Here is a 505,001-nt window from a genome sequence, read left to right as displayed (position 1 = left end):
TAATACCAAATGTCAGCAAGATATGGAAAAATTGGAAACCCCACACATAGCTGGTGGAAAGGTAAAATGGCACAACATTTTTGGAAAACAATTTGGCGGCTTCTTCAATTTAACATAAACTTGCCATGCGTGTGTGCACACTCAGTCACTTCGGTCATGTCCAACTCTTTGTGACCCTATGAACTGTAGCCTGCCAGGTTCCTGTGTTCATTCATTTTCCAGGCAAGAATACTGGATGGGTAGCCGTTCCCTCCTCCAGGGGATCTTCCCAACCCAGGGATCAAACCTGCATCTCTTACATCTTCTGCATTGGCAGGCAGGTTTTTTTTTTTTTTTTTTTTTTTTTAACCACTGGCACCACCTGGGAAGCACTATTCGTAATGGCCATAAATCAATCCAAATGTCTGCCAGCTGATGATTGAATAAACAGAAAGTGGTATATTCATAAAATGGAAAACAAGTTAGCATTAAAAAGTCTCAAAGTTTTTTTGATAAGTGAAAAAAACAGATGGCAACCATGAAATTATGTAATTCTATGCATATTCAATGTCCAGAGAAAGCTGATATAAAAAGTGGTTAGTGGTTGTCTGCAACTGGGGGTGAGGTTCAGGAGATGTTCTAAGATAGGATTGTGGTGATGGTTACACATCTCTGAATATACTAGAAACTATTTGCTCAGCGTTCAAATGTTCTTTCGATGAATTTGTGGGTGAGAAAGTGGTCTCCCTGTCCTATTCCTCCGCCATCTTAGCTCCCTCAGCTATACTAGAAACTGTTGAATCGAGATCAAACTAGTCAATCCTAAAGTAAATCAATCCCGAATATTCATAGGAAGGACTGTTGCTGAAGCTCCAATACTCTGGTCACCCGATGCGAAGCCAACTCATTGGAAAAGACCCTGATGCTGGGAAAGGTTGAGGGCAGGAGAAGTAGGCGACAGAGGATGAGATGGTTGGATGGCATCACTGACTGAAGGGGCATGAGTTTGAGCAAACTTCAGGAGTTGGTGAAGGACAGGGAAGCCTGGCGTTCTGCAGTCCATGGGGTCACAAAGAGTCAGATACAACCTAGTGAATGAACAACAGCAATACTGAATCAAGTACAAATCTGTGATAATGAACATAATTACTAATCAATTGACTCTTCCAGTCATTTCAGCAAATGTGTTCTTATCTGTGTTGTCCCTGATGAACATTTGGAAGTCCACGATGTGGATGGGGTGGCAGGTCTCAGCACCAGAGGACAGTATGCCAAAATAGAACAGGAGGCAACCCAAGGCTAATTTGAAAGCAGAACATGGTCTGGTCCTAGCTTATCTGCTCATTAGCCATGAGTCCTTGGACAGGACCCTACTCCTCACTGAACGAGTTCTTTATGAAATAGAGTTGGGCTGACGGACTATGTTTGAATTATCTTAAATCCTCCTGCTGTCACAGTGCTTTCCCAAGCCAAGTTGGAAAATTCTCTTTGGCTCCAGAGAGACCTCCGTCACAGAAAGAACTACCTGTGCACACCTTTCCCACAGGGAATGTGACTCACCAATTAGTATACTATTTTGATAAAAACACACAAGTCAGAAAGCTTCAAAGGTTGGGTTCCAGTCCCCTGATTGTTGCTACTTACCCTCCGGGTGATTCTGTTCCCCCAAGCCCCAAGCCATCTCTCCCCTGCTTAATGGCATCCACGAATTTCCCTGGAGACACTCCCCATGCTATGCATCACCTCAGGCCCCCTTTTCCTCTCAAATTTATTCCACAGATTGCAACATCTGAGGAGGCCGCCAAGGGTTCCATGCAAAGTGCAGAGGATGCCCCAGAGTCTGGACACCTAGAAGGACCAGCATCACCACCAGCCATCATGTGAACCCGGACAGTGACTTAAACTGACTGTGCGTTTCTCCATCTGTAAAATGAGAGTAATTGTGCCGCAGCCCATAGAACCAATGTGAGAATTAGGTAAGACAATCCATGCAAATACTTTAAATTGCACTTCATGTGTACTGAGTACAAAATATATGTTGTTATTAATGATAATAATTGAGACAAGTTGGCAGAAAGTTTTGCCTATCTTCCCTCTTACGTCGTCCAGTAGGAAGTCATTCCAGAAGGACTTGGGACTCACATAACCTCCAGGTCTGTGATTTTTTTTTTCCTGCAACTGGTTTACATAAGCCACTCCAAATATTGGAGATTTCCAAGAAAAGTATTTCTGCCGCCTTAATTCACATGCATGGCTTAGAACCAGCTTCCTACATGTTCTGTTGAGAATCCAGATCTGGCAGTCAGTTGCAGGCCCACCCCTCATCTCCCACACTGGGACCGATAGAAGCCTGAGGAACTGAGTCCCCCACCCATCCTGGCGACTAGAGCTGGAGAGAGACCCTCTGTTCAAATTCCCAGTGTGTTTCTTCTGTCATTGATGGCACTGAAAATGAAAGGCGGATTAAGTATGGTATGTTGTTTGGTTTCCCAGCTCCTTCCAGTTAAGAAAGACTTGTATTTGCATTTCAGCCCTTCCTCAGCTCACAAGCTCAGAACTTGTAACTGAGATCTGGAGGCCAGGCCTCCCAATAGGCTGCCTCATGCAGACAGGCCTGAGTCCTCAGCTGGGATGATCAGAGATGTCTCTGTCTGAGCATCCTGACGCTGCTGCTGCTGAGCTGAGCTGAGTTAGGATAGCTCCAGGGCCTCAGACCTGCAGGTGGTACATCATTCTATATGGCTGTCACATCTGCCTCTTCCATATTCTTGATTTCTTTCATTCAAGTGAAGAGGAAACCCTCATTCACCCTTTGCAGTCGACACACAGTCTGCTTAGAGCTGAGCAATAAGGGGATTTGTGAGTGCTCATGGCCTGCTGTTCTTCCACATCTGTTTCCTGCCCCTTAGCTTCTGGCTGGCCTCCTGACTTGTCTGACTCCCCAGCTTAAATGGACAAGCAAAGTCCTTATTCTTCATCCCTGGGGATGAGGAACCTTGCTTTCTTGTTGTTTACATTTTTTAAATTACACAAGTGATTATATGTTCCAATTAAACATCCAAAAAAATAAGGAAGCATGACAGATAAAACTTGAAAATCCTACTTCCACCCAATTCCACTCCCCAGGGGTAACTTTATTCAAAATTTGTTGGAGAGCCTCCAGAAACCATTTCTATTTGCAAGTATATCTATATTCAAGTGGATTTTTAAAAGCACAGACCAGCTGCATAGTTCTTGTTCTGACTTAAGGTAGGAATTTTTCTGTAACAGCACCTCATTCCATTTACTTTGGGCAGAGTATTCTGTATTTTGGATGTATCACAATTTATTTGACTAGTTTTCTTTTTGTAGACATTTAAATTTCTTATTTTTTTCCTATGGCAAACAATGTTGAAATGAACATCCTCAGACATGTAAAAATGTGCCTCTGGAATTTCCATGATGTGGACTTCTAGAACTGGAATCTTGAGCCCAGGTGTTTGCAAAATCTTTCTTTGTATAAAAACCAGCAAATAGTTTTATCAGGTATCTATATGACAAGTTTTCTTTTTTCTTGCTTATTCTTGTGTTATTTTCTCTTTACAGCTGTTTCAAATTTTTATGCTGTCAAATTTGCCAGTCTCTTCCATATGGCCTAGAAATTTTGCCTTGCTAAAAAGAGGTGTCCTCAATCCAGAATTATAAGAAAGTTGTCCTTTCTCCTTCAAATACTTCTTCCTACGGATCAATAGCTGCTTTGTGAGCTTGTTTGTCTTATCTTGGCCAACATCAGAACACTGCAACTATTATTGATTTCTGATATGTGTTCCTGTCTGGTAGAACAAGTCTCCTATCTTTCTCTAGTTCAAAATATGCTTTGACATTCTTGCACTTTTTCTCTTCCAAAAGACTGTAAGATTCAGGTTACCATATTTTAAAATCAGAGTGGTTGTGTCTGCGTCTACTGCCTTCAAACATGTTGATAGAGACCTTTATTGTTTGGGGTACAAACTGCCTGGTGACATCAAATGCTCCACACAGCTATGTTAATGGAAACCACTTCTGAACATGCTAGGTTAGAAGGTCTGCAGGAAAAAACTATATTTACTCATCTTTGTCCCCCCCACCCCCTGCATCAGTGCAGCCAGATCCTCATTGACACAATAAACATTGAGTGAATACATTCTAGGACAAGAGCAGTAAGCTCTTGGTATAGACTCATGATATTGGCTCTTCCTCACAGGCACATATGTGCATGCATGCTAAATCGCTTCAGTCATGTCCAGCTCTGCGACCCTATGGACCAGAGCCCACCAGGCTCCTCTGTCATGGGATTCTCCAGGCAAGAATACTGGAATGGACTGCCATGCCCTCCTCCAGGGGATCTTCCCAACCCAGGGATAGAACCTGAGTATCTTATGTCTCCTGCATTGGCAGGCATGTTCTTTACTACTAGCATCACTTGGAAAGTCATAGCCATGTACAACCCTGACCAAACAGCTTTACTCTATGATAGTTGGCTTTCTCATCAGTAGTATGGCCACAGTCTTACAAGTTCTGCCTACCTCACAGGATGATTCTAGAACTAAATGAGTACCATGCAGTGCCAGAGCACTAGGAAAATGAGGTAAATAAAACATCCTAACAAAATGAAAAGGAGAGCAGGGTGGAAAGATGGGTAAAAGCTAGACAGGAAATTAAAATATTCTTCTTTAACTGTCTGCTATACTTCCCTCAACCACCCACAAAAAAACTTGAAAAGAAGTGAGAGGTACTTCTCAGGATCCTCAGAAGCTTTAGGGAGCAGCCTGAGATCTGGCAGAGTAAAACGCCTCCTCAAATGAGGGCTGAATCTCTGCTTCAGACATCTGACAAGGAATTCCCTGGTGGCACAATGAATTAAGAATCCTCCTGCCAATGCAGGGGACATGGGTTCTATCCCTGGTCAAGGAAGATTCCACCTGCTACAGAGCAGATAAGCCCGTGTGCCGCAATGGCTGAGCCCACATGCCTAGAGCCTGCACTCTGCCCCAAGAGACCCACCACATTGAGAAGCCTGAGCACCGGAACTAGAGTAGCTCCCTCTCGCTGCAACTGGAAAAAGCCTATGCAAAGCGACAAAGGCCCAGAGCAGCTGAAAATAAATAAATATTATAAATAAATAAAACATGTGACAAAATCACATTAGAGTGTACAGAACCCAGACCCAAAAACATCCCCTCCTTCTTTCCTTGTCCTTACCAGGGAAAAGACCCTGGAAAGGCCAGGAGGCTCTTTCTTGGCCTTCTGGTTGTCAGACCAAGGATAACAGTGATCGTTAACTGAAGGCCTACAATGTACCAGATTCTGTTCCAACCTCTTTTTCATGCTCAAGGAAACCTTGTGGGTTGGGGATTATTGACTTCATGTTTTATGGTTGAGAAAGTTGAGATACAGAGATGTGGACTGACTTGCTCATCATCACACAGCCAGAAAGAGGTAGAATCTAGATAGAATCCAGGTATTTGGGCTCTAACATCTATGCGCCCATATACCAAATCACACATCTTTTCATGCAAGATCACATTTTCATTGTGCTCTCTCTCTTGGTGATATGTGTCTGAGGATCCTAAGGATCTTAGATGCCCATCTCACTGATACATATTTATCACCACAGAAGGTGTCTGGAGTGATGTTCAGCTGATATTAATTCAAATTCAAAAGGAAAATGCTTTGGAAACTATAAAGTACTTTAGAAATAAAAGATTTATTTAGTTTAAAAATCACTGTGCTATACACCTGAAACTAACACAAAATTGTAAATCAACTAAACTTCAATTTTAAAAATTAATTTTTGAAAAAGACTTCTGTATCCAAATTCCAGGAATCTGTGCGTGCTTCAAATTATTTAGGAGAAAAAGGGTTGGCGGGGGAGGTACCTAAGTCCAGTGATAAGTGTCTTCAGAAGAGAGACACAGGGGAGATGAGACAGAAGACATGAAGACAGAAGCAGAGATCAGAGTGATGCAGCTACAGGCCAAGGAATACTAGGGATGACCAACAGCTGCCGGAAGTTTGTGATCTTCCCCCAGGGCGTCTGGAGGGAATGCAGACCTGCCAACATCTTGCTTTTGGACTCTGGCCTCCACAACGCTAGGGAATAAATTACCATTGTTTTATTGCCCCACCCCAAAGATTTATTGGTTTATATTTCTATATCAAAGCTTCTATAGTCAAAGCTATGGTTTTTCCAGTAGTCATGTATGGATGTGACGGTTGGACTGTAAAGAAAGCTGAGTGCCAAAGAACTGATGCTTTTGAACTGTGGTGTTGGAGAAAACTCTTGAGAGTCCTTTAGACTGCAAGGAGATCAAACCAGTCAATCCTAAAGGAAACCAGTCCTGAATATTCATTGGAAGGACTGATGCTGAAGCTGAAACTCCAATATTTTGGCCGCCTGATGTGAAGAACTGACTCCTTGGAAAAGACCCTGATGCTGGGAAAGATTGAAGGGGACAACAGAGAATGAGATGGTTGGATGGCATCACTGACTTGATGGACATGAGTTTGAGCAAGCTCCAGGAGTTGGTGATGGACAGGGAAGCCTGGCATGCTGCAGTCCATGGGGTCGCAAAGAGTTGGACACGACTGAGTGACTGAACTGAACTGATTTCTATATACTGTAACTTTTGCATGTCGTACCTGTTTCATTTGCAATCTAATTTTTTCTGCTCAATGTATTTTTGTGTTCTTGTAATATGCCAAAAATATCTTTAAAACATGATATATTTAATTGCTATATAAGATTTATTAGACCTGTTTATTTGTCAAACACTTATCCTTACCTAGTTAAATCCTTCTATTGTATAAACAGTATGTTGCCATCATTTTTGAAATTATTTAAAATTTTTTGTTCTTAGGCAGCATTTTTAGTGTAATTATTACTGACTAGGTTACTCTAAGTGAGACATTTCCTTTAACTTTTTGAAAGTTATGGGTGAGGCTATTTGACATTAGTTCTTTTTCTTTTAAAACTTAAAAATCAATTTATATTGAAGGATTTCTACCCCAGCTGTTCCCACCTTCAGCGACACTCTCAAGAGGCAGTCCACTTAAACCTTTTCCGCTTTATTTCTTCTAGAGAACCAAGCATTTGTCTAAATAATGTTATGCCCCATTTCCTCATTTATTAGCCTTCATTAAGATCTCCTATTTTGAAAATATTCTCTACATATTTTTTCCTCATGTCTCTATTTGAATTACTACCTTCAACTTGTTTATTCTGGGAGTTCTTAGTTTATGCCAAGTAATAAACCCTTAAACTTTCATGCAGTTGCATTACTGTCATCTATATCTTAGCTGCCTGCATTTTGATGTAATGAAAGCTATTGATTTCTTTTTCCCTTACAGTTTGTGCTTTTGAAGTTTAGTTAAGGACTTTTCAACACTCTTAGTTCTTCACTGATTTCAGATCTTTATCTTTCATATTTAGGTCTTTAATCCATCTGAAGTCAGGATTAGATAGGAACCCAGTTTCGTTTTTATTCTTCTTCATATGGTGAGATTGTCTTCCCAAATCATTCACTAAGCAATCTATTGTTGTCCCCTTATATTAAGTCTCAAACAAGTCTCAAAAAAGTGTCCGTCTTTACGTTATTATGCCCTTTGGTGTTTTCATCTGTTCTCATGCCAATTTCACTGTCTTTATTAAATTATAGTCTTTTAGCCTATCAATATTTGACAGGACACATTCACCCTTTGTTTTCTCTGAAATTGAATTCACCATTCATAGGTTTTTATTCCTTCATATATGTTTTTAAATAGATTTAGTTGAGTTCCTCAAAATATCCAAGTGGAATTGTCTGATATTGCATTTCATTCATAGATTAATTTAGGAAGAATCAATATCTTACAGTATTGAATTGTTCTATCTAAGAGAATTGGATGTCTTTGTATTTATTCAGATCTTCAATCTCCTTTGAGTTTTTAAGTTTTCCCATTGATGGATTTTTGGTGTCTTGGATAATTTCTAGATATTTTTTACTTTTAGTTATCGTAATTTGTATTTTACTTTTATTATCTTTCTAGTCAGTTATTGCTGGTGTAGAGAAAGCATTGATTTTTGTAAGTTTATCTGGAAAACTTGCTGAATCACTTGTTGATTCTTTTGTTTTTTCTAGGTAGATTATACTTTTTATTTCTTTTTCTTTCATTATAGCATTGTCCAGGATCTCTAAAACAAGATTAAATGGTGGCAGTGGTAGTGGGCATATTTACCTTGTAATTGATTGTAAAATGAGTTGGAAAGTGTTCCCTCCTCTTCTCTTTACCAAAAGAGATTTTATAAAAATTGGTATTAATTCCTTAAATGTTTGGAGAAATTCTCTATTTGAAAATATCTGAAACCCAGGGATTTCTTTTCCAGGAAACTGTATTACAAATTCTATTTCTTTAATGATTATAAGACTATTTATATATCTATTTTATCTTGCTTAGTTTTACTAGTATGTGGTTTTCAAGGAATTGGTCTTCTAAGCTGTCAAATTTATGAGGATTGAGTTGTTTGTAGTATTTACTTGTTATCATTTTAATGCCTGCAGGATCCACTGTGATACCCTTCTTTCATGTTGACATTGGTGATTTGTATAATCTCTTTTTATATCTTTGTCAAGAAGTTTGCCAGTTTTATTGATTTTTTTGACAAATGAGTTTTTGTTTCATTAATTTTCTCTCTTGCTTTTATTTTCACTGACTTCTGCTTTTTGCTTGTTTTGCTCCTTCTGCTTTCTTCTTTTCTTTTCCAGTCTCTTGAGCTAGAAATTCATATTATTGATATATTGTCTTTTTTCTAATGTAAAGATTTAGTGCTATAAATCTCCCCTCTCAGCCCTTCTTTAGATAAACTGTACAAACTTTGATATGTTGTATTTTTATTTCACTTATACAATTTTTAATTTTTATTTTAAAATTTCTTTTGAAACTTCCTGTTTGACCCATGGATTATTTAAAGTGTATTAATTTCCAAGTATTTGGAAATTTCTCTGTTGTCTTTCAATTGTTGACTTTTTATTTTATTTTCCTGTGGACAGAAAACATACTCTGTATAATTTCAGTTCTTTTAAATTCATTATGGTTTGTTGTATGACCTAGGAAGGACATGGTTGTCATGATGAATGTTCCATGAGCACTTGAATAGAATGAGTATTCTGCTATTGTTGGGTGCAGTGTTCTATAAGTGTCAGTTAGATCCACTAGGCTGATGGTCTTCTGTGTTGATTTTATTCATTCATTTATTTATTTATAAATTTATTTGTTCCTGTTGATTTTATCTCTCATAGTTCTATCAAATACTATAATTGCCAGATATAGAATTCATTGTTAGTTTTTTCCTTTTATTTCCTGCAAAGTGTTCTGCTACTAAGTTCTGGCTTGATGGTTTCAGATGAGAAATCGAGAGGCATTAATTTGGTCTTCCTGCAGAGTTAATACACCATTCCTCTCTGATTGTTTTTAAGATTTTTTAAATTAATTGATTTTTTGGTCTTTATTTTTTCATTAGATATTTAGTTCCATATCTGTTTCACAGACCCCTGCTGCACTGGTCATTTTTTTCAGTATCTTTTTTGTTTTATTAATACTCTATGAATTCAGTTGACCTCCCTTCAGGTTCTCAGATTCTAGCCACTGTCATCTCTACTCTTCTATTGAGCTTACCCTTTGAGGGTTGTTTTTTTTTTCTTTCATATTGGCTATTATATTTTTCAGTTCTGTAATTTTCATATGGCTGTCTTTTGTTGTTTCTATTTTTTACTGAGATTTTCTATTTTTTTCATTTGTTTTGAGAGAATTCATATTTATTTATTGGAAGCATTCTTATTACAACATTTAAAATCCTTGTCAAATAGTTCATTAATGGCATTTTTTTCTCATTTCAATATTGGAGTTTTTTTTTCGTCATTAGAAGTGTTGGTTTCCTGGTTCTCGGTATGATGAGTAAAATTTTATTGTATCCTAGACATTTTGGTTATTATATTAGGAGACTTTTAAGTGCTCTTTAAATCTGTTTTATTAGACATTCACCCTTTTTAAGTTTACCATCTAGGTTCTAGTCTATCTTTGTAGGCTATAGTTCCAGTGACCACTTAGTTTTCAGAGCCCTTGACCTTCTATTCTGGTCTGCTTCATTCTTTTGGCATTTATGTGGCTCTTGCTCAGTCCCTGCAGGTGCTGCCTAAAGGAGTGAAAGTTGCTTTCCTGGGTCACATAGAGGTGACTGGCCACCTTCAGCCAAGGGAGGTAGAGAGACTGAAGCCATTGGGCCTGGATCTTCTCATGCCATTGGGTGAAGGGCAGAGCCATGCTAGGCTGTGCTGATGCTGCCTGCAGTGGATCAGCCTACTCAGCAGTACCCAGAGGAAGGGGTGGAGAAGGGGTTGGTCAGTCCAGTGTGGCTTTGAGGGCAATTGGAGACCTCTGATGTGCCCCCTTGTGAAGTAGGAGTTAGCACTCCCCACCCCATTTTGGCTTTGTTGGGTTTCTCCTTTCTGATTCTTTGGCCAGTGCCTTTGTTTGTTTGCATGTCTATGTACATTAGTGTCTCCAGATTTCAGGTCTCTCTGGCCCCATATGAGGCATATGAGAGAGAAAGGAACTCACCACATCATCAGTCCCGAGGTCTCTAACTAGTCAACCTCTCCTTTCCAGCTTTCAGAATCCTTTATTCTTGACTATTGGATTATTTCCAGCCTCTTTATTTGTTTGACAGTGAGGAGGATGAGGGATAAGTGAACCTACACTTTCTTGTTCTGGAACTGAAAATGCTATTAAAGATTTTGCAAACGGAAAGCAGAATGAACCACTTAAATTGCATAGCTACAAGAGCTACTGCTGGGCCTTGGTATAGAGTGGGCATTCTGTAATCATTATTGGTTGAATGAATGAATAAATGGAGTTTTCATACTTTAATTTCAGTGTCCTGGAGGCATATATAAGCTAGAGCCCCATTTCCCTGAATTCTTGGACAAGTACTTCTCAGGGCTTTTAGGCTTCATCTTTCTGAGAAAAGACCACAATGAACTGGTAGCCTGAGGTGGGAGACTGCTATTTTCTAAAAGCTGATGACACTACTATATATATATATATATATATATATTCACCTCAAGGAGCAATTATTCTTTTCTGTTTTCCAAAAGGAAGAAAACTTACTCTTCAGTATTCAGACAACTTAACATAGTAAGTACGGACTCAAAAACACCCTCTTAGCTTGAATCTTTCTTCAAGAAAAAGGTCAAGTATTTAAGATATAGAAATGTTAAAATTAAAAAAAAATTTGCTGTTAATAACACTGGATTAACATGACAGAATGTCTGCATTTTTTAAAGACATTAATGTTGAGATTTAAATGAGATTCCCTTCAGTTCATAGTCCCTTTTCTCTGTGAATATTATGATGCCTCTCAGATGTGGCTTTTTAAATAAAAGCATCTTACTGAAGCAGTAAATAGCTCTACAGTGAGGGGATCATCTGTGAGGGATGTGCTTCACAATGGATCACACCCACAGGTTTTGTTTTTGTAAATTTGAATTTTACTCCCCAACAGATACCCCACTTTTTGTATTCAAGAAATGAAACACATAAGGAATTCATTAAGAAATCAGGCTTTGGTGGGACAGCTTTGATTTGACACTTTTGAAATATGATCCAGGTCACAGCGGTGAATGGTGCAAACCTCTTTTTTGGCAATGGCATCTGGACTTGATTATTTTAAATTAGGTTGTGTGGTACTGGCATCCACCCGCCTGCGAAACTGCTACTGCAGACAGTCCTTGTTTCCCAAGATGATATGAGAAATTAGATGAGTTCTGAATACTTAAATAAAATTTATGTTAATTATCAACTTTTTTGTTTCAGTATCCCATTTTTATAAGCTTCTAGAATGTCACCTTTTATCGTAGTGATGGTTTTCATGCCAAAGATAAATTACATCTGGAGCATTTTATTAATATTTAACTTCTTCCTTCAGAGGCATAAGTGACACTAAATAGGCTCTTCAGTAAACATTTATTAAATGAATGGAAAATTACCCCCAAAATAACCTACCGTTAAGAACACACGAGTGTGTTCCGGGGGGGTCCGTGGACTATCTGCACACTGCGTCCTACAGCTTCACTCCGTTTCCATCTTCAGTGGTCAGAAGTTCAAAAAGAGGGTGTAAATTTGGGTTTAAACCCAGTTTTCAGCAGCTCACGTGTACAGTTTTCTGATTTCGAGAATGTTTATATTTGAAATTTTATTTTCTCTCAATCAGAGTCTGGTTAAAGAGAGGAAAAAATACACTTTAACATCTAAAGAGTTTACTGACTGTCTGTATTTCCTCTTTTATGTTGTTTCAGAAATAGTCACACAGCCATTTCTTAAGTAATTTCATAGAAACCAAATCCCAAATGCATTTATGTTTCAAAGATGAGTGGGTTATTTTGATGAGCTTTCAAATTTGAAAGGCCTCTTTAACAAATATTTTGGGAAGAGATCAAGCACCGAGAAGATCTGAAATACCAGTCTTCATTTGTATGCACATATGTCAGGGTGACACAATTGTATCCCACTTATTCTGCTCCCTAAGACTTAGATTAAAAGCATCCAAGGTTGTAGACTATTAACATCTGTAGTATTATGTCTCAAAGCTCTCCAAGAAATTGCAACTCATTTGCACCTCCATAAAATCTACTAACAGATAAGAAATGAGGGAAACTGACTTGCCTCTCTTCCTACCGCCAGGATGTCACCGAAACTTGTTCTTGACTTCTGTTCACTCTATTTGCTAGACTTTTCTATCACACAGCAATCCAAACTGGGCTAAAAACAGCCCTGGAAGATCAAATCCTGGAAAACAATAATTTCCAAAATGGCCCTCAAATCCCCCTGGCCTTCTAATCCAATATGACTTTCTTTTGTCCCACTGAACTGTTAGCATACTTTGTGTCCCACTTTCTACTTTTAAATTTGGGATTTTTTTTTTCTCCTTCAATGATGGTGTTTATTATATTTTTTTTTCTTTCGTGTATCAAAAATAACTCATAAATGAGTCTTGGGAACACTATTAATATTCATGGAATATTGTTTCTGAATCAAAGCAGACTTCCATATTAAGAACAGTGGGCACTGGGGACTTCCAGTGATTAAGACTCCACGCTTCCATCGCAGGGGACCCATTTTCAATTCCTGGTCTGGGAATAAGATCCCACAAACAGGGCAGCTAAAAGATTTAAAAAAACAAGAACAAAAATGGACCCTGGAAATAGAAGGTGGAATTTCAATAACACACTCTCGATTTCTTAGCTCTGTGACCTCAAGCAACGTTTGGAACCTCAGTTTTCCCTTCTGTGAATTGAGGTGAGACAGGCAACTTCCTGGTGATATGTGGCTCTTCCACAGGCAGAGGTGATAGGATACCCAGCAGACTAAGCACAGAGCCATGATCCCAGCAATAGCCATTTGGAATGGATGCCCACAACCGACAGCCAATCAGAATGGATGTCCATGACTAGCATCAAGCCAGTTGTGCAGGGCATCTAACTTGGTGCCCATTGAATAGCTACTGACTCAGTGTGGCTGAGTTTGGGCTCCCCCAAACACAGACCCTGACATAAGGATTAAAGTGACAGCAGTGAATCTGGGCGGTGATCCCCAGGAGCACCTACAGGGTAGCAGGTGGCATCAGGGGCTCAGTCCTGCTGGGACCCTCCCAGTTGACTGTTTGGTGAGCCAGAAGGCTGCTTCGTGGCCCCACTCCTGCCCCCCTGAATGAGGGCTGCTCCACACATTCTTGCCCACGCTGCACAAGCTCCTGAGGCCACCGGCACTTGCTGTAGGGGTCACAGAGGGGCGGATATGAGCCCTGAAGGAAAGTAGCATCAACAGTGTTGCTACTACAAGTTTTGCAAAAGAGAACTCAGCATTTACCAAGTCCCCAAGGAGACAGTGGTCACTTTCTACAGAGAGTTAAACCTAGGACTATGAAGGACCCGGAAGCTCCCTGCCAGGCTGTTCTCTTCATAGTCCAGTCACAGACAGCAGATTCTCTCCCTGGTCAGGCATTGGAGGGCTGCTGCTCCTGAGGTAAAGGGCTCGCTACAACTGAGACAGACCCTGAGGGAACTGACGGCTGGGGGCAACAAGCCCTTCCTCAGAGGAGTAACTGGTTGGCCTGACCAGTACATTCTAGAATTCTGGCAGGCAGGCTGTCACTGCCCAAGGCCACTCCCTCTGAGGGTACTTCGTTGGAGAAAAAAACCTCCATGTGCTGACAAGTAGAGTGAAACAACTGGCTTCCTGCCAGGAACACTCCTGTTGGGGATACCAGCCACAGCCTCCTTCACACACAAACAGCCAGCTTCTCAGCACCTGACTCTTCAATATGAATAGATGGAGGAAAATTGCCTTTGTGGGAGGGTCCAAAACACATGAACCAGCCAAACATAATCAGGTAAAGTATTATTTACACTCACATTTCTATGGTTGGGTATCATCAGAAATAGTAGAGAAAACTCTGCGTCTGTGAATTGAGAATAATTATCAGAGATCAAAAAAGTAGCCTAATTTTTTTTGCAAGTTCAGTAGGTGGAGTGGAAGATAAAGTTAAGGAAATATCAGGGTAAGAAAGATGGAGAAATGGAAAATAGAAGAAAATTAGAAAGTCATTCCAGGATGAACAGTATCTAATTAAGTGAAGATATAGAAATAAAGATGGAGAAGGAAATGGTAACCCACTCCAGTTTTCTTGCCTGCAAAATTTCATGGACAGAAGAGGCTGGTGGGCTACATCCAGTCTGTGGGGTCACAAAGAGTCGGACGTGACTGAGCATGCACACACAGCAGAGCATAGGAAGAAACAGCTGAAAAAATTTTAAAGGTCAATGGATTCCCATTCACCCAGGTTTCTTTTATTGAATACTTCTGCTTCAACCAAATGTTCTAGCCAAAGCTGAATTAAAGAACACGAGGTTTAGAGTTATCTATTTCCACCCAGAACACCAGGGAGAATTGATAATCCTAAACTTCCATAGAGGGAAAATACAGATCTTCTATCGTGACAGTCATTGTGGATGTCCTCGGAACAGAGGCCTAGAGTGTGGTTCCTCCCAGGGGAAGAGTCATGGCCAGGCGTGATCATCCAGGGTGCCTTGGTCAGTTACTGAACAGGGTGTGGTGTGTCACAGCCCTGACCAAGAAAAGGCAGGGAGACATCTACAGGGACTAGTTTAAACTTCCTGCTAATTTCCTTGTGACTCAGGCTGTGATGTTTGGAGCTGGTACATCCGTCTTATCCCAAAGAAGACCATTGCTAACACACTGATGGAGGAGCAGAGCTGGAATGAGCCTGGAGCCTTGAAGCACATGGGAAGTTGTCAATCCAACCTTGGGATTGCTTCCTTTTCCACTTCTCTTTAAGGGAGCAATCAATGTATTTGTGCTATTTTTAGACAGATGCTATGTTCCGGGAAGAATCTGGAGAAAACACCCTAACATATGTCACTTTGGCATAAGGATTATTTGGCACTGAAGGCAGTTGAGAAGCGGGAGCTATATGAAAAGCTCTCAAGCCTCCCTCTATCTACCTAAAAACAGGGCAGAAGTTTCTGTTCGTGAAGCTGTACCCCTCTCCCATACCAGGAGGGAAGAATCACCTTTATTACTAGAGATGGAGGTGATAAGTCTGCATAAACAAGTCTTACTAAATAACCCTTATCTTTCACTGTTTCTCCCATGTATTTACTACCTCTGGAAGCCTAACTTAAACACCTTTCCTTTATTTTGTTGCATCTCCAAAATTTATCACTCTCTGTTAAAATGACTCATATGCCTCCAGGTCTAAGCACCCCTTGGGGTCCTTACTTTTATTCTATAAAGTCCTTTGTGTACACATAAAAATTTAAATTAACATCAAAGAAAATGTGTGTGCTTTTTCCTCCTGTTAATCAGTCTTTTGCCAGTTTAATTTGAAAATGCAGCTACAGAAACTAAGAAGGTAGATAAAGTTTTTCCTCTTCTACCATTCCTTGCTACCTAACACAGCTTAATTAATATACATACAAAGAATCAGAAATAATAGTAGCATGGAACTTTACAGCAGTCATATGAGAAGTTAAAAGCTAGTGAGAAATTAGTAGCGACAAGTCACATTTCCCTCTGTCCTCATCAGCACTTCAAATGGTTTATCCAATGGTTTCTCAGTGTCGTTATTTTTAAAGATTTATTTATTTGTTTATTTTACTGTGGTGGGTCTTTGTGGCTGCACACAGGCTTTCTCTAGTTGTGGTCTGTGGGCTTCTCCTTTTGCAGACCACAGGCTCTAGCATGAGCTCAGTTGCCCCATGGCATGTGGAATCTTCCTGGACCTGAGATCCCTTGCATTGCAAAGTGAATTCTTAACTACTGGACCACTAGGGAAACCCTCCCACTGTCATTGTAATTGAATTTGCTGATAGTCAGTGAGGCTGGGCATTTATCACAGATGTGTTGGTCATGTTGTAGATTTCTTCTTCTACTGTCCACTGTCCACTCATTTGATACACTTTGAATTCCTTGCTCTTTCCTTACTGATGTACAAGCTTTCTTTTTCCTTCAAGTTCTAACCCCTTATTCTCTGTATTGAAAATAACTTCTCACAGTCTGTGATTTAGGGAGATTAGGGCTAAATGACATAACATTCTGGCTGTGTCATTTTTTTTTTTAAAGACTTTATATTTTAGAGCAGTTTTAGGCCTGTAACAATTGAGAAGAAGGTACGGAAATTTCTCATAAATCCTCTACCCCCTTATACTCATAGCTTCCCCCATTATCAGAATGGTACATTTGTTACCAAGGAGGAGCCAACATTAATCCATTATCATCACCCCAAATCCACAGTTTACCTTAGAGTGCACTTCACTGTACATTTTATGGGTTTGGGCAAATGTATTAAAGTATATGTTTATCCTGATAGTGTTATACAGAATAGTTTCACTGCCCTAAAAACTTCCTGAGCTCTGCCTGTTCATCCCTTGCTCCTCTGCCTCCAATGACAACCACCAGTGTTTTATTATCTCCATTATTTTACCTTTTAAAGAATATGGTATAATCAGAATCATCCTGTATGTGGGCATTTCTAGACTGAATTATTTGTTCCTTTTACCCCAGTGACTCAATTGTAAAAAATCTACCTGCCAATGCAGGAGATGTGGGACATGTGGGTTTGATCCCTGGGTCGGGAAGGACCTCTGGAGAAGGGAATGGCAAGCCACTCCAGTATTTTTCCCTGGAGAATCCCATGGACAGAGGAGCCTGGTGGGCTACAGTCCGTAGGATCGCAAAGAGTCAGACACAACTGAAGCGACTTAGCACACAGCACATAGCTGATTTACAGTATCATGTTATTTTAAGGCGTACAGCACAATGATTCAGTTATATGTGTGTGTGTATTTCTTTTCAGATTCTTTTCCCTGATAGATTGGCTGTGTCATCTTTGAGACTGAACCAATCACTGTGATCTTAGGCAAATTATTCAACTTCAGCCTCCTCTCTTCTAACAAGGCAATATAATCCAACTCAGGATTATTTAGAGAATTAAGTGAAACAAAGTATGTCAACAGGGTAGTAGATTAATATACAGAGGTAACTTTTCTGATTTTTAGAGCAGGAAAGAACCTTAGAAATCATTGAGTCCATTGACCATCAAATCAATGCTATTTAGATGACACTTACCAGGTACCAGGGACAGTTTTGAGTTTTACACATACTAGCCTATCTGATCCTCCCAACAATGCTATTTGATGATACTATTATTACCCCAATTTTACAAATGAGAGAACTGAGAAACAAAGAGGCTAGGACACTTGCCCAAGACATCTTGGAGTGGGCAAGCAAGATGAAGTAACAAATTCTGCTCTTCTACCTACTGGGAGGAGTGTTCACAACAATTCAGTTTTTTTTAAAAAATGTTGTTTAGACAAGAGATCCTTTGAAAAGGACTGATAACCACTCCTTAGCTATGGCAGGGACATCTCAAGTTTCTAAAGAACTGCTGGTTGAGGCCTGCACCAACATATGAGGAGCCACGGACCCAGACATGAGGTGTCAGCTAGAGTCCTCCTCCCAAGCCCACAGTGCCCTGGGGAGTGTTCCCTGATTATCTCCCATAAATTAGCAAGAAATGCCTTTGAATGCAGTAAGGAGGGACCACCCATCCTCATTATACACAACTGGGTTCTTCTGGGAAGAGAATCTGTAGCTTCCATCAGATTCTCAAAAGGGCTCATCATCCCAAACAAGGTTAATTTACTCATTAAACTACCGGTCTAAATCTTAAGCTCCCCCCCAAAACTAACAGATGGAGCTTTCTTCTTTTTACTTTTACAATGAAAAGAGCTCGAATTTCTCTGAGCTGCAGGGGCTCTGTGAGCAAGCTTTACTCAAGTGGGTAAAGAAGAATCAATAGATGCTGTAAGGAAAAAAAAAAAAGATCTTGTAAGAAGAGGGGAAAAATCCTTTTCCACACCCTCTTGTGTTCTGTTCCTGGGACAATGCAAATTAAACTGACACCACCACCACCCCCCCCTCACACAGACACACAAATAAAAACATATTAGGAGGAGATAAAGGTTTATTTTTTATCCACATGAGGGAGCCTCACAGAAATAAAATGAAAACCCCAAAGAAGTGGTTAGGCCTGAGAGCTTCTATACCATTTTTAATGAAGAGTGAAAGAGTATGAAAACAGGACAAAGGGAAAGAAATTTATGTTTCTAGGGGCAGTGAATTGCAAGAAGATAAATCTATGAGGGAAACAAATGGAAGATAAGGGTAGTTTTAGTAAGATTTGTTTGTGCGGATCCATCTCGGTGTTGACTCTGTCTCAGGCAATAAAAATATTCTCCACTTCGTATGGAGAGGGCACTTTATCACTGGAAATTGATGACCTGCTTTTAGGTGGGAAGCAGGAGGTCAGAGCCCTTCTTTAACCTGCTGCTTCTCAAATGTTTTCGGTTCAAAATAATCAATATGTCAAACATCAGAATCTTTCCCGTGAGAGGTATCTCCATCACCACTACCATCCCCACCTTCTCTGTCCCACCAGCCTTCTCCCAGGACAGGGTCACTCAGTTTCATTAAAGAAGCAAACAACCTTGAAATTTTAACCAGAGGGATATTCTATGCAAACAATTGCTCTGGGGACTTGGATCAGCTCAGGGACTAGAAGTTGTGAGGCCGTGGGATTTGGGTCCCTGGGGGGAACCTTCCCAGGCCAGGGCCTCCCTTGCCCCTTCAGGGTTTCCGGAACCATCAGGGACACTGCTCACAGCCGCTTAGTTCGTTCCATCTCACCTGGAATTCAGCCTGGGCAGCTGTGGTTTTCTTGAATAACAATGCTTTCGAGGTTTATTTCTGTAGAAAGAGTTTTCTGAATTAACAGTCTAGGTTAAAACGCCATTCAAGATAGTAATAGAACTTGGTGAGCAAATACTGTTTTAAAGCAGTGCTAATATGCCTATACGATTACAGTTAGGTAAGGAAACGCGCTTGTTGAATTTAATCCAATACTTGGCCCACAGCATTCCATGGTCTGGAGGGAGTTTGTTCAAGCAATCCTGTTTCTCAAAGCCAAAACATAAGTAAATTAAAATTCTTTACTGTATTGGGGAAATTTGAACAGATCACATTTTCCTGGTGGTACTACTTTCAAATGGAGAATGATGAATCCAATTGTGTGTATGTTATAAGCTAACAAAATAATCTCCCTAACACCATTCTGATGTATAAATAAACAAGTGTGTGTGCCCAAGGGAAAACAACTGAGCATTTTAATACAAGGAGCGGAATAGGAAAGGTGTCCTGTCTTTTCAACAAAGTGAGATTTCTACTTCATTTCAAGCAGGACTTAAGGGTTACATTATAAAATCTTTTAATGACATTTTATTATAATAGAAAAAAATATGTGTTCATTGTATAAAAACTTTAAATGTTCAGGAAAGCGACAAGGACAAAAATCACCCTTAATTCTTCTCCACAAAGGTAACAATGAAAAGAATAACTTGATTAGTGATAGAGTTAGTTTAGGGGAGAGGGGAGTAACATTTAAAGGAGACATGTTTGAAGATGGTCCATGTAACACTTAAAAGCAAAATTATATGTATATATAGGCTCAGATGGTAAAGAATCTGCCTGCAGTGCAGGAGACCTGGCTTTGATCCTTGGGTCGAGAAGATCCCCCTAGAGAAGGGACTAGCTAGCCACTCCAGTATTTTTGCCTGGAGAATTCCATGGACAAAGGAGCCTGGCAGGCTATAGTCCATAGGGTCCCAAAGAGTTAAACATGACTGAGTGACTTTCTATGGTTCTCCCTGATATATAAATGAGGAATTTTTTTCTGAATGAAATTCAGAAAAATTTTTTTCTGCTTGCATATTTCTGAGTGGTCCTATTTATAATGCTACTGTTCCTCCTGAGAGATCAGAGCAATAACCATAATCAACAATTAGCACTTAATGAACCCGTATACTTTGTCAAGGACTTATTTGATTCCCTCAAAAACCTGGCAAAACCTCACATGAATAACAAGCTTTTTATAACTAAAAATTTAATCATTAAATCCAGATTAATTGGCAAGATATTATATTAAGATATTAGAAAAAGTCCAGTGCCTTTGGCATGGAGCACCAGTTGGAATAATAACTAATGTAAAAAAAAAGACTGCCTCTGACTTTAGGACCATTTTGCATCAATTACACACATGCCAGGAGGGAGTCAGGGCACCAGAATTTGAACCCAAGGGATGACATGAAGCAGTCAAGTACATAATGGAATCTTACTCTTTGAACAAGTAAGTATCTGAAAGTTCATATTGATACAAAATAAAATCTTGAGTAAGTAAATAAGTGGGGAAGTAGTAATAACTCTTTCTTTCAGGTGAATTCCAATTAACAATGGTATAAAGAATGAGGGAAATAGAAAATTAGCAATGTTCTTAAGCTCTCAAGCTTGAGATTGGGAGGGGGCATAATAATTGTCATAGGCAAGATCCACTGATGGGTGTGAAAATTACTGGGGTAAAGTTTAAGGAGCAACAAAATATTTGTATTACCTCAAATATCCCCCCCTCTAACAATGACACTGCACAGTGCGGACCCCAACAACCTTCCCAAGGGACTGAGGGTAATCTCATCAACAATTAGTCCCACATGATGAACCCAGAGAGGGGACATTGCAGTGAGAAAGGCACAACACCATTTGGATGGTATGCCTGCTGAAAACGTGTAACCTCAGTCTAATCATGAAAAAACATCAGACAAACCCAAATCAAGAGACACCTTATAGAAGGAATTGACCAGGGCTCTTCAAAAGAGTGTCAAGTTCATGAAGGACAAAGATGACTGAGGAGTTGTACCAAAACAGGAGACTAAGGAGTCTTGACAACTAGATGCCAGGTGGGATCCTGGGATAGAGATGGGACATAGTGGGAAAACATGAGACTTGAGTAAGGTCTTCCTACAGTTTGTCTAGCAGCCTCCTATCAACACTCATTTCCTGGATTTGATCACCATGCTTTGGAAGGTGTTAACATAGCAGGGCTTGGATGAGGGTATGCAGGAACTCTCAGCCCTATTGTGCAACTTTTCTGCAAAACTAAAAATATGTCAAAATATAAAGATAAGAAACCTGGCAGCAGAGAAAATGATTTGCTCCCCCTTTGCACCAGATCATAAGTCCCATGGGCTCTTGCTCTCCAAGCCTGGAAGGATTTCTTGATCAGTGACCTGACTGCTTCTCTCATGGGCAACAGTAACAGTCCCAGGAGAATTGAGGCCAAGATTTATTTAGTCTTTGCAAAATGGGAAGGTGCCAGTTATTAATAATAAGAGAAACTGGCTCTTTCTTACCAAGATTGGTGTGTGAGTTGAGAAGAAAGTTGAATTAAAGGAATCTTCAAAGATATGCCTACAAACTGACTAAAATATGTTCATAGTTTAAAATGGAAGACATGCTCAATGTTCTCAAGCTCATGTTGAGATTGGGAGGGAGCAAAAAATAACACCTCTCTTTTCTTCTGAATTCTGAACAAATTGACACATAAGACAATCAGTGACCAAAATATCAGTTTCACGAGTGTTAGGCTGTAGAAAAGGGTTTTTCCTCTACTTTCTAAGGACTTTTTCTTAGTATCTGTTCCTCCGCCGCCCCCAGACCCACCCAGTCATGGGCAGAGCCGAGCCACTACAGTCCCTGAGAAGGCAAGGCCCAATGACCAGATTTTTGTGGAGCCCAATGACCAGATCTGGAGAGCCTGTTATCTCCCAAATCGTGGATGATCCAGATGCCCTCAGCTCCGCCTGCAAATACCCGTCAGAGAAGTCTCCCTCTTCCCTTGCACTGACTGAAGTGAAGGGGAAGGGATCCCTTTTTTCTGGGCTAAGCTCAGAATGCTATGGGTGAGTGTAGGAGGTAAAATGATTTCCCTATGGCTTATTCCTGAAAGTAAAGCTAATGTACATGAATTAATGTTGCCAGGGCTGGGGAGAGGGGTGAATGCAAACTTAGTGTTTAATGGGGACAGTTTCAATTTTGCAAGGTGAAAAGAGTTCTGTGGAGGGATGGTGGTAACATAGCCATGTGAATGTACTTAATGCCATAGAACCATATGCTTAAAAAATAGTTAAGATGGTAAATTTCGTTAAGTGTATTTCACCACAATTTTAAAAAATTTTTAATTAAAAATAAAAGAAAAAAGGTACATGGATTAATAACAATGACACAAATCGATTATGATTTTACCATATCAGTTTAAGAGCCAAGCCATTACTATGTCTAGATTTATGTCTGCTCTGGAGAGAAGCAGAAAATGGTCTTAGAAAATTTCTTTTAGCTATTCTTTCCCCAAGGACTATAGCATAAGAATGTCCAGAAAGTATTTCTCTGGAGTTTCATACTAGCTTCAGGAGTGAGTAAATAAAAGGATGCTGTGAGTTCCCCAGTAATGAGCAGGGAAGAAGCTAACATGGGTTCGTAGCAAAGATAAAGTCGGTGGAGACAAGAGATTGTGGGGAAATCATTCAGGATAGTGTTTTGCTCTGCATCAAAGGCGCAGATGATGGGCCCTGATCGAGGTCGCGTGGGGAGGTGGAGAGGGCACCACGTCCCCTTCCCAAGATCCCATCTTGACTCCTCTGGATACAAAGTGGCTCCAAGCTGGCTCCAGATGGAGACTGAACCCGTGACCCCTCCGCATAAAGACATCATGACACCCACTACGCCATCTGGGGCTCATAAAACCACATTCTCTATCTTTTCTTGGCTCTTGGGCTCGTCAAAAGCTGAAGGGCAATACTTGGGACCGCTCTGGTTTATTCGTGGGCCTTAATTCAGAACACATTTCCACAAAGAGCAGCAGAACAAAGCACAATAGCCCTGAAGTTCAATTTACATTCTCAGTGAGTGAAACAGAATGGAAATAGAAAACACTTGTGTGAGAGTCATTTATAACTCAACTACGGCTCCAAAAGCGCCTTTCCTATAATGTCATGGAATAAAAGACATTTGCAAACCACCAGCAAGGAAAGCTTAAGGGACCAAAAAAGGAGAGGTGAAGGCTTTCTATTTAAAAATAATAAATAAATGAAATTAGAACACTGATGATGGCATGCCGTCTCTCTCTCTCTCTCTCTCTCTCTCTCTCTCTCTCTCTCTGGATTTGGCAGATACAAAGTTATTTCAGTGTTTCCTGATTTAAAGTGCTTTCCTCCTGGTCATGGTTGGTTTTGGTGCTGCTAGTCATCAGAAAGCCAGTGCTGTCCCAGGAAATCCTTCAGGTTTTACTTCGCAGTTTGGCGAGACTCCTCCAAGACCGCAGGGCTTGTCTGCCATCACAATGCTGTGATTTCCAGGTACAAATTTGCCATAGTAAGTTATGTCTGACTTGCTCTACCCCCCAAATTTACCAAGTGCTGGCAGATGGCTGCCATTCCAATCACCACTGCAGCTACGCCGTTAAGAACCAGCACGTGAAGCTGGTTCTTACAGGACGGGAATCGTTTCTAGGATTGAGGTGCTAAATAAAGGGACTCCCTGAGTTGAATTTCAAGCTTGAGCTTCCACAGCTCATCAGCAGCAGGACCAGAAGGAGACTCTTGACTCCAAGTCTTGCACATTTTCTGCAAAGTTGAAAGAGGAAAATTCTTAGAACACACCCAAGTCCTCACAAGAGTGGTCACATAATGCTGTTCACAGCTCTTGGGCGCCAAGTTGTCCTCATCACCAGGCCTTCACTGGAGCCAAATTTTCTCTCAAACTCTTCTGAGTCTCCGGGCTAGTTTATCACTGTCTGTTTAGTCTTTATTTTACAGGACCTTTCCCCCATTATATTGTAATAATCCATTTACAGGCCTGTTTCCACAGTTGCACTGTAAACTTCCTAAGGATATGGGACATCCCTCATTCATCCCCATCTCCACGGATTTCAGCCCAGTGTTTGGTGTGTAGCCAGGGCCTTGTGAAACATTTACAGAAAGAATTCATGCTCTATCCATACTAAATGCAATAACTTCTCAAATTAGTTTTTTTTTTCCAAGTTTTTGTTTTCCTTTGTGTATGGATACTTGCTAAAGAAATCCACTTAGAAGATACATTTAGACATGGTAGGAAACAGTTGGAGCTCAAACCTGCTTCTTAGGTCCTCCTCCAGAATCCAGTTCATAACTTCAATTCCTTTGCTTCCTGCTAAGAGAGTTTAGAATGGCTTAATACTTGAATAAACAGCAAGGTCCTACTGAATAGCACAGGAGACTACATCCAATACCCTTCGACAAACCGTGATGGAAAAGAACATGAAAAAGAATGAACATATATGTATAACCAAGTCACTTTCCCATTCAGTAGTAATTAACACAACATTGCAATTCAACTATTGATGTGTTGTTTGGCCACTAAATCGTATCTGACTCTTTTCACCCCATGGACTGTAGCCTGCCAGGCTTCTCTGTCCATGGAATTTCCCAGGCAAGAATACTGGAGTGGGTTGCCATTTCCTCCTCCAATTGACCTTCCCAACCCAGGGATTGAACCAACATCCCCTGCATTGGCAGGCAGATTCTTTACCACTGAGCCAAATCAACAATATTTCAGTTGGGGGTGGGGTGGGGAAGTGGCTTGATGCTGGTTTCCCAGTCTCCCTTGCAGCTCATGGGAGCAGTTGTGGCCAAAGACAAGTCAGTGAAGGTCCCATGGGAAGCTTCCCTTTCCTCTTGCATCGAAGGCCACTGCCACCACCTGCAGACAGGGCATGAAATGTGAATGTGAAATCCATCACTAATCATGGAGTTGCAGGGAGACAGAGTGATCGAGGGTCTCAGAGAACATCATAAAGCAGCTGAACCTGCACAGCGATGGCTATCTCCAGACTTGTTCTATAAGAAGAAGTCCTTCTCTTTTGAAGCCATTTTGAGCACAAAGGTGGCCTAATGTCTTTGAACCTTTTTCATGTAACAAGAAATAATGGGGCAATTGCTCTGAGCAGAGCACTGTGCTAATTTGAGGGGAAACACACAGTTTTCACTGAGACAAGTCATCAAGGAAGATGCTTTTTTGGAATTTTGAAGCAAAGCCTGTTTGAGGGTATTGTCATCTTCCCAAGTCTTAGAATATTTTGCTTTCTCTGCTATGACTTCCCAACACAAGGCTATGCATGTGTATTTTCTGAACCACTTTAAAATAAGTTACGGTTTTCATGACATTTTACCCTTCAATGCTTCATAATTAATAATTTCCAAATGTAAACATCCACCTCAAATGTCTCCCATAGTTGTTTTTCAGAACCATGATCCAAGTGTTGTGTTCTGTTTTTATCTAAACTAGCCTTCCTAACCCTGTATATTTGCATAATATTGGTTTGTCGGAGAGACCAAACCACTTGTCATGAGAAACCTCTCACTCTAAGGGTTTTGCCAGATTGTTTTCTGCTGGCATCATTTTATTGGTCCTCTGTCCCTATATTTCCTATAACTAGAGTTATGTCTAAAGGTTTGACGAGATTTGAGGTTAATGTTTTTAGCAAGAACACTGTAGGAGATCCACGTGGGTATTTCTCATGGTGTCTTCCCGTCACACAAATCCCCGTGCTACCTTTTAATCTCAAGCAAGCTTCCCAGCCATTGGATTTGTTCCTCCCCTCCTTGCCCGTATCACACTGCCCCTATACCGGATCTGAAGCATCTCATGGTGCCCTCCACACCGCTGTGTGTGTTATGCTCTATTCAGCGCTCGTCTTTCTCCTGTAGGCTTGGTCCACAGCAGTGAGCACAGTAGCATGGCCCTTGTATGTGGACAGGACCTGGAACTTGCTTCTGACCAGTGAAATACAGCACAGGTGAAGGCAGGTCGCTGGCCCGATTAGCTTACATACAATAGTAACTTCCACCTAGCCAGGAGATTCTCTCTTGCTGACTGATGATTCAGACCGCCATGTTGGGGCAGGTAATGGGGTAAAGGACCAAGCACAGTCTCCACCAACAGCCGGGAGGAATGAGCCCCTCAGTCCAACAGCCCTCAACGACCTGAAGCCTGTCAAGAGTCATGACAGCCTGGAATTGATTCCTTCCCTGTTTGAGCCTCAGATGAGACCTTGGCCCTGGCTAACACTTTGGTCTCATGAGAGACCCTGAGTCAGATCACTTGACTATGCTCCACATAGATTCCCCACCCACAGGAGCTATGAGATAATAAATGTGTATTGTTTTTAATTGATATATTAAATAGCAATAGATAATGACTACAACCCACATACTGTAATTGCATACTTCAAGCCTAATCAGTCTTCAAGGACCAGCTTAAATACTTTAGTATACTTTAGCACCCTGATGCCCTGAGTCTCTGTTGATCCTTCATTGTCAGAACCACACAATTCATGATCTCAGGCTACACTAGAACCATTAATACTATCTCTCCAACCAAACCATTTGTCCTTTGCAGGCAGGAGCCACATGTAAATGCTTTATCTCCTGCATTCTGGAGCATCACGCTGCATAAATAGGAGGTACTCACTGAATACCTCTTATTAACAACAGTAGCAACTATTATAGACAGCAATCTGTAACAGTGTATACTCCCTATAATCCTGGCTTACCAAATGTTGAGAGCTCTATCAGGAGCTATAATCAAACATGTCTATAATAACAAAAAATGTTTGGCCCTGAAAAAGAAAACACTGTTATTTGGGATTTCCTTTTAGTTTTTACTTCTTGATGAAATGATACAAATGGAGTGAATTAGTGACAACGATGTTTTCCAGATGTTCTCTAGATATGACAATAAAAATATAAACAAGACTCTTTTCTTATTTTTTCCCAAGGAAACCCTATTAATAAGCTCAGTTGACCCTCCCCCACATTCACATTCCCCCCATAGCTTGGTGTGCCAAGCGCAGGAAGGACTTAGAGAATCTACGTGTTGGTTAAGTTACTTTATGGTTCCCACTTCAAGATGGAGTCCTGAGCACAGTATTTCTTCCCTTAAAAATCCCACTAAATGAGATAAAACTTACTTTTAAATGACAAATTCATCAACTTGCTGAAAAACAGCAAAAAGGTTTATCGGGGAATTGAACATTGTGCCTAATTACAAACAATTAGCTGGCAGCAGAGATGTTTATCTGAAAATTAAAGGCCCTCACTCATTTCCCAAGGATCTAAACAATGTAGAGAAAATGACAGAGTGGATAATTTTCTCTCCCTTACCTCATGGGAGAGAATGAGGTAATTTTGGACTGACAGGAAACTGGAAGGAAATATAAAGATAACTCACCCCAAGGGTAAGAGGTATATAAACTTACACCATGCCCTGAGTAAGAGCCATCAACAGTTATATGGCTCCTTGCCATGCCTACCTTCTCCCCAGAACACCTTCAGGAAAGGACACTGATGGGAAGTCATCAAGGAAACACACAAGAAGGCTCACTCAGTTGCCTTCTATCATTAAAACACGTGCAGCATGCATGAAAGAGATGGACCAAGATGAGCAAACACAACAGACTTGGAAGGAAACAGACAACACAGACAGCAGTATGAGCTTTCAGTTCAGTTCAGTTCAGTCATTCAGTCATGTCCGACTCCTTGCGACTCCGTGAACCGCAGCACACCAGGCCTCCCTGTTCATCACCAACTCCTGGAGTTCACCCAAACTCATGTCCATTGAATGAGTGATGCCATCCAACCATCTCATCCTTTGTCGTCCCCTTCTCCTCCTCCCTTAATATTTCCCAACATCAAGGTCTTTTCAAATGAGTCAGCTCTTCACATCAGGTGACCAAAATATTGGAGTTTCAGCTTCAGCATCAGTCCTTCCAGCAAATATCCAGGACTGATTTCCTTTAGGATGGGCTGGTTGGATCTCCTTGCAGTCCAAGGGACTCTCAAGAGTCTTTGCCAACACCACAGTTCAAAAGCATCAATTCTTTGGCGCTCAGCTTTCTTTATAGTCCAACTCTCACATCCATACACAACCACTGGAAAAACCATAGCCTTGACTAAACGGACCTTTGTTGGCAAAGTAATGTCTCTGCTTTTTAATATACTGTCTAGGTTGGTCATAACTTTACTTCCAAGAAGTAAGCATCTTTTAATTTCATGGTTGCAATCGCCATCTGCAGTGATTTTGGAGCCCCAAAAATAAAGTCAGCCACTGTTTCCACTGTTTCCCCATCTATTTGGCATGAAGTGATGGGACCAGATGCCATGATCTTAGTTTTCTGAATGTTGAGTTTTAAGCCAACTTTTTCACTCTCCTCTTTCACTTTCATCAAGGGGCTCTTTAGTTCTTCTTCACTTTCTGCCATAAGAGTGGTGTCATCTGCATATCTGAGGTTATTGTAATTTTTCCCAGCAATCTTGATTCCAGCTTGTGCTTCATCCAGCCCAGCATTTCTCATGATGTACTCTGCATATAAGTTAAATAAGCACGGTGACAATATACAGCCTTGGCGTACTCTTTTTTCTATTTGGAGCCAGTCTGTTGTTCCATGTCCAGTTCCAACTTGCTTCCTGACCTGCATACAGGTTTCTCAAGAAGCAGTTCAGGTGGTCTGCTATTCCCATCTCTTTCAGAATTTTCCACAGTTTATTGTGATCCACACAGTCAAAGGCTTTGGCATAATCAATAAAACAGAAATAGATGTTTTTCTGGAACTCTCTTGCTTTTTTGATGATCCAGTGGATGTTGGCAATTTGATCTCTGGTTCCTCTGCCTTTTCTAAAACCAGCTTGAACATCTGGAAGCTCATGGTTCACATGTTGCTGAAGCCTGGCTTGGAAAATTTTGAGCATTACTTTACTAGCGTGTGAGATGAGTGCAATTGTGCAGTAGTTTGAGAATGGACTTGACAGTGTAATATCAACATTTCTATTCATGGCCTCCACTTCTGCAATACAGCCAGGAACCACATCCCAGAATCTCCTTTCTTGGGTGGTTCTGCAGTAGTGTCTGCTCATGAAAGACATGTGTAAGAGATTAGGAAGATGTAAGAGGAGAGACCATTACTTAGAGGTGGCAATTATAACTGAACATGTGAACAGAGGTTGAACTCAGAACATTCCCCCAGATTACTGTGCAGAACCACCCACCTCACTATGGCAGAGTGAAAGTTGATGGGAGCTTCCAAAGATATATGAGAATTGCAGCAGCATCCTGGGAATCTTCTGAGAATCACCCATCTTGGGGGACCCAGGGTAAAATTTTAATGACGTCTTCACTTAGCTTTCCCCCCACCTTTTAATAGTTGTATGAGCCCCTAAATTTTTATATTAAAAGCCTTATTATCTGGAAAATGCACATTATTTTTTTTATATACCTAAGAAAATCATCTGGCCAATATGAATTGCAGTCATGGTCCTTAGATAGATTCAAGTGCATACTGCAGCAATAAAACAAGAATAGGCTGCTAGGAAAGACGAGCAAAAGTTTCTAGAAGTTTTAAAATTTATGTGTTTTGTATATATATAATTATGCATATGTATGATTTTTATTACTAAAATTTTTATCTGAAGTTTTAAATTATTGACTTAAAGTAGGTAAGGAAGGAATTATTTGTGGTCTGTAAGGTAAAATCAAGGAAATTAGAAGTGAGAGAAAACTTAAGACATCAAAATATGTATATAAGCCAAACAAATTGATTAGATTCTTTGAAGAAGAGATTGAGGTCAATAGGCAGATAAGGAACAATAAAAAAAAACAAATAATGTACGAACATTTCTTAGAGATGAACAAGTCTTGAGATTTAAAGAATCCAACAAGTACCAGAAAAATTTGTATGACACACACCTAGGTATAATTTGAAGAAACTCCTAACATCAAGAATAAAGAGGAAATCCTAAAACTTTCAAAGAGATAAACAGTTCATTTCATGAACAATGAGAATTAGAGTAAGGTCTTTATCTCGTGCTTTACCTGACCCTTGGAGATGAAGAGACAGTGCTTTCCTTCTCAGGTGAAATTATTTGGATCTTAGATTCCAGGACACAGCCAAAATATCAGTGAAATTTGAAGGGAGACAAAGACAACACTGGACTTGAAAAGGTAAGCTTTTGATTGCAGGTAGCAGGAACCCTGAGGTAGGGCTGAGGTCACATGGGATTGCTTCAAGGCTTAATGATGGCCCTAGAAAGCCTGTTACTGTCTGTCCATCGCTCTGTTCTACCATTTCAAGCATCCATTTCATTCTACAACTCACTTCCATTAGGATATCAAGTTTCCTAAGTTATATACATCAGGAGAGAAAGAGTGGAAACTGTACTTCCTTCTCTGCAATCTAATGGGACTGATTCAGGCTGTGCGTGCTCAACACAATATAACATACGCTGATTCAGTTCAGTCATTCAGTCACATCCGACTCTTTGCGACACCATGGACTGCCGCACACCAGGCTTCCCTGTCCATCACCAGTTCCTGGAGCTTGCTCAAACTCATGTCCATTGAGTCAATGATGTGCTGATTATCTTAAATTAATCCACAAAATAGGAGCGGGGATCACTTGCCCTGAGTCATACTGTTTAAGCAGGAGAGGAGTGTGAATACCTCAAAAGAGTTTTCTTCGAAAGAAAAAAGGAAAAAAAGGGTACTGGATTGCCAAATAACAATGTCTGATACACACTGTTATATCTCTTCCAAAGAAATAATTTGAGGATATACTCCAATATAAAGGAAAAAAACTTTCAGGAAAAAAGATGACGCCTAAATCAAAGAAGAATGGTAAGCAAAGAAACATACATGTATATAAACAGTTGTAAATGATATGGCCATAAAGTGGACTTCAGTTTTTGAATAAGGATTCCTTAAAAAGTAGGAGCAAATATTGTTTTGTTTTTGTTTTTTAAATAAGTGAATCATAGCCTGGAATTGTAATTCCCAATTATTTCAGTGAAATACAGGAGAAAGAAGTAAAAAGAGGAGTGAAGATAGTTAAAAGTCAGCAAAAACATTAAGTGAGTTAGTATTGAAAAGAAGGCGAGCAAACACGTATGTTTATACTCCAAATTATAAAGTATATATATTTGCCCAAGTGGTAGTGGTATAATTATGAATATAGAGAAATAGCAAATTCTTCCTCACTAATCATTAGGGGAAAGCGTAATAAAACAATAAGGAGAAAAAAATGTCTTCATTCATCATTTTGGCAATTATTTTGATAATCTTGAGTTTTAGTAGGGATAAAGAGAAATATACTCTTGTAGAAGTGTAAATGTACAAGCTGTCTGGAAGGAGATTTACTAGTATCTCTCAAGCGTTCAAATACATGTACACACTTAACTAGCAATTCCCCTTCTAACAAACTTTAAGAAATATTTGCACTAGTTCACACAAATAAATGTTGACAGTGATCCATGTAGAATTACTTAAAATAACATAAATAAATAAAGGACCTATAATCCTTCAAATAAAGGAATGACTGAATTGTTGAATATCCATGCCACAGAATCTCCTACAACAGTCTGAAGCAGAGTTTGGTTAAGATTTTTTCGTAAAGGGGCAGATAGTAAATGTTGTAGGTTGTGGGTGCCTCATGGTCTCATATTCAATTGCTCAGTTCTGCTACTGGAATGCAGAAGCAGTCATAGGCAATAATAAAATGAATGAACAAGGCAGTGCTTCAGTAAGACCTCATTTATAAAAAGAGGCAGCAGGTCAGATTTGACTATAGATTGTTTGCCATGCATTTAAAAGATTTCGTTTAATATAATGTACTGATATGAAAATGTTTCCATCATGCATTCATTTAGAGAATTGAGTTGGAAAACAATGTATTATGTGATGCAAATTTGAAAATTATATGTGCATTTACATATACTGTCAGTTCTCATTATTATAATAATGTTCTATGAAGTCACCTCCAACAGTGAATTAACAAATACTGAGCCATTTGCTCCTAATGGAAATATAGAGTTAGGTTCCTGTGAAACTCTAGTCGCCTTTTCACCAACTGGTTAATATATAAGGGCTTCCCAGGTGATGCAGTGATAGAGTCTGGCTGCCAATATAGGAGACATGAATTCAGTCCTTGGGTTGGGAAGATCCCTGGAGGAGGAAATGGCAACCCACTCCAGTATTCTTGCCTGGAAAACTCCATGGACCGAGGAGCCTAGAAGGCTACAGTCCATGGGGCTACAAAGAGTTGGACACGACTGAAGGAGCCCACACAAGCACACGCTTAATACATAACCTTGTTTTATGTGGGTTTCCATTTAAAGACACTGTACTTAATACTTATTGTTGATTCATGAACATTGAACTCACAGCCAGCAGCACTGTAACTCATGGGTGAAAGAAGCTTATTATGACACATCACAGCCTTACTGTGCTTAGGACACCAGACAGCTCTTCATTGTTGTGCACAAAAATGAGAAAAATGTGGTGCTCAGTAGACCACAAAAAGGACACCTGTTTTCAGCGGGAGCTGAAATAAGGAGGCAGAATGTCAAAACTACTTCAGGATTTTTAAAAAGTAATTGAGGATATGGCTTGCTGGTCAAAATATTTAAAATGTAGCCTAGAAATTAATTTAAAAAATTTTAACAAGTACCCAAATGTCTGTCAACAGATGAATGGGTAAATGAAATGTGATATATGCATTGAATGGAAATTTATTCAGCAATAAAAAGAAATGGAGAAATGACATATTTTCCAGTGCATAGAGATGTTGAAAATATTTTGCTGAACAAAATAAACTGGTCTTAAAGATCACATATTGTATTCCATTTACTTAAAATTTTAGAATAGACCAATCCTTGGAGATAGAAAGTAGATTAATAACTGCCTAAGGCTGTTATTAGAGAGATAGGTGGAGAATGTGAGTATAAAGGGGTTTGGGGAAATTTGGGGAGGTTTGGGGAAAATTGGGCTGGGAAATCTTTTAGTGGAGACAAATACTTTAAAATTAGATTGTGATGATGATATATTCACAGCTTTGAATATATTAAAAAACACTGACTTGTACACTTTAAATGGGTGAATTGTATGGTGTGTAAATTATAACCTAATAAAGGTATTTTTAAAAAAAAAATCAGTGACTTATTTCCCCTCAACTCACAACAGGGTCTCCTGTATTGCAGACAGATGCTTTACCATCTGAAGCCCCTGGGGAAAACAGGGAAGCCCCTGGGATAAACATATAAGGCAGGCTGAAGATGGCTATAAATTCTTTGATACCTTTCCCATAGAAGTGGGTGTCTTTTCCCTCCCTTCGGATCTGGATTGATCTGTGCTTGTCCCATGGAATATGACAGATATGAAGCTATGCCAGTTCTAGGCATAGCCTTTAAGACCAATATCTAGACCCAGAGGGATCGGGTGGAGAGGGAGGTGGGAGGGGGGACCGGGATGAGGAATACATGTAAATCCATGGCTAACTCATTTCAATGTATGACAAAAACCACTGCAATGTTGTAAAGTAATTAGCCTCCAACTAATAAAAATAAATGGAAAAAAAAAAAGACCAATACCTATTATCTTGTCCTCTTGGTGCCCTGGCTTGCCATGTAAGAAGTCTAACTAGCCTAAGGTCATTACAAGAAGCCCAACTGTGAGAAGACTCATTGGAGAGTAAAATCCTATGTGAAAAGAGAGAAAGGCCAAGAAAGACCAGTGACCACTGAAACACATTGAGTAAAGAAGCCATCTGGAAGCTCAGCCCCAGGGACCCTAGTTGACCCTGTGTAGCTCAGAGAGTGACTGTCCAGTTGAGCTCTCCCCAAAACTGTGAATTACCATATTGTGAGCAAAATCAAAGCTTTGTTTTAAAAACAACAGTTGTTTTTAAATTGTTGCTTAAAAACAAATGGTTCTTTTAAGCCACTAAGTTTTGGTGTAGTTTGTTATTTTGCAATAAGAAACTGGAAGAAAGTAACAGACCTTCATGAAAAGATGGCATGGAAGACCAAGAAGCTCTATGGGACTAAAAGCCGGTGATATTCTGTAATGAAACTTGCATTCCTGGGGCTAAATTCCATTTGGTCATGATATATAATCCTTTTGATATCTGTAGGATTTGATCTGCTAAAATATTACTTAGAATGTTTTACATTGAGTTCTTGAGAGATATTCATCTATAGTTTTGTGTTTTTATAATGTATATTGTTTTGGTAATCAGGATGATGCTGGCCTCAAAAATTGAGCTGAGAATTATTTCCTCCATTTTGATTTTATAGAAGACTGTGTATTGAATTGCTGTTATTTCTTCCTTAAATAATTTGCAAAATTCACCAATAAAATCATCTAGGTCTGGCATTTTCAATAGGAGGAAATTTTTAACTACAATTTCAATGTCTTTAATAGATATAGGGTTATTTAGTTTCTTTCAGAACAAGCTTTGGTAATTTATGTCTTTTGAGGAATTAACCTGTTATATCTAAGTTGTTGAAATTATTGGCATTAAGTTGTTAAAATATCCCTTTATTATCCTCTTAATGTCTATATAATCTCTAGTGCTGTCACACTGTGTCACTTTAGCTAGAGATTCATCAGTGTTATTGACCTCAAGGACTTGGTTTTATCAATTTTCTGTTGTCTGTTTCATTTAATTCCTCTCTGATCCTCATTGATTCCCTCCTTCTGCTTATTTTTGGCTTAATTTGCTCTCTAATCTCTAGTTTCTTGTGGTAGCAGTTGAGGTTAATGATTTAAGTAATTTTTTCTTTTCTCATGTATGCACTTATGCTATTGATTTCCTTCTAGTATTGCTAAAGCTACACCCCCACAAATTTTGCTATGTGGTGTTTTCATTTGCATTCAATTAAAAATATCTTATTTCTCTTTTTATTTCTTCTCCATCCTTTGGGTCATTTAGAAATATGTTGTTTAGTTTCCAAATATTTGGGGGATTTTCCAGAGACTTTTTTGGTATTGATTTATAATTAATCCTTTGTGGTCAGATAACACACTTTGTATGGCTTGAATCTTTTTAAAGTTATTGAGACCTGTTTTATGGTACAGCATCTATAGAGTGTTCTATAGATTTCATAGTGCAGTTCAAATCTTCAGTGTCCTTACTAATTTTCTATCAGTTATTGAAAGAGTGATGTTGAAAACTCTGACTATAATTACCAATTTGTTTTTTCTCCTTTTATCTTTGTATCAATTATTTTAGAACTTTGTTACTAGGTTCATAAAGGTTTACACTATAGAATTGTGAGCATTTTCATGTCCTCATGATAAACTAACCCTTTTGTTTATTATGAAATAATCTTCTTTATCCTTGGTAATATTCTTTACTCTGAAATTTACTTTGTGAAGTATTAATATAGCCATTCTAGTTTCCTTTTGACTAGTGTTATCATGGTATACCTTTCTCAGTTCTTTTGTTTTTTACTTAATTGTGTCTTTTTATTAAAGTGCACTTCTTATAAGTAGCATATAGTTAGGTCTTGTTTTTTTAATTCAATCCGATTAGCTCTGACTTTTAACTATGGGGTTTAGTTATTTATACTTAATGTGATTATCAAATTGATTACATTTAAGTCAATCATCTTGCTCTTTGTTTTTCATTTGTCCCATCTGCTCTTTATTTCCTTTTCTCTGTTTTCTGGCTTCCTTAGGATTAATTGAATTTTTATGATTCTGTTTTATCTCTTTTATTGGCTTTTGAGCTATAAATCTTTGTTTTGTTATTTTAGTGGTTGTTTTAGAGTTCATAGTGTACATCTTTAATTCATCACAACCTCCCTACAAGTGATGTCACAGCACTTTACCTCTGTAAGAGAACCTTAAAATACTATACTTCCATTTTCTCTTTCTTCTTTATTATTCTGTCTATTCTTTATTCTCTTATTGTCATAAACTTGACTTCTAGATATTTTATAAACCACATAAACTATGTTCTGTCACACAGTCTTAGAACCTAGATTGCCTGATCCAAAGTCCATTCTTTCCATCTATATGCTAAGCCCCTAGACAAAACAAACAAGAAACTAAACAAAAATCCTCTTTCTCAAATTTGGGCCTTGACAAGCCTCAGCTAGGAAAGTTTATGTTGGTTAAATGTGAAGTGGACCCTGGTTAAAATGCAATACAATCAGGAAATTCAACTATTAGTATAAATTATTCATGGTTTCGACAATGCATATTCATTTAGGCCTCGAAAAGTTCTAAAACAGCTATTGGGATAAAGTTTGATAGATTTACAGTGTAATGTTGCTACAAACTGTTTTTTCATGTGGAAAGTAAAATGTATAATGTAACAAACAGCTCTGAGTTCTATAATGAATAATAATTGCTTATTCATATGGTACTTAGAGTTACTAGGCAGCACTCTCAGTGCTATAAGTATATTATTTAAACTTATTTCACTATGAAGTAGTCCTTTTACATCAGGGCAATGAGAATTGCTATATATGGCAGTTCAGAAAATGTTTAACTTGAAAGTGTAATCAATTTTGAGAATGGTATGCGTCCTGTAATATTACTTTGCTACATTGGTTAGATCATGATTTACCAAAAAGGATTTAGTTTCCATCCCATGTGAATACTAAATTTCTTTCTCTCTTTAAAAAGAAAAACACTTTGTGTTTTATTATTTCAACAAGTTCTCAATCTTATTGTTCCAACTAGTACTGATAAATTTTAGTTCTTACTGTTCATATCATTTTTATGATATGGCATCAGACTCTCAAATAAATACTGACAGGAGCAAGGCTGGAATTTGTGGCATAATACATTGTTTGTATAATCTACACCTCCTAAGAGATGAATAAATCATACATTCTTGTGTAACAGGACAGAAGGAGTTCCCATGTGCTCCAAGGAACTCTGAGCACATCTGTGAAATGTCAGAGCCCTGGGTCAGGAGTAAAACATCACTCAGGGTGGCAGTCTCGTGGCTGCAGGCACAGATGCCAAAGGATGGTGGTGGCATATCACCTCCAAAAGCAAGATGGGACCGGGGAGCAGACCAATAAAGTCATCCCACCATCAAGGTTGCTGTGCTCTCTGCAGGGATGTGAAGGCTCTTCCCCCTCCTCCTCATGGGGATGCAGTAAGCTACACCCATGCGCCCAGACAATATCTTATGGAAGAGAAGAGATGAAATCAGAAAAAAAAAAAAAACATTTTAAACTCAGCTCATGTGGTGAGTTGAATACACACTGAATGAGTAAAATGTGTAGTGTATAGATAATCATACATGCAAAAGATTAAAAATAGAGAGCAGCCAAGGGAGATTGGAATGGTCAGCTTCGGGGACAGAGTCGTCAGGGAGGGCACCAGTGAGGAGGTGACATTTGAGTAGAACTTGGAGGAGGTGAAGCAGCGTGGCATCCAGCCTGTCTGAGAGGTGCGTTTCTGGCAGCATCAGGGGCAGTGGGCTGCGAAAAGAGACCAAGGAAGCTAGTGAGGAAGGAATGAGCGACTAAGGGACAAGGAGGCTCACGAAAGCAGAGCCATGTGAGATGGAAATGGAATAGCTTGGAGGAAAGTTAAAGTTTCTAGTCTTATCCAGAAGAACAGGATATTCACTAACTTCAAACTTAAATTTAAGTGTATGTATATTTGTTAGGGATAATCAGTAAAATAGAAATATAGTAGATAACTTTCTAAACAAGTAAAGATGGTAAAAAATATATTTTTATTAGACAGGAGTCAAAAAGGAAAAACTAGAAATAAAGAGAAAGCCTAATAAATTGGAAGCCCAAAATAAGATGTTAAAAATAAGTTTTGTTACATATGATATATATGGTTTATATGTATGTATATGTATATTTATATCTATCTCTGAAGAGTTGGAGAAAATTGGATTAGATATTAAAAATAGAACAATATGCTATGTAAAGGTACATATCAAATACGAAAGGGGGCACCAAAAGGACACTTCAAAAAAAACCATGTAGATTGAAAATAAATGGGCACAAAATCATTAGAAGACAAATATTGTATTAGAAACACAAAGCTGGCATAGCAGTATTAACACCCATGGCTGATTCATGTCAATGTGGCAAAAACCACCACGTTGTTGTAATTAGCCTCCAATTAAAAATAAAATACCCTGTAAGACCCAATTTAAGGTATGGGACATAAAAAAGGACAAGAGATGCCGTTTTACACTGTGATCAATTAGGGTTTCATGTGTGGTTATAACAAAACCCAACAATAGTTACTTCAACAAAGAGTTTATTTTAACAATATCAGTAATTCATTGCCAGGCAAGCCAAACCTGTCCCAGGGCTCATGCTCTCAGCAGTCTCCTGGCTTATTTCTCTATGTTCTGTCATTCTCATGCCTTCCTAGTGACACTAAAATGACTCCTAACCTCCATGTTCCAGAGAGAAGAGGGAAAAAGGAAATGCGAAGAAAGAGTGGTACTTATATCAGAAGTTATATCCATCAGTTCAGTTGAGTTGCTCAGTCATATTCGACTACTTGCAACCACATGGACTGCAGCACGCCAGGCTTCGCTGCCCATCACCAACTCCCAGAGCTTACTTACTCAAAGTCATGTCCATTGAGTCGGTGATGCCATCCAACCACCTCATCCTCTGTCATCCCCTTCTCCTCCCGCCTTCAATCTTTCCCAGCATCAGAGTCTTTTCAAATGAGTCAGTTCTTCACATCAGGTGGCCGAAGTATTGGAATTTCAGCTTCAGCACCAGTCCTTCCAATGAATATTCAGGACTGATTTCCTTTAGGATTGACTGGTTGGATATCCTTGTAGTCCAAGGGACTCTCAAGAGTCTTCTCCAGCACCACAGTTCAAAAGCATCAATTCTTTGGTACTCAGCTTTCTTTATAGTCCAACTCTCACATCTATACATGACTACTGGAAAAACCATAGCTTTGACTAGACGGACATGTTGGCAAAGTAATGTCTCTGCTTTTTAATATGCTGTCTACGTTGGTCATAACTTTTCTTCCAAGGAGCAAGCATCTTTTAATTTCATGGCTGCTCACTGTTTCTATTAGCCGGCACATGGATGCAACCTAGATGCCCATCAGCAGATGAATGGATAAGAAAACTGTGGTACATATACACAATGGAATATTACTCAGCCATTGAAAAGAATACATTTGAATCAGTTCTAATGAGGTGGATGAAACTGGAGCCCATTATACAGAGTGAAGTAAGCCAGAAAGATAAAGACCAATACAGTATACTAACACATATATATGCAATTTAGAAAGATGGTAACGATAACCCTATATGCAAGACAGAAAAAGAGACACAGATGTATAGAACAGACTTTTGGACTCTGCGGGTGAAGGCGACTGTAGGATGATCTGAGAGAATAGCACTGAAACATGTATATTATCAATTGTGAAACAGATCGCCAGTCCAGATTTGATGCATGAGACAAGTGCTCAGGGCTGGTGCACTGGGATTACCCAGAGCGATGGGATGGGGAGGGAGGTGGGAGGGGGGTTCAGGATACGGAACACATGTAAATCCATGGCTGATTCATATCAATGTATGGCAAAAACCACTACAATATTGTAAAGTAATTAACCTCCAACTAATATAAATAAATGAAAAAAATAAATTAAAAAAAAAGGAAAAAAAAAATTCTTTGCTGCAGTCACCATCTGTAGTGATTTTGGAGACCCCAAAAATAAAGTCTGTCACTGTTTTCACTGTTTCCCCATCTATTTGCCATGAAGTGATGGGAGCAAATGCCATGATCTTAGGTTTCTGAATGTTGAGCTTGAAGCCAACTTTTTCACTCTCCTCTTTCACTTTCATTAAGAAGTTCTTTAGTTCTTCACTTTCTGCCATGAGGGTGGTGTCATCTGCATATCTGAGGTTATTGATATTTCTCCCGGCATTCTTGATTCCAGCTTATGCTTCATACAGTCCAGCATTTCTCATGATGTACCCTGTATATAAGTTAAATAATCAGAGTGACAATATACAGCCCTGACATACTCCTTTCCCAATTTGGAACCAGTCTGTCATTCCATGTCCAGTTTTAACTGTCGCTTCTTGAGCTGCATACAGATTTCTCAAGAGGCAGATCAGGTGGTCTGGTTTTACCATCTCTTGAATAATTTTCCACAGTTTGTTGTGATCCACAAAGTCAAAGGCTTTGGCATAGTCAATAAAGAATAACTGTGTTTTTTTCTGGAACTCTCTCACTTTTTTGATGATCCAATAGATATTGGCAGTTTGATCTCTGGTTCCTCTGCCTTTTCTAAATCCAGCTTGAACATTTGGAAGTTCATGGTTCACGTACTGTTGATGCCTGGCTTGTAGAATTTTGATCATTACTTTACTATGAGTGAGATGAGTACAATTATGCAGTAGTTTGAGCGTTCTTTGGCATTGCCCTTTTTTGGGACTGGAGTGAAAACTGACCGTTTCCAGTCCTGTGGCCACTGCTGAGTTTTCCAAATTTTCTGGCATGTTGAGTCAGCACTTTCACAGCATCATCTTTTAGGATTTGAAATAGCTCAACTCGAATTCCATCACCTCTACTAGCTTTGTTGGTAGTGATGCTTCCTAAGGCCCACTTGATGTCAAATTCCAGGATCTCTGGTTATAGGTGAGTGAGCACACCATTGTGATTATCTGGATCATGAAGATCTTTTCTGTACAGTTCTTCTGTGTATTCTTGCTGCCTCTTCTAAATATCTTCTGCTTCTGCTGGATCCATACCATTTCTGTCCTTTATTGTGCCCATCTTTGCCTGAATGTTCCCTTGGTATCTCTAATTTTCTTGAAGAGATCTCTAGTCTTTCCAGTTCTATTGTTTTCCTCTATTTCTTTACATTGATCCCTGAGGAAGGCTTTTTTATTGCTCCTTGCTCTTCTTTGGAACTCTGCATTCAAATCGGTATGTCTTTCCTTTTCTCCTTTGCCTTTCACTTATCTTCTTTTCACAGCTATTTGTAAGGCCTGGTCAGACAACCATTTTGCCTTTTTGCATTCCTTTTTCTTGGAAATGGTCTTGATTATACCCATGGGTTATACCCATGGTATTCCTAAATAGAAGGTGAACCAGTAGTTGCAAATTATTGGCTGAGTATATTGCTACTCCAACCAAACTGTAGTGTTACTGCTAAGGAATAAGGGGAGAATGCGTATGAGGTAGGCCACAACCAGCAATTATTATACACATTGACAAAACAAACTAGACAAAGTTATCATAAATTTATATATACCTAGGGCTTCTTTGTTGGCTCAGCTGGTATAGAATCCATCTGCAATGTAGGAGACTTGGGTTCAGTTCCTGGGTTGGGAAGATACCCTGCAGGAGGAAATAGCTACCCACTCTAGTATTCTGGCCTGGAGAATTCCATGGACTGTCCATGGGGTTACAGAGAGTTGGACATGAGCTAGTGACTTTCACTTTTTCACATACGTACCCAACATCATCACTGAGAAATACGAAAGGCAAAACATGACATGATCATGGAGACAAATTTACAAAATCACAATCACAGTGTAAACAAGCTTCTTTTGGACACAAATAAATCAAGTAGACAAAAATAAGTAAGAATAAGCACTATCGTCAAAAAGTCAACAAATAGGGAGTTCCTTTTGTTGCCTAGTGGTTAGGATTCTGGGCTTTCACTGCCATCGCCCAGGTTCTATCCCTGGTGTGGGAACTGAGAGTCTGCAAGCTGCATGAAGTCTACAAATAACAAATGCTGACAGGGATGTGGAGAAAAGGGAATCCTTGTATACTCTTGATGAGAATGCATATTTTTTTGCTGCCACTATGGAAAACAGTATGGAGATTCCTCAAAGAAACAAAAATAGAACTACCATATGATCTAGCGATTGTACTTCTGAGTACATATCTGAAAAAACTGAAAAGACTAATTTGAAAAGATGCATGCATCCCAATGTTTATACATTATTTACAATACCCAAGATATGGAAGCAACCCAAGTGTCCATTAGTAGATAATGAATGAAGAAGATGTGATATATACATTTTATATATATATATACACACACACACACACACACACACACACACAATGGACAATTACTCAGCCATAAAATGAATGACATTCTGCCATTTGTAACAACATGGATAGTCCTTGAGGGCATATGCTTAGTGAAATAATTCAGACAGAAAAAGACAAATATGTATATTATCATTTATATGTGAAACCTAAAAAATAAGAACATGAAGGTACATAACAAAACGGAAACAAATTCACTGATATGGAAAACAAACTAGAGGATATACTAGTCAGAAAAAGGAAGAGGGAAGGGGCAAGATTGGATAGGGAATAAAAAGATACAATCTACTGAGACTTTCCTGGTGGTCCAAGTGTTAAGATTCTGCTTCCACTGCATGGGGTGTGGATTCTATCCCTGATTGGGGAACTAAGATCCAGCAAGTCAGTGTGGCCAAAAAACCCCCACAAAAGATACAGTCTATTGTGAATAAAATATACAAGCAACAAGGAAACATTGTACTTGTGGTACTTGTTCCCTGGGAAAGAGAATACAGCCATTAATTTGTAATAACTTGAAATGGAGTAAAAATTATAAAAAATATTAATCACTATGCTGTACATCTGAAGCTAATATAACATTGTAAATTGACTTTCTTCTGTGCTTAGTAGCTCAGTTGTGTCCTATTCTTTGCAACCCTGTGGACTGTAGACCTCCAGGCCCCTCTGTCCATGGGGATTCTCCAGGTAAGAACACTGGAGTGGGTTGCCATGCCCTCCTCCAGGGGATCTTCCCAACCCAGGAGTTGAACCCAGGTCTCTCCCACATCGCAGGTGGATCCTTTACCGTCTGAACCTCCAGGGAAGCCCAATTATATGTCAATTTAAATATTAGCAAAAAAATACTAAAGAAGATTTAAATCAGCACTGTTCAAAGTTTGATCTGTGTGACGATGTGCTACAAGTTAGGAGCTTATGCCAGAATGTAAATCAACTATGCCACTAAGCCCATAGTTCAGTTCAGCTAAAAACTTTTTTTTTTTAATGGTAAGAAATTCTTGATGAAGTAAGTTTTTTACATTGAATCATTTTCTAGCATAATTTCCTTCTATTTTCATAGATCTGATGAAGTGTTCACAGACCAGATCTTTTCTGAGTAACATTGATTTAACTCCTTTTTTATCCTCACATAAAGATTTGAATTTTGACCAGCTACTTTGAGTAATACTGGTTTAAATAGTATCTTAACAAGGTTGAACCCAGCAACAGATGACAATTATTTTTTCCTAAGAGTTACTATGTGCCAACAACTCAACACTGACAAAAACTCAAGGACATGTTAATAGAAGTCAGATTTGAACCCAAGCAAATCTATTGGATATTGTTGTTAACTGCTCTGCTTCTGTGCCAGCACAGTAGGTCAGTTCTGAGGCCAGTGGCCTAAGTCACAGTGCTAGTTCCATTCTCTACATAAATGGTGCACCAGGGTGTGCACAAAGCCTATGCTGGTGCAGTTCTCATCACATGGAGAATTGTTGAGAAGTTATAAATTTGAAACTGGCACTTCAATTTTACCCCTTGATAGTTTCATTGATCAAAGTCAGGTCCTTTTATGAGGTTTATTTTCAGAAATTCCTGGCCCTAGGGTGAAGGAACAAAGATGTTCATTTCTTATGCTTGACGGGGGCAAGGCAAAGGCTTGGGTGAGGTCTCATTCACTGTTGTTCTTCTTTGGGGCACACTGAGGAATGTAGAAAAGACAGATCCTTGTTCCAGAAATCTTATCTGTGCTCAATGTTGTACTTTCAGTCTTCTGTGAATTTTGGGTAGACATCATTGTGAGGAAAAAAAGGAAACACTTGGAATCATAGATATTATTTACCCCGACATTTACCCCAATTTCATTTCTTCTTCCCTATAGATATACACTGTTAGTTGCTTAAACTGTATCCTTCAAATGCTTATAATATGCAATTATATAGTACAGATTGGATATGAGATTATTATTTTATTATTATTTTACAAAAAATCCTATGTTGTTGAATTGTTCCATGATTTTCTTTTCTCACTTAACATATCATGAAAGTCTATCTGTCAGTATATGTAGCTCTACCTCATGGTGTTATACTGCATTTCAATATTGTGATAAATATATACATGTATATGTTCATTTAGACATTTCCCCATTGATATTCAGGTAATTTCTAATTTTTGCCTATGACAAATAATACTGTATAGTAGTGCCTAGTCTCCAAAGATGGCTCCCAATAAAGTCCATCTCCAGATTTTTATGTCCTTAAAAAAGTCCCCTCCCACACTGATCTGACATTGTGACTCACCATGGCCAGTAGAATGCAAGGAAGTTGGTGCTGCAACAGCTTTAGGACCAAGGCTTAGAAGGACTGGCAGCTTTCACTTCTGTGGTCTTGGAAGCTGGCCGCCATGTAAGGAGTCTGATAGTCTTCTGGAGAGACACAGACCATCTCACGGAGGCCTTGGAGAAGGACGTGCCCCACACTTCCCTTGGAGACAGAGGCCAACTAGAAGAGCACAAAGGTGCCAGACATATAAATGAAAAAGTCATCTTGGATGTTGAATTCAGTTGAACCTTCAGAGTTCTACAATCCAGTGGAAAATCACCCAGCTGAGCTCAGTCATCCCATAGAACCTGAGGGATGATCGTGAATTGCTGTTTTAAGTATTAAGTGTTGGGTTTACTATGTGGCAATAGATAAGCGAAACTGCAACAAACAGCACAACTTCCCTCCTTAACTCTGTCAGTTCAGTTCAGTCGCTCAGTCGTATCTGACTCTGTGACCCCACGGACCACAGCACACCAGGCTCCCCTGTCTATCACCAACTCCCAGAGCCTACTCAAACTCATGTCCATTGAGTTGGTGATGTCATCCAACCATCTCATTCCCTGTCGTCCCCTTCTCCCACCTTCCATCTTTCCCAGCATCAGGGTCTTTTCCAATGAGTCAGTTCTTTGCATCAGGTGGCCAAAGAATTGGAGTTTCAGCATCAGCATCAGTCCTTCCAATAAATATTCTGGACTGATTTTCTTTAGGATTGACTGGTTAGTAACTCTGTGTACAAAGAACCAAATGGCTAGGTCATTAGGCATGCACATCAAATTTAAATAAATCCTACTGAGTTACCCTCCAGAATGGCTGCGTACCACTTTAAATCCCCACCCACGATAAAGTACGGAAACACAAGAACTAACAGAAGCAGAAGAGATTCAGATGAGGTGGCAAGAATACGCTGAAGAACTATACAGAAAAGGTCTTAATACTCCCGTAACCACAAAGGTGTCGTCACTCACCAAGAGCCAAACATCCTGGAGTGTGAAGTCAAGTGGGCCTTTGGAATCATTAGTATGAACAAAGCTAGTAGAGGTGATATAATTCCAGCTGAGATATTTAGAATCCTAAAAGATGATGCTGTTAAAGTGCTGCACTCAATATGTCAGCAAATTTGGAAAGCTCAGCAGTGGACACAAGACTGGAAAAGGTCAGTTTTCATTCCAATCCCAAAGAAGGGCAATTCCAAAGAATGTTCAGACTACCATATGTTTGTGCTCATTTCACATGCTAGTAAGGTTATGCTCAAAATCCCTTAAGCTAGGCTTTAGTAGTATGTTGACTGAGAACTTTCAGATGTATAAACTGGGTTTAGAAAAGGCAGAAGAACCAGAGATTAAATTGCCAACATTCATTGGAGCATAAAGAAAACAAAGGAATTCCAGAAAAACATCTATTTATGCTTCATTAACTATGCTAAAGTCTTTGACTATGTGGATCATAACAAATTGTGGAAAGTTCTTAAAGAGATGGGAGTAATAGTCTACCTCACCTACCACCAGAGAAACCTGTGTGTGGGTCAGGAAGCAACAGTTAGAACCTTACATGGAAAAACAGACTGGTTCAAAATTGGGAAAGGAATACAACTAGGCTATATATTGTCACCCTGCTTTCTACAAAGAGTATATCATGCGAAATGTGGGCTAGATGACTCACAAGCTAGAATCAAGCTTGCCAGGAGAAATATCAACAACCTCAGTTATGCAGCTGACACCACTCTAATGGCAGAAAGCAAAGCAAAACTAAAGAGTCTCTTGATGAGGGTTAAAGAGGAGAGTGTTAAAGAGGAGGGTTAAAGAAGCTGGCTTGAAACTACATTAAAAAAACTAAGATCATGGCATCTGATCCCACCACTTCATGGCATATAGAAGGGGAAAAAGTAGAAACAGTGATATATTTTATTTTCTTGGGCTCCAGAATCACTGTGGATGATGACTGTTGCCATGAAATTAAAAGATGCTTGCTCCTTGGAAGGAAAGTTGTGACAAACCTAGACAGCACATTACAAAGCAGAGAGCTTTGTTGACAAATATCTGTATAGTCAAAGATACTGTTTTTCCCGTAGTCATGCATGGATGTGAGAGTTACACTATAAAGAAGGCTGAACATCAAAGAATTGGTGCTTTCAAATTGTGGTGCTGAAGACTCTTGAGAGTCCCTTGGATACCTAGGAGATCAAACCAGTCAATCCTAAAGGAAATCAACCCTGAATATTCACTGGAAGGACTGCTGAAGCTGAAGCTCCTATACTCTGGCCACCTGATGCGAAGAGTCAACACATTGAAAAAGGCACTGATGCTGGGAAAGATTGAAGGCAAAAGGAGAGGGGATGGCAGAGGATGATGGTTAGATAGCATCATTGACTCATTGGGCATGAGTCTGAGCAAACTCCAGGAGATGGTGAAGGACAGGGAAATCTGGCGTGCTGCAGTCCATGGGGTTGCAAAGAGTCAAACATGACTTCATGACTGAACAACAACAACAGCCTTAATGATCAGGAATATCATTTTCCCCTAAAGTGATTGCCAGATCAAAAATGGGATTTTACTTCATTTTGAGTTTCTCTGATTACTGGTTAAGTTATATATTTGTTTTTCTTTGTGTAGTGGCCATTTATATTGACTTTTCTGTTAACTGTCTGCTTTAGGAGAGACCAGCAGGACTGTCTGCTGGGTTTCCCCAGTCCTTTCCCAATTACCCTCTTAGGGTGATTCCATGCCTCAGCTTCCCAGGGTTTCCAGGTACTACTGGTGTTGATACAAACTCCAGCTGACAGACAAGGTATTTATCTATCTGCCTTGTCAAGGCCACTCTCCTGTCCTCAAGAGCTTCACGGTCATATATTCAGGTGGGTATCACTAATGCCCTTCCAAAGTCTCCATCAAAAAGGAGAATGGCTGTATACCATTCTGGGGTGATGAGAGACTAGACACTGCGTACAGCATCCTGCTACTGGCCTTCTGAACTGTGAGGGAATTAAGACCTCAGCCTCTGTTCAGGCCACAATACACCGTCAGCTCCTGTTTGAGGACTGCCTGATCCTGGAGACAGTCTTTCAGCAGTGACGTGCCAGAGTGGCTCCATTCTGTCGGACACGGGGCACCGTGTGGGAGGGGTAGCAGGGCACCCATCGAATCTGGTATCAGCATACCAGGCTTTGTTAAGTAGGAAGGCATGACTCCCTCCAAGGGGCTGCATGCTGTCGCTCTGCTCTCCTAGAGCTGGGAGATCAAGTCTTTCCTGGAAGCTCTGGATCTCACTCTGATGACAGCCCTTGGAGTGGATCCAGTTCTGGGATGACCAGGTCAGCCCCTCCCTGAGAAAACAGGATGAAGCGATCACATCCAGCTTCATCGCCTGGATGAAGCAATCACTGGACCAGCAGTCACTCTCTCCTGAAGGGGAAGGCCCTGTGGTCTTCCTCTAACACAAGGGAGTGTGTGTGTGTGTGTACATTTTGTCTAGTTTTGATACCATTTTTTTGGTTCGCTTTTTTATTTTTGATCACAATGCGTGGCACACGGGATCCTAGTTGTACAATCAGGGTCTGAACTTGTGTCCCCTGCAATGAAAGTATGGCATCTCAACAACTAAACATTCAGGGAAGTCCCTAGTTTAAATGCTTTTATATTGGGCAATCTTATGTTATTTTTAATAATTTTGTGATTAATAGTAATTTGAAAGGGCTACCTGTGGGTTGCATCCATTTATTACACTGTATTAGCATTCTGGGGCTGCTGTAACAAAGCACCAGGACAGGATGGTTTAAACAAGAATTTATTATCTCATACTTCTGGAGGCTAGAGTCTAAGATCAAGGTCTAGTGATTGATCACAATCACAATAAGACTAGTGATTGTTGACCCATAAGGGACAGAGATTCTATTAACACGTTTGCTTTCACTACTGAGAAATAAGTTATTTTTAGAAGGATTTTGGAAGATATTTTAGGCATGGAATGTTGTTGAACAAGAATCATAGCAATAATAGTACTATCATCCAATAATCCTATGGTTGTGACTGTGATGATATAAATACATCTTGATCTTATTGACTTTTCAGAAAAGAATGAACTGTTATCTTTAATTGCCCTGTTAGGAAAATATTCTAACCACATGTATAAAGGGTATAATCTTTATAGTGGTGTCATCTTTATCCCTGGTTCCTAGCACAGAGCTCCCAGACCCTTTAAATTAGAGAGACAGAAGAGTCTTCTGTTATTCATAACGACTACTTCAGCCCTACCGGAGTTTATGTTAATGAGGTGGCTCTTGGAGGGATCCTAGAGAAGTTTGGAATAAGGGCTAGTCACCAGTAAGACCAATTAAGTCATGATTAGAGAGTCACCCACTCCCAGTCCCTACCTGCATCCCAACCTGACCTCTGCAGAGGGAAGCGGGACTGGAGGTGGAATTCAATCACCAATGGCTGATGGTTTCGTCAATCATGCCTTTGTAATGAAAGTTTCATGTAAGACTTCTAGATGAAAAGGACCTGAAAGCTTCCAAGTTAGCGAGTACATGGAGGTGCTGGGAGGGCGGTGCATGCAGAGAGGACACAGGAGCACCACGCCCCACCACACCATGCCTTGCCCTACGCATCCCTTCCATTTGACTGTTCTCGGGTTATATCCTTTATAATAAACTGGAAATATTCACTAAAGTGCTTTCTTGAGTTCTGGGAGCCATTCTAGCAAATTATCAAACCTGAGGTGGGGGTTGTGGGACCCCTCCAGCTTTGCAGCCAAGTCGGGCTGAAGAGTGGGTAATTTGAACACCCAGTATCTGAGACTGGCATCTGATGTGGTGGTGTCTTGTGGGTCCAGGCCCCTAACCTATGCGGTTTGATGCTAACTGACCATAGCTAGTTTTAGAATAGAGTTAAATCATGGGATTCCCAGTTGTTGTTTGGAACATTGAAGAATTGATGTTGGAGAGACACCATGCATTTGTTCTTGGAGGAGGAAAACACTTCTCAACAGGCAATTAAGGAGATTAAGATGTGAGCTTCAACCAGTAACAGGCCTCCTTGAGATGACCACCTGCCAGGTGGGAGTCACCTTTGTAGGAAATGATGAACTAAAAAGGAAGAGATTGTTTCTTATTAGTCTCCTGCTGCCCCCGTTTCTTGACATAAAGATTGGAAATTGAAGATAAAGTTTCTTTTTTGAAATGATGTGTTCAAGCTTTAGAACTTTTTTTTACATTTATTTTCCACTTTAATTTTTTTTCTTTTTTCTTTATAAAAAAATTTGCGCTGATTCTTCCTTGCGGCATGCAGACTTTCTCTAGTTGTGGTACGAGGGGGCTTCTATATGTGATGTGTGGGCTTCTCACTGAGGTGCAGAGGCTTCCTTGCCCCGAGGCATGTGGGATCTTAGTTCTCCAGTCAGAGGCTGAACTTGAGTTCCCTGCATTGAAAGGTGAATTCTTTACCACTGGATACCACCAGGAAAGAAGCTCCTAGAACTTCTAAAGCTTATAGTTACTGGTGGAAACTGGAATCTTTGTTTCATCATTCCTGAATCTGAATTTTTGGAAACAAGAAAGCCTACCTAAACTCTATGTAGACACAAATGGTTTGAGATAAAATATTCTTTTCAAAACCACTGCAGTTGAGGATGGGTGTGTAATTTCAGGATAGGCCCATAAAGACTTATTCAGTTATGTAAGCATGAAATGAAGAAACTGCTAGCATTTATTTTATTTTATAAAAATTTGCTGCACATTAGAGAGAAAGGCAGTAGGCTGGTAAATGAAAAAAAAAATTGCATTTTTCCCAAATGAGAGGTCAGCACCAGCATTTTTCTGCCTTGCTTCTTCCTTCCTTCCTTCCCTCCTTCCCATGTATGTTGTTACCACATCTCAGGCACTGATGGGGATATATCAGCCTGTTTCTTATGGAACTTTAGAACAGTAGGGAAAATTGACCTAATCATGTCAGCTTGCATCATAGGGGTGAGATTACAACTGTGATATGTGCCTCCAGGTGGGGTTCTAGGTACTCCATCTACATGGAACCTTGACCCATCCTGAGATGATGGTGATAGAGGGGCATCCCTGAGGAAGTGACAGCTGATGGGAGGAGTAAATGCTCCCAAAGTGAAGGAAATCAGGGAGAGCATGTTCCAAGCAGAAAGACCAGCTCGTGAAAAGTCCGCACGTGGAAGGGAGTCTGCTACTTTTTGTGCTTTTGAGGAAATGAGAAACCAGAAGGGCTGGAAAATGAGAGCAAGGATGGCATGGTGCAGAATGTGACTGGGCATTTGTGTAGGGCCAGATCCTTTATGGGACATAAAAGTTTCAGTCTGACTTAAGAGCACTAGCAAGATATTCAGCAGAAACTTGGCTAGACTTGAGCTTGAAAGATCTTTCCATATAAATGTGTGGAAAGCATATTGAAGTTGGGTGATGGAAGAAATGGGGAGACTGGTGTGGAGGCTCTTATCTAGGCAAAGGTGATTCTGTCTTGAAGTACAGTGGTGGCAATGGGGATGGACGACAATGGGCTGGAGGCATTCAGGAGGTAAAACCAACAGCACACGGCAATGAGATGGATGTAGGAAGGTGTCAAGGATGGGGCTTAGGTTTCCGTCTCGTAGAGCAACATGATACCATTGGGTGGAGAAGGGAATTTAGGGAAAAAACTAGGTTTGAGGGAGGGTTCAGGGTTGGGGGGTGTGCAGATCATGAGTTCAAGTTTGGGTAACTCGAGTTTGAGCTGCCATTAAGAGACCCAAGTGGAGACGCCAAGGAGATGGTTGAAAATGTAGGTCTGGAGGTCAGGGGCCTAGCTCAGGATGGATGTGTCCATTTAGGAGTTGCCAGGTGAATAGGTGTTAGCTGAAGCCATGAACTTGGAAGAGATTTCTCCTTTGGGAGTGTGGATTGAGAAGAAAGTATAGCCTAGGACCATGTCCAGCATACCTGCCCAATTGAGAGTTCAGGGAACAAAGGAGAATAGGAGGAAAGCCTAAAGAAGTAGCAGTGAAACCAGGAGAGCTTGGTGTCATAAAACCAAGGGTAAATGAGTACCCCATGATAAAGTGCTGCAGAGAGGCTGAGTGAGAGGGGGAAAAAAGCCGTCCATTGAGTTTCACTGTCTGGGAATCCCAGCTGACTATGGTTGAGCTGTTTGTGTGGACTCAGTGTGGAGTGAGGAAATGGAGCTGTCTTGTTTGACAAGTTCTGTCATTTATCTTGCTTTGGACTTGATTTTTGCATCACTTGCTGCGGCCAGAAGAGGGTCCAATTCAGTTGAGGATCTCCCAACTGAAAAAAAATGAATAAGTGACAATCTCACTGCACTAGTTTTGCACGTGCTCCCCACAAAAGCCCAGTGGGCAGAAGGCTGTGAACTGTAGTTATCGACTTTCCACATTAGGGCAGTAAAGTTTGGTATGCTCAAACACTCCAGATTCTTACTGATTTTTTTTTGGTTGGATCTAGTATGTACTGAGACTCAGAAAACACTACCAATAAAAGATAAAAAAAAAAAAAACCCTGATAAATTGAGTTTAATCAAAATGAGAAACTGCTGTTTATGAAAAAAAAAACACTGAAAAAAACATTAAAAGACACACCAGAGACTGGGAGAAAATATTATCTGCGTCCAAGTCTTTTATCTGCCTGAAATGGGCTTATATCCAGAACATATAAAAAGCTCTTAAAACTCAAAAATAAGAAATTAAAAGATGAGCAAAAGATTTAAAAAGACATTTCACAAAAGAAGGTATGCTGCGGCTACTGCTAAGTTGCTTCGGTCGTGTCCGACTCTGTGTGACCTCACAGACGGTAGCCCACCAGGCTCCCCCATCCCTGGGATTCTCCAAGTGAGAACACTGGAGTGGGTTGCCATTTCCTTCTCCAATGCATAAAAAGTGAAAGTGAAGTCTCTCAGTCGTGTCTGACTCTTAGCGACCCCATGGACTGTAGCCCACCAGGCTCCTCTGTCCATGGGACTCTCCAGGCAAGAGTACTTGAGTAGGTTACCATTTCCTTCTCTGAAAAGAAGGTATACGAATGGCCAATAGGCTGTTCTTCAGACACTCCAGACCCCCTGGTTTTGACACCTTCACATAGGCCCATCTCTGCACCAGGAATATTTTCCCTGGATAGCGGCATGGCTCCCTGTTGATGGTCTTCAAGAGGCGCCTGGCTTCCTCCTGTTACTCTTGCTGGCTCTTGCCATAATCATTTCCTCTCCCTCTTGCCTACTGCATGTCCTGGGGACAGCATGGTTGTGTTCAATGTACGTGATGTGATAATCATTTTCCTGGTATACACACCTCCCATCCAGCTTTCTCCTACAACAAAGAGGTCTGGTGTGAGAAACCAACAAGATACTGCATGTGACTTCCAAGGCTGAGTTATAAAAGACACTATAGCTTCCACTTGGCTCTCACTCTGGGAGAAGTCAGGTGCCATGTTGTGAGGATGCCCAAGGAGCCCCGTGGAGAGGTTCCTGCGGAGAGGGAGCAGAGGCCTCTTGCCCACACCCTGAGCTAACCTGCAGGGTTAGCATGTGAGTAAGTCACCTTGTGAAGACCTTCCTGCCCCAGTGAAGCCTTCAGATGACAACTAACTTCAGCCTCATTGCAGACCCTGAGCTGGGCCTAGTTAAGCCTCTCCTGAGTTCTTGACCCACAGAAACTATGTGAAATAATGAATGTTTACTGTTTTAAGCTGTTAGGTTTGGAGGTGACTTGTTATGCAACAACTGAGAACTAATACAGGTTTGAGAGAATAAGTAGGTCCAACCTGGCTTGGTATCTAAGCCACATTCTTCTGACTACTTAGAAAATGCATATTTTGACCCTTCCCATGTATAGGTGTTGGAGTAGGAAATGGCAACCCCCTCCAGTATTCTTGCCTGGAGAATCCCATGGACAGAGGAGCATCGTGGGCTATGGTCCATGAGGTTGCAGAGAGTCGGACATGACTGAAGTGACTTAGCATAGCACAGCACATGTATAGGTGTAAAGTTATTGCATTTGTCCCTTAGTTCTGAACCTGTAGAAAGGGGAGAAAGGAGGGTGAGGGAGATGTGGGGTACAGCAGACCACAGTTAGAGGTAGGAATACTGTATATCCTGCCAGGCTCCTCTGTCCATGAGATTTTCCAAGCAAGAATACTGGAGTGGGTTGCCATGCCCTCCTCCAGGGGATCTTCCTAACCCAGGGATCAAATGCACATTTCACTAAGCACGTCTCCTGCATTGGCAGGCGCGTTCTTTACCACTAGCACCATCAGGGAAGCCCCAGGAATAATTTGGGGAAAGAGAAAACCTGAAAAGATAATGTTTAAAAAGCTTTAAGAAATCATGTGTGACCCCACCCAGGAAACTGTCAGCAAAAATGCATGCTGCTGTTTACATTCTCGGGTCAGGCTTGTGGGGAATCCAGTCGTGTGAAAATTGTACAAGACAACAGGTGAAGCATGATTAGGTCATTTCCCCAAAGTTCACACCAAGAAGTTTAAGTGTATCGTAAGTGGCAGAGCTGCGCAGAGAACGGGTCTGGAAGGACAACCTCAAGCATTCGCAGTGGAAAGCAAAAGGAGTGCATGTCTACAGAAAGGACAATGCTTTGCCGATTAACTGGGTTTGAGGGCGAGTCTCATCGGCGATTTCTCTGCCCTCGGCTCCCCCCTCCCCTTCCCCCTCAACGCCCGCAGCCCGTCTGTCTTTTTGGCCAAAACCATAATGGAGGAGTCTGGAACTCGTGCTTCAAGACCAACTTTTACAGGCTTATTTACTCTTAAAACATCCTTGAGGGTCCCCAGGGGAAGAAACAGGAGGAAAAACCCAAAGATAAACACCAGGCAGGGCTCACAGAACACCGTGGAGAGTAGTCCCAGGTTCAGACCGCACCAGCGGCGCGCGGAGCAGCTGCGGGAGCCGCTGCAGTCGGATAATGCTTTTACCATCTCCCATTCTGCCCTTGGTCCCCGGCCGTCCCTGACCAGTCTCAGTCACAGCCCTCTTCTGCTTTAGGAATCTGTTCACCCAAACCGATTCAGCAGAGACAGAGGCCGAAATAATTTGAACAGGGGTAACAGGCAGGGCGGCTCAGCCACGTTGTCAGGAGACCACAGCAAGGACTTCTATTTCCTGCTATGTGTGAGGCTGTGGAGGGGCCGTTCCAGGCGGGGACAAGCTCAGGGGTCTCTGGGTCTGGCACCCCCAGCCAAGACTCTCTCGAATTCACCCAACTAGCCGGAAATGGTGTTTGAGCAAAAACGCCAACCAAACCGCTCCCTGATCAGTTAAACGATAAATCTCACAAGGCAGGCAACCGAGTCCCTGAATGTTCCGAGTCCTTTTCTCCAAGAGAGCAAAAACAAAGAAAATTCCTAACTTACAAACAGGAGGGTCAGGCCTTCCAGTTCCAGACCTTTGCATGTGTTAAGCAAAACCAAGAATAAGCAAGAAAATATGCTATTTGAATTGCGTTCAAAACGTCTTTTACAAGTGAAGCAAATTACTTCTGCATGTTTCTGGGGCTCTGCAAAGAACAAATAGTGTTCTGCGTTTAATAGGTAAAATTACACAATTTGCTTTTAACAGTAAACCCGAGGCCACGGTGGCTTCAGATAGCATCGCGCTCCCGAGGGTTCCCTCCATGTAGCTCCACTCCCAGCAGTTTCCGAGCATTTTGGAGGCACGCAGTTGTTCTCATTGCTCGCAGCGTAGCGAGGAGAGGCCGGGAGGGCGCCGGCGGGGACGCTGCCCTTTTCCTTGAAAGTTTTGCTTCTCTTCCTCCCGCGCCACCGGTTTCTGGGATTGGGTGTCTCTCTGATGTGCCCCGGTGGAGGCTGGCGGGGCACCGAGTCGTCCTGAGTTACAGATTTACCGTTAGGCTCCCGGGGGTCCCGCCCCTAAAGGTGGGTGCCAACTGCGCCAGGAATCTCTGTGGCTAGGGCAGTCCCTGCGAGGTCTGGCTGGACGTCCCCAAGGCTCCACCTTTGCGTCCAAGCGTTCCGAGGAGCAGGCAGGAGGGCGGGCGCGGGAGGCGCGTCCGGGGACGGAGCGGCTGCCCCCCGGTCCTGGCCCCGCGCTGCCCGCGCGCCCCGCCCTCTACAGGCGTGTCGGTCCAGCAGGGGGCGCCAGCGCTGGCCTCTCGCTCTGCCCATCGGGGCGGGCGAGCCTGGGACCCTGCCTCCCTGCTTGCCCGCGGTCCGCCCCCCGCGCGCGTCCGGCCGGCCCTAGCCGAGCAGCGCATCCGGGCCGAGAGAGGAAGAGGACCGCGAGTTCCTCGAAAGGGACCTACTCGCCAAGCGCCCAGGAGAAAGGGCAGCGGACGCGCGGCCGACAGGGGTGGTGGCGCCGGATCCCCGCGCCCAGGCCCCTACGGCCCGCGGCATGGCCCGGGGCTCGGCGCTGCGGTGGCTGTGCGTCCCGGCAGTCTGGGCGGTCGCCGCGCTCTTGCTCTGCGTGTCCAGGGCCTCAGGTAGGACTCACCAGCCCGCGTCCGCCCGGGCGCACCTCCTCCAAGCGCGGGCAGAGGGCTTGCCACTCGCGCGCCCGTCCCTTCCCTCGCGATGCTGCTGCTCCCGCCGCCGCGCCGGCGCCGGTGCTCCTGGGCGAGGGACGCCTGGCGGGGGCCCCCCTCCCGTGCCCACCTCAGCCCGGCTCCGCATCTGCGCCCCGCCGCCCGGGGCTGCTTTCAATAAGGCGCGCTCCTGGGACGCCTAAGTGTTTCCAGAGGCTAGGGCGGGCGGCGCCGGCGCCCGCGAGGAGCCCCTAGCCGGGGGTTTCCGAGGGTCGTGAGTGTGAATGCGGTCGGCGCCCGGGTCCTCAGACGTGTCCGAGGTTCTCAGGACCATAACTCGGCCCTGATCCCCGAGGTTCTTTCCAGAGCTCCAGGTCCGCGGCGCCCGGGTCTGCGCCGACCTCTCCCCAGCGCCCGCGGCGCGGTGGGACAAGGCTCAGGGAAGGGGGCTCCCGATCCCCGCCCCTTGGTTGGAAGGGAATTTGACTTCCCTTTTGTTGGCCCCTCACCCTCTCCGGCCCCGCCGAGAGGTGGCCAAAGCCGCGTTTCCTGTGCCTGGGGTCCGGGGTCCCCGGGCCGCCTTCCCGCTACTGGCGACCTAGCCTTTTTCGGGCTGGCTGGAGGGGTGGGCCGGGCTCCCGGGTGGCATTCCCCTCGAGGGTCGCACGCTGTTGGGCTGCGTGGACCCCGGGGCGAGCAAGAGGTGCCATCACGTTCGGTGGAAGCTAGGGGAATTGGCCTAGGGTGCCACGCTGTCCGATACTCGCAGCACCCGCCTGCTCGCCCCCCGCTTCCTGCAGCACCCGCCTGCCCGCCCCCCGCCCCCCAGCCAGCCAGTTTCCCGCACCCTGCTGAAGCGAGGGAGGGCGGTGGAACCTCTAGGTTTGAAAGCTAAGGGGGTTCATCTCGTGACCTAGAAATGTGTGAGCCGTCCCTTACACCTAGATGGGTCTTGGTGTTCCCCACTCCATGTATTGTGCCCCCTCCCCCCAGCATTTCTGCACGTAGGTGAGAATTAGACTAAAGGCAAAAGAAGGGGGCTTGGTGGTTTTCGTCTTCTGCTGCCAACTGCGCGCTCCAGGGATCCATCCAACGATTCAGGAATGCTGGGCAGCCTTTCCTGGGGGGCGTTTGGGTTTAATACAAGAGCCAATTACGTCACACATCCTTGGTTACTTGATTTGGGAAAGGGGTTTGAGTTTCTGTCGCTGTCCCTTAAAGCATAAGCCGCTCAAGGTGCACGGTGCAAAGGTAAGTAAACCAGACCTAAATTAGTCTGTGCGTTTTTAAACAGCATCCCTCTGGATTTCTGCACCCCTTATCCCGCTAGAATCCCTCTCCCATTTCGAGTCAAGGGGTGCATTTGCTGCGCTGCGGGAGGGGAAAGAAGGGGCTGAACCCTGGGGACTCGACGTGCCATTGAACAGCGTTTGCGTGGTGGCCATGTGGGGGTTAATTGCTCTGCAAAACCCTACCGCGCAAACCTGTGGGCCAGCGGTTTTAGTTGCATTTGCCAGGGGGGTAGTTGGAAGTGGGTGATGTGAGAAAAGGTGATGGGTCTGTTCCTTAAATCAAGATTGCAGCAAGACTGGAAAGTTGCTTGCGTTTTGGGCAGAGAAGTTTAAACATTGCTGTAGTTTCCAGTAGAGTTAAAGAAATCTCCGAGGAACAAAGCAATCCAGTATCACTTTCCTTAATTTCTGAACCCTGTGTGGAGGTAATTTTCTTTCTCCAGTAAAATAATAGTAATTTCTATAGGGGAGGGAGAAGGGAAGCTGTTTATAATTCTCTTTCTTCTGGAATGTTAGGTGAGGTGGAAATGCAAAGAATAAGATCATATTCAAACTATGAATACAATTTTATGATTACAGGAGATTCAAGTATTTGGCATCTTTTCTGCTGTAAAGAGGAATCCCTGTAATCTGAGTGTATTTTATACACAAAACATACGTTACTATGTAAAAACAAGGAGACGTTATTCTAAAAGGATTTATAAGTTCTATGTTTTTATAGAAGGCTCTGTTCCTTAGGGAGACAAATGCTTAATTTTGGACTGTGTCCCCTGCCGGGGTTTGACAGGCTGGGAGTTTTGGGGTCTCCTCACCCCTGATTTTGACAGTGTAATGTTTACTTCTGGCCCAGATCCCTGGAGTGATGGCGGTAATAAATAATGATAGTGATCCATTTGAAAGTAAGTAAATGAAAACATCTTGAAAAAGAAGACTTTGTGGAAAAAGAAAAGTTTTTATATACTCTTTAGTAAGGCAACATGTTTTTCTTATTATGGCTGTGTACCAAGAAAAGAAGAAGCATACATTTGAAAATTTTCAGTATCTAATAGCAAAAGCAAGTTTAACCCTCAGGTCTACTTGATAAAAATGTCATCTGGACAATGACCACCACTATGTGGCATTCAGTGTGAGCTGCTGTCGTGAACTGTTTATAAAAGTGGTGATAGGTGACCGAGGGGCTCTGGTCAATGAGGCTGAGCTCTTGATTAGTAAACAAATCACAGTTAGAAAACTTACAAGAAATCTGCTTAGCATTTTGCCTTCAGAAAAGCAACATGGGTTAAAAAGGTACATTGACCAGGAGTTCTGGGTGACTGCAATCTGCAGATTTGCAAGGCAATGTGAAATACCATTTCTATTTTTATTGTTAAACCGTTTTCCTCTTGTTTGGTCAAAATACCACTGTAATTGTTGTGTGTGTCACTCTCTCTGTTGTGGTGTGATTTGTCACGAATTGCTTGTCCTCTGTGTTTTGTCTTTCTACCCTCGGTTTAACCTTTGAGACATTGAAACCTGGAAGAATTTGGGTTTCACGCTCTAGCCTTTGGAATCTTTTCCTGAGATCAGTGCAATAGAAATGCAGGGGCAGGGGAACAGCCTGTCTGACAGGTAGGGAAGATTAATCCCCTAAAGAGGGATTTCTAAAGCAAAGTTGCATCTGGAGAAGTGGCACTCCTTTAAAATGCATTCCACGGGAGGCCAGGATGTGGAAAGTTATCATTATCATTGAAATGGGAACTGGGTGTGAAAGGCTTGGCCCCCCCCTAATCTGCAGAGCCCTGGCCACTCTGATTCGGTATAGGAGATTTGTGCACGCTAACTCTTTTCTCTGGGAGAGGTGTAATTATATACTTCCAAATTGTAGTCATGGAAAAGAAAGTGGGTTACTAACTGTTATCTGCACCCAAGGTTTATAACCATCTTCTAAAACATTCATTGATGTCAGGGGCCTTTTGGTGTTTATCTGGTCCATTCCCTGGGAACCTGGAGGGGGACCGGTAGCATCCTGTGGTTACCACCTGGAGAAGGGCTGGGCTGTGAAGCTTTGGGTTTACTCTGCTGTCCCCCATGGGGATCCGCTGTGATATGTTCCTGGTAAAGAAAGTTCCCATTGAGATACTTCTTTCTTTGGGGACCCTGTGGTGACTGCCAGGTGGACCCTATGAATACCATGCCTGGAAGGTGTCAAAGCAAAGGAACCAGAGGGCTTTGCTTTGCAGAGAAGTGTTGCTGATTAAGTCCGGATTTTACATGTCCAATAGCAATTTCATGAAAGGACAGCTGGACTGAAAGAACTGGTTTTGAAAACCAGTCCCTGCTTCTCAGGGACTCTATGAGTTCTTTGGTTTTGTATTGTAGAACTGTATCACTGTAAAAGAATTGCTACGATTTTGGTGGGTAGTGCAGGCTTCTTGAGTTTTGAAATAAAAATCTAAGCAACAAGACCAGTTCTGGCCCACTAATTATGGCTGCAACTGGCTGGGGTTTGTACCAGCCTTCTTCTAGTATGTATTTATTTGGTTTTGCGGAGGAGCTTGCCAAGTTGGAAATAAGGGCGGGACAGCTCTGCTTGCATGTGCTGTTGTCATAAAATATGTCTGGGGTGTAATCTGTTTAAAATCGTATTAACAGAGTGGCCAAGGAATTGTTGAACAGTGTTGGGAAAACTTTTCAAAAGTAAAGAATTGTGTTGGTGTTATTTGTACCATTTTGGGAATTTTTGTGGTTTTTTTTTTTTTTTTCTTCCCCCAAGTTCTACTGAAAGAACCAAAAAATCAAAAGCCAAAGGGAAGGAAATAATTAGAGAAAAATCTAGCCTGATTAGACTAAGTGACTTGTCCTCTAGAAAGTCTTAAGTTCCAGTGAGATGTGGTGTGTGTGTCTTTAATTGTCATTGGAATGAGCTTCAGTAAGCGCTCAGTCACTTTTGAGATGTTATCTTCGGAGAATGTGGCAGCTTCTTCAAATCCTCCTGGAGTGGGGGAAGGTTTCCCCCAAGTCTCCAAGGCTTCCAGCCTCGTGGTTTCCACACCGCGGTGCCCTCCTGGAGGGCTAGTTAACCCAGTGTGCACTTAAATGACAGAAATCCTCATTGTAGGCTTCTGCTGTGGAGTGTAGGTACATGTAACTATTCAGGTTAAAATTAATTAAACTGAACTGAAATGAAAGGTTCAGTCCCTCCACTGCACTAGCTGCATTTCAGGGGCCTCATGTTTGTGGTGCTAGTGGTAAAGAACCCACCTGCCAATGCAGGAGACACAAGAGATGTGGGTTTGATCCTTGGATTGGGAAGATCCCTGGGAGGAGGGCATGGCTACCCACTCCAGTATCCTTGCCTGGAGAGTCTCATGAACAGAGGGGCCCGGAGGGCTACAGTCCTTAGGGTTGCAGAGTCGAACACGACTGAAGTGATTTAGCACGCAGATGTGGCAGGGGGCTGGGATGGTCCAGGAACGCAGAGGACATTTCCAGCGTTGCAGGAAGCCCCGTCCACCGCCACTCCTCTTTGCCCGGCGTCTCTGTGTTAGACGCTGTTGCTTCAGGAATGTCTCGTGGAGTCCAGAGTCAGGGAGGGGCTTACCTTCTATTTGTTGACTGTGGGAGATTTGATGGCAAAAATCAACTGGATTGACTGACTCTAATCTGTAGAATTAGATTAGAGAGGATTCCCCAAGAGGGGCTTAGCAAAGGTGTGATGACCAAGGCAACAAAACCTTAGCGTATACACTTCCATACCAGATAGTGCTGATCTGGGGAAAATGTTAGTTCTAAAGAATTCGTATGTTAAGGGCTAAGCAAGATTATATGAACATGTGTGTGTGCATGTGTGTGGGAGGGCCACATCATGGCTTCAGTGCCATTAAAAAAGCACATGAAATGGTCATAGTGATGACTGTTGATTCAAATTAGACTGAGTCTGACATCATGCGGGAATCTTCAAGTGTTGAAACAAATATCACATCAAGGTTTAAAGCGCAGATTCAAAGAATTCCAGCACAAGAAAGGACGAAGAAACTTGCCTGGTTACTGGTTGGATTCCCCCACACAATGCCAGGCACATTTGGGGCGTGCAAAAGCAGTTTCCCACTTGGGGAAGGAAATCACAGTAGGGGTGAGACAGGGAGCTGGGGAGATGACATGAGAACATGTTCGTGGACCAATTCTCAGTCCAGTCTGAACTAGCCTTAATACGCTTTAGCTAGGATTTGCCAAAGATTTCCTGCAGCCAACAGCTCTGTGATAATGCCTGACAGCGGCCAACCTTCCCAAGATCTTCTCATTTACCTCGGAGCCACCACGTGGGATGTGGTGGAATGTGTTTGCGGAATGTGTTTGCAGATGGGAAAGGGCTGAGAGAGAAGGGCAGGCCTGGAAAGAGGCAGAACCAAGAGCAGCCTGAGCACCGTCCTCAGAGAAGGGGAAATGGTGTGGAGTCAAGAGGGTGAGGATCTTAGCTCTCAGGCAAATGCAGGGTGTGATGCGATAAGCAGGGCAAGATATGGTGAGCTGCAGCCGTGTTTTCAGAGGCTAAGTTGGCAGCAGCCAGGGGTAGTGGTAGGGGAGCTAAGAGGGTACTAGTTGCACCCCAGAAAGGAGGTGCATGAAAAATCAAGGGGCTTGGCCTTGGATTTGTTGGGGGAATTTCCAGGAAATTCCCTGGTGGAGGAAAGTCCTGGTGGAGGAGCATCCTGGGAGGAAACTGAGGCAGAAGGAAATGTCCAGTTATTCCTTAGGGGTCTGGAGGAGGGACGCACACAACATTTTGGTTTCTGGCAGACAATGGGCGTTGGGAAAGAGAATGAGTAGGGTTTGGGGGATGGTGAGGAACTGAGGGGGGATGTATGAGTTCCATCTAGAAAGTGAGCCACCCACAAATGGATGATAAGAGGGGTGTAGAAAGGGAGGGCCAAAGCTGAGAAGGCTTTCAGGCACAACCTCTGGGTCTCATTCGGTTAAGTGTCCACCTTGGTGTCCTGTTGCAGGATGTTGCCTTATGTTTTCAACTCTTAGCGAACATTTGGAAATAACATTTAGGAATTGGGAGTTTTTCTCCAGACAGTGAAATAACCGCCAGGTCACTATAGTCTTTGCATAATACTGAATACATTTCTAGAGCAGATTAATGGCTACCAGAGGAGATGGTGACAAGGGGGGAGGGGGAGCTCTGTCTTAAGTGAACATGAGACAAGGAGGGACAGGTTGTGCATCTGGTTATTTTGCAAAAGGAAACACAGGAGAAACTAGGAAGTGACATCAGTTACCTCAGATCTTTTTAAAATAAAGGCCAACTAATAAAAATAAATGGAAAAAAAATTAAAAAAAAATAAATTAAATAAAGGCCAGTGTTAGTCGTTCAGTCTTGTCCGACTCTGCAACCCCACGGTCTATGGTCCACCAGGCTTCTCTGTCCATGGGATTTCCCAGACAAGGATACATTCCCTTCTCCAGGGAATCTTCCCCACCCAGAGATTGAACCTGGGTCTCCTGCATTGCCAGCGGATTCTTTACTATCTAAGCCACCAGTGAAGCCAAAAATAAAGGTAAAATATGCATAAAATAGACCCATGCATAAAATATGCATACAACCCCCCAGTGTTAAGTATCTCCACCTTGTGCCACTGTCATCACTGTCCGTCTCCAGAATTGTCTTTATCCCCCAGATGGAGACTTGTCCCCGTTAACCCCCAATGGCCCATTCCTCCTGCCAGTGATGACGGTCACCATTCTACTTAGGAATCTGACTACCATAGATATCTCAAATAAATGGAAGTGTATGGTATTTGTCCTCTTGTGAATGGCTTCTTTCACTTAACATAGTCTTTTCAAGTGTTCATCTCTCTCATGATATATATTAATATTTCTTTTTAAGACTGAGTAATACTTCATTATACACATATGTACCTATACCCCATGCATATACCACATTTTGCTTTACCATTTTTTCTGTCTGTTGGCAGACATTTGGGTTATTTCCACCTTTTGGCCATTGTGAATAGTGCTGTTATGAACATAGTTGTGCAGATACCTATTCGAGTCCCTGCATTCAGTCCTTTTGGATATTTACCCAGAAGTGGAATTGCTGGATCGTATGGTCATTCTAAGTTTACTTTATTGAGTAACCACCATACTGTCAACATTAGTTAGTTTCTGCTTTATTGATAACAGCCTTCATGATGAGTGTGAAGTGGCTTTGATCTCATTGTGGTTTGATTTGCATTTTTCTAATGATTAGTGATGTTGAGTGTCTTTTCATGTCATTTGTATATATTTCATGGCCATTAGTATATCTTTTTTGGAAATATGTCCCAGGTGACCCTGATGGTAATGAACTTGCTTGCCAGTGCAGGAGATGTAAGAGACATGGTTTTGATTCCCTGCGTCGGGAAGGTTCCCTGGAGGAGGGCATGGCAACCTGCTTCAGTATTCTTGCCTGGAGAATCCCAAGAACAGAGAAGCCTGGTGGGCTACAGTCCATAGAGTTGCAGAGTTGGACACAACTGAAGTGACTTAGCACATACTGTTCAAATCCTTTGCCCGTTTTTAAATCAGATTGTTTGGGTTGTCTTGGTTGAGTTGTAGGAGTTCTATATAGTCTAGATATTGACTCTTTATCAGATATATGATCACACTTATTTTCTTCCATTCTGTGGGTTGCTTTTCCACACTTGATAATATCCTTTGATGCACAAAAATTTTTAATTAAAAAGTCAATTTATCTTTTTTTTTTTTAAACCTGTGCTTTTGGTGTCACATCCAAGAAATCATTGCCAAGTCCAATGTCCTGAAGCTTCTCCACTATTGTTTTTTTCTAAAAGTTTTATAGTTTTAGCTTTTGTTTAGGTCCTTGATCCATTTTCAGTTAATTTTTGTAGATTGAGTAAGGTAGGGATTTGACTTCATTATTTCTAATGTGGAAATATAGTTTTCCCAGCACCCTTTGTTGAAAAGACTTTTCTTTATTCATTGAATTAGTCTTGGTATCCTTGTCATTTGCTCCACATGTAGAGTGGGGCAGTTCTGGATTCTCTATTTTATTCCATTGGTCTATGTCTGTCCTTTTGTCAGTGTTTTGATTATTGCATCTTTGTAGTATGTTTTGAGATCAGGAAGTATGGGTGCTCCAACTTTTTCTAGATTGTCTTGGCTATTTGGGATCCCTTGAAATTACATATGAATTTTAGGGTGAATTTGCTCTTTTGACAAAAGTGTCTGAGATTTTGATAAAGATTGCACTGAATCTGTGCATTGTTTTGGATGGTATGGACACCTTAACAAAGCTTATAATTCACAAACACAGATTTTCTTTCCATTTATTTAGATGTTCTTTAATTTCTCTCAACAATGTTTTGTAGTTTTCAGTATACAAGTCTTTCACCCACTTGATTAAATTTATTGCTGGTATTAATATTCTATTCTTTTTGATGCTATTGGGAATGGATTACTTTCTCAATTTCCTTTTTTGGATTAATTTCTGTTACTACGTAGACATGCAGCTGATTTTGCCTGTTGACTTTGTATTCTGCGAGTTTGTTTAATCTGTTTATTAGCTCGTATAGAATTTTTGTGTATCTATATGTAAGCTCATGTCATCTGTGAACAGAGATAATTTTACTTCTTTCCAATTCTGGATGCCTTTTATTCCTGTTTAAAATTTTTGCCTAATTGCTCTGTCTAGAACTTCCAATATTATGTTTAATAGAAGTGGTGAAAACGGACATCCTTGTCTTGTTCCTGATCTTAGTGGAAAAGTTTTCAGTTTTTCACCATAGAGCATGATGTTAGCTGTGAGCTTGTTATATATGGCCTTTACTATGTTAAGATAATTTCCTTCTGTTCTTAGTTCATTTTCATATATTTTTGTATAGTTCTGACCTTTGGAATAAGTTAATGTTTTGCATGTTCAAAAAATAAATCACTGAAAATGGCAGGAAACGAAAACTGAATGCAAACAAGTAAATAAGTCTAAATATATTGTACATGAACAATGTAACTACACTGACAGGAAAAAAGAAACGTAGTTCAAGTGAATGTGGACACAGTACTTTGACTATACATCCTCAGTCTAGGTGAAAAACAAAGCAACTCTAAACACAAGAATACAGCTTGCACTTTTAGTGGGCTTATTTTTCATAGCAGTATGGATGGATATATATATACACACACACATATTTATATACATTTACATTAGAAATTCATAATTCACAAAATAGCTTTTTTTCCTGTATATAACAATTATTTCTAGCATCTCATTAGCAATAAGCACTCTCAGTGCCCAGATCTAGGTTTCTAAATACTATTACACAATACAGGAACTAGAATACCTTGGGGAAATGACTGACCATGGGGCCAGGAAAGGGAAAAATAGAAGATTAACCAAGAGCATATTCTTATGATATAAAGTAAGTGGTCAGAAGTAATGAGAACATATCAGAGGTACAGGTGCCAATTTGGAGGTGTTCCAGTGGTCACATTTGGGGCAATAAAGCATCACATAAAGACAAGCAGGGATACCCAGGTGGCGCTGGTCATAAAGAACCCTCCTGCTGATGCAGGAAATGTAAGAGACTCTGGTTCAATCTCTGGGTGGGGAAGATCCAGGGCATGGCAACCCACTCCAGTATTCTTGCCTGGAGAATCCTCATGGACAGAGGAGCCTGGTGGGCTACAGTTCATAGGGTTGCAAAGAATGGACACATCCGAAGCGACTTAGCACACACATGGATTATACATGGAACAAAATAGGAATCTATTACTCAACATTAATAATAAGTAAATAAGTACAGTTGCCTCTCTGTGGGTTCCATATCCTCAGATTCAACCAACCATGGGTTAAAAACATTAAAAAAATTCCACAAAGTTTCAAAAAGCAGAGCTTGAATTTGCTGCACACCAGAAACTATTTACATAGCATTTGCATTGTATTTATGATTATTTATATAGTATTTGCTTTGTATTAGGTATTATAGGAGGCTTCCCTGGTGACTCAGGGTTAAAGAATCTGCCTGCCAATGTAGGAGACTCAGGTTTGATCCCTGGATCGGGAAGATTCCCCTGGAGAAGGAAATGACAACCTACTCCAGTATTCTTGCCTGGGAAATTCCATGGACAGAGCCTGATGGGCTATAGTCCATGGAGTTACAAAAGAGTGGGACATGACTTAGCAACTAAACAACAACAACAACAACAACAGGTGTTATAAGTCATCTAGAGATGATTTAAAGTGTGCAGGAGGATGTGTGTGGGTTATATGTGAACAGTACTGTCATTTTACATAAGAGACTTGAGCAGCCTTGGACTTTGATATCCTCAGGGGGTAGGGGGAGAAGGGAATACCAAGGGACAACTATAGTTAAATTCATGTATTATTTTCCTATGGCTGCTGTAACAAAGTACCACAAACTGGGTGACTTAAAACAATAAAAAATGATTTCCCAACAATTTTGGAGGCTGGAAGTCCAAAGTCAAGGTGTCAGCAGTCCATGATCCCTCCAAAGGCCCCAAGGGAGAATCCTTTTTGCCCCTTTTGTTTCCTGGGGGCTCTGGCATTTCCTTGGCTTGTGGCAGCATCCTTTCAATCTCTGCTCCAGCTTTACATGCCCTTCCTCCTTAGATGTCTCTCTGTGCCTCTTCCTCTTCCTATAAGGACAGAAGTCATTGGACTTAGGCCCACTTTAAATCAGGGTGATTTCGTCTTGAGATCCTTAACTCATTACTTCTGCAAAAACTGTTTTCAAGTAAGGTCACATTTGAGGTTATGAGTGGGTATGAATTTGGGGGAACACTGTTTAACATACTACATTATATAAATAAATAGAAGAGAAAGTGAAGAAAGGGCATTTCCATACAGTAAAATGCCAACTAATAAAAGCGAGATGACTTGAAAAAAATTATGTTTTGCAAACAATAATTATGAAGATTGATTTGGGCAAGAGTCTCTAATGCAATTAAGTGCAATTAAATGAGGTTGTGTTTGCTGGGGAGCAGGGAATGTTCATGGCTCAAAGTATTTCTCCACAGAGCCCTTATTTGCAAAGGGACAATTAGTGACCACAGACTGGACAAAGCCGCCATCACCTACCTGGGTGACCAAGACTCACTACTGTGGGCAGGTAGCCGTTGTCCTTTCAAGAAAGACATAGATTAGCCTGCATTCAAGCTGTGATGCAGAACCTGAGTCAGATGGTACCAAATTCAGCAAGCCCAAATGGAAGGGTGTTTTATTAAAAACTGGCCTGTAGTAGAAAGTGTTAATGTTGTGACAGACAAAAACAGCCCAGAAATGAGTCCAATTTAAAGGAGACTACAGGACGAGAAAAGTAAATGCAGTATGTTTCTGAAGAGGACTGGTTTAGAGTGAAAACTGACCTGCACATCATTGGAAACTGATGAAACTGAACTATGGAGGTCAATTCTTTGAAAGTGTGGTCTGAGTTCAGTTTCCTGAATTTGTTAATTGTATTCAGGTTCTGTGAGAGAATATTTTTGGTCTTAGGAAGTGTGTACTGAGTGTTAATGGGTAAAGAGCATAATGTCTGCAACCAATTCTTAGTTCAGAATAAAAAGCAGTGTGAATATGGAGAGAAAATGAAGCATGTGGGATGAAACATGAAAAATTAGTGAATCTGGGTAACAAGTATGGGGGAGTTTCATGCATGAATCTTCCAACTTTTGAGTAAATTTGAAATTATCTCAAAATAAGGCATGAAAATTATGTTAATTGATACAAATATGTGACTGTGGCCAGTGGAATCTATAATGGGGTTGAACAGATTAGCTTAGAGAGACTCAAGTGGTTATAATTTTACGGGAAATGGTATCGCACCTCACCTAGCGATGGGGTGGGGCAAGCTCCACGTGCCTTTCACCTACACTGTGTTTATTAAAGAACAAAAATCATCAAGTCTTAGTCCAGTTTCTGGATCCCCAGATCTTCTAACATCTTTTACCTTAGCCTTTTATTATAGAAAACTTCAAGTATACATAAAATTAGACTAGTACAGGGAACCCCTATATATTTTTCACCCAGCTTCAACAGTTAACACGTTCAGTTAATTTCATTTCATTTCTTCCGGCCCACTTAATGGGTCCTGGACAGCTTTAATTTTTCTCTTGTAAATACTTCAGCATGAATGGTAAGACCTGTTTTCCACATAATCTCTGTACTGTTATCACAAGCAAGTGATACTTGATACCCAGGCCCTGCCCAGCTTTCCCAACTTCCTGGAAAATGGCCTTTCACACTTAGTTTGTTTGCAGCGGGACCCAGGTGAGGTGTGCTCGTAAATCCTGGTTTTCACCATCAGAACGGCCTTCAGCCAGAGGGAGTCCCATTGGGTCTGAGGTTCTGAATTCCAGCGGGTATAGGCGCTGCTTCTCTGCATTCCCAAGGCTGCCCTGAGTGTGGTAGGGACGTGCACAGAGCTGGGTCCTGATGCAAAGGCCTGGATACCCCGCCGTGGAGCAGGAAAGGGCATGGTGTGTGCGTGGGGCACAGGGAAGGCCCCACGGAGCTGTGTCCAGTGCAGCCCTTCATTCGTCCGCTTTTGGTGGGGTGCTGCTGTGACCGTCTCCAGGAGAAATGCCCCTGCTGAGCCTTGCACAGAGTGGGCCAGCCCACACCCTTCTCAGAGCCCTGGACTCATTAACACAAAGATTGTTAAGGTGTAGAAAGGGAGCGAGGAAGGCATTTTAGCTTTTTGCTGTGTATTGTACCCTCCTCCCCTTTGCAACAACAACATATTGCAAGACTCCGTTTTGCGCTTCCTGGTGGATGGTTTGACGCCCCACTTGAAAATTCAGACTGTTTGCTGGAGAGACTGTGTTTTACCAAATATATGACAGATGAGCAGATCTGTAACCAGAATCCATAAAGAACTTGTAAAAAATTAAATGTTCCAATTAAAAGGGACGCAATGCACAGCAAGCAATTTGCAAAAAAAAAAACAAAACAAAAGACCCAAAACTTAAGAAGAGTTTGGTGTTAGTAGGGTTCAAGAAAACGCAAGTTATGAGGCAGTTATCCCAAGGTACTTCTGACTGAGCTTTGCCTGAGGTCAGAAACAGGTTGTAAGGAGCATGTCAGTAGCGATACGAAGAGGGTGGCATGGTGGTGTGTAAGCTCCTGCTTTGAGGGTCGTGTGACATTTACAATACACATATGCTGTAGTCTGCTCTACAGAAGTATGTGCATGCCTGGGAAACTTGCTGTTCACTGCCGCACCATTTCTAACAGTGACAAGTTGGAAATATCAACATGTCTTTTAATGGAAGCTGAATAATTGAATTGGTACCATGTCTCGACTATGGATTACTGTACAGTGCCTAAGTTGAAGATGAAACTCTGTAGATGCCCAGGGAGGGAGATTTCAAAGTGAAATTCTGGGTAGGGAGAAAATCAAGTTGCAGAAGGATATGTGCCACATGGGATTGATCTAAAAAAACCCCATGCCCCTTTCCTCTCTCTGTGGATAAAGCTGTCTCTAGAATAAGGCCTCTAATCTACAAGTCAGATTGACAACCGTGGTTACCCTGGGGGAGATGGGAAGGCATTATAGGAATCTTCAGGATCTTTGATTCTACCATACCTCCTATGCTAGGGATTATTTTACTGGATCCTGTCTATAAGCCCCAGGGGACAACATTTATGTCTATACATTTAGATAAATTAGCAGGAACTGTTACCCAGTTACTTCCTCTCTCCCATCATCTTGCTCTTTGCTTTGTAACAAATTCTTGTCCAACTCTGGCCAGAGGGGAAGGTGAAGGGAAAATGTGGGAAGTCAATTTGTCCAGGAGATGTGGAAGTTTGTAAGTGATTCATAAGCTCTTCAGGGGTGCATCTTGATCTTTGGGTTGTTCTTTGGGTGGTAAGTGCTTCTGGGGAAGCCTAGCTAGTAAAGAATCTTCCTGCATAGCAGGAGACCCTGGTTCGATTCCTGGGTCAGGACGATCCCCTGGAGAAGGGACAGACTACCCACTACAGTGTTCTTGGGCTTGCCTGGTGGCTCAGTCAGTAAAGAATCCGCCTGCAATGCGGGAGACCTGGGTTCGATCCCTGGGTTGGTAAGATCCCCTGGAGGAGCACATGGCAACCCCCTCCAGTATTGCCTGGAGAATCCCCATGGACAGAGGAGCCTGGTGGGCTACAGTCCATGGGGTTGCAGAGAATCAGACACGACTGAGTGACTAGGCACAGCACAGCATATGGATGGGTAAAGAGATGGAAGTTTGGGAATGTAGAAAACTAGGTCAGCTAGTTCTCTGGGTTGGATTCTCTGGGCTTTACAAATATTCAATCTAAATTCCATTCTGGTGACTTCCATGGTGGGCCAGTGTGAGTTCCCCTGAAGTACAGGGGGCACAGGTTTGATCCCTGGTCGGGGAACTAAGATCCCACATGCCTCAGAGCAACTGAGTTGGTGTGCCCCAACAAAAGATCCCGCGTGCCACAGCACAGATCCCGTGTGCCACAAGTAAGACCCAAGGCAGCCAAATAAATAAATACTAAGGAAAAACAAATTAGATTCTGAACATATTTAATGTTTTTAGAGCATCATGCAGAATGCCCTCAGGGTTGCTTCATGCCGGCCCCGTGGTGTCTCAGCAGACAGCTTTGGGTCGGCTTGTTTTGGTGCAGATGGGAGCAGCCATCTCTGTTTAAGCCTAGAACCCCAAGTTTGTTCTGAGCACGGTTGTAATACTTTTCCTTTGTGAAATTGGCCACAAAGAATCAGAATTATCTTATATTCTGAAACGGAAGCAAAATACAGGAAATCTAAAAGAACTTTGAGGTGGAAATATGATTGGAGCTGTCTTTCAAAATGTACCATTTCAAGGTTTTATGGCTACAGTTCATGGGGTTGCAAAGAGTTGGACGCAGTTGAGTGACTGAGCATGCGTGCATGCAAGATGACGTTCATTCCTTTTGTCATAAAGAGAATATTACACTGTTACAGGTTGAATAGTGTTTTCTTCCGAAGATATAGTATTGGAGTCCTAATCCCCAGTACTTTAGAACGTGATCTTATTTGGAGAGAGGGGTTTACAGATGTACCCAAGTTAAACTGAGGTCATCAAGGGTGGGCTCTCATCCAGTATGACTGGTGTCCTTATAGAAAGGGGAAATTTGGATACAGAGGGAAGACCACGTGTGGACACAACGAGAGGTGGTTGTCTGCAAGCCGAGGAGAGAGCCCCCGGGAGAAGCAACTCTGCCCACACCTTTATCTCAGACTTCCAGCCTCCAGAACAGTGAGAGGATGGAGGTCTGTAGTTGAAACGACCCAGTCTGTGGTGCTTTGTCAAGGCAGCTGGAGCTGACTCATACAGACACATCTGCACTTACATGCAGGCTAATCGAGTATTGCTTTCTATTGATTTTCTTTTCAGAAGACCTGCATAGGAATTCAACTGATACAAATGTTCCATTGCTAATGGACACTTCTGTGACTGAGCCCATCACAACCTGGGGTGGCAGCGAACTGGATTGGTCCCATGATTGGTTAGTGTTGCAGTTAGGAGTCAGAGTCACCAGGCCCAGCGTGGGCATGGTCAGGCTCTCTCTGTGTGTCTATGTCCTAACTCAGGCGAGTCCTTTGGCATCAGAGGGCAAGTCCACTCCCTGGAAAACTTGCTGTTTGGGACTGCTTCCCTGGTCGATGCTTTGGCCAGCCCCGTGTGGCCTCCCGAGCACCTCTGTGGGACCAGCCCTGTGTCCAGGCCTGGATGTCTTTGGTCAGTTACCCATCTGTCCCCTTTCCCTTCCTCCAGCTGTTTGCCTGGCTCTTAAGAGAGGCTTTGATGGGAGTTTCCTGGAGCTCAGAGGAGAGAGAGGTGGTGTGTTGAGGCCCCAAGATGTCAGGCAACCATCCCAACCTTTGTTTCCCTTGGGGGAGCCTGTGTAACGACAAAAACAAAATCCAACAAAAGCACACATCCTTGGGTGCTGGGATAGTACGGCTGTCAGCCTGTGATCTAGCTGGGCCTGGAAGCCTTTGAAGCAGGAGGCTGTTGGCATCCTTGAAGTCTGGCCCTGCAGGGAGGCCCTGGAAGTGCCAAATGGAGAGGAAAGAGCAAGCCGGTGGAGAGGGGGTGGTGAGGGAGAGAGCTCTTGGAAGTGCGTTCCTCCGTCCTTTGGGTCAGCAGCTCCTTTCTTCCCCCTGTCCTGTTCCAAAATGCAGGGGTAGCTCTGGAGGAGACAGGAAGGTCCTGTGGACAGAAAAAGGCATTGACTTTGGGCTGGTCCTGAGTTTGCCAAGCAGGACTCCCAGAGGGCTTCCCTGTAGCTTTTTGGAGACTCTGGGCAGGGATGCGGGGAGATGAGGCCAGCTCCTTCCCAGAGGGGTACCTGATGTAGGCGCCGTAGGCGCCGTTGGATGCGGGAGAGGGAGGTAAGCATGGAGCCCTGCAGGGGGTGAGTTTTAAGGACCAGCATGTGTAGGGGTGTCAGCCTCCACCAAGTGGCTGCTGGGGCTTCTGACTGGAAGGCAGCTTTATAAGAAGGAGCCCAGAGGATGCTTTCTTAAATGGCAACAAGAGGTGTAATTCTGATACAACCTTCTGACTGTTTCAGTAATGGTCAAGCACATATGTTTCATTGTTGAAATTCAGCTGCTTTTCTGCTATATACATCCCAGTTTTTCTTCACTATTTGCTAAGTTCGATGCATCTTTCTCATTTTATTTTGGAAGAAGGAAAATCCTTTGTTTTGCAAGGCAGTGCCCAGGCACAATTACCTCTAATTAGTGAAGTGTTTCCAGAGTTCAGATAAGGTTCACTTTTTTTTTTTGCTACTCTAAACTTTGAGCCCATTTATTTTCTTATTTAAAAAGAAATAATAATTAAGGAAAAAACCCAAGATAATCACGTTCCTTCTAGTTGACTAACCACAGATTTCTATAGCGTCTAAAACCCAAACTGATTCAAAACAAAATAAAAGGAAAGAAGGAAAGCCAAGTATGGGTATAAGTTGATCTGCCCAGGATTAAGTTTTTAAAAATGTTCTTTATAATTACTTTCTTCCCCAGTAGTGGGACGGGTCCTGCCCTGAGTTTTGGGTGTGTGTGTGAGGCATTGGATGTCCTCATGATACTGAGGGAACTTTGGCTTGAGCCCAATTATCTACTTATGATTGCAAGTATTTTTTTTTTTTAAATCACTATGTGAAAACTACCTCAAAACAATGCTTTCTGTCTTTTTTGTAGGCAGATATTTATTAGAGGGCCCTCCTAGCATTGGGGTGTTATTTAGAGGAACTTCATTTAATTTCCTCTGGATTGTTTTCATTTTACTTTATAATTTTTTAAATCTTTTTTTCTTTTCTTTTTTTGGCCACGTTGCACAAATTGGGGTATCTTAGTTCCTTGACCAGGAATTGAACCCAGGTCGCCTTCAGTGGAAGCACAAAGTCTAAACCACTGATCAGCCAGGGAATTTCCTGTTTTCATTTTAAATCAGGGTTATGCATTTATTCCTCGATTGAGTAATGATCAAGAAAAACAACAACAAAAAGCCCCCAGTGACAAATGGTGATGACTTAAAAAATAAAACTGAGAAGGGTGTAAAATGAAACGCCCTTCTCACTTCTCAACCACCCCCCACCTCCCCTGCAGAACTGTTAGTCACTCAGTCTTGTCTGACTCTTTGCAACTCCATGGACCGTAGACCACCAGGCTCCTCTGTCCATGGAATTCTCCAGGCAAGAATACTAGAGTGGGTAACCATTCCCTTCTCCAGGGCATCTTCCCAACCTGGGAATGAAATTCAGGTCTCCTGCTTGGCAGACAGATTCTTTACCTTCTGAGTCGCCGGGGAAGACCTGCAAAGGTCCCAGATGAACTTGGCCCACAGTCTTTGTACTTCATTCCAGACATTTCCTGGGTTCCCGTGCTTGTCTGTGCATCTCTTTTATTTTCAAAAATTGTGGTAAAATGCACATAACATAAAATTAACCTAAAGTATACAATTCAGTGGCATTTTGTACATTCTCTGTGTTGTGCAACCATCACCTCTTGGTTTTAAAGAACATTTCCATCACTCCCAAAGGAAACCTCCTTCATTAGCGGTGACTTCTCACTCCCATCCCCAGGCTCTTGCCACTTACAGTCTCTCTGGATTTGCCTATACTGGAAATGACATATAAATAGAATCATACATTATGTGGCCTTTGTATTTGGCTTCTTTAACTGAGCGTAATGTTTCCAAGGCTCATCCGTGTTGTAGCATCCTTGAGTTGTTTTTATATACAATGAGATTATACCTCACGTACTGATCCGAGGTTTGCTATAACAGTAGTTCTTGCAAATCTTTCCATCTTAGTGCATGCCGCTCACTTCATTTTCAAAAAACGTTTGCTAATACCTGCCATTTGGATACACATCATTTATTTCACTGGACTCCTATGGACGGATACTTCTGATTTTTAACTATTACAGGAAAGAGTGCTACAGGTACATCTGTACATACGTTTTTATTTCCTCTACATAATGTATCTGTAGAGTCAGTTCCCAGAAGTGAATCTCTTTGTCCAAGGTAATGATACAGATTTTTTTTTTATAGATTCTACAAGGTTGCACTTCCCAAAGGTGGCAATGATTTACGTGGCAGCTAAGGTGTGTGAGCTTCTCTGGTTTTTCCAAGCCCTGACCGACACTGGGAATTGTCAGGCATTTTAGTACTAGTTAGTCTGCAACCGAGAAATGGCATGTTAATTCTTCATATTGACATTTAAAAAATTGTCCATGGGACTGAATGTTTTCATAAGTCTTTTATTTTTTTCTGGGAAATAAATGTTTGCTTTCTCTACTAATTTTCAACTGCTACTGCTGCTGCTAAGTCACTTCAGTTGTGTCCGACTCTGTGCGACCCCATCCCTGGGATTCTCCAGGCAAGAACACTGGAGTGGGTTGCCATTTCCTTCTCCAATGCATAAAGGTGAAAAGTGAAAGTGAAGTCGCTTAGTCCTGTCTGACTCTTAGCGACCCCATGGACTGCAGCCTACCAGGCTCCTCCGTCCATGGGATTTTCCAGGCAAGAGGACTGGAGCGGGGTGCCATTGCCTTCTCCAGATTGTCAACTAGTTGTTCTCAATTGTTTCACTGACTTCTAAAACTATTTAGGTCTATTCCAGAGTGTATGAAAATATTTCCTTCTCAGGTTATCCTTTTACGTTGCTTGTGATTGTTTCCATGCAGAAAGTTTTATGGAGTCAGGCTAAGCTAGCTTTTATTTTATGTATTTTGAGTTTTGAGTCAGACATTGGAATCTCTTTTCCATTCCAAGATTATTTTAAAAAATTAACCTTTTTTGCGGAAGTTTTATGATGTTTTTCATGGTTAAGTCTTTCATTCACATGGAATTTTGATCCAACTTTAGTTGTTCTCCTCAGAGAAGTGAGTTGCCCTGAACTCTTTTATTGAATAATGTGTTCCTTTTCAGTTGTTGGAAAACAACCTTTTTTTTTTTTTGGTATTAAAAATTCCATGTTTGTTTGGTCTTATTTCCAGATCATTCATTGTCTTCCTGTTTTTAATTAATTATCATAGCTTTGTAAATTTTGATGTTTGGTAGGGTTTGGTATGGTTTAATGTCCCTTTGCACATTTCCCCCAGAATTTTCCTGGCTAGTCACATTAATTTTCTACACGAACCTTAGAACAATTTTATTATAAGTAAGGCAACTTTTTAAGGTTATAAATTTTCCTATGGGTGCAACTTTGGCCACTGCTCTTAGATTTTGTTGCAAGTTGTTATTTTCCAGATAGTTTTAATCTCAATTTTTATTTTCTCTGTAATTCAAGAGTAAAGAAGAACATTTAATACCTCCAGGGAGTTATTTTCTCGTTTCATTGCATGTTGTTCATAGAGAGTGTGGTCTGCTGTATTTTGGTGTTGGGGAATTTGATGTTCTAAATGGCTTAAAAATATGGTTATTATATGTTATGTGGAGTGGGAAGTTAGATATAATCTCGGTTTAGAGCAACCTCATTGATTAAGTGATTTATTTTTACTTTTTGTTTTCTTTATTTGCCTAAGGCAGAGAGGTAGATTCGGTATCCTATGCTATTATTTCTGTCTATACCTCTGATTTTATTTCAGTCTTTTGGACACTATGGTATTTGCTACATATATTAATGAAAGTCCCTCCCTGAGGATTGTACCCTTAATAATTAAGTGTCTTCCTTGTTTTTTGCTTCTTACTAGATCATATATGTTAATATTATGTGATTTCTTTTTTTTTGTTCTTAATTGTCTAGTAAGTCTTTGTTTCTATAGATTTTTCTGCTTCTTAGCTGTTTGGTTTAGATAGCTATTTTAACTATAATGAATAGCTTTATTTGGGTTTTGATCCTGATTGTCCTTTTCTTCTAGATAACAAATTTTCCTCTGTTATGTTTATTGAAGTACGGCCTTAAATCTGTTGTCTTTTTGGGTTATGCTTTCTATTTTCAGTGCTTCCTTTTTCTCCCCCTTTTGTTTGATTTGTTTTCTTTGGCTCTTATGTGGAGTGCATGTGTGCATGCTAAGGTGTTTCAGTTGTGTCTGACTCTTTGAGACCCTGTGGGCTGTAGCCCACCAGGCTCCTCTGTCCACGGGATTCTGCAGGCCAGAATACTGGAGTGGGTTGCCATGCCCTTCTCCAGGGGATCTTTCTGACTCAGGGAACCTGTGTCTCCTGCACTGTAGGCAGATTCTTTACCACTGAGCCACCTGGGAAGCCTTTATGTAACAACGTATCTAGTTACAAGTTACTAGAAGGTAAAAAAGCAGGTCAAAGATGTACTAGGAAAATATTATGAGTTCTTGAAATTGAGTAACTTTATCAGCTTGTACCCCAAAAATGTACCCAATAATCTGTTGCCATTTTTCTTGGGGCTAATTAACTCTTCCTTTATTTCAGTTCATTTTCATCTATCATACTTTTGAGTGTGTGTGGTTTTTTGTTGTTGTTGTTTGTTTGCTGTATCCTCTGGGACACCACTCGTGGTATATTGTGTCTCAGCTTCTGTAGCCTGCAAGTCCATCTTTTGTCTCCTCAACTCCCTCTGCGTGATTTTCAACCTTGCCTGTGAGATGGACTCAGTGATGGAGCGCTTCATTCATCTATAGTGGGATCTATGTCATGTACAAGTGTCTCCAGGGACTCTAATGAGAATCTCTGCTTTTCTGGGGAGCCTTAACATATGGCATCTGGGTTTCTTTCTCCCTGCTTAAGGTTCCAGTTAAACTGGATGGAGTGTGGCTAGGGTATCCCGATTGTTTGTAAGGCTTCCAGTTAAACCTTATGCTCTGATGGGATTGCTCAGGAAGGCTGTCTACTTGCAGTGCAGACCATCTGTATGTCAGAATCATTCTTCAGTGCTTGTTTTGGGTCAAGGGCAGCTCTGTGCACTTTAGAATTGTCCCACGAGTAGTGATAACCTTCACTAGGACAATCACTAGGACAGGTACTATTATTAGTCCATTTTACAGATGGGAAAATTGAGGCAGAGAGAGGCAGCATGACTTGTCCAGAGACATGCCTGTGGGGTGGCAGGGCCAGGATCCTGCTTTCTGGAGATGTGCTCTTCATGACTGGACTATGCTTGAGGGAAACCCACTAGCCTCTTTTTGTTTGCCCACCGCAGGTCAGTGGGCAGCCAGGGATGGGCCTGGGTGTGTCAGTGATTGTACCTATGGGATCTTATGGAAAGAAGAATTTACCACCTCCCTTTTTGATGGCTCAGCTGGTAAAGAGTCTGACTGCAATGCAGGAAACCTGGGTTTGATCCCTGGGTTGGAAAGATCCCCCCAGAGTAGGGAATGGCAACCCACTCCAGTATTCTTGCCTGGGAAATCCCATGGACAGAGGAGCCTGGTGGTCTACAGTCCATGGGTTCGCAAAGAGTCAGACATGACTGAGTGACACACGCAGTAAGTGTTGATGTAATAAGTGTAGTCTGAAAAGGATTACTTTGCTCTGTTAGGCTAAGTCTGGCCTGTAAGATGGGGGGAAAATAGAGCCATTTCACCAACTTCAGTGGCATGTTACTCTTTTTAAGAAAAACTGATTATTTTTCACATTTTAAAGTTGTGGTAAAATACCCATAACATAAAGTTTACCACCTTGACACCATTTTCAAGCTCACAGGCCAGTGGCATTAAGTACGTTCACATTGTTGTGTGAACATCATCCTCGTCCATCTCCAGAACTTTTTCACCTTGCACAGCTGAAACTCTGTCCCCAGTTAAACACTGACTGCCCTCTCCCCTGGCCCTGGGCACCCACCATTCTACTTTCTTTCTCTAGGAATTTGACTTCTGGGTATCTCATCTAGGTCGAGTCATACAGTACTTGTCCTTTGGTACCAGGTTTGTCGACTCTCTGCAACCCAATGGACTGTAGCCTGCCAGGCTCATCTGTCCATGGGATTCTCCAGGCAAGAATACTGGAGTGGGTCCCAGGGATCGAACCTGGGTCTCCTGCATTGCAGGCAGACTCTGGATTTCTACATCTCACAGCAGGGATGACCAGTGGTCATGATGAAGACTTTAAGTTTGAAAATTCACCCCCTACTGATATGTTTTAAATTCTTCTTGGAAAGATAGATATAGGATATCTTAGATATAGCAAGTTAGTTGCAGGAGAAATTAGGCAGGGTGCCTAGAAGCCAAGTTACTTGTTTCTCACAAAGAGGAAACGGGTTCTTCAAGGTCCTATTGCTGGCTTTTCTGCCCAGGCCTCCATCACTGTTGAACCCAGAGTGGTATCCACTTTGGAGTCTTCTTCCCACTTTCCATGGAATGAGTAGCTTCAGCGAGCCAGGTTTCATCTCTGACCGGCACTCCTAATATAGGATTGCGATTGTTCCAAGTTTGAGTTCCTGTGTATTGGCTGCATGTGTCTGTAGATTTGCTGTGGAAAAGAGTCATAGGTTTGAGCAGAAGTGGGTGTTTATGCCAGGCACCTTAAGCAAGCAAGTGTGTGTGTACCCAGACCAGAAGCCAAGAGCATCTCTGAAGACCTGGCTCAGTGAGCCCACCTGGGTGAGGATGCAGCACACTGGGGGTGGGGGGCTCTGGTCTCATCAGTGGAAGGCTGTATCTTGGGGAAATGTGTTCCTGAGGGCTGTGTCTGTTAAAGTCTGCAAGGTGAGGAGATGCAAGGTGCTGCGAGGGTGTCCTTTTTGAGGAAAAGGCAGGGATTGTCTCAGCATGGTCCCTGGGCCAGCAGCACATGGGAGCATGTTAGGAATGTGAGTTCTTGGACTCGCCCTAGAACCTCCCTGATCAGAAACTCTGGGTGGGGGCTTCACACTCTGTGTGTTAAGAAGCCCTCCTGGAGATTCTGAGGTATGCAGAAGTTTGAGAAACAACAGTTGTGATTCTCGTAGTGCACCTGGGACAGAAAGAGCCTGGCAGAGGCCTCTCGCCTTGAGGGTGTCACACATCACTAAGGGATTAAAACCGAAGTCACTTTCCTTCTGCCCTTTCTTCCTTCTTCTCCACCACAGGGACCACCGGGCAGTCTCTAGCCTGATGGCAGGAGTCCTGGTGTTGGGGATGGGATGAAGAAGAAAGGAAGGGATGCTCAATGGTCAGCTACTGCAGAGGACCAAAGCCCCAGCTGTGTGGAATGCTGGGCCATTTGTCCACAGTGCAGATGGGTGGCGGGACAGTGGTCTGAGAAGAACTGGGAAGGATTAGTGGTCAGTTGGTGTGGCCAAGATGAGTTGCAGAGGAAAATTAAGGGCATCAGCAGCCCATGGGTCAAAATGTGGTGTGCGATGGAAATGTGTGAAAGCAGAACCTCCTGGAAAATTTGGAGAAAGACACTCATGTACTCTGAGACATCTTCAGTTCTCTCAGCAGGCATCCTATAAGGCAGTTCATCTGATACTTTCGCCACCTATGGAATCCTGGTGGCCCTCCATTTCTGGGCCCTGACTCACAAATTGCAAAGATATGCCCATTGAATAGGCTTACAGGTCCAGAAACTGTGCTCTTTTGTATGTACGTTATTGTTGTTTTTAAAACATGTTTATTTCTTTATTTGGCTGCACTGAATCTTAGTTGTGGCATGCAGGATCTTCGTTCGTCATGTGGGACCTTTCATTGCAGCTCATGACTCTCTAGTTGCATCTCGTGTGCTCTGGAGAGTGGGGGCTGGGTAGTTGCAATGCCCAGGCTTAGTTGCTCCTCTGCATATGGGATCTTAGTTCCCAGATGAGGGATTGAATTGATATCCCCTGCATTGCAAGGTGGATTATTAACCACTGGGTCACCAGGGAAGTCCCTGTATGTTATTGTTACTAAGTCACAAATTTATACATGCTTTGATAAAACTAGGTCAGGATTAAAGTATTAAAGTCACTGCTGTCAGCCTAAAATTAATTATAAGACATTGGCTACTTAGGAAAAATATAATGTTTGTCATCTTCCAATGGGCTGTCTTCAATGCTTTTAATATAAATTTTAGAAAGAAAGTGTTCAGATCTTTTCCCCAGGCTGTAGTCTCCATAACCGTTTCTCTTCTCAAGGCCTAAATTCACTAGCTGCAAATTTTGTTTTCTTGGACATTTCTGAAATATACTTTCAGAATGCCTGGGGGGTGCATTGTTCTCTAGCTGCCCTGGGTAGCCGCTAATTGCATGTGTATACTTGGTTTAAATTCATTAAAATTAAGATTACAGATGGAGCTCGTCAGCCAAGCGTAAGTGCTCGACAGCTACAGGTGGCTGGTGGCTACCGCTGTAGGCGTGAAAATACAGAGCATTGTTATCACCAGGAAAACTTCTGCTGGGCAGTGCTGTTTTGTACTATGTTCTCTTGTTGCCATCATTTCAGCCAGTCGTTTTTGAGCACCTGCTGTATGCCTGGGAGATGCTAATTTGTCCATTTATTCAACAACATACATCAGGTATCTCTGTGTAACTATATCTCCTTTAATGTTATTATTAATTTTTTTTTTCAATTGGAAGAAGCCTCTGATGTGAAGGAGTGACTTTATGTGAAAGTGGAGATGTCTTAGGCAAGGGTGCTTGGTGGGGCTAAGGGAGGCTGTGTCCCACAGAGCCCTGGAGGGGCGCAAATGTGGGGGACCGTGCTTGGAGGGGCTGAAGGCTGTGCACCCGGGAAGGAGGGCTGGGACCATGCTGCTTTGCTCAGCCACAGGGCTGATTTGCCCAGCTTTCTGGGAGAGGAAATGCTGCCACAGATGAGTCAACAGGCTTTGGAAAAAATTCCATCTAATGGTTCTTAAAGCTTTACTTAAGTGTGGTGGTGGTGGCTTAGTCGCTAAGTCATGTCTAACTCCTGTGATCCCATGGACCCATGGAGCCCGCCAGGCTCCTTTGTCCATGGGATTCTCCAGGCAAGAATACTGGAGTGGGTTGCCATTTCCTTCTCCAGGGGATCTTCCTGACCCAGGACTTGAACCCGGGTCTCCTGTATTGCAGGCAGATGATTTACCAGCTAAGCTATGAGGGAAGCCCTTATTTAAGTGTACTTAACATGAAACGTTTAGTGTGGACATCATACAGTTACTATTGAAACTGTTACTCACAGAATTGCAAAGAAGATTGGAGAAGTTAGTGTGGATTCCCACAGACACATTTCCTTCACACAGACAGTTTTCGTCTCTCTTGGGTATACCTAGGAGTGGGACTGTGGTGTAGGTCCAAGAGCCATCTGATGCTGGCTAATGTCTGCAGCATCTGGCCAATGTCAGTCTTAGCTTGTTCTATATTTTAGTAACTGAGGAAGTACTTTATAGAAAACCTCAAACTTACATTTCCCTGAGAATTCGTTTTAATTTTAACTTACACATTTCAGTTTAAGCCATTATACTTTAACAAATGCAAAGCCTATTTATTCTATTTTTCAAAACATTTTTTTCTTCCAGTTTTATTGAGCTATGATGGACATGCAACACTGTATAAATTTAAGGTATAATAGGGTAATGATTTGATAATCATTTCATACATTTAGCAGATATCCATCATCCTATATAGATACAAAATTAAAGACATACAAAAGAATATTTTTTCTTGTGATGAGCATGCTTAAGATTTATTCTCTTTTTTATATAAGATACAGCACTGTTAATTGTATTTATCATCTCGTAAGTTACATCCCTACTACTTATTTATCTTATAACTGGACATTTAGACCTTTTGACCACCTACATCCACTTCCCTCTCCCTCCACCCCCGCCACTGGTAACCACAAATCTGAGCTGGTTTACTGTGGATTTGTTTTTGAAATATAATTGACCTACAACGTGGTTAGTAATTCGATATTTCTGTACATTTCCAAATGATCAAAGACTACTTGTGATATGTCACCATACAGAGATATTACATAGTTTTTGACTCTATTCTGTACTTTTCATACCCATGACACATTTATTTTGCAACTAGATTCAAACTTTGGTTTTGATACAGACCAGTGAGGCGCATCCCTTGGCTCTTATCAGACTGTGGCCACAGTCGTTGAATGATGTTCACTTCACATCTCTCCTCAGTGCTTTTACTGGGTTCCATTTCCCGTTTTGTCCTTGGCTCTGTCCCGTTTGAATGTACCATCTACTTGATCTATTAATGATGTGCTAGTTGTTTGTCTGTTTCCCAGCCCGAGGGCAGAGATCCTCCTTCCCTCTGTGGCTGTCTCCCCCAGGCTCCTGGAAGGGCACCTGAAATGCAGCAGTGTTCACTGCTGAGTGAGTGCGATGCCAGCCTCCTCCACTGGCCTCTGCCCCCTTCTCCCGTTGCGGCATTCTCCTGTGGGAGGATAAAGCACAGCGCTTATTCTTAAAACAAACAAAGGCCTAAAGTTAAAGAAAAATATGGACATCATAGTTCGAGAATTTTTTAATCAGATGGTATGCTCTATATCAATATTTGGGTCCTAACAATAACACCATATAATCTCATGTGTAATTCACTAAGGGTTAGATTCTTTTCAGTGTTTTATGAGTTAGTGAAAAAGAGAAATGTCTCTTAAAACTTTCATCTAACATACAAGTGTCCTCTTTAATATTAGGAGTTGAATTGAGTTTATGGGAGCTGTAGGGGGAGCCTTTGGTCACTTTTGGATATTCGGGGTAGGTGGTCTCGGTGGGGCAGATGTAGGGTGGGTGCTAGGCCTGCTCAGAGCAGTCCCAGCCAGCTTGCCAAAAATGTTTCAGGAAATCCTTGTTCTGTAATGTTGGAACCGACAGTCCATTCTTCTCTCCCTCAAGTCCACCCAGTGATGCACAACAGACCAAGGGGTACAGAGAAGCCTTTCCAGTTGAGGTCAGAAGAAGCAGAATCCAAGACCCGGGGGGTCTGGATCCACCTCTTCTGCCTCCCCACCTCCACCTGGTGGGCTTAGAGACCTGAGCACACTGGAAGAAGTGGCTGGAATAGGAATTTGTATTGCCAACTGTCAAAGGGAATAAGTTCATCTGGAGACTTAGCTAAATTAGTATTGTAGGAACTCAGGTTCATGTTTGGTAAGAAGAAAAAAAATTAAACAAGGCTGTTAAACATGTGAAATGATCCTCTGAGATTTTTGAATAATGTTAATACTGGAAGTGAGATGGAGGAATAACATTTGGAAGGTTATAAATCTTGGGTTAGTTGTTCAGATGGTCCTGTTCTCAGAGACAGAGAGGGATCTGTGGGTTTATTGAACTATTATTTTTACAAGTTGGCCTTTGCTTTAATATGAATTTATACTGGATGAATTTGGTATTTAAAGAAAGAATGGACTCAAGGAAAATAGGCTCATGTACAAATCCAGAGCACATCATGTTGTACAATTGGGCTGAGGAATTCTGGTTGTCTGAGAAATCAGCGATTTAGAAGTAAGGGATCTTGTGTAAAAACACTAATTGTGTCAGTAGCTATAAGGAACATTTATTGAATGCCCATTTAAGAGCAAAGTGCTGTCCTGGCCACATGAAGAAGTTCATTCATGATTTGTCCTTAGAGATTTTCCTGTGTGTTTGGGAAGCTGGCCTACATACATTTTAAAATAATGTGAAATTGAAAACAGTGGTTATGTTGAGAGGAAGGGCCTATAAAATCAGGTCAACAGGGGATGTAGACTCCAGAGAGTGACTGCTGTTGATTATAGGGAAGCTCTGGAGATGGGATCCAGGGAAGATCTGAGGATGGGATCCAAGGGAGATCTGGGGATGGTGATCAAGGGAAGATCTTGGGATGGGATCCAGGGGAGATGTGGGGATGGGGATCCAGGGAAGATCTAGAGTTGGGTATCCTGGAAAGATCTCAGGATGGGGATTCAGGGAGGATCTCGGGATGGATCCAGGAAAGATCTTGGGATGGGATTCAGGGGAGATCTGGGGATAGGGATCCAGGAAAGATCTGAGGATGGGATCCAGGAGAGATCTGGGGATGGGGATCCAGGGAAGATCTCAGGATGGGATCAAGGGAAGACCTGGGAATCAACTGAGCTCAGTGTACAGGCCTGACAAGGACCAGAAGAGGCTGACCACTAATTCTTCCCAGTTTGTTCTTTCAACTTTGTTCATCTGTAATGAAAACAGCTTCTGCTATATTCAAGTAAACCTGTTAGATTTGACCACAAATTATGTGCTCAGGACATTTTCTGGCATTTCCTGCCCCTTTTATTTTAACGACAGAATTATTGAGACAGAGTACACATACCATAAAATTCCCTTTCTGCATGGGAAGTAACTGTTTTTTTGGAGTCACAAAATCATCCAGCCATCACAACTATTGGACTGAGGAGCAGCCCATCACGTGTGCCTTTTTCGACAAGATAGGCGGTTGTACCACATAAGATTGACTGTCCCTGATCATTTTCATCCTGCAAACATGGCAGTGTTCTATGTTCCAGCTTTCAAATAATGTTTTAAAGGAGCCTCTCCTGAAAGCTAGCAGAAGATTTTTTTCCTGCATCTTATCTTAAACCATCTGAAAAGTGTTTGGAGGTCAGGAACCCCATGTATGGAGAAGAGTTAAAGGAGATTTATGGACAGCCCACTCTTGGCCCTTGAAATCTGTCACATGTGAGAACTTGACCATTTCTCTGTGTGCTTTGACCTCTGAGGGAAACAGTAGGAAGTGAACAATGAGGTAACTTGGAGGAAGTATTGAGGAACAGATTTCAGTTTGATACAGCAACTGTGATTTCTGGATGTAAAGCTGCCTGACCAACAAGGTCTGCGCTGTGTCCAGTTATCACTGGGTGAATTTGAGCTGAGATGAGGGACCCCTGGGCTGGGGCACAATTGGGACGTTCCTTCCACGGGCCTCTCTGGCTGCTTCTCACCTGACCAGATGCTCTCTTGAGCATCCCACATGGGGAGTGCCCTCAACATCCTCCGCCTGCCGGGGCTGCCTCGTCTGTCTGAGAAGTCCCCCGCGTTTGCCTGGTCAGCACTGCTCCCAGAAGATGCCAGTTTCAGTGTATCTGTATCCTTGTTTGGGGTCTCTCAGGCCAAGGATAGTGTGACCTCTCTCTGGGCCCTGGCTCCCCTTCTGAATCAGAAGCTCCCTGAGGACAGGACTGTGACCCGGCTTGCTCAGTGCTGTACCCCAAGCCCCCTCTGTGGTGGGCTCCGGCCCCCTAGCTTCTCAGTCAGAGTCAGAAGAAATGATGGGACTTGCTTTGTAAGCAGTTGTGTGTGTACACAGATATTTGTGTGTGTGTGTGTGTGTAATTTTGTGAATACCCAAAGGAAGATAATTCTATTAGGTTAGAATGAATGATATGGAGTTGCTGCCTTGGTGGATTGAAAATGGCTGAACATTGAGTGAAAGCAGCCAATCTGAAAAGGCTACACACTCATCCCAACCATATGATGTTCTGGAAAAGGCAAAAATATGGCAACAGTAAAAACATCAGTGGTTGTTAGGGGTTAGGGAGGAATGGAGGGATGAATTTTTAGGGCTGTGAAATTACTTTGTATGATACTATAATCTCCTTGCAGAGTCTGCAAGGAGACTTGCAGTGGCTGCAAGGAGTTCAAACCAGTCCATCCCAAAGGAAATCAGTCCTGAATATTCATTGGAAGGACTGATGCTGAAGCTGAAACTCCAGTGCTTTGGCCGCCTGATGCAAAGAACTGATTCACTGGAAAAGACTGATGCCAAGAAAGATTGAAGGCAGGTGGAGAAGGGGAAGACAGAGGGTGAGATGATTGGATGGCATCACCAACTCAATGGATATGAGTTTGAGTAAGCTCCGGGAGTTGGTGATGGACAGGCAGGCCTGGCGTGCTGCGGTTCATGGGGTTGCAGAGTCGGACATGATTGAGCGACTGAACTGAACTGACTGAACTGATACTATAATAGCAGGTACATGACAGCCTCCTCTGTCCATGGGATCTCCCAGGCAAGAATACTGGAGTGGGTTGCCATTGCCTTTTCCAGGGGATCTTCCTGGGACCCAGGGATCAAACCTACTTTTCATGCATTGGCAGGCGGGTTCTTTACCACTAGCGCCACCTGGGAATTAGGCATTGGTTAAAACCCCTATAACTTTCTATTAATAATACAAAGAATGAACCCTAATGTAACTATGGACTTTAGTTAATTATATTGTATCAGGATGGTCTCATTAATTGTAACAAACGTAGCACAGCAATGCAAGATGTTAATAATACAGGACACAGTTGAGGGTGTCCAGTGGGAGGGGAACTACCTGCAAATGTGGTAGTTGCTGCTTCTTTTTTCTGCAAACTTAAACTGCTCTAAAAAATAAGGTGCCATCCGTTACAAAAGGTTAAATAAGAGCAGTTTTGTATGATTCATCTTTTCCTTTGTTAGATTCTTTTTAATAATACTAATGACTTTATATGAGTCACATATCATAAAAATTTTAAGCACACAATTCAGTGGTTTTTAGTAAATTCACAGAATTGTGTATTCATCACCATAGCCAATTTTAGAACATTTTCATTACCCTAAAAAGAAACCCTGCATCTCAGGTCCTGGCAACCAATCATCTGCTTTCTGTCTCTATGGATTTACCTGCTTTGGATATTTTATATAAATGGAATAGTAGAATAGGTGGCCTTTTCTGACATCTTCTTTCATTTGCCATTATGTTTTCAAGGCTTGCCCATATCATACATCGTATCAGTACTTGGTTCCTCTGCTAAATTATAATAAAGTTTTTATTTAAGAGCAATTTTAAATTTATAGAAAAAAATGCAAATATATTCCAGAGAGTTTTCAAATACTGCACACTCCATTTCCCTAATTATTAATATCTTGTGTGAGGACAGTGCATTTCTCAAAATTAGTGAATCAGACTGAAGATCATGCTGTATTCATATTTCTTAGTTTGTACTTAATGACCTTTTTCTGTTCCAGGATATCCCACATTCCTTTTAGTTATCAGATCTCCTTAGGCTCCTCTTGGCCGTGACAGTTTCTCAGATTTGTTTTGGATGACCATGACAATTTTGAGGAGTAGTGGTCAGGTAGTGTCCCTTAATTAGGGTGTGTCCAGTGTTTTTCTTATAATTAGTCTGGGCTTGTGGGTTTGGGGAGGGAGACCACAGAGGTTAAGTGCACACATCCTATTAAGGGACATGGTATCATCATGACTCATCACTGATGCTGTGCCACCTGGGTCGCCACTCATTCCTTGTTACTGCCGGCTGTATTCCATTGTTTGGAAATACCATGTTTTATTAACTTATCAGCTCAGGGACATTTGATGTATTTCCACTTTTTGGCTATCGGGAATCATGCCACTATGAACATTTATGTACCCATTTTTGTGTGAACACACATTTTCCATTCATTTGGGTGTCTCCTTGAAGGTGGAATTACAGGGTCATATAGTTATTCTGTGTTAAACGTTTTGAGGAACTTCCAGAATTTATGTAGTGTCCACAGCATTTTACATCCCCCCTCTCAGCAATGTCTGAGGGTTCAATTTCCCCACATCCTCATCAGCACTTATTGTTTCCTATCTTTTGGATAGATTCTCTTGTTGTTTGAGAGACCCAGTCTAACTCTTTGAAACTACCTCTGGGCACTTTCTGAGTGTCACATGAGTCCTTTGTGCTGCAGAGGTTAGCTGGCCCATCTGTCTTGCAGTTCAGTGGGGTCTGCCTGCTGTGGAGGAAGATGGGCTTGGGGGTGGGGCGAGCAGGCAGGTGTTGGGTACCCAGGCCCTCTGGGCATTTTCTAGTGTTTCTAGCTCATCTGCCTCTTTCAGCACAGAAGGCTCTTTTAATCAGAGGTTCAGGAGATTGTCACAGTGCTGCCTCTAACAGCAAGGGCACAGAACTTGGCCACCTGGCAATAAGGAACAGTGTCCCGAGCCTAGGTATTAATTATACTTCCCTCAACACATCTTTCTCTTTGGGGGGTGGTGTTTATAATCAATTTAGTAAGTTTTGTTTTATTTAAAGAAATAAAATTGATGGAAGATACTGGGGTACATTGCCCATAGTCAGGAAAATTTTGTCTTTGCTAAACTTTGTTTTAAATACATGCTTGTAAATACGTACTGGGCCAGGAGTAAAATGTATTTATTAATGTGAATCAATCAAAACAGTTTGAGGTCAGCAAACTATGGCTCAGAAACCAAATTTGTCATTCCACCTCTATCTTTGTCCATACAAGCTTCTATAAAAGAAAACCATTAAGTCAGGCTGCTCATAAACAACACATATTTAGTTCTCACGATTCTGGAGGACAGCTCATCTTTCTTGATAGCTTCTCCCCAGATGTCTCTCCCCCATCCCCAAGTATCTGGGCTTTGGAGTCTTTTTCCTGAGTTAATTTTTAGATCATAGTGGCTCAAGAGTTTACAAACCTACACAGACCAGCGGAGGTGGGGGATAAGACAGCATGAAAGGCAGCACACAGATTCCATTTGCAGAGGGAGTTCGAAATCCAGGACAGACCCAGAACGCTCTGCTGAAGTGTTGCTCTTAACTGTTCAAGAAAGTGGGAGGAATGCAGTGGGGTCAGGAGGACATTAATGACTGTCGACGGATGGTTGGTGATGAAACAGATAAGCAACAGTTGAATAAACACTGGAATTAATTTTGGAGCCACTGGGAAGGAGTAAAAAACTAAAGAATTATGGAAGACACAGAGTCTTGTGGTTTTATCTGTTTGCTGAGACTCAGAGGCGGCAGATATTTTCCATCTGAAAATGGGAAAACCTGGAACCGAGTGAAGCTTGTTCTTTTTAAAGAACTTGAGAGGGTCTTTCTACCATGCTGGTGGCCACCTGCGGTTTTCTTCCTCTTTTGTTTCCTCAGAGAAAGCAGTAGTTCTCTGTCGTTTTTGTAATGAGGTTTTGCATTCTAGAGGGTGTTGCTAAGTTTCTCTTCTTAAAAATTTCTGTTAAAGATTTTATGAAATACCTGTTACCGGGGCTTGGGAAAGTCCCCCAGGCACAGTGGTTGTCGTCTATATGGCTCTTTGCTTGAGATTGAAGTATTACGGTGGTGGTGGTTTAGTCGCTCAGTCGTGTCTGCCTCTTGTGGCCCCATGGACTGTAGCCCGCCAGGCTCCTCTGTCCATGGGGTTTCCTAGGCAAAAATACTGGGATGGGTTGTCATTTCCTTCTGCAGGGGATCTTCCTGACCCAGGGATAGAACCCATGTCCAATGCATCGCAGGCAGTCTCTTGTGTTGCAGGAGGATTCTTTACTGACTGAGCCATCTGAACCTTAAGGAAAATCTTGACTGTGCATTTTAATGCAAACAGATGAGATAGGTTGGATGATGGTTACAAGTCTGATTTTAAAGGTGGGTTTTTGGTTTTGAAGTCTAGAGGATGTTGGCAGTTGGGTGAAGGAGGGCTTGCGAGGTGAGGGGTAGGAGTGGCTGGAGGCCAGGGTTCCTCAGGGTTACTCTGCAGGAGGGGGGTGCCCAGCTGAGGCTTTGGGGAAGGAGCAGGGAAGCGGTGAGATGGGCTAGTTGCTGACTGAGCATTCCCAGGCTGGGCATTACACACATTACACATAGGAAATACTTGGCTGGATGACAGGATTCACTGACAGAAAAGTCATGGAAGCTTCCCCTGAACAAAAATAATGGGACTTAAAAATCATGTGAGATTAATTCATGACTTCAAGTTTCTAATTTCATTCCAGAGTTATGGACATCTGGCAAGACCATGGAAGAGTTCCAGGTGCCGAGATGATTACTGGCTGAGGAAACAACTTTCCATGATTTTATCAAATCAGCAGTGGCTCCTGGGAAGAGGCTCCCAGCCCTCCTTCTCATTGCTCTCCTGAGTGGAGCCCGTTGTAGCCAAGACATGACTTCAGGCCCCCTGGGCACAGTCCATTGTGAGACTGCGCTCTTAGAGCCTCTGTTAACAGATGCTGTGATATGACTGAGGAAGAGATGTGAAGAGTTGCCAGACACTAAGTCCTAGGTTAGCAGCCTGCCCTTTGCATCCCCTGCCTCACTTCCCCAAAGAGAGAGAGAAATGTATTGGCCTTCTCCCCAAGGGTGCCAGAGAGAGGGAACAGATTCCAGCTAGAAGGAACCACTTTTGGCAGGCCACGTGTACAGGACATCAGTTGGGAGCCACATGGGGTGGTCACAGTCTTGTATCAACTGCATGACCCTGTGTGAGGAGGAGGCCGGGAAACCTTGGATTCGCCCTTCTCTGTCACGAAGGGCTGACACAGGCTGGCTGCTGAGCTGGCACTGAGGTGTCAGAGCCTGGAAATGCCAGGTGTGGAAAGCCACTGCCACTGTGTCCAGGATGCTGGCCCCTGTGTTTGAATGGCCAGTTGTTTATCCTAGAAGCAGTCCCGAGGTCAGATGCTACTGTAGGGGGATGGGGGTGTTCTGACGTGGATGGTGGAGCCACCTGTGGATATAAAATATGGTGGCTGATTGGCTCTTCAGTGGGGGTGTTGAATAGACTTGTGATGTTTTAATCCAGAAACCAGCGATTGAAATAGGAGGATTAAGTCCTATGGGAGGGCTTCCCCTGCCTTTACTGAGGCATGCCTTATCCTCCTTCTTGCAGCCAGTGTTCAGATGTCCTGCAGCTGAGTGGGGGTCTGGCTTCAACCACAGCCTTTGACCCACCTAACCACTAGTCATGCTTGGCCAGGACCTGTCATGGCAAAGCACATTCTTCTGTGCTTGGTTGGGGACAGAACCAGTGATTGGTTGGGGACCGTGTCCATCTCCTGGTTCTGGCCAATGAGATGTGAGGGAAGGTGGGGCTTCTTACAGGAATAAGGAGAGACTATTAGAGAAGGCCTTTGGCCACTCTCCCTCCTTTACTACTGGTAGCTGATGTGATCCCTAGAGCTGTCATCTGTTACTGTGACGTGACCAACGGGGATAGAAATCTCATTGCTAAACTTGATGGGATGAACAGATAGAACCTTAGGCTTCGATGATGTCACTGGACCCCTCCCTTAGGCAGACTTCTTCCTAAAGACCCTTATGGTTAAGGTTTCTTTTTTGTCATACTCAGAGCCCCAAACATCTTAACTGCTGGACATGAATAGAGTTGTACTGTATGCATATCTCTCAGGAATTTAGACTCATTCTAGTGACTGATTTGCTGAACAAAATTGAACTTTATTGGAGCCTTAACCTCTCTGTAGATACTTTGTGATATTGTTGTATTTTGTTTGGTAGGAAAAATAAAATTTATCAAGCTACAAGCAGACCTAATGAGTTAAAATGAAGCTAGTTTGTGCCTGAGTTCTTAGCTTTTGAACTTGAAGTTGACTTAATTTTACAGAGCTCTATGTCTGCCGCTTCCCTCTTTCCTAGGCCAGGCTGTGGTGAACACATAGGTGGGTACCTGGGTGGTGGCAGCTGTAGCATTAAGTGCAGTCACATTGCTGTGCCAGCATCACCATCGTCCATCTCAAGAGCTCTCTTCAGTTTGTAAACTGAAATTCTTTGAATTAAACACTATTTTCCCATTCCCCTCACCCCGCCTAGCCCCTGGCACCCATTATTCTACCTTCTGTCTGTTTATGTTACCTAATATATGAAAGCTTTACAAAAATCAGATTTCTTAAATTCTCAAGGCTTGTGAAAGCATTGACTGGTCAGGACAGAGTAAGGTTTGGAAACAGCTTAGAAAAGAAATCCATGGCAGTTAGCTTCCTGGGAAGCAGAGTTCATGCCCTTGAAGGAGTTCTTTATAGAGCAGGAAGTTGGCATTGTGTTTGCCTGATATAGTCATTCTGAGTTGAATCTCTGCCCTTCACTGTTATTCAGAACCGTCCTTGGGCGTTTTAATTCTTGCCTGCCCATTGCCAACTGGAGGTAACTAGTTTCCTCTAAATTGATGTCATTTTTCTAATTAATGGTGGATCCTGGGGCAACTATTGGTAATTGTCTTCCCCTTGGTCAGCTTTGGCCATTAAGTCTCTAGGAAGCAGCTGAAAAGTTCTAGTGAATTCTCTCAGCTCATGCAACAGAGAATTCCATGCCCTTTTCATTGACTTCCAAGGCTGGGATCTTTTTGTAGAGAGAAAAGGGACTAATCCTTTCAGTATGATTCATTCCAAAGGATAAAAGTCTGATCAGCTTGTATCAAGTGTGGATCCTTATTAACAATGTATTTGAAGGCTTTCTATCATATGTTGTATCTGATGGATTTTTGTGGTCAATTTAACTTTTAATAAATATTATCAGTTTTCCCTTTAAAAGATGTACCATTTTATATTCTTTGCTGCCTATTTGCTTAATTATTTCTATCTCAGGAAAATATTAACTAAAGATCTAATTATTAATGATAATGCAGTATTAGAAATAGAATATTAATATATGTAAACATTGGTTAAAGAATAGAGTTATAAATCAAAACAAAAAAATAAAAAAGATCCTAAATTTTAACCTATTGAATGTTTGATGGATTTAATAATCATTTTCTGAAAAATTTATTCTTTATATTCTTTCAAATTTATTGATTTTTGTTTTGACTTCAAAAAAATTCATCTTGGCAGAAGAATGTACATGTACACATGTGTGTGCATGCCCCTACACACAAACATTTTAATTTTGAAATAGGTTTAGATGTATAAAAAAGTTTTCCTTTAACCTTTCACCCAGCTTTCCCCAATATTAATATCATATGTTGAGGTGCACATTTATCAAAACTAGGAAATTAAGAAATTTCTGTGTTGGTCTAGTGGTTAAGAATTGCCTTCCAATGCAGGGTGTGAGGGTTTGATTCCTGGTTGGGGAACTAATATCCTATGTGCCGCTGATAACTAAGCCCATGAGCCGCAGCTAGAGAAAGCCCTTGTGCCTCAACAAAGACCCAGTGCACCCCCCTAAATGTCCCAAGTAGGAAATTAATGACGTAAGACTGTAATTGAGCCATAGGCCTTAATTAAATCTTGCCAGTTTTTTCATTACTGTCTGCTTTTCGTCTGGGATCCAACCCAGGATTCCCCATTTCATTTGATTCACACATTTCCTTCTTTTAACATCTGTGACAGTTCCTTAGTACTGCCTGTTCTTGTTGACCTTAACACCTTTGAAGAGCCCTGGTCAGGACTTTTGTACAATGTCTGTCAATTTGGGTTTGTTTGTTTTCTTATGCTTAGATTCAGGTGGTATATTTTTGGCAGGAAGAGAACAGAAGTGATGAGGTATTATGTATCCAAAGGTGCATTATGTCCACATATCCCTCTGCTGGAGAGGTTAGTGGGGTCACTTGCTTAAGGTCATATCTGCCAGATCTCTCCACTGGACAGTTTCTAATTTTTTTCCTTTTTGATTAGTACCTTAGTCTCTCTCTCTCTTGCAGGGAGATACTTTGTGAGTACAATAAAATCCTGTTTCTTGTCGTGGTTTGTCCAGTGATCTTACCAACCAAAATAATTCCGTGATTTTTGATCAAGTGGCTTTGTACTTCCTTCATCCTGTCTACATTTAGCAATTGGAATATGTACTTTCAAAGAGAGCCTGTGTATAGAACACTGAGTTTTATCTATTTTTAAAAGGAGCAGGTGACAGAGTTGGTTGGAGTCATAGTGAGGAGACCAGCGAGGGCTTTTTCCCTCCTTTGTCCCAGATATTTATTTGAAGAAACATCTATAGTGAATGCATGGTGCTGGTTGGTGGTTTAGTTGCTCAGTCATGTCCGATTCTTTGCGACCCTATGGACTGTAGCCTGCCAAGCTCCTCTGTCCATGGGATTTTCCCAGGCAAGAATACTGAAGTGGGTTGCCATTTCCTTCTCTAGGGAAACCTCCTGAACCAGGGATCAAAACCAGGTCTCTTGTATTGCAGGCAGTCTCCTGCTTTGCAGGCAGATTCTTTTCTCACTGAGCCACCAGGGAAGCTCCATAGTAAATGCATAAGTGTTCTTAAATATTAGCAAAAATGAAGGATAAAAAAAAATATGATCATCTCAATGGATACAGAAAAAGCATTTGAAAAAATTCAATATTCGGTTATGATAAGAACTTTTAACAAAGTGAGTATAAAGGGAACATATATCAACATTATGAAGGCCATGTATGACAAGCCCACAGTTAGCATATGTGCTTGACAGTGAAAAACTGAAAGCTTTTCCTTTAAGATCAGGAACAAGAAAAGGAAGCCCACTCTCTCCACTTTTATTCAGCATAGTATTGGAAGATATAGAGCAGTTAAGCAAGAAGAAGAAAATAAAAGGCATCCACATTGGAAAGGGAGAAGTAAAACTGTCACTGTTTGCAGATGACATGATATTATATGTAGAAAACCCTGAAGATTCTACCAAAAACTGTTAGAACTAATAAATTCGGTAAAGTTGCAGGATACAAAATCAGCATATAAAAATTGGTTACCTTTCTATATGCTACTAACAAACTCTCAGAAAGAGAAATTAAGGAAACAATTCCATTTGCAGTTGGATCAAAAGAATAAAATTCCTAGAAAAAACTTTAACCACGGAGGTGAAAGATCTATATATTGAAAATGTTAATGAAGAAGAAGACACAGATAGATAGTCCATGTTCATGGATTGGAAGAAGTAATATTGTTAAAATGTCCATACTATCAAAAGTGACCTCCAGATTCAAGTCAATTACTGTCAAAATTTAAGTGGCATTTTTCACAGAAATAGAACAAAACAGTTATAAAAAAACAGTATGGAATCATAAAAGACCTTGAATAGTCAATGAAATTTTGAGAAGGAAGAATAAAGCATGAATACATGCCTTCATTTCAAACCATATTACAAAGCTATAGAGATTAAAAACAGTGTGGATTTGGCATAAAAACACAGACATAGATCAATGGAACACAATAGAGAGCCAGAAATAAACCCATGCATATATCATCAATTGACAGCGAGGGAGCCAAGAATATACAATGGGGAAAAGACAGTCTTATTAGTAAATGGTATTGGGAAAATTGTACAGCCTCAGTCAAAAGAATAAATTTGGGCCTCTAACTTGCACCATACTCCCAAATTAACAGAAAATGGAATCAATACTTGAATGTAAAATCTGAAACCATAGAACTCCTAGACAAAGACAAAAGTGGTAAACTCTTTGACACAAACCTTGGCAATGATGTTTTTGAATCTGATACCAAGAGCAGAAGCAACAAAACCAAAATAAACAGTAAGACTACATGAGACTGTCAGCAAAATGAAAAGGAAACCCACTGAATAGAAAAAATATTTCCAAATCATATATCTGATAAGGGGCTAATGTCCCAAATATGTAAAGAACCCATACAACTCAACAACAAAAAACCAAACAGTTCTATAAAAAAATGAACAGAAGATCTGAGTAGGCATTTGTCCAAAGAAGATATAAGATGGCCAACAGGCACATGAGAAGATGCTCTACATCATTAATCATGAGGAGAATGCAAATCACAATGGGTTATATCACCTCAGACATTTCAGAATAGCTGTTATCAAAGAACAAATAACAAGTATTGGCGAGGATATGAAGAAAAGGGAACCATGTGCATTGCTGGTGGGAATGTAAATTGCTACAGTCACTATGGAAAACAGTATGGAGATTCCTCAAAAAAATTAAACTAGAACTACCATATGATTCATAATTCCACATCTGGGTATTTTTCCAAAGATGAACACACTGATTTGAAAAGATATATGCACCCCCATTATCCTTGCAGCATTATTTATGATAGCCAAGATATGGAGGCAACCTAAATATCTCCTGATGGGTGAATGGATAAAGACAAATATTTATACACACACACATACATGTATATGTACATATGTGTTGTGTTAGTCCCTCAGTTGTGTCCAACACTATGACCCCATGGACAGCCCGCCAGGCTCCTCTGTCCATGGAATTCTCTAGGCAAGAATACTGGAGTGAGTAGCCATTCCCTCCTCCAGGGGACCTTCCCAACCCAGGGATTGAACCTCAGTCTCCTGCATCTCCTGCACTGGCAAGAGGATTCTTTACCACTGGGCCACCTAGGGTTTGTAGTTTCAGCGGGAATACCACTTAAGTTTCTTTTCCACTAAATTTACAGGTCAAAAATAATAAGAATCATAAAGCTTAAAAAAGGCAGATGATTTGAAGTAAAAACACAGTATTTCTTTTCTTTTGAAAGAATTAAAGTTTTTCAAGGGATCAAAATCCACAGATGGAAGAGGCGGGGAAAACCAGATCTGAGATGCAGTTAATCATGTGTGTCTGAGAGACAGAAGCAGGTGGGGGTGCCTGTCGAGGGTTTGGTCTTCATCCTTGGTTTCCCAGTCAGTGGGGATAAACCTCTTCATTCCCCAAAGAAGAGGCGCTTTCCTGGTTTCTGAACCGGGAACCAGTGTGCACAGCCTCTTGCATATTGTTGTCGTCTGCTTATCTGAATCACAGCTCTGGGAGCCTTGGTCAAGGAAGCAGCAGCTGTGTGCAGGGGCTGGACCCCACCCCTGGGGCCGAGGGTGCACAGCTCGGCTCAACCCTGGTGGGTGAAGTGCACCCAGGCCCAGAGATTTGAAGACAGATCGCTGGATGGGAAAAGCAATTAAACGCCATTTAAATTTTCTCATCTGAACGAAATTCTATAGGTTGTTTTTGGCAAAGTGGTGTGTTGCGTTAGGCTCCATGGACTCTGGTGCTCTGTAAATTAAAGAGGTTTGGGGTCATTGTGGTTTCTTCTTAAATTCCTCTTGTTGGCTTGATGCCGCTAGCAGCCAGATCCACCGTGATGTGCTAATTTGGAGGGATGGAAGGGAAATTTTCCCTCCTGGTCAGCAGACTCCAACTGCCCAAGGTGTCAGCTTTATGGGTTCCCATAATGAAATTGTAAGGGGTTTGATTTCTAGGAATTTGAGTCATTTTTCTTAATTGGCACCTTCCACTTGAACACTCAGTGCTGTTTCTTTTGGCTCTATTGAGTGTTTTAAAATCTCGGTGGGGCTCATTTTGGATAATCTCTTAATGACATTAATTTTATTTGCTATTCATATCAATTAATAATCAATTTTGAAGAGACAGTGGAGGGATGTTGAATTTATTTTAATCATCTTTCATTGGGACTAATATTTATTATGATGTCCTCTGACTTCCTATGTAAACATCCCTTCCATAGCTTAAGTACCAGTGCCCACCTACCTCACGGGGTCCTTGTCTTGGGGATTAAATGATTAATAGTTATAAAGTCCTTGGGACCATACTTGGCTTGTAGAGTGTGAGACTGATATTTGCTAAGGTAACTTCTATAGAGCCTGTTTGTGTTCCTTGTTAAAAAGTCCTTAAAACTTACATTTTCCCTAGCTAAATATTCTATTGGAAAAATCTCCCATAGTTGGGAGATGTTTTGGTGGGTGTTTTCCATAGATCAGTTGCTACCACGGATCTTGCGCTGGATGTGCTGATGGTGCCTCAGAGGCTACAGCTCCAAAAGCAAACTTGTCATCAGCCTCCTTTGGGGTCTGCCAGCCTGTCCTTTGAGGCACAGAATGTCCCCTCCACTCCTCTTGTGATCAAGACAGAAGTCAGGGAATTGCTCCTGACTCCTTCCTCTCCTTACATCAATCTTCTCTCTCCCCAGCAGATAATACAGCCCTGTGTCAGTTTCAGCTATAGACTAATTTTAGATTCCCCTCTTTCTGTCTTACCCAGTCTGTCCCCTGCCTGCCACCTCTGCTGTGGGTCCCACTAAAATCTGTGTAGGATCCTCAGATTTATCTCATTATGTTCTTGCTGTAAGCTGTAGGATATCCTTCAAGCTCTGCCTGGGATGCAGGGGTGCCTCACATGGCTGTAAAGATGTGGGCAGAGATGCTGCCCCCTCCACAGGCACTTTGAGATGCCTTTCAACAGAACCTCAATGACACTCAAGCTGCTGCAGAATTCAGGAGTGGCTTCTAGAAGCCGTGAGGGTAACCAGGCTCCTTTATCATGCCCTCTCTTCCAGGCTGCACTCCTGGCAGTTGGTCTCATCTCCTTCTACCTTCAGTGCCTCAGAAGTAGTGCACAGGAGCTTTTCAAAGGGTGGCTGGCTTTGTTTCGGGATGGATGACTTCTCTGGGCTTGCTTCTTCTTTCGTCAGCTTGGTGATCTCTTCATTCTGAACCCCCTCTTCACTTTGTCTTCACTGCATGCTTTTGGAGGCAGCCCTCTGAGACTGGCATTGATCAAAAGAGGCAAGTTTCTGGGAAAACAACAAATTTAGGGGTAGAAATCAGAAACTTCTCAAGGGGACAAAACTAAGGCCACCCATGAATCCTGGTACTAATTTAGAAGCATCTTTCTGACACCCAGAATCTGTGTTTTTCATGTACATTACCTGGCACGTGTCTATGGTAATGAACAACTTGATTCCCAGTTTATTAACCTGGAAGGGGGAGGAGACCTTGGACCTACTTCCCCAGAGTTTCCCAAATGCCTATATGCATGGAAGACACTTAATAACTCTTCTTGGGTTTTAAAAAGATTTTTAAGTTGTGGTAAATTATATGTAACATAAAATTGACGATTTTCACCATTTAGTTCAAGCAGGTAAACAGTTCAGGGGTATGGAGTACACTCATGGACTTTTGCAGCTGTCACCACCATCCACCCACAGAACTTTTTTCATCTTCCCAAATTGAAACACTGCACCCGCTAAACAATCCCCAGTCCCCCTCTTCCCAGCCCCCTGGCAGCCACCATTCTACTTTGAATTTGTCTACTCTCTATACTTCATTTTATAATATTGAAGTCTAGTTGATTTGGGCTTCTCTGGTGGCTCAGTGGTAGAGAATCTGCCTGCAATCTCCTGCAATGCAGGAGTCATGGGTTTGATCCCTTGATCAGGAAGATCCTCTGGAGAAGGGCATGGCAACCCACTCCAATATTCTTGCCTGGAGAATCCCGTGGACTGAGGAGCTTGGCGGGCTACCGTCCATGAGGGGCAACGAGTCCAACATGACTGAAAGATTGAGTACACACACACGCAGTTGATTTGCAGTGTTGTGTTTATATTTCATATGAATGAAATCAGGTAGTATTTGTCCATTAAAGATGGGTTTATTTCACTCAGCATAGTATCTTCAAAAATCATCCGTGATGTAGCATGTGTCAGACTTTCTTTCCTTCTTAAGGCTTGGGGTTCCACTATATGTATAAACCTCATTTCGTTTATTCATTCATCTGTCCATGGACACTTGGGTTGCTTCCAGCTTTTGACTGTTGTAAGTAATGTGCCTGTGGACAAGGGTATGCAAATGATTCTCTGAGCCTCTGTTTTCAGTTCTTTTACTCTAAATTATTTTCAATACCCAGAAGTGGAATTGCTGCATCGTTGGCTAATCCTATTTTTAATTTTTCATTATGGAGTTATTGCATTGTGGCATTTGCAGTCTCCAAGGAAGTTATTTTCCATTACAGTTCATTGCGTCACAAACACCAGTTGTTTCCCGAAAACCAGACTCTCTTTCCCTTCACTCTGAGCCTATGCTGCACCCCTACTGGAGGCAGCATATGTGGGGCGTGGAGGGCTCCTGGATACATCCTAAGCCTGGGGACGGGGTGGCCCCTTGATCCTGTACTGAAGAGGCTGGTAGGAGGTAGGAGGCTCACAATTCATTTCACTCCATACTCAGGTCCATTTAGAACATGAGAAGATGACTTCTATTTAAGGAATGGAAGCTGACCCTTTAGACATTAAAGTGAATGGAAACATGTGGTGTGCTTGGCCGAGGAGGCTTTTGGTATAGCTGTTCGGAGTGTGGTTTTCTCAAAGATTTTTTTAATTGATTTATTTTTGATCTCTTCTGTTTTCACATCCCCTTTCCCAGTCCTGTATTTTTTGTTTTTTCCATCTGCAGAATCTCAGCTCACTTAGGGATTAACAAGTTGATGCCCTGAAAGAACTTGGGCTGGGTGGCCGCCTCAATCTTTGTGCCCAAGGAGTGCAGGAGAAGTCCGTTTTTCCCTTCCTTTCCTTGTGGGTTTTGGAGAAACTCTTTGCATCTGTCTGTGTTTGGGATGGGCCTTCCCATGTGTTTTATCTCCCATGACAGCGGCACCAGGAGCCTGGGGGCTGTGATACCCCTCAGTTGGGAGAAAAAAATGCATTCTGGCTCCTGAGAATGTAGGCTTGATCCCCTTGAAAGGGAGTTTGTGAATAAATGGCTTCCTGTCTGGGGTTTTAAGATCATTATGCAGATTTCTCACTTAATGAGGTTTTATTTGCTGCTGTGATTCAGCCCCTGCAGTTTTATCTTCCTTGATTTTAAAAATGGATGAGATCCAATGGGGAGTTGTTGTGAGTGGGACAAAGTTTTGGTTCTGCAAGACGCAAAACTTCTGGAGATGGATGATTGTAATGGCTGAACACTTATGTTAAGGCACTTAATGCCATTGAACTACTCACTGAGAAGTGGTTAAGATGGTACATTTTATGCTATGTGTTTTCCACAATTTAAAAAAATCTCTTTAAAAAAAAGTCTGGAGGCTTGTATGCCCTGGGCTGGATGGAAAATGTGTACAACTGAAGCCTGGACAGTTTGTTAACATTCCTCTATGCTTCTCAGACTATCAGGGAAAGAACTGGTCAGGGTTTTTTCCCCAACCATGGCAAATCAGTGCTTTTCTAAAGTATAGCAAAAAGAATTAATAGAAAAATAAAGACAGAACAATTAGATGAAGTCCATTTAATAATGTGAAAATCATATGGCCTTACCTGAAAGAACAAAATCTAAGAGATTTTCTTAAACTCCATGAAGGAAGGGCCCACGTACAGTGGGAGTGATTGTTAGGAGCTCCGCTCCACTGATTTTCGGGAGGTCAGACACCAAGGGGCAACTCTGGCTGCAGTGAGAGGGTCCCTTGGCCAGAGCTGGGACTGTACATGTGATCTTGACTTGGTGAGTTCCTTGGCATCTTGCCACCATGTGCTGGTGGGAAGGCTGCTCAGAGTTTGGTGGGTGTGCAGATGTTGAGCCATCCTTGAGGGGTTCTTTTCCTCCAGATGCCCAGACTCTTAAAGGTTGCAGTGCACAGACCTTGTTCTGTTGGTCAAGGAAGAATTTTCCTTATATACTGCTAAGTTGCTGTGGCTGACATTCCGCTACCTGAAATATCAGTCTGTGCTGCTCTTCTAAGAGCCACCTTCAGTCTGGGGACATACAGCTCCCCTGAGCTCAGCCCCTGCATGTCAGGCTGGAGGGGCCCACAGGGGGGCTGCCATCTGTGTGCATAACACCGATCATTCGGTCCCTGGGCCCTGCGCTCGCCTCCTGCAGCCAGGGCTGAGGTCACTGCTGGGACAGCAGGAGCTTCAGGGACAGTCGACGCCTCTCAGGGGGTGGTGTGGTTTAAAAACCCTCCCCTGAGTTTAGCTTCATTATGCCTGCTCAGCAGTTATTACTGGTTTTTTTTTTTTTAAAGAATTCTCTTCAAATGAGCAGTGTTTTTGCCTCTTCATTAATAATAGTTTCTCAAAACCAGCAATTCAGTGCTTTACATAAATCTAGCCTATAATTTTCTACATTTTCTTTAATATGCAATCTTCTACTGGGATCTAGAGTTTCCCAGGAATGGTTGTACTCTCAGAATTTTTTTTTTGGGGGGGGGGGTTGTTCTTTTTTTTTTTAACAACAAAAAAAAGAATATACTGATTGGCTCCCTTTCTTAGTTCTGGGACTGTCTTCCCCCATTTCTTCATATTCACTTTTGTTTCCATGTTCTCTTTGAAAAATGTGCTGTTTTGCCCCCTCCCCTTCTCTCCTGTCCATCTACCATGTGGAACAAGGACTTGTAGTCTTTTAATAAAGAAAAATATTGGACAAGCGTGTGTCCATGGACACACGTGCATGTGTGTATCTGCATATGTGGACGTGCGTTCTGTGGTCGTGAGCTCAGTGCAGTCCCAGGCAGCAGGTGGTACTGAAGGCATTGAACAGTGAGCAGTTCAATTTTTCCCTTTTCTCCAGGGGCTCCTAGCACCATTTGTTATTGTTCAGTTGCTCAGGCCTGTCTGACTTTTTGAGACCCCATGGACTGCTGCATGCCAGGCTTTCCTGTTCTTCACCATCTCCTGGAGGTTGCTCAGACTCATGTCTACATGATGGATGATGCCATCCAACCATCTCATCCTCTGTCACCCCCTTCTCCTCCTGCCCTCAGCCTTTCCCAGCATCAAGGTCTTTTCCAATGAGCTGGCTTTTTGGCAACAAGGGAAGCCATCACATCACAATGGGAAGCCTGTGCACTGCAACTAGAGAATAACCCCTGCTCTCCACAGCTAGAGAAGAGCAGGCATGGCAACAAAGACCCAGCATAGCCCAAAATAAATAAATAAAATTATTTTTAAAAAAACAAAGAAAATAGATAAACAATAAGGTTCTATTGTACAGCAGAGGGAACTATATTCAGTGTCTTATAATGAACTATAATGGAAAAGAATGTGAAATAGAATACCTGTATCTATATCTGAATCATTTTGTTGTACACCAGAAACTAGGAACACCATTGCAAATCAACTATAATTCAATAAAAAGAAATTCGATAAAATAAACTTTTATTGTGCCAGACTCTATCTTAAGACCTGGGGTATAGCAGTGGACAAAATTAGCCAAGTCCTGGCCCTTGTGATGTGTTCACTCTAGCGCCAGGCCCTTCAAGGATCAGCCAACACTACCTGCCCACCCCTTGCCCTGCCCAGCTGCCTCACTGATGGCCCCACCTTGGTCCCACCAGGCAGTGCTCGCAGACACTGGGCCCGTGTTCAGAAGAGAACAGATGGTGACCTTCCTCTTGGGACACTCGTCAAGTCCCATGGTCGACCGAAGAAGGGACCCAAGATGGAGGGAAGTCAGGTCTGGTGGCCACCACACAACTCACCAGCCCAGTTGATTCCGCACTTAACCCTCTTGACACTCTCATATTTGCCCCAACCCTCATTTCCCTCCCATCATCCCCTCTTTGGGATTTTGTTCCAGGAAACAAAGGGATACTGTCGCAGTATCCCTTTAAATGCATAAAACAAGTGTGGGCTTTTATTGCCATATAATTCCTAGTCACCCTCAGTCTCAGGTATTTTTATGAGCTCCTGGTGAGCCTGCTCTGGAAGAGTCTGTTGTGAGTCCCCTTTGTCTGCAGGGCTCCTTGCAATTTTGCTGAGCCCAGGGGGACCGGGCTGACCAGGGGACTGAGCGACAGTGCCAGGTGGGTGCGTGCTGCCTTCTTGGACATCGAGAGTGTAGGGGGGAAACCCACTTCCAGGGAAGGAGCCAATTTGCTGGCTGCAGGGAGAAAGCTGTCATCCTTATGGAGGACACTTAGGTTGATGTTGTTTGTTCTGACCCATGCCAGGGATGGATGAAGCACAAGCTGGAATCAAGATTGCCAGGATAAATATCAATAACCTCAGATGAGCAGATGACACCACCCTTACGGCACAAAGTGAAGAAGAAATAAAGAGCTTTTAATGAAAGTGAAAGAGGAGAATGAAAATTTGGCTTAAATCTCAATATTCAGAAAACTAAGATCATGGCATCTGGTCCCATCACTTCATGGCAAATAGATGGGGAAACAATGAAAATAGTGACAGACTTTACTGTTTGGGGCTCCAAAATCACTGCAGATGGTGACTGCAGCCATGAAATTGAAAGACACTTGCTCCTTGGGAGAAAAGTTATGACAAACCTAGACAGCATATTAAAAAGCAGAGATGTTACTTTGCCGACAAATGTCCATCTAGTCAAAGCTATGGTTTTTCCAGTGGTCATGTATGGATGTAAGAGTTGTACTATAAAGAAAGCTGAGTGCTGAAGAATTAATGCTTTTGAACCGTGGTATTGGAGAAGACTTTTGAGAGTCCCTTGGACTGCAAGGCAATCCAACCAGGCCATTCTAAAGGAAATCAGTCCTGAATATTCATTGGAAGGACTGATGCTGAAGCTGAAACTCCAATACTTTGGCCACCTGATGCAAAGAACTGACTCATTGGAAAAGACCCTGATGCTGGGAAAGATTGAAGGTGGGAGGAGAAGGGGACAACAGGGTGAGATGTTTGGATGACATCACCCACTCAATGGACGTGAGTTTGAGTAAGCTCCGGGAGTCGGTGATGGACAGGGAGGCCTGGTGTGCTGAAGTCCATGGGGTCGCAGAGTCGGACACGACTGAGCGACTGAACTGAACTGACTGATGCCAGGGAGGAATTTGGAGGTGTGGAACTGGGCTTCATTTCTGACTTGATATGTTTGGATTGACCCCGTGGGGTACATTTATATGGGGGACTTGTGTTGCAGAAGTAAGAGGGTGCATGGTGGTGGGGTTTCCTTGGCTTTTGGGGCTGGGGTAGGATCCACAGCCTGGCATCCATGCAGGCTGTTCCCAGCTAGCAGGGGTCAGGCCTGCTCGTGGGTCCTTCCAGGCAGGAGCACAGAAAGGTCCAATTGCTCTTTGAAGTGGCAGCTTTTCTATTCCTCAAATTCACATTTTAAGGGAGAATTTTTTCTTTTTCATTTTTGAGCATATGGCTTTTAAAAAAAAAGTTACAGTAAAATGACACACCACATAGTTAACCATTTAAATCATGTTAAGTGTCCAGTGTGGTGGCATTAAGTACATTCACATTTTGTATGGTCATTACCACCATCCGTCTCCAGAACACTTGTCATCTTGCAGAACTGAAAAACTGTACCCATTGAACACCGGCTCCCTATTCCTGTTGCCCAGTCCCTGGCCCCCACCATCCTACTTTCTGTCTCTATGAATTTGACTGTTTCAGAATCCTCCAGTGAATGGACTCAAACAGTCTGTGTCTCTTTGTGACTGGCTTATTTCATTCAAGCGTAATGTCTTCTGGGTTCATTTATGTTGAACCCAACATTTCATTCCTGATAATGCAGTTTTACAATGGTTATTTTGTTTTGCCACTGGAGATAAATGTTCATATATTAATTCTGCTCTGAAGAACCAGAAACTGATATTAAAAGGAATTCCAACATGTTCTTTTGTTGTTACCCTTGGGCTGGTGTGTCAGTGAGGGCCAGCCCCACCCCTGGGATCTGGTGGTGGGGAGGCCTGAGCCTCATGGCCTGACCCACAAGCAGTTAGGAAGCCCTCCCACATGTGGCATCCATCAGGAAATGCTTTTTGAGATCTGCTTTTAGTGGGGGGCTGCTGTAGGCTGAGGGAGAGGCTAGAGGCTTGGTGAGGCCTGGCTTTGTGGCTGGGGTCAATCCGGTGAGCCCCCTGGATGGTTGATCCTGGAAAGAAGGAAAGCAGGAAAGCAAAGGGCTCTGAGAGGGAGCAGGAGGTTTACTTCCCTTAGGGATAAGTAAGGATAGAACACTGAACATTCTGCTTTGGCTTAGAAGTGCTTTCTCCCACGTAGGAAAGAATTAGATAAAGAAAACACTAGGAAAACTTTTGGAAAGATTCCTTCTTCACCATTCTCTGTATTTTTGTATATCACAGTCTCTTAGTCATAGAGTACATAGTATATATAGTATAGAGTACACAGAATGCCAATCAACCATTTTGGGATTGTTTTTTTCATGGCCATTGGAGGTAGCCTCACCAGTTTGGAGGAGATCCTGTTCTGTTCAGGCCTTGGTATTATCATTTGTTGTGGAGGAGAAAGTGCCGATGGCCCTGCAGCTGGCATCTTGAGCTGGGTGAAGCTCTTGTGATTTAGTTTATCTCCCTGAGCCTTAGGTTCTGTGTCTGCAAAATGGGCATGACAACCCCATTATGTGGGTTAAAGTGTTGGGACTTGTTGAAGGAATTGAGGGAGGTACTCTGCAGAAGGTCTCTCTTCAAGTGCTTTTAGCACTCTTGGCCTGATGTTCTAGACGCAGCTAGTGGCTCCTGGCACAGGTACAGATGGCCTCTTTCACACAGGAGCTGTGGAAGAATAAATCAAGCTTCTCCTATGCCTTAGGTTTAGAAATGTCAGAGCACTTTTATTTTTAACTTTCTGCAGAAGTAGATAATATACCCAGCCAACATTTGAAATCACGCAGAGATTTTCTGCCTGTTGGAGAACCTAGAATGTAGTTCTAAGTTGGAGGGAAATTAAGCCAATGAGGTCATTGTAGGTTTGGTTACATTTGAAGCAACTCGTAAACATTCTCTCCTTAGTTGCATTAGTTTTTTGACTTTCAGGAGGTATCTGAAACACTCCCACAAACAGTTAGCATGCAGGTTTACATTTCCGATGGGTATAGTTGGATATAGTTTAATTTATACTGGATATACTATATAATTTATCTATTTATATATACCATGTAATTTATACCATGTAATTTATACCATCCCTATTTATAGTATAGTCTGCATTTCAGATGGGTTTAGCTGGGCCTCAAGAAAAACAATTAGATGTGACAGTTCTTGTTTGTTTAATTGAATAAGAGAAAAATTAGAGAAATCACAGGCGATTCCTTGAGAGCCTTTGTGCCCCTATGATTAGCCCATGTGTGATCAGTAAAGCAAAAGAGCTTCTGCATGGTGCAGGTTCCTAACTTATACAGGGAAGACCCATAGCTTTTCTTTTTCATCTGCCTGGAAAAGGGATGTACAATCCAGTAGTTGATTAAATGGTGTGTTTTTTAATTTCAAGAGTCTTGCGTCTTAGTTGTTGGAGAAGGAAATGGCAACCCACTCCAGTGTTCTTGCCTGGAGAATCCCAGGGACAGGGGAGCCTAGTGAGCTGCCGTCTATGCAGTCGCACAGAGTCGAACATGACTATGGCGAATTAGCAGCAGAGGCAGTAGCAGTTTCTTAGTTGCTCTTTAATTAATAACGGATTCCTTTCTTTAAAAATATATGTGCATTCTTGATTTGAAAGTTTTTTTTTTTTTGGCTTCCAAGAATGTTCCTCTGTTTTTATAGGATCGAGGTGCAAAGTGGGTGTAGTTGTAGTGACTCTTTGGGGACCATGGTTTTTTGATAGAGGTATGGGGTGATGAGAGAGATCTCCCCATCCCTGCCACTCCCCAGCCTCCAGCCCCTCAAGCTCTTAGGGCAAAATGGACCCCAGATCTCAAAGCAGCTGTGCCTTCTGCCCCAGCCTGCGTGGAGCTGGGAGTCCCCAGGGAAGTGGGGTGCAGCCGGGCTACACGAGCACTCCTCAGGGGTCTGTGGCCAGGCCCGATGGCAGTGCTCAGCCTTTCCACCTTACCATCTTCTAAGGGACACAGATGTCTCAGGGACCCGTTGGCTGCTGCGGGCCTCCTTACACACTTCCTTCTTATTCTGTGTGGTACGGGGCACTCCAGACCCTGTACCCTTGTCACACACGTGTCCTCATCTCAACTCTGTGTCTCTGGCTTTTCTGGAGCCCTGGCCAATAAAGTGCTGGGGCCAATTCCTTCCTCTCCAACTGCCACTCAGACTGACTAATCTCCCTGGTGGGAGAACCACCGGCTTAGGGGCTGGATGCTTCTGGTCTCTAGGTACTTAGAGATTAATGTTTCACTAAGTTATCAAGGCTGCATTCACAGGTCGCCATAGATTTGGGACTTCTCTAAGCTTAATTCTCTTGCTGTTGGCTTCCTGGTGCGTGTGTGTGTGTGTGTGTGTGTGTGTGTATAGTTTCCTTGAGTGTGTGTATTTGTAGTTTCCTGGAGTGTGTGTGTATGTGTGTATGGTTTCCTGGAGAATGTGTGTGTGCATGTTTGGGTAATTTTCCTGGAGTTTGTGTGTGTGTCCATGGGGGTGTGTATAATTTTCTGGTATGTAAGTATGTTGGGGTCAAGGTGTCAGTGGTTAAAGGCAGAGTTTGAGGGGGCCCTTTGGGGAGCCTGGTCTCAGATGAATACCTCAACCCCCCTGCCCTTCTATTGCTGAATGGGGGAGGGTCTTCCCAGCTGCCCCACCCCCTCAGCCCTGCTGACTTCTTTCTTCTAAGCAGGCCCATTTCCCAGGCATAACCTATTTGCTGTTTACACTCATGTGCACCTTACCAGGGGCTGGGAGGGCGAGTCATACCTGGGCACGTGGAGGAGGAAGCGGCCCAGCCTCTGGTCACACGTGCAGTGAGCACCTCGTCCCGAGACTCTGCTCTTCCCCCTGCACCCAGATGTTTACAGACCCCCAGGTCCATCTCCCCTGCGGTGCCTGCAGCCCCCTCGAGAGGCTGTGAGCACACACGCCCACTTATCTCCCTCATTAATTCTCGTGGATCCTTCCCCGCCATCGCTGCACCCAGGCCTTTCTGGTGGGATTTATCGTCCGGGTCCTCTCTCACAGCAGTGTGCTCCCATGGGCTGATTTTGGGGGGATGCGAGTATCCTGCCCACAACTCCCCGAGGGAGCCGTAAGGGACTTGGCCTCACGATGCGGGTACCTCCTGGTGGCTGTATGGCCTGGACACTTGGAGAGTGAGGGGCGGCTCTGCCTTCTCAGTTGCTCTCCTTGTTCAGAAAGCTGCTCCTGCTGTTGCTTCTTGAGCAGCACAGAGAGGCAAGACGACAGAGAAGAGCCTTGGGGCACATGGCCTGCAGGGATCCCAGGTCTCCCCCAGCCTTTCCAGAGGCCTCAGGTGGAGGCAGGACAGTATGGGTCCCACGGGGGGCCAGCAGGTGCCACTCCCTGTGTGTCTTGGCACCTGGACTCTGCCAGTCGCCTGTGGAGGCTGATGCTGTTTCCTGAAAGGGGAGATAAATTCAGCTTTGTAAACAGGACTGTGTCCTTGGAAACTGCTGCAAGAATTCATGAGTTAAGGGCACCTGAGTAAATGGCCCTCTTGCTGGTAGGTCCCTGGCCCAAGCCCCGTGGTGAAAGGGGGCTCTGTTACACAGGTGAGTGGGTTTGCCACATCCAGCCAGGGGTCTCCATTGTCACATGTAATTTACACTTTAGGAAAGTTGAAGTGAACTGAAGCGTGGGCTCTTTGGGACTTTTCGGGCTTTGGATCCTAGCTCTTCCTTCATGTTTTGTATAATGTTTAATCATTCAGGTTTAATATCCTGGGTCTCACTGTCCATCTGTGAAAGGAAAACCACGTTTTCCCTGACAGGGGAGTGACTGGGTGGAGTCCCAGCACACTGCCAGCTCCTTGGTGTTGACTGCTGTCGTCACTGGGGTCTTTGAGTGGGCCACGGTCACTTGTCTTCTGAGGGCAGTTTGTAAATGGACTATTTATAGAGGAGAAACTGATGTATCTGGTGGGATACATCACCAGATGTGCATGGACAGCCATTTGGGACATCCTTTCCAGAAGTAGTGAGCATGATGGTGAGGCCCAAGGGACCTGAGGGTCTGGGGGCCCAGCTGTGGTTGGGTGTCCATGTAGCCTGTCTCTCATGTTCCCTCCATCTTCAAGCATCTCCAGCCTTGTCCTTTGTGGCTTCCAGGCATCAGGGCTGCTCCCTCTGTAACCACAAGTACATGTGTGGATACGGTGATGCAGACCAGGATGCGTGGTGTCTTCAGGGTGGGGACGCTCGGTGAGTCAGCTGGGTCCACCTCTAGGCTTCCTCCTGACCCCGGAGTGGAAGTCCTAGGCCTTGCGTGTTCTCGTCTAGAAAGAGTCATAAGGTTCTGAGTGAGCTGGTCCTCCCAGAGTTGTTCCCAGGCAGGACCCAACAACTGTCCAGCCCGGATGCCCGCATCTCTGGGCTCTGGGGAAGCCTGTTGTCTACCCACAGTGGGCCCCTCAAGCTCACCCCACATCCGGGACTCTGCACCTTTGACAAGGTAGTTCCCTCTACCTGGAATTCGTCCAAAATCCTGCTCATGGGTCTGAGTACTGCTCCACATGGCTTCCTGCATTTATCTCTTGAAAATTTCCTGAAGTGATGGAATTTTGCACTTCTTTTTAGTTGGGGGGGGGGGGGCGTCCAGCCATGGGACTATTTATACCGTTTATTAGCTCTAAGACCTCTGCAGTGCCTCAGAGTAGGGCATGCCAGGAGATCTCGATTACCTTCTTCCTCTTTAAATGAGCTGTGTTACCCCAAGAGAGGGTCTGAAGAGAGCGGTGGAGGGTGGTGGAGCCCAGCGGTGTTTGCTGGGGCCTGGCCAAGCGGAAAGCAGGCCTGTCAGGAGTGATTAAAGAGCCCAGTGTTAGAAAAGAACAAGCCTTTATGTTAGTGGTAAAATGATTAGGAAGTAGTAAGAAAAATGCAGGTTTGGACAGAACATTGTTTTGTTTAATCAGTTCTAAGTCCAACAGGAAAAAGAAAAAGGACCCTTAGAAGTCATTTACGAAGAGATTACAACATGCACGTGAACGTTTTTCCACCTAGCTTACAGGTTTAAACTTTGGAGGGAAGGGGCCAGACACGTCTCTGTTCCTGGTTGTGTTCCTCTTTCTTCAGCCAGATGAGGCAGTTTCTATAATGGGAACTAGAGGCTGAGTGAGAAACAGATGGGTGTGAGCAGAATATGTCATCCGGTGCTTGCAGTTTTGTCTGCTGCACATAATCCACTTGGGTCAGATTGTCCCAGAAGCTGAAGGGAGAAACCTGGAGTTAGATCACCTTGCAAGGAGAAATGAGAACTGAAGGAGAGTGGGTCCTGTTGGTTGGAAAGCACTGTTGTTTCTGAAGAGAAACCTGATGGAGACAGAATTGTGGAGGAACAGGGGATCCAAGGTTCAGTAAGAGACAAAGTCGAGGGCTACGAATATGCCCAGTGGAGCAGCACTGTCAGAGCCTAACAGAGTAGCCTGATGCTGCTTTTTCGTATAGACTATAGGATATGGACTGCTTGAAGGTCCTTTCTGGAGGGAGGAAGGCAGAGAGCTTTAGGGAAACCGTTTTTTTGGGGGGGGCACCTCTTTAATAATGGGTCCTAATTTCACTTGGGCCCTTTGACTTTTACTGTTGTTTGCAACACTATGACATTTGTGAAAAATGGAGGCTTGCTTGAATATTCCTAAATGACTTGTGCTGTGTGTACTTAGTCGTTCAGTTGTGTCTGACTTTTTGCAACCCCATGGACTGTAGCCCACCAGGTTTCTCTATCCATGAGGATTCTCCAGGCAAGAATACTAGAGTGGGTTGCCATGCCCTCCCCCAGGAGATCTTCCCAACTCAGGGATCAAACCCAGGTCTCCTGCATTACAGACAAATTCTTTCCCATCTGAGCCACCAGGGAAGCCCAAGAATACTGGAGTGGGAAGCCTGTTCCTTCTCCAGGGGACCTTCCTGACCTGGGAATCAAACCAGGGTCTCCTGCATGGCAGGCGGATTCTTTACCAGTTGAGTTACCAGGGAAGCCCAAAAGACTTGAAAAGAGTTAATGCTTGACTGATATGGTAGCAGTCTCAGCGCTTCCCTGATAAGAAGTACTGGCACAGTGCTGTTGTCGGTGGACAGGGCTTCTCTGAGTCACCATGTGCTCCAGTGATTGAGTACAGAAAGAGTGGTTTTGTTTGTTTATTTTGTTTAAGCGGTTTTATATTTTAGAGCAGTTTTAGGTTCACAGCAGAACTGAAGGGAAGATATAGAGATTTCTCATTCCTCCTGCCCCCACTTATACATAGCCTCTTGCCTTATCAGAGTGGTATATTTGCTACATTTGATGAACCCACATTGACACATCACAAAGTCCATCGTTTATATTAGGGTTTGCTCTTGGTGTCACATATTCTATGATTTAGGAAGATGAATAATGATATGTAACCATCATTATAGTATCATACAGAGTAGTTCTGCCCTAAAAACCCTCTGTACTCTCTCTGTTCATCCCTCCTCCATCCCTAACACCTGGCAACTACTGATCTTTTAACTGTCTCCATAGTTTGGTTCTTCCAGAATTGTCATAGTGTTGGAATCATACAGTATGTAGCCTTTTCAAATTGGCTATTTTCACTTAGTAATATGCATTTAAATTTCCTCCATGTCTTTTCTTGGCTTGATAGCTCGTTTCTTTTTAGTGCTGAGTGATGTTCCATTTTCTGGATATACCACAGTTTATTTATCCATTTACCTACTAGAGGACATTTTGGTTGCTTCTGAGTTTTGGCAATTATAAAGGTGCTATAAACTGTGCAGGTTTTTGTGTGGACCTAAGTTTTCAGTTCATTTGGTAAGATATCAAGGAACATGACTGCAGGATCAAATGGTAAGAGTATGTTTAATAAAAAACCGTCAGACAGTCTTCCAAAGTGGTGTACCATGTTGCATTCCCACCAGCAATGGATGACTGTTCTGACTGTACCACATCATTGCAGCATTTTGTGCTGTCAGTGTTTTGTAGTCAAATGCTGCACGCTTGAGCTATGCCCTCTGCCACAGTGTTCTGAACAGGAAGAATTTTCAGTGAAGGTTGAGTATCCTTAAAGGGAATGGAAAGGACAGACTTTGCTTTCACCCCTAGGAATAACAATGTAAATACCCAGGACATCCAGTGTTTCTAACCAGGGTCTTGGGCATATTTTGGGCACCTGCAAGTTCTCTATGAGAATTTTCAAGTTTTGTGCTTTTCTGTTCAGTGGCAATCTCATCTAAAATCTGTGTTAGCCCGTTAGTAAATGTACATGTTGTGATGTGAGTGAAGATCAGATTAGCCTGAGGCACACTGTGCAAATGGAATGAAGATAGGAAATGAGGGACAGAACACTGGAGTGTGTAAGGAAGAACTTGTGTGATAGAGGGGGGAATGGTGCAAAGGCCCTGAGACTGGAACAAGCTTGGTGTATTTCAGGGGTAAGTAGTGTGGCTGGAGGTGGGTGTCAGAGGAGTAGGGCTGGGGTTCATAGGGCCTTGAAGGCCATAGTGGGAATTTGCATTTTGTCCTGTGTGCACTGGGAAGCTTTGAGCAGAGGAAAGTTGTTATCTGGTTTTATGTTAAAAAAAAAAACACCCTCCCCAAGGTCAGAGTGAGAAAGAGCAGGAGATGGAGCTCAGTTCTGCCTTTCTGCAGGTGGTGGGCAGGATGCTTAGGCACCCCCAAGCTTCCTGCTCCAGCTCCCAGCCTGTGACTGTGATGGAGCTCTCTTTCATCATTAGGTTATCTGTCTGGCCTGGCCACGTCACATGAGACCCGCTAAGTCTAGAGGACAGAGAGGAAATCATGACTCGAATGGTGAGGAGAATTTGGTGTGTGTGTCTGGCTTTGAAGATGGAGGGGACCACGTGGTGAGGAATGTGGATAGCTTCTAGAAGCTGAGAGCGACCCCTAGCCCACAGCCAGCAAGGGAATGGATGCCTCTGTTCTACAGATGCAAGGCATGAAGCCAGAGGACAACTCAAGTAGCCCAAAGACACTAGAAGGGAACACAGGTCTTGTTAGCAAGACCTTGTTAGCAAGACCTTGTTTTCAGCTTTGTAAGATCCTGAGCTGAGAACCTGCCACACCATGTTTGGCCCTCTCATCTACCAAATTTTAAGCTCATCAGAGAGTGGTGTTTTAAGCCTCTAAATTTATGGAAAATTTGTTGTACAAGCAGGAGAAATATCCTGAATCCAGATGCCTTCTTAGCATTTGAAAACAAAGATGCAAAAATCCTATGTAGAATTTAGCAAAGAAGTCCTGGCATTATGTTAAATGAGCCATAATAAAAATAGTTTTTCCTAGGAATTCTAGGATGATTTGTCATTTAAAAAATCCACATTTTCAGAGAGGCTAAGTTGATCTAAGTGAAAGTCACTCAGTTGTGTTCAACTCTTTGCGACTTCATGGACTATACAGTCCATGGAATTCTCCAGCCCAGAATACTGGGGTGGGTAGCCTTTCCCTTCTCCAGGGGATCTTTCCAACCCAGGGATCGAATCCAGGTCTCCCACATTGCAGGCAATTCTTTACCAGCTGAGCCACAAGGGAAGCCCAAGAATACTGGAGTGCATAGCCTGTCCCTTCTCCAGCGGATCTTCCCAACCCAGGAATCAGACTGGGGTCTCCTGCATTGCAGGTGGATTCTTTACCAACTGAGCTATCAGGGGAGCCCTTTACAGAGTAGAGGGGGAAAGTAATCTCAATCAATGCTACAAATGCTTGTGCTAAATTTCAGAACTCTTTGCTGATGAAACAATTAACAAAATAGGGTTAGATAACTCAATAAAAGGAATCTTTTAGAAACCATACAGTGAGTATTATATTTCAAGTACAACATTTGAAAGTCAGGGACAAGAAATGGATGCTGCATTGCTGTTCAGGAAATCCCAACCAACATGATGATTGAGAGAAAAATGGGAGAAAGCTGTCATTTGTAGGTTATATACATGTTCATCTGGAAAATTCAGGAGAATCTACTGACAAGTGTTAATACCAAGGAGACAGTCTAAGAAAGGGACTTCCCCTGGTGGTCTAGGGGTTAAGACTCCTTGCTTCCAATTCAAGAGGTCGAAGTTTGATGCCTGGTTGAGGAACTAAGATTGTTCATGCCACTACAGTTCAGTTCAGTCGCTCAGTTGTGTCTGACTCTTTGTGACCCCATGGATTGCAGCACGCCAGGCCTCCCTGTCCATCACAACCCACTGGAGTCTACTCAAATTCATGCCCATCAAGTTGGTGATGCCATCCAGCCATCATCTCATCCTCTGTCATCCCCTTCTCCTCCTGCCCCCAATCCCTCCCAGCATCAGGGTCTCTTCCAGTGAGTCAAGTCTTTTCATGGGGTGGCCTAAGTATTGCAGTTTCAGTTTCAGCATCAGTCGTTCCAATGAACACCCAGGACTTATCTCCTTCAGGATGGACTGGTTGGATCTCCTTGCAGTCCAGGGGACTCTCAAGAGTCTTTTCCAACACCATAGCTCAAAAGCATCAATTTTTCGGTGCTCAGCTTTCTTCACAGTCCAACTCTTACATCCATACATGACCACTGGAAAAACCATAGCCTTGACTAGACGGACCTTTGTTGGCAAAGTAATGTCTCTGCTTTTTAATATGCTGTCTAGGTTGGTCATAACTTTCCTTCCAAGGAGTAAGCATCTTTTAATTTCATGGCTGCAGTCACCATCTGCAGTGATTTTGGAGCACAACAAAATAAAGTCTGACAGTGGTTCCACTGTCTCCCCATCTATTTCCCATGAGGTGATGGGACCAGATGCCATGATCTTAGTTTTCTGAATGTTATGCTTTAAGCCAACTTTTTCACTCTCCTCTTTCACTTTCATCAAGAAGCTTTTTAGTTCCTCTTCACTTTCTGCCATCTGCAGAAAGTGGAGGTGTCATCTGCATATCTGAGGTTATTGATATTTCTCCCGGCAATCTTGTTCCAGCTTGTGCCTCTTCCAGACCAGCGTTTCTCATGATGTAATCTGCATATAAGTTACATAAGCAGGGTGACAATTGGTATGGCCAAAAAAGAAGTACATTAAAAAATTAAAGCATTAAAGTATTTTGGGACTTCCCCAGTGGTCCAGTGGCTAGGACTCTGCACTTCCAATGCAGGGAGCCTGGGTTCAATCCTTGGTCAAGGAAGTAGGTCCCATATGCTGCAGCTAAGAGTTCACAAACTGCAACTAAAGATCCTGCATGCCACAGCAAAGATTGAAATTTTCACAAGCTGCAATTAAGACCTGTGGCAGCCGAATAGATAAATAAATATTAAAAAAATAATAACTCTGTTATGAAAACCAGAAAAAAAAAAACTAAGGAAAGCAAAATGACTGAATGAGTTAATATAGAAAACTCATCCACTTCCTGATGCCTCATGAATGACCCTATTAGAACAAAACCAAAAACTGTAAAACACCTAAAAATACATCTAGTAAAAAATGTGCAACATCCATGAAAGGAAAACCATAAATGTTCTTAACAGATCCCCAAAGAAGATCCAAATGAAAGGAGAAACTGTTATCATCTAGGAAATCTCAGTTCTGTTCAAATGTCAGTCCCCCACCCTGGCCCCCCCACCCCACCCCACCCCCTTCCCCACTCCCCAATTCCCCCCAGACCCAGCCCCCCACCACCCAGCCCTGCTCAAATACTGTCTCAATTCAGTGCATTGTTAACCAACATCCTCCAAAGGCTTTTTCATCAAACTCAACAAGCTGATTCTAAAATTCACATGGAAGTGCAAAACTTAAAAGCAATTATGACTATTGAAATTTAACAATAGAAGTGGGGAGGTTATCTTACTAGATATCAAAACCTAGTCCAAGGCTCTAATAATTGGATTTGTGTGATACTGACAAAGGAATAGGCAAATGCTATGAGCTGAATTATGTTCCCTCTGACGTTCGTATGCTGAAGTTCTAACCGCCAGGACCTGAGTGTGACTGTATTTGGAGTTGGGTCTTCAAAGAGGTGATGCAGTTAAAATGAGGTCATTAAGGTTGAGCCCTACACCAGGTTGACTGATGTCCTTATAAGGAGAGGAGATCAGGACACGGGCAGAGAGAAGCCCATGTGAACACATGGGGAGAAGACTGTCTGTAAGCCAAGGAGAGAGGCCTCAGGAGAAATCAACCCTGCTCACACCTTCAGCTCGGACTTCTGGCCTCCAGAACTGGGAAAAAATGAGTTCCTGTTGTTGAAGCCCACCAGACTCGGGGACTTCGTTACAACAGTCCTGGAATACTAATACAATAACCTAGTAAGAAAACTGAAGAACCAAAAAACTGAGCCGTGTCTGTGTAAACTAATTTTAATATAAAGATGCTAGGCTGCTGGGTATTCATTTGGGGAGAATAGCTCTACCCCCACCATTCACATAAATGAATTTAAGGTGGAGTATTGACCCAAAAGATTAAAGAAGGGCATGTAAGTGGTTAACTCTGTAACCTTGTCCTGAAACATCTTCTCCGTGGGGGAAAAAAAAAGCTGCGTGGGAGAAGATTCCTACATTCTTTATGTGTAGCATTATCATTCCATAGTGTTGATATCTTTAAGTGAGTGATTTCTTCTTTTCTTTTCCTGAGAAAATCTTCCACTTTGAAGTCTGTTGTATAGGGTGCTTGTTCTGGGGGAAGGAAGCCAGGCTAAGGAGGAGGGGACTGGTGAGACCTCGTTTGCGAGGGGTGAGGTGCTCTGAGAACTGCTGGAATCCCGGTACGTTCTGCCAGGTCCCATTCACGGCACAGCCAGCGTCAGCGTTTCTTCATAAGCCCTCACTGTAAAGCATGTGTGTCAGGCATAGAATCGTGGTGTTTACCCCAAAACATACAAGAAAAATGGCTCTTTGGATAGAGGGGATCCTACTTCTGTTGGAAGAGCCGTGGCAATCATATTTATGGACTCAACGTGTGTGAGCATCCATCTCTGACCAACATTCGCTTGTGGTCAGTTGTCTTTTTCGGTTTGTGAAGCTCAACGGTGTTCTGTGGGTTGTAGTTACAAAATCGGTGCAGAAGATCTGCATCGAGGGTGAGCAGTCAGGGCTTCCGGGGAACCCCTGATGGAACCCTGGGAGGCTGGAGCACTTGGGTTTGCTCTCTGGATGGAGGTGTGGAGAAGCCGCTGCTGGTTCTAACAGCTTGTCATGAGAGAAGTCTGAAAGGGTGGGGGGCACGCTCCCCTAGGAGTGATGTGGCTCTGTTGTCCCAAAGGACAGACTTCCTGCTTGCACCCGAGCATGGCTCCCAGGGGGAGAGGGTCTCTGCTCACAGATGTGTCCTTGCCCATCCTGTCCTCATCCCCAGAAGTGGCCTTTGAATTGTTCTCTGGCCCCTGACTTTTCTCTTCTGGCGTTTCTTCCAGGATACTGAAGAAAAGAGTTTATGTCCATTCTCTAAGAAAAGAACAATCTGAGAAAAGACCGACAGACTCACCCTGGGCTTTTACTGCTCAGGCAGCTGAAGTCACTGCCCCCCTGGGGTGTAGCCTGACCGGCCGCGTAGGAAGCAGAGCCAGCCAGTCCTGTCTGCTCTGCCTGGGGCTGGCTGGCCTGGAGCCTTGGCCGAGGTAACAGTGACTCCCACCCCAGCATCCATCCAGTATTCTCAGGGGCTCAGGCCAGAATGATTCTGGAACGTGTCCGGTACACGGGGGTTTCCTGTGTGGGTCAGCCATAAAACACCCATTTCTCACTCTGACGGCCCCTTAAAGAGGCGAGGTGCATGAAAGTAGAGTTTAAATTTGAGTGCTAAGTTTTCAGACTTCAAGAAATTTCTGAGTCAGCCTTTCTGAAGACAGTCTTTGGGCCCGGTTTCAGGGAATCAGCATGTTTCGTGCTGTTTTCAGGTCTGACGTTGGCCATGATGTTTTTAGTAAGCCTGTCTTCTGGTCAGAGAGGCGGGATGTCTGTCCAAAATTCTCGGAGCAGCAGATCCAGTGCTCAGGTCTCCTGACCTGGCCATAGCAAGCACATTGGCTGCATATTAGAATTTTCTTCAGCTCTCTATGGGGTGACTTGCATGATGTAGCCTTGAGATAGTGACCTTCATGGTGTGTCCACTTGTGGGCTTGATGTGCTGGGTGGTTCAGTAGTTGTCTGGCCTCCTAAGACTTGGTCTTGGGCCCACCGTTGCCAGCCTCAACTCTGCAGGCAGGGGCTGCGTATTCAGCCTCAGGTGTTAACAGGCTTAGGAAGGGCCCTGGGTCTGTTGAGTCACTCCACCAGTCTCGCTGGAGAGGGTTCAAGGTTTAGTATTGGCTAGGTGTGGAGGAGTGAAAAGCCAATCTCTCTTTTATTACACGATCTCTTTTCCAAATAGAGTTATCCTGTGATGAGTTGTTTTTCCAAGGGGTTGTTCAGACTCAGTGAAGAGCAAAGAAAAATGGACAGTTAGTGTAAAATGTTAAAAAGTGGCAAAAGAAACCCAGCAAGCTTCTTGTTGATGGCCTGTGGGCAGGAAATAGCGGGGAGAGTCTCTTCCCTATCACTGCTGGGAGCCAGAAAGTCCTTGGTCTCGAGGAGGCCCTTTTCTGTCTCTGGTCTGCAGCAACTCCTCTCCTGGTGGCCACTGGTTTCTCCTTGCTAATTTAGCCTTTATTTTCATGGCCAGACACTCATGTTGTCTTGTTACTTCTGAGCAGTGGCCTCGGGCTTAACCCGCATCAGAGAGCAGTCTAGGACGTCTAGGTAGGAAGGGAGAAACATTTACTTCTGTTCCACTCCATCCCAACACCGCCACCCTTGTGACCCCATAGACAGAGACGTTAAACAAAGAGGGAGACTCAGGAGTGTCTGTGGTTAGCTGGCTACAGAGCTAACGTGAACTGGTGTTTCATCATGTCTTGTCTCCTGAAGGGATGTCAGCATGACAGAGGAGGGAGGCGGGTGGTGGGAGGAGAAGGAGGTAGATTACTGCTCAGGTATTTCCCTGGATATAATGCGCTTCCTCTCCATGGGTCAGTGTGGTTTGTGGTCCATTGTTTGTACCTTTAAATCTTTATAAATATCCACATTGCCCTGTAGCTAAATAAATGGAACTAAAAAATATAAATAGGCAACTCACCTATAAGGAAGCCTTTGAAAGACTCATGAATCTGGAAATGCAAGTTAAAACTGCAGAGGGACCACTTTGCCTCTGTCAGGGACCCCAAAGTTTTAAAGTCTGACAGTTCCAAGTGTAGACAAAAATACGGCAGAGGGAGATTATTGACTTAGTCAATTTCAGATAAGAGGATATTTTTTATTTAAAATAGTATGAAGCATATTCTAATGTTAAGATCTCTATTGACTTATTGTTACCCTTGACCTAATCTGGTGTAGGTAAAATATTTATGTCTGTATTCTTTTCTTTTACTGATTTCTTGTGTAAGATGAGTGTTCTTGATTTTAAGCTTCTAAATAAACAGAATTGGTAACTTAATAACAATCTGTAAATACAAAGTATTTTCTGTTCAGATCAAAACCTCCCATTTTCTGTATTATGTTGTTATTGAATTGTGTGAATAATTATATGGATAAATTAAAAATTATAATTGGGTTATTTTACCCACTTCTTTAAATGGATATGCATATTTGATTAGTGTATCTTTTTCTCAATCTCCCTTCAGTTTTATTTGTCCTGATTTTAGCCTTCTGCTTTTTAATTTTTATTATTTGTATTAAAAAATTTATTGAAGTTGATTTACACATAGTTGCATTAGTTCCAGGTATACACCAAAGTGATTCAGTTATATATACATATATATACACTCTTTCTTTCATATAAATATACCTTTTTAATATTCTTTTCCACTATAGGTTATTACAAGCTATTGAATATAGTTCTCTATGCTATACAGTAGGTCCTTGTTGTCTATTTTATATCCAGAGTTGAGACTGATATACGTGCATTATCGGGTAGCTAAGCCCCAGCTGGAGAAGTTGGATCCTGCCGCAATGAGGAAAGTACCAGAGAAACCATCACACAGGGTGGAAGGGAAGCACAGTGGGGGTAGTCACAGAAACTGCAGACACCCCAGATGTCCACGGGAAACAACCCAGATGGTGACGAACTGTGATCTCACTTACTGAATGGAGCCACAGGTTCTAACACGGATGGCCTTCCCAACATAGCTTGAGCAGGAAAAGCTAGCTGTAGGGGGACGCACGTGACCTGATTCTGTTTACGTAAAGGTTAAATCTGTACAGAGCAATCTCATATGTTGCCTTGGGATAAAGATGTATGTGGCAGAAGCTTGAAGCTATTTATGGGAATATTAAATTAATATAAATTCAGGGTAGTGGGGGCCTTTGCAGTGGGACCGAGAAAGGAACAGGGCTGTATTTTTGGCTATTGTATTATTCATTCACTTTTTCGGGATACATCTGAAAGATAAATTATTTCCAAACCTGAAAAACAAATGAACTTGAAGTCTTTGAACAGTTGAAGGTTAGAAATGGAACCCTGGAAGGCTTTCTTCTTCCCATAATGTGCGCTGTTGCCTGGGATAGAAGATTGTCCCCTGCAGCAAAGCCCTCACCTGGCACGTCCTGCCTGGCCTTGTCCTGCTTTTGTGGGTCCCTTCTGGGGAGCCAGTTACGTTAAAAACTGTTTTGCTCCGGATGCTTGAAGAGTTTGCATTTTCTTAAGATGCTGGGATCCTGGACAAAAGAAAGGCGGGCTGTCTCTCCTGCTGTCAGGGGAGCCCCTCTTGGGCCTGTATTTATATATTCATAGGACCCTCTCCTGAGGGGCTTTTAAATGGTGAGTAATGGGTTCATGACCCTTGGTGCGAAGAAAGATAACCCCAGCAGGTAATATTATCTTTTCCTTTCATCTGCTAATCTCCTTGCTGCCGGCCAAACACCCCAGAGCGCTGGGTCTGTGTGCTTGCCAGCCAGAACCCTGCAATTACACCCTTTGACACCCCCACCCCCACCCCCACCCCCTGCCCAAGCTGGAAAACCTGATTTTCTTAAGGAGAAAAGAAAAGAAACCTCATCCGGGGAACGGAATTTGGTTTGTGTTTCCAGAGAAGCGTAGGGTGGTCAGGGATCACTTCCTGACCCGCAGACCCAGAGCGGGCGGCGGCAGGCCTTTGTCTCAGTGTAGGAGGGCAGCTGCTCCCAATCCTGGCATCCTCTGCTCAGATGCCACAGTGTAGACAGTCTGAGGTGTAGACTGAATCATCGTTCCAGCCCAGGTGTGCTTGGGCTTGTGTTGCACCCTCAAAATGGGGAGGGGGAAGGATTGATAAGAGTAATCAGGATTTTCATTACGAGAAAACTTCTGACCCCTACAGAAGTAGCGGGAGTAGCATCAGCCCCCTCCCGCTGTGGGCCCCACCCTCACCACTGGCTCCAACAATAATCATCTATTCACACCTCTGTTCTCTCCCCTCTACCCTTCCATTCGTCATCTCATTTGTACATAAACATCTTATTATGTATCCCCAAAAGATGAGGTCTCTTTGACAAAGGAAACACATTCTGCCATTATCACAGTTAAAACAGTGAGCAATTATTTCATAATATAAAATATGCAGTTGGTGTCCACCTTTCACTGTTTCATGATTTTCTTATTTTTCATTCTTCAACCAGGATTGAAATAAGGTCTTACACATTACAAATGGTTGATTGACTTAAGCGCATTAATTTAAATTAAATCTCACCACTGGAGATGATTACAAGCTTGTGGTGAGGGCGTTGTTGGAGGTTTCATGTTGGACTTAGATTATGGTCCCGTTTAGGATCCAAGCTTCACTGAGACATCTAGGCCTGTGCTTCCAGTCCATTCTATGTCATACTCACCTGGTGCAGCGATCTAGGCATGGGTGTCACACTTTATTTCTGGCACCGCAAGGGTGGGACGAAGGGATTGTGAAGCACTTTCAGGAGGACAAGTGGTCACCCTGACATGACTGCTATTGCTGGGCCTGATGACACAGGGGGGTCTATGGAGGCTGGTTCATTCCTGTGGAGGAGGTCTGGGAATGGACCTCCAGAACCATAGACAAACCACCACCCCCCGAAAAGAAAAAAAAACAAACTTTTACAGAGGCTCTCTTTTTTTGCTTTGTTTTTAACCTCTCCAAGGCCCTCCGCTGCCTCCCCCCAGCCCCTTCATGTTCCGGCCAGCTGCAGGCCATGCCGCCATTTGGAAGCCAGGCCGTCTCCCTGGGTCTGGCAACAAATGGGAGAGAGCTGGGGTGCAGAGACTCCTGCCTTTCACTGACCAGTTTGGAGGGAAGTTGGGATGGAGAGGGCTTCCTGTTCAATCACCCCGAGTTCGGGGAACTGCCAGCTCCACTGACTGCCGAGCTCGAAGGCTTGTTAGCATTCTCGGGAGAAGGCTTAGTTAGCTCTGCTGGGTAACAGAAAATGCTGAGTTAAGGCAATAAAGTGCTTTCTACATCATCTCCCCGACCAATTAATCATCTCCTCAGCACAGGAAGTCGATGACTTAATTTAGAAAATATGATTTAGAAAAGTTGGTCCAAAGACTCTTTGGATTTAGTGCATGTTAATATCTCTCCAGATTATATCCTGACATTCATTTAATTAAAAAAAAAAAGACTCAAAAGTTTTGCCAAACTGGAAGTGGAATCACGCTCTATGGATGGAACAGTCTTGGACGTGCTTGGCAGCCTGAGGGATGCTCCAGTAGGGGAGCGAGTTTGTTAGATAATTATCAGATCAATGAGAAGATTGAGATAGAGCCCTGCAGCATTAATATTCTGACAGTGTTAAAAACTGTCAGGAAAACAGTCATGGTGAACAGAGAATGTAGAATGTAGAAATTGTGTGTACCTAGAAGGCCTGTATTTTTTTTTTTCCCTTGAAGATGATCAAGAATAAATGGAGAGTGAGTAATCCTCTTTGTAGATCAATTAGGTAAATTGCATCTGAGTTCTCCACCGTGATTCCTGGAGGGGTGACTGTCTGTCATACACACATCACTGCAAGGTAGAATCCGGAATGCTAGTGCAAAGGGCCTTGACTGGTGTGTGTTACTGCCTGTGTTTATTTGGTTTTAGTTGGGCAGAAATTGACATGTGGACAGGTGAGGTGAACTTTATTTGATGGTGTTGAATGAGGAATGATGGAACTGAATTGAACAGGACTGACAGACAGAGCAATGAAAGGAAGGATGGAAGAAGAAAGGGATTAGAACTCAAGTACCTTGACTGTCCAGACGGAGATTTGGCCGGTGACTCCTCTAGCTTCCTTTGGGTTGAGTGGCTCGGTGGTTTTATGTACAAGTCTTCCTCAGTGATCAGTGCAAAGAAATAGAGGAAAACAATAGAATGGGAAAGACTAGAGATCTCTTCAAGAAAATTGGAGATACCAAGGGAATATTTCATGCAAAGATGGGCACAGTTAAGGACAGAAACGGTATGAAGCTAACAGAAGCAGAAGATATTAAGAAGAGGTGGCAAGAATACACAGAAGAACTATACAAAAAAGATCTTCATGACCCAGATAACCACAATGGTGTTATCACTCACCTAGAGCCAGACATCCTGGAATGTGAAGTCAAGTGGGCCTTAGGAATCATCACTACGAACAAAGCTAGTGGAAGTGACTGAATTCCAGTTGAGCTAATTCAAATCTTAAAAGATGACGCTGTGAAAGTGCTGCATGTCAATATGCCAGCAAATTTGGAAAAGTCAGCATGGCCACAGGACTGGAAAAGGTCAGTTTTCATTCCAATTCCAAAGAAAGGCAGTGCCAAAGAATGTTCAAACTGCCACACAATTGCACTCATCTCACACGCTAGTAAAGTAATGTTCAAAATTCTCCAAGCCAGGCTTCAACAGTACGTGGACCATAAACTTCCAGATGTTCAAGCTGAATTTAGAAAAGGCAGAGGAACCAGAGATCAAATTGTCAACATCTGTTGGATCATTGAAAAAGCACGAGAGTTCCAGAAAAATATCTACTTATGCATTATTGACTACACCAAAGCCTTTGACTGTATGGATCACAACAAACTATGGAAAACTCTGAAAGAGATGGGAATACCAGACCACCTTACCTACCTCCTGAGAAATTTGTATGCAGGTCAGGAAGCAACAGTTAGAACTGGACATGGAACAACAGACTGGTTCCAAATAGGGAAAAGAGTATGTCAAGGCTGTACATTGTCACCCTGCTTATTAATTTATATGCAGAGTACATCATGAGAAGTGCTGGGCTGGAGGAAGCCCAAGATGGAATCAAGATTGCCAGGAGAAATATCAATAACTTAGATACGCAGATGACACCACCCTTTTGGCAGAAAGTGAAGAAGAAATAGAGAGCCTCTTGATGAAGGTGAAAGAAGAAAGTGGAAAAGTTGGCTTAAAGCTCAACATTCAGGAAACTAAGATCATGGCATCTGGTTCTATCACTTCACGGCAAGTAGATGGGGGAATAATGGAAACAGTGACAGACTTTATTGTTTTGGGCTCCAAAATCACTGCAGATGGTGACTGCTGCCATGAAATTGAAAGACACTTGCTCCTTGGAAGAAAAGTTATGACCAACCTAGACAGCATATTAAAAAGCAGAGACATCACTTTGTCAGCAAAGGTCCGTCTAGTCAAGGCAATGGTTTTTCCAGTATTCATGTATGGATGTGAGAGTTGGACTATAAAGAAAGCTGAGCACCAAAGAATTGATGCTTTTGAACTGTGGTGTTGGAGAAGACTCTTGAGAGTCCCTTGAATTTAAAGGAGGTCCAACCAGTCAATCCTAAAGAAAATCATTCCTGGATATTCTTTGGAAGGACTGATGCAGATGCTGAAGCTCCAATATTTTGGCCACCTGATTTGAAGGACTGACTCATTAGAAAAGACCCTGATGATGGAAAAGATTGAAGGCAGGAGGAGAAGGGGACGACAGAGGATGAGATGGCTGGATGGCATCACTGACTCGATGGACATGAGTTTGAGTAAGCTCTGGGAGTTGGCGATGGACAGGGAAGCCTGGCATGTTGCAGTTCATGGGGTTGCAAAGAGTCAGATATGACTGTGTGACTGAACTGACTGAACAGGAGCTTGTGGATTATTGGATCATGACCTACTGTAAATGTGTCTGCAAACACACTTTACCTATATTTGTTGCTGTGTTAGCTTGCTATGGGCACTATTACAAAGAACCACTGATAGGGTGGCTTAGATGCTGGAAATTCATTTCCTCACAGATCTGGAGGCTGGAAGTTTAAGATCAAGGTGTCGGCAGGGTGATTTTTCTGAGGCTTCTCTCCTTGGCTTGTAGACAGCCACCTTCTATTACAGGTGTTGTTGCTGTTTGATCACTAAGTTGTGCCTGATTCTTTGTGTCTCTGTGAACTGTAACTCACCAGGCTCCCCTGTCCTTCACTCTCTCCCGGAGTTTGCTCAAACTCATGTCATTGATACTATCTAAACGTCTCATCCTCTGCCTCCCCCTTCTGCTTTTGACTTCAGTCTTTTTCAGCATCAGGGTCTTTTCCAATGAGTTTGCTCTTTGCATCAGGTGGCCAAAGTATTGGAGCTTCAGCTTCTGTATTAGTCCTCCCAATGAATATTCAGGGTTGATTTTCCTTTAGGATTGATTGACTTGATCTCCTTGAAGTCCAAGGGACTCTCAAGAGTTTTCTCTAGCACCACAATTCAAAAGCATCAGTTTTTCTGTGCTCAGCCTTCTTTATTTTATAGGTCTGTCTGTGTCCAAAATTTCCTTTTTATAAGAACACCAGCTGGATTGGATTAGGACCCACCATAATGACATTATTTTATTTTAATCATGTCTTTACAGGCTCTTTCTCCAAATACAGTCACATTCAGAAATACTGGGAGTTAAGGGTTCAGCATATAGATTTTGTGAACAGCAGTTAGCCCAAAGCAGTTGCTAACTGGGCTTTTTTGCTTTGACGTTCTTCCTAGCCAGCATTTGCTGTGATGGCATACTCAGTTTGTCCTCCTTAACTTTGCTAAGAATCTTTTCATACAATGCCAGCACAAGCCGAGGCAAAGGTTCTATGTTTAAGAGGAGGCATGGGCAGGGCAGGGGTTGGAACTAAACCCTCCATAGTCTTTGTGAAAGTTAGCCAGTTCTCTCTTGATACTTGCTGAGATCTTCACTTAGTCTTTAGGGCCAGGCTTCTGTCAGAACCAAGAGTTTTCCTAGGATTTGTTTCTTGGTAGGCATGTTCTGGCCATCATATATGCTTGACTGCACATCAGAAGAGATTAAGGATTGGTAGATATTTAAAGAATGCAGGAGTTGTTGCCTTGCAGAGTAGGGAGATGGGTGGCTGGGGAACAAGAGTAGAAGACCTTACTTTCCATTTCTTTAAAACTTTTGAACTTTGTTCCATTCTTGTGTGTGTATGTGTACATATATCTCTTATTTAGAAAATAAATAGATAAATAAAGTTATCCTTGAAAATAGAGAGGAAAGAGTGTCAGTGTATTTTTCCATGGCTTTGTCCTTTGTTCTTTGTTTATTAATTTATTTTAATAATTTAACTTTAGTTTGTTATTTTGACTGCACTGGGTCTTCGTTGCTGTGTAGACTTTTCTTCAGTTGTGGCCAGAGGGAAATACTCTCTGATTGTAGTGCATGGGCTTCTTACTGCAGGGGCTTCTCTTATTGTGGAGTTTGGGCCCTAGGGCCACGGGCTTCCGTGGTTGCAGTAACTGTGGTACATGGGCTTCATTGCCCTATAGCATATGGGATCTTCCTGGACCAGGGATCAAACCCCTGTCCCCTGCATTGCGAGGTGGACTCTTAATCACTGGACCACCAGAGAAGCCCCATCCTTAAATTAAGAAGGATGTTGCCACTATCTTTGCTGCCCCGGTGGTACGGAATGCTGGGCTTCCCTATCTTGTTTCCTGGAATAGAGCCCAAGTCCCATTTGCTGGTGATGTGAGTGAATATATGCTATGTATTGAGAGTTTCTTTTCATGGAAATCAAGACTACAATGAACTATCATCTCACACTGGTCAGAATGGTCATCATCAAAATATCTACAAACAATAAAAGCTGGAGAGGGTGTGGAGAAAAGGGGACCCTCTCGCACTGCTGGTGGGAATGTAAATTGATATAATCACTATGGAGAACAGTATGGAGATTTCCTGAAAAACTAGGAATAAATCTACCATATTACCCAGCAGTCCCACGACTGGGCATATACCCTGAGGAAACCAGAATTGAAAAAGACATATGTACCCCACTGATCACTGTGGCACTATTTACAATAGCTAGGACATGGAAGCAACCTAGACATCCATTGACAGATGAATGGATAAAGAAGCTCTGGTATGTATATACAATGGAACATTACTCAGCCATAAAATGGAATGCATTTGAGTCAGTTCTAATGAGTTGGATGAACTTAGGCCTATTATACAGAATGAAGTAAATCAGAAAGAGATAAAGAAATATTGTGTATTAACACATATATATGAAATCTAGAAAGATTGTGCCAATGAACCTATATGTAGGTAAGCAGTGGAGACACAGACATAGAGAACAGACTTGTGGACATGGTGGGGGTAGGGGGGACGGAGAGTGTAGGACAAATGGAGAAAGTAACATGGAAACATATGCACTATCATATGTAAAGTAGATAGCCAGTGGGAATTTGCTGTATGGTTCAGGGAGCTCAAACCAGTGCTCTGAGACAGCCTAGAAGGATCTGATAGGGAGGCAGGTGGGAGGGAGGTTCAAGAGGGAGAAGACATATGTATAACTATGGCTGATTCATGTTGATGTATGGCAGAAATCAATACAATAGTGTAAACCAATTCTCCTTCAATTGAAAATAAATAAAATTAAAAGAAGAGCTCCTGTTTGGTCAATTTGCAAGACCTTTGGGGATGCCTTTCTTTTGGATTTGTCTTTTTAAAAAAACTGGAATTTTTTGTACTGAGTTCTTTGCAGAAGGATTCTAGGAATATGGTGGGCTTTTAATTTTGGCCTCTAGAGAATGAAGGCCCTTCTCACATTCATGCTTCTAAGAAGATGATGGGCCATAGTTTACTTGAAGCCTCTGAGTGATGTTGCAAAGAGGCTAAGCCACTGAGTAGTGTTGCAAAGAGTCTAATTTTTCACATTCATCCATAAAAAAGTGTTGAGTCCAAGAGAGTTCTGACAATGAATAAACACAGACCCTGTCCTTAGGAAACTTATGTTTTATATGAGTAGCTGAACAAGGGAATAATTGTTCATCTTGATAGATACTGTGAGATGAATAGGTCTGTATGAAATACCAATTGATAAACCTCTGCTGGTGAAGCCAGGAAAGCTTTGTGGAGAAGATGTGACCTCTGGAGCTGACATTGAGGGACAAGTCATCTTCACAGGTGGAGGATAAGAAGAGCTGTGGAGGTGTGAACCCAGAACCTTGGACCCGGGGAGGGGAGGAAGCTATCATGGTCTGTTGAGGCAATATCTATTCATTCTTACTGCCTCCTACCTGGCCCTGTGCTCCATTGGTATCTGTAGACTAAGCGAATTGAATGAATGGGCACAGTTACAGTGCTACTCTGATATTTTTCAAGTAAGAAAGGAATTTCTCAGATACCATAAATATTCCATTTGTTGGAGGAAGCCAGAGTTGGTACTGGGCCCTGTGAAGTTCTAAACACTCTAGAAATCTTGTTAAAGCTAGAGGCTTAAACAAATTAAGGGGTCCCTATGCTTAAAGTCTTTCTTTGTTAGCCTCCTTTTGATGAGAAAATAATTGATTATCTTTGGGGATAATAATACCTTGAGTTATTTATAGTCCTTCTCCCTGGGGAGCATTGAAATAGTTTGAAAATGCAATCTAATTATAAATCTCAAAACCTCCTACAGTGGTAGGAGGCAAGTATTATTACCCTTTTGGTCCCTTTTTCCTCTTGTTTTTAGCTTAAATCTGACCCTGGGAGATGAAGAGACTTGCCTAAATATAATGTAGTCTGTCAATGGACATAATAAAAATAATTGTTATATAAAAACTCCAGCAGTGAAATGATTTGATAACATCATTTGCTATTGTTCTTCAGAGTTATTAGCTACTGAACAAGAATTGAGTGAATATAGTAGTAATCTGGCAACCCTTAATTTGTTTCCTGGAAATCCAGGTTTTTTTGCACATCGGAATGATAATTTTGCCCTTATAGTATGGCTCTTCTTTTCTAACACTGTAGTCTCTGATCTTCTTGGTCCTTTCTGGTCTCAAAACCCATCAATTCCCTGGGAAGCTTGTTCTGTTTAGTCCTGCCTGCCATCAGTCTAGGCTGGATACCTGACTTAGGGGTGGGCATGCTCCCTACACCAGGCATCCATGGGACTTCCTGATATTCTCCTTTCAGGAAGGGTGGATGAAACCTTGAGTGTGGTGAGTGAGGTTGGAAGGAGAGTGAAGGGAATCATGGGACGTAAGATAGGTACTTTCTAAGAAATGTTGTGTAAATAAGTGGTAAGTTTTCTGAATCTTTCTAAATCACACACACACACACACACACACACAGACACACACGATAGTTTGGCTGGGTATCATTCTCAGTTGGATGTTACGTTCCCTGGAACATCACCCCACAGTTGCCTGGCACCCTGTGCTTCCTTCTGAGAGGTCCACTGCCACTTGCAGCTTCATTTCTTCTCTGGTGACTCATTCTTGCTTGCAGAGATTTGACGATATTCTGTTTATCCTTAGCATTCTAAAATTTCATGATGGTATATTAGGTGTACATGTTTTTTGGTTTGTTGTTCTGAGTGCTGGCTTGGCTCCTTTAATAAAATACTTGAGTCTTTCAGCTTGGGAATGTTCTTTGTATCTATTTTTAACCCCCTCCATTTTTTCCCCCTATTTTATCTTTCTAAAACTCTCCTCTTACTTGTTTTCCTCCTTGTGGAATTCCAGCTTTATCACTCTGCCCTTCTACTGAATTTTGTTTTTAATGTGGGCATCATGTTTTAATTTCCAATAGCTCCTCCTTCACTATTTCTATTTCATTACATTCTGGTAATTTTTAAAGAATTTGATGCCGTCTCTTGTTTCTCCAAAAGTTTAATTTTCTTTCTTTTGACTTCTCTGGAATAATTTGCTTGTGTTCTTATCTTGGTACCTCTCTTTATATTGGGGACTTCAGATGTGTGGTAGTTCTTGGCTGATTCTTGATTGAAACAATAGCATATGACCGTGAGACCAATTTACCTGTGTGGACAAGTGGATTCACTTTAGTTTCAGTGTTGGGAAATGGGTACATTACAAGATATATAAGTCTGTTCCTAGGTAGTCTCAGTTCAGTTCAATTCAGTTGTTCAGTTGTTCAGTTGTCTGACTCTTTGCAACCCCATGGACTGCAGCACTCCAGGCTTCCCTGTCCATCATGAACTCCTGGAGTTTACCCAAACTCATGTCCATTGAGTCGGTGGTGCCATCCAACCATCTCATCCTCTGTCATCCCCTTGTCCTCCCACCTTCAATCTTTTCCAGCATCAGGGTCTTTTCAAATGAGTCAGCTCTTCGCATCAGATGGCCAAAGTATTGGAGTTTCAGCTTCAACATCTGTCCTTCCAATGAACATTCAGGACTAATCTCCTTTAGGATGGCATTGTTGGATCTCCTTGCAGTCCAAGGGACTCTCAAGAGTCTTCTCCAGTACCACAGTTCAAAGGCATCAATTCTTCAGTGCTCAGCTTTCTTTATAGTCCAACTCTCACATCCATACATGACTACTGGAGAAACCATAGCCTTGACTACATGGACCTTTGTTGGCAAAGTAATGTCTCTGCTTTTTAATATGCTGTTTAAGTTGGTCATAACTTTGCTTCCAAGGAGTAAGCAAATTTTTTAATTTTTTTAATTTCATGGCTGCAGTCACCATCTGCAGTGATTTTAGAGCCCGCCAAAATAAAGTCTGCCACTGTTTCCATTATTTCCCCATCTATTTGCCATGAAGTGATAGGACCAGATGCCATGATCTTAGTTTCCTTAATGTTGAGCTTTAAGCCAACTTTTCACTCTCTTCTTTCACTTTCATCAAGAGTATCTTTAGTTCTTCTTCACTTTCTGCCATAAGGGTGGTGTCATCTGCATATCTAAGTTATTGCTATTTCTCCTGGCAATCTTGATTCCAGCTTGTGCTTCATCCAGCCCAGCATTTCTCATGATGTACTCTGCATATAAATTAAATAAGCAGGGGGACAATATACAACCTTGACGTACTCCTTTTCCTATTTGGAACCAGTTCCATGTCCAGTTCTAACTGTTGCTTTCTGACCTGCATACAGATTTCTCAAGAGACAGGTCAGGTATTCCCATCTCTTTCAGAATTTTCCACAGTTTATTGTGATCTACACAGTCAAAGGCTTTGGCATAGTCAATAAAGCAGAAATAGATGTTTTTCTGGAACTCTCTTGCTTTTTCTTTCTTTTTTTTTCATTATTTTTTTTTTCTCTTGCTTTTTCAATGATCCAGTGGATGTTGGCAATTTGATCTCTGGTTCCTCTGCCTTTTCTAAATCCAGCTTGAACATTTGTGAGTTCTCGGTTCACATACTATGAAGCCTGGCTTGGAGAATTTTGAGTATTACTTTACTAGCGTGTGAATGAATGCAATTATGTGGTAGTTTGAGCATTCTTTGGCATTGCCTTTCTTTGGGATTGGAATGAAAACTGACTTTTCCAGTCCTGTGGCCACTACTGAGTTTTCCAAATTTGCTGGCATATTGAGTGCAGCACTTTCACAGCATCATCTTTTAGGATTTGAAATAGTTCAACTGGAATTCCATCACCTCCACTAGCTTTGTTCATTATTATGCTTCTTAAGGCCCCCTTGACTTCACATTCCAGGATGTCCGGCTCTAGTTCACTTTAATGTTGTATGCCTGACATCTTTTTCTTTGGTCTCTGCAGGCATTAGGATAAATATAAGAAATGGATGTCTGAGCTCCAGGCTTGCTCTGGCCTCAGATGGGAAAGGGTTGTGGGCCCAGTGGGGATGAGAGTTGATGGCTTGGATTTCTACTTACCCATCTATAGATTTACAGCCTCACCGTTTTTCACCTTTGCCTTGCTCTCAGATGAGCTCAGTCAGTATTTCTGAGTTCTGAATCTTTCTGTAACTTTCCAGCTACTTGGACACCCTTTATACTGTTTCATTTTTCAGTTGCATCCCTTTAGATCCCATAGGTTTTGGGTCTTTCTGCTTATTGTACCATGAGTCTGTTGACTTTCTTCTATAAACTTACAGAGCTCCCATTTCCTGTGATCCTTCTCTTGCTCTCTTTTTGGTATGGGTTTATACCATATTTTATTTAATATTATTACTTTGTGGTGCTTTTGGAAAGGGAAACAGAGAAAAGCATGAGATCAATCCAGCACTTCTTCACTTCTGGATATATAATTTAAGGAGTACTGCAATAGGCTTCTCCTATTTTCTTCTGGCTCTTAAAAATAAGAAAATTAACCTGTTATTTTCTTAGGGACACTTGGAGATTCCTTGAAAAGACTTTACATTTCTACACCTTTCTCAAGTGGTTTGAGTGATCTATTGGGATTTCTACATAAACTTCTTATTGCCAGATGTATGTTACTTATGATTGAATCAAAATCTTATTCACTTAAAAAGTCAGTATCAACAAAACCATGAATCCCTTGGAGAATATCTTTAAGCATTTCACTGATAGCATTGCACACTGTAACTATAGAGAGATCTGCTTACTCTCTGCTGCTAGGACTTGTAATTAGATGGGCTAACCAAAAATGTCTTTTAAAGTTAGTGAAGCATAAGAAAATATATTATGCTTTAATAAATGCAATATATTAAGCATTTATTAAACTTAAATCATACAAATATCCAGGAATTCACCAAACTTTTAATGAAAGCCAAGGTCTTTTGGTGAGGGTCATCAAAGTGACCCTCAATTGTCCTCTCAATTGTCCATTCCAGCATCCTGCTGTGAAGCAGATCAGGTTTCCAGGTAGGAGTCCCCAGTTGTCTTCCTTGAGTAAACTACATCCAAAATTTTGATTTCTTTAGAAATAAAGTCAGATGTTTATAATATCTTCTTAGTCATTTATAATTTTATCTTTCACACCTCATTCTAAACTAGGTTTTATTCATTGTATTGAGTCCTTTCGAAGCCAATGTAGCTTTCCTAGAAAGAACTCTTTTTACTTTCATATTTCCTCATGAATATTATATATTTAAATAATGCTGAATTATGTACTTTAATGACCATAATAAGTGCCGCTGGCATAAGCAGGTTTGAAAACAGATGTGACTGGGTTCTGGTGAGTGGGTGTGTCACAGTGTCCGTGTGTTTCCCAGGGGCCGCGTAGAGCCTCCTGTAACTCCAGAGGAGCTGGCTTGGAAGAAGTTGGTTAAGAGCATTTTGCTGGAATGGTCCTGCTGTGAAGCAGATCAAATTTCCACTATTGGAGTGGAAATGAAGAGTCTTCTGTCTTTCTCTGAGTATAAGCCCAAATGTAATGGCTCCTGGAGAGTCTTTCTGGGAGTGGGGCTTTGGCAGCCCCCTTCCAGGTGTCTGCTACCCTTGCTTCATGTCCTGACTTGATTTTTAGGGATAGACACTGAATTATGGCTGTAAGTCTTTGTCGAAACAAAAGAAGCCCAACTGCCCCAGCCCATCCAACAGACCACCAGACAGCAAAGCTAATGTACTCTCCTAGACACTCTCCTTTTAAATCTGTCTCCAAGGAGAAGTGAAAGTTAATTTGTCAAAGGTAATTTACAACCCGAATTTTCAGGGGAGAAAAAGTTTCCCTGAAGGCATCTCTTTATGGAAGAATTTGGATGTAGAATGAGACGTTGGACTCTGGGATTCAGCTGCTCAACTCTGGATAAATTACAGTGCTGTCAATGCAACAATATTTATTGCTGGGCTGGGTACAGTATGTTACTGTGGAGGTGGTGTGTGCATCTGCCCTGGTTAAAATGCACTTCAGATGTCCCTGGGACTGTAACAAAGAGGCCTTATTGCACCCTGTGTTCCCTTGGTGGCATTTTGGTGTTCTTGCCAAACACTTACACTGGTTGACAAGGGGGTTGGGGCCAGATGCACACAAGCAGTAATAAATGAGTCGATGTGCAGTTTTCCTTGATGCAGAATGATGGGATCCAGGAGAGGGTAAAAACCAACCTTTATGCTGTTTCATCCAGAGGAAGGAACCAAACCCATAGGGCCAGGAGTCACGGGGACAAGCCTTATCTCATCACTAACAAGAGTTGGAGGGAAATAGGATGATGATGCTAACATGAAAATGGTTAAGTCTCTGTCAACTTTAAGTATTCTCAGGGCTTCCCTGGTGGCTCAGTGGTAATGAATCCACCTGCCAATGCAGGAGACACGTGTTCGATCCCTGATCCGGGAAGATCCCACATGCTGAGGAGCAACTAAGCCCATGTGCCGCAACTACCGAGCCTGTGCCCTAGAGCCTGGGAGCCTCAACTTACTGAAGCCTCCATGCCCCAGAGGCCGAGCTCCTCAACAAGGGAAGCCACCACAATGAGAAACCCGCACAGCACAGCTGGAGAGTAACCCATGCTCACCGCAGCTAGAGAAAAAGCCTGTGCTTTGCAACTAGAGAAAAAGCCTGTGCAGCAACGAAGATCTGAAAATAGGTAAATAAGTAAAATTATGTTCAAAAAAGGAATTTACAAAGTGCAGTACTCAGGTTCTCCTACAAAGCACAAAACGTGAGATAAGGGGACGCTGGGTCTGTCAACCTCCCTGGGCGTAGTTCCTTAGTTTTAGGCAAAGTAAATCCTGGTGCTTTAATTTTTCTCACTGTGAACAGGACCACAGTGTCCAGGTCCTTCTCTGTCCCCCAGCACGTGTTGTTACTTTGGCTGTGAGCCATGCCTTCCTAATTTATACTGAGGGACTGCTAAAGGAGTTCTTATTCTGTGTATTTTTATATTTCTAGCCCAGCCTCCCGGGTTACATATTAAAATGCAGGCCCTGTGTTTTGATAGTTGACAGTGCTGCCTATTGAGCACCATGGAGTATGAGGGGGTCTACAGAATACATCGCGCAGCAGCCAAAGAGGAAGAGCTCGGAAATACTGAAATGAAAGGAGTTAACTTACTAGCAACCTTACAGAAGTCTCTCTTGACAAAAATAGAGTTGATTCTGCTCATGTGTAAATGCTGCCTGATCTTACCTCAAGGCTGAGCAGGAACAGGAAGAAGAGTTGTTGGGCCTGTTGGAAATCTAACATCTGTTGAGAAAGAAAAGTAGATTTCCTTGAGTGATGCAATTATTCATAATTAAAATAACCAGACGGATCAAAGGGTGAATAGTGCCAACGTGAGACTATAGCTTCAACTGTGTTTACATGCTGAACCTAGGTCAGAAAACTTTCCACCCTCCATAAACTTAGACCCCATTCTTAAAGATATGGGAATACCAGACCATCTGACCTGCCTCCTGAGAAATCTGTATGTAGGTCAAGAAGCAACACTTAGAACTGGACATGGAACAATGTGTCTGGTTCCAAATTGGGAAAGGAGTATGTCAAGGCTGTATATTGTCACCCTGCTTATTTAACTTATATGCAGAGTACATAATGAGAAACACTGGGCTGGATGATGCACAAGCTGGAGTCAAGATTGCTGGGAGAAATATCAATAACCTTAGATATGTGTATAGTACCACCCTTATGGCAGAAAGCGAAGAGGAACTGTGGAGCCTCTTAACGAAAGTGAAAGAGAAGAGTGAAAAAGCTGGCTTAAAAGTCAACATTCAGAAAATGAAGATCATGGCATCTGGTTCCATTACTTCATGGCAAATAGATGGGTAAATAATGGAAACAGTGACAGACTTTATTTTCTTGGGCTCCAAAAATCACTGCAGATCGTGACTGCAGCCATGAAATTAAAATGACGTTTGCTCCTTGGAAAAAAAGCTATGACCAACCTAGACAGCCTATTAAAAAGCAGAGATATTACTTTGCTGACAAAGGTCCATCTAGTCAAAGCTATGGTTTTTCCAGTAGTCATGTATGGATATGAGAGTTGAACTACAAAGAAACTTGAGTGCCGAAGAATTGATGCTTTTGAACTGTGGTATTGGAGAAGACTCTTGAAAGTCGATTTGACCCATACAATACAGAGGAAGTGACCATGTGCCAGTGTGAATGAAGCCCAAATCTGGCCAGATTCCACTTTCTGCCTTTAGAACACTCATTCTTGGACACCAGCTGCACATGATGAGGCTAAGCCACAAGGAGAGGCCACATATGGGATGTCAGGCCAAGAGACCCCACTGAGCTTTGGCCTCAACCATCTTCCATGTCAGTGCACCATCTCAGATGATCAGCCCAATCGAGCCTTCTGATGAGACTTCAGTTCAGTTCAGTTCAGTTGCTCAGTCATGTCCAACACTTTGTGACCCCATGGACTGTACCACGCCAGGCTTCCTTGTCCATCACCAACTCCTGGACTTATTCAAACTCATATCTATTGAGTTGGTGATGCCATCCAACCATCTCATCCTCTGTCGTCCCCTCCTCCTTCTGCCTTCACTCTTTCCCAGCATCAGGGTCTTTTCCAAAGAGTCAGTTCTTTGCATCAGGTGGCCGAAGTATTGGAGCTTCAGCTTCAGCATCAGTCCCTCCAATGAATATTCAGGACTGATTTCCTTTAGGATTGACTGGTTTGATCTCCTTGAAGTCAATGCCAGGGCCCACCCAGATTTTGGAGGATGGGGAACCAGTGGAGAAGTGTCAGGGTCACCTTGCAGAAGAGCATATAAAATGGGAGATATTTTTCCAGTTTTCTTTGGAAAAATATAACCTCTCATAAGATTTTAAAATCAACATTGTATATACAGTTCTTTTAAAATAGCCATATACACATTTGTATTATTACAGTAGATGACCACATTTTTTCCAGTCTGCAGGCTGATTCTTTCATTCATTCAGCAAACATTTATCTAGTGCATACTGTGCAGTGTATCACGGCCAGTAAATGACAAGATGAAAGAATGATAGAAAGAGAGAGTAAAAGACACAGATAATGGTTTAGCTAGAGAAAGACAAACAGTGATATATCAATCAGACAGCTGCTCTACACATGGAGAGAACCCAATGCATAAACAGAGAAAATGAGGCTCTCCAGAGGGGAGAGCTGCATACTAGAGCTGTAGGAAGGACAGTATAGGATAGACCATCTCAGGTTGTACTTTCTCTCCTCTGGACTCTCACCGTATGAGCCACGCTGAAACAACCAGGGATTTATGTGATCTGGAGAGTCCTTAAATCTGGATGTTAGTGCCTGTCTCTGGAAGGTGCCACTTTAAAGAGTAATTTGATTGAGCTGTAAGAACAATACTATTTTTAATGCAGGTATTAGCAATCTTTATGATTATATTTTTACTTAATATGAACTCTGCTAATAGAATTCTGAAAACTAAAGGATGATCATGCCTGGAGTTTTCATACTCCTGTGAGTGTCATTAGAATAAATATTTTCCCTAGGTATATAAAAATATTATACATACTTAGCCAGACTCTCCTTAAAAATCAGTTCCAAATATGTGGCTTAGGGCCATTTACAGGCTGCATGAAATAATGCAGACCAGATTGGTTGAAATGTGAGGGCTTTTTTTTTTTTTTGACTTAAATACTAAATGCTGTCTCCAGTTTCAGCATTTATTATTTTATTCAACATTAAAAAATCACTTTTGATGCTGCGTTGCTTTCAGCATCACAAGGAAAGATATATTTGTGTAATCACCACCAAAATCAGGATACAGAACAGTTCACTGACTCCCCAAATTTCCTTGAGGTACCCCATTATAGTTGCCCTTCCACCACCCAAAAGCATTGGCAACGGTTGATCTCTTTGTTCTCTGTCTTATATTTTGTCTTTTCTGGAATGTCATGTAGTAGAATTATAAAATATTTAACCCTCAGAGTTATAATGCCTTTGTGATTCACCATGTTGTTCCAAGTATCAGTAATTTATTGCTTTTTATTGCTGAGCAGTAGTCCATTGTATGGGTGAAGCACAATTTGCTTGTCCATTCACCTGTCAAAGGGCATTTGCATTATTTTTAGTTTTGATGGCTGTAAATAGAGTTACTTTACTATTCATACACTGATTTATGTAAGAACATAAGTTTTTGTTTCTCTTATGGTAAATTTTAAGAGTGGGATTGCTGTGTCATATGATGTGTGTATTCAGTTTTATAAAGCCTGCTAAGATTGCTGGGAGAAATATCAATAACCTCAGATATGCAGACACCACCCTTTTGGCAGAAAGTGAAGAAGAAATAAAGAGCCTCTTGATGAAAGTGAAAGAGGAGAGTGAAAAAGTTGCCTTCAAGCTCAACATTCAGGAAACTAAGATCATGGCATCCAGTCCCATCACTTCATGGCAAATAGATGGGGAAACAGCGGAAACAATGGCTGACTTTATTTTTTGGGGCTCCAAAATCATTTCAGATGGTGACTGCAGCCATGAAATTAAAAGACACTTACTCCTTGGAAGGAAAGTTATGACCAACCTAGAAAGCATATTAAAAAGCAGAGACATTACTTTGCCAACAAAGGTCCGTCTAGTCAAGGCTCTGGTTTTTCCAGTGGTCATGTATGGATGTGAGAGTTGGATTATAAAGAAAACTGAGCGCTGAAGAATTGATGCTTTTGAACTGTGGTGTTGGAGAAGACTCTTGAGAATCCTTTGGACTGCAAGGAGATCCAACCAGTCCATCCTAAAGGAAATCAGTCTTGGGTGTTCATTGGTAGGACTGATGTTGAAGCTGAAACTCCAACACTTTGGCCACCTGATGTGTAGAGCTGACTCATTTGAAAAGACCCTGATTCTGGGAAATATTGAGGGCAGGAGGGGAAGGGGATAACAGAGGATGAGATGATTGGATGGCACCACTGACTCAATGGACATGGGTTTGGGTGGACTCCGGGAGTTGGTGATGGACAGGAAGGCCTGGCGTGCTGCAATTCATGGGATTGCAAAGAGTCAGACATGACTGAGTGACTGAACTGAACCGAACTGAAACTGTTTTCCAGAGCAGCTGTACCACTTTTTGTTTTCACCATCAATGTAGGAAGGTTTTGGTTTACCACTTTTGTTCTTCTTCTTTAATTATTGATTATCTGAGGTTTTCTTCTAATATTAATTCCCTTCTGTGTAAAGTATTAATAAGTTAGTTACTCTGTCATGTCAAACTCTTTGAGACCCCATGGACTGTGGCCCAGAAGGCTCCTCTGTCCATGGGATTCTCCAGGCAAGAATACTGGAGTGGGTTGCCATTTCCTTCTCTAAGGGATCTTCCTGACCCAGGGACTGAACCAGGATCTCCAGCACTGCACGCAGATTCTTTACCGTGTGAACCATCAGAGATGCCCAATATGAAGTACTTCTTTTTGCAGTTCTTTTATTGTCAGTCTGCTGACAATGGATTCTATTAGCTTTCCTGTATTTAAAAATATCGCCTTCATTCCTTAAAGATGTTTTTGTTGAGTGGGTATAGAATTCTGGGTTGATAGTTTGTTTCTCTAAACATTTTAATATCTATTCAATATCCTTCTGACCTCTATTACTTTTAATGAGAAATCTGCAGTCATTAAGGTAGTTTTTCCTTTAAAATAATTTTTTGTTTTTCTGTGATTGCTTTTAAGATTTTTTTTTTCTCTTTGTCCATGTCTTTAGGGTTCTTTTTTTTTTTTTTTTTTTAGCAATTTGATTGTTATATATTTGGGTGTAGATGTCTTTGAGTTTATTTTCTGGGGATTTACTGAGTTCACTGGGTTTATATTTTTGCCACATTTAGTTTTTTCTAGTCATTAGTTTTTCAGTTTTTTCCCTCTCCTTCTGGGACTCTGATGATACCAATATTAGACTTTTTGTCTCACGATTCTATGAGGATTTGTTCATTTATTTCTCAATCTTTTTCTTTTTTGTCCAGATTCTATAAATTTTATTGAAACCTCTCTATCATTTCCATATTTGTGTCAGTCTTATCTCACAAGGTTTTATTCCATTGATTGTATGATTTTTACTCTAAAATTTCCAGTTTTTTTTTTTTTTTATATCTTCAATTTCTTTGCTGAGACATTCTTTCTTTTGGTTTACAAAGTGCTGGGAGAATTTTTGTAGTAGTTGTATTAAAGATTCTGTCAGGTAATTCCAATATCTATGTCATCTTGTTTTAGTGTCTGTTGATTGTATTTTCCTGGTACTCTATATGTTGAGTACTTTTGGATTGCATCGTGGAGATTTAGCATATTATATTTTGTCTACAAGTTTGACTGTTGTTTAACTCCCATGGGGAATGCTAATATTGTTTTAGCAGGCAGTCGATCCATTTGGTTCGGTCTACAGGCTCCCAACAGCCTTCTGTATTTGTGGTTCTAGTGTCAGATCTGCTTTCAAAGCCTGCGTAGTGCTATTTGTAGAGACAATGAGATCTGTCTCTTGTGTGTGCCAAGCTGTGGCCAGTCTGGGACCTGAGTGGTGTTCTATTTTTTGATTCTATTCTCAACATCTGTTTAGGGTCAAATCCACACATGTACAGCTCATGGGTGGTCTCAGGAGTTTATAAACAATTTTAAGGGATCACTTTTCTGAATTTTCCCTTACCATGGCCTCCCTTATACTTTCTGGTTTCTTGGAACTCTCATTTTCAATCCCCTTGCACAAAGCCTTGGTCTTTAGTTACATGTTCGGTTACATACCCACCTTGACTGTGCCTATATCCAGGACTAAGCAGTTGGAAGACAGAAAGAGAAAAGGCAATGAATTCGACCACTGCCTGGGACCCCAACTCCTCTAACTGTGGAAGTAGGTCCTTCTCCTTCTGAATTTTAGGCTACTTTAGTCACCTGTTGCTACCTCCAGTACTACCTCCATAGCACCCCATGGGGCTGGGGATGCAAGAGTGAAAAAAGTAAGAAAATGATAAAAACAACTGGGAGCACTCTCTGTGCTCTTCTAGTAAGGAAAGATATACAGATGCCCAACTTATGATGGCTCGACTTATATGGTTTTTGACTTATGATGTTTCAAAAATGATACTCATTCACTAGTAATCACCATACTTCGAATTTTCAATTTTGATTTTTTCCTGGGCCAGCAATATGCAATATAATATTCTCTTGTGATGCTGGGCAGTAGCAATGAGCCACAGCTCCTGATCAATCATGCAATCAGGAGGGTAAATAGCTGATACATTTACGACCATTCAGCACCTGTATGACCATTCTGCTTTTCACTTTCAGTACAGTAGTCAATAAATTACATGAGATATTCCAAACTTTATTATAAAAATAGGCTTTGTGTTAGATGATTTTGCCCAGCTTTAGGCTAATGTAAGTGTTCTGAGCATGTTTAAAGTAGGCTAGGCTAAGCTAGGAAGCTCAGTTCATTAGGTGTGTTAAATGCATTCAATTTCTATAGTATTTTCAACTTAGGGTGGATTTGGGGTAGGTTTATAGGGATACAGGGTTTCCCTGATGGTTCAGCCAGTAAAGAATCCACCTGCAATGCAGGAGACACAGAAGATGTGGGTTTGATCCATGGGTCAGGAAGATCCCCTGAAGGAAGAGATGGCAACCCACTCCAGTATTCTTGCCTAGAGAATTCCATGGACAGAGGAGCCTGCCAGGCTACTGTCTATATGGTTGCCAAAAGTCAGGCATTACTGAGCGACTAACCCTCACTTTACACTGTAGGGATATAAACCCATCATAAGTTGAGGAAGATCTGTATTTATCTTTATACTCCTCAAGAAGAGCTAGAAGAGTTCTCTGGTACTTGATTCTGTGTTGATAACCATATGTGAATCTCGGGCTGGGTTAATTTCAGGTCTGCAGAGTGCAGAAGTGCCAAGTAGCTGCTTCCTTCATTTATTTAGTGGGAAAGACAGGCACAGTGTTCTTACAACATCTTGTCCAGAACCACCGCTCTTAAGGTATTTTGATCATGATAAACAACTTACAGTTTTTATTTTTTATTTTCCCTTAAAACACACTAGCACCAACTTCATTTTGAAGAGGATTTACAGACTTCAGGTCATTTTGAGATTTTATCCAGCTTTTTCTGTTCCAAGCAAAAACATCTACAGGCAGTATCTGTGAGATTCTCTCCATTCTATCTCATAGAACTTTTGGGGATGATGGGAATATTCCATACTTGTGTATGGTAGCCATTTATGTCATGGGGCTCTCAAGCACTTGGAATGTGACTGGTGAGACTAACTGAATTTTAAATCTTCTTTAATTTCGGTTAATTTGAATTTCAGTAGTCCCCTACAGCTACTGAAGGAGCTGCATAGTGGCTCCTTTGCTGTACAGTTGTCACTTTAAAGCATGCAGCTGGCAAGCCTGGGTTTGGGTCCAGGGAAGGGATATCTCTGTTTCTTGCTTTGCCAGTTCACATGAAAGCTTCTTTGCAGTGATTCCACTGTTGTAACACAACACCTAACTGGAGTGTTTTGATTTAGGTAATTTGGGAAGTGCCCGTTTTTCAACATAGGTTGCTGAATTTGGGTAGTGTCTGTGTTGGAGACATATCCTGTGGAACCGTTTAAAGAAAACATCTTCTGTATTACATTTTAGGGTGTGGGACTCTGTTGAACAGCTCTGACAACTCTAATTCAGCTGTTTCCCTTCCTTTAGAAGTCACCTGAGGCCAGTGGACCTGGCCTTGGGACAAGCCAACAGTTTTCACTCTATCCCTACCCATGCTTCCAACTGAAAGCCAAAGTGGAACTTAGTCACTGACCTCATAATTGTGCATTTAAAATAGACTCATGGTTTAGGCCTGTATTTTGAAATATTATCATGCCTTTGTCTAAATTTTTTTAAGGAATGACAAAGGACTTATCTGCAAAAAGCTCTCTCTTTCTAGCTTAGTGCTTTTACTTAATAAATTGCTTTTTGGTTGCTTTGTGTGCTTTTAAAAATGAATACTCTTAACCCTCCCTAATTTTATGCTTGCAATGTAAGGGTTTTGGTATTCTGATTTGGAAAGAGATAAAGAGGAAGAAAGTTAATGTGATTAAAGTCACATTTTTCAGTTAAAAAAAAAAAGGTCTCACAATTGATTCATTTGATTCCACAAGTCTCTCATCTGGGGAATGGTCTCCTAAGCTGAGGTGTCACTTACAGAGAGGTGTCACTGTCAGTTGCAGGAAGAGCCTGCTGGTTGGAAGTGTGCAAACTGCCTATTTACTTCGAGTGATGGGCTTAAGAACAGTGAGTGCCTTCATGTGGTTTTTCCCTTTGTTGTCCTATGAAAGAGCTGGTGGAGATCTTTTAAGCTTTTTATTGCCATCTAGAATTACTGTATTTGAAAACTATACTGAAAAAAAGCTTTTGCCTTAGCTCTTACTTTGGGAATGTTGCAGATCACAGAGAACTGAGTCAAAGACTTCACTGTTGGGGAGAGTATTTTGCAAAGCACACAGATTCCTGGATCAGGGAAATATTGTGGCCATTTGACTTTCCCTTGGCAGCAATGCTGTGGCTAAGGCAATGTAAATGAACTTATCTTTAGAAACCACTGTCCTCCCCTTTAGAGCAGACAGAAGGAAGATAAAATGGGCTGTGTGTATCATCAGCAGAAATAAGATGAACAGTACATTTGTGTTTACCAAGTTCTAGTTTATCTGTTTCTTTTCCTTTGTTCAGTTATGGTGAAAAGGATTTATCTTTTAAGTAAGTTGTATAAAATGAGTACATCCCGAGTACATCCCAGTCTCAATGACTCATTTGGCATGTCCTCATGGACATAGGAATCAGATGCTTGCGACTTCTGCTTGAAAGGGCAGCTATGTGAGAGTGACTGAGCTGTCAAGGGGGTCAACTTACTGCAGACCTTCTTGATTCATGTGACTTTCGCAAGTCCTGGAGGGGCGCCTTCCGCATGCTTTGATCTCTGGTGGTGTTTCCCTGCAAGCTTTGGCACAAGACTCACAGTGTCTCGAAGTCATATTTAAGATTGTCCGACAGGAGTATCCCTGACCCTTTTGCAATTGGCAGTGCTTCCTTATTCCCACACGCCCTCTACTCCGCACACCCATAGTCCTGGATTTTAGCTCCCAGGGGAGGGGAGGCAGAGGGGACCCAGGGTGGTTCTTTGACAGAATGAAATGTAGATTTTTCTGCATTGCTTGATTCTGGCCAAATCACCAAGGTATGTGTCAGAAACAAGAGGACCCCTTTCCCAGAACAGTCAACTGATAATATGACACAAGTGTCAAGATTTTCAGGTTGAGTTTTTTTATTTTAAAATTAATGAATTAGTTACTTTGGCTTCTTTGGGTCTTCATTGCTGGGCGGGCTTTCTCTAGTTGCGGAGAGTGTGGGCTACTCTCTAGGTGTGGTGCACGCACTTCTTATTGTGGTGATTTCTCTTGTTGCTTCTCAACCTTTCTGTGCTACATTTTCCTTACTTCTAAGTCAGAGATGCTGGCACTAGCCTTAGAGGGTCATTGCGAAGATGAATTGGTCCATGTCAGTGTTTAGGACAAGTGTGGTGTGGGGAGGCTGTGTGGAAACGCTAAGTGCTCTTACTGTTACTGCCTATGAGCATAAAGAATGTTTTCAAGTGAAGTCATAAAATCACTCTGTTTGTTTTGAATGTAAATGAACTTTATTTTTAGAGCAGTTTTGGGTTCACAGGTACTTTTTGTGACGGTTCAGAGATTTCCCACATACCTCCTGGCCACCCCCACAGTCTCTCTCTTCCACCATCAATATCCCCACTAGGGTGGCACCTTATAGTTGATGAACCTACATTGACATGTCATCACTCAAAATCCATAGTTTACATTAGGATTCACTGTTGGTGGTGTGCATATGGATTTGAATAAATGTATCAATATATGTATTATGGTATCATAGTGGTATCATATCATTATGTTATCATACAGAGTAGTTTCACTGCCCTAAAAATCCTCTCTGCCTTGCTTATTCACCCCCAACCTCACAACCCCTGTTAATCACTGATGTTTTACTATCTCTATAATTTTACCTTTTCCAGATGTCATATAGTTGCAGTCATACAGTATGTAGCCTTTGCAGATTTGCTTCTTTCCCTTAGTAATGAATGTTTTAGTTTTCTTCTTGTGTTTTCATGGCTGGATAGTTCATTTCTTTTTATGCTGGTTAATATCAATCGTATGAATGGTTTATTGTTTTTTAAACCAATACTTTGCCTCTGTGTAAATAAGACCTGCCCTACAGAGTGGTGGCTCTCAACCTTTAGCCTTGGGTGCGTGTTCTTTCACTTGTGTTTGAGTCTTTGTGACCCTGTGGACTGTAGCTTGTTACACACGGATTATCCCCTCCCACCCTCAGTGTACTGGATTCTCTAGGTCTGGGGTTGGGGCTGAGAGTCTGCCTTTCTAAGGATTTCCTGGGGCTGCCGCTGGTGGCAGGCACTTTGGGAGGCAGTGCTCTGTGGAGTGTGTCTGTGCGGTTGCCCCACTCTTGTATGCCATGGACTGTAGCCCTCCAGGCTCCTCTGTCCGTGGGATTCTCCAGGCAAGAATACTGGAGTGGGTTGCAATTTCCTCCTCCAGAGGATCTTCCCAACCAAAGGGATTGAACCTGTGTCTCCTGGGTCTCCTGCATTGGCAGGTGGATTCTTTACCACTGAACCATCTGGGAAGCCCTGTGTGTGTGCACAGATACATGATTCTGTATGAATAAGCAAGTTTGTATGTGTGCACACAGGTGTACATGTAGGTGTGTATGCATGTGTGTGCACATGTATGTATATGTGTGTGCATCTGTAAGCCTATGTGTGTGCATGAGCATATGTGTGTGCACATGAATGTCTGTGTGTCCTTTTCCAGTGCCCAGCCGAGGCGCTGATGGTCACCACCCTCGCTGGGTCAGCCCTGAGGGCGGGTATAGGAGCCCAGGTTGGGGACTGCGGGAACACCAGTCATCCCCTTAGGAACAGGCTAGAAGGACATAGTTTTTGTTCCGAGGTGCCGCCTTCAAGTGGGCCAGGGTTGTCTTTGTTTTTCTCTTCCCACACAGGATTAGGGCCGGATTCTGAGTGGGCACCAGACTGGTTTGTGTTACAGGGTTTGGCGGCCGCACACTGGCTTCTTCTGAAATCCAGAGGATCCATGGCATAGCATCCACCCTCATTCTGCACATTCACCCCTTTATTTTCTCATGTTCATTTCAACAGGATTTATGCTTGATTAAGTTACTCTCTTTTATCATAATTAAAGAAAAATGTGGTGGGAGAGCCCTCCAAACTCCACTCAATGAAAACCAGATTGTTGAACCTGCAGGGAAACAAGGGCGGCCCTGTGTACCCGGTGCCCAGTGGAGAACCAGCCTTCAGGGGGACCGATTGGCCTTGAAGGGGACATGCCCACCCGGCACTGCCCGGATGACCCAAGGCCAAGGGCAGAGTGGCCTGTTGACCTGCCAGCTCCCGCCCTGCCCCGAGGCGCTGCACCCTTGGCGCTAACTCAGGCGCAGTGAGCTGCCCGGGTGCCCAGCTCGGCTCATAAAGACCCTTTCCTGTGGGCCCGCCAGCCACAGTCTGCAGATGTCTGTGAGGAACGTGCTTCTAGCTGACTCACAGAGGTGACATCGCAAGGATTGCAGTTCCACCTGGGGGGTCACACAGCCTTACATCTTGCCAGGACCAGGGTGGCAAGGGTCCCCCAAGGACTCAATTAAGTGAGGTTGACGCTCGCAGGTGGGATGGTCTTGCAGCAGAAGGGAAGACGAACTTGCTGATGCTGATGGGATGGCTTCTGTGATCCACGTGGACGCTTGGAGCGTTTAGAGCCCCAGAGTCCCAGATCTGAAGAGCCAGACAGGGAGAGGCGGAGGTGGTACTTGAGAAGGGGAGACAGTCACCAGTGAAATCGGGAGCAGAGGTGAGGGCTGTGGTCCAGTCCCCATTCTGCCACAGCCGCACACAGGGTGCACTGGCCCCTCTGACCAAGGGACCCTTTTGGGGAGGTGGGGTGAGCATGGGTTCTGGAGCCTGACAGCCAGGCCCCCATCCTGGTGCTGATGCTTGCCAGCAGGCTGAGCCTGGTGAGTGACTTCAGCATAGCATGGCTGGATTTGATCCTCTCTCCACTGTGGATACAGAAGATGATATCCCATGTGAAGGTGTTGTGGTGATTGGCAGGCACCTGTCAAGGGTTGGGAATGATCGTGATGGCTAGGGGATGTCTCTCTGGGCTGTGTGGCCTCAGACCAAGCGTTGTTATCAGTCAGCTCTGGTTGCCTCAACGGGGACCACAGACTGGGCGACTTCAGCAACAGGCATCTGTTGTCTCAGTTCTGGAGGCTGGAGATCAAATTATTGGCAGGGCCGGTTCCTTCTGAGGCTTCTCTCCTTGGCTTGAAGACCCTTCTCCCTGCATCCTCACCTGGTTGTCCCTCTGTGAGTGTCTGTGTAAACAAACACTGCCTCCTGGACTGGGGAGGAGGGCTGCATCAGCCTCCAGGGAAGGGGATGCAGGAAGCGGGGAAGGATGTTGGGTTCGTCACTTAGCTGATGCTCATTGCGCTCTGCATGTGCTGGCCCTGGGCACCCAGCACCCCTGCCCTGATGCAGCTGGCAGTTCTAAGGTCCTGTCCACCTCTTAGCCTGAGTCCTGTCCACTTCTCAGACTTGCCCATTTGCTATCTGGTTGCCAGAAACTCATGGGGGTACAGTTTCTGCGCTGCCTATTCCAGTGCTGTGGGAGACGAAATTTCTCCCCTTCCTTTCTCAAAGAGGGAATGCATGCCCGCCTGAGAGTTTGGGCTTCAGAATCTGCATGACATTCCTCCTTGTCCAACAGCTCAACTCCACATACAGGGACATTCTCCGTGTCCTGGCCCAGAAGCCTCAGAGGGAAAAAAGGCCCAGGGTTTTTACTGAGCCTTCTGGGAACATTTCTTTCTTGTCACATGTGAAATGGAGTTGACTTTAAGGTAAAGTTTTAGTAATCTAAGAGCTTCCTGGGGAGAAGGAAATGGCAACCCTTTCCAGTACTCTTGCCTGGAAACTCCATGGGGTCGCAAAGAGTTGGACATGACTGAGCAACTTCACTTCACTCATTTCATACTTTATCACTGGGGAAGGAACTGGCAACCCACTCCAGTATTCTTGCTTGAAGAATCCTATGGACAGAGGAGCCTGGCGGGCTGTGGTCCGTGGGGTCGCAGAATGTCGGACACAACTGAAGTGACTGAGCACGCACGCAAGAGCTTCCTGGACCCAGAGGACATCTGACAGCACTTCAGAACTGAGTTGTTTAGCTGCTACGTCATGTCCAACTCTTTGTGACCCCATGGACTGCAGCATGCCAGGCTTCCCTGTCCTTCATCATCTCTTGGAGTTTGCTCAAACTTGTGTCCATTGAGTTGGTGATGCCGTCCAACCATCTCATCCTCTGTTTCTCCTTTCTTCTCCTGCCCTCAATCTTTCCCAGCACTGGGGTCTTTTCAGTGAGTGGGCTCTTTACACGAGGTAGCCAGAGTATTGGAGCTTCAGTATCAGTCCTTGCAGTGAATATTCAGGGTTGATTTCCTTTAGGATTGACTGATTTGATCTCCTTGCTGTCCAAGGGACTCTCAAGAGTCTTCTCCAGCACCACACTTGGAAAGCACCAATTCTTCAGTAGGGTGAGTGTTAGTGAGGGCCCAGCTCATCCTGCCTGGTCCTACCTGGAAAGATAAGGCCTCCTCTGAGAGTAGAGAGAGTAGGTGATAACTTACTTAACTTATGGTTAGAATATTTTTAAGAGCAATTGAGTTAAATTTTATGTTCTTAAATGTGGAACATTAACTTGAGGATAATTCTGATTTCCTGAAAATATTGTTCTTTAGCATTTTAGAAATATCAGTTGTGGTTATAACCTATTGATAGGAGTTTTCATTTGCCTCTTCTAAAATATTTGAGGCATCGCTACTAAATACAGTTTTTAAAACAAAGCCTTTGCTAGTTCTCTGTTGGCTTATCCAAGCCAAATGACTGGTGACAATGTTGCTTTCATGACACTCTGCAATTCAAACTTCACTTCTAACTGGAGTTAAAGTTGTTGTTGTTTAGTCACTAAGTCATGTCCTACTCTTTTGCAACTCTATGAACTGTAGCCCGCCAGGGTCCTCTGTCCATGGGATTCTCCAGGGAAGATTCTGGAGTAAGGTTGCCATTTCCTTCTCCAGAGGATCTTCCTGACCCAGGGATTGAACCCAAGTCTCATGCATTGGCAGGTGGATTCTTTGCCACTGAGCCTCCAGGGAAGCCTTGGAGTCAAAGTTAGAAGGAGCTTATTCTAAAAGTGAGACCCTCGGCTTACTAGGCATCTACCACTGTGCTATGTTCTTGGAGACCACAGAGGATCAAATGACTTTAGATTATGAATCTTGCAATCCTCTCTCGTTACTTGGGTTCCTTTAAAGAGAGTGCTTGATCTTAATTTATTGATTTAAATCATTGGAAGTTATATGGAGTCAGATCACCTTCACTGAGAAATTAGAGTAAAAAAATCATTGCTTTATTACTCTGCAGTCAAGATTTTGCAAATGAGTAATGTCTTCTTACAGAATGTCAGTAGCCATAGAGCATATATGTGGCAAGGAAGGTGCAAGGCCAGTAACTATGTAGTGGACCAGTATAGCCAGTTGGTATCTGCTCCAGCCCCCTGACATGTCATGCAGTCTGCTGACTCTAAGCCTCTGAGACTCTGCTTCAAGCCTCTCCTGGCCAAGGTCATCCTTGACCCATGGATAAGATACATTGGAAGTGGGGGGAGCTAGCCTAACCCCTTTCCCTCTATCAGTCCTTCATGAGCAATGACCAGGACCTAGTAAAGAAATAAATCAGCTTCCTTGGCCATTGGGTGGATCAGCTCCATGATGTGTGATTGCATGACCTTCCAGGGGTGTCTCCTGCTCGTCATTTCACCTGGTTGGGGTTCCACCCCACCCCTGCTTTCCTACTCCATTACCAGGATGTGACATAACCAATAGAGATTTGGTCTCTACACCTGGTTCCTGACACAGACCTCCTAAAACCTGGGTCATTTCTTGAGTGATGGATTCGAGCAGCATCTTTTGTGCCACTATGCGGTCTTTGACCCCAGTTCCTGATGCAGAGCTCCTAAGTCCCTTGGGATTTCCTGGGTGATCCGGGTATCTTTTGTTCCAATGTGGTGACTTGTCATGAACACCTTAGCTTCAGGATGAGGGCTGGTCACCAGGAAGACCAGGCCGTGATTACAAACTTGAAACTTGCAGGCTTACCCTCACTCTGGGGAGAGGACAAGCTGGAGATTGAGTAAGAGATTTATCCTACTGGTATGGTGAAGCCTCCATAAAATTCTGTGAACTGCAGGGTTTGGAGAGCATCCAGATTGATGAACAAATCCATGTTCTTTGAGGGTTGCACTCCCCAGCTCCCCAGGGACATAAGCTCCTATGCTTGGGACCCTTTTGGGTTTCACCTAGGTGCTTCCCTTCACCTGACTGTTCATCTATATCCTTTATAATAGCTTGGTAAATATAAATAAACATTTCCCTGAGTTTCCTGTGGTTCTAGCATATTGTTAAGTCTGAGAAGAGGGTTGTGGAACCTCTGACTTTGTAGCCAAGTTGGAGAGAAGTGGGGGTACCCTGGTGACCTAATACTTGAGACTGGTGTCTGAAATAAGGATGTCTTGTGGATCCTGACCCTAACTCTGTATAACTGATGTGAGAATTGCACTAAATATGAGACAACCATTTGGTGTCTGGAAAGCTGGAGAATTGGCTGGTAGGGGAAAGAGACCCACATATTGCCTGCCAGAAGTATTGTGGATAAACAGTTTACCCTTACAGGGCCACCTGGGGTAACTTCCCAAATATGCTGTTTGCTCTCAAATTCTTGTCTCTGAGTTGACTTCTTCTGAGGAGCTCCTTCTGAGGAACTCAACCTGTGAGAGAATTGGCAGATTTTGGCTCAGGGATACGTTGTCCATCCGCATCTCAAGAATCCCTGTTTTACTCACGTTTACCCTTTCTATTATCTTCTCTGTCTCTGTTGTTTTACACTGTCAATGTGGGTGCCATGGCGCTATCAGACCTAAACACATATTAATATGTGGAATTTGACAGAACTTGGTTGTTCATGTTTTACTCACTATATCAGCCCATGTGAATTTAATTCACATAGCAGGATGTTGAGTGGAATGCATCCTGTCATCTTGAATTAGCAGCCAAGACCCCATTCATCAGGTGGGTGAGGGCCTAGGGGTGGTCACCTCTCTGCAGAGCTCCTGAAGGGGCCCAGCCACCTCCAACACTTCGCCCCTCTGAGTCTCTTGCTCCTGATGAGTAGAGGGTAGTGGAGGGAAGGAAGGTGGACGGCAGTATCCTTGGTTTTGTCACAATGTCACTTGTCTGCAAATTTCATCCATGGATGGCTCATCTGATACTGGGATGTCTGGGGTCTGGGCTTCCTCATCTCCAGGGGCCTTGTCCTTCACCTGCACCAGGTGCTGCCACTCTTAAAGCTCTTTATTTGGGGAAAACCTCCTTCTCTGCTACCTTACAGGAGCTTCTGGTCCATCCTACCTGTTCATGGCATGGTCACCGTTTACCTGTTCACCGAGTGACCACTATCCTATCTATTTATGGTGTGGTCACCTTTCAGTACTCTTTTTTATCCCAGGTCTTCACATGTGTACCCTCTGGTCATTAAGTTCTGGGGTCATCTAGGGAGAGCCAGCCTTGGAGAAATCCGGCTGGCATGCTCCCTGAGTCTGGGCCTGGGCAGCGGTGCACAGCTGGAGGGCATCCCACAAGGTAGAATGGTTAGACCTGTTTACTGATGATCGCTGTGCCTAGCGGGGCTCTCATTGCTTGGCAGGCTCACTCCTTCCTTGGGGCTCATCCTCCTGTGCTCCCCATAGGTTATTTTTATCCATTCACTCAGCCAGCTTTTCTCAATTGCCCTCAAGGAGCTTGTACTCAAGAGGGAGTGAGAAAGGCAGAAAGCCGGTGGACAAACAATAGGTGGTGTGAAATGAATGTGCTGCAGATCAAACAGGCTCTTGTGATGGGTGACTGAGACCAGTTTCTCTTGCATGGTAGAAATCTTCCTTTCCTTTCACCTCTTCAGACATTCCTGCCTTTTAAATCACAGACATTAAAGAAGGCTTCAGATGGGAAATCCCTCGAATTCTTGATCTTCATCCTCTCAGCATCCTGTCCTCACTCTTCCTATCAGGAGCGCTTTCTTTTTTCTTTTTTGAAGGACAGTTCTACTTTGTGGCCCCGATTCCTTCACATCTTCTCATAGACTCTCCAGTGGTCTTGCTTTGATTTCGTTTATTTATAATCCTGCCCTTTCATCTGAATTCCTCTCACCACCTTTTAGATGAGATCACATTTCCTGCATTTGGGAATAAATTCTGCCTGCTACACCTCTTCAAGGAAATGATCCCATATTGTATCTTGAATGTACTCCCCCTCCACTATGTGGGATGGAATTTGTTACTTTACTTCCCATTGCACATGGGATGGTTATATGATAGTCATATCCACTATTGTGAGAGGCGAAGCAAGTGTCAAGAACACTAGAAGGTTTTAAAGAGCCTAACTTCTTCGAGACAAAGTTAAATGAACCTAGCAATAAATGGTATATATTTTTTAAAGTGATAAAGCTGAAAATAATTGTAGTTGGTTCAGTTTTCTATGTATAGAAAATGCAAAGGAATTTGGTTGAACATCTTAGAACTAATAAGGGGATATGGCAAGTTGGCTGGATTTAGGATCAACTTAGAAACATCAGTATCATTTTATTTACTTGTGGAAAACTAGGAGAACATGGGATGGGAAATGATCCTGTTCACAATAGCAACAAAACCAATAAAAAATGTGCAGCAGCTCTGTGACTTCACTGCAGTATATAAAAGATTAAAATAACTGGAGAGGGAAACTCAGTTGTTTGGGAAAGCAATATCATAAAAATAATCAGTTCTCTTTAAATCGACATATTAATTTTTACAGTTCCATTTAGTAACCTATTAAGTTATGTTACAGGATTTGGCTTGCTGTTTCTAAAATCTATGTAGAGTTGAAAATTAGCAAGAAGATCCACGGTAGTTTTACAAAAGAAAATCTAATGGGATCCTTTCTCTATCTGATATCAAAATGTGTTACAGTGATTAAATAGTGTGACAAATAGGTCACAGGAATAGACTAATCAATTAATAGACCCATGAAATATTTGGGAACTGATTAAATGATAAATATGCCTTTTCAAATGAGTGGGGGCAGTAATGAAGTTTTCAATAAATAGTGTTGAAATAATTGAAAGTAGCCTTTGGGAAAAAGTCATATTAGAGATTTGCTTTATACCAGTCACCAGAAAAAAAATACAAGTATTTATTTGTGACCTTGACTTAGGGAATTTATTCTTGAATAAGTCAATGAAAACAATAATAGAAATGATTGAGAAATCTTAATAGAAAGTCTGTTGGGCAAAGGATATTTAAAAAGGAATTTGTAGAAAGGAATATAAAAAGTATCTGGTAAAATTAGAAAAAGTCCTCACCTCAGTAGTTGTATCAGTTTCTCATTGCTGCTGTAACAAATAATTCTGGAGGTCAGATATTAAAATGAATTGGTGTGTGCGATGTTCCTGCTGGAGGCTCCAGGGGAGACTTTGTTTGCTTGCCTTTTCTTCTTCTAGAAGCTGCCCACATTTCTTGGCTTGTGGTCCCTGCCTCCATCTTCAAAGTCAGCAGCAGAGCATCTTCCAGTCTCTCTCCCCTTTTGCTTCATCATCACATTATTTTTTTTTTTTACCCTCCTGCCTCAATCTTATCAGGACCCTGGTGATGACATTGAACTCTCCCTGATAATTCAGGATTGTCTTCCCATCTCAAGGTTCTTAACATAATCACTCTTACCATATAAGGTAACATATTCATAGGTTCTGAGGAGTAAGTGTGGACATCTTTGGTGGACCATTATTCCTAGTACTAGGAAACATACATACAATAAGTTAGGATTTTCAGCCCTCATTTTGATAAGGTTTAAGAAATTTGTTAAGGGCTGGTGAGGGTGTGGGGAAATGGGCTTTTTGATAAACTGTATCGATTGGTCCCTCCATTTTGAAGGACAGCAGTTCAGTCATGTCTGACTCTTTGCCACCCCATGGACTGCAGCATGCCAAGCTTCCCTGTCCAACACTATCTCCCAGAGCTTGCTCTAACTCATGTCCATTGAGTCAGTGATGCCATCCAACCATCTCATCCTCTGTTGTCCCCTTCTTCTCCCACCTTCAGTCTTTCCCAGCATCAGGGTCTTTTCCAATGAGTTGGCTCTTCACATCAGGTGGCCAAAGTGTTGAAGCTTCAGCTTCATCATCAGTCCTTCCAATGAATATTCAGGACTGATTTCCTTTAGGATTGACTGGTTGGATCTCCTTGCTGTCCAAGGGATTCTCAAGAGTCTTCTCCAACACCACAGTTCAAAAGCATCAGTTTTTTGGTGCTTGGTTTTCTTTATGGTCTAACTCTCATATCTCACATTTTGAAGGACAGTTAGCCCTATTTCTTAAAATTAACACAGTGTATCCCCAGGGGCCAGGGCTTGCCATGCAGACTCACTGAGTGTGGGGCACAGAGGAGCCTGTACAAGATATTCATGACAGTAGGGTTGTTGTTGTTTAGTCACTAAGTCATGTCTGACTCTTTGCGACCCCTTGGACTATAGCCCTCCAGGCTCTTCTGTCCATAGCATTCCCCAGGCAAGAATACTGCAGTGAGCTGCCATTTCCTTCCCTAAGGGATCTTTCTGACCCAGGGATCGAATCTGCATCTCTTGCATTGCCAGACAGATTCTTTACCACCGCACCACCAGGGAAGCCCAGCAGTGATGTTGGGGAGAGAGAAAAAGAAGCATTAACTATTGTTGTTTTGGACTTGGTAGAGAAGCAAGAAAAAAACTCACAAACATGGTATATTCATCCTAAGGAATATTATGTGTTCATTATACAGGAATGAAATGGAAAATGGGAGGTGACTCTGACCTCAAAGATCATGACTCAGTGAATAAAAGTCATTTGCAAAGTAGCCTGTGTACAGTGATGGGCTTCCCACGTGGCTCAGTGGTAAAGAATCGGCCTGCTGATGCAGGAGACACGGGTTTGACTCCTGGATCAGGAAGATCCCCTGGAGAAGGAAATGGCAACCCATTCCGGTATTCTTGCCTGGGAAATCCCATGGACAGAGGAGCCTGGCGGGCTACAGTCCATGGGGTTGCAAAGAGTCGGACACTACTTAGCAACTAAACAACAAGAATGTGTACAGTGTTGCTTTTAGGGGAAAAACAGCACTCAGTAAACATTTATATAGGTAGAGAAAAATTTGGAAGCATAAAGGACAAAGTACAAGCTGATTGTTGTTGGGGAGTTGGAGTGAGTGGACTTCAGCTTTATTTACAAGTGTGACTTGGGGTGGGCAGTGTTTTCACATACTACTTGCATGGTGCAAAAGAAATTGTGGAAAGCAATGGCAACTTCTTTGAAGCAAAAGGTCAAATATTTTACAGTGATCACCCGGAAGTGTGAACACTTGAAGACAGTGAACTTGGTTCTTGGGCTACAGGTTCTGTATGAAGTTGGCCATGTGGCTGGGGTGGGGTCTCAGGCTGGAGCTGGAGCTCATTGTCGTGGCCTTCCTTGCAAGTGTTAGCCTTAACCCCAGGGTTGAAGGGCCGAGCCAGGAAGCGCTTGGTCTCCCCCAGAGATCGTGTTTTCTCACCATCTGGACCAGCTGGCTTGTCTGTTAATATATTCCTTTTTTTTTTTTCCCCTACAAGCTGTATTTTTATTTTTTACTAATTATTACTGGCGTACAGTTGCTTTACAGTGTTGTATTAGTCCAAAGTGGATCAGCTGTATGTATACATACATCCCCTCTTTTTCAGATTTCCTTCCCATTTAGAGCAGTAGAGTTCTCTATGTTATACATTAGGGTCACATTAATTATCTGTTTTAAACATAGTGGTGTATATATGTCAACTCCAATTACCATGTTCATCTCACTCCCATTTTCCTCTCTGGTATTCATGTGTTCATTCTCCACATCTGTGTCTCTATTTCTGCTTTGCAAATAAGTTTATCTGTATCATTTTTCTAGATTTCACATATATGCGATATTATATGATGCTTATTTTTCTATTTCTGACTCACTTCACTCTGAATGACAGGAGAAAACCATAATTCCAAAAGACACATGTAACCCAGTGTTCATTGCAGCACTATTTACAATAGCCAGGACATGGAAAGAAACTAAAGGTCCCTCAACAGAAAAACGGATAGAGATGTGGTACTTATATACAATGGAATGTTACTCAGCCATAAAAAGAATCAAATTGTACAGTTTGCGGAGATGTGGATGGACCTAGGAACTGTCATATGAGTGAAATAGTTCTCATGTCGAAGTTTTATCTGCACCTTCTGGACCCCTGCAACTGACCTCTTATTCCCTTTCCCTGCCCTGTGATTCTCAGTGTTGATATCAAGAGAAGCCTGGGAGTGCTACATGACTGTGGTTGAGATGTGAAATGGAATTCATGGGCACAGTTTCTCTAATGCTCCTTAGATCACATAAAATTCCACGATCCACAGTCAGGTTTACCTACGTGATCTCCTCACACAATGAGCAACTTCACTGTCATCACGTATATCACTTTGAATGTGGACACATGGGTGGGCTTGTGGACAGTGGTGGCTGTGGACTTGAATTCTCAATCCTCAAGGGTAGAATGTTAAAAATACTGGTATCCCTGGAAAGGAATACTTCTTAGAGTTGTAACTGCTTTAAAAGTCTTGGAACACAAAAGTATTACATAATGCATTTCTTTCCTTCATGTATTATTTGAAGATTATTAGAAAAACATTTCTAACTGTAGGCCAGCGTGAGTCCAGCATGATACTATGGACTGCATACTTATGTCCTGCTGTTGCTGAGAAAATAAGAACTCTTTAAGGAGACTGGTGAGGAGAGTGGATGGTACTGAGCAGCAGAATATCCTAGTCCACATCCCTTGGAGCCTGGGGGTCGGCAGACACACAGATGCCCACCCCTTTCTGAAAAGCAGGCAGAGTTTAGATACAACCTCCCTCCCCTGGTTTAATTACCTGAGACACCTCCCTCTTAACCTTGACCTTCGACAGGATTCTCAGGAAAGAGCCCTCCTCTCAGGTCCTTGAATGGCATTTCCCCTTGATTGCGAGCACCCAACCATGCATCCGTTATTGGAAAAAGAAATCAAGAAATAGAATCAAACCAACACATTTCCTTGTTTTATTTTCCATAAAACACATCTGCCCCTTCTCTGTGAGAAGACTGGAGTATCATTGGTTTTGTGCCCCAGGTGATAAACCTCAAGTTTCTGCTTGCTCTGAAAGATTCCACAGTATAAATAACTTTTTCTTTAAAAGCCTCATCTGTTTTACATTTTGGGGCCGTTTCGACACTGCCGGGTGGGGGATGCTGGCCTCGGAGTTCTGCCGAAGCCAGTGCCTGTATACTTCCCATGTTGCAGAGTGAGTCTGTGTGCTTCTTTCAAGATCAAAGACAGACTCGCGTCCAGCTGAGCGGAACTTGAGCTCTGGGGAGTGTAGTTTTGGTGGCAGCAAAGACATGAAGGATGTCTTCCTGCTCAACAAGAGCCCCTCGGATGGAAGGAGCAGGGTCTGCTCTGGGTGGGGGGGTTTCTCACCTGATTGTCCTCCCCCACCCTCCACGCACCCCACCAGGAGATGTGAAATGCAGGTCTCGAGGAGAGATGTGATTTAGCCGAACTGGGTCTTGTCTGTTTGGACTTACGTTTAAGGACTGGAATTGTCGCTTTGCGTGCTGCCTCTCACATTGTCTCCTCCAGCATCCGTGGAGCCTGCCTACAAGGGGGTGCTGTGGATGGAATGTCGCCTCCAAATCCACATGTTGAAGCCCCACGCCCAGTGTGATGGTATTTGGAGATGGGGCCTTTGGGAGGTGATTAGGTTTAGTTGAGGCCATGTGAATGTGGTCCCAGCAATGGGATTAGTGCCCTTTTAAGAAGAGGAAGAGATAACAGAGCCCCCTCTCTCTCCCCATCATGAGAAGACAGCTGTTTGGAAGCCAGAAAGAGTGTGCTCTCACCAGAACTGCATCTGCCAGCACTGGGTCTTAGACTCCACGCCTCCAAAGCTGTGAGAGGTAAAATGTTTGTTGTGCAAGCTGCCTGTCTGTGGTGTTCTGTTACAGCAGCTTGAGCTGGCTGAGAAGGGGGAGATAGGTCTGGGAGCCCTTTCCAGGGGCACATCTGGGCCTCTGTGTGGTGTGGAACACAACCTTCTGTTTTGGGGTGTATTGTACAGAGGAGTAGGGGCACAGGTACTTAGCAAATACTAAGTACTTAGCTGACTTGTTTCCCAGGTGGCTCAGTGGTAAAGAATCTGCCTGTTAATGCAAGAGATGCTGGAGATGCAGGTTCAGTCTCTGGGTTGAGAAGATTCCTTGGAGAAGGAAATGGCAACCCATTCCAGTGTTCTTGCTGGGAGAATCTCATGGACAGAAGAACTTGGTGGGTTACAGTCCATGGGGTTGCACAGAGTCGTACATGATGTACAGTATATACGTACGTATACGTATATGTGCATATGTATACATATATACACAAGTACTTAGCAATAGGTTGGGCCCTGAGAGGACCTCCTGGAGCTGAGAGAGACAGAAGCCCTGCCCAGGGCCCAGGAGGGCGGCACAGTGGCTCCCCCCAAGGGTCAGCTACAGTGCCCCCACCACTGGAGCGCTTGGCATGGAGCCTGTCTGAGTGGGACCATGGTCCCTTCCGGGGCCCAGCCCACCCTGCTGTTTGCTCGCTGACAACTTGAGTCTCATCTCATTCCTCTGTTGTGGGGACTGGGTTCATGGGACTCACTGGGCTGCAGTAGCCCCAGGATACTTTTGAGAAGGAGGGGGTTAGCACTGGGAAGACCCAGAGGGAACGGGTGGAGAGGGAGGTGGGAGGGGGGACCGGGATGGGGAATACATGTAAATCCATGGCTAATTCATTTCAATGTATGACAAGAACCACTGCAATGATGTAAAGTAATTAGCCTCCAACTAATAAAAATAAATGGAAAAAAAAATAAATAAAGGATATTGAATAGGAAAAAAAAAAGAGAAGGAGGGGGGGTCATGCCCACTTCGAGCCCAGACCCTTTACATGAGTGCTGCCTCTCTCCTTGGACTCACCCCCTCCCCTGTCTGTTCCCCACCCCCACCCAGGCTGTTCTGGGTCTTGGTGGCTTTGCATGTGCTGTCTCATCAGCTGTGCAACCCTTTCCTCCCCCTGGGAAATCCGCTTGCCTCTGCCCCAAGGCATCTGTGTCTGTGGGCTGTGGTTGGCCACATTTGTTGGGTACTTTTTCTTTAGCAGATCCTTGTGCGCTTTGACCTATAGTTTCTGACACATTAGCTCTGTCCCCAAGCTAGTTCATATATGGATCATGGTGTTTCCAGGGGAATGTGTCTCATCTTCCTTAAAAGGCAGGGGAGCAAAAAAATGCAGACGCTCCCCGCCCAGCAGCCTTCCCACTGTGTTCTCAGCAGCTCTGGCTTCAAAGCAGGTTCAGCCACAGAGGGGACAGCAAGGCTCAAAACTGAAGCCCCACACCCATATGCATAGAGTAGCTCCAGCACATTGTTCTTTTTAAAAACAATTTATTGAAATATATTTGATATACAGTATTAAGGGGCTTTCCAGGTGTTCAATCCTTGGGTTGGGAAGATCCCCTGGAGGAGGAAATGGCAATATCTCCAGTATTCTTGCCTGGAGAATCCCATGGACAGGGGAGCCTGGCAGGCTACAGTTCATAGCGTCACAAAGAGTCAGACACAACTGAACTAACTTAGCAATTACAGTGTTAGGTTAGTTTTAGGTGTACAGCAGAGTGATTCAGTTACACATGTGTATGTATGGTTTTTAGATTCTTTTCCTTATAGATTATTACAATATAGTTCCCTGTGCTGTTCAGTAGGTCCTTGTTATTTATCTGTTTTATATATAGTAGTACGACAATTTTAATCCCATCCTTCTAATTTACTCTCTCATTACTCTCTCCTTTGGTAACCATAAGTTTGCCAAAGTTACTGTCTGTGAGTCTCTTTCATTTTGTAAATAAGTTTGTTTGTATCTTTTTTAGATTCTACATATAAATGACACCATATTTGTCTTTTAGTCTGACTTATTTTAATTAGTATCGTAATCTATATCTATCCATATTGCTGCAAATGGGATTATTTCACTCTTTTTTTGTGGCTGAGTAATATTCTATCGCACACATGTACCACATCTTCTTTATCCATTTATCTGTAGATGGGCATGTAGGTCATTTCCATGTTTTGGCTCTTGTGAATAGCACTGCTGTGAACATTGGGGTGAAGGCGTCTTTTCGAATTAGAGTTTTCTCTGGATATATGCTCAGGAGTGGGATTGCTGGGTCACATGGCAGCTCTATTTTCCATTTACTGTTCTCCTTGGTGACTGCACCAGCTTACGGTCCCACTAATAATGTAGGCAGGCTCCAGATCTGTCTTAGGTTGAATAGTGAGGGTTGACCTGAGATTTCCTGTAAAGAGAGGGTTTTACTGCTGAGAAAAAGCCTGTCTCAGCCAGCCCGGGTGCTGTAATAAAGTATCACAGACTGGGCAGCTTAAAGGATTGACATTTACTCCTCATAGCTCTGGAAGCTGGAAGCCCAAGATCAAGGTGCAAGCACAGTATTCCGGTGAGGGCCCTCTTCCTGGCTTGCAAACGTCCCCCATCTCACTGTGTCCTCACATGACAGAGAGATAAACTCTTGGGTGTCTTCCTCTTCTTATAAGGGATCCTGTGGGATGAGGGCCTCCCCACGACCTCATTCAACCTTAATCACCTCCTCACAGGCCTCACCTCCAGATATAGGCACATTGGAGGCTAGGGCTTCAACATACACAGGGGTTACACAGCCCATTCATAGCAAAGTCAAAACCCACTATACAGCACTCTTAGTTTTAAGATGAAGAGTCTGAGGCTCAACTTGATCCAGCTATTCCAGGGGACCCAGGCCTACCACCTCCACCTCCTGGCACCCCTACCACCCAGGAAGACTGCTGCTATAATCGCCCAGCCTGGAGCAGTTCTTAGAGGCTGACCATGCCAACTCATTGTGGTCACTTCTTTTGCCACCTGCTTCTTAAGGCTGCTTGTGGTGCTGCTTACATCAGTGTTTGTACTTGTTGGCCAAGATGTGCTCCTGAAATGTGAGTTTTCTTCTGTATGAACTGCAACCCAGTATAGTTGACTGAGAGTCCTTCTTTGTGACATTGTTTTGTGTTTGATTTTAGGATAAAATATTCATATGTGAACTAATTTTTAAAATTATGAATGAGAGTAAAACCTTCAGAAGAATTGTAAGAATGAAATGAAGCATTTTTATTCCCTCTTAACTCTCCCAAGAGCCAGCTACAGATACAATGCCCTATCACATTACTTGGAGGCATCTAAAATAGAAGAAATTGTGTGTTGTAAAAAATCTGATGTATGAAATTCTTATACTTTATGCTTTGAATTAAAAGCATTTGCTTTGGTCCAATGGTTGAGAATCCACCTTCCAGTGCAAGGATCACTGGGTTTGATCTCTGGTCAGGGAACTAAGATCCCACATGCTGTAGGGCTACTGAGCCACGCCGCAACTACTGAACCCCAGCACCTCAACTAGAGAGAAGCCTGTGTACTGCAACAAAGAGCCTGCGTGCTGCAACTGAGACTGATGCAGCCCCAAATAAATATTTTAGAAAAGCATTTGCTTTATTCTGTTAACATGTAAGAATCCTTCTCTGGGGTGAACAGCACGGTTGCATGTGCATTTGAACCTGGCCCATCAGGATGGTGAGCTGCACTGGAAGTGAAGTACGTGCATCAGGAATTCCCATATGTTTGTCAAGTGGGTGAGTTTTGAGTAAGAATTAAATGGTGAAGAAAAGAAAGATGGTTATCCAGGAGGATGTTTCCACCAACATCCTCTGACTTGAACACTGTTTCGAGCAGAGTCGGCCCAAGAGTCTTTGATTTTGGGGAAGGCCTGGCCTTGCAGCCCTGTTGGGTTGCTGCCCAGAAGAGGTTCCCAGGTGAGTCAGGGCCTGGCTCCCCCAAAGTAGCTCTGACTCTGGGCTTCCAGGCTAGACACCAAAGATGAGGGGTGCTGGGAGGACAGGGTCCAGGGCCCACTCCAACCCACACTGTGTCCTTGTGTTTCCAGATAGAGGGTCACAAAGGAGAAAACGGTTGGGCCTTGAGCACCTTGGAAGTGGAAAGGGCAGCTACCTGGCCTTGAGAGGGCAGAGAATCAGGACTTGTCCTTTACATCGGACCATGGGAACTTCCCCTAGTTCTGATTGGATTCGTAATTTCAAAGTGTGTCATGAATGCATCTTGCTTTGTGTAGCAATATTTTGCAAACCGTGAAAGGGATGCTTTAAGTCAGGACACATGTGTGGAAAATGCAGAAATTATTCCTTCCCCCTTCTTCCTCCAACCCTGACCCTCCAGGGCTAAGGCTGAGGTTATGGAAAAGAATTCCTCAATGTGGCCTCTGGGGCCCCAGGGCTTTCCCCTGGGTTCTGGTATTCCTTTCAATCTTCCCAACCCAGCAGGTTCTGGTGGCAACGAGGTGTAGTCCAGACACGAGAGAAGCTGTAATGCTGCAGACAGCCCAAGGATCTTGAGTAAAAACCACAGTGTATGTGATAGCGATTGGCAGAGAGGGAAGTGGTGGCAGCGCCCTGGGCAAGAAACAAGTGCTCGTCTGTGGAAGGAGCGCAGTCCAGAGCGCAACACGCCTTCACGGAGGAGGCCTGCGACCCTCCAACAGTGTTCCTTTGTGCTCTGGGCTCCCGGGACTAACGGCCTGAAGCTGGTAGCTAGAAGTCTAGCCACCAGGCAGCGGTTTAAATCAAAATAATCACTTTAAGAAACGGTAGGGAGCTTAGCTGGAGAACCATTTCCTCTGCCCCGAAATGCTAAAAACACATTCTGATTTATGCTGTTAGCTCTGGGCAGCTAGCTAAAACATCCAGAGTAATGCTAACCCCTCCCCTCTTCTTCCCCCACTCTGGGATGAAAAACATTTCAGGAGGAGAGTTTGCGGAAGGCCTTTAGTGCCAGCGAGTGGCTGTTGAAAGGACTTGGGTCTGCAGGGAGGTGGCGATGGGGCGAGATGTGTGGCCAGCCGGCTGGGAAGTGCACGCTGAGGCTGACTTCGTTTTCTTCTGAACTGAGAGTTTTAGGAAGCTGTGCTCTGCCTCTTTAACTTGACAGGGTCCCTTGAATTTGATGTTGGAGGTTCTCCTTCCTTAAGAGGTGCAGGGGCAGCACTAGCCTCGCACGGGGTGTGCCAGTTCAGGCTTCGTGGTGAGGGTGGCTCTGCACCCCGTGTGCCCACCCCCATGTGCAGTTCTGAGGGTGCCATCATGGTGTCATGTGGCTTCTCTCCACAGGTGGTGAGCTTTTCTGAATTTCTTCCATCAAGCAGATGTGGATTTGGGGCTGGAAGCCGATTTTCTCCTCATGGCGGCAGGTGGGCGAATGCCACATGGAGGGGGTGCAGGGGCTGGTTGGCACCCGAGGCCCTATGCTCAGACCTGCTGGGCTCCTGTCTCGTCCTTCTCATCTTTGGTCCAGTGCGAGTTTTCGACCCTCTTCCCCTCAGGTGGGGTCTAGTCCCTTGGCTTTTGGCATTTGTCTGTGTTCTGGGTGAGTCCGATCTGGTACTTTCTTTCGAACAGCTCTGTTGATGGGCAGGGATGCCCCCCCACCACCCTGGACAAGTTGACTCTGCCAGGTATCTGGGGGAGGCTGAAGTTTCCAGGAAGAGGGGCAGGAGGGTGGCAATGGGTGTTCCAGGCTCCCAGCTGTTCTGTGCATTTATTACGTAAAACCTTGAACCCAGCCTTGGGGCATGGTCTGTGGACACAGTATGGCTAAGTGGGAGCAAGCTTATGGGAATGGGGCAGAGCCCATAGGGGAAGTCCATTTCCTCCTAAGAAAGTAGGAAATTGCCGTGGTAACACCCCCTCTACCCCAGTCTAGATCAGCATTTCTTACAGGGGCTGTGGCTGTCAGGGTGTCTTATTTGGGACATTAAGGACAATCAATAAGGCTAGGATAAATAGGATGTCTCGGTGGGGCCATGTGGGTCTTTGACTTGTTCCTGCACCCCAGCCTCTCCCTGGGGAGTGTGGAGCGCCCCCCTCGGATGGGAGCCCCATGTGTCCACGGGCCTGTGGTCACAGTCCACCAGCCCCCTAGCTCCTTCCCAGGCTGCAGCCACCCTCTGTGTGTTGCCCAATTCCCTGGGTAACTGATGCTGCTCCCTTCAGTTCTGACATGCTTGTGCTCACCTAAACACACTCACCATGGTCCTTTTCATAGATTGTTCTCCTTTAAATTAATACTCTCTCAGCAAATGCCCCGTCATCAGAAAAGCCCATCCAGAAAGCCTTTTCCGAAGGGAGGGTGGGCTTCACTGGTGGGCAGGTGGGTACCTTGGTCCAAGGGACAGGAAGGAACTGGCCGTGAGAGGATGCTGCCCTGTGGATCAGGGGACAGGAGCCAGGAGCCTGAGATAACTCTCAGTGTCCACACCTTTCTCCCCCACCAGCCCTGTGTGGGTGGCTCAGGGACCTACAGACTGAATAGACAAATGGCTGGGCAGCCCAGGGCCCTGGGTCCTGGGGTTGGGGTGGCAGTGAGAGCCAGACACTTCTGCCCTCCCTCGAGGCACCGGCACTCCTGTCTCCTCACCTGATGCCCTGCTGGAGCCTGGATCCGCTTCCCCACCCAGCTCTGTACTGGGTCATATGATGGGGGGAAAAAAAATGTTGAAATGTCCAGAAGTGACTGTCTGGGCACCATGGGCTGTTTCTCCTCGTTGTCTTGGGTTTGAGGAAGCTGTGTGCAATTAGAACTGGCTGAGCTGTCCTCTGGTGGGAAATGGGGGCTGTGTGACGTGGCTAGCACAGCACGGTCTTGGGCGGGTTTTTCCTGCAGGGCGCGCTCGTGTGCAGGGCTGGGAGGAGCCTCAGTGTCCACAGCTGACCGGTGGGGTGACAGTGGGGTCATGAGGATTAAATGGGATGACATGGGGCCGGCGTCTGGCACACAGGCCATATGCACTGGTCATTCCTGAGACATGTAGCAGCAAAAATAATAATACAGCAAATACCCAAGAGGGCTGAGGACCAGGAGTATGTTTGAGAAATTGGAGGAGGAAGAAGACTAAGAAATCCTTTCCCACACTGACTTTCCATCTTGGGGAAAAAAAATCTAGTTTTGGACAGTTTTTCCTCTTTGTGCTTTTCCTTGCCTTTTCTTTCGTTAGTTCCTACTGTCTCTCTTCTTAGCCAGCTCAGCACTGGCTAAGCAGAGTTCAAATGCACTGAAAGTGTGGATTTGTGGCCTATTGCACAGCGTAGGGCGAGGGGCCTGGCCCAGGCCTTGGAGAAGCTGTCCTTGTCTTCTCTTTGGGAAGCACAGATAGAGATGCCCTCAGATGACTCCAGCCAGGTCCTGGACAGAAGGTGGAGGAAAGTGCACGAGTTTCTTGGCATTGTGCTTAGTCGCGTGTGCTTAGTCAGTCGTGTCTGACTGTTTGCAACCCCTTGGACTATAACCTGCCAGCTCCTCTGTCCATGGGATTTTCCATGTGAGAATACTGGAATGGGTTGCCATTTCCTTCTCCAGAGGATCTTCCCGACCCAGGGATCAAACCTGCATCTCCTGCGTCTCCTGCGTTGGCAGGTGGGTTCTTTATCACTAGTGCCACCCGGGAAGCCCTCTTGCAGTTGAGATGCCCTTAATTTAAGAGGAGGAAGATCAAGAAGAGGTAGCCGAGTGGGGTGGCATCAGGGCCTCTCCTGGGCCTGGGAAGTGCTGCCGAGGGACTGGAACACTGAGGGTCTTGAATACCAGCTAGGAACTAAGTCAGCTCCAAGAGTAGTGGGGACAGCTTTGGAAGCTGAACAGTGGAGAAGCCACGGTCCATCCGAAGAGCTCAGGAGGTGACCTGGGGGCAGAAGGGAGGCTATGTAGGAGCCCCGACCCAATGCTCTTGTGTGGAAATAAATCGTGATGTTTGCAGACGTCCCTACAGGCCCACATTCACTTTCTTTTGTAGATCACCTACTGGCTGGAATTAAAATCATATCACTTTAAATAAACCAGTGGACACAGCCTTTTTAAAGTAATGTTCACAAAGAGCTTCTGGCCTCATCCAGTCCTGATGGGGGCTGTCTTCAGGACCGTTACCACGTTCCAAAGTTTGGCCCGCACTGTTTATTTATTAATGTTTGTTCAGTGGAAGAACTTCTTTCAGAAGCATTCATGCCACAGAGAGAAACTTGTAGCTTAGAAGATTGCTTTATGTCACTAAAGCCTTTTGTGAGCAGTAGAAAGAAATGTGCTTGTGAAGAAACAGGAGTATGGTTCATGTTGCATAAAAGGTAGTGGGGAATGGGAAATTTTATTAAACCCATGTTTGGCATCTACCAAAACATTGTAGAAAAAGTGAGAAAAATGGCTGTAGGCCCCTGACTCCACATGAATACATCACCTTCCCCAGACACAGATGCATACAGACAGAAAGACAGAGATACACAGAGAGAGACACACAGATAGACACATATACACATATAGGAACACAGACAGATATACATAGACATAGTCACAGACACACACACACACGCATTACACATATTGACACTGTCACAATAATGTAGGCAGACACATATTAAACACTCATAGACACACATATCGACACATACATACCCAGATACATAGGCAGACACACTCAGACACATGCACACTTGTAGGCACAGACACAAATGCACACAGGCTATTGGAGGAGGTGTTGTGGTAAAGACAAAGTAAACCCAAAATGTCCTGCTATTGTAAATAGTGTTGCAATGAACATTGGGGTACATGCATTTTTTGAATTATGGTTTTCTTTGGGTATACGCCCAGTAGTGGAATTGCTGGGTCATATGGTAGTTTTATTCCTAGTTTTTAAAGGAATCTCCATACTATTCTCTATAGTGGCTATATAACACAGAAAACTCAGCCCCATGCTCTGTGATGAACTCGATGGGAGGGACGGGGGTGGGGTGGGAGGGAGGCTCAAAAGGGAGGGGATATATATATATATGCATATGGACAGGGAAGCCTGGCATGCTACAGTCCATGGGGTCTTAAAAGACTCGGACATGACTGAGCGACTGAACTGAGCTGATATGTACCCATATGGCTGATTACATTGTTATACAGCGGAAACCAACACAGCATTGTAAAACAATTACCCTCTAATTGAAAATAATAAAAAAGTCCAACACCCCCTCTGCTCCCCATGAGGCTCTTTGTCTTATCAAATCACTCAGGTTCCCCCCAGTCTCTTGGCCTCAGTCTGTGCCCTGCACCGCAGAGGGCCTTGGGCCTGTGCGGTCTGAGCTCCGAGTATCTTTATTTTAAGGTCCTTCTGACTCTTTGCCCAGGATCAGTTATGAGATTTTCCTCTCAACCAAAGTGAAACGTGTCCACTTTTCCTTCAGAGCTCACAAAGAAACCTTCTCTCTGGTTTCTGCTGAAGCAGACTTCCACTGTATGTTGAAAAACGATTTTCTTGTTCCTTGTGCTCTTTTTATTGAAAACTCTGGAGTGGAGTATTTGCTTTTATGAATGCTGGGTTTCACGAAAATTCATAACATCTGTAATGGTTAAGTGCGTAAACACACAATGCCTGTTTTGCTCTTTTAAAAGGCCTTGGTAAGATCTATCACATTTTCTGACAGCTTGGGTCCTCTGTCCTCAGAGGATTCCGCCCCCAACTCCCCCGCCTTCCAGAGAGGATGGAGCCATGCTGTGGGCGTCCCACTGTGCACCCACTTGGGGAACAGGCCCTGGGCTGCAGATAATTTTTTAATTTGAGGTCTTACGTCAGAGTGAAACCCCCCCGGGGTTTTGATCTATCAGTATTTTTGTGTCTTGTTTTATAAAAAGGTGATTTATGATGAAGGGAGACAACGTCGAGTGTTGCAGAACAGGTGATTCTGGTGTGTTCTGGGTGCCATGAATTTGGGAGGGGTTGTAGTCCACCCCATGGCCGGGAGGCACACTCGGGAAGAGGGGGACCACTCCCGGGGTTAGAGGAAAGCCCTGGCAGTCCACTTGTGCACATCTCGGGCCTCCCAACTGGTGGGGGCCCCTAATGCACTCGCCCTCACCCCTCCTCTCTGGGCCTGCAGCCTAATCCAGTCTGAGACTTGTGGTTTGGGTGGCTTGCTCTGTCCCAAACTGGCCTCGGACTGCCTGGTTGAGTTTGTCTTTATGAGCTCTCAGGCATAGCTGAGCTTTTCAAAGGGATACTCTTTTCCTGAATTATGAGTTGCACTGGACATATCTTTCAGAGTCCAAAGGGAGAATTATGCACACCAGGTGTGCCCAGGTTAAGGAATATGCTAAAGATGTTAACTGCCTAATAAACTATAAATCTCAACATAAACTCATGAACAAGACAGGAAAAGCTCCAGGTCAGCATGCATACCTGAAACCTGTCTTGTGAGGGCACTGAGTATATGGATCATTTCTATTTTTCCTAAATGTGTATTTAATGTGGCAGTTTGACAATGAAAACTACTATTTGAGATTTAAAATTTTTTTTTACATGTTCCAGTTAGAATGTGTGAGCAAGTGGGACTTTACATCTCTTATTCTTCTGCTTTGTAGTTCAAAATCAGAGTATGGGGAAAAGGGATTAAACCTACAACAGTGCTTAAAAATTATTTTTTTCTACTTGCCAAATGTGTATAAATCAATATAAGAACCCTTAAGAAAACTTCTTGTGCACAATTGGAATCTTTCCTCTCTTTTTAAAACAGTTTAAACATCTTGAAAATGAGACAGCTGGGAAATGAACAATTTACGAGGAGACTTTGAGAATAACTGCTGACCCTTTAATTGATCAGCCCCCTTCCCAAACCCCTCAAGATCTCTCACCTTTGGACAGTGTTCATAAAATATGCAAAGGTGGAGGGGTTTATTGCAATATAGCCAGTTTTTTTTTTCCTTTTTTTTCTTTTTAATTTATTTTTTATTGAAGGATACTTGATTTACAGAATTTTGTTGTTTTCTGTCAAACCTCAACATGAATCAGCCATAGTATACATATATCCCCTCCCTTTTAAACCTCCCTCCCATCTCCCTCCCCATCCCACCCTCTAGGTTGATACAGAGCCCATGTTTGAGTTTCCTGAGCCACACAGCAAACTCCCATTGGCTCTCTATTTTACACATGGTGATGTAAGTTTCCATGTTACTCTTTTCCATACCTCTCACCCTCTCCGCCCCTCTCCCCATGTCCATAGGTCTATTCTCTATGTCTGTTTCTCCATTGCTGCCCCATGAATAAATTCTTCAGTACCATTTTTCTAGATTCTGTATATGTGCATTAGAATATGATATTTATCTTTCTCTTTATGACTCACTTCACTCTGTATAATAGGTTCTAAGTTCATCCACCTCATCAGAACTGACTCAAATGCATTCCTTTTTATGGCTGAGTAATATTCCATTGTGTATATGTACCACAACTGCTTTATCTGTTCATCTGTCGATGGACATCTAGGTTGCTTCCACATTCTAGCTATTGTAAATAGTGCTGCAATAAACACTGGGGTACATGTATCTTTTCCAATTTTGGTTTCCTCAGGGTATATGCCTAGGAGTGGGATTGCTGGGTTATATGGTGGTTTTATTACTACTTTTTAAAGGAATCTCCATACCATCTTCCATAGTGGCTTTATCAATTTACATTCTCATCAACAGTGCAAGAACATACCCTTTTCTCCACATCCTCGCCAGCATTTATTGTTTGTAGACTTTTTGATGATGGCCATTCTGACTGATGTGAGGTGATATCTCATTGTGGTTTTGATTTGCATTTCTCTAATAATGAGCGATGTTGAGCATCTTTTCATGTGATTGTTAGCCATCTGTATGTCTTCTTTGGGAAAATGTCTGTTTAGGTCTTTTTTCCACTTTTTGACAGGGGTTGTTTTTTTTTTTCCTGGCATTGAGTTGTATAAGCTGCTTGTATATTTTGGAAATTAATCCTTTGTCAGTTGTTTCATTTGCTATTATTTTCTCCCATTCTGAGGGTTGTATTTTCACCTTGCTTATAGTTTCCTTTGCTGTGCAAAAGCTTTTAGGTTTAATCAGGTCCCACTTGTTTACTTGTTTTTATTTCCATTGCTCTAGGAGGTGGGTCATAGAGGATCCTGCTTTGATTTATATCATCGAGTGTTCAGCCTATGTTTTCCTCTTAGAGTTTTATAGTTTCTGTCTTACATTTAGGTCTTTAATCCATTTTGAGTTTAGCTTTGTGTATGGTGTTAGGAAATGTTCTAATTTCATTCTTTTACATGTAGCTGTCCAGTTTTCCTGGCAATATTTTTTGAAGAGGCTGTCTTTGCCCCATTGTATATTCTTGCCTCCTTTGTCAAAAATAAGGTATCCATAGGTGCATGGGTTTATTTCTGGCCTTTCTATCTTGCTCCATTGGTCTATATTTCTGTTTTTGTTCCAGTACCATACTGTCTTGATGACTGTCACTTTGTAGTATAATCTGAAGTCAGGAAGGTTGATTCCTCCAGCTTCATTCTTCTTTCTCAAGACTGCTTTGGCTATTTGGGGTCTTTTGTGTTTCTGTATGAATTGTGAAATTTTTTGTTCTAGTTCTGTGAAAAATGCCATTGGTAATTTGATAGGGATTGCACTGAATCTATAGATTGCATTTGGTAGTATAGTCATTTTCACAATATTGATTCTTCCTATTCAGGAAAATGGAATATCTCTCTGTTTATGTCATCTTTGATTTCTTTCATTAGCATCTTAAAATTTTCTGTGTTCAGAAAATTTGTCTCCTTAGTTAGGTTTATTCCTAGATATTCAATTACTTTTGTTGCAGTGGGGAATGGGATTGATTCCTTAATTTCTCTTTCTGATTTTTCATTGTTAGTATATAGAAATGCAAGTGATTGCTGTGTATTGATTTTGTATCCTACAACTTTGCTAAATTCACTGATTAGCTATAGTAATTTTTTGATAGTATCTTTAGGGTTTTCTATGTGCAGTATCATGTCATCTGCAAACAGTGAGAGCTTTACTTCTTCTTTTCTGATCTGGATTTCTTTTAATTCTTTTTCTTCTCTGATTGCTGTAGCTAGGACTTCCAGAACTATGTTGAATAATAGTGGTGATGTGGACACCCTTGTCTTGTTCCTGATCTTAGAGGGAATGCTTTCAGTTTTTCACCATTGAGAATAATGTTTGCTGTAGGCTTATCATATATGGCCTTTACTATGTTGAGGTAGGTTCCTTCTATACCCATTTTTTGAAGAGTTTTAATCATAAATGGGTGCTGAATTTTGTCAGAGCCTTTTCCTGCAGATGCTTTTCCTGCATCTGTTGAGATTATCATACAGTTTTTATCTTTCAATTTGTTAATATGGTGTATCACATTGATTGATTTGCATATATTGAAGAATCCTTGTATTCTTGGAGTAAACCCAACTTGATCATGGTGTATGAGCTTTTTGATGTATTGCTGAATATTGTTTACTAAAATTTCATTGAAGATTTTTGCATCTATGTTCATCAGTGATATTGGCTGTAGTTTTCTTTTTTTGTGTTGTCTTTGTCTGGTTTTGGTATCAGGATGATGGTGGCCTTGTAGAATGAGTTTGGAAGTGTTCCTTTCTCTGCAATTTTTTGAGAGAGGTTTAGAAGGATAGGCATTAGCTCTTCTCTAAATGTTTGATAGAATTCTCCTGTGAAGCCATCTGGCCCTGGGCTTTTGTTTTTTTGGGAGCTTTTTGATCACAGCTTTAATTTCAGTGCTTGGAATTGGGTTGTTCATAATTTCTATTTCTTCCTGGTTCAGTCTTGGGAGATTGAACTTTTCTAAGAATCTGCCATTTCTTCCAGGTTATCCATTTTATTGCCATATAGTTGTTCATAATAGTCTCTTATAATCCTTTGTATTTCTGCATTGTCTGTTGTAACTCTCCTTTTTCACTTCTAATTTTGTTGATTTGATTCTTCTCTCTTTTTTTCTTGATGAGCCTGGCTAAGGGTTTGTCAATTTTGTTTAGCTTCTCAAAGAACCAGCTTTTAGTTTTATTAATGTTCACTATTGTTTCTTTCAGTTCTTTTTCATTTATTTCTGCTCAGATCTTTATGATTTCTTTCCTTCTAATTTTGGGGTTTTTTTTGTTGTTGTTCTTCTTCTTTTTACAGTTGTTTTAGGTGTAAATTTAGGTTGTCTATTCGATGTTTTTCTTTTTTCTTGAGGTAGAATGGTATTGCTATAAACTTCCCTCTTAGAACTCTTTTGTTGCATCCCATAGGTTTAGAGTTGTCATGTTTTCATGGTCATTTGTTTCTAGAAAGTTTTTTATTTCCCTTTTGATTTTTTCAGTAACCTGTTGGTTATTTAGAAATGTGTTGTTTAATCTCCATGTGTTTGTGTTTCTTACAGTTTTTTTCCTGTAATTGATATCTAGTCTCATAGTGTTGTAGTCAGAGAAGATGCTTGATATGATTTCAATTTTCTTAAATTTACTGAGGTTTTATTTGTGACCCAAGATGTGGTCTATCCTGGAGAAGGTTCCATGTGCACTTGAGATGAAGATGTATTCTTCTGCATTTCGATGGAATGTCCTAAGATATCAATGAGCTCCATCTCATCCAATGAATCATTTAAGACTTGTGTTTCCTTATTAATTTTCTGTTTTGATGATCCGTCCATTGGTATGAGTGGGATGTTAAAGTCTCCTATTATTATTCTGTTACTGTCAGTTTCTTCTTTTATGTCTATTAGTGTTTGTCTTATGTATTGAGGTGCTCCTATGTTGGGTGCATAGATATTTACAATTGTCATGTCTTCCTCCTGGATTGATCCCTTGATCATTATGTAGTGTCCTTCCCTATCTCTTGTAATCTTCTTTAAGGTTTATTTTGTCTGATATAAGGATTGCTATTCCAGCTTTCTTTTGCTTCCCATTTGCATGGAATGTATTTTTTCATCCTCTCACTTTCAGTCTATATATGTCTTTAGGTCTGAAGTGGGTTTCTTGTAGACAGCATATATATGGGTCTTGTTTTTATATCCATTCAGCCAGTTTGTGTCTTTTGGTTGGAACATTTAATCCATTTCCATTTAAAGTAATTATTGATATATATATATATATATTCTTATTGACATTTTGTTAATTATTTGGGGTTGCTTTTGTAGATATGTTTTCTTCTGTTATTTCCTGACTATATAAGTCCCTTTAACATTTGTTTTAGAGCTGGTTTGGTGGTGCTGAATTCTCCTAACTTTTGCTTGTCAGAAAAGCTTTTTATTTCTCCATCAATATTGAATGAGATCCTTGCCAGGTACAGTAATCTTGGTTGTAGATTTTTTCTTTCAGTACGTTAAATATATCCTGCCATTCCCTTCTGGCCTGCAGAGTTTCTGCTGAAAGATCAGCTGTTAAGCATATGGGGATTTCCCTTGTATGTTACTTGTTGCTTCTCCCTTGCTGCTTTTAATGTTCTTTCTTTGTGTTTAGTCTTTGTTAGTTTCATTAGTTTCATATGTCTTGGTGTGTTTCTCCTTGGGTTTATTCTGTATGGGACTCTTTGTGCCTCTTGAACTTGATTGACTATTTCCTTTTCCATGTCGGGGAAATTTTCAACTATAATCTCCTCAAAAATTTTCTCATAGCCTTTCTTTTTCTCTTTTTCTTCTGGAACCCCTATAATTCGAATGTTGGTGCATTTGATATCATCCCAGAGATCTCTGAGACTATCCTCAGTTCTTTTCATTCTTTTTACTTTATTCTTTTCTTCAAAAGTTATTTCCACCATTTTATCTTCCAGCCACTGATTCATTCTTCTGCTTCAGATATTCTGCTAATGATTCCTTCTAGAGTGTTTTTAATTTCTGTAATTGTGTTGTTTGGCTCTGTATATTTATTCCTTAATTCTTCTAGGTCTTTGTTAATTGATTCTTGCATTTTCTCCATTTTGTTTTCAAGGCTTTTGGTCATCTTTACTATCATTATTCTGAATTCTTTTTCAAGTAGTTTGTCTATTTCCTCTTCATTTATTTAGACTTCTGTGTTTCCAGTTTGTTCCTTCATTAGTGTAGTATTTCTCTGCCTTTTCATTATTTTTTTTTTTAAACTTATTGTGTTTGAGGTCTCCTTTACCCAGGCTTCAGGGTTGAATTCTCTCTTCCTTTTGGTTTCTGCCCTCCTGAGTTCTGTGGCTCAGATGATAAAGCATCTGCCTACAATGTGGGAGACCCAGGTTTGATCCCTGGGTTGGGAAGATCCTCTGGAGAAGGAAATGGCAACCCACTCCAGTACTTTTGCCTGGAAAATCCCATGGACGGAGGAGCGTTGTAGGTTACAGTCCATGGGGTGGCAAAGAGTTGTACACAACTGAGCGACTTCACTTCACTTCAAGGTTGGTACAGTGGTTTGTGTAAGCCTCAAATAGGGTGAGATTTGTGCTGAGTTTTTGTTTGTTTGTTTTTCCTCTGATGGGCAAGTCTGAGTGAGGTGGTAATCATGTCTGCTTAAGATTTGGTTTGTATTTTTGTTTTGTTTGTTGGTTTAGATGAGGCATTCTGCACAGGGTGCTACTGGTGGTCGGGTGATGCCAGGTCTTATATTCAAGTGGTTTCCTTTGTGTGAGTTCTCACTGTTTGATACTCCCTTGGGTTAGTTCTCTGGTAGTCTAGGGTCTTGGAGTCACTGCTCCCACTCCAAAGGCTCAAGGCTTGATCTCTGGTCAGGAATGAAGATTCCACAAGTGGTTTGTTATGGCATTAAGTGAGATTAAAGCAAATATCCAAAAACAAGAAACCAAAGATGAACGGAACATACACATATACATATACACCCATGAGCAAAGTCAAACAGTCCAACAAAAATAAAGTACAATAGATTGACCCAGTGAACAAAGGAAATAAAAAATTATATTTGCCAGTTAAGAACAAAACTAACTAAAGCACAAAGTGGAAAACAAAAGTAAAGCAAGGTGCCAACTGGGGAATAAAGCAATGAAAACAAAGCTAACAAATATGTTGAGAGAAAAGGAAAGAAAGAAAAGAAAGAATAGATATGAAAAGTTAAATAGAGGTAGATGAAGAATATTTATATACATTAAAGATTAGTGCAAGGGGAAAAGAACAGTAGGAAAAGCAAACAAAGGAATAAACATAGAAAAAAATATTAGGTTTAAAAAAATTAAAGAGAAAAAAAGAGGAAAACTCTACAGAACTGTAAAAGCCCAGTGTAGAGGCAGGGGTTTATAACAACAATAAAAAATGTGACTGAGAAAAAGAAGAGAAAAATTAAAAGCTTAATTAGATTTCATAGTGCCAATAAAAACAACTACAACAGAGGGGGGGGGGAAAGGAAAAAAAAAGCAAAAGAATCTACAGAACAAGTCAAAACATAAGAATAATAAATGTTTTTCTTGAGTCACTGCTGTCAGAGTCCTTTCCCTCGCTGGGAGTCACAGTCCACCTCACCTCTCTAGGATGCCCTCCAGCACTGTGCTGGTCTCTGGACCTGCTGTGGGGGCAGCTCAGATTCTAATCTGGTCCTACTCCTCTGTCTTCTCCTCCAGTGTCCACAGTTATTAGGACTAGTGCATTTTCTTTTGTGGAAGCTCTCAGTGACCTTGTATATATTCCATAGACACAGAGTCTGCCTAGTTGATCATGTGGATTTAATCTGCAGCTTGTACAGCTGGTGGGAAGGTTTTGGGTCTTCTTCCTAGCCACACTGCCCCTGGGTTTCAACTGTAGTTTTATTTCCACCTCTGCATGTGGGTCGTCCACTGGGGTTTGCTCCTGAGGCTGCCCTGGAGGACCTGGGTTTGCCCCTGGGAGGGCCAGGTGTGGAGGCGGTGCAGCTGCTTGGGTTGCAGTGGTTTTGGCAGCACCAGGTACTCAGGGGAGTTGGCGGCTAGGGCAGCGGGAAATACAGTGCTCTAGAAGGGTATGGCAACCAGTATTGGCCAATACACCCCAGTATTCTTGCCCAGAGAATCCCTCTCCTTGACAGAGAAGCCTGGCAGGCCACAGTCTTCAGTTTAGTTCAGTTCAGTTCAGTCGCTCAGTTGTGTCCAACTCTTTGTGACCCCATGGACTGCAGCACACCGGGCCTCCCTGTCTATCACCAACTCCCAGAGTTTATTCAAACTAATGTCCATTGAGTCGGTGATGCCATCCAATCATCTCATCCTCTGTCGTCCCCTTCTCCTCCTGCGTTCAATCTTTCCCAGCATCAGGGTCTTTTCCAATGAGTTGAATCTTCGCTTCAGGTAGCTAAAGTATTGATTGAACCCTTAAACTGATGCCACAATCCAGTGAAATTGCAGATGTCTTAAAGAAGCCTTTGAAATCAGAGTATTTTACCAAAGTGGGACCAGGCTGTTTGTTCCACACAAATAAACAAGGCACATCTTTGCTTTCGTTAACAAGCAGCTCTCTCTGAACCAGCCGAAAGCTGGGTTGGCAACAAACCGTTGGAGAAGTGGAAGGCGTTGGCAGAGCAAGACTTGTCAGCTGCTTCCAGCAGCAGGGCCGAGTGAAGACTGAAGGGGCCATGTTTTTGGAGGGCCTCTGGCATCTTAAATTCTGTCGCCGTGTTCAGACCTGTGCGGGCCTCTAGCCCACCCATTTGCCTGACGCTTGTGCTCAGACATAATGCAGAGCGCATTTTTGGGCTGGACTGAAAAAGCAATCATTTCCTGGCAGAGGGCTTGGTCCAGTTATAAAGTGGCCTCCCTTGAGCAGAGCCCGCGCTATCGGGTTTTATTAGGGCTGTGTTTATCTTGAGCCCCGTGGGAGTCAGAGCCGTTACTCCAACGGAACTTTTAGGTAAACCTTCGGGCTGCATCTGATGGACCACACCTTCCTTCCTTTCAGGACTCACGAAAGTTTTTCTCGGTCTTAAAATCATAGGGGTTTTCACTTGGGACCCATAGTTTTTGAGAAGGTTTTAAAAATTCAATTTCACTTCAGGTTTTCATTTTGGAATTTTAAGTGTTTGGATAGATGGGTCCATTACCCAGGGTTGTGGGGTTTTTTTGGGCTGGGACATAAATCTCGCTGACATTTACATTGCTCAGCTTTAAAGAGCAGCCCTATTGACGTGTGCTGGGGGACATTTTCTCCCCATTACTCCACATGTGTGTCTTGGCCGAGAGGGCTTCCACCTCCGCTAGAGTTAGATAGAACAAAAATTCAGACAGAGCACACACCAAGGTTAGGTCAGGATTCATATTTGCTTGGTGTCTGAATTAAAAAATATAGCACAAAACACAATGGTCCTTCAAATAGGGTGGCTTTAGGAGCTTGCAGCTGTTGTGGGAGCTGTGAGTGGTAGGTCCTAACTGAGGAGGTTGGGGATAACAGTCGTGGCGGGGCCAGAGTTGCTGGTGAAGCGGGATTTACGGGTGCCGCATAGGTGTCCCAGGGGAGGCATGCCTGCTTGGGCTCCTATACCCACTGCTCCCAGTCCTGTCCCCTGAGCTAGGGCAGTGCCTTTCTCTCTGAGTAACAAGATTTACTGGTCTTTGTCATGGAGATTAATTTGCAACCTGAGATGGATTTTTTTTTTTTTTTTTACTTTCCATTCATCAGCTGCAATGGAACTTGGATGAAATTTACAGCCCTGCAGTCCAGGAGGACGAGCCAGCCCCTTTCCTCAGCCTCCTGGGCAGTTCCTGAACTCAGCAAGCAGTGCCTGAGGCTGGGGGTGAGACCACGGGGGAAAACTGTGTTCACAGCTGCCTTGGATTTTCCAAAAGCTGGGCTGGGAAAAAGCAGTTCTAATCAGGGCATTTGAGCCTACCCAGCAGGGCTCAAGGAGCTCACTCTCAGCTCGTGGGGAGGAGGGAACTTGAGCCTTCTCTCCCTCTATGGGGCCCAGCAGAGTGGCCCTGGGGGAGATTGGCAGGACAGGAGTCCCCGAGGGTGGTGGTCAGGTCACATGGGGTCCCCAGGCTGGAGTGGGACTTGGGCTTATCTCCCGGTGAAGGGCAGCCACCAAGAGCTATCACAGAGCAGATGAGTGGGTGTTGGTGGGGGGACCGGGGGAGGAGGCGTGGTAGCTGGGCCAGGGGGCTGTGATATGGGCTTGGTTTTCTTCCACATGGTTCCTGGTACATGGAAATACTCACAGATTTCACCTGAGCTTGCTGCCTGCTATGAGATGCCTGTGTTTAATTACAGATGTGCATGTAAATATGGCCCTGTGTTTCCACTTGTGGGCTATTGTGGGGTCTGGGGAAGACCCCCACCTGCGCCTATGCCCCTGCCTGTGCTTTTCAAGTCTGGAAGTGCTGGGGTCTCCTAATGGGAGAGCTGTGAACAGCCGGGCCCCAAGGGCTGGCACTGCACATCTCCTTATTCCTTGGGGGACACCCTGCCCTGCCTGGAGGCTGGTCAGCTGATCATTTGGGCCCACCCAGCTCTTCTAGGGTGACCCACATACCTTTCCCACTGATGGACTGGCCAGACTATAGCCAGCATGTGGACCTGGCCATAGCAGGGGCAGGTGGTGATGAGAGGGGATCACACCATCTTTTCTCTGCCATCTTAATGCTTCATTTAACATCTCTTTGATGCTTTTTCTTGAAAAAAATTATCAGTGCTTTCTTTGTAGCTAACTCAATGTTTAACTTTTAAAGTAGAAAGCGGTACCAATGTAGTCTAAAAAAAGATGCCCCCTCCCGGAATGACATGGACTGGCAGCCCGCTGAGTCCTGGGCACTGTGTGAGCCTCTCGTGAGCTCTCTCCATTCCTCACCTGAATTCTGCAAGGTCAGCCTTGCAGTGACTGGTCAAGACCACCAAGTGGTTAGCTCAAAAGTCCAAATAGGATGGAAGCCCTGAGGGAGCCCTGTGTTCGGGGAAAGTCTTGAGTCAGGGACGTGATGGGTTTGAACTTGGCCTCACACAGAGCATCCTCTTATATGGATGGAAGATGGGACTGTCCTCTCTGGTGGTGCAAGCCTGGTCTACTTCGTCTGTTTTTCTTAAAGGGAGCCATCCCACAGGGACAGTGGCCTCTAAGAAATAATAGCATAAAATCCTTTTGAGTGTGTGTGCTTAGTCAGTCATGTCTAACTCTTTGTGACCCCATGGACTACAGTCCACCAGGCTCCTCTGTTCATGGGATTCTCTAGGCAAGAATACTGGAGCGGATAGCCATTCCTTTCCCCAGGGGAATCTTCCTGACCCAGGGCTTGAACCTGGGTCTCCTGCATTGCCAGTGGATTCTTTACTTTCTGAGCCACCAGGGAAGCCCCAGCATAAATTCCTTGATACCAGTGAAATTCTACTGGCTTCTCTCAGGAAATCATTTGATTCACCTGTCCTCCGGTCAGACTTCCTGCTTGCACTCTTTTTCTTAGAAATGAATTTATGTTACAAAAGTAATAATATGAAATTCTTAAAAATTCATATAGAAAGCATGTAATAAAACATGTATCATGTTAATTCTTACCTTTCCATTTCTCAGAGACCAAATGTAGTTACTGGTAACGGTTCACTGGCTATTTTTCCAACCTTTTCTTCTCTATATACAAACTGTGTATGTTTAAAAAAATGTTCATATTAATTTTGGTGGGGGATGTCTCTTTCTTTTCTTAATATTGAAACATAGATATCATTTACTTCAGAGATTGGTTGTATAATTCCTTCTTATTCTTTTTAGTGGCTGCAAAATAAACTAGAAGCTCCATTTCCTTTGTAGATAAACTGGCAGTTGCCCACGGCAGAGCAACACTGAAGGCTGCTGAGTTCCTCTTCCCTAAGTCTTCACATATTTGCTTCCACAGTGGGACTGTGTATTGTTAGCCAAGTGTCTTCTGAAGTCTGCTATGGGAGCTGTGTTTGTTATCATACACATACATAACTTAATTACATTACCCATAACTCCTATGGGATGCAGAATGCAAAGAAATGAAAACTCCAAATTGAATGCTCTAAAAATACAGAATGAGAAAAACTTGTTAAAACCTTGCTGTTGACTTAAATGTAAGTCATAGTGAAAATTGATTAGGGTTTTGTATTGTTTCATAGGTGTATGCAAGCACATCACTTTAAGAAAACCAAACCAGGAAATAGATGATATATTTATGAAGAAATTAATGTAAACAAAAATCAGTAGAAACAGAAAGCGCCTGGGCTCTGCGTCAGTAGGTTTATTAGTGGTGGTTCATCTCTGTGTTTTAGGTTCAATTAAAATATTTGTTGTAGGAATACATCACTTTTATGATTTCCCACTCTATCACTTGGCTTCTGTTAATCAATCATCTTCAAATCCTGACCGTGTTGGTAAGAAAGTGTTACCTGATCTCTATTCCAGAATGTGGGTATGCTTTCATTTAATCACTCTCAGCTATAATTATTTAAGTTTTTCTTTCACATGATTCCTGGTACATGAAAATACTCAACAGATTACGCCTGAGCTTGCTGCCTGCTAGGAGATGCCTGTGTTTGATTACAGATGTGGCCCTGTGTTTACAAGGATGGCCCAGAGTGGTAATTCATTTGTCTTCCTCTGAATGCACTTCAGGAAAGTGACTGCACATGCAGTATAGTTTGTTTAGAGGTGGGACAGTGTGACGATGGTTAGTTACTGTATATTAAAGCTATATACCTTGAGGTCATTTGAAAATGGAATTCTCCCTCTTTCTCAGCTCGTGTTTACTTTCTGATGTCTGTAATCATTTAGACAGTATAAATAAGGAGATTATGAGATACCCAAAAGGCTTTTAAGAAAATTAATCACACATTTCTCATTTAACAGAACTGTAGGAAACTAGAGATAGAAGGAGAACTTTTTACAATGTTAATTAATATCTACGCCAAACTAAAAACAAACATTAGTGGTGTAACCTAGATATTCCCATTAATATCAAGGCCGGTTAAAAAAGCCTTAGGTGACGTTGCTCTGTAAGTCTTGCCAATGTACTAAGACATAAAACAGAAACCAGGAGAGATTTAATGGATTGTACCAGATATAGTTATTGTTTTTACAAGACTGTGTATCTTAAAAGCCCTAGTAAATAGACTAAAATAGACTAAAAACTTTTTAGTATTAGTGAATATATAATTGGAAAAAATGTATTGGGAAATCAGAAGCTGTATGGGGGTGAAATTCTACTGAGAAAAGCAAAACCAGATAAACCATTTTGGTTTACCATCATACCATCAGAAAGTGTGTAGGTTCCACTGAAATTATCTAAAAGCTTTACGAAAGGATATGAAATCATGTTAGAATAGTGGAATTTTAGAAAGGATAATAATTTATTCATGCTTTAGAAGACTACATTTTCAAAAGATGTCAGTTCATCTCAGAGTAGCAAACATTTAATCTCAGCCCACATCCCAGTGGGACTTTGTTGAAAGAACATTGGACAAAATGACCCCAGGGATTATCTGGGAGAATAAAGAAATGTTAAATGGCCAAGAAAATTTTGCATAAAAAGTGATAAAAGAAAATCTTTATTATGTTTAAAAATATGTTGTAAAGCTGCAAATACTAAAACAATATGGTGCTGCCCCCAAATGATAACTTCTAGTAGAAGGGGTGGGCAAAGGACACTGTAAACTCACAAGAGAAAAAATAACAATGAAGATACAGAAATTTAACATCTTCAGAATCCTTCAAGAATCCAGAAGTAGATAATAAGTTTAATTAGGGGCTACTACTTTTTGGCTATCAAATTGCAAAATGTCTTAGAACATTATAGTTTCATGCACTGCTGGTAACTATGTAAATTAGACCAGTCTTTGACCCAGTACTTTCACTTCTAGGAATCCTTCCTGAGGACAAGGGAAGAGAAATAAAGATTTACCGATGGGGATGTTTAGAATAGCTTTGTTTGGTCCAGTTAACAATGAAAAACAGTCTGAGCATTTACTAGCTGGAGAAGAGTTATGTAAAGTTGGTGAGTTATGTGGCAAAGTATTGTGTAGATTTTTTAAAAAATCACATTTCAAAGCATAAGGATATAGCAAAATCTTCATGATACAGTGTTATCTATAAAGATATGGAAAAAAATTTACAATGGAATATTCATGTATTCAGCTGAGACATATCGAATGTTTGATATTCACCAGGCGGTGCCCTAAACACCTAGAATCTGTCTGAATTATGTAGAAGGATCCCCTTCCTTATAGGGTATAGAGACCAAGGAGGGATATAATAATATACTGTTAATGATATAATAACAGAAAACTCAGTTTAGGAATGAACTCTAACCTTGTAACAAAGTATTTGTATCAGTATGTAGAGCACATTTCTAGTTTGGGAAGCCGGAAAGAAAGGTGCCCAGATTTTAGCACTGGGTTTGTCTGGGTCAAAGGATCACAGATGATTTTTGTGTTCTCTTCTTATGCTTTTTCAGTTTTAAAGGTAAAAGCTGACTTAGATGTTAGTAATCAGAACAAAGTTAAAAAAAGAACCCCTGCCTCTGGACGCCCTTTCTCAAAGTGCTACACACACACTAATTTGCAGACACAGTAATTGTTGCTTATTTGTATTTATAAAAGATCTTTCACTGAACCCATGAACTGCCCAACAAGTACGGTTGCAAGGTTGTGGAATTTAACCATGATATATTCTGGGGTTTTCTCTGGATTGTTTGTTTATTTGTTTAGGAGCACTTCGGTTATAACACAAAGATGTGGGTATGTCAGGGTTAAAAATATCGTGAAATTAGAAACGGGACCGGTAGAGTATGGGGGACACAGATCGGTATAAAAACAAAATATTAAGGTCAGTGTGGGAGGACTGCTTGCTGCCATTCTGTGTTCTGTCCTCCTGCATCTCGCCTTGGGAGGCGTCTTCCCCTTTTGTGGTTGGCCTGAGGCCTGCACGTTCCCAGGGAGCGTCTGTCGCCTAGCTCACACTGGCTAATCAGGAATTTGAACCCAGGGAGCAAAATCGTAAGAAAATCTACACCAGTAACGTCGGCATTCCCTCCTGAAAAGCGGTTATTTCCCAGCAGCTAGGGGCCAGAATCTTCCCTGATTTCCCGCCCAGTTAGACTTTCACAGACGGCCCAGGGAGAGACCCCGAGAGTCTCTGTCCCTCACTCCTGTTGATCACGGCTGTCTGAATGAGCCACAATGCCTGTAAAACTGGTGTGTTTGCTAAAGGAGGGATCTTCTCTTTCTTTTTTCTGCTAAAAATCAGAGTGTTTGGCCAAGTCAGCAGTTTGTGGCCATGGAGAAAATCTGAGGATTCTCTCTGTGGCTTTGCTAAATTGATGCTTCTCCTTTCACAGTCCAAAAGTTCTGTATAGAAAAATATGCCATGTGATGGGTGGCCCCATTTCTTGGGAGGTGGGTCCCAAAACATGGGGGTTGGGCTGTTTCCTCAGAGCCCCCCTTCTCCCCTCCCAGGACTCTGGCCGGATATCCTTGTTGAAATCTCTGTAAATAATCTGGGCCGTGGCAGCTCTCCAGGTCTTCTAAGGGATGGTTTTTCGGATACTTTGCTTTCCGTTTCACGTTTTCACCCCAGAGTCCTAAGAGGTAAGTTGATGGTGAGCGGGTTGCAGCGCAAGTTGAAAGGTCTGACCCCTCCACACCAGATACCCAGGGTGGTGGTGGGACTCCAGCCCGTCCCCAGCTGCTGTCTCTTACCTCACGGCATCTGCTCTTGTTTGGGGGCGAGTGGCCAAACACTGGCTTTTACTTTATTGCCAGTCCCCCGTCTTCCAGGATTACTGAAGGCGTTCTTTCACATCCGGGGAGGCAGGCTTGTTTGAAGGGCTTCTGTGTATTACAGACTTGTTGCCAGTGGTGGAAACAGATGTGTGTGTTTTTCTTATTGTCCCCATGTCTGAAAGACACATGTTATTTGTCACTGGCTTCCATAAGGCCACAAAGAAACATTCAGCAGCTCAGCCATGTGGCCTGTCTGACTTTGGGCACAGTACTGAGCCCGCAGCTCCCTCTTCACTTCGTTTCCTAGAGGCCGGAGGACTGGGCTGCCTTGCGGGCAGTGGTCTTCACTGGGTTAAGGGGGCCTTGTTTTGGCAGAGAAGAAATTGTGGCTGGCAAGAGGCCTTGGGGCCCTCCCCTCCTGCTGGGGCGGGCTGCTGCCTAATTGCAAACACATGGGCTGATTCCAGAGAGCAGGGACACATTTCAGGTCCTGCCTGGTGAGAACCTTGTGTATTTCACCCCGATGCCCTGTTTCTCATCAAGGAAACTGGGGCGCCACATACCAGAGACAGCGGACAGCTGCCTCGGGTGGAGTAGGCCCTCCCAAATGTGCCTGATTTGAACATTTTTGGTGTAAGTTGGTGAACACTGGGCTTTGGTCCCATGTCAGTTATCCTCTATTTCCTCCCATATTTTTGGCAAATGATTTTCAAGACTTTCCCTGTTTCCTTTGTCTTGGTGTGAGCATATTTGCTGTTATAAATAGACCTCTTAAATGCACTGTAGCCTGCAGAGAGTTGCCCTCACACATGTTCCTGTGCTTCAGCCAAGTTTGGTTTCCCTTAGGGACTGATGAGGACCCATCTCCCACTGCACGTGAGTTCCCAGGGGCCTGGCTTAGGGTGGGGAGGATCCTTGTCACCACAGAGCAAGGTGTTATGGGGACCTCACAGGCTTGGATCAGACCCACTGGCTTTCAGTGCCCACTTCCTTGTGACTCTGCCATCTGGTCCCCTTCCTGAGGTCTGATCTTGAAGTGCAAAATGCCAGCATCAGTATCTCCTGCAGGGGTTCAAGATGATTGCAGGGAGGGTGTGAAGGAGAGTCTGCTTTGAGCTACTGGCTCATTATGAGAGACCTGCTTTCTAAGACCTTGGACTTGAGAACCTGAGGGCAGTGGAGAAGGAGCAACCACAAGCTGTGAAGGTCTTGGAAGAGCTGCCATGAATCCAGGGTGTAAGGAATTTCAAGGAATTTAGGAGACCCAGAAGCCTGCGCATTGGGAACTTTGAGGGTGCTGTGTATCTGGGCTTTCCCTGAGAACCTGACCGAAGTGAACAGAATCCTGTTGACTCACCACCACCCCGTCGCTGTGGGCCTCTTTCTTTTCTCTCACCTTTGATGCTGAAAGTTTTCAAGGGTGTATCAAGTTGAAAAACAATACAGCAGGCACACATAAATGTTCCACCCAGATTCAACAGCCTGTGATGTTATACCAGATTTCTTGCTCTTTCTCTCTAAATTGACCCCTATGCAGGCATTTTGTAATATTGCTTGCAGGGGTGTGTCTGCCCCTCTCCACGGGCCTTTTTCAACTCTTTTTGCCTCTCAGACTTCTTTCAACCTCTGTGTCTGTTCTTCTGAGCTCCAGGTACCCCTTGGTTTCCCTGGTGGAAGCAAGTCTCAGCCTGAGCCATCCTGAGTCCCAGCCCTCAACCCACTGTCCCTCAATGTGCTCCGCTGGGCCAACCGTCCTAGGAGCACCCAGGGAGCAGGTGCAGCTGCTGGGGGCCTGATTGAGAACGTGCCCGTGGACAGCTCCAGGCCAGGCTTTAGGTGGCCGTGCCCGGGTCTCCGCTTGCCCTGGGCTGCATGGACAAGTGGTCGCCGTCTCCAGCGTGGAGGCAATGGGTTGGCTGCATGGCTTCCGAGGTCTGAGTCTCAGTCCTGTCACTTTACTGCCGGGTCACTCCAGGACACAGAAGGATCTCACAGGTAGCCAGGGCTGCTTGTGCTGTCCTGCTCTTGAGGATATCTCAGGGGGGCCTGCTCCAGCCTCATCTGCTTTGATCATTCCCAGGGACTGAACTGCACGCATCTGAGCAAAAGAACTTTGTTTTTTGATTTCTTGGGCCTTCTGTTTTGCGGACAGGGCCACAGGAGCCTGTATCACGTGGCCAGGGGTGGAGTGAGAAAGGGCTCCTTGGGTGATGGTGGGTATCCAGTGGCCCCCCCCACCCCCCACCCCAAGTTGTCTCGGGGTCAAGTGCATGTGTGTGCGCATGGTGCTCAGCACAGGGCTGGCAGGGGAGATGCTGAGTAACGATGCCAGCCATGCCAGTGTGGAGGCGGCCGGAGCTACTGGGGTTCTTGCCGGAGATTAAGATGTGAAGGTCTCCCCAGCAGAGGTGTTTGGGTCCCAGAGTGAATAGCTGAGACAAGCTTGTGCTTACAGGCTGAAGGTCTTGAATCCAGGCAAGTTGGCCTGAATCAAGTGAGTGGACCGTGGAGGGTGGGAGCTGTGACGAGAGGGGCTGCATAGGGGATGGCAGCTGGATTACGGGGGTTGCTGAGTGAGTAGGCTGCTGGGAGACGAGGCAGCAGGGGAGGAGAGGCTGCTGGGACAGAGCGGAAAGCAGAGCAGCGGTCCGTGGTGGAGCGGGAACGTTTCTTATCTGACAGGGATGTGGGTGATGATAAGCAGTGTGAAGGCCCGTCATGTGCTGTGAGGTCGTCTTGGGGTGCTGTCACCAAGCCCTGTAGACTGGGTGGCTTGAACACCAGACGCTTGTGGTCTCACAGCTCTGGGGGCCAGATGTCCCAGGTTAAGGTGTCCACAGGGTTTGTGTCTTCCGAGGTCCCTCTCCTTGGCTTGCAGGCGGCTCTTGTACTGCTGTACCTTCACATCACCTTCCCTGCGTGTGTGTCTGTGTCCAAGACTCCCTTGTCTATAAGGACTCTCGCTCAGATGTTAGGGCCCACTCTCATGACCTCATCTTAACTTGATGACCTCTGTCAAGGCCCTCTCTCCAAAGCAGGTCATACTCTGAGATGATGACTTCAGCATATGAGTTTGGGGAACACAGCTCATTCTACACATACATAGATTGTGACACATATGAGTTTGGGGAATACAGTTCATTCTACACATACGTAGATTGTGACGACGTGATAACATCGTGCCTACCTGGGTGTGAGGGGTGAGGGGAAAGGAGCTTGGTGACAGACACTCCCCCCAGGACTGGATTGCAGCTGCTCCTGTGACTGTCCCTCTTGGGACCCTGTTGAAGCCCCTGTGCCCATTCTCTGCTCTGAGTTGGGGACAGGACCACATGTCCTTTTCTGGACCACCCAGGACCCTTCCCTGTAGTGAGGTCTGGCCATTCCTCTTCACCTGTAGCTTGTTAGTTCATTTCCAGGGAAAACATCCAAATTTGGTTTTCCAACAGTTTTCACCTACTATGGCCACAAACAAGTGGGCAAGCAGACACTCTGCTTTTCTTAGATTAGTAGGGGGATGACCATGTAGCTGCTTGAGTACCTTCTGTGGTTGGAATTTCTGAACTATTATTTTTTATTTTCTTATTGATAGGTTTTCTTGCATTTAGTAAGTAACAAAATCTAATTAAAATTTAGAGGTCATCCCCCTTGTCAACAACAGTTGTTTCTTTTCCACTTCTCTGTAGGTGGATCTGCTGCATGTTGCTTTTACAGGTATCTTTGCTTGGAAACGCCAAACTTTCCTGGTGGCTCAGTGGTTAGGAATCTACCTGAAATGCAGGAGGTTGCAGCTCCCTAGGTCAGCAATATCTCCTGGAAAAGAAAATGGCAATCCACTCTGCTATTTTTGCCTGGGAAATTCCATGGACAGAGGAGCCTGGTGGGCTACAGTCCATGGGGTTGCAAGAGTCGTACATGACTTAGCAACTAGACCACCATGACCACTTGGAAACACACTCCTTCCCCTCTCGCTCCTGCCACCCCCATGTCTCCCTCCTGGCTTTTCTTTCTGTGTCCATCTTCTACAGGGCAAGGCCGAGGGCCCACACTGCTCCCGTCCTGGGGACCGTCACCCTCAGCATCTTTTGGAAGTTAAGAGTTCCCAAATGCTCAGCTCTAGTTCGGACCTGGTCACCAGAAGGTTTTCATTTCCCTGTGAGAGTCTCCTTCAGGTTCTCTTGGTGTCTCCAGACCACTTCTTTAAAATTGCTTTTGCTACTTAGGAGGGATTATAGGGCACTCATCGGTGTTAGGAGCTTGAGCCTATGGACCATAGAGGCTTGGCCTTTTGAAGAGGAGTACAGACCCTCAGCATCGTGGGTTCTATCTGGAAGGAAGAAGCTGGGTGGAAGGGGATGTAAGTTTGGGAGTGAGTTGCCAGGAGAGCCAGGGTCCAATTGGAAGCCTGGAGCATTTGTGTAAAAACCCCCAGAGGGGAAAATAGTAAACATCCCAGCCCTGGTACCCCTAGATCCCACAGATGGCCCAGATGTGAACATGTGGAGGCAGCCTGGCTGAAACACTGTCTGCCCTATCCAGGTAAAAAGAACCTTGGCAGACAAAACCTGAGTGGAGGGAATCATGGTAATAGTTTATATAGCCCAGTGTGATCCCATTTATGTGGAACTCTTTTGAGTCTGTTCCATCTTTTCAACCCTGGCTGCATGTATTGGAATTTCCTGGGTTCTCAGCCCCAGAGGTTCTGATTTCACTGCTCTCTGTGGGGCCCTGGTGTTGATCTTGCTCAAATTTCCCAGCTGATTGCAACATGCAGGCAGCCCTCTTCTGATCTCCTCCACTCCCCTGCCTTTTACATGAAGAAACTGGAACTTAAGTGGCCAAGAGGCCAGTCCAGAGCCAATCTCTCCTCGGTGCCTGGAGTAGCTGTGCTGGAATTGAGGTTCCCAGCCTCCCAGAGGTGGGGCGATGGTGGTGTGCCTCTCCCAATGGAACCCAGATGAGGCACGCAGATCTAAGGATGAATGTGTCTTTGCGATCTCTTCTTTTTATATACAAATTCATATGAGTTTTGTATTCTCCTCTATTTTGTTTCTATGTTTGTTTTGATATTTAACATATCCCCCCAAATTTTGAGTTAAAAAGACAATCCACTCTCTGGGAAGATGGACTTGTTTGCCACGTGGCTCCTGATTCATCTTGTTCCAGTCACACATGCAAGCACACACAGATACACAGATGCACACACACACACACACACGCTCACACACAGACATACATATGTATATACACATACATAGACACATAGAAACTCAACAAAGACATACACACACACAGACATAGACATACACAAACATACACAGATATTAACAGAGAAGCATGTATACACATACATAGACACTCACAGATACAAAGAGATACATACACAGACATATACACTCAGGCACACACTCACACACAGACTTCACCACTCACTGCCTGGGGTGTCTCTGGGAGGAGACTGAGAAGCATGGCCATTCTCTGTACTGATAACTCTGCAAGATGTCCTGTGGGTAAAGGAATCAGACGCTTCATGATAAGATGGAAGAAGATGGGCAGTGACTGTTATTGTTGTTGAGTTGCCAAGTTCTGTAACTGTTTTGTTCCTGTGCTTTTTAAATTCTTGCTCCAGTAAAGGCATAAACTGTGCTTCACGGGGGAACTAAGCCCTGGGCCAGTGCATCCTCACCTCTCCAGCACCCCGGCCCTCTGTGCGTGTTCCCCACTCGCTGCACTCCTCAGGGGGCAGTAGAAGCTGGTCATCTCAGCCTCCAGGCTCACCTAGCTGACTGCTCAGTGGTGGGCATTTCACCAGAGCTGGACCCCCAGGCTCCTCCTCTCTGGAGCTGAAACAGGGAAGGAGGGGTGGCTTCTTCAGTGTCTGCTTGGGCTGAGCTGTGGGGACAGTGAGGAATATGTTTTCTTCATGGAGCAGAAAAAGACGGGTACCATCCTTCAAGAACAGATTTGAATAAACACACAGAGCAGAGCAGAAAGAGAGGCAGATGGGAGACTCTGCACACCCGAGCGGCCCTGTTTCCAGAACAGGATGTTCTGCTGCTCAAAGTAGGGGAATGACCAAGGGTCCACAGGTCAGAGCTGGCTGGGGTTGACCTACATTGAGTTCATGCCGCCATTGGAACTGAGAGAGACCAGAGTTCATTCTTCTGCAGTTCTGGGTGTTTCCGGTCACCACTTTGGTTGGTATTTTTTGTTTCTAAGCTGTCTTGGTACATTCGACCTGCTGTAACAAAATACCACAGGCTGAGTGACTTGTAAACAACTGTCATTTATTTCTCACATTTCTGGGGGCTGGAAGTCCAAGACTAGGGTACTGGCAGGGTCAGGTTCTGATGAGGGCTGTCTTCTGGGTTATAGACTGCTAACTTCTTGCTGTGTCCTCAAGTGGTGGAAGGGGCCAGGGTGGGGTCTCTTTCCTAAAGGCACTAATGCTTGGCAGGGGGGCTCCACCCTTATGAAAGCACCTCCCAAAGGCCCCACCTTCTAATACCTCCACATGGGGATTAGGTTTCAGCACATGAATTTTGATAGGACACTTACATCCAGACCACAGTGCAAGACCACTGGGGGAGTTGCTAAGTGCCCCTAAGTTCTGCCTCATTCTTTTTTGTTTTCTGCCATATAAAAGGGTTAAGCTTATCTATAACCAGCATAGGCAGTTGTTCCCTATTCTTTCACAGGGAGTCACAGGGGCTTTCTTTGTAATAAATTCTTCCTCCTTCTACTCCAGAGGGCTCTGTTAGGAAGGATTCAGACTTTCAGTGCAGCCAGTGGGTGTCCAGGCAAGTGGAGTGACCCAGTGGGGCAGGGCTGGTAACGCCACATGAGGGATGAGTGGCTGTTGTGGAAGAAGGGGGTTTGTGGGGTTTGTGGCCTTTTATTCCCGTTGAAGACATTTCAAGAGATGCTAGTGCACAGGGAGTACTGTTAAGAAAAATGGAGTGTTTCTGCCTGATGTGAATGAAAGACATTTAGCTGTGCATATCAAAGAATAGAAATCTGTCATCTTAAAAGTCACTAATTTATAGTTATGTGACACAGATTTGAGTAATTAGAGGATTTGATCACCAAGCATGTGAAACCTATACAAATGTTGGTCGACGTTCTTGGAAAGAAGTCAAGCTTTGAGACTGTTTGAGCGAGTCATGACTCTTTAAAGGTTGCCACAAGCTGAATTGATTTAGTTTGGCAGAAACTACAAAAACAAACATGGAGTTTAGAAAAGCAAAGGCTCATGTGATCACAGCTCTGGCCCCCGAGAAAAGGAAATGCTTCATAAATTGCACTGTGGACCCGCACGCCCAGGCTCCCTCTCCCCCACCTGATAATTTTAAGATCGTCTGGAACAGCTATAAACAAAAGCTGGAGACACTGAAAGAGTCTTGGCGGCCCTCCCCCCTTCCCCTCGCCCCTCCTCCGGTTTTCTCTCCCCCCTCCATTAACAACCCGCTGGGCTTGTGGTTTCTTTCTGCTTTTACTCCCTAAGCAAATCTTCATCATGGTAGTTAAACGTGGCCTTGACTTTCCTTTTGTTCCCATGGATACCAGACGGAGCGTCAGCTTGGCAAGATGATCATGGGGCAGCCTGATCCAGAGGGGCCATGGCGCTGTCTCCCTGGGCGCCAGCACTTGGACCCTGGGGACCAGAGCAAAGGAGGCCCCTTCTTGGGCTGGCGCCTGCCTGGTGTGCGGAAAGGTACAGGGCTGCCAGGGCTGGAACCCTTTTCTCTGGCTCCTTCTGGTACCACCTCTTTTCAGGTGTGTCCACACACCCCAAGGCCATAGTCTTGTTTGTCCTGATGTGGCTTTGCACATTTATGTTGATCATGTGATCTCGTCAGTTAACCATTGGACTGGCATGGCCATGTGGGGCTGGGCTACCACCATGATCTCTGGAAATCACAGAAGACCTCCTGGGGTGTTGGAGGCAGTTCACAGTCCTAACTGAACATGGGGAGGTGGAGAAAGGAACCCACCCTCGTCTGCCCCCAGAGCTGGGTCTTAGCATCTCTCCCATCCACCTCAGATGTCAAGTTGGCCACGACTGAGGCCAAGGTCCTTGCCAGTGCCAAGCTTCTAGGATGTGCTGTCTGTCATGTTTGAAGTGCGGGTTGAGTCAGCACTCCCTACTGCTTGAGAAAGGGAATTGCCCAGAAGGCCATGGGCTCCCTCCTGAGAAGCCTTCATCTCTCCTTCAGAAATGCATGGCAGCCTCAAAGTTGTCCAGAAACACCAGTGATCAGTTAAAATACACTTTGTCACATTTTCAGGACAGTTAAGGTAACGTCCACTTAATACAGTACAATTTGCTAGTGAATGGTGATCAGTATTTCTCAAATCCCATTGATAAGTATCTTTTCCTTTTGAAGCTGGGCTTAAAACCAGTGACAGATGGTAAATGACTGTCTTTGCCCTCCTCCCCGGTGCCCTTGCTTCCTTTATGAATATGTAATTTTGTTTGTTTGTTTTTGGTTGGACTGGGTTTTCATTGCTGTGCGGCCTTTCTCTAGTTGCAGGAGCTGGGCCCTCCTCTCCATTGTGGTGCCCAGGCTTCTCATTGCAGTGGCTTCTGTTGATGAGACCCCAGCCTCTAGGGCAGATGGACTCAGTAGTTTCAGTTCCTAGGCTCTAGAACACACAGACTTAGGTGCTTGGAGGCCCATGAGATCCTCCCAGGTCAGGGACTGAACCTGTGTCTCCTGCTTTGGCAGGTGGATTCTTTACCACTGAGCCACCAGGGAAGTCCCTACTCTTGCTTTTTGATCTCATGTTTAAATCCTCTGTGGATTGTCGTGTCATTTTCCTTGGAAGATACAGAACCCACCAATGCTGGAGGGGAGTAGAGACAATTAACAGCTAAAAAATAAGCAAAGGAGTTGCAGGTAGAGGTAATGGCAATGAAGACAATAATGTGAGGGAATGAGGTAGAGTGATGGGGTGTGGGGAGCAGGGAGGGGCCCAGGGGAGGTGGGCATGGAAGGCCTGTCTGAGATGGGGCTTCTGCATGGAAGCCAGGCCAATGAAACACGTGTCCGTATCTTAGGGCAGTAAGAGCTTGAGTGGACTAGACCATCAGGGAGGTCAGTGGCTACTCTGGAAGGAGGAGCCACAGCCCTGCAGTGTGAGGACTGTCTTTTGCAGGGGATGGTGAGAATATGGGGCTTTAGCTGGAGTGGGATGGGCACCTGCATGGAGGGTTTGAAGCAATGATGTAACATTGTGATAGAGTTTATCTTTTGACGGGGTCCTTCTGGCTGCATGCCAACAGATGGGCATGCTATTGTGGTTGAATGGGAAAGGAGGGAACCTGGGTGGACACCAGGTTGGAGGGTCAGAACAAGGATGGTGGGGGCTGGTGTAGAGGTGGGGGCAGAGGAGAAGGAGAGAAAGAACTGACTTCTGACATGTTCTAGGGATAAAACTGACCCCTGACCTACTGACTATCAGGGGTTAGGGGAGGATGGAGCAAGATGGCAACTTGGCATTTGCCTTGAGCTGCTGGATCCAAGGTGTGGCTGTTGACTGTTTATTGAGGAGGGTTTTCTAAGAGAGAGAAGCCACTCATTTGTGTCCGACTCTTTGTGACCCCAGGGCCTATACATTCCGTGGAATTCTCCAGGCCAGAATACTTAAGTGGGTAGCCTTTCCCTTCTCCAGGGGATCTTCCCAACCAAGGGGTTGAACCCAGGTCTCCCGCATTGCAGGTGGATTCTTTACCATTTGAGCCACCAGGGAAACCCAAGAATACTGGAGTGGGTAGCATATCCCATCTCCAGCAGATCTTCCCGACCCAGGAATTGAACTGGGGTCTCCTGCAGTGCAGGTGGATTCTTTACCAACTGAGCTATCAGAGGAGTCCAGGGAAGCCATAGACACTGGGAATTCTCCAAGGTTGTCCATTACCCACTGCCAGTGAGCCTGAGCACACTCAGATTAATGGTCACGGCAAGTGGATTTAAGGGCAGCCTCTCCCCCACTGCTGACTGTTGCTTTTGCCTAGTTGTGTTATTGGGTTTTTGAAACCTACCTATCTTCAGACATCTGGGTATTGCCTAGGGAGTTGATGATTTCCTCCTAATCAATGAAACAGGGCCTCCAGACCTACTCTGCATTGCAAAGTGGTCTTTTAAAATTTCGCTGGCATCATATCAAATAGTTTTGGCTTGCAGGGAATTTACAGGAAGACCATCAGTTTCTCGAAGGTTGACAGTTGAGGTGCTGTCACGTTTTCTGTCAAGAATACCCCTCAATAGCCAGCAGGCAATTTCTTAGCTAAGAACAGTATTTACACTGTTTATTTGAGGATTAGTGAAAATCCTGTAATTCTCTATGACCCTGTCAAAGCAAGAGGAGCTTGATTTAATGCCTCAGTCTTGAACAAAATACACTCATTTTACCTGTAAATATTTAATGTTCTCTTTTAAGCACCTTTTTAGACCCATGTATTCTAATTGCCTTAAAGTTTATTTTTCAAACCATGTGATAACTTTTATTATGAATGAAAATGCCTGTGGTTTCTTTGCTACTGAGTGGGAGCTTATACTGCTCTGAAATAACTGCTCATCAGAGAAAAATCATTTTATATATGCCATGAATCTGTAATATGGCCTGTTGGAAGCCATAGATCATTTAAAAAATGTAATGCATATCATTTAGTATGGAAAGCGTCGTTGACGTTATTGGATTTCCTTCTTGAAACATATTCTATGTAACCATGAACTTTTTCTTAAATCCATTACATAAGTAGACCTTGATGATTCACTGGAAGAATTAAATTGCTTTTGTTTAATGATCTTGAATTAGAACCATTGTCATTTTTATGCACTCTGGTTTTTGAGGAGGTGATGTGGGGGGAACTCTGCTAGGTGGCAAACATTTGACAAGGCCCTTTGCAGGAACAACTCATGTCGCCAGGCTGCCTGTGCCTGACCAAGGGAAGCAGAGGTTTGTCACTGAAGATGTTGGCCATGTGGGCTGATGAGAAAAGAGCTGCCCAGTGAATTTAGCGAGTGGAAACCAGCAGACCCTATATTTGAACTGTTTCCTTTGTTTTGTCTTTCAAATTCCAAAGCCTAAGTTCTTGCTTTACAGCCTGCTGTAAGTGAGTGTTAATCAATAAATTCCCCTTTTCTGGGAGTTGAATTGTTTTCCCACTGCTGTTGAGATCCTTGAAAGGTGGGAAGGAACCCTGTTGCTTTTATCTTACAGAGGGGTTAGGAGCACAGAGGGAATCCCTAAATCTTGAGGGAACTGAGAGTAACTGAAAAAAATGTGATCCAAAGTGTGTTTTTTGTTTTAGTATCCAAAAGTCAGCTTTTCGGCAGCACCATAGTCCCTGGGGCAGAACCCAGGAACGTGACTAGAATCTAGGATGACTATCAGCTGTGGTCCTCAGAAGGCCCCTCGGCTGTGACCTGGCCCCCAGGGCCTGTGGCACCTGCAGGCCCGGTGTCCCCTCTCCTCACCGGAGCAGGCGCCAGGGCTGTGTCAGAGGCCAGAGTATGCAGGCATCAGGAGTGGTTTTCTGTTCTCTAGGTGACTGACAGAGCTGGGCTGTTTCTCTCCAGAGGTGGAAGATGCCTTCCTTCCAAGAGTAGAAATATTGCAAGGTTTTCTTTCACTGTGGTTTTTTTCCCCCTTCAACATTTTTCTTCTTGACAGAACATCTTCTTTGGTGATTTCTTTTCTTTCGAGGGGAGAAATTGCAGTACCATTCAGAATTGTCACTAGTGCCTGCAGTGTCCAGCGGGTCCTCAGATCTCTTGTTCTGCCATCTTTCAGTTCTTCTGGTAGGTCCTGCTCATTTCTGGTGTTCACCTTCTCTTCACTGTGATTTGGGGAAACCTCCTCCCGCCTTCCTGGGTCATGGATGCTCTCTCTTGAGGACTTCATGGCAGTGATGGAACAACTGTGTGACGGGAAATCCAGAGAGGCTATTCAGAGAGCTCTCTAGAGTGAGCCCTGAACTTTTACTGAGCAACGAGCGCAGTGCAGCCTGGGGCCTGGGGCAGGACAGAACCTTCCGGAAGGCTACTCTGGGCTCCAGGGCCACAGAGTTGGGTTTCTGTGGGGGGAATGTTTTTTGACATCCCTTTACTGTGTGGTTTCACAAGCCCCACAATGCAGGCCTATTTACAATTCACAAAGACCCTTTCTCGCGTCATAAGTTCCCCACTGCCCCATCTATTTGGCCCTTTTAAGCGTGTGGGTTCTGAGTGGAGCTCCACAGACGGCCGACCCACCCCAACCCAGACGCGCCAGCCCCAAACAATCTGGTTACTGTTTAAACAACCGGTGTAAATAATGAGCACCTCCATTACCGAGAGTATAAATACATTGAGACAAGTAAGAGTTCTGTAGAGTGAAAGTTTAGGTTATGCGAAAACATCAACAGCTGTAATTTGTAGGCCCTCGTAGAGAGAGGGGCGTGAGTGATGTAAACTGAAGAAAGCCGACGTTTCGTTTATGTATATTTTGTCATTGTGCCAGGAGGCCGACTTTGTTATATTTCCTCTGCTGTGAATTCATCTTGAGGGGGCAGCACCTGCCAGAAAAAAATTTTTCGGCCAAAAGTAAACTTTGCGTATTCGTTATAGGTGGCTCGTGTTAACGAGCGTCCTGGCAGGGCTGGGCCTGGCATGACCGACTTTGGATGGGGAATTGCAGTTGGTTTGCTGCTCTTTTCCTGGTCCTGAAAAAATAATTAAAGGCAAACCACAAAGGCATGGAGAAGGACACGTGACCAGGGACCGCAGTGTTGGCTGCAGGTACCCAGCCTAACGTTTCCCTGCTCTCAGAGCACAGGAAACTGGTCTCTGTAAGTCAACACAGCATTGGCTAGGCTTCACTTGGTGAATGGGTAGCAGGACGACTCCCCCTTTTTATTTTTTGGCCAAAGCGGGAACTATAACTTAGCTGTAAAATTAAGTAGTTTTTTTTTTTTTTTTTTAAACAAGGAGAAACAGATGAGGAGGAGAGTCCTTGGGTGTGAGGAATTACTGGGCTTTCTTCTCACTGTCAGCACAGTTCATGCATGCCCAGCTCCAAGCCAGGGTGTGTTTGAGAGGGTCCCAGTGTGGTAGACGGGCACACACACACACGTGTGTGTGCCTGTGTGTGTGTGTGTGACTGGCCACACACGTGTGCATGCCAGACCCTCAGAGGTGCTGATCCTGCCTTGCGTTTGGAAATAACATTTGTGTTGATTTTCACAGTCACTGTGAATTCACAGATTAGCTTCTGAGGCCACCACTGATGCCCCAGATGCTCAGCCCAGCGTGGGACCTTGAGGACATACTTGTATTATGATCACCTGCTTGGGGGCTTCGCAGGTGGCTCTAGTGGTACGAAACCTGCCTACCAGTGCAGGAGACATAAGAGACACAGGTTCGATCCCTGGGTTGGGAAGATCCCCTGAAGGAGGGCGTGGCAAACCACTGCAGTATATTGCCTGGAGACTCCTGGGGACAGAGGAGCCTGGTGGACTACAGTCTGTGGGGTTGCAAAGAGTCGGAGATGACCGAATTGACTTAATGTGCATGCATGCACCTGCTTGGAAAAATGTACAGATTAGGCGATCTCAGCTAGCTGTTTGCTAAATCTGCTGCCATTCTTCCATGTCTCCACTTCCAGGAGCTGAAATACCGATTCATTCTACATGTGTGCATGCATGTGTGCATGTGTGTGTACACACACACACACACACACACAGACCTAAAGGGATTGTTTAGATTTTAGTAAAAATGAGAACTGAATGCCAGGGCAGGCCAGAGTCTAGAGTACAAAGGAGGCAATGCTTAAAGGTGTAGGGTATTCCCCTGGCAGCAAGGCCCTGTTTTAAAATGTGCCTGTGATTTGTTTAAATCACAGCCAGTAAATACATGGACATAGAAACGATTGCTGTGAAGAGAGAAGTTTTTGTCTTCATGGAGCCTAGAAACAGGAGATGGGATAGGCAGGGCCACATAGGGAAGCACCAGGGCTAGTCAGAAGACAGAGGGGAATGTGGGTGGGAGCTTTCACTGTAGTTTTTACAGGAAGAAATGGGCAAGGCAAGGTGAGCAGTCTAAGCAGGTGTAGGGGCTGCCCTGGGTGCCTCATCCAGCCCTGGGGTGGTGAGAACAGATAGTGAGGGTGTGAGAGCCTTGGTTGGTTTGCATGTTGTCCAGTTCACAGTCTGGGAGTGGGAGCAGTTCCTTCAGGGTCAGGCAGCATGGCCCCAGATGTCAGAAACAGAGAAAACTTTAAGAAGTGATTAATACAGCCCCTTCTTCAGGCTGGCTTAAAAGTCAGTATTCAAAAAGCAAAGATCATGATATCCAGTCCCATCACTTCATGGCAAATAGAAGGGGAAAAAGTGGAAACAGGACATGTTTTATTTTCTTGGGCTCCAAAATCACTGCAGATGTTGACTGCAGCCATGAAATTAAAAGACCCTTGCTCCTTGGAAAGAAAGTTATGATAAACTTAGACAGTGTATTAAAAAGCAGAGACATAACTTTGCCGACAAAGGTCTATCTAGTCAAAACTATGGTTTTTCCAGTAGCCGTGTACAGATGTGAGAGTTGGACCTGACTTAGCAGCTGAACAACAACAACTTTCTCAGGAAGACCCCAGGTGTAGAGCAGGGCTAGAAGGAGGGCCTGGGGGAAGTACAGATTTTCACAGGGGCCGAACACAGGCTGCCCCCCACCCCAACAGCTACACCCTGGTCTGGCAAGGGCTTGGCGCCCTGGAGGGCACCCTGGGGACAGCATTTCTACCGTTGTCCACGTGGCTGCCCCATAGGTGACTAGGAGGGGGCTAGAGGCAGTGTGGTACTGGGCAGGGATTCTGTAGGCTCTTGGGTGGCCGTGTGGGATGAAGTGGTCAGAGTGGGTGAGTGTGTCCTGTTCCACCCTGAATGCCACACCGACTTCCACTGCCCCAGCATCCCCAGTCCTTGGCCCTGAAGGCAAAAGGGAAGGAGAATGCGTTTCTCCGGCTTGTCGCTGCACTCGGCTGAACTTCACCGAATCCTTAGTTCTTGATGTGAACTTGCACATTGTATTTCTGCCAGGAAAAGAGCCGAGTGACACAAGTAACTCAGCGGTCCTCACCTTCCCCAAGAAGCTCTGTTATCTGAGTATTGGTGTATCCGTTCTCCTCTATGAGAAGAGAGCCCCTTCATTCCTAGTCTGTGAACTGTTAAATTATTAATACCAGATCATAAAGAGGAGGGTGCAAGGATGTTTACTGTAGCCTCGCTTGTGGTTACAAAACAACAAAGTGAATGCATGGCTCCAAGGGACGAGCTGGATGAATTCTGGTGCATTTATACCATGAACCTGTTTCTACTATGGATCATCAGTTGCTACTAAAAAATGGCGTAGAGCTCTGTCAATATCTGATACTTCGGGAGAATTGTATGGAAGCATGTTTACCAAACATCCTTTGGTAGTATGTTTGGAAGGATATTTACCAAACAGTGGTTACCAGATTGTTTGGAATGAAAATGTGGTCCAAGGAGATGCTGAGATGTATGTGTGTGTGTATACATGCATACACACACACACACACACACACACACACACACACATACATATAATCGTATATAGATGTGCTGCTATCTTTGAATATATAGCTGTTTATATGCTGCTGCCGCTCAGTGGCTCAGTCACGTCTGATTCTTTGTGACCCCATGGACTGTGGCCCACCAGGCTCCTCTGTCCATGGGATTTCCCCGGCAAGAATGCTGGAGTCGGTTGCCATGCCCTCCTCCCAGGCATCTTCCTGACCCAGGGATCGAACCCACATCTCCTGTATCTCCTGCATTGCAGGTGGATTTTTACATGCTGAGCCATCGGGGAGACCCAAGTATGTGTGTGTGTGTGTATGTGTGTGTATTTGTGTGTGTGTTGTATTAATAGAAATTCATTTTATTTGGATTTTATGGATTTTTTGATTTATTTATGGGATTTTTTTTGGATGTTTTAATTGGATCACAGACATGTCTTAACCATACTGAGCATCAGAGTTTATTTACTATACAAATATCTGATAATTTATGTGGTGGAAAAACAAGCAGCATCACTGTGAGAAAAAAAGCACTGAGAAGAATTTCCACCCACACGTTGCCAGCATGCTCTCTAATTGTGTACATCCAGCTTGACACACACAAGGCAGAGAGATGGTCTAGGTACTCAGGAGATTGTGATGACTTGTCTGTGCATCTTACTGCATCACCCTACCTTTTACACTAATACTGTTCTGGGCAAACACATCATCTGGAGATGTGGTACTTTCTCTTTTTTTGAACTTGAGGTGCCATAGTCTCACATTTACATGTGCTGGAATCCAGCACATAGGGTGACAGCTTGGGGGACCTGCTTATGATTTATTGTTTGTTTCCTGTGAGTCTCACCTTGAAGTCTCACAGGCTAGGAGACTGAATACACAATTCTACAGGAAATATGCTCGTCATTCACACTCCATTATGCAAATAGTTTATATGCTGTTGTCATTAAAGGCTCTGATTTCAGAATTCTAATTGGAGCTCAGAAATGTATTACCTAGTGGGGCCTCAGAGTTCATGAACTGTCCCCAGTGTCACCCTCATCCTCATCCTAAGAAGAAGCTGATGGGTGTAGTGTGGAAAGCTGGGGCTGTTGGTTCTATGTGTAGGAGGACTTTGGGCTCACTCTGGATTTCTTCTTGTTGACTTTAAAAAAGAAAACAGCTATGGAATGAGATTGAGGGCCTTTAAGGCCATGGCAGGGTTCAGGGTTCAACCCTAGCACCCCCTCCACCTTCCACCTGTCTTCACTGTGGACTTTTTCCCCACCTGGTCCAGGCCTTGCCACATCCTCGCCATCTTTTCTACTGCAGACTGACCCCTCCCGCCTGCTCAGCCTGCTGCCCTGCGGCATCCTCACCTTTAGCCCTGCCAGCCTGCCCTCCTGTTCCCCCTTGCCCCAGCTGACCTGCCTCCCTAGGCCGACCACCCCCTGCCCCCACTGCCCAGCAGAGGACCAGGTCCTTCCTGGTCCTGGTGGTGATGGTGCTGGTGGGAGCTGCAGGAGGGCGCGGCTCCTTTGTGGACACCCTGCCCCGGCAGGTCCACACCATGTCACACTTGAAATTTGCTTTGTGAAAGAAGGAATCCAGGTTCTCGTTATCGAGGGTGGGTCTTGTAACAGTGTGGAGTGTGTCCTCAGAGGTACCTGTGAGTTTCCCTCGCCTATGTAGGTGGCCAGGTCCTCTGCCCAGCAGGTATGAGGAGGGCTGGCTCTGACATCATGTACCAGAAGAAAGAGGACCCCCGGTTAGCATTCTTCCTCTACTTCAAGTGCCCACTTTCCACGTGGAGTAAGGGCTAAAAGCAGATTATAAATTCTTACAGGAGTGACAGCCAGGTGAGAGTGGGCAGGAGCTGCCCCGTGGGAGAGGGCTGACCTGCTCTTTGCTCTCCTGGAGGAGACAAGTGCCACTCCCCGGGCAGCTGCAGTGGTCTCCTGCCTGCACCTCCACCCTACTAGCACTTACTGACTGCTCTTCTTTTTAAAATATGCTGTGGTAGCAAACCAAGGTGAAAAGACAGCCCTTAGAATGGGAGAAGATAATAGCAAATGAAACAATTGTCAAAGGATTAATTTCCAAAATATACAAGCAACTTGTGCAACTCAATAACAGAAAAGCAAACAACCCAATCAAAAAGTGGGCAAAAGACCTAAATAGACATTTCTCCAAAGAAGTCATACAGATGGCTAATGAACACATGAAAAGACGCTCATTACCAGAAAAATGCAAATCAAAACTACAATGAGATATCAACTCACACTGGTCAGAATGGCCATCATCAAAAAATCCACAAGCAACAAATGCTGGAGAGGGTGTGGAGAAAAGGAAACCCTCTAGCATTGTTGGTAGGAACATAAATTGATAAAGCCACTATGGAAGACAGTATGGAGATTCCTAAAAAAAAAAAAACAAAACTGGGAGTAGAACTACCATATCACCCAGCAATCCCACTTCTAAGCATATACCCTGAGGAAACCAAAATTGATAAAGGCACATGTACCCTTATGTTCATTGCAGCAGTATTTACAATAGCTGGGACATGGAAGCAATCTAGATGTCCATCATCAGATGAATGGATAAAGGAACTGTGGTACATATATACAATGGAATATTACTGTGTCGTAAAAGGGAACACATTTGAGTCAGTGTTAGTGAGGTGGATGAACCCAGAGCCTATTATACAGAGATAAGTAAGACAGAAAGAGAAAAACAAATATATATTAACACACACGCACACATATGGAATCTAGAAGGATGGTACTGATGACCCTGTTAACAGGGCAGTGATGGAGATGCAGATGTTTATCTTCTCACAATCCTGGAGGCTAGAAGTCCCAGATCAAGGTGTGGGCAGAGTTGGCTCCTCCAGATAGGCCTCTCTTGTTAGCTTGTCGATGGCCACCTTCTCCATCTGCCTTCACGTGGTCTTCCCTCTGTGTGTCAATGTCCTAACCTCTTCTTATGGGGACACCAGTCGCGTTGGATTAGGACCCGCCCCAATGACCTCATTTTACCTTCATCACCTCTTTAAAGACCCTGCCTCCAAATGCACTTCTGTTCTGAGGTGCTTTGGGTTAGGACTTCAACACTTGGGTTTGGGGACCCAGTTCAGCCCAAAGCAGATGCCAGCCTGAGAGAGCAGGAGGGTCAGGCTCAGGCTTCCTTGTGGGGACCAAACACTGGTTCAGGGCGGGAAGTGAAAGCGGGGCTCCTTTGGCCTCACCGATTGTCCCTGTCACTCACTAGCTCTTTGGAGGGGGCTCTGGCCGAGATGTGGGGGCCACTCTCTTCTCTGTGCAAAGTGGCCAGGCCACGTGGGGCTTTGACAGCTCTGTTTAGCTCGAACCTACTATCCACCCCCCATCCCACCCCCTGTCCTCCCAAGAAAAACAAGGTCATCGCAAGTCCAGTTCTCACAGGGGCCTTGTTCCATCTGTGTGCTCTGCGTGGCTAAACAGTACTGCTCAGGCGATTCCAGCCTTTCTGGACACTCTGGCCCTGCTGTGCCCTCTGTCACCTCTGAAGCCTGAGCTATGAGCACAGAGTGGTCCCTGCTTTCCAGGCCATCCCCTGTGACACAGGCCATAGGGCATCACACCAACCCTGTGGCAGGCCTCCTTCGTGGGCACACAGGCTTCTGTTGGAAGTGCCTGGGAGGTACCCGATGTTAACGCCCTGTTGGAGGTTGAATTTACCCACGTGTTAGCCGTCGTCTGCAGACTGCAGGATGTTACATGTCAGGGCTTCCTCCTCTGCGTGTGGCTGCACCAGGGCTTCTGTTAAGAACACGGCGGCCTGGGGCTAGGCCAAGCCTCCGCCTGGAACCAGCCAGAGCTCAGAGCAGGGAGGGGCTCCAACTGTGGCGGTGTGTCTTGGCTCCTCCTATGAAGCTGTACAACTGTGTCACAGGTAAGTAATACCTGTGAAAACATCTGCTTAAGCATAATGCGAAACCACACCTGTCAATCCAGCAGGCCCTTCAGGTCTCGACAGTCGCTTCTAAGCAGGAATTTGCTTTTTCGTGTTCTCATGTTTGTGAAAGATACCCTTGTACACGAATGCTTTGGGATGGGCTTGGTTTTCACTGTGGGATAGATAGGGTGGCTGTGAAACCTTCCCAGAGAGGTGGGAACTGGTGCCAAGACACTCTTGAACTTCAGGAAATCTTTGTGCCCTGTTTCAGAGGCTGTCATCGGGACAGCCTCAGCAATGATGATGGAAACCGTCTCCGCCCAGAGTGGAGGGCACAGCCCCCTCGCGTGGTAGGAGGGGGTCACCTCGTGCCACGCTATGCGTTCAGTCATGTTAAGAGGGGAACCCAGTTATTTCCTTGACTGACTGTTGCTAAGAGTTAATGGCATAGCTTGGCTAGTGTTTTCCCTCTTGGTTCATATTATCAATCTTCGCATAAATTGCCACACATTATATGTCTGAGAGAGGCTCTCATTGTCAGCTACAGCTCTCCTTACTTTAGACACTGTTTTGAGGTCGGAAATGTGTTAAAACCAATTCCTAGTGATGTCATTTCCATTCCGTTAAAGGTTAGCGCTAGCTCTTTGGATGTCACAGTGGGGATCAAGGAAGCTCCCAGACACAGGTACTTTCAGACACATGCAATAGTGAGGATGCCCATAACTTTTGCCCTCCCTTGGTCTCCACCAGTCCCCAGAAACCCACAGGAGATGTTGCCATGTGACAGTGAGTTGTTAGATGTGAATCACGCCGGCAGGCTGAGGACCAGGATTTGATTTGGTGCAGGACCCACCCCCATTAGTGGACTTCCCTGATAGCTCAGCTGGTAAAGAACCCACTTGCAATGCAGGAGACCCCGGTTCAATTCCTGGGTCTGGAAGATCCGCTGGAGAAGGGATAGGCTACCCACTCCAGTATTCTTGGGCTTCCCTGGTGGCTCAAATGGCAAAGAATCCACCTGCAATGCGGGAGACCTGGGTTCAACCCCTGGGTTGGGAAGATCCCCTGGAGAAGGGCATGGCAACCCACTCCAGTATTCTGGCCTGAAGAATCCCATGGACAGAGGAGCCTGGTGGGCTAAAGTCCATAGGGTCGCACAGAGTCAGACATGACTGAGCGACTAAGCTAAGCACAGCACAGTACCCCATTAGTACAGGCTTCAAACAGCTATGAGGTGGGCTGACTCCTCTCTTTTGTAGCCCCCCCCCACCCTTCCCCAGTCTTTCCCCTTCTACCCCGTCCCTTTCCCCTCCTCTCTTCTCTTCTGTCTGGGGTTTCTGGCGTGGCAGTCACTGGCTGGTCAAAAGGGATTCAGAGACCTGTGAAGCAAAATTGTTGCTTTTGCCAGAAGAGTGACTGAAAATACATGTGGTCATTTATAAAGAAACAGAAATAATAGGAAGTCAAGAAAAGCTGGCTCCCAGTTATTGCTCATAAGTCACAGAGGGCTGGGGAACAGCCCACAGATTCTGGGTATAAGCTCCATGAAGCATAAGCTCCATGCTGGTTTATGAGCAAAATGATAGATTTTGTACTGACATTCCAACTGGGCAGATTATCTGCATCACTTTCAGAGAATGTTGGCCTAGAAGAATACTTCCCCAGGAGGGAGGGAGAAGGGTAAGAGAAGGAGGAGTGAGGAAGGAAAGACCTTGTAGACAATTGGAGAACTCCTAAAGGAAGCCAGCCACCAAGGTGGCAAGAAAGTTTTGACATGTTGGGAGCCCTGGAACCTATCTTCCTTTTAGGGCATGTGCAGTTTCTAAATGAGAGAGAGGGCCGTGAGATTCAAGTGAAGAAATAGGACTGAGCCTGTGGATTCTTTAAAAACAGTTGTCATTTCTTTAAGTGGGCCTGAATTGACATCTGGGTCTCAGATCCTGTCTCTGGTATGGCTCCAATGACATGACTGTGGGCAGAATGTCCAAAGCAGCTGTAGTTGAGCTGTGGTTCTGGGACCTGCAGCATCAGCATGGACTGAAAATTGTTCGAAATGCAGATTCCTGGGCTTTGTCCCAGCCGTGCTGAGCAGGAAGCCCCAGGGGTGGGCCCAGGCGATTCTGATACCCGCCCCGGGGAGCTTGGCGGGCCTGGGCTTCAGTCGGAGCATGGGATATAAAAATCTCCTGTGGGGCTGCTGTGCCCCCAGGGCTGAGACCCAGCTGTTCCCAGTTGTGGGGGGCACTTCTCCATCAGGGGTCCCTCCATAAGTTTGGGTCAGAATGCGAATTGGCTCCCTGCTGTGGGTAGGTGGTCTTCCTGGCTGTTTCTTGAGCTCTGCTTTCTTTCCTGTGACATGCCAAAGGACAGACGATGGATGCTCAGATGACTGACTCACCCGTTAGGCATTTAGGAGTTCTGAGATACAAAACCACGTCTCGAGTCTTTTCAGGGAAGCTGTCTCATTTGTCAGCATATATTCCAGAAACTTGGAAAGTGTCCTTACCCATCCATTCAGCATACTGAGATGTTTCCCATGCTGGTTACGTGAGGGGTTAGGCTGCAGTTGGGACCAAGGGTGTCCCATCCTCCGTGACCTGAGGGAGCTCTTTTTCCGTGTGACATGTGTGAAACATACCATGTTGGGGACTACTGGAACAGAATTCTTCCTGGATCCTCCGATGTGGTCAACACCCCTGCTTAGCCATTCAGACTACAGCCTGTATCCTCATTTTTAGAGTGGAGTTTTGTCTGGCTTCTGTTGCACTGCCCCCTAAACAATGTGGATGTCAAATGGTACAGGTCTTACCCCAAATTCTGTTCTTCTGCTTTCCCTCTCATTGGGAAACTGCTGTTTACTGTTTAGGTTTTGGTAAGCTGCAGCTTTCTGTGCCAGACCCTGAGCTAGCTGCAGGGATGAAGTGCTTGTCAAGTGATTGGAAGATTTGGTGGTCTGAATTTATGTGTTGGGGTGAGCAGAAATCTACAGTTTTTTAAAAAGATAATTACTTTAAAATGTTACTAAAGCTTACTGCGTATTTTCCTTCACACTTTCTCTGTTGGTGGTCTTGTTATCATCTGGGCAGTTTCAGGTAGAAGTCAGTGGAGTCTTGTATGCAGATAAATCCAACTCATAAGATCAGAGGTCCCACCTCTTAGCGTAATGAAGTGAAGTGAAAGTCGCTCAGTTGTGTCCGACTCTTTGTGACCCCATGAACTATACAGTCCATGGAATTCTCCAGGCCAGAATACAGGAGTGGGTAGCCTTTCCCTTCTCCAGGGGATCTTCCCAACCCAGGGGTCGAACCCAGGTCTCCTGCATTGTAGGTGGATTCTTTACCAGTTGAGCCACAAGGGAAGCCCTTGGATTTGGTTAAATTGCTTACTTCCTTTTGGCCTCAGTTTACCTATCTGAAGCATGGATATAATAATGACTATGTCATAAGCTCATTGAAAGAATAAAGGATAATATTGTAAAATTCTTAATACATTCTCTGTCACATGATAAGTTGTCAACAAATGGAAAGTGTGGGGGCTGCTGATGGAGTTAGAGGAGGATTCTTTAGTTATGATATGATGAGAGCTGTCAGCTAAAAAATTAGATTAAATAAGGAAACATTCAGAAGACCTATACTTCACACACTTAATGTTAGCTCATATTGTGCATTAATTTACTGATATTTTAATTGAGGGGACCTCTTCATGAGTGCCGTATCCTTCTCAAATCAACCACACCCAAAGTGCATTTCAGTGATTTCAAGCTTTTGATTTCTATAAAATGAACTAAAAGCTCCTAGATATTTTGAACTTGTAGAACCTAATATGTTTTTACTCCTGCCAAAATTTTATAGTTCTCATGTGTACAAGTACCTGATTATTTTTTAAGCAAATACTTTTCCCCCTGGAGTATTCAGCTTAGTTTTTCTAACAATGAATTTCTTCTTGTTAGCACTTTTGTGCCATCACATTTGGTAATAATTAACTAAGTAGCATAGTATAATAACATTACAGTGGACATAAACAGGTTTGCTTCAAAGAAGACATAGAGATGGTCAATAGGCACATGAAAAGATGTTCATCATTGCTAATTATTAGAGAAATGCAAATCAAAACTGCAGTGAGGTACCACCTCACACTGGTCAGAATGGCCATTCCTAAAAAGACTACAAGTAGTAAATCCTGGGAAGGGTGTGGAGAAAAGGGGACCCTCTTACATTTTTTGGATGGGAATATAAATTGGTGCAGCCACTACGGAAAACAGTGTGGAGGTTCCTCAAAAAAACAACTAAAAATAGAGTTGCAGTATGATCCAGCAATCCCACTCCTGGCATATATCCAGACAAAACTATAATTTGAATAGGTACATGCACCCCTTTGTTCATAGCAGTACTATTTACAATAGCCAAGACATGGAAACAGCCTAAATGTTCATCAACAGATGAATGGATAAAGAAGATGTGGTATATATTTATTATATATGTAATATATATATACAAAATGAAATATTACTCAGCCATAAAAATAAGGAAATGATGCCATTTGCAGCAACATGGGTAACTTAGAGATTATCATACTGAGCAAAGTAAGTCAGAAAGAGAAAATCAAATACCATGTGATATCAGTTACATGTAGAATCTAGAATACAACACAAAGAAATGGGTCAATGAAACAAAAACAGGTTCACAGACATAAAGAACATACTTGTGGATGCTCGAAAGTGAGGCAGGGTAGGTGGGGGGTGGATTGGGAGTTTGGGATTAGCTATATATAGGATGATTAAACAACAAGGTCCTACTGTATAGCACAGGGAACTATATTCAATATCCTGTGATAAACCGTATGAAAAAGAATATGAAAAGGAATATATATAACTGAATAACTTTGCTCTACAGCAGAAATTAACACAACATTGTAAATCAACTGTACTTTAGTTTAAAAAAAAAGACCAGTTTGGGACAGCAGCTGACCTTTTGTGGCACAGGGCTTGGTTGGTGCAAGCAGGGATACAGGCAGCAGTCTGGGGCGGAATGCGGGCATCCATTTCTTGGCGCCTTTTCAGAAAAAAAAATGGAAAGGCTCCTCTGGCAGATCAGTCTGGGCTTGTTTGGAAACAGACATACTTCTGTCATATTATCATAATGTACAGTGATCTCACTGACCTCCCCAACAGGTCTAAATGGAATTCGTCCTTCTCCCTCGCCAAACCACCATTGCGTCTTCTCTCTAATTCTGTTCATAAATCACCACTGGGCCCTTTCTCAACACCCCACACCCAGACACGTAGTCACAGAGCAGCTGGTTCTACCACGGAAATGCACATCATACACAATTTTACTTATTAACCTCAAATTAAAATTGAGCTTTATACTGAATTCCACCAGATTCTCAGCTGCCTCAGTATACGTTTGTGGGGTGATGTGTCCTCCTCTGCAGTGCTTATGTGCTGTGCCATTGGTTATATCCCGGGAGGAATGTTAGCTGAGAATAATATATGTCCTTATCCTTTCGGGGTGGGCAGTATTGATGATGGGCTGGGATTCAGTTGAAAGTTTGAGTGCGTTTCCATCATCCCATCCTTTTTCCTTCGTTCACCTTACAGGGTGCTGGCTCTGGAGGTGAAGGAGAAGTGTGTGTGTGTGTGTGTGTGTGTGTGTATGTGTGTTTGTGTGTGTGCGCACGCACACATGTCCTCATGAGTGCTGCTTTCCCTGAAGACACACCCAGAGCATGTGGGCATTTCTTCTTCTGCTGCCCCCTTTGCTTCTGACTCTGCATTTTGAATTTCCAGTTCTCACGCTAGGAGCTGCAGCTTCTCTAGGCTTCCGGCTAGAGCTGAGGATGGAGAGTGTTATTTAGGGGCACAGAGAGAGAGGGAGGGGAGCTAAATCTGATGAAAGAGGAGGAGCAGATGGAGAAGGTGGACCTCAGGGGCTCCTCTGACCTCAGATGTGCCTTGGGCTGTCTTTGGGTCCTCACCGGTGAACTTAGGTCCCAGGTCTGAGGACTAATGCCAGATGAGGGGCCTCTCAGCTTGGCTCCCCACTCCTTCCCCAACTCAGTGCCTGGGAAGTAGGTGGATCAAAAGCATGTCATCCCATGACCGTTTCAGCCAAGCATGGATGTTACACAGTCAAGTGTGGGAGTCCCGTGTTGGTGCTGCGTGGCTGTGTGTGGGCAGTGGGCCTGTGTGTGACCGTGTGCTCCAGGGATACCGAGAGAAGGATTCTGGGGGCAGTGGAGAACAGTCATGTGGCTTTTGAAGACCAGAAGCTGTTTAGTAGGTTGCAGTGATTAAACACTATTCGAGTATTACCGTGAAGTACTCTGGATAAGTAAGAGCTCTTTTGTGAGGAGAAGGAGGATTAAGGGCACATACCTTATTCCTGCAGAGCCTTTGGTTTAAGCTTTTAAATCATAAAAGAAAGAAAAAGGAATTTTCCCGAGGTGGGTAAAATACTAATAGAGAGGGCTGGATAATACAAATGAAGCTTTCAAGTGATCCAGTTCATTAAAACAGAGGAAAACAACTCAGAAGTCAAGGGCTGAAGGAATTTAACAGCTGTTTTCGTTCATGTGTCTCATCTCCAGAGCTCAGGCCTGCGACCCCACTCTTAACCCACTGCTGTAGTTTCATCACTCGTTTGCTCTTGGTGGTAGATTCCAGGACCTGAGGTGGCCTGGGAACTTTGGAGGTGTCTCCAGGAATCAGCCCTGGGCAAGAGCCAACCGAAATGCAAAGCAGCAGTTCAAAGGCAGGCCCAGGAGCACAGGCACTGGAAACTCGTGGGTGGCCTTTCCTTCTCAGTGCCAGGCCGGGACAGAGCCTTGGTATTCTGTGCCTGTTCCCTCCTGAAGACCAGCCACCAGGGTGGGGGCCCTGGACCCTGGGAGGCCCCCAGTTGGGCCACAGGTTAAGAACAGGCCCCTCCAAGGACAGCTAGGTGACTCTGCTGCTGGAGGGCAGAGCTCTGCTAAAACAGCTCCTGGGTCATCATGACATGTAAGTTGGCCCAGTATTTCAACTCAGGGGGCTGTAGGAAGACAGAGGAGAGAGTGGGCAGAGGGAATGTTGACCTAAACAAAGAGGTAAACTGAGACCAGCTCCAAATTGTCCGAAAGATGAGTTTGTTTGGGAATAGCAGAGAAATTGCAGTTCGGGACGAAAACTGCAACAAGCTATGGACAAGGGTTTGGGGTAGGCTGTATTTATCTACATGCAGGGAATGTAGAGAGGGGAGAGTTCAGGTAGGGTCAGTTAAAATAAAAAACAAACAGAGACCTACTTGGAAGTTCCTCGAGCAGATAAAACCAGTCCCAACATACAAACAGGGCTCAGTTCAGCTTATTTTTCAAGACCAACCTGACCTGGGTCATTTGCTTGTTGGTGCCTCTGGAAACTTCCCAAGGTTAATGATACGAGGCAATCTCTGACCAACTCCCTATCATTTAGAAAACAGATAGGATATATCAACATATATGTAAATAAATAATTATATATCAAAATATAAATATAGAAATAAATCAGGAATTTCCAAGAAGTCAGTCCTTCAGTTTTGTTTTCCTGAGCGCACAAGTGTGAGATTTTCCATTTTATATCCTTCAGCTCCATTTTAGGTTGCAATTCTTTCAGAGGACAAAGGTGGTATTAAGCGCCTTCCACCGTGACTGCTGAATCAGGCAAGGCTTGGTGTCCAGGGCTGCTCTTCATGCTATCAGAGGTGGGTGCTTTTGATGATGTTTCCATTTCTAAATGTACAGACTAGCCACCAGGAGCTCTCCTGATGTCAGACGTTTAGAAATGGGTGTGCTTCTGGTGGTAATAGCCTTTGTGGGGTCACAGTCAATTAAAAAGAAAATCTAAAATGCTTTCACTTAGAGAAGGGATGATCTTAGAAGGTGACCATGACCCACTTCCTGATTCAGTAAGATTCTAAAGGCAATTGTGAAGCAAAACTTTTGTAGTCAGAAAATTATTGAAAGTGACTGAGGCTCCATGGAGAGTACAGAGCTCTTAGCCTGGTGTGCAGGGCTCCAAGTGGTCCTGAGTGGATGTGCATTAGTATTCACCCAGGTGTGGTGTGCGGTCCTAGGAGGACATGCATGTAGGGCACTTCCCCACTTGAAGTCTTCTACATGGGTGTCCTTCCTGAAGCGCACTGGGTCCTTCTCTGGAGTTCACATCTGGCTTGTGTGGATTTTTCTTTTTTAATTGTGATTAAAAAAAAAATACAGAACATAAAATTTAGTATCTTAACCATTTCTGAGTGTGCAGTTCAGTCATGTTAAGTATATTCACATTATTGTTGGGCCACCAACTTCCAAAAGTTTGTCATTTTGCAAAACTGAAACTCTGTACCCCTTAAACAACATCTCTCCACTTCTCCCATCCCTGGCCCCTGGGAACCACATTTCTGCTTTGTGTTTCTATGGATTTGATGATTTCTCTAAGTACTTCACATGAATCATATATTTGTCTTTTTGTGACTGATTTATTTCACTTAACATTATATCTTCAGGTTTATCCATGTAGTAGCATGTGTCAGAATTTCATTTTTAAGGCTGAATGATATTATGTTGTATGGATGTACTACATTTTGTTTATTCATTCATCCATTGGTGGACACTTGGGTTATGTCCACCTTTTGGCTATTGTGAATAATGCTCCTGTGAACACAAGTGTACAAATGTCTCTTCAAGACCCGGCTTTCAGCAGTGGAATTGCTGGTTTGTATGGCAATCTTATTGCTGTCTGGCAGTTTTTTGAGGAACTACCTTATTGTTTTCCATAGCTGCAGTATCATTTTACATTCCCACCAACAGTGCACAAGGGTTCCAATTTCTCACATCCTCGCCAAAAATTGTTATATTCTATTAAGAATATAATATTATTGTATTCTCATGGTTTCTGCTTGCATTTCTGTAATGATTAGTGATCTTTGAATGTGCTCATTGGCCATGTGTATATCTTCTTTGGAGAAATGCCTATTTTTGTTCTTTGTGATTTTCTGATAAGTTCCTTTTAATTCTTCCTGAGTCAGCATTGCTACATGGCCCTGGAATGCCTTGTGCGTTCTTCCTGGAGCCATTGCTCCTGGTGGTTCCTTCGCCTCCCCGGTGGTCAGAGAAACCAAGAAAACCTCACATTCTTTCCACCTGGGCTCTCCTGGCCCACATCGCCCACTCGGGCTGGATTCAGTCCATTTCCCATGGGCGAAAGCAGAGGTGTTTCTGGTGCTATTTAATGTTCTGTGCCCATCCGTCTCCACGGCCCCTCTCCTTTCTCTTTCTTTGCCAAGCCCCATAGTTGAAGTTGACTATTTTAACGGCCTTTGAAGAAGCTCTACTACATGAAGTGCTGCGCTTACATCCTTGAGCTAAAAACAGTGGTGCACTCAAAGCAGTTTCTTCTGCCCACCGGTAAGACTAGGCAGGGGTCTCAAAGCCAAAATGTCTGTGGGGCTCCAGTATAATGTAAATGCCAGTTGAGTGCTCCACCTAAAACCTTCCAAATTAAGGAATGATGTATTTGTGATGGGCATCACTGACCAATCAAAGGACCTGGTGACAGCTGCTATTCTTAACGTCACTTACCTAAAAGGGGGCCCTGGGCCACAGCCTGTCTGCCTGGAAGCCAAGACCTCATTGCTCACAGTGGCCCACACACCAGCAGTATCACTTTGCCAGGAAGCTGTTAGGAATGCAAAATCCTGGGCCCCACCCCACAGAGTCAGAGTCTGCACTTAACAAGCTCTTTGGGTGGTTTGTGTGCTTGTTAACGTGTGAGAGGGCTGGTCCAAAGGGATTACCGTGAGTAGACACTCACGGCTCCTGGCTGCTACCCAGAGAATGGAACCTTATGTTCACACAAAAACCTGTCTACAAATGTTCTTCACAGCTTTATTTGAAATTGTTCAAAATTGGTAATAGTGGATGTCCTTCAGTGAATGAATGGATAAACCGGCTGTGGTCCATTTATACCATGGAAGGTGTGCTCAGTCGTCTCTGACTCTTTGCGATCCCATGGACTGTAGCCCGCCAGGCTCCTCTGTTCATGGAATTTTCCAGGCATGAGTACTGGAGAGGGTTGCCATTTTCTATTCTAGGGGATCTTTCTGACCCAGGAATCAAACCCATGTCTTGAGTTTCCTGCATTGGCAGGTGAATTCTTTACCACTGTGCCGTCTGGGAAGCTCCATACCATGTAATGCTGTTTTGCAATAAAGAAGAAATAATTAACTCTATAAGCATCAAATTAGATAACTCTCACAGGATCCTATTGACTGAAAGGAGCCAGTATCAAAAAGTTATGTAGGGGAGGAAAAAAATGTATACTCTCTTAGGTTCTGTGACTGGGGCCTGGGAATCAAACTGACGAAAGAAAACAGGAGAAAACTCATGCTGACTTTATTGATGTTGATATTTTTATGTGCATGACAGCATCATGGAAGAAAAGTGAAAATCAAAAGATGTAATTTGGCTTGGATGCTTATGTACCATATAAACAAAGAGCGATAAATTGTGGAGACGTGATTAGACAAAGGAAAGAGGTTGGGGCTTTTTAAGGGTAGTAGACTGTGAGAAAGTGACTAGGAAATATGTTGTGGGAAAATAATGGTAGGTAAGGGTTATTTAGTAAGCTTTATTTATGCAGATTCATCTTGGTGCTACCTGTATCTATGGTGATGAGGGTTCTTCCCTTCCTGGTCTAAGAGATGGGGACACCTTTACGAAGCAAAATTTATGTCCTGCTTTTAGGCAGATGGGGGAGGGCAGAGAGCTATTCCTGTCTCTGCTGTTTCTCAATTATCTTTAGCTCAAAATAATTATGCCAGAGTGGTGCATTTGGGAGTGACAGTTGCTAATCCCCAGTGACATACTCTGATTCCATTTTATCTCAAAAAGATAAAGCTACAGTTGAGATGAAAAAAGTCAGCATGTGGTGTGTGTGGCGGTGCATGTGTGCGTGTGTGTGTGCGCGCGTGTGTGTGTGTGTGTGTGTGTGTATGGTGTGGTGTGGGTGTGACTGTAGAGGGAGAGCATGAGAAGAATTTTTTGAGTGATGAGACTCTTCTATATGTTGATTAGGATTGTGGTGAAATTGGTTATGATTGTGGTGAAATTAGTCTATTTCCTGCGTTAAAAAGCATAGCTCTGTACACCAAAAGACAAAACAAAAGTCAATGACAATGCAAAAAATGAAAACCCAGTGCTTCAGTGAATAACCATGTCCACGTATCATTTCACACTTATACGAGTTCACTTTGTAGGACACATTTTGTAGAGGTGGGATTGTTGGGTCACAGGTGTGTGCCTTTGTAAATGTTGGATCCAGCTCATGGTCCTGTGTGGACTTTGTCACAGTTACACACCAGCCGCCGTATCTCCACCCTCCCACAGCTTGGCCTGGTCATTGTGTGATCCAGCCTCATGGTCTTTGCCAGGTGATGGGAAAAACAACTGCAGTTTTTAAATGTCAGGTGACCTTTGTTTCGTGAGCTGTTCACAGGCCAGTGACACAGAAGTGGGCCGTCATATGCTGGGATGATCTCTATGGCAAAGGTTTTTCCACTTGACCTTCATATCACCTGAAAGAACTCCCTTCAGCAGCCTGTCAGCAGCCATCGTTTTGTTCTCTTCATGTACTTGTCATTCAGGACTTGGTGGTGGAGTCCCAAGGCCCTGCCCCTTAGGACTTGGCCACAGTCCACCTGTCAACAGGTAAGATGGCTTCAGGGATTTTGGACCAATCACAGCAGGCTTGGAGTTCAGCCTTCTTTTTTGAGTTCATCTTTTTCTAACGCTCCTGCATCTCACAGGGGGCCTCACCTCTGACAGTTTTCAGGTCGGCCTGTTTGCCCCTCCAGTGCCTTCCCCAGCACATAAGGCCTCTTCTCCCTGTGTGAGGTAGCAGTGTGGCTTGGGAGAGCATTGTTTCTGTCCTCAACAAGGAGAGTGAATCCACTCCAGGAGAGTTGCTGTCGTTTTCCCTCATGAAAACTACCTTCTAGACTTTCTCAGGGTCTCTCCTATTTCCCTTCCCTTTTAGCACAAGGCCTTGGGGACAGTCAGGTCCAAAAGGAGCTTGGAAAGAAGATAATCTGGAAGCTTTTCAGGCCACGTCCAGCCCCCTGCCCTGCAAATCTTACCTATGGGCTGGTTTCTGTGTTCAAATCATCTTCAGTGTCTTCAGGGAACATACCCTGGGGGGCAGGGCTGCATGGGGACCCCATGACTCCCTGACCTCCTCTATGGGATGTGTCTGTGCTCAGTAGACTTGTCATAGATTCCAGGGCCCAGTTTATCTAAATTCTTCCATGCTTCACATTCTTTATGCATGAAAGCAATGATGAGAGGAACGTTGAGGCAGGTGGGGTTAAATTATGCAGTTTTCTGCATGAGCGTCACCTATGCTGCTGGTGTGTGGAGTTCCGGGAGCCACTTCATTGGATGCCTTGGTCTGACATCTCCATTTTTGCCAATCTTTACCCTCCAGGAGGGAGAGTTTCCAGGCCTTACTCACATTGACTTTTACGTGGTGTTAGATTTGGCATCTGTTTTGGTGCATATTTTAAATGGGGCTGTGGCCCATTATGAGCTCCTTGCTGTTGGCAAGCCAGTGCACATAGAAAAAAAGGCTTGTTTGCATAAATAATGAGTCTCTTTGGAAATATAGCTGTGAACTTTACTGTGGCCTAGTAACTAAATGTGAAACCAGCTGGGAAAAGGTTTGCAGGTTTGAGGTTGTATGTTGGAGTTGATGTGTCCACACTGTGACTCCTGGCCCTTCACCTCCTTCCACATCTCCTTCATGGTCCAGCCTTTGTTTCATTCTCACTGGTCTTTCTTATATTTCATTTTGCGTTTTTATTACAGTGGGGAGACACAGGAAGGTGAGACGTGAAGTTTCTCCTGCCGTTGTGGAAAGGCATGTGTTTCCTCCAATAGTTCAAATATCTAGGTAACTCAATTCTGTCTCTCTCCAGCCAGCAACACTCTCCCCACCTTTCTTTGTAAATCTAGCTGGGTACCAAGAGGGGGATGGCCTGTGGGTGCCGAGTAACACACTGATGATGACAGTGTCCGCAATGATGTCACTCTGAGAAGCCAGATTGTTATGAGAAATGAATAGAAATATGCTGGTGTCACTGAGAAGGAGAGTGAGGGCCCAAGATTCGTCCTGCCCCTTCCTTCCCTTCTCAGTTGCCACCTCTTCCTTCTGAGGGATCCCAAGTCAGGAATACCTGGGGCTGGGTACTGGTGCTATGTACTGGATGCTGGTGCTAAGTACTGGGTGCTGGTGCTGAATACTATGCTGGGTGCTACTGCTTGGTACTGATACTGGGTGTTGTGTGGGCCCTAGTGGCCATGGGGCCATTCCACATAGGATGGGTCTGTGACCTTGGCCTAGAAGGCATTCACATTGGCCCACAGGCCTTGCTGGCACCAGGAGCATCTCCCAACTGAGTTGGAAGACAAAGAAGAATTAGAAAAGGGGGGACCATTGGAAAAAAAGAATGAGCATTTATTAACCTCTGTGTAAGGTATGCAAAGAGAAGAATGGCATGGATCTCGTCAAATTGGCACCCCATGAAGTGAAGCCTCCTTACTGCCATCCTTTGGGGAGATGGAGATGCCTGTGGGCCATATCCCTGCCCCCAATACAAAATTCATAAGCAGCAGAGGCAGGATTTGCAAGGGCGTCTGACTGTAAGGTCAGGCTTTTCTGAATCAGCACCACCTTTTGAGAGCTCAGTTTCTATGCTGCAAATGGGACAAGGATGAGCTTGGCTGGATGAAGGTAGGTAGACTAGAGTCAAGCAGAGTTTCTCAACATCACACAGTTGGTATTTGTTGTTGTTTTTGTTCAGTCGCTCAGACCTGTCTGAGTGTCTGAGACCTCATGGACTGCAGCATGCCAGGCTTCCCTGTCCTTCACCATCTCATGGAGCTTGCTCAAACTAATGTCCATTGAGCTGGTGATGCTGTCCAACCATTTCGTCCTCTGTCATTATCCCCTTTTCCTCCCAGTTGGTATTTGGGGCCCAATAATTCTTCATCGTGAGGGTTGCTTCATGCATTGAAGATGTTCAGCAGAACCCTGGCCTTGGTCCCCTAGATGCCAAGAGTGCCCCCCATCCTGAGTCTGACAGGCTAAAATGACTCCACTTGCTGCCAGATGTCCCTTGGGGGGAAAATTCTTTTTATCCACTGAGAACCATTAAAGGAAGGGGCTTCCCCAGTGGCACTAGTGGCAAAGAACCCACCAGTGCCTGAGGTACAAGAGATACAGGTTCGATCCCTGGGTTGGGAAGATCCCCTGTAGGAAATAGCAAGCCACTCCAGTATTCTTGCCTGGGAATCCCATGGACAAAGGAGCCTGGCCGGCTATAGTCCATGTGGTCACAAAGAATTGGACATGATTGTGCAGCTGAGCAGAGCAGAAAGAGTAAAAAAAAGATACCCTTTGGAAGGGTGGAAAGGGAATTGGGATAAGAAACAGAAAAGGGGTTCATTATAACTTCCTATAACCTTCACATGTTGGAACCAAACAAAAAGGAAAAATACAAAATTAATGTGAGAAGGGAAAGGAGAAGAAGGATGGGAAGGATGTGTGTGTGTGTGTGTGTGCATGTGAAAAAGAGAGAGAGCGGAATTAACCTTTTAACTAGGTGGATGTGTTTGAAAAATTCTTCATAAGCAGATTTCCTGCAAAAAAGGTGTTTTGTTCATGTGTACCTGTGGATAAGCAGGGAGGGGATTTTATTTTCTTTGGGTGGTCATCTCTTATTCCTGCATGCCAAAGTCCACCTTTGATACTTTATAGGCAGAAATAGGATTTCCTCTGAGTTATACTTGAGGAAAGTAGAACACAGGACTAGAAGATTTGATTGAAGGCGTATTGTGCTACCATTTTCCCGGACAAGGATTGAGAGCCAGGCACGTCAACCCCTGTCCATGTGTCTGGGGATGTGCCAGCCCACATTGTTCTCTTCATCAGGTCACAGTTTCCTCCGAATCAAATGGTTTAAGATTACTGAGAGTGTAAAAAAGCTGAGGATGGAGCCATGGGGATCCCCTGAGCCCTAGAGTCACCTGTGTGTCTGTTTCCTTGGTGTCCTGTGTGTGTACTTTCAAATGTGTTTTTGTGATAATTGACAGAGAGAGAGGTTCCCGGGTGTTGTTTGGTTGTTAAAGCAAAAGTGCTTTAAAATACCAAACTGAGGGCACACCTGCAGCCTCAAGAGACAGAAAAGGCAAGTCACTCCCATGGTAATTACCCATGACAGTCTTCCATGATTGATTAGTTTAGGGCTTCTGGCTGTGAAAATAAAAAAGCCTCAAAGGAAAGCCTGAAACAACCATGATTTATGAGTTTAAGAGTCTCAATTAGGTAAAACAAAGTATTGAAAAATGTCCCTTTTTATAGGGGCAGGGGAAGTAAGTAGTGTCTGGTGATATGATTGTAACTTAATTCTTTCAGTAAATTTTTTTCTTTAGAAGAGAAGTTTAGAAAAGAGAAGGACTTTAATTTATTGAAAAGAATCACAGTTGGCAATTATGTGCATTTTTATGATAACTACTCACAATGGTTTATATTGCTTTCATCTGTTCAATATTAATACTGCAATACTGTGTCTATAAAATACAAATGTTTATGTTGATATTGCAGAATCCTCGCTTTTTCATTGAAGACATCAGACATCATACAATTGTATCTACTGCAGTGGAAGATATTCAGGAAATGGAATATAAAGACTCTTATCTTAAAATTGTTTCAAATGCATGGGAGAGGGGCGTGCAGGGAAATTCTAAACACAGCTTCATCTCATACTGTGCAGTAGGTATTTTGTTATATACTTTGTTAAATTGTTAACATTCTTTAAAAAAAAAAGAATTTCCAAGGTGAATTATTTTGTTTTACTCTTAAAAAAAAAAAAAAAAAGGGAACCCCAGGTGGCTCAAAGGCAAAGACTGCTCCTTCCAATGCAGGAGACATGAGTTCAGTCTCTGGGTCAGGAATATCCCCTGGAGGAGGAAATGGCAACCCATTCCAATATTCTTGCCTGGAAAATCCCGTGGACAGAGGAGCCTGGTGGGCTATAATCCATGGGGTTGCAAAGAGTTGGACATGACTAAGTGAGCATGCACACACAAAAAATTAGGTTTTTTTTTTTTTTTTGAAAAGGAAAAAGCTGAATGTTCTCAAACAATTCAGACCCAGGTTTACCTTGTCCCCCATGAAAAGTGATCTGTTTGTTATGTAGCTTTAGCAACTCTAAATAGCCCAACTTGTGTGTGATCCGGAGTGGCTGTGTATAGTCCTAATCTTGCTTTGCTCACAGCTAAGTCTGTCTTCATCATCTTTCTGCATCTTGTACACAAATTGACTTCATGCTGCAAGCCTGATATAAAGACATTTAAAACTCTTTATCAATGATTGAGGGTGACTGTAAAAGCTCACAGGGTCCTTGGAGGGTTAGACGAATCATCTGTGAGAAGGGGTTTAGCGACCAGCACAGGTTAAGGGCTTAAAATTTGTGACAGTTGCTATCATTACTGTTGATGTACCATGTTTACTATTATCTATTACATTTAACCACTCTGTGTCAAACTACTTCTGGCTTGATCAGGATTTGGGTACCTCCCATCTACTGCTGTGACAGCCAGGGTTGGAACAGGGTTAGAGTTGTACCTCTGCACCTTCAGAGAGTACCTGGAGGATAAACTCCTGGCCATGGAATTGCTGCACAAGCACCTGACTGGTTTGGGGAGATGGCCATCTGTCGTGGCAGAGATTTTGAGGCATTCTGCACACCCTGGGTCAGGCAAGCCGTGCCTGCTTCCTTCCAAGGCAACATGTGAACGTTAGTCTCCCATTTGGTTTACCTTCACTGAGTTAACACTGTGGTGTTGAGTCTTTTCATACATTTATTAGCCATTTGAATTTATTTGCAAATTCTCATGTCCTCTAACTTTCTGTATGAATAGGCAGAGAATTTACTCGTAGTTCTATATTATAGGCATAAGTCTTTGATCAGCCAGAGTTTACTTTTTCATGAAAAATTATAGAACTTCGATTTTAATTTTTTTCTAGATAGCTGTCTTGTTCCAACCATTTGTGGATTCATTCCCAATTAGTTGAATAACCGCCTTGTTTCTAATCACCATTTCCATGTATACTTGGGTATTTTGGGATTCTCAAATTCCATGTGCTAATGGGAATAGACATCTTTTCAAAGAAGATATGCTGTCTGTTTTTATTTTATTGAGTACTTTTGCATCTGTATTCCTAAGAGATATTGATGTTTAGTTTTGTTTTCTTGTGATGTGTTTTTCTGGTTTTGGTGTTAAGGTAATACTGTTTCATAGAATGGGTTGGAAAGCCTCCCCATTTCTATTTTCTGAGTCTGTGAAGGACTGGTATTAATTCTTCTCAAAATGTGTAGTAGAATTCACCAGAAAAGTCATCTGTCCTATGCTTTTTTTTTGTTTTCTGTAAAGTTTCTTGATTGCTAATCAGATCTCTTTACTTGTTAGAGATCTATTCAGATTTTCTTTCTTCTTGAGTCAGTTTCAGTACTTACGTTTCTGTGGAGATTTGTCAGTTTCATCTATGTTACCTAATTTGTTGGCACATAATTGTTCATGGTATTCTCTTAAAGTTATTTTTATTTCTGTACAGTTGGTGGTAGTTTCCCCTATTTAATTTCTGATTTTAATAATTGAATTTTCTCCTCTTTTTATTGGTCACCCTAGCTAAAAGTTTGTCAATTTTTTTTATCTTTTCAATGAACCTACTTACTATTTTATTGATTTTCTCTATTTTTTTCTATTCTCTATTTTATTTCTGTTCTAATCTTTATTTTTTCTGCTAGATTTTTGTGTAATTTGCTTTTCATTTTTAAGTCCATAAGTTGTAAAATTAGGTTATTGCTTTTAGATCTTTTTTAATATAGACAATTAAAGCTATAAAATTATCTGTAAGCACTGCTTTAACTCCACTCCACAAGTTTTGATTTTCATTTGTCTCAAATTATTTTCCAATCTCCCTTGTGATTTCTTCTGTGACTCATTGGCTATTTAGGTATGTTTTGTTTAATTTCTACATACTTGTGAATTTCCCAAATTTTCTCTTTTATTAATTTTTAGTTTCATTGTTTGTTAGAGAATATACTTTGCATGATTTTAATCCTTTAAATATATTAAGGTCTATTTTATGTGCTAGAAAATGGTCTATCCTGGAGACAGTTCTGTGTAAGCTTGAGAAGAATATGTATCCTACTGTTTGGGTGGAATGTTCTGTATTGTTGGGTCTATTTGGTTTGTAATATCGTTTAAGTATTTCATTTCCTTGCTGATTTGCCTTGTTCTTATATCCATTATTGAAAGTGGAGTATTGAAGTCTCCAGTTAATAATTTTGAATTTTCTATTTTCTCCCTTATTTCTGTAAGTTTTTGCTTTGTGTATTTTGGGGTTTTGTTGTTAGGTACATGTACACTTAAAACAAAGATTGATGGGTTGACCTTCTTGTCATTATAAAATGTCCTTCTTTGTTTAGTAATAAAGAAAGTAATAATAGTAATAACTTTTGTCTTGTACTTTATTTTGTCTGATACTAGTATAGTCATTTCAACTTTTTTGTGATTGCTATTTATGTGAAATATCTTTTCAGCCTATTTGTGTTTTTGAATATGAAATGTCTCTTGTAGACAGTGGGCTTCCCTGGCGGCTCAGAGGTTAAAGTGTCTGCCTGCAATGTGGGTGACCCAGGTTCGATCCCTGTGTCGGGAAGATCCCTTCAAGAAGGAAATGGCAACCCACTCCAGTATTCTTGCCTGGAGAATTCCATGGAGGGAGGAGCCTGGTAGGCTACAGTCCACGGGGTTGCAAAGAGCCGGACACAACTGAGTGACTTTTTGTAGACAGTGGATAATTTTTAAATTTATTTTGCCAATTTCTGTGTTTTGATTTGTCCTTTTAATCCATTTGTGTGTGCATGCATGTGTGTGTGTGTGAGCATGCATGTTAAGTTGCTTCAGTTGTGTCTGACTCTTTGCGACCCTATGGACTGTAGCCCACCAGGTTCCTCTGTGCATGGGATTTTCCAGGCAAGAATTCTGGAGTAGGTTGCCATGCCCTCCTCCAAGGGATCTTCCTGATCCAGGGATCGAACCTGCATCTCCTGTGGTTCCTGCATTGCAGGTAGATTCTGTACTGCTGAGCCACTGGGGAAGCCCTTAATCCATTTGTACTTAATTTAATTACTGATAAGGTAGGTTTTAATTCTGTCATTTTGCTATTCTATATGTCATGCCTTTTTAATTCCTCTGTTGCTTAATTCCTACCTTTTAATTATGTTAAACAGATAGTTCCCAGTGTACTTTAAATACCTTTATATTCTCTTTCCCCAGTAAAATTATTTTCATAGTGATTGCCTTGAGGATTATTATTATCATGTTACTTTAAAAGATGAGTTCAGATTAATACTGACTTAATTTCAAAAGTAAATACTTTGCTCCAGCATATTGGTCTTCTTGCCTCTCTTCTTTGAACTATTAGCTCATACAAATTACATCTTTATGTGTTTTAAGTCCATTGACACAGTTTTATAATTATAATTTTATGCAGTAATCTTTTAAAACAAATAGGAGAAGAAAAGAGTTTATAAACAAAAAATATGTTTAAATTGTCTTTCACAGTATCTGTTATCTTTCTGGTACTGTTTTTTTCCTTGTATAAATTAGAATTCCTTCCAATGTTGTTTCATTTCATTTCCATGACTCCCTTTACTATTTCTTGTAGAGCAGTCTGCTCATAACAGATTTTTTCTTTTGTTATTTATTTGCAAGTGACCTAATTTCTTCATTTTTGAGGAAGAGTTTAGCTAGACATAGAATTCTTGGTTGATGGTTTTTTTTTCCCCCAACACTTTAAGTATGTCATCACACTGGATTTCTGATGAGAAATCAGCTCTTAATCTTCTTGAGGATTCCATGTACGTGATTAGACACTTCTCTTGCTGTTTTCAATATTCTGTGTTCTTCAACAGTTTGGTTATCATGTGTCTAGTTGTGGATATTGTAGACCTACCTACAGTTCCTTGAGTTTTTTAAGTGTTTAAATTAATACTTTTAATCAAATTTGGTAGGTTGTTGGTTATTATTTCTTCAGATATTTTTTCTGATTTCCTTTTCTTTTCTCCTCCTGGAGAAAAGAATTATGTATGTGTTGGTATTTTTGATAGTGTCCCACAGGTCTCTTAGCCACTGTTATTTTTCTTCATTTGCTTTATCTTCTTCTCAGACTATATAGTCTCTTTCCCAATAAACAGTCTTCCAGTTTACTGATTTTTTTCTTCTATCAGCTCAAATCTGTTGTTGAGCCCACCTGGTGATTTCAGTTATTGTATTTTAAACTATAGAGTTTATTTTTGAGTCTTTTAATTTCCATCACTTTATTGATATTCTCTGTTTACTGAGATAAAGTTGTTGTAATTTCCATTAATTCTTTAGATATTCTTTTCTTTACTTCTTTGAATATATTTATAATTGTCTTAACCCCTCAGGCACCCCATTTTCTGTTGGGTGTTTTTTTTCTTTCCTATGTATGTGGCATATTTTCCTATTTCCTCACATGCCTTTGTAGTTCTTTGTTTTAAGCTTGTCATTTTAGATAATATTTCAACAGCTCTGTTAGCAAATTCCTCAAACCTATCGGAGTTTTCTGTTGCTGTTGTCATTTTGTTTTGGTTTCATTTTGGATGTTTTTGGTGTTTTTTAAAAATTACTATTCATTTATTTAGTGGTTTTCCTTGGCTAATTCTGAGGTTTCTATATTTCCTTTGATGTATAAACACTGAGTTATCTATCATCTATAAGTTACTTTTAAAACCATTTTACTGAGGTATGATTGGCATTTGAAAAGCTGAGCATATTTAATGTATATGACTTGGTAAATCTGAAGATAAGTATATGCCCATGAAACCATAACCACAATCTGTGCCATAAACATGTCCATCTTCTCCACAGGCTTCCTCTCTTCCCTCTTTATATATTGTTGTTATTGTTGTTGTGGTTATAATTATTGTTATTTTGTTTGTGTGGTAAGAACACTTAACATAAGGTCTCCTACATCTTTAAGGCCTGATTCCTAGGGTTGATATCCGAGTAAGTATATTTGTATGATCAACCACTCATTGATCATGAGATTTTCTTGCACCTTTTGCCAAGGGGATCCTGTGAGAAGGCATGCCATGAAACATCAGCCTTAACTGTCACTTCTTGATTGCATCAGCAACAAGAGACTGGTGTCTTTTCCATTCCCAGGTCTTTCTTGGGCATGTGCAGAGCCTTCAATATGTGCACAACCTTTTCAATCCTGGAAATACATTGGCACGTTTGAAGTTCCCTGAGGTCCTCTACTTCTCCTGGGTTTCCTTTTAAATTCTGGGCCGGGCTAAAGTTTACTGCAGTTGTAGTCACAGCATTAGGCAGCTGAAGTGTTGCCAGCAGTTTGTGTTGCTTGGGTAATGCTCCAGGGATAGCACCAGCTGCCACTCTCCCCACGACCCCCCAGCCCAGCCCAGCTCTGAGTCAAACCTAGAGATTTCCCAGGGTGCTGCAAGTCCAGACAAATTAGTGACTATGGGATAGCACTTTTAACAGAGCTTCAAAAGCTTCAGATCTGCCAGCCATCTGCAGGGCTGCTGGGGAGGGAGGGAAGATAGTCACATCCCACATTAAACCAGGACAACCCTGCTGTCTTGGCAAGGATCTGCCATTTCTCTTGAATAGATTTTTCAGCTTGTTCTGTGGCTCTGGTGCATTATTTGAGTTCTTAAATGGTTGGTTTTAGTCATTTTGCCTATATTTTTGTTGTTTGAGAGGGAAAGTGAGTTCATCAATATCCTCACGCCACCATTCTGGACGTTTATTCTCTAGCATGTCCCCCATGAGTCTGGCCTCTTCACTTATCTGGATGTATGTGAGATGCACCCATTGAGAGGTATGTATCAGCAGTTGATCCTTTCTATGGTTGAGTAGCACCTGGTTTGGTTTTAAAATTGTAAAAGATTCTTTTCAACTCATTTGGAGTGTAAGGATGTATATGCACATTCAAAAGAGTGTGTTGTCAGAGAGATTATGGAATATGGGCCTGGTGGAGCTCCTTGGGGCATTGGCAGGAATCTCAGGTCTGGGGTCCACCGAACAGGGTAGTGTCCATTGGCGATTTGGAATACCAGACCCTGCAGCCTGTCCTGGGGGAGCAGAGTTACAGCATCGTTGTCTGCCTCTGGGACAAGGAGCTGACAGGATGCAGGATGAGGCTCTGGTGCAGTGCACACTGCCCACACCTAGAGCAGGTATGAGCTCCATTCTCCAAAACCTGAGGTAAGACTCAGGACTTCTCCTCACACATGAGCATGATGGTCCGAGGACACTGCAGTGTTTGTTTATCTCTCGCACGGTCATGAAGAGCCTCGTGCAGGCCAGAGTTCCAAATGGTGGACACCAGTCACCCAGAGCCTCCATCATGGAGGCCACCCTCTTCTGATATGAGACATACATGGACAGGGCAGGCCACGTGTAGGCTCTGGATGCTTTCAATAAGAGCTTCCAAGGGAGGCCTTTTTTATGAGCAAACCTTGGAGCAGAGGAAGTAATCGGTGAGTTAGAGAGAGGCCCGGGGAAGAGTTTTCCAGGCAGAGGGAAAAATAAATACAAACCTCAGAGGGAGAAGGGGCTGGGACTGTTGCCAAGAGAGTCAGGGGAAAGGAGTTGAGGTGAGATCAGGAGTGTGTGTGTGTGTGCGTGTGTGTGTGTGCACGTGCGTGTGTGCACACACGTGCCCCTGTGGAGGGACTGGAGAAGGGACTCTGGCTGCTCCTCTGGGGGAGGTGGAAGGTGCTGGAGTTGTTGAGCATGGAAGCATCCATTCATTCACCACGTGAGCAACCATCAGGGTGTGCTTCAGGTGCTGGGGAGAGAGCAGTGAGGAGACAGGCTGAACCTCCTGCTCTCAAGATGAGGAAATGGAGTCAAACTAGTGAACAGATCATCATCTCTTGGAAATGCTAAGGGGGATAGAAAAATTGGAAGCAGGTTAAGTAGCAAGATTGTATGCATAATGTGGAGGGAAGTGTTTGGCATGTTGAATAAGGTCCCCTTTCTTCCTGACCATCACCCCCTATGTAACCAGTCTTCTCACCTCCATCATTACAGATGCCTCTCTGCCCATTTATGAATGTAGAATAAGTGGGATCTCACAATGCAAGATATTTTGAATATGTATCTTCTTCTACTCACCCTTTGGCTTTTTAAATTCACCCCTGCTATTGCAGGCAATGGTGTTTGATGCTCCATTTAGAGGTCAAGTGTTTCTGCTGCATGGACAGCAGTGGGAGGGGAGAATGGACCCACAGAGGTTTGGGGGAGGGCAGTCTGTGATCCAGCAGGATCAGAGCTGCTGGGACTGTGTGTGACCAGGGAGGGGGAGAGCATCACATTCTGATGCATTTTGAAGACAGAGCATAAAGAGCGTTTCTTGATGGATTGCCTGTAGGGTGTGAGAGGGAAAGGAGTCAGAGATGACCAGGATGTGTGGCCTTAGCCCGTGAAAGGGTGGAGCCAGAGTTTAGGGAGGCTGGTGACTTCAGGGGAGTGGTCTGTGAAGGAAAGCCGCATTGTGTTTTGACAAGCTAGGCATGATGTGTCTATTAGATGTGTAAGTGGAGATGCAAGCAAGCCATCCAGTTTCTGAGCCTGGCTTTCCATGGAGAGGTCCAGCCAGGACAGGTGCACTGGGGAGTCATTTGAAGTCAGGTCACTAAAGAGACAGGTACAGAAAGAGGGGGAAGCCTTTGCAGGCCCGGCTCTGGGGCACTCCAGCATTTACAGGGCCAGAGACGAGGAGCAAGCCCTGAGCAAGAGGGACTGAGGCAGGAGAGGATCCAAACACGGAAGGTCAAGTGAAGGGAGCTGCGAGGATGCTGTGCATCATGTAAAGTGGGCAGCCCTGTGTAAAAGCTGAGCAGCATCCTTACCAAAAATGGTCAGACGACTGCTCTGCATCCTCCCCACCCCCGCCACGGCATTCCCTCCGGCCGGCCATGCCGCTCTTTGGGAAGAGTGATGGTGGTGTAAATATTATGAGAAAGAAGGAATGCCAGCCTGAGAGGGAGGGGTCTGGTAAGATGCCACAGCTGCTGCTGGGAACCTTGGGGAGATGAAGCTCAGAGGACAGCGGTGTCTTCAGCTGATGTCTGTTTGAGGGCAGCCACAGGGAGACACCTTCAAAACGAAAGAGTTGGGGTGCTAGAGTCATTAGCAGGTTGTTGGCAGGTCCCTCCAGCATGTGGGTAAGCCCACACCCGGCCCTTCTGTACTTCGTCCAGGTCCCCTGTTTATTCTTTCTTGTTGAGGCTTTCTCTGCTCCATGCAATTGCAAAAAGCACTTTCAAATCAACTTTACTTATAAAGATATTATTAATTATTGAAGATAAATAGCACTACCTGTTATAGATTGAATCATGTCCCCCTCAAAATAGCTATAATGAAATCCTAACTCCCAGTATCTCAAAATGTGACCTTATTTGGAAATAGTTCTTTATGGAGGTATTCACTTTAAAATGAGGTCGCGGCTAGAGTGGGCCCCCACCCACTGTGACTGGGGTATGCACACAGAGGGAAGACCATGTGTGGACACAGGGAGAAGTTGGCCATCTACAAGCCAAAGAGAGAGGCTGCAGGAGAAACAACCCTGCCAACACTTTGATCTTGGACTTCTGGCCTCTAGAATGGTTGTCTGAGCCACCCAAGCTCTTCCACTTTGTTGGGGCAGCCCTAACTCATATAGGGGCTACCTTAAAAACAATTCACTGCTGTCATCTTTGATTATAACAGATGTGTTTCCTGTTTGTTTCTATGAACTCAAAGTGTTCACTGCCAACAAAACCTCTGCTTTCAATTATGCCAGCTGGTTGACCTGCTCTGGGGATGAGACCAGCCTCTGGCCACATAGGTATTGAAGGTATTGAAGTGTTAGTTGTTTGTGCTTGCATGTTCTTAGTTAGTGTCCACCTATTTGCAACCCCATGGACTGTAGCCCACCAGCCTCCTCTGTCCGTGGAATTCTCCAGGCAAGAATACTGGAGTGGGTTGCCTTCTCCAGGGGGATCTTCCTGAAACTGGGATCAAACGCAGGCCTCCTGCATTACAGGCAGATTCCTTACCATCTGAGCCACCAGGGAAGCCCCTCTGGACACATATGCTGGACACAAATTCCTGGCTGAAAGAGGGTGCTGCAAACCTTTGGAACCGCTTCCCTTTGGGTCTCATTCACTGCATCATGAGATTTCTCCAGACAACTATGAGTTCCAAGGCTGCTAGACCTGCAGCACAAGAGTTTAACTCTCCCTGAAGCAAACAGAAAGTAACCTCCAACATTATCATGGGATAATATGCAGTCTCTTTTTCTATAAGTGTTTTTAAAAAAAAAACCTTTTCACTCCTTACCTTTAATTAAACACCTTCTAGAGGTTTGAGATGAAAAAAAAAAAAAAGATTCCTGTGTGCATGGAAATAACTGATACTCCAAACAGTCTTCTGTAAAACCAAATGGAAACAATGAGCTTGGAGTACTTACCCGGCATTTCTGTTTGCTCCTTTTGTGCAAGTTTTGCTGCAGTAACAAGCAGGAATATCACTGGAATAGGAGCCTGTGTCGTAGTGAAGGGTGTTGGGGTCTCACCCTCCCAGTCACATATGTTGTGGGTGGAGCCTCCTGGCTTCCCAGCCCCCTGCCACCATGGCCAGGGGTTGCAGGTGTTGGGAAAGAGACAAGATAGATGAAAGGACCCAATTCAGCCTCCTGAGCAGCTTCATCCCCACTCCAACCAGCTATTCACTTGGCCCTTGACAGTGGTACCTTTGTTGAGGGTTCTGGGGGGCTGTCTGTGACAGAGGTAGAAAAAGCATTATGACAGCAATATTGGAGGGAATTGGGTTTGTGCCTGGATCATTTGGGGGGGGTTTGATATTTTTGCTGTAGAAGTAGAATCAAAGCAAAGGTTAAATTGGTGAGAGACACTGCTTACTCCATTTTCAGGCTGTTGGATTTAACTTTGTATTACCACAGCAGAGTTAGGTCTGCCTTTTAAGGAATGTAGACTCAGAGGCTAATATTTACTCAATTCGAAGTTCAAAATAATGAAATGAAAAATTACAAACTGTTAAGACGATTGCCGATTAGGTACTGGCAGCTCACCTTGAATGCTGTGTGGTTTTCTAGCTGGCAGTTGAGACACACGGTATAACATTTTAATGAGCATATTCCCAGAAACATTATCGAGTCTCTTTACTATGGACATACTTTCTCTGGCCCAGTTCCCAGGCTAATGGACTCACCTTTTAGGATTTTATACTCTGCTCCTTTCCAGTTATTAGTTCTTTTTCCTTAACTGTTGCATTTCCAGCATCACGGATGTTTTTGATTTGACGTGTTGCTGAGCTAAGTGATTGTTCTGGAACACATGATGGATGTTTCCAGTTGCCAGTGGATATCCTGACTTCTCACACAGCATAACTCATCATAAAATCCATGCTTGCCCTTCCAGAGGCACCCGGCATGTCACACAGTCTCCCTTCCAGACTGTGGTCCTTTGCCCATGTGCCCTTGACTGCTGTTCATTCTCATATTCTGGAAATTACACCTTCATTTAGGATGACCAAATCCAAGAATGCCAAGCTTTGGTGAATGAAATACCCCCACTAATTAAAAGGAGACTGCTTTGAAGTTGTCCAAATAGGCCAGAGACTGCATCTAATTAAATCACAACGAGTGTACTGATTCAGATGAACAGGTTAGAGATTAATGAATGAATAGTCTGAATAACAAAACATTTTTTTAAAGAGAAACACAAATCAAAAGCAGAGTAGCACATGGACTCAAATCCAAGAGTGTGAGTTGAATTTCATTAGTAAATTCTCTCTTAATCGTGTCTCTGCTCTTAATGAGGTAGCCGTGGTACAATACCAGAAAGGAGCCTGGAAATCAGGACAGACCCATCGGTACTTTGTGGATCTGAATTTCTCTTATCTTACTGATGCCTTAAATCAAGATGTCATTTCAGTGGACCACCTTGAGAGGTCTGCAGAAGATCCTGTTTGTCTGGGGCACAGTTTCTGATTACTCAGAATTTGTCCATGTTTGGGGCTGGGTGTGCATATCCAGCTGTCGAAGGCCTGTGGGAAACCTTGACTTCTTAACAAGCCCAGCAACATCAAAAATGCATCCTTTCATATGGTCCTTATGATGAAACCAGTTGGTTCAGCCCTGAATACATAGGACATTAATAAGTGCTGCTAAGAACACACGCTAAGTACTAGGTTAGGAGCCGATATCACCATGCCATAACAATTTACGTCCAGTTTAGCTCAAAACCCTGCATTCTCAAAAGTGATTTAATTGCTGAGCATTCCCTGGCATGTTACTGAATCTTTGAACCACCTATATCAGATCCTATGAATCTGTGTTGTACACATGGTTAGTGCTTATGCCTGGCTTGCACCATTAAGGCCACTTAAGTGGAAATAGGCTCTTTCTTATGGCTCTTCTTTTTAAAACATGTCTTTTAATGATTTTATTTATTTATTTAATTTGTTTTATTTTTGCTGGGCCTTTATTGCTGCTCAGGCTTTTCTCTAGTTGCAGTGAGCGGGGCTACCCTCTAGTTGCAGAATGTGAGCTTCTCACTGTGGTGGCCTCTCTCGTTCCATAGGATGTTGTCTAGGGCGTACAGGCTTCAGTAGTTGTGGCTTCCGGGCTCTAGAGCACAGGCTCAGCATTTGTGGCTCATAGGCTTCGTTGCTCCTCGGCAGGTGGGATCTTCCCGGATCAGGGATTGAACTCGTGTCTCCTGCATTGGCGGGTGGATCCTTTACTACTGAGCCACCAGGGAAGAGCACCCCCCTTACAGCTCTTTTTCACTTGTGAGCCTTGGTTAAGAGCTTGACCAATGTGATAGGATGTGTAATTGTTCTTCAAGAAACTTTTTACTGTGTGAAGATAGGTCAGGAGTTTACATATTCCTCACACTCTGTCTCCTCTTAATATTAAATCTTATGTTAGTGTGGTACATTTGTCACAGCAGATGTGCCAAGATCAACACATTGTTGTGGTTGTCATTTAGTCACTAAGTCGTGTCTGACTCTTTTGTGACAGCGCAGACTTAGCCTGCCAGGCTCCTCTGTCCATACATTATTCTTTACTAAAATCCGTACTATTCATCTTTCTTTGAACTTTACCTGGAATCCTTTTTCTATTCTAGGATCCCACCCTGGTTACCACATTGTAGTTAGTCTTTGCTCTAGGCTTCAAAGTGTAACTTTAAAAAACTATTTATTTATGAATTTGTATTTTTTTTTTTTAGACTGTGCTCTGTGGCATGTGGGATCTTAGTTCCCCAACCAAGGACTGATCCCATGCTCCCTGTATTGGGAGCACAGAATCTTAACCACTGGACCGCCAAGGAAGTCCCTAAAGTATAATTTTGACCTGGATCAAGCTATACACTTAATGTATCATTGCAAGGCAATGAGTCACAGTTAATTTTTTTTTCATATTAAATATTCTCCTTTCTTCAAACATCAAAAAACCAATAAGGAGCTAATAAATCACCACTACCTGATTGATGCTATCAAAGATTTGATAGTAGCTATCAAAGATTTCCAGTAGCTTTACATTGTTTTGCTGTATTTTTTTTTTTTAGATGAAGTTCACTCATGTCCAGTGGAAAAAGTTAGACCATCCACATTCTTAATGGACACGTGTGGAATTAGTAGCATGGCTTTTAGAGTATTTACCAAAACGAAGGACCTGTAATTTGCCCTGAGGAGTAACCTCATTTCAGAAAACAATAATTAAGTCCTGAGGAGTTAGGGCAGCCGAGTCCTCCCAGAGCTTTTTCTCTCTTCAGGTCTTCCTTATCTTCAGTCAGCCAGCTGGGGGAAAGCATGCCAGCACCAGGTAAATCCAAGGGGGACTTTGTATAAAGAAGCTTTCAGGACACCCACTGGGAGCCGTGACTTGACTCACACAGCCTTGGACCAGTCACTGCCTGGACTGGACTGGTAGAGATTGCCAAGGTGGGTCATGGGATGAAGAAGGTGAATAGAAGTCCTTTGTCCAGTCTTGGTGACCTGGAGAAGATCATGCTAGTTGGGCAGAAGCAGTGGCTCCTAAATGCAAGGTGGTGAAATGCTTCCTTTGTCCTTGTCATGAGCTGCAGCAGGAATGTGAACGTGTGCTGGCTTCTTCTCAGTGAGACTCTCAGCTCCTAAACCATCACATCTGTGGACCAGTAGTCCTGGTTCTCTAGCTTTTCATTAGTTCTCTGTCTTTTATCCATTAGTCATTGCTGTGTCTCCATGCATCCTCCACATCCTGTCTACTTGGGCAGCCAAAACTTCCCCACAGGGTCTGGGCAGTGGTCTGATGTGCTGATGAAGCATTTAAAGGCCTTTGCTAATCATCTAGTGCAATGTTCTTCTCTCCAGCCTTTTTTTTTTCTTTTTGGGAATGACATTTAAAAACTTGAATGAAATTGATGTTTGTTCAAAGAGCCACATATGATATATTCCATTTATATGAAATGGCCCCAATACATAAATCCATAAAGACAAAAAAGCAGGTTAGTGGTTACAGGGTCTGGGAGAGGTGAGATTGGTGGGGGAGACTGCTAATGGGAATAAGCTTTCTTTTGGAGGTAATAAAATATTGCAGAATTACATAGTGGAGATTGCTGAACAACCCAATATTAAAAACCACTCTATTACAGACTATAAAATGCTAAATTTTGTGGTATGTGAATTATTTCAATTAAAAACTTGGTGCTTGTTTATTGTACAGATGTTGAAAAAGAAAATAAAAGAGGACTTTTAAACTACCTATATAATTTCATATAACTAATAGCGGGTGACAGTTTTAGATGTTTCTGTTTTGTGTTTGTCTCATTTTTTTTTTTTTCCTTTGGTTGTTCTTGACCCTTTTAGGGCCAGGAAAAATCCTGTTGGAATCTGCTGAGAATCTACCTGTCCTCACTTGTTGGAGGTGCAGCATCTCAAATAAGGATAGCCATTCTAAAGTGTAGGATAATGATGATTTGTATATATATATATATATATATATATATAAAACTAGGTCTACTTCAGACTGTATATGGTGCCCTTATGTCTCAGTTAGGAAGCAACAACAGGGCCTAGTTTTGCTGAAACTTAAGGCCTCAATTCCAAGGACAGCAATGACTGGATATTGTGAATTTATTCACACATTTGACTTGCAGAGGAAATGTGCTAGAGCTCAGGCTCTGCACACTTTCACATCTAAGTCCCAAAGATTGGGTTCCCTGATATTAGCCTTGAAAATTAGTGAATCTTACCTGTTTTTCCAAATATGTAGATGATACTCTTTTGCTTAAATATCCAAACTAAATTTTGGCTAGGGTAAAGCTTAAGGCTGAAAGAAACTAAAAATCAATTCCCAGGGAAGGTACTGATCAGTGCAACATATTCAGGGAGAATCTCAGCATTTCTAATGTCAAAAGGGACTTTGCATGTCTCTGTGTGTGTGTGTTTGGGTGGTGGTGGGGTGACATCTGCTCATGAGTCAACAGAAATGTTTGTATCACCTCCGGCTCTTCTCCCACAAAGAGTGTGCGTGTCCACCCCCCAGCTCAGATGAATACGAAAATACGTATGCTTCCAAATTGAATGCTGCCTTGGAAGAGCTGGGGCTCTTTTACACAGTGGAATTGGGCTAATGTGCTTATTTTTCTACAGAGTATGTATTTATTTGACTGTTTCACACCATTTGTCAATTTCTAAGCAGTTAATAATTTTTATTCCTCTTTCAGATGTGTGTATATAGTACAAGTGTGTTTGATTTCCTGTGGTCTCTCTACATTTAAACAGTGCTGAGTGATGGTATGTGTAACATGCCAATTTAAGATTTCAAACCCAAACTGAACCACATTGATTGCCCTGTATGGCTTATGCCTGTCTCTGTCCTGTAGCAGCCCCGGATTCTGTCTAGGTTTTAGTCTTCACTAGAGATGCAGAAGCTGATATCCTCCAGCTGTTTACAGTCCCTTGAGGAGAATTAAAATGTATGCAACTGTTGATTCAGGGGATGATGTAATTGCCGTAGGAGAGGTGTATGGTTTGGGGGATAGTTTTAGAGAATAAAGTTGTTACTTCTGAAAGATTGATCAAGGATGTTTTGTGAAAGGTGGTGTGAATGTGTGACTTCTGACACGTGGGTAAGTTTGGACTAGCAGTGATAGAAAGAAGGAATCTTCCATAACGGAATGTGAAAAGCCATGGGCCCATTTCAGAAATAATCCCCCTTCTTGGTTGCTTGGAATTGGGCCTGAATTCTAAGGGCGTTGCAAGCTGATGTCACCTCGCATGTCCTGGGATTTAGGAACAAGTGGGCAGAGACGATCCACTTAGACACATGGGTACCTGTGGGTGTAAACCGGCCAGTGTTCGTTTAGCTAAATAATTTAAAGCATCTTGTGTACCCGAATTCTGTCTGAAAATCACTTGTACTCCACTTTTAGGTCTCCGTTTTTTTGAGTAAGGCCTCGTCTTAAGGGTTGGGGGTGGTTCCTGAAGTGTCTGGGTGCTTTGTTTGTTCTCACCTCTCATTTAAGGGAGACAAGTTGGGTCACCCAATATTGAATTATAAACTGCCTTTTTTTATAATAATTTTTTTTAATTTTTGTGGTAAATACACAAAATTTATCATCTTAACCATTATTAAATGCACAATTCAGTGGCATCAAGTACATTCACCTTGTTGTACAACCATCACCAATATCCATCTTTAGAACTTTCTCATCTTACCAAAATGAAACTCTGTCTATATCAAACACTTAACTGTCCATTCTGCCTCCTCCAGCAACCTGTCATCCACTATTCTACATTCTGTCTATGAATTTGACTACTCTAGTAGTTCACAGTATTTGTTTTTCTGTGTTGTTTCACTCAGAATAACCCACCCATGTTGCAGTATGTATCGGGGTTTCCTTCTGTCTAAGCCGTGTCACTTGACATCATGTGTGTGTCCCGCTCTTTGATACTGTCAACCTAGATTCATCCAGATGTGTTGTCGGCATCACCCTGACAACACATGGCTTCGCCATTTCTACCCCCACTCTCCACCTCCAACCAACGGGACCCCAGCCAAGGCCAAGGTATGAGGTGAAAGTCTTCAAAATAAACTGCACTGGGATATGCAGAAAGGACTATATGAGGCCCCAAATGGTTTCAAGGTCATCAGTCACACCTACCCATCCCTCCTGGCATTTCAGAACAGGGGACCCATGACTTTGTGCTGTACTCTCACTTGAACAGACCAGCTCTGCTCTTGCCCTTGGAGTTTATGACTCTGGGGGTGACTGCTTCTGCTAACACAGTCTCTGAGGAAGTGGGGTTACTATTGCCATAAAGATGAGAAACTTCTGTCTTTATGCTTATTGGGTAGATCAGTTCTTGGCTGTTGGCTGCTGATGAGTCTGGGGGCTGGGGTAGGCAAGAGGGAATGAGCTGCTGAAGAAACTCTCCAATTCTGAATTTATTCAGAATTATAACGGGCCTATATATCCGAAGGACCACCTGCTGACTCTGGCTCCAGAAGTGTTTAATTTTGCCAGCTGGTGTTTTAATCTCTCTCTCTTTCCCAAAATGAAACTTGGGCCACGTGTTTGCTTCCTCCATACCTGCTGTAAAGCATTTGCATTTTGCCTGGAATTGCAAAATGATTGCAAAATTGCAGGAATCACTTTTGCTTTTGGATCAAATCTGATGCTACAAAAGCCCTGTGAATATTACCATAACACCTTATCCCTCTAGGTGTTCTATAAACAGTGGGCAGTTTTGCTAAAACACTATTGTCGTTGTGTGAAAAGCAGAAAAAAGGCCCTGAAGGGAAGTCTCATAAACGTGTGTGCTGTGTTCTCTTGCCCAGGGCAAGCGGAAGTTCCTGACTCTAATGATCCTTTGGGACAACTGGATGGACATGACAGCCCTATCCCAACTCTGAAAGGTAAACTGTGAAGTGTTCTCTGAATGCAAGCATTTGAATGTGTTTTCAGAGTACCATGCAGCGTGATTCACTGTGCCACTATACTCAAGGCTTGACCTGCGGAAATGGATGGTCAGGGTCTCCCATGGCCCAGTGCTGCCCCATAGGTGGGTGTAAAGCTGAATTCCACCTCTGTACCCCAACACTGAATCATATCTCAGAGACAGAGTTTGTAAGCTGAATTCCACCTCTGTACCCCAACACTGAATCATATCTCAGAGACAGAGTTTGGGGTGAAGTAGATAAGAATAACTTCATTGCTTTGCCAGGCAAAGGGGGCCACAGCAGGCTAATGTCCTCAAGACTACAGGTCCCAACCTGGAGTGGGAAATGAGAAGTTTTATATGCACTAATGGTTCAAAGAACTTCGTGGTTCAAAGAGGGAGTGATCAGCTTGTGGACATTCTTCTGATTGATTGGTGGTGAGATAAGTAGGAGTCAGCACCATCAATCTTCTGGTTCCTACTGGTCTGAGATCTATATGATTGTGAGCAGCGTTCTGTTAACTTCTTCTACCTGGTAGGGGTTTCAGTATCTGCATAACGGCTCAAAGATATTGTTATGTGTACCACTTGAGGAGAAACAATGACCCTACTCCAAAGTCGCACTATTTTTTTTTTTTTGACAGCTCCTCCTTTGTCTCTGCATCTCCTCCCTTCCCTGATTAAGCAACTGTCTGAACCTGCCCACTGGAACTCAGGCAAGGTCATGAAGGCTGCTGTTGTTGTTTAGTCACTAAGTCATGTCCTCCTGTTTTGTGACCCTGTGGACTGTAGCCACCATGCTCCTCTGTCCATGGGGTTTCCCAGGCAAGAATACTGGATTGGGTTGCCATTTCCTTCTCCAGGGCATCTTCCCAACCCAGGGATCGAACCTGTGTTTCCTGCATTGGCAGGCAGATTCTTTACCACTGAGCCACACGGGAAACCCTGTCATGAAGGCTAAATGAAACCTGTCTCCTGTAATCAAGAAATGGGGGGATACAGAAAGGCTTTTGTGCCCAGGAGTCCCACAGGGTCCTGCTTGGTATCAGGTGCAGTGGCATGCCTCTTGACACAGTTTTGAAGCTATTGAAAGCTGGGTGGAGTTTGTCAGAAGCTGGTGGGTGGGGGAGATGAGAGGGCAGGGGTGGACAGATGGCCGCTGAAGGGAAGGAGATTGAAGGGAGCTCTATGGGCCCGAACAGAGCCTTAGGACCTGGACTCCTGGCTTGGCCATGAAGTCTCCTGCTGACAAGGTCTTCTCGGGCTGTTCTCCAGATGTCATTGTCCAGACTAGGGAGCGTCTCAGGTGGGCAAGCGGCCCTCCGCCACAGGTCACCAAGGAGCAGGTTATTTGTCTTATTGCTCCGGTCTTTCCCAGAGGTCACTGCCAAGATCACTGCTCACTTGGCACACTTTGTAGGCATCTTAGATTTGAAAATCAGTAGACGTCATTTCCTGTGATGCAGCCCAGTCACTTGAGGAAGTGGTGCTTCGCTTCCTTCATCCGCTGTCACCGTATTGCCTCAGTCAGCTCAGGCTGCCACAACAGAACACCACAGGCTGGGTGGCTTAATCAACAGACATTTACTTCTCACGGTCCTGAAGACTGGAAGTCTGAAATCAAGGCGCTGGCATTGCTGGGTCCTAGTGGCATGCTAGGTTTGTAGACAGTGCAGTTTTGCTGTGTCCTCACAGAGAGAGAGAGAGAGAGAGTGGACTCTGGTCTCTTCCTATCTTATAAAGACTCGAATCCCATCATAGGGATCCCACCCTCATGACCTCATCTAACCCTAATTACTTCCCAAAGGCCTCACCTTCAAAGGAGGCACCACTACCACACACGTGGTTAGGCTTCAACATGTAAATTTGTGGGCACGCCATTCAGTGTATAATAATTAACTGTTAAAACAGCCACTTTATTTCTGTTTACTTTCTTTTTGTTAGCATTATTCAGAGCTCAGACACCCATACATTTCTCAGCCCCCTGCATGTTGAGGGTCCCTGTGTCCCCTCAGGAATGTGTTTGCCTCCACATGTCCAAGTCTGGGTCTCCTGGAGACTGAGCAGAAACGACTCAAGCCCACCAGTCTCAGCTGAGCGGAATAGATGTCCTTCTGTGTCCTGAAAGAACCTCTTGGGATCACACAAGGAACTTCCACATTCTGGCCTCAGAATAGTTGTTTACATTCACAGAAATAGAGTCGTAGATGTAGAAAGCAAGTGTATGGTTACCAGGAAGGATGGGGGCGGGAGGGATAAATTGGGAGGATGGTATTGACATATTCACGCTGCTACATGTGAAATAGATAACTAATAAGGACCTGCCGTATAGCACAGGGAATTCCACTCAATATTCTGTAACGACCTATATGAGGAAAGAATCTAAAAAAGAATGGGTACATATAGATGTATAACTGATTCACTTTGCTGTATGTCAACTATGGTCCAAGAAAAATTGTAAAGCAAATGAACAAACAGGGTGTGTGGATCTCCTTGCTATTGGTGGTGCCTTGTGTATGGAGGCTCCTTGATAATGATTTTCCCCTTTTGTATCTTATGCAGAAAATATACAGGTTAGTTTCCTCACATTGACCCCCTTGCAGTCCTACTGTGGTCACTGTGACCTTGTACAGAGTCAGGATATTTGGAGGAGAGGGCCTCTTTTGGCTAGGTAGGGACGTATCTCCATGGCGACCAAGGTCAGGGCTCTGGAAACTTGTGTACTACACTGGGCCTTAGGATAGATTTCTTAGGAAGAAATACAGAATACAAAAGCATTTCTTAGGAAGAAAGGTAGTTTTTGGTGGTTAGATTCTGAAGTCATTTTTCCTAAGTGTGATTGAGCCCGCAATCTAGTGTTATAGAGACTCAGATCCCATCATAGGGGTCCCACCCTCATGGGTCATGGCTCTTGCCCAAAAAGGGACTTGCCCCATTCTTCCCTTGTGCTCCCCTGGCCTCCTCCTCACACCCTCAGTGATGGAAGGAACTGGCCTGGCAATGCCAGACTTATTAATCCATGCACTATTTTTTTTTTTTGTTTAAAGAGCTTCAGGGAGCATTACTACTTGGCCACATTTGGCTTAAATCATATATAAAAAGTAATAATAGTTGAATGGACTGTATGAGCTATTTCTTTAATCCAGTTACCATTTATGATGCCCATGCATCTATAAAACTGCAGGCAGGTGAAAATGGCTAGCGGGCAGTCTGTCACTGAACGAAACAGAATCTAAGAATTAGTTACCAGTGTAAAAAGCATTTGAGTTCAGATATACTGAGCCAGGATTGAGCACTTAACATATAACTTGTGGTTGGTATTCAGAGAGGGAGATCCCAGAGCGATATAGAAGGAAAAACAGAATGCAAAAGCATTGTGATTTACAGATGAAACGTTTGCCTGAAATTTCTATATGCCAAAGTACTGTCATGGTTAGTACTGAAGCTGGCCTTAGGACTCTGGTAATAGTATTTAACAGGAGTTTTATATTCTTTGCTATATTAGATACACTATTTATTATTATTATACTTAAAAAAGTGTTTACTTGGCCTAGAAACCATTTGCTCTTTTGTTCCAAGGCTGTATTTTAAATGCATATGTAACCGGTTTTGTAAAATCAGTACTTTGGAATGTGTGTGGGCAGTGGATCATTTCTGAGAGCCTGGGCTGGTGGTGCTCATCTTGTTCATCTTGCGTCTTCCAAAAATAGACCCGCTTGCTTGTGTCTCCTGCCTTAGGAGAAGGGTGCTCATCATCCTGGCTGAAACCAGAAGGGGATTTCCTGACTCTCTGCACTTGAAGCTGTGTTGCAATTAGAGGTGATCTCAAGGGCATTCTAAATCACAGGGCAGGAGTTGATGCCTTACTCACCAGGCTGCCCCCTGCTATTTGTGACATGTTATGTTGTGGAGCTGAACTGAAACTTCCTGGGACAGAGAAAACAAAGCTATCAGCAGCAGAGTTCACCCTGTTGGCATGGAGACCATGCCTGAGGTCTGTTTCCTGGGTGCCTGATCCACCTAGATGCAGGGATTGATTAGCATATGTGTTGGGTGCATTTCTGGTTTATTCTGGGACTCTTGGTGCATGTGTGAGTGTGTGTGAGCATGTGTGTGATAGTTTCCTGGAGTTTATGGAGAGTGAGGGTCTCCAAGGATGATGGGTTAACTTGAAAACAGCACTCTACTTGCAGACACAGTTAGCTTAGGTCTGTGGCTGGGAACTGGGGGCCAAGCTCAAGCTGTGAGTCTGGGCCCCTGCACCCCCCCTCTGAGTGGCCCATGGCTGGTAATGGAAATCTGGGGTTCCCCTAGACGGTAAGCAGAGAGTGTCCAATGTTGCACCACTTCCTTGGACAAATCTAATGTGAGTTTCTGGGCTCTGAGCCCTGGCCACTCTCGAGGTGAAGGCTGATCATTGAGCTCCCTTGATCCTCCTGCAGCCAGAATTTTCTGAGCCCATTGGGCTGCCCAGGATCTGAACAAACTAAACATTGTTGGGAGAAAGCGCAAACCTACAGATGAGAGATTTCAAAGCAAACAAGTCCTATGCAAGGTGGATTCGGTGGCATAGGACCTCATATACACATATGAGAGCCCGCTCTGTGGGAGGGCAGGGACGCAGCCTGCTTCTCGGAGTGGTGGGGCCAGTGTGGGCCTCCAAGCCTTCCTCTCTGCTTCTCCTTCTTCTCAGTGTCCCCCTCTCACTGTTTCAGGATAACTGCTACGGCCTGCACCTCAGCTGGGATGGAGTCATGGTAACTGGTGGCCAGTGCCTGGCTGGACCGTCCATTGTTGTCGCTACTGAAGGTGACAGACAGGCAGTCGTCCTTTCTCAATCCACTGGGTTTGAACACCAAACTGCACTGGCCTTGTTCTTGTGCTTGTCTAACGTCTGTCCCAGGTGTGTGCATCTGTGTGTGTGTTTCTGTCTGTAAGAACCCCCCGCCCCGCAACCCTGCCACCGAGAATTCAGCAGCTCATGTGTAGTCCCGTTGCCTGTTTTTTTGTGTATTTCTCTCCCTGAGTCTGCCCGTGTCATCTGGTTTTCTGGGTCTAGGTCTGTCTTCTTGTGCTTGACCATCTGTGTGTGTGTGTGTGCGTGCATGTGCGTGCGTGTGTGTGCATGCGTGTGTGTGCATCTGTGTCCCTGTCCCTTTAAGAGGATGTGCTACTGTCTGTTTTTCAGCCGTTCAGTCGTGTCTGACTCTTTGCGACCCCATGGACTACAGCACCCCAGTGTGACCCTGCTTGTCCAGTGGCCTCCCTCCTTCTCTCTCCTACTTTTCTTCTTCAAACCCACTATAGTAGTCTCCAAGGAGACTGTCATTACAAAGTACCACAAACTGAGTTCTGTACACAACAGAAATTTGTCCTCATGGTTGTGGAGGCCAGAAGTCCGAAGTCAAGGTTTTGGCAGGGTTTGTGCCTTTGGGAGGCTCTGTGGGAGAAACCATCCACATCTCTCTGAGCTTCTGTTTTGCTGGCAGTCCATGCAGGTCCCGGGCTTGAGGCCACATCATTCCAGCCTCTGCCTGTTTTCATGTGATCTTTTCTGTGTCTGTATTCAAATATCTCTCTTTAAAGAATACTAGACATTTGATTAAGGCGCATCCCTATGTCCTCATCTCAATTTGATTATATCTGTAATGACTCGATTTCCAGGTAAGGTCACGTTCACAGGTTCCCACTATCTCACTGGAGGAACACAGTTCACCCCACAATACCCTCTTCTCCTCAAACATTCTTACATACTTTTCTGCATCTCTCAGGTCCTTTAAATTTCATTTCCCCATTTTTCTCATTGTCTCTGATTCTCTTTCTTTCTAATCTCACACCCTCCTCTGACCCTGCTAAGCTCCTCCTCCCACCCTTTCTGCAACTGGTTCCGTGCAGACCACTAGACAACTCAGTGGGAGCGTCTAAGCCGGAGTGGCCCCTGCCACTGCCCCTGACTGATTTATTGGCCTATAAATACTTCCTTCTGGGAAAAGCAGCTTTATATCCCCCGTGCAGCTCTCGGGGTCCCCGCGTCACCTGCCCTTCCAGGCAGGTTGTTTTATTTCCCACCAGTCAAAGCCCTGTGACCTTGTGACCCTGGTACACATAGCTTTCCTTATCTTCTCCCCAGGCCAGCCAGAGTGACCTGGTAAACTAGTAAACAGGCAGATCCTCAGACACGTTAGTCATTTAACCACGTTGGTGAATATGTGAATGGTCAGTTGGGGTAAAAAAATCATTCATCACTGATCTGACTGTGAGGTCAGGAGTGGTGTCCTCTGGAAACGAGTTCTCCTGTTACCTCTGCCTTTAGTGTGTTTTCATGATTGGATTGAGCTCACTGTGCTGAGTTTAGGGGTAAGCAGAGAGCTGACCTGGGTACCAGGGAGATGGAATTCATTAGCATCAGCTGTTGAAGTGACTCCGCTGTGAGGAAGGGGAAACCCTTTTGGATAATCAAAAGGGAAGACTTCTCCTCTCTTAATGTTGTGGAGGACTGACCAGATCCAACTTAACTGGACTCTCAGTCATAGGTGCCTAGCTCCTCCCAGCCTGTTCAGTGTCAGCTGGAGAGGTTTGGAGCAACTCTTGAGGAAGCCTTTGTGAACTAGAAGAGAACTTGGCAATGGCTAGGACAAATACCATATTTCACACATAAAGGAAATGAAGCTGAGAGCTGAAGTGGCTGGCTGAGAGTTAACCACCAAGAGAAAAAGTAGTATTGTGCTTCGTCTCCTGAGAGCTTTCATTTTATTTTCATTTTGGCCTCCAATGAATGAATGATGGTTATAATGGTGGACCAAATTTATTTGGCCACCCTCCCACTTACATTTCATCCGAGTACTCAATAAAATATTCATCGAAGATGTAAATGATTAGATGAACTTGCAAGAGAGTTGGAGAAACGCCCAGGAGCCAGGATTAGGAAGGAAACAGAATTGTGATAGTCCTGGGCTGCTGAGGAAGGAACCACTGAGGTGTTCCATTCTGTTTGCAACCTTAGAGAATGGCACGATTTTCATGGGTAAAAGTTTATCTGAGATAAAGAGTTGGATTCTGCAGACGTCATGCTGTTATGACATGAGCTCTCCAACAGTGAAAGGCAGTGTCACCATGTGGCCGTGGGGCAGATGTGGATGCATCCATGGACTCTGGAGTAGAGGGGTACCAATAAGACGAGGACACCTTAGCAAAAGCTGGTACAGGCAAAAGACAACTGCAGACACATCAAATCCTTCCATGCTTTGATGCTGAAAGAGCTTACTGCTGCTGCTGCTAAGTCGCTTCAGTCGTGTCCGACTCTGTGCGACCCCATAGACGGCAGCCCACCAGGTTCCCCCGTCCCTGGAATTCTCCAGGCAAGAACACTGGAGTGGGTTGCCATTTCCTTCTCCAATGTGTGAAAGTGAAAAGTGAAAGTGAAGTCTCTCAATCGTGTCTGACTCGTAGAGACCTCATGGACTGCAGCCCATGGGGCGCCTCCGTTCATGGGATTTTCTAGACAAGAGTACTGGAGTAGGGTGCCATTGCCTTCTCCAGAAAGAGCTTACACTAGAGCAAATACCCAGAAGTAGAAAATCCTGATTTTGAGATTACATGAAATAACTAAATATGCTAAAGTTACTGATTTCACTGGAATTGGATGGATTACATTTCCTTCAATCAGGAGAAGTAAGGGGTCGAGACAAAAATTAAGTTTGATTTTAGGAAATGAAGGAATTTACATTTCTTGTATCTTAATATGGGCTTCTTTGGTGGTTCAGATGGTAAAGAATCTGCTGCAATGTGTGATACCTGGGTTCGATCCCTGGGTTGGGAAGATCCTCTGGAGAAGGGAATGGCAACCCACTCCAGTATTCTTGCCTGGAGAATTCCATGGACAGAGGAGGAAATTTTCACTCATTAGCCTAGGAAGGAGAGGGCTTGCCTCAAGCCTAGCTCCAGTTGGGACACACAGAAGCCTTTCCCACGAGAAATCAAATTTGGACCTGCACCTCGGGAAACCAAATTACATTACCAGAATGTTGTGGAAGAATCAAGAGCCCAAGGATTAACATAAAAATTTGGCACTGCCTATTTCAGGAACCCAGTCCTCAAGGGATTCCCACAGAAAAACCAGCCCTGCTGTGAAAAATTACAAAGTACACTCAGAGATGCCCAGGATGAGTGATGAGTTAGTAAACAATGAAACTGAAAGGATTAAAGGTAAAGGAAGAAAAAGCAGTGGTGGGTTTGAAATGGAACCAAAGAGACCTTCTAGAAATGAAAAGTGTAGCAGATAAAATGAGAAACTTGATGGATAGTAGATGGCACAGAGCAAACGATTATAAAAAGATAGGGAATGTAAAAGTAGGTGAAGAGCACGGATGGCTCTCATAAGGAAGTTCAGCAAATATCTAGAAGGAGATTTCAAAGGAGAAATAAAGGGGGAAGGGAGAAACAGTATTTCATGAGGTACTGATGGAGGATTTTATAGAATTCGTGGAAGGCATGAACCTTCAGATGTTGGGTATAGCACTGAGGCCTGCTGAGGCTAAAATAAAAATAAGTTCATAGCTAGCGATACTTTGGAATGGCAAAGACAAGGGAAATAGGAAAAGCAGCCAAAGAGGGGAGAGATCAGATTATCCACAAAAGAATGGTAAGACTTGTAACAAAACCACAAAAGACAGAGGACAGTGGTGTAATTGTCAGTCTAGAATTTTGTACCCAGCTGAACTGGTATTCGAGTGTGAAAGCAACAGATAATTTTAGACCATGACCAAGAGTGTTTACAACCTTTTTTTTACACAAAGAGCAAATGTGAATCAGGAAGAGCTCAGTTGAACCTGAGGGAAAGGAATGAGATGCAGGCAGTGTTGGCAAGGAAAGAAGTTGTTAACCAAGTTGGCAAAGCTAAATAAATTTTGTTATTGAAAATCATCTGTAATAAGGACCACTAAGGGCTTACAAATGGAGTGTAACTAAACATTGGGAAGCAATAATTCAAAGCTGTGGTGGTTGGGGTGGTGTTTGCAGCTTGCAGCATTTCAAGGTGCTTGTATTTCGTTGTATTTGGGAGACTTTACCAAATTAGGTATGCCTATAAAAAGTAAGAAAGCTAACTACTTAAGTGTAACTTTTGAACAAGTAAAGGGAGAATAAAGGGGGGAAAACAGAAGAAAACAGGAAGGAAGAATTAAAAAGCAAAATTAACACTTTAAAAATAAAACCTTTCAGTTAACAATCTCGTAGGTTAACACATGTAGACTTTTAAATTAGCGTGTTAAATTTATGTTATTTACAAAATTCATGTCTAGCGCATGCCCAGTTGCTTCAGTCATGTTCGACTCTTTGGGATCCTGTGGACTGTAGCCCGCCAGACTCCTTTGTTCATGGGATTCTCCAGGCAAGAAGACTGGAGTGGATTGGCATGCCTTCCTCCAGGGGATCTTCCTGACTCAGGGATCGAAACAGCATCTCCTGCCTTGCAGGTGGATTCTTTACCCACTGAGCCACCTGGGAAGCCCTCATGTCTAGTATATAATCAAAAAAATCATTAAAAGTTAAAAATACAGGGTAGAACTACATTAACCAAAAATACTCTGAGGTAACTATATTAACATCTGACAAAATGGTTTTTTAGACACAAAAGCCTTAAATAGTGATATAAAGACTATAATAATAAACTTGAAGTTTATTGCACCCAGGAACATAAGTTCCAGTATGCAAATTCAACTCCACAGAATTAATAATGACTATTTGGGTAGACTCCGGGAATTGGTGATGGACAGGGAGGCCTGGCGTGCTGCGATTCATGGGGTCGCAAAGAGTCAGACACAACTGAGCAACTGAACTGAACTGAACTGAACTGAACTGATTTGACATATACAGTATCAATTAGCATGTATCTCACTGAAAGTAAAGTTTCCCGATGACTTAGCAAGTAAAGAATCTGCCTGCAATGCAGGAAATGCAGGAGACAAAGTTGGATCCCTGGGTTAGGCAGATCCCCTGGAGAAGGAAATAACAATCCACCCCAGTATTCTTGCCTGGGAAATCCAATAGACAGAGAGACTGCTGGGCTACAGTCCTTAGGGTCACAAAGAGTTAAACATGACAGACCACACACAAACGCATGGTCACACATATATTGAAACTAAGTATTTTTAAAAATTTGAGGAACAAATTGACAAGTTTAATCTTTTGGGCATATTTAAACCCCTGCACTGAACAATTGGAGAAAATGCATTCTTGCCAATCAATGTGGAGCATTTCAGGAACTAACTGTACTAGGCTATAAAGCAAATCATAGTGGTATCAAAGAATTATCATTACATTAGACTACGTTTTGTGACAGCAGTGCAATTAAAGCATACCTTTAATAACTCATAACCACAATTTATAAATTATAAGAGAAGTGGAGTCTGACCGACCATATGGAGATTAAATAAATTAACTTATCTGATGGCTAACCCTTGGGAAATTTCTCATTTAATGCATCCATTAGAAAAGAAAAAGAAAATTTATCAACTGCAGAAGTTAGAAATATAAAGATTTGAATAGATAATTACAGTAGGAGAGGCTCAAGGGCCAGTAAACTTTCCTAAGGACTCTTGAGCTCATGAGGATTTCTTAAGGTGCAACCTAAAACAATAGTACTATTTCATGTCCATCATATTGGCAAACATTTTAAAGCCTGCCTCCCCCCCACCAAACACCAAATGCTGGCCAAGTCATAGGGGAAACCCTTTAACTCAGACACTTTTAGTGGAGTACAAATGGTTTCAAGCACTTTTAAGACATAGATAAGTGAAAGATTTCAAGGCCTATAACTTATCACTAATGCATGCAGGTAGATACTTGCAAGGTTACTCCCATACATGTACAGGATGAGATATATACAGGTTGTCATTATACACTGTCTGTACTAGCAAAAATGTAGAAACAAATTATTGCCCCTGAATTGGGAAATGGATAAAGAAATTGTGGTTTCTTTGTACAGTAGAATGTTATGAAGTAATTAAACAAATGAACTGCATCAACAGAGGAACCCCAAGCTGACTTTGAGTGAAAAAAAAATAGCAAAGATGGTCTGTCAGGGGAAATTATATAAATATAAAATGATATAAATATGCATTCAAGTAGTGCATACTCATTCTCTGGAGAAATAAGGGAAGGGTGTGCTTTAGTTACACTTCAGAATGTCTCATTTTTTTAATTACTGTGAGTCAACACTCAAAAAACTAAGATCATGGCATCCAGTCCTATCACTTCATGGCAAATAGATGGGGAAAATATGGAAACAGTGTCAGATTTCATTTTCTTGGGCTCCAAAATCAATGCAGATGGTGACTGCAGCCATGAAATTAAAAGACACTTGCTCCTTGGAAGAATGGCTATGACAAACCTAGACAGTATATCAAAAAGGAGAGACATCACTTTGACAAAGATCCATGTAGTCAAAGCTATGGTTTTTCCAGTAGTCATGTATGGATGTGGGAGTTGAACTATAAAGAAGGCCAAGCGCTGAAGAATTGATGCTTTTGAACTGTGGTGTTGGAGAAGACTCTTGAGAGTCCCTTGGACTGCAAGGTGATCAGTCCTGAATATTCATTGGAAAGACTGATGCTGAAGCTGAAGCTCTAGTACTTTGGCCACCTGATGTGAAGAACTGACACATTGGAAAAGACCCTGATGCTGGGAAAACTTGAGGGCAAGAGGAGAAGGGGGTGACAGAGGATGAGATGGTTGGATGGCAAAACTGACTCAATGGATATGAGTTTGAGCAAACTCAGGGAGATAGTGACGGACAGAGAAGCCTGGCGTGCTATAGTCCATGGGGTCTCAAAGAGTCAGACATGACTTAGTGACTGAACAACAACAACAGAGTCAAATATGGTAAAATCTTTGCATAAAATCTTGATGTTGCATACATGCATTCTAGTGTGTTAGTATCTGTATTTTCTTTGCAACATTTCAGTGTTAAAAATAGCTCAGAAATCATTAATGTTGAATAGGAAGCAAGAGGAGATATAAGCAGCATGAATTTTGGAAGCTAAAGGGCTGTATTATTGTTATTTGAAGAAACGATAAAGAAAATCTAAGACAATGAACTCAGAAGCTATCATAACTAAGGTAATTCAGTAAAGTGGCAAGGTAAAAGAAAAATATACACGAGGGACAGAATAATGGCCTCTCAGTGATGTCCATGTCCTAATCCCTGAACCTGGAAATGTGTCACCTTATTTCACCGAACAGGGACTGTGCAGATGGAACAAAGTTCAGGATTTTGATATGGAAATGATCCTGGATGATCCATATGGCCCAATGTAATCACAGAGGTCCTTGTAAGAGAAAGACAGGAAGGTCAGAGCCACTTGTTGGAGATGCTGATAATGGAAACAGAAGTTAGGGTGATATAAGGAAGGCACCATGAGCCAGGGCATGCAAGTGGCCTCCAAAAGCTGGGAAAGGCAAGGAAAAGACTCTCCCAGAGCCTGCAGAAGGAATACCATCCTGGAAACACCTTGATTTTTTGGACTTCTGACCTGTAGAACAGTGTGACAGTGTATTTGTGTTGTGTTACACTACTAAGTTTGTGCTAATGTGTTACAGCAACAGTAGGAAATGTGAACAATATGTGGAAATCTAATAGTTTTCCCATAATAAATGCACTTATCTCTCCATCAACATCCCAATTTTTAAGTGGAAGTTATCAGGATGATTCTACTGAAAGGGAAGTGGCCTTGAAATTAAGAAATATGCCCCCCAAAGTAACATTTGTTATTCTTGATGTCAAAATGTATTTCAATCATCTTAATGTAAAAAAAAAAAAAGATGTTGCCGTAGCAGCAGGCCAAGATCAGTGGTGTTAGGGGTGAGGTTAGCAATGAATAGAGGTTGTTTTGATGGGAGAATACCCTTTGTAGAGGTAACTTTCTGGCACAGAATTGACCCATGAGAAATAGAAAAGATCTGAGGACAAGAGGTTCTTGGCTGACTGCACAATGAGGGATCAGCTGGATGGATGTGTTTTAGGAAAAGCAAGGGACACCCCCCTTCAAAGTAGGGGAGAGTATAGGAAGGGAGAGAAACTTGAACCAGAATCAAGAACCAGAAGCCTTGATACCATGGGTATAAATTAGATTTTCTTCATTATTTGTCTTTCTGATTTCTTCCTGAGGGCTCATTTTTATTCACCTGCCTAGGGAGGGAGCTATGAATGTATGAAGTTGCCGTGTGATAACACGTGTGATAACACCCATGGTTTTGGTCTCTGAGTTTCCCGTAGAGCATGAAGGAGGCTGATTTCAGGCCTGGGTTGGGACATGGATGATATCCGTGGAGATCCTTCCTTTTGTCCATTCCCAGCTGGACAGGCCTTTTAATGCCATTGTACTTGGAACTCCCCAGATGTAGGTGCTGGTCACTTAGGAGCATTCTTTCCAGGCCTAGTGTCCCTTCCAGCAATGCTTCTCAGTGTTGTTTCTGGTCAGCTCTAAGTTCATTCTTGGATGGGTTTCGTTTTTCTCTTTCCTCAGCCCTTCAAAGCAGGGTTCTTGGTCTAGGCTGCACACTTAGAGCTTTAGACAAATTCCCAGGCACTTACTTGCATGATGGGCAGGTGAATATTTTTATCAGCTTCCAGGTGACCCCAATGTGAAGTCATTGTTGAACCCCACTGGTTTAGATAGTATAAAATGGAGAAGAGTTGTTAAGAACTCCACATGTGGACTAGATCACTTCACTAGCTTCCCCTTCATTTTCTGTAAATTGAGGAAGCTGTGACTTCAGGAGTGAGTGTTCATCTGGTTGAGAGTGAAGAGAATCCATATAAATTGGGCACCTCAGGGTGGAAGAAAATCAGAGGAAGTCTTACCCTAGGTCTGAACAAAGCTGAGGGTGATGGCTAGTACTTTTGAAAGGATGCTTTCAAGAGTGTGGCCCTCTTTCCCTTTGCCGGACATCTCCGCCTCCCCTCAACCTGCTTTTACCTGGTCTCACCTGGTCTCACCATGCCCATCCCTCCTCAGGAGGCATTTCCTGACCTAGGGACAACATTTTTAATGTTGTGCAGCCATCATTACTTTCTAGTTCCAGACATTTTCATCACCCCAAAGGGAGACCCTATACCCATTTAGAGTTACTCCTTAAATTCCCCTTCCCCAGCCCCTGGAAACTACTAATCTGTTTTCTGTCTCTGGATTTACCTATTACGGATATTTCATGTGAGTAGATATAACCAAGAGTGCTTTAAAGATTAAATCAACTGTGTAAGGGGCTTGATTCCAGCACAAATGGATTTCTCCAGTCCTTGTTAGCTAGAGTTGAATAAGCATTGGAAAGGGAAATGCTGGCACCATCCCTGGTTAAGCCATCTGACACCTGTACAGTAAGTCCCCTCCATATGGATGAGTTCTGTTCTGCTCTAGTATGCTCATAAGTCCAATTCACTCATGAGTCCAAAAAAGTTAACTTAGGTACCCAACTAATACAATTGGCTATATAATACTGTACTGTAATCAGTTTATAATATTTTCTATATAAATAATACATAAAAACAAATAAGCACAAAAGATTAAGAAAACATTTTCAACCTTACAGTACAGTACTTGGAAAAGTACAGTCGTACCAGCTACATCACCAACTGTTTTTGCCCTTGCTTCCAGACATCCTGGGCTTGAAATAAAGATACCATACTACTGTACTCTATACAGTTCTATACAGTAAAGTACACAAAAGCACAACCATTTGTAGAGGATGCATGCTTGTGACAATGTATGCCAGATATGTGAACTAACTTACATGATTAGACATGCGAATGCACGTTCAAATCTTTGAAAGTGTGTAACTTGCAGGTTCCGATGTAGGGGACTCACTGTAGATGGTTTCACAGTGCCCCATCCAGTGGGTCAGGGTTAACATCACACTCTCTGTGCCCACATGGAAGGCAAACCAAGAAGGAGGTCATCTTCCCTATTCTGCATTTCTCAGAAAAGGACCCTTCCTGCAAGAAAGACTACGTCTAAACCGTCATCACTTATCAATCAGGGGTGTAGGAGAATCTGTTCCCTGGAGTGGTGAAGGATTTCAGGTTTTCGTCCTCCTTCAATGTGAAAAAACAAGATAGTCTTGAAAAGAAGTAGACAGTGAGAGTCTGTATTTAGAGTAACAGGACAGTCTCGAACTCCCCCCAGGTTTCCTTCTATAAGTTGTACAAAAGGAACCCTCTCCTTAACTTTCTCCTCTGAGTGGTTCTCTCCCTGTCTTCTCTTTCTTGACTAATTTTTTTTTCCACATTGAAGAAGATCCTCCTATATCTTTCAGGATATTTAGATAATCAGAGGAGATGTCCCAGGTTGATATATGCAAATACCCTAAAAATGGAGGAAGGTGGTGGCAGAACTGCTTTTAAGCCAGCCCTCCAAATAGATGACTCAGTCTTAGCCCTCAAAACCCCAGGCCTGCTCCTTTTAGATTTCTGCTAGTAAGCTTGGAGACACAGATCCTTACACTCCTATGTCTGTGTCTTCCAGGAAGCCAGGAGTGTCAAAGGCCTTTGGAAAAACTTTCATCAGTGTAGAGATGAGAATTATAGTTAAACTTGTACCAGAAAGAAGAGATCATGGTGATTTTAATCTAATATGTCATTTGCTATTTTAAGTTATGATTTGATGACTATTTTACATGCCCTACTGTGCTTTTTAGTGTTATGAGACCTTAATGAAGCATTTGAATCTTAAACAACTTGTAGCTACTTGGGTTCTGGCCAGAACACAGTGAAACGACGTGTTTGCTATAATCTGGGCTGTCCAGATTATACCATAGCAACTGATTCAGACTGTCAGATCAGATCTCATTTTGTTTTCAAAAATGCAGGATCTAGTGCAGGAGCCTCAGCAGGAATGCAGGTCTCCCCATGTTGAGCCTGTGTGGTTAATAAACAACCATGACATCCAAAATGTCACCTGCTTGATTTAGCCTCTTTCCAGGGTTTTGTCATTAACATTTCAGTTACCTTCTGGCTTTGTGTCATCAATAAGAATTCTCTTGTACAGCTTAATTCACTGCATTAAAAGGGGGGTTGGCTAGCAGAAAATAAAGGTTGAACCTAATAATGTTGTTAATAATAATCACAAATAGAAATCAGCACTAGTTAGTGACACCTCTCTGCACAGATATCTACCCACTCTCTCTTGTGAAGGGAAACTATCTTCATCCTGAAATTCACAGCCTCCTGCCTCTTTAGCTTCTACCTATCTCCTTCACCCAGCCTGTGAAACTTATCCTCAGGGTCCACTAGAAATCCTATAATTTTTCATCCAGTTAAATCAGTAATACAGATATGTGCCATCTTTCCATCTTTTTACTTCTTTAGATAAAACAAACAAAAAAAAAAGAAACCAACCAGAAATCAAGACAAAAGATTTAGAACAGTGCTATCCTTTAAAGTCTTTTTTAGATTACTCTGTTGTCTTAGTTTGTTTGCAGTGATCTCATCTCCTGATGATTGATTGTCTTGTCTCTCTAGCCTTAATGGGATTTTTGGTGCTATGGAATTTTAGTGTGCATGTTTATCTTAACAGAGAGTATCCCTCCAGCCCCTGACCAACAGCACATGTGCGCACACACACATGCACACACACACATGCACAAATCCCACCCAACTGCTGTCTGTTTCACTTCCTCTTGTTCCCCATGGTTTGTGTCACTAGCAGAGAGCTCCTGACTGTGATTGAATGGGGCTCCACATTCCAGGGCAGCATTTCCAGCCCCACTTGCTCTGTATTTCAGGTACCTTTAGTCTCTGTTTTCCCTCTTGAATTCGAACCTGGGATGGTTTCTTCCTGCTTCTGCCCTGGGTGCAGTGGGATAGAGCCTTCAGCAACACTCAGCCTTGTTATTTTTGTTCTGTTCAGACCAGTGATTAGCTTGTTTGTGAGGATGCCTCTGTTTTGTCACACACTTTCTTTTTCTCATTTCCTTATTGTGGCTTGTGCTTGATGGTGTGGTAGGAAAGAGGATGGACTTTTGAGCATGAATTTGCTTAATAAATTAGTGAGATTAGATTAGATTTAGTGCTTGCAGAGAGAATGTGATCCTCATTATTTGCAGATTCCGTATTTTCAAGTTTACTGATAACCTAAAATGTGTTTATAACCCCAAAATCAATTCTCACGGCATCCATAGACATGCCTACAGCAGTCAAAATTTTGAGTTGCTGATACACATGTTCCCTGATGAGCTTGTACAAAACAACACTCTGTCCAATGCCCCAGCTCATACTGTAAACAAATGTCCTTTTCATGGTCTGTTTAGTCCCATGTATTTGCATTTTTGTGCTTTTTGTTGGTGATTGGCTGTTTAAAATGCTCCCAATAATGGTGCTGAAGTGCTTGCTATCTGGTGCCCGTAAGCACAAGATGTGCCTTAAGGGGAAAGCGTGTGTGTTAGATAAGCTTCTTTCAGACCAAGTTGTAGGGCTATTGGTTGTGAGCCCAATGTTAATGAATCAACAGTACTTATTAAATAAAGTGTCTTTAAACTGAAGCACGCTAAAATGAGGTTCTTTATTGATCAGTTGGTCAGAGTGCTGTGAGCAGAGGCAATCAGGAATCTAACCCTGTTTCTTCAGGAGCAGCCCGTTCCCTATTTGCTCCTTCAGTGTTTTAGGCAACATTCTAGAATATAATTACCCCCATTAAGCCAATAAGGAGAATGGAAGGTTTGTTTGTGAAAGTCAGAACCTCTCCCAAGCAGTTCCTAGAAGGCGCCCCAGGGAAGCCCTTTCTCCCCGTTCTCACTGAAGCCCTTTCTCCCCGTTCTCACTGACATTTGCTCTTCTCTGACTTTTCTCCTTTGCAGGGTACTTTCTGAATTTTCTGGAGCCAGTTAACAACATCACCATAGTCCAAGGCCAGACGGCGATTCTGCACTGCAAGGTGGCCGGAAACCCACCACCCAGTGTGCGGTGGCTGAAGAACGACGCCCCAGTGGTGCAGGAGCCGCGGCGCGTCATCATCCGCAAGACGGAGTACGGTTCCCGGCTGCGGATCCAGGACCTGGACACGACGGACACCGGCTACTACCAGTGCGTGGCCACCAACGGGGTGAAGACCATCACTGCCACAGGCGTCTTGTTTGTGCGACTTGGTGAGTGGGCACGGCTCCAGGCCCGTTGCTCATCAAATAGGAAGGTCCCCAGCCACTGAGCACAGATTAATGTGCAGTTTGAAACAACAAGCAACAGAGAGGAAATCAATAAAACCCTTCCCCGAGGCCTTTCCCATTGTGCATGAGGTCCCCAGCCTAACCTGTTACCCATTTACTAGTAGTAAAAGAAAATAGACACAGATGGAGGGGTCTATAAACCTGGAGTGCAGAAAATAATGCCAGACATGTTGCGTGTCAGGAGGTCACCCCTGCGGGGGAGGCCCAGGCGATCCAGACTGGCACCCACCCACCCAGGGAAACCCAACCCAGCCCAGAGGATGGTTGGGGAACAGCAGGTGAGGACGATTCTGTACTCTTGTGCTTATCACAGGTGATGCAAAGCAATCAACTGGCAGACAGAAATGTATCCCTTTTATCCTAGTTATGAGGAGGTCCCTACAATGCCCCAGCCATTTTGTCACCAGTGAGTAAGACAGATCTTGTGAATCAAGGTTAGATGAGAAGAAAGAAAAGACAGCAAAAATTCACAAAATATCTCCCGCTGTTTCTGCATCAGCAGAGAGCACCCCTTCCATCCTCAGTGGTTTTTGCCATCCCTGGCATATAATCTTGGGCAGGGGCAGAGCTGGAGGCTGAAGATGGCTCACCACAAATGAGTACCCTGGGCCGCGGTTGCCTTTACCACGGGCCAGATTGGAAAAAGAATTTATTCCAAATCATGAAGTATTAATAACTTGTCTTTTTTTTTTTTCCTTTTAGGTCCAACACACAGCCCAAATCATAACTTTCAGTAAGTATCTGCTTTCCTCAAACCATTTTCTCATTCCTTGTGGGCTTCCGTTATGTAAGAATCCAGGCTATAAATTGGGCAAACATATGTCTTTGCTGAATTTGCTAGAAGTTGGCTAGACTTCACACAGGGATGGCAATGTGCTTGCTTTGGACTGGAAAACGGTTGTATTTTCCATGTTGAGTGTTAGGGAAAAAGCCATAAAAACATTGATAGTTGCTTTCAGAGATTATGACCTTACAGGACAGCAGGAGGCAGAGTAAGTATACAGACCATTCTGCTGGGGCTGCCAGGACCCTGATGTCCCAAGAACATTTGCACCGTGTGTGCTAAGTCACTTCAGTCGTGTCCAACTCTTTGCAACCCCATGGACTGTAGCCCGCCAGGCTCCTGTGTCCATGGGATTCTCCAGGCAAGAATACTGCAGTGGATTGGCATGCCCTCCTCCAGGGGATCTTCCCAACCCAGGGATTGAACCCATGTTGCTTACATCTCCTGCATTGACAGGTGGGTTTTTTACCGCTAGTGCCACCTGGGAAGCCCAAACAGGGAGGCAGTTACCCTGAAATCTCAGCACCACCCATAATTGCATCACCAGCTACAGTCTATGGAATGTATGCTCATGGAGCCTTGGGGACCCTCCACCATGGGGTTGGGGGGGCGGTCTTAGACCCACTTCAGAGATGAGGAAACTGAGGCTCAGAACCCGGCTTACTAGTCTTCACCTAGCTGTGGGCAAGTTCTGGCTGTGAACTCAGGCCTCTCTTTTGCTGATGCAGCATCTTTTCTCCTCTGGACCTTACAGGTCCATGATAATCACTCTTTTCAGCCCCTGTGTTTGAGGTTAGCAGTGGCTGTGGATTCCTCATTTCCTGGACAGGCTGTTGCTTTATGTCCCAAAGTTCTGAGCAGTGGCACAGACCAGACACTGTGTTGGTCAGCCAAGCAGTGTCTGCTTATCCGTGTCCCCCTGCAGCCTCATAAACACTGGCCATCGCGCTGAGGTAGGGAAACACACAGTCTCACTTTTGTTCACTTTTTCACATAAATTAATATTGAACTTGACATGTTTAATTAACAGTGTCAGTGTGTTTTACATTTCCCTGATGGTCTTTCTCCTGCTGTCTGTCTGCAGGAATTCCTGTTGTTTCCCACATCCACAGTGGCCGCTTTGTTAGGCTGGTGGACGGTTTCTCTAGGGGAGATTCTGGGGAGTAGGACAGGCGGGGACACAGGAGGCACCTCTTATAAGAGAAAAGCTGCCAGTGGTGGGTGGATGGGGGTGGGCACGAAGGTCACATCCCTGCCACAGTGTGAGGACCCATTTCTCTTATATTCCAAGATGAGTCTCACATCCATTCATTTCTGCTGCTCGGAAGGAGGAAAACTGATACTGGCTGCTTTGTTCTCCCTTTCTGTCACCAGTGAGGCCGTGATAGACATTTCCTAGCTTATGGCGCTTCTTTGTCAGCTGGTTCTTCATAGTCTTTGCCCGTGATCCTCACATTGTTTGTTTCTTAATTATTTTTAATAATTATATCTTATTTCTTGCTGGAGAGGATGTAGAGGAAATGGAATCCTCCTACACTGCTGGTGGGAATGTAAACTGGTACAGCCACTATGGAGAACAGTATGGAGGTTCCTTAAAAACTAACAACAGTCACCATATCATTCTGCAATCCCACTCCTGGGTGTATATTCAGAGAAAACCATAATTTGAAAAAGACACCTGCACCCCTGTGTTCATAGCAGCACTATTTGCAATAGCCAAGACATGGAAGAAGCCTAAATGTCCACTGACAGATGAATGGATAAGAAGATGTGTGGTATATATACAATGGAATTAATCAGCTCTAAAAATAAATGAAACACTGTCATTTGCGGCAACATGGATGAACCTAGAGATTATCATCTTAAGTGAAGTAATTCTGACAAATACCAAATGATATCACTTATATGTGAAACCAAAAAAGATGATACAAATGAACTTATTTACAAAACTTATTTACAAAAAGAATAGACTTATGATTATCAAAGTAGATAATGGGGTAGAGAGGGTAGAGATTAATTAGGAGTTTCAGATTAACAGATATACACTACTATATATAAAATAGGTAAACAAGGCCCTACTGTATAGCACAGGGAACTATACTCAATATTTTGTAATAACCTATAAGGGAAAAGAATCTGAAAAAGAACATATATGTGTAACTGAATTGCTTTGCTGTACACTTGAAACTTACACAAATTGTAAATTAAGTATATTTCAATAAAAAAGAAGTGATTAAAACATTGAAAAAATAAAAATCACAGAAACTGATGACAAAAATTAATGTCTTATTTCTTGATTATGTAGAAGTTAATATTTTTCTGTCATCTAATAATTGCCAGTAATTATATGGGTATTTATGTTGTCTTGTTAAAGAACACACTGATTTCCTTGAAGAATTCTGATATTATTTTGATTAGAATTACAATGAATTTTTAGATAAGTTAGGTTGAAAATTAATATCTAAATCAAATTGTCCTATGAAGGACCACTTTCTTTGTGTTTTAAGATATTCTTTTCCATGACATTTTATTATGAAAAATTCAACCACATGAAAAAGTAGAAAGAATTTTATGGTGAACATCCAATCCATATACCTGCCAATGAGATCCTGCCATTTACATTTTACTGTGCTAGCCTATGTTTACATATATTTCCATTCATCAGTCATCTAAATTTTTATTCATTTCAACAAGTTGCAGATATTTGTACACTTATCCTGAAATATTTTACATACCATTATGGATTATGATATCACTTAGAGATATGGAAATCATTAACAAGAGTTCAATATCTGTGTACTTAGTATTCTCATCTCTTCTTTTTGAGTTAAAACTTGCATACAATGAAATGCACAGATCTTATGTATTCTATTAATAAGCTCCAAAAATGCAAAAACCTCTGCACTCTAAACCCTTATCCAGGCACGGAGCATTCCTATTATTCTAGAAAGTTCCAAGATGCAACTTCTTAATCATTACTCCCCCACCCCAGGCAATGACTGTCCTGACTTTTTTTCTACCATGAGCTAGCTTTACATGTTTTAGAACTGCATAGACATGAAATCCTGCAGCACGTAGACACTTGAATCTGGTTTCCTTCGATTCAGTTCAGTTCAGTCGCTCAGTCGTGTCCAACTCTTTGTGATCCCATGAACCACAGCACGCCAGGCCTCCCTGTCTATCACCAACTTCTAGAGTTTACCCAAACTCATGTCCATTGAGTCGTTGATGCCATCCAACCATCTCATCCTCTGTCGTCCCCTTCTCTTCCTGCCCTCAATCTTTCCCAACATCAGGGTCTTTTCAGATAAGTCAGATCTTTGCATCAGGTGGCCAAAATATTGGAGTTTCAGCTTCAACATCAGTCCTTCCAATGAACACCCAGGACTGATTTCCTTTAGGATGGACTGGTTGGAACTCCTTGCAGTCCAGGGGACTCTCAAGAGTCTTCTCCAACACCACAGTTCAAAAGCATCAATTCTGCGATCAAGATTCTATCCATGGGTTCCTACATCTATCGTTGGAAATGCTTCCTGTGTTTCACTGGCAAGTTCTGAAGACCTTGTTTCATTGTTAGAAGTTCCTGTCTTGCTTACCATACAGAAGTTTTTCTGTGATATTAAACAAAATTGCTCACAATTTTGATATATTTAATATCTCTAAAGAGTATGACAGACCAACCCTGAGAAAAAATGAATATTTTTGAATTGCCATGATCAATAATAAACATATTTCCTATAAAATAAAAAAAAATTTTTCTTTATATGGCCTTGACTAGATGGACCTTTGTTGACAAAGTAATGTCTCTGCTTTTTAATATGCTGTCTAGGTTGGTTATAACTTTCCTTCCAAGGAGTAAGTGTCTTAATTTCCTGACTGCAATCACCATCTGCAGTGATTTTGGAGCCCCCAAAAATAAAGTCAGCCACTGTTTCCACTGTTTCCCCATCTATTTGCCATGAAGTGATGGGACCAGATGCCATGATCTTAGTTTTCCGAATGTTGGGTTTTAAGCCAACTTTTTCACCCTCTTCTTTCACTTTCATCAAGAGGCTCTTTAGTTCTTCTTCACTTTCTGCCATATCTGAGGTTATTGATATTTCTCCCGGCAATCTTGATTCCAGCTTGTGCCTCATCCAGCCCAGCATTTCTCATGATGTACTCTGCATTTAAGTTAAATAAGCAGGATGACAATATACAGCCTTGACGTACTCCTTTTTTGATTTGGAACCAGTCTGTTGTTCCATGTCCAGTTCTAACTGTTGCTTCCTGACCTGCATGCAGATTTCTCAGGAGGCAGCTAAGGTGGTCTGGTATTCATGTTTTTATGGAACCCTCTTGCTTTTTTGATGATCCAGCGGATGTTGGCAATTTCATCTCTGATTCCTCTGTCTTTTCTAAAACCAGCTTGAACATCTGGAAGTTCATGGTTCATATATTGCTGAAGCCTGGTTTGGAGAATTTTGTGCATTACTTTACTAGCATGTGAGATGAGTACAATTGTGCAGTAGTTTGAGCATTCTTTGGCATTGCCTTTCTTTGGGATTGGAATGAAAACTGACCTTTTCCAGTCTTGTGGCCACTGCTGAGTTTTCCAAATTTGCTGACTTGTTGACCTCAGCACTTTCACAGCATTCACCTTTCAGGATTTGAAATAGCTCAACTGGAATTCCATCACCTCCACTAGCTTTGTTCGTAGTGATACTGCCTAAGGCCCACTTGGCTTCACATTCCAGGATGTCTTGCTCTAGGTTAGTGATCACACCATCGTGATTATCTGGGTCATGAAGATCTTTTTTGTACAGTTCTTCTGTGTATTCTTGCCACCTCTTCTTAATATCCTCTGCTTCTGTTAGGTCCATACCATTTCTCTCCTTTATTGAGCCCATCTTTGCATGAAGTGTTCCCTTGGTATCTCTAATTTTCTTGAAGAGATCTCTAGTCTTTCCCATTCTGTTGTTTTCCTCTATTTCTTTGCATTGATCGCTGAGGAAGGCTTTCTTATCTCTCCTTGCTATTCTTTGGAACTCTGTATTCAAATGGGTATATCTTTCCTTTTCTCCTTCGCTTTTCACTTCTCTTCTTTTCTCAGCTAGTTGTAAGGCCTCCTCAGACAGGCATTTTGATTTTTTGCATTTGTTTTTCATGGGAATGGTCTTAATTCCTCTCTCCTGTACAATATCACAAACCTCCATTCATAGTTCATCAGGCACTCTGTCTATCAGATCTAGTCCCTTAAATCTATTTGTTACTTCCACTGTATAATCATAAGGGATTTGATTTAGGTCATACCTGAATGGTCCAGTGGTTTTCCCCCCACTTTCTTCAGTTTAAGTCTGAATTTGGCAATAAGGAGTTCATGATCTGAGCCCCAGTCAGCTCCCCGTCTTGTTTTTGCTGACTGTATAGAGCTTCTCTATCTTTGGCTGCAAAGAATATAATCAGTCTGATTTTGGTGTTGACCATCTGGTGATGTCCACGTGTAGAGTCTTCTCTTGTGTTGTTGGAAGAGGGTGTTTGCTATGACCAGTGCGTTCTCTTGGCAAAACTCTATTAGCCTTTGCCCTGCTTCATTCTGTCCTCCAAGGCCAAATTTGCCTGTTACTCTAGGTATTTCTTGACTTCCTACTTTTGTGTTCCACAATGCATTTAAATATGCATTCCATAATGAAAAGGACATCTTTTTGGGTTGTTAGTTCTAAAAGGTCTTGTAGATCTTCATAAAACCATTCAACTTCAGCTTCTTCAGCATTACTGTTTGGGGCATAGACTTGGATTACTGTGATATTGAATGGTTTGCCTTGGAAACGAACATAGATCATTCTGTTGTTTTTGAGACTGCATCCAAGTACTGCATTTTAGACTCTCTTGTTGACTATGATGGCTACTCCATTTCTTCTAAGGGATTCCTGCCCACAGTAGTAGATATAATGGCCATACGAGTTAAATGTCAAGTGGTTTCCTTCACTTGACATAGTATTCTCAAAATTGTCTATGCTATACATGTTTTGGTAGATGGCTGCTTTTTATTGCTGAATAGCATTCCGTTGTGTGACTATTTCATTTGATTTATCCATTTTCCTGTTAACGGACACTTGAGAAGTTTGCACCTTTTCATGTTGATGAATATTTTTATTTCTGTTAGATAAATTTCCAGAGGTCAGAGTGCTGATTTATCAGATATGTATATGCTGAGCTTTGTAAGAAATACCAGATCTTTTCCTAAGGTAGTTGTACCACTTTGTACTCCCACCACCAGGTAGGAGAATTCTGCTTACTACAATGTTTACCAGCATTTGATCTGGTTGGTCTTTCTATAATAAATTGAGCCATCTTTATGTGTATGTAGTGGTTCCAGTGATCTTTATGTTATTCTGACTTCTTAAAAAAGGAATTTCTTTATTAGTCATATTAAATTTTCAAACAAGTGCATTTAAAACAGTGAAGTTTCCTCTAAATATCATTTTTACTACATCTTTTTCCCCTCCAGGTATATAAGCTTTTGCTTTTTGTTGTCTTCTGACTTTTGTTGTATTATTATCAGTGAATTTGTGATGTATTTTACAGTTGGTAATTGGTGAAGATTTTCTTTGTAGTTAACTATTGTTCTTTAGTTGCTAAGTTGTGTCCGACTCTTGCAATCCCATGAACTGTAGCCTGCCAGGCTCCTTGGTCCATAGGATTCTCCAGGCAAGCATACTGGAGTGGGTTGTCATTTCCTTCTCCAAGGTATGGCACGATTATCCCAAAAGTAATAAAGAACTTCGTAGTCCCACTGGCAAAGCATAAGCTCTTATTTTCTTATTTCCTCATGTTTCCCAGCACATGGTATTATCAGAACTCAAAACTGTGCCAATGTCTTGGGTGTCAGTGATAATTTATAGTAGTTTTACATTAGATTTCACCAGTAAATAGTGAAGTTGAACATATTTGTATTGGTTTAATAGCCATTGGATTGCCAATTTAAATACAGTCTATTCTCCTTATTTATGGATTCAATACTTGCAAATTTTCTTACTCAGTAGAATTTCTTCGTAACCCCTAAATTAATAATCAGGATGTTTACATGGTCACTCATGGATATGTACAGAGCAGTGAAAAATTTGAGTTGCCCAATGCATGCATTCTCAGCTGAGGTCTGCCATCTTGTTTCAGCTGTCCTACTGTGCACACACGTCTTTTTTTGAGTCTGTTTACATTTGTGCTTTTTATTGGTGATTTTGCTGTTTAGAGTGGCCCCAACACAGCATGAAGTGCTTTCTTGTGTTCTTAAGCACTAGAAGGCTGTGATGTGCCTTATGGAGGAAATACGTTAGATAAGCTTCATTTAGGCATGAGTTACAGTGCTGTTGGCTGAGAGCTCATTATTAATGAATCATTAGCCACATTAAATAAGATGTCTTTAAACAGAAACACACATAAAACAACATTATGTATTGATGGGTTGATGAAAATGTCATGATCACAGACTTGTGGAAAACTATCTCTATATTTGCCTTAGGGACAGTGGCTTGGTATTTACTAGTTCAGTGTTTGTGGTGACTTTATAGAAAATAACCATCATAGATAACCAGAATCAACTGTATTTTGTCCAATTTCATTGGGATATTTGTTTTTCCTTATTGCTTTGTAAGAGTTTAAAGTTATAATTTTTATATAGTTCCTACTTCATTTAGAATTGATTTTTATGCTGATATAAACCAGGGTTCTACCGTAATGTTTTCCTATCTCAATGGTCTACTGCCTTGGCACCATATAATGAATAGCCCCATCTGTAATCATTAAATTTAATATCACTTCTGTCATCTGTGAAATTTCTATATGTGTAGATCTGCTTCTAGATTCTGTTCTAGTAGCTTTTGTGCCTGGAATAAATACCACAATAGTCTAACATTATGTCTTTATTTCATATATAGAGAAATAGTCTCACTTATTGCTGTGGATTAAATTGTGCTCCCCTCCACCAAATTCAGATATTGAAGCCTTAATCCCCCTTCATGTGACTGTATTGGAGACAGCATCTTAAAGGATGTTATTAAGGTTAAATGAAGTCATCAGGGTGAGGCTCTGACCTAACAGGACTTGAGTCCTTATAGGAAGAGGAAGAAACATTAGAGATCGCTCTCTCTTTTCTCTGCCATGTGGGGACACAGCGAGACGGTAACCGTCTGAAAGCCGGGAACTAAATAGGGTGACACTTTGATATTAAACTTCTCAGTCTCTAGAACTGTGAGAAATCAGTGTCTAGTGTTTAAGCATCCAAGTCTGTGCTATTTTGTTATGGCAGCCTGAGCTGGCTAATCTAGCTACCTCGGCTCAGCTGGTAAAGAATCCACCTGCAATTCTGGAGACCTGGGTTCGATCCCTGGGTTGGGAAGATTCCCCTGGAGAAGGGAATGACTACCCACTCCAGTATTCTGGCCTGGAGAATTCCATGGACATGTGACATGGGTTTGCAAAAAGTCAGACATGACTGAGTGACTTTCACTATTACTACACCAATGCTTCTAAATTATCTTGACTGTTAACTTTTATTCTTCCATCTGAATTTTATCAGTTTGTATTTTTATCAGAATTGCTTGGCGGTTCGATTTTGGCAGTTACTTTTTCAGATACAGAGGTGATTGTGTAGTTTTCTGCTTTCAACGTATTAATGTGATGTTATATAACAGAGTTCCTATTATTGAGTAACTACAGTTCTAGAGTGAAATCCATTCGGTCAGAATGACATATTCTTTTAATATGCCGCTGAGTTGATCTGCTCACTTTGTGTTGGCAGATGACCAACACATTCAGATACTTCATGGTCGAAGGCAGTTGTCTTTTTGTGGCCACTATTCTTTTCTTCCCATTGACTGTGATTGTGTTTAACCTCCTTTATAATATCTCTGCAACTTAACCAAAACAAGGACAAAAAAGAGGGAACATCAGTAGGCTTAAAACAGAATTATCCATAAGTCCTCTGCTTTTGTCTCTGGAATATCTGATGCTCTGACTGTTCTCTTGGTCCCTTTCCTGAGAAAATGCACAGTAGTTAGTGGTCTTTTGCTATTGGCCTGCTGGCATATCCTATACCTGCAAATGGAGAGCTGAGACAGTGAATAATCAGATAGCCCTGGTTGATCCTTGTGTACAGCATGTCAGCGTTGGGACACGCTGCTTCTGAACCGTGAACAAGGATGATCCCCTCCGGGCTCATCACTGTCTTCCCTGGGCCACTGCCCTCACACATCCACACACACGGACACCAGCAGCTGCCTGGACATCAGTCTGTGTGTGTTGAAGGAGGTGAGGGGTGAGGTGGAAATCCTCAGAGGTTAAGGGATTTATTACCATCAAAACATTGTTTTCCTTTCATCCATTTGAAGGGAGGGTGAGGCGGGTGTGTATATGGAGAACAAAGGCTTTAAGAACAAGCTGTTTCTCCACAGATGTAGGTTCAAAGACCGAGTGATTATAGCTTACTCAGGTAGCAGTTTTGGTAATGCGAGGGGATTAATGTGAGGCTAGGTGTCTCACATTTCATGTAGGGGTTTCAGTTCTCTCTGCTCTTTTAAAAAGTGCTTTATTTTCATGATGATAGACACATACATGCAGTGGTGGGGTAGCCTAGTGATACTGAAGTCAGGTGATGGGGTAGCAGGACAGTGGTCTCGGGGTGCTCCCCAAAGCCTGAGCTTCGGGGCTTTCATATTTCCTGGTTGGTTGTCCTGGGCCACCCTGATGATGGCCCACAAGTATGTGCTTGCATAATGTGCTTCACCAAACATCTGCTTAAAGGAAAGTGTGTTTTTTTTTTTTGAACAATTAAAAGTGATGTTAATTACTGGCCGCTGGGAAATCATTCTCCTTGAGGCCATGTCCTGAGCACTTATTGCTTCATAACCTGCAGGTAATTCCAAGGCTTCAGCCATTCTCCATCCATATGCTCATGACCCTGGCATCTCCACTTCCAAATCTGACTTATCTCTTTATCTCAGGCCCCCTAGTCTGGCCCCATTGTGGGCATCTCCAGGGGGATGATTCACAGGCACCTCACAATTTGCCTGTCTAAACAGAACTCAGCCATTTTGTACCTCAGAGTCCTTCCATTGCTATTTTGGGGAAGTTGTCATAAGCCTAGTTCAAACTTTATCCTAATTACAGGAAAATAGCACTATTAAAAAAAAAAAAAGAAAACCCTGAAACTGCCTACTGACTAGCCAGTAATTAAAAAAACCCTGAAACTGCCAAACTGACTAGCCGGTAATTTAAAAATGACTTCGGGAGAAACCAAGCTGCCTTACTAACAAGTTGGTAAAAGTAAACTAACTCAGACAAAAGGCTAACGTTTAGTATTTGATGTTAAATGCATTAAACCACCAACTAATAAAATTGAGGGCTTCCCTGGTGGCTTAGATGGTGAAGAATTTGCCTGCAATGCAGGAGGTCTGGGTTCGATCCCTGAGTCAAGATCCCCTGGAGAAGGTAATGGCTACCCACTCCAGGATTCTTGCCTAAAGAATTCTATGGACAGGGGAGCCTGGCTGACTATAGTCCATGAGTCAGACATGACTGAAGTGACTTAGCATGCAATCAAATTGAGTTGGAAGGAGGAGAGAAGTCAACCTAATTTTTTTCTCTGTGACTTCTTGTGATAGATTCTTTTTTTCTGGAAAATATAATTCCCCTTAAATCCCATAGTGCAGAACTTAAATAAAAGTTAGAAACTTAATTCATTTTAAGATTAGTGGTAAGTGGCTAAACCCAATCACAGGTCAGAGAATACACTCACACTCTCCTTAATTCAGATCTCATAGTAACACAAATGAAAGTATTTGTGCTTTAGCAGTAATGATAATATTAGCAGTTGATGGTAGCAGCACATTGAATGTTCCCAGTAACTCTTTGTTTTCATTTGAATCCATGTATGGGCTTCCCTGGTAGCTCAGCTGGTAAAGAATCTGCCTGCAGTGAAGACCCTGGTTCAATTTCTGGGTTGGGAAAATCCCCTTGGGCTTTCCTGGTGGCTCAGATGGTAAAGAATCCGCCTGCAATGTGGGAGACCTGGTTTGATCCCGGGGTTAGGAAGATCCCCTGGAGGAGGACATGGCAACCCACTCCAGTATTCTTGATAGGAGCCTGGTGGGGTCATGAAGAATTGGACACAACTGAGCAACTAAGCACATAAGCTAATATGCCCTGTTATGCATGGATGAGAACTTTTTACATACTCACCTCCAGATTCACCCAAAAGTCACCAGTCTTCCAAGGCTGATGTGAGAGGGACCAGCCCCCTGAACATGGTAGGAGAGAATAATGTTTGCTTGCCAGTGAACTTTTAGTGTTGGAGCCACTGTGTCCCTGCCTCCTGTGATCCCAGTGTTAAGGGTAGACATTGCAAAATCCAGTGTTTCTGAAAGGTTCTGCTGACTTTGATTTCATGACATGAATGTTGGTGTTGATTTTAAGAATAAATGTGCTCAGTTCACATTTTTGCCACATCAAATATGATATCAGTATAATTGGATGCTGTGTTTCATCTCAGAAGTAGAGAGGAATAAGGTAGGATGCCTAATTTTCAAGGAAATCATTAATTCATTTATTCATTTTTTAACAATTTTATATTGAGGATCAGTTATGTGCCAGGCCCTGTTTAAGTTATTGGGGGGGCCACCAATGAATGAAAAAAAAACAAACAAAAACTAAAATATCCTGCCTTCTGCTGCTTACATTTTCCTGGGAGACTCTTATGTCTGGCTTTTTTCATAAAATATAGCATCTGAAAGATACTCTCTGTGATTTATTCTTTTTTATTCATAAGTATTCTGTTGTATGAAGATATTACAATGTGTTTATTACCTGTTGATGAACATTTGGCCTTCCAGTTTTGAGCAATTATATAAATAAACTGCTATGGATGTTTAATTTTAGGGAACATGTTTTCATTTTTCTAGGATAAATCCAAGGTATGAGATTGCTCAGTCAGATGGTATGTGTATATATAAACTGTATAAGAAATAACCAAACTCTTCCCCAAAGTGATCTTTCTATTTTACACTGCCATCAGCAGTATATGAGCGTTTCAGTTGCTCCACATCCTTACCAAAGTTTGATATTGTCATTTAATTGTAGCCATTCTAGTTCCTTTTGTTGTGATGATTCATCATGGTTCAGTTACATTTCCTCAATCACTGAAAATGGGACCATCTTCTAAGGACACACTTTTATGGAGTATCTGTTAGTTCTTTTGTCCAATTTTTACTGTGTTGTATGTCTGCCTATTGAGTAATGGGAGTTCTTTTGTCACATATATAAAGTGTTTTCTCCCAGCTTGTGGTTTATCTTTTTCATTTTCTTAATGCTGTCTTTTGATGAGCAGGAAATTTTAATTTTGGTAAGTCTATTTATTATTTTTTTTTCATTTAAGCATCATGTCTAAGAAATCTTTGCTTTTGCCTATCTAAATACTATAAAGATACTTTCCTTTGTATCCTTCTACTCACTTTTAATTTTAGCTTTTATGTTTAAGTCTGTGATCCATCTTTAAAGCAATTTTTGTGTATGGTGTGAGTTAATGGGTTTCAGTTTGGTTTTTTTCCATAAAAAAATCCAGTTGTTCTGACATCATTTTTGGAAAGACTATCCTGTCTTCTTTGAATACCTTAGTATATTTATTGAAATCACTTAACTACATATGAAGATACATTTGGAATTCTCTGTTATGTTCTATTGATCGATCCTTATATTCCAATACTATATTGTCTTGATAAATATGTCTTAAAATTAAGGTGTGAAATCTTCCCTCATTCTTACTCTCTTTCATGATTGTTTTGGCTGCTCTAGTACCTTCACATTTCCATTTAAGTTCTAGATTTAGTTTGTCAATTTCTACCAAAGTGCCTACTAGAATGTTTTTAACTTTTGATTTTGAAATAACTTCAGACTTGTAAAAACATTATAAGAATAGTAATAAGTAATCCCATATGTCTTTACCTAGGTTGACCAATTTTTGTCATTTTGCCATAGGCTTACCATTCCCTCTATAGCTGTTTGCCATTATTGTTTTATGAAACATCTGAGAGTAGGTTGCATTCATTATACCCCTTTGCCCTTTAACAATTCAGTGCATATTCCCCAAGACCAACAATGTTTCCTTACAGAAAAACAGCTTCATCTTAAGTGTGTCTGAGTTGCCATTCATACTCCAATATCTTTCATTGTCCCAGGAATGCTCTTTAGATCCCCTGCTCCTGAATACAGGCTCCTCACCATCTACCTTAGTCCTCTTTACTTTGGAATAGTTCCTAGACCTTTCATGACACTAAGATTTTCAATAAGTGAAGAGCAGTTTATTGTGTAGAATATCTCTAAATTTCAGTTTGACTGATGTTTACTCACAATTACATTCTGTTTATACATTTTTTACTGAAATAAGATAAGTGATGTTTCCTTCTCAGGGTATCATATCTAAAAGTATATTACATCAGTTTGCCCCTTACTGGTGATGTTAATTTTCCTTGCTTGGTTAAGATACATTTTCTCATTATGTGGTTATTTTTTATTTTGGAATAAAAGGAAGTTTGTGAGGAAATCCTGCTAGCATTTTCATGGGGTGATATTGCACTTTGCGAGGCTTGATTTCTTTAAACTACTGAGTGTTCCAATCTATGAACATGGTATGTATTTCTGTTTATTTAGATTTTCTTTCCTTTCTCTCTGCAATGTTTTATGTGTGGAAGTTTTGTACATATTTTGTTAGGTTTATTTCTAAGCACTTTAAACATATTAAGTGCATAATTCAGCGGCATTGAGCACATATGCGTTGTTATGCAACCATCATCACATCCCTCTTGAACATTTTCATCTTTCCAAATTAAAACTCTGTATCCATTAAACAATAACCACCCCCATTTCCACCCTCCCCAGCCCTTGACAATCACCATTCTGTTTTCTTTCTATAATTTGACTACTCCTCCATTTATTTTTAGTGTTATTGTAAATAATGTTTTTAAAAAATTTTATTTGCTAATTGTTGCTCAAATGTAAAAATATAATTGATTATATTGACCTTATCATGTGACTTTATGAAATCCATAATAATTTTTATAGTTTTTAAATATATTCATTAGAATTTTCTATGTAAGTTGTTGTGTCATCTATGACTGAAAACAGTTTTATTTCTTCATTTCTAATCTGTAAGCTATTTATCTATCTATCTACCATCTCTTTCTATCTATCTCCTTTTTGTAATGGTTAGGACTTTCATAATGATGTTGGGTAGAAAATGTAGGAGCAGATATCTTTGTCTTATATCTATGGGGAAAATATTCCTTATTTCACCCTTAAGTAAGAAATTCATTGTGGGTTTCTCATAGATGTTTTTTATTAGAATGACAAAGTTATTTTCTTTGTTGAAAGTTTTGAAAATGGATGAGTATTGGTTTTGTCAACTGCCTTTTTATATTAGGGCTTCCCTGGTGGCTTAGATGGTAAAGAGTCTGCCTGCAATGTGGGAGACCGGGGTTTGATCCCTGAGTTCAGTCCCTGTGTTGGGAAGATCCCCTGGAGAAGGAAATGGCAACCCACTCCAATATTCTTGCCTGCAAAATCCCATGGGTGGAGGAGCCTGGTGGGCTACAGCCCATGGGGTCACAAAGAGTCAGACGGGACCGAGTGACTAACACTCTTTTATATTAACTGAAATTTTTACATGGTTTCTCTCTTTGACTCTGTGTTTCCAGTAAATATTTTTTAAATGTTTTTTAAATGAAGTAACTTTGTGCTCCTGGATTAACCCATTTTGGCCCATTACCCATTTCTATATTGTCTTTTTATTTTGCTCAGTCTAGTTTGCTAGTGTTTAGTGGATCCTGTTGCTCTTTTGATCAGGAGGCCTATAATGTCCTTGGAACATACTTGTCAGCTGTTTGTATCTAGGTATGTTTGCCTTGTGAGATGAACTAGAAAGTACATCTTAGTCTTTATCTTCTGAAAGAGTTCATTTAAAATTGCTGAAGATCAAAAGTGGTAAAGACAATGTAAAATTTAACATTTTAATACTGATGTTGTACACTGTTTTACTTAACATTTTGGGGAGTAACTGCCTCTGACTTCAACTCAAGAAAACACTTTTTGTTGCTAATGTAATCGGTTTTTGTAATGGCGTCAGCAAATAAAGGGATGCTTATTATTCAAAAAATAAAAAATAAAATAAAATTGCTGAAGTTTCTTCTTTAAATACTAGATAGAATCCACCAGTTTCTTTTATTTTGGACTGGAGTTTTAATCTTGGGAAGGTTTCTGATTATAACTCCAAGTTCTCTAAGAGATTTGGGGCTAATCTGAGTTTTTACTCCTATTTGTACTTATTTTGATATATTGTCATTTATCATTTTTTTCTAAGTTGTTGTATATGTGCATTTATCTGTTCATAAATTTCTTATTATCATTAACATCTTCAAAGTCTTTGGTGAGTCCCCTTGTGCATTCCTGGTGTTGGTAATGTGTGCTTTCTTTTAATCAGTTTTTTCTCAGTGTTAGCAATTTCATTAATTTTTGAAGAATCAACTTTTGGCTTTATTGATTTTTTTTTATTGTTTGTTTTCTATTTTATTGATTTCCTCTCTCACCATTAGTATTTTCTTCTAACTACTTCAGGCTCAACTTGACATTCTTTTTCCAACTTATTAAGGTGTAAATTCTTACCTAATTTAAGCATTTAAGGCTATAAAGTTCTCTCTTAATTACTGTTTTAGCTACATTCCACAATTTGGGGTATCCTATTTTCATTTCTCACATTTTATGTTTTCTTATTGCATTTAAAATACTATTTAATTTTTCTTACATTTTCTTTTTTGAGCACAAAGGTTATTTAGAAGTGTGCTACTTAATTTCCAAATAGTTGGAGAATTTGTAAATGTATTTTTGTTATTGGTTTCTAACTTAATTCTGTGTAATCAGAAATTTATGGTTTCACTTTTTAAAATGTATTGTGAGTTACTTTATGAAAAGCATATGGCCTGCCTGGGTGAACTGCCATGTACACTGACGCATGTATGCTGTCTCATTGGGTGTATTGTTCTGCAGATATCTGAGGGTCAAGGGGGTCCTTAGTGTTCCTGTTGTTTCTTCACTGAATTTTGCCTAGTTCAGTTAATTGCTGAGAGACAGGTGTTAAAATTTCCAACTGTAGTTATGGATTTTTCTGTTTTGTCCTCTCGTTCTGTCAATTCTTGTTCATATATTCTGAAACTCTGATAATTAGTTTCATTCATGTTACGTCTTTTGGTTAATAGGTCCTTTAATTTGGAAGATGATTTTGCTAAGTATGGAATTCCAGATTCACATTTGATGTTTCTCTGCTAGTGCACTGAAGCTGTCATTCTCCCATCTTCTGTTTTGCATTGTTTCTGATGAGCAATCAGCCACTATTTTTTATTACCTCCCTTTTCTGTTTATCCTAAGTTTTTAACAAGTTGACTGTGATATCAGCAGGCATGGTTTCCTTTGTATTTATTCTGCTCACTTTTCACTTACATTCTTTAATTGGTGTTACTGTATTTTAATCAAATTCGGGGAAATTTTGGCTATCATTTCTTCAAACCTTTCCCCCAACTCTGTGTATCTCCCTTCTCCTCCTGGAATTTGATTGTATGTGTTAAATCTCCTATACTTTCCTATAACTTACTAAAGCTCCATTTAATTTTTTTGTAGATCTTTATGTCTCTCTTTGTTTCAGTTTGGAAATTTTACATTGGCCTGTCAAGTTGACCAACTTTTTTCCTAATTTTATCCAATCTGTTGTTAGTATCATACCTTAAATGTTTTATTGGAGATTATATGTCTTAGTTTTTCTAGTTGATTCTTTTACAGTTTCCATCTCTTCTGAGATTACCCATATCTTCATTATACTTTCTTTTGTATATCATTTGCCATACTTATGGTTCCTTAAAGTCCTGATCTTTTAAGTCTAACATCTGGGTTTGTTTCTCTTGACCATAGGTTATATTTTCCCATCTCTTCACATGTGTTCACGGGTGATTTTTTATTGTACACCAGACATTGTGGTTTATACTCTAGATTTTGTTATCTCCTTCTGAAAAGTGTTTTGTTACATCAGCTTACTAGGTTACTAGCAGGTCATCTGAAGCTTATGGAGCTTAGGATGCATTTTTGTTAAAGATGTTGCTTCCTCTGCTTTCCTCAAGTTGGAAGCCTATTTATCACAGACAAACAGACCTTCTCATAATAACAATAACAATTATGAAATTATTTAACCAGTTTCAACAAAAAAATTGGGGGGAAAGTTACCTTCCTACACAATTTTTTTTCCTACACCTTTGAGTTTTGGTATTGATTAATTTTCAACCTCAAAGGAGCCTACTTTCCTTTAAAGATTATTCACTGTTTATAACAAGGAATTCTTCTAAGCTTTTCTTCAAACCAGTTTTTGTTTCTAGCAGGTACCATTACAGGGAAGGTGCTGATGTGGCCTACCATCTCCTAACCCCTTTGTGAAGAAGCCTTTTCTATCACAGTATAATGATTCCTTCTTCTTTTTCTTCCCAACCTCCAACTCCCTTCCAGTAAGTTTTTTGTTTTTTGTTTTTAACCTAAAGTGAAAGTGAAAGTCGTTTCCGATTCTTTGCGGCCCCAGGGACTGTAGCCTACCAGGCTCCTCCGTCCATGGGATTTTCCAGGCAAGAGTACTGGAGTGGGTTGCCATTTTCTTCTCCAGGGGATCTTCCCAACCCAGGGATCGAACCCGGGTCTCCTGCATTGTAGGCAGACGCTTTACCATCTGAGCCACCAGGGAAATCTTTTTTAACCTAAGACTGTAGTCATTTCTGTCTCTCTCCTCCTTTACTATGAACTTGTTGCTATAAAGGTTTCCTCTTCATCTGTGTCACTAGTGCCTGGCGGCATCAGGAATGAAGGAGATTTCCAAAACTGAGTTTCTATCACATTGAAGTTCTGAGATTTGGTGAGCATGCTTGTTTCACTGGTGTGGTTTAAGGGATTTTATAGAAGACAACTTCTGTATCAGCATTTTTCTTTGGTCTCTGAATGACCGGTTTTACAGACTCTCTGCAGCTCTGTCACTCTTCAGAGGACCCACACAATGCCAGGTGCAGATAAGACATAAGTGTTTGAGACTGACCAGTAAGTCTCACTTGTTCTCTCAAAGTTCAGAAGCCTGGAGGATGTCATTGTCCAAACGTTTCTGTTTGTGTTTCTGGACATTCTTTAACATTCAGATTAGAAGCCCATGGAAATGAGTGGGCTGTGGATGCGGTGTGATGCCTTACGCCCTCAGTATGTCTTGCCTGTACCCTCGTTGCTTCCCCAGTCCTGTGGGCACGTGACCAGTGGCCAAAGAGAAGCCCACAGTGACAGACCAGGCTTTCTAGTCCCTGACTCTTGAGGAGAGAAAGGAAATGACTCGCTCTTGTGGGGTCACCCAAGGGACCAACCAAATCAAATCTCACATCCTCTGTAGAGCTGACGTTAATAAGAAAAGGCACATCTTAATGCTTTTCCTGGCATAGCAGGCAAGCGCCCTAAACCCAGTCTGCAAACGGTGACACAGAACTCGAACACCAGGGCAAAGTTGACTTGTCCTCGTGTTTCTGTATTTGGCAAGTGTAGGCATTAGTTTTAGTTTAATCAGCAGTTAACGCCAGCTCACAAAGAGAGAGAGAGAGAGGTGGGTTGGGTGTGTATTGTTAGCACATGTGCTTGCCTATTTAAACGGTGTTTAAGGAATTCTTGACCCAAAGAAGTAATGGCCCGTGAGCTTGAGAGAAAGGGCACCTGGCTCTCACTGACACCAGAATCTCCTGTTTTCGATTATTTATGGCTTCAAGTTCTTTTCTTTGAAAGAGAGATTTTCTTCAGGAAGACAGCAAACGAGGGAGAGAGCCAGAGGCGGCTGAAGAGACTGTGTCCTGCCAGACCCATTCTCTCCACTGTCACAAGCATCTCGACTTTCCATTTGTGAGAAAGCTAAGATAGGGATTCTTAAGTCCATTTGGTTAATTTGGACACAACCCAGATTTCACTGGGGGATGGTTTACATCAATGTAGGGTGGATGACAGGTGTTGGGCTTATGGCAGGTTGCAGATTTGCTGGAAAACAAGCAGATTACAGGCCTGAGGCACTTGCTGAAGCTTGTTGTGGGAGCACAACACCCCATTTGCTCCAGAGTGGACGGCAGCCCTGATACATGTGCTTTAACCCACTTTTCCTGTCTCCTTGGAGCATCCTCAGGGCTACTTTAAAAAGCATCTATCTGCTTAGAATGACTGATCTCATCGGCCGAAAGCAGGACTAACAGGTTTTACTGAAAATAATTTAGCACAGATTCCAAAGGGACATGTGCAGGCTATTCCCTCCAGGCTGGGAAGGTCGGACTGGGGGGGGGGGGGCGAGAGGGAGGGCTGTGCTTGTGAGAGTCTCCTTCTCTGTCCCCCATATTTGCACACATGGTCTGTGCTGTGGAGCAATGATGAGGTCACTCCTCTGTCGTGTAATGAGCACTTCTGACTGTATAAATTCTTTGAGGTCCTGCCTGACTCTGGCATCCTCTCCATTGCCTTTCTCCATTTGAAAGAATTCTCTCCTAAAGCTTAATGGTAGAACGCAGTTTCCAAATGATCATCATCTTCATAGAAGCCTTGCTTGCAAACAATGGAAGTTAATAGAGGTGTAATGTTTCCAATGTAGTTTAAGACCAAGATGGAACACATCAGCTGTTAATATTCTGTGTGTATTTGACCATAGGCATGAACATGTACACACCCATGTGTATACTTCACGTTTTTCAATCCATCTTTCATACTCAACTAGTCCTTCATACTCAACTAGTTCCATTCCCACCCCACCCCACCCTGCCTTAGAGATGCTGGATTTTTTTTTTTTAATTAATAGGCTCTATAGTTTAGGTCAATTTTAAGTTTACAGAAAAATTGAACAGAAAGTATAGAGAAAGCTCAGGTATTTGTTCCCCCCATCTCCACATACAATTTCTGCAATCGGTAACATCTTATGTTAGTATGGTGCATTTGTTACAGTTTGTAAGCCAGTTCAGTTCAGTTCAGTTCAGTTGCTAAGTCGTGTCCGGCTCTTTGTGACCCCATGGACTGCAGCATGCCAGGCCTCCCTGTCTATCACCAACTCCCGAAGTTTACTCAAACTCATGTCCATTGAGTCAGTGATGCCGTCCAACCATCTCATCCTCTGTCATCCCTTTCTCCTCCTGCCCTCAATCTTTCCCAGCATCAGGGTCTTTTCCAATGAGTCAGTTCTTTGCATCAGGTGGCCAAAGTATTGGAGTTTCAGCTTCAACATCAGTCCTTCCCAATGAATATTCAGGACTGATTTCCTTTAGAATGGACTTATTGGATCTCCTTGCAGTCCAAGGGACTCTCGAAAGTCTTCTCCAACACCACAGCTATAAGCCAGTCAGTACTGATACATTATTATTAGCAGAAGTCAGAAGGATCCCCTGGAGGAGGGCATAGCAACCCACTCCAGTATTCTTGCCTGGAGAATCCCATGGACAGAGGAGCCTGGCCGGGCTATAGTCCACTGGGTCACAAAGAGTCGGACATGACTGAAGTGGCTGAACAGTAGCAGCATGACTCTTGGTGTTGCATATTCTCTGGCTTGCACGAATGTATAATGACATGTATGCACCATTAAAGTATCATGCAGAGTAGATCCACTGCCCTAAAAATCTCCTGTTTACCTATTCACCAACCCCCACCACCAACCCTTTGGCAGTCATCTATGTTCTTACTGCTCCATAATTTTGTTTCTTCTAGAATGTCATAGAACTGGGATCATACAGTATGCATCCAGCCATTTCAGATTGATTTCATTCACTTAGTAACGTGCATTTAAGTTGCCTCCATTTTTTTTTTCATATCTTTTCTTGATCACTTTTTTCTTTTCACTGCTGAGTAATGTTCTATTGCCTGGATGTACCACAGTTTATTCATTCACTATGGACATTTTGGTTGCTTGAAGTTTTGGCAGTTATGGATTAAGCTCCTATAAATGTCTGTGTATGTGTTTTTGTGGGCTTCCCAGATGGTGCAGTGGTAAAGAATTCACCTGCCAATGCAGGAGACACAAGAGATATGGGTTCAATCCTTGGGTTGGGAAGATCCCCTGGAGTAGGAAATGGCACCCCACTCCAATAGTCTTGCCTTGGAAATCCCATGGACAGAGGAACCTGGTGGGCTACAGTCCATGGAGTCCCAAAGAGTCAGACATGACTGAGCATGCACACATAGGATTTTGTGTGGACAAAAATTTTCAGTTTATTCAGGTAGATACCAAGGGACAAGATGGCTAGCTCACCAGATGCTGGATTTAAAAAGAGAAAAAAAATCATTGGGGATAATTTCAGTGTGCTCACAGATCGTGTGTTTTTCCCAGAGATGACTACCATGAGGATGGATTCTGCCAGCCTTACCGGGGAATTGCCTGTGCACGTTTCATTGGGAACAGGACCATTTACGTGGACTCTCTCCAGATGCAGGGGGAGATTGAAAACCGAATCACAGGTAGGAGTGCAGACCTTTGTTCTGAGATGTTGAGCATGCATGCAGCTGCTTGTCACCCCACTGGTGTGTTTTCAACCCCATTTGTGTATTTTGTCTCTTACAACCATGGCCAGTGAACTCTTGTGCCATGTCTCCTGCAAGAGAAAATCAGAGGCCTTTATCAGAAGTGGGTTGCAGTTTATCTTAAAACATTCCTATTTGTATATGCAAATTAGCAAGCGCAATCTGCTTAGGGTGTACCAATGCACTGACTTCTGTCGGGGGAGCGGGTCCCAAGCCCTGGGTTGTCTTGTTTGCCTCCACTACCCTCCTGGCCAGGCCAGAACCTGTGATGATCAGTCTTGGTTCTGCCTTTCCTAGCTCTTGTGCCTTCTCAGAGTTACAAGGAACCTGGCTTGGGTACAGAGTACCCGGGCCGGATTTTAGCTATGGGCACAGAGGTTCCAGGCCATCAGTGGTACCCTAGGGACACTGCACTGAACTCAGACCCCCATCAGCCCTTGGTTTCTGGGCACAGTCAGGTCTTTGCTTACCTGCTTCACCATATGAAAAGTGGTTCAGATCCTTTAGGAGTGAAGGTACTCGTTTTCCATCATTTTAGAAGTTGATGTTAAGAACTTCCTGGGGGAAACTCCTTGAGAAGTGAGAAAATGAACTAAACCAAGGCCCTGAAATTCTTCCCCCTCTTGTCTCTGCTCTCCTCACAAACCCCTACATTTTCACCTTCAACTCTTTAAGGAACAAGGAGAATCTTGTGAAGATGGTAGGTATGGGTTTAAAGCAGAACTAGGTTCTCTGCACAGTGATTCTTGACCCAGGCTGATCCCTGATGTGGGCTTCCTGTAGATTCTGGAGGGATTTGCAAAGAGGCTGGCAAAGCACTGCCCTGTGAGGGTACAAAGGAGGACCCCAGGGGGAAACTCATGCAGGTGTCACTGAATGTTCTTCTAAGTCCACTTTGACCCTGGCTTTGTCTTTCACCCTCAGTCTGGAGGGTCTAAGGTCTAACCGGCCTGGCCCATGGCTACAGAGACCCCTGAGGACAGGGTCAGGTGTCCAGTGAGAAATGGAAGGGCAGTAATGGGACTCCGAGATCCTGGAAGGTGCTATCTTGGTCCAGTGGGCACATGTTTTGAACTTGTTTGTATCTCTCATTGGAAAAGCTCCCTATGCCATTTAAAGCAGAACTTCTTGAACTTTCTGACCACAACCCATAGTATACAGTATACTTTACATCATGACTTAGTATACATATATATCTGCTTCATAGAACTGAAATGGGTTACAGGAAGCAGCATTTGCTTTAACAAAGGCAGTGCAAGCTAATTTTTCCCTTCAGTTTTATTTCATTAAAGAAAAAACTTGGTTCCAGCCTTAATATAAACCATGCATGCTGACATCCTCTGTTCCATTCTAATCATCTTTTAAAATACTAGCCACAGACTCCAGAATTAATTGTGTATCCCACTAATTGGCAAACACAGATTCAAAGCACAGGGTTGTCTCTCAGTTGTTTCTTCAGGAGGTTTAAAGGATAGCAACTCAGATATCTAAGCAGACTCATTTTATAGTGTTTTTTTAAAGATAAAAGTTTAGAATGAGGATTCTCTAGATTTGTGTATTTTTGAAAATGTAAATGTGAAGCTGCTCTAGACTGACTGACTTATGGTTTAGAAACTGTGTTGGTTGTGGAGACAGTCTGTTTGAAGAGAATGCTTGTCAGAACGAGTTCCAGGGACACGGGAAGCTTCCCAGGAATGAGCCCCAGAACCATCAAAGTGATGTGCTGGATGTAAACAAAAACAAGGACATGAGTTGTTGGATCTCTGTGATGCCTAGAACCATCTTTCAAAAATAAGTCCTCACGTGATAGATTCTGGGGCAGGGGAGAGAAACGATCCTGTAAGGGTCAGCCTTGACGTCCTCTTAGTTGATATCCCCAAAGCAATGCCACGTCTGGCTTTCTTAGGCCTTTCGCTGCCTGGGGGTAGAAGCCAAAATTGGCGACAGATCTGGTAGTCAGTTGTCAGCTCACATGATGAGGCTGGGTTCAAACCCAGTTCGCCAGCCAACCCTAAGAGACCCCGCACCTTAACCTCTTACCTGTCTGTTCCGCAATTTCAACATTGGCCAGAAGGGACCGGAGGCTAAGGATGACATGATGAGCACACTACGGAGTTTTCAGCACCCGGTGCTGCGTGCAAGACACAGAGACAGCCAGAGCCCCGTGGACCATTTACCTCCTGCGCTATTTTATAGGCTCCACGTGGGTTTCCATTTCCCAAAGTGTGGCCTCAACAGATCACTTGACAGATAGAGACCCAGGTACAGAAAGGCCTGAGTGACTGCCAGTCCTGTGGTAAACGACAGGGCCGGGCCAGAACCGGGCCCCATGCCAGCTCACCTAACCCAGCGCCAGCCATGGGTACCTTGCTGGATCTTTGGAGGGAAATGGGTGCCAGCAGTGCCACCTGCTGGCCGCGCTAGGCACGGCACTACAAGTGATGGGTGGAGCTGAAGTGTCCCAAGGACTAAATTCCAACCTCTCTTGCTCTAGTCACGGGGCACCTCTCTTTCTCTAGCTGGCCAGGATCAGATCCTTACAATCAGGTCCTCCACAGGTCAAAGTGGGGTGGGCACAGGTGGGGCAGCAGATGCTTTCCTTTGAGTGCTGACTGCCACAACCTGGAGGAGAGGGTCCTGGAGTGCACACCTTCTCTCCTGCCACTGGCAGCTCTGCTCCCATCCACCTGCCCAGACGTGGTCTCTGCAGCCCCCACCGCTTTCCTTTGTCCATATCAGGTGTCAATTCTTCCCATCCAGCCCCATCCTTTGATGTCTCACCCCAAAAGCAAGCCAGCCAACCCAGGCTCCAGATACTCCTGTGATGGCTTGCTTCTCTGCTGTCCTTTATCACAAAGCCCTGCCCCCCTCCCCACTTTGAACCTCCTCTGGTTGTTTCTTGGCTCTCCCCAGACTCCACCTGAAGGAATGCCCACCGTCCACTCCCATTATCAAGTACTTCGTCTTGGGCTGCAGGCCATAGGGCTGATCATTCATCTTTCTGGCTCTGTTCATACCCTGGGTGGTCCATTCCCTGCCAGGCCTCCCCTCTGCACACAGGCTCCAAGATGTCAGGAAGACCAAAGCTCCGTCCTTGGGCCTCTTCTCCAACCTCTCCTTCTAGAAGCCACTGAGCCCGTGGCTTCACCTATCCCCAAGTGATGGCAGAGCCAGTTCATAACAGGACCTTAGGAAGTCGTTTTGAGTCTGGTACCAGAATCTTTCTGCCTTGGAAGTAGTATCTAGGTGGATGCCATCTGGGGCCTGGTTTTCCTCCTTTCTTGTTTCATTTTTGATGTTTGTAAGGGACGCCCTAGGACCAGGGCCTTTCTGTGTTAGGTGCAAATCGAGGCAGCCCGTGTGCTTCCTGGGGTGCTGGCTCTCTTGAGAGCCACTCTGGGCCTGCAGAAGTCAAGCCGGAGGGCTGGGGGTGGGGCACAGACAAGAGATGGGGGCTGGGGTGCCGGGCAGGGTCGAGGGCCTGGACAGGAGGTGGGAGCAGGGGCCTCGGGCAGAGCACGGATCCTGGGAGGAAGATGGGACCAGGGGCGCTGGGCAGGGGTGGCCGCGCAGGGTGTTTGCCCCGAAGCAGGGCCCACCCCACCCTAACTCTGGCCTCGCCTCCTCCGCAGCCGCCTTCACCATGATCGGCACCTCCACGCACCTATCGGACCAGTGCTCGCAGTTCGCCATCCCGTCCTTCTGCCACTTCGTGTTCCCGCTGTGCGATGCGCGCTCCCGGGCGCCCAAGCCGCGCGAACTGTGCCGGGACGAGTGCGAGGTGCTGGAGAGCGACCTGTGCCGCCAGGAGTACACGATCGCGCGCTCCAACCCGCTCATCCTCATGCGGCTGCAGCTGCCCAAGTGCGAGGCGCTGCCCATGCCCGAGAGCCCCGACGCCGCCAACTGCATGCGCATCGGCATCCCAGCCGAGAGGCTGGGCCGCTGTGAGTCCCCACGCGTCCTCCCCCAGAACCTGGGTCCTGCCTCTTAGAACCTGGGGACCCCATTCCAGCCGTCCAGGAAAGTCTCACAGTCCCGCCCCATGCCGGCAGGACAGCCCCGGGTGCAGACTCCCTGTCTTCTAGTTCTGAGCGCACAGCCCTCCTGACCCTACCTGTTTGTGGGTCCCTAGTAAGTCACTCTATCCCAGTGAACCACACACTTGGCTTCTCCAAGACGGGAGGACTCTGGGCCTACCGCCAAGGCTGAAAGGAGCTTAGGGGAAGACAGAGACCCTTTTCCAAGCCTTCCCAGTGGTGCACAAGCATCTCTCAGCCGCTGACTGAGGATGGTATGGTGGTGCTCCTTTAGGGGAGCCAACCCAGAAAAGAGGTCGACTTCCCCCCAGGCTTGGAAAATATTTGCTTCCTTGGTGAGGCCGGGGTTCCCTAGAGCAGCAGGGCTCCTCACCAGGGTGGCCAGAGGCTGCTCTCCAGACCCACTGCACCATCCAAAGCCTGGCAACTCAGCTGACATCATGAACCTCCTGGCAAGTTGCTTAAATATCAGTTTCCTCATATTACACCACGAAAATAAGTACTAACCTCAGGAGCTGGAACGATGATTAAATGAGTTAGTATTTAGAAAATTCCTAACACAGTGCCTGCACACAACAAGCAGAGTGTAACTGGTATTCAACAAACACACAGCCCAGGTGTGGCTCAAGAGGCCCTGGGTCTCCCCTGGGAGTGGAGGGAGCCTGGGGCTCTGCTCACAGAAGGCTGAGCCCCGTCCTCACTGAGGTTGGGGGTCAGGTCTGGAAGTTTCTCATCCCTCCTGTATAGTTTGGTTTTGTTTCTAATGCAAGTGAACGTGAGGTTAGGGTTGACATCGTCGTTGTAGAGTGGGGGTGCCTGCTATTTCAGGGTCATAAACTTCTGACCAGGTTCCTCCCCACATGTGTCCCTGGTGCATCCATCCATTTCATTTGTGGGCTTGGGGACTTCTTTTCTTGGGCGTTACCTCCAATCCCTTGGTCTTTTGGCACTTCCGATTTGGCGAGGTGGTTTGGGTATTCCTTTTCGGAATAGTTGAAGACAAGCACTCCCTGGACCCACAGAGGAGGGCTGCTGCTTCCTCTTCATTTTCGGGCCTCCTGACAAACCTTCTCTCTCAGACCATCAGTGCTACAACGGCTCAGGCACGGATTACAGAGGGACGGCGAGCACCACCAAGTCGGGGCACCAGTGCCAGCCGTGGGCCCTGCAGCGCCCTCACAGCCACCACCTGACAAGCGCCGACTTCCCCGAGCTGGGAGGGGGGCACGCCTACTGCCGGAACCCTGGCGGGCAGATGGAAGGCCCCTGGTGCTTCACGCAGAATAAAAACGTACGCATGGAACTGTGTGACGTACCCTCTTGTAGTATGTATTCTCTCTTTTTTTTCAAATGTTGACTGGGGGGTTTACTCTGTGATGAGATGGTACCAGGAGGCTGGTAGCTCTGGGATCCCCCACCCACCGTGTTTCACCACCGTGATTATTTGTTTTATGTAAAGTCGTGGCTGGTTATAAAAGTAATACCTGGTCATTACAGGACTTTTTAAATTATAGAAGGAATAAAACTAAAGAAGAATGTGCAAATCACCTCTAATTTCACCACTCAGCAGAGACTACTGTTTACATTTGGGGGCCCTTCTGTCAGCCCTCTTTCTCTGTGTGGTCTTGGGATATTGAATTTGGCATCTTGTTTCTCAATGAACATTGTCAAGCATTTCCCACTATTAGTGGATATGCTTCCCATCACAGTTAAAACCAGCTTCTCAGACCAGCATCTGTGGTTGGGGCGCAGGCCTCCTATTCCTCCTCCCACACCTCCCACAATGCTCAACTGTTACATGTAGACTTAGCAGAGTGAGGAGAAAATAGAACTTAAATCTCTTTAATTGTTTTCCCTGAAGTTTCTCTCTTAAATTATGACTAGAAGAAAAGTGTGTAGTTCATGGTTGCAAATTTTACAGACATCGTTATCTCTGGGCTTTCCAGGTGGTTGAGTGGTAAAGAATCCGCCTGCCAACTCAGGAGCCACAGGGCATGTGGGTTCAGTTCCTGGGTTGGGAAGGTCCCCTGGAGAAGGAAATGGCAACCCACTCCAGTATTCTTGCCTGGAGAATCCCATGGATAGAGGAGCCTGGCAGGCCACAGTCTCAAAGAGTTGGACACGACTGAAGTGACTTAGCACACTTGCAAGATGTTTTTACCATGAGCAGTTATTATTTTTGTAATTAAAATTTAATCAAGAGATAAATATGCATGTTCTTTCCTCTGGCAGTTTTACTTTGCAGAAATATTTGTACTTAAAAGGGCAGAAATGCAAGGATATTTGTTGCAGAATCACTTCTGATAACTAAATACAGGCAATTATTTACCAACAAGGGGTTAGACAGAAGTTCCTCTGTGCCGTGGGACAGTGTGCAGTTCTTGATGAATGGCTGGCGTTGTGTGTTCTTCGAGAAACATAGTCTGGTATGTTGTGTTGCTGTTGTTTAGTTGCTAATTTGTGTCCGACTCTTCTGTGACCCCAGGACTGTAGCCCGCCAGGTTCCTCTGTCCATGGGATTTCCCAGGCAAGAATACTGGAATGGGTTGCCATTTCCTCCTCCAGGGGATCTTCCCACCCCAGGGAACGAACTTGCATCTCCTGCATTGGTAGGCAGATTCTTTACCACTGAGCCACCAGGGAAGCCCTTATAGTCTAGTATATTATTCTGCCACAAAATCGGAGCAGGAAAATATGGATGATATAATTCTGTTTTGAATGAGTTCTTTTTAAATTCTATTCTTAAAAATTGTATGAGCTGCCTCTTCTATGTCAAATTAGTTGAATATTGGTTATTTCATGTTCAACTTAAATATACACATCAAAAAATAAGTGAATACCAACCTGTTAATAGTATAAAGTGAAAAGGGTGCATGCTTAGTTGTGTCTGACTCTGTGACCCAATGGACTGTAGCCTGCCAGGCTCCTCTGCCCATGGAATTTTCCAGTCAAGAATATTAGAGTGGATTGCCATTTCCAAAGTACCTATTAAGAATATTCAATTTTCTCTAATACTATAATTATTAATAAGCATGTATTCTGTTAGTGATTTTAAAAGATAATGATAAAATAAATGGGTATACAAAACTACGGATAGTGCTCACATCTCATCTTGGCTTGAGGATCATGAAATTTCCCTCCTAGCCCTTAATCAGGAAAAATGACCCAGAATCTCCACTGTCCCTGAGGCTTTGAGAACACTCTGCCTCCAGAGTGGGACCGGGAGGGTTTTGTGTGTGGTTGCATTTGATTTTTATCTTCTTTTGGAGACTAGGGAACAAGACTGGGTTTGGGACAATGCTGGTGACAGTGGTGATTTTTAGAACTGAATTAGCTCTTTAAGGTACCACATGGACCAGAAATCACTTGTTTGCTTTCTGATGGAAAGCTCATTACCACTGGTTATAGGGAAGCCCAAGTTCCCATGTAATTAAGTATTCACAAGGTTGAGATGAAAACTGCTGGGGGCAGTCAGGGGCGGGGTTTTGGAAAACATGCTTTCCACATCACAGAGAAGCCTTAACTCTCCCTCAGGGGGCAGCACTGAGGTGCTTGAACCTTGCGGCCCAATACCCTCTGTGCTTTCCTGTAAATCCTGTAGGGGTAGACAGTGCGTTGCTCTTCGCCATAAGGCGGGAAAAAAGAGAAAAAAAGAAAGAAAGAAAAACATCCTGAAGCCTCAGTGTTTGTACATCTTAAACCAATGTTTTTCAAGAATTAGTGTGCCCCTGCTGCATAAGAGCCAGTGCTCTTTTAAATCATATGCATTTTTAATGATTGTCTTTTAAGAGTATATGTTCATTGTACAAAAAATGAGGAAAACCCTAAAATGTTCAGTGAGGTCAAGGATCATTTCTAATCCCAATATCCAGTTCCTTCCACTGAAGATGAGCATGAAACTTGTGTTTCATCAAGTTTAATCAACTCATCAGGTTTAGTCAACACGAAAAGGTCAGAGCATCTATGTCCAACAGGATTCAAATTAGGAAGCAACATGTTGGTGGTGATTGCTACTGTAAGACCTTTAGAGTCTGTTGTTTGTGCTCTGTATTCTGAGTTGCTCCCCTGGCAGGGAGTTCTAGGTCATGCTTCACAAGGTGTACATTTTGGGGTACATAATGTTTTTTGAGGTTTGGGTTGTAATTTTGTCCCTTCATGCAGTTTACGTAACTATCTACTAGTGCTTAAATATTTTAGTTGGAGGTGGGGCTGGGCTGGTGGAGAACTCTGAGTTGAAAAGGGGGGGTATTTTCAGAAAAACCATGGATGCCTTGCTGTTCACAGGTCCCCAGGACAGCAGCAGGATGGGAATTCTGTACATCTTGGTTCCAAGCATCGCCATTCCCCTTGTCATCGCGTGCCTTTTCTTCTTGGTCTGCATGTGCCGGAATAAACAGAAGGCTTCTGCGTCTACACCACAGCGGCGGCAGCTGATGGCCTCGCCCAGCCAGGATGTGGAAATGCCTCTTATCAATCAGCACAAGCAGGTCTCTGTACCAGTATTTATTTAAAGAGGCTGCTCCCCCAGGCTTAACCCCTACCTGGAGACTGGTTAACTCCAGTACTCACTTTCTTAATTCGCTTGATTCACAACACATGATTCTTTTAAACTGGCCTTCTTTTTTGCCATTTCTTCTCTAAAATATACCGGGACATTTGCCTCCTTAGGGGATATATGGCAGGTGAGTTTGGAACTCACTGTTTTGCCTCAACAGAGACCCGCTCTGTTATCATGGGCTGGGAATGAGCTTTCCTCCTTCTGCAGGGCTTCAGCTGTCCCCTCAGGGGGACAAAAGAGAAACTCAGATTGCCCCCACAACTCGAGGGTCGAATGTCGAATTTTTAAGGAATGAGGGCCTGTTTTCTGGTCATTTTGGGCTTGGGCTGACTTTGTTTCATTTTTCAGGGAAGGACAGAGCAACAGTCCTATAGAGGTGATAGTGGGGGCAGCTCACCCCAAACTTGAGTTCCTAGGATGGTGAGAACGAACTGAAACGTGTAGCACAGGAGAAGGTCTCCCCAAGCTCACCCAGCCTCAGTGAAGCGACATTTACATTACTTGCAAGTTTCGGGGGAAAATCATTTCAATCTGGGCTTTGAAGTGGAGGAGGCTGGACTTACTCAGTTCTGTAGCCAGGCATCACTAAATGTTTGCAGGGGGTGGCGGGGTGGAAGGGGGTTTAGCAGGTGAGGACACGAATTCCCCCGGGTTCAGACAGCCTCTGAGGACAGGGCTGGGCACACAGAAGGGGCAGGAAGTTGTAGAGGCTGAGAGGTGCAAGACTCGAATCAATTTCACCAGTGTGGTGCTTCTGTCACGTGGCATCTAATGAAGAATCTAGTCAAGAGTAAGCAGCAAGACGGGCCCTTTGAGGCGCATCTGTAGAACAGCTGGCCTGGACTCTAAAAATGACTCAGATCGTGGGAAGCACACCTCAGAGTTCAAGAGAAATAGACATCAGGGCCTTGCTGACAAGCAGAGGCGGCCGGGCCTATTGATGGGCACATAGCAGGGAGCAGCTGCAAAGGCCCGTAGCGGGGGACACAGCTGGGAGGGTGTCCTGGGACAGCTGGAGCTCAGAGTGCACACACCCACCCTCACCCACACACTTTGCAATGTATCTTGGGGTGGCGGCGTTATTTGCAGCCTGGTTGGGACCATTTGAAGGTTTCAGGCAGTCCCACGGCATTGAAGCGCATTTAAGAGCAGAGAGCAGTGGGTGATGCAGGCTGAAACTGAGCCTGGTGGGGCTAGGGAGTGGCTCTAGGAGCCCCCTCCCGACCCCTTCTCCAGCTGTCTGGCTCTGCCTTCTGGTGTCTTGGTGGCAGAAATGTTTCACTGGGGCTTTTCTTCTTGGCAGGCCAAACTCAAGGAGATCAGCTTGTCCACCGTGAGGTTCATGGAGGAGCTTGGGGAGGGCCGGTTCGGGAAGGTCTACAAAGGCCATCTGTTTGGCCCGGCGCCGGGTGAGCAGACCCAGGCCGTGGCCATCAAGACGCTGAAGGACAAAGCCGAGGGTCCGCTCCGGGAGGAGTTCCGGCACGAGGCCCTGCTGCGGGCGCGGCTGCAGCACCCCAACATCGTCTGTCTGCTGGGCGTGGTGACCAAGGACCAACCCCTGAGCATGATCTTCAGCTATTGCCCGCACGGTGACCTGCACGAGTTCCTGGTCATGCGCTCGCCACATTCGGACGTGGGCAGCACGGACGACGACCGCACAGTGAAGTCCGCCCTGGAGCCCCCAGACTTCGTGCATGTGGTGGCGCAGATCGCCGCGGGCATGGAGTACCTGTCCGGCCACCACGTGGTGCACAAAGACCTGGCCACCCGCAACGTCCTGGTGTATGACAAGCTGACCGTGAAGATCTCGGACTTGGGGCTCTTCCGCGAAGTGTACTCGGCAGACTACTACAAGCTGACGGGCAGCGCGCTGCTGCCCATCCGCTGGATGTCCCCCGAGGCCATCATGTACGGCAAGTTTTCCGTGGACTCAGACATCTGGTCCTACGGCGTGGTCCTGTGGGAGGTGTTCAGTTACGGCCTGCAGCCCTACTGCGGCCACTCCAACCAGGACGTGGTGGAGATGGTCCGGAGCCGGCAGGTGCTGCCCTGCCCGGACGACTGCCCCGCCTGGGTGTACGCGCTGATGATCGAGTGCTGGCACGAGTTCCCCAGCCGCCGGCCCCGCTTCAAGGACATCCACAGCCGGCTGCGCGCCTGGGGCAACCTGTCCACCTACAACAGTTCGGCCCAGACCTCGGGCGCCAGCAATGCCACGCAGACCAGCTCGCTGAGCACCAGCCCGGTCAGCAACGTCAGCAACGCCCGCTACGGGGGACCCAAGCAGAAGGCCCAGCCCTTCCCGCAGCCCCAGTTCATCCCCATGAAGGGCCAGATCAGACCCATGGTGCCCCCTCCCCAGCTCTACATCCCGGTCAATGGGTACCAGCCAGTGCCGGCCTATGGGGCCTACCTGCCCAACTTTTACCCCGTCCAGATCCCAATGCAGATGGCCCCGCAGCAGGTGCCCGCCCAGATGGTCCCCAAACCCGGCTCGCATCACAGTGGCAGCGGCTCCACCAGCACGGGGTACGTCACCACTGCGCCTTCCAATACGTCGGTGGCGGACAGGGCCGCCCTGCTCTCGGAGGGCACTGAGGATGCGCAGAATGTCCCGGAAGAGGTGGCCCAGAGCCCCGTGCAGGAAGCGGAGGAGGAGGAGGACGGCTCGGTCCCTGAGACCGAGCTGCTGGGAGACAACGACACTCTGCAGATGGGCGAGGCCGAGGTCCAGCTGGAAGCCTGAGGGCCATGGGGCCGTCGTGCACCGAGTGGACGGACAGGAGCCTCGGGTGGAGGGCGCCCCGGGAGCCGCTGAGCTGGAGGCAGCCTCCTTGTGCCAAGTCCTCCTCTGCAGTCCTCTTGTGCGCAGAGCCGCGCTGTGCCCACCTGTTTGGTTGGAGGGTCTTTTGGCCAATGGCTCCTGACCAAGCGAGGATAGTAACCCAGCAGGACACATAGTGACTCCCCAGTGCCACCTACATTTCCCCGGAGGTCGACATCGGTGAGCAGTGCTTGTGCTTTGAAGGAAATTTGGTACCATCTTCTCTCCATATTGCCTATGGATTGAGTATGTCCAAACATTGGGGAAAAGCGGCCTGCAACAAGTTGGGACCTTGGGATTTGTGATGCCCAGTGGCTGGGCTGCAGGCTGAGGATGGAGGAGGCTGCTTTTCTCTCTGCTGCCCCTCACCTGCCATTAACAGTCTCCCCTCACCCACCAAAGATTATGGGAACAAGAAATGGCCACCTGTCAGGGTCTGATGAGGAAGGGGCTCCTGGAATGGGAGTTCTGTATTAAAAGGTTATGTGCCTTAAAAGAAACCCACATGGTTTTGTATTCTTGTGAAATAATTTTTTAATTATCCTGCATGTGTATTTTGCCCAATTTTCTGGAATTCAAGGGAAAGTGTTTTGGGGCCTTGGAATGTTACAAAGGAGGCAACATTGTACAGAGCACATTATTGTTATTTTTTTTTTTAGAATTCTGTACAGACCTTAAATGTAATTTATATGGTTTTTGTATGCTGTTTTCATTGAAGTATTTTGAGCTTAAAATAATGACTTCGTAATTTAACTGTTTACGTTACCCACGTTGGGATACCACCGGGTTGTATTCTGGTTTGCTTGTGTTTGTACCATATGTAAGCGAGGTCCGTTCATTTCAGAGCTCCTGTGATAGAAGGCCCACAAGTACATTGCATCTGACACACGGGATAGAGTTCACTTGTAACTCCCACACCTGCTGTGCCCAATAAAGTGAAAGAGGAGGTTCAGTCGGCTCTGCAGGTCATGAGGATGTCAGGTAGTGGGGTTTGCTGGGTGATGGAGACGCCAAATGATGATTTGGGCCGTGGTTGGGGCTTCTCCGGGAGCAGCAACTTCATTTGAACATGGATACATTATACATTGGCAGATAAATGATGGGAACAGGTTACATTGCTTTTCTTGGTGAAGCCTGTAGCGGGGATTAACTAACTGCAGATGAGGTGAAGATGGTTTTGGGTTTTAAACCTCTCTCCTCCTGAGGTCCCAAAGGCCCTGCCATTTTTAGACCTGGAGTCTGGCGCTTCCCAAGGCCTAGAGCAGGGCTGCAGGGAGAGACAGTGAAGGAGACTAGGCCTTCTTCACCACTTGCCCGAAGCTGCCTGCATTCCATCGCTGGTCAGCAGCACAGCCAGCCGAGTTCCAGTATACCTGGACCAGGGTACATCCGTGGGGTCAGTGGCTCCTGGGCTTCCAGTTAGGGCAGGGGTTGGATGAGGCCTGAAGATGCTTCTGCTGGCCAGCTAATGGCCCCTGCTGTCCCTCTCCCCTAGATGGGTCCCTTTTACCCTGGCACGGCCTGGGTGGTTTTCCATGTTTAATGGAGTGGGTCCACAACCCTGGGTTAAGCAAGGCTCAGCTAGGAATTCACTTCACATCCATAAGCAGTGGCCCTTTATCATACATCAGAACATCTGATGGAGCTTGTTCCAGAACAAGCACTGCCCTACTTGCTCCCAGGCAAGTCTGGGTGGGGCCAAGAAAGTGCATTTCTAACAAGGGCCCAAAGGGTCCTGATGCTGAAAGCCTCTTAAGTACAGCACCCTGGGTCTCCCTGGCTCTCTGGCACCTCAGGTCATCGTGTGCACCCCTTGCTCCTCTCTGCTAGCATCATGCTGCTGAGGGATACAGCCATGCACACAAACAAATAACATGTCTGAGTGTACATCCTGTGAATGTCTAGGAGCCCCCTGGAGCCCCTCTCCCGGCCAGTGTGGTCTGGATTGCATATTAAAAGAACTCAGGGCTACAGGGGGCTACTTCTCATTTCCACTGATCTGAAAGAGGAACTTCAGTTTATCTCTAATTTGGTACACCTGATGGTTTAACTGTTCCGTTGAGACCTAAGAGTGAAAAATGGGAAATAGCCCTTTGGCTGCCCTGTCCGCAGACCTAGCCAGGGAGGCAAGCGGCTGCTTCAGTTTCCCGTCACTCAGCACCCAGAGGTGAAGGCGGTGCTCGGGGCCACGGCCGGGACCACAGAGCGAGCAGCCAAGATTCTGCAGAAAGACACTTGGAGGGTTTTTTGACAGAGAGGGGGAGGTTTTGATCTGGGGGATTTTTTGGCTCGAAATAAAATTTGTTACTGCATCTTTAGGAAGGTTATTGAGCTTCTACAGTCAGTGCAGTTGAACGAAAGTGACTTAATTAGAATGTTCCAGAACAGATTTTAGAGCTAAGCTGCGTAATTCAGATATATGTCACTCATACTGTCCCACCTAGCCCCACACCTGTTTATACCCACAAGAGGGAGATTTCCACACCAACTGAGTAAGGTCACTTAATGTAATTAGTTTTAATCAAGCCATACAAAGCGACGATTACTTTGTACATGCATTTTTTTGGTTGTTTTTGTATACAGTACTTGTTGAAACAGTCTGTCAGAGCAATGGCTCACTTTTCTGTGCTTCTTTTAGGGTGTTTCACTCAATGTTACAGTTACATAACTCTCCCCACTATATCAAGACAAACCTCTTGGGTCTCTCTCAACAGGGAAACACTTGCTTAAAAGTGTTCACTTTGGATGAATTCCACCTCTCAGTTCAGTATTGATAGCTATTTTCAGACAGTTTATGACTTTTTGACGGGAACATTGAAAATCTTTTTTGAGATGAACTTTTCAGGAGAAGGATGTATCAAAATCAACTTGCGTCAGATGACTAGCTCTATACCTAGCCACTGGAAATCAGTGTGACCTTTCTAGGTCAGAACTATTTCCACCTTCACCTCCTGTTTTTCCTTCATCAGTCCCTGAAGTAGTAGTAGACACTACTGCTGGAGTCTCTAGTAGTAGAGACTTGAGTGGAGACTCTAGTCCCTAAAGCAGTAGAGACTATAAGTGTTACTTGGCCTGGGACTTAATGGGTGCTCAGAAATTAGCTTTTGAAATAAGAATGATGCTTTATTTACTTGGAGGAGGCCTGAATTTAGACTACCTGACACCCTCACTGAGAAGAACATGAGCCTGACTGTCAGATCTATTTCTTTTTTTTTTTTTTTAATTTAATTTTATTTTTTTATTAGTTGGAGGCTAATTACTTCACAGTACTGTAGTGGTTTTTGTCATACATTGACATGAACCAGCCATGGATATACATGTATTCCCCATCCCGATCCCCCCTCCCACCTCCCATTTCTTTTTCAGTTTTATTTCATTCATGTAGTTATTCAATAGCTGATACAAATAGCTAATACTGTCACTACAGCTAGTTCCTGAGTTCACCTAGTTCAGAGTCACAGTGGACATTTCCTCTCCCATCCCCAGCTACCCACTGCCTCCACCAAGTAATGACTACTGTTGGTTCATTGTGGATCCTGTCAGTTTTTTAATGCATATATAAGAATGTATACAGTGTGTTCTTATATTTATACCATTTTTTAAACATAAGAGGTGGCTTCTCTACAAATGGTTTTCTGTTTACTTTTTTCACACAAGTGCATCTTGGGGGTCTTGGCTTGTCAGTGGACGGTGGCTGGTCTGCTGGAGGAGCGCCTAGCAGTTGTCCTGCCCTGAGCCCCTAAGGCAGGGGTTGTAAGGAGGCAGATGTGACTGCAGTGCCCCCCACCCCGCACGTGCGCGCGCGCGCGCGCACACACACACACACACACACGGCTCTGGAGTGCGGTGTGGGTGGAGGGAACCGAGAGGGACTGTGACAGACTACACTTGGCTCAGCTCTAATGTGTATTTTTGTTAAAACACCGGACAAATTAACATTTTTAATTCAATGGTATTGCTTTTTCACTAATTTGTTCTGCTTATTCTTTCTCCCCGTCTGAAGTGCTGAGGTTTTAGTGAAAAATGTTGCCCAGACACAGAGACATAGACTCAAAACCATCTTTTGTGCTTTGGAAGGCCTCAGGGAAGTATGCCAGTACCAAGGGAGGGACGGGGCCAATGACCACTTTTCTGGAACTCTAGAAGGCAAGTACAACACTCCCTCAACCTCACTGTTCCAGGATGGCAACCGCCACACACACACACACACACACACACACACACACACACACAGAGCCCTGCTCAGGATGGCAGCAATACTCCCCTCCATAGCAATGAAAACCCTGCCCACCCCAGGATGACTGCACACCCCTCCCCCGCCCAGGTCATGACTGCATCCACTGGACGGCTCAGCTGAGGTGATATTAATGGTATTTCTCAGACCTGGATGGAAAGTGGGAAGGGAGACAGTGTCCAAACAGGTGAAGGAGAATTCAGGTGAGATGCCACCCCCATCCATGTCAATTCCACGTTTAACATTTTTAAATAATCATCTTATCAGGTTGTTTGTTTTTTTCTTTTTTTGGCTGGATTTTATATTTTGCTTGTCTCCTCACTAAAGCCATCTCTTTGAGGGAAAACGAAGCTAGTAAGAATGTGGAATCGCGGAATTTTGTTAAGGAAATTCACCATTACTTTGAAATATGTGGCCCCATGAAGTGTAGCCTGCTAGGCTCCTCTGTCCATGGAATTTTCCTGGCAAGAATACTGGAGTGGGTTGCCTCCAGGGGGGTCTTCCCAACCCAGGGATCAAACCTGAGTCTCTTGTATTTCCTGCATTGGCAGGCAGATTCTTTACCACTAGTGCCACCTGGGAAACCCTTGAAATACACAGAATAATCCAAATTAGGCTGCAGGAGCCCAAGGAAAAGACTGAGGAGACTAACAGATTGCCTGCAAGGTAGTTTTCATGTTCAAGAAGCATCCTCCTGCTAGATGACTTCCAGTCTCAACTTGCTACACAGCTTTTCCTACAAATAATGCAAAGGTGTACTTCAGCCATTGCACAAAGGTAGACATTAGCCGGTGTCTGAATGACTTACAGGATGGGGGATGGGAATGGCTGGAATTTCCAACCTGTAGATGGCCCACCTGAAGGGCCAGCATGGGTGCTTCCACATCTGGCTGTTATCTTGTTTCCAGACTCTTATATGCTGCACCCTCATGCTCCTAACCTGGGGCGATAGAGATCTTGGAATTTACTTCCATGAAATTCACTCATCCAAAGTATCCAATTCTGTGATTTGTAGTAAATGTGTAAATATTGCAGCCTTCACCCCAATCTAATCTTAGAACATTTTCATCACATCCTCAGCCCCAGGCAATCTGGTCTGTTTTCTGTCTGAATGGATTTGCCTTTTCTGGACATTTCATATAAGTGGAATTAAACAATATGCAGCATTTTGTTTCTGGCTTCTTTCACTTAGCAGAATGTTTTCAAGGTTCAACCAAGTTATATATGCATCAAAGCTCATTTTATTGCTGAATAGTATTCCATGGTATGTTTTGTTTATCCACTCATCCGTTGATGGATATTTGAATTTTTTTAGTTTGGGGCTGTTATGAATAATGCTGCTATGAATATTGTGTATGTTTGTATGTGGACATATGTTGCTTTTTCATTTCTCTTGGGTAGACTCCTAGCAGTGGAATTGCTGAGTCATATGGAAAAGTCATTGATATTTTAAAGAAATTTCCAAACTGCTTTCCAAAGTGGTTTACACTCCCTCCTGCAATGAATGAGGACTCCAATTTCTCTGCATACTCTCCAACACTTGTTATCATTGATTTATTTTCATTAGAGTCATCCACTTTTAAGACTATCAAAAGAAAACATTACTTACATGAAAAGATCAAGGTTGCAGACAAGTTCTGTGAGTTGTTCATCAAATCTCAACAAATGCCCTTCACTTCATTGTTCTTATAGTCATTCAACAAAGTATTTCTTGAACATGTACTGTCAGCTGAATTCAGCATTGAATAAGATAGGAAACACTATCCCCACCTTTTCAGGAGAAAGTTTATTAAACAAGAAAAACTGTAATAACAGGCAAAGTATTCCTTGGGTAGCAGTATTTGCTATGCAATGATGAAGGAGGGCATGGCAACCCACTCCCTTATTCTTGCCTAGAGAATCCCATGGACAGAGGAGCATGGGCAGGTTTTAGTCCATAGGGTCACGAAGAGTCAGACACGACTGAAGTGACTTAGCAGGCACACACATACAATGCCTTGGTCACAGCCCAACTGTGTCAACTGATGAGGATCAAACAAGCATCATTAGATTGGGTCCCAGGGTTTGCAACTGACAGTGGACAGAAATCCCTCCATCATGGGCACACTGGCAGGGATGCTACCCACAGTCTTCTAGAGCTTGTGACTACAGGTGACCGGAGTGCTTCTTTGGAGACTCTGCATTTCCTGGATCTCAAAACAGGTTGGCAGGACTGTACCCTGGTGCTCAAGACTCCTTGGTCCTGCTTGTGAATGTAGATGGGAAAAAGTACATGTTCATTTTCACTAATCTCTAACTGAAATGTAGCATTTCCTCTTATTGTAAATGCAGGGGAAAAAACCCAAAGATATATTCAGCGTACTCATGGCTGGTCACCAGTAAAAACTGATTCCTTTCACATCACATTGCAAATGCCACATCATTACTCCAAGGTGACACCTATTATGGGACCCTGTTGCAAAACCTTGCTACTGAGTTAATAGAGAAGCCCATATATTACAATTTAAAAAAAAAATTTGATAATTTCAATATAGATGTTTTCTTTGTAATTTGTGTGCCTTATTTTCTGTGTTAAAACCCTACATTTGAAGAAGGGACACAAGTGTAAAGTTCCCTTCCATGGTGCAGAAAGGAGCCCAACTTTGTGGCTTCTCTTCTGAGACCACCCATCAAGTGGACCAGTGCCCTACTCCTCCCAGGATGCACTTCTTCCCTGTAGTCATGGGGGTCTGGTGGGGGAGGGATGCTGCCAGGAGACTGGGCCCTGGCACCCATACTCACTCACTAGCACCCATCTTTCCCACCTGCAACCTGGCCCCTCTGTCTGCTTTGGTCCAGATGAGATGGAGTGGCAGGTGGACGGATGCTGTGCCACCAACCTACTTTCTCAATCTGTTTCAAATTTGCACATCCAGAAGACAGCAACGCAGAGAAGCAGGAACAATGTCTCACTAGCCCAATAGGAGCATAAACTGGTTTTACTTTTTTTTTTTTTTCCAGAGTAAATACCAATATTGTTGTTTTTTCAAGTCTACAGGTGCTCATAGGCTCCTGCCACAAATAGCTGTTCTCTCTGGGCCCACACGTCCCTGGAGTGGACACAGGGGACTTGGGCTCCTGCAGGCTCCATCTGCCAGGCTAGGGTCTCACCAGGGAGAACAACCTATCTTTTCCCTTTTTCTTTCAGAAAAATATTTAATTATTATCCCATAAAGGTAAAATTCTAGTTCCTTTTTAAGGAACAGTTTTTTCAGTATGGATTTTCTTAGCATAAATAAATGTCACATTTCTTTCCGTCAACTGAAAAAAAGAGCAGAACATATGAGAGTTAGGAGTTAACTATTATTTGGGGCAAAAATGAGGATTATAGCCTTGTAGGCAGCATCTCAGATAGCCCTGAGAAACTGCTCCAAATTGGTAGGGGGGAGGTCAGTGTTATATATGATTTTAGTGAAGGGGGATACATGCAGTGAGCACACAGTTTGGCAGAGGCTTGCTGCTTGTCAGGAGGGGCAGATGTCACCATTAATGATTTTAGTGCTTTTCTAGATACAAGGCAATGCAAGAACTGCACCATAAAACTGCTCATAAAGTCTCCTGAAAATGTCTACCGAAAGACCTGTTCTTCCATTTTTTCCCAGAGCACAGAGTGCCTCATTCCTGATCTCCACTCTGAATTCCTTTTAGGGACTGGTAAAGTTTAGCAGCTGCACTGGCTCATGATTTAATCCTTGTCAAGGTAGATGGCGAGTACCAATTTATATTTGGCATTCCCCACAAGATATGATCTATCATGTTCACTTTATCTGAGGTACAGTGATCTTATAAGAGCTGGGTTGATTATGTAGATCCTATAAATATGCATATTCATTGCACAGGTTGTGTTTTCTTAATATATTTTATTAACTTGATTATACCTTGGGCATTTTTTGCTGAAATAACCTAGCATAAAAACCTGACATGTGCAGGAAAACTAGAGTGCTTATTAGAGAAGCTCTGCCTTTGCTACACTGCAGTTAACACAATTATTTAGAATAGCAGTTAAGGATTTAGTTGTTGGCGAAATGCTCTGTTCCAAATGCAAGCATGCAAAGTTACTGATTGAGCCACAGAAATCACTAGGAGATACTTACTCTCCAAACCAGTCCAAGGCAAGATCATTGGATTAATTTATTGACATATGCTGATGGAAGCCTGCTGTGTGCCTGCTGCAGAGATCACAGAGAACCAGGTATACAAACCCAGGAGCAAAGTACGTTCTCTAACGTCTGCGATGCTCGATTCTCTGATGAAAACACAGCAGGGTGAAAGTTTCTCCGCAGCAGTGGGCAGTTTAAGTAATCCAGCCTATACTCACCAATTGTGCCTCTAAAAAAAATACCGTGACCAAGAATCATCTAAAAATGTTTGTCTTCAGAGTTCCTTTTCTTGTAGCCAGTGATGGGGCTTTTTCACTAACTAGAAACAAAACCATGCAACTAGAGCCACATACAGTCCCCTTATGCAAGAGAAAATAACAGAACTTAGAGAAATCCTGGCTCACTATTAAAAATTGCATCCCTATAAACAGTGCGAATTTCCAGTTCACGAGGTTAGGATCTCAGGATCATGGAGAGTGGGAGAAAGAAACTGGTGGTGAGTCTTTTGATTTTTATGGGGACAAGAAGGTCATAGTCCCCACAGGATTAGCTAGGAACGTGATTAGTGCAGGAAACTTATGAGCTTGAAGCAGAGATGTAACACCACCACCCTCACTACTGCCGCTGGCCAGGGCAGCTGAGCTGGGAGCAGGTTCCAGTCTGTGGGAACACCCAGCCTCTCTCAGACCTCAGCCCCCAAAACAGAAGAGGTGCAACTCTAACAAATGCCACTAGAGGCCACTAGAAAATGAATTCTAAATTAGTTAATCCATTGAGATCTTTATATAGGTCTCTCCTTTTCTAATTTTAATTCACAGAGAAAAAGGCCAGGACAGCTGTTTGATGCACCAATTTAAGGAAACTGTGTTAGTCGCTCAGTCGTGTCTGACTCTTTGACCCCATGGACTGTAGCCCACCCAGGCTCCTCTGTCCATGGAATTCGCCAGGCAAGAATACTGGAGTGGGTTGCCATTCCCTTCTCCAGGGGATCTTCCCAACTCAGGGATTGAAGACAGGTATTGAAGCCTGGCCTCCTGCATCGCAGGCAGATTCTTTACTGTCTGATCCACCAGGAAAGCCCAATTTTTAAAAAGCTGGAATATAAATATAAACATAAATCAATGGGGAAAAGTGTGCCCCAGGTGCCCTCATCCCAAACCTGCAAATGTAGGATCACAAGAGGTAAAGACCCAGGGCAGGGGTTTGCTCCTGTTCTATTCACTGTTGTGTCCCCAACTAGAGTAGTGGGGTGGGGACTAGGTGACTTCTAGGCTTTTTTAGGCAGGATCATTAAGTCTGGTGCTAGAACGGAATCGCTATAGACAATGGGGTGAAGATGACATTTCCCCTGCAATGCCCAGCATGGTCCCTGGTAAGGTACTGAAAGACTTCTATTCCCATTGTGTCAGGACAGACTGTAGTGAGGATCCAGAGTGTTAATCTCATTTCTAACCTTTACTTAGAAGTCACTTAAGGATGTGTTCCAGCAAAGAGAAGGAGGAACCAAGAGAAAAGATGATGCGGGATCTAGGAAGGTGGTAAGAATGCCTCCTAAAATTCCTTTCCCGAGTTTCATAATTCAAAGAGGCTGCTGTCTCTCTGTATCCCTCCCTCCCTTCTTGCCCCTTCCCATTAGCTTTGAGTCTCTAAGATGGCTTGATACCACACATGGGTGTGCACACACGTTCACACACATGCATCTCTATTCACTTCTGGGAATGCAGTTCTTTGCTTTGTAACTGATTTTCTTTCTTAAAGTTCTCCTGGCAAATTTCTAGTGAGATTGTTCACCTCTAGACTTTTCTAGTACTAAGCTCTTTCTAAATGGAAGTATAGAGACTTAGTGCCTAAGTCGTGTCTGACTCCTGTGACCCCATGGACAGTAGCCTGCCAGGCCCCTCTATCCGTGGGATTCTCCAGGCAAGAGCACTGGAGTGGGTTCTCATTCCCTTCTCCAGGGTATCTTCCCAACCCAGGAATCAAACCTGCGTCTCCTACATTGCAGACAGATTCTTTACCAACTGAGCTACAGGGAAGCCCAAATGCAAGTGTAATGTTCAGTAAACACTCTCATGCATAAAAGTGTGACTGGCCACCATTCCTATGTGATTGGCTGCCTCCCTGTCCCCCACAGGGCTCTTGCTGAGCTACAGGATCTGTCTGCTTTCCCGCTTTTCTCAGGGTCCACTTTTGTTTGCCTCTTCAATCTGGTCTATTCTGATATCCTTCCGCTTTCCTCTACCCCGTAGTGATTATCTTCTCACAATATCTATGAAGCCCCTCTCCTCTTGACTTGAAGTGCTGCCAAGTAATAAAGCTGTCACTCACAAGGCTCTGTGGCCAGGGGTCTTGGTCAAGGTCTCTATGAATTCAAATGCACATAAATTGAACCAAACTTAGGATAAATGCCATGGAATTAAAGTATAGAGATTTTCAAGGTGGCCTCCCCACATCAAAGGAGAATCTCTATATTAGTTTTCATTCTGGTTAAAAAGTATATATATATATATACACACATATTGTCTAAAGTCTATATTGACACTAGACATGGGGTGCTTATTAATTACTGGCATTCCTTCAGAGGTTAACTCCTCAGTGCTAAAAGGCACTGTTTTATGTTGCTAAAAGGCAGATGATCAAACACAGTCAGGAGTGTCCACCCAGCTCCTTGGGCAGGGATCCTCAGCCCACTCAGTCCTCCCCACAGGAAAGTGATGTGATTTGTCCAAGGTCAAAAAGACTGACTAAAAATAAAAAAAGATGAGGTCACTGTGAATGCAAAATGTGCTCAGTCTCTTCAGTTGTGTCCAACTCTTTGCGACCCCATGAACTGTAGCTTGCCAGGCTTCTCTGTCCACGGGATTCTCCAGGCAAGAATGCTGGAGTGGGTTGCCATGCCTTCCTCCAAGAGATCTTTCCAACCCAAGAATTGAACCTGCATCTCCTGCATCTCCCATATTGCAGGCAGATTCTTTACCGCTGAGCCACTGTGAGATTTAAGGCAAAAGAACTCAGAGAGAAGATGTGGGGATTTGTGAAAAAGTCAGGAAAGCCACAGATATTTACACACCAAGCATGGCAGATAAATACTCAGAGCAACAAATTCCAGGAATAAATAGCCATTGTGGGAAAAGTAAATGTATCTTTTAGAACCTAAAAGAGTAAGTCAAAAACATAAGCAAACACAAGGCACCTTAGGAACACAATCCCAACTTGAGCCAACAGACTTGAAAACTTGTTCCTTATGCGGTGTGTAATTTTAGGGCACATTCCAATGATCAGTCAATGTACTTCACAACAAAGTCAACCTGAATACAGTTCCCAAAGCAGAGACTGACAGACTCTCTTCTCTGACAATCTGATCACCATCTCAGAAAACTGAAGATGGCCATCTTCTTCTGATATCACAGACATTGAGAACTGACTTCCTTCATTTCTTCCCTGGTGAGAAAATCAGACTCACTGAGGCCTGGAATCCCACCATCCATACATCATTGATGTGTCCTGTGGGTGGAATGCCCATACCTGCCTTGTCTGTTGGCACCACCATTTCACTATTTATTGGCATTTCCACAACATGGAAGGAATTCAGAAGTCTAGGTTAGAAATATATATTTGGGAGCCAGTAAAACATAGATGCACCCCAAGCTATGACACTGGAGATGTCGTCAAGGGAGTGAGTGTAGATTAAAAATGCAAGAGGTTGATGTGTTGGTTAAGGGTCCCAGAGAGGAGGAGGAGTGTTATGAAAGTGGGAGAAGGATTAGAAGCAAGACCTTTTATTGAAGCCCACCCAGTCTCCCCAGTGTCCCACGTGGTTCAGTGGGTAAAGAATCTGCCTGCAACGCAGGAGACACAGGAGACTCGGGTTAGATCCCTGGGTTGGGAAGGTCCTCTGAAGGAGGGAACATGGACAGGATGGAATGGCAGCCTATTCCAATACTCTTGCCTGGAGAATCCCCATGGACAGAGGAGCCTTGGCAGGCTCCATAGGGTCAAAGAGGCAAATACTCCTGAGCGACAGAGCACGCACAGCATGCACACACCAGATCTCTCACTGCGTGCAGTCCATGAGGCTGCTGCCAGAGGAGGTCTCCAGGGATGTGTGGGTGGAGAGGCAGAACAAATTGGAAGGAGTAGAGGGCCATGGGTGTGATTAATTAATCCTTTAAAAAGAACTGTTGATGAAAACAAGCTGTATGCTACTTTGATTTTCTTTTTTCTTTTAATAATCTATTTTTTCTTTCTGTATGCTTCTAAGATTTTTTTCTTCTAATTTACCAATTTCCTCAGGCTAGAGCCACATGTATTGGTTTGCTATAGCTGCCAACACAAAGAACCACAGTCTGGGCTGGTTTTCACCAAGAATTCATTTCCTCACAGTTCTGGAGGCTGGAAGTCTGAGATGGTGATGGTGACAGGGTTGGTTCATTCTGAGGGATGTGAGGGGAGGGTGTGTTCCAGGCCTGTCTCCTTGGCTTGTAGGTGGCCACCTTCTCCCCATGAGTTCACACCATCTTCCCTCTATTCATGTCTGTATCTGTGTCCAAGTATTCCTGTTTCGTGAGGACACAAGTCATACTGGCCCACCCTACTCCCTATGACCTCGTCTTAAATAATTACAAATGCACCAAACCTATTTCCAAATAAAGTCACATTCTGAGGTCCTTGGAGGTAGGACTTTAACATACAAAACTTGGAGGGGACCCAATTTAGCCCATAACATTGAGAGTGTGTCTTTTAAAAAGTAGGGCACATGGTAGAGTATTAATATTGCTTAAGACAAATCAGTTCTGCCAGTTGCTGGTCTGACTCTTCATTCAGATGAGAGGATTTTTTCTGTTTGCTGGAATAGCTCTTCTCCACTTTTTCTTTTTCTTGTCAAATTACTTTCTTGTCACACATTCCATCTCCTTGGTCCCATCCTCCAAGTCTCCTCTTTCTCCTCAAGTTCCCGCTTTGTATTTTTGCTTTATGTTCTGAGATAGTCATTCCACTTGGTCTTTTATGGAAGATCTGAACAAATACGTGAACACTCATTTATTGAATTTTGAAAATCATGTCTTTACAAATTCATTTTAATGCTTTTGGTGAAGCTCCTTGAGAATTCTTACCAGTGTGTGGGTAACACTCTCACCCGACTCTTCCAGTTCTGTCTGCCCAAGTAGGAGGCACCAGTCTGATGTGATGCTGTCTTGGTTTCCTCTCTCTGGTGACTGAGACCTTGGCAGTGAGTATCTTTTTCTTCCTTCTTCTATGCCTCATGGCCATTTCATTGGCCATCAGGAAAAGCTGCAAGAAACTCTTAAGCAGCAACAAACCTGTGTGAGGTGAAAGGCAAGCAAGTTTCTGGTCTCTCTGAGTGGCAGTCAACCAGCTGTCATGCACAGGGACAAATCCCTGAACTCTCCTATCTTCCCAGGGGAAAGAGTAACTCTGTCCCCACCACAGAGACAAGATCAATGTAGGTCTCCAGACGACTCCCTGCCCAGCTGGATGGGCAACCCCACAGAGATCCTCTGAAACTAGACATCTTCTAAGAAGTGACCTCTTCCACAGTGGTTTGTGGGTCCCTGCTGGCTGATCAATCAAGGTGTGGTGGATAATTGGTCTCTGCTCTAGTTCTCAAGGCAAGGCAAGATGCCTCTGCTCTTGGTTCTTCAACAACCATCCCACTTTGTATTTCCTTGTGGAGACCCTGCTCCAAGCTGTGGCTTCATATTCTACTAACTCTTTGTTCTTCTATGTCCACTGTACAGGCAATTAGGAGGAAGATGTCAGATATACAAGCACAACCTGCCAGCTTCCTATTACCCTGCTTCCACATTTTAGGGAAAAATTGTTGACAGTCTCCCTAGCATCCATTACCCACCTCTCCTTCCCACTATCCCAGAGCTTCATTGGTTCTAGAAGGGAAATCCATGTGGTTCTAGAGAAGTTGGCTCCACCGTTGGATTTAGGAGTGGAGTGAGTGACCTGGGTTAAGCAATCACAGTGGAATTAGTTCAGGAATGGGCAAATATTCTAAACTACACCAACCAGCTTGCCAGAAATCCTGGGACGAAGACTCTCCTCTCACCCTCCCCAATGAAAGTGATCAAAAATATGTGGAGCCCCAGGAATGTTGGAAAGAATTTTGATATCATGATAGAAGCCATTTTAGGTTGAATCAGCAGTATGAAAACAGAGTTGAAAGCTGCAAAGACACAAGATCTTGATGGCATTATCAAGTTCAGATCCATATTTTAAGGTCCAGACTCATATATTCGCTACTAATGAAGTGCCGCATCTGTAACACACATATGTATGGGTAGGTAACATGTATATGTGTGGACAACATCTGAAGAAGTTTCTAGAGTACTGTCTTCCCTGTAATGCATAAAACAGAGGAATGTCATCTTTTTGTTGTGTTAATGCCTCTGAGTTGCTTGTAAGTCCACATGACCAGTGCTCTTTTTCCTCACTCCTGATAGAGATCTCAGAAGGAATTCAGACCCTCAGGGGGGTCACACTCCTAGGCAATCCATCAGCAAATATTTAATTCCTAAGAAGCTTACTTTTATCTACAAAATGAGTCTGTTTTTCTTAATACATAAGGCAGGGTAATGCAATCTTAAGGAATTGCATCATGGATACTGTCATTCATTTATCTTTTTTTCTTTCAGAACTCCCCAACATTTCTTAACTTAGTTACGAAATGCAGCATCGCAAACTTCTTAATTGGTGAGCAGAGTACCCAGTCTTCAGAACTGACATGGGGGAATCACTGTGATTAGGTAGATGACACATCTTGAATTAGTTCTAGCTTTATTTTCTGAAATAAGGTGTATTTAAGAAATAATTACCATTTTTCATTTTTTTTAAGCTTGGGAATGAGATATGATGATCACGGTGACAGACAGGTCTAAATTCCCCCTCCTCCCCCCGCCCCCCCCCCACTCCCCATGATCCCATTTACCGGTGTATACACCTCTGTATGATACTCTCCACCTGGGGGTAGGCAGAACCTCAGGCTCGCTTCAACTGATCCAGTCTGGCCAAAGTGGTGAGATGCTGCTTTGTGATGAGGTACATTGTTCAAGACCCTGTTGCTTGCAGACTTGCTCTAATCTCTCTCACCATTGCTGGCTTTGAAGAAGTGAGTCCTACAATTGCAAGGATGCTTCCCCAAGCAAGCATCTGATGAGAATTCATCCCTGGTCACTATCGTGACTATAGCCTGTGACTCTAGGCAAGACTCAATTCAGAGTGCCTGGACTCTTGACCCAGAAAAACCATGAGAGATAAAGGTGTGTTGTCTTCAACCGCCATATGATATGTTTTGGAATGTAAGAAAGTAATGCATCAACTTACAGATCCTCTCTGAAAGTCACTTCTCTGGCTGATGCATAAGTTGGTTGGGATATTCCAACCAATTCCATTGAGTTTGTAAGCTTCTCAGCTTAGAAGTGGTTCTAAAATATATAGCATTTCTACTTTTCCTGCCTGCTTTCTACATGCTCTCAAAATCAGAACACTTGAGCCAAGCCAACAGCTGGAGAAGGGAGGGGCCAGGTCTTTCCAGATAATTGCTGTGTCCCCAGGTTCCAGTGAAGGTCTGTCATACGACAGGCTCAATACATATTTGTTGAATAAATAGACAAATGAATAAATGTTTGTCATCATATTCTTCTTACTGTTACCTCATTCTCTGTCTTGGACTCTGTGGTAAGCATTTTATCTATGTCATCTCCTTGAACCATTAAAATAGCCTTGTTAAGCAAGTCATGTCATTTGTGTTTTACAAGTGGGGAAGCTGAGGTTCTGAGAATTTAGTGATTGCCCAAGATTGGAGGAAGACTAAAAGGCAGTGCTGGGGGCAGGTTTTCTCTACTGGAAACACGTTTTAAAATGAATACACACCAAGTCAATCCTAAAGGAACTCAATCCTAAAGGAACTCAATCCTGAATATTCACTAGAAAGACTGCTGCGAAAGCTAAAGCTCTAATACTTTGGCCATCTGATGCAAAAACCAACTTGTTGGAGAAGACCCTGATGCTGGGAAAGATTGAAGGCAGGAGGAGAAGAGGATGACAGAAGACGAGGTGGTTGGATGACATCACTGACTCAATGGACATGAGTTTGAGCAAGCTCCGGGAAATGGTAATGGACAGGGAAGCCTGGCATGCTGCAGTCCATGGGGGTCACAAAAAGTTGACATGATTGAGTGACTGAACAATAACAAATACACACACACCCTATCTATTTATCATCTATGTAAATTTTTAGTGAAACGACTGATGTTTTCTTTTATCTATACTGATCACTTCCCTCTACAGGAATTTCAGTTTATGTAACTTAGGGAGACCTGAGGTCCCCTTGCACTTCCGGCTTCCCCTAAATCCCTGCACCTCCTTCGGTGGGCTGTAGGTGGCACTTGAGTTCTTATCAACTGGTTTTCCTCTGCTTCTTAGAAATGTCTGTATTTACTCCTGGCATCCTGGGCTCTTTGGAGAGCTTCTTTTCTCACACTTAATACAGATGGGTGGTCTCATTATGGCCGATTCTTCATCTGTGAATTATTTAGTGTAAAGTGAAGTGCTCACACATGCTTAATTTCTGATAGCAATTTAGAAACCTCTGTGCCAACCGCTAGGAGAGAAATAGGAGACACTGAAAGACCTTTTACAAATCTGAGATTTTCCTGGTGAATGAAAATAACCAGGGATGGGATTTCACATTACAGAGTGCTTATTCTGTGACTTTAAATGACTTAGTTTGCCTCATTAATCTCATAACATCCTTATGAGGGAGGTACTTTTATAATGACTCTCACAAAGAAGGGGTAACAGATGCAGAGAGTAAAAATATTCTAAAGAAAGGGAAGGATTGGGGGTAGATTAACACCAGAGGCTGCTCCTGCCAGAGTCCTAGACCAGCCTGGTCCCCCACATAAGCTTAGGAAGAAAAGAAGGGGGCAGAGACCTCTTTGGGGAACTTTTGTTGTTATAGCTTCTTTCCTTTATACAAAGGTCAACAAGAGTGAACCACAAAGCAACAGTCTTGTCTTGTGCTTATTCGCTCAATCGTGTACAACTCTTTGTGACCCCATGGACTGTTGCCTGCCAGGCTCCTCTGTCCATAGGGATTCTCCAGGCAAGAATACTGGAGGGGGTTGCCATGCCCTCCTGCAGGGGATCTTCCTGACCCAGGGATCAAACCCAGGTGTTCCGTATTGCAGGCAGATTCTTTACCATCTGAGCCGCCAGGGAAGCCCACAACACAACAGAGAGGAGCTGAAAGCTCACTTTGACAGCACGATCTAAGGAACCATGTGACCTGTGACCTCTGTGACACAGTTGTCCACCCTGTGGTCAGATCTCCCCCTGCTGTGGAAGGAAGATGGGTGGGGAGCAGTAGTGGGACACCCCAGAGGTGGATGCTGGTGGGGGACTACCTGGTCAGTTAGATGGGCGTGAGGCAGTTAGGTGGTAGAGGGTGTCATGGGGGTTCCTGCAGTCACAAATAATTTCTATGCCATTTTAAAGAACTGACCCTAGAAATATTAGATGAATTGGGATCCAACTTAAGCCAATAGGATTTGAAATGTAAGTTTCTATAGTTTACACCAATCTAGACAAAATAGATCCGAACTCTGGTTTCTGTAGGGTTCCCAGCAAGGGGCAATTAGCAGGAGGAAAAGCCAAAGACAGACCTACCTTACAAAGCTAAAGACAGAGCGACTGCCTTTCCTAATTCGTCCAACTGAGTAAGGCTTTTGGGCTGCCGGGAAGGCTAAAGCCAGCCACTCCCTCTTTTGGCATCACATAACTACAATTAGTCAGTTCTAGGACATTTAGAAATTTACCAGGAGATGGAATCTCTTTTTCATTAAACCCATATGCTTGCCAGAGCGAGCAGAGGTCATAATAAAATGATGAGACAAACAGTACGAATTGAATTACACTTTAGTTTTAGTTGTAATAAAACCACAAGTTGTCCTTTGGATTGGGGAAGAAGAACCTTAGAATTAACTTGCTAGGTGTGAAGTGAGAGGCCTCTGACCATGAACTCTTCATCAAATATATGGGAGTGATATATTGCCCTCATATTTTTAATCAGTCTCATATGAGGCTGTGAACTAAGTATTTATTTACTAAAGAGTTTAAGTGATGTTGCTGAGTTAGTTTTAAACCCTTGTTTAGCTGAATGACTTCTTCAGAACACTTTTTCAACTCCTAGATTTGATCACTGATGGATGTTTAACCACTTCTTTTCCAGAATCAGTGGCTTAGTACACTTTCTCATGGAAACTATCCAGATGATTTTGTCTCAATGATATTTGATCGGGTGACAACACCTACCTCTATGTAGCATATTAAAGGTAAATACTGTGTTACAAGCATTTAGTTCAAATTTAGAAAGTGCCCAGTCCATACTGAAGGACTAAAATTTGAGACAGTTTAACAAGATAACCCAAAGGGTAAGGAGAACTCATGTCCTTCTATTCTTTTGCCTCAAGAGATCTTTCCTATTTGCTTATTGGGGTATAAAAGGAAATGACTTATTAAAATACACAAATGGGGCAGTGGGAATATAGTTGAAATTTAAAACCCTTTGTGGGGGTGTGTGTGTATGTGTGCTCAGTCGTGTCTGACTCTTTGCGACCCCGTGAACTGTAGCCCGCCAGGTTTCCCTGTCCATGGGGTTTCCCAGGCAAGGATACTGGAGTGAGTTTCCTTACCCCATTACCTTCTGCATTTCCTTCTCCAGAGGATCTTCCCAACCCAGGGGTCAAACCCACGTCTCTTACATGTCCTGCATTCTTTACCACTAGTGCCACCTGGAAAAGCTTAAAAACCCTTTATTCCATTGATTTTCTGGAAGCATACAGAGATGTACAAACTATTTTTTTAAATCACTCATCAGATATTTTGTAGGTGTATATTTGACAATGAGCCATATATCTCTGCTAGATACTTAGAATGCAGCAACCAAACAAGGGACCATATTTTCTGGAGCTTGTAACCTTGCAAGGAGACAGTCCATCAGCAAGCACAGGGTGGGGAAAGTTAATGATGGAAGGCACGCTGGGTATCTGAGGGACAAAAAGAGACCAGCAGTCCTGAACTGGGGCTTCCCAGGTGGCTCAGTGGTTAAAAAAAAAAAAAAAATCTGTCTGTAAATGCAAGAGATGCAGGAGGTACAGGTTCAGTTCCTGGGTTGAGAAGGTCTCCTAGAGGAGGGCATGGCAACCCACTCCAGTATACTTGCCTGGAGAATCCCATGGACAGAGGAGCCTTGTGGGCTACAGTCTGTAAGGTTGCAAAGAGTCAGACATGCTGAATAAACACAGTCCAGAGTTAGAACTGGGCTTCTCAGAAAGAGGAGGAATTATCCAGAGTGAGAGAGTGTGCTGCCGCTTTGTTCAGCCCAGGCAGACTCCAAAGTGTGAGGGGGAAAGAAGGTGAACACAGCTGGGATGCAGCAGCCGAGAAGGCAAGTCTGCAGAAGTGGGTAAGGAGACTCCGCAGCCAGGAGAGGAGGGCCAGCAGCTGGACATGACCCTCAGCAGTGGAAAGAGTCCCTGAGGCTTCTTAAGCACAGGAATGACCTGATCACACTTACACCAAGAGGAACCAGGAGCTTTTACTGAATATACTCTCCAGGTATATTTTGTATATATATTGAATATACTTGCCATGTCTCAAGTATATTTTATCTCTTGCTTTACATTTTGCTCTTTGACTATAACTTAAATTCATAGAAAAAAATATTAGCCTCTTCATCGCTAAGGTGGTATAGCTCCATATGACAGTCAGCTGAGGGTGTCATAACAAAGTGTCACAGACTGCTGGCTCACACAACAGACATTTATTTCTCACAGTCCCGGAGGCTGGGAGCCTGAGATCCAGGTGTCGGAGCAGGGCTGGTATCTCCTTGGCTTGTAGAGGATGTTTTCTTCATGTCTCTCCTGGTCTTCCCTCTGTACCTATTTGAGCCCTAACTTCCTCTCCTTACAGGGACACCTGTAACACTGGATTAGGGCCCCTTTCATAGGACCTCATTTTAACTTAATTACTTCAGAAAAGACACTGTCTCTGTTGCAGGAAGGGGGCTCATTCTAGGGCCTGAGAGTGGGCTCTTGTCCGACACTCAGAAATAAATTGTCAATAGTGCTGCAATGAACATTGGAGAAAAAGAAATGCAAAAAAGCAAAACGGCTGCCTGAGGAGGCCTTACAAAAGCTGTGAAAAGAAGGGAAGCGAAAAGCAAAGGAGAAAAGGAAAGATATACCCATTTGAATCCAGAGTTCCAAAGAATAGCAAGGAGAGATAAGAAAGCCTTCCTCAGTGATCAATGCAAAGAAATAGAGGAAAATAACAGAATGGGAAAGACAAGAGATCTCTTCAAGAAAATTAGAGATACCAAGGGAACATTTCATGCAAAGATGGGCTCAATAAAGGACAGAAATAGGTAGGGACCTAACAGAAGCAGAAGATATTAAGAAGAGGTGGCAAGAATACACAGAAGAACTGCACAAAAAAGATCTTCACGACCCAGATAATCATGATGGTGTGATCACTCACCTAGAGCCAGACATCCTGGAATGTGAAGTCAAGTGGGCCTTAGAAAGCATCACTACGAACAAAGCTAGTGGAGGTGATGGAATTTCAGTTGAGCTATTTCAAATCCTGAAAGATGACACTGTGAAAGTACTACACTCATTAGGTCAGCAAATTTAGAAAACTCAGAGGTAGCCACAGGACTGGAAAAGGTCAGTTTTCATTCCAATCCCAAAGAAAGGCAATGCAAAAGAATGCTCAAACTACTGCACAATTGCACTCATCTCACACGCTAGTAAAGTAATGCTCAAAATTCTCCAAGCCAGGCTTGAGCAATACGTGAACTGTGAACTTCCAGATCTTCCAGCTGGTTTTAGAAAAGGCAGAGGAACCAGAGATCAAATTGCCAACATCTGATGGATCATCGAAAAAGCAAGAGAGTTCCTGAAAAACATATATATCTACTTTATTGACTATGCCAAAGTCTTTGACTGTGGATCACAATAAACTGTGGAAAATTCTAAAAGAGATCGGCATACCAGACCACCTGACCTTTGAGAAACCTGTATGCAGGTCAGGAAGCAACAGTTAGAACTGGCCATGGAACAACAGACTGGTTCCAAGTAGGAAAAGAAGTACATCAAGGCTGTATATTGTCACCCTGCTTATTTATCTTATATGCAGAGTACATCATGAGAAATGCTGGGCTGGAAGAAGCACAAGCTGGAATCAAGATTGCTGGGAGAAATATCAACAACCTCAGATATGCAGATGACACCACTCTTATGGCAGAAAGGGAAGAGGAACTAAAGAGCCTCTTGATGAAAGTGAAAGAGGAGAGTGAAAAAGTTGGCTTAAAGCTCAACATTCAGAAAACTAAGATCATGGCATCTGGTCCCATCACTTCATGGCAAATAGATGGGAAAACAATGGAAATTGTGACTGACTTTATTTTTCTGGACTCCAAAATCAGTGCAGATGGTGATTGCAGCCATGAAATTAAAAGACACCTACTCCTTGGAAGGAAAGTTATGACCAACCTAGACAGCATATCAAAAAGCAGAGACATTATTTTGTCAACAAAGGTCCATCTAGTCAAGGCTATGGTTTTTCCAGTAGTCATGTATGGATGTGAGAGTTGGACTGTGAAGAAAGCTGAGCGCTGAAGAATTGATGCTTTTGAACTGTGGTGTTGGAGAAGACTCTTGAGAGTCCCTTGGACTGCAAGGAGTTTCAAGAAGTCCATCCTAAAGGAGATCAGTCCTGGGTGTTCATTGAAAGGACTGATGCTGAAGCTGCAACTCCAGTACTTTGGCCACTTGATGCGAAGAGCTGACTCATTTGCAAAGACCCCGATGCTGGGAAAGATAGATGGCAGGAGGAGAAGGGGACGACAGAGGATGAGATGGTTGGATGGCATCACAGACTCAATGGACATGGGTTTGGGTGGACTCTGGGAGTTGGTGATGGACAGGGAGACCTGGTGTGCTGCGGTTCATGGGATTGCAAAGAGTCAGACACGACTGAGTGACTGTATTGAACTGAACTTAACTGAACATTGGAATACATGTGTCTTTTTCAGTTTTGATTTCCTTGGAGTGTATGCCTAGAAGTGGGATTGCTGGGTCATATGGTAGTTTTATTCCTAGTTTTTTGAACATGGAAACAACCTAGATGTCCATCAACAGATGAATGGATAAAGAAACTGTGGTACATATATACAATGGAATATTACTCATCCATAGAAAGGAAGACATTTGAGTCAGTTCTAATGAGGCGGATGAACCTAGAGTCCATTATACAGAGTGAAGTAAGTCAGAAAAAGGAAAACAAATATTATATATTAATGCATATATATGGACTCTAGAAAGATGGCACTGATGAAATTATTTGTGGGGCAGCAATGGAGACACAGACATAGAGAACAGACTTACAGACATAGGAGGTGGGAGAGGAAGGAGAGGATGGGATGATTGGAGAGAGTAACATGGAAACTTACTTTAGCATATGTAAAATAGATAGCCAGTGAGAATTTTCTATATGACTCAAAGAACTCAAACTGGGGCTCTGTAACAACCTAGATGGGTGGGATGGGGAGGGAGTTGGGAGGGAGGTTCAAGAGGGAGGAGATATATGTATACCTCTGGCTGATTAATACCAATGTTTGGCAGAAACCAACAAAATTCTGTAAAGCAATTATCCTTAAATTTAAAAAAAGAAAAAAAGAAATGAATTGTCCAAGGAGACAGAAGTGCTGACGAAGCAAGAGACTTTATTAGGAACAGTAGAGGTAGACAGCAGAAGGGTAAGGAAGCCCAAGAGGACCACAGTTTCAGATTTTATGGTGATGGGCTTAGTTTCCTGGTTGTCTCTGGCCAGTCATTCTTACTTAGGGTTCTTCCTGGTGTTGCGTGCGTTGCTCAACCAAGAGGATTCTGGAAGGTTGGTAGGACTTATGGGTTCGCCTCTCTCTCCTTTTGATCTTTCCCAAATTATTCTGGTTGGTGGTAGCTTGTTTGTTCTGCGTTCCTTACCAGGACCTCCTGTTGTTAAGATGATTCATGAAAGTGACCTGGCCAGGTCTGGCAGTTTTGGTCAGTCACACTCTAAGTTACTAGAGGCTAGGACTTTTAACATATGAATTGGGTTGGTGGAGGGGGGGAGCATAGTTGGGCTCATAATGCCCACTTAAATAAAACACTTTCCCCAAGATGATACTGCAAAAGAATTTTAAGCAAAGGGGCCAACAAATTTTCTCTTGAGACTTTGGGAGTGCAACCAGTCAAATTTAATTAAATCCATTTACCAGTAAAGTAAGTGCATCTGTACACAGTATATGCCTCTAGAAGAAAGCCTACTGTCACCAAATCTGTGTAATTGAATCACAAAAGTTTCCTTCCTCCTGCCCCAGCACCTCACCCTCCCCATCAAATTCTTTTATCCTTTTCCAGTAAGGAAAAAAAAAGAGAACCCTTTTGGGCATGTTTACATTTTACCTTTAAACAAAAAGGAATGGAATTAAGCATTGTAAATTCTGGCCATGTTACGTATCAACATGAAATGAAGGGTTTCTCTGGCTAGACTTTGCTCCACCTGTACCCATATCCCTAGCATTCTCCATGTCCCGGAGATGGAATGCATGATGAGAGTAGAAAAAGAGAGACCCATTAACATCATGACAGATTTGTGATGATAAACATGTCCTTACTTTAAAAACCTCCAGTGCTTATAGTTGAATCTAAAAGTTCCACTTTGCCTTAAATACTTCTCCTCCTTCCAATTTTACTGTGATTTACATCATACTCTCTTACATAAAAATTACTCTCCAAACCAGAAATTCTTCATTCTGACATCTGTCCAAAACTGTTTCTTCTGCAACTTGTTTTAATACCACCACCTCCTTCTTCCTGCTGTCACATTCCTGCAGAAAAGGCAAGTGCAAAGAAAACATTCCTCCTGGGAGCCCAGGAAATGCAGTAGAATTCTCTGTCGAGTGATTTGTTATATTTATGTAACCAATGGAAAACAAACACAAGACATGTCCTACAATCAAGAAATCCCCGTTTGCTCTAGTTTTTAAAATCTTGGTCTGCTTTCTCAAGGATAGCCGGCTACAGCCAGAGTTTACAGATTTGTTACCAACAGGGACATCCCATGCAATGATCAACTTAAACACTTCTCATTTAAAAAGTGGTAAGATGAGGAAGACTAGAATAAATTACTCAGTTAGCATAGTACATACTTTTAGGGGTTCATAGCGCTACCACCATGGTGAAAAATTGGGGAAAAAATGAATTTTTTATCATAGTGTGTTGTGGTAGGAAAAAAAAATCAATGATGAGGAAAGATATTGAGGAGGAATGATTAACCTGTTAGGTACAAAGTAGAAGGTTTCTGATCTTGGAATATTAAATATCCAAGACTGATATGTTAACCTAAGATTTTTGATAGTTTTAATGAGACCATGGGTTATTTACAATTTAGTTACTGAATACTATAAGTGATTGGGTCATAGAATCACCTTTCATTTAATGTAACCCTAATAGGAATTTTGAGAAGGAATTCAATGTTTATCCCAAATATTTTCTGAAAGAACAAAGCATAATAGCCAATATAATTTTGAAAAATAAGGAAAAAATGGAGATTTCTTGTCCTTACCATAAGCAAAATATGCTATAGAGAGACCCCTAGTGAAATGGAGTAGATGTACATTTTCTTATTCCTCATTGTTAGTACAACTAAAACCCCTAGAAATTATATGTTAAGCAAACGTAAAAATATTTTGCACAGCAGAGGGAAGATAGCAGACTGTATAGGGGTCTTCTGCCCCAAGGATTGACACAATAATGAGTTTTCTGGGTTTTCTTTTGGCCTCATATATGCTCAGACTGAATATTGAAGAAGCCCTTGTTGTTGTTTGGTTACTAAGTCATGTCCGGCTCTTTTGCGACCCCATGGACTGTAGCTTGCCAGAATCCTCTGTCCATGGGATTTCCCAGGCAAGAATACAGGCATGAGTTGCCATTTCCTTTTCCAGGGGGTCTTCCTGACCCAGAGATTGAACTCACATCTCCTGCATTGGCAGGTGGATTCTTTACCACGGAGTGAAGTCCATTGGAGAAGACAGCAACCTGTAATCTGTAAATACCAATGTGCACGAGACAAAAAACCTTCCCCACAAAGGCTGCTCCCTCAAACACAGGACGAGGAAAGAAGCAGTCTCACAAGACAGAAAGCTTTTACATAATGACTGCTCTGATTCATCCAAGCACCACAGAAAAAGCCGTGGCCCCATCTCCACACGCACAGCTGGCTGAGTGGGAAGCCTAGATTTCCACTCTTGACAGGCTAACACTTCGGTGGTGTCAGAGAAGGCAGAGTGAGGAATTGGGACCTTCATTCATGCTGGTGGTAACAAGCCTTTCTTCCAGATTCTGTGTGTTCGTGGAGATCACATGGGAGGTTGGACCTGCACCCCCCCCAGGGTGTACCTCCTCATATTGCAGGGGTGATGTTGTAAGAGATCTAGTGGAGAATCAAGACTTTTACCACCCACTAGCAGTCAAGGGGCAACAAAGACCCAGTGCAGCCAAAAATAAATAAATACATAAATTTTTAAATGACTAAAAAGCACTCATATTTGACCAAAAAAAAAAAAAAAAAAATTAACCCATTAAGCTACAGGTTAATGAAATTAAGTAAACTCTAATCATATAAACTCAAAGAAATCCACTTAAGGACACACCATAGTCAAACTTCCAAAACTTGAAAACAAAGAAAAAGTCTTAAAAGTATCCAGGGAAAAATGATATTACCTATAGGGGAAAAATGATTTAAATGACGGTGGATTTCTCATCAGAAACCAGAGAGGCCAGAAGGAAATGGTATAACATTTTTAGTGTGCTGAAAAAACCTTTGCAACCCCAAAATTCTATATCCAACAAAAATATACTTTAAGAATGAAGGTGAAATAAAAATATTATTGAAGGAATATTTTCATAAATTTCATAATATTTTTCATAAATATTTTTATATTTCATAAATTTATTTCATAAATATATTTCATAAATATCCCATAAATATTTTTCATAAATATTTCATAAATACTTTCATAAATTTCATAGTATTTTTCATAAAATATTATGAAGGAAAATGGAGATAATTTGCTGTCACCTGAAAAATAATAAAGGAAGTTATTTAAAAAGAAATAATAAAGAAAAGAATCTTGGAAAATCAGGGAGGAGAGGGAAAAACAATAGACTTTCCTTCTCTTCTTAAGTTTTCTAAATTATGTTTGATGGCTGAAGCAATAGTATGTGGTTCTCAATATATACAGAGGAAATTTTTCAAATATTTATTTATTTGGCTGTGTCAAATCTTAGTTGCAGCATACAGGATCTTCACTGCATCATGAGGGATCTTTTGCTGTGTTGCACAGACTCTCTGATTCTGGCACACAAGCTCCAGAATACATGGGTTCAGTTGTGGTGAGCAGGCTTAGTTGCTCTGGAGTATGTAGGATCTTACTTCCCTGATCAAGGATAGAACCCACGTCCCTTGCATTGCAAGGTGGACCACTTAACCACTGGACCACTAGGGAAGTCTCTTGAGAAAATATTTAAAGCAATTATATTCTAACTTGTGGAGGGGAAAATGGTATAAAGGGAGATAATTTTCCTTTACTTTGTCTGAACTGGCAAAATGTCAATGATAGACTTTGATTAGTCGCGAAAATGGAATATAATTCCAAGAACAAACACTGAAGAACAAAACAGCAAACCACCAAACAGACACAGTTAAATTACTATTATTTACTATAAATTATATAAAATTGTTATAAATTACTATAAATAAAAATAAAATTATAAAAATGACCAAGTAACTCAAGAAAAATGGGAAAACAGAATGCCAAAAGGAAAGAAAAAATTAGGAAAAAAAATGGCAGACTGAAGCCTTAACCTGGCAATAATTAAATTAAATGTAAATGTTCTACATACTCCAATCAAAAGATATAGATTGATAAAAAGAATTAAAAAAGATGTCCCAATTATATACTATCCATAGTATTGATATACATAGGTTGAAAGTAAAAGGATAGAAAAAATATACAATAAAATATTAGTCAAAGAAAGCAGAAGTGGCTATATTAACATCAGATAAAAATGAATTGTAGAACAAGAAAATTACTGAGCCTAGAAGAAATTTTACATATGATAAAAGAGTCAGTCCACATAGAAACATTAACAATTTCAATTGTGAATGACCCAAACAAAAGGGCTGTAAAATATACAAAGCAAAACCAGATAAAACTGAAAGGAGAAACACAAGTTCATATTTAGTGCTGAGGACTTCAGTACTTCTCTCTCAACAGCTAAAAAAACAGATATAAAAACAGCAAAGATATAGAATGTCAGTTAATAGGATCTAATAAACATTCACAGAACCTTCCACTGAACAGCAGCAGGATATACATACATTCTTTTCAAGATCCCACAGAATATATACCAAGATAGATCCCATCCTGGGCTAAAAAGTAAACTCAACAAACTTAAAAGAATTGAAATCATGCAGAGTATGTTCTCTGACCATTGTAGGATTAAAGTAGAATAAACAACAGACAGATACCTGGAAATTATCTTTTAGAAGTACTTATCTCTAAGTGTGTGGAGAGACATTTGAAACATAAACAATACGCTTGTAAATAATTCAGGCATCAAAGAGGGAGTCTCAGAGAAATTAAAAAATACCCTGAAGGAATTTGAAATTACAGCTTAACTTTTGTTGGCCATAACTAAAATGGTGCTAAAAGGGACACTTATAACACTGAATGTTTACATAAAAAATGAGTAAAATCCTCAGGTGAATAATGTAAGCTGCTACCTTAAGAAATGAAAAAAGAAAGAGGAAAATAAACCCAAAGCAAGCAGAAGAAAAGAAACAATAAAGATAAGACCAGAAAGAAATAAAATTGTGAACAAAAAAGCAATAGGGAAAATCAATGAAACCAAAGACTGGTTCCTTGAAAATGTAATCAAGTTGACAATTTTCTAGCAAAATTGACAAAGACACAAATTATTGCTATCAGGAATAAAACAGGGTTTCATGACAAACCCTACAGACATTAGAAGGATAGTGAGGAAATATTATGAACAACTGCCTGCCAGGCTTCTCTGTCCATGAAACTCTCCAGGCAGGAATACTGGTGTGGGTAGCCTTTCCCTCCTCCAGGGGATCGTCCCAGCCCAGGGTTTGAACCTGGGTCTCCTGCACTGCAGGCAGATCCTTTATTGTCTGCGCCACTAGGGAAGCGCATGAACAAGTGCACACAAATAAATTTGACAATGGATCAATTCCTCTAAAAGTGAAATGCCGCAGTTCACCTAATATGAAATAGATCATTGAATAGCCAGTTAACAATTGATAACTGAATTTGTAATTAGAAATCTCCTGAGAAAGAAATATCCAGGCTTAGGTGATTTCCCTGAAAATTTCACCAAGAAGTACTATTAGCAATGCTATACACTATGTTCCAGAAGATAGAAAAGAAGGAAACACTTCCATCTCATCCAATAATATTATCTTAATGGCAAAATTAGGAATAGTATACACACACAAAAAGAAATAAAACTGTAGATCACTATCTTCATGAAGATTCAGAAATTCTTTGTCTTTTATGTATTTAACCTTTTATTTTTATTTATTTTTTATTGAGGGATAGTTGATGTACAGTATTTTATGTTTCAGGTATACCACATAGTGATTCACAGTTTTAAATATTATATTCTGTTTACAGTTATTATAAAATATTGGCTATCTTCCCTGTGTTATACAATGTATGCTTACAGTTTATTTATTTTGTGCATAGTAATTTGTACCTCTTAATCCCTACCCATGTCTTGCCCTTCCCCCTTTCCCTCTCTAAACTGATAACCACTAGTTTGTTCTCCATATCTATAAATCTCCTTTTTTGGCTACATACACTAATTTGTTTTATTAAGATTCTTAAATTTTTAATGAACTATTAGCAAATAGAATTCACTAATGTATAAAGAGAATTACACGGCATGTCCAAGGTATGCAGGGCTGGTCCAGTAATCAAAAGTCAATCAATATAATATATTGTATTTACAGGCTAAAGCAAACAAAAGTACATGATCATATCAATTAATGAAGAAAAAAGCATTTGAATAATTTGACACTCATTCATGGAAAAAAAACTCTCAGAAAATTAAGAATAGAGGGGAACTTTCTCAACTTGATAAGGAACATGTACAGTAATTCTAAAAATTATGCCTAACAGTATAATTAGCTGAAGATCATCACTAGCAGGGAAAAGCTGAATGTTTTCCCTCTGTGACCAGGAACAAGACAAGGATGTTCACTCTCACTGCTTCTGTTCAATGTAGTACTGAAACTTCTAGGCAATGAAATAAGGCAAGAAAAAGAAATAAAATTCTTAAAGATAAGAAAGAAAGATATGAAACTACTTCTATTTGCAGCTAATGTGATGATCTGTGCACAAAGTCCCAGAGAAAATACAAAGAAACAAAGTCCCCAGGTTTTAGAACTAACAATTGAGTTCAGGAAGGTTGTGTTGTTCAGTGGCTAAGTAGTGTCCACCTGTTCGCTACCCTGTGGACTGCAGCACACCAGTCTTGCCTGTCTTTCACTAATTCCTGGAGTTTGTTCAAACTCATGTCCTTTGTATTGACAACGCCATCCAACCACCTTATTCTCTGTCGGCCCTTTCTCTTACTCTTTGTCATTCCCAGTGTCTTTGCTGGGACCCATTGTCTTTTTCCAATGAGTCAGCTCTTTTAGAGCTAACTGTGGCTCAGATCACGAGTTCCTTATTGCAAAATTCAGGCTTAGATTGAAGAAAGTAGGGAAACCTCTAGGCCATTTAGGTATAACCTAAATCAAATCCCTTATGGTTGTACAATGGAGGTGACATAGATTAAGCTGGTTAGATCTGATAGATAGAGTGCCTGAAGAACTATGGATGGAAATGTATAGCACTGCACAGGAGGCAGTGACCAAAACCTTTCCAAAGGAAAAGAAATGCAAGAAAGCAAAGTGGTTGTCTGAGGAGGGCTTACAAATAGCTGAGGTAAAAGAGAAGCAAGAGGCAAAGGAGAAAAGAAAAGATATACCCAACTGAGTGCAGAGTTCCAGAGAATAGCAAGGAGAAATAAAAATGCCTTCCTATGTGAAAAATGCAAAGAAACAGAGGAAAACAGGAGAATGAGAAAGACTAGAGATCTCAGCAAGATTGAAGGGTAGAAAATCAGCATAAAAAGTCAGATTTATTTCTACATACTAGCAGTGAACATGTAGAAACTATACAATTTGCAATCACTTAAAGAACAATGAAACATTTGAGTGTAAATCTAAGAAAACATGTACCGGAATTACATGTTGAAAATGACAAAGGGCTTATAGAATATATAAACAAGTGGAAGACTCAACATAGTAAGGAAGTTAATTCTCCCCAGATTGATACACAGATTTAATACCAAATCCCAAAAAGGTATTTTTGTGGAGACAAGATTATTCTAAAATCTATATGAAAAGGCAAAGGATAAACATATGAAATCAGTGGAACAAAATAGTGGACTCTTAAATAAATAGTCCCACAAAAATGGCCAACTGATTTTTGACAGAGTTGCAAAAGCAATTTGATGGCAGGATAATCTTTTCAACAGACAGTATGGAACAATTGTATATTCACAGACAAAAAGTTAAAAAAAGAGCCCAACCCTCATATCTCATGCAAAAATTCACTGAAAATGGATCATAGGTTTAAAAAGTAAAACACAAAGCCTTCAGGAAAAAAATACATGAAAAAAAACCTTTGAGACCTAGGATTTGGTGAAGTTTGTTATGACATCAAAAGCATGTTCTATAAAAGAAAAAAAATGGATAAATTAGACTTCATCAAAATTAAAACTTTTGTTTTGCAAAAGACCCTGCTAAAAGTGTGGGAAGATAATGGGATGAAATATTTGCAAACCAATTCTCTGACAAAGGATTCATTTAGAATAATAAAGAATCATCAGAAATCAGCCTTTAAAAAATAATCTGATTAGAAAATGTGCAAAAGACTTGAGGATATGTGGATGGCAAATAAGCACTTGAAAAGATATTCAGCACTTGGAAAAAGTTTTCTTTAAAGAAATACAAGTTAAGACCTCAATGAGATATCACTATACATCCGTTATACCAGCTAAAACAGAAAAAATAGTGATACCTATAAATTCGGGTGAGGAAGCAGAGAAACGATTTCTCATGCATTGTTGGTGGGAATGTAAAATGGCACAGCCACTCTAGAAGATAGTTTTGCAGTTTCTTAAGAAACTAGACCTATCATCACCAAACAATCCAGCAGTTGTACTGTTGGACATTTATCTCAGGTTGATGAAAACTTAAGCCCACAGTTGTTGCTGTTGTTTATGTTGTTGAGTCCTGTCCGATTCTTTGTGACCCCATGGACTGCAGCACACCAGGCTTCCCTGTCCTTCATCATCTCCTGGAGTTTGCTCAAACCCATGTCCATTGAGTCAGTGATGTCATCCAACCATCTCATCCTCTGTCATCCCCTTCTCCTCCTGCCTTCTATCTTTCCCAGCATTAGGATCTTTTCCAATGAGTCTACTCTTTGCATCAGGTGGCCAAAGTATTGGAGCTTCAACTTCAGCATCAATCTATCTAAAGAATAGTGAAGGACAGGGATGCCTAGCATGCTGAAGTCCGTGGGGTCACAAAGAGTCGGACACGACTGAACAACTGAACAACAACAAAATGTGGAAAGAACCACAATGTCCCCTAACAGATACATGGTTAAGCAAACTGTGATCCATCATATAGAGAGTGGATTACTGCTACACATGGCAGCTTGGATGGGTCTCAAGGGCATTATGCTGAGCAAAAAAATACTATCAGAAGGTAACATACTGTATAATTCCATTTATATAGCATTCTTGAAATAACAAAATTATAGAGGTAGGAAATCAGATTAGTGGTTGCCAAGGATTAGCAATGATGGAGTAGGAGTGGGAGATGGGTGTGACTATAAAGGGTTGCACAAGGAAGATTTTTGTGATGATGAAATACTTTTGTATCTTAATTGTGGTTGTAGTTATACAGATTTGCGCATTGGATAAAATGACATCAAACTATATATACACATACTGTACAATGTCAACTTCCTTCTCCTGATATTGTGCTATAATTATGTAAGATGTAACAACTGGGAGAAGTGGGAAGGGTACTGTGCCTTCTTTCTGCTATCTTTGCTACTTCTTATGACCTATAATTATATGTTTTAAAAGATTTAAAAATACCAAAACATAAGGTTACACTAATTAAAACAGTGTGGTAGAGGTAAAAAGATCAAAGGACCAGAACAGAGTCTAAAAACTAAAATAAATAAATATGGAAATTTGTTTCATAGTAACAGTGGCAATTCAAATCAATGTGGAAAATGTAGATTATCTAAATAAGAAAATTGACAATCCAAAACAAAACAAGTTAAATCTACAAGCCAAGTTATTAAGAAATTCCAGAAAGTTTCAAGAACTAAAATCCTATTTATCAATGGTAGAAAACACACATAATTTTTGTAATATTCAAGTGGAAATATTTTTTCTAAGCATGATGTGGACTTCAGAACCCAATGAAGGATAACAAGGATTAAGGATATCTTGATATTTAGAAAGAATATTTTTATTCAGTAAGCTATACCATAAATAAAACAAGACCTATGATAAATTTGGAGAATATATTTGGAACACAACAATAAATAATACATAAAATGCTCCTCATTAACATGAGAAAGAGAATATGTAATATAAAAATAGACCAAGGAAATAAACAGAGAAAGAAAAAAGCAAAATGCCAGACAATATTTGGAAAGAAGTTCAGCCTTACTAATAATCAATTAAATACAAGTGAATATATTAATAAAATATGATAAAATATTGATCATATTGGCAATGATTTAAAACAATTCATGATACTTTGTGTTCTGAAGATTGAGGAAATGGACACTCAGAGAAAGTTCCTGGATAGTGTCATTATTTGGGTTACAACTTGGCAACAGCTATAAAAACTTACTATGATGACTCTTGGATCCAGCACTTTAAATCTCTGACATTTATGTTATAGAATTATTTGGGCAGTGGTATTAATGTATATGAAGAGGAAGCTATTTGCAGCATTATTTGAAACTGTCCAAAGTTAGAACCACTTTAATGTCTTTTGTTTAATAGTCAATTGGTTAAATAAAAAGTGGTATATCCATATGCTAGTATGTTGAGCAAATTTTAAAAATGGTGACTCAGAACGATCTGTATTAAAAATACTTAAAATGTAGAAAACTTGTAGTTTAATCTAAACTTAAATTTTAGAGAATGAGGAGTAATTAAGTTTCTACCACAAATATTGGCAATTTAGTACATATTTATTTATTCACAGAATAGTTATAAAAGGATACACAAGAAATTGATAAAACTTTCTAGAGAGAACTGTGGGATGAGGAGTCTGGGAAGGATTCATTTTTTTTAATGTACTTGTAATTTATATCAAAGTGCTATAGATATGTTGCTTAAAATGTCAAGCAGTACTATAGGGTTTATAATGAAACCAATCTTAGGTGTGGATTAAAGGTTTCTGGTTAAAAATAATTTGAAAAGGAAGAATCATCATGAAGAGAGAGAAGAGATGACACTGAAAATTAAGGAGAAGAAAACATGAATTAGACCAACTCATAAATCCACTCATAAGTGTAGATACATGTATATATAGATAGCATTTTCTACTCTGTGGTTTTCATGAGCACAGCTCTGTAGAATCTTCACTGATATTTCCAAAGTAATTGACCATTTGCACTGATTTAAGAGATATCAAGGCCAAGAAACGACAGTGGGCAAGATCATCTCCTTGGTGTGTAAACGACCTTAGTTGGCTGGACAAAGGAAATCAGCAGCTGACTGTACATTCTCTTAGCTGTTCTGGTAAATAGGAGTAACTCATCCTCCCTTCCTTGGATGGGGACAGTTTAGTGTATGATTGTGAAGTCACCAAAGTTTTCCCAAGACAGCAAGGGCTGTCTAGACCCTCCCCCTAGTTTCTATGGTTTCACTAACCTGCCATACGAATTGGTGACACATGGAATGTTTGGTCCCCAGAACAACATGGTGAGATAGACTCTATTCCCTAGGCTCATACTGAATAGATCATATCCCCTAACTTCCAGATTTTCTGCTGAGTTCAAATTATTACTCTTCTTTTCAAATGGTTCTGGGAACTTCCAAGCATGCAGGTTTCACTTAGTATTTTACAACTTGCTTTCACATTAACAAGCAGCAGTGTTTTCTTTGTGGAATTAGACTCCACAAAAATATCTTTGCAAGCAGATTTGTGTCTTGATAACAATCTGTTGATTAATTTGGCTGCAGAATGCTGATGGAGTGCGTGAATCTCTGGGAAGTCTTCCAGCAGATACACATCAGTGTAATTAAATTCTTCCAGCATTTTACAACTGTCAGGGGGTGATGTTTTACCATTCTGACACCTAGTCTGTTTCAGCTTGAAGGTATGTATGTGTGTGTGTGTGTGTTTTGCAGCAGTTCAAGTGCTATGTTCACACTCAGACCTCTATACCCAGTATTTTTGGTACCCCCCACCAAAGATACAGAAACCTCATTTCTGAGGGATACAGGGTTTATTCTTTTCATCTTCCTTTCCCCCAAATTCTTCTCTGCTTTGTCTGAAGGTGAAAATGATAGGCATAGTAAGTAGTAGAGTAAGAAGTAGAGGGAAGGGCATAGTGTTTGGAGTTAGAGCCACATTTAAATTCTGGTACTGCTATTTACTGGCTTCCCTGATGTCTCAGTGGTAAAGAATCTACCTGCCAATGTAGGAGATGCCAGTTTGATTCCTGGCTCGGGAAGATCGCCTGGAGAGGGAAATGGCAACCCTCCCCAGTATTCTCACCTGGGAAATCCCATGGACTGAGGAGCCTGGTAGGCTATAGTCTATGGGGTCGCAAGAGAGTTGGACACGACTTAGCAACTAAACAGTAACGGCTGTTTACAAGTTCTGTGATAGATGTCAGCTTCCTCCTGTGTTAAATGGAGTAATAATGTTTTAATAGGAGATAATTTATATATGTGTATATATATATGTAAAACATTATTTTATTAGGATACAATGATAGAAGAGTTCTCTAGAGAAATAGAATCAGTAGGATGTATATAGGTAGATATATAGAAAGAGGTTTAATAAAAGAAATTGGCTCACTTGATTTTGGAAGTTGATAAGTCCCATGAGCTGCAGAATGAGCTAGCAAACTGGAGACCCTGGATACTGATAGTTTTGTCCTAGTCTTAAGGCTGCCTGTCTTAAGACCCACAAAGCAGGAGAAAGCCAATGTCTCAGTTCAAAGACAGTCAGGCAGGAGATTTAGCTTTTCCTTACAGGTTCCACTGTGTGCAACTACTGCAGCCTCATGGACTGTGGCCCACCAGGTTCTTCTGTCTGTGGGATTCTCCAGACAAGAACACTGGAGTGTATTGCCATTTCCTGCTCCAGGGGATCTTCCTGACCCAAGGATCAAGCCCAGGCCTGCTGCATTGTAGGTGGATTCTTCACCATCTGAGCCACCAGAAAAGCTTAGATAGGGTTCTCTTTTGTTTTATTCAGTCCTTCAGCTGATTAGATGAGGCCCATCCACATCTGGAAGGGCAGTCGACTTTACTCAGTTTACAAATTTAAATGTTATACTCATCCAAAAACAGCCTCACAGACACACTCAGAATAATGTTGGACCAAATATCTGAGGCTCTGTGATCTAGTCAGTTTAACACATAAAATTGACAATCACAGAGACTTTTGAAAACTAGAAGTCAATGCTTGGGAAATGCTTTAATACAGGGACATGGACACATGGGGATTAGAAAGTCCTTAATAAATGGCTGCCAAAACAAAAAAAAAAGTTTTACATCATTTGATCATCATACATGATCATTCGATCATATGATATTCTTAGCAGTCTGAGGAGATAGGTGGGGCAGAGCTATTCACCTGCTCCTAGAGAGGAGGAAATCAAGCCACCAGTCAGTTGTACTACTTGGCCAGGGATTTTCTAGCACATACCAACCCTATGCCTTTGGGTTGGGGTGGGGCAGGTGCATAGCAGGGCGTATAAAGACTAGAAGTAACAGTAAGAGGGTAGGAAAGTGGCACATGCACTAAGCCAGCAGCAGATGTGGAGTGCTTCAAACTCTGAAAGTGTTAATCACTCAGTTGTGTTGACTCTTTGCAACTCCATAGACTATAACCCACCACGCTCCTCTGTCCATGGATCCCTCCAGGCAAGAATACTGGAATGGGTTGCCACACCCTCCTCCAGCGGACTGACCCAGGGATTGAACCTGGGTCTCCTGTATTGCAGGCGGATTCTTTGCTGTCTGAACCACAAAAATCTTTGAGGAAGCGGGGAGCAGAGTCAGTGAGGAGTTGAAGAACTCTTTAATTCTCCTCATCAGTTTTTGTGGCTGAATCTGAGAGTTGGTTACTGAACGTGGTAAATCCTCTTCATGCTAGGAGTGGGAGAACTAACATTACTCAGTGTCTGTGAGTGGCAAGCGTTTGGAAATTGGAAGAGACACAGGAGTATTTAGAGTCTATATCTTAGAATCTCTGATAATTCCATTTGTGTGGGACTGAAGTCTAACTTTGTACTGTCTCATTAACCATAGAGTCTGGGGATTGAAAAAGATCTTGACGTTAATCCAGGGCAACCATGCTTAATTCTGTAACCATATACAATACCTGACATTACTGTGTTTTGAAATTTGTTAACCGTTTTCAGATATGGTGTTCAGAATGACCCGGACACACATCACAACAGGGGTACGTAAGAGACTTGCTCAAGGTCTTTCCACTATTTAGAGAAGAGCTAGGCCACAGGCTCAACTTTCTAGCCCCTCCAAACTGTGGGGACCATCTACATTTCATATAGAAATTATAACAGAAATCCCTTTATGTTGACATTGTTTTCACTCATTTCTCTTCTACTGACTGTAAATTTTTCTTTGAAATATCAATATATCCTTGTATAACTACTGTTGGCAACTCATAAAACAGGGTTAAATCCTGCACTGGGAACAAGGAACAGCTCTTTGCAAATTTAAAGTCCGCTCCCACGTTCCCTGCTTGTTCTCCTTTCTACTCCTCTTTTCCAGGATTCAATCCTCAATTCTACATGCCCCCACACTTGACAAGGGTTTTTGACCCCTCATATTCTAGTTTCTTTGCTTGAGACACCCCTCGGTAATTCCTTTGTAGACTGCATCCTGCCAACTGCCACGGTGCTCTGGAAGGGACTTACTCTTCAGAGTAGAACATGTGTGGTCTTTAGAACCCCTCACCCCAGGCTCTACCAAGCTGAAAAAGGCAGATGATGAGCAATACCAGCTCATGTGGGTAGTGGCAGTCACATCATCTCCACCTCCTCTCATTACTTGAGTTTTGCTCAACCTCCATTGCTTTCACCAATTTTGACTCTTGGTTCAGTGTCCACTGGACCCTATACTTTCTGTCTTAATATTCAGCCAATCTGTTTCCCTCTGCTTGGTAAGTGGGTTTGAGCATCACCACCATCTCCTTAATGCAGACAGGACTAGCCCAGGGAGTGATAACTGGAGAATGCACCCATGGAGAAACTATGGACATCTTTATTCCAGATATGCTAACTTTATTATACTCTATGACCACGTTAGTTTTATTGAAGAGATGTTGATATTGATGTTGATATTTACTGTCTACTAAGCCCATCTCCCAGTCTTCCTTCACATATTCAGTTTTGTATTGTGCTATTAATTTCTTGGATTCAAGTACAGGACTACACATTTACTCCTATTGCATTTTCATTTGTAATGTATACTCTTCATCCTACAGCTTAAGGTATTCTTGGACCCCAATCCCGTCATCCTGAATGCTTATTCTTTTCAAAACGTCCAATCATTTCTTAAGCTGGATTTAACCATAATCCTTTCTTTCTTCTTCTGTTTAATTTTTTGAAGTCAGTTTTTATTTCCCCTTCCCCTTGTTCACATAATCACGAGAGTATATATGGTGACATCTTACTTCTCTTGCATGCATACACATACGCGTGTACATGCATTTTCTTTATTGGGGTTAGAAATTAGTGCCGAAGGAGAACCATGAGTAACTAGCCCTGGTCAAATTTCACCAGGAATTTCAGCTATTAGGTGAAGATTATGGAGCCCCACTGGAGATCCAACAAGGCTCACAGACCTCCAAGACCCAGTCTTATGGCTAATCTCTCAAGAGTAGGGAAGCACTGGGGACTCCATGTGAAAATGCAACTCAAAATCAAGGAAGGCTGCTTCAAGTCAATATATCACGAATATGACAAAAAAGATGTGGAGTGAAAAGTTTCCACTGAATGGCAAAGATGCCTGATATGGGATTTAGCAAACCATTTATCATTTACATTGCTGAGAAATCTAATCAAAGAGGCAATATATGATATGACAGATTCTGCTTGAATTTGTTACTTGTAATGGGGGACAGCAGCTCTTGCCACAAAGGATCCCAGGAAAAGAATGTGGCTTACCCAAGATCCAGGACAAAATGCCTGTTAGCTTCCAATGTAACAGTGACACAGCTTAATAAGCATTTCAACTTTCATTTTAAAATTGATTTAAATCTAATGTTAATGTTGGGGCATTTCATGGATGTATTTTATCCCTGTATCATTTTCATTATCTTTACCAAGTGCTTCCTGGAAGTCCCTACTGTACATGGGGTGAACATATTTCCCCCATCATTCAATCCACATATATAAACTATTTCTAGTAGTTAATATACAATCATGTTTTATAACATATAGTATATAATAAAGTGTGATATATGACATGTAATATATCAAGGACTGCAAACATGACTCAAGGGCTGGCCACCTGTTTTTGTAAAGTTTTATTTAAACACAGCCACATTCACTTTTTTACATATTGCTTCTGGCTGCTTTTGCTACAATAGCAGAGCTAAGTAGTGACAACATAGGCTTACATCTTGCAAGCCCCAAATATTTACTTTTTATCCCTTTAAGATAAATATTGCCCAAGCCAGTAATATATAATATATAGTATATAACAAAATGTACTAATATAGAATATGTCACATATAGTATATATTAATCTAATATTCAATACATGACAATATATATGATCATAAGTCATATGTAATCATTATATTTGTCTAAAATTTGAGAATAAGGTATTTGGTGGTTTGCACAATTAAACCATTAAAGCCTTTTTCTAATTTTGAATGTTTGTCATGTTAGAAAATCTGAAAATTGTCCCTTGGAGCTGGTTAGACTATACAGAAACTGTTCCACAAAAATAATGATTGATACAGCAATTAACAAACACAATTCTCGTTGAGGTTTTTTCCTGTTTTCCAAATAAATCGTTAACAGATGGAGTTACTTCTGAGGCTGGGCCTCATCAAAGACAATGGTTCAAATTGGGGTTGAGTGATTGATTTTCAGAGCCTTTCAGAGAACATACACATTGGCATGAAATCAGGAGATTTGAATTTTGTGGCCCAGACGGAAAAACAGCTTTGGGGTCTAGAGCATTCAAAAGCTAATTTTAAGGGAAATGGCATAAAAGTCCAAATGTGTTGAACAGATGTATGAGCTTTTTCACTGTGCGCACTTCTCAGACCCATTTAAGTTGTCTATGTTTTGCTCTTTGGCCATTTTTACTGCAAAGTATCAGGGTAGAGTCGATATTAAGCAGATTTTATCCCCCAAGATGGCATATGAAATTGAGTTACTTACCTGTGTAGCACCCTCCCTGTGTGCATAGGTTTTATTTTCTGCCCTCAGACTACAGCGGACAGGTGTGCCTTGGCTGTTTCTAAGTCTCACAAAGCTGTTTTGCTCTAACCTAAGCGGTTGAGGCAGAGCCTTGGTTAACATGCGTGAACAAAGTACATAAACTTGGCAGAATTGCACACCTCTTTCTGTTTGTTGACAAAGAGACATTGCATAGTTTTACTGGAGCCAAACAATTCTCATCTGATGCATATGAATATTCATTGAATACCCAGGAATTAAATTATAAAGGCATCTGTTACCCCATAAGGGACTTATCTGCTACACTGAGCACTTCTTATTTATTATTTGGATTGTCCACAAAGAAAAGTTCATCTGAAAAAGACAATAAACTTCTTAGTGTACCTCTGCTAAACTGAAATGATTAAGTTCCACTAGCATGCAGGTAGTGTAACTTAAAACCCTGTTAGCTCAGCTGGTAGAGAATCTACCTGCAATGCAGGAGAGCCTGGTTTGATTCCCGGGTTGGGAAGATTCACTGGAGAAGGGATAGGCTATCCACTCCAGTATTCTTGGTCTTCTCTGGTGGCTTAGCTGGAAAGAATCCAACTGCAGTGCGGGAGACTGGGATTCGATCCCTAGGTTGGGAAGATTCTCTGGAGAAGGGAATGGCTACCCACTGCAGTATTCTAGCCTGGAGAATTCTATGGACTGTATAGTCCATGGGGTCACAAAGAGTTGGACACTACTGAGAGACTTTCACTTCACTTCACTCCACTTCACTTCAATTCACTTCGCTTCACTTTACTTCAGCATGCAGGTAGACTTGGCTGGCAGTCTACACACTCCCTCTGACCACCAGCATCACAGAAGTTGGTGATATTTCCCTTCAGTCCCTATTCACTCACTTACCTCCCTTCCTTACCTTCTCACCCCCACCTTACAAACCTGCTAATTCTAGGGCATGAATTCATGCTGGGTTAGTGATGCGATGGTGGCGTGAGAGATTTGCTTATTAACAGGGGTGCAGGGTCCGAAAACTTCCTTTGGGAAATACTGCTCTGGGCACCTCGCTTTTCTTGACAGAACAGCCCCTGCAGGAGGAGCCACACCCACTCCACCTCGGTCTGCCTTAGAGACAGTGTTTTCCAAAATGCCTCTCCCAGGTTTTCTGCAGCTGGACCATAATATATATGATCAACATAAGGAGGGAATGTGTTAGCTTCTTGTGAGGCAATGCTATCTGAATTTTAGCTGTGAAAATCTAGTAACTTATTTCTAATACGTCCTTATTTCCAACCAATGTTGACAGTGCCATGGTTGAGAGCTGCTGCCGTTGGATACCCTCTGGGAAATGGGCACCTGCATTCTTACCAGTCTATCTGAGGAAGTGGGGGTGGGGAAGATGGTGACATGAAGTGATGCATGGAGCCTGACCAGTGGGTGGAGTAGGCACTGTCCACAGCGGAGAGTCAGGGCAAAACAGACAGAGAAGGAGGATTCCCTAATTACCTACAGGCTTTTCTTTCTATTACTAATTAATTTTCCTCCAAATCAGGCAGCACCAGGCTCTCACTGAAAAAAGAGCTAAGTCCGGGCTGTGTTCTCTCACACCATTGGCAGGGGCATCGGAGGGCTGGCACAGGTTGGGGCATCAGCCTTTCAGATCGGTTCTGGCATAGCTTGCCTACCTTGTGAGGCTTATAAACTCACTGACGTTTCGAAACTCTCTTGAGCTTTGTTGTGCTGCTGTTAACCCATCATCCCTCAAGGGCAGTGTATCATCTGCTAATTATTTCCAAACGCTCATTATACTCATTCTGCTGTGATGTAAGGAGGGAGGGGGGCCTCTCCACCTGGAGGTGGCCCAGGATAGCAGCTAGTGGAGTCGGGAGTGATCCAACCTGTTGGCCCTGTGGTCTCACTTTGTTTTCATATCCAGTGGGCGCTGTTTGTTTATTGATTTGGTGGATTGGAAACTACTCTTCTTTCCACAGGTGCTGACAGCTGCAGCAGTGCAGATATGTGTATCTCTTGTGTGGAGAACATAGCCCTAGTCTCCCAAAGCTGGAACATAAGTCAGCTTTGCCCAAGGTGAGAGGCAGGCTGAAATTGACAGACAGACTTCGTTAGAATGGTTCCTAAAAGCTGGGGCTTATTCCACATTCAGTTCATCTACACAGTCCCGGTTCGAGCTTGACACCCTAGAGTAATAACTAACAGTGCTCCCTTCCACTCTCAAAGGCTTCCCATTGGAACTTCACAATTATGGTTACCTGCTGATAGGCAATCTTCAGAGTGGGTTTGAGCAAGTGAGTGTGTGTGTGTTAAGACATGAAGAAAACCAAAAACTGCACCCATCTCTAAGTGTGCAATAGTTCCTGACACTCCAGCATTACATTCCCTCCTGGGATGGGGAAACTTCTGATCTCAAAAGTTTTGCATTCAAAGAGGTAGGTGAAGGAGCTAGATTAGTGAAATACAGCTGTCTACACAGTCTAGTAAATCATTTACTCCTCAAAGAAATACTGATTATTATTGAACCCAGTTTTTTATTGAGAAAAGAAATTAGAGGTTGTCCCCAAGGTACAAAATAAGTGGGAAGACAAGAATTTAAACCTGAGTGTGCATGTCTGCTTTGATGCACAGACATGTCCATAATACCAGATTCACTAGGAAGACAGGTAACCAAACAAGCCAATAGCAGCTAAACCTCAGAGGGTTATCATAGGAAAGAGGTAAAACCAGTCCTTCCAGGGTGGAGGATTGTGGAATGAGACAGAGATGGAGGAGGGAAGGGGACCCTGGGACCAAAATTTCAGAAAGGAGAATGTCAGTTGAGAGAGGTAAGTCAGAAGCTGTCCATTTAGGGTCTTCTCAAGCCCATACTACTGGGCTGTGGAAGTTAACATAACTAAAATAGTATCTGACTGGGAACCTTAAGAGAAGGGTAATTGAAACAGGGGTGCTGTGACCCTGTATACAAAAGTGGAACAGGACCCTGGTTCCAGAACAAATGGTTTGTGGTTGAGGACAGTACCAGGCTCCCTTAAGAGCATGAATGTGAGAGAGAAAAATACTCCTACTCAGAACTGAGTCTCTGTCAGGCAGGAAGAAGGAAGAGTTGATATTGGAAAGGGGGATGGATACTGATGTCAGGGAGAGAAAACATGATGGGAAAAGGAAATTGATATTGGAAAAAGAGATATTGCTGTCTGAAAGAGGAAAATTGATGCAGGTTAAATTGATAATGGGGAATTGGAAATTGAGAATGGAAATTGGCAGTTGATGTTGCAAAGAGGAAATCAAAAATAAAAAGGGGTAAACTGATGATGGAAAGGGGGGAAATAGAGGTCTTTAGTGCTATAAATTTCCACATATATACTGAAAATTCACAGATTAACAATCTGAGCTTCACTTCAAGAAACGATAAAAAGAATAAAATAAACCCAAAGCAAGCAGAAAGAAGTAAGTAATAAAGAGGAGAGAAGAAATCAGTGAAATTTTAAACTGAAATATAATGAATAAAATCCACTCAAAAGCTAGTTTTATGAAACGATAACATTTAGAGGCCTTAATGCTATAAATTTTCCTATCCATACTACTTTAGTTGCATTCCAAAGATTTGTCATGTTGCAATTTTATTTTCATTCATCTCAGTGTATTCCAGTTTCCTTTGAGACTTTCTCTTTGAACCATGGATTATATAAAAACTGCATAATTTAATTTCCAAAGTTCAGAAATTTTCTTATTATTTTTCTGTTTATTTCTAATTTAATTCTGTTATGGTCAAAGTACATAAATGTGTAAAATTTTGTTTTATAGAACCAAATATAGTCTATTTAAATAAATGTTCTATATGTGCTTGAAAAGAATGTATATTCTGCTAGTGTTAGGTGGAGTGTTTTAAAATGTTAATTAGATTTCATAGGTTGATGGTGTTATACAGTTCTTGTATGTCCTTGCTAACTTTCTGTCTAGGTATTGCATCTCTTATTGAAAGACAGGTGATGAAGACCACAGTCATAACTGTGTATTTGTCTATTTATATTTTTAGGTTTGTCAGTTTTTCCTTTATGTGTTCTGAAGCTCTATTGTTTGGTGCATAGATATTTAGGCTTGTTCTATTTTGTTGGTAAATCAATCATTATGTAATACCCCTCTATATCCTCAGTTGTTTTCTTTGCTCCAAAAACTACTTGGTCTGACATTAATACAGACACTCCTGGTTTCTTTTTATTAGTGTTTTCATCCTTTTACCTTTAATATATTACACAATTATATTTGAAATGTTTTTGCTACAGATAGCATATAGTTAACTCAAGTTAAAAAAACCCAATCTGATAGTCTCTACCTTCTAATTGGGATGTTTACAATTTACATTTAATGTAATTACTGCTATGCTAGGATTTAGGGTGTCTATCTTTTTCTTTGTTTACTTTTCTGTCTGTTCTTCATTGTACTGTTCATCATTTTTTGACTTTCAGTGGATTACCTGAACATTTAGCCAGCCAGTCAGTTCAGTGGCTCATTCATGTCTGACTCTTTGCGACCCCATGGACTGCAGCATGCCAGGCCTCCCTGTCCATCACCAACTCCCAGAATTACTTTAGTATTTCATTATAATTCAGCAATAGTTTTTGTCAATTAATCTTTATTTATTGTGTGTAGGTGTACACTCCAGAGATTACAAATCTATCTTGATATAGTTTTCTAGTATCAAGGTTTAACCACTTTCAATGGACTCTAGAAACTTTAATTTCCTTCTGATAATATAATTATCTTAAATATTGCCTTTCACACATGGGTTACTTAGGAGTATGCCCAGGACTTTATACCCAAGTTAAAAGATTGCTTTCCTTAACTTCTCCTCACCCACCAAATCTACCACAACTTTATTTTTGTTCATAACAAGGCAGGGTTATTTGACCACAGTCCACTTACCAGTCTCCATGGCCCCTGTGCCTGGTGGGAAAGGCTGAGGGCAACCACCTCTGCTTGTGTTCCCTTAGTATAGTTAGGAGATTGTCAACATGGCTCCTCTCCACTGTCCCTATGGCCAATGTACCAGCTATGTTTGGGAGATGTTCCATCTCTTTGCTCATGTCAAATTGGTGTCAGGTAGGAACAGTCACTCGGGCCCCCTTCCACCACTTCTACCATACCTACTGGTGAAGGGGAGGGGTGCTATTACTGCTTGTTTTAGTGCAGATGGTTGACAACAATCTACCCCAGAGTTTCCACAAGTTTGGAGCTGGTGGGGAAGGTTTTGATTTCCTTCATGGTGTTTTCCTTGAGTAGAGGAATTATAGTCTATGTGATTCTTTTCTGCAGGGATGTCCTATTCTTAGAACATGTCTCCTATGGCTGGGGACAGTAAGTTTTCCTTGGGGATTATTTATTTTTGATTAAAAATTTTTTTTGGTCTGTGTCCATTCATGATTTTGGGTTGCAGAATTAACCTAAGTCTGTATAGTACTTGGATCAGTATATAAAGTAAAAAAACTCCCTAGGAACTCATCACCAAGTTGTCCTTGGAGGCTTGAGGTCCCTAGTCAATGTCCTCTACTTTTAGTCTCCTTAGAGTTGTTTTATGTATTTTACTCAGAGATTTTGGTTTTAATTAGCAGGAGGAATAGGGTGGAATGTGCTTACTCTATCTTGTCTGGAACCAGAAACTCCTCCCTTTTACTTTTGTTGATAAAATCTTAACAATTTTGTTGATCATCTTAAACCTTAGTATAACTAGTTTCCATTAATGTTTTTCTCTCTTGAACCCTTAAAGTTCTTTACCTTGTGCCATGTAATTCAACACATAATTATATACCAACTGGTAATTCTTGCTGATTCATTTGTGTTTCATGGTCTTATCTCCATGTGGGAGTATATGAGATGTTTTCTTTAGTTTCAGAGTGCTTGTCACAGTTTGGGACTCCAGGTTGGGACTTTATATTTCTTAGATGAATTAACAATAACTCTCAACAAAGGTCCATCTAGTCAAGGCTATGGTTTTTCCAGTAGTCATGTATGGATGTGAGAGTTGGACTATAAAGAAAGCTGAGCGCAGAAGAATTGATGCTTTTGAACTGTGGTGTTGGAGAAGACTCTTGAGAGTCCCTTGGACTGCAAGGAGATCCAACCAGTCCATCCTGAAGGAGATCAGTCCTGAATATTCATTGGAAGGACTGATGTTGAAGCTGAAACTCCAATCTTTTGACCTCCTGATGCAAAGAGCTGACTCATTTGAAAAGACCCTGATGCTGGGAAAGATTGAAGGCAGGAGGAGAGGGGGATGACAGAGGATGAGATGGATGGCATCACCAACTCGATGGACATGAATTTGGATAAACTCTGGGAGTTGGTGATGAACAGGGAGGCATGGCAGGCTGTGGTTCATGGGATTGCAAAGAGTCAGACACAACTGAGTAACTGAACTGAACTGAACTAGAACCAATATGCTTTTTTAGAAGCCAGACTGACTTGCATTCTAATCGTCTCTCTACCTAGTACTAGTTGTAGCATCTTGAATAATTTACTCAATCTCTTTGAGCTCTGGTTTCCTCACTTGAAAAATGGTTTTACTCATATGCTTATCCCAGAAGATAAACATATTGTGAGAACTGAGACAAAATATACATTAAGTGTCAACTCTCATGAAACAGAGAGTTGCTCAGGCTTTTTTTTCCTTTTTCTTCTTCCCTCCATTGGTTTTCGACAACCTATTCTTCACTTCATAAAAGGAAAATCAGTTCAGTTCAGTCACTCAGTTGTCTCCAACTCTTTGTGACTCCATGGACTGTAGCACGCCAGGTTTCCCTGTCCATCACCAAAGCCTGGAGCTTGCTCAAACTCATGTCCACGAGTCAGTGATGCCATCCAACCATCTCATCCTCTGTCGTCCCCTTCTTCTCCTGCCCTCAATCTTTCCCAGCATCAGGGTCTTTTACACTTCACATCAGGTGGCCAAAGTATTGGAGCTTCAGCTTCAGGAAAAGTCCTTTCTATGAATATTCAGGGCTGATTTCCTTTAGGATTGACTGGTTTGATCTCCTTGTAGTCCAAGAGACTCTCAAGAGTCTTCAACATCACAGTTCAAAAACAACAATTCTTCGGCGCTCAGCTTTCTTTATAGTCCAACTCTCACATCCATACATGACTGCTGGAAAAACCATAGCCTTGACTAGATGGACCTTTGTTGGCAAAGTAATGTCTCTGCTTTTTATTAAACTGTCTAGATTGGTCATAGCTTTTCTTCCAAGGAGCAAGCATCTTAATTTCACAGCTGCAGTCACCATCTGCAATGGTTTTGGAGCCCCCCCCCAAATAAAGTCTCTCACTGTTTTCATTGTTTTCCCATCTATTTGCCATGAAGTGATGGGGCCGGATGCCATGATCTTAGTTTTCTGAATACTGAGTTTGAAGCCAACTTTTTCACTCTCCTCTTTCACTTTCATCAAGAGACTCTTTAGTTCTTCTTTGCTTTCTGCCATAAGGATGGTGTCATCTGCATATCTGAGCTTATTGATAATTCTCTCGGCAATCTTGATTCCAGCTTGTGCTTCATTCAGCCTGGCATTTCACATGATATATTCTGCATATATGTTAAATAAGCAGGATGACTATACAGCCTTGACATACTCCTTTCCAATTTGGAACCAGTCTGTTGTTCCATGTCCAATTCTGTTTCATCTTGAACCTGCATACAGATTTCTCAGGCAGCAGGTAAGGTAGTCTGGTATTCCTTTCTCTTTAAGAATTTATTATCAAGTGTGAAACAGATCGCCAGTCCAGGTTGAATGCATGAGACAAGTGCTCGGGGCTGGTGCACTGGGGTGACCCAGAGGGATGGGATGGGGAGGGAGGTGGGAGGGGGGTTCAGGATGGGGAACACATGTAAATCCATGGCTGATTCATGTCAATGTATGGCAAAAACCACTACAATATTGTAAAGTAATTAGCCTCCAACTAATAAAAAATAAATTAAAAAAAAAAAGAATTTTCCAGTCTGTTGTGATCTACACAGTCAAAGACTTTGGCATAGTCAATAAAGCAGAAGTAAATTTTTTTTTTTTGGAACTCTCTTGCTTTTTCAATGATCCAAAGGAGGCTGGCAATTTGATCTCTGGCTCCTCTGCCTTTCCCAAATCCAGCTTGAACATCTAGAAGTTCACAGTTCACATACTATTGAAGCCTGACTTGGAGGATTTTGAGCTTTACTTTGCTAGCATGTGAGATGAGTGCAATTGTGTGGTAGTTTGAACACTCCTTTGCACTATCTTTCTTTAGAATTGGAATGAAAACTGACCTTTTCCAGTCCTGTGGCCACTGCTGAATTTTCTAAATTTGCTGGCATATTGAGTGCAGCCCTTTCACAGCATCATCTTCCAGGATTTGAAATAGCATACCTCCACTAGCTTTGTTCATAGTGATGCTTCCTAAGGTCCACTTGACTTCACATTCCAGAATGTCTGACTCTAGGTAAATGATCACACCATTGTGGTTATCTGGGTAATGAAGATCTTTTTTGCACAGTGCTTCTTTGTATTCTTTCCACTTCTTAATATCTTCTGCTTTGCTTAGGTCTATACCATTTCTGTCCTTTATTGTGCCCATCTTTGCATGAAATGTTCTCTTGATATCTCTCATTTTCTTAAAGAGATCTCTGGTCTTTCCCATTCTATTGTTTTACTCTATTTCTTTGCATTGATCACTGAGGAAGTCTTTCTTATCTCTCCTTGCTATTCTTTGGAACTCTGCATTCAAATGGGTATATCTTTTTCCTTTGTCTTTACCTTTTCTCCTTTGCCTTTCACTTCTCTTTTTTTCTCAGCTATTTGCAAGGACTCCTCAGACAACCATTTTGCCTTTTTGCATTTTGGGGATGGTCTTGATCCCTGCCTCCTGTACAATGTCATGAACCTCTGTCCATAGTTCTTCAGGCATTCTATCTATCAGATATAATCCCTTGAATCTGTTTGTCACTTCCACTGTATAGTCAGGCATAAGGGATTTGATTTAGGTCATACCTGGATGGTATAGTGCTTTTCCCTACTTTATTCAATTTAAGTCTGAATTTGGTAATAAGGAGTTCATGATCTGAGCCACAGTCAGGCTCCTGGTCTTGTTTTTGCTGACTGTATAGCGTTTCTCCATCTTTGGATGCAAAGAATATAATCAGTCTGATTTCAGGTTTGACCACTGGTGATGTCCATATGTAGAGTCTTCTCTTGTGTTTTTGGAAGAGAGTGTTTGTTATGACCAGTGCATTTCCTTGGCAAAACTCTGTTAGCCTTTGCCCTGCTTCATTTTTTACTCCAAGGCCAAATTTGCCTGTTACTCCAAGTATCTCTTGACTTCCTATTTTGCATTCCAGTTCCCTATGATGAAAAGGACATCTTCTTTGGGTGTTAGGCCTAAAAGATCTTGTAGGTCTTCATAGAACTGTTCAACTTCAGCTTCTTCAGCATTACTGGTTGGGGCATAAACTTGAATTACTGGGATTTTGAATGGTTTGCCTTTAAAATGAGCAGAGATTGTCCTGTTGTTTTTGAGACTGCACCCAAGAACTGCATTTCAGACTCTTTTGTTGACCATGATGGCTACTCCATTTCTTCTAAGGGATTCTTGCCCACAGTAGTATATATAATGGTCACCTGAGTTAAAGTCACCCATTTCAGCCCATTTAAGCTCACTGATTCCTAAAATGTAGACATTCACTCTTGCCATCTCCTGTTTGACTACTTCCAATTTCCTTGATTCATGGACCTAACATTCCAGGTTCCTATGCAATATTGTTCTTACAGCATTGGACTTTACTTGCATCACCAGTCATATCCACAATTGGGCGTTGTTTTTGCTTTGGCTCCATCTCTTCATTCTTTCTGGAGTTATTTCTCTACTCTTCTCCAGTAGCATATTGGGCACCTACTGACCTGGGGAGTTCATCTTTCAGTGTCCTATCTTTTTGTCTTTTCATATTGTTCATGGGGTTCTCAAGTCAAGAATACTGAAATGGTTTACCATTCCCTTCTCCAGTGGACCACATTCTGTCAGAACTCTCCACCATGACCCGTCTGTCTTGGGTGGCCTTACAGGGCATGGCTCATAGTTTCATTGAGTTAGACAAGGCTGTGGTCCATGTGATCAGTTTGATTAGTTTTCTGTGATAGTGGTTTTCATTCTGTCTGCCCTCTGAGGGATAAGGATAAGAGGCTTATGGAAGCTTTCTGATGGGAAAGACTGACTGAGGGGGAAACTGGGTCTTGGTCTGATGGATCGGGCCATGCTGAGAAGATCTTTAATCCAATTTTCTGTTGATGGGCAGGGCTGTTTCCTCCCTGTTGTTTGACCGGAGGCCAAACTATGGTGGAGGTAATGAAGGTAATGGCAACCTCCTTCAAAAGGTCCCATGGACGCACTGCGGCCCTCAGTGCCTCCTACCCTGCATCAGGCCACCACTGACCCATGCCTCCCCTGGGGACTCCTGGACACTCACAGGCAAGTCTGGGTCAGTCTTTTGTGGGGTCATTGCTCCTTTCTCCTGGGTCCTGGTGCACACAAGGTTTTGTTTGTGCCCTCCAAGAGTCGGTTTCCCCAGTCCTGTGTAAGTTCTGGCAGCTCTACAGTGGGGTTAACGGTGACCTCCTCCAAGAGGGCTTATGCCACACCCAGGTCTGCTGCACCCAGAGCCCCTGCCCCTGTGGCAGGCCACTGCTGACCTGTACCTCCTCTGGAGACACTCAAAGGTAGGTCTGCCTCAGTCTCTGTGGTGTCTCCTGGTGCGCAGAAGCTTTTGTTTGAGCCCTCCAAGCATCTCTGGTGGGTATGGGGTTTGATTCTAAACATGATTTTGCCCCTCCTACCACCTCTCTTTTGCCTGGAAAATCCCATGAACAGAGGAGCCTGGTAGGCTACAGTCTGTGGGGTTGCAAAGAGTCGGACTCGACTGAGCGTACTTACTTACCATCTCTCTGGGGCTTCTCCTTTGTCCTCAGACATGGTATATCTTTGTTTGGTGGGATCCAACATTTTCCTGTGGATGGAGTTCTTGCAGGAGATGAGTGCATGTCCTTCTACTCTGCCATTAAAGGAAAATAATTAAAGTTAAAAGACAAAGAGTGCAACTCCAAAGACATCGTTTTTCTATTTTTGTTGGGCTGACTTCAGTTCAAAAAATATACTCTCTTTAGCTTGTGTCCCAGTATAAGCTCTTTTTCCTTGGCTTATCAGTGAACCTCCCTCACTGTTGAAGTGCCAACACTTGAGCCTTTAGAAGATTGTTCCACGTGGCACCTGGGATAAGCAAACCAGCACAGTGTTCATACCCTCTTTTCAAACATTCTTATCTTTTCCACAAGAATCCTGCAAAAGTGAGCCCAGTGGACTAAAAAAAAAAAAAAAAGCACTGGATTCTGTAGTGAGGCAGAGAGCAGAGAAATGCTAAAATGGTGAATTGTGAGAGCTACTGTTGTGGGCTCCTAGAGTCTGGAAAGCCCTATATGTTTCCCTTGGGAAAACATTTCCCTGGGATGTAATGCACTTGGCGAGACTGCCTGCAGTGCAGTCCAACCAGCCTGTGTCCCCAGAGGGCATGGTGTCTCCACACTAGTAGAAATGTGTGGTAAAAGGGAAGGGGGCAGGTCTACGAGGGACACTTACTTCAGTTTTCTAATGAAATGTTTGGGGGCATACGGGCATGATTCAGGGAAGGAACACTTGTGAAGGGAGGAAAACTGATAAAGCCAGTTGATGAATTTTGTTGAGAATACCAAGAGAGGCATCCATGACAGATGAAGTTAATCCAGAAGGATTTTGAGGAGACTATGAGGATGTGCAAGTGGGTAGAATGGGGACTCTCTTTTAAAGAGGGTGGTCTCACATTGTTGAAAAGAAAATCAAAGGATGTATTACAGAATGCTGGGGCAGGCAGAGTGGGGTTGCGATTACTCACAGGTATAAAATGATAGGTGGACTGGCTTGGCAGGGAAGAGAATACCCCCTGTTAATACAGCAGGATGAAACTGGCTGCATGTCAACTGTATACTTATATTGTGTTGGCCAAAAAGTTCATTTGAGTGTCTGTAACAGCTTATGGAAAAACCCAAATGAACTTTTTAGACAACCCAATATTTAGGTCTAGCCTTGAAACTTTTGAGAGGCAAGGCAATAATGAATTTGGTATCCCCTGAACTGGGAGTTCCATGTAGTTTTGAGACAGTGAGCTGGCCCTTAAATTTGGTGTTTAGATTTCCTAAATAGTCCGTTGCCAATTTTTTTCATTTAATTATTTTTTTTCCCCTGAAGGGAAAAACAGTGCCTTTCCTGGGAATTCCCATCACACACACACATACACGCACACATCTCCTGATGCACGCACACACACACACACACACACACACACACACGACAGGAAATTTAAAGCAATGATTCCCATAGCTGTTATAACTGTCATGTTTTATAATCAGCTCACATATATGCTACGGTTGATGAAGAGCAAATGCTCTGCTTTGTAACACCCCTATGCAAGTGTGCAATGTGTGTGGCTTATTGATGACCACTGGGGGAATTCCTGATTTGTTATTTCTAGGCATCTATGATTCTAGCAGTAATACTGAGGTGATGTGATTTTCTCTGTTTAATTTCCCTGGTGTGCTTGTAATTATTGATTTACCAAATGAAAGAATTCTCATTTCAGGAAGCAGTCATTACTTCAGCTAATACTGTCTTGGCTCAAGACCCAATAAACTAGCCTCTATACCTTCAAAGGCCTGTGTTCCTTTCTCCTGGGCACTGCCTCCAAGAAACAGCAGTATTTGTATATGAGCTTATGGTCCCAAGATTTCACATAGCACACAATCTATCTGTTTGTTTGTTTCTGCAGTATTTTAATTAATCTCCAATTTTTGTGTTAAGCTTTATGCTACTTACAGCTCTCCACCACAATGTTTAAAATAAGACAGTATGATCCTAGGCTGAAGATGAACACCCTTGCCACTACTCTACACTATAATCAGCCTTTTTTCACACCAGCAGTTCTCAAAGTGAGATCCACGGCCCAACAACTTCAATCATCTGGGAAGTGTTTACATGCTAATTCTTGAGTCTACATCCGCACCACCCCCCCCACCAGACCTACTGAGTTAGATAGCCACTGATGTGTCTTTGAACAACTGGCCAGTCTTTGCTTCAGCTAGTTAGCTGGACAGTGGAACTGAAGCTCTCATGCTGCTGTGTGTTCCTTCAAAAGCTCATTCAGCTCTCAGGGCCTGGTTCCCTCCACCTGGACAGGATTCTGAAGCTTGCTTATCTGAGAAGGGCTGTTAACCCCTCCTTAACTTGACAGCATTTCTTCCCTAAAAGAGTCTCTGCGCTCCTTTGCTCAGCAGGGCATCTTCTTAGTCAGCTATTTGGAGCTCACCCCCACCCATGCCCCTCTGGCCTTCACCACATGGCCCACGTATGGACGTCCCCAAGACAGTGATCAGCATTTGACATTTGACAAGCATGATGCAGCTTTCCCTGCCCCTGGAGGGCTTGAGCAGGTCCCATGACTTCTACGCACTCTTACCTCCACTTGGACATCAGAAGTCTTTTGCAAGATGAGAATTTAATCCCAGGCCTGGATGTGTTTGGCCTTTTGCCAAGTCCAGCTGGTGCACTGAGGGGAGGTGGGCAAGATGGGCACTGTTTCCCCTTCTTTCGCACTCAGCCAACCCTGTCAGCTGCCCACACTGCCCCATGCCGGCTGGTGGTGCAGGTGGAGGGCGTGAGGCAATTCATGTGACCTGGTGAGTTCCTAGTCTGGTGGGAACAGCCACTAACCGCTTTTACTTGTGAGTTCGGTCTCTCTTGTGGGGCCCTGTGGAAATCACAAGGGCTGTCAGAAGCCCCTGCCTGACAGCTCTGACATTGTCTCCTTAAGATGACAGTCACTTAGTGGCCTCAGCCCACTCAGCCCTGGTTCTCCTGCTCTTCACTTCACACAGTGTGATCTTCTGGGTCCATGGCTCCTTCTAGTAGATTCTTCTAGACAGGACTAACAATGGTCCTGGCTAATACGCTAACTTTGGGTTCCCCTCCAGTCCTTAGCAATCATGCCTCCTGGGATCCCACCACCCCTTTTCTGACTGAGTATAGAGCATTTCTCAGACATGGCAGCACTTGCTTTTCTTCTAACTCCATAGCTGATACACAGTCTCTCATTGTCTTGATTTCCTTGAGCAAGAGTCACACTCCACTCCAGTATGTGTCCCAAGATCTCATGATTTTACCCTAAAAGAAGCAGGGCTCATCTCCTGCAGGACTCAAACCTTCCAGGGCTCTCTCAAGTCTTTACCATAAAATCCTCTTCTCCAATGCTCTTCCCCCCTTGAAGGGAAGGGGATCACAAATTGTGAAACTGACTCTGAACTACCTCTTTCAGAAATCTAGGTTTGTGTTGGACCCTGATTTGTAATTTTGAGTCTCTTATGTCTTGGTGTTTTCATTTTCCTCTATAGCAGCTTGAAATCTGCAGCGTGTCTTCCCATGATGAGTTCTGCAATTTTACTTACTGGGGCAGGTTGTATTTTCCAAATTTGGCCCCCAAAACCCTCCTCTTTGACAGGCTTTTCTTTAGGGTGATCCTGACAGTTCTATGGGGGTGGAGAGAGTGTAAACAGGCAGTCCAGTGAATCTGTGTTACTTCTGAGGCTAGTTATGAGAGTAATACAGTTTCTCCCTGGTTCTCTTGGAGGTCTGAGCAGCAGGGTGGGAGGATGCTGTGAGGATGACAGGGCCACATGGTGAAGCCATGTGTAGTTTTTCTGGCTGACAGACCCAGGGAAGGTGCTGGCCAACTGTAGCATCTGCTGCTAGACCTGCCTGTGATCATTGTCTCCAGATGATTCCTGAGCCTAGCCACAGAGTAACTCCCCACTTTCTGGTCCTCCCATTTGAGACGTAGAAGAACTACACAAAAAAAGATCTTAATGGCCTAGATAATCACGATGGTGTGATCACTCACCTAGAGCCAGACATATTTGAGTGTGAAGTCAAGTGGGCCTTGGGAAGCATCACTACGAACAAAGCCAGGGGAGGTGATGGAATTCCAGCTGAGCTATTTCAAATCCTAAAGGATAATGTTGTGAAAGTGCTGCCTTCAATTGGCCAGTATATTTGGAAAACTCAGCAGTGGCCATAGGACTGGAAAAGTTCAGTTTTCATTCCAGTCCCAAAGAAGGGCAATGCCAAAGTATGTTCAAACCACCTCAAAATTGCATGCATTTCACATGCTAGCAAAGTAATGCTCAGAATCCTCCAAGCTAGGTAGGCTTCAACAGTGCATGAACCAAGAACTTCCAGATGTTCAAGCTGGTTTTAGAAAAGGCAGAGGCACCTAAGATCAAATTTCCAGCATCCACTGAATAGATAGAAAAAGCATAGAAAAAGCATAGAAAATGCAAGAGAATCCCAGAAAAACATCTACTTCTGCTTCATTGACTATGGTAAAACCTTTGACTGTGTGAATCACAACAAACTGTGGAAAATTCTTAAAGAGAAGAGAATACAAGACCACCTTACCTGCCTCCTGCAAAACTTGTATGCAAGTCAAGAAGCTACAGTTGGAACTAGACATGGAACAATGGACTGGTTCCAAATTGGAAAGGAGTACATCAAGGCTGTATATTGTCACCCTGCTTATTTAACTTATATGAAGAGTATATCATGAGAAATGCTGAACTGGATGAAGCACAAACTGGAATCAAGATTGCCAAGAGAAATATCAATAACCTCAGATATGCAGATGACACCACCCTTATGGCAGAAAGTGAAGAGGAACTAAAGAGCCTCTTGATGAAGGTGAAAAAGAAGAGTGAAAAGTTGGCTTAAAACTCAACATTCAGAAAACTAAGATCATGGCATCTGGTTCCATCACTTCATACAAATAGATGGGGAAGCAGTGGAAACAATGAGAGGCTTTATTTGGGGAGCTCCAAAATCATTGCAAGAGTTGGACACAACTAAGCGACTGAACTGAACTGAACTGACTGACTGAAAATCATTGCAGATGGTGACTGCAGCCATGAAATTAAAAGACACTTGCTCCTTGGAAGAAAAGCAATGACAAACTTTGACAGCTTATCAAAAAGCAGAGACATTACTTTGCCAACAAATGTCCATCTAGTCAAAGCTAAGTAGTCATGTATGGATGTGAGAATTGGACTATAAAGAAAGCTGAGTGCCGAAGAATTGATGCTTTTGAACTGTGGTGTTGGAGAAGACTCTTGAGAGTCCCTTGGACTGCAAGGAGATCAAGCCAATCAACCGTGAATATTCATTGGAAGGATTGATGCTGAAGCTGAATACTTTGGCCACCTCATGCAAAGAGCCGACTCATTGGAAAAGACCCTGATCTGGGAAAGATTGAAGGCAGGAGGAGGGGGGGATGTCAGAGGATGAAATGGTGGGATGGAATCACCGACTCAATGGACATGAGTTTGAGCAAGCTCCAGGAGATGGTAAAGGACAGGGAAGCCTGGTGTGCTGCAGTTCGTGGGGTTGCAAAGTGTAGTTGGACATGACTGAGTGACCGAACCACAACAGCATGGAGGGTGAAGATACGTGATTAACTGTGCCCTTTCTGAAGTGCCCGTAGAATCAGTGAGTATGAGACAATTTTTTTCTAAGCCACTAAATTTCAGGGTAATTTTTTACACAGCGATAGAGAATCTACATCCTTATCCTCTGTCTCAATGCCCTCTGGAACTCGGATTCCTCAGAGATCTGGAGCCAGGCCACAGGTTCTTCTCAAAGCTTGTCTTAATCCTTTTTATGCCCCAAGTCTTGGACTAGATGCTGCTACTTTGTGGTACCGTGGAGTGCTCTTTTTTGCCATTTCTGTTGTCTAGTTAATTAGTTTTTTAACTTAACAATTCTTTGTATGGAGTTCTCTCTATTCTCTATGGCTCTGTCTCCTGACTGCTGCTGCTGCTGCTAAGTCGCTTCAGTCGTGTCTGACTCTGTGCGACCCCACAGACAGCAGCCCACCAGGCTCCTCTGTCCCTGGGATTCTCTAGGCAAGAATATTGGAGTGGGTTGCCATTTCCTTCTCCTCTGTCTCCTGACTAGACTTTGACTAATACTAAGTAGATGACTCTTGTCATACTGGGTAAAGGAGATCAGCATTTTCTTATTTCAAGCAAATCCCAAACATTTAGACAAGTTGCAAATGCAATATAAAGAAATTATTTTCTTTTCCTGAGCCATTTGAGGGTACTTGGTTAATCTGATAACTGATCACACCCAAATACTTTCACATGTATTTCCTATAAACAAGGACATTCTCCTACATAACCACAAAAGAGCCATCAAAATCAGAAAATTAACACTGACATATTACAAGCACCTAATCAAGGGACTAACTTAAGTTTCACCAACTGTCCAAATAATGTTCTTTATAGCAAAAGGATCCAGTACAGGCCATGTGCCATATTTTGTTGTCATGTTTTTAGTCTGCAGTGATTCTTCCTTCCTTGATTTTCATGACCTTGAAACTTCTGAAATTATTTTGCAAAATGTCCCTCAGTTTGGGTTTTTATGACATTTTCCCATAATGTGTTTCAGGTTTTGCATTTTTGTCAATAATACCACAGAAGTGGTGTTATGTTCTCACCATATACTAGCTGGCAATACATGATTTTGATTTGCCCCATTACTTATAGTGTTCTCTTGGATCTCTTGATTAAGCTGGTGTCTGCTACACTTCATCATATAAGGAACTGTTTTCTCCTTTGTAATTAATAGTACCTCTGGGAGTGCTACTTTGGAATTATGCAAATATCTTGTTCCTTAATATCCAATTTTTTCATCTACTCATTTTTATGAATTCATCTGTAGATTAAGGGTTTCATCCTTTACTCACTGGGTTATAATCTATTATTGTCATTATTTATTTTGCTGACCAAACTGTCCTAGATTTGGTCAATGAGACCCCCTTTAAGTTGGCTTCCATGATCTTTCATTAAATTTCCATCATGTTTTGATAATTTCGTTCTTTTTTGACAGAAGAAGATATTCTAGGTTCATCTTGTTCTTTCCCTGTCCTAACACTGGAATTATCCATTTCTCCAAGGAGACCAGGCCTCTCTCAGTGGAGAAAGGTGTTTAGATGCCAAGATGCATGTTCTAGATGGGCTCATTGCTTTTGTGGTATTGCTTCTCCCAGGTGCTTTCATTGTGAGAGCTAAGAAATGTATGTATTATGTATTTATGTGTCTGTATATCTATATCTATATCTATCCATCTATCTACCTGTCTGTCTGTCTATCTATGTATCTACCCTCCTATCTATCTGCTTACCTACCTACTTATGTATTGAAAAGCTTGGATCTATCCCTGTATCACCAATTCCAGTGGAGAACCAGAGGGTTCATTCTAATCTTATCCCTTTCCATATTTAACTCCCTTTTCTGACTGTGGGAAACTTGGTTGTCAGTATTCTTAATACATTTATTTGATCAGTTCCACCATAAGTAACCTCCATGGGGTTGCAAAGAGTCAGACATGACTGAATGACAACAAACACACACACCATAAATAACCACTCTCCCATCATCACTTTTACATCCTACTCCATGTAAACAGTCTCTTCACCCCATAAAGGTCACCAAGAGTATTAGTCTCCTGGGTTGCCATAATAAAATACCACAGACTAGGGGGCTTGAGCAGCATAAACTTAACTCCTCACAGTTCTGGGGACTAGTTGAGATGTCTGCAGAGTTGGTTTCTTCTGAGGCCTGTCTCCTTGACTTGTAGGTGGCAGCCTTCTCCCTGTGTGTCCATGTTGTCTGCTCTCTATGCATATCTGTGTCCAAATGTCCTCTTTTTATGAAAAGACTGGTCTTTGTAAAACTGGATTAGGGCCCATTTTGTGGCCCTAGGTCACTTAATTATCTCTTTAAAAACTCTATCTCCAATACAGTCTGATTCCAACAAATTGCGTTTTAGGAATTGAATGTATGAATTTGCAGAAACTTTTTCCAGGCCATAACACCCACTGTTGTTCAAAGATACTCTCCTCCCTGCCTGTGCTCCAGTTCTTTGCACCAGACTTGCCCTCTGATACCAGGCCCCATAGCTAACTTCCTCACTCTCCTTGGACTCTGACATCCACTCTGGTTTGTCTTCTTTCACTGCATACATTTCACTGTGTGTGTGCTCAGTCATGACTGACTCTTTGCAACCCTGTGGGCTATGGCCTTCCAGGATACCCTGTCCATTGAATTTTCCAGGCGAAAATACTGGAGTGGGTTGCCATTTCCTTCTCCAGGGCATATTCCCAACCCAGGGATCAAACCTGCATCTCTTACCTCTCTTACATTGGCAAGGGGGTTCTTTACCAGCTGTGCCACCGGGTAAGCTGTCCCAACATGTACTGTCAAAAAATAATAAATATCTGGTAATATCTGGCTCTAAATCTCAGTCTAGAAGATAAGGATTTTATTTACATGACTACTGTTGAAGTGAAGTGTTGACTTAGTGAGATGTTCTATCTTGATTAATGTCATTACTCCATCAGTTCAGTTCAGTTGCTCAGTCTTGTCCAACTCTTTGCGACCCCATAGACTGCAGCGTGCCAGGCTTCCCTGTCCATCACCAACTCCCAGAGCTTACTCAAACTCATGTGCATCGAGTTGGTGATGCCATCCAACCGTCTTATCCTCTGTCGCCCCCTTCTCCTCCTGCCCTCAATCTTTCCCATCATCAGGGTCTTTTCCAATGAGTCAGTTCTTTGCATCAGGTGGCCAAAGTATTGGAGGTTTCAACTTCAGCATCAGTCCTTCCAACGAACACCCAGGACTGATCTCCTTTAGGATGGACTGGTTGGATCTCCTTGCAGGCCAAGGTACTCTCAAGAGTCTTCTCCAACACCACAGTTAAAAAGCATCAATTCTTCAGTGCTCAGCTTTCTTTATGGTCCACCTCTCAAATCCATACATGACCACTGGAAAAACCATAGCCTTGACTAGATGGACAAGAAATGTTGACAAAGAAATGTCTCTGCTTTTTAATAAGCTATCTAGGTTGGTCATAACTTTTCTTCCAAGGAGCAAGCGTCTTTTAATTTCATGGCTACAGTCACCATCTGCAGTGATTTTTGGAGCCCAAGAAAATGAAGTCTGTCAATGTTTCCATTGTTTCCCCATCTATTTGCCCTGAAGTGATGGGATGAGATGCCATTATCTTAGTTTTCTGAATGTTAAGTTTTAAGTCAACTTTTTCACTCTCCTTTTTCACTTTCATCAAGAGGCTCTTCAGTTCTTCTTCCCTTTCTGCCATATGGGTGGTGTCATCTGCATATCTGAGGTTATTGATATTTCTCCCAGCAATCTTCATTCCAGCTTGTGCTTCATCCAGCCTGGCATTTCTCATGATGTACTCTGCATATAAGTTAAATAAGCAGGGTGACAATATACAGCCTTGACATACTCCTTTTCCAGTTTGGAACCAGTCTGTTGTTCCATGTCCAGTTCTAACTGTTGCTTCTTGACCTACATACAGATTTCTCAGGAATCAAGTAGGGTGGCCTGGTATTTCCCAGTACTGTGTTCAAATTTCACGTTGCCCATTCCTCAGCTGCTTGCCATTTCACACTGCATGGTCTCTTGTTCCTGTATTAACACTATATTAACACTCTTCACACCCCCCTACCCCCGCCCCAGAGTTTTGGACCACTGTCTTCCTCCTCCCACCTCCCTACCCAGTATAGATGTTTCCTTGCCGACTCCATCTATTACCTTTAGAACTAGATTGTTCAGGAAGGGATGTGAAGGAAAGGAAAGAGAAAATAAATGAAAGAAAGAGAAATAATGAATCTTTTCGTCATGGATTGGGTAGTCCAGGTGAGACAAGTTTGCAGTGAAAGATGTTTATTTGGAATCATTAACTGTGGGAGGAAAGGGAAAGCAGGACTGGGCAGAGAGTGTTTTTGAACTGGGATGCAGGTCCTTTAATCAATCCACTGGGGATCTCTAAAGCAGATTCTGCTCATTCATATCCCACATTTGTTTTCATTTTCTAGCCCTATTTGGTGAAGGGATCTATACTCAGGAGAAGGGTGTGAACATAGAGAACACAGTTGAGGCAGACTCCCCACAGATGAGCAACAGATCCTTCCCTGAGGGAGATTTAAGTGGTGTATCTCTAGATTTACAAAATTTTGTTTTTTATAAATAGTTTTTATTTATTTTCTGCAGTTTCTTGCTGGAGATGATAAAATACAAATACATGCTTCCAGAAGATAAAAATCAACACAAAGAATTCCATTTCTAGTAATGGAATGGTAAAGGAAAGATATACCCATTTGAACGCAGAGTTCCAAAGAATAGCAAGGAGAGTTAAGAAAGCCTTCCTCAGCAATCAATGCAAAGAAATAGAGGAACACAATAGAATGGGAAAGACTAGAGATCTCTTTGAGAAAATTAGAGATACCAAGGAAACATTTCACCCAAAGACGGGCTCAATAAAGGACAGAAATTGTAGGGACCTAACAGAAGCAGAAGATATTAAGAAGAGGTGGCAAGAATACACAGAAGAACTGTACAAAAAAGATCTTCATGACCAAGATAATCACAGTGGTGTGATCACTCACCTAGAGCCAGACATCCTGGAATGTGAAGTCAAGTGGCCTTAGGAAGCATCACTACGAACAAAGTTAGTGGAGTTGATGGAATTCGAGTTGAGCTATTTCAAATCCTAAATGATGACGCTGTGAAAGTGCTGCACTCAGTATGCCAGCAAATTTGGAAAACTCAGCAGTGGCCACAGGACTGGAAAAGGTCAGTTTTCATTCCAATCCCAAAGAAAGGCAATGCCAAAGAATGCTCAAACTACCGCAGAATTGCACTCATCTCACATGTTAGTAAAGTAATGCTCAAAATTCTCCAAGCCAGGCTTCAATAGTACATGAACCATGAACTTCCAGATGTTCAAGCTGGTTTTAGAAAAGGCAGAGGAACCAGAGATCAAATTGCCAACATCCTCTGGATCATCGAAAAAGCGAGAGAGTTCCAGAAAAACATCTATTTCTGCTTTATAGACTATGCCAAAATCTTTGACTGTATGGATCACAATAAACTGTGGAAAATTCTGAAGGAGATGGGAATACCAGACGACAGAGGATGAAATGGTTGGATGGCATCACTGACTCAATGGACATGGGTTTGGGTAGACTCTGGGAGTTGGTGATGGACAGGGAGGCCTGGCGTGCTGCAGTTCATGGGGTCACAAAGAGCCGGACACAACTGAGGGACTGAACTGAACTGAAAGCCATTAATCCTTTTACAGATTGAGATTTTAATCACAGAAACAACATGCGTGCATGCAAGCTCAGTTGCTTGTCATGTCAAACTCTTTGCAAAACAACAAAAAAAGCAAACAAAGAATGCTCAAACTACCGCAGAATTGCACATCACATGTTAGTATAATGCCAATCCGCAAGCCAGGCTCCATAGCGGCAGACTCCAGAGCCTGTTAATGGTTTAACAATTAGAATTCAGGGGGAAAAAATAGAGTAAATTTAACCTTGAAACAAAGAGTCAAAGCTTATATAACCTTTTCCCTGATGGCACTGTCCAGTCTGCTTGGCACAGGGTTGATTGCCAGAATTTAAACATAGTAACCTCTTTCTTATTGGCTGGTAGTGTCAGAGAACTGAGAGGCTGTCATAACAGCTAGATTGGGCAGTCACAGAGGAACACTCCTCTCATATCTGCATATAAACACGTCTAACATTCTTAACTTACCCTAGAATTGCATGCATGGGGTTGGGGGGATTCCACTGGGACTAACTAAAAGTAACATCTGGAAATCTGAAAGAGCAGAGTGGGCTTTCTTTGCTGCAACTGAGAAGAGCTTGGGGTATGAGTGTTACATAGTTTGAGGAGCTTAGTGGATATTTTAGTCTTTTCATTGAAATCCCAGAAAAGTCTAAAATTAAGGGCAAAATCAGAACAGACCTGTCTACAAAGTGTAAAGCCAAATTACATAGAGAAACAAACTGATGTAGTCCTGCAATAGAATGCTACTCAACTAAAAACAAACAAAAAAACCCCCACAAACACACTAGTGCATGCACAATATGTATGAATCCTAAAAACAAAAGAAAGCCAGACAGAAAAATGCTCACTGTATAATTTCCTTAATAGGAAGTTTAAGAACAGGCAATCCTAAGTTACAGTCATAGAAATCGGAACACTTGCCTGTATGAAATGGTGATTGACCTGTGGGGGATGACAGGAAACTTTATATTGTCAATGGAATAGTGGTCCATGGGAATATGCATTTGTCAAAACTCATCAAATTATACACTAACATTTGTGTATATTGGCCTCCCTGATAGCTCAATTGGTAAAGAACCTGCCTGCAATGCAGGAAAGCCCAGTTCAATTCCTGGGTTGGGAAGATCCGCTGGAGAAAGAATAGGCTTCCTACTCCAGTGTTCTTGGATTTCCCTTGTGGCTCAGCTGGTAAAGAATTTGCCTGCAATGTGGGAGACCTGAGTTCAATCCCCGGTTCAGAAGATCCCCTGGAGAAGGGAAAGGCTACCCACTCCAGTATTTTGACCTGGAGAATTGTATTTTGGCCTAGAGAACTCTATGGACTGTATAATCCATGAGGTCGCAAAGAGTCAGACATGACTGAGCATTTCACTTCTGTGTAGCAATAAAAGATCAACTCAAAGCTAACAAAATAATAAAGAATTTTTCTTTTGCTTCCTTTTGTGTTGTTATAGAATATGACGGATTCATGTACAGTGTACTGAGCTCTTGAAACACAGTTGGTACTGCAGAAGATAATTAAAAGAACTTCATCTTTTATAACCACATTCTAAACTGTTCTTTCCCTCTTTTTGTCTAGACCCATTATGTCCAGTTTCCAAATTATTGTTTGGGGCTTAATATTTTTATGATATTGAGAAAAGTCTTCTCAATGGTTTTTCAAATAAGTAAGCACTATCAGAAGGAGTCTCATAATACTACTTTAAAAGTCCAAATACTTCATTCCTCTTGATTTTGGAGCAATGGTAAAAAAAAGATTGAGAATTACTTCCAAGAGAACTCCTCTTTTCCATCTGCTCACTCACACCTGGTTGTAGCTTTATGTTCTATCTTTTTGCTGATTAGTCAGATTCTTTGCCTAAATGTAGACACTTCAGAATAACTTCTGACATGATAACTTCTGACTTCCTCTTAGTGTCTGATAAGTGTACAAAATACAAATTTGAACCATAACTATTATTCCTACTCACCCACTTAGACCATGCTCACAGGGTAAAAACAAATACCCTTTTCTCTCCTAGAGTTTTTTTTTTTCTTGTGTTTTGCAAGCCCAAATTGAAGATTAGTCCCTGTGTCCTCCTTCCCACTTTATCCTTTCCAGGGTAACTTCTCTTGGTTCTGTTGGTTCTATCTCCAACATACACCTCAAATCTCTCCATTTCTAGCAGTGCCACTGAAGTCCCCAATGACAAGGCACTGCTTCCCATCACCCAAGTTTCTGCACAGCCTCCTTCACAGTCTCTCAGCATTTTGTTCCCAGTAGCTTGTCTGCGTCATGGCAGTGATCATCTGCAAGTAAAGCTTTTGTTGGGTCACTTCCCCTGCCTCGTCCCCTACTTCAGTGGTGATCCAGTTCCACTTAGAATAAAACTGAAATTCCTTACTGTGGTCTGGAAGGCACTGAGTCATTGAGCCCCACTCAGTGGTCCAGCTCCATCGTTTTGCCTCAGAGGAGGCTCACCAAGTTTTGGCAGTCTGGCTTTTTGTTTCTCAGAACACACTAAACTCATCCCTCATCTGCTGTTACAGGGCTGGTTCCTTCTCACACTTCCAGTCCAGCTCATGTCCACATTCTTTGTTGCATCACCTTGTTTAGTCCCTATAAAACGCTTGGCCAATGTGCATATAGAGACTATCAAAGTGAACATAAATATACGGTTTGCACCCTTTATCATAAGGTGAAATCTTTAAGGAGAGGGACCCTGTTTGCCTTATTCTCTCTTATTCTTTTCTGTAGCCTGACCGCTTATTGTAGAGTTGATATGTAGACAGTGATCAATAATCATTTAGAGGGTAAACAAAGCAACATTGTCCTTGCTACCAAGAGGATTGTAGTATACTGGGACTCAACAATTATCTTTCCTTTTGTGTACTGACTTTCAGATTTGACTTTCTGCATACATAACATTTTATATAGGTTAAATCATTGATAGCATATAATTTGGGGATTCTGAAAATACATATTGTAATAAATATCTTTCAACACCTCTACAAAATTTTAGTCTTCATTGTTATTATATTATTATAATTACTACTTTTAAGTGATTGCATAATGATTTACTTACTGGATGCACCTGAATTTACACTTGGATATTTATAGTGTCTCTAATACAATAAATTACTTTTCTGTCTCACACAGTTCCTCACCCACAAGGTGGAGATGAAACTGATTCTTACTTTAAAGAACTGCTTTGAGGATTAAAGAAGGTATTGCATGTAAAGCTATTAGTAGACAATCTGGCATATAATAAAATGCTCAGTACAGATATTTAAATTACTATCATTGATATTTAAATTACTTTTATTCATATTGACATGATAGTGATGACATGAATCTTTGTGCCTATATCTTCTATTTTTGTCCAGTTTGACCATTGCTTTCTTTCCACTGGAATGTTAACATTTAATGCAGTTATTATTGTGGTTAGATTTAGGCCTATCTTTTTTTTTGCTTTTATTTATTTATTTATTACTTTTTAAAATTTTAATTGGAGGCTAATTACTTTACAATATTGTGGTGGTTTCTGCCATACATTCACAGGAATCAGCCATGGGTGTACAGGTGTACATCCTGATCCTCCCTCCCCATCCCATCCCTCATTTTATTATTTGTTTTCTCTTTTTCTCTTATGTTTATGTTTCTATATTATTCCTTTTATACTTTCAGTCAGTTCAATCACTCAGTCGTGTCCAACTCTTTGTGACCCCATAGACTGCAGCACGCCAGGCTTCCCTGTCTATCACCAGCTCCTGAAGCTTACTCAAACTCATGTCCACTGAATTGGTGATACCATCCAACCATCTCATCCTCTGTCGTCCCCTTCTCCTCCCGCCTTCAATCTTTCCCAACATCAGGGTCCTTTCCAATGAGTCAGCTCTCTGCATCAGGTGGCCAAAGTACTGGAATTTCAGCTTCAGCATCAGTCCTTCCAATGAATATTCAGGACTGATTTCCTTTAGGATGGACTGGTTGGATCTCCTTGCAGTCCAAGGGACTCTTAAGAGTCTTCTCCAACATCACAGTTCAAAAGCGTCAACTCTTCGGCTCTCAGCTTTCATTATGGTCCAATTCTCACATCCATACATGACTACTGGAAAAACCATAGCTTTGACCAGATGGACCTTTGTTGACAAACAAATGTCTCTGCTTTTTAATATACTGTCTAGGTTTGTCATAGCTTTTCTTCCAAGGCATAAGCGTCTTTTAATTTCATGGCTGCAGTCACCATCTTCAGTGATTTTGGAGCCCAAAAAGTTAAAGTCTGTCACTGTTTCCTTTGTTTACCCATCTATTTGCCATGAAGTGATAGGACCAGATGCCATGATCTTAGTTTTCTGAATGTTGAGTTTTAAGCCAAATTTTCACTCTCATCTTTCATCAAGAGGCTCTTTAGTTACTCTTCCCTTTCTGCCATAAAGGTGGTATCATCTGCATATCTGAGGTTATTGATATCTCTCCCAGCAATCTTCATTCCAGCTTGTGCTTCATCCAGCATGGCATTTTGCATGATGTACTCTTCATATAAATTAAGTAAGCAGGGTGACAATATGGGGTCTTGACATACTCCTTTCCCAATTTGGAACCAGTCTGTTTTTCCATGTCCAGTCCTAACAATTGCTTCTTGACCTGCATACACATTTCTCAGGATGCAGGTCAGGTGGTCTGGTATTCACATCTCTTTCAGAATTTTCCGCAGTTTGTTGTGATCCACACAGTCAAAGACTTTGGCATAGTCAATAAAGCAGAAATAGCTGTTTTTCTGGAACTCTCTTGCTTTTTTGATGATCCAACGGATGTTGGCAATTTGATTTCTGGTTCCTCTACCTTTTCTATATTCCATCTTGAACATTTGGAAGTTCACGTTTCACAGACTGTTGAAGCCTGGCTTGGAGGATTTTGAGCATTACTTTGCTAGTGTGTGAGATCAGTGTAATTGTGCAGAAGTTTGAGCATTCTTTGGCATTGCCTTTCTTTGGGATTGAAATTTTGTACTTTACTTTGAAGCAATTAAAATTTATTTAAAATTCTATTTTAGCTTACCTTTTTATGTTATAGACATACTTCTTGTATTTTTCAGATATAATATATACTCTTAAGTTTCACAGTCTATGTGTGCATGGGTGCTAAGTTGCTTCAGTCATGTACGACTCTTTGTGACCCTATGGATTGTAGCTTACAGTTAATCTTGTATCATTTCACATAATATGTAAAAATAATCTAGGTGTCTATTTTCACTTCTGTTTTTTATGTTATAGATACCACATGTGTTATATATTACTATATATATTAACTCTAAAATAAAAATATAGTTTTTACATTAAGCAGTCATATGTATCTTAAAGCCAACAAATAGTTTTTTGATGCAAAATACATATTTTGCATTTCTGGAGCCCTTTATTCCTCTCTGAAGATCTGAGCTTCCATGTGATGTTCTTTTTACTCAGCTTGAAAAAAGGAATTTTTGTATTAAATGTTTGCTGGTAATAAATTATCTTGTATTATTTTAAATCTGAAAACTGAGTTTGTTTTTGCTTACCACAGAATTTTGAATTGACAATTTTTTCTTTTTTAGCACTTAAAGGTATTGGTCTATTTTCTTTTATTCTTCTTAATTTATGATGAGAAGCCAGCAGATTTTTAAACCATTTAATGTTTTCTCCTTATGTTTGATTTTCAGCAATTAGCCTGATGATGTTCCTAGATGTGATTTTCTTTGCTTTTATTACTGCTTGGGCTTTACTGAGCTTCTTAAATCTGAAAATTCATGTCTTTTAACAAATTTGGGAAATTTTTGACATTATTTTTTCCACATACATTTTATGCCTCAATTTCTCTTCACCTTCTGAGATTCCAATTACACACACATAAGAACTTTGCTTTCTTTTCATAGGTAATTAAAGGTCTGCTTTTTTTTTCTTTTTTTCTTTTCATGTTCTTGTCTTCAGATTGGATAATTTCTATTAATTCATCTTCAAGCTCACTTTAGTGATCTTCAATCTATTATTAAACTATTATTTGTGTTATAAAACTGTTACATTGTATTTTTCATCTGTAGAATTTCCATTTGGTTCTTTTTGACATTTCTGTTTCATTGCTAAGAAATAGTTTCATTCATTGAATGCATTCACATTCTTGGCATAGTTATAATAATTGCTTTATATTTCTTGTTTGTTGCTTCTGACATCAAAGTCAACATAAGTGTTCCTTCAGTGATCTTCTTCTTCTTTTAATAAAAGTTATTGTATTTTCTGTTTCTTCTCTGCCTAGTAATTGTATATTTTGTGGAAGGTTTATGGACATAATGAATAAAAATGCTGTTGAGGGTCTGAATTCTATGTTACTCCAAAGAGTATTGATTTTTGCTTGTTTTCTTTGGTAGGCACTTAACCCAGATGAATTCAAATTCCTCACTCTGAAATTTCAACTTAGTTCTCTACCTTATGTCAGGCTGCTTAAATTCTGCCTCACAGAATGTGATATTTAAAGTCAACCAGAGATTTTGGTAGCTGATCATCAGAATTTGGGGTACTCCCTGTAGCTTCCTCCTTTCTTTGATTTCCCCCTTTACTTTCCAGATGCTGTGGTTGCTCTGAACTCTGCCTTCCTATTTTTCAAGGCTGTAAAACTCCATAATTTTTTTGGTCAGAGTTTCATCTACTTAATGGTGTACACTGGGGACTGCACTTGGGCTAAGTGCCAAAACAAATGGGAACACACCCTGTTCTGTTCCCTTCCTCCACATGTCTACCCTCTTCCAGTATCTGTCTGCTCCAAATCAGCTTAGTACTTTCAGGTAATTGTTTTTATATTTAACACCAAATTTGTGCTATGTTCAGGTTGTTATTTGCAGGAAGGTTGATCAGACAAGAACAACTTGCTCTTACTAGAAACTGAACAACCCTAGATTTTTAATGATTTTGAATTTCTCTCTGCTTGAACAGGAGCTCTTTGTTCTCTCTGGTTAAATAACAAAGAGTGAACAACCAGTGTATAAATTCTAACTCCCACAGATTCTTCCCAACCATTGTTTTTTTTTTTTTTTTTTCTTTCACTTTTGAGCAAAATCCCCTCTTCCTATGATGTGGATTCTTCAGCATTTAGTTGAGTTAACTGAAGAAGTTTTAAGCTACAAGACTTTTTATGTAAGGAATTAAGATCTTATGAAATGGTCGGAAGGTGTGGACAAGTAAACCTTCATCTTTGCTCTTAGTAATAATACAGCCACAAGACTGCAGAATCAGCCTGCCAGTGGAAAATGCAATGATAATAATAGATGTGAGACAATAGTAGGTCGTCATTGTAACAGTGACTTGAAGAACACACTGCCATAGTTTCAATTCAGGGATCAGGCAACTGGAAGCAGGAAGTTTTTGCTACTAATGTTGCTACATCTGTCTTTCAATATCCATGTTTCTGAGATGCTGTCAGAGCTTCATCTACCTTTCAAACTTCATCAGCTGGAGACTGGCCACCAGAACTTAGCCACAGAGATTCTCTGTCCCCACAATCTTGCTTGCCAGAAGTCAATTGCCAAAGTGCAAGAAGATAATCTGCACCTGTTTTCACATCCTTTATTTCAATAATATGGATAACTGAAGAGTCTATCTTACATTTAGAATCCAACAGTGAGAATCTGGGAAATTTAGTTTTTAGGTTTTTAGCCTCTGTAGTACAGGAAATCAAAAGAGTGGATGAGAATAAACATAAGTGCTAATTTACCACAGAAGCTTGAGTCACTCAGATTCATCACCCTCTGCCCCACCTTGTAAGTGCCCTCTAGTTTGGACTATTCCCTCGTATTTATTGGTGACTCTGTCTACTGGATCCCTTAGCCTAATTCTTGTCATCTTTTAGGAGATGAGCTAATTCCTTTATTAGCAGTGTTCTGATTTCAGCAACAGATTATGATGTGACAAATCCATTGGCATTCTTTCCATCAAAAATCAGTGTTTGCTTTCTTTCTTCTTGAATATGGACTGGCCTCTGACTGCTTAGATCAATCAAGTATTGAGGAAAGGATGCTATGCTAATACCAGACCTTGTTATGAGGACTGGTGGCTCTACTATATATGTCCTCAGCTACCATATCTGACTAACTTGCTACAGAAAATGCATGGAGAGTCTGAAACTATTTTGAGTAGGAAGGAGCCCAGTTTAGTCCAGCCATCCCAAACAAGGATGCATCCCAAACTATGCATGTCTTGGGCTCCCCTGGCCAGACAAGACACAGTCTAAGAATTTCCTAGTCTAATCCTGCTGGAATTCCTGACCCCAAACTTGTGATATATAATAAAATGATTCATGTTTTAAGTCACTAAATTTTTGGATTGTTTATTACACAGTAACTGATAACTAAAGCCTTTGACTGTGTGGATCACAATAAACTGTGGAAAATTCTGAAGGAGATGGGCATACCAGACCACCTGACCTGCCTCTTGAGAAACCTGTATGCAGGTCAGGAAGCAACAGTTAGAACTGGACATGGGACAACAGACTGGTTCCAAATAGGAAAAGGAGTATGTCAAGGCTGTATATTGTCACCCTGTTTATTTAACTTATATGGAGAGTACATCATGAGAAACGTTGGGCTGGAGGAAGCACAAGCTGGAATCAAGATTACTGGAAGAAATATCAATAACCTCAGACATGCAGATGACACCACCCTGATGACAGAAAGGGAAGAAGAACTAAAGAGCCTCCTGATGAAAGTGAAAGAGGAGAGTGAAAAATTTGGCTTAAAATTCAACATTCAAAAAACTAAGATCATGGCTTCCAGTCCCATCACTTCATGGCAAATAGAAGGGGAAACAGTGGAAACAGTGGCTGACTATTTTTCTGGGCTCCAAAATGACTGCAGATGGTGATTGCAGTCAGGAAATTAAAAGACACTCACTCCTTGGAAGGAAAGTTATGACCAACCTAGACAGCTTATTAAATAGCAGAGACATTACTTTTTCAACAAAGGTCTGTCTAGTCAAGGCTATGGTTTTTCCAGTGTCATGTATGGATGTGAGAGTTGGACTATAAACAAAGCTGAGTGCCAAAGAATTGATGCTTTTGAACTGTGGTGTTGGAGAAGGCTCTTGAGAGTCCCTTAGACTACAAGGAGATCCAACCAGTCCATCCTAAAAGAGATCAGTCCTGGGTGTTCATTGGACTGATGTTGACACTGAAACTCCAATACTTTGGCCACCTGATCCGAAGAGCTGACTCATTGGGAAAGACCCTGATGCTGAGAAAGATTGGGGGCAGGAGGAGAAGGGGATGACAGAGGATGAGATGTTTGGATGGCATCACCGACTCAATGGACATGGGTTTAGGTAGACTCCAGGAGTTGGTGATAACAGGGAGGCCTGGCACGCTGCGGTTCATGGGGTTGCAAATAATCGGACACGACTGAGTGACTGAACTGAACTGAACTGAACTGAACTGATAACTAGAACAACCTCCTTGTCTTTTATGATCTTCATCTCTATCTCAACTCTAATCCCACACCTCTGAATCTGTTATTTCCAAAGACCGCTTCAACGCTGAACTCTTTCATTTAAAGACTACACACCCTTCTCCATTCTTCTCCCACCATACCAGAACTTAATATCTGACAAACCTTATGACCCTCAGCTACTGAATTTTTTTACAGTCTATCACTGACTTTAGCCTTTCTTCACTTCTTTTCTATCCTGTTGCTGCCATATAATCCACCATATCAATAATGCCTGTCATGTTAAAATTCTGTGCACCATCCTTGCTCCCAGCCTGCAAATCCCTAGCTCTGGATTAGTTTATCTATTCACCTCGTTGACTTTCACATATAGGAAGTGAAAAGTGACTTGAGTCCTTGCTCTGTGGCTTCTCACATCAGTTCCCTATGATGGCATTTAAAAGATGATGTAGATCTGTCTCATCAACCAGGAATAAAGTGTTAATTAGGTAATTAAAATAATATAAAAGTAATTCTAAGTATCATGGAGGTGGCAACTGCAGGAAGCAGCTACAACCCAAAGAAATGGAAGAGCAAAGGACAACAGTTGGACTCATGAAAACTTAGAGGAGGTGGCCACGTGAGTACAGACAGAGGTCTCTGAGGAGAGGTCACTGGCCAGCTAGTGCTGATACTTGTGAATCAGTGTGAGGGAGTGAGATTGTTTCAAAGCTTGTTGGAAGAATCTTAATCAAGAAGCAACTCCTTCCAACAGAAAAAATTGCACTGTCCAGGTGAATAAGAGCCTTTCTTTTCTCTCCTCCAGTCTCCAGATGTTCCTTTCTATTGACAGTACATAAATGTGGTTTGCAGAGTCCTTGCCCCAATATCATGGAGGATGGGTATGAAATTGAGAGAGGCCTAACAGGTAGTACAATAAGTTGTAAAAAAAATTTTTAGCCAAACTTTGGTATTAGACCCAAGATGGAGAATTCTTACATTGCTTAATTTTATTAGAATAATTTAGCCCATTTATCATTATTATGGTAGCTCATATAAACTTACTTTTGGTTTTCTGTTTACTTTGCTTTATTTCAAAATTTTCTTTCTTTTTTTAGTATGCAGATCACTTTGTCATTAAAGAATTATTTTCTTGTGAATTAGTTTACCTTTATTATATTGCATTACTTTTTTTAAAATTAGCTATGACATTAAACTAGAATTACAACTAGTTATTTGAAGCTGTATTTATTTTCAATGTCCAGAATAAAATTGGGTAGAACACCAATCCCCAGTAAAGAACAAAGGGCTTTCTTTGAAGGAAATTATGCTAAAGCACTTTGGACAAAACTGTATCTTCTAGTCTGAGAGTGTGTATCTTGTGTGTTTCTCATTTGGGCACTTTTGGAGACTTCAGTCTATATGCTAATACTTTCCTATTTACCCAAGGTAAAGTCTGCCAGTTTGTTTGCTCTGTCATGCCCCACCCTGCCCAAAGCACCCAGCAAGAACTCCCAGGTGGTGGTGAGACAGGTGGAAAACAACAGAATGCAGACAACAGCAGAGGAGACCATACTATTCACCCAACCTTCTGATTTAACTAGAAGTGAGCGACGGAAAACCAACTGGTATCTAAGGAAAAAACAAACACAAACAAGACCCCAAGAAACATAAGATGGATAAAACCAAAATAAGTAACAGAAAAACTGACCAGGAAAGAAATGGAGACTCAGAAGGAAACATTAAAAATCCTTTTAATTAATAAATTCTAAAGGATTTAGAAGACATCATATCTAGATAAAACATACTAAATGTCTTGAAAATGTGACCAAAAAACTGAAAGACCTTTAGTAAAGTAAAAATATAATTTATGAATACTTTAATAGAAGCCTTGAAAATCAAATTATCTCCTAAGACTAGGAGAAAAAAAAAGGAAAATATCAGAGAGACAAACCCAAATGTAGACATCAATTCAACAGGACATCCAGAGGAGTGTAAAGAGAAAATTAAGAGAACAAAATTGTATTTCTAAAAAATAAAAATGAATTCCCAGGGCTGAAATATATGAGTCTTCAGACTGAATGGGCATATTGACTTCTGAGTGCACTGAATGAGAGAAAACCCCATCTGGGACTTATCCTCAAGAAATTTCAGAACATCAAAGAAAAAAAGAAATTCTAGAGACTCCAAAGACAATAAAGAGAAAGAAAGTTTCTCTTTAAAAGAGTGAAAATCAAAGTGGCTTCAGAGTTCTTTAAATGAAACAATGTCCTCAATGGATGGGTGGAGAGGGAGGTGGGAGAGGGGATCGGGATGGGGAATACATGTAAATCCATGGCTGATTCATGTCAAAGTATGGCAAAAACCACTACAATATTGTGAAAGTAATTAGCCTCGAACTAATAAAAGTAAATGGAAAAAAAAAACCGAATAAAATAAAGCTACTTTTTAACTTAGAATTCTGTTTCTAATCAAAGATTAATCAACAGCAATGATTCAAAAATTGTTCTCTCTTTCCTGTCATCTCACTTTAGCAAAATAAGAAATAGGAAAATGAAAGATCCAGGAATGTAGATTCAGATGAGAATAACAGTGAAAGAGTACCCTAGGGCAAAATCATGTTTGGGTGCTCTTTGGTCAGTGCCATGGTTCATGTGGGTAACATCAGTTCAGTTCAGTTCAGTTGCTCACTCGTATCCAACTCTGCGACCCCATACACAGAGCAAAGACTCAAGTCACTTTTAGCTTCCTATATGTGAAAGTCAATGAGGTGAATAGATAAACGAATCCAAAGCTAAGGATTTGCAGTCTTGGAGCAAGGATGGTGCACAGAATTTTAACATGACAGGCATTATTGATATAGTGGATTATATGGCTGGAACAGGATAGAAAAGAAGTGAAGAAAGGCCAAAGTCAGTGATAGACTGTAAAAAAAAATTCAGTAGTTGAGGGTCATAAGGTTTGTCAGATATTAAGTTCTGATATGGTGGGAGAAGGATGAAGAAGGGTGTGTAGTCTTTAAATGAAAGAGTTCAGTGTTGAAGAGGTCTTTGGAAATAACAGAATCAGAGGTGTGGGATTAGAGTTGAGATGGAGATGAAGATCATAAAAGACAAGGAGATTGTTCTAGTTATCAGTTTAGTTCAGTTCAGTTCAGTTGCTCAGCCGTGTCCGACTCTCTGCAACCCATTAACCACAGCATGCCAGGCCTCCCTGTCCATCACCAACTCCCGGAGTCAACCCAAACCCATGTCCATTGAGTCAGTGATGCCATCCAACCATCTCATCCTCTGGCGTCCCCTTCTCCTGCCCTCAATCTTTCCCAGCACCAGGGTCTTTTCAAATGAGTCAGCTCTTCAGATCAGGTGGCCGAAGTATTAGAGTTTCAGCTTCAACATTAGTCCTTCCAATGAACACCCAGGACTGATCTTTAGGATGGACTGGTTGGATCTCCTTGCTGTCCAAGGAACTCTCAAGAGTCTTCTCCAACACCACAGTTCAAAAGCATCAATTCTTCGGCACTCAGCTTTGTTTATAGTCCAACTCTCACATGCATACATGACCACTGGAAAAATCATAGCCTTGACTAGATGGACATTTGTTGTAAAAGTAATGTCTCTGCTTTTTAGTATGCTGTCTATGTTGGTCATAACTTTCCTTCCAAGGAGTTAAGTGTCTTTTAATTCCATGGATGCAGTCACCATCTGCAGTGATTTTGGAGCCCAGAAAAATAAAGTCTGACACTGCTTCCACTGTTTCCCCATCTATTTGCCATGAAGTGATGGGACCAGATGCCATGATCTTAGTTTTCTGAATGTTGAGCTTTAAGCCAACTTTTTCACTCTCCTCTTTCATTTTCACCAAGAGGCTCTTTAGTTCTTCTTCCCTTTCTGCCATAAGGATGGTGTAATCTGCATATCTGAGGTTATTGATATTTCTCCCAGCAATCTTCATTCCAGCTTATGCTTCATCTAGCCCAGTGTTTCTCATGATGTACCCTGCATATAAGTTAAATAAGCGGGGTGACAATATACAACCTTGATGTACTCCTTTTCTGATTTGGAATCAGTCTGGTGTTCCATGTCCAGTTCTAACTGTTGCTTGCTGACCTGCACACAGATTTCTCAGGAGCCAGGTTGGGTCTGATATTCCCATCTCCTTCAGAATTTTCCACAGTTTATTGTGATCCACACAGTCAAAGACTTTGGTATAGTCAATAAAGCAGAAATAGATGTTTTTCTGGAACTCTCTTGCTTTTTCGATGATCCATCAGATGTTGGCAATTTGATCTCTGGTTCCTCTGCCTTTTCTAAAACCAGCTTGAACATCTGGAAGTTCACAGTTCACATATTGCTCGAGCCTGGCTTGGAGAATTTTAAGCATTACTTTACTAACGTGTGAGATGAGTGCAATTGTATGGTAGTTTGAGCATTCTTTGGCATTACCTTTCTTGGGATTGGAATGATAACTGACTTTTTCCAGTCCCGTGGCCACTGCTGAGTTTTCTAAATTTGCTGGCATATTGAGCGCAGAGCTTTCACAGCATCATCACTTATGATTTGAAATAGCTTGACTGAAATTCCATCACATCTGCTAGATTTGTTTGTAGTGATGCTTCCTAAGGCCCACTTGACTTCACATTCCAGGATGTCTGGCTCTAGGTGAGTGATCACACCATTGTGATTATCTGGGTCATGAAGATCTTTTTTGTGCAGTTCTTCTGTGTATTCTTGCCACCTCTTCTTAATATCTTCTGCTTCTGTTAGGTCCCTACCATTTCTGTCCTTTATTGAGCCCATCTTTGCATAAAATGTTTCCTTGGTATCTCTAATTTTCTTGAAGAGATCTCTAGTCTTTCCCATTCTATTGTTTTCCTCTATTTCTTTGCACTGAATCATTGAGGAAGGCTTTCTTATCTTTCCTTGCTATTCTTTGGAACTCTGCATTCAAATAGGTATATCTTTCCTTTTCTCCTTTGCTTTTCACTTCTCTTCTTTTCTCAGCTATTTGCAAGGACTCCTCAGACAGCCATTTTGCTTTTTTGCATTTCTTTTTCTTAGGGATGGTCTTGATCACTGTCTCCTGTACAATGTCACAAACATCCGTCCATAGTTCATCTGGCACTCTGTCTGTCAGATCTAGTCCCTTAAATCTATTCCTCACTTTCACTGTATAATCATAAGGGATTTGATTTATGTCATACCTGAATGGTCTACTGATTTTCCCCACTTTCTTCAATTTAAGTCTGAATTTGGCAATAAGTAGTTCATGATCTGAGCCCCAGTCAGCTCCTGGTCTTGTTTTTGCTGACTGTATAGAGCTTCTCCATCTTTGGGTGCAAAGAATATAATCAATCTGATTTTGGTGTTGGCCATCTGGTGATGTCCATATGTAGAGTCTTCTCTTGTGTTGTTGGAAGATGGTGTTTGTTATGACCAGTGCATTCTCTTGGAAAAACTCCATTAGCCTTTGCCCTGCTTCATTTTGTACTCCAAGAACAAATTTGCCTGTTACTCTAGGTGTTTCTTGACTTCCTACTTTAGCATTCCAATCCCCTATAATGAAAAGGACATCTTTTTTGGTGTTAGTTCTAAAAGGTCTTGTAGGTGTTCTTAGTGTCATTCAACGTCAGCTTCTTCAGTGTTACTGGTCGGGGCATAGACTTGGATAACCGTGATATTGAGTGGTTTGCCTTTGAAACGAGTAGAGATCATTCTCTCCTTTTTGAAATGGCATCCAAGTACTGCATTTTGGACTCTTCTGTTGACTATGATGGCTACTCCATTTCTTCTAAGGGTTTCCTGCCCACCTTAGTGGATATAATGGTCATCTAAGTAAAATTCACCCATTCCAATCCGTCTTAGTTCACTGATTCTTAGAATGTCGACATTCACTCTTGCCATCTCCTATTTGACCACTTCCAATATGCCTTGATTCATGGACCTAACATTCCAGGTTCCTGTGCAACATTGCTCTTTACAGCATTGGACCTTGCTTCTATCACCAGTCCCATTCACAACTGGGTGTTGTTTCTGCTTTGGCTCCATCCCTTCATTCGTTTTGGAGTTATTTCTCCACTGATCTCCAGTAGCATATTGGGCACCTACCAACCTGGGGAGATCATCTTTCAGTGTCCTATCTTTTTGCCTTTTCATACTGTTCATGGGGTTCTCAAGGCAAGAATACTGAAGTGGCTTGCCTTCTCCAGTGGACCACACTCTGTCAGACCTCCCCACCATGACCCGGCCGTCTTGGGGGTGGCCCCACATGGCATGGCTTAGTTTCACTGAGTTAGACAAGGCTGTGGTCCTGTGATCAGATTGGCTCATTGTCTGTGACTGTGGTTTCAGTGCGTCTGTCCTCTGATGCCCTCTTTCAGCGTCTACTGTCTTACTTGGGTTTCTCTCACATTGGACGTGGGGTATCTCCTCACGGCCGCCGCTCCTGACCTTGGACATGGGGTAGCTCCTCTCGGCCCTCCTGTGCTGCGCGGCCTCCGCTCCTGCACCATGTTCCTTATCAATAAGGTGGAAGAGGATGAAAAGACCCTCTCATCATGAATATTCCTTAAGTCTATGTCTTATTAGTTATTTAAGCTGTGTAACAATGCCATAAACTCAGCAGCTTAAAACAACATATATTTATCTTCTCAAAGCACCGGTGGTCAAGAATCTGGGTATTGCTTAGCTGGGTCCTCTTCTTAGGATCTCACAAAGCAACCCTCAAGATGTCACCTAGAAATGGGTTCTCATCAGAGCCTCAACTGGGGAAGGATCCTTTTCTAATGAGACTACTTGAAAGTCTGCTTACAGTCCGTCCATTTTAATTTTCATAACACAATATAAAATATCTGTGAATCTATAAAGTAGACTATAAGCCACAGTTGGAAGATTGTTGCCCTGAAAACTGGGCTCAATTGTGAGGCAAACAAGAACATGGGGGGAAGCTTAGTGGTTTTCACAAAGCAATGGGGAGACTAGGTCAGTGAAATGAAGAAGCTCTAAACCAAAAGAGTAAAACTTAAATGACAAGATAGGAGGAAAGCCAAGTTCCTCACCTTTTTCTTCTTCACTCTGGATAACAGGCATTATATCTTTATTTCTGTGAAATTTTCTAATAAGAATCCACTCTACTCCACTCCACTTGGAAAGTCTCTGATTGCCCAGAACACTGGTATCCATGAAGTTCATTTGGCTAATACAAAGTGAATGAAAAAGAAAGTAAGAAAAATGATCCATGTATGGATTACTCTTGGATGTTACAAATAAAGACTGAGAGAAGGCTTTGGGGAAATAAAACTTTTCTCATTTAGCTTTTCAGTTTTCCTTAGAAAGAAAAATTATTCAGAAAATATTTTGAAAATGTCACGTTCTTTCTGGATCATGTCTTGTAAGCAGTACCTTGTTTTGACAATGTGTTCTGAGTTAGAAGACACTAACTGTTACATGTTGTCATACCAATTTCTTCTTATGTCTTTATTAAAACAGTTTCTAAAGTAAGAAACAGCCCATTGTTTAACTTTATGGCTTTTTCTATATATACTGTATAGTTTCTTTCTTTTTTGCTTTTTCTTCATTTTTTCCCCTTATTCTCCTTTTTCATTATTTTCTATCCAATCATTCCCATACATTTTTCAATTAAATAGGTTTATAAAGCATCCCTGTTGCTCAAGCCCACGCTTTTATCTCTCTCAGCAAACTAACTGGCAAACATTTTATCACAAGCTGTCTGAAATCAGTCACCAATGATAAAGTGACAAAAAAGAAATTTATTGCACTCTCATGCTTTGTTATTCTGTTGCCCAGAGTTTCCATTTTGGGTAATTTTTTTTTAGTGACCCTGCCTGGCTTCGGGGATTCTCATGACCACGCCCCCCCCCTTTTTTTTGTTAGGTAGCCTGTTGTAAATTTTGTCTTTAACATATTGATAGAATGAAATATACATGAGTATTTCAGAATTACAAAACCAGAAGGAGAACCTTAGAAAATATATCTATAGCCATTTCGAAGGAAACAGATATATTATCTAGGCTTGATAACCTCTATCTATGACATCTTTGTGAAAAATATAATGTGTAGAAACATAGTTTCATTCTAATGCTTATTGGCAAGTGCCACGAGTTACTCTATGCCTTACCACCATTTAAAATGGCATTTTGAAAAATAAAACTTTAAAACATCATTGGATAATATTCATCAAGAGACTGCATAATTAATTCACATGGTAAAGCGACTTTTGCCCTTCTTGTCATGTGAAAGAGATTGGGAAAGTCCCTGAGGGAATCCAGACCATCTCTTGACAAACCCAGCCCTCCGGTGGTGTCCTGATTGAGTGTAAATACAATTAAAACTGTTGGCTTGAAAGAACTGTGTGGGCCCACAATTAACAGGTATGGTGATTTTGGACAGCACTGAGCAGAATTACCCTAGAATAGGAAAGGGAACCAGGAAAGAACTGGAGAATGATCCCTTACCTCCATGTGTATTTTTATTCTAAATTCTTTGCAGAAGTAAGTGAACTTGTAGAGATTATTCCATTTTTAGTACTTGAAAACTCATGAGTACTCTGTGATATGTTTTAATCTTTCTGGCCAATGAAAACAATGAGTCAACCTTAATGAAACTCACCACAAGAGTCTCTACCTGTTACAGGTAACCTGTTCTGCATATATAAAACAGATAACAATTAGCATGTATCAGGCTGGAGAAGGTAGCACAGTCCTGAAGTGCAGAGGGTATGCAGGATAATGGTGAGTGTGGGTGAGATACTCAGTCTACAATAGGTTCCTCATTCCATCACTCTGTCCACCAGAAAGGAAGTGAGTTTCAAGCTAAGCTCATTAGGAAGCCCAGAAGCTCCTTCACAAGAAGCCTTTTGACTGACATGTCAAAATGGACATGTCAGCCTCCTACCTCCCAGCCTGTCGTCCCCCTCCCCATCTGTTAGGGGAAGCACACTGATTGAAACCGTCTGCCCTGGCCAGGCACCATAGTAACCATCTGCATGAGTTGTTTTATGACAGGAGATCCTGATAAGGAATACGGAACTAATAAGCCACCACCAGCCAGAAGAGTTCGGGAAAAGCCAAGAGGAGACCCTGCCTGCCTGTCCACTTCCCAGAATCCCTCTTGCTAGCATCCATCTTGGCTGAGCGATGAGTGCGCCACCAGGAAAGACTCTGAATTAGAATGATTGGCCAAAGACCACCCGGAAACTAATCCCATCACCATAAAACCCAAGACTGCGAGCCACGTGGCAGAGCAGTTCTCCTGGGTTCCCTTACCTACTGCTCTCCACCCGGGTGCCCTTTCCCAATAAAATCTCTTGCTTTGTCAGCACGTGTCCCCTCGGACAATTCATTTCCGAGTGTTAGACAAGAGCCCAGTTTCAGGGCCTGGAAGGGGTTCCCCTTCCTGCAACACATTCACCTTCTCCGATGATCAGACTGGCTGCAATTTCTTGTGTGCCTTCAACACTGGGCACAGAAGCACCAAGAGGGACCACCGAATCCCCTGAATTCCAGACCTCCTCTTCCCAACCCCACTTTGTAGCAGCAACTCCACCTTCTTATAACAACTAGGGCCAATTACTTCATCATGCAGCAAATTCTTAAGTCACCTGTTGGTGCATAAACAAAAACTACCCGAAGTGTCCAGGTGGTATTTGTAGCAGCAATTGCAGCAGGATACTCTCTCGGTTCCCTAGTGGGAGGAAGCACTGCCCACTGGAAATCAGGATTCCTGCTTCAGCAATCTGAAGTTTACAAAAGTGAGAGAATTTTTTTTTCTTTGTTTCTCTTTTGCTCCTTCTTTCCTTACTCTCTTCTTCTTCCCTATAAACCAGTAGCATGCATCTTCAATAAAACGCACACACCTTAAGTATAAATTAGGTGACTTGACAAACGTATATACCTGTGTAACCAGCACTCCAATCAAGATGCAGAATATTACTACCATCCCTATAAAGTTCTCCTGGCCCTTTGCAGATCTAGAAATTAAAAAGATTTTCAGGCAGCTCTTTTTCTCAAGTGTTTTACTACCTACGTGAAACAATAGGGCATATAGACTTTTCTCCACCTGCTGGCCCCGAGGCCCTGTGTTGGACTCTGTTCTTTGAAATCTGACTTAGTGGAGTGTGCATTTCTTTTCTGTCCCAAATCCAGTGCTCAATAGCTAAAGATTATGGCTTGGAGGTATGATGGACTGATAGTGAATTATTTTTAGTTTAATTAACAAAATGAACAAAGGACTCAGGAACTGTGTGACTGTATGAGGCTAAATAAACGGGCAATGGTCTTTTACCCCTGCCCCTGCAAAGCCTGGATTCTGGCTCTGATGAGTGCTAGTACCATTTCTGGGTGAGGGAGAATCTTCTAGACCCCTTTTCATTTCTCACCTTGCTCATATTCCTTTCTTGCCCTCTGAAGTTAGATTGGGCTGCATAGTTTTTAAAAAGGGAAGGAAAAGAATTGGAGTTTCAAGCTTGCCTCTTCAGTTTCCCACCTCCCACCTCCTGACTTCTCTAATGGCCTTCCTTCTGATTTCCATCTCTACTGCTCTACACCATCTATTTCTTCCTTTCCCTTCCAAAACAATGAATTGGTAAGATGCACTAGGAAGAGCTGGGGGCCAAGACTGTCAGAGGAAGACTTGTGCTGTAGTGTGTAAGACTGGTTTTGAGAGACTCTTAAGGAAAGAGAAGGAAAATGATCCAAACTGGGGAAACGGTAGGTGCAAAAAGGCAAAGACAAAAATCTGAATGGCATAGAGAGATAACCTGATGGTACAGGTCTGGGGAGTCTGACAGAAACTTGTTGAGAGACTTTGGGCAAGTTATTTTATCTCTCTGACCATCAGTTTTCACATCTGTGAAATGGGGAATAATTAATAGCTATGTTGAGGGTGGATTTAAGAATTATTGCTGACATGAAGTGTCTATGATGTACATGGTGGTGAAATGATGTAAAATGATGGCCATTATTACAATGGGATGCAGGCAGGAGTAAGGAGGAGACTAGTCTGGTGGAGGAATGTGTGAGCAAGCATAATTAGAATGCAGTAGGAGTCAAATCATGGCATAACATTAATATAATTTCTTTCAGAATCGGTCCCCAGTGCTAAAGCGTCCTAAAGTGGAAAGATGTATAAAACCTGTCACATGCACATTGAGATTTTTAGATTAAAAAAAAATACATGAAGAATTAAATGCAATTGCTACCACTGTGTTGCTATGTAATTAATAGGTCAGCATTCTTCATTATTATGACTAAGGCAACGTCAGAAAATATGCTGAACGATTCTTGATCTTAATGTAATATGACTTTCTGTTGTGATAAAAGGGTATTTATCATAGTAGTTTTGGGAGGGTGATAATACTGAGAAACTGACATTAGGGGTTGTTGGGTATGAAAGTAATTTTCCAGGGGCAATGTGCTCAGCAAGCATTTATGCAACAAATATTGTGGAGTGTGTTGTGAGTGCCAGGCTCTCTTCCAGGCATTCTGCCCTTATTCTACACTTCTGCATCCAAGACTTCTCTCTAGAGATACAGATGGAAAAAGCCTGAGTTCATGGTTGAATTCATTTCTATTACACTGCCTTGGTATATATGATCTTTTCCTATACTAACTTTTTATTATACTGGAAATATTTTTGCTAAGTTATTGTTCCCATTGTGACAGTTTTATTGAGGTGTAATTGACCTATAATAGGCCGTATATGGGCTTCCCAGGTGGCTCAGTGGGTAAAGAGTCCGTCTGCAATGCAGGAAACACAAGAGGTGTGGGTTTGACCCCTGGGTCAGGAAGATCACCTGAAGAAGAAAATGGCAACCCCCTCCAGTGTTTTTGCCTGGAGAACCCCACGGACAGAGGAGAGTGGTAGGCTACAGTTCATGGGGCTCACAAAGACTCAGACGCGACTGAGCATACATACACACAGGCCAAATATACTTGTTAAGTTCTGGCACATGTATATATCCATTAAATCATCATCACAATTAACATAATAATCATCATATCTAGAAGTTTCCTTTTGCCTCTGATAGTCCCTTACTTTCAATCATTACTGAGTCTTGGGCTACTGCCATTGTGAATTGGGGGCTGCATTCTTCCCTCCAATCCGCGTTTGTGGAGTGAGGACGCTACACTGGCATGGAATCTTAAGAATACTGGGGCCCTGATCATCCTCGCCTCGGTTTAAAACAGTGGTTTACAACAGTTGACTGAGAGAACCTCAGGCTTCTGCCTCCCTTCCACTGAGCATTCAGGTTTTAGAGTGGGCGTGTCACTGAGAGAGAAGCCTGTCTTTGTTCCCACCTCTAGCTTTAGCGCTTTGGCTCAGAGATACGGCCTGGAGAGACAAGGAAGGCCATAAAACAGCCCCTAATCACTTCTCAAGGGAATCGACTTCTTTCCAAATTGAGGGTGGAGAAGTTCAAACCTAAGGGCACTCTCTATAACAATGGAGACTTTGTAAAGGCAACTGGAAGGTGGTTCAAGAAATAAGCTAAAGTGTAGGCCCAGTAGTTTGCAGGGGACAACTGTGGAATAAGGCAGCCAGGAGACCTTCTGGGCTCAGAACTAGTGTCAAACCCTGACCGTAGAGACCACTCCTTCAAAGGATCCAAAATTTGATTAGACTAGTTTGTAGAGCAAGTTTACGTCCCAAGGCATAATTATAAGACAGTATAAAGGTATATTTTTGTCTTGTCATCTCTTAACTGATTTTTAAAAACTGTATAAGATAATAGGAATAAAATTTATTGTTGATCCTGTCACATATAGAAATGTAATGTGTCATATATTTCCCAATAAGAGCACAAAGGAGGTATGGTGAGCAAAGCTTTATTGAGATTAAAGACATAACTTCAGATGGTAAAGTAATAATTATAACATATTTCTTGGGTTTATAACATTAATAGATGCAACATTTGTAATAATGCCACAAAAAGAGAGAAGAGAAAACAGTAAAATAGAACTAACATTTCTGTCAGTTCAGTTTAGTCTCTTAGTTGTGTCCAACTCTTTGTGACCCCATGGACTGCAACATGCCAGGCTTCTCTGGCCATCACCAACTCTCAGAGCTTGCTCAAACTCATGTCCATTGAGTTGGCGATGCCATCCAACCATCTCATCCTCTGTCGTCCCCTTCACCTCCTGTCATCGATCTTTCCCAGCATCAGGGTCTTTTCCAAGGAGACAGTTCTTTTCATCAGGTAGCCAAAGTATTGGAGTTGCAGCTTCAGCATCAGCCCTTCCATGAATGTTCAGGACTGATTTCCTTTAGGATGGACTGGTTGGATCTCCTCGCAGGCCAAGGGACTCTCAAGAGTCTTCTCCAACACCACAGTTCAAAAGCATCAATTTTTTGGCACTCAGCCTTCTTTATGGTCCAACTCTCGCATCCATACATGACTACTGGAAAAATCATAGCTTTGACTAGATGGACCTTTGTTGGCAAAGTAATGTCTCTGCTTTTTAATATGCTGTCTATGTTGGTCATAGCTTTTCTTCCAAGGAGCAAGTGTCTTTTAATTTCATGGCTGCAATCACCATCTTCAGTGATTTTGGAGCCCCCCAAAATAAAGTCTGCCACTGTTTCCATTGTTTCCCCATCTATTTGCCATGAAGTGATGGGACCGGATGCTATGATCTTAGTTTTCTGAATGCTGAGTTTTAAGCCAACTTTTTCACGGTCTTCTGTGATACATTTGATATACATCACTGATACATTTCTATATATCACTGGAAATAAGCTGTTATACTATGAAGCTGATTCTGATACATTAAGATGCATATGGTAAACTTTGGCACAAACACTAAAAATACTCTAAGTATAGAACTCAAATGATAATCTCAATAGACTCAGAAAAAGCACTGGGTAAAATCTAATATGATTTCATGATATAAACACTCAGCAAGTTAGGAATAGAGGGGAACTTCCTTAACCGGGTAAGAAGCATCTTTGGAAAACCCACAATTAATATCATATTTACTGATAAAATACTAGATGTTTTCTTCTTAAGATCATGAACAAGATAAATATGTCTGCTCCAGACTCTTCTCTTCAATACCATACTGGAGGGTCTAGTCAAGTCAATTAGGCAAGAAAAAAATGCATAAAAGACATCCCAGTTGAAAATGAAGAAGTAAAATTATTTCTTTTCACAGATAACATAATCTTGTAAGCAGAAAACCCTAGGAAACTCACTAAAAATTATTATAACTAAAAGATGAGTTCAGTAAAATAGAAGGATACAAGATCTAAATACAAGAATCAGTTATATTTCTATACACTGACAGTGAAAGATATAAAGTGAAATTAAGAGGACAATTTCATTCATAATAGCATCAAAAAGAATAAAATACTTAGGATTGAATTTAACAAAAGTAGTTAAAACTTATAATTCAAAACTACAAAATATTGTTGAAAGAAATTAAAGAAGATTTAAATAATTAGAAAAGGTCCTGTGTCCATGGATTAGAAGACTTAACATTGTTAAAATGGTGATATTCTCCAAACTGATCTATAGATTCAGCAATGTTCCTACCAGAATCTCAGGTAACTTGCTTGCAGAAATCGACAATTTGATTCTAAAGTTCATAGAGATATGCAAACAACCCAGAAAAACCAAAACAATTCTGAAATACTTGTCATAATTGCCAAGAAAAAGAAAGAGGACTCATACTTGGCACAAAGCAATAATAACCAAAGCAGTGTGGTACTGGCACAACTTATAAAATATTAACTCAAAATGGATCAAGGACTGTTACGTAAAAACTAAAATCATAAAACTCTTAAAAGAAAACACAAAGGTAAATCTTCATGATCTTGGATTGGACAAAGGATTCTGAAAGTGAAAGTGAAGTCACTCAGTTGAGTCCGACTCTTTGTGACTCCGTGGTCTGTAGCCTACCAGGCTCCTCTGTCCATGGGGTTTTCTAGGCAAGAGTATTGGAGTGGGTTGCCATTTCTTTCTCCAGGAGATCTTCTCAAGCCAGGGATCGAACCTGGGTCTCCTGCATTGCAGGCAGACACTTTACTATCTAAGAATTCTTAGGTATAATATCAAATGTAGTCAATAAAATAAAAAATAGATAAATTGTACTTCCCATAGTTAAAAACATTTGTGCTTCAAGGACATCATAATTAAAGTGAAAAATATGACCCATAGAATGAGAGAAAATGTTTTCAAATATATATCTGATAGGGACCTTGTATCTAAATATATAAAGATTCTTACAACTGAATAATAAAAGGACAACCCAATTTTAAAATGAACAAAGGACCTATATAGGCATTGCTTCAAGGAAAATATACAAATGAACAATAAACATGAAAAGATGCTTGATATCCTTAATCATTGTGCTTAGTCACTCAGTCGTGCCTGACTCTTTGCAACCCCATGAACTGCAGCCCACCAGGCTCCTCTGTACATGGGGATTCTCCAGGCAAGAATACTGTCATTAGTCATGAATCCTTAGTCATTAGGGAAAAGCAAACCAAAACAACAGTGATATATGACTTCATACTCATTGGAATAACTAAAATTTTAAACGTCAGATAACAATAAGTGTTGGCACAGATGTGAAATCAGAACCCACACACACTATTCACAGGAATGTAAAATATCACAAACACTCTGTAAAACAACCTAGCAGTTACTCATAAAGTAACTCTATTAAATGTAGAGTAATCATATGACCTAGCAATTTCACTCCTAGGTATAAATTCAAAGGAAATAAAGACATACATTCACATAAAAACTTGTACACTCATGTTTATAGTAGCATTATCAATAATGATCAAAAGGTGGGAAAAACCCAAATGTATATCAATGATGAATGGATAAACAAAATTTGTTATAGTCATACAATGAAATGTTAGTCAGCCAGAAAAGGGAATAATACATTTTACAGTGGAAATGATACATGCTACAGTGTGAAGGAACCTCAAAAAAGAGTTATGTGAAAGAAGTTAGTCACAAAAGACCACATATTACATAATTCCATTAATATAAAATGTCCGGAACAGAGAAATCTATAGAGGTGGAAAGTAGATTGATGGTTGCTCAAGGATAGAGATGGGAGAAGGAGGTAGAGATGATTGCATACAGGATTTCTTTTTGAGATGATAAAAATAATCTATAGTTATTTTTATGACTGCATGTGTCTGTGAATATACTGCAAACCATTGAACTGTACACTTCAGATACCTTGAATGTTTGTGAATTATATCTCAATAAAGTTGTCAATGGATACAAAAACAAGACCCATATATATGCTGTCTATAAGAAATCGACTTCAGACCTCAAGACACATATAGACTGAAAATGAGAGGATGGAAAAACATATCCCACGCAAATGAGAAGCAAAAGAAAGCTGGGGTCGCAATCCTCATATCAGACAAAATAGACCTTAAAATAGAGAATATTACAAGAGATAAGGAAGGACACTACATAATGATCAAGGGATCAATCCAAGGGTAAGACATAACAATTGTAAATATCTATGCACCTAACATAGGAGCACCTCAATACATAAGACAAACACTAACAGACACAAAAGGAGAAATTGACAGTAATGCAGTAATAGTTGGAGACTTTAACACCCCACTCACACCAATGGACAGATCATCAAAACAGAAAATTAATAAGGAAACACAAGTCTTAAATGATACATTAGATGAGATGGATCTCATTGATATCTTCAGGACATTCCATCCAAATGCAGAAGAATACACCTTCTTTTCAAGTGCACATGGAACATTCTCCAGGATAGACCACATTTTGGATCACAAATCAAACCTCAGTAAATTTAAGAAAATTTAAATCATATCAAGCATCTTCTCCGACCACAACACTATGAGACTAGATATCAATTACAAGAAAAAAACTGTAAGAAACACAAATACATGGAGACTAAACAACACATTTCTAAATAACCAACAGTTTACTGAAGAAATCAAAAGGGAAATAAAAAAAATTCTAGAAACAAATGACAATGAAAACACAACAACTCAAAACCTATGTGATGCAGCAAAAGCAGTTCTAAGAGGGAAATTTATAGCAATACAATCCTACCTCAAGAATCAAGAAAAACATCAAATAGACAACCTAAATTTACACCTAAAACAACTGGAAAAAGAAGAACCAAAAAACTCCCAAAATTATTAGAAGGAAAGAAATCATAAAGATATGAGCAGAAATAAATGAAAAATAAATGAAAGAAACAATAGTAAAGATTAATAAAACTAAAAGCTGGTTCTTTGAGAAGATAGACAAAATTGACAAACCTTTAGCTAGACTCATCAAGAAAAAAAATAGAGAAGAATCAAATCAACAAAATTAGAAATGAAAAAGGAGAGGTTACAGAAGTTGTCAAAATTTAAATATCCAATTAATTATTGGTAATAAATATAAATATAATATTTTATACTGGTCTCCTATTCTGCAGCTTTCCTAAACTCACTTATTAGTTCTAGGTGATTTTGTTCCTATTCCTTTGGGTTTTCTGTGAATAAACAAAATTTTATTTCCTCCTTTCCAATCTGCATGCCTTTTAGGAGCTGGAAATTTTAGTTCAGGCTAGGCAGAGGATCGCCAATAAAATCACTGGAACTTGGTTCTCTAATGTGCTTCCCTGAGTTGCAACATTTCACATGGACTGTCATAACTTTGTGGAAAGAATTAAGTACATTCTGTGGGACAATCCTGGGAGAGACTCAGAAGTTTGTGCCTGCTTTCTCCAGACACTGCCCCATGTGCTGTTTCCTTTAAATGATTTTGCTTGGTATCCTTTCACTGTATTAAGTCACAATCATGAGTATGACTATATGCTGCATCCTATAAGTTGTTCTAGCTAATCATAGAAACTTATGATCTTGGTAACCCCACAACATACTTGGCAAGGCAAGGAATAAGCAGGGTGCACAAACACTTCAACTTCTCTCTCTATGACTGATGACCTGATGGTGAGCAGGATTCACTTGGAAAGCCAGAAGGCAATGGAGCCTGGAGAATTATGGAGCAGAGAATACAGGCAAGCCTCCAGAACAGTACAGGGCAGAACAGGGTGGGAAGTTCATGGAGGGGTTGGAAGGTCAGTGGCAAAGAATCAGCCTAGATGCAGAATATGTACTTATTGTGCTCCCTGGTCTTCAGTAAAATTCCTGGGACGTGGGGACATCATGCCAAATCTCACATAGTCATCAGAAATTTAATTTTAAACTTTAAAAGTTCAAAAGACAATGCTCCAAATTTTTAAAATCAAAACATAAAATTGAGAGCTATAATTTTTATCTAAAATTCTCCATGATTCTCTTCTTCAGTTGTCACTTTCTGTTTTTCAAATGTCTTCATTAGTGGAAAGTGTTTTCACTGTCAATTAATTATTTAAACATCTCTGCTGAAGAAAACTAGCAAAATGACAATCATGGGATTAATTTGGGAACTTTCTTAAAGGAAATTCTGTATTTTTAATTATAAAGAATTTCAACCGAGCGAGTATATTAAGCATTTGAATGATATTGGAAATTTTCTTGCCATTTGGCCCTTGTTATCAGCATTAATTTACCCATACAATAGTTTTTGCATACCTACTATGTGGTAGGCATTGAAATAAGTATTTAGAAAACAGCTAACTTCCATTTCAAAAACAGAGATTGGTGTTTCTTAGGAGGAAACCAATATTACACCTTATAGAATCTGATACTTTTACCTGTGTAATACTCCTAACAGAGGGCATTCCTGGTGGCTTAGATGGTAAAGAAGCTGCCTGCAATGCAGGACACCATGGTTCAATCCCTGGGTCGGGAAGATCTAGAGGAATGGGCTACCCACTCCGGATTCTTGCCCGGAGAATTCTATGCACAGAGGAGCCTAATGAACTGCAGTCCAGTGGGTCGCAAAGAGTTGGACACTACTGACTGACTAACACTTTCACTTCACTTTCACTCCTAACAGGCACTCTTTTGAACTATAGGTTAAAAATGTATGTACGCCTTTGCAAATATAAAACCTTATCTTTCATATCTCAACACCCCTGCTTAATAAATAACAAATGAATTTCTTAGAATCAGTATTAAATGCTACTGAACCCTCAACTAATCAAATGCCTTCTTAAATAACCAAGGAGAGTTAAAAGTCATGAAAAGCTTTTCTAACTGAGATGACATTCCAGAGGGGTCCAGAGAGGGCATTCCATGAAAACCATAATTATGTGGTGCTATGTTTCCCAGTATTGCCTGGCTAACTGCAGCAAAGAAAGTTCTTGGAAGATTCTAAGTCAGAAGTGAATGGAGACTGCCTGTTAACCAAAGGCTTCCCTGTGGTTTTCTAGGAAGCAGTGGTGGGCAACAAGGGAGCGTGACCATCAGAATGCGGTGCAGTGCAAGATAATGGATGTTGGCTTTTTTTCTGGGCAAGCTCCCCCTGCCTTCTCATCAGACCACTACCCCTAGTTTGCCCCTTGGCTCTTAATTATCCAATAGGAACATAAAAAGCTTGCTGTTAATAAGCTTGCTGGTGCAGAGATCTTGTGGTCTCTATTCTAATTTCAAGCTGGAATGCTTACTGTGTGATCTTGGCCAGCTAACTTAATCTTTTGAGCTTTCTGTGCATCTGAAAAATGCAATCGAGTTGGTGATATAACCCATAGTATAGGTATGTGTAAACTGATTAATTCATTATTTCTTATTCTTAGCAACTAAGGTTGAAGTTGTTGGTACACATTCCCCTGAATGTTAATCAGAGGCCTGAAGACTTAAAAATCATTAATGTCTGAAGTTGAGGTAAAGACTTAAAGCTACGAAGCAATATAACAAGTTAGTAAAGTTTCTGTGTGTTCTTGGTTCTTCACGATGCTACTTGAATAATTGTTTTCAATGTGCTAATATTATTTTGAAACCCAAATATTGAGAAAGGTACAAGAACTGTATTGTATAAATAGTTTTTTTTCCCCCTGAATCATCTGAAAGTAAGCTGTGGCCGGTGTGCCTAGCACTCCCAAATAGTTCAAACAAAAGACATTCAAAAAGACTGACAAAAAGACATTCTCTGGGTAATCACAGAACAACCATATAAAATCACGACATTACACCACTGCACTACTACCACCCACTCCTCAAACCCCACTCAAGTTCACCGGCAACATTCTTTATAGCCAAACGACCCTACCCAGGATCACATGTGGCACTAAGTTATCATGTCTTTTTAGCCTCCCTCACTCTGGAACAGTTAATACCTTGATACTCAAAGACCAGTTGCTGCTGCTAAGTCACTTCAGTCGTGTCTGACTCTGTGTGACACCATAGACTGCAGCCCACCAGGCTTCTCCATCCATGGGATTCTCCAGGCAAGAACACTGGAGTGGGTTGCCATTTCCTTCTTCAATCAAAGCCCAGTATTTTGCAGCAAATGCCTCAGTTTGGGTTTGTCTCTTTCTTTTTAATTGGATGCAGGTTATGAATTTTGAGCAGAATATTACAGAAATGCTCTGAGGTCTCATGCATTCTACTGGGTAGTAAGTGATATAAGTCCCACTCCAGGTGACGCTAAGTTGGGTGATGGTTGATGTGTTCCAGTTTTTCTCCTATAATGCTGTTCTTTCTCTCTTTGTAAGTGACATTTTGTGGAAGAGTATTCCAGACTATTTGATTCTCCAATTCCTTATCAAACTTATGTTCATTCATTTTAACACCTAGTCATGTTTCTTGGTTGAATTATCTATTATAATGATGAGTGGCATTTATATTTATTATGCATTTATTACTTAAAATATGTTTTTTTTTACCTGAAACATTAATTTATTTAGGTGTAAAAATGTCAGTTCTGCTTTCTTAGTAAATTTTGATTTTGCAATACTGCGTTACCAACTATAGTCACCATGATATACATTAGATCATCACCCTTTTCACGTGACAGTTAAAAGTTTGGACACTTTTACCAGCTGTTTATTATTTCCCCCATGCCTCCATGTCCTGGCATCCACTCTTCTGCTTTCACTTCTGTGATTTTGACTTTTCATTTAGATTCCACATATAAGTGATACCACACAGTATCTGTCTTTCTCTATTTGGCTTATTTTACTTTGCATAATGCCCTCAAGATCCATCCGTGTTGTCACAAAGGGCAGGATTTCCTTCTTCTCATGGTTGAGTAATATTCCAGTTTATCTATTCATTTATATGTATATGTATATATATGTTTATGTAAATTTGGGGCTTCCCAGTGACTCAGTGGTAAAGAAGCCACCTGCAATTGCAGGAGCTGCAGGAAACGTGGGTTCAATCCCTGGGTTGGGAAGACCCCTTGGAGGAGGAAATGGCAACCCACTGCAGTATTCTTGCCTGTAGAATCCCAAGGACAGAGGAGCCTTGTGGGCTACGACAGTCCACAGGGTTGCAAAGAGTTGGACGCTACTGAAGCGACTTAGCACACACACACACACACACACATATATATATATATATATATATATATATATATGGTAATACAGATACATTATCCATTCATTCCTTGATGGACACTTAATTGTTTCCATACTTGGTTATTGCAAATAATGTTGCAATGGGCATGGGAGTGGTGCAGTTATCTCTTTAACATCCTCATTCACTGTCCTTTATATTTACCTCCTTTTCTTCTGGATAAATATCTGAATTCAGCTACTCAGTTTCGGGTTCTTCTGGGCTACCAACTGACAGAACGCAGTAACACTGAAATTTAAAAATTTTGCAATAAGCAAAAGTTTCATTTCTGTTTTTAAAGTTTATTTTTTCATTGGAGGAAAATTGCTTTACAATGCTGTGTTGGTTTCTGCCATACAACAACGCAAATCAGTCATGTTTATACACATATTCCCTCCCCAATGAGCCTCCCTCTCCTCCCCCACCCCACCCCTCTAGGTCATCATAGAGCACCAGGCTGAGCTCCCTGTGTTATACAGAGACTTCTCACCAGTTTTCTGTTTCACACATGATAGCGTATATATATGTTGATGCTACTTTCTCCCTTCGTCCCACTCTCTCCTTCCTCTGTGATCCACAAGTCCATTTTCCACATCTGTGTCTCCATTCCTTCCCTACAAATAAGTTCATCAACACCATTTTTTTAGATTCCATGTGTGTGTGTCTTAGTAGCTCAGTCATGTTCAACTCTTTGTGATTCCATGAACCAAGGGATCCTCTGTCCATGGAATTCTCCAGGTAAGAATACTGGAATGGGTTGCCATTTCCTTCTCCAGGAGATCTTCTATACCCAGAGATCGAACCTATGTTTCCCACGTTGTAAGCAGATTCTTTACCATCTGAGCCACCGGGGAAGCCCCTGCATTCCATACATATGCGTTAAAATACAATATTTGATTTTCTCTTTCTGACAGTTCACTCTATATAACATGCTCCAGGTTCATCCAGCTCACTAGACCTTATTCAAATCCCTTCTTTTTTATGGCCGAGTAATATACAGATGTATATATGTTCTACAACTTTATCTGTTCATCTGTAGATAGATATCTAGATTAATTTCATGTCCTGGCTATTGTAAATAGTGCAACAATGAACATTGGGGTGCATGTGTCTTTTAGAATTTTGGCTTTCTCAGGGTATATGCCCAGTAGTGGGGTTGCTGGGTCACATGGTAGTTTTATTCCTAGTTTTTTAAGGAATCTCCATACTATTCTCCGAATTGGCTGCATCAGTTTACATTCCCACAAACAGTGCAGGAGGGTTCCCTTTTCTCCACATCCTCTCCAGCATTTATCGTTTATAGACTTTTTGATGATGGCCAGTCTGATTGGTGTGAGGTGATACCTCACTGTAGTTTTGATTTGCATTTCTCTAATAATTAGTGATGTTTAGCATCTTTTCATGTGTTTATTGGCCATCTGTAGCACAAGCTAGAATCAAGATTATGGGGCAAAATATCAATAATCTCAGATATGAGGATGACACCAGCCTTATGGCAGAAAGTGAAGAGGAATTTAGAGCCTTTGATGAAGTTGTGAAAGAGGAAAGTGAGAAAGCTGGCTTAAAACTCAACATTCAAAAAATGAAGATCATGGCATCTGGGCCCATCACTTCATGGCAGATAGATGGGGAATCAATGGAAACAGTGAGACTTTATTTTTTGGGGCTCCAAAATCACTGTGGGTGGTGACTGCAGTCATGAAATTAAAAGATGCTTGCTCCTTGGAAGAAAAGCAGTGACAAACCTAGACAATGTATTAAACTTTGCCAACAAAGGTCTATATGGTTAAAGCTAAGTAGTCATGTACAAATGAGAGAGCTGGACAATAAAAAAGGCTGAGCGTTGAAGAATTGATGCCTTCGAACTATGGTGCTGAAGAAGATTCTTGAGAGTTCCCTGGACAGCAAGGAGATCAAACCAGTCAATCCTAAAGGAAATCAACCCTGAATACTCATTGGAAGGACTGGTGCTGAAACTGAGGCTCCAGTGCTTTGTCCACCTGTTGTGAAGAACCAACTCTTTGGAAAATACCCGATGCTGGGAAAGATTGAAGCAGGAGGAGAAGAGGATGACAGAGGATGATATGGTTGGATGGTACCACCAACTCAATAGACATGAGTTTGAGCAAACTCTGGGTGATGGAGAAGGACAGGGAAGCCTGGCTTGCTGCAGTCCACAGAGTCGCAGAGAGTTGGACATGATTGAGTGACTGAACAGCAACATGTCTTCTTTGGAGAAAGGTCTGTTTAGGTTTTCTGCCCATCTTTTTGATCGAGCTGTTTGTTTTTGTGATATTGAGCTGTATGAGTTGCTTATATATTTTGGAGATTAATACTTTGTCAGTTGTTTTGTTTGCAATTATTTTCTCCCATTCTGAGTGTTGTCTTTTCATCTTGTTTATAATTTCCTTTGCAATGCAAAAGCTTTTAAGTTTAATTTGGCCCCATTTGTTTATTTTTATTTCCATTACTCTAGGAGATGGGTCAAAGAGAATCTTGCTGTGATTTATGCCAAAGAGGGTACTGCCTATGTTTTCCCCTAAGAGCCTTTTAGTTTCTGGCCTTATATTTAAGTCTTTAGTTCATTTGGAATTTATTTTTGTGTATGGTGTTAGGAAGTGTTCTAGTTTCTTTCTTTTTCATGTAGCTGTCTGGTTTTCCCAGCATGACTTACTGAAGAGGCTGTCTTTTCTCCATTGCATATTCTTGCCTCCTTTGTCATAAATAAGATGCCCATAGGTGCATGGATTTATCTCTGGGCCTTCTATTGCTCCATTGGTCTACATATCTGTTTTTGTGCCAGTACCATATGGTCTTGATGACTGCAGCTTTGTAGTATAGTCTGAACTCAGAAAACTTCATTCTTCTAGCTCCATTTTCTTCTCTCAAGATTGCTTTGGCTATTCAGGGTCTTTGTATTATCATACAAATTGTGACATTATTTGTTCTCGTTCTGTGAAAGATACCATTGGTAGTTTGATAGGGATTGCATTAAATCTGTGGATTGTTTTGGGTAGTATAGTTATTTGACAGTATTGATTCTTCCAATCCAAGAACATGGTATATCTCTCCATCTGTTTGTGTCATCTTTGATTTCTTTCATCAATATCTTACAGTTTTCTGCATACAAATCTTTTGTCTCTTTGAAAACTGTTAGTCATTCAGTTGTGTCTGACTCTTTGTGACCCTGTGGATTATAGCCTGCCAGGCTTCTCTGTCCATGGAATTCTCCAGGCAAGAATACTGGAATGGGTAGCCATTCCCTTCTCCAGGGGATCTTCCTAATCCATGGATCAAACTAGGAGCTCCTGCATTGCAGGCAGATTCTTTACCATCTGAGCCACCTTACGTAGGTTAACTGGAGATATTTTATTCTTTTTGTTGCAATGGTGAATAGGATTGTTTTCTTAATTTCTCTTTCTGATAGCCCATTGTTAGTATAAAGGAATGCAAGGGATTTCAATGTATTAACTTTATATCCTGCAACTTTACTGTATTCATTGATTAGCTCTAGTAATATTCTGATGGCATCATTAGGGCTTTCTATGTATAGTATCACATCATTGGCAAACAGTGAGAGTTTTACTTCTTTTCCAATCTTGATTCCTTTTACTTATTTTTTTGAGTTCCAAACATCTTATCTTGGGGTCTCAGGCCTGCGTAGTCTGTGTGCCTGATCTGCAGGAGAATTCTCTATATTCCTTCAACAAACCAACCTTGTTTCCACTTTCATTTTGCACTGCATGTTTCTTGTCTGAAATTCTCACCATTTGCCTCAAACACTCATTCTCTCCTTGGGCCCTCTTGGCAGGACTGAATCCTTTTTGAAGTGCAGCCTCAGCACAATAATGATGGTGTTTCATTTCAGCCTGACTTTCTGAAGCCATTCCATTGAACACTGCTATCCTCTCACCCTAACCTCCTCTGTTTAACATGTTTGCCTAATAGCATTTACCACTATAGAATAATAGTAATCACTTTTAATTTCCTCCATTTATTTTTTGCTTCTTTCCAAGAAAAGCAAGGGAGAAGAGAGACTGCTGAAACCCTTGCCAAGAAGCCCAGGCACAAAGTAGTCACTCAACAGATATTTGATGAACAAGGAAATGGAAGAAAAGCTACAACTCAAAAGTACTGAGAATCCATGCAAAGTACATTCTCTTCTCTTAGGAAAATATATGAAGTGCAAGGAGAAAGATTGAGCTAGGAAAACTAAGGAGGAGGCATGACCCTCTATATCAGGGTTTCCAGTTGGTAACAGAACCCTGTGTCTTGTTCATTAATTCACCAGTGCAGCATTTGAAGAGTCCATGAAGTTCAAATCTTGGCTTTGTCTGTCAACCCAAACTTTACCCTTCTATCCACTGAGCAAAGTAAGGTGTCCTTTCATTCTATCAGGCTTTTGTTTCGTTTTTTGTTTCTTAACACTCATGGAACTTGCAAGATTTGGGACAAATACACACATACACACAAAAGCTAAAATACATTTCAAAAACACTCTCATTGAATCTGTATAGACATTCTTTCTAGGGTAGCATAATAAAAGTCACTCTCCTGGGATCTAATTCAGAAACTGCTTTTATATACTATATATAAGGAAAGGAAAAACTCATGACACTTTTTGGTGTAAAGCAGGAATAAGTTCAACTCATTTTTTGCTTAACATCAACTCTTTGCAAGGCAATTTAAACTCTGACTCTTGCTGTGTACAAGATGCTGAGCCTGCAGCTTAGCCTTCACCTGGTTAATGAAAAAGTATTTTACTTTCTCTCTGGCTCTTGCTTTTCCTCTCAGTCATGCATAAAGTGGAAACTGAAAACTCATATAAACATGTTGCAAAAAATCAAGTGTTTGGAAATATCATTGTCTTGGCAGATGTAGTGAGTCTTTTGAGCACGGCCAAAATGGTCCCTTGATAACTTCATTTTAACCATACCAATATTAATTCTCATCAGAGGGTTTCTGCCACATTCTTCAAACTATTCAGGATTGGAACTTGCCATGGATTTTCCCGGACTTCTCTAGTTAGAATCAGGGTCCCAGGCAATGCATGCCTTCTCCCCGTCAACATTTCTCAAAAATGTTTTTTTAATTTTTAAAAAAAAATGTTCAAGCCTTACTGCAGACTTTAATCCAACCAGCTGTGTTCCATATTGTAAATTGGTTTTGACTCAGGTTTGCATTTTCATTCAAGCCTGACACTCAGGTTTTGCAAAACTGATTTTCCAACCATTCTCATATATCTATACACATGGTTCATGCTGATGTACATGTGTAGCATGCAAAAAGTTTGCTTTTGGTGCAAATCAATCCCAAGAGGCAAACTTTGGAAACAATTTTCTGAAGTCTGATTCTCTTATATTTATTGCCTTTAGGTAGTATATAGTAAACACCTAAAGGGCAAGATCAGTCATTATTATTCATCCTGAGGGAGGAAGAGGCAGCAGTAGCATTACTGTATTTTTCAGGTAAAAATATGATCTACTGTCACTAAATAATTCAAATTTTTCTTTTGGACAGATTTTAGGGAAGTTGTACAAAGAATGAGTAGTAAAGCAAGGCCTTCACATCCCACTCTTGGTGAAAAAGAATCTCATCACACAACTGTGAATAGGCTATAAAGTCTTATATAATAAAGAATTTGTCTGGTCAAGGTCCCAGGTTCTTGGCATGGAGTTTCTAAAACACTTAGCACTTCCTAATAGAATGTCTTTGTTATTCACAAGTCCCTTGGATCACTCCTGAGTTTGTGCTAGTGAGGTGAGTATGATGGATCCCTAAAGAGCTTCAGGGTGGGGGCTGGTCACCAGAAAGATCAAGTACATGATTAGAGAGTTGGACTTTGAGCCAGCCTGACCTCCAGGGAGGGGAGAGGTAACTGGGTGGAAATAGAGTCAATCACATGGCCAGTGATTTGATCAGCTGTATCTACTTAATGGGGCGTCTCAGTTGGTACTAGTGGTAAAGAAGCCACCTGCCAATGCCGGATACTCAGGAGATATAGGTTCGATCACTGCTTCATGAAGATCCCCTGGAGGAGGGCAGGGCAACCAACTCAAGTATGCTTGCCAGAGAATTCCCTGGACAGAGGAGCTTGGCAGGCTACAGTCCATACGGTTGCAAAGAGTCAGACACGGCTGAAGTGACTTCACATGCATGCATCTCCTTAATGAAACCAAAGTAAAAACTCTGGACACTGAATATCATGATAGTTTCTTGGTTGATAAACACACTGATCTGCCAAGAGGGTAATATGTCCTGATTCTATGAGGTGCGGACCTGAAGGCACCAAATTTGGGACTTTCTCAGTCCACATCTCAGTCTCTTCACTTGAATGGTCCTGAGTTGTGTCCTTTCAAATAAAACTGTAATTGTAAGCCCAGCACTTTCCTGAGTTCTGTGCTTTGTTCTAGTGAATTATGAAACTAGTTCCTGAATTTGTTGCCAGGTGATCTTAAGTTGGGGATGACCTGGGATCCCATGAACTTGTGGCTGGCATCTGAAGTGGGGACAGTCTTGTGGAGGGTGATAACCTTCACTCTGGGGTGTGTGCTAATGTTAGGTCATCAGTGCCAGAACTGAACTGCAGTATAACCAGTTGAGGTAAAAATAAAATAAAAATCTCTGAAGCAGGATAAGACAGACCTAGTATACATATCTGGGTAAAGCATTTAAAGTCCTGCCAAGGATGAGATGGTGACTAGACAGGCTAATATTAATAACATGGAATGTACCTTTTCCCCTCCCTCTCATAAGACACCAGTATTTATTTCTAGTCATCGATATGGATGCTGCTATTTGTTGTTCAGTCGCTAAGCTATGTCTGATTCTTTGTGAGCCCATGGACAGTAGCACATTAGGCTTCCCTGTACTTCACTAACTCCCGGAGTTTGCTCAAATTCACATCCACTGAGTCAGTGATGCTATCTAACCATCTCACCCTCTGTCACCCTCTTCTCCTCTTGCCCTCAACCTTTCCCAGAATCAGGGTATTTTCCAATGAGTAGGCTCTTCCCATCAGATGGCCAAAGTACTAGAGCTTCACCATTAGTCCTTCCAATGCCTATTCAGGGTTGATTTCCTTTAGGATTGACTGGTTTGATCTCCTTGCTGTCCAAGGGACTCTCAAGAGTCTTCTCTAGCACCACAGTTCAAAAACATCAATTCTTCACTGCTCAGCCTTCATTATGGTCCAACTCTCACATCTCTACATAACTACTAGAAAAACCATTGTTTTGACTAGACAGACCTTTGTCAGAAAAGTGATGTCTCTGATTTTTAATATGCTATCTAGGTTTGATATAGCTTTCAAGGAGCAAGTATCTTTTAATTTCATGGCTGCAGTCATCATTCTCAGTGATTTTGGAGCTCAAGAAAATAAAATCTGTCATTACTTCCACTTTTTCTGTTGTTGGACACATGCTGCTGCCCATGTGGATTCTTGTGTGGGTGAAAGCCAAAGAGACTGGTGGCCTTGGGGATAATGGAATTTTCTGGATGCATGACAAGGGGCTAATGTCCCTTGGGACAATCACTGGATGTGATTTACCAGCAACATTTATTTTAAATTTTAGGCAGGCTTGAAAGTGCTCTCCACCAGGCAACATAAAAGCCTATGGATTAGAGCAAAAGAAGGCTTGAAGACAGACCTACAGGGAAAATGAAATGCTGGAGAATCTGATTAGTTTTAGTCCAATCTTCAGGCTGAAACCTAAGAAAACCGGGACAAAAAAATCTGGATAAAGGGATCAGAAAACTATCTAAAGGGCAAAGAGTTGAAGTCACAGAATCAGGACCAGTGAGGACAGTTTGGTGCCATTTTTCCTCTGGAGGTATATATTCTGTGCTGTTTAATGCAAGAGACACTCACTGCATAAGGGTTTTGAGCACTTCAACTGGGACTAGTGTTATTGAGGGACTGCATTTTTTCTTTATTTGTTGTAAATAACCGATAACTAGTTTAAATAGCCTCATTTGGTTACTAGCTGCCTTACTGCATATCACAGGTCTAGGGGGTCCATGAGGTCCTGAGGAAAGCAGGGTGGTAGGACATGATGCTGACTTGTTGTAGAGTAAAAAGGCCCTGATGCTGGGAAAGATTGAAGGCAGGAAGAGAAGTGGGCGACAGAGGACAAGATGGTTGGAGGGCATCACCGACTCAATGGACATGAGTTTGAGCAAACTCCAGGAGATAGTGAAGGACAGGGAAGCCTTGGGTGCCGCAGTTCATGGGGTCTCAAAGAGTCAGACATGACTGAGTGACTGAACAACAATAACGACCCTCCCAGAATACTTAGAGGAATAAGTTTCCTTCTCTGCGTTCAGATTCTTCACCTATTAAGAAGGAATAAATAAAGCTACTTCATACCCTTGTTTTATATATGAGTGCCTGCCCACAGTAGACACTCAATAAAGGTTAGAAAGTTTGCAGATAATGAGTTAGAAAATGACGAGTTACATCATTTTCAAAAGGTGAGTTTTCTTGTCTTCAAAAACAAAAAAGGTAAGGTGGTAATCATCCCTAGTAAGTTTTCCAAATAAAAGATTATATGTGCTTTTTATAAAAAAAGAAAAATGCCAATGTTCATGTTATTGAGCTTATTCTACAGAAATATTTGGAAATAAAATATTTGGAAACAGAAACATATTTCACAAAATTGTTGTTGTTCAACTGTTAAGTTGTGTCTGATGCTGTAATCCCATGGACTGCAGCACACCAGGTTTCCCTGTCCTTAACTTTCCCTGTCCTCCCAGTGTTTGCTCAAATTTATGTCCACTGACTCAGTGATGCTATCCAACCATCTCATCCTCTGTGCCCTCTTCTCCTTCTGCCTTCAGTCTTCCCCAGTATCAGGGTCTTTTCAAATATCAGCTCTTTGCCTCAGGTGGACAAAGTATTGGAGCTTCAGCTTTAGCATCAATCTTTCCAGTGAATATTCAGGGCTGATTTCCTTTAGAATTGACTGGTTTTATCTCTTTGCTGTTCAAGGGACTCTCAAGGGTATTCTCCAGCACCACAGTTTGAAAGCATCAATTCTTCGGCACTCAGCCTTCTTTATAGTCCAAATCTTAAATCCATACATGACTACTGGAAAAACCACAGCTTTGACTTACAGACCTTTGTCAGCTAAGTGATGCCTCTGCTTTTTAATACACTGTCTAGATTTTTCATAGCTTTCCAGGAGCAAGCATCTTTTATTTATTTATTTTTTTGGGGGGGGTTATGCAGCTGGTTTATTTATTTATTTATTTTAGTAACAAATCTGCTTTTTTTTTCAATGCCTTTATTTTATTTTATTTCTTCCCAATTATTTTTATTAGTTTGAGGCTAATTACTTTACAATATTGTAGTGGTTTTTGCCATACATTGACATGAATCAGTCATAGATTTACATGTGTTCCCCATCCTGAACCCCCCTCCCACCTCCCTCCCCATCCCATCCCTCTGGGTCTTTTAATTTCATGGCCGTAATCACCATTCTCAGTGATTTTGAAGCCCGAGAAAATAAAATCTGTCATTCCTTCCACTTTTTTCCTTCTATTTGCCACAAAGTGATGGGACTGGATGCCATGATCTTAGTTTTTCTGAAGGTTGAGTTTTAAGCCAACTTTTTCACTCTCCTCTTTCATCCTCATCAAGAGGCTCTTTAGTTTCTCTTCATTTTCTGCCATTAGAGTGATATCATCTGCATATCTGAGATTGTTGATATTTCTCCCAGCAATCTTGATTCCAGCTTGTGCTTCATCCAGCCTGGCCTTTTGCATGATGTACTCTGCATATAAGTTAAATCAGCAGGTTGACAACATACAGCCTTGATGTACTTTCGATGCTCTAAAGAACTACTTTCTTAGGGAGCTGCCCAAGGTTAACTATTGATATCCAATAAATATATCTTGATTTTGGGCTCTCCAGGTGGCATTAGTGGTAAAGAACTCTCCTGCCAATGCAGGACACATAAGAGATGCAGGTTCAGTTCATGGATGGGGAAGTTTCCCTGGAGGAGGGCATGGCAACCCTCTCCATTATTCTTGCCTGGAGAAGCCCATGGACAGAGGAGCCTGGCAGGCTGCAGTCCATAGGACTGTATAGAGTCGGCCACTACTGAAGCAACTTATCACACATGCATGCATATCTTGATTTTATTTTTAGATGAAATTATCTGGGACAAAAAGGGTTGTTTTCCTCCCACTTGGAGTCCTTTTACTCACTTTTTTTTTTAATAATAAAAGAATTATCTAATAAAGCCCAGCTATCTGCACAAAGTAGCATGTTATGGTGCACACAAGTTTGGGAAGTATCTTTCAGAGACTGCCTTGGCACTCAAATGGGGGCCATGTTTGCTGTTCTGTGGGCAAGCAGAACAGTGCTTCTCTGGGGCCATGTCTCACTCACGTGTTATGAGTCAGCTTGTGATTGTGGTTAAGGCTTGTCACCATGTAAGACAGAAAATAATGTTCAATTGCCTTTTTAAAAAAAATTTACTTTATTAAAGTATAGTTGATTTGCAATTCTATGCAAGTTTCTGCACAGCAAAGTGAATCAGCTATATATTTACATATTTACATTCTTTTTTCATATTCTTTTTTGCTTGTTGTTTTAATTTTTGCAATGTTGTGTTGGTTTCTGCGATATGACATTGTGAATCAGCCACAATTATACATACATTCCCTCCCCATTCCATCCCTTCATATCATCACAGAGTGCCAGCCTGGGTTACCTGTGCTCAACAGAAACTACAGCCATTATGGAGAACTGTATGAAGGTTCCTTAAAAATCTAGAAATCAATCTACCATATTACCCAGCAATGTCACTACTGGACATATATCCTGAGAAAACCATAATTTAAAAAGACCCATGTACCCCAATGTTCATAGCAGGACTCTTTACAATTGCTTTTGATTACAAGAAAAAGGCCTCCTATTGTAGCTATGGACTTTAGCAGTGCGCCAGCAAATAGTATTTGCTAAGACACCAGGATCCTGCTGGTAAATGACCTTGTACCAGTGTAATGCTCTTTGTGCCAGACCTAATCATCCAAAATTATAAATGATATACTTTGCCTTTCAAAAATGAAGAGGTGCTTGGGAGAGAAATGGAAAGGCATAAATGTGAGGATTTTTAGCAGAAACCTGGTCATTTCACCATCATATTAAGTGCCATTCCATAAGTATATAAGCCATACTAGCCTTGAGCTGTGGCTGGCCCCCACCCCCCACCGCTGCCTCCGCACTCCCTCCCCCACCCCACCCCACCCCCACGCACACTGTTCCATTTCAGCCCGACTACACCCTTAGGGGAGTATTTTTTACCTTGGAGGGTCAGAGAACTGGGGTGGTTGATGGGCGATTGATGGGTGGTTGACGGGAGCGTTTAAAGTCAAATTCATGTCCTCTGTCTCCAAAGTCAATGACCTTCTCTGCTGAATCCATTCCCAACATGAATCCTATATCTTGAGGGCCTTCTATCCCAAAAAAGTTAAGAATGTATAAGATTGAAAAGTTTATACCCAGATGTATTGGTGCTACCCCATGAAAAATATCATAAAATCTGAAAAAACTTTCTTATGAAATAAAATGTAGTCATTACTATGCATTGTCCTATAGAGTGCTATGTAGGAGCCCATTAAAGGTCTACAAGAGCTATAGGAGGGAAGTTCTAGTATCATTCCCTTTTCCAGGTGATGAAACTGCCCCAGGCAAGGCTAGTGACTTGCCCAAGTCTGTACAGCTAGTGATGGTAGAGGAGCTGGAACTCAGAGCTCAGAGTCTGATTACACAGCCTTCACGTCTCTTAGAATAATAAGAACAGTTGGTAAAGAACAGCTAAAGAAGAATTGATACCCAGGTGCATGCTGCTGGATCTGGTGGTGTCTTCAGAATGCTGTTTCTTTTGATGACCTTCAAAGTAAGTCTCATCAAGGTATCATTCAGTAATTTATTTGGAGTAATTTTCCAAACAGTATGTTATAAAAGAGCAGAAAAGCTGGAAAAGATGCAGACTTGGAAAAGACCAGAGTGTCTCCTGGTACTATAAACCTTGCCCCCTTTGAGGGAATACTGGCCTTCTGGTCTTGGACACTGAGGGCTGCAGGAATTTAGCCATGAACTTGACCTTTGTAAGAGGCCATCTGAGAACCATCCCTTTCCATTCAGGAGAACTCTTCTCCTTCTTCCCCTGGAGCCCTGGGTTTGTTCCTTAGCTTAAGGACAGTCACGTTGCTGATTACACTTAGCTCCTGATGTCAGCTGCTGAACATTAAGTTGAACCATGACTGCCCTTTCAGTTCAGTCTCTCAGTCGTGTCCGACTTTTTGTGACCCCATGTACTGCAGCACACCAGGCCTCCCTGTCCATCACCAACTCCTGGAGCTTACTCAAACTCATGTCCATAGAGTCAGTGATGCCATCCAACCATCTCATCCTCTGTCATCCCCTTCTCCTCCCACCTTCAATCCTTCCCAGCATCAGGATCTTTTCAAAGGAGTCAGTTCTTTGCATCAGGTGGCCAAAATATTGGAGTTTTAGCTTCAGCATCAGTCCTTCCAATGAATATTGAGGACTGATTCCTTTAGGATGGACTAGTTGGAACTCCTTGCAGTTGAAGGGAATCTCAAGAGTCTTCTCCAACACCACACTTCAAAAGCATCAATTCTTTGGTGCTTAGCTTTCTTTATAGTCCAACTCTCACATCCATACATGAGTACTAGAAAAACCATAGCTTTGACTAGATGGGTCTTTGTTGGCAAAGGAATGTCTTTGCTTTTTAATATGCTGTCTAGGTTGGTCATAACTTTTCTTCCAAGGAGCAAGCGAATTTTAATTTCTTGGCAACAGTCACCATCTGTAGTGATTTTTGGAGTCCCCCAAAATAAAGTCTGTCACTGTTTCCATTGTTTCCCATCTATTTGCCATGAAGTGACAGGACCAGATGCCATGATCTTAATTTTCTGAATGTTGAATTTTAAGCCAACTTTTTCACTCTCCTCTTTCACTTTCATCAAGCGGCTCTTTATTTCTTCTTCACTTTCTGCTATAAGGGTGGTGTCATCTGCAGATTTGAGGTTATTGATATATCTCCCAGCAATCTTGATTCCAGCTTGTGCTTCATCCAGTCCAGCATCATCAGTCCAGCATTTCTCATGATGTACTCTGCATATAAGTTAAATAAGCAGGGTGACAATATACAGCCTTGACATACTCGTTTCCTAATTGCAAACTAGTCTGTTGTTCCATGTCCAGTTCTAACTGTTGCTTCTTGACCTGCATACAGACTTCTCAGAAGGCAGGTCTGGTGGTCTGGTATTTCCATCTCTTGAAGAATTTTCCATAGTTTGTTGTGATTCACACAGTTGAAGGCTTTGGCATAGTCAATAAAGCAGAAGTAGATGCTTTTTTTGGAACTCTTTTGCTTTTTCAATGATCCAACAGATGCTGGCAACTTAATCTCTGGTTCCTCTGTCTTTTCTAAAACCAGCTTCAACTTCTGAAGTTCATGGTTCATGTACTGTTGAAGCCTGGCTTGGAAAATTTTGAGCATCACTTTCCCAGCATGTGAGATGAGTGCAATTGTGTGGTAGTTTGAGGATTCTTTGACTTTGCCTTTCTTTGGGATTGGAATGAAAACTGACCTTTTCCAGTCCTGTGGCCACTGCTGAGCTTTCCAAATTTGCTGGCATGTTGAGTGCAACACTTTCACAGTATCATCTTTTAGGATTTGAAATAGTTCAACTGGAATTCCAAAACCTCCACTAGTTTGGTTCTTAGTGAATAATGCTGAATTCATGATCTCTGAAGAAGATTTAGCTTTGGGACCAGGGAACAGGCTTGATCACTCAAGAACTTTTGCATAGCAGAGTTTTACTAAAGTGAAAAAGGGACAGAGAAAGCTTCTGACATAGACATCAGAAGGGGGACAGAGAGTGCCCCCCTCACTAGTCTTAGCAAGGGAGCTATATACTTTTTAAATTAGTTATTACAATAAATCAAAAGAATGTCTCAAGGTTGTAAAGATTTCATCAGACCCACTCCCACAATTTACATTTTAAGATGGCAGGATTGGAGTTAACAATAGAAAAATCTTACCAGATCTATGTCCAAGGGCAAAGGAGAAGCCCCAGCAGGGCTTCTCAGGTTTATAATCAAACCCCATACCCAACAGAGATGCTCAGAGGGCTCAAACATACGTTGTGCACACCAGGACCCAGAGACCCCACAGAGACTGAGACAGAACTGTGTTTGGGTGTCTCCTGAGGAGGTACAGGTCAGCAGTGGACTGCTGCAGGGGCAGGGGCTCTGGGTGCAGTAGACCTGGGTATGACATAAGCCCTCTTGCAGGAGGTCGCCATTAACCCACCATGGAGCCTCCAGAACTTACACAGGACTGGGGAAACAGACTCTGTGAGGGCACAAACAGAACCTTGTGTGCACCAGGACCCAGGAGAAAGGAGCAGTGACCCCATAAAAGACTGGCCCAGACTTGCTTGTCAGTGTCCAGGAGTCTCTGGCAGAGGTGTGGGTCAGTGGTGGCCTGCTGCTGGGTTGGAGGGACTGAATGTGGCAGTGCGTCCATGGGACCTTTTGAAGGAGGTCCCCATTATCTTCATTACCTCCACCATAGTTTGGCCTCAGGTCAAACAACATGGAGGGAACATAGCCCCGCCCTTCAACAGAAAGTTGGGTTAAAGATTTACTGAGCATGGACCCACCTATCAGAACAAGACCCAGTTTCCCCCTCAGTCAGCCTCTCCCATAAGGAAGCTTTCATAAGCCTCTTATCCTTCTCCATCAGAGGGCAGACAGAATGAAAACCACAATCACAGAAAACTAACCCATCTGATCACATGGACCACAGCCTTGTCTAACTCAGTGGAACTATGTGCCAAGCCATGGAGGGCCATGTCAGATATGAGGATGAGACCACTCTTAAGGCAGAAAGTGAAGACGAACTAAAGAGCCTCTTGATGAAAGTGAAAGAGGAGAGTGAAAAAGTTGGCTTAAATCTCAACATTCAGAAAACTAAGATCATGGCATCTGGTCCTATCACTTCGTGGCAAATAGATGGGGAAACAATGGAAAGTGAAAGATTTTATTTTCTGGGCTCTAAAATCATTGCAGATGGTGATTTCAGCCATGAAATTAAAAGATGCTTACTCATTGGAAGGAAAGTTATGACCAACTTAGACAGCATATTAAAAAGCAAAGACATTACTTTGCCAACAAAGGCCCATCTAGTCAAAACTATGGTTTTTCCAGTGGTCGTGTATGGATGTGAGAGTTGGACTGACTATAAAGAAAGCTGAGCATTGAAGAATTGATGCTTTTGAACTGTGGTGTTGGAGAAGACTCTTGAGATTCCCTTGAACTGCAAGGAGTTCCAACCAGTCTATCCTAAAGGGTATCAGTCCTGGGTGTTCATTGGAAGGGCTGATGTTGAAGCTGAAACTCCAATACTTTGGCCACCTGATGCAAAGAGCTGACTCATTTGAAAAGACCCTGATGTTTGGAAAGATTGAGGGCAGGAGGAGAAGGGGACGACAGAGGATGAGATGGTTGGATGGCATCACTGACTCAATGGACATGAGTTTGTGTACAGTCCGGGACTTGGTGATGGACAGGGAGACCTGGTGTTCTGCAGTCCATGGACTTGCAAAGAGTCAGACATGACTGAGCAACTGAACTACCCAGACCCACACTCATAATATACATTTTAACATAATAGGATTACTCAGAAGGTGTTCAAGAAGGCAAAACTGTACCCAAGCAGAATACATTGTTATATAATCCTTACTAAGGAATGTAGGGGAAAAAATGTCCTTTCCTCCCCTTTGAGAATTCCAGACCCCTATTTCCTCCTTGAGAGCCCCAGACCCCTTTCTTCACCTCGTGGACTGCAGACTCATCAACCTGCTTAGGAACTGACTCTCTCAGTACCTTCGTTTATTTAACAGATATTTATTTTTGAGTAGTTTCTGCTATATGGTACACATTTTTTTCTATCTTGACATACATCGGGGAATAAATCAGGCAAAAGCTCCTGCCTTACATCATAGAAGGAGAAGAAAGAGAAATAAACAATAAACATCTTCAGTGAGTAAGAAAGTAAACACATAGAAAAACATAACTATCAAGTAGTGTAGGATCAGCAAATCAGTCTGTGGGCCAATCCCACCTAGTCCTTATTTTTGTACAACAGCTAATAATTACTTGTACACTTTTAATGGCTGAAAAATTATCAAAAAAGGATAATATTTTGTGATGTGTGAGAATTACAAGAAATGCAAATTTCAGTGTCCATAATTAGAGTTCTTGGAACCCAGCCATGCTCATTAATTTACATGGTGTGTTTGGCTGTTTTTGCCCTAAAACAGCAGTTTTATAGTTGGAACAGAGACTGTACAATCTCCACAAACTACATATTTACAATAAAACCCTTTATGGAAAAGATTTGTCCCCTGTACTATAAACAATATCCTCTGACCACAGTGTAAAATAATTATAATCACTAATAAAATTTAATCTATGAAACAATCTTAGATACTTTCTGTTTAAGGAATAACCATTATAAGTTTTAAAATAATAGAACTGATCAAGAACACTACATATCAAAACATGGAAAAAAACAGTGTAAAGAGAAATAGTCAATAGAACTAAATAAATTTATCAAAAAAGGAAAAAGAGACTGAAAAACTAATGAGTTAAGTGCTGAACTCTGGAAGTTGAGTAACAGAAAGAAAACTTGACAAGACCAAAAGGCCAATATCATTATGAATGTAAATGCAAAATCCTACAAAAAAATTTATAAACTACATGTTTCAGTACATTTCACACATAAGAATGTCACTGAAAATTTGCAAAGTTTAACATTAGAAAGATTTCACACAAAGATGGGCTCAATAAAGGACAGAATTGGTAGGGACCTAACAGAAGCAGAAGATATTAAGAAGAGGTGGCAAGAATACACAGAAGAACTGCACAAAAAAGATCTTCATGACCCAGATAATCACAATGGTGTGATCACTCACCTAGAGCCAGATATCCTGGAATGTGTCAAGTGGGCCTTAGGAAACATCACTTTGAACAAAGCTAGTGGAGGTGATGGAATTCCAGTTGAATTATTTCAAATCCTGAAAGGTGAATGCTGTGAAAGAGCTGCACTCAATATGCCAGCAAATTTAGAAAACTCAGCAGTGGCCACAGGACTAGAAAAGGTCAGTTTTCACTCCAATCCCAAAGAAAGGCAATGCCAAAGAATGCTCAAACTACTGCACAATTGCATTCATCTCACACGCTAGTAAAGTAATGCTCAAAATTCTCCAAGCCAGGCTTCAGCAATATGTGAACCATGAACTTCCAAATGTTCAAGTTGGTTTTAGAAAAGGCAGAGGAACCAGAGATCAAATTGCCAACATCAGCTGGATCATCAAAAAAGCAAGAGAGTTCCAGAAAAACATCTATTTCCGCTTTATAGACTATGCCAAAGCCTTTGACTGTCTGGATCACAATAAACTGTGGAAATTTCTGAAGGAGATGGGAATACCAGACCACCTGACCTGCCTCTTGAGAAACCTGTATGCAGGTCAGGAAGCAATAGTTAGAACTGGACATGGAACAACAGACTGGTTCCAAATAGGAAAAGGAGTACGTCAAGGCTGTATATTGCCACCCTGCTTGTTGAACTTATATGCAGAGTACATCATGAGAAACGCTGGGCTGGATGAAGCACAAGCTGGAATCAAGATTGCTGGGAGAAATATCAATAACCTTAGATATGCAGATGACATCACCCTTATGGCAGAAACTGAAGAACTAAGAGCCTCTTGATGAAAGTGAAAGAGGAGAGTGAAAAAGTTGGCTTAAAATTCAACATTCAGAAAACTAAGATCATGGCATCCGGTCCTATCACTTCATGGCAAATAGATGGGGAAACAATGGAAATAGTGGCAGACCTTATTTTTCTGGGCTCCAAAATCAGTGCAGATGGTGATTGCAGCCATGAAATTAAAAGACACTTACTTCTTGGAAGGAAAGTTATGACCAACCTAGACAGCATATTCAATAGCAGAGACATTACTTTGCCAACAAAGGTCCGTCTAGTCAAGGCTATGGTTTTTCCAGTAGTCATGTATGGATGTGAGAGTTGGACTATAAAGAAAGCTGAGCACAGAAGAATTGAACTTTGATTCAAATTGCTTTTGAACTGTGGTGTTGGAGAAGATGCTTGAGAGTCCCCTGGACTGCAAGGATATCCAACCAGTCCATCCTAAAGGAGATCAGTCCTTGGTGTTCATTGGAAGGGCTGATGTTGAAGCTGAAACTCCAATACTTTGGCCACCTGATGCGAAGAGTTGACTCATTCGAAAAGACCCTGATGCTTGGAAAGATTGAGGGCAGGAGGAGAAGGGGACGACAGAGGATGAGATGGTTGGATGGCATCACTGACTCGATGGACATGGGTTTGGGTAGACTTCAGGAGTTGATGAAGGACAGGGAGGCCTGGCGTGCTGCTGTTCATGGGGTCGCAAAGAGTCGGACACAACTGAGCGACTGAACTGAACAGAACATTAGAAAATATGTTAATATAATTAATCATGTTAAAGCAAAAATAAGGAAAAGCATGTGATTCTCAGTGCAGAAAAATCCATCTGATGAACTCTACACTTACTCTTATGAACTCATTTAAAAACTAGTAATAGAATAGAACTTTCATAGCCAGGTAAACCTTATCTTGAAAACCTTCAGAAAATATAATACCATTTAATAGGAGAAGATTAGAAGCAGTCCCTTTAAAATCAGGCATGAAGTGGACTGACCACTCTCACACTTCTAATCAGCTTTGTTCTGCAGGTTCTGGGCAGCACAACAGGACCGGGAAAGGGACATACAGTTGGAAGTAGAACAATAATGAAAACCCATTTTTTTGCAGATGATACACTGTCTACATGGAAAATGCAGGAAAGAGACAGACACATAGCCACAGATTAATGGCATTTCCATTATAGGGGCTTTCCCAGTGGCTCAACTTGTAAAGAATTCACTTGCAATGCAGGAGACACGGGAGTCGTGGGTTCAATCTCTAGAACAGGAAAATCCCATGGAGGAGGGCACAGCAACCCACTCCAGTATTCTTGCCTGGAGAATCCCATGGACAGAGGAGCCTGGTGGGCTACAGTCCATGGGGTCACAAAGAGTTAGAGATGACTAAGCCACCAACTCTTTCACTACTTCACTTTTTCACTACAGTATTTATCCAGGGCTGTCACAGACAGAGCAAGATTCATTTATAAATCAATCAGCAAGACATTATGTAATTAAAATCTCCAGTGAGCAAACAGAATCTACAGTTCTTTTTAAATTTTGGGTTTTTTTTTTTTTTTTTACTATAAGAGAGTCTTGTCTAAAACTCCAGAGTGTAAATTTCATGCTATGCATGGCTCTTAATAAAAATTTCATTGAACAATGGCAGCAGCCTGTATTCTTTGGGGGCCTGCCAAAGGAGCAGAATAGGAATGGTCCCCTCTGAGTAGTCACAAAGCTCTCCCCAGAGTTGAACTGGCTATAAAGATGGAATGATTTTCCAGAAGACTTGATGACTATCGTTAACAACAGCAACAAGTGTCTACAGTGCTAAGCAATTTACATAAATTCTAGTTTTTCTAACGGAATCTTCCCAGCAACCCCTTGAAACTACTGCCATGATGACTCTGTTTCAGAGGAAATCCTGGACTCAGAGTTGGTGGGCAAATGCCTAGCCCCCTAATGGAGATGTAGTCCATGGGAGATTTGGACCTAACCAGTCCCCACCAGACAAAGCATGTCTGCCCTGTGTCCACTGCGGATCAGAATGGGAGCAGAGGAGAGAAAGAACCAAAATGTGGACAGGAAGCTCCCTCTGGGGCACTAGGTGAACAAGCCATAATGCACAACCCTGCCTCAATGCTTGCCTGGAAATCTCAGACCCAAAAGACCTGGTGGTCTATGCATTGCTGTGTGTAGTCCGAGGAAATAATGCATTTGTCTGACTGTTGTTAATTTTCATGTTAATTGCACATGAGAAATACGGTTCCCTCTAAGATGCTCCATATAGTTGGTGGTGTTCAGAGCAGAATTTAGGTGGTACATTTTTAGTTTCTTTCTTGTCTAAAGTTGTTCTTGGCTGACAACGAGGCCCCTTTGTTGAGGTTTCATTGTCAAAGTCAAATTAACATCTTTCGTCACTTTCTGGCAATGTTTCTAGAGTGTTCCATAATCTGTGATTTGCTCCGAAGGTGAGAATGAAACGTTGGCTCAGGTGTGTGCAGATGATATTGCTGATATTCTGTAGGAGAGTCAGCTGGGCACTCCAGTTGCAGGAGACCACATCAAAGCTCTCTTTGTGAATTACCATCCTGGGTTGGGTAGTTGCTCCATGTTCTGCAGGGGCTTGCTTCAGACAGTGCAGCCAGTGCAATCAGCATTGCCTCCAGTCCAGACATCATTAAAACTCAAACTCCAAAAACAAGCTGGGAGCACTTCTGTGTTGGCATTGGGAAACTGCATGTGCATATTTGTCCTGGTGAAGAGTATTATAAAGAGGATCCTCATCTAGTGGAGAGCTGCTTTCGGCCAATGAATTTGGGATTTTCAATAGAGAAGACTGATAGATTGAACTCTGACACAGATGCTTAATGTTACGTCAAGCCGTGACTTTGTGACAGTAATGTAGCATTACCTGTGTCATCACCTGTATCCACAGCTACCACCATCACCCACCTTTAGCCCCAAGCTCAGCAATGACACATCAATCACACAGGTCAGGCATCCAGGGCTGCTTCCTGTGGGTCCTGACCATCAAGGACACCTTTTCTCCAGTGAAACCAGTATTTGTTGCTAAAATGATAACAGCCAAACAATATTCAATTCTCATCATGTGTCAGGCACTGGATTAGGTACTTTAAGCAAATTGATTCCTCACAACTGCATGCATGCAGGAGGAGTGGGTATTGCTATCATTCCCATTTGACAAATAAAAAAAGAGAAGCGAGAAAGGGTGAATAGCATCCTCATGTTCACAAAAGTGAGGTAGAGCTCAAATTGACGCCAGGTCTGATAGCACCCAAACCTGGACTTACCTTGTTGGTACCAGTGGCTGTTGGCATCCTCCTTACCCAAGAGGTGAGACTGAGGAGTGACCTGACACAAGGAAGCTCTTGCTAGCACCTTAAGAAGGTAGCAGGTACTGACGAGTCTTTGACTCCTTAGTTTAGCCTGCAGAGTCTTCTGCTAGCAGAATCCTGGATAATGTAGATATTGGAAGATGCATGGTGGACTTGGCTGAGACACTTTGGACCCTGGCGGCCACAGCTTGAACCCTGATTCTGTTGCTGACTGGTTGTGTGACCTTGGTTAGTGTCTTCACTGATAACAGTGGAGTCATAATAATACTTTTATTATTAATACACCACCAGGTTGTTAAAAGGAGTTACTGCATCACTTTGTGAAACTAAAACACAACATTGTTAACCAACTGTATTTCAATAAAATAAAAAAATAGAAAAAGAAGAAATAATTGAGAAAAAGCATCTAAAGTGACCTAACGGCACAAAAATGGTAGCTATTTTTAAACGCTAGATGTGGAGAGAGAGAGAGCAAATTAGCCAAGATGGCGTATTCCAGCTCTCTCGCCCCACGTTTGGTAAATAATGACGTAACAGCTGAGATCATTGATAGCACTGCGCATGCACAGCAGAGACTACTTCGTGCTATAGGGGTTATATGAGCTTCACCTAAAACGCGGAGGCATTATAGGGGCCAGAAGGCTGTGTCCATTGAGTCAGCCATGAGAAGAAAAAATATAGCGTGCCAGCCGGGAGAGAAAAAAACGTATTTGCAGTTCCTAAGGCTCCTCAAGTCTCCTTCCAGTCTCTTGGCTCTCACCTTGCCTATGGCTGGGATCAGGGAACAGTGTGCAGAGTGAGACAGTTGATGTCAGGAGCGGGGTCAGCAATACATTAGACCTTTAAGAAGTGGATGTGATGGAATTCCAGTTGAGCTATTTCAAATTCTAAAAGATGATGCTGTGGAAGTGCTGCACTCAATATGCCAGCAAATTTAGAAAACTCAGCAGTGGCCACACTGCTGGAAAAGGGCTGGAGAAGGTCAGTTTTCATTCCAATCCCAAAGAAAGGCAATGCCAAAGAATGCTCAAACTACTGTACAATTGCATTCATCTCACACATTAACAAAGTGAGCCTTAAAATTCTCCAAGCCAGGCTTCAGCAATATGTGAACCATGAACTTCCAAATGTTCAGGTTGGTTTTAGAAAAGGCAGAGGAACCAGAGATCAAATTGCCAACGTTCACTGGATCTTCGAAAAAGCAAGAGTTCCAGAAAAGCATCTACTTCTGCTTCATCAACTATGCCAAAGCCTTTGACTGTGTGGATGACAATAAACTGTGGGAAATTCTGAAAGAGATGGGAATACCAGACCACCTGACCTGCCTCTTGAGAAACCTGTATGCAGGTCAAGAAGCAACAGTTAGAACTGGACATGGAACAACAGACTGGTTCCAAATAGGAAAAGGAGTACATCAAGGCTGTATATTGTCACCCTGCTTATTTAACTCATATACAGAGTACATCATGAGAAACGCTGGGCTGGATGAAGCACAAGTTGGAATCAAGATTGCCGGGAGAAATATCAATAACCTCAGATATGCAGATGACATCACCCTTATGGCAGAAAGTGAAGACGAACTAAAGAGCCTCTTGATGAAAGTGAAAGAGGAGAGTGAAAAAGTTGGCTTAAAATTCAACATTCAGAAAACTAAGATCATGGCATCCAGTCGCATCACTTCATGGCAAATAGATGGGGAAACAGTGGAAATAGTGTCAGACTTTATTTTTCTGGGCTCCAAAATCACTGCAGATGGTGATTTCAGCCTTGAAATTAAAAGACTCTTACTCCTTGGAAGGAAAGTTATGACCAACCTAGACAGCATATTAAAAAGCGGAGACATTACTTTGCCAACAAAGGTCCGTCTAATCAAGGCTATGGTTTTTCCAGTAGTTATGTATGGATTGTGAGAGTTGGACTGTGAAGAAAGCTGAGCACCAAAGAATTGATGCTTTTGAAGTGTGGTGTTAGAGAAGACTCTTGAGAGTCCCTTGGACTGCAAGGAGTTCCAACCAGTCCATCCTAAAGGGGATCAGTCCTGGGTTCATTGGAAGGACTGATGTTAACACTAAAACTTCAATATATTGGCCACCTGATGCAAAAAGCTGACTAATTTGAAAAGACCCTGATGTTGGTAAAGATTGAAGGCAGGAGGAGAAGGGGATAACACAGGATAAGATGATTGGATGGCATCACTGACTAATGGACATGGGTTTGGGTGGACTGTGGGAGTTGGTGATGGACAGGGAGGCCTGGCATGCTGCGGGTTCATGGGGTCGCAAAGATTCGGACAGGACTGAGCGACTGAACTGAACTGAATTGAACCTCTCCTAAAAGGTAAGTTAATCATGTGGTTAAAATAATACCATTGAAAATTATGATGAATTTTGGAAAAAGCACTATAAAGTTCCTTGCGACCACACCATCATGTTGCGTTTTCCAGCATGTGAGCAGCAGGGTTTAGGAGGCGATGGTCTTTGGGCTCTTTGGTTTGAAATTTGCTTTAATGAATCCTCATGCTTTGACTTGGACTTGGTGGGGGCCACAAGGGCCATGCTGGGCGCTCCCACCCTCTACAGTGTGAAGACAGCAGTGGGCAGAAGCAGCTCACTATACCCTCCTCTGAGATGGAATCCCACAAGCACCCTTTCCACTCCCACAGCTGCCCAGCCAGTTGATCAAGTTGGCACCACAAATCTGCCCCTTTGCCCAAGGAGAAAATCAGGGTAATCAGCTTGGCCCACCTCGGGCAAGCTCAAGGGTCATAGCCCACCCTGTAGCAATTTATCTAGTGGACGCACTGCCCTTGACTTCAGCTGTGCAGTGAAGTATGTAGAAGCCAAGCATAGGACTGAGAACACTTCTCCTGCTTCCTTTCACAGTTGGGGGTGGCTGCCACTCTCATTTCTGTGAGTGCATTTCCCAGATAGTAATCACATGGTGTTCTAAAATATCCCAGATGATGTGGGTCATGTTTGCTGAGACTATGTTTTGTAGCACCTGTCAGGGCCTGTGTGGACGGGCAGCAAAGAGAAAGGTCAGTCCAGAGGGAGGGGAAGTCCTGAGTACTGAAGAGCCGCAGGTGGGGAGAGAGAGCAGAAATTGAGTTATCAGTGGATAGCATTCAGAAGACCATGGATAGTAAGCAGCCAAGGCTCCAGGAGGTATCTCACAGAGTAGATGGCAGGATCCAGAGCCCAGGAAAAGGGAAGATGCAGTGATCCAGGCAGGCCACTGGCAACTTTCAACCTTGAGTGCTTCACTACAGAGAGACAGTACAAGTCCAGGCCCCAGAGTAGGCTCAAGCTCACCAGAGACTAACCACAAGTTCAAGCCCATGTATCAACTCGTCATCCATCTATCCATCCATCCATCCTTCCATTCACCTGTCAATTCGCTCATTCATCATCCATCCATTACATTCTCTTTAATCATTTGGCACAGTCCTAGGAATAAAAGATAAAGACAAAAGATAAAAAAAAAAAAGACAAAGAAAAATCTAATTACTCCTCTTGTCACATTTCTCCTCATCACTAAATGAAGGAGAGGGGGACAGTGGTGAGTCATTTGTGCCAAGGAAATACTTTCTCCTCCAGTGAATCCCACTTCCTGCCTCCCATTGGAGGAATAAGGGTCCTGTCCATTATATCTCAACAACCACAGTGTGAAAGGCTGGGGAGGCAGGAGCGAAGCAAGTCATCGTAACCTCTCCCTTGTAGAATGTGGCATCCCTATGAGGGTGTCTTAACCTTTCTTGTCCCCTATAAAATAAAAGGTAATAGCTGCCAGAAGAGTGCTGAAAGTCACAAACCCAGATTATTTGTTTTCTATTCCTGCAAAAAGAAATTTTTACAGATTCAGCTGGTTAAAACAGCAGACATTTATTATTTCACATTTCCTGTGACAGGAGGATGAAATTTCCCACCCCATCAAGTTCAGGACTAGGGATAGCATTTCCTAGTAGCCATGTGTTATCTATAGAGTATGTAGATACTTTGCCTGCATTATCTTTAACTGACCCGAAATACCAACAAGAGAGCAGGGATGTTTCAGATGTGGGAACTGAGAGGCAGAGAAATTCTACCTACTTCCTGCTATACATTCTTGAAAAGCAAGCCCAGTGGGTAACCCAAAAGCCCAGTTTAAATCTGTGTGAGGAGAGGTGGGATGGGGGAGGCAGGTGCAGAACTGGTGCTGTCTGAGCCGGAGGGAAGAAGAAGGGTCAGGCTGGGACCATCAGATCCTGGAGTAGCCAGCTTTTTTCCAGCCTGGATAGCTAACATCAGCATTATCTTTTACAGCCATTAAAACTAGCTCTGGCTTCACTTTGGTATGTGGATAACAGTAATTATTGTACAGGAAGTCATTTGACAAATAACAGTGTTAAAAGTGACAACAATGGTAAAAATACTTTCAGGAATGTCTTTCTTTCCTGAAGATCACAAACATTCAAGGACCACAGACCATGTCCTGCCCTTTGTTTCTCCTACATTTGTATGAACACATGAAATGGGGGTTCTCTTTACCTAGATAACTTAGAGGTCTTCCCTCTGCCAATTGACAGGAGACTTTTGAACCTCCTGAAGAATGAAATCTTTTCTAGACTCCAGGGTAACATATTTTTTGAACAAATGTTAATGCTCTTGTGCTTTTACCTTCCCTGATGTGACCCTGTGCCTCTCAGCCTAGACATTTATAGATGGAGAGCAAAGAGAAAGAGGCAAGGCATAGCTTTTAACTTCCAAACCAGACTTTTGAAGTACTCAGTGAGAAAATGATCTTAGTAAGCCAGGCTTTGCAAAGAAAGAGGGAAATTTGAAATTCCCAAAGTTGCCTTCAAATACTAAGAGCAAAGATGAGGTCTGACTGAAGTATCCTTTCAGTCTGGGTAGAGAGACCCAAGGCTCTGTAAAAGAGAGGCAGAGAGGGGCCCCTACCTAGGGTTGAGCAAAAGAAGGAGTAGAGAAAGAGAGAGGTTTGGAGGGAAGGACAAGGGCCAGGTGTGGATGTTATTGGCCCTTCATGAGAAGATGCAGACTCAGTATGCAGGGAGGGGGAGCAGGATGCAGAGTGGGCTTGTCCCTGCTCTCACTGGGGACCTTGCAGGGAATTTTCTCCTAGAGCAACTCCGTTTACTTCAGTGGGCCAATCACAGCCAAGCAGAAATGGCAGAGAGTGAAACTTAAAATGACAACCTCATCTGGGGTCCCTTCTCTGTAGAAACTAGAGGACAAAGGTTGTGGCTGAGGTTGCTGGCTAGAGAGCTCATGGGACAGAGAGGTATGCAGATACCTCCAACCAGGAAGGGAACCAGAGATCTGGTGAAACCGCTGGTGTGGTGGTTGGTTCCTAGACCAGAAACCCTCTTCCAGGGACACAGGGCCTGGAAGCACCTCTGTCTACCAGATGCCCTTTGGGACCAAGAAAAGGATGAGTCAGCTGCAAAGGGCACAGGCATCTCCCATAGCTGGTGCCCTGCAGCAGACCTGAGCAGCTGCTCAGAAGAGTCTAGCCCAGCCCAAAGGAGCTGGGAGTAATTGGTACACTGAATTCCCCCATTTTCACTGACTGACTATGAGATCATAGTTTTCTGCACATGGGTACCACAACATGTGATTTTTTTAACAGGCTACTTAGGATGAAAAAATATATGGCAACTGAAGAGTAGGCACTGTTGAGGGGGCCCTGAGCCTGCCGAAGAGGTGAGGTCCCCAAGCTCAATTTCAGAGCTGTTTAACTTCACAGAGGAGAGTGAATGTCTACACCAGCCTGTAGACATCTCTGATTGGGGGGCGGGGTGTGCAGCACTGAGAAAGGCAAGGAGGAGGTGACATCCCTGCCCTCAGCAATAGTGATCCTGGGGCCTGCTGTTGAACTGACTAAAAGTAGGATGTCTGAGCTGACAGGACCAGGATGGCCAGGCAGGAGTTCAGTCTCTCATGTCACCAAGAGGAACCTGGTTCTGTGTGTAAGGATGTAAAATTAGAGCCAGGATGTAAATTGAGGTGTCCTGATTTTCAGGTTAGTCTTCTGAGCATATTGCCCAGGTGCTGGGCAAGATGGAGGATATCAGATGGCCCATTCTCTGTCCTTCCCGCAACTTGCTGGTGGGAGCAGGCCATCCAGCTTTCCTTACATGGATGGATCAAAGCCAGACAGTGACATAGTGGCAAGCTTCATCATCCAAAGAACTCTCTAGCCTATAGAAGTCTCTAGGCCTCCCTGTCCATTTGATAAGAGGAATCCTGTTTATGAAAGGGAACCTTCCAGGATGCAAGTTTGAATCAGCCCTTTACTAAAAGTTGAGTCCTGGCTCCTCAGAGAGGCATTTCTCACCAGTTAAGTATCACCCCGAATGACGAGCTCATAAATGATCCTTGGGAGCCCCATTAATTACCCTGTGGGCAATCCCAGGCCAAGTGGGGATCTGACATGTCCTTGATGGGAAGCAATGTTGGAACTTGCCCCCAAGCCTTGGAGCCCTGTGCAGCCAGCTGAGGAATGACGATGGTGGATTTTTCCAGCCACATTGCCAGGGAAGGTGCTTGCGTCCACCCCTCCCATGGCTGCTCCTGCTATGTCAGGCTCCGTTCAGGCCTGCAGAGGCACAGGCTGGACTCCTGTTTCAGGGAGTTTGCCTTGGGCCATTCTTCAGCCTGCTGCCTCCCAGCTCTTGATTTCTCCCCATCCCTCTCTTTTGAAAGGCATGATGCTTGAAGTTTCCTGTAGCATTCAGGGATAGAACTTTTTCTTTAAGAGAGCAAACACAGCAATAGAACTCAAGTTGTGTATTTCATGGGCAGCTTGCATGAATTCTTCTGATTTTGGTGGAAGCATTTCTTCTGGGGCCCAGTGGTCTCGGGTTGGGGGGGGAGGAATCCCAAATTGGGAAGACACCTGTTCTCTATCTATAGGAAAAACAGGGAGGTAGAATCTTGTGTCCCTTAGAGGTAAGCTAAAGGCATGCAGAAGTGCCCTCTTAAGAGGTCCAGAGCACAAAAATGATCTATGGAACAGAGACAGACTCACAGACGTAGACAGCAGACTTGTGGTTGCCAAAGGGGAGGGAGGTGGGAAAGGGATGGAGTGGGAGTTTAGGGTTAGAAAATGTAAGCTATTGTATATAGACTGGATAAAAAAGATCATACTGTACAGCACAGGAAACTATATTCAATATCCTGTGATATGCCATAATGGAAGAGAAAATGAAGAAAATATATAGATGTGTAACTGAATCACTTTGCTATAGAGCAGAAATTAACACAACATTGTAAACCAACTATACTTCAGCTTAAAAAAATTAAGAGAATATCTTCCCCAAGAGTTATTTCCTGGGACTCCCATAGTTTTAAACACCATTAAGATATGTGTGCTGTGTGCTAAGCTGTTTCAGTTGTGTTCGACTCTTTGTGATCTTGTGGACTGTAGCCCATCTGGCTTCTGTGTCCATGGGATTCTCCAGGCAAGAATACTGGAGTGGGTTGCCAATTCCTCCTCCAATGGCTCTTCCTGACTCAGGGATTGAACCTGCGTCTCCTGTGACTCCTGCTTTGCTGGCAGATTCTTTACTGCTGAGACTCCTTATTAATTCCAAGTTCAATAGGCTGATACCTCAGGGCCAGGTCTTGGAAGTTGAAGAAAGAGGATATTCAGAAAATAAGGATCATGTGTAGCCTAGAACCTTACATTTGAATAAAAGGGGCTGTTTCAGGCATTTAATGAAAAGTACTTGATTTTGCTGTTTCTCTCTTCTTTGTCTACCTTCTTTTTATCCCCTGTGGAGGAGAAAGATGAGCTAAAAGACCAGACAGAATCACGTCAGTCTTTAAAGAGCTGCTTGTCCAGGCAGATGTTTACTACTTTGCAATATGTTTTGCAGAAGAAGAGTAAACTGTAGGCTTCTTAAACACTTCCAGAAATCCTCCAAAGAGATCCAACTGAATTCTAGATGGAGTTTTGATAAACATGAGAAATAAGAGATAACAGCTGTCCATTCTTCTTACCTTTTCCCATTGCATACAGAAGGGTCTTTAAAATCATAGAAGTGTTGGCTTCTATGTTAAAGTACTAGGGCTGCTGTAACAAAGCATCACAGATTAGAGGGCTTACAGAACAGATATGTGTTTTCTCTCTGTTCCAGAGGCCAGAGTCTGAGGTCAAGATGTTGGCAAGGTTGGTTTCTTCTGAGGCCATGAGGGAGACTGTTTTCCATCTTTCTCCTTGGTCATCTTTTCTCCCATGAGCCTTCATGTCCTCTTCTGTATATGTCTGTGTCTTATGAGGACACCAATCAGTGGATTAAGGTCCACCCTAAATACTCATGTTTACTTGATGACTTCCCTAAAGACTTTTTCTCCTGGGTTGCCACAAATGGCAGGATTTCCTTCTTTCTCAAGGCTGAATAATATTCTATTGTATACATATATCACATCTACTTTATTCATTCATCTGTTGACGGCCACTTGGCTTCTTTCAATATCTTGGCTATTGAGAATAATGCTGTGATGAACATGGGGAGGGACTTGGAGGGCATTATGCTAAGTGAAATAGATCCAACAGAGACAGACAAGCACTGTATGATGTCACTTATATGTGGAATAAAAAAAAAAACAAACTCATAGAAATGAGGAGTGGAATGGTGGCTACAAGGCAATGGGAGAATTGGGGAGATACTGGTCAAAGGGTACAAACTTCCGGTTCAAAGATGAAAAAGTTCTGGGGACCTAATGTATAGCATTGTGAATATAATGAATAGTACTATATGCTACACTTGAAAGTTGCTAAGAGAGTTAATGTTAAATGTTCTCACTACAGAAAAAGAAATGGTAATTATGTGATATGATAGAGATGTTAGCTAATGCCATTGTGGGGATCATATTGCAATATATAAGTGTATCAAGCTATACCCCTTAAATTTGCATATTATACACCTTGAATTTACATGATGTGCTGTTATTAGTCACTCATTTATGTCTGACTCTGTGACTCCATGGACTGGAGCCCATCAGGGTCTTCTATCCATGGAATGGATTTCTCAGGCAAGAATACCAGGGTAGGTTACCATTTCCTACTCCAGGGCATCTTCCAGACTCAGGGATCAAACCCATGTCTCCTGCATTGGCATGCAGATTCCTTACCACCGATTCACCAGGGAAGCCCAAAGTGTGTACCAAATCATGATAAATCATACGTCTTAAAAAGGTCATTTTATCTCATCTGGTTAGGTAAGAAATGTGACTCCAGAATGCTAAGAACAAGACTCCACAAGTGGAGACTATTGCCCGTGGGATGTCTTCCCTTCTGTCTATACTGTGGTTTCACAAAAGTGTGCTCAAGTGTCAAACAGGATAATAAGTCCAGCATTTAATGGGAGCTCTATAACAAAAACTTTCATCCCCACAACCAAATTCTCTTGGCCTTTCTGTGAGATATCTCTCAGTTCTTTCTACGTGTTTCCATCTTACTGCTCCTCATCAGAAGCACCATCACCACTGGTCTCAACTGTGCAGCAGCCCTTTAGCACGTTTCCCTAACTTGCCTCTTGTCTCCTTCCTGCAGTTTAATCTCATAGGCATAGGGAGCTGTTTGCAAAGTACATGTTAATGTTGTCTCATCATCCAATACCCTCAGATGGCTTCCATCACGCCTAGCATGCAACTCAGATTCTTTCCTGTGGTCAGCAAGTCTGTCTTCAAGGTGGGCCCAGTCCTTTCCTCCTGTTTCATGCTGAGCCGTGGTCCCCACACACCAGAGTCAGCATGGGAGCCTCCACTCTGCCACCTATCATGCCGGGCTTTCCCCAGCCCTAAGACCCTGTGCTTTGCTTATCTTTTGCCTGCAGTTCACCTTGGCCCCACTCCATCCCTTCACACTCGCCCACAACGTGACCAGCTTCTCCTCATGAATCAGGTCTTTGATAGAAGGTCATTTCCCCATAGATATCCCCCTACACACACTGCCATCCAGCTAATTACTCTCTCTCTCTCACCCCCAATTAATGTCTTCCCAGAAGTCATTACCACTTGAAATTGTCTACTACTTACTTGTCAGTTGCTGTTCTTACCACCACTAGACTGCAAAATTCTAATGCCATTCCTGTTTAATAAATATCTTCAAAGTGAATGAAGGATCTTTATTTTGATCTTTATGGCAAGTCTAAACAAAAGTTACACAGGCTCATGCAAATCATAACTCACATCTCCATGGATTAAACAAAATACTTTTCCAACCCCTTTTTTTTCTCTTACCCCCATATCTCCACTGACCCTCGAAGAATAAGATTCCAGTAACATTAGAGATATTTGCTAATATCTCAATCTTTAGAATAGCCCAAGAACAATTCCTTTACCTCAGGTGCATTTTTTCCACACTAGCAGAGTAAATTTTATCATGTCTTTCCTCTTTTGAGAGTATTCTGCTCATGGAGAAGTTTATTCTAAGTCTTGCTAAGTCTCTGTAATAAAAATTCTTTATCTCACAGAAGTCCAATGTTTTAAACACACTTGCTTCTGACTATTTAAAAAATGTGAGTCATTTAATCATGACTTCTGCTTCAAGTTCGCTGTAACATGGCTAGTATGCTTTTGATTATGCTGCCACCATTTTTGCATTGGAGTAGGCTTTGTATATAAGAATCAAACAAAGACTTCTCACTATTTCATAATTTCTTTCTTTAGTCTCCCCAGGCATCCTACTTGGCACTGATTAATAGGCCTGGAAGCTTGTGATCAGATGTACTATAATAGCAAGACTCAGAGCTGGTATAGCATGTCATGTCGCAAGCAAGTTCTCTATTTGTTGATGAATTCAATATAAGAAAAGAAAATGATCGTTATCTGTCATGGAATATAGTAAACACAAGAAACCACCCTTCTCTCAGGTTGATAATTTATTCAGGTTCATTCATTTGATGAAGACTTATGTATCAGGCACTGTCAAGGTGCAACTCACCTGTGATGGCCTACTGTGCACAATAAAATGAACAGCCACTCTTTTCAGTGGTTTTAGTATTTTTTAAAATGCTATCATCTTGAGTGTGACAGAGTGAGAAAAGTTGCTAATCTCTTTCTGCCCTTTTTCCTTGGCTTCCAGCTTCTAGGTGGACATGTGACTATCTTAGGAGGGTGAATAAAGGCTGTGTTTTCCAACTTCCCCTGTGTTTAGTACAACTGTGTGGCAAGCCCTAGGCAATGAGAAGTCAACAGCATGTCAAGTGGGAGTTCTAGGAAGTATCTTTTAAGAAACGAGGAGGGCTTTTTTTCATGTCTTCCTCTTTCTTGCTGAATAGACTGCAGATAACCAGAGCGGCAGGTAACCAGAGCTCAGGCAATCATTTTGAACATTAGATAGAAGATCATGGAAAAACAAGTGATTTCAACAAATTTTTGAAAGATAAAAAATCATATAAGTTAGAAAGGGGAAAATATTTTCAATCTGTGGTACCTGGAAAAAAGGTATAAATGGGCAAAGAGCCCTTTGCCTGGCAGAGCCCTGGAAACCTCAGGAATTTTAGATACCATGCACAAGGGTAATCTGGGTTCACAGATAGGATTGCTTAAGTATAGAAGTCCAAATGCAGTATTACTAGGCTGAAATTTAAAGATTAGTAAGGTCACACTCCATCCTGAGGCCCTACAGGAGAATTAATTCCTTTCAGCTTCCAGCTTCTGATCAAGTTGCCATTTGTAGCATAATATATAGGGGTCTTGTTTTTGTATCCATTCAGCCAATGTGTCTTTTGGTTGGAGCATTTAACACATTTACCTTTAAGGTAACCATTGATACGTATGTATGATCCTGGAGTTTGAAGACATCCGGGAGTGTGAAGTTAAGTGGGTCTTAGGAAGCATTACAATGAACAGAGCTAGTAGAGGTAATGGAATTCCAACTAAACTATTTAAAATCCTAAAAGATGATGCTGTTAAAGTGCTGTACTCAATATGTCAGCAAGTTTGGAAAGCTCATCAGTGACTACAGGAACAGAAAAGGTCAGGTTTTTTCATTTCAATCCCAGATAAAGGCAATGCCAAAGAAAGTTCAAACCACGAGACAATTGCAGTCATCTCCCATGTTAGTAAGGTTATGCTCACAATCTTTTAAGCTAGGCTTCAGCAGTACATCAACAGAGAACTTTCAGACATATAAGCTGGATTTAGAAAAGGCAGAGGAACCAGAGGTCAAATGGCCAGCATCCGTTGTATCATAGAGAAAGCAACAGAATTTCAATAAAACATTACTTTTGCTTAATCAGCTATGCTAAAGCCTTTCACTGTGTGGATCACAACAAACCATGGAAAATTCTTAAAGAGATGGGAATATCAGACCACCTTACCTGTCTCCTGAGAAACCTGAATACAGGTCAAAAAGCAACAGTTAGAACTGGATATGGAAAAACTGACCAGTTCAAAATTGGGAAAGAAATTTGACAAGGCTATATATTGTCACCCTGTTTATTTAACTTCTATGCACAGTGCATCATGCAAAATACCAGGCAGGATGAATCAATCACAAGCTAGAATCAAGATTGCTAGGAGAAATATCGACAACCTCAGCTAGGCAGATGATACAACTCTAATGGCAGAAAGTGAAGAGGAACTAAAAAGCCTCTCAATTAGAGTGAAAACACTGGCTTAATACTCAACATTAAAAAAACTAAGATCACAGCAACTGGTTCCACCACTTCATGGTAAATCGAAGGGGGAAGGTGAAAAGGGTGGCAGATTTTCTTTTCCTGGGCTCCAAAATCACTGTGGTTGGTGACTGCAGCCACGAAATTTAAAGACTCTTGCTCCTTGGAAGAAAAGCTATGGCAAGCCTAAAAAACAGAGCCATCACTTTGCTGACAAAGGTCTGTATAGTCAAAGCCATAAATTTTCCAGTAGTCATGTACAGATGTGAGAGTTGGACCATAAAGAAGACTGAGCGCCTAAGAATTGATGCTTTCAAATTGTGGTGCTGGAGAAGATTCTTGAGAGTTCCTTGGACTGCAAGGAGATCAAACCAGTCAATCCAAAAGGAAATTAGCACTGAATATTCATCAGTAGGACTGATGCTGCAGCTCCAATACTTTGGCCACCTGATAGACAAAGCCTTCTCATTGGAAAAGACCCTGATGGTGGGAAAGACAAGGCAGGAGCAGAAGGGGATGACAGTGAATGAAACAGTTGGATGGCATCACTGACTCAATGGACGTGAGTTTGAGCAAACTCTGAAAGATAGTGAAGGTCAGGGAAGCCTGGCATGCTGCAGTCCATGGGGTGATCAAGATTCAACATAACTTAGCAACCAAGCAATGATCTTATTATCATTTACTTAATTGTTCTGGGTTTGTTTGTTTTTTAAGGCCTTTTCTTTTTATTGTGTTTCTTATCTAGAAAAGTTCCTTTAGCATTTGTTGTAAAGCTGGTTTGATGGTGCTGAATTCTCTTAACTTTTGCTTCTCTGTAAATCTTTTGATTTCTGTATCAAATCCAAGTAAGATCCTTGCTAAGTAATCTTGATTGTAAGTTTTTTTTTATTTCATCACTTTAAGTATATCCTGCAATTCCTTTCTGACCTGCAGTTTCTGCTGAAAGATCAGCTGTTAACCTTTTGGGGATTCCTTGTATGTGATTTGTTTCTTTTCCTTTGCTGCTTTTAATATTTTTTGTTTATGTTTAATTTTTGTTAGTTTGATTTATATGTGTCTTGGCATATTTTTCTTTGAGTTTATCCTATATGGGACTCTCTGGATTTCCTGGAAATGGGTGGCTAGTTCCTTTCCAATGCTAGGGCAGTTTTTGACTATAATCTCCTCAAAGATTTTCTCATATACCTTCTTTTTCTCTCCTTCTTCTGAGAACCCTGTAATTTGAATGTTGGTGTGTTTAATGTTGTCCCAGAGGTCTCTGAGCATGTCTTCATTTCTTTTTATTCTTCTTTATTTATTCTGCTCCCCTTCAGTTATTTCCACTACTCTATCTTTGAGCTCACTTATCTATTCCTCTAAGTCACTCTACTATTGGTTCCCTCTAGTGTATTTTTTATTTCAGTTATTGTGTTGTTCATTGCTGATGGTCTGTTTTTTATTTCTTTGAGGTCCTTGTTAAACATTTTTGTATTTTCTCAGTCCATGCCTGCATTCTATTTATCTGTGCCTCCATTCTACTCCTGAGACTTTGGATTCTCTTTACTATCATTACTCTGAATTCTTTCTCAGGTAGACTTCCTATGTCCTCTTCACGTGTTTGATTTTTTCGGATTTTTACCATACTCCATCTGCTGCACTTTCCTCAGCCTTTGTTCATTTCATTTAACTTACTGTTTCAGTCCCCTTTCAAGAATGCAAGGTTGTAGGTCCTCTCACTTGTGGAGTCTGCCCCCAGTGCGTGAGGTTGCACACAAGCCTTGTGAAGATTTCCTGGTGGAGGGAACTCGTGCCTATGTTCCGGTGGGTGAAGCTAAATCTTGTCTCTCTGCAGGGCGGTGCTATGCCTAGTGGTGTGTTTGGGGATGTCTGTAGACTTGGTATGGCTTTGGACTACCTGTCTGCTAACGGTTAGGGTTGTGTTCCTATTGGGCCAGTTGCTTGGTGTGAGGCGTCTGGCTTTAGAGATTACTGGCCTTTGGGTGGGGCCAGGTGATAGTGCTGAGATGGAGGCCTTTGGGAGAGCTCTTGCTGATTAATATGCCATGGGGTCGGGAACTATCTGGTGGTCCAAATCCTGGACACAGATCTCCCACTGTGATGGTTCAGGTCCCACTCCTGTTTGGAGCACTTAGACACCACTAGCCACGTAGTCCCGAAGAAAAAAAGAAAGAAATAGAAAAAAAAAAAAAATCAAACAAACATACAGGCAAAAAAGAATGGACAAACAAAACACCAAGAGAAATTGTAAAAGTAACACCAAACAGATAAGAACAGAAAAAGAAACTCATGTGCTCACACCCACAAAAAGAAGAGAGAAGAAAAAAGAAAGAATAAAAAGAGGAATGAGAGAAGAAGAAAGCAACCAATAAACAAACCCATAAGTGAATACGACAATAAAAACTAGACTAGCCAAAATACAAAATCAAAAGCTTGTGAAAAAAAATGCAATATAATGAAAAAGCACTGTCTAAATAGGAAAATAAAATAAGCTTATTTAAAAATAAAAGAATTTTTAAAAGGAAGAAGTAGAAAAATTAAAATTAAATGAATAATAAAAAAGGACAACAACAGAAGAAAACAAAAAAGAGAAAAAGGCAAATATATATAGAGAGAGTGGTAATAAGAATAATACTTTCCTGTGGCCTCAGTGGTCTGTGTCTTCACTATACAGTGAGCTTCAGCCAATCTGTCTACTCAGAAAAGCTTCCAATATTTCTAGGAAAGTCTCCAGGCCTGCAGTGGGCACTGTGGGGTCAGCTTAGGTTCAGATCTGACTTTACCCCAGCTTGTATTTGCTTCCCAAGACCACAACTGCCCCCAAGTCCATAGCCTCCAGCCAATTTGGGGGATTTAATCTGTTGCTTCTGCAGCTACGTAAGCAGATTCCCTTCTTCTTTGGTCACAAAGCCCTTGGTTCTCAGTTTGGGTTTTGGCCCCTCTGCTGTTTGCTCTCTGGCATCTGTTTCCCACCCCACAAGGGCGGGTGAAGGCAGCAGCTGACTAGCTCACTTGCTCAGTTGGCCCAGGGAGAGAGCGGGATACAGCAGACAAAATTGGGATGTGCGGGTTGTAACTACGGTGGCAGAGGCCTGCAGGAAGTTGCAACAGCCTGAGGTAGGTTGTGTGATTTCCCACGGAAATTGGCCCTGGGTTGTGGGTCCTTCGGCAGTGCCAGGCTGCATAGGCTCCCAGGAAGGTGTGGGCAGTTACCTGTGCCTGCTCACAGCTTGGTGGATGCTTCAGTGGCTTGTTGTGCCAACCTCTGGGGTCAGAGACCACAGTTGCAGTCCGACCCACTTCTGGCACTTGCTCAGGCAGAGGTGGCAGCCCGCATGCCCACCTCTGGGGTCACAGACTGCAGCTGTGGCCAGTCCCACCTGTGGCACTTATGACAGCGGTGCCCTGCCATCTGCAAGCACGCGGAGATAGAGGGTCCTTGTGACCATGATCTCTTGCCTCTCTGACAGTCTGTGGCTTTCCCCTGGACTTCCTCAACGGTCTTATACTAACCCCTGCAGACTCTCTTCACTTGGCAGTCAACCCCAGTCCTCTTCCTGGGGACTGATCTCTGAAGCCTGAGCCTCAGCACCCAGCCCCCCTCTCAGCCTGACAGGTACACAGACAAGCATCTCAGGCTGCAAAGTGCTGGTCGGTACTGATCTCTGTGCTGGGTTCTCTCCCCCTTGCCTTCTGTGAGCCTGTTGTTATACTTCCCTCTGAGGTTCTGAAGCTCTCCTCTGTCTGCTTCCGAGGGGGTTTCTGAGTGTGTGGAAACTGTCCCTGCTTCACAGCCATCTTCCAGAGCCACAGGCCCTATTCTGATTCCTTTGTCCCGTTTTTTTCTTATTTCTTTTGTCCTATCCCATTATGTGGAGATTAACTTGCCTTTTTGGAAGTCTGAGTTCTTCTGCCAGTGTTCAGTAGGTGTTCTGTAGGAGTTGTTCCATATTCAGATGTATTTTTCATGTATCTGTGTGGAGGAGGCTGAGCTCTCCATGTCTTACCCCTCCACCATCTTGAAAGCCCCCTCTTAATTCTATTTCTAAATAAAGTAGAAACACAAAATCTAAATAGACCTATATCAGATAAATAGATACAATTGTTGATTAAACATCCCACAAACAAAAGCCTAAGCTTCGATGACTTCACTGATAGGTACTATGAAACATTAAGGAAAAGATAATATCAATCCTACAAAAACTCCTTCAGAAAATAGAGGAGCCAGGTGTGTATGCCTGTGTGCTCAGTCATGTCTGACTCTTTGCAACCTTGTGGACTGTAGCCCACCAGGCTCCTCTGTCCTTGGATTTCCCAGGAAAGAATACTGGAGTGGGTTGCCATTTCTTTCTCCAGGGGATCTTCCTGACCCAGAGACTGAACTCATGTCTCCTGTGTCTCCTGCGTTGCAGGCAGATTCTTTACCTGCTGAGTCCCAACTTATTTTATGAAGCCATTATTACCTTTATCTCAAAGCCAGAAGAAAATGTCTTAAGGAGCTGCTGCTGCTGCGTCGCTTCAGTCATATCCAACTCTGCGCGACCCCATAGACAGCAGCCTACCAGGCTCCCCCATCCCTGGGATTCTCCAGGAAAGAACACTGGAGTGGGTTGCCATTTCCTTCTCCAGGGCATGAAAGTGAAAAGTGAAAGTGAAGTCGCTCAGTCGTGTCCGACTCTTAGGGACCCCATGGACCGCAGCCCACCAGGCTCCTCCATCCATGGGATTTTCTAGGCAAGAGCACTGGAGTGGAGTATCTTAAGGAGAGGAACCTGCAAATCAACATCCCTCATAAACTTGTACATAACTGTAAATGACTTCAATATCTAACCACTGCAGTTAAGGTGAGAAAAATATTAACAGTATACTTATTCTATAGAAAGAAGTAAAATGATCATTATTGACAGAAAACAGTATAGTCTGTGTAGAATGTCCTAAGGAATGTTATTAGTTGAAGAACTAATAAGTATACCAAAGTTCTAGGATATAAGATCAATGGCATTTCTATGTTAGCTATAAGCAATCCTGAAATAAAGCTAAGGCATCAGGTTTAGTCATAATAGCACCAAAAATAAGTTATTTAGGAATAAATTTTAGAAGAAATGCAATAAAGATATGCTGAAAACTATAGAACAATGCTGAGAGAAAAAGTTCTAAATAACTGGAGAGATATACCAGGTTCATAGATTGAAAGATTCATGTTAAGAACTCAGTTCTTCTCAAATTGACCTATATATTCAGTGCAATCTCTATCAAAATGCCAGCAGGCTTAAAAAAAATAGGCATGCTGATCTTAAAAGGTATAAGGGAATTCAAATAAGCTTGAATAGCCAAAACAATTTTGAAAAAAAAGAACTAATTTGGAGGACTTACACTGCCTGATTTCAGAACTTACTGTAAAGCCACTGTAATCAAGACAGGGTGGTATTGGCTTAAGGATAAACATAAATAGATCTGTGGAACAGAATAGATTGCCCAGAAACAGTTTCACAGAAAACAGATGGTAGTATATAATCTATTGATTTTCAATATAAATACCGTGGAAGTTCATGGTCTTTTCTACAGTGCTGTTAATTAAATATTCATATTCAAAAATATTAGATCCTTACCTCATGCCGTACATAAAAATTAACTGAATGAGCTAACACTACAAAACTTTAGAGAAAAGAATATAAAATAAAACTGTATGATCTTGAGGTAAACAAAAATATATTAGATATGACATCAAAAGCCCAATTCAAAATACAAAAAAATTTCATTGGAATTCATCAAAATAAAAAATTTTGCTCTTCAAAAGACACCACTAGGAAAATTAAAGACAAGCCACAAATAGGAAGAAAATAGTGACTCATGTCTATGGTAAGAGACCTGTGTTCAGAATTTATAAAGAACTCTTAAAACTCAGTAAGAAGAAGAAAAACAACCCAATAATAGAATGGACAGAAGATTTGAATTGATGTTTCATCATAGATAATATATGCTAGCAAGCACATGGAAAAATGTTCAACATCATTAACAACTAGGGTAATGCACAAAAAACTATGAGATTCCATTTTATGTACTAGAATGACATAAATGACATAAAAATAAATCATATTTTAAAAACCAACAATATCTAAATGTGGAGAAATTGGAACTCTTGTACATTGATGGTTGCAATGGGAAATGGTATGTCTAATTTGCAAAATATTTCATCAGCTTATAAAACGTTAAACAGAGACTTAACAAGGGCACCCAGACATTCCATTCCTAGATACTGACACAAGAAAAATGAAAACATGTTTATACAAAGACTTGTACCAGAATTTCATAGCAACATTATTAAAAATAGCCTCAAACTGGAAAAATCTAATAGTCCATTAACTGATGAATGAATAAAAAATTATATTTTCAATAGAATACTATCTAGTAAGAAAAAGGAATCAAAAACTACAGCATATAGTATGAGTGAACCTTGAAAACATTGTATTAAATGAAAGAAGCCAGATACAAAATATTGTATATTATATAATCCCATTTATATGGAATTTCTAGAAACAGCAAAACTCTGAGGCATAAAGGAGGTCAGTGGTTGCCTGAGGCTGGTGTTTGGAGCAGGAATTGCCTGCAAAAAGGAATGAAAGAAACTTTGGGAGTATTGGAATTTTTCTAAAAATGGAATGTGGTGATAGTTGCACAACTGAATAAATATACTAAAAGCCATAAGATTTACTAAAATGTTATGGAACGTAACTTAAATCTCAATAAAGTTGTCAAAAAAGATGTCAAAAAATCCTGTGGCTAATTATGGTAGTATGGTCTACATTCATGATTCTTACTGATATGGTACTCCCACATTGTACTGATATATACAAACATATGTACATATTTGTCCACCTCTATCAAAAGACTGTAAATTCTTTGTTTTATGTAGCTCCACATTGTGTCAAGCCTCCTAGACTTCTAGTCTGTTGATTCTGGATTTCCTTCTTCCCTTATTGTTTACTATCTTGGTAGCCCTAATGTCTTCAATCAGATAAATAAATCAGGCTTACTAGGATATATTTTTATTGAGGTTTATTTATTGTTATATATTCAGTTCAGTCACTCAGGCATATCTGACTCTTTGTGACCCCATGGACTGCAGCACTCCAGGCTTCCGTGTCCATCAGCAACTCCCGGAGTTACTGAAACTCATGTTCTTCAAGTTGGTGATGCCATCCAACCATCTTATCCTCTGCCATCCCCTTCTCCTTCCACCTTCAGTCTTTCCCAGCATCAGGGTCCTTTCCAGTGAGTCAGTTCTTCACATCAAGTGGCCAAAGTATTGGAGTTTCAGCTTCAACATCAGTCCTTCCAATGAATATTCAGGATTGATTTCCTTTAGGATTGACTGGTTTGATCTCCTTGCAGTCTAAGGGACTCAAGAGTCTTATCCAACACCACAGTTCAAAAGCATCAGTTCTTCAGTGCTCAGCTTTCTTTAGAGTCCAGCTCTCACATCCATACATGACTACTGGAAAAACCATAACTTTGACTAGATGGACCTTTGTTGATAAAGTAATGTCTCTGCTTTTTAATATGCTCTCTAGGTTGGTAATAAATTTTCTTCCAAGGAGCAAGCGTCTTTTAATTTCATGGCTGCAGTCATCATCTTCAGTGATTTTGGAGCCCCCCAAAATAGTCTGTCACTGTTTCCACTGTTTCCCCATCTATTTGCCACGAAGTGATGGGACCAGATGCCATGATCTTAGTTTTCTCAATGTTGAGTTTTAAGCCAACTTTTTCACTCTCCTCTTTTACTTTCATCAAGGGGCTCTTTAGTTCTTCTTTGCTTTCTGCCATAAGGGTGGTGTCATCTGCATATCTGAGGTTATTGATATTTCTCCCTGCAATCTTGATTCCAGCTTGTGTTTCATCCAGCATGGCATTTTGCATGATGTGCTCTGCATAAAAGTTAAATAAGCAGGGTGACAATATACAGCCTTGACATACTCCTTTCCCAATTTGGAACCAGTCTGTTGTTCCATGTCCAGTTCTAACTGTTGCTTCTTGACATGCATAGGTTTCTCAGGAGGCAGGTATGGTGGTCTGGTATTCCCATCTCTTGAAGAATTTTCCATAGTTTGTTATGATCCACACAGTCAAAGGCTTTGGTGTAGTAGATGCTTTTCTTTTATATAACAATATTGTTAAATTTAAAGTGTATTGTTTAATTATTTTTGACAATTGTATACAATGGTTTAACCATGACATAGTTATAATGTAGCAAATCTGTAGCACCACATAAATTTTGTTATAGCTAGTGTCCACTTTCATCTTCTGGCCACATAATACAAGCTCTAATTTACTTTCTTTTGCCATAATTTGCTGTATTATTGCCCCAAAATTTCATATAAATGGAATCATATATCATGTATTATTCTGTGAATGACTACTTTCACACTGCATAATTATTTGGAGATTTATTCATGTTGTAGTGTGTATCAACACTCCATTATTTTTTGTGTTAGGTAGAATCTCATTGTATAGATACACCACAGTAAGTTTACCATTCACCGATTGGTGGATACATGGATTTTTTTTCTACTTTTTATTTATTATAAATAGAGTTGATATAAAAATTTGTATTTACATCTTTGTGTAAACTTATATTCTCATTTATCTTATGAAAATACTTAGAAATGCAATTACTAGGACATATAAGTATGTGGTTAACTTTGTAAGAAACCACTGTAATAGTTTCCAAAGTTGTACCATCCTGCATTGTGACTAGCAATGTAGGAGCAATAGTTGCAAATTTATAATACAATACCACAGCCAGGATACTGACATTGAGATAACCCACCAATCTTATTGAGAGTTTCCATTTCACTTGTGTTTGTGTGTGTGTGTGTTTCTATATGTGCATGCTCTCATGTATATTTAGTCCTATGCAATATTATTATGTATTCATCACCACAGTCAAAGTATAAAGAACAATTTCATTTCCCTCAAGGATTCTTTTATGTTGCCCTTTTATAACTATACTCACTTCTCCTAGGCTCTCCCAAAGCTCACCCGTGTCAAATAGTAATCTGTTCCCCATCTTTGTAATCTTATTTCAAGAATATTATTAAAATAAAATCACAGTATGTGACCTTTTGGGAATGGGAATGGATTTTTAAACTTAGCATAAACTCCCTGGGGTTTCATCTAAGCTGTGTATATTAATGGCTATTTCCTTTTTGTTTTTGAATATTATTTCATGGTATGTATATACCACAATTGTTTAACCATTCACCCACTATAAGACACATGAGTGTTTCCAGTATTTGATTACAAAGAATAAAGATACTGTGAACACTCTCATACACATTTTGTGTGTAATGAAAAGTTACAATATCTCTAGGATAAATGCCCCCTTCATGGATCATAACTTCATCATGGTGAAGGGGGTTCTGTAGCTCAGTGAAGCCATGAGCCATGCCCTGCAGAGCAACCCAAGACAGGTCATAGTTAAGAGTTCTAACAAAATGCATCCCACTGGAGGAGGAAATGGCAACCCACTCCAGTACCCTTGCCAGTAGAACCCCAGGAATGTATGAAAAGGTAGAAAGATATGACACCAGAAGATGAATCCTCCCACTGAAGTCAGAAGATATTCTATATGCTGCTGGAGAAGAGTGGAGGGCAATGACTAATAGCTACAGAAAGAGTGAAGCGGCTCAGCCAAAGCAGAAATGATGCTCAGTTGTGGATGTATCTGGTGGTGAGATTAAAGTCTGATACTGTAAAGAAAAATATTGCATAGAAACCTGGAATGGTAGGTGCATGAATGAAGATAAATTCGACATGGTCAAGCCAGAGATGGCAAGAATGAACATCAACATTGTAGGAATCAGTGAACCAAAATGGACTGGAATGGTGAATTCAATTTAGATGACCATTATATCTACTACTGTGGGCAAGAATCCCTTAGAAGACAAGCAGTAGCCATCATAGTCAACAAAAGAGTCTGAAATGCAGTACTTAGGTGAAACTTTAAAAAATGACGAAATGGTCTTAGTTCATTTCCAAGGCACACCATGCAACATAACAGTAATCCAAGTCTATGCCTCAAACACTGATGCCAAAAAAGCTAAAGTTGACTGGTTCTCTGAAGACCTACAAAATCTTCTAGAACTAACACCAAAAAAAAAAAGTCTTTTTCATCATAGGGGATTGGAATGCAAGACTAGGAAGACAAGAGATACCTGGAGTAACAGGCAAGTTTGGCCTTGGAGTACAAAATGAAGCATGGCAAAGGCTAACAGAGTTTTGTCAAGAGAATATCCTTATCATGGCAAATACCCTTTTCCAAAGATCCAAGAGATGACTTTATACATGGACATCACCAGATAGTCAATAAGGAAATCAGATTGATGATGGTCTTTGCAGCTGAAGATGAAGAAGCTCTATACAGTCTACAAAAGCAAGATCTGGAGCTGACTGTGGCTCAGATCATGAGCTCCATTTGGCAAAGTTCAGGCTTAAATTGAAGAAAGTAGCGAAAATCACTAGGCCATTCATATATTACATTAATCCCTTACAGTGGAATGATGAATGGATTCATTGGGATTAGATCTGATAGACAGAATGCTTGAAGAATTGTGGATGGAGGTTCATATCATTGTACAGGAGACTGTGACCAAAACCATCCCCAAGAAAAATAAATGCAAGAAGGTGAAGAGGTTGTCTGAGGAGGATTTACAAATAGCTGAGAAAGAAGAGAAGCAAAAGGCAAGAGAGAAAGGAGAAGTTATATTCAACTGAATGCAAAATTCCAGAGAATAACAAGGAGAGATAAGAAGGCCTTCTTAAATGCAAAGAAATAGAGTAAAACAATAGAATGGGGAAGACTAGAGATCTCTTCAAGAAAATTTGGAGCTATCAAGGGAACATTTTATGCAAGGATGGGCATGGTACGTGCAGAAACAGTAAGGACCTAACAGAAGCAGAAGAGATAAGAAGCGGTGGCAAGAACACACAGAAACACTATACAAGATAGGTCTTAATAACCCAGATAACAACAACAGTGTGGTCACTCAACTAGAACTGGACATCCTGGAGTGTAAAGTCACCTGAGCCTTAGGAATCATTATGATTAACAAAACGAGTGGAAATGATTGAATTCCAGCTGAGCTATTTCAAATTTGAAAAGATGATGCAAATAAAGTGCTGCACTCAATATGTCAGCAAGTTTGGAAAACTCAGCAGTGGACACAGGAATGGAAAATGTCAGTTTTCATTCCAATCTCAAAGAAGAGCAATGCCAAAGAATGTTCAAACTATCATACAGTTGTTCTGCTTTCACAAGATAGCAAGGTTATGTTCAAAATATTTCACGCTAGGCTTCAGCAGTATGTGAACCAAGAACTTCCAGATGTATAAGCTGGGTTTAGAAAAGGCAGAGGAACCAGAAGTCAAATTGCCAATATACACTGGATCATGAAGAAAGCAAGGGAGTTCCACAAAAGCATCATCCACTTCTGCTTCATTGATTACACTAAAGCCTTTGACTGTGTTGATTACAACAAACCATGGAAAATTCTTAAAGAAATGGGAATACCAGACTACCTTACCTGTCTCCTGAGAAACCTGTATGCAGCTCAAGAAGCAACAGTTAGAACTGAACATAGAATAATGGACTGGTTCCAAACTGGGAAAGGAGTACATCAAGGCTGTATATTGTCATCCTTCTTATTTAACTTCTATGTAGAGTGTATCATGTGAAATGCCGAGCCGGATGAATCTCAAGCTGAAATCAACGTTGCCGGGAGAAATATCAACAATCTCAGATATGCAGATGATACCATTCTAACAACAGAGTGAAAAAGAAACTAACCTCTCTTGAGGGTGAAAGAGGAGAGTTGAAAGTCCTGCTTGAAACTCAACTTTTGAAAAACTAAGATCTTGGCATTCCAGTCCCATCACTTCATGGCAGATAGGTGGGGAAAAAGTGGAAGCAGTGACAGATTGAGACATCACCTTACTGATAAAGGGTCATATGGTCAAAGCTATGGTTTTTGCAGTAGTCATGTACAGATGTGAGAGTTGGGCCATAAAGAAGGCCGAGCTCTGAAGAATTGATGCTCTTGAACTGTGGGGCTAGAAAGACTCTTGAGAGTCCCTTGGCCAGCAAGGAGATCAAACCAGTCAATTGTAAAGGCAATCAAGCCTGAAAACATAATGACCTCAAGCTTACAGGATGCAACAGTTCTAAGAAGGAAGTTTATAACAATACAATCTTACCTCAAGAAACAAAAAAATGTAAAAAAAGAAAGCAACCTAAACTTACACTTAAATCAACGAGAGAAAGAACAACAAAACCCAAAGTTATTAGAAGGAAAAAAGTCATAAAGATCATAGCAGAAATAACTGAAAGAAAAATGAAAAAAACTATAGCAAAGATCAACACCAGACATAAAAATAAACTCAAAATGGATTAAAGCTCTAAATGTAAGACTGGATGCTATAAAACTCTTAGAGAAAAACACAGACAGAACACACCCTGACATAAATTTCAGCAAGCTTTTTTTTGTCCCACCTCCTAGAGTAATGAAAATAAAAACAAAAATAAACAAATGGGATATAATTAAACATAAAATGGAAACCATAATCGAGACAAAAAGACAGCCTTCAGAATGGAAGAAAATATTTGCAAATGAAGTGACTGACAAAGGTTTAAACTCTAAAATATGTAAACAGCTCATTCAGCTCAATGTAAAAACAACAACAGCAACAAGCAACTCAATCCAAAAAATAGATCTAAATAGACATTTCTCCAAAGAAGACATATAGATGCTCAAGTACATGAAAAGATGCTCAACATCACTAGTTATTCAGTTCAGTTCAGTCACTCAGTCGTGTCTGACTCTTTGTGATCCCATGAACCACAGCACGCCAGGCCTCCCTGTCCATCACCAACTCCTGGAGTTTACCCAAACCCATGTCCATTGAGTCAGTGATGCCATTCAACCATCTCATCCTCTGTCATCCCCTTCTCCTCCTGCCCTCAATCTTTCCCAGCATCAGACTCTTTTCAAATGAGTCAGCTCTTCACATCAGGTGATCAAAATATTGGAGTTTCAGCTTCAACATCAGTCCTTCCAATGAACACCCAGGATTGATCTCTTTTAGGATGGACTGATTGTATCTCCTTGCAGTCCAAGGGATTGTATCTCCTTGCAGTCCAAGGGACTCTCAAGAGTCTTCCCCAACACCACAGTTCAAAAGCATCAATTCTTCGGCACTCAGCTTCCAACTCTCACATCCATACATGAGTACTGGAAAAACCATAGCCTTGACTAGATGGACCTTTAGTTATTAGAGAGATCCAAATCAAACTATGACAAGGTATCATCTCACACCAGTCAGAATGGCCATCAGCAAAAAAAATCTACTAACAGCAAGTACTGCAGAGGGTATAGAGAAATAGGAACCCTTCAAATTGATACAGTCACTATGGAGAACCATATAGAGGTTCCCTAAAAAACTAAAAATAAAGGTGCCCTATGATTTACCTTCACTATTGATCTTCCTGGGTCAGGAAGATTCCCTGGAGAAGGGAATGGCTACCCTTTCCAGTGTTCTTGCCTGGAGAATTCCATGGACAGAAGAGCCTGGTGGGCTATATAGTCTATGGGGTCACAAAGAATCAGAGATGACCGAGTGACTAACACTTTCACTTTCACACTATGTTCTAGCAATCCAACTCCTGGACTTATGCCCAGAGAAAACCATAGTTTGAGAAGATACATGTACCCCAGAGTTCTTTGCGGCACTATTTACAATAACCAGGACATGGAAGAAACCTAAACATCCATCAATAGTAGAACGGGTACAGAAGAAGTGGTACATATATACAATGGAATATTACTCTGCCATCAAAAGGAACAAAACTGTGCCATTTGCAGAGACATGGATGAATCTAAAGACCGTCATACAGAGACAAGTAATCCAGAGAGAGAAAAACAAATATCGTATAATACTGATTATTTGTGGAATCTGGAAAAATGATACAGATGATCTTATTTACAAAGGAGAAATAGAGACACAAATGAAGAGAAATAATAAATGGATACCAAAGGGGGAGAGTGGGTGGGATTAATTGTAAGATTGGGATTGACATATATATACTACAATTATATGAAATAAATAACTAATGAGAACCTACAGTGTAGTGTAGGGAACTCTATTCAATGCTCTGTGGAACATAAATAGGAAGGAAAACAAAAAAGAGGGGATATATGAATATACATAGCTGATTCATTTTGATGTACAGAAGAACCTAACACAGTATTGTAAAGCAACTATACTCCAATAAAAATTGATTAATAAATTACCCAGAATTGGTTTATACAATCTTCAGTCATTGTTGCTGTTCAGTATCTAAGTTGCGTCCAACTCTTTGTGACCCCATGGACCGCAGCACACCAGGCTCCTCTGTCTTCCAGTATCTCCTGGAGTTTGCTCAAATTCATGTCCATTGACTCAGTGATGCTATAATCCTCTGCCTCCCCTTCTCTTTTTGCCTTCAGTCTTTCCCAGCGTTAGAGTCTTTTCCAATGAGTTGGCTCTTCACTTCATGTTGCAAAAGTATTGGAGTTTCAGCTTCAGCATCAGTCCTTTCAATGAATATTCCAGGTTGATTTATTTTAGGATTGACTGGTTTGATCTCCTTGCTGTCCAGGTGACTCTCAAGAGTCTTCTCTAGCACCACAGTCCAAAAGCATCAATTCTTCGGTGCCCAGCCTTCTTTATGGTCCAACTCACATCTGTACATGACTACTGGAAAAAAACCATAGCTTTGACTATACAGACCTTTGTTGGTGAAGTGATGTCTCTGCTTTTTAATATGTTATCTGGGTTTGTCATAGTTTTCCTTCCAAACAGCAAGTGTCTTTTAATTTCAAGGCTACAGTCATCATCCACAGTGATTTTGGAGCCCAATAAAATAAAATCTGTCACTGCTTATACTTTTTCCCCTTCTATTGTCATGAAGTGATGGGACGAGATGCCATGATCTTAGTTTATTTAATGTTGAGTCTTAAAAGAGCTTTTCATTTTTCTCTTTCACTTTCATCAAGACACTTGTTAGTTCCTCTTCACTTTCTGCCATTAGAGTGGTATCATCTGCATAATCTGAGATTGTTGATATTTCTCCAAGCAATATTGATTCCAGTTTGTGATTCATCCAGTCTGTCATTTCATGTGATATGCTCTGCATATAAGTTAAATAAACAGGATGACAATATATAGCCTTGACATACTCCTTTTCCAATTTGGAACTAGTTTGTTGTTCCATGTCTGGTTCTAACTGTTGCTTCTTGCGCTGCATACAGGCTTCTCAGAGGACAGGTAAGGTGATCTGTTATCCTCATCTCATTAAGAATTTTCCACAATTTGTCCTGGTCCACACAGTCACAGGGTTTGGTGTAACTGATTAAGCAGAAGTAGATTTTTTCAGGAACTCTCTTGCTTTCTCCATGATCCAGTGAATGTCGGCAATTTGACCTCTGGTTCCTCTGCCTTTTCTAAATCCAGCTTGTACATCTGAAAGTTCTTGGCTCACATACTGCTGAAGCCTAGCCTAAAGGATTTTGAGCATAATCTTGCTAGCATGTGAAAGGAGTACAATTAAACATTCTTTGGCATTGCCCTTCTTTGGGATTGGAATGAAAACTGACCTTTTCCATTCCTGTGTCCACTACTGAATTTTCCAAACTTGCTGACATACTGAGTGAAGCACTTTACCTCTGTCACCCTTTAGGATTTGAAATAGTTCAACTAGAATTTCATCACCTTCACTAGCTTTGTTCATCATAATACTTCCTAAGGCCCACTTGACTTTACACTCCAGGATGTCTACCTCTAAGTGAGTGACCACACCTTTGTGCTTATCTGGCTCATCAAAATCTTTCTTGTATAGTTCTCTTATGTATTCTTACCATCACTTCTTAAGCTCTTCTGCTTCCAGTAGGTCCTTACTATTTCTGTCTGTATAGTGTCCATCCTTGCATGAAATGTTCCCTTGATAGCTCCAATTTTCTTGAAGAGATCTCTAGTCTTTTTCATTCTATTGTGTTCCTCTATTTCTTTGCATTGTTCATTTAAGAAAGGCTTTATCTCTTCTTGTAATTCTCTGGAACTCTGCACATAATGTTTAATAGAATTTTGCAATTAAACCAACTGGACCTTTTTTCCTTTTTTTCAGGAGATTTTATATTATAAATTGAAGTTCCTTCATGATTATAAGGTGATTCAAATTATCTATTTCATATTGGATGAGTTGTAGTAGTTTGTATTATTCAAAAAAATGGCTCCATTTCATGCAATTTGTCAATTTTAACTAAAAGTTGCTAGTGGCTTTCCCTTGTCATTCTGAAGTCTTCAGGACTGTAATAGACTGTATGTTTGTTTCCTCCCAAAATTCAAATACTGAGGTCCTGACCCCTTCCAGGTGATAGTATTGGGAGGTGATTAAGTCATGAGGGTGGAGCCTCCCACCCTCATGTTATTGTTTCCATAAATGGAAACAATGCCCTTATAAAGGAGACCCCAGATCCTCCCTTGCCACTTCTGCCATGTGAAGACACAAAGAAAAGAAATCTACTCATGAACTAGGAATTCCCTTTCCAGACTGGATCTGCTGACACCTTGATCCTGACTTCTCACCATCTAGCACTTAGAGAAATAAATGTTTGTTGTTTATAACCCACCCAGTCTATGGTATTTTTGTTGTAATATTCCAAACAGACTAAAAGAAGGATCTATGGTCAGACCTTCTGTTTCATTTTTGTTATTACTAATTTGTGTAATTTCTGTCTTTTCTTCTTTGTCAATCTTGATAGAGGTTTGTCAATTTATCAGTATTTTCAAGGAATCAATTTTTTTTGGTCTTGCTGAATTTTTTCCTATTGTTTTCCTGCTTTCAATTATTGATTTCTGTTCTTATCTATTATTTCCTTACGTTTTCTTTGAATTTATTTTGTTCTACCTAACTTAGGAAACTTGGTCATTGACTTAAGACTTTTTTTTCTAATATAAGCATTTAGTGCAATAAATTTCCCTCTCAGAACTATTGAGCTCCTGCCCACATATCTTGAAATGTTTTATTTTTATTTTCATTCAGTTTTAATTTCCCACAGACATCTTATTTGACCCACAGATTATGTAGAACTTGTAGTTTAATTTCCGTGTGTTTAGAGACTTTCCTGTTTTCTTTCTGTTGTCAATTTCTAGTTTGATTTTGTTGTGGTCAGAGGATATATTATGTATGATTATAATCATTTTCAATTTATCGAGGCTTGTTTTATGGCCCAGAGTATGGTCTTGGTGAATGTTTGATGGCAATGGAAAAAAATGTGTAATGTGCTGTTGTTGGTTGTAGCATTCTGTATATGTTAATTAGATTCTTTTAGTTGATCATGTTATTCTTTTATATCCTAGCTGGTTTTTTCTCTAGTAGCTCTATCAGTTGCTGCAAAGGGGTTGAAGAATCCTTATAATATAGGATTTTCCTCTTTCAATTTTAAACTCAATTGTTTTTGTATCATACATTTTGAGTCTCTGTTTTCTGTTGGGCACACAATTAGAATTATAATGTCTTTCTCGTGGATTGGTCTTTTAATTACTATGTAATGTTCTTCTTCATTTTTAGTAAGTTTCTTTGCTTTGAAATCTACTTAACCTGATATTTATACAATCACTCATACCTTGTTAGAAATGTTTACATGGTATGTTATTTTCCATCCTTTTACTTGCAACCCACATATGTTGAATTTAAGATGAGTTTCTTGTAAACAGACACACAGTTTATATTAATAATGTTTCATTTTAATCTGCTCAACCTCTGCCTTTTGGGGGATATATTTATATCATTCACATTACATTAATATATTTTTATAGTTTGTTTCCTGTTCCTCTCTTTCTTATTTCCCTTTTCAATCCTTCCCATAGATTAAACATTTTTAGTATTCCACATTGGTTTATTTATAGATTTGTGAGGGGTTTGGGGTATAATTTTCTCCAAGGTTGATCTAGGTATTAAAATATATGAATTACTAAAATATATATATATATATATATATATATATATGAATTACTGCAATACTTTGATATCATCATATTACCACCTTGGGTGAAGTATAGATAACTTACATTCCTTTATGTCTTTTTATATATAACTTCCCTACAAATAACTTCTCTATAATTTTTCTTTTATAGTCAATATTATTAACACACAGAAATCTCTTGCATTCCTATACACTAAAAATGAGAAAACAGAAAGAGAAATTAAGGAAACGATACCATTCACCACTGCAACAAAAAGAATAAAATACTTAGGAGTATATCTACCTAAAGAAACAAAAGACCTATACATAGAAAACTATAAAACACTGATGAAAGAAATCAAAGAGGACACAAACAGATGGAGAAATATACCGTGTTCATGGATTGGAAGAATCAATATTGTCAAAATGGCTATACTACCCAAAGCAATCTATAGATTCAATGCAATCCCTATCAAGCTACCAACGGTATTTTTCACAGAACTAGAACAAATAATCTCACAATTTGTATGGAAATACAAAAAACCTCGAATAGCCAAAGTAACCTTGAGAAAGAAGAATGGAACTGGAGGAATCAATCTGCCTGACTTCAGACTCTACTACAAAGCCACAGTCATCAAGACAGTATGGTACTGGCACAAAGACAGAAGTATAGATCAATGGAACAGAATAGAAAGCCCAGAGATAAATCCACGAACCTATGGTCACCTTATCTTCGACAAAGGAGGCAAGGATATACAATGGAAAAAAGACAACCTCTTTAACAAGTGGTGCTGGGAAAACTGGTCAACCACCTGTAAAAGAATGAAACTAGAACACTTTCTAACACCATACACAAAAATAAACTCAAAATGGATTAAAGATCTAAATGTAAGACCAGAAACTATATAACTCCTAGAGGAGAACATAGGCAAAACACTCTCCGACATAAATCACAGCAGGATCCTCTATGACCCACATCCCAGAATTTTAGAAACAAAAGCAAAAATAAATAAATGGGACCCAATGAAACTTGAAAGCTTTTGCACAACAAAGGAAACTATAAGCAAGTGAAAAGACAGCCCTCAGATTGGAAGAAAATAATAGCAAACGAAGCAACAGACAAAGGATTAATCTCAAAAATATACAAGCAACTCCTCCAGCTCAACTCCAGAAAAATAAATGACCCAATCAAAAAATGGGCCAAAGAACTCAACAGACATTTCTCCAAGGAAGACATACAGATGGCTAACAAACACATGAAAAGATGCTCAACATCACTCATTATCAGAGAAATGCAAATCAAAACCACAATGAGGTACCATTACACGCCAGTCAGGATGGCTGCTATCCAGAAGTCTACAAGCAATAAATGCTGGAGAGGCTGTGGAGAAAAGGGAACCCTCTTACACTGTTGGTGGGAATGCAAACTAGGACAGCCGCTATGGAAAACAGTGTGGAGATTTCTTAAAAAACTGGAAATAGATCTGCCATATGACCCAGCAATACCACTTCTAGGCATATACACCAAGGAAACCAGATCTGAAAGAGACACGTGCACCCCAATGTTCATCGCAGCACTGTTTATAATTGCCAGGACATGGAAGCAACCCAGATGCCCATCAGCAGATGAATGGATGAGGAAGCTGTGGTACATATACACCATGGAATATTACTCAGCCGTTAAAAAGAAATCATTTGAATCAGTTCTAATGAGATGGGTGAAACTGGAGCCCATTATACAGAGCGAAGTAAGCCAGAAAGATAAAGACCATTACAGATACTAACACATATATATATGGAATTTAGAAAGATGGTAACGATAACCCTATATGCAAAAAAAGAAAAAGAGACTCAGATGTATAGAACAGACTTGTGGACTCTATGGGAGAACCCGGGGGTGGGATGTTTCAAGAGAACAGCATCGAAACATGTATATCTAGGGTGAAACAGATCACCAGCCCAGGTTGGATGCATGAGACAAGTGCTCAGGCCTGGTGCACTGGGAGGACGCAGAGGGATGGGGTGGAAAGGGAAGTGGGAGGGGGGACCGGGATGGGGAATACATGTAAATCCATGGCTAATTCAATGTATGACAAAAACCACTGCAATGCTGTAAAGTAATTAGCCTCCAACTAATAAAAATAAATGGAAAAAAAAAAAAACAACAAAATTAATGAGGAGGAGGATATATTTAATGTAATAATTTTCTCCTATTTTAATTGTTTTTTTTTCTTCCCTGAATTTCCAGTATTCCTTAATTTATCATTTTCTTTCTGTTTGAGGGAATTTCTTTAGCCATTTTAAAAGTGGACTCCTGGTTGGTCTCCCTTACTGATGCTGTTGGACTACCTGATGTTATTGGTGGGAATCTCATTCAGTCCAGAAGAGAAATGTGTCTACCAGGGTTTCCTTGTGTTAATAAGTTGAGTGTTGGAGAAAGCTAGGCCTGGGTCACTTTGTTCTGTAGGGGGAAGGATGAGGTCATGAGACACCCTGTTGTAGTATTGTTAAGTTCAGTTAATCAGTTGCTTAGTCCTCTCCGACTCTTTGTGGTTCCATGAACTGCAGCACGCCAGGCCTTCCTGTCCATCAAAAAATCCCAGAGTTTACCCAAACTCATGTACATTGAGTTGCATCCAAACATCTCATCATGTTGTCCCCTTTTCCTCCAGCCCTCATTGTTTCCCAGCATCAGGGTCTTTTCAAATGAGTCAGCTCTTCCAATCAGGTGGCCAAAGTACTGGAGTTTCAGCTTGAACATCAGTCCTTCCAGTGAACAACCAGGACTGATCTCCTTTAGGATGGACTGGTTGGATCTCCTTGCAGTCCAAGGGACTCTCAAGAGTCTTCTCCAACACCACAGTTCAAAAGCATCAATTCTTCGGCGCTCAGCTTTCTTTATAGTCCAACTCTCACATCCATACATGACTGCTGAAAAAACCATAGCCTGGACTAGACGGACCTTTGTTGACAAAGTAATGTCTCTGCTTTTCAATATGCTGTCTAGGTTGGTCATAACTTTCCTTCCAAGGAGTAAGCATCTTTTAATTTCATGGCTGCAATCACCATCTGCAGTGATTTTGGAGCCCAAAAAAATAGTCAGCCACTGTTTCCACTGTTTCCCCTTCTATTTGCCATGAAGTGATGGGACCGGATGCCATGATCTTAGTTTTCTAAATATTGAGCTTTTCACTCTCCTCTTTCACTTTCATCAAGAGGCTTTTTAGTTCTTCTTCACTTTCTACCATAAGGGTGGTGTCATCTGCATATCTGAGGTTATTGATATTTCTACCAGCAATCTTGATTCCAGCTTGTGCTTCCTGCAGCCCAGGTTTCTCATGATGTACTCTGCATATAAGTTAAATAAGCAGGGTGACAATATATAGCCTTGACGTACTCCTTTCCCTATTTGGAACCAGTCTGTTACTCCACGTCCAGTTCTAACTGTTGCTTCCTGACCTGCATACAAGTTTCTCAAGAGGCAGGTCAGGTGGTCTGGTCTCTTTCAGAATGTTCCACAGTTTGTTGTGATCCACACAGTCAAAGGCTTTGGCATAGTCAATAAAGCAGAAATAGATGTTTTTCTGGAACTCTCTTGCTTTTTTGATGATCCAGAGGATGTTGGCAATTTGATCTCTGGTTCCTCTGCCTTTTCTAAAACCAGCTTGAGCATCTGGAATTTCAGGGTTCACGTATTGCTAAAGCCTGGCTTGGAGAATTTTGAGCATTACTTTACTGGCGTGTGAGATGAGTGCAATTGTACGGTAGTTTGAGCATTCTTTGGCATTGCCTTTCTTTGGGATTGGAATGAAAACTGACCTTTTCCAGTCCTGTGGCCACTGCTGAGTTTTCCAAATTTGCTGACGCATTGAGTGCAGCACTTGCACAGAATCATCATTTAGGATTTGAAATAGCTTAACTGGAATTCCATCAGCTCCACTAACTTTGTTCATAGTGATGCTTCTTAGGACCACTTGACTTCACATTCCAGGATGTCTGGCTCTAGGTGAATGAGCACACCATCATGATTATCTGGATCATGAAGATCTTTTTTGTACAGTTCTTCTGTGTATTTTTGCCACCTCTTCTTAATATCTTTTGCTTCTGTTAGGTCCATACCATTTCTGTCCTTTATTGAGCCCATCTTTGCATGAAATGTTCCCTTAGTATCTCTAATTTTCTTGAAGAGATCTCTAGTCTTTTCCATTCTATTGTTTTCCTCTATTTCTTTGCATTGATTGCTGAGGAAGACTTTCTTAAGAATCTCTCCTTGCTATTCTTTGGAACTCTGCATTCAGATGGGTATGTCTTTCCTTTTCTCCTTTACCTTTAGCTTCTCTTCTTTTCACAGCTATTTGTAAGGCCTCCTCAGCCAGTCTTTTGCTTTTTTGCATTTCTTTTTCTTGGGAATGGTCTTGATCCCTGTCTCCTGTACAATGTAACAAACATCCATCCATAGTTCATCAGGCACTCTGTCTATCAGATCTAGTCCCTTAAATCTATTTGTCACTTCCACTGTATAATCATAAGGGATTTGATTTAGGTCATACCTGAATGGTCCAGTGGTTTTCCCTACTTTCTTCAATTTAAGTCTGAAATTGGCAATAAGCAGTTCATGATCTGAGCCACAGTCAGCTCCCAGTCTTGTTTTTGCTGGCTGTATGGAGCTTCTCCATCTTTGGGTGCAAAGAATATAATCAATCTGATTTTGGTATTGACCATCTGGTGATGTCCATGTATAGAGTCTTCTCTTGTGTTGTTGGAAGCAGTTGTTTGCTATGACCAGTGTGTTCTCTTGGAAAAACTCTATTAGACTTTGCCTTGCTTCATTCTTTACTCCAAGGCCAAATTTGCCTGTTACTCCAGGTGTTTCTTGACTTTCTACTTTTGCATTCCAGTCCCCTATAATGAAAAGGACATCTTTTTTAGGGGTTAGTTCTAAAAGGTCTTATAGGTCTTCATAGAACCATTCAACTTTAGCTTCTTCAGCGTTACTGTTCAGGGCATAGACTTGGGTTACCGTTATATTGAATGGTTTGCTTTGGAAATTAACAGAGATCATTCTATCGTTTTTGAGATTGGATCTAAGTACTACATCTTGGAGTCTTTTGTTGACTACGATGGCTACTACATTTCTTCGGGTAATATTGTTACTCCTGTCCTTCTGGCCCAAACCAATCTGTCATTCTTACCTTATTTCAGAGTTCTTTTTTGGAGTCCTCTGTTGTTATTTAAAGAGTTCTGAATTGTATTGAGTGAGTAGAAGCAGGGAGAAAGGAGTTCTGTGACAGTTTATCTGGACTAGAGACTGGCCAATTGATTTTTGTATGTATTTCCTCATATTCTGCAGTCTTACTAAATTTACTTATTTATTCTAGAATCTTTTTAATCTACATACCTTAGCACTTTCTACAAAAATAATCATGTTTTCTCCAGATAAGGACATTTTTGCATCTACCCTTCCAGTTAATATATTTTAATTTCTTTTCCTTGCCATATTTTATTGGCTAGAGTCTCAGTGTGAATTTTGAGGAGTGAGAATAGACATCCTTGTTTTGTCATGATATATTATCCTGTTTTAGTATTTCTAGATTCATCTTGCTAGATTTTTAAAAAGTATTTTTCATCTGTGATCATGGGGGAAGTTGGTCGATAATTTTATTTCTCATACTGTCTTTGTCTGGTTTTGTTTTAGGGTAAAAACAACAGACTGGTTCCAAATAGGAGAAGGAGTACATCAAGGCTATATATTGTCACCCTGCTTATTTAACTTATATGCAGAGTACATCATGAGATACCTGGGCTGCAGGAAGCACAAGCTGGAATCAAGATTGCTGGTAGAAATATCAATAACCTCAGATATGCAAATGACACCACCCTTATGGCAGAAAGTGAAGAAGAACTAAAGAGCCTCTTGATGAAAATAAAAGAGGAGAGTGAAAAAGTTGGCTTGAAGCTCAACATTCAGAAAACTAAGATCATGGCATCCGGTCCCATCGCTTCATGGCAAATAGAAGGGGAAACAGTGGAAACAGTGGCTGACTTCATTTTTTGGGGCTCCAAAATCACTGCAGATGGTGATTGCAGCCATGAAATTAAAAGATGCTTACTCCTTGGAAGGAAAGTTATGACCAACCTAGACAGCATATTGAAAAGCAGAGACATTACTTTGTCAACAAAGGTCCGTCTAGTCCAGGCTGTGGTTTTTTCAGCAGTCATGTATGGATGTGAGAGTTGGACTATAAAGAAGGCTGAGCACCGAAGAATTGATGCTTTTGAACTGTGGTGTTGGAGAAGACTCTTGAGAGTCCCTTGGACTGCAAGGAGATCCAACCAGTCCATCCTAAAGGAGATCAGTCCTGGTTGTTCACTGGAAGGATTGATGTTGAAGCTGAAACTCCAATACTTTGGCCACTTGATGCGAAGAGCTGACTCATTTGAAAAGACCCTGATGCTGGGAGGGATTGAGGGCAAGAGGAGGAGGCGCCGACAGAGGATGATATGGCTGGATGGCATCACTGACTCAATGGACATGGGTTTGAGTGAACTCCGGGAGTTGGTGATGGACAGGGAGGCCTGGCGTGCTGCAGTTCATGGGATCACAAAGAGTCGGACACGACTGAGTGATTGAATTGAACTGAAAACTGTCCTGATAAAGTGAGCTAGGAATTTTCCCCTACCCTTTTTTTAAATTAATTTATTTTTTAATTGAAGGATAATTGCTTTACAGAATTGTGTTGGTTTCTGCCAAACATCAGCATGAATCAGCCATAGGTATACATATATCCCTTCCCTTTTTGAACTCCCTCCCACCTCCCTCCCCACCCCACCCTCTAGTCTGATATTCTTACATTTCCTGAAATAGTTAATGTAGAATTCAGTACTAGTGCCATCTGGGCATGGGGTTCTTTGAGGGAGATTTTAACTCTAAATTCAATTTTCAGTTCTTTCATAGATATAGAACTATTCAAATCATCTATTTCTTCTAGAGTAATTTTTGGCAGTTAATGTCCTTCAAGGCATTTTTCTACTTAATTTAAATTGCAATATGTGTTATCAGAAGTTTTCCATAATAGTCCATTATTTTATGTTTTGTGTCTGTGGAATCTGTGATCATATCCACTTTCTGATTTGTGCTATTGGTAATTTATGGCTTTTGTCCTTTTTTCTTTGTCAGTCTGGCTAAAATTTATTATTTTTTTATTGTCAAGTGGTTTTTTCTCTGCATTTTTGACATCAAATTCTTTTTTTTTTTTTCTCTTAATATAGTGAGTTGCTTGATTTTCGAACATTAAATCCACTAGCATCTAAACTCAAATGGCTCACTGTTGACAGACCCTACCTCTGCCCACTTTCTGGCCTTTATAAACACTACCAAGAGATATTGGCCATTTCACATTAAGAGCAGCATCTTTAAATCCATTCCCAGTTGTGTGCACAGACAGAATCTAATAAAATGAAAGATTAAGCTATTAAGATTATGTCATTGTTCAGCAAAGGAAATAGATTATAACAAAAGGAAGACTTTTTCTCATAATTGGGATTTTCCTCTTGTGTTTTGCTATGTACTTTGGTAGCTCAGTGGAAGGAGGTAGTGATGCCAACTTGGAAACTGAATTATATAGCTCTTATAAGCACAGAATTTAATGAAAGACAATTGTTCCCTAAAAGAAGGTTAATTTATTTGTGTTCTCTAAGTAATTTTTAAAGCAATAGGAAAGTGTTACATCAAACATCAATTATCTACATTTCAAAAATCTGTTTATGTCCCAGGAACAGCTCAAACAGACCCATTGAATGGCTTAAATGCTTTGAATGGCAGATAGAAGAAATGATGTTGCAGCTCAACAATCTGGAGAAAAACAATTATCTTGGCTACTAGGCTTTTTATGAAGTATTTCTTTGTAGATGAATAGATTCATTGAAAGAAGAATCTTCTGTGAATCGTTTAATCCTGTCTCCACAAAGAGGCATCGTTAGCATAAATAATTTTAAGCATTCATGCTGAGTATGTACTCTAGTGCTGAACACACAAGAAATCATCTTAAATAAACCCTTCCTGAATTGAATTAATCCTGCTCCTTAATTCTTCCCAGAAAAAAAAAAAAAAAAAAACCAATAAGGAGTTACACATTTTTCTTCAGCATTCCTATCTAGAAATTATATAAATTTCCCCCTGTGCTAACCTGCTTGCTTCTGGACATGTCAGTGTGGCATCCTACTAAATGCTTAACAACCAGCTCATCAAAAAATGTTGTAATATACACTGATTTTTGTGGAGTAAATACTCTCATGGTAGCTTAATCAAGCTGCAATCCTGATTTCACTGAATACAGACTTGAGAAACAACACACAATAGCACATCAGTATACACTATCTCCATTACACAGATACAATAGACACAAATAATTTTAAGAACAGATAGAATGGTAAAATTGTAAAATAGAAAGCGATGAATTTTTGAGACTTAATGCTACTGTTTACAGAGTAATTTAATTATAACTTCACATAAGATTATTTTTAAAGATGTGTATGTAAAACAGGCTCATAAAATTTCTGCACATGGTTTAGTAATTAGCCTCCAATTAAAACAAATAAATTAATTTAAAAAAATTTCAGCAAGTGCAGCTTTTGGCCTACAAGTCAGCCTAGCACACCACTGTGAGTAACTCTGGTTGTGTTCTCTAAGGAATGAGAAGACAATGGGCCACCAATCTCCTTGGCGTCAGTTTTAAATTTCCAACACTGACAATGATTTTTGAAGAAAGTGCAGACACAACTCCTAGTTGAGGGTATCTCTTTAGCTGGGACTTACTTTCTTAACCAGCAGTAGATGACCAGGATTATTTTAGGATCTCTCAGAACTGGGAGGCCTGAAGTCCAACCCCAGTTGCAGGAGGGAAATGTCCTTTCTCCTCAGCACACTCACCTCAGATGTGCTGGAGACACAGGGGCTTCTGGGCAGCAAAACCCACCTGGCCTGACGTTCTGTGGGTGCCCTTTGGAGTAGCCCCAGTGATGGTGGCCTCTGGACTCGAGAGGCTGCATGTCCCTTCAGCAGTTGGTGATTTGATGGGCTCTCACTGTGGTGGCAGGGCCACTCCCATCCCTGGGTCAGCAATGGGGCTGCATAGTATTTGTGGGGACAGTTCTCCAGAGGGAAGGGAAGTAAATGAGCGAAACTGCCTTTGAGTCCCCTGAAATATCACAGAGAGCTTTCCACTCTGAGGGCAATTTCCCACCCAGGGCCTAGGTCGCACTGAACAACCCAAATTGTGGGGACCCTGAACGTTATCTGAGAAAATGAAATATCTTTAGGTTGTTATTTTTTATATCTCACCTTTCAAAAGTGATGTATGGTAGTTACTTGCAATAGTAACATCCTTCCAGCCCTGTTTGTATTTCAGAAATTACAAGTTTTGGAAGCAGTCTTAAATTTTTCTGTTTTCCCTTCTAGAACCCATTCTTCTCTCTCTCTCTCTCTCTCTCTCTCTCTCTCTCTCTCACACACACACACACATCCAAACCTGCTTTCTTACACACAGAGAGTATTTTGGGGTAACTTGCAAATCAGGTCCCATCATATCTGTATACCATACCCCAGTGATCCTTCTGTTAGACACAAAAATAAAAACATGGCAAGAAGGGCTAATGTTTATTGAGCACTGACTGTGTGCCGGGCCTGCTCTGAGCGCTTCATGACAATTAATGCATTTTAATGCCCCAAACAGTCATTTTGAGAGAGGTGCTATTGTTATCTCCATTTTACAAATGAGGAACTGAGATGGAAAAGTAAAGAAACATGCTCCAAGTCTCAGAGTTAGTGATGGAGCAGAGAAAAAAAAGCCAGCAGATTCCAGCTCCCACTCTACCCTGCTGAGACCTGAATATTTATTGCCCTTGATTGTTATTTCCAAGGTATCTACTTCTTCTCTCTTGAAAAGGTCCTTATTTGTTAAACATACACTGGTTTTCCTGTAACTCTTCTCTAAGACTTGAAAAAATGATTTCCATTTGCCTTTTCTTCTGTGTTTGGAGAAATCTTTTCCCCCAATAATCATAGCAACCCTTTATTGCCTTTTACACTTAAAATTATCTGTATGTATCTGTGTCTCTGGTTTTGGCGGCTTATCTGCCTTGTGATGATTTGAAAAAGCTGATAAGAAAGGAACTTTGCTCTTCCTAGAAATAGTTTGGAAAAGGACCATAATACAGAAGCACAGAAACCTTTTGGTGACAAGATGTAGAAATCTAGGATGAGAGGGTTTATTAGGTAGTTTGTAAACCCCCCAGGGGTCACTTTCATAATACAGTCAAATTCCCACATGCTTTTTGCTTCCTTTGCATACGCAGGAACTTCCCCTTTGTCCCACCAGATCCAGCCATCACCCTTTTCTACCTTGCTCTATGTGCCAAGAGATTGACAGGTGTGAACTACATCAAGTGGCTTCCCACTGGGTTATGCAGTGGGAAAAAGGGGTGGTGGGGCAGAGAGGAAAGGAAAGGACTGACGGCTGCTTCGTAAATCCTTTAGCTCCATCCCTCCGTAGACGGGATGAGTCCCTCTCCCCAGGACTCCGAGTTGCTTGCTCTTTCCTTCCCTGTCTAGGGATGGTAACAGCCTGCTGTTTCGACCCCGAGGGAACTGCACTATGCTTCCCACACCCTGTTCATTTTTGTAAAGAGCCTCTTTATTAAAATCTACTCAGTGTACCAATTTGACTGCAGCATATGGTTCTTGTCTGTGTGGATTCTAATCACTTTTCCTTTATCATTAGAGCAGCTGCCATTAGTTTTCTGCAGTTTTGTTTCCCTCTCTCAAAAAAAGTGCTTTTAAACTTAAGTTCAGCTTCTTTAACTTCTTTCTTCAGTTCTTTACCAAAATTTACTGTAACGAGGGGTTTGCTACAAGTTACTATGTGTGATTTGCAAACATAACAAAAAATCATTATGGAGGCTCAGTTAATGCAGTAAATCATATCATTAGGAAAAGGATAATCGACACAGTAAAGGCTTTTAACAAAATATAACATACTTTCATAATAAAAACTCATAAGGAACTAGGAATAGAAAGAAACATCCTTACCTGATAGAGGCCATCTACAAAAAAAACATAGCTAACCTCTACTTTGGGTGAAAAACAGAATGTTCTCCTCTAAGGTCAGGAGCAAAATAAGAATGTCTATCCTGCCACTTCTATTTAACATTGTACTAAAAGGTAATTAGAAAAAAAAAAGAGAAACTAAAAGAGTGTCCAGATTGGAAAGGAGGAAGTTAATTATCTCTATTCACAGATGACATAATCTTGTATAGAGAAAATCATAAAGAATCTTTTAAAAAACTATTAGAACTAAGAATTGAACTGATTAAAGTTGCAAGATAAAAGATAGGTATACAAAAATTTCTTCTATCTCTATATACTTTCCATGGACATTCTGAAAAAAAAATTAAGAAAACAATTTTATTTATAATAAAATCAAAAAGAATAAAATATTTAAGTATAAATTTAGTAAAAATATTTTTGTATACAAGACTTGTACAATGAAATGACAAAACCAGTGTTGAAAGAAATTAAAGAGGACCTACATAAACAGAAATCACGACATTGTCATGAACTAATTATTGGTAAGAATATGGGAATACTCTTCAAGTTGGTCAGCACCATCTCTATCAAAATCTCAAGTGGCTTTTTTCCAGAAATCGACAAATTGACCTTAAAATTCAAATGGAAATGCAAGGAAGATAGAATAGTCAAAACAATCTTGAAAAAAGGAGAATGTTAGAGAAGTCACATTCTTGACTGCAAAACTTACTACAAAAGTATAGTATCAAAACAGTAGGGTTTTGGCATGAGGATAAACATACAGATAAATAGAGTAGAACTGAGAGTCCAGAAACATACTCTAACACATATGATGCTTTTCAATAAGGACACCAAGACAAGTCAATGAGGGAAAGAATAGTCAAATTGTTCAAGAACAATTTGTGAATAGTAACCACATACAAAAGAATAAAGTAGCTTCGTATATAACACCATACATAAACATTAACTAAAAATGAATCAAAGACACAAACATAAAAGCTGAAACAATACAACACTTAGAAGAAAACATAGGTCTTTTCAATGAGTTGTCTCTTCCCATCAGGTGGCCAAAGTATTGGTGCTTCAGCTTCAGCATCAGTCCTTCCAATTAGTATTCAGGATTGATTTCCTTTAGGATTTATTGGTTTGATCTCCTTGCAGTCCAAGGAACTCTCAAGAATCTTCTCCAGCAGCACAATTTGAAAGCATCAATTCTTAGGTGCTCAGTCTTCTTTGTGGTTCAACTCTCACATCTGTACATGACTACTGTAAAAACCATAGCTTTGACTATAAGGACCTTTGTTGGCAAAGTGATGTCTCTGCTTTTTAATACACTGTCTAGGTTTGTCATAGCTTTTCTTCCATGGAGCAAGTGTCTTTAATTGCAAGGCTGCAGTCACCATCCACAGTGATTTTGGAGACCAAGAAAGTAAAATCTCTCACTGTTTCCACGTTTTCCCCATCTGTTTGCCATGAAGTGATGAAACTAGATGCCACGATTTTAGTTTTTTGAATGATGAGTTTTAAGCCAGCTTTTTCATAGGTATGGCTGAATTCATTTTTTCTTCACCTGAAACATTCACAGAATTGTTTGTTAATTGGCTGTATCCCAATACAGAATAAAACTTTAAAGAAAAATTACAGTGAGATACCACTTCACACTCACTAGAAGGACTATAGTAAATTAAAAGACAATGGCAAATGCTGGCAAAGATATGAAGGAATCGGAACCCTCTACATTACTGGTAGGAATGTAAAATAGAAAAGCCATTATAGAACAGTTTGGTAGTTACACAAAATACTAAACTATCTGACTCAGCAATTTAGGTTTATACCTAAGAGAACTGAAAATATATGTCCATACAAAAGCTTGTACAAAAATATTAATAGCAGCATTGTTTATGGCAGTCAAGAAATGGAAACAACTCAACTGTCCATCAATTGATGCATAGATAAGCGTGGCATATTCATACAAGAGAATACTTTTGCCATAGAAAGGAATGAAGTAACAACACATTTTACGTCATAGATGAACCTTGAACATATTATGCTAAGTGAAGGAAGTCAGTCAAACAAGCCTACATATTGTATGATCCCATATATATGAAATGCCTACAAAAGGCAAATTATAGAAGCAGAAAGTAGTTTAGTAGTTGCTTAGGGCAGGTGGGTGAGTAGGAGTGGGATGAAGAGTGATTACTTATGGATACATGGATTCTTTGGGGGAGGGGCATGAAATATTCTAATTAGATTGTGGTGATGGTTGCACAACTTTGTCAATATGCTAAAATCATTGAGTTGTACACTTTAAGTTGGTGAGTGTCTTGTGTTGAATTGTATCTTAAGTAACTTAGGAGAAAACATTTCAGAGGTCTCAAGCTTGTTGATTTTAGTCCCAAACCAAATTGGTTGTCTTCCTTATTAGATGTTTCCCAAAACCTGGATGACTTCCTACACAGCTGTTTTATAGTTGAGGATGCAGACCTTGGTCTTTGCTGGTGGGTCAGACCGGTAAAGAGTTTGCCTGCAATGCAGGAGACCCGGGTTCGATCCCTGGGTTGAAAAGATCCCCTGGAGAAGGAAATGGCAACCCACTCCAGTATTCTTGCCTGGAAAATCTCATGGATGGAGGAGCCTGGTGGGCTACAGTCGATGGGTTTGTAAACAGTCAAGACACGACTGAGCGACTAACACATGCAGACCATAGAAACATTCCTTTTTTCCTTACAAAAGATTCTTTCTTTAACCTGATATCTCAGTTGATAAATAATATGCCTGCAATGCAGGAGACCCTGGTTCGATTCCTGGGTTGGGAAGATCCCCTGGAGAAGGGATAGTCTACCCACTCCAGTATTCTTGGGCTTCCCCTGTGACTCAGCTGGTAAAGAATCCACCTGCAATGTGGGAGACCTTGGTTTGATCCCTGGGTTGGGAAGATCTCCTGGAGAAGGGAAAGGCTACCCACTCCAGTATTCTGGCCTGGAGAATTCCTTGGACTATATAGTCCATGGGATCGCAAAGAGTAGGACACGACTGAGCGACTTTCGCTCTAGCCTGAAGGTCTACAGGATCTAGTCAGTTTTCCAAGTGTCCCTCCGTCTCATGTTACATTCAGTACCTCTGAGCAGCTCTGTGTTGGGTGGGCTATAGATTCTCCAATTTCCTTCAAGATCTTCTTAAACTGGATCATACACATACTTCAGTATGTACTTGGTGACCACATGAGTTTCTGAAGGCACAGACTAAATAGAGAGTACCCACCTGGAGTATCCCTGTCTGTGAAGGTATTTTTCAGAGAACTCTAGCATGAAAATATGCATGTCAAACAGTTATGGGGTGAAGGGCACTGCGCAATAGAGGCGGGAGAGAGCTGGGCTTGAGAAAAGCAAGCCTATTCAGCCCTGGCAACTTGCTCACTTCTTGCTACTACTGAGGATATTTCAATGGCAAAGTCTGAGAAGCTCCATTAAGTTATTTTCACAGAATAACTAACTCCCCACATGAGAAAGCTGCACATTGGTAACATGCATTGAAGATCTTGGGAAACATTTATTAACTCACCACTAAATATTCTCTATATAAAACTGTAATTTCTATTGTGTATCATTTAACTGTTATTTAAGAATGTCTGTTCATGGTGAAATGTTTATCATTCCAATATTTAACTAAATTTCATTTCATGGTTTAAAGCATTCCTTGATTTGACTTGTCTTTATACAAAAATGATCAACCCCATTTTTGCTTTCCAACTGAATGGAAATATGCAAATGTTTTGATTAAATGATAAACTAAACAGTTTTGCCAGAAGCAGCTATTTCCACAGGAGGCAATGCTACTAAATTATCCAAGTAAAATGGAATGATGCCAACTGCTGGCAGATGTAGGGAAACTGATAGAAGCTTCCAAATGTGGCTATTATCAAACAGTCCCAAAAAAGAGAGAAAGAAAGAACACTCCCCACTCCTCTTAAAAAAAAAAAAAAAACAACTAAGAAAAAGTTGGTAAACATGATCCCAAGTCATGTTGGCCTATCTGTTTTATATCTCTCATCTCCCATCTAAGTTTTATGAAACAGAGGCAGTCTCATTTCACACATTCTGAAACTTAGCTTCAAAGTTTGTTCCTTTCCATTTGGAATTTACTTTCCTATAGCGTATTAAAGCTGGTCATTGGCATCCAACCAGCACATAAGAAACTTCTCAATCCAAATGTAATTAAAACACTCTGCATTTGCAATGAAAATTATGGAAAACAAAACCACAGCAATATCAGCAATTCAGATAGAAAAAAATAAAAATAAGAAAAGCAATAAAAATGTAAACTATCCAAAACACTAATAACTAAACTATATAACTCTATTATTGGAATATTCAAGTTATTTCCATCTTTAATGGAAAACAGAACTTACAATTGATACATTCTTGTGTATATCTTTGTACTTTTTTCTAATTATTCTCATTGTGAGCTTGTAATTAAACGTTTTTTGTAAACAACACAAGAAATTCTGATGATACTTATTATGCAAAAACATTGCATGGCAAAAATGTCATAAGTCAAAGGATAAGTGATTAAGAAACATATTTGACAAATAAAGAGTAAATAATCTTAACATACAAAAACTCCTAAAAATTAGTAAGAAAAAGATTTCAAAATCTCATTGTGACAAAGATAGGAATAGACAATTTTGAAAACAGGAAAGAATAATGACCCATAAAGATATGAAAATTTGATTCATTAATTTGACTTTTAGCCAGAGAAATGAAAATTCAGGTCATCATAAGATACTAATTTCATCCAGTATATTAGTTCAAAAATGAGAAAAAACAATGACATCCTAGTATTGGCAAGGATTTAAGGGAAAGGGCACTTGTATACTTTGGAACAACTACCACTATTTTGGAAAGTGATCTGACAAAATCAATTAAACAGTTAAAATACATGCACACTTTGACCCAGCAATCTCACTTCTTGGAATTTATCCTGTAAAATGAGGCTGTCTACGGCAGCACTTTTTGGCTTGACAAAAATAAACTACAAGAAGTGTGAAAGACAATTTGCAGAGAAACATATGTAGTCTGAGTCCAGTTTTGTAAAACATAAAATGATTTTGTAAAACATTATCTCTAATTTGTGTGAAATTTGTGAAATGCGTGGAAAAAGGCATACCTGGCTGTTAGCCGTGAGAGGTGGTAACTTAATCCAAAAAAACCAAGCCTAGATGATGATAGTGATTTTACTGTGAGCACAGATTATTTTTTTAAGTCTTTATTGAATTTGTTGCAACATTGTTTCTGTTTTATGTTTTGGTATTTTTGGCCACTAGATACATGGGTACTTACTTCCTGACCAGGGATCAAACCCACACCCCCTGCATTGGAAGTTAAGGTCTTAACCATTGGACTGCCAGAGAAGTTCCACAGGTTACTTTGTAATTGAACCTTTTTAAAGAGTTGAATGAGTGAACCTAGAATCAAGTGAAGAACTTCCAACACTTGTGCACAGGTTACAGGGCACAGAGAGCTTCATCATCACCCCAAGGGGCCCATGGAGTCACCACCTGCAGGGACGACCACCACCTCACTGGGTAAAGGCTGTGGGGCCCAGGCTGGCACAACCTCCTGGCTGGAAACCCTATTGTCCTAGGTCTGAGTTCCTGTTCTCCTTCTTCTGCCTCTTCTCCAAAAGAGTTCCCAGGAAGTCTTCACCTACTGGGTCCTCTTCTGAATTAGAGGTTTGCAAAGGCTACATGAGGCTCCCAGACACCATTCCCAATTTCTTGTGTTACAGAAGTTAGAAAGGTTCTCTCCTCTTTCGCTCCTGCCCATCTTGTCCTCTCTTTTCCTGACCATCCTATGACCAACATGCTAGGATAGGGGACTGGGCTCAGCATCCACAGGATAAAAACAGAATGTGGGGGAACCAAAAGCATGGAGACTAGAGCAGAAAGACCTCAGCAAAAGTCCATAGTGGCAGTAGCCAGCAGGAATCAAGGTACCAGGACAATTCAGCCAGCTGAAGTGAAGACATGGAGCATTTGTTTCTTCCTGTGCCTCCTGTCGCTCTTGCAGGTCAAGTGCTGGCTGCCCACATTACTCAGCTGTCTGCCTGAGTGTTGCCTGGGTGGTGATCACTGGAACCGCAACATTCTGGGGTGACAGTGGTGACTAAAAATAGTTCCCAAGCCTGGATACTTAAAAATCATGATGTAGCTCTAGAGAAAAGACTCCTGCAGCCTCTGACCTTGAAGTGGGGATCCCAGGGAGCTAGAATGGGCAGTCCTTTGGTCTCTCCAGGCTGGAAGCAAAAAAGAAGCCTCTTAAAGCCCCCAGAGGTGTTTACTTCCCTAGATTTCTTGGTGTGGACCATTTTAAAGTCATTTTTTAATTTGTTACAGTATTGCTTCTGTTTTATGTTTTGGTTTTTTGGCCCAGAAGCATATGTGTTCTTAACCTTCCAACCAGGAATCAAACCTGCACATCCCCTCCACTGGAAGGCAAACTTTTAACCCCTGGACCATGAGGGAAGTCCCCTAAAGATGTCTTTAAAAAGAACATCATTCTCTGTGTGTGAGCTGTGTGGCTCATCAGAGATTTTTCCTGGAGCATGTGGAGAAGTGAGCAGCTGTCCTGCTAACTAACTGCCTGTAGCCACTCCATTAAATCCTTCAAAGGATGGGCTTCAGCATAAATGAATGACAAGAGAGACTTTCATTCCAGTTGTGTTACTTTTAGTCTTTTCCACGTCACTCTCTAGAGCCACACAGCACAGACTCTGGAACCAGACTGCATGAGTTCAGTCAGTTTAAGCCCAGCCACAACCATGATGGTCTGGGATATTTCTCTGAGCTGCACTTTCTCAACTGGAAATGGGCTTAATAGCTGCACTTAAATGAGTTACCAGACCTCCCTGGTAATCCAGTTGATAAGAATTCACCTGCCAATACAGGAACATGGGTTCAAACCCTGGTCCAGGGAGATTCAACATGCCATGGAGCAACTAAGCTCTTGTACCACAACTACTGAGCCATGACTCAATAGCCCGTGAGCTGCAACAACTGAAGCCAGTGAGTCTAGAGCCTGTGCTCTGCAACAAGAGAATCCCGGGCACTGGAACAAAGAGTAGCCCATGCTCAGCATCTAGAGAAGGACTGCATGCACCAACAAGGACCCAGTGCAACCAAAAATAAATAAATATATATATATATATTTAAAATGACTTACCACATTTGATGTACATAGCACCCAGGTGCTCCAAAAGCATCAGCTGCCATTCTTATTTCTTCAGTGGTAACATATGTTACCTGCTCATTCATAAGAAGATATAATTGGAAAAGCTTTAAGAAAATTCTGTGTGTGCATTGAGTCCTTCTTCTGTTTCTAGCATTGTGCGGATTATTTACGTGTTATTTCTACTTTTTTATAACAACTCATTATAATCATTATTATAATATCATATAATCATATAATCAATAATAATCATACAACCATTATTTTTATGTTACATAATAAAATAGTGATGAAGCTGGGGTTCAGGTCTGTCTAGACCCCAATTTTTGCCCCCATTTCTCACTCGGCTCTGCTGCCTCTCCATCATCAACACTCTGCTGAAAGCGTGCGGATGTAGCTTATGTGTGTGAGGTGTAAGGCACATGACACTGCTAAGAAGTACGAATCCCAGTGATAATCTCCAACTCCTGCCTCATTCCCAAGTATTTACTAATGCAGCTGGCAAAAAGAGAAAATTCTCTCCTTCACAGAGTTTACATGATAGTGATCAGAGATTGGAGAAAAATGGAAACAGTTAAAGACTTTATTTTCTTGGGCTCCAAAATCACTCTTTGTGGATGGTAACTGCACCAACAAAATTAGAAGACACTTGTTCCTTGGAATAAAAGCTATGACCAACTAGACAGCATACTAAAAAGCAGAGACATTGCTTTGCCAACAAAGGTCCATCTAGTCAAAGCTATGGTTTTTCCAGTAGTCAGGTAAGGATGTGAGATTTGAACCATAAAGAAGGTTGAGCACTGAGAAACTAATGCTTTCAAATTGTGGTGCTGGAGAAGACTCTTGAGAGTCCTTTGGACTTCAAGGAGATCAAACCAGTTAATCCTAAAGGGAATCAGTCCTGAATATTCACTGGAAGGACTGATGCTGAAGCTAAAATGCCAGTGCTTTGGCTACCTGATTCAAAGAGCCAACTCGCTGGAAAAGACCCTGATGCTAGGAAAGATTGAGGGCAGGAGGAGAAGGGGCAACAGAAGATGAGATGATTGGATGGCATCACCAACTCAATGTACATGAGTTTGAGCAAACTCTGGGAGATAGTGAAGGACAGGGAAGCCTGGCATGCTGCAGTCCACGGGGTTGCAAAGAGTCTGACAAGACTGAATGACTGAACTGAACTGATCAGAGACAGATAATGTACAATTAAATAATTTAAATGTGTCTTAATAATATGCAAGATGGTAACAAATGCTATGGAGAAAATAAACCAATGGAGAGGAGCAGTGGGGTGCAAGGAGAGGTGATTTTTAATTTTAAATATCAGAGCCACATCTAAATTATTTTCTGATAATCTTGGTGGTGAACTCTAAATGGTATACAGGCTGTAAGAGGTGATGACTGGTATTTTCAGTCATGACCTAGAGCTTCAGTCTGCTACACAGTTTCCACCAGTCACATGTGGGTAAATTATTTAACATCAAGTAAAATTTAAAATGCAAGTCCTCAGTCTCACTAGTCACATAGAAAGGCCTCAACAGCCACATGGACTAGATGGTGCATGTTTAGAACATTCTTATCATTGCAGAATGTTCTGTTGGATGGTATTGGGCTCAAGTAAAGCAGCCAGATGCTGCAGGAAGTGAGCAGAATGCTTAGATCATGTTTTGGGATACAGAGATTTAGTGAGAATGAGGTCAACATAAGGATCACAGATGGTTTCCTCCTCCGTAATATCTCCATGCACCTTCAGGAGATACTATCAGTCAGTTCAGTGGCTGTCATATCTGACTGTTTGTGACCCCATGGACTGCAGCTCACCAGGCCTCCCTGTCCATCACCAACTCCTGGAGCTTGCTCAAACTCATGTCCATCGAGTTGGTGATGCCATCCAACCATCTCATTCTCTGTAATCCCCTTCTCCAACTGCCTTCAATCTTTCCCAGCATCAGGGTCTTTTCCAATAAGTCAGTTCTTCAGATCAAGTGACCAAAGTATTGGAGTTTCAGCTTCAGGATCAGTCCTTCCAATGACCATTCAGGACTGATCTCCTTTAGGATGGACTGGTTGGATCTCCTTGCAGTCCAAAGGACTCTCAAGAGTCTTCTCCAACACCATAGTTCAAAAACATCAATTCTTCAGCACTCAGCTTTCTTTATAGTCCAACTCTCACATCCATACATGACTACTGGAAAAACCATAGCTTTGACTAGATGGACCTTTGTTGGCAAAGCAATGTCTCTGCTTTTAAGTATGCTGTCTAGGTTCATCATAGCTTTTCTTCCAGGGAGCAAGAGTTTTAATTTCATGGCTGCAATCACCATCCACAGTGATTTTGGAGCCCAAGAAAATAAAGTCTGTCACTGTTTCTGTTGTTTCCCCATCTATTTTCCATGAAGTGATGGAACCAGAAGCCATGATGTTAGTTTTTTGAATGTTAAGTGTTAAGCCAGTTTGTTCACTCTCCTCTTTCACTTTCATCAAGAGGTTCTTTAGTTCCTCTTTGCTTTCTGCCATAAGGGTGATGTCATCTGTGTATCTGAGGTTATTGATATTACTCCCAGCAATCTTGATTCCAGCTTGTGCTTCATCCAACCCAGCATTTCACATGATGTACTCTGCATATAAGTTAAATAAGCAGGGTGTCAATATACAGCCTTGATGTACTCCTTTCCCAATTTGGAACCAGTCTGTTTTTCCATGTCCAGTTCTAACTGTTGCTTCTTGACCTTCATACAGATTTCTCAGGAGGCAGGTATGGTGGTCTGGTATTTCCATCTCTTGAAGAATTTTCCACACAGATCCACATAGTCAAAGGCTTTGGCATGATAAATAAAGCAGAAGCAGATGTTTTTCTAGAATTCTTTTGCTTTTTCGATGATCCAACGGATGTTGGCAATTTTTTTTTCTTTTTTTTTGAGGCTAATTACTTTACATCATTGCAGTGGTTTTTGTCATACATTGAAATGAATTAGCCATGGATTTACATGTATTCCCCATCCTGGTCCCCCCTCCCACCTCCCTCTCCACCTGATCCCTCTGGGTCTTCCCAGTGCACCAGGCCCGAGCACTTGTCTCATGCACCCAACCTGGGCTGGTGATCTGTTTCACCCTAGATAATATACATGTTTCAATGCTGTTCTCTTAAAACATCCCACCCTCGCCTTCTCCCAGAGTCCACAAGTCTGTTCTATACATCTGAGTCTCTTTTTCTGTTTTGCATATGGGGTTATCGTTACCATCTTTCTAAATTCCATATATATGTGTTAGTATACTGTAATGGTCTTTATCTTTCTGGCTTACTTCGCTCTGTATAATGGGCTCCAGTTTCATCCATCTCATTAGAACTGATTCAAATGAATTCTTTTTAATGGCTGAGTAATATTCCATGGTGTATATGTACCACAACTTCCTCATCCATTTGTCTGCTGATGGGCATCTAGGTTGCTTCCATGTCCTGGCTATTATAAACAATGCTGCAATGAACATTGGGGTGCACGTGTCTCTTTCAGATCTGGTTTCCTTGGTGTGTATGCCCAGAAGTGGGATTGCTGGGTCATATGGCAGTTCTATTTCCAGCTTTTTAAGAAATCTCCACATTGTTTTCCATAGTGGCTGTACTAATTTGCATTCCCACCAACAGTGTAAGAGGGTTCCCTTTTCTCCATACCCTCTCCAGCATTTATTGCTTGTAGACTTTTGGATAGCAGCCATCCTGACTGGCGTGTAATGGTACCTCATTGTGGTTTTGATTTGCATTTCTCTGATAATGAGTGATGTTGAGCATCTTTTCATGTGTTTGTTAGCCATCTGTATGTCTTCCTTGGAGAAATGTCTGTTTAGTTCTTTGGCCCATTTTTTGATTGGGTCATTTATTTTTCTGGAGTTGAGCTGGAGGAGTTGCTTGTATATTTTTGAGATTAATCCTTTGTCTGTTGCTTCGTTTGCTATTATTTTCTCCCAATCTGAGGGTTGTCTTTTCACTTGCTTATAGTTTCCTTTGTTGTGCAAAAGCTTTCAAGTTTCATTGGGTCCCATTTATTTATTTTTGCTTTTGTTTCTAAACTTCTGGGATGTGGGTCATAGAGGATCCTGCTGTGATTTATGTCGGAGAGTGTTTTGCCTATGTTCTCCTCTAGGAGTTTGATAGTTTCTGGTCTTACATTTAGATCTTTAATCCATTTTGAGTTTATTTTTGTGTATGGTGTTAGAAAGTGTTCTAGTTTCATTCTTTTACAGGTGGTTGACCAGTTTTCCCAGCACCACTTGTTAAAGAGGTTGTCTTTTTTCCATTGTATATCCTTGCCTCCTTTGTCGAAGATAAGGTGACCATAGGTTCGTGGATTTATCTCTGGGCTTTCTATTCTGTTCCATTGATCTATATTTCTGTCTTTGTGCCAGTACCATACTGTCTTGATGACTGTGGCTTTGTAGTATAGTCTGAAGTCAGGCAGGTTGATTCCTCCAGGTCCATTTTTCTTTCTCAAGGTTACTTTGGCTATTTGAGGTTTTTTGTATTTCCATACAAATTGTGAAATTATTTGTTCTAGTTCTGTGAAAAATACCGTTGGTAGTTTGATAGGGATTGCATTGAATCTATAGATTGCTTTGGGTAGTATAGCCATTTTGACAATATTGATTCTTCCAATCCATGAACACGGTATATTTCTCCATCTGTTTGTGTCCTCTTTGATTTCTTTTATCAGTGTTTTATAGTTTTCTATGTATAGGTCTTTTGTTTCTTTAGGTACATATACTCCTAAGTATTTTATTCTTTTTGTTGCAATGGTGAATGGTATTGTTTCCTTAATTTCTCTGTTTTCTCATTGTTAGTGTATAGGAATGCAAGAGATTTCTGTGTGTTAATTTTATATCCTGCAACTTGACTGTATTCGTTGATTAGCTCTAGTAATTTTCTGGTGGAGTCTTTAGGGTTTTCTATGTAGAGGATCATGTCATCTGCAAACAGAGAGAGTTTCACTTCTTCTTTTCCTATCTGGATTCCTTTTACTTCTTTTTCTGCCCTGATTGCTGTGGCCAACACTTCCAAAACTATGTTGAATAGTAGTGGTGAGAGTGGGCACCCTTGTCTTGTTCCTGAATTCAGGGGAAATGCTTTCAATTTTTCACCATTGAGGGTGATGCCTGCTGTGGGTTTGTCATATATAGCTTTTATTATGTTGAGGTATATTCCTTCTATTCCTGCTTTCTGGAGAGTTTTAATCATAAATGGATGTTGAATTTTGTCAAAGGCTTTTTCTGCATCTATTGAGATAATCATATGGTTTTTATCTTTCAATTTGTTAATGTGGTGTATTACATTGATTGATTTGTGGATATTAAAGAATCCTTGCATTCCTGGGATAAAGCCCACTTGGTCATGGTGTATGATTTTTTTTATGTTGTTGGATTCTGTTTGCTAGAATTTTGTTAAGGATTTTTGCATCTATGTTCATCAGTGATATTGGCCTGTAGTTTTCTTTTTTTGTGGCATCTTTGTCTGGTTTTGGAATTAGGGTGATGGTGGCCTCATAGAATGAGTTTGGAAGTTTACCTTCTTCTGCAATTTTCTGGAAGAGTTTGAGTAAGATAGGTGATAGCTCGTCTCTAAATTTTTGGTAGAATTCAGCTGTGAAGCCATCTGGTCCTGGGCTTTTGTTTGCTGGAAGATTTCTGATTACAGTTTCGATTTCCTTGCTTGTGATGGGTTTGTCAAGGTCTTCTATTTCTTCCTGGTTCAGTTTTGGAAAGTTATACTTCTCTAAGAACTTGTCCATTTCTTCCAAGTTGTCCATTTTATTGGCATAGAGCTGCTGGTAGTAGTCTCTTATGATCCTTTGGTATTTCAGTGTTGTCTGTTGTGATCTCTCCATTTTCGTTTCTAATTTTGTTAATTTGGTTCTTCTCCCTTTGTTTCTTAATGAGTCTTGCTAATGGTTTGTCAATTTTGCTTATTTTTTCAAAAAACCAGCTTTTAGCTTTGTTGATTTTTGCTATGATCTCTTTAGTTTCTTTTGCATTTATTTCTGCCCTAATTTTTAAGATTTCTTTCCTTCTACTAACCCTGGGCTTCTTCATTTCTGCCTTCTCTAGTTGCTTTAGGTGTAGAGTTAGGTTATTTATTTGACTTTTCTCTTGTTTCTTGAGGTAGGCCTGTAATGCTATGAATCTTCCCCTTAGCACTGCTTTTACAGTGTCCCATAGGTTTTGGGTTGTTGTGTTTTCATTTTCATTCATTTCTATGCATATTTTGATTTCTTTTTTGATTTTTCTATGATTTGTTGGTTATTCAGAAGCGTGTTGCTTAGCCTCCATATGTTTGAATTTTTAATAATTTTTTTCCTGTAATTGAGATTTAATCTTACTGCATTGTGGTCAGAAAAGATGACTGGAATGATTTCAGTTTTTTTTAATTTACCAAGACTAGATTTATGGCCCAGGATGTGATCTATTCTGGAGAAGGTTCCGTGTGCACTTAAGAAAAAGGTGAAGTTGATTGTTTTGGGGTGAAACGTCCTATAGATGTCAATTAGGTCTAGCTGGTCCATTGTGTCCTTTAAAGTTTGTGTTTCCTTGTTCATTTTCTGTTTAGTTGATCTATCCATAGTTGCGAGTGGGGTATTAAAGTCTCCTACTATTATTGTGTTACTATTAATTTCCTCTTTCATACTCATTAGTGTTTGCCTTACATATTGCAGTGCTCCTATGTTGGGTGCATATATATTTATAATTGTTATATCTTCTTCTTGGATTGATCCTTTGATCATTATATAGTGTCCATCTTTGTCTCTTTTCACAGCCTTTATTTCAAAGTCTATTTTATCTGATATGAGTATTGCGATTCCTGCTTTCTTTTGGTCTCCGTTTGCGTGGAATATTTTTTTCCAGCCCTTCACTTTTAGTCTGTATGTGTCCCTTGTTTTGAGGTGGGTCTCTTGTAGACAGCATATATAGGGGTCTTACTTTTGTATCCATTCAGCCAGCCTTTGTCTTTTGGTTGTGGCAATCAACCCATTTACATTTAAGGTAATTATTGATAGGCATGGCCCCGTTGCCATTTATTTTGTTGTTTGGGGTTCACGTTTATACCACCTTTCTGTGTTTCCTGTCTAGAGAAGATCCTTTAATATTTGTTGAAGAGCTGGTTTGGTGGTGCTAAATTCTCTCAGCTTTTGCTTGTCTGTAAAGCTTTTGAGTTCTCCTTCATATCTGAATGAGATCCTTGCTGGGTAGAGTAATCTAGGTTGTAGGTTATTCTCTTTCATTACTCTAAGTATGTCCTGCCATTCCCTTCTGGCCTGAAGGGTTTCTATTGATAGATCAGCTGTTATCCTTATGGGAATTCCTTTGTGTGTTATTTGTTGTTTCTCCCTTGCTGCCTTTAATATTTGTTCTTTGTGTTTGATCTTTGTTAATTTGATTAATATGTGTCTTGGGGTGTTTTGCCTTGGGTTTATCCTGTTTGGGACTCTCTGGGTTTCTTGGACTTGGGTGGCTATTTCCTTCTCCATTTTAGGGAAGTTTTCAGCTATTATCTCCTTGAGTAACTTCTCATGGCCTTTCTGTTTGTCTTCTTCTTCTGGGACTCCTATAATTCGAATGTTGGGGCGTTTCACATTGTCCCAAAGGTCCCTGAGGTTGTACTCATTTCTTTTGATTTTTTTTTTCCTTTTTTCCTCTCTGCTTCATTTATTTCCACCATTTTATCTTCTAACTCACTTATCCTATCTTCTGTCTCTGTTATTCTACTCATGGTTCCCTCCAGAGTGTTTTTGATCTCATTTATTTCATTATTAATTTTTAATTGACTTTTTAAAATTTCTTCTAGGTCCTTGTTAAACATTTCTTGCATCTTCTCAATCTTTGTCTCCAGGCTATTTATTTGTAACTCCATTTTGTTTTCAAGATTTTGGATCATTTTTATTATCATTATTCTAAATTCTTTTTCAGGTAGATTCCCTATTTCCTCCTCTTTTGTTTGATTTGGTGGGCTTTTTTCATGTTCCTTTAGCTGTTGGGTATTTCTCTGCCTTTTCATCTTGTTTAGATTGCTGTGTCTGGAGTGGGCTTTCTGTATTCTTGTGGTCTGTGGTTCCTTTTTATTGTGGAGGTTTCACCCAGTGGGTGGGGTTGGACGATTGGTTTGTCAAGGTTTTCTGGTTAGGGAAGCTTGTGTCAGCGTTCTGGTGCGTGGAATTGGATTTCTTCTCTCTGGAGTGCAATGGAGTGTCCAGTAATGAGTTTTGCGATGGGTCTATGTGTTAGGTGTGACTTTGGACAGCCTGTATGTTGACACTCAGGTCTATGTTCCTGCATTGCTAAAGAATTTGCATGGTATGTCTTGTACTGGAGCTTATTGGCTCTTGGGTGGTGGTTGGTTTTCGTGTAGGTATGGAGGCTTTTGGATGGTCTCTTATTACTTAATGTTTCATGTAGTCAGGAGTTTTCTGGTTTTCTCAGGTTTTGGGCTTAAGTCTCCTGCCTCTGGATTTCAGTTTTATTCTTCCAATAGTCTCAAGACTTCTCCAACTATACAGCACTGATAATAAAACTTCTAGGTTAATGGTGAAAAGATTCTCCACCATGAGAGACAACCAGAGAGGTTCACAGAGTTCCATGAAGAATAGGAGAGGCAGGAAGGAGATAGAGGTGAGCAGGAGGAGAAAAAGGGGACTCAAGAGGAGAGAGACAGATCTACGCAGTTATCTGTTCCCAAAGTGTTCTCCGTAGCCCAGACACCCACAAAGATTCACAGAGTTGGATTGGGAAGAGAAGGGGAAAGGAGGAAATAGAGGTGTTCTGAGGTAGAAAACAGAGAGTCAAAAGTGGGAGAGTAATCACCACACTCCTGAATAGAAATGGGAACTGAATATTGGATTCTTAAATGTCCAAAATTTATATCACATACTGAAAAACAAAGGTTAAAAATCTAGTGTAGAGGTTAGATTCTTTGAAATACAATATTTAAAAACAAAAACACAAAAAAATATTTAGAAATGTAAATAAGGTTTAAAAATAAGGTTTCTCTCTCTCTCTTTTTTTGGGGGGCAAGGTTATAGTGAAATGAAAATGAAAATTAAGGAATAATAGAGGAGTATTAGAGGACTTTAAAAGGAAATAGGAGAGAAAAACAAGAAAAAGAAAAAAAAAGAAAAAAAAATTTTTTTCCCTAATTAAAAAGATCGTAAAAATATATGAAAATGAAAGTTGAGGAGTAATGGTGGAGTAATAGGGAATTTTAAAAGAAAATAAAAGAGAAAAAATAAAAAATAAAAAAAAAGGAAAGAAAAAAAAATTTTTTTTAATTAAAAAAAATATACATATATATCTAGGACTTTCTCTGGAGTTGTTGCAGTCAGTGTAGGTTCAGTTCAATTTCAGATAGTTCCTCTTTCCACCTTACACTTCTCGATATCTATAGGCCCCTTCCGGTGTAGTCGGTGTTACCTTCAGGGATTTTAATCTGTTGCACCGGTCCTTTCTGAAGCGGTTCTCTTTGTTTACTTGGCTTCTGTTTGCCGTCTCTTCGGTGTCTAATTTCCGCCCTGACACAGGCGGGCAGAGGTGATCTCTTATTTAGGTTCGCTAGTTCAGTTCAGTCCTGCTACGGGGAGGGAGGGGCGCTGCAGACAGATACTGCTGTGTGTGGATAGCACTCACCGTGTTCCAGCCACACTGGGTTTGCCCCACTCACGGGTGTCAGTGCTTTCCCCGTCTACACTGCTCAGGCTCCCGGCTGCTCTATATGGAGCGGGCCCTGCGTTGAGTGCGGTTCCAGTTTTCGGGTACTCCACAAAAGCGCGGATTTGGTTGCGCCTGCGTTTTTGTGCCTTCCCCGGCCTGAGCAGTTCAGGCAGCCAGGGGCTTGGGTGCACTCTCCCCGGGTGCGGCGCACCTTTTCCCTGTGCGGCGCGCCTTTTCCCTCCGCGTTGAGCCGCCCAGGCAGCCAGAGGCTTGGGCGTACTCTCCCCGGGTGCGGCGCGCTTTTTCCCTCCTCGTCGAGCAGCCCAGGCAGCCAGAGGCTTGGGCGCACTCTCCCCGGGTGCGGCGCGCTTTTTCCCTCCGCGTTGAGCGGCCCAGGCAGCCAGAGGCTTGGGCGCACTCTCCCCGGGTGCGGCGCGCTTTTTCCCTCCGTGTTGAGTGGCCCAGGCAGCCAGAGGCTTGGGCGTACTCTCCCCGGGTGCGGTGCGCTTTTTCCCTCCGCGTCGAGCGGCCCAGGCAGCCAGAGGCTTGGGCGCACTCTCCCCGGGTGCGGCGTGCTTTTTCCCTCCGCGTCGAGCAGCCCAGGCAGCCAGAGGCTTGGGCGCACTCTCCCCGGATGTGGCGTGCCTTTTCCCTCCGCGGTGAGCGGCTCAGGCAGCCAGAGGCTTGGGCGCACTCTCCCCGGGTACGGCGCGCTTTTTCCCTCCGCGGCCCCAGCGCACGCCGCCAGTCGGGTCTCAGGAAGTCTTTAGATAGGAACCGGGGGCCTGTTTGCAGTGTGGGAGGGGGTGGCTTCTCAGGGTCTGAGTTCGCCCTTTTCCCCTCCCCCCTGCCTCCTACCTCCAGTGGGGATGGGCCGGCTTTTCTCTGGAGTTTCTCAGTCTCTGTTTTGCGAACCGCCGGCAGTGTGTTTGGGCCGGTTAATTTTGACCCTTGCTATCCCACAGTTTAAAAAAGCTCCCTCCGATTGCTTTCAGGGTCTTCGGGCCGGTCCTTACCCTAAGCAATGCCGCCCGCTCCTCTCACTTCCGCCCCCGCTTGTTGCTGGCGGGTATGGGCGTCTGGGGTACTTTTCTGCTGGGAGTTGCTTTTAGGCATGTAATCTGTGGGCCTTGTTTAATTTTTCCTCCCAGTTAGATTGCTGAAAACTTCCCCCAGTCCCGCCAGTGCGAGGGTTTCCTGGTGGTTGGAAACTTCCTCTATTAAGACTCCCTTCCCGGGACAGGTCTCTGTCCGTAGCTCTTTTGTCTCCCTTTTTATCTTTTATATTTTGTCCTACCTCCCTTTGAAGACAATGGGCTGCTTTTCTGGGTGCCTGATGTCCTCTGCTAGCGATCAGAAGTTGTTTTGTGAAATTTGCTCAGCGTTCAAATGTTCTTTCGATGAATTTGTAGGGGAGAAAGTGGTCTCCCCGTCCTATTCCTCCACCATCTTGGTTCCTCCCTGGATGTTGGCAATTTGATCTCTGGTTCCTCTGCCTTTCCTAAATACATCTTGAACAACTGGAAGTTCTCGGTTCATGTACTAGTGAAGCCTTGCTCTGAGAATTTTCAGCATTGCTTTGCTGGCGTGTGAGATGAGTGCAATTGTGCAGTAGTTGGAACATTCTTTGGCATTACCCTTCTTTGGGATTGGAATGAAAACTGACCTTTTCCAGTCCTGTGGCAATATAGGAGATACTATAATGATATGCTTTTGCCTATTTTCAGACAATTATAGTACAAAACAGCACAAATATATCCATCTGCAGGCAAAACTTTTATTTAGTTGACCTGAATTAAAATCACCACTATCTTCTTCCTCCCCTTTCTCTTCAATATCATCATCATCACCAGTCAGCAGTATTATCATACCTTTGACCACCAAGACTCTTGGCATACTTTGATTTTCTAAGTAGATAATGGAATGAATGGAAATTGATAGAAAATAAGTAATTGGTGAAATAAATATTGGTTTTACAATAACCCAAGGTACTTCATTAAAAACAAGAAAAACAATGGTAGAATAATGTTTTAAAGTAAAATATTAGTACATGTAATGCATGATATTTGGTTGGATCCTGGATCAACAACAAAAACCATCCCTGAAGGACAAATAGAAAAATGTTAAATCACACCAAATATGTAAGGAAAGACAATAGTATTGCTTAAATGTTAATTTTCCTGAGTGTGACAATTACTTGATTTTTGTTGGAATATAAATGATAAAGTATTCAAAAGTGAAGTGTCATAATATCTATGATTAACTCAGGTGGTTCATCATTTGTGTGTGCATGTCTGCATATAAAACATGAGCCTTGCCTGAAGGTGTGTCACATATATATGTACTTAGCACAAACACTGCAAAATACTAACAATTGATGAATCTAGGTAAAGGATATGTAGATACTCATTTGATTATTTTTGCAACACTTCTGTAAGCTATTTCATAAAAAAAGATTGGAGAGAAATTAAAGGATTATTTAAATGAGGTAATAAGAGTTGCTCTCCATTAAAGAGTGACCATGCCTATAAGCTTTTAAAAAGATTTAGTGAATAAAAATTGTTTATCTTGTATATTTTATTCTTTTTTTCAACAGAACATTTTTCTCCTTTTCAAAACATTGGTCCCAATTTAAACTGGATATATTTTGTGCTTGAATTTAAAGTTTAATTTACCCAGATGTTTTTGTGTAAACTTATTTTTCAGTGAAATCTTAACTTTCAGGATAAAATCTCAGCATGTCAGATTCAGACCCTTGGGCATCTCAACTACAAATCCCTGTGAGTGTAGTCATTCTTTTCTGGAGGAATCAGTACATTTCCACAGTCCCTGAGGTTTTCAAGAATAAGCGTTCTGCACACACGAAAGCTGAGGTGCATCTAGAACCATGTGCTTCAGTCTGCATGGGCCACACTGAGCCAGATGACAGCAGAAAAGAATCTTGGGTTGTGGTGCAAAAGCAGGTTAAGAAAACCACTCCCTTCCACTTGCATCACTTAGGACTCTGCTACAGGTGCCAGAAAAATTGCCTAAAACTGGATTAAGCAAGCAAAGAAATGGCTCAGAGGAGGATATGCAGATTCCATTGCTTATGTGACAAGGCCTCAGTGTCAGTCGGCCTATCAACTGTACTTCCAACCCCCACCCCACACCCCCAACCCCATCTTCAGATGCTTCTCTCACTCAAGCAGGGAGCAGCAACATGCAGCATAGTTATGTAAAAATCCAGGAAGAAGCTGCTAAGCACTCCACCCCAGAAGTCCCCAGAGGTCTCATTGGCTCTCAAGGTGTCACGTGCTCCACGCTGACGCAATCACTGTGAGAGAGCAAGTGAGTGCCCAGCACTTCCTGGAGGCTGTGCTGGTTGGAGAAAACACACACTCCTCTGCTTCATCACCCAGCGGTCTGAGATCGGGGTCTTGTGGGTCCCTTAGTGTCCGCTAGCAGAAGTGGGGCGCATGGCGTTTCTGGAAATAACACCAGTGTGGAAATCATTTGGATAACTTTAAGTCAAGGGGCATGCAACCTGGAATAGAAAAGGAAGAGATCTTCAAGGAGGAAGAAGAAACATCTTAGTCTTCTTTCTCTCCTGAAATATTGTGAATTTATAGAAGACGAAATCTTCCTCTCCATATGGATAAAAACTCCTTTTTGTTTAAGATCGTCATCCCACTAAGTGGGACAAAAGTGGCCTCTGTTTTCAATGTAGGGACACTGGAACAGAAAATTCACTAACATTTCTGATGTGGTTCCCTGGTGGCTCAGAGGGTAAAGAATCTGCCTGCAATGCAGGAAATCCAGGTTCCATCTGTGAGTCAGAAGGATGCCCTGGAGAAGGAGGCAACCCTCTCCAGTATTCTTGTCTGGAGAATTCCATAGACAGAGGAGACTAGAGGGCTACAGTCCGTAGGGCTGTCTAGAGTCAGAAACAACTGAGTGACTAACCCTTTCATTTTCATTTACCCCACACTGAATACCACCCCACCCCCACCCCCCATTATATATCCATTGGGAGCTCCAGATGGTTTCTGGGATGGAAAATGTTAAGTGTGGAGTCCAGTGCTGTCCATCCCCACCTTTGTCAGCAGCTTTACTGTGGAAGATTCAAAACAGTGTGTTGACTGAACTAGGGACATAAGGGAAGCAGGCCTGATGGGTATCTAATGCTTGTTCCTCAAGAAGCACATCCTGAGATCAGGCTCTGAGTACAAGGGAGGTATTAGGTGTTGCTCCCAGGAAGCACAGATTAAGGCAGTGGAATTGAGACAGAAAGAAGGAAGCCAGTCCAGGGTGCGATTGAAGTTATTGCTGCAGACAGTGGTGGCTCAATCACACTCATCTGTAGGTAGGAGGAAAGTATAGAACTTCTTCCTGGGTTAAAGAACCCAGAATCTTAATTTCCCAACTCCTGGTGGTTCATTTTTGGTGTCTTCATCCCCCTGTTACATTGGACCAGTCTTGTGTGCTGGTGTCAAACACACAGGGTCCTCAGATGGAGAGATGCGGATGTTTCTGTAAGAACCCACCTGTGTGCATGATCTTGGTGAGTGCCATGGGTCACTGACTCAGTCACTATAGGAAATGTCATCTTAGGTACTTGTTGGAAGCATTATTTTATGGATGCTCTTGTCTAACAATCCTACCGTGGTGCTAGTGGTAAAGAATCTGCCTGCAATGCAGAAGATGCAGGTTCAATTCCTGGTTCGAGAAGAACGACCTCCCCCCGGCCCCCCACTGGAGTAGGAAATGGCAACCCACTCCAAGTATTCTTGCCTGGAAAATTCCATAGACAGAGAAGCCTGACAGGCTACAGTCCATGGGGTTGCGAAGAGTCAGACATGACTGAGCACACACACACACATACAATGAGCCTACCATGAAGAGAGAGTTGCATTCAGAGCACCCTGTCTGGTCCCCTGAGCAGTGGAAACATCTTTCACAGGCCCAGATATCACACAATTTACAAAAAGCCAAGTGACAAATTAGTAACTAGAGCAGAGAGCTGAACACACAGCAACTGGCTACTGTAGCTGACCTTGCTAGCACGGGGAATAGATGGTGACAGTGTCCCAGATTTGCATTCTGCAATGTCCCAGATCACATGTCGGGGAGAAATCGGAATGACCAACCTGAGTAAAGTCTTGAATATATTCACTTTCTTGCAGAACAGGGTTACCAAAGAGGCAACTGCAAGTGGAAATGTGCTAACAGTTATGAGTTCTTATGCAACCTAGTCACGAAAGCCAACTTGGTAAAAGAATTTGGGGCCCTCAGCAAGTAGATAGTGAAAGAAGGCTTGGAACATTTCTACTTACTATCCAGCTATAACAGAATGGGGGGCTTCCCAGGTGGCACCAGTGGTAAAGAGCCCGTCTGCCAATGCAGGAGACATAAGAGTTGTGGGTTCATTCCAGGGTCAGGAAGATTCCCTGGAGGAGGGCAGAGCATCCCATTTTAGTTTTCTTGCCTGGAGAATCCTATGGACAGAGGAGTCTGGCAGGTTACAGTCCATAAGATCGAAAAGAGTCAGACGTGACTTAACATGCATGCACACATAGCAGAATGGAATACTGGCACTCTCTAGATAAATAGAACTGAGTTTAAACCTCACATCTCATACTTGCCATGGATCTTTGGAGTTAGCATTCATCCTCTTTGAATTTCAATTTTCTCATCTGAAAACCTGGGATGTAATAAGTTACCATATAGATTTGAATAAGATGGCATATGTAAAGCACTCACATTAAAGAAACTCAGTAACTGAGAGGGATCACAGCATGGAAGCCCTATTACAAGTTTTATAACTGGCTACCTTGAGTGTCAGTGACCCTTCTGCTTCTGTAAGAAGGCCAGGGAAAAGGAAGAAAAAAAGAAAGAAAAAATAGACACTCACAAGGGGAGAAACTAAGATGCCCTAGGGAGATAGTTGACTTTTGGCAGGCTATTAATATAGTAGAGCTATTACTGTATGTGGAGTGTGTCCATTTTCTTGGCACATGTTCAATTTTACATCCCCTCTAGTGTATCGCTAAGTGGACAGGGTGGGAAAGGGATGGGAAGGCCAAGAAAGAGCTATTATGGGTGAACCCTTTCCCACTCACCCAAAAGGACTTGAGGAATTGTCAGAGTCTGAATCAGTGAGCCAGCTCAGCATCTTACCATGTGAACATCTTTGGCTGAGGCCACAAAAATCTTGACTTTGTGCTTTAAATAGAGCACTGATTCAGAAGCCTTCCTGATAAGAGACTAAAATGAAACAGCAAATTGTGCTGTCACAAAAGACGACAGAGGACTTTAAAGATCTATTTTGGGGGTCACTTCTCTCTTTGGAGGCTGAAAGAGCTCATGGCATGTGAGCTCAGAGCCTGCGTTCTGGTGGCTCTGGGGGACAGGAGTTTTTTCATGTGCTGGTGAAGTCTAATCACTTGGTGCACTTGTCCTTTATTGTTGAGCTTAGTGGCTAAAGACCTTTACTGCTGTTGCCATGTGAAGTCTTCAGTCATATGGAAGTCACAGGCTCTGTAGTAATCTATTTCAGGAGACCTGATACAGAATGGAGTTATGTGACAGTAGCAAATGTCATGCCCAGAAATTGGAATTTGGAGGCAAAAGCTGTGGGTTAATAGTTTTCTAGAAAACCAGTGTTTGTTGATTTGAACCCAGTGCTTCCCTCTCCAGAAACAGTACAATAGAGAAGGTGGCTCTTTACCAAGTCCTCCTGCATCTGTCTGCATCTGTCAGTATGAGATGGAATAGATTGTCTTCCAATATGTCCCCAGAGACAAGATCACCCCAACCACCGTCCCCATAAGAGTTCAAATTCCATCCATTTCTTGTCAAATGGAGTGAAGCATACATTCAATTTAGACTCATGGTATATTTTTAAAACTTTTTCATATTGAAATCATTTCGCTAAAGTGTTGCAAGAATAGTACAAACAACTCCCATTTCCCCTGCATGTAGATTTCTTGAATGTTAACATTTTACCATATTTGTCTTATCATTTGCTATAGACACATACTATTTTTTTCTGAACTATTTGAGAGAATGTTGTAGCCAAAATCCCCTTTATTCCTAAATGCTTCAGCATGTCCTTCCTGAAAGCAAGGGCATTTTTTTATATTATACAAGCACAATGACCAAAATCAGAAAATTAACATTGATATAATAATATTACTGAACTCTCTGCCTTACTCAAATTTCACCAATTGTCCCAGTGATGGCCTTTAGAGCAAAAGGAACAAAGAATCCTAGTCCGGGGTCACACACAGTATTTATCCGGTGTGTCTCTTGTCTCCTTTAATCTGGACCTGTTTCTCAGTTTTCCATGAGATTGATGGCTTTGAGGAGTACAAGCCAGTTTCTTGTAAAATGTCCTTCAGTTTGAGTTTAAAGAATGAATGAATTAGAAAGTCACCTCTTGGCAACGGTCATAGTAATAATGGATTCAGATAATCATCTATCAATGTTGGTGGGTGAAAATTTGATGAGGGAATAGGCTAAGCACATTCTTTTGATGCATTTCTGCACCAAATGCGTATTGATTATAAAGGAGAAAACAGTAACTTTACTGCAGGAGAAACTGACTCACCCCACCTTCACTTGGTAATCTAAGTCAATATCAGCAATATTAGGAGAAACTGACTTCAGGTGCCTCCTGAGAGAAACACAGCGTTTTACTTCGTTGTGTTCCCACCAAAAGTGCGTAACCTGAATCTGTCATGAACATCCAGCTGAACACACTAGAATGGTAACCCAATGAGAAGAAAATTAGAACAATGGGCTGTTTACTGAGGGGAGACACTCCCAGAGACCCTGTTTACACAGCAAGTCTGGCAGAACTAAGGCAGGATCCAAACTTGAAAGGACCTTTCTTGGCTCTGCCTGCCTCAGGCTCTTCTAAATTCAAGAGGAACTTGCTAGCCCATTTATTTCCCAACAATCCTTTAACTCTTTGTTTCACATCCTCCTTTTCCTTCAGAGGCTTGAAGACCATCAAACACTGAGTTTAGAGTCAAAACGGCGTCACAGTCAGCATCATCCTTGACCCTTGACTCAGCTTCCTCCAGGGATCCTCATGTCTGGGTGCCATGATCATTGGTTTCTATCTTCCCATGTCCTTTCTCCGGTGTTAAGAACATGGGCTCTGTGGATGAGATGCTTGGGTCTGGACAGCAGCTTGCTTGAGTGACTCAACCCCACTTTCCCCATTTTCCCATCTGTTCAGTGGGAATCCCGCTGACCAAATAGTAAGGCTGAGAGTATAGGACAGAATATTTGTAAAATACTCATCATGGAGTTTGGCATATAGTAATAGAAAACATGCAGTCAGTGTTAGCTTTTATCATTATTATCATCAGTGGGCTTTTAAGCATGTATGTTCTGGAACCAAACTGCCTGGGTTCAAATTCTGTCTCCACTGCCTCTTAATTCTATGCTCCTAGGCAAATTACTTGAATTTGACCAAACTCTGGGAGATAGTGAAGGACAGGGAAGCCTGGTGTGCTGCAGTCCATGAGATTGCAAAGTCAGACACGACTTAATGACTGAACAACAGCAACAAGGCAAATGACTTAACCTCTGTTTTGAGATGTTTACAAGGATTAAATGAACAGGGCCAGGCACATTGTATGAGCTAGGTAAGTTTGGACTGTCCCACTTGTTAGTTTCTCTTTTCCCTTTTTAAAGCCTTGCTCTGCTCAGATGCTCAGTCATGTCCGACTCTTTGTGACCCTTGTGAACTGTAGCCCGAGAGGTTCCTCTGTGCATGGGATTCTCCAGGCAAGAATACCAGAGTGAGTTGATGTGCCCTTCTCCAAGGGATCTTCCTGACCCAGGGATGGAACCCTGGTGTCCTGTGTCTCCTGCAGGCAGGGAGATTCTTTACCACTAGAGCCAGCGGGGAAGCCCTTTAGAAGCTTACATTTGAGTAAGACTTCTGAGTGTGCCGTGGCCTCCCATTTTGACAGTGATCCTCACCAGAATAAGAAAGGGAATATAATATTACCCCCATTTTGTGGACAAGAGAACTGAGGTCTGGGAAATGGAGCTATCTCACAAAAAACACACATGTGCAAGGAGCAAAGTGGGACATTGATCCCAGTCTTGGGCGCGAGCATACTGCTCTTTACAGCATTCATGCTTCCAAAAAATGTTGATGACATATTATGTGCCAAATGCTGTGCCAAGGGCTGAGAAGGCAAAGCTTCTGAGTTAGAGGGCTTGTATGAGAGGAGGGGATGAGTCCAGCATTACAGGGATACTGACATTCCCCTCACTCAGCTGAGCTTTCAGGTAAGGGGATCCTTGAGACAAGAACCGGAGTGGCTTAGAAGAAGCCAGTTAGAGTGGCTGCAAGATGAAGAACGTCCAGGAAAAATAAGTGTGAAGACAGGGAGGGTGAAACAACTTGAGGCTTTTGGAGAAATAACAAATAGAATGACTGGAGCAAAGGGCCCTAGAGGGGTACTGGAGAAGGAGTGACAGCTAGAGTGATCTGGGTGGGCTTCCGTAAGGGGCTGGGAGTCACCCTGTTGAAGCTCAAAGGGGGCAGCTGGGAGGCTCTGGGCTGTGCCCGCAAGCCATCTTGGGAGAAGTGTAGGGGTTTTTGACTTTTCCCTTGGATACTCAGATAGTCCTCGTAGAACTAGTCTTTCTTTTCTTGATAGGAGTATAGCTGTTTCACAATGTCCTATTCGTTTCTACTGCAGAGCAAAGTGAATCAGCTATACACATATATCAGCTATATATATGTGTGTATATATCCCCTCGTTTTTGGATTTCCTTCCCATTTGAAGTCACCACAGAACACTGAGGAGCGTTCCCTGTAGCATTCAGTTTTAACTGCTTGCCCCAAGCACATCATCATTCTGTCTCATTACTCCCTTTCTCTCCCCTCAGAAGGTCCAGTCGTTTGATCAGCCTCTGTGGTGAGGGTTGGGGCACAGAGAGCTCCACGTGATGGGCAGACTGTGGCTCCACATGCGCCCCCGCCCCGCGGCCTCTGCTAAAGGAAGAACGTGATGCCAAGCAGGGAGGTCTTTAGGGGTTCTGGGAGGTGACTTGTAGCCCAGGGCAGAGCTGGCTCATCGTGAGGTGCCTGTAAGAACAATGCAATGGGGATGTTCTGGAAGCAGCTGGATGTTTGCATCTGGAGCTCAGGAGAGAAGCCAGGGCTGCGGGTGGAGAACAATTTTGTTACCTGATGTTTTAGAAAGAGAAATAGGGTTCTCTGAATCCCTCTGCAGTTTACCTGTTATCGCCAGCTTCTGTCCTTTCTCTCCCAAAGAAAGGAGAGAAATATACAGAGACAAAGCGGTTAGTGAAAAGCTTCATATCACATTTTAGGGGAGGCATGATATTCTGACAGTTTAACTTGATGGCTATATTTTCCATCTCAGCCGTATTTCCTGACAGGTTATACAATACTTTTTGCCTTATTATTCCACGTTAGCTAACTGGCCATTTTAGTACCGACTTGCAAGAGTATAAACATTTAGGGAATTTTTTGCAATGACAAGAAGAGATAGTATGTTTGAAGCCAGTGAGCTAGTTATGTTTAGGAAAATCACCATGGGATTTAAATGATGCATTGATGTAATGCAATTGGTGGTTTATGAAAATTCTTTTAGACTAACCTCGGCTGTATAAGCACAACCACATTCCTTGCTAGTGAATAGCAGGCAAGGCCCAGTGGAATCATTTTTTAAGTATTTCATTATTAACCTTTCACTTTCTACCTCTCAAGGGAAGAGGGGGCTGGCAGGGGAGGGGAGAGGACTTCACTGTAAAATTTTCTGTTGGAGCTGTTTGAGGCTACAAGGAGTAAAAGGGAAAATCCAGAAATAGTTTAGGAAATTAGTCATCTGTCTTCAGACTGTGTTATAGCACAGTTATAGCATTGTGTTCTGCATAACTACTTTATGGACTTTTTTAAAAAGTAGAAATCTGGAAAGATTAATAATCACTTGTGTAAGGCCCAAAAGGTCCAATTTCATGTCCAGAAACAAGATGGAAAAAAGCTCCCATTTGCTAAAACTGTCAAAATAGTTCCCATGATACAAAATTATGTTCTGGGAACTGGGAAAACATCTTGACTTTCTCTACATTTCCTAGTTTTTGGTTGCTAAATGCCAATAATTAGGTTATACTAGATGTTGCTTATTTAAGCTATAATTTATTAAAAGCATTTCCATTGCATACATACACATATGTTATGATGTTATGCATTAAGATATGCCTATTCAATTTCTTTAAAGTGTACTAAAGGAGAATTAAAATGGGAAAAAAGCACTATCCAAGTTTCTCTGTTCCTATTACTCTGCCAACTTACTATCATAATCATTCTAAGACAGTTCTTTTTCTCTTTGATGTTCTATTAAAATGTACCTCTTAAAGTAATAGGGGAATCTGAGAGAGTGGAATGGAAAACAATACAGAAAAGGAAAGAAAAGGGAAAAAAAAGAGAGAAGGAAAGTGAAACAGTGTATGGAGTCATAATGAATCAGCATGGTCAGCCCTGGAGAAACCTCATGCTTAGTTTGAGGCCACATCAGACTTTCCTACAAACCTCTCAGTCTTCTGATGCATAGGACTTGTACTGATGAAAAGTTCTTTTCATCTGAAGAAAGCAGTTCAGAGAGCATCATACAGTTAGTTTGAAGGAGCTTCTGAAAACGTAAAGGGCAGACTATCCTAACAATATGCCATGTGGAACTGCACAGGGGAGGCAGTGCCCGCAGACTGCTGAACCACATCTGAGTCAGTTAGGTGCTTCAAGTTGCAAGTAACAGAATACTTAGCAGTGTTTAAGCCAGTAGAAGACATTCACACTTGCATTTGCTCTCCAGGGCATCTGGTTAAAATGTAGGTGCTGATCAGTAGGTCTCCATGGACCCCAGATCCTGAATTTCTAACAAGCTTCAGGTAATTGTGATATTACTGGCCCATGGGCCACACTTTACTTTGAGTAAAAACTCTTTAAAAACCAGGATCATAATAACTGTCTTGTATATCAAGAAGTGGATAGTGGGCGTTTCTAGGTTGGTGCAACAACTTGAGATTCCAACAAGAACCAGACTTATTGCAGCTTCCCTCCTATCATCCTTAGTGAGGGCTTCTCTGTTCCTGATGGCAAGTGTCACATCCTCATACAAATGATTCTGTTGTTGTCACATACAAACTTTTTCCTTCTCTGGCTCCCAGCAGACTTCCTATTAGCCAGGATTGCCTAACACCCCCATGCTAGCTTCAAAGGAAGCTGGAAGAGCTCCTCGGCCTTTCCAGCCTGTGTGGAAGGCAGCCTTTGTCATCAAAGCAGTGGGCATGGAAGGAATCAAAGGTGGGTTGGCACCCCCACCTCAGGCAACTGCAGAGAGAGATGATGCCACCATCATGCAGAGACATGCAGTAAGGAAAATCAAAGTCAAGTGAGGTATACTTTGAGATTTTTGAGTAAAGATCTGCTTTTACCTAGACAGTATAACTGTGTTATATTTAATGTTAATAAGCAAGTATTTATATTATAAAATATATTTAATTATATTTAATGTTGCTAAGCAATAAAAAGAGGAACTAAAGAGTCTCTTGATGAGGGTGAAAGAAGAGAGTGAAAAAAGCTGACTTAAAACTCAACATTCAAAAAACTAAGATCATGGCATCTGGTCCCATCACTTCATGGCAAATAAAAGGGGAAAAAGTAGAAGCATTGACAGATTTTATTTTCTTGGGCTCCAAAGTCGCTGTGGATGGTGACTGCAGCCACAAAATTTAGAGACACTTGCTCCTTGGAAGAAAAGCTGTAACCAACCTAAAAAACAGAGATATCACTTTGCCTGCAAAGGTCCGTCTAGTCAAAGCTATGGTTTTTCCGTTAGTCATGTACAGATGTGAGAGTTGGACCATAAAGATGACTAAGTGCTGAAGAATTGATGCTTTCAAATTGTGACACTGAAGAAAACACTGGAGAGTCTCTTGGACTGCAAGGAGATCCAATCAATCAATCCTAAAGGAAATCAATCCTGAACATACACTGGAAGGACTGATGCTGAAGCTAAATACTTTGGCCACATGATGCAAAGAGCCAACTTATCAGGAAAGACCCTGATGCTGGGAAAGATTGAAGGCAAATGAAGAAGGGGTGGCAGAGGATGAAATGGTTAGATAGTTTCACCGACTCAATGCACATGAGTTCAATTGAGCAAACTCTGAGGGACAGTGAAGGACAGAGAAGTCTGGAATGCTGCAGTCCTTGGGGTCGCAAAGAGTTCGCCATGACTTAGTGACTGAACAGCAACAACAACAAAGCAATTGGAAATACATGGCCAAGACATTCTTTCTGCTGATCATGTTATTTAATCTCTTGAGACCCACCGCCATCATCCATTCCAGGGAATGGTCGTACCCTCCTTTCTAGATTAGATTAGATTAAGTAGATTCTGGGCTTCCCCAATGGCTCACAGTAGAATCCTCCTGTCACAGAATTTCAGAAATAAAAGCAAAAATAAACAAATGGGACCTAATGAAACTTAAAAGCTTTTGCACAACAAAGGAAACTATAAGCAAGGTGAAAAGACAGCCCTCCGATTGGGAGAAAATAATAGCAAATGAAGCAACAGACAAAGATTAATCTCAAAAATATACAAGCAACTCCTCCAGCTCAACTCCAGAAAAATAAATGACCCAATCAAAAAATGGGCCAAAGAACTCAACAGACATTTCTCCAAGGAAGACATACAGATGGCTAACAAACACATGAAAAGATGCTCAACATCACTCATTATCAGAGAAATGCAAATCAAAACCACAATGAGGTACCATTATACGCCAGTCAGGATGGCTGCTATCCAAAAGTCTACAAGCAATAAATGCTGGAGAGGGTGTGGAGAAAAGGGAACCCTCTTACACTGTTGGTGGGAATGCAAATTAGTACAGCCACTATGGAAAACAGTGTGGAGATTTCTTAAAAAGCTGGAAATAGAACTGCTGTATGACCCAGCAATCCCACTTCTGGGCATACACACCAAGGAAACCAGATCTGAAAGAGACACATGCACCCCAATGTTCATCGCAGCACTGTTTATAATAGCCAGGACATGGAAGCAACCCAGATGCCCATCAGCAGACGAATGGATGAGGAAGCTGTGGTACATATACACCATGGAATATTACTCAGCCATTAAAAAGAATTCATTTGAATCAATTCTAATGAGATGGATGAAACTGGAGCCCATTATACAGAGCGAAGTAAGCCAGAAAGATAAAGACCATTACAATATACTAACACATATATATGGACTTTAGAAAGATGGTAATGATAACCCTATATGCAAAACAGAAAAAGAGACTCAGATGTATGGAACAGACTTGTGGACTCTGGGAGAAGGCGAGGGTGGGATGTTTCAGGAGAACAGCATTGAAACATGTATATTATCTAGGGTGAAACAGATCACCAGCCTAGGTTGGGTGCATGAGACAAGTGCTCGGGCCTGGTGCACTGGGAAGACCCAGAGGGATCGGGTGGAGAGGGAGGTGGGAGGGGGGACTGGGATGGGGAGTACATGTAAATCCATGGCTAATTCATATCAATGTATAACAAAAACTACTGTAATGATGTAAAGTAATTAGCCTCCAACTAATAAAAATTAAAAAAAAAAAAAAAAAAAAGAATCCTCCTGTCAATGCAGGAGACATGGGTTCAATCCTTAGTCAGGAAGATCCCCTGGAGAAGGAAATAACAACCCACTCCAGTCTTCTTGCCTGGGAAATCCCGTGGACAGAGGAGCCTGGCGGGCTACAGTTCATGATGTAGCAAAAGAATCAGACACAATTTAGTGACTAAACAACAAGTAGGTTCTATGTGAAATTGTTTAGGATTTTATATAAAAGAGTGAAACTCAGCTAATGACCACAGGAGGCACTCAGTGTAAATAAAGTTATGTAATAATATAAACAACATGTAGTTTTATTTGTGCGTGTTTGTTCAGTATAAAAAGCTGGATTATATATTGCCCTTCTACTTTGTTTATCTATGTAGGTTTTAAAAATTCATGGTGATATTTGCCTGGGATTATACATGAGATATCTACTGACAGACTATGAGAGCAAAGGTGCCACTACTGAAGTACTGGATTTGCAGATGCAAACTGAAAAAATGACAGCAAATATTCAAGCTACCCACAACAATAACAAATGTTTACTGGTTGCCAATAATGGAAATGGCATTGCCTAAAAATCTTTATATCCAGTAGTTAACTGAACCAGCTTCTCAGCTGATACTTTCATATGTGTTCAACCTAACTTATAATTTGGTTTAAGCTAGTCTGTCTAGTCAAGGCTATGGTTTTTCCAGTAGTCATGTATGGATATGAGAGTTGGACTATAAAGAAAACTGAGCACCTAAGAATTGATGCTTTTGAACTGTGGTGTTGGAGAAGACTCTTGAGAGTCCCTTGGACTGCAAGGAGATCCAACCAGTCCATCCTAGAGGAGATCAGTCCTGGGTGTTCATTGGAAGGACTGATGTTGAAGCTGAACCTGATGCGAAGAGCTGACTCATTTGAAAAGACCCCGATGCTGGGAAAGATTGAGGGCAGGAGGAGAAGGGGATGACAGAGGATGAGATGGTTGGATGGCATCACTGACTCAATGAAAATGGGTTTGGGTGGACTCCAGGAGTTGGTGATGGACAGGGAGGCCTGGCCTGCTGTGGTTTATGGGGTTGCAAAGAGTCGGACGCGACTGAGTGACTGAACTGAACTGAACTGAACTGAGTGTTTTGAGTTCATTTAATTAAATCCAAGTTAGCATTAATCTGAAATTTACTGAAAGTGTTTGTTAATTATGATATGAAAATATGTCTTACAAACTCAATACTTAAACAGTTGACAGCACCACCCCATAACTTAATATCTGTCTAGTTTGAAGTTTCTTGTTTTGCATACAGTACAAGAATGAAACATTTTCGCCATTGAGTATATTTTAATTAACATGCAATTGAATTTGTTTCTTTTAAATAAAAATTTTTCTTTTATTTATTCTTAGGGTAGATTTGTATTATCAGAAACAAATAAAAAGCAGAGTAACTATGAAATATTTAGTAAAGGAAAACATATTGATATAATGATACTGATGAGTTGAAATCATGTTATCTTTTAAAGTATTACTTTGTAAGGCCTTATATTATTCAAATGATGCTGAAATTGCTGAAAATAGTTTTAGAGTTTCAATTTGGGAATGGGCTTAAAAATATGAAATTTATCTTATCTTGTGGCCAGTCTCTTGAACTGCAATAACAAAGCAAAATGGTTTAACTTGGTTTGTAAATGCTGTATAAAATAAAATTTTATTTGCCATAACTTTTGAAAGTTTCCAAAAAAATCAAATTGCTGAGCATGTACTTTTTTCGAACTTTGTTGATATATAATTGACAAAGAAAATTTTATTTATTAAACATGTATGTGATGATAGATAACCATTGGGAAATATTTACCACAATAAAGTTTATTAACACATCTATAGCCTTACACAGTTGTCTTGTGTGTGCAAATGTGAGAACACTTAAGATGTATTCTCTTAGCAAATTTCAAGAATACAATATTGTATGAGTAATATTAACTAGCGATTCATGGGGTCGCAAAGAGTCGGACACGACTGAGGGACTGAACTGAACTGAACTGAACATTAATTGTACGTACCTTGCTGTACCATTACATCCCCAGAACTTATTCATCTTATAATTGAAAGCATGTCCTCTTTGAACAACTTCTTCCTATTTCCCAAATCACATTCCTGGAAACCACTATACTACTCAGTTTCTCCAAGTTTAATCTTTTTTTTTTTAGTTTCTACACACAGATGATACTATATACTATTTGCCTTTCTCTCTCTGGTTTAATTCACTATTTCATAATACCTTCCAGTTTCATCTGTATTGTTGCAAAAGTCAGGATATCCTTCTTTCTCATGGCTGAATTACATTCCACTGTGTATATGTGCTACATTTTGTTTATCCATTCGCCTATCAGTAGACACAGGTTGTTTCCTTATAGTGAATAATGCTGCAAAGAACATGGGAGTGCAGATATCTCCTTGAAATACTGTTTTCATTTCTTCAGGATGTATAAGGAAGTGGGACTGTTGAATCATATGGTGAAAGTGAAATTCGCTCACTTGTGTCCAAGCGTTTGTGACCCCTTGGACTATAAAGTCCTTGGAATTCTCCAAGCCAGAATACTAGAGTGGGTAGCTTTTCACTTCTCCAGGGGATCTTACCAATCCAGGAATCAAACCAAGGTCTCCAGCGTTGCAGGCGGATTCTTTACCAACTGAGCTATTGGGGAAGCCAAATAGTATGGTAGCTCTAATTTTTAAATTTTGAAGTATCTCCATACTGTTTTCCATTGCCACCAGAAATGAACCATCCTTCTCTTTTCTCTCAGCATCCTCACCAGCACTTGTAATCTCTTGTTTTTTGATAATAGCCATCCTAACAAATGTGAAGCAATACCTCATTGTGATTTTGACCTATATTTGCCTAATAATTGAAGATCTTTTCATGAATGTGCTAGCCATTTGTATGTCTTCTCTGGAAATATGTCTATTCAGAAGCTTTGCCCAGTTTTAACTGGGTAATTTTGAGGTTTTTTGCTCTTGAGTTGTTTGAGTTCCTTATATATTTTAGAAATTAACCCATTATCTTTTACACTAAGTCCCCATATAAAAACCATTAGGTTTAGAGCTTTCAAGAGGCAAACGTGGAACTTTCTAATGAAGACCTGATGAAATTGGAGGCCCAGAGAAAGGACGAAGAGAAACAAGAGGAAGAAGTAACAGGAAAACCCAAGAGACTCAAGGAGCAGGAAATGGCAAGGGGGTTTTATTTACTTGAGGAGGCATTATCAGTTTTTGAGACATAGGACCTGAATGTAGAACAGTACATGAAGATTGCAGCAGCCATTCAGAACCCAGTTCAGTGCTATCATGTCATCATGACAAGAAAAAAATAAATATAGGCATACTACCCAGACATCACTGAATCATTTTCTTGGCATCACCGACTCAGTGGACCTGAAACTCCGGGAGTTGGTGATGGACAGGGAGGCCTGGCGTGCTGCGGTTCATGGGGTGGCAAAGAGTTGGACAGGACTGAGCAACTGAAATGAACTGAAATAGGCTTGAATCTAGCAAGGAAACAGAATCTGCGCCAGCAACATCAACTGTGAATGAAACTGCAGCTTGCCCTCCTATTGCTAAAGATCCTTTAGCTCTACCATCCCCCACCTCTCCCTCCCCCAGTCAGTAACTCTTCTTGCCTGTTCACTGGATGCTAGCCCCTGTATGCCATCCACTATACTATACTACTGTACTTTTTAGGGTATTGTACTGTAAGATTAAAAATGTTTTCTTTTATGGGTATGTTTTTTAATGTACTATTTGTATGAAAAGTATTGTAAACCTTTTACAGTACAGCATTGTGTAGCTGATTGTGTTAGTTCAGTACCCAGGCTAACTTTGTTGGATTTACAAACAAATTGGACTTACAAATGCAGTCTCGGAATGGATCTCATTTGTATGAAGGGAACTTACTGCATATAGTTTGCAAATATTTTCTCCCATTCTGTACATTGTCTTTCATTTTATTTTAAAAATTTCCCTTTTGATTTCTTCTTTGAGCCATTGATTGATCAGGAGCGTGTTGTTTAATTTTCACATAACTGTGAACTTTTCAGCTTTCCTTCTATTAGTGATTGCTGCTGCTGCTGCTGCTAAATCGCTTCAGTCTTGTCCGACTCTGTGCGACCCCATAGACGGCAGCCCACCAGGCTCCCCCGTCCCTGGGATTCTCCAGGCGAGAACACTGGAGTGGGTTGCCATTTCCTTCTCCAATGCATGCAAGTGAAAAGTGAAAGTGAAGTTGCTCAGTTGTGTCTGACTCTTAGTGACCCTATGGACTGTAGCCTACCAGGCCCCCCCATCCATGGAATTTTCCAGGCAAGAGTACTGGAGTGGGGTGCCATTGCCTTCTCATTAGTGATTGCTAGAGTCATACAATTGTGGTCAGAAAAAATTTCTTGGAAAGATCTCAACCTTCTTAAATTTTTAAAATTTATTTTGTGACCTGACATATGATTTACGCTGGAGAATATTCCATCTGTGCTTTAGAAGAATGAATATTGTGCTGCTGTTGGATGGAATGTTTTGCATATGTCTGTGAGGTTCATTTTTTTCATTTAGTTAAAATGTAGCCAGGTCCATTATTTCCATACTGATTTTCTGTCTGGATGATCTATCCAGTGTTGAAAGTGAGGTACTGAATTCCCCTACCATTACTTTATTGCTATCTACTTCTCCCTTCAGATCTGTTAATATTTACTTTACATAATTGAATGCTCCTATGTTGTGTGCATAAATATTTGCTAACATTAAATCTTTTGATGAATTGATGCTTTGTCATCATATAATGACCTTTTAATCTCTTGTTGCAATCTGTTTAGTCTAATATAAGTAGACTTAGCATGCATGCTAAGTTACTTTAGTCATGTGAAGTAACACTTGACTCTGTGTGACCCTATGAACTGTAGCCTTCCAGGCTCCTTGTCCAAGGGATTCTCCAGGCAAGAATACTGGAGTGGGTTGCCATGCCCTCCTCCAGGGGATCTTCCTGACCCAGGGATCGAACTTGCACCTCTTATGTCTCCTTCATTGGCAGGTGGATTCTTTACCGCCAGGGCTATCTGGGAGCATAGTAATATGTGTCACTTCCCCTGCTTTCTTTTGGTTGCTATTTACATGGAATATCTTTTTCCATCTCTTTTCTTTGTGTATGTGTATATGCATATGTGTGTGTGTGTCCCTAAAGCTGAATGAATCTCTCCAAGCAGCATATTGTTGGGTCTTGTCTTTTTTAATCCATTCAGCCACTCTATGTCTTTTCACTGGAGAATTTAATCCTTTTACATTTAAAGTAATTTTTATAGATAAGAACTTGACAGCACGTTAACTGCTTTCTGGCTGTTTCATAGGTCCTTCTTCCTCTCTTGCTTTTCTTCTGTGTGATTTGATTACCTTCTAAAGTGATGTGCTTTGATCTTTTTTCTTTACTTTTCGTGTATTTTCTATAGGTTTTTGCTTTGTGGTTACCATGAGACTTATGCAAAATATATTAGAGTCATAACAGTCTATTTAAGCCCATAGCAACTTAACTTTAATTGCATACAAATACTCTGTACTTTATTCCTTCCCCCTTTACAACTTACATCCTTTCATATTGTATATCTATTACCAAATAATTATAGTTACAGTTATTTTAATACCTTTGTATTTTAACCTCTACACTTAAGTTATAAGTAATTGACACACTACCATCACAATATCAGAATATTCTGAATTTGACAATATATTTACCTTTGTCAGTTTTATACTTTCAAAAGTTTTTATATTATTCATTAGCATGCTTTTATTTCAGCTTAAAGAACTCAATTTAGCATTTCTGCTAAGCCATATCTGGTGGTGTGAACTCCCTAAGATTTTGTTTTTCTGGGAAAGTCTATCTCTCCTTTATTTCTAAAGGACAACTTTGCTGTATTAAGTATTCTTGGTTGGCAGTTTTTTACTTCAGCACTTAGAATGTATTCTCCCACTTTATCCAGCAAGATTTCTCATGAGAAATCTACTGATATTCTTATGGGGATTCCTTTGTATGTAATGCTTCTTTTCTTTTGCTGTTTTCAAATTTTTATCTTTTTTTTATCTTTGAAAGTTTTATTGTAATTTATTTTGACGAAGTTCTCTTCGAGTTGAATCTGCATGACCTATGAACTTGATGTACCTGAATGTCTATATCTCTCCCCAGATTTGGGAAGGTTTCAGTCATTATTTCTTTAAAGAAGCTTTCTGCCTCTTTCTGTCCCTCTTCTCCTCCTGGCCCTCCCATAATGCAAATATTGTTTCTTTTTGTAGTATCCTCTAAATCATGTAGGTGCTATTAACTCTTTTTCATTCTTTTTTTTTCTCTTATGAACAATTTCAAATAATGTATTTTTAGTTCAAAGATTCTTTCTTCTGCTTGAACAAATCTTCTCTTGATACTCTATTGCATTAAAAAAATTTTTTTCATTATATTACTCAAGTTCAAAATTTCTGTTTGGTTCTTGCTTATGATTTCTATCTCTAGATTGAACTTCTCCTTTTATTCATGTATTGTTTCCCTGATTTCACTGGACCATCTCTCTATTCTCTTGTAGCTCACTGAGCCTTGTAAATTATTTGGAATTTTTTGTCAGACCACTTGTGGATCTCTATTTCTTTAGGGTCAATTATTTGGTAGTGTCACGTTTCCTTGGTTTTGGTGTTTCTTGAGGCCTTTCTTTGCTATCTCTGCATGTGAAGCAGCAAATCACCTCTTCCAGTCCTTGCTAACTGACTTTGTAAGAAAGATACCTTCATCTATCAGTCCGGCTAGGGATCCTGAGGCTTTCTCAGATCTTTTCTGTGGCTACACCCACTCCACAGTTCTTGCTCCCTCCTGGGGAATTCTTAATTATATGCTTCTCTTAACCTCAGAAAGCCAGGATGGGTGCTAAGAGCCTCTCAAATGTTTTTCCTGGGGTGGGGCCCTGAAATGCTGTGATTTGTGAGACTTCTCCCCATCCTGAAGAGTCAATAGACGTTTCTACTCTTGCCTACTAGCTACTTACAGAGGCTAGCTGTCACCATTCACAGCAGTATGTGCAAGGAGCCAGCCAAGAGTCAGTGAGATGAGTCACAAAGTGGGTATGAGTGTCCCTTTGATGAATTCTGAGCCCTGGATGCTGTGCTCCCAGCCTTTCCTAAACTCTCAACCATAAAGAATACCTCCGTATTCTGAACGAAACAATAAAAAAGTGGGTCCTCTAGGCAGCATCCCACATAGCTGGGGAAACCAAGCACTCTACACTCTCACTTTCCCCAATAGGAGGAATTGTAAAGTGTCTCTCCTGGGACTGAGCCATTCAACCTTGTGGAAGAAGTGATGCAAGCAAAGTGAAACTGGTCCTGTTACATTTTTCAATGTATATATTCTTGGACTCCCTCCCCGCCCCACCTCAAATTGTATGTTGGAACTTCTCCATTAGGCTCTCAGGTGTCCACTTAGGCATTCTCATCTGTGGGCAACTGCCAAAATTGATATTCTATGGCAGCGGAGTGGCGAGGGGCTGGGGAGGGGGGGATGGTAGAGAATTCTTATATCGCCAACTTGCTGATGTCACTCCTGTTATTTTTATAGTCAGTAAACTAAAATAGAAGTTGGGATAAAAATATCCTCAAATAAAATCACACATGACAAACATTTGCTAAGAATAAAACAATTTAAGATTGTGATGAAAGGACTGAAAGTAAAAAGGGAGTGGCAGAATATTGACTGCTTTAAAGGAGAAATTTATTTCAAAATGTGATTATAAAAGTATCAAGCTGGCACTCCTATATATTGCTAATAAGTAATAAGTGTATAAAATGTTACAACTCTTCTAGAAAAATGTTTTCCCTTGAGATACTGTGATAAAATAAGAAATATATATATATCTTCATCAACAGTTCCTGGCACAAATCTTATAAAATTCTTGTAATTTCCTACTTGGTTTTTGCTTCATGCCCTGGAGATAACTCTGGAGAAATGGAGGTGGAAGGAGTATCTTTCATTATTCATAACAAGCCTCTTTTGACCACACCCAAGTATATATTAATGAAGTGGATTTTGGAAAGCACTTAAAGATAGGGGAGTTAGTTGCCAGAGAAATTAACCCTTTGATTAAAGAATTGGAACCTTCAGCCCTGCCTCCAATCTCCAGGGAATGGAGAGTGGCTGCTATTGCTGCTGCTAAGTCACTTCAGTCATGTCCGACTCTGTGCGACCCCATGACGGCAGCCCACCAGGCTCCTCCATCCCTGGGATTCTCCAGGCAAGAACACTGGAGTGGGTTGCCATTTCCTTCTCCAATGCATGCATGCATGCTAAGGTGCTTCAGTTGTGTCCGACTCTGTGTGACCCCATGGACAGCAGCCCACCAGGCTCCTCTGTCCAAGGGATTCTCCAGGCAAGAATATCTGGAGTGGATTGCCATTTCCTTCTCCGGAGAGTGGCAGGAGGCTGAATTAATCACCAGTGCTCAATGACTTAATAAATTGTGTCTGTGTAATGAGGCCTTCATAGTAAATCCTAAATGAAAGGATTCGGTGGTTGTTGTTCAGTTGCCCAGTTGTGTCCGACTCTTTGCAGTGCAATGGATTATGGCACACCAGGCTTCCCTGTCCTTCACCATCTCCCAGAGCTTGCTCAAACTCATGTCCATTGAGTTGGCAATGCCATCCAACCATCTTGTCCTCTGTCGAACCCTTCTCCTCCTGCCTTCTATCTTTCCCAGCCTCAAGGTCTTTACCAGTGAGTCAGCCCTTCACATCAGGTGGCCAAAGTATTGGAGCTTCTGCTTCAGAATCAGTCCTTCCAATGAATATTCAAGATTGATTTCCTTTAGAGTTGACTGGTTTGATCTCCTTGCAGTCCAAGGGACTCTCAAGAGTCTTCTCCAACACCACAGTTCAAAAGTATCAATTCTTTGGCACTCAGCCTTCTTTATGGTATAAGCTTCACATCCATACATGACTATTGGACAAACCGAACTTTGACTAGAGTTTTGTTGGCAAAGTAATGTCTTTGCTTTTTAATATGCTGTCTAAGTTGGTCATAGTTTTCCTTCCAAGGAGCAAGTGTCTTTTAATTTCATGACTGCAGTCACTATTCACAGTGATTTTGGAACCCAAGAAAATAAAGTCTGTCACTCTTTCCATTGTTTCCCCATTTATTAGCTCTGAAGTGATGGGACCAGATGCCATGATATTAGTTTTTTCAATGTTGAGTTTTAAGCCAGCTTATTCACTCTCCTCTTTCACTTTCATCAAGAGGCTCTTTAGTTCTTCTTCCCTTTCTGCCATAAGGGTGCTATCATCTGCATAGCTGAGATTATTGATATTTTTCCCAGCAATCTTGATTCTAGCTTGTGATTCATCCAGCCCAGCATTTTACATGATGTACTCTGCATATAAGTTAAATAAGCAGGGTGACAATATACAGCCTTAATGCACTTCTTTTCCCATTTGGAACCAGTCTATTATTCCATGTCCAGTTCTAACTGTTGCTTCTTGACCTTCATACATGCTTCTCAGGAGGCAAATAGGGTGGTCTGGTATTCCCATCTCTTTAAGAAATGTCCACAGTTTGTTATGAATGATCCACTCAGTCAAATGCTTTAGCATATTCAATGAAGCAGAAGTAGATGCTTTTCTGGAATCTCTTGCTTTTTCTATGATCCAAAGGATTAGGAGAGATTCCAGATTAGTGACCACATGGAGGTGCTGGGGTGGGGGGTGACATGCCTGGAGAGAGGACCATCGGTCTGTATCCCTCATTGTGTACCTTACCCTATGCATCTCTTTCTGAGTTGTGTCTTTTAATAAACTGCTAATCTAGCAAGCAAACTCTTTTCCTGAGTCCTGTAAAATAGTCTAGCAAATTATTGAATTGAGAAGGGAGTTGTGGAAACCTTGAATTTATAGTCAATCTGTCAAAAGCACACGTGGCCACTTGCATTTGTTATTTGCATCTGAAGATATGAAGCCTGGTGAGAGTGAGCCTTAACTTGTGGAAACTGACACAATCTCCATGTAGATCATGTCAGATTTGAGTTAAATTGTAGGACACCCAGTTGGTGTCTTCCTAGAATTGGGGAACTGTGGTGCCCCAAGGATGAAAAAACAAGGTGAATAAAAGGGGTCTTGGAATGCAGGAACAGAAAAAAAAAAAAAGACTCTTATCTCCCTTCCCCCACATATTATAACTATTGAGAAACTTTTGGACTCTCGTGAATAGTATAGCCTGTCTCCCCTCCTACCCCATTTAAGGAAAAGGTATTTGCTTACACTTCTCCAGCCCAATACCTCACCCAATCAGCACATGACTCATAAGGCCCCTAGCGTACTTCTTGTCCCCTGGCTATAACAACAATCCAAGGATCCATGTTCAAGTTTGGCTCCTCCTGTCAGTAACCTGGCCTGCTATAGTGGAAACAACCCTTCTTTCCCCTACTCTAATAAACTTCATTCTCTTTCATTCTTCCTTGTACCTGGAAATTCTTTTCCAACCCACACATGGATTATGACAAGAATTACTTGGTGTGGGAAAAAAACATATCTGATGTCCAAAATGTTATGAGAACAGAATACAGGATACAGTAGCGTCTTCATTTCAGGTCCCATAGCATAACTACAAAGTAGTTCATGCACAAAGTTATTCATTGTGCCGTGATTGATAGTAGCTAATGATGAAAGAAACTTCGATGTCTAACCATAGGATACAAATACAAGGTAAGCTAGGAGCACCTTACTATACCAGAAAGCAAGTACTTAAACAAACTGATGGGGACATATGAAAAGGACACAAGTGTTCACTTAAAGGGATTTACACTGACCATACTTGTACAATTTGGGCATTTTTTTAAAAAAGGTAATACATTGATCATAAAGTCCTTAGTAATATCTTTAAAATGGGAAGAAACTATTCTACTTAGAATAATATTATTGTAATAAAGGTGGAAGGAATTCAAAAATTCAATTTTGCTACTGTCAAGTTAATGACTATTTAGGGAAGGCTTAACAGGTGAAGAGATGTGAGGAACCCAACCTCAAAGCATCACTACAGAGGTTATTAATTAATTACAAAAAATAAAAGGATCCACCTTCAAGAAGAGATCAAAGTCAGCATCATCCATCACTGGATAACCAATGACGTAAAAGGAAGCACACTACATCACCAAGTGTTTTCTTGTTAAAGAAGTTAAACTTAAAACTAATCAAGGGAAACAATTTACAAGTTAAAACTAATCAAGGGAAACAATTTACAAATCCAGATAGTGGGATATTCTATAAGACATTGGCCTAGACTCTTCAAAAATGCCAAAGTCATGGAAAGCAAATAAAAGGAGAGGGATTGTCTTAAACTGAAGTTGGCTAAAGAGTCATAATAACCAAATGGAATGCATGGTCCTTGATGGCACTCTGAATTTTTAAAAAACCTAATGAAGATCATTAATATTAAAGCACAATAATGTTGAAGTACAGCTGATAGCTGTAGCTTATTTTCAAATGGTTTAACAGAAGTGTGCTTGTGTGTGTGTGTACAGAAAAGTGAGAGAGAAAAAGTAAATGTGGCAAAATATTAACAACTGGTGAATTTGGAAGGAGAATTTATAGATGTTCCTGACAGTTATTTCACTTTCCTGCAAGTTTGAAATATTTTAAAAGAAAAGGGGGAAATCCAACTGATGACTGTACAATTACACTTGACACGTTAATCTGTGGAATGTGGTTATATGTATATGAATTGCAAGATTTTTATCATTTTAAGTAGACCATAATATCACTGGCAGGAATCAGGGTAAATGTTAATATAGCTAGATGGTTAAGTTACTGAAAGAGCTTAAGACTCTAAGACACACAGTAAGTAATACACTCTTTGTTTAAGGAATTACTTAGGTCTACATTTTCACTTCCACTTGGGTAAAAGTTAAGACTGAAAGGTTCCTAGCCATAAGTGCTTTTCCCATGTACAGAAGACAAATTTGGAGTCTACAGTTGAAGTGGTGTTAAAGATATTAAAAGCTTTCAGAAGTAATTTAGCCCATGTGACCTAATTGCCCAAAATTCATGCAGCACACATCTGGCTCTTTACTGACCCAAACTTTGATCCACTTATGTTTAATGGACCATTTGCATATTGATGAAGAAATAAGGAAAATGTCTCACATTTGGCTTTCTAAAACAATTAAGCTCTTAAATCCTCATGATGGTGGAATGCTTGGCATAGAGAATTAACAATTTTTATAGATAATGTTTCCACTATAATTGAGGGTTGAAATATATAGAGAATTCCAAGAGGGACCTCTATACACCGCAGGATTGCCAGTGGAGAAAGCATCTGTCAGTGGTTTTCATCAGAGAATAATTATTTAGACTAATCAACCACTAAGTATGTTTTAATGAAAAGTATCCTAAAGAGATTCATGAGGATAAAGAAAACCCTCAAACTTCTAACTATGTAAAATTATATCTAGTCATTTATTGAGAATTTCAATAAAATTAATTTCTAAACATTTTGTTTATTATTCCTAACTCTACATATCCTGAAATAAATTTTATAACTGATCTTTTATTTTCTAGGTGATCATGTTAAATAGCCAGTGTGTAGATGTTTAATAGCTTATTCATAAGTTTTTGCTGTTAACTAATAGCATTTATATCCGAATTAATCTTTTTAAGGCTCTTCCTTACTCCCTTGTGCTCATTAACACTAAAAATTCATCTTTCCACTTTTCAGAAGCAATAATCCATAGCGCTGCTTTCTTCTTACACTCATCTGATCCCCTCATTCATACCTACTTACTAGCTCTTCCAAATACTCAAAGGTCCATTTTATAAAGTTCAACATCAGCAAGAAATAATAGATGAACTTCTAGTAAAGCCCAGAAGAGAAAAACCACAAGAAATGAATTGTAAGAACTTCCTTATACATCCTATGTGTTTATATATCTAGTTCATATACTCATATATTCATTCATATATACATACATATATATTTCATATACTTACATGCACTTCAAGGGTTCTTTCTAAGCTTGATGCAATCTCAGCACAGCTTAACATTCATGCTCCTACTGCTCATTTTAAAGTTACTTAAGTGATTTAAATATCAGCAAACTTTGACTTGTTCATGATTCTGCAATTTGTGTATGGTTGCAGACAACACTCTTCTCCCTGCAACATCAGGGGGACAGCTAGAATGGAGGCTGGAAGATCCACTTTCAAGATGATCCATCAGAGCGGGCTCTTGGCTGGGAGTTCTGCCAGAGCTATTGATCTCCATCCTCCTTGTGGACAGGATAGGCTTATTAGGGTATAGAGATGCTCATTTCCTTAAGAACCCCAAAATTAAAGCTGCCAGAATTTCTTAAGACTTAGGCCTGGACCTGACAAAGTGTCACTTCTGCTGCATTTTCTTAGTTGAGTTACAAAGACACCAGATTCAAGGGGAGGGAACCACATAAGGGTGTAAATATCAGGCAGTGTCATTTACTGGGGGCCCCAAAAGTGGCACTGGTGGTAAAGAAACTGCGTGCCAATGCAGGAGACATAAGAAATGCAGGTTCGATCACTGGATCTGGAAGATACCCTGGAGGAGGGCATGGCAACCGACTTCAGTATTCTTGTCTAGAATATCCCATGGACAGAGAAGCCTGGCGGGCTACAGTCCATCTCAAAGAATTGAAGACTGAAGCGACTTAACACACCAGAGTATCAGACAGTTACATCACTTGAATCATCCAGGAAAGATTAAATTCAGACCCTCAGGAAGGAAGGAGGCTCCATTGTTACTTCATATGTCAAGCACAGAAATGACACAGGCACTCTTAGGGAAACCCCAAAAGGCCACATTGAGAGCCACAAGGGAATTAAAGAGGGAAGAGATAAATTGGGCAGCTGAGTAGAGGAAGCTATTTCTTGCTCTGCAGTTCTCTGTGGGAAAAAAAAGAAAGCTAGGGACCTGCTTTTCAAATCAAAGGAGCTACACTTCCTCTGTCTGAAGGGAAGTTTTGAGGCTCATGTAGGAAGACTGATGAGAATTCTTATATATGAATGCCAAACCTATACATCGAAGGGAAGGTTTCAGTTTAGTATTGACTTATGTTCCCAAAGAGATGATTCCCACCTGTCACAGAACGCCAAGCTAAGAAATAAGACAACTGTGTATTTCTTCCATGAATATCTTGGGCCTCTGAGTACTGAATGAGGAACTCTATACCTCAATTTGCTTTTCAAATCTTTAAAGACCCCTTTTCTAGGATTCTGAACAAACATAAAATAAGGCATCACCTTTTACCTCTTCTCCAATAATTCAGTAGGCAAAACTACAAAACGAAGTCTGGAAAAGATTTCGCATTTTTCCAGCTTACAGGGACAGTGATCTAGAATAGTACAATGTTTGAAATAAAGACTATTCTTAGATTTCCCTGGTGGTCCAGTGGTTAAGAATCCCTCTGCCAGTGCAGGGGATACGGGTTCCATCCCTGGTCCTGGAAGATCCCACATGTGGTGGGCAACTAAACCAGTGTACCGCAACTATAAAGCTTGTGCTCTAGAGCCCATGAGCCACCACTACTGAAGCCTGCATGCCTTAGAGCCTGTGTTCCGCAACAGGAGAAGCCACCTCCGAGAGGCCCACCCACTGCAACTAGAGAAACCCCGTGCATAGCAACAAAGACCACATGTAGCAAAAAATAAAAATTTCTTTGGGAAATTTAGGCTAGGGGAGCACACCCAGCGATCAACCCAAGGGAGTGAAAAATCTTCAGTAATGAATACAAAGGAACAGACATCATGGAAGAAACATTGAAGTGAACTGATTTGTGGAAGTGAGGATGTAGGGAGACTTGAGTGTCATTCAGTCAGGCATAGCCTATTCTACATGTGTGTGTCCCTTCATTATCATGCTCCTGATGCAGCCGCCAGTCTCCTGAGGAACCAGTAGGGAGAGAAACTTCCAGAAGGACTGACTCTGCTTCTCTGGTTAAACTTTGACTGACACAGTCTTCAAAAATAAAAATGACAGTTTAGAGGGGAAAAAAAGTGTCTTCAACAGAACTGCAATGTAAGAAATACTAAAGAGTTCTCCTTCAAACAGAGGGGAAATGACACAGCCAGAATCTGAAAACTATTTTCTCCAGAAAATAGAGCAGAGAGAATTCTTCAGGAGGAAGAAAGAGTGACTTTATTTTATGAGGTCAACATAACCTTGGTACGAAACTAAACAAAGACACTGTGAGAGAATTACAGATATAAACATCCCTCATGAGTATAGACATAAAAATCCTTGGCAAAAATGTCAGCAAATCAAACCTAGGCACATTTTGACTGATTAGGTGTTATCCTAGAAAGTTAGGGGCTTCCGCAGTGGCACAGAGGTGAAGAATTCTCCTGCCAAGGCAAGAGACACAGGAGATGTGGCTTTGATCCCTGGGTCAGTAAGAGCCCCTGGAAGAGAAAATGGCAACCCACTTCAATATTCTTGCCTGGAAAATTCCATGGATAGAAGGATGATGAGCTACAGTTCATAGGGCCTCAAAGAGTTGGACATTACTGAGTGACTGAACACACACACATGAAAGTTGAGATTGGTTTACATTTTTAAAAGCAATCAATGTAATTTATCACATTACTTGGATACAAGCAAACCCAGAGGCAGAAAGAACATTTGACAAAATTTAACACTCATTCACAATAAAAACTCTCAGCAAACAGGGAATATATTGTAGGTTAGTTATAAAGCAGGGGAAGTAACTCTACACAAATGTGAGACTGTGAAATGCACCATTTCTGACTTGTGCAATTTATCTAAAGGTGGTAGAGGAAGGGAGAGAGGCTTAAAAGTCCCATAGTTGGGGGCATTAAGGCATCTAAGAGTTTCCCAGCAACTTCAAGGCAAACCACTGCTTTTACGTATATGTCCATGGGGCTCACAACTCCAGAGAGAAATATCAAGTGCCCAGAACATTCTCAGGTAATGTTTGCTGAACTAATGAATGTTCAGAGTGATAAAGATGATTAAGTACAACATTCATATTTAGTTTTTACAAATACTCTTTATTAAGGACATTTTGACTCATTCTTAATGTACTAAAATTGTCTTATATTTAAAAAATCAGGAACATTGCAAAATGCCCTTTTTTTCTACAGATGTGAGCCTATTTTTTTCTATCTTTGTGACAAATTAGTGACATAAATTATATTTGTAGAAATTCCCAAGGTTGAACTGTCCTAGAATAAATTTACTTCATCATGGTTTGTTATATTTTTTGTTTAAATGTGCTAGATCTGATAATACATATTCAAGATTTTTGCACCACAAGCCATAAAGTATAATCATTTGATAGTTAATTTTTCTATGCTATCTTCCTCAGGTTCTGTAATAAGAGTTTTAAAAAAAAAATCCTTGAGCACAAACATAGGAAAAAACATGAGTAATAATCTGCCCCTTAAAGTTTTATGAGAACATGTTCCTCAAGTTGTTTGGAAGCAGATGTATGACTTCCAGATCAGGACTTCCTGATCTGATCAGATTTTTCTCTAGATTTAGGAACTATGATGGCCAAGAGAGGAGCAGTTATTTGGGCCAGTAGCTCTTTCTAATCACCAAGGGGTCCTACGGCAATATTTCTACCCATGGAAACTTCAAGCATTAACAGATTTCATCTACTAACCTGATTGCTTTCATTAAAGAAAAGCAAATAACTTCTACAAATAAAGCTCAGTAACAGCAAAAATGATAATTCACAGCAGTGAGCCATGATAAAAATAGCATTAAGCGAGCTAGATCCCAGGCTTGTGAAAAGAAACAGGCCATTCCAGCTAGCCTCCATGGACTTATTACTGTAAATGTTTGGTTTCCCTATTAAGCTTTAGGAAGTATTGAAAATAAGTCACGGAAGTGCTCAAATTACTACTGTAGAACTTTAAAGTGTCAAAGATTCCAAATTGGGGGGAATTTTGCATGTCGACTCTTTTATAAACGTAAGCTAAACGTCAGAGAGAAAGCCGTCCTGGCATTCTAACAGGACAGGAATTGCTTTGGACCTCGTGACTAGTTTAAGCAATGTTCCCACAGGCTAAAGTCTCCTCATCTTAGAAGACTCCGTGAACACATAGCTGTTGTCTGTTCATTGTGGTTCCACTGTTCTGACGGACTCTACAGGTAAACCATAGCCTGCTTAATCCTGACTTACACAGTGCTGAACCCCAGTTGGCTCAGTTGTAAAGAATCTAACTACCAATGTAGGAGACGCAGGAGACATGGGTTTGATCCCTGGATTGGGAAGATTCCCTAGAGAAGGAAATGGCAACCCATTCCAGTATCCTCAATTGGAAAAATCCCATAGACAGAGGAGCCTGGTAAGTTATTTGTTCATAAGGTCACAAAGAGTTACATACAGCTGAGCACACACATGCACACATAAATATCTCCTGGGCCCTGACACTAAGCGCCCTTTGGTGTATACGATACCCAGTGTATGTAGAGTCTATAATAAAACTTGCACGAATCCTGAAGCCAACTCTGAGAGGATGCAAATTTGCATTTGCTTTCTATTCTTCTATCATCAATTGAACCTCTCCTCAGACAAAACTCTGCTACTTCCCTGACCTAAAGTAATTCATACTCTGAAAAGAGATAAATGCAAATGTTTCTATGAAATTATGCTCTAGTATAACCCACTCAAACCTATCCCAAGAAGGAGACAGAATATCCGTAATAAATTTCCAAAAGACAAAAAAAAAAGTTGATTGTTAAAAACAGTTGTTCTTTACCCCACACTGAAGGTGATGCTCAGACAGTTGTTCTGGTAGAAAAGTCTGCAGGAGTTCAAGAAGATACCCAGGATGGTAGCAAGACAACCCACAAGACAACATGCCCAACTGCTAGTGCATCCCTCTTGTTAGGGGTGACTGACCAGCCTGTCTGGGAGGGTATGTGACCTGCTTTCTCTCTTCCTCTTTTGACTTCCTTTTGACTTTTTTGTTTGTTCATCTCGGAGCTTGATGTGGGCCCACTTGCCTTTTGAGGCAATGCAGTCAGTGCTAAGATTACTTATCAGTCCCACAGGGAGGGGTTTTCTGTGCTAGACGTATCAATACAACTAAATGAAGTTATCTGATAGCATGTGAGAAAATGGCATTTTCTGTTTCCAGATCTTCTCAGATTAGCCAATTAATACATGTTTAAAAAAAAGAAAAGAAAAGAACAAGGAAAAATAGATCTGACAGTACTGCAAGTTGAAATGAGGAGCAGGAGGTGGAAGTGGGAATCAATTTCACGATCCTTATTGCCTGGAGATTAGGGGCTGCAGGGACCACCTGCCTGGGTCTACCTGATGGTCAGGTGACAATGAGCATCCTCTCACGCAATCTTTTAAAGCCAGCATTCCTCAGACCTGACTGTGCATAGAATCTTCTGAGGATCTTGCTCCAAGGCAGATTCTGCATCAGTGAATTTGGAGCTAGGGTTGAGACTCTGCATTTTTAACAAGCCTACAGATAGTGCTAAAGCTCCTGGCCAGTGTCCATTCTTTGAGATCAGTGATACAAAGCCTGTGCAGGGTTCTGACTAGCCCCAGGGGCGACAAAAGCAAGGTTAAGGACATCTCAGGGAAAACAAAATCTCTCTATGAGTTAAGAAAGTGACATGAAAGTGACAAAATGGATTGGCCTCTTGCCCTGGAGGCAGACATTTTAGCAACACACTCTCAAATGCAGGCCCCAGGAGGTGTTCATTATTGATGCTTCTCGTTAGAGGTTTACCTACTCAAGGAACTAGAATCACTCATCTCTTTAGCATATTTGTTTTCTATTTCATTAATATCTAGTCTTACCTTCATTTACCTCTTCCTATTTTCTTCAGGATTATTTTTTCTGTTATTTTTCTAATTTCATTTTTCCTTCCTGCCTAGCATAGTATATTTGTTTAAAATGAAAACTTTTTTCTAAGTTCATTTTAAAGTATTTTTGCTATTATAATATTTTATTTGACCTACTGGTTACTTAGAAGTAAAATTTTATGCTCAAATATATGGGATTCTTTTAGCTTTCCTTTTGGTATAGATTTCAAACATAATAGTACTGTGATCAGAGAAAACATTACATAAATTATACAATCCATTACAATGTGTTGAGACACCATGTGGCCAATTTTTGTAAATTTTTCGCATGTGCTGAAAAATATTATATACTGTGAAATTGCCAGGTGAAGTGTTTTGCTGCATTTCAATGATTTTTAGCCATGTGTTTTCCACATCTCAATTTTGTGAAATCTAGAGTATACTTTAATAATCAAAGAGGGATAAGTGACAATCTGTGATGTTACTGTCATTGCTGTGCATACATGAATGTGTGTATATATGTAATAGCAAAGCTAGCTTAAAACTCAACATTCAAAGCTAAGATCATGGCATCCAATCCCATCACTTTATGGCAAATAGATGGGGAAAAAGTGGAAACAGTGACAGATTTAGTTTTCTTGGACTTCAAAATCACTGCGGACAGTGACTGCAGTCAGGAAATAAAAATAATCTTGCTCCCTGGAAGAAAAGCTGTGACAAAACTAGACAGTATATTAAAAAACAGAAACATCACTTTGCTGACAAAGAGTCGTATAGTCAAAGCTACGGTTTTTCCAGTAGTCATGTAGAGATACAAGAAGTGGATCATAAAGAAGTCTGTGAAAGTGATAGTCATACAGTCCAACTGTCCAACTCTTTTCGACCCTGTGGACAGCAGCCTGCCAGGCTCCTCTGTTCATGGAATTCTTGAGGCAAGAATACTGGAGTGGCTTTCCATTTCCTTCTCCAGGAGATCTTCCAACCCAGGGATTGAACCCATATCTCCTGCACTGCATGTGGAGTCTACCATCTGAACCACAAGGGAAGTCCACAGAAGGCTGAGCACCGAAGAACTGATGCTTTTGAACTGTGGTGCTGGTGAAGACTCTTGAGAGTTACTTGGACAGCAAGGAGACAAAACCAGTACATCGCAAAGGAGATGAACCCTGAATATTCAGTGGAAGGACTGATGCTGAAGCTCAAGCTCCAATACTTTGGCCACCTGAAGTGAAGAGCCAACTCATTGGAAAAGACCCCAATGCTGGCAAAGATTGAGGGCAGGAGGACAAGGGGATCACAGAGGATGAGATGGTTGGATGGCATCACCGACTCAATGGACACGAATTTGAGTAAGCTCCGGGATTTGGTGATGGACAGGGAGGGCTGGTATGCTTCAGTCCATGGCGTTGCAAAGAGACACGATGGAGCAACTGAACTGAACTGAACTGAACTGAACTTTCTATAGACAAATATTTTAAGGACCATTTGGGGGATGAAATGGGTATCCCAGTTTTGTCTAAAAATATTCCATTGTCACTTTCAGGTGAGATCAAGCAGAAGAGCCTCAGAAGCAGTATCACTGGGTAGACAGTAATGAAGCACTTTCTTAGGAATCTCCAAGACAGATTATAAATATGTGAAGACACATGACCATTGATGATTCTGAGTCTTAAATAGATTCCAAAGAAAAGAATTCTCAAAGATGATTGAAAATACCTTATTCAATTTATTTCTCTTATGTTTTCCTTTTTATATATGCATAAGAATAACATAATTAAAAAGAACCTAATAAATATAAAAGAGCTTAAATGTGGAATAACAATTCTAGGTGATGAGGAATCATCGTGTCATAGTCGACATTTTCTTTTTTCTTAACGACCCTTCAAATAGAGCCGGTATTATGGTCATTGACTTCTTAGAGTCAAGGAAATATGTCATAAAGCCTGTTAGGTTAAGATAAAATTGAGCAAATCTTTCCCTTCTGGATTTTGACTTGTTATTATTCAGTCAATTACTGAGAGCTACATACTCAAATCTCCCACTGTGATTTGGTTTTCGTAGTTCTGTCAGTTTTCGCTTTACATGTTTTGAGGCTAAATTGTCCGGGTGATTTCAATATTTTGTCATTTTATCAGTTCAGTTCAGTTCAGTCACTCAGTTGTGTCTTGACTCTTTGTGACCCCATGGGCTCCAGCATGCCAGGCTTCCCTGTCCTTCACCAACTCCTAGGGCTTGCTCAAACTCATGTCCATCAAGTTAGTGATGTCATCCAATCATCTTATCCTCTGTTGAACCCCTCTCTTCCTGCGTTCGTTCTTTGCCAGCATCAGGGTCTTTTCCAATGAGTCAGCTCTTCACATTAGATGGTCAAAGTATTGGACTTTCAGCATCAGTCCTTCCAATGAATATTCAGGACTGATTTCCTTTAGGATTGACTGGTTTGATCTCCTTGGTGTCCATGGGACTCTCAAGAGTCTTCTCCAACACCACAGTTCAAAAACATCACTTCTTCAGCACTCAGCTTTCTTTCTTTTTTTCTTTTTTTTTTTAACTCAGCTTTCTTTATAGTCCAACTCTCGCATCCATACATGACTACATGAAAAACCATAGCTTTGACTAGACAGAACTTTGCCTGCTTTGTAATATGTTGTTTAGATTGGTCATAGCTTTTCTTTCAAGGAGCAAGTGTCTTTTAATTTCATGGCTTCAGTCACCATCTGCAGTGATTTTGGAGCCCAAGAAAATAAAGTCTCTCACTGTTTCCATTGTTTCCCCTTCTATTTGCCATGAAGTGATGGGACCAGATGCCATGATGTTAGTTTTCTGAATGTTGAGTTTTAAGCCAACTTTTTCACTCTCCTCTCTTACTTTCATCAAGAGGCTCTTCAGTTCCTCTTCGATTTCTGCCATAAGAGTGGTGTCATCTGCATTTCTGAGGTTACTGATATTTCTCCCAGCAATCTTGATTCCAGCTTGTGCTTCATCCAGTCTGGCATTTCTCATGATGTACTCTGCATATAAGTTAAACAAGCAGGGTGAAAACACACAGACTTGACATACTCCTTTCCCAATTTGGATCCAGTCCATTGTTCTATGTCCAGTTCTAACTGTTGCTTTTTAACCTGCATACAGATTTCTCAGGAGGCAGGTCAGCTGGTCTGGTATCCCCATCTCTTGAAGAATTTTTCACAGTTTGTTGTGATCTACACAAAGGCTTTAGCGTAGTCAATGAAGCAGATACAGATGTTTTTCTGGAATTCCCTAGGCTTTTCTGTGATCCAACGAATGTTGGCAATTTGATCTCTGATTCCTCTGTGTTTTCTAAATCCAGCTTGAACATCTGTAAGTTCATGGTTCACATACTGTTGAGGCCTAACTTAGAGAATTTTCAGCATTACTTTGCTAGTATGTGAAATGAGTACTTGTGTGGTAGTTTGAACATTCTTTGGCATCTTATTGTCTCTAATAGTGCTTAATTCATCAAAGCTTATTTTTCCTGGTATTTGTATAAGCTGTGCCAACTTAATTTTGTTTAGCACTAGAAGGCACTTTTTTTCATCTGTTATTTCAATCCTTCTGTATTCTTATGTTTGCAATGTCTTTCTATTTTTCCACTTCCTCCTTGTTATTTTTCATTTTCTTCTTACCATATTTGTAGTGATCAAGAGCTTTTTTATTCCATTTTCTCCTTCTATCAGTTGTGAAGTTATACAGTCATTTTCTATTCTTTTAATGACTAAGCAGTTACTTTAAAAATCACAAAATGCATTGCTAACTCACCTAGGTCTAATATCAGTTTTTACTTATGCTCTGATCTAAGCTAACCCAAGACCTTAGAACAGAACACCATTTACCCCATTCATTCTTACGTGTTGCTTTTTTTTTTCTTACACACTTGGATGAATTTTTCACCATATGAGAGATTACAAATAATGCCTTATGAAGTCAGTGTTATTTTATATTTCAACACATTTGCCATTTTCATTGCTCTTCACTCTTTCCTGCATCTTTGGCATTCCATCTGGCATTGTTTTCTTTCACCTAAAAATCACTATATAGAAAATTGCAGCAGATCTCTTGGCTGCAAACTCTATCAGTCTGAAATTGTATAAGGGTCTTATACACCCTTATTCTGGAAAGATCTTTTCAATAGGATAGGATTGCATGTTGTCAGTTATGTTCTCTCATCCCATCAAAGTAATCAATCCAATACATTCTGCTTCCATTGTTCCTATTAAAATGTCAGCTGTCAGAATATCTGGTCTCCCCAGCCTCTGGCAGTACGAAAGAGAAGAAAACTCAGCTGTCAGAGCTCTTTGGGGACTAATTCAGCTTAAGAAACTACCCGGCCCAGGGTCATATCTCTTTCCAGGGGCAGGCCATAATCACTGACTGATCAATGCAGGGGAATAAAGACCAAGCCTATTCATTCCAGCTTAGACAAATCTGAAGGGTCATCCCAGTTCCAGACGGACTTATAGAACTACCTCACACTATCACTGGAACTGCATGGCAGATCAATTTCTCCTTCTACCCAATCCTGTATCCTTAACTCTTCTTAGGGGTTGTTCTCAAGGGTTTTCCCTAATAAAACTCCTACATGCTACTCTCCTTCTCAGAGTCTGTTTACCAGGGACCCCAATTTATAACAATAGGTATCAAAAGTAGGCTTAAAAAGTGGTCATTGGAATGGAATTTCCTACTGGAAAACCCATCTTGCTGATAAAGAGGACCTCACTGCTGCAGATAGATGGGGTACAGACAGCCCAGCATAAGGAAGTGATGCAGTTCTTAAAGTTTCCATTGGCAGTGGACTGGAAGAAGACAACACATTAATGCAGGTCATATATCAGGGTTTGAGAAAATTGGGGGAAATAGAAACTAAAAGGAAAATGGTATTGAGTTGATTGGCCTTTGGAAAAGATAATAAAAAGTGAAGATCAATCAATTAGTAACTAAAGGCTGAATGTTAAAACTTAAATCAATCCTGAATATTCATTGGAAGGACTGATGCTGAAGCTGAAACTCCAATACTTTGGCCACCTGATGCAAAGAACTAACTCACTGGAAAAGACCCTGATGCTGGGAAAGATTGAAGGCGGGAGAAGGGGATGACAGAGGATGAGATGGTTGGATGGCATCACCAACTCAATGGACATGAGTTTGAGTACCCTCCGAGAGTTGGTGATGGACAGGGAAGCCTGGAGTGCTGCAGTCCATGGGGTCACAAAGAGTCAGACACAACTGAGTGACTAAACTGAACTGAACTGAACTGAACTGAAACTTTTATCTTATATATAAAGCGGTTTTTATCTCCTGCAGTGCAAGAGGAGAGAAAGTAGGGCTTAATTGTGAGAGTACCAGAGTGCCATGTAAGGATAAACTCTCAACCAAGGCAGAACAAAGGCAAGGTCAAGCCATAACTGGGAAAAATGGGGCACTGACATATAGGATGGAGACATCTGAGGGAATGCTTCCCCAACTTGAAAATCTCCAGACTTCCCCAACCTCTGAACCTGCCTAAGTGGCCACCGGGTGAAGGCTAGCATTTGCTGATATTGAATGATTCCAATTCTTCTCTTTCACATAATCCACATGCCTCTCTCAGGACTTGCACCTACCTCCCCTCTTGGTTTCCAGGCCAGTAACTCAGATTAAGTCACGTCACAAGCCAGCTTGGCATTGCTGGGCCTGAAAGCAAGGAAGACAACTGCATCTCAGGAAGCTGCTGAACCTGGATGGCAGGTACCAGTAAGTGCTGAGGAGTCCATGGCAGATCTGAGGGTCCTTTCAAGGGAGCCAGAATGAAAGGCTGAATAAGGGAAGCTATTTGAATTATTTAGAGTATCAGTTATTTCCTCTAATAAATCTCTTACACATCTATACTCTTCTTGGAAACCACTTAGAAGACCGAATTGGCACAGAATTGCATTGAAGCTTAACTTCATCCTCTGAGTCCTTCCCTTCCCTTCCAAGGTGTTGCTCCCAAGAGCATTCCTAACACATCTCTCACATGCCACTCTTACCTCAGAGTATGCTTCATGGGAAACTAGTTTATGACAGTTGCCTCTCAAAAGGTCTTCATTTATATATTGTTTGGTCCTTCTTTTCATTTTTCCTAAGCTCTCACAGGCTACTTTTCATTTTCTTCTGTTGCATTATAATCTCTTCTTTGACATCTATTTTCCTTTAAGCTCTTATTTTGATGAAATTACGTTCTCTCTCACTTGCTCAAGTGAAAGAACTATTCATTGTCATTTTTCATTTGCATCCATGAAGATTGATATTCCTCATCTGTCTTTACTGGTTGTTACTGTCCACTTTTTGGAGGAGAATTATTCCTGCTAATAAGGATAGTTCTCTCTGGATTAGCTATTTGCTAAAAATTGTGGGAGGAAAGGATGAATCTGGGGCAGAGCAGTAGCTTTAACTCAAGTATATCTTTTGGGATATTCTATGACTCGGTGTCCTCTGAGTAGAAATGAGGTCTGTTCACCAATTTCAGTGGCCCATTCCATGCCAAGCAGGCCTGTGGTTTGCAGCAATTCCCAATGTTCCTGGGTACCTGGGATTATTAAAGCAAATAATACTAAGCTGACTGCCACGAGGACTCCTTCTGTAACCCCTTGTGCTTTTCAGAATGGGCATCTTTATGGTCTCTTTGCAGCCCTGGTTTACCTGCAATGTGAGGTGTGGACACCTCAGACTAGGACCTTCAGTTGGACCCCTTAGGGTGGTGTCACCCTTTAATGGAAAACTGTAGGCTAGAAAATACCTGTGTGTTTTGGAGGGGTGAAATGCATATGTTTTTTGGTATCATGTCTCACTTTGTTCCAAATGTTTTTGTATTTGGCAGCTATCCTTTGTAACTTTGGGTTTAGCATGTATCTTCAATGAAAATAGTATTTTCTTTTCTATTGCTCATTCATTTTGTTGTTTTAAGTTGGCCTCCGGGGAGGGAAGTAAACTTGGACCAAAATCCTAAAATAAATTTTAACAAGCTATTTGCATTTTATTCTATCAAAAAATCCAATTTACTTTACATTTTAAGCACACAGTTGTAAATTTGTAATGTCTTAATTACCAAGTGATCCCTGGCAAATTAGAAACACAAATTATGAGACCCAGAATAAAGAGAAAGGTATATGAATCATGAATAGAAATGATAAGAAAAGAGCATCATACTTTTAATCACACATTAGAAATTTAGATTTGGAAAACAAAACAAAACAAAAATCAGTTTGGGATTGCCTCAGAGAAACAAAACCGGTTAAAAACAAAAACAGGCATGGCTGTGTTCACAGTGTTCTACATTGCTCGTAAAAACTACCGTCAAGAAGTGGTGATGATGTAGTCCTGGAGGAAAACAAGCCACTGCAATGGTGAGTCGCCTCCCCCACATGTGAAGTCATCCACATTGCGTGGCAGGATGAACATCTGCCCATTAAACCCTGCCGCTGGCTGCAGTAAGCCACAAAAAAACATTCTTTGTTTCTATGTGACCCTTGCTCTCATTTTGCTAGACGAAGATTGGTTCATAGGATGAGACTTTTCTGAAGTAACTTCACTGAGGACATTTAATGTCATTTCTTTACAAGCATGCTAATACAATCCAATGTCTTTGTCTCAAAAGTGTTGCTAATCCAGCATGATTCATAACAGATGATGGGGGAGGAGGTGTGGGTGGGGGGAGGGTAATCAAGCACACTCTTTTCATCTTATCAAGCATCTAAATGCCAGCTTGGGATCAGCCCACATGCCCCAAGTTTTTCTGCACTTTGACTAGCAAAATGACCACTTATAATGGAAGAAAAATGACAGTGACTCAGACCAGACTCAATGCTGGTTTAAATTTAAAAGTAGTTATTCTGGCTAAAAAGAAGAGAGAAGCAGTTTATGTTTGAGAAACCCAAACTACAAATTTTTAAAAAACTACAATTTCATTTTATGAAAAGATAATTAATTCCACTATATCTTTCATCCCTTTAGCAAAATGTGTAAAAAGAATTGAAGTTAAAGTGGGAATAATCTTACCCATCTTACCCATTTTAAAGCAATCACGACTTAATACAATGCAAATGAGGGAACAATTTTCAGTTCTTCTTAGGAATTAGAAAAGGTTTCTGAGTAAACTAAAGGGAGAACATGTTCCAATGACAAACCTCACAGCTGCATAGATGACGTGGTCTTTCCTCACTCGATTGCTGATTTCACTTTATGTAGTCGGCCCAATAGTGGCCCCAAAGATACCAGGTCCTAATCCACAGAACCTGTAAATGTTATTTTATAAAGAAAAAGAGCCTTTGCAGATATGATTAAGTTATGGACATTATATGACAAGATTACCCCGGATTATCTGAGTGGGGTCTAAATGTCATCATATGTATCCTTTTGAGGAGCATAGGCAAAGGAATCCTGGCAGCCCTGAAGCTGACAGAAACAGTCTCTCCTGGAACTTTCATGCAGAGCATGGCCCCACGTGATTTCAGCCCAGTGAAACTGAGGTTGAACTGGCCTCCAGAATTATGTGAGAATAAATTTCTGTTGTTTTAAGCTATGCTTGTGCTAATTTGTTATTGTAGTATTAAGAAACTAATATGCCTTATTTCTGTATAAACATGGTATGGTTTTATTTCATCCTCTGTTATCACTT

The 505,001-nt window shown here is 42.0% G+C and overlaps 1 protein-coding gene and 1 non-coding gene across 4 annotated transcripts; one reads left to right on the top strand and one right to left on the bottom strand.

The window, feature by feature from the left end:
• Positions 1-55,885: 55,885 nt before the first annotated feature.
• Positions 55,886-290,630, top strand: ROR2 (receptor tyrosine kinase like orphan receptor 2). 3 transcript variants are annotated; one of them, XR_011484964.1, is made up of 9 exons: positions 55,886-56,149; positions 237,379-237,456; positions 255,327-255,614; positions 256,395-256,425; positions 277,904-278,031; positions 281,727-282,041; positions 283,214-283,425; positions 286,419-286,621; positions 287,996-288,081. XR_011484964.1 is itself a non-coding variant. In XM_070459418.1 (9 exons), the coding sequence occupies exons 1-9, from the start codon at positions 56,062-56,064 to the stop codon at positions 289,439-289,441; spliced, it is 2,823 nt and encodes a 940-aa protein (XP_070315519.1). In that variant the 5' UTR covers positions 55,887-56,061; the 3' UTR covers positions 289,442-290,630. The 3 variants fall into 3 exon arrangements, 2 of the variants coding, with proteins under 2 accessions (XP_070315519.1, XP_070315520.1); XM_070459418.1 differs by having other exon boundaries at positions 55,887-56,149; positions 283,214-283,459; positions 287,996-290,630; XM_070459419.1 differs by lacking the exons at positions 55,886-56,149; positions 237,379-237,456 and adding exons at positions 241,244-241,473; positions 242,195-242,288 and having other exon boundaries at positions 283,214-283,459; positions 287,996-290,630.
• TRNAC-ACA (transfer RNA cysteine (anticodon ACA)) lies at positions 274,202-274,273 on the bottom strand. The gene has a single exon. It is a non-coding gene; the product is annotated as a tRNA-Cys (tRNA).
• Positions 290,631-505,001: the final 214,371 nt, after the last annotated feature.

This window comes from Odocoileus virginianus, chromosome 31, assembly GCF_023699985.2.
Source record: "Odocoileus virginianus isolate 20LAN1187 ecotype Illinois chromosome 31, Ovbor_1.2, whole genome shotgun sequence".
NCBI lineage: Eukaryota > Metazoa > Chordata > Mammalia > Artiodactyla > Cervidae > Odocoileus > Odocoileus virginianus.
The sequence above is the reverse complement of the archived record's forward strand: the minus strand, read 5'-3'. Positions and strand labels throughout refer to the sequence as shown.

Coding starts and splice junctions, on each gene's coding strand:
- ROR2 (XM_070459418.1), top strand. CDS start 56,062: ATGGCCCGGGGCTCGGCGCTGCGGTGGCTGTGCGTCCCGGCAGTCTGG. Junction 282,042..283,213: donor AGCCGAGAGGCTGGGCCGCT/GTGAGTCCCCAC, acceptor CTTCTCTCTCAG/ACCATCAGTGCTACAACGGC. Junction 286,622..287,995: donor TTATCAATCAGCACAAGCAG/GTCTCTGTACCA, acceptor TCTTCTTGGCAG/GCCAAACTCAAGGAGATCAG.